Source organism: Homo sapiens, chromosome 7 (assembly GCF_000001405.40).
Source record: "Homo sapiens chromosome 7, GRCh38.p14 Primary Assembly".
Lineage (NCBI taxonomy): Eukaryota > Metazoa > Chordata > Mammalia > Primates > Hominidae > Homo > Homo sapiens.
Genome location: NC_000007.14, coordinates 83,329,773 through 83,806,682, shown reverse-complemented (window position 1 = coordinate 83,806,682; position 476,910 = coordinate 83,329,773). Strand labels below are relative to the sequence as shown.

The following is a 476,910-nucleotide window of genomic DNA, read 5'->3' as shown; positions in this document are numbered from 1 at the left end:
CTTCAAGGTTCTTAAAGCCATCATCAAATTCCCCAACAGAACGAGATGCCTGTAACATGACAGCTGCTCTCTATAGGAAAGGAAGAATGTTTCTTTTTCTGTTAGGCTGAAATGGAGCTTTGATTTTCAAAGTTTATTTTGCCATACACATACTTGTTTTAAACAAATGTATTTAAATTTTTAAGCAGAAATATATTATGTCATAATCGAAAGATGTTTTAGCTTAAATGAACCTATTTTGTATTGCATTTTATAACACTGTATTTGTAAAATTAAGTGCAGCAGTCTTCACAATACCACCATATAAAATACTGAAGGAAAGGAGTTTCCCATTTATCCTGAGCATATCACCCTCATTGAAGACCTCAAGCAACAAAGTAAGTACCTAAGGAATCAAGGCTATAATATGATCATACTTTTAATAAATCTTCCAGATGAGATAATTACTTTTTTCTTACATTTTGGCAGTGGAAACGTATTTTATTATAGGGTACTAAATCATAAGCATTAAATTATGCTATCGGGTTACTATGATCAAAAGAATTGGACAGACACATGTACATACATATCCACAACACCACAAATGAATTTGTGGGACAGAATAGAGTGTATAAACAATTCCAAATATGTATATATGTATGCATTTACTGTGTAATAAAAGCTGCATTTAAATTTAGTGGGATAATAGGTTTCATAATAAACAGGTTGAGCAGAAAAGTAAAAATGAATAATAAATCTATGAAATAATATCCGATCCAGGGAAATAAAAATGCCAACATGACCTGATACCACTTTTTATTAATTAGATGGACAAATTTAAAACAATTGATGATAGCAAGTGTTTATTAGGTGTAAGAAACTGATGATCTTAAAAATATACTGAGATAAGTGTATGTATATAAAGTTTGTGGAAAGATTTTTCTAAAAATATTTGGCAGTTTCAATAAACTGTCAAGTACACATGCGCTTTGAAAAAGCAGTCCTACTTCTAAGACTCTGACCTTCAGAAATAAATATAACAGTAAATTAGACTATATTATAATAGTACTTACTGCAGCATTATTTGGAGTGACAAAAACTGGAAACAGTAATGACCACTATTAGGGAAATTGAATAAATTACACAATATCCATGTTATGTAGCTATTACATTTATAAAACTAGTTAGATCTATAAAAAATTTACCTGAAAAGCAAATGGTTACAATATGTTGTTTATAGGGGAAAACAGGCAAATTGCCCTTTAATGTCTTGTAATGTGATGCCATTTTATAAAAACAAAATTGGGGGACAATATATAATGGTATGTATAGCTATGGTTTAAGGCCAAATTTATGCTACTGAAGTTTTAGTTTAAGTCAAATCCAATATAAAGAGATCTAAACATCTGGATTGGCTTAACACTTTATATTGCTGTCATGCAGATATTTTCTTTAAGTATTTAATGTTTTAGACAGGAGGAAGGGTAGATTATTTACTTTGGATATACTGATTTTTAAAAAGAAAAATAAATTCAAGTGCTAAAATAGTTATAGTGCTTCCTAAACTTCAATTGTCCTGCTCATATCAAGAAAAATGTATAGTTGTCATCAATATTCATTAATCAGAAGCTAAGCAATAGATTAAAGAAGAAGGTGCATAGCTGGTCTATTCTCACCCTCCTCTTTTGTTCCTAAGACCTATGCCTACGTCAGGAAAAAACTATCCCTGGCCTTAGAGATCACTAGTCTTGGAAATAATTATAATAATTACATGACGACTACTAAGTACATATCACTGCATCATCTTTCTAATGGCTCTAGTAATAAAAGTCATACTATAAATTAGATGCACATTCCAGATACAAACTGATATCATGGTTCCTGTGTATGAAGTTACTGTATTGCCATTTTTAGGGTCACTGTATTGGATACATCTGTAACCAAACTCACAGTAACTAAAAGTGCTATTGTCTTAAACAAACAAATTAACAAATAAATAAATAAATGTTATGGACTGCATTGTGCCCTCCCAACATTGATATGCTAAACCACTAAGCCCCAGTGTCACTGTGTTTCGAGAAAGCCTCTAAGAGGGAAACTAAGGTTAAATGAGGTTATTAGTGTGGGTCCCTATTCCAATATGACTGGTGTCCTTGCAAAAAGAGACAGAGACACCAGGGATGCACGCATGCAGAGAGAAGACCACATGATGACATAGTGAGAAGGCGCCTCTCCGAGTCAAGGAGACAGGCCTCCAGAGACACCAAACCTGGCAACACTTTAATCTCAGACTTCCAGTCTTCAAAACTGTGAGAAAATAAATTGCTGTTGTTTAAGCCACTTAGTGTGTGGTATTTGGTTATGGCAGCCCTAGCTGACTAAGCCAACTAATACATTATAGATAGATAGACAGATGATAGATAGATAGATAGATAGATAGATAGATAGATAGATAGATAGGCACACACACATGTATAAACATTTTAAACATTTATGTATTTAATGGACATTCTAGCTCCAAATGTGTATTTGTAGCTGTAATGTATACATATATATATACTCAACATATTTGTATCTATTATACAAGCACACACTGAGAAATGTGTAAGGTTATATAACACAATATCACTGTACTTTGTAAAATAAAAGGTAAGCTATGACATTCAGATAGAAATTTCTACCTCAACTCATGACACCAAGGGGGGATGGTAAGATACATTGAACATGGAATTTGGAAATCCAAGTTGTACAAAAGACCAAAAATACACAATTATTTTATCTACCTTTACTTTCTTCATCCCCATCCTATTCCTCCACCCACATCTGGTGTGAGTGGAGAGAATGTTTGCTACAAATGATTGTAGATTTATGGTTCTAAAAAAATTGAAATGTGTACCAGGAGGCCAAGTCATTTAAGCAGCTGTTCTGGGATCATGTTCTATTACTAAGGATTAGTCCATAATGATACAAAACCATTTAACATGTGCCTGGACCCCCAAGGAAAGTGGAAACCTGCTTAAGTGTTCATGAATCAGCCACACTAATAAGGAATTAAATTGCTTGGAAAAATCTACTGGGAAATCCTTACTGGACATAGGTATGAAGAAAAAAAAAATGACATTGTAGCACAGGATTTGAGAAAGGTGACAGATCATTTTTCCCAAAAGAAATATCTCTAGAAAGCAGTAAGTTTACCTTGAGCAAGATAATACAATTATAGTAAAAAGAACACCAGACTGAAAAATTCAGCATATAGATATTTATATCTCTACGTTCTACTGCTCACTGGAACCAATATCACCTTCAAAGGGGCAAAATTGGTTCTTGGGTAGAGTGAGAAATCTTAGATCCTACAATGGTCTGCGGCCTTCCAAAAGATTCCAGTATACAAACAATTGTACCTTATATCAGTGGTGTTACAATTTCATGGAGTGGGGGTAATTAGGAAAAAACTGTGCACAAAGGTTTCACAGGGAGACAATGTTTTTTAGAAAGCTGAAAAACACTGCTGTAGGTAAATTATAACATGGATACCGCATACACAGATATAGAGCAAAGATACGTGGGCATATCTGCTCCTAGCTTCCTAATACAGTAAAGGAAACGACTAAAACTCCCCTCTTACAGCCCACCAAATTTGCAACCTAGGGATCTCCAAAGCACTCCCCAAACTTTATCTGAATTTATAGGAGGTTTACATTCTCTTGGCCTCCTCTGCCTCTTTCTTCCATCTTATTATTTATTTATTTATTTTTTCCAAGACAGAGTCTTGCTCTGTCACCCAGGCTGGAGTGCGGTGGTGCAATCTCCGCTCACTGCAAACTCCGCCTCCTGGGTTAAAGCAATTCTGCCTCAGCCTCCCGAGTAGCTGGGACTACAGGCACCCGCCACCACATCTGGCTAATTTTTTTTATTTTTTAATAGAGATGGGGTTTCATCATGTTGGCCAGACTAGTCTCGAACTCCTGACCTTGTGATCCATCCACCTTGGCATTCCAAAGTGCTGGGATTACAGGTGTGAGCCACCTCACCTGGCCGCTTCCATCTTTCTGTTAGTCTCTACTCACTCCTCTGATGATAAAAATGTGGAAGAGAGTAGCTTCATAAAATTCCACAAAATAATATTAACATTTAAAAAAAAATGCACAAAACATTTATGAGTCTGGTTGACATTACTCCAAAGGTGAGCATAAGAGACAGGGTCACAGAATTCAGTGGATAGCAAGCCACAGGCAAATCATACACTTATGTTCTTCGAAACCCTTGTTGGCCAACCCACAGGTGGGAGTGTTCTCTTGGCCCTTCCATCACACAGCACTTGACCTGTATCCTCTTTCCTTTTCTTTCCTCTTATCTCTCACACTTGTTGAACCCTACCCCCAACCCTGTCCCCAGACACACACAAAATTTCTCTTTTCACACAAAAACACTCAAACCTCTTTTCTGGAACCTTAGAAACTACTGACTTCTTGGATACTATAACTCATTACTTGAAGATTTTTATTCCCGGCGTACCATCACTCAGGCCAAAATGACTCCTGTTACATTTCTGGATGATTTTAATACCCAGGCAGGTTAAGCTTTTAGTCCTTTGGCTTTGGAGTTCCTTCAACTCTTCTCCTCCAATGACCTCTTCCTCCATTCTACCTTAGCCACTTATTTCCATGATAGTGACTTAGGCCTTTTATTGCCAGTAGATGTACTTTCCACAGTTTTAATAATAAACATTCCCCCAGCGCTCATCACTACCTCTTTCCGGTTCTCTTCTGATTTCCTGACTGCAAAAGTACTGATGTCTTCAACTCATTGATACTACTACTATTTTAATTTTCCTCAGCCCCCTTCATGGCTTCTCTGGCCATTTAATCCAATTTGAATCCTGTGGCAATCACTGTAATCCTTTCCTTGTGAAAATCTGTAACTCTCTCACTTCTTATATTCTACCATCCTTGTTTGGAAAAAGTCGCATGCCTGGTTAAATATAACCCTTTTCTTTCTCCATGGCTATTCCTGCACAGCTGAGCACGGCTTTAGAAAAACACACAATCGGCCGGGCTTGGTGGCTCACACCTGTAATCCCAGCACTTTGGAATGCCAAGATGGATGGATCACGAGGTCAGGAGATCAAGACCATCCTGGCTAACGGGGTGAAACCCCGTCTCTACTAAAAAATACAAAAAATTAGCCGGTCGTGGTGGCGGGCGCCTGTAGTCCCAGCTACTTGGGAGGCTGAGGCAGGAAAATGGCGTGAATTCGGGAGGCGGAGCTTGCAGTGAGCCGAGATCGTGCCACTGCACTCCAGCCTGGGCGACAGAGAGAGACTCCGTCTCAAAAAGAAAAACACACAATCAAGAATCAAGAATTATAGTAAATAAATTTACACAATGTTGAATTATCTCACTTTAAATATGTGACTACCAACCTAGAGAGGGCACTTTTCCTGCCTGGTAATTCTACTACATTTTTTTAGTTCATTAAATCATCCACTTATGTTACAAATTCTTGTGCCACCTCCCCATTCCCATTCTTGGATGAAGATCTTGCTTCCCTCACTGAGAAAGTTGAACCAGAGGAAGGGAAGGTCTATAGGCTCTTAATCCCTAATCCACCCCTTTTCTGTTGGCATCCATCTAACTCTGTCTTTCTACCATCTCCATAGACCAACCTCTATCTAGACCATCTCCATAGACCATCTCCATAGACCAACCTCCATAGACCAATCTCTATCTAAGGACAAATCCCATTTATGTCTATGATGGAACTTTTGCTTTTCCATCTTCAGGGACACGGGTCTAGAATTCTTTTCTCTACTGCCTATGTTTTCTGTATCTCCCTTTCTACTGGATCTACTAGGTCATCATTATAAAATCTTCAATATACAAATATGCTATTATTTCTCCCATCTTTAAAAACAATCAAAACTTTCTAACTCCATTTTCCCTGCCAGCTAGACTACTTTTATATCCCCCTTTTATAACAAATTCTTCTATTAATACATTTACTCTTTCTAATACCACTTATTAGGTTCTCTCTAACCCAGGTCCATTAGTCTATAAACCCCACAACCTCACCAAAAGTGTGTCTGTCAAAGTCAGTTATGATTCTACATTACTAAATCCAATGGTCCATCTCAGTCTTCAACTTACTTCACCTGTCAGAAACATTTGTCACAGTTGATTACTCCTCTTGTTTGCAACAATTTCTTCAGTTCCCTGGTGGATTTCACTTTTTTGGTTTCTACTGGCCAGTCTTTACCTTTGCTGGTTCCTGGTCCTCTTTAAAGCTAGAATGTCCTAGACCTCACTCCCGGGATCTTCAATTTTTTACATGTATTAATTCCCTTAATTATCTCAGTAAGTCTCATGGTTTCAAAATTACATCTATATATTTATTACTCCCAAATTTTATCTTCAGCTCAGATCTTTCCATTGATTTCTAAACTCTTACTTCTGACTGTTCCATTTTCCATTTGAATGTCTAATTGGCATGTTAAACTTGTCCAGAAATGAATTCCTGGTATTTTTCTCCACAATCTATTTTTCCTACAGTCTTCCTCATTTTGTAAGTAGGCTTCTATATTACTAATTGTTCAGGACAGTTGGAAATCATGTTCAATTCTTTTCTTTTAGTCACATTCCCCACTTAATCCAGTACAGATAATTTGGAATACACCCAAAAACATAAACCATTTCGCACTACCTCCACCGCTGCCTGTCTGGTCTGAGCTAAAATCATCTGTACCTTGGATTATCACAATAGCCTCCAAACTGACCCTTCTTTCTTCCATATTCCTCCTGCCTCCCCTCCGCCCAAAACTATTCTCAACACAGCAGCCAAATTGGCATGTTAAAATGTAAGTCAGACCATGCTACCCCCCTCAAAACCCTGCAAAGACATCCCAGGTTACTCAAAGTACAAAATGATAAACAATGAGAGAGAAAGAAAAGAACAAAGGATATACAGAAGAACCAGAAAAGCCTAATCGTTACTAACCATCCATCTTCTGCCTGTGCCCTGCCTTGCCTCTCTGATTTCATATATTGCTGTTCTGCCTTTTGCTCACTCTGTTCCAGCCCTCAACCTTTTCCATTGTAATTCTCTGTGCCTAGAACACATCTCCTCCACCTACAGATACACAAAAGGCTTCCTTCCTCTTTCCCTGCAAAGTTTGCCGTCTCATAGAGGCTTCCGCTAACTACTTTATGTAAAGTCACAACCCTCTACCGCTTTCTCCTCTCATTGCAATCCTCATTTCTCTTTCTTGTTTTACTTTTCTCCTTAGGACTTTTATCCATCTGACAGATCGCATATTACTTGTTTGTCTTCTACTCACTGTTTCTAGTACAGGGCACCATGTATGAGAACAGATAATTTTGCCTGTTTTGTTCTCTGTTAATATCCCAAGTGCTGAGAGCCATGCCATGATGTGTGTGTGTATTTATGTATTTATTATATATACATATATATCTCTGTGTATGTGTATGTATGTTTGTATATTGAATGAATTAATGAATGTTGATTGAATAAATGAATGAATAGAAAACTATTAATATTAGCCTCCTTCCCTTCCTTGGATCTCAAGAAATATTGCAATAGTGATTAACTAATAACTATTTGGAATTGCTATACAACCTGTTTTCTGTGTAAGTAAAGTATTTAATCTATATAATTTTTTTTTTTATTTAAGATGTCTGGGTAGCATCTCCTTATGGCCAACTTGTGGTACCAGTTACTATGACTAGGTAACAAATTACTCCAAAACTTAGAGCTGTAAAACAATCATTTATTACATCTACGGAAGCTATGGGTCAGGAATTCAGAGCAAGCACAGCACCGTTGGCTTTGTTGTACTCTGAAATGTCTGAAACCGCAAACGAAAGTGCTGTGAGCAAAAATCACTTGCAAGGTTGATGCTGGCTGTTGACAGGGAAACTCAGTTCCTCTATGTGTGGGTTTCTCCATGTGGTTTTTCCACATGGGCTGGTTTGAGCTTCCTCAAGCTCCATATCGTTGCTGGCTTCACCAGAGTAAGAATACCCAAATGAGCAAGCCTAGTAGAAGCTGTATCCTTTTTATAACCTAGCCTCAGAAGTCACAATATCACTTCCACTGACAATATTGCTTAGAGCAGTCACAAAGCCCCTGGCAAGTATAAGAGGAGAAAACAGAGACTCACCTCTTCACGGAATGAGTGTCAAAGTTACATTGTAAGAAGAGCAGGTGCAATGAGAAATGTTGCAGTCATTTAGGAAAATACAATCATTCACATTTTTTGGTTTCTATTGGCTAGTCTTTACCTTTGCTGGTTCCTGATCCTCTTTAAAGCTGGAATGTCTTAGGCCTCACTTCCTGTATCTTCAATTTTTTACATGTATTAATTCCCTTAATTATCTCAGTAAGTCTCATGGTTTAAAATTACATTTATATATTGATTACTCCAAAATTTTGTCTTCAGCTCAGTTCTTCACATGTGCCTGTGTAGAATTGTCAAGAATTTTCTTGTTTTCTATCTCTCCATTGATGAATCCAACTAGACATGCTTATTCTTTGTAATTCAAAATGAGAACCAATCACATTTGTATTGTTAGACCTGTTCTAACAACAACATATGCATGTGTGTGTGTGTGCATGTGTGCATGCATGTGTGCAGATGTGACATAAGAAATATACATCTTGTTTATGTGTCAGGTTCCTGAGATAGTGCTCCTAAGTCCTGTGGAATTTCCTGGGTGATAGAAGAGTATTTTGTTCTAATGAACCAACTCTTGTCAAATCCCTCAATAACTTCAGCATGGCCTAACCCTATATCAGTTGAACCCGTATTTGACCCATAACTGATCACAGTGGTTCAGATAATGAACCATTGACCGAAGCCTGCCATGTGATAGAGCCACCAGTAAATGGGTTGGATGGTCACTAGAAAGACTGAACCTCCGTTAGAGACTTGGAACTTTCAGCCCCATTCCCTGCAACCTCCAAGGAGGAAAGAGGGGCTGGCAATTGACTTAACAGTCAATCATGCCTACATGATGAAACTTCTATAAAAACTCCTAAACAATGGGGCTTGGAGAGCTTCTGGATTGATGAACACAAGGTACTGGGAGGTAGTGTGCCCAAAGAAGACATGGAAGCTTCACACATCTCCTGGCATGTTTTGCCCTATGGACCTCTTTTATTTGGTTACTCTTGAGTTGTATCCTTTACAATAAATCAGTAATAGTAAAGTGCCTTCCTAAGTTCTGTGAGCTATTCTAACAAATTGTTGAACCTGAGAATGGGATCATGGGAATCCCTGGTTTATAAGCAGCTGGTCAAAAGTACAGGAGACTGTGACTTGCCTTTGTCATCTGAAGTGGGAGTAGTCTTGTGGGACTGAGTCCTTAACCTGTGAAGTTTATGCTAGCTCTGGATAGTTAGTGTCAGAATTGAATTGAATTGCTGGACATCCAGTTAGTGTATGAAGAGTTGGAAGATTGCTGCTGTTGGAAAAAAAATGCAGAGTAAATTATATGTGTGTATATCTATAATCATAGAAAATCATGTTGGAAAGGCATTTTTGCATTCATTTTTCTGACATTCTGTTTCTGCAATATCCACAATACACATATACCACATCAAGTCCCACTCTTGTAGCTCTATTTTGGAAATCCCCAATTAGTATAAAGGTCTTTCTCAGAATGAATACATATTGACCAGAGATAGCACTTGCTCTTTAAGCAATTTTTTAAACAAGATAAGCATTTTCAGTTCTCTGATCTATGGGTTCCCTATGATAGTAACCCTTCTGCACTATCACCTGTGACCTTATATCAGCTGAAACCTTTTTGGCCCATAACTGATCACGACGGTTCAGACAATGAACCACTGACCAAAGTCTGCCGTGAAAAAGCCACCAGTAAATGGGTTGAATGAATATTATCAGATTTAATCCTTATAGCAACTTTTTAAGGTACATGTTACTACATACATTTCATAAATGAGAAAGAGGGCATATTTAAACTTGCTATGCTTTATTTAGTAAGTGGAAGCCAAATTAATGTCCAGAACCTTCTTAACTTTCTACTACAGTAAGATCCTTCTTTCTGGAGCTAATTCTACTCCTGTTTGCTTTCTCATAACTGAGGAGTCGCCATTCCTCATCTTTTGTGAGGCATCAGGAGTCTGCTTTTCCATTAAACCTGCATTATTTTCCTTACTTTGTCCAATGACACATAGGCACGGTTATTACAAAACTGTTGGGAAGCACATTAGAACAACCTTTTAGAACAGGCTGTTTTACAAAATACTAGGCTTGAAATTAGGTAATCATTTTGCAAAAGGGAAAATAAAGAAAGAAAAGAAAAAATTATCTAGTTAGAACAACAAAAAGAATGAATACCTAAAAACTGAAATTCTCAAAATTACACTCAGCCACCAAAGCAAGAGTCAAACGGAAGTCACAAACATTTAATTCATGCTCTGGGATGAGTATACAAACAGTTAGAGAGAAGAGTGAGAGACATTGTTTTCTCTCTATGATCTTAACACTTAATAATTCAGTAACATAAGTAAAAATGTAACTATAATGCAAGACAAGGTAAGAGAAATGCTGTAAGAAATGTATAAGTGAAGTGCTTCAGGGAGTTGAAAGGAAGGTCTGTGCCAGGGCAAATAACAGTGCAGAAACTAGAACTACAAAATAACACAGAAAGAATGTTTTTAACCAAAGAGTAGACATTTCTTCCTGGCTCGGGGGAATTGCTCATTGGTAGGGCAGCCTTCAAGAGTAGCATAACACTAAACAGAGGCAAGGCCAATATTAAGCAAATTTGATGGCTGAAACAGTTTTCTGCTCCTGGGCCTATAATTTAATGTCATTATTGGGCCTTTGAGGCTAATCCCACTAGAACAAGTCTAGGGGCTAACAGCAGAGGACAAGGAGAGTGGTGCTGAAGGAGCAGCAGCAACCTCTGCTAAACAAATTCTGAAACTTAGTATTTAGATAATCTCTTGGGAACCAAATTCCAACCATCAGAGGCATTTTATGACTGTAATATATTAAACTTATATGAGTAGCAGCACAGGTGTGACTTGAGCTATAAAAACTGAAAACAAACTCCTAATAGTCATAAGAAGGTGGAAGAATGTCATTTCTTTCTGTTGTATAATGGAAATACACCTAAGGCCTGGAGTGTTTTCTGTTGTATAATGGAAATACACCTAAAGCCCTTAGAGTGTTGAATAAGTAAAAACATCAACAAAATGGACTGTGTCATTTTAATTTACAAACAGAGCTTGTATTTTACACTTTATTTTTTATAAGCAGAGCTTAAATTTTGCAGATATATATTGCTTTCTTACACAACACATGCATTTAGTTTGAGCAACTAATCTGACTTTTTAAGAAATAATTCATTTTATAGATCTTTGTTATTTAACTGTTATTTTGAACAAAGAGACTGACAGCTAACAAATTTTTATGGGATATAGGATATTTTCATTACAAAGTTCGATATAGATAAACTCCATTTATTTTTCAAGTTAAAAAATAAAGCAGTCCCTTTAAACTGCTAATCATATTATGACTGATCTTTATTTTGTTTATCTAAGAAAAGATGAAAGCCTGGTCACTCCAGGCATGTGACATTGTCGACAGACTTTTCAGCACTCCATTAATTTATGGCTATTCGGTGGCAACTGAAAAATACTCAGGTGGCTGATGGTAGACATCCCAATGATTTACTTACAACATCTGCCATCCGATTACATAGGCTCCATTCAGCAGTCAGCTTCTTGTAAAATGGTGTTCCCAGTGAGTTCCTTCCCCTGTGCTAGTCAGTATTGAGTGACACTGAACTTCAGTTTGGTATTGAAAGAGTTTGTCTCCTAGGAGAATAAACTAACTTTTCCAAATCATATCATATTTAGCCAGAGAGTTAAAAGAAAAGAAGATGAAGAAAGAATGATAAAAGGAAAAATAACAAAAATAATTGCAGGAATCTTAGCCCCTAGAACCTGTCAAATCCTATAGTATACTTTTATTTTTTTAAGAGAGCAATTGTTCAGAATAAGTATCTGTGGGCATAGCCTCAACGTTCTGATATTTATTTGTGAAATAAATGATTGTAGGTAATTGACTATAATTTGTTTTTATTACCTCCAGGGAAAGCAAGAAATATAGGTAAGCACATGTTTGTGGACTAAACTTGGCTAATTATGGTTTAATATTTAATAAAAGAAAAAATAATCTCAGATTTCTATCATAAGGATCAAACTTAATAAAGCAATGGATTATAAATAAATATTGTAGCAATTAATTGATACTAAAACCAATTAGCTTCCAATATATTTATGACCCATTATAAGCTTATTTAATAATAAAAAGGAATACCACAGGAAGAATCAGATCTTAATTCTACATTGAAGTTGACTCTCTCTAAAAGTGGTGTCTGCTCAGATCTGTGCATGTTTAAGAGACACTATGAGTTTTTCAAGGCATAGCATAATAAAACCGAAAGCAAGTTTAGAGTTGATTTAGAAAAAACAATGCTTTTTTTTTAGGTTACAGCAAGCCATTTGGCATAGAATTAAACTTCTTAAATAAGTATAACACAAAGAGATCATCTATGAATCTTTCTTTTGTATTATTATGTACTTGACACCAAGATATGGTCGGGTTGAGAAAACAGCCTCTATTTCCATCATGTGCCAGCACTGTATCAGGACATCACAGTTTTCTTCTTTTCCCAAAAGCAAACCCAAAATAGCATCAAAGTCAGCCCTGCCAATTCTAGAACTCAAGTTGGACTCCTGCCTCTTCTGTTTATTTGCTGAGTGACCTTGGCCTCATCCTCCTCAGTTTTCTCATCCATAAAACGGAAATAATTTACCTATCTCATAGGTATATTGTGACTGATAACTACTGACTAAAATGACTAAATATATGTGAAATCTTTGGATAGGGCCTGGCATACAATAAGTGCTATATAAGCATTAATTATAAAATGGGTATTTAACACAACACATGGACATCATTTTACCTCCCCCAAACGTCTCCTTTTACCTCTCTTTCTGGGATCCTCTGCTGCAGGCTTTGTCTGAGCACCCCGCCATCCTTTTCTCCTCTGTCCCCACCAGAGTCACTGACTCTAGTCTTCTCTGTCCAGTAACCATCTCACACCAATCATCTCTATACATTGCTCCATTTCCTACACACGACAACTCAGCTTTGTCTCAGCTTCTCCAAACTTGGATCCTCTCACCTTCACTTAGTGTTGTCTTCACATACATGAGTGTATACTATCGTAAATACTGCATTTATTTCCTTTCAGTAGACAAAAGATCTTCTATAACCAGTATTCAGTATTCTAAGAAAGTAAGTAGGTAATTATAAACAAATTTTTGTAAGAAATTATAAATTACATTTTTAGTAACATAAACAATATTTAATACCATTAATGTGATAAATTATTTGTAATCATAAATATCCATCACCCCCAGTAACTTGACAACATTGAAAAAAATATTGAACATATGAATTCATTAACAAGTGTTAGTTTACTGTAGCAATTTAGCATGGGGCACTAGAAATAAACTTCTTAACTTGTTTAGGCTATTTAGTGCATAAAAGTGTATGATTATAATTTTTAGTTAAGTTCTATGTCCAGGTACCTACAGGTAAGAAAAGGTATTCCTTAATCAGGACTTTATAAACACTAAAAGAAGACTGTATATACATCTATTTGTATAAATCATTTTAGACAATAGTGTTTGGTAGTTTTTTCAGGCAGATAGATAATATGAACTAGAAAAAATACAGTCTGTTTCACATACATTTTCAATGCTTCCCAATTCAGAAAATAGTGTCAACTTGAAATAATTAAATGACTGTAAAAAAATTTATCTTCATGAAAGACAGTATAGATGATCTTTTCTCATTGTTCCCTGTACGCTACACACTATGAATATTTTTGTATTAATCTTCATTAGAACATTGACTGTAGAAAATGGTCACTCCTCATCCCACTTCCATCTTAACCCATGGTTTTTCTCATTTCAGATGTTAAAGTTGTGAGTTTCCATCACTTAGATTTCTACTGGTCCAGTAATGTTTGCATATTCTTGCACAGATCTGAGGTTTTCTGCTTCTAAAACAATAAGAATGCCTGTGCTAGTTACCACTTTCTAGGATTAGTAGATCTCTGCGTGGAGCTGTATGGCACTGTCTTGTACTCCTTGTGTATTTGCTGAAGTGTTATGAGCAAGAGAAAGGAAAAGAATATCTTGATTTGAGAGAGCAGTAGGCAAATTGAGTCAAAATCAAGAAAGACTCTCATTAAATTTATGATAATTTACATCATTTTCATATACTCCATTCTACTAGCTGCAGAAGTTAAACAATTTTACTTATAGCAGCTGTACCAACTTGGCAGACAAAATTGACCATCACAGGAGTCAGACACCGCAGCACCTGCAAAAGGATGATCATGGAGTCCACCAGGATTCAGTTTGCAAGAAGAAATGTTGGACTTCCTATGAACGTCTACTTATCCTACAGGAAGGAAGACTACCCCCAACAAAAAGCAATGGACATGGGCTAGTGTGAGTGGAAGAATTTTATCTGCTGCTCAGAATTTCCTCTTGTCCAGTCTTCATGGCATGTTCTTGATTGGTGGCTAAGCATAGATGAGGTCAAAGAAAAAATAAAAACATCTCAAAAAGTTCCTTTCACTTAACTTGCTGGGTGAAACTCATGGCACAAGGTGGTAGTATAACTCTCTGGTATTTTCAGGAGTCATGGAATATGGCATCAGCACTTCTGAGACGATGTCTCTACAGTCTAAGCACAGTTCATGGGAGCAACTATAGCCTTGGAGGCTGATATCACCACAGGTAAGAAGGCAGGTGGAGTGGAAATTGGCATATGCTACACTGCTTTTGAGCATGAAAGAAAAAGGAGGGGAAGAAGAAAAAAAATACAAAACACTCCTCACAGAACCAACAGAAAAGCTATGAGAAAAATCAAACAATACTGTAAGTTTTAAAAAATAGTGAGAGAGGTTCTATTACCTTTTAAAGGATTTTAGTAGTAATTTCCTATTGCAACTTTCCCATTTTTGTAGGATTTTACTATAATAGTTAAATCTGAAGGTCACCAAATAAGGAAAAAGAATGTAAATACTAAAATTTTTGATGGGGATTCAAGGTATTTCAATCCAAGTGCCTTTTTTTTCCTTCTTAAATTAGCTTGTTCTCTTAAACCCACTCACTATTTTACAGCTACTTCTTAAAAAGGGAAAAAAAAGCAATTAAATAGACAAGAATATACAGTTTTTGTTTTTCTTTACTTTTGCTCCTTACAGAAGTGAATTACTATTTTCAGAAACATTTTCTTATGGGAGTCATTAGCCATTCTGGCCTGCACTGCGGGGAGGACCTAGTGACATTCTTTATGCCTACCAATGATATTATAAACAGTTGTTGTCACAAATAAATGTGCAATTAATTTAGTATTCTAAAGGTTTTCAGTTTCTTCCATCCATACTTTGAGGCACCTCTTTACCTGATTTGTATATAATTTAAATATATTGTATTTAGTAAAATCAGAATTTAAAAAAGGAGTAGCAAGAATAATTATATTTTTAAAATATGCACTAGATATAAAAAACAAAAATATTGATCTAATCTAAATGATAACCATGTGAGCATCAAGATTTAAAAAATCAATTTTTTATGGCACATATTAGAAAATTTATAAAATGGTTAAAATATTCATAAAATTCATAAGTAAAGCACTTAGCAATTAATTAAAACTTGAAATATGAAAATGTATTCTTTACTAGACTCCATTTTTTCTACAAATATCAAAATAAACTAATCTTTAAAAGTCTGATGAGTCTGTCAATATAATGTACAAAATGACAGTTTATATTTTAATATTAGTCACATAAAAACGACAGTGATGTGAATTAAGATATATTATCTAAAAGCGAGTAGCCTTCTCTATATGTATCCTCCTATTAAACACAAGATAAAATACCCCCAAAAATATTTGGTTCCATTTTTAAGCTAACCAGTCTGTCCAGCAAGTGTTATCCCTTAGCAACAAGAGCTGATTAGTCCCTTGATTATTGTGATAAATGTGAGTCTCATTCTATTTCTCCTACAATATGAGAAACAGACAACTGGAAATACCATAACTTCAAACTTGCAATGTCGATAAACCAAATTCAATACAAACAAATATATATTGAGAAGCTACTGTGTGTCAAGAAGAGTATTACACAGCACAGGAAAGTAAATATGAATACAAACCCATGCTTGCAAATAAAAAATTCCCTGCTTGCAAAGAATTAGACAGGTACTAAAATAACTATTATAAGCCAGGCATGGTGGCTCACACCTGTAATCCAACAGTTTGGAAAGCCAAGGTGGGAGGATCACTTAAGCCCAGGACCCTGAGACCAGCCTGGGCAACATGGTGAAACCCCATCTCTACTAAAAAATACAAAAATTAGCCAGATGTTGTGGCATACACCTGTAGTCCCAGCTACTCAGGAATCTGAGGTGGGAGGATCGATTGTGTGGGAGATCACAGCTGCAGTGAGCTATGATTGTGTCACTGCACTCCAGCCTGGGTGATAGAGTGAGACCCTGTCTCAAAAATTTATAAAAAGAAAGAAAGAAAGAAAGAAAATAACTATTATATTTTTAAAAAATCAGACAAGGGCAGGGCCATATGAGAATTGCCAAGGTCAGCTTCTACTTGAAAATGGCTCCACATATAATAATTTCAAAAGTTGACATTTTTAAGAAAAGTACTCAACTGTTTTAAAAATTACATACTGTACTAACAGTGATTGTTTAACAAGAAGTGTACTTAGATACTCCATGGATTTTTTTTTTTAATTTCGTTTCCTTTCAGAACACACTGAGGTACATATGACGTGGTTTGTAGAAACTTAGGGATCTCAAAGGATAACACTATATGTACAAAAGCAGTCTCGTGTGGTAATGGTAGGATCTGTAACCATTTGTTTTCAGTTTATTCAAAGAAAAAAGCTAATTTTGATAGTTTTTGATGCGAAAACAAATGATATTCACTGAATTTATTTCATAATATATGTAGAAATATAATTATTGCCCCAAATTTCCATCAAACACTAAATTCTTTAATAAGATGTGGAAAAATAATGCTGACTTTGATTTAAAAATTTGGTAAATGATAGAGAATAAAATATCTACTTTGTAAGCAGGAGTGTGTGCATTTGTGTATGTGTGAGTTTGTGTCATGCTTGAAGGATTTTTTTTCTCTATACCTAAGTTAAGAAATGTAGGGGCCGGGCACAGTGGTTCATGCCCGTAATCCCAGCACTTTGCGGGGCCGAGGCGGGCGGATCGCTTGAGGTCAGAAGTTTGAGACCAGCCTGGCCAAAATGGTGAATCCCGGTCTCTACCAAAAATACAAAAAAAAAAAAAAAAATTACCTGGGTGTGGTGGCAGGTGCCTATAATCCCAGCTACTTGGGAGGCTGAGGCAGGAGAATCGTTTCAACCCTGGCTGCGGAGGTTGCAGTGAGCCGAGATCATGCCACTGCATGATCGCTTCAGCCTGGGCAACAATAGCAAAACACTGTCTCAAAAAAAAAAAAAAATGTAGGCATTCCTTTTACTTTCGTGGATAATCTAGGAAATTATATAGCCTAGATTATAAAAATATTAAAATAGTTATGAAGTTCTTGTCAATTTGACCCCACCCAATTTTTATAAAGATTTAACTTTTTTCACTTTTATTTTAAGTTCAGGGGTACATGTACAGGTTTGTTACATAAGTAAACTCAGGTCACGAGGGTTTGTTGCACAGATTGTTTTGCCACCCAGGTATTAATCCTTGTACCCATTAGTTATTTCTCCTGATCTTATCCTTCCTCCAACATCTAATATTTAAATTCATATGAAAATAACTATACACTTACCATGCTCAAAATTCTGATGAATAAAATTTAAAGCTATATTTATTATTAAATTTTGTTATATAGTAATACTTCTCTAGAATTGATAGTACATTAAAAAGTTGGCAAAGCCAGCCAGGCCTGGTGGCACAAACCTGCAGGCCCAGTTACTCAGGAGGCTGAGTCGAGGAGATTCTTTGAGCTCAGCAGTTCAAGGCCAGCCAGGACAACATAGTGAGACCCTGTCTCAAAAAAAAAAAAAAAAAAAAAAAAGAATTAGCAAAGCTGGAACTGGCTTTTAAAAAAGTGTTATCTAATTATATTTAAAGTGGATAGTGAAAAATAACTTACACATAATAATATAAAATTAACACTCCCCACCCCCACCAAAAAAGTTTCCAACAAACGCCATCAGGTAAAATGAGGATAAAGACCAATCCAGCTAAATGGCTTTCCATTGGCTGTTGGTAAAGAGACGAGGAGAGGGGAAAGGAAAGACCTTAAAGGTAAAGAAAATCAGAGAGACAATTTCAAGGAAGTATTTTGCCTCCATTCCTCTCACAAAGTTTTTTATGTTCCCATTGATAATATCAGAAAGAGAAAAGAATTTTAGATTGAAGAAAAAGAAGGAAGTAACCATATTGTGATTTACTGAAAAGGGTAGAGAAGTGCATTCCAATGTGGTTTTGCCTGTGAATCCCGCAACACCAACCTCCATGTGATTCTTTGATTTTGTCGTTAGCTGTTCCATTATGGTCTTTTCTCCTAATTCAACTCCTAAATCTGCAACATTGGTCATTTCCTTTCCTTTCTATTTACAGCATGTCATACAGTATTTCAATTATTAAATCAATAAGTACTAAATACTAAAACTGTACTATGGGCAAGGCATTGGGTAGCAGAGGAACTTTCATTTCCTTGCATGTCACCTAGGGATTCTGTGTTTCACCACGCTTTACCACCAACTTCACTCTAATATGCTTTGTTTCTCCTTGGTGCAGGGATGTCTTTCCAAAGCCCTAAATAAAAACAGGCAGGACTCTGTATTCTTGTGGAATTCCCAGACATATATACCACTGTATCTTTTTTTTTTTTTTTTTTTTTTTGAGGTGGAGTCTTGCTCCGTCACCCAGGCTGGAGTGCAGTGGTCCAATCTTGGCACACTGCAACCTCTGCCTCCCGAGTTCAAGCAATTCTCCTGCCTCAGCCTCCCGAGCAGCTGGGACTACAGGTGCGCACCACCATGCCCAGCTAATTTTTGTATTTTTAGAAGAAACAGGGTTTCACCGTATTGGCCAGGCTGGTCTCGAATTCCTGGCCTGGTGATCCACCAGGCGTGAGCCACCATGCCCAGCCACCACCATCCTCTTCATCTTTTTGGTACAGGAGAGATCCTCCTAAGATTATGGGAATGGCTGAATACATAATATCCAAAACTGACTAGGTGAGATTGACAGCAGGTTATTAGTTCCATAGATTCATAGCCTGGTGGAAAAGGATCCTACACACCACACAGGGCCACTGGGGGTGTTGCGAGAGGTCATGGGAGGCAGGTTTTATAATGTCAAGAGGGTGAGGTGCCACCAGACTCCAGTGGGAGAGCATGATTGCTTTATTTGAATAATTTGGTGATCTAGCAGGAAGACTGAAGCCAGATACTCAGAAATAAGCAGGAACTATGCCTGGTCCTTGTGATAAGGAGGGTTGTTTGGCTACAGGACCTTATCCACAGGAGCAGAGTGGGAAGGGCAACTTGACGTTAGGTCATTCAAGTCCCTCTCAGTTTTCCCCAAATGTTAAGCACACATAATACTGGCTCTTAATCTTAGACCTTATGCTATACTCCCATAAACACCCAGAGAACAAACTTTGGCTGCATGCATGTGAATACTAAATATTCCTCTTCATCTCTGTCTCACTCCTATTTTCTGCACCAATCTCTGTGATCAGAATGGGCTTCTTCAAGCACTTTATAACCACCTGCCAATAAAAAACAGAAAGCCTTAAACTCAATTGTATATTTTCCATACTAAGGGAGAAAGTTTTGAGTTGAACCCTCCAGGCTTGATTCTTCACATGCTAAAAGAAAAGAGAAAGGCTTTAGAAAATCCTATCTGAAGATAGAAGTCTGGCTTAAAGTCTTGTCTCACCAAGGAGGTCAACTGCCCGTCAGCCCTTGCTTTGGAGAGGCAAACATTGGAATTTATATTAGGGTGAGAACTTTCAAGAACAGGTTTTGGCAGGGATTAAAGTGCATTAGTTTAATATTTGTCAACAGATTGTCTCATATATCTTAGAATCTCTGCACTGTCCATAAATTTTGAACATCTTTTATATAAATACAATATATCTTTATCACACACCAAAACAATCACTTTTTAAAAATTCTACAGTCTTGAACTTTTTTCTTCATTAATTTATTTTTTGTACTTAAGTGACTGTATACATGGCTCTGCTACCCTCAGAGTTAAGTAGTATAAAAGACGCCGAAAGCTGAATGCTGAACAAGTGGCGGGGTGTTTAATGAGATGAAGACATGAAGACAAGGAATTCAGTTTTAGGCATATTCATTTTGAAGTACTGTGAGACACCAATAAAAAGGCATAGTCTGGAGTTCAGAGACAGGGAAAGGTTGCAACCCATGAGTTTATATGTAGTAATAAGAATCACATGAGTAAATGAGATTTCTTATGAAAACACATATGAGAAGAGAGCCCAAAGCCCTGGAAACATGACAGTTAGGTTCCCTGAGCCAGTAGTACTGAGAGAGAATACACTGATAGTAACTTTCCAGATTTTCCAGAGTAATCCTGAGCGAAAGCCCCCGTCTCGGGAGTCAAATTATAGATATTTACCTGTGCTTGCTATTAGGTTGGTTGCAAAAGTAAATGTGGTTTTTGCCATTACTTTTCATTACTTTTTAATGAAAAGTAATGTCAAAAAAAGTAATTAATTTTGCACCAAGCTAATATTATGTTTTATCTCTGTCACCATATGTCTGGAGTTTACCAAAGCAAACTTTTTATTTTATTTTTTGTACTTCTGAACAAGTGTCAGAATACATTCACAGCCTCCCTATGGGGTTCTTCCACTCTAGCTATGTGAGCCAAAACTCTTCAGCTTCACCCAACTTGTACCTTTACTTTGATATTGGATCTTCAGTGACAGGGAGGATATATTTCCAGAATATTCATTAAAAGAAATATGCACTCTGTACTGATACCTGAAGTCTCCAGAATGTGTCTCTCTGTCAGATAGGAAAGAAGAGTATCTGTGATGGTTTTGTTTCCAAACGGAGTATTTTATGCTTTCTTGGCCTAATGGGGAAGCACAGCTTTCCACTACACATTTAAAATCATGGAGGAAACATGCTCTTTCTCAGAGTATTTAAAAATTGCTCCGCCTATTGAAATATTAGAATAATATTTTAAAATGTTTTCTCTGCTTCACATTTGTGATATTTGCACAGAACTTCAAACATAATGCATTTATAAGATCCAGTTTATAATAGCTCTGTTGGAATTCATTAATAGTCCCATGAGTCTCATAAGAAAAAGGAAACAAGAAATAGTGCCACTATGTGCTTTGTTTTGAACATATTAACTAAACATTACAAGAGCAGATTAGAAAAGCAATCACTTTATTTAGTTGAGTAATTACCAACTTGAATCCCTAAAGATCAGTTATTGTAACATGTTCTATAAGATTTCCATTAGGAGTCTTCAATGAGTCAATAAAAGGTCATGTTTATATACATTGAAAACACTTGAAAGAATAATATTAACATAGACTCTTATGCCATGCCCATACTTTCCCAGTGAAAGGTATTTCTCTAGGAAATATGTTGCTTTTGACATCAGTATTCTTAAAAATGTGCAACAGATATAAACGTCGAAAATCGCTTTCATTTTGTTTTGATTTACTAGCATTAAAGAGAAGCCAATGTTAAGTTCATTGGTGTGGAAGGAGGTCTTATTTAATGGCATACTATTGATATTGACTATTCCATTCATAGATGCAGAAAGCCATCACAGTCCATAAGTATGGTGATACTCCAGCACAATTTTTTTTTAAATCTGGCAAGGTAGACAGATACAGTTTACCCTCCATATCTGTGGGTTTCATGTTCATGCGTTCAACCCAACTGCAGATAGAAAATATTAAAAAAAAAATTATACTAAGTTCCAGAAAACAATACTTTAATTTGCTGTCACCGAGTACTTCACTGAATCCATTTGAATGATGTGATGTGTTGGCATTTTATTAGGTATTATTATTATTAATTATTATTATTATTTGAAACAGAGTCTCACTCTGTCACCCAGGCTGGAGTGCAGTGGTGCGATTTCAGCTCACTGCAAACTCTGCCTCCCGGGTTCAACCGATTCTCCTGCCTCAGCCTCCTGAGTAGCTGGGATTACAGGCGCACGCCACCAGGCCTGGCTGATTTTTGTATTTTTAGTAGAGATGGGGCTTCACCATGTTGATCAGGCTAGTCTCGAACTCCTGACCTCATGATCTGCCCACCTCTGCCTCCCAAAGTGCTGGGATTACAGGTGTGAGCCACCGCACCCGGCCTGTATTAGATATTATAAGTAATCTAGAGATGACTAAAAGTACACAGAAGAAGTGCATAGGTTATATGCAAATACTAAGCCTTTTTCCATAACGGACTTGAGTATCTGCAAATTTGGTATCCACAAGGGTACTGGACTCAATCCCCCACAGAGGCTAAGGGACTGCTATATTAACAAGATAGGGAATTCTTAGAAGATAAATTGATGCATATAATTGAATTTGCAAAAATTCTATGCATTTTGCAAACATAAAAGTATATGGAGTTTTATTTTTATGAAACATTCCAGATCACTAAGTATATTATGATCTCTAGTAAAGCTAGGTTTAAAAGCTTTCATAGTCTCAGAATACAAGTCTCATATACCTGCACTGTAAAATGATGTATTAAAGTATGTAACATGAGTTAAAAGTTAAAAAGCCAGAAGTGAAAATAGTAAAAATGATAATAATAAAACCTTCCACTTAAAAATAAAAACAATTAAAACCCTATCATTTCTCATTTTTGATAAGCATCTAATCATGCATCGAAAAACTTAACATATCTGCAATTGTTCTCTTAGGCCCAGCCCAGATTGGCATGGCCGTTCCCTTTATTATTTTTTAAAAGAAATATCAGTAAAATTTATACTTTTTGGTAATTATTTATTTTTTGGAGTTTTTTAAATCATATTGAGAAAAACACAGAGCTCTTTGGTTTACAATTATTACAGTTCAGGAGTAATCTTCTGGAATTTAGGGCCTAAGATTAAGTAATCATTTGAGATCAAACCCAAGTGTACCCTTTTACTATGATTTTCAATCTGTTGAAAAAATGGTGTACACACACACATGCACATACATACACACATACATATATATACACACCAACACATTTATGTATTTACACCAGTCTCAGGAGTAAGCAATGAAATAAGAGTCCTTTGGAAAGAGAAGAGTTCAGTGCAACCAAGATTAGGGTATACCTGTCCTGTGCCACCAAGAGAGTCCTGATTCCCTAGGTGTCTACCTGGGATCTTGCAAGTAAGCAGACTTACTTACTTTGGGATTGCTGGTATTCAGTAATTGCTACCAGAAAACTGAGAAATTCTTGGGAATTCCATTCCACAAGCCAAAATACAGAAGTTTGAATCATAATTAGAATATGCAACAGAAACCAGAAAGTTTGAACAGATTTAGAACCAGACTGATGCTCCCATTTCCGTCAATATCTCTAAGGCCCTACACTAAAGGTAATTTACAGACTTGCAGTTATGAGGATTCACACTCTGCGGGTGACCTTTACTGTCTTATGGGAGTAACAAAGATTCAGATCTCAAAATTATAATGATGACTGATTGGTGACTCAATCCCTGGCATTTCCCAGACCTCAGACTCTAGTGGGAGTAAGATAAACTAAATCTAGCAATCATTTCCAAAGGATACTCCCATATTACTCAAAACCTTGGGGACTGAATGCTGTCCAGCACTTGCTTTGGTCATGGCAAATCAAAACAGTTGATGATTACTGTTACTATAAAATTATTTATTCCCTGTAATGAAGAAAAAGGAGCAAGGGGTTAAGGAATCTATCCTTAAACAGGCATACATTTTTCCTAGGAATTACCCACTTGCAAACTCTGAAGTTTTACAGAAGAAAGTAAGGTGAAATCTTCTTTCCCCAAATGCAAGAGAATTTGTTAAGCAATAAGGCCAAGTAAGTGTTCACAATGATATGCTGAAAGAGAGCAGTACACAAAATGAAAATTGATGTCACTAGGAATAATGGAAAAGTTGTTTTATTTTTAGGAAATTGGAAGAGTGATATTATTTCAAAGACGGTTGGTGAGAGGTGAAGATGGATGGTCTCTTTAATTAATTAGATAATCTTTAATAAGCATTTGTCACACTATATATTGAGATCCTTTTCATATATTTGAAAAAAAAAATAACAGCAGGAGATAATATTCCACATAATGCCTAGATGTTCATCAAATTCTCCTTTTGGGAAACACAGAATGACTCCAAATTCTTACAGCTGGATTGAGTACATTTCTTGCTTCTGATCAATGGAAGTGGATGACAATAATATATATACTTTCTGGTCTGTCTCCAGGGTCCCTTTTTGATCCTTTTTAGGAGCCATGAGTTTAAATTACCAGGATTGTAACCTGAAAAGAGACTGAATTTCTGAGTACTTGCTTGAAGGTAAACTGCTGTCAGTTTAGGCTACTCTAACAAAATATCACAGACTGAGTTACTTACAATCAACAAAAATTAATTTTTCGTAGTTCTGGATGCTGGAAATCGGAGATCATGGTGCCAACATCATTGGATTATAAAAAGGACCTGCCTCCAGGTTGTAAACTACCAACATCTCATTGTATCCTCACATGGTAGAAAAGGAATGAGCTAGCTTTCTGGCCTCTTCTTATAAAGACACGAATCCCATTCATGAGGGCTCCTTTCTCATGACCCAATCACTTCCCAAAGGCCTTGCCATCACATTGGAGGTTAGGATTTCAACGTTTGGGTTTGGCAAGGAGGCACAAACATGCAGTCCATGACAATTGCCAAAGACTGTCAATTCCAATACACACTAGACCAATACAATCTTGACAAGAGCAAGAAATAAACATTGTTGTTACTAAGCCACTAGGATTTCATGCTTTATTTTTAACCATCGCATAACTTATCCTAATTCATAAATCAATATTATATGAGAGCTATAGCTGTAACAAAGACCTAAAACATATATTATATGTTTAGTGAACAGGAAAAGGACAGTTTGAAACCTTACATTGAAATTTAGAAAGATAATGAACCGTATTTTGCAAAAGCAAACACTTGATAAAACTTTTGCATATAGTAACTTGAAAGCAGACAATTCTTATTCCTATTTCCTATTCATCTGGAAACTTTAGGGGATATAGTTGGAAAAATATAGTAGTATAATTAGTATATTAGTATATTTATACTGAATTAATATAGTTTGAACATTATGGACTACTTTAACAAAATATTACCATCAAAAGGAGGAGGTCAATTTAAGAACAAATTGGCCATTTTGCAAGCTGAAATAAAAGGGAAGAGAGTTCTGAAATTCTGTGCCTTCCAGAGTTAGGACAGCTAGATGCTTATAGACTCCTAGCAGTTGGCGATAGAATTTTAAAAGGATTGAACAAGATCCAGTGAAATGTCTCAAATAAATGTAATAAATCAAATCTGAAACTAATAAGCTTAGGCATGGTTTCCCATTCATTTTCCTAAATAGGTGTTTACCATTAAAGTAACAGGTAAGCAAGTTGGTGAAAAGCAATGAAATAGAGAAATTTGAGAACGACATCTGGAAAAGAACTTTGAGTATGTGATTACTGGTACATGTAAAATTAGAATAAAACAAATCAGCAGCTCTTCTGATTTGAGAAAATTTTATTGTCAAAAAGTCAGAAATTTGACTGCTTCAGAATTAAAACAAGTAAGTAAATAGTAACAACCTTGAGAATCCAATTTTCCACCAGCATGAAGCACAGCCTGAATATTCCACAGCTCAGAGGAAGGTATTCTGTCTAACACTTATTTAAGATGTGGCCAAAGAGAAAAAAGGACTAGAATGAGTTTACAAATGGGTGGTGGATCGAGGAGCCATGAAGAAAAATGGATGAAATAATTCCTTCTAGGGAAATGAATTAGAGCTTAATACAGGAAAATGAATTAGGGCTTAATACAGGAAATGAAATAGAGCTTAAGACAGTTTAATACACATCCATCCCATGCTCAAGGTTGGAGACCTTGACAATGTCTTGCCAGTCAGATTTCAGAATTGCAATGAGCAGAGATCTACTGTGTGTCTTCCATTCTCCCCCTTTATGAATAGGAATTTTTAGGCATTGTGTGTGTGTGTGTGTGTACACGTGTGTGTACGTGAAAAAGAAAAAAAGCAGTTATGTCCTGTTTCTCTCCCAGGCACAATTAGAATATTTTAAATGAAGACTAATGATTAGTAGAGAATTAAATTTGTAGTCTAAATTGCATTCAAAGTCAAATCACATCATTAGTTATATAAAAGACATTGGGCTTGGAATTTTGAATCCATGTCTCTTTCTGTCTTATTCTTCATAAAAATTGAAAATTGACTTCTGATGAACTTTTTAAATGTTTTGAAGTAAACTGTAAAAATTATCTTCTACCTCCTTCTAATTAATGTAATGAGATGAGATCAAACCATTTATGAACTCTTGCTTTACCAGTAAGTGGTGTCTCTTAGACTAAATCAAGAAAGAAATTTAAAACAAGTTAACTTTTAACTTAGAACTTGATTTTAAAATTAGGTGTCATTCTTCAGAAACCAGAAATTATTTTATGCTAACACTGTATTTATTTCCTTGGCAATGTCAAAGAGACTTTCTTTGAACATTTTATAATATGACTCAGTATTTATAGTAGTGACAGATAAAGTCAAAGTTTTCCTTCACATTTTCCTTAATATTAAGTTCCAAGATATTTTGCCACCAAACACATTTAAAGGTTTCCTATGACGAGTCAACAAATACAAACTGAGAACCCCACAATATAAGGCAGTATGAAAAAGGCTCATAGGAAACAAAGAGGTATAATTCAGCGTAATTCACAAATTAACTATCATTCTGAAATCTTTTCAGTTTAATTGGAGATAATGTAGCAAAAGAAATACATGGATTATAATTGTCAATTAAGTGATAATAAAAATCTATGTGTAATTCTTCAAAGTATCTTTGCTTTCATATATATTGTATCAATGGTTCTTCATTAAAAGTATACAGAGTTATTATCCTCTCCTTTTTTTAAAAAAATAGATACATTCCTATTTGAATTCAATAGAGGAGTGCTTCTCCACTGTCTTGGCTCAGGGACAAATACTCAAACTGATTATTATTATTTAATAATACTTGGGTGGGATGTTGAAGACAGGCTTTCCTTTTCATACATTTGGGGGGTCCAGGATTCATCTTCTGATTTTTTTGGGGATTGTGACTGTCTTGAAACAATATAAGGATTGGCTACATGAGGGTAACTCTAGTGAGGATGAAGCAAAGTCTTGGAAAATGTACTTCCGCTCAAGAGGGTTCACTTATGCTGAAGAGTCAGCAAGCAATGTGCTAACTGCAGGTGATGGGAGGTGCGCTCTCAACACCAGTGGGAAGAGCAATAGTATGAGCCTCAGCACAACGGAGGCACAGTGCTCACTAGTTGGCTACCACACTCCCACAAGATTCCCTGGAGCTGTCCATGGGTATATCCCTTTAAGAGGACCCTGGATTCTTACCCTGTTCCTATACATCTCATCCTTTATGTCGTTCAATAACCTACTAACCTCTCTTCCTATGACCCATCATATGTCCATGTACCTCTTACTCACTTTTGCATCACATATTTCCAATCCCATTCCTAATGGTAGATTCACTATCTGAAGTCTGTGCTACTGTATTAATCTTCCACTAATTGGTTTCTCTGCCCTACATCTCTCTCATTTCACAAACTCCACACTGCCACACTTCCTAAAACAAATCTGATGCTATTTCCTCAAATACCAGGTTTCTCAGAACTCTACCTATCTGACAGTCCTCATCTCTCACCATGCCATAATCCCACACATGGTCTGAACATATAAGATAATTTCAGGCATTCTCTCAATCCAAAATCCTACTTCAAACTATTATGTCTTTGTTCATGTTACCACTGTTTGGAAAGACCTCTTGTGTTCTACATAAAAATATTCAAATATCCTCACATTAAAAAAAAAACAAAACCCAATACATTGCTCTATCAAGAAAAGTGAATGCCTCTTACCTTGGTAATTATGTTTGTATTTTAGGCACACTTATTCTAGACTTATTAAACTGCATTGTAATTTTTATTTGTGAATATGTCATCCTCCCACACCCTATGTGAAGTGCTAAAGTTCATAAAGACAGAGCAAGCAAAAATCAATAACCATGACGACCCACTACAAACAAAATTTATTTTTCTACCTTCAGTGGCTATTATGCTTCATCAATCATGCCTGCATCTTTCCTCATGGCATAACTTTATCTTGAAATACCATGGCTTTTTTTTCCATATGTTAAATTTCTAAGTATCCTAAGATTCTGTTCAAATCCCATTGCTATTAGGAAACAATTGATGCATGGTGAATGACACAATAAGATTATTTTCCTTTTTAAACATATAATTTATTCTGCACTGTTTTAGAAAAAAAATGGTTCCCTGTTCTATTCTTCCATAGAACTGTATGCATCAACAAGAACACAGAATATTGTTAGTGTCAAAGAGAAGAAATATAGTGGATAAGAGGAGTGGCTCTGGAGACAGACAGTTGTGAGCATGAATTATGATCCAACCAGGCACTAATTTTCAACATGGGTGAATTAATTTTGCTAAGACTGAGTTTCCTAGAAAAATTGATTTCATATTAGTGCTCACATTAAGAGATTGTTTTGTGCATTGTATTTATTAAAAGACACAATGTTTATGTAAAGTGCTTAACAAAGTGCCAGGGAATAAGGAGTATTTCATAAATATCACCATTATTAGATGACCGGATACGCCCTACTCCAGTTTCCTAGTAATCCTGGGATTTCCAAGATGCCCTTCCCTAGAGGACATGGAAACATCAAGAAGGAGGAGTATCTGTTATACTTAGAGCATAGAAGCAATAATAGTGGTTAAAAATCACTGTTCTACGTGGGAGGCTTCTCGGTCAAGGACTTCACTGTAACTACTTTGTATAATACCTTTAAAAATGAGGATAATTTTTTAAGTAGGCATCTCACGTGGACCTGAATTAGAAACTGGAACTTAGACGTTATTTCAGTTTTTCATTCAAAACTGGATTACATGCTAATTCCAATGGCTTCCAAAAAATTTTTTAAAGAAACAATTTGGCCCATAATGAAAGGACTTCAACTGACCCTCTGAAATAAGACATAACTATGTGAGAGAATAATGAACAATGAATGAAATATAGGCTTTTGATCCAAGAGAGCAATAGGTGGGGAAGCATGTTTGCTCAGCATGGGCAGTGGTATTGGGAAACACTTTATGTTAATGCCGGGGTCATTAACCAGGTGAAGCAGACTAACGCTTAGAAGCAGCATCTAGAAAAATAACCCAGCCCAACAATTTCCACCTGACTGTTCAGGGAATAACAGCATATCCTACAATCATAACTAAATCTGAAGATCAAAATTTCAGTAATTGTGCAGTGAGGAAAATTCCCAAAACTTCATTTATCCCAGGTTAATGATAATCTGGTCTCCAAAACCTGGACTGGAAAAAAAATGATTATTTCTTAAGTAATTTAGACTAAAATTGATATGAAGATGCCCCAGCCTTCTAGAAACAAAAGGCATTTTTTTTTCTTTTTAGGTTTCAGGAAAATAAAAAAAAAAATGTAATGTAGATTCATAAGATTCTAAGCCTCACTCCGTTTTGGAAAAAATAATGGGAAAACTTCACTTGATAGAAACCAATATAGAGTTTACTTTAATTTTAAAGAAAATGTTCATCTCAAATTTACAACTTTTTAGTTTTAAATATCTGCTAAAAGAATATTTTTTGTGCATCTGTTAATTTTTTGGTTTCTGATTTGTCTCAGTTCATTGATTATCCTGAAGTTAAGCTGTCATCTGCATTTAGTTGTCAAAATTTTTATGCAAAATAAACTGTTAGCATAGTGTTTATGTAATGCTTTGGGTTTGTTAGTATTTCCATAATAGCTATTAATGTAATTTACATTTCCCTATTTCAATATGGGGGAAAAAAGCAGTGATATGAGGCTTACTATGTGGGTACCAAATAATATACATGGACTGTATTACATAATACATGTGTTTCATTAAAATCTATGTGATTTTAGTATTTTAGGTTTCAGAACATGAATTATATTTCCAATATCACCTCATAAATTTATAAACGAGGCCATGTTATATTACCCAGATGCTCTTTTTTTCAAAATGTGAAGTCTACTAACAATACACTCCTTTTAGTGTACATCTTTAAAATTTTGACAATGTAGCCCTTCTCAAAGTATGTTGAGGGTAACTGACTAATGACATATGCATTTTATGAGTAAAAAAAAATCCAATCCCTTTTAGAAAATATTTTTGGAAAAGTCCAAGTAAAATTAGAGGTAAGTACTCTTTCTCCTAAATGACCTCTAAATATCTACAATCAAAATTTGCAATGCTCAGATTCAAACTTAAGAAAATAGTAGCATTTCTGTCATGGAAATGTAATGTAGATTAACCAAATGTTATATGCATATATATATGCGTGTGTGTGTGTATATATATATATATAATATATATAATTTTTAATTTTTCCCATCAATTAATAATTACTGAAACATTTTACATTTAAAACATTTACACATTTATATACATACATTTCTATAAATATACATTTTCCAAGAGTAAACAGTAATATTTTAGTGAAATAAATATTAATATTTTGAGGAAAAACTACTTTTAAAACTTTGATAAATTCATGGCTAATTGCCTTGTAGAAATACCACCAGTTTAAAATATCTTGAACAGTACATGGGAGATTATTTCTCTATACTCTCACCCAATTAGAACAGCATACATTTTAAAACCATTGCAACCTGATAAGTGAAAAATACTACAGCATATCATTAATTCACAATTATTTTATTACTGTTTCATGTGACCATCTTTCATCTATTTATAGTTTTTTTCTTCATTACTTCTCTCTCTTGCTATACATTAAATAACATGCATTTAATGCCCAGCTCCAGTCCATCTTTAGAATAGTCTAGGGACACAATAAGAAATAGAACACAGAGTATGCAATTGTAAGGCAGCAAGAATTCCCTTATACACTAGCAGTTAGAATCAGATGTTCATGTGTTTCCTTCACCAGGCTAATAGTATACATTTGGCAATGGACCTGAAATTCACTCCTTCTGACTGGCAGATCACCACACATGAAGCATTATACAAACGGTCGCTGACTTACAATGGTACTACTTAATGATTTTCAAACTACCATGATGTGAAGGCAATAGCTATCAGCAGAAAGCAGTAGTATGCTTTCTGGTGATGCTGGGCCAGTCAGCCAAGTGATTTGGAGAGTACACTGTATACTCTGGAGAGTATACTGTGTTGCCAGATGATTTTACCCAACTGTAGCATAGTATGAGTGTTTAAGGTAGGTTAGGCTAGCTATGATGTTCAGTAGATAGGTGTACTACATGCATTTTTGACTTACTGTATCTTTCACTTAGTGTGGGTTTGTTGTGACATAATCTCATCATAAGCCTAGGAGCATCTGTATACAAAACTTCAAGTATGCTTCAGCAAGGAACTACAGGGGCATTAAAGAGCTTCTTTTATTATTTTTAATACAGATTTTTAATCGAGTTTTTTTCTATTTCTACTATAGATCAAAATGAAAAAAAATTCAACTAAATTGTCATGCTTGTCCATTTTCATACTTGGACTCGTTCTTTGTCATCTGGCCTAGCCTTCACTTTTCTGGCAACAGAACTTGTATTTTTTTTGGAGAAATAATTGTTTTATTCAATATTTTAAGGTTCTGCAGAGTGAAGGATACTTAAGCTATGTTGTTGCAGACAGCAAAGCTTTGACAAGTGAGAAAACATTAATAGAAAATAAATTAACTAAAAATAATGTAGAACTCTCTAATAATTAGAAAGAGGCACTGTAGATAGATGCACTGAATTAGAAATATTCCATTGTTCCCCATTGGTTAGGAGAATGAACTAGATAACATTTTTTTAATACTATAAGTTCTAGGGTACATTTGCAAAACGTGCACAATGTGCAGGTTTGTTACGTAAGTACGCATGAGCCATGATGGTTTGCTGCACCCATCAACTCGTCATTTACATTAGATATTTCTCCTAATGCTATCCTTTCCCCAGCCCCCCACCCCCCAACAGGCCCCACTGTGATGTTCCCCGCCCTGTGTCCAAGTATTCTCTTTGTTCAATTCTCACCTATGAGTGAGAACATGCGGTATTTGGTTTTCTGTCCTTGTGATAGTTTGCTTAGAATGATGGTTTCCAGCTTCATCCATGTCCCTGCAAAGGACATGAACTCATCCTTTTTTATGGCTATATAGTATTCCATGGTGTATATGTGCCACATTTTCTTAATCGGGTCTATCATTGATGAACATTTGGGTTGGTTCCATGTCTTTGCTATTGTGAATAGTGCGGCAATAAACATACATGTGCATATGTCTTTATAGTAAGCATGATTTACAATCCTTTGGGTATTTTCTTTGATAAGTCAGACTTCCTGGCTCATTCAGGCCACTTGGCTTGGGTGAACTGATGCCATATACAAGGATTCGTGTTACCAATGCTTGATGAATCAGAGAACTCATTTTTTTTTAAGTTCCAGAATACATGTGCAGAATGTGCAGGTTTGTTACATAGGTATACATGTGCCATGGTGGTTTGCTGTACCTATCAACCTGCCATCTAGTTTTTAAGCCCCTCATGCATTAATATTTGTCCTAATGTTCTCCCTTCCCTTGCCCCCTGTTCCCTGACAGGCCCCGGTGTGTGTTGCTCCCCTCCCTGTGTCCGGAGAACTCATTTTCTACTTCTGTAATTAGTCCACAATTGGCACATGGCCCAATCAGAGCAAATTACAGCTTATTTTATATTTTGCTGATGGAAAGCCCTTTTACTTTTGGAATAGCTTTAAAAAAGGTGGGGGGATGTACCCCTGATACTGCCAGAAGTCTCTTTGCCACCATGGCAAATGACCTTGTCTGAAGATGAAGCCAACATATAGGAAAACAGAACTAAGGGATGGAGAAAAAGTTCAGATATCATAGCTTAAACAGTTGAATCCAGCTATACATAGGTTTTCCAGTTAAATGAACAAATACGCCCCCTTTCTATTCAAGCTAATTTGTATTGGGTTTTTTGATGTCAATGCAGAAAGATTCTTGACTACTGCAATTATTCGTGTTGTCTCTTTTTCTTTTGGAGTGTGCATTTTAAAATAGATTTATAAGAACTTTATTTACTTTGAAAATATGAATACTTTTTATGTAAACATTTTTTTCAGATTACTATTTTTCTTTTAATTGTGTTTATGATGTTTTTGTCACAGAATTTTGATAATTTTATATTTTTCTTACTTTATGTATTTCAGTCTAACCTTTATGGTTTCTTCCTCAGGTAACTACAGATTTATAAAATCATACTACACTTACTAATTTCACCCATTTTCTAAAAATTCCCATCTGCAACACATACTAAATTCTGTCACTTTCAGGAGTCTCCCTTTTTTGTTTCACTGCTTTCTCTGTCTTTTAATATATTACCACACTTATTTTGATTATTTTAACTTTTTGATATATTATAATGGCATTGTTTTTTATTTCTCCATAATTTTCCTGGCTGTTACTGCCTTTTTATTGTCTCAGTAGTATGCCAGCAGAATTTTAGAATAATTTTATCATATTTTCTAAAATAATATTTGAATTTAGGTTAAAGTTGTACTAAATATGTAAACTAGTTGATAAGAATGTCTTTTAATTTTTATTCAAGGAACTCCATAATATTTTCTCTCGTAAATTTATTTTTTATTATATTGTCTTACTATTTATGTGAATAGATTGGAAAACTATGGGTTTTGGTATATTTCTTTCTATAAGACATTAGTTATCTCATACCAGTTTTAATAGTTATATAACTAAATCTTTTGGAACTTATTTGCAGACAGTTGCATTCCTGTAAACCTTAATAATTTTGACTCAAAATCCTTTTATTTCTTTTGTGAATTGGCTAATATTTCCAATAAAATGTTAAATAGTAATGGTAATAGACATGATTTTTTATTTCTAATGTTAATAGAAATTTTCTAGTTTCAAGTAATATTGTGATGACTGTAAGTGTATGTGTATATGTGTGTTTGTATGCACACATACAGATTAAATTCACATTTATATAGTTCAATTGACAAGGGAAGTCTTAGGTCAGAGCTGCAAATACGATTTTCTATAGGTTACAGATATGTAGCTAAAAGCTATGTGGGCACCGTGGCAAACTGGAGAATACACTGCTTACTTGAAGAAGTAACCACTATCCAATAGTGAAATAATCAGATATTCTAATTAGACCAGAAGCTATAGTTCTCATGTTTTAAATGTTGGCAAATCTATATGAATAGATGAGATAATGCTGTAGTAACAAACAATTTGAAAATTGTAATGGCTTACAGCAACAAAATGTATTTCTTGTCCATCCTACATGGCCATCACAGGTTACCTGCAGCTCTGCTGCTTGTGTGCTCCATGTCATAATCACTCCAGGCTGATTGAGTTGCATCAGAGAAAAGAGAATGTGGCAAAGAATCCAGTGGTTGTTAAAACCAAGATATGTCAATAACACTTCACATGACAAAACAGTCATATGGCCAATACTAATGTCTTGGTTGGGAAAATATAATTCTTTCCCAGAGTGGAGAAGAGAAAAGCAACTAATTCAACTTAATAGCAAGTAATTTATAACGTATGTGAATACAAGTGGGAAAAACAAAACCTGTCAGCAGAGAGCTTTTGCTTGTGGACCACCATTTTGCAAACTTCATTTCAGGTTCTTTAATTCTCAACTCTGGTTCTAAAATCATATGATTAATGGGTCTCAAATTCACTGAACCAAAAAAAAAATACAGTTTATTGTAGCTATAAGCCTTCCAATATCCTTTGGAAAATAGCAGAAACAGAACTCCAAAATAGCCTTTGGCGGCCTTGTGGAAGAATTGTTGAACTATAAATCTTGAGTGACCATTTAACAAAAACTAGAATTAAAATTCATTCCTTGAAGTAAAGACAAACACTCAATCTCATTTTTTATTGTACAAATTTCTTAAATTTGTTTAAAAATCCAAATCACTAGGCTTCCATGGTGTATTTATTTCTAGCCATAATGTAGAACACAGTCATTCATTTTAAGATCTGCATCCCAAATCAAATTATGACCTCAAAAATAACAAGCACATTTCCATAAAATAAAATCCATTAACTTTTCTGTCAATAATTTCTTCTTAAATGTTCGATTGATCTTGCCAAGGTATTTCTCATTGTCTGAAAGTGTTTCTTGAACCAATATAATGTTTTTTAAAGATTACATAAGTTACACCAATAGACAAAGAGAAGCTTTGCTTATATCTCTTTTCAAAGAGGGACCTGTCAGAGATGCAGAGTGGTGTCAGGGGACTGAGTGCAGCTCTCAGGTCCTTCAGCATTGCCTTAGCGGCAGAAAACCACCTCACCCAAGGTTATGTTCCTTCCACAGCTGCCTATATCCAATGACTGATTGATATGGGGTATATCAATCATCCCATATATGGGCGTAGAAAAAAACTCACAAACTTAGCCCAACTTGAAACAACTCTGATGGGCTTCGTCAGCTCCAGAGCTCCTTCATAAAAATTCCAATCAAATTTTTAAACTCTAACATGATTAATTTTTTTTTAGGAAAGTGAGAAACTGTTTTTATTAGTAGGAACTTTACATAGTATCTTTGATACTATGGTAAGAGTTATTTAAAAGGTTTAACTTCACCTATTGATTTTATTATCTTATATTTTGGTTTTATTTCACTACAAATATTATATATTGTTATATATTGACTATATTTTGTGATTCAGTTTGTATTCATGAGAGATTCCTGCATTGTTTTGTGGACAAATATTTCACTGTTGTATTGGCCAAATTTTTCAAATATGTGCCATAGATCACAAAGATCACAATGGTGATCTGAATGGTGAGAGGAATGAGGTAGGTGAGTTGGAAAGAGGGCAGAAAAGAACTAGTTTTATTCTGGTTGTTATCATAAATTTTTTAACACTATTGGCTTTTTAAAATAATTTTCTCGGAATTCTTGGGTAAATATAGAAACAATGTAATTTAAAAGGGAAAGAAAAATAGGCAATAAAATGTAGGAGAAAATGCTGCTTACTAAACACTTTAATGTTCTAGGCATTGAGCTGAATATTTATCTTACCTACTCTTCCCAGAAACCAAGATCTATCTCATTTGCTTAAGGTAACTTAGCAAAATAAGACTCAGCTTTTGTTCCAAGCAATTTGTCTCCAGAGAGCCGATAGTAGGCATCACTGCAAGTCCCTCTCTTGAACCAAAAGATTGGTACAGGAAATGATTGCTATGGAAATGCAGGCATGAGATGAATTGCGATAGATGCTAAGATGGATTAAAACTTAGAGTTGCCTCTTTAAGTTTTGATGTGAATTTTTAATAAGGAAGGATGTCGGGGGGAATATTCAGTACACTGCACACGGTTGTCAGTCAGTAGGCCCAGAGTGAGCAAGATTGTGGAGATAAAAATAATGCAAGGCAAATATTCTACCCTAAATTATTGATTTATTTTAACATGCACATTTTTTAAAAGGCAGTAGTCTTGATCTATGATGCACACACTCATTCGACCCTCAAAGAAAAAAAAAGTCATTCCCACAGCCTATGTGTAACATACTAAGTCAAATGCCAAAGGACTTTCTTTGGCATATCCATGAATTATTTATTTAGCTCTTCTTGTTTATGCTATCCTTGGGCAACAAAAATGTTTGAATACTACTCCCACGTGTTTTCAACCTTGCGTGACCATATGCCTGCTGTCAGGCAGGAACTGTGCCTTTTTTCCACTAAACAATGAGCCTCCATTGCCTGGCAAAAACCTGTCACAAGTAGGTGTAAATATTCTGAAGTAATTAATAAATGATTATTTGATATGACACTGAGAAAAATTTTCCATGTATATTTCCCATTACATATTTGTCGCTAGTTCCTACTGAAGAGTGTTAATGTTCTCCCTCGGAAATGGTAAATGACGGTTTAAATTACCTGAGACGAAGAAGAATTGTAATTGTATCAGGGTCTTTTCAGTGAATAAATTATGATGTATATAGAAATTTCTCCTAAAGCCTTTCAGTGGTTCTAATATTACCATAAATGACTACAATAGGGTGTGTACCTTTAGCAATTCATTTGAATCCTAAATTGAATAAATGACAAAGTCTATTTTTTTGTTCAAGAGAATATGACAGAAACTTGCACTATTTTACAAATGTCCAAACTAGAGACTATAAATATACCATTCTGCTTTGCTTTCTTGCAACTTCAATACAATTGATATTTTTATTTATTTCATTTTATAGTGATTGGCATGAGTCTTTAAAAGTTTTCCAGCCAAAATTAATGGCTATTTCTTCAAATTAATTGCACCACTTCTATTAACACATCATTCTCTACAAAGTATATAAAAAGTCTTTTAATGCCAAGAATGCAAACATAGCATAATATGCTGTGTGTTAATGACACCAGTTATATATAAAATACATGGTAAGAAAAAAACTTGTCAGACTAATTTTAAAAATAGAGCTTTTTTCTTATAAATTATGAGGTACACAAGATTACAAGAAAAATATTGCTGAATATTTTTTATTTGTCAGTGTTCCCTGATGAAATCTCATTATAAAAAGTCAGATTTTTCACCTTCCAGAACTTCCATGTGGTTTCTAAAATAGTCAATCTGGAAATATCTGTGAGCACTTATTTCCAATTTTAAGTTCACGGGAATGAGACTAGAAATTGGCCCAAATGTATGTTCATTTTTACACTGCTGCAAAATTAAATCATTACTTTTAAATCTTATAATTGAAGCATGCATATCTTCTTGCCTTAGAAATATTTTAAATACTTGAAAGCTACAGTAACATAATAATCCAATTTGAAACATATTTATTTTTTCCAAATCCATTTAACTCTATTAATTTTATATTTTTCTACAATCTTTGAAAATATTATTTCTCACTTATGAGTAGTGGTATTACATTATAATATTTTCTGTAGATATTTAATGACCAGATACATTTTTTAAAATGTTTAAATCATTTATAAATTTGAAGGGAAATAACGTTTATACTTTTAATAATTCCACAGCAAATCACCATTGAGAATTGGGAAATTAATTGATCTAGAAATATACATATAAATTCTGAGAAGGTTGTTAAAACCCATCATTCCTGGAACAAGGAAAATAACATATGATGAATCAGAGTGAGCTTTGAAAGCAGCCACAACAGGACTTGGATGTTACCAGCTATGGAACCTTGAGAAAATTCCTATTCCTTTACCGTCATTTTTTAATTCGGGAAAATAAGGAATACTGATAAGACCTACTAAAGTGGTCTATCATTAAAGTTAGATTACCTAACACATGCACTTAGGCATATTAGTCCTTCAAACCGTTGGTTTGTTTGCTTTTCCTTTCTTCCCCGTCCTGTTTCCTTATTGGGAATATGATAGTGGTTAAGAGCATGAGCTCTGTGTTAGAATATTTGGATTTAAATGTAGCTCAGCCATTTAACAGCTATAATAACTGTCAAAACATTTTCAACCCTTCTGTGCTTCAGTTTTTCCATCTGTAAGTTGGAGATGGCAACAGACAGTACTTAATTCATGGAGTTTTCTGAGTATCAAATGAGTTAATACATTAATGGGTAATGCTTGATCCATAGTAAAAGTTAAAGTTTTAGATATTCTTGACACCTAGAAATAGAGGGTCTTATTTCCCAATAGTGTTTACCAAGGACAACGTATTTTTCCATACCTGTAGTGGGAATGAATAGTGTTCCTCCCATAAATGTATATCCACCCAGGACTTCTGAATGTGATCTTATTTGAAAATAGGATTTTTGCTGATATAATTAAGGTAAGGATGCAAATGAGAGCATACTAGATTAAGATACACCCTAACTCCAATGAGAGTGTCTTTGCAAGAGACAAAAAGGGGCACACAAGGACACAGAGAAGAACGTGATGTGAATATTGAGACAGAGATGAGTCCACAAGCCAAGCTACGCTAAGTGCTGATGACCACCAGAAGCTAAGAGAGTGGCACTGCACAGTTTCTACCTTGGAGCCTCCAGAAAGAATCAACCTTGCTGACATCTTAATTTGGGGCTTCTGGCCTCCTGAACTTTGAGGGAATACATTTCAGTTGTTCTAAACCACACAGTTTATAAAAATTTGTTATGCTATCACTAGAAAATGAATATAATTTCCTATGTATTTTACCATATAGAAAAAATATGTAAGATGAATGTTATTACTAGGGATTTCATATTAATTTGGTGATGATGGAGTCTGATGTAGGCAAGCATAAGAGGATCAAGGATTTGGCAGCTCTACCTTTTTATACCAAGGCCTGTATAAGTTAGAGAGCAATGCTAAAAAAGAATCAGCTTCGCCGGGTGCAATGGCTCACTCCTGTAATCCCAGCAGTTTGGGAGGCCGAGGCAGGTGGATCACTTGAGGCCAGGAGTTCGAGACCAGCCTTCCCAACATGGTGAAACCCCATCTCTACTAAAAATACAAAAATTAGCCGGGCATGGTGGCAGGCGCCTGTAATCCCAGCTACTCAGGAGGCTGAGGCAGGAGAATGGATTGAACCTGGGAGGTGGAGGTTGCAGTGAGCCAAGATCACGCCATTCCCCTCCAGCCTGGGTGACAAGAACGAAACTCTGTCTCCAAAAAAAAAAAAAAAAAATCAGCTTCATGGCAGTGATCATCTCCCTTGGAATAGACAGATTCTCATTTCTGAGGCATTGTAAACACTGCTGCTCAATGCATTGGGTAAGATTCCATTTAGGAGCATCACTCTCTGAAATCCAAGAATATTCCCATTTAGAAGGGTTTGAATGAATCTAATCTAAAGCCCACCAATTTTTTTACACTATAGTAAATAAGTGTAAAACATTGTCAACAACATACTTTCTCAAAGCACATGTAATAAGCCCCAAATAAGAAATGAATCAACACAATTATTATGTACAATACTATTTTGTGTTTGAGATCAAAACACCAAAGGTAATTTTATATGTTCTTTAGAGACTAGAAAGATCTCCACTTCAATCAGTGCCAGGAACAGTCTGGGTTTCCCATTTTCCCCTATAAAGATTTACAAATTAAACTACACAATTCTGGATCACAAATTAATAAAGTCAAAGCTGAATATGCAACCTACTATTTGTTTCAATATTTTGCGTCTTTTCACAAATGTAAAGATGGAGGAATTTAAAGATATTTTAACATTTTAACATCATAGTATTCAAAGTACTACATAAGACTTTTTAAGGAAAAAAAACCTGAAACTTTGTTCCAAAGTGGATGGAATTAATTAGTTAGATTTCTGAGTGATTATTGCATTTAATGGGAAATTTGTATTTTAGAATTGGAACATGTTAAAATTATGTCAGTTTTCATCTCAATTACAGCATTCTAGGAAAGGGAATTCAAAAATCATTAGGACAGCTGTATCTTAATAGAAGGGATTTGGATTTATTTTAGAGATCATTTGATGTCTTTGCATATGTTACATCTGCCCAAGATTACATTTAGGTGCTTATTTGACAAATAATCAACAATTTGCCTGCATGACTGCAATATTTTTAAATGACAATATAAATAAAATACATTAAATCATAGCACTAATAACTAGCATCAGTAACTGGCATGAGACTCTTAATCATAATTGCTCTGTTTCAGAAAATTAGTTTCCATACAAATCAATCCTAAATATAGGTGATTAAAAGTGAAGTGAACTGTGTGTGAAATAGTCTTCTGCTAATTGAATAAAATAAAATGTGCCATAAATAAACCTTAATATATAAAATATAAAGTAAACAGATAAACTAGAAATCGTGTGTTTTACCAAGGAGCACAACCCAACAACAGGTCCTATTGCATATGTAAGAGAATAAGGTTTAAGTTTTCTTGAGTGATTCTGGTGGCACACACAGAAAAATAGACTATGTGAAAGAAGTGCAAACTTTATGAAAGACCTATTATACAGGTATTCTTTCTGCAAGAGTGAAAAATGATAACTTTAAAACACTAATCTGAATGATATCATAACACTTAAAAATTGTGAAACTAGAGGAATGAATTCTGCAAGTGCTGGAGCTTATGCCTGATCTGTTTGGCATTAATTTTTTTATCATAAACACCCTTTATGTAAGAACATTCTTTAAGTTATGAGTCCATATGTTGAACTTAACTACAGTAGCTATTGAAGTGGAAGTGGAAGTCAACCTGTGACAGCTGCAAATGATTAACTTATCCACAGTTCAAGATTGATAAATTTTGAAAGATTAAATGTCTATATTAATACCTATTTCTGAGACTATTGTATTGAATTACTTTATTTAAACATGTGCATGAATTTTCTCCAATGCAGTATTTAACATATGTAAGTACAATATAGCAAGAAAAATAAACTATGCATATACATAAGAGATACATTCCTTTGTATTTCACATAACAACCTAATAGTTCATATTTCCCAAATAAAATAGTTGCTTAATCATTTTAAACTTTGGCATATTTCAACCTATTGCTCCAAAAAAGTAGAGAAAATCCCCAAAACAACATGATATTGATGTGACCCTTTCAATCTATACATTATATAAGCATGGAAACTAATGGTATTTAATGGTTGATATGGTTTGGCTGTGTCCCCATCCAAATCTCATCTTGAACTGTAGCTCCCATAATTTCCACATGTCATGGAAGGGACCCAGTGGCAGGTAACTGAATCATATGGTCAGGTTTCTCCCATGCTGTTCTCATGATAGTGAATAAGTCTCATAAGATCTGACGGTTTTATAAAGGGGAGTTCCCCTACACAAGCTCTCTTGCCTGCCACCGTGTAAGATGTGTCTTTGCTTCTCTTTTGCCTTCTGCCATGATTTTGAAGGCTCCCTAGCTAGATGGAACTGTGAGTCCATTAAACCTCTTTCCTTTATAAATTACCCAGTCTCAGGTATGTCTTTATTAGCATGTGAGAAGAGACTAATACAATGGTCTTTTAGAGATTTAATATCTTAGAAGATTTCAGGTAGGTGATCTAATGTGATTACAGGGTAGCATGTGACGTTTCAGAGTTAAGACAGAACGTTGAACCTTCTGGGCACCAGCAGGCAGGAAGATAGCAGGTAGGCCATATTTCTACTCAAATGATAGAGCACCTGGTTTACAGATTTGTCTGCAGACCTAGAGACAATCATCTGATCTAGCACAGTTCCTGGGCCCTAGCCCTCTGCCACACCTATGGGACCACTTTCAGAAAAGAGGCCCAGTAGTCCTTCATATTCCCTACATCCAGTGCTTTCTCCTTTTTCTTTCCCAAGCCCACTATCTCTTTATTTGTGTTCTTTCTGTCTCCTTGTTAGGCTGTAAAGACCTACCTAAAAGTTCATTCTGGTGCTATACTAGAATGGTGGGATTTTATGATCCATTGGAAAAGCCATATTGAACCCTATTCTTAGCAACAACAACAAAATGGGTTGCTACTCCTTGAAGATCAATAATACCAGTCACTAGTAAGAAGACCTCTTTTTCCTCAAAGGAATATAATAGAAACTCCTATTTCTTCCTAGTGACTTATTTGCTAAGTCACCTTTGCTGACTATGCAGTCCCGCACCATCACAAATATAAGCAAAAAGGTTTCTTATTCTAGCAGAAAAAAAAACCTCACAGATGTGCATCCATGCCTATATCATATTTTAATTTTTCAGGGGACTTCTCCATTATCTAAGAATTCTCTGCCTCCCTACAAAAAACTACTTAATTTCTATAAAACCGAATTGAAAAACTCATTCAATCTCTTGCCAATGATGGCCTCTTTATTCTTTCCCTTCATCCACCTGGGAAAACTCCAATTAATGATGTCCAGTTGTATGCTTTTTGAGATACTTACCATTTTGGAAAAATTTCATGTGTCAAAAGATTTTGCTAGATGCCCATGGACTTCAAGCCAAGCTTCCCCCTCAACCCTGTACAGAAATGCATGTGGGGGTTCCTAGTCACCTCCTTCTTCATTGTCTACAATAACTATTTCAAACCTTCAAAGTTTTCCTAAAAACATGCATTCTCAGCCGGGCACAGTGGCTCACACCTGTAATCCCAGCACTTTGGGAGGCCGAGGTGGGAGGATCACCTACGGTCAGGAGTTCGAGACCAGCCTGGCCAACATGGCGAAACCCCGTCCCTACTAAAAAATAAAAATAAAAATAAATAATAATAAAAAAAAGTATATACAAAAATTAGCCAGGCGTGGTGGTGGGCACCTGTAGTCCCAGCTACTTGGGAGGCTGAGGCAGGAGAATCGTTTGAACCTGGGAGGCAGAGGTTGCAATGAGCTGAGATCACACCACTGCACTCCAGCCTGGGTGACAGAGCAAGACTCCATCAAAAAACAAAAAAACAAAAAAAAAACCACCATGCAATCTCAGTACTTCACTTACTTCCTCTTGTCAGGTGATTTCAACTACCATGTCACAGAATAGAAACGGAACTCTCCCTATTCCTCACTCTATTCATACCCCCACAGGTCTCCTTTCTATTCCACTCCTTGAAGTTCAGTCTGCTCAGACATTATTTTCTTGATAAGGCTAAACTTTGTCTATTCCTTTTAAAATTGAAAGCTTTGTTTGTCTTTTTTTTTTTTTATGGAGTCTTGTTTTGTCACCCAGTCTGGAGTGCTGGTCTCAAACTCCTGACCTCAGGTGATTCTCCCACCTCAGCCTCCAAGGTGCTGGGATTACAGGTGTGAGCCACTGCACGTGGCCTTATCCTCAATTGATAATCACCCTTTCTCAGCTCTGTATTGCTCTGTAGCACTCATCACCATATAACATACTATATAACTTAATAATGATATTTATTATTTTCTGTCTTCCTCATTTGAATATAGGTATTATGAAACTGGTATTTATTAGCTTGCTTTGTGCACCAAGTTCCCCAATTCTAGACATAGTAAACACTCAATAAATACTTGTAAAATTAAATTTTAATATAGTTTTTAAGTTATAAAATAATTAAAGTACTGCTAATATGTTTTTAGTTAAAAAGGAAACTACAGGAAAGAAAATTATAATACTCAAAATACTTATTTAAAAATGGCCAAGTGGCCTGCTCTGGTGGCTCATGCCTGAAATCCCACCACCTTGGGAGGCTGAGGTTGGTGGATCATTTGAGGTCAAGAGTTGGAAACCAGCCTGGCCAAGATGGTGAAACCCCGTCTCTACTAAAAACACAAAAATTATTTGGGTGTGGCGGCACGCACCTATAATCCCAGCTACTCCAGAAGCTGAGGCAGGAGAATCACTTGAACCCGGGAGGTGGAGGTTGCAGTGAGCCTAGGCAACAGAGCAAGACTCCATCAAAAAAAAAAAAAAAAAAAAAAAAAGTCAAGAAAAAACTACATCTCGAGAGTGTAGAACATAACTAAATGAATATGAATACTCAGAATGAAATTTATAATCATAAAAGTTAAAAAAGATCAAAATGATGTCCTTTGCAGTAACATGTATAGTGCTGGAGCTAGAGGCCATTATCTTAAGAGAATTTATGCAGGAATAGAAAACCAAATACTGCATCACTTAAAAGCAGGAGCTAAACATTGAGTACACATGAACACAAAGAAAGGAGCATTAGACACCAAGGCCTACTTGAGGGTGGAGGGTGAGAGGAGGGTAAGGATCAAAAAACTACCCATCAGGTACTATGCTATTACCTCGGTGAAGAAACAATCTGTAAACCATACCCCTAAGACATACAATTTAGCCCTGTAACAAACCTGCACATGTTACCCCCTGAACCTAAAATTAAAGTTGGGGAAAAAAATAAAAATGAAAGTTTATGTCAGAAAACAGAAAACTCAAAACAAACAATACCTCATGGGCATTCCAATTAAGAAGTTATGAAGGAAAGTAATAAAAATAGAGTCATAGAAACAATGTAAAAGGAAATGGCTAAGAAAAGGAGCACAGAAAAGGAGCACAACACACAGAGATGACAAAAGTCTTTGAAAAACTAGATAAAACATACAATATACAGCAATAATGATCAAAATGAAAAGGCAGATGATCACAAGATACAAGCTACATTACAAAAGGGAGAATATCTCTAGATAATAAAAATTAAAATGCTCAAAGACATAAAAGTGATTACAAACATTCATAGGTATCCATGGAGTATTGGTTCCAGGACCTACACAGATGCCAAAATCCACACATACTCAAGTCCCACAGTCTGCTCTGCAGAACACTAGGACAGGAAAAATTGTCCCTTCACATAGGTGGGTTTAGCTTTCTGTGATTACTGTTGATCTGCATTTGGTTGCAAACTGGGAATGCACCAATACAAAGAGCCAACTGCATTTATTGAGAAAACTCACATATAAGTGGACCTGCACTGCTTGAACCTGTGTTGTTCAAAGGCCAACTGCATCTGCCAATAAATTCCATAATCTAGATAATGTAGATAAGGTCCTAGAAAACATAAGTTCAGTATTGGCACAAAAAGAAATAAGAAACTTTGAGTAGACCAGTGTCTTAAAAAACATGGGAAGAGAAATCAACATCTACCTATAAAAAGCTTTCCAAAGCCCCAGTTTTCCAATGACATTTATCAAACATTTAATGAATAAATGATCTTCAATATATTCATGATAATATGAAAAACAGAAAGGATAAAAAAGTTATTCAACATAGTCTTTTGATCTAATTTAATTCTTGCTCCCTCACCCAGGCTGGGGTGCAATGGCATGATCTCAGCTCACTGCAGCCTCCACCTCCCGGGGTCAAGCAATTCTCTGGCCTCAGCCCTGCAAATGGCTGGGATTACAGGCCTGCACCACTACACCCAGCTCATTTTTGTATTTTTAGTAGAGACGTGGTTTCGCCATGTTGGTCAAGCTGGTCTTGAACTCCTGACTTCAGGTGATCCTCAGGCGTCCCAAAGTGCTGGGATTACAGGCATGAGCCACTGCACCCAGCCCAATTTAATTCTGATTCCACAACTATTTAAAAACATAAGAAAGTGGTGGGTAGATTTCATTCGTAAACATAATACAGAAATCCTTAATAAAATACTAGCTAAGTAAAACAGTATATTAAAAACAATGCATTATCTTCAAGTAGGGCTTATCCCATAAATAAAAATATTTCTAAAACATTCAATATAATCGAGTACATTAAAAGATTAAATGGCAGGGGGAAGCAGTTGATAAACTTCCACACCTGTTTATGGTTAAAAAATATACTAGGAATGGCCGGGCGTGGTGGCTCACTCCTGTAATCCCACCACTTTAGGAGGCTGGGGCAGGTGGATCACCTGAGGTCAGGAGTTCTAGACCAGCCTGGCCAACATGGTGAAACCCTGTCTCTACTTAAAATACAAAAATTAACCAGGCGTGGTGGCAGGCGCCTGTAATTCCAGCTACTTGGGGGGCTGAGGCAGGAGAATTGCTTGAACCCGGGAGGCAGAGGTTGCAGTGAGCTGAGATCACACCATCACACTCCAGCCTGGGGGACAAGAGTGAGACTTTGTCTCAAAAAAAAGAAAAAAATATATATATGGAATATAGAAATACAAGGCAACTACCATAAATAATAGCAACTATTACTTTAACTTAAAAAATTGGGAGTCATTAAATTCAGGATCTGAGTAACTATGCTATTTGTTTAGCATGGTATTAGAGTTTCTCATTAATATTGCAAGACAAGAAAATGGCAGGTTTATACATTGGAAGGGAGATATAATACTGTCATTGTTGCATGGTCACCTACACAGAAACAACCCCCCCACAAATAATGAGTAAGAATGTCCAGAAATATTCACCAATACTAGACCAACTTACGAAAACTAATAACTCACCTCTACACTAGCAATAGCAAATGTGAGATTATAATAAAAGCAAAGATACATTCACAAACTTCCTAATAGAAAATACAGAAAATGTTGGCCCCTTACATATTAAAGAATGACAAATTTTAAAGAGATGATAATAGCAAGTGTTATCAAGAATTTAGAGTACTCTTAGAAGTACTTAGCAAACTTATATGCAGATGCCTAAAGACCCAGTGATCCCACTCTTTAAGTATCCATATCCTATGAGTTACAAGCAGGGTTATGCTCTGGTAACAAATATTTTCAAAATCTCAGTGACTTAAACCAACACAGATTTATTCTTATACTACACGCCCATGATGGGTCTTGTGGAGGGCTTTCTGGGTATGGTCCTCATATCTGCACATAGACTGACAGAGAACTACATCTGTGATATTGCTGGTTATTGTGACAGACAAAAAGAGCATTATGGAGGATCTCACACTAACAATTCTATAGTTGAGCCAGAATTGATGGATATCCCCTCTGTCACATGATATCACACTATCATTTGACCAAAAGGCAGAGACTCAGAGACATTTCATGAGCAGAATTAATGGTAACCACAGTTTGCTCTTCTGGTCATTTGGCTCACTCTCCCTCCTTCAGCCAAACTACATTCAGTCCCAAAGTCTCATCTGGTCAGAGCATCAAGCTAGAAGCATAGTAACTCTGGACAATGTGTGATAGTCTCTATACCAAGTCCAGATGCATCTCCTCTCCATCCAGAGAAATACAAACTACAAGCCATCTGCCTCCCATGCTGCCAGTATACCCTAGTGGAGCAAGGTCAGCAGAGTCACAGTAATTGCTCCTCTTCACAAAAATGGGAGAAAGAGAAATACATAGCAGTCATTGTTCTGTTGCAATTCTGAACTATATATGATGAACACATTAAAAGCTAGCAAAATAATAGCAAAATTCTCATATGATTTCACATGGGGACTGTACAATAAGTTTTTCAAGGCAATGTTCGTTGTTGTGGGAGTTGGAAGCACCTACAGGAATTCATTGGGAAAATGAAAAAGTAAAACATAGTTAGTTGCCCACTAGGAAAACAATGCTGTATAAGGAACTAAATACATGACAGAAACATAAATATACCTCAAAAACAGTGTTCAATGAATAAAGCAGTAAAATAAATACAAAAATTTTAAAGGGACAGGCCAGGTAAAAATGGCTAATGCTTGTAATCCCAGCACTTTCAGAGGCTGAAGTCGGAGTATTTCTTGAGACTAGGAGTTCAAGACCAGCCTGGGAGACATAATAAGACCACATCTCTAAAAAAATAAAAGGAGGGAGAGAGAGAGAGAGAGAGAAATTACTGCATACTTTCCAATAATAAATGTTTAAGGACATAGAGCAAACATACAAAAGAAAATGCCTATGTAGGAAGTGGAATAAGAGAGAGATCATTGAGATAAACGATCTCTGTCTTATGAATGAGATCTCTCTCTCTTATGAATGAAATGATCTCTCTTATGAATGAAATGAAGTAGGTAAAATGAACCAAGGGCAGTCTTGCACTAATTGATAATGACAATGATTGGTGAGCTGAAATGCTGGTTTGCCTCAACTTTTAGCAACCAAAGGTGGTAATGAATACAAATTCATAAAGAATACATGAGCAACATAGTGGTATATAATAGGAGGCAAAATTAACTCACAGCAAAGCGTAAAACATTTTAAATAGATGTAGTGAATTGCATACACCAGCTAGTCACACAACACACTGAGATGAAATGTGACATATGAAATTTTGTTTACATCTTTGTGAAAACTTGATGCAAGCATACAGACATTTCATCAAATGGTCTTCAGTGCACTTTTATATTTATTATTGGATGATGCTGTTCAGGATTTCCTCCCTTGAAAATGAGTTCTGTAATTCAGCACACTCATCATTGTAGGAAAACAGCCTATATTGAGTTGTTCTTATTTGTCAGGTTTTTGGTTTTGCTTTATTTCATTGTCCTCAAAAAAGCAACAAGGCCTACATGGCTTGGCCAGACTTCCGAGTCATTTTAGAAAATAGACTTGCCTCTGAAATGAAAGCCTAACATCATTGACCAGGTCAGGTCCCACAACATAAGAGGTGTTTAAAATAGATAGAACTTAATTATACACATGAGAATTTGGTTTTAGTGCTCTGATTAGAACTGTCTGCTGGAAAATCTGAGACTGCAATATAAGAGAAAAGAAGCATACTAAGGTTGAGAAATTGTGCACTTGAATTATTTATATTTATGATTTCTCTGTCTCTCTACCTCCCTCCCTCCTTTGCCTTCCCTTTTCATTTGCATTTAAGTGACAATAGCCTGTAGAAGTCCCTGTTTAAATACAGTATCACAGCCTGGCATGGTGGCTCACACTTGTAATCCCAGCATTTTGGGAAGCCAAGGCAGAAGGATGCTTGAGGCCAGGGAGTTCAAGACTAGCCTGGGCAGCATAGTGAGACCTCCTTTCTACATAAAAAGTAAAGTTAGCTGGACATGGTGGCACATGCTTGTAGTTTCAGCTACTCAGGAGGCTGAGGTGAGAGGATCGCTTCAGCCCAGGAGTTTGAGATTGCAGTGAGCTATGATCACGCCACTGCACTCCAGCCTGGGGGAGAGAGTGAGACTCTGTCTCTAAAAAAAAAATAACAATTATAAAATAAATAAATAAACAGATAAGACCTTCAGATAAGACTGAACTTCTTAACAGGGAGGGTAACATCACACATCGGGTCCTGTTGGGGGAGGGGGGCAAGAGGAAGGAGAGCATTAGGACAAATACCTAATGCCTGCAGGGCTTAAAACCAAGATGATGGGCTGATAGGCACAGCAAACCACCATGGCACATGTATACCTATGTAACAAACCTGCACGTTCTGCACATGTATCCCAGAACTTAAAGTAAAATTTTAAACCAAAAATTAAAAATCAATGTTGATTAACAAATTATAAAATGAGATTTTGTGGTCAAGACAAGCTATATAGAAATTTAAGCACAGGTTAATAATAGCATGAAATTTTTCTAGACACAAAGGGATGACAATAGTTTTATCTTAATGAAATTATCTCCACAGTGCACACTATTTTCCTAAGAATATAAGCTAAGTATGTATAAAATTTGTGCATGGTATATACACTAGAATAATACACCAACTATTCTAATAAACATAAAAACCATGCCCTTTTGTAGTTGGAAAGCCATATGAGCTGAGTAAATTTTTTTTGAGATGGAGTCTCACTCTGTAACCCAGGCTGGAGTGCATTGACGTGATCTCGGCTTACTGAAACCTCCGCCTCCCAGGTTCAAGCGATTCTCCTGCCTCAGCCTCCCGAGTTGCTGGGATTATAGGCACCCACCACTACGCCCAGCTAATTTTTGTATTTTTAGTAGAGATGGGGTTTCACCATGTTGGCCAGGCTGGTCTCAAACTCCCGACTTCAGGTGATCCACCCGCCTCAGCCTCCCAAAGTGCTAACATTAGAGGTGTGAGCCACTGCACCTGGCCATAAATTTTTTTTAAAAGGAAAAATTTGGCCCAAAATTACCATTTACTTTGCAAAGTAAATACTTCATTCAACAAATCACTTTCTTACCTGTATTAGACTTTACAGGAAAACAAAACAAAATATACATATGTATATTTTCCTGCTCAGCTAGTTGAATGTTAAACGTTGAACCTGACATTCAATGTTGCTGAGTCGGACAAAATTCTCTTAGCTTATGTGTCCTAACTAATTCTTATGAAGAATATTTACTTCGTGTATGAGATTTTAAAATTCAGACCCAGAAACTAAGCTTGATTATATTCCTTGGATATGAAAAATAAGAATTCTTAGAATCCCTTACAGTTTAAGGATTTGTGAAGTAAAACCTGATTTTTCTTCAGATCTCTGAACCACATGACATCCAAATTATAGCTTTATATTTAAAGTCCTCTACATTGTGGGAGGGCATCAATGTCAACACGCATTAAGTTGGAAAACAACTAAACTCTACAATGCCCAAATCATCAACCTTCTTTTACACCCAGAGTACAGAAAAAGACAGCTATTTTCCAGCTCTCCCAACATGTTTGTTTTCCAAATTATCTACTTTAATTTCTAGTATATAATTTTAATAAGTAAATCTCTGTAGCAAACTTTTATCCAAATTTACAAAATAAAATTTGAGGTTTACCATTGTTAGACTCAGTGATTTTAGTAACTTTAGTAATTAAGTGACTTATTATCCACTCTTTTTAGAGATGGGATCTCATTCTGTCACCCAGGCTGGAATGCAGTGGCAAGAACATGGCTCACTGCAGCCTCCAACTCCTGGGCTCAAGCCATCCTCCTGTCTCATCCTCCCAGGTAACTAGAACCACAGGTGAGCACCACCACACCTGGCTAATTTTTAAAAATATTTTGTAGAAATTGGGTCTCACTATGTTGCCCATGCTGGTTTTGAACTCCTGGGCTCATGTGATCCTCCTGCCTTGTCATCCCAAAGTACTGGGATTATAGACATGAGTCACCATGCATGGCTTCTTCTCCTTTTTTTTTTTTTTTAAGATATTTACTGAATTTATTAAAATGAAATAAAAATGGCTTAGGAAAGTATTAATAATTGGAAAAAGACAATATTCACATAAAAATTCTTGTGGCCAGAGATGTAAAAATGGAGCTACTATGGCAGGTGTATAGAAGGTTAGAAGCCATTATTTCCTCCTCCCCTTCCATGAATGCAAATAGGATACTGATATGGTTTAGCTGTGTCTCCACTGAAATCTCATCTTGAATTGTAACTCCCACAATTCCCATGTGTCATGGGAGGGACCCAGTGGGAGTTAATTGAATCATGGGAGTGGGTCTTTCTCATGCCGTTCTCATGATAGTGAATAAGTCTCACGAGATCTGGTGGTTTTATAAAGAGGAATTCCCTTGCACAAGCTCTCTCTCTTTGTATGTTGCCATCCATGTAAGATGTGACTTGCTCCACCTTGCCTTCCACCATGATTGTGAGGCCTCCCCAGCCATGTGGAACTGTAAGTTCATTAGACTTCTTTCTTTTGTAAATTGCCCGGTCTCAGGTATGTCTTTATTAGCAGTGTGAAAACAGACTAATATAGATAACGCTTAAAAATATTACATATATATAAAATTTAATGAAAGATAGAATATTCTCATATCTGTTCTAAAACCCATCTTGTAAACACTTAGGAATATGTGCTGTAGTCAAGGAATTTCCTCTACAAATTAACATTATTTGTCAAATGCTAATATTCACAATATTAAATGAGAAAATACACTGTACTAAAATCAAAAGCATCTTGCTGCAAATATATTATTCATATTTATGCAACTTATTGGTAAAGTATGTTATTTTAAACAGGGTAAGAATAGCTCCCCAAGAAAAAATCCTGACAATATATAAAGCTGTATAGATTGCTTATTAAGTCGCCTGTTATTTTGCTTACAATAAATGAGAGAAAATAGAAAAAAAATAATTTCAATAAGTTTTATTTTGCCTCTGGCCATGACTCTAGAATTGATTTTTTTAAATGTATTGAGATGAAATTTATAAAATATAAAGTTAGTTAACCATTTCAGGAAGGACAATTTGGTGGTATTTAGGACATTTACAATATTGTACAATCACCACATCTATCTAGATTTAAATTATTTTCGTCACTTCAAAATAAAACTCTGTATCCATTAAGCAGTTTCTCCCTCTTGTCCCCTCCCCTTAGCCTCTGACAATCATGAATCTGTATTCTGTCTCTGAATTTACCTTATCCAGACATGTCTTATAAATGGAATCATAATGTGACCTTTTTTTGTATGACTTCTTTCATTTATCTTAATGTTTGTGAAGTTCTTCCACTGTTGTATCTGCATAAACACTTCATTTCTTTTTATGGCTGAATAATATTTTATTGTATGTATGTACCATAATTTGTTTAAGCATTTATCCATTGATGAATATTTGGGCTTTCCCCACCTTTTGGCTATTGTTCACAGAGCTGCTATGAACATGAGTGTACAAGCTTGTTTTTTTTTTGAGAATCTGTTTTCAAATATTTTAAGTATATACCTATGATTGAAACTGCTGGGTCTCATGCTAAGTCTATTTTTAACATTTTTAGTAAGTCCTTTTCCCTTTTGAAGCTAAAGATTTTTTAGCAGTCTTTCCTCATGACCACCAAAATTAAATATATATATTTAACAAAAGATAACATCTCTTAGAGTGAATACTTCATTTAGAGTAAAAATCATTTAGAGTAAATAATTTTCCTCTATAATTTAAAATTTGGTATATTACAATAAAAATGTTATTTTTAATCCTAATTTAGTCTTCATTTAACTTGGCCTTTCAAATGGCTTATCTCTTCCAATTTGAAAAGTTTCTAATCCATATTTGAAAAGGTCTAGTCCATATTTAGTTTCATTCAATATCCTGAAATTTTTGTGCTGCTATAACAGAATACCAAAGACTGAGTAACTTATAAGGAAAATAAATTTATTTCTCACAGTTCTAGAGGGTGTGAAGTCCAAGGTCAAGGCACCAGAAGGTTCGATCTCTTGCTCCAAGATGGTGCCTTGTTACTACATCCACCAGAGAAGAGGAATGGCTGTATCCTTACATAGCCAAAAAGCAGAAGAGAGGGAATCCACTCCTGCCAGCCCTTTTTATGGTTGTATTAATCTATTCATGAGGTTGAAGCCTCCATGACCTAAACACCTCCCATCAGGCCCTACCTTGCCATACTGTTGCACTGGGGATTAAGCTTCCAACACATCAATTAGGGGGAACATATTTAGACTTTAGTAACCCCTCATTTTAGTTTTAGTTGTTCAGAGATTCCCACTCTGTATGATGTACCTGTACAGACCCTTCTCATTATCTTACTTTATATGAAATAATTTCCTTAAAATAATAGAGAATGTTACCTGTTTTTTTAATTAGACTTATCGTGCAATTAAAATAACACTTGAAATATAGATTTATTATTGGTTAGGGAGAATTAATATTGATGTTAAATTTTATGATAAAACTATAGATCAGTGAAAATCTACTGTTATATTATATTTTTTTAATTTCAAGGATAATACATAATTTTATTGCCCTGGGGCTTATGATTTAAGTACTATATCTATATATGCCTCAGCGGTTATTCTAACTTCACTCCTCTCCAGTAAAAGTGTCTTTTTATTAAGTTCCATGAAGAGACCGATGCTGAAAGGCCTCCATGATATATTGTAAAGGGGTAAAAATGAGTAATCAAAACATGCATGTTACATTTTATGTAAAAAAGTGAGTATTAAAAATACATACTTATGTTCATTTGTGTATGCTTAAAGAAAGGAAGGACAAAAACAAGAATTATGTACAAGAACTAACGATAGAAGTTATGTAGGAGTGAGGTGTATAACGTATAGACAGAAAACAGACAAATTGGAGAATTTTCAATGTACAGCTCATTAACAGTTTACTATTTTTGAACTCTGTAAATATATTACCTATTAAATATTGTTCTTCATTTTTTGTATGCTGTTATACAAAAATTTCACTTTTCAAAGGCAAACTGTTTACCAAATAATGAAATTATAAAAAGATCATCCTTAAAGAAAATATGCGGTTATGTAGGGAAAATTTGTCTATTAAACCTTATATTTTGATATATTTTTGTCCTCCAAAATTTGCTACTAAGAAATTCATTTTATTCACTTCACAATTAATGAACATCATGTAACTTTATTATAAACTGGATTTTCCATGTCATATTAACTTGTAAACTTTTAGATTGTACAGAAGAAACAAAACACAGATCTAACTTACAAACTGCAGTTGCCTGCTAAGCAGGAAAGAGAAGGTCCACTAAGTTCTAAAAACAGAAAGGCAGAGTTTTTTATAAATAAAATGACTCACTGTTCACTGTTGTTTTTGTCCTTCTGAGTAATTTGGAAGACCCACAAAATGAGATCAAAGTTGGATTTTGGAAACTTGCCACACAGTATTGTCAATATATTATAGTAAAACTATGGAATGCAAAACATAAGTGGAGAAACTCCCTCCCTCCCTCCCCTTACCTCCCACACACATACATGCCATAAGCAATGACACTTGTTTATATACACTTACCTTAAATTGAAAGAGAAAATAATGTACTAGTATTCCTGGGACTAAATAAAATATACACAATTAATGCTAAAATGGAGTGCGAATATCTACATCAAGCTACTTTAATATGGAGATCCCACTAAAATAAATTTAGGTTACCTACTTGTGAATACATCAGATTGTAATTTAAAAACAAGCAAAAATTAAATAAAACAAAGAAAAATAAAAATGGAATTTAGACACATCTAGATGGTCAATCATAATATGGAAAATCCAATCAATGGTTTTTTATGTTGTTGTTTTTTTATTTTTTGAGATGAAGTTTTGCTGTTGTTGCCCAGGCTGCAGTGCAATGGCGTGATCTAGGCTCACTGCAACCTCCACCTCCCAGGTTCAAGCGATTCCTCCCCTGCCTCAGCCTCCAGAGTAGCTGGAGTTACAGGCACGTGCCACCACGCCCGGCTAATTTTTGTATTCTTAGTAGAGACAGGGTTTCACCATGTTGGCCAGGCTGGTCTGGAACTCCTGATTTCAGGTGATCCACCTGCCTTGGCCTCTCAAAGTACTGGGATTACAGGCGTGAGCCACCATGCAGGGCCTCAAAAGTTAGTATCTAAATTTAAATAACTCTAGATAGGATTATAAGCATGTTGAAAATTTGAAGATTGGCTTGATTACATATTCCAGTTATAAAATTTAAAACGTTATGTAACTTAAACAGTTCCTCAAATATTGAAGATTTATATGCATATTTCAAGTCTGAAAAACAGAGATCTCATCATTGTTTAGATATGAAACCTAACCCTAATTCTTCAAAGTTAAAAAGCATTCTACGGTAAAATCAGTATTTTATTTCTCAGACATCTACTAGTGACACCTTTTACATAATCTGAACATAAAACTAATTGCAATGGTGAAAATAAATAGGAAGTCCTCCACTCATTAACACTGATGTTGTGTTAACAGTTTATTTGTTTTAAGAGACATCAGCAGGAAGGAGAAATTATGAATGCTACGAAAACTAACATTTATTTCACCCCAAATCACACATTTGTGTAAAACGTTACACTAACTTGTCTAAAGAATATTCCAGCAGGGCACAATGGCTCATGCCTGTAATCCCAGCACTTTGGGAGGCCGAGGCAGGCGGATCACGAGGTCAGGAGATGGAGACCATCCTGGCTAACACGGTGAAACCCTGTCTCTACTAAAAATACAAAAAAATTAGCCGGCCGTGGTGGCCGGCGCCTGTAGTCCCAGCTATTCGGGAGGCTGAGGCAGGAGAACGGTGTGAACCTGGGAGGCGGAGCTTGCAGTGAACCAAGATGGCACCACTGCACTGTAGCCTGGGTGACAGAGCGAGACTCCATCTCAAAAAAAAAAAAAAAAAGAATATTCCATTTTTGCCTATGAGCAAGCATAGTTCAATCTTTGCCTTTATAATTAAAGAGTCAAAGTCTTGCAGCCCCAGCACCAGCCCACCACGTCCCGGCGCTCAGCCTCAGCTCCAGAGGCGAGCGCTGCGCTTCGGGCGCCGCAATCTCGAGGACACGGCCTCGCGGACACCTTACGCCCCAGGGAATTGGCAGCATAGGCGGCGCAAACAGCTGCCGTCGCATCGGCTTCTCTCTCGAGTCCTTCCCGTCACCTCGCTGAGAGCAAGTCCCAGTTGCGGGGACATCTCTCGTCCTTCCTCCGAGGCTCGTGGGACCAACAGACGGACGCAGCCAGTGAGGGCTGGACTGCGGGACGTGGCCAGCACAGGGTGAGTGGTGCTCTTGAGTCCCTTCAAGTGATTACGACTTAGATCTTCCCCTGGGACACCTTCTTGAAAGGACCACCGTGCATCCACTTTGCTTAGATATAATCCCAGATCAGTGAAGGTGTTGCAAAGCAGACTTCACTTGTCTCACTAACACTGGAAATTCTAAAAGGATCCTGAATAGCTGGCAGCCAAGATGGCCGAATAGGAACAGCTCCGGTCTACAGCTCCCAGCGTGAGTGACGCAGAAGACGGGTGATTTCTGCATTTCCATCTGAGGTTTGAAGAGAGCAGTGGTTCTCCGAGCACGCAGCTGGAGATCTGAGAATGGGCAGACTGCCTCCTCAAGTGGGTCCCTGACCCCTGACCCCCGAGCAGCCTAACTGGGAGGCACCCCCCAGTAGGGGCAGACTGACACCTCACACGGCCGGGTACTCCTCTGAGACAAAAATTCCAGAGGAACGATCAGACAGCAGCATTCACGGTCCATGAAATTCCGCTGTTCTGCAGCCACCGCTGCTGATAACCAGGCAAACAGGGTCTGGAGAGGACCTCTAGCAAACTCCAACAGACCTGCAGCTGAGGGTCCTGTCTGTTAGAAGGAAAACTAACAAACAGAAAGGACATCCACACCAAAAACCCATCTGTACATCACCATCATCAAAGACCAAAAGTAGATAAAACCACAAAGATGGGGAAAAAACAGAGCAGAAAAACTGGAAACTCTAAAAAGCAGAGCACCTCTCCTCCTCCAAAGGAACACAGTTCCTCACTAGCAATGGAACAAAGCTGGACAGAGAATGACTTTGACGAGTTGAGAGAAGAAGGCTTCAGATGACCAAACTACTCTGAGCTACGGGAGGAAATTCAAACCAAAGGCAAAGAAGTTAAAAACTTTGAAAAAATTTAGACAAATGTATAACTAGAATAACCAATACAGAGAAGTGCTTAAAGGAGCTGATGGAGCTGAAAGCCAAGGCTCAAGAACTACATGAAGAATGCAGAAGCCTCAGGAGCCGATGCGATCAACTGGAAGAAAGGGAATCAGTGATGGAAGATGAAATGAAATGAAGTGAGAAGGGAAGTTTAGAGAAAAAAGAATAAAAAGAAACGAACAAAGCCTCCAAGAAATATGGGACTATGGGAAAAGACCAAATCTACGTCTGATTGGTGTACCTGAAAGTGACGGGGAGAATGGAACCAAGTTGGAAAACACTCTGCAGGATATTATCTGGGAGAACTTCCCCAATCTAGCAAGGCAGGCCAACATTCAAATTCAGGAAATACAGAGAACGCCACAAAGAAACTCCTCAAGAAGAGCAACTCCAAGACACATAATTGTCAGATTCACCAAAGTTGAAATGAAGGAAAAAATGTTAAGGGCAGCCAGAGAGAAAGGTCGGGTTACCCACAAAGGGAAGCCCATCAGACTAACAGTGGATCTCTCGGCAGAAACTCTACAAGCCAGAAGAGAGTGGGGGGCAATATTCAACATTCTTAAAGAAAAGAATTTTCAACCCAGAATTTCATATCTAGCCAAACTAAGCTTCATAAGTGAAGGAGAAATAAAACACTTTACAGACAAGCAAATGCTGAGAGATTTTGTCACCACCAGGCCTGCCCTAAAAGAGCTCCTGAACGAAGCCCTAAACATGGAAAGGAACAACCAGTACCAGCCACTGCAAAATCATGCCAAATTGTAAAGACCATCGAGGCTAGGAAGAAACTCCATCAACTAACGAGCAAAATAACCAGCTAACATCATAATGACAGGATCAAATTCACACATAACAATATTAACTTTAAATGTAAATGGACTAAATGCTCCAATTAAAAGACACAGACTGGCAAATTGGATAAAGAGTCAAGACCCATCAGTGTGCTGTATTCAGGAAACCCATCTCACGTGCAGAGACACACATAGGCTCAAAATAAAAGGATGGAGGAAGATCTACCAAGCAAATGGAAAACAAAAAAAGGCAGGGGTTGCAATCCTAATCTCTGATAAAACAGACTTTAAACCAACAAAGATCAAAAGAGACAAAGAAGGCCATTACATAATGGTAAAGGGATCAATTCAACAAGAAGAGCTAACTATCCTAAATATATATGCACCCAATACAGGAGCACCCAGATTCATAAAGCAAGTCCTGAGTGACCTAAAAAGAGACTTAGACTCCCACACAATAATAATGGGAGACTTTAACACCCCACTGTTAACACTAGACCGATCAACAAGACAGAAAGTTAACAAGGATATCCAGGAATTGAAGTCAGCTCTGCACCAAGCAGACCTAATAGACATCTACAGAACTCTCCACCCCAAATCAACAGAATATACATTTTTTTCAGCACCACACCACACCTATTCCAAAATTGACCACATAGTTGGAAGTAAAGCGCTCCTCAGAAAATGTAAAAGAACAGAAATTATAACAAACTGTCTCTCAGAACACAGTGCAATCAAACTAGAACTCAGGATTAAGAAACTCACTCAAAATCGCTCAACTACATGGAAACTGAACAACCTGCTCCTGAATGACTACTGGGTACATAAGGAAATGAAGGCAGAAATAAAGATGTTCTTTGAAACCAACGAGGACAAAGACACAACATACCAGAATCTCTGGGACACATTCAAAGCAGTGTGTAGAGGGAAATTTATAGCACTAAATGCCCACAAGAGAAAGCAGGAAAGATCCAAAATTGACACCTAACATCACAATTAAAAGAACTAGAAAAGCAAGGGCAAACACATTCAAAAGCTAGCAGAAGGCAAGAAATAACTAAAACCAGAGCAGAACTGAAGGAAATAGAGACACAAAAAACCCTTCAAAAAATTAATGAATCCAGGAGCTGGTTTTTTGAAAAGATCAACAAAATTGATAGACCCCTAGCAAGACTAATAAAGAAGAAAAGAGAGAAGAATCAAATAGATGCAATAAAAAATCATAAAGGGGATATCACCACCAATCCCACAGAAATACAAACTACCATCAGAGAATACTATAAACACCTCTATGCAAATAAACTAGAAAATCTAGAAGAAATGGATAAATTCCTCGACACATACACCCTCCCAAGACTAAACCAGGAAGAAGTTGAATATCTGAATAGACCAATAACAGGCTCTGAAATTGTGGCAATAATCAATAGCTTACCAACCAAAAAGAGTCCAGGACCAGTTGGATTCACAGCCGAATTCTAACAGAGGTACAAGGAGGAACTGGTACCATTCCTTCTGAAACTATTCCAATCAATAGAAAAAGAGGGAATCCTCCCTAACTCATTTTATGAGGCCAGCATCATCCTGATACCAAAGCCAGGCAGAGACACAACCAAAAAAGAGAATTTTAGACCAATATCCCTGATGAACATTGATGCAAAAATCCTCAATAAAATACTGGCAAACCGAATCCAGCAGCACATCAAAAAGCTTATCCACCATGATCAAGTGGGCTTCATCCCTGGGATGCAAGGCTGGTTCAATACACGCAAATCAATAAATGTAATCCAGCATATAAACAGAACCAAAGACAAAAACCACATGATTATCTCAATAGATGCAGAAAAGGCCTTTGACAAAATTCAACAATGCTTCATGCTAAAAACTCTCAATAAATTAGGTATTGATGGGACGTATCTCAAAATAATACGAGCTATCTATGACAAACCCACAGCCAATATCATACTGAATGGGCAAAAACTGGAAGCATTCCCTTTGAAAACTGGCACAAGACAGGGATGCCCTCTCTCACCACCCTTATTCAACATAGTGTTGGAAGTTCTGGCCAGGGCAATTAGGCAGGAGAAGGAAATAAAGGGTATTCAATTAGGAAAAGAGGAAGTCAAATTGTCCCTGTTTGCAGAAGACATGATTGTATATCTAGAAAACCCCATTGTCTCAGCCCAAAATCTCCTTAAGCTGATAAGCAACTTCAGCAAAGTCTCAGGATACAAAATCAATGTACAAAAATCACAAGCATTCTTATACACCAACAACAGACAAACAGAGAGACAAATCATGAGTGAACTCCCATTCACAATTGCTTCAGAGAATAAAATACCTAGGAATCTAACTTACAAGGGACGTGAAGGACCTCTTCAAGGAGAACTACAAACCACTGCTCAATGAAATAAAAGAAGATACAAAGAAATGGAAGAACATTCCATGCTCATGGGTAGGAAGAATCAATATCATGAAAATGGCCATACTGCCCAAGGTAATTTATAGATTCAATGCCATCCCCATCAAGCTACCAATGACTTTCTTCACAGAATTGGAAAAAACTACTTTGAAGTACATATGGAACCAAAAAAAAGCCTGCATCGCCAAGTCAATCCTAAGCCAAAAGAACAAAGCTGGAGGCATCATGCTACCTGACTTCAAACTATACTACAAGGCTACAGTAACCAAAACAGCATGGTACTGGTACCAAAACAGAGATATAGACCAATGGAACAGAACAGAGCCCTCAGAAATAATGCCGCATACCTACAACTATGTGATCTTTGACAAACCTGACAAAAACAAGCAATGGGGAAAGGATTCCCTATTTAATACATGGTGCTGGGGAAACTGGCTAGCCATATGTAGAAAGCTGATACTGGATTCCTTCCTTACACCTTATACAAAAATTAATTCAAGATGGATTAAAGACTTAAACGTTAGACCTAAAACCATAAAAACCCTAGAAGAAAACCTAGGCATTACCATTCAGGACATAGGCATGGGCAAGGACTTCATGTCTAAAACACCAAAAGCAATGACAACAAAAGCCAAAATTGAAAAATGGGATCTAACTAAACTAAAGAGCTTCTGCACAGCAAAAGAAACTACCATCAGAATGAACAGGCAACCTACAAAATGGGAGAAAATTTTCACAACCTACTCATCTGACAAAGGGCTAATATCCAGAATCTACAATGAACTCAAACAAATTTACAAGAAAAAAACAAACAACCCCATCAAAAAGTGGGCCAAGGACATGAACAGACACTTCTTAAAAGAAGACATTTATGCAGCCAAAAAACACATGAAAAAATGCTCATCATCACTGGCCATCAGAGAAATGCAAATCAAAACCACAATGAGATACCATCTCACACCAGTTAGAATGGCAATCATTAAAAAGTCAGGAAACAACAGGTGCTGGAGAGGATGTGGAGAAATAGGAACACTTTTACTCTGTTGGTGGGACTGTAAACTAGTTCAACCACTGTGGAAGTCAGTGTGGCGATTCCTCAGGCATCTAGAACTAGAAATACCATTTGACCCAGCCATCCCATTACTGGGTATATACCCAAAGGACTATAAATCATGCTGCTATAAAGACACATGCACATGTATGTTTATTGCGGCACTATTCACAATAGCAAAGACTTGGAACCAACCCAAATGTCCAACAATGATAGACTGGATTAAGAAAATGTGGCACATATACACCATGGAATACTATGCAGCCATAAAAAATGATGAGTTCATGTCCTTTGTAGGGACATGGATGAAATTGGAAACCATCATTCTCAGTAAACTATCGCAAGGACTAAAAACAAAACACCGCATGTTCTCACTCATAGGTGGGAATTGAACAATGAGAACACATGGACACAGGAAGGGGAACATTACACTCTGGGGACTGTTGTGGGGTGGGGGGAGGGGGGAGGGATAGTATTAGGAGATATACCTAATGCTAAATGATGAACTCATCATTTAGCTGCTGGTGCAGCACACCAGCATGGCACATGTATACATATGAAACTAACCTGCACATTGTGCACATGTACCCTAAAACTTAAAGTATGATAATAATAAAATTAAAAAAAATAATACTGATTAAAGAGTAAAGTTTTAGAAAATATCTTTCCTGGTTTATTGTTTATAAGTAAATTGGGTATTTTAGCTTACAAAATAAACTTTACTTCTTTTGTTAATTTATGATTTATAGATATATGTCACACAGACTTATTTTTATTACATCAACCTATGTTCTATTGTTCGGAAGTAATGTTTTAAACTGAAATTCATTGATTTCTAAAATTGTCTACAGTTGTTTCAGTGCAGGCTAGAAGATAAATAGGAACTCCTCTACTCATTAACACTGACATTGTATTAACAGTTTATTTTAAGAGACATCAGCAGGAAGGAGAATTTATGAATTCTACCAGAACTAACATTTATTTCACCCCAAATCACACAGAACTGAATTTTCAAACTCTTTTATGCGTGGAATATGAAGCATTTGATAGTCTACCCTTACTTGGAAAAAATCATATTTCCTTTTTTTTTAGAAAAAAAAACACGAAAAGTAAAAAGTTACTTCCAATAAAATAATTTAATAGTGTCTGATAATAATAATATGTAAACTTTCTTTGCTAGCTCCTGCCATTCCCCATTCCTTTTATCTCATCCATGCTCAAACTATTGTACTTTAAAATTAAATAACTGACAAGACTGTCTTACTGCTTTTGCCACAATCTAACAGAAACCCAGTCTTATTTGTAGCAGAAGTAAGCACGGCTAAAAATGATAGATTCCAGGCCAGGTGCTGTGGCTCACGCCTGTAATCCCAGCACTTTGGGAGGCCGAGGTGGGTGGATCACCTGAGGTCAGGACTTTGAGACAAGCCTGGCCAACCTGGTGAAACCCCGTTTCTACTAAAAATACAAAAATTAGCTGGGCATGATGGTGCATGCCTGAAGTCCCAGCTGCTCAGGAGGGTGAGGTGGGAAAATCACTTGAACCCGGGAGGAGGTTGCAGTGAGCCAAGATCACACCATTGCACTCCAGCCTGGGTGACACAGGAAGACTCCATCCGAAAAAAAAAAAAAAAAAGATAGATTTCCCTAAATCTCTTTTCCCTTTTTTTCTTTTTCTTTTTCTTTCTTTTTTTTTTTTTTTTTTTTTTTTTTTTTTTGGCCTATAACCTCTGATGCTAGATAGCTATCTTGGACCAGAAAGAGGAAAAATCACCTGCAAAGGATGGTGGAGAAGGACTTGATGACTTCCAAGAGCAGCAATACCAGTACTGGAAGTTCTACCCTTGTTACTCTTCTCACATGAAAAAAACAAATCTCTATTTCATTAATCCAACCAGGTATCTGTAACTTTCAAGTGAATGTAATCTCAACTGATAGCATGATAAAAAGTGTGAGAAAAAATGAGAAAAAATGTACCTGAAATACTTTTTCTGTTATAAGCCTTTTATCTCACAAATTTACCCTCTTCTTTGAGAAGAATGTGGGAGCATGATAGGAGAAATTTCTCAATACTCTTCCCCAAATGACAAGTTTATCTGTATTTAATCCAATGGTTTTTCTCTTTCTTCTTATTAAACTAGAAAAGATATCCCTTTTTCTCACTAAGAAGCAGACTTCTACCTTTACTTTGGATTTTATCTCCTCTCACTTCTCTAGAAATGTTGCTTTGTTTACTATTCTTCTCCTGTAATTTCAATCTCTCTTTTTCTAGTAGTTCTTCCAAATCCCTCTCTCAACTCCATGCCTCTGGCATTGTCATTATACATTATGTTTCTGCTTTTCTTTTCACAACACTTTTTGAAAGACCTGTCTCCACACTCCCCACACTTCCATACCCATTACCATTGTAGTCAGAATTCCACCACAACGCTCTACGAGAACTACGCTTGCCAAATCACCAAAAGTTGCTTGGTGAAGTCGATAGTTTGAATTTTGTATCTTATTTCCACAGCATAGCAGTAAAAGCAATGAACCAACTTGGTTCTTAAAATGCTAATTTTCTTCTTGTTTCTGTCATATTTTAGTCTGCTAGTTTTCTTTGTAAACTCAAGGTAATTCTTATTTATTATCATTTTAGACATCTTTTTTATTGGTTGTTTCTCAGGATTCTGTTCTAGTCTCCATTCAATTTCTACTTTGCACACACTATCATCTACTCCAAGGTATCAACTAGCACCTACATGTGATAAGAGACAAACTACAATCCCAACACAAATACTTATTCTGGGCCCCAGATGCACACATACAGTAGTCCCCAGAGATACTCACTTGTCTATCTAGCAGGTGTCTAAAATTTAGTAGGTCTAAAATGAAGTGAATTTTCCCTACAAATCTGTTTATATTCTTTCACGGAGTTATTCTACTATGCACCTAGTTATCTAACACAGAAACTAGGGTGTGACCTTTCAATCCTCTCTCCTTTTTTCCATTATACCTAATCATTCATTCTGACATACTAAATCAATTGTCTAAATATCTTGGCTCCACTCACATCAGTCTAGCTCCATTACCACTATTCTCTTAGAAGACAAATCTCATTTGAATTATTGCAAAAGTCTAATACATGTTGCTCTGAGTCCAGTCTTAAACTCCTTTCAATTCATTTTCTATAAAGCTGCTGAAATTATCTCTAAATCATAAACAGATCACAGCACACACTTGGCTAAAACCTTTAATGAATACCCAAAGCCATTAAAAAAAAGTTCTAAAACCCTTGATATAATTTACAAAGCCATCTGTAATCCAAACTCTATTTATCTCTTACCTTTTTTCATCTTATTTTCTTACAACTAGATTTAATTACTATTTCAAAAGAGGGTATCAGGTCCTAGCTAAATACTTCCTGGAACACATTTTTTCACCCGTTTCTCATCTTCATTTTAGATAATATTTTCAGCCTACACATGCAGCAGCCTAATAGGCATTTTCTCTCATTCCCACAATTGGTTCAGTGCTTAATTTTAAAGTAAAGACTAAGATTGCCTCATATTATGTATTTTGTCCTGATTCTTAAGAACTAATCCTAATGTTTAGATACCTAGCTCAAAGAGTACATTTTTCAGCCTGTCTTGTCGCTAATACAATCATGGACTTACTGTGCAATTATTCCGCAAAAATCTCTTTATTAAAAGGGTCATATGCTGCTTCTCTTCATACATCCTCTTGCCTAGAACTTAAATAAGATAGAGTCCAACTGCCCTTTTATATAATATCGTTTTGTTTTCTGTCAAAAGTGGATGAATCTGATACTGTGTTCCAGTGTTCTTCCACAATGCGTGAACCTCTATCACTGCTTATTTTTCAGTATTATAATTGTCTTTTCACACTAGACCAGATTTAAAAATTTCATGGATTCAGTATTTTTTCTTTAATAAGTAGGGGTAATTTTTTTTTTAAATCCTAACATCAGATTTACTCTTAACATCATTTCATAAATGAAATGAATGATATTTTAATTCTTAAAAGGTAAGAATGACATATTTTTTAAAAGACAAAAATTTAGTTTTATGAAACACATTATCTTTCTAGGCTTTTAAAATGTTTTCACAAGTAAGCATGCACCTATCCATGTATCATTATTTGGGAGTCATTGCACTAAGCTACATGTTTCTTAGGGCAGATTCACTATATTGTTCTCCTTAGCACAGTATATGACACTGTGATCAAGCTATTTCCTAAATGATTAAATAATCCAAACAAATTTTTATACCCATGGAGAAATGTGACCTTTAATGTGACCATGTAAAAATATTTAAAATGTTCTTTGCTGATTTGTGGAAAAATTAAGGTGATAACTTGTTCCTTGGATTGTTTGTAACATCTTGTCACTCTCAAAAGGAAAACTCATCATCTCTCAGTAATCCATCCACAGATCAAACTACTTTCTCTGACAGGAGACAGAGACTTTAAGCAAAGTCCATCTACAGATTCTAGTTCCAACATCTACAATGTAACCTTACACACTGATCCTCCCTCTGTGGGTTTCAGTTTTCTCCTCTCTGAAAAGAGAAGGGTTTACACTAGATGATTTTATAGACTTTTTCGCTTCTGATCTGCTGTGATTATATATCCAACATAATCCTCTTAGGCTGTGGTTTAAGGCTTCTCTTTCCTTTTCTAACCTCAGGGGAGATAGAGATCACAGTCTCTGTGTGCTTGAAAATCATTTCCAAATTTACCCTTAGATGTTCTCAGGCAACCTGAATAACCTCATTTCCTCTATTTTATCTCACACTCCCTTAACTGTAGAGGCTACGATGAATAGAATAGAGTGATTTAAGAAGTTATAATACAAAGTGGACAGTCAAGGGTGGTAAATCTTGTTTCTTTTTTTTTTTTTTTTTTTGAGACGGAGTCTCGCTCTGTCGCCCAGGCTGGAGTGCAGTGGCGCGATCTCGGCTCACTGCAAGCTCTGCCTCCCAGGTTCACTCCGTTCTCCTGCCTCAGCCTCCCGAGTAGCTGGGACTACAGGCGCCCGCCACCACGCCCGGCTAATATTTTCTGGTTTTTGTTGTTGTTGCTGTTGTTTTAGTAGAGACGGGTTTCACCGTGTTAGCTAGGATGGTCTCGATTTCCTGACCTCGTGATCCACCCGCCTCGGCCTCCCAAAGTGCTGGGATTACCGGCATAAGCCACCGCGCCTGGCCAATCTTGTTTCTTATATGTTCTAATGCTCTGCTAGTTGGGGATATGGATACTAGAGAGAATTAGTAATCACCATGAAAGCTGGTCTTACACATAGAAAACAAATCTCAAAATATGGCTATTAAAAGGAATTTTACCTAATAATCTTTATGCTCTTTACTAAACTTTAAAATACTGCAATAAAGTACAGGCATTATTTATTTTGAAAAGAGAGTGAAAATGCCACATGAGGATGACTGCAATGTTGGTTCTCAAATTTTGCTTTAGAAAAATAATTTATTCCAAAATAGGAAATAATATTCATGGCAGTTTTGATTAACTTAAAAAGAGGGGGTGGGGGTAGAGAGGGAGAGCAATCAGGAATAAATTTACTTTACTATTCCCTCAGGATATTTCTTCAATTCTAGTGCAGTAATTGGAGACACATTATTTATTTACGTTTAAGCTTTTGAACAAAAGCCCTCAGAACTGAACAATAAGGTCTCAATGTATGAAGATAATTAATCCAACAAAAACTCTTTTAGAAATGTCAGCTGCTTCAGAGAACAATAGCAACCTAATCGGGGTGAGGAGATGCCCTCCAGTTAGTTGAATGCTCTGGGCTTTGTCATATCACAAACCTGCGGAGGCAGCACAAACATACAAATATTCATGTTAATAAATTTAAAAGAGATAAAATATTCCTCAGGTTACATGTTTATCTGGGGCTGTTTTCCTTGATTGATGGTGTGTTTTTCTCCTGTGTGTTTACACAAACACAGCCAGTGAAGGTGCTGAATTCCTCCCTGGTGTTTTTTTTTTTTTTTCCCCAGGCTCCCTAGCTAGATCAAAGGACAATGCCATGGTTAAAAAGGAAACCACATTATTTCCAAGGCAGAGAAAAGGGCAGTGCTGGCATACATCTGTAAAATTTTTGCTTAATAGTACAAGTCATTCTTCTTCTGATAGATTAAGCTTTCTCTCAACAAATATCCTAACTTTGTATGCCTAGCTCATTGCTCAGGGCCAATATGGTTCTAGTATCCCTTTGCATTGTAATTTCCAGCATTTATATAGACCACATATATAAATAAATAATCGGAGCAGGTCAGAAGCGGAATGGATTCTAATACCATTAATATAAACTTCCCTCTCTATGTTTATAAAATAGGAACAATATTAATCTACATCTTAGGTAACTGCTGAGAGAAATAACTGAACTCACATAAAGCAGCATAGTACCTGCCTCATTGGACTGTTTTGAAGGTTTAGGTGAGATTCCATTTATAAAGTGCCCACAGTATGTGCTATATGATTGTTTGCTAAGTAAAATATTAGCAAGCATTCAATAAATATTATATAATAATCTTATGATGAATCTGCCTTTGGTCTTTCTAATGTTGAAGATATCCTGTAATTTTAAGGAGTCTTTGACTAGCACAGAATACAAACACATACCCAGATTATTTTAAAACAATGATACAATAAGAAGAATTGTGATGTGCATAGAGTGAAAGTCCCACACAGGTGCACTCATACTTTTGGCTTACTCCAGGCTTATGTTTAAAATAAGAAGTCAGTGAAAATTCCATTTTGGAACCATGTAATCATTTTCTTCTTGCATCCTTTTGTCCTGAAAAGCCCAAACTGGTAAAGCTGGTAGAGTTTACAAGGAGAGCCGAATATCAGCCGTGTCCTAACTAAAACTGAAGGGGCATAGTAGTGAAACTGTCAAGAGATTAGAAGCATGAGAGATACAACACTTTGGTAACAAAAGTTCATGCAGGTGTATTGCCTTAGGCAAAGAAAGAAGGCGTATTTAACTCTTTTCTCAAAGAAAGATACAGCTGGAACATACAGGCAAAACTATTTTTCATGAGGGAAGGTGTTGTCATGCTTGATGTTAAATATTTTCAAGTCACACTTACTTCTCAGGTATTTTTCTTTTTCCACGGCCGGAAAGATGTTAGGTTCCAGAATCAGCAAAAGTGAGTATTTCTCGTGACCTCAGCAATTAGAAAAAAATAGAAAAATAGTGTGAGCCCTTGGTGCAGGTTAGGGACTCCTTGAAACATCTGCCATTTTCCCTAAGGTGCCTTGGTGCCCTGAGCTTCCACTGTAGGCAGATCATGGGAGTGAAAATCATACTTCTGGATCCTTCCCAACATACAGTGAATTATAACTGATAAGAAAAAGAGATATGACCTAAAAATCTGTATTTTTAACAAGTTCTCCAAGATAATTTTGACACTTTGCCAATTATAGCTATGGCACCAGATTCATGCTGTGTAGTTACTGCCTCTTTGATAATGTAAGAAGACTTAACATGTGAAGGATAAAGAGAAGTAACTGTAACTTCTTAGCCTAAATTTTTAGAGATAAAAAATGTTCATTAACAAAAAGTCGCTTTAAAGAATTACCTTGTAATTCCAATTAAAAAAGAATCAACAGGTATATAGATTCTATTTAATTTTATTATGACAGATTTTAAGCATGAAAATAATATTAAAAAGAGACAGATTCACATATGTGACTTCTATATAATGAATTAATCCTTAGTTGTAGAGTATCCATTTAATACTGTGAGCACATTAAGCAATGTCAGATGTAAGAGAATCTCTCTGGGCTATATTTCCCTTAATGGATTTTGATGGAAATCCATGAGTAATTCTAATTCATGTTTAATCCCCAAAGGATACAGATAATACAGAGAGTTATTTAGCTAAATGCAAGTAAGTCTTAAATTCTTTTAGCATTTGAAACCAATATGATATTGAAATTTGAGTCTCATTTTAAAAGACTGTTTTAATTGCTTATCAAATATCAATTTAGTATTAGTTTCCAAAATAGCAAATACCAGTTTAATTTTGAAAACCAATATAAATTTCTAAATATATGCATATATACATTTATGCATATATATGTATATACACACATATATACGCTATGCTGTATTTCAAAAGACGTTTTGGACAAATTATGATCCAATAAAATTCATCCAATTCAGTTTGGTAATATTTCATATCAAACATTAAGCAATTGGGATAATTTCTAAGTATCTGTACTTCTTAATATCTTAAGTGAATTCTGATTCTAACATTCCAAATATATTCTATTTAAGGAAGTGAGCACATGGTTTTCTATCTTCATTACCTCCTACCTTCATTACATTATTTTTTGATAGTTTTACCATAAAAATGTGTTCATTATTACCCATATATTTTCTCTTCAACTAACTCATCTGAAAAGGCTCTAATCAATGTTCACCTGTAACCTATACCCGTAGTTCTCTTAGTGTGGTTCACAGATCAGCAGCAATATCATCGAGGACCTTGTTCAACTGCACATTCTAGAGCTCTTTTTAGGCTTATTTAATAAAAATTCCAGGTCCCAGCAATCTGTGTTCTAGCATGTCCTACAGGTGTTTTTGATGGACACTAAAGTTTGAAAATCAAGCTCTTGTCCAAAGCTACTGGTCAATGTCACATCTTCATCTTGCTTGGCCTTCCATAAAAAACATTATAATTGAGCACTTCCAACTTTATACATTTGTAATTTGATTATAAAATACTCCAAAGTAAAAAAGTACAAAGAACAATATGAAATACCCATGTCCTCCCCCCTCCAATGTTAACACATGCTAAGTATTGCCATGTTTGATTCAAATATTTGTTCAATAACAAATGCTTTACATTCAGTTGAAGCCTTCTTCTCACTCAATGTCTTTCCTTCCTTTTTAAAAGAGAAATCACTGTCTTAAATGTATCTTTATCTTTCTATTATGTTTATATAGTCTATGCAAATATATATTTTCATAAATATATATTATATTGTATTTTACACTTTGTAGAAATTTTACAATTTGCTTTTTCACTCAAAATTATTTTTGAGATCTCCCTATGGATATATGCTGAGATTCTTCTGTTCATTCTTTTTCATTGTTATATACTAGCTCACATTGTGAACAAGTATTAGTCAATTTTTTATCAGTTCTCTAATGATATACATTAAATTTTTCTAATAAAATGCTCTATTAACTTTTTTGAAATTTGTCTGTGCTCATGTGATTTTTTTAAATGATTATATAGAGTATAACTGTGATATCTTTTGATTTGAGGTATATATGCAGGACTGCCACAAACACAACTCCAGGGGGCACAACTTACGTTTTAATCTATGTGAACACTGCCCCGACAGCTGGATCTCACACCTATGCAGCTGTAGCGACTTCACTCTACATTGTTAAATGTTCACAACAATGGTTGTTGACTAGAAATAGCAGTTTTCTGTCTATTTTTCCTTATGCTCACTAACAATTGGTGGTAAACAATTGTAATTTTTACCCAAATGTTTTAAATGTGAAGTGAAACTGCTTTATATTTTGTATTAACCTAGTTGTTATTGAAAATAAATATCATTTTATAGGCTTATTGGCCATTCGATAATTTCCAGGAGCAACTTTTATATACATTTTTTATTTTTTGCAGTTCTTTGATGTCATTTTGAAGCTTTTATTAATTGAATATGTCGAATATAGCTTCTTGAGGAATGTGACTTTGCTTTGAATTTTTTAATTAATTTTTTTGTCAACAAGGATTTTTAAATGTAACTTTCAACTAAAGTATATATTTTAAAAATGAACAAATCTTAAGTGCAAATAAATTATATCAAGGTGAACGTACCCATGTAATGACCATCAGTTCAAGAAGTCAAAAATTAGGTTTACTAGTAGAACTGAAGGGTCTTTTTAAAATATATTTTTTAATGTTTTGTGTTTTGGAATGTTAAGAAATTCTTCCCTATATTGAGAGCATTAGGAAAAATACTTAATGCAAACGGGGGATTACAACCTAGATGACGGGTTGATAGGTGCAGCAAACCACCGTGGCACATGTATACCTATGTATAAAACCCTCACATTCTGCACATGTATTCCAGAACTTAAAGTAAAATTTAAAAAAGTAAAATTAAATAAATAAAATAATAATTTTTTAAAAAAGAAATTCTTCCCTATCTTACAGTAAGAATGTTTCTATACTTTTTCTGGAAGTTCTAAAGTTTTGCTTTTAATATATAATTTTACCTTTCACATTTTTCAATCTATCTGAAATTTATGTATGTGATAATTATCTAATTTTTTCCATGTGAATAGCCAATTCTTTTAACACCAATCTATGCTTTTCTTCTAATTTGGAACGCCACCTTTGCCATATTCAATTTCCTCATGTTCATGTTTGTATTTCTGAGTTCTGTATTGTCTTTTATTTATCTGTAGTGTTTTAATTATTATAACACTATATTAAACCTTGTTATCTGGAATGGTATTCTCCCACCATTGTTCCTTTTGCTAATGCATTAGCTAATTTTGGACTTTTAATACTGCATATGGAGTTAAGAACGACCTGTCAATTTCTGTGAAAAATACCATTAGGATTTTGATTAGAATTCCATCACATATTTATAGATCAGTATGGGGAGAATTAATATTAACTACACTAATTATCCCTTCAAGAGTATGGCCTATGTTTCTTCATATAGTTGGGTTTTTGTTAGTGCTTTGCCTTTCTCTCTCTCTTTCTTTCTTTCTTTCTTTCTTTCTCTCTTTCTTTCTCTCATTCTCTCTTTCTCTCTTTCTCTCTTTCTTTCTTTCTTTCTTCATGCACCAAAAGGCCCAGCTAATTTTTTTTATATTTTTTAGAAACAGGGATCTTGCTATGTTGCCCAGACTGGTCTCAAACTCCTAGTATCAAGCAATCCTTCCTCCTCAATCTCCCAGACTGCTAGGATTACAGGTGTGAGTCACCACATGCAGCTTGTTAGTGCTTTTCCTTAAAGGTCCCCACCTCTTGTCTTTGCCCGCCTGCATTTTATTAATTGAATGTTGTAGTCCTTTTACCTTTTTTGATACTGGATCTCTTTGACATGAGCAGGAATATTATAAAGAAATTTTATCAGGCCATATCTGTGCATGAATAAACATTCTTTGCTTCACCCATTTCTATTAAAAACATTATCTTTTTGCTTTACCAACAAGGATGACTTTCTCCAGAATTTCCCCTTGTTTAAAAAAAGAAAAAAAAAAAAAGCTGACTAACCTGGATGGAGTTTGGAGGAAGGTTAGGTAAGGGGTAGTACTGGCATGTAGATTACTACTTTGCATTACCCGTAGAGTAAGAAATACTGAATTTAGCTCAAAATTGAAAGAAGTAATGTACTGCAAACCTACCTCCTTCTGTAGATTATGAGCAAGATAAAGAAACAAATGAAACTCTCTTGACACCTAGCCATATATGCTATTTACAAGAATCAGGGTGTAACAAAAGGGAAGCCCTCTGCAAAGACACAGTAAGGGCAAGATATTGCTGGACACAGAATGGTTGAGTTTTAGTTTTCTATTTCCACCAGCAGCGCCTGGCAAGGAGGCTGGAGCAGTAATATTCTCTTGGGAGGTTCAAGGCAGAGTAGAGACAAGTTATGAGAGCAGACTCTTTGTAGGGCTTCACTTTCAAGTATGGCCTAATTGCTTCTCTTGGGTTCTTCAGAAAAGGTAGAGCTGAGAGAAACAAACAGGCCCTCTGACTGCTGCCAGCTGCTGTTTGCACACTGAGTTTTGAGCCCTAGGCTGCCAAAACCACACAAATACCACAAAACAGTGGTTACTCAAACAGTAGGAAGATCAGTTCTCTGCAGGGTTCAGGAATAAAGGAGGCCCTAACAATGCTGCAAAGGCAAGAGGTCTTCCCCTAGCCTAAGGACGCTGACGTCCAGCCACATCTTGCAGAGGCTGATGGCAGAAAACGGTTGGCTGAAACCATGCTCAGAGAAACCTGGCTTGGGAACTTCCAGATATGAGGGAGGCAGTTGAAGGGCTCATAGGTCAGGTCTAGGGTCTCTGGTTCAATGAGATAGCTAGATGAGCAATAGAAAGGAACACTTTTCAGCAGGATGGTTCTGAGATCCAGCAGCTCCAGAGAATGTGCAGGAATCTAATGGAGTCCTGAGGACTTTTCTACCAGAAAAAAAATAACCCTAGGGTATAAGTGTCCAGGGGTTCAGGGGCAAGTTAGGAAAATTGATTTAATTAGGGTTGAATATATCACTGGGAGAAAATGAAACTCTTACCCCTGAGAAGAGCACCCCTGGTTGATGCAGGAAGGATGGCGGCAGACTCTATTCCCAGAGATCAGTTCATCTCCTTCAACTTCTTTTCTTTTTTTCTTTTCTTTTTTTTTTTTTTTTTTTTTGAGACGGAGTCTCGCTCTGTCGCCCAGGCTGGAGTGCAGTGGCGCAATCTCGGCTCACTGCAAGCTCCGCCTCCTGGGTTCACGCCATTCTTCTGCCTCAGCCTCCTGAGTGGCTGGGACTACAGGCGCCCGCCACCACGGCCGGCTCATTTTTTTGTATTTTTAGTAGAGACAGGGTTTCACCGTGTTAGCCAGGATGATCTCGATCTCCTGACCTCGTGATCCGCCCACCTCAGCCTCCCAAATTGCTGGGATTACAGGCGTGAGCCACTGCACCCGGCCCCAACTTCTTTTCTTTAACCATGAGCAGAGATCCTGTGGGGTAGGGACTTAAAGCAGGGAAATACTTTTTAGGCCTAGAATAGCTCATCCAGTGTGAAGAGATTGCTCTTTTGCAGGTGACCAGGACAGACTTAATATTCCTCTCCCCTTAACTAAGTTTTAGGCAGGATTCTTTGTGGCACTAGGCCCCAACCTCCTTTTTTTAGAGCCTTTACTTTAGAAAACCTGTCATTGTAAATGCTTTCCCTTTCACTTTGACATGTAAATCTTTTTAAAGCCTCTTCCCAGTTTTACAACACAGGATAGTCTTTCTCCAGGAGCTATAAGCCATGTCTTTGAAATGTAGTCCTAGGAAGAGAGGGCCCCTATCTCCCAGTCTCTATGGGAAGGTGGCAGCCTAACAGATGCCTTGCTCCAAGTTGCAAAACTACCTCCAGTTATGAAGATAAAAAAAGCATTTTTGGACTGGGAGAGGAAGAGGAAAAGAGAGGACTTGCTTAGTCTCCCCTCTTCCTCTCTCCTTCCCTCCCTTTCTCCCTTTCTTATCTCCCTTTCTTTCTTCCTTCTTTCCTTCCTTCCTTCTTTCCTTCCTCCCTTTTCTTCTTTTCTCCCTCTTTCCCTTTTACTTATGCGATTTTTGCATTCTACTAATGATATAACCGTGTTTATTTACGGCATCATGAAGACACTCCCTGCCTTTGCTCTAAGATTAAGACTGTCTGAGAAATGGCCATCCTTTAATTCAAACAATATTTATTGACTTACTACTGTATTCTAGACACAGTGCTAGGAAATAAGCTTATAGAAAATAAGCAAAACAAACTTTTTTTTTTCACTGCTGAAGTTTATAATCTTACATTAATCAACCAATCAAACAAACGAACAAGTACAAAATACAATAAGTGCCAGGTGGGAAATATAGGGTGCTACTTGTGGGACTGACCTGTCTTAGGATTCAGAGGCATGTTCCAGACAGATCTAGAACACAGAATGAAGGTTCTAATGCAGAAAAAAGAAGAAAGCATTGGTGAGTGAATATAGGCCTAGACTGGGGGAGCCTAAATACCTAAGGCTGAGATCACTGTATGAGGGTCCCTGCTTCCCTCATGTGTGGTGCTACACATATATCAGACCTTTGGTTAAGGATTTAGAAAATCAAAACTCTCTTTTTGTTTTTGTTCACAAAACAATATTGGCTTCTATCTACTATTTATATCTATCTATCCATCTATTCCTAAGAGCCCTAAAATACTTCATTTATACGAAGTTATTTTCTCAGCTAAATTATTTAGATTTGCAGTGTTTTTTCTTCTCATTAAACATTTATTACTCACATATTGATAATTAACTGCTTATATAGTTATAGGCTGGATGGGGAAAGTGTAAAATTTCCCCCACTCCTTTCTCTTTTTTTCCCGCTGCCTCTAGCTATTTAATACAAAGGCAGTTCTTGTATTAAGGAAGGCTGGGAGAATTATTTTTTGTCAGTTAACTAAAAACAGTGCTGACTTTATAAAAAATTTGCTTAGAGTTTTCAAAATTTTGATTTTGTTAACAACTACATGAGTGCAACAAAACAGAAGAAAAATTCATTATTTCTCCAAAATAGTCTCCTAGAGTCTGACCCAAATATAAGCTTACAATGAAATTGAAAGGAACTTCATATTCAGATAAACTTTTATTCTATTTATCAATTCATTATTAGTTGAATCACAAATTGTTTATTTAATTTTATGTAAAGCGAGAAAAACCATTAAAAGATGTTAGAAATGCAATACATCAAAGCAATACTTCAAAAAACCTTTGAAATCACTGATTTAATTAATCATTATAATCATTTACCTAAGGAAGTAGCTGCATTTTCATTTTCACACGACAAGGTTTTTATTCACTTTATTCAACATAAAGGTAAAAATTTTGCTCTGTGAATGAAACATATTATATCCCTATAGAGATATAGGAAAATAATAGGACAGAGTATGTTAATTTTTCTCTTACCTCTTTTAGTCCTTACCTCATTTATAAGGGAGAATAACCAAATTTAATATTTTTCAAAGTACTCTTCCTCAGATTTCACATAACATCTGGAAAGTAAAACAAATTATTTTTACAAATTTTACTGAAAAGTTAGACATGCATAACCAAGAAGAAATTCTATGAAGATATGCTAATTCTTTTAAATAGTCCCAGAAGAAAAATATGAAAATATATTGTCCACAATTAAAGCAGTAAGTTTAAATGAACCCATTGGCCCTTGATCTGTAAAGATAGGTGGACTGTTCCTAGAATATGTCTGTGATGTGTTCATTGGAGCTAGGTGTAGGCCAAAAGAAAAGGTATGTAAATACAATACATAAACACAAATATATATATGTGTGTGTGTATACATAGCACTATATATGTGTATATATATCACTACTTATATGTATATATATCTCACTATATATACATGTATGGTATAGTATAACACACATATATATATGCCACTATATATACATATACCACTATATTTTTTATATATATATAGAATACCACTATATGTACATACAGTATATATATGTATATATAGTGGTATTAAAACATGTCCTCAAATTCTTTGATAGCTGTCCCATCAAGGAGTGGAGCTTATGTTTCTTCCCATTGAAACCGCATGGGGCTTTGTAATTGCCTTGACAAGCAGAATGCAACATAAGTCACATGTTGCATAGGCTAGAAAAGGTCACATAATCTCTGCTGCCTCTTTTGGAACACTTGCTTTGGGAGTCTTAAGCAGCTGTGTAGAGATACCATGCAGACCAAATCAAGGCAGAGAGAGATATGCCCACAGAGCTCCAGCTCTTTCAGTCTTCCCAGCTCAGGCACCAGATATTGAATGAAGAATCACAATGGAATAATATTCAGCCATAAACAAGAATACGATCTTGCCATTTGTGACAACATGGATGGACCTGGAGGACATCATGGTAAGTGAAACAAGCCAGACTTAGAAAGACAAATACCTTGTAATCTTACTCATATGTGAAGTTTAAAAGAGACAGAGAGAGAGAGATATGATATCACAGAAGCAGAAAACAGAGCACTGGATACCAGAGACTGGGGAGAAAAGAAGGGAGGAGAGGATGTTCTGGTATGTTATTGCACAGTTACAGTGATGATGGTTAAGGGTAAGTTCTTGTATATTACAAAGTAGCTAGAAGAGAGTCTTTTGAATGTTCTCACCACAAAGAAGTGATAAATGCATGAGGTGATGCATAAGCTAAATACACTAATTGGATCATTATATGACATATATATGCATCAAAACATTGACTTACACACAAAAAATATGAACACTTACAATGTATCCATAAAAATAACTTTAGAGATGACCCCAGCCACTGTTTGACTGCAATCTAATGAGAGATGCTGAACAAGAATTGCCTACTTGAGTCCAGCCAAAACCCAAATTTACAAGCAAAATAAGTGGTTATTTTTTAAGCCAATGTTCGAGGTAGTTTGTTACACAGCAATAGAAAGAATAGTATATAATAAAATTAGCTTGCACATTGCAAATGAACATAAAATAATAAGACTGGTTTTTTTTTGACCACTTAGTAGAATTGACATACAACCTCATATAAATTAGATGCCACCCTAATCATAAAACTATATTGGAGGTAGATGTTGACATAACTTATTTTCTAACAGTGTAAAAGTTACTGTTTGTTTTCCTAATTTTATGACCATCAATCACTGCTATGGTTTAAGGGTTACTATATCTCTATTTTTTGTGACATGTTATTAGAATAACAATACTACTTAAGATCAGAAAGCAATAATATGGTTTAATTTTTTCTTTCTAAAACAAGTTATTCATTAATCTGTCAAAATTTTTCCCTGAGAAAATTGCGTCTGTGCCCTCATTATAATTTCCATTAACTTACTCTGCAATGTTATTTCTCCATTAGATTATTGCTTTAAGATGTTTCAATCTTCCTAAAATGACCTCTGTTTTTTTTTTTTAATTCAGAGTTCTGTTTTCCTACATTAGGTGCAATGTAAAAAGAAGACTTTGTTGTATTTCTATACAGCTTTACTGTCAACTTTCTTTAGTTTCATACATAGTAAATCTATTTCTAACTCCAGTAAAATGCAGACTAAAAATCCAGTTGCTGTGTCACACATTTTTTTGTTCTAATGCTTTTCCTCTCATTTTCTTGTTATTTATACAACTTAGGATATTGTAAGGATTTTACTTGCTTCATTGACCCACTATCATGTTCATTTTACTTTCAGGGTCTGAAATCAACCAGGTTAGTTTAAGTCTTGTAACAGTTAGCTTTTACTGTGTAACAAATGCCACAAATTAGTGACTTCACCATTTATTTGGATCATGATTGTGCAACTTGGCAATTTGTATTGTCTGAGCTAGACAGCTTTTTTGGTTTGGTCTTGTTTCTCAGACATGTATGCCAGTAGAATTGCATGTTTTATATAAAACCTGTATTTTACCAAATACCTAATTCCTAGTTTGACAGCTTTTAATTTCAACTTACTTGCAAGGAGAAGGCAAGGAAGTCCTGACAGTTAATATGAGTTGATGACTTGAGACAATTTTCTGGAGAAACAGAATAATTCATTCAGACACCATGGTTGCAAATGAAGGAGAAATACTCATTGAAGAATCATCCCTAGGTTGAAAGCCCTCTTTTTGCTGCCAGTAAAAAGCAATATAATACAAAAGCAAGAAAAATACATTATTTTCTCAAGAATCATTAAATTAACAAATTTTGAAGAGTGTGTTGCTTTTCTTCAATGCTTTCCACCATCGTCTAAAAGTTTTCCACTAAATGCCTTGTGCTGTCAGACTTACTGCTATATTGTGTTTTACGGAGATTCTACTGTGGTTTGGCTATGAGGAGAGAGTTCCTTATTAGTCCGGATTTATTCTGCACTAAAGCATTTGCTTTCATTCCATGTCCTGAGTTTCTGAGGCAAGAAAACTCATTGGAAAGGGATCTGTGTACAAAGTTCAATAAACCTAAAACAATATACTTCTTTAGAAAATTAACATTCTTCTATTCCAATCTTTCACTGCTTTGAAGTGAAAGATAACATGCAAACATAGTCATTTCTTTCTCACAAGTGGACTACAATTAGAAGCAAAGACCCATTATGCCAAATTTCTCTTATTCATGTCATCATACATGAGAATCAACTGCACTAATTTATTAAAATTAAATCTAACTTGAATATTGTTCTAAATGATAATATTTATTAAATCATAAATAGAATGTGCTGTTGCTTTCTAATATACATGACCACTAAAACATAATTATTAACAGAAAATAGTTATTCTATATATCATCTAAAATCACGTTTATAATGCCATTGGTAGGCATATTGCATCTTGGAAAACACAAATTGAAACATTCACAACTGTTTCAGAATTAAGAGTAAAAGAAGATGTTTTTATTTTCCAGTGATACATTCAGTAAAAAAAGTTGCGGCGATGTTGGTGAATATGAATGACAATTCATAATAAAGGAGGTGATGTGAAGTAATTTATTTAGTTGTGGGCATCATAATTTGAAAGCATCACGTATAAACTAGAGCATGTTTCTACTCAAATAAGAACATTACACCAGATCAAGAATCACCGCTTTCCCATAACTAAAGGTACTCAAGCAGAGGTGGAATGAATAATTGTCAAAGAGGTGTGAATGGAATTCAAGTATCAATACATAAGTTCTAGGATTCTTTGTAAGATTCAAATTCTAATATTTTCCATTGCTTTGGGCCACTGTAAACCATCTGAAATTTTAATAGAAGGGTTATTTAAATAAATTGCTTGATATATTTCATAGGAAATAAAATTTCAGAAATTTATTGTAGCTCTTTTAAAATTTTAGTGATAATAATACTAATAATGATACATTTCTAAATTGTAGTTTCACAACTACACAAAGATTTTTCTTTCATATTTCTAATACATAAATTTTTAGTAAACTGCACCCATATTTGATTTGTACTATACATGTTTTTAAGTTAATATGTTCTCCTGACAAGTCAGCTGATAGACAACAGAAGGCTTAAAAAACTCTAGTTTTGACAGTCCAGTAGTAGGCATTTCATAAATCATTAGATGAATCACTTGATATTAATACAAAAGATACAGCTATATTTTAATTTTCTTATTTAACAAAATTGTATTTGTGATGTGTGATACATCATTATATGAGAATGATATACTAAAAGACAATTCAAATCTCAAAAATGTATATTTAAATTCACATTTTTTAGAAGTATATCAATGTGCCTATTTTAACTGAAACACAGTTCAGTTTCTGTCTTCCTCCAAACTTGTATCCTGCACTTTACCCGTCAATGTGTTGGGCTTGACGTAATTTAAATGTATTTTCCAAATTCGTATTGGTCTGTAGAAGTAAAGCCTGTCTACAGACGGCTTATGTCACTTATCTTTTACATAAGACCAAGCGGGTACTGGTGAGCTAAAATAAATTAATTGAAGTGTGTATGTGTGCGCATGTGTGTGTTACATGATCTTCAAATCAGTGAAATTTAAAGTTACAGTTATTTAAGAAACATGTAAACATCTAAATTAAACCAGAATATCCTACAAAAGAAAATTCTAAATGAATATGTTGTGATAAAATATTCTAATTAATCAATAAACAACTCTTGATCATTAATATGTGCTCTTAATTTTGAAGTGAATTTGATATAATTTTGCATATTCCATAGTAAATCATTCATCTCTTCTAAAAATAAATACACAAAATGTAGGCCTATAAAAATACATTTTTAATTTTTCTTATTACCTCATTTTATTCCGATTTCATCAGGTGTGACCTTGAATGTTACTAATACTGGAAAAACTATTTATTTTACGTCAACCTATCTAGCCAGCATTAGTTCAGAAGAGTAAATTTCAAGTTACATGTCATTTGTAATTGTGAAATATGCCAAGTAACTCATAATAGTGCTTTAAGAAGGTTAATACCATATATGATTCAAATATTTCTTCTAAACTGACAATTAAAATATTAAGTATTTATAATATGTGTTGGAATGTCTATTAAAAATATATCTCATGATGTTCTAAAATTATATTGAAGTGATGTTTGTACAGCTCTGCATATTTGCTAAAAAACATTAAACCATTGAATTGTATATTTTAAATGAATGAATTATACGGTATGTAAATTACATCCCAATAAAGTGGTTTAACATTTTTCTTACATCTGATACATGATACCAAACTGCTTTTAGTCACCTTGCTGTTTATCATGTCTTGACTTGTGCTTATTTTCTCCCACTTAGATACCTCTACTGCACATTTTTATTATAAATGACCATGCAGGCTTTTTGTGATTATCTTTTTAATATCTGTCATTTCTAATGAAGTATCTTATGGTTTATTTTTATGTTCTTAGTGCTTAGCATGGTGACTGGTACATAATAATACATATTTTTTGAACAAATTAATTGACTCATATGTTAGAAAGATGAAACCAGAAAATATCCATTTTTCTATGATAGTTCTGAAAATGGAAATACAAATATATTATACATATCACCAAAAAAAAAGAAGCCAAATATTAAATACATGGATAGGCTTCAATTTGTATGGATATGCTCATACACATTCCACACTTCAGTATGAAAAAGTTTCAACATATACTTCTTGCCCTAAGCTAATCCCAAAATATGACAGATCAATTTTTTATGTAATGTCTGCTGTTGCTGCAATGACAATCTGAAAACAAGCAAACAAACAAAAGAAAAAAATTGAAATTACATTTGGAACCCTACCAACTTACTTTTAGTTTCTTTTATGAGAAGCCCTCTTTGGTTATATTAATAATTCTATATTATCACTAAAACTTTTAGAAGACAGACAGTAATATATACCTGAAAGTCCAAATCAGAGAAAAATAATTAATGAAGCTATAAAATAAAGCAAATGGGCTAATATTCTGTTGATAGAGTAACCACTGAATAAAAGTTTCTTTTTTTATAATGTGAGATTAAATATTTAATACATGGACTATGCAATACTTGACATGTTGTTGAGAAGTTATGTTTATCATAGTATGTTTCACTGAAACATACCAATATAATTGGCAAACTTTTGTTCTTTTGAAATAATATGCATTTAATTTCAAAATAATTTCTATATTTTAAAAGTTATTACTTTGGGGCCTGGCGCAGTGGTGCATGCCTGTAATCCCAGTACTCTGGGAGGCCGAAGTGGGTGGATCTCCTGAGGTCAGGAGTTTGAGACCAGCCTGACTAACATGGTGAAACCCCGTCTCTACTAAATACAAAAATTTAGCCAGGCTTGGTAGTACATGCCTGTAATCCCAGCTACTTGGGAGGCTGAGGCAAGAGAATCGCTTGAACCTCAAAGGGGAGGTTGCAGTGAGCCGAGATCATGCCATTGCACTTCAGCCTGGGCAACAACTGTGAGGCCCTGTCAAAAAAAAAAAAAAAAAAAAAAGGATTACTTTGGACTAATACAATTTCAAAGAATTTTAAAAATTGTCACTGCCATCGGTTAGATTTGTATATCTCATTTTTGAAAGAAAGAGTCACCTAGATGCCAGACTTTCAGTTGAAGTTCAACCATATCTTAAATAAGAAATGGAAATTGAGGCCAGGCACAGTAGCTCATGCCTGTAATCACAGCATTTTGGGAGGCCGAGACGGGAAGATCACTTGTGCCCAGGAGTTCGAGATCAACCTAGGCAACATAGCCAGACCTCGTCTCTATTAAAAAAAATGAAATGAAAATTGAAACTCAATGCAAGGTGTCTGTAAAACAGTGGAACCCAGTTATATAACTCACTAATAAACATTAAATTATACCACATTTTAAAATGGTATATAAAATGTGGTTCTAAACATTAAAACCTGCTTTTACATCACTATGATTTATGATTCATTATTATAAAACATTACTACTTGCTACTATAGACATATACATACTGCCTACTGTGTTATGGTCATGATGAAGAACTCAGGACCCACAGAGAAGCCTCAACCTAAATGAAACAAAATTATGTTGTCAGAGATCAATTATAAAATTTTAAAAAGACCCAGGTAAAAGAGAATCCACATTACAAACTTTCATTGGAATACCAATTGCTTTACATTCATACGGAAATTAGGTACACTTCAACATGCTTATGTGACATTTGTAATGATATCAGCATAGAAAATCTATTCCTAAGAACTTTTGTTCTAAAAAAAAAAAAAAAAAAAAAAGACATGCCCCTAATATGTCTACTAACCTTTTAGTGTAGCAGTATTTTTTGAAGTTAATTAAAAATGATAAAAACATATTTTTTAACCTAATATTTATTCTATATTATGTTATTACTTAAAATGTCACATTGAATCATTTCCAACAAAAACACAATACAAAACTTATATAACTTTTTCCATTTCATCAGCAGGAAAGAAATTATCAGCCATTACTTTGCTTGGCAGGGGGTCTTCTAACTCTGAATCAGTGGCAAGTGCTAACTGGCAAAAGAGAACACAATTTGCAGTAAACACCTTTCTCCATATAGAAAGTGTTGGGTTGCAAAAATAAAATTCTTTGAACTTTATTGGCTGTTCAACAAATAGCCTTTTCATGGTAACAAATGCTTAGCTTTATATAAGCATTAAACAATATTATTTGTAACACTGAGTATGTGGTTTCACTGGCTTAGTTTCATGATTAGTTTTATTACACGAACAAAAAATAATTTAAACAGTTCAATATTTTAAGCAGTTAAAGTTTTTGTTCAATTACTACTCCCAGTGAACTGCAATAGGACCCAAGGTACAGGTACAATTTTATATTTATTATGCAGTGAAAAAGTGCACCCTGTGTAGAATTACAAGGCTCTAATTTCATTGAAAGTTTCTGTAAGGTCATAAACCAAGAGGCTGAAAAACAGAATGTTTAAAACCCTGATATGAAAAGTTAAAGACTAGTATTAACTCAATATAGTGGGTAATCTAATCTGTATATTATTTCTTTCTTAAATACCCATTTCCCAGTTCCGCATCAAAATTTGTAAGTTATAAGATATTTAGCAAAAGTTTAGTATTTCATTTAACAATCAGTAATTACCAATTTTAAAACTTATGCCAGTAGGAAATTAACTATTTTCTTGCCCTAGAAATAAGATAAATTTAATTAAAATTAATGATAGTGAAAACATTTATTAAAATGCACATATAATTTAGAACAATTTAATCAAGATCTACCTTTTGCAAAATGTCAGGCAATCATTGCTGCAATAAATTTCAAAGTACTCCAAGGTAATAAGAACGTCTCTATCCAGAGCTATAAACTCTCCTGTGTAGCTTGGGATATTTCACAAGCAACGGGATCTAATAAGGAAATCTTGTTCTCATTTCCTATTAGCTGGGTCTCAGCTTGAGCCTACCTATGCAAGCTGACCCAATTCATTAAATTTTTTTTTTTTTTTTTTTTTAACCAAAGACAGAGAACTTTGGTGTTGGGAAACCTTCATTTGTGAAAAATAATATCCCAGGAAACATTGAACATTCAGAATATGGCATAATAAAAAATCTTTTTTTTTTTTTAAGACGGAGTTTCTCTCTTGTTGCCTTGGCTGGAGTGCAATGCTGCGATCTCGGCTCACTGCAACCTCCACCTCCCGGGTTCAAGAGATTCTCCTGCCTCAGCCTCACGAGTAGATGGGATTATAGGCACTCGCCACTACGCTAGGCTACTTTTTGTATTTTTAGTAGAGATGGGGTTTCACCATGCTGGCCAGGTTGGTCCCGAACTCCTGGCCTCAGGTGATCCGACCACCTTGGCCCCCCAAAGTGCTGGTATTACAGGCGTGAGCTGCCGCACCCGACCTGCCACAGTAAAATTCACACTAGGTTTGTATCCTAGTCCAAGCTTCCCATAGATTTGCATAGGTGTTGTAAGGATACGGAAGCTATAAATAAAAGGTTCAAGAACTATTTTCAAACAAAAATTAGTGTGAGAGACTGAGAATCTTAAGACAACTGCAGTAGGAGTTGTAGCTTCCTGAATGATGAATAATGCAGTGTGGCTTTGACATCAGGATCTCACAGCACAGCATTATTAGGGCACACACTACAGCTTATTTCCTGAGCCTGTGGTGGGTAGCCTTGGTATCTTCATTAGTACCCACTCTGAAGCAGTAGCAAACGTTGGCACTTAGGGCAACTGCATAGAAAGCAATGGAAGGCTGGCTCTACGGTGAGAACAGCAAGCAAAAGCATTAGCCCCTCATCCAGAGTGAGTGGACAGCAGTGGCACAGCTGATGAAAGCCAACTTTAAATGTGTAATTTGAAATGCCCCCGGGGGACACTTAAAAAAAAAAAGTGAAAGAAATCTTAAGGGATCAAAGGTTCTTTAGAAGCAGAGAGGGGCAAATATTGGGGAAAATTTATTTATTACTTATGATATACCACACCATTTCAATTGAAAGCTTATACAGTCTTGGAAAACAGACCACAGTTATTAATACTATCATGTGAGCAGGTGAGGAGGTTCATTCCTGTAATCCTAACCCACTTTAGGAGTTCCAGGTTTGGGGAGGACCATTTGAGTCCAGGAGTTTGAGACCAGCCTGCAATAGAGTGAGGCCCCGTTTCTACAAAAAATAAAAAACAAAAATTAGCCAGGCGTGATATCTCACACCTGTAGTCCCAGCTACTTGGGAGACTGATGTGGGAGAACATCTTGAGCCCAGGAGTCAGAGGCTGCAGTGAGCTATGATTACACCACTGCCTTTTTACCTGGATGACAGATCAAGACCCTGTCTCTAAAAATAAAAAAAAAATAAAACTGCCATGGCTAAATAAAAATACAGGGTATCTTTACTGTTATTTCCACTACGTTTGTCAAACAGACTGCTGACTCTTAAGTTTCTGTAACTGCTAAGACTACATGCTTACTCTGTATCGGACACTCTTCTAAGCACTGTACATATTTTAATTATTTGAATCTCACAATGATCTCCTGAAGCAGGTAATATAATAATCCTATTATATTGGCTAGGAAACTGAGCAACAGCAAAGGTAAGTAACTTACCTAAGGCCATGTGATGAGTAAGTAGCAGAGAGTAGATTCAAATTCAGGTATCCTGGCTCCAGAACCCATGTTCTAACTTCCTTTTTCTTTAGAAGAAATTATTCTAAAATAAAATCCTTAATGTTCAAACCGCAAAATTTATACCTGATTTTTTCAAGTGCTTCAGAAAATACATACTCTCTTGTACATGGCTTAATAGTTCATCAATTGTGAAAGAAAAATAAGCATAAAAGTAAATTAAATGATGTCGTAAGTTTACTGTTGAAAGTCAGTTTGCAGTCTTTGAAATATTGTGACAAAATTTGAATTAAAAGAAAGAGTGATGGATGTTTCACTATATTATTTTACTGTGTTAACTTTCCTTGTGTAACTAGATCAACAGGATAGATCTTTATTAGATCATGGCAAAAAGATCTGTGCATGTGACTAATGGAGACAATCTAAAAGATGATAATATATTCATTCCAATACATTTGATGCTTTTGGTGTTAGCCAACAGTCCAAATGCACTCCACTTCTACAACAATTTGGAATGGAGAAAGGCCTGCCTTTGTGCTTTTAGGATTTAGGAAGAAAAAGGGAAAGAAAAGCAACCATCTATATACCACATGACTGAAATAGTTATTTTTAGTAATGGTTCAGGGAAGAGTACTTACGGCAAATGGATGAAAAAGAACACAGGGAGTCTTCTCACTTCATGACAAAAATATTAAAATAATAGCTATAATTTTTTTTATCAAACAATCACAGATGCAGTAAGAGAAATAGAGATGAATAGAAGACTATCTGCCACATAGACATAAGATAGAAATGCACATCTCTGAGCCCAGCAGATGCTGGTATTCACTAAAGAATGAATATCGGGAGTAGTAGCAGAGCCTGGGGTCCCAAATCCTATCCAAAAGACACTGAAACCTGACAGATTATCAGGATCCAGAATCAGGCCCTGCACAGGAAGCAAGAGAATCAGCTGTGCTCCTTGATTATGTAAAAGCTCGCCCTGCTTGTTCATGGTTGTATCTAGATAGTTATTTACAGTTGTATGTTCTCCTTGCTCGTGGTGAAATTAGGAGGAAGAAAGCAAACGAATACCTGCCTGCTGCATTTTGTTGGAAGACAGGAGCTACAATTTTCTCTTGAATCATAATTCTCCACCTTATAAAATAAGAACTGGGATGGAGGTATGCATTTCCCTGATTTTTGAACCTGTGCAATGCACAAGGAAGGGTCAAGCAAAAGAAAAGGACTACTCTCAAATAAGACTAGCTAAGGAAAAAGAAATCCAAAGCAAATGAGGAAATATAAATCCACTAAACACAGTTAAAAACCTCCCAAGTAGATCATTTAAAAAATGACTTCAAAATAAATGAGGTTAAAATCCTTAAAGCAAAAAAGGAGGGGGAAGAGTTATAAAACACGATCAGCTGATGTATGTGTCCTCTGTTTATCAATTGTTTTCAATGTATATTTATTTATATAGATGATAGATATAGCTAGGTAAATTTGATAAAGAATAATTAGAAATCATAGAAATATGAAAAATTCAGTGATTGTAATAAAAATAAACTTAGTAGAGGAAAAACTTCAATAGAAAATTAAGAAATTAGATGATAGAAGGGATGAAATTACTAAGGAAACAACAGCTAGAGAAGGAAAACGTGAAAGATAAATAAAAATGCAAGAAAATGAATTGAGAAGTACCAATATCCATCTTTCAGGGATGCTGGATTGATAAGGAAGATGAGTAAGAGACAATATTTAAAGAGATAAATTCTGCAAATTTTAAAAGTTGAGATAAGCCATAAATCTTCAAGTTTAAAAAGCACATAGATACATTATGGTGAGAAAGCTTTGCATTTCAAATGGAAGGAATATTTCAAAATCTACTAGAGGGAATATATTAACACTGCAATTCTCATGAGCAATAATAGGTTACAAATAATAGTGGTTAAAATATTCAAAGTACTATAGTTAGAAAAGGTAACTTAATCCCAGAATTGCATGAAACATGAATGTATCAGTGCCAAGAAGATGGCTGAATAGGAACAGCTCCAGTCTATGGCTCCCAGCATGAGCGACGCAGAAGACAGGTGATTTCTGCATTTCCAAGTGAGGTACCAGGTTAATCTCACTGGGGCTTGTCAGACAGTGGGTGCAGGACAGTGGGTGCAGCCCACTGAGCGTGAGCCGAAGCAGGGCAAGGCATCACCTCACCCAGGAAGCGCAAGGAGTCAGGGAATTCCCTTACCTAGCCAAGGGAAGCTGTGAACAGACGGCACCTGGAAAATCAGGTGACTCCCACCCTAATACTGTGCTTTTCCAATGGTCTTAGCAAATGGCACACCAGGAGATTATATCCCGGGCATGTCTCAGAGGGTTCCACACCCATGGAGCCTTGCTCATTGCTAGCACAGCAGTCTGAGAACGAACTGCAAGGCAGCAGCGAAGCTGGGGAAGGGGCGCCCGCCATTGCTGAGGCTTGAGTGGGTAAACAAAGTGGCTGCAAAACTGGAACTGGGTGGAGCCCACTGCAGCTCAAGGAGGCCTCCCTGCCTCTGTACACTCCACCTCTAGGGGCAGGGCATAGCTGAAAAAAAGGCAGCAGAAAATTCTACAGACTTAAATGTCCCTGTCTGACAACTTTGAAGAGAGTAGTTGTTCTCCCAACATGCAGCTGGAGATCTGAGAATGGACAGACTGCCTCCTCAAATGGGTCCCTGACCCCCGAGTAGCCTAACTGGGAGGCACCTCCCAGTAGGGGCTGACTGACACCTCACACGGCCATGTGCCCCTCTGAGATGAAGCTTCCAGAGGAACGATCAGGCAGCAACATTTGCTGTTCTGCAATATTTGCTGTTCTGCAGCCCCTGCTGGTGATACCCAGGCAAACATGGTCTGGAGTGGACCTCCAGCAAACTCCAACAGACCTGCAGCTGAGGGTCCTGTTTGTTAGAAGGAAAACTAACAAACAGAAAGGACATCCACACCAAAACCCCATCTGTATGTCACAATCATCAAAGACCAAAGGTAGATAAAACCACAAAGATAATGAGAAACCAAAGCAGAAAAGCTGAAAATTTTAAAAATTGAGCTCCTCTTCTCCTCCAAAGGAACACAGCTCCTCGCCAGCAGCAGAATACAGCTGGACGGAGAATGACTTTGATGAGTTGAGAGAAGAAGGCTTCAGATGATCAAACTTCTCTGAGCTAACGGAGGATGTTCGAACCCATTGCAAAGAAGATAAAACCCTTGAAAAAAGATTACATGAATGGCTAAGTAGAATAACCAGTGTAGAAAAGATCTTAAATGACCTGATGGGGCTGAAAACCATGGCTTGAAAACTACGTGACACATGCACAAGCTTCAGTAGCCGATTCCATCAACTGGAAGAAAGGGTATCAGTGATTGAAGATCAAATGAATGAAATGAAGTGAGAAGAGAAGTTTAGAGAAAAAAGAGTAAAAAGAAACAAAGCCTCCAAGAAATATGGGACTATGGGAAAAGACCAACTCAATGTCTGATTGGTGTACCTGAAAGCAACGGGGAGAATGGAAGCAAGTTGGAAAACACTCTGCAGGATATTATCTGGGAGAACTTCCCCAATCTAGCAAGGCAGGCCAGCATTCAAATTCAGGAAATACAGAGAATGCCACAAAGATACTCCTCGAGCAGAGCAACTCCAAGACACATAATTGTCAGATTCACCAAAGTTCGAATGAAGGAAAAAATGTTAAGGGCAGCCAGAGAGAAAGGTCGGGTTACCCACAAAGGGAAGCCCATCAGACTAACAGTGGATCTCTCGGCAGAAACTCTACAAGCCAGAAGAGAGTGGGGGCCAATATTCAACATTCTTAAAGAAAAGAATTTTCAACCCAGAATTTCATATCCAGCCAAACTAAGCTTCATAAGTGAAGGAGAAATAAAATCCTTTACAAACAAGCAAATGCTGAGAGATTTTGTCACCACCAGGCCTGCCTTACAAGAGCTCCTGAAGGAAGCACTAAACATGGAAAGGAACAACCAGTACCAGCCACTTCAAAAACATGCAAAATTGTAAAGATCATTGATGCTAGGAAGAAACTGCATCAACTAACGAGCAAAATAACCAGCTAACATCATAATGACAGGATCAAATTCACACATAAGAATATTAACCTTAAATGTAAATGGGCTAAATGCTCCAATTAAAAGACACAGACTGGCAAATTGGATAAAGAGTCAAGACCCATCAGTGTGCTGTATTCAGGAGACCCATCTCAATGCAGAGACACACATAGGCTCAAAATAAAGAGATGGAGGAAGATCTACCAAGCAAATGGAAAACAAAAAAAAGCAGAGGTTGCAATCCTAGTCTGTGATAAAACAGATGTTAAACCAACAAATATCAAAAGAGACAAAGAAGGCCATTACATAATGGTAAAGGGATCAATTCAACAAGAAGAGTGAACTATCCTAAATATATATGCACCCAATACAGGAGCACCCAGATTCATAAAGCAAGTCCTTAGAGACCTACAAAGAGACTTAGAAACAAAAATAATGGGAGACTTTAACACCCCACTGTCAACATTAGACATATCAACGAGACAGAAAGTTAACAAGGATATCCAGGAATTGAAGTCAGCTCTGCACCAAGCGGACCTAATAGACATACAGAACTCTCTACCCCAAATCAACAGAATATGCATTATTCTCATCACCACATCACACGAATTCCAAAATTGACCACATAGTTGGAAGTAAAGCAGTCCTCAGCAAATGTAAAAGAACAGAAATTATAACAAACTGTCTCTCAGACCACATTGCAATCAAACTAGAACTCAGGATTAAGAAACTCACTCAAAACCGGTCAACTACATGGAAACTGAACAACCTGCTCCTGAATGACTACTGGGTACATAACGAAATGAAGGCAGAAATAAAGACGTTCTTTGAAACCAAGGAGAACAAAGACACAACATAGCAGAATCTCTGGGACACATTTAAAGCAGTGTGTAGAGGGAAATTTATAGCACTAAATGCCCACAAGAGAAAGCAGGAATGATCTAAAATTGACACCCTAACATCACAATTAAAAGAACTAGAGAAGCAAGAGCAAACACATTGAAAAGCTAGCAGAAGGCAAGAAATAACAAAGATCAGAGCAGAACTGAAGGAGATAGAGATACAAAAAACCCTTCAAAAAATCAATGAATCTAGGAGCTGGTTTTCTGAAAAGATCAACAAAATTGATAGACCACTAGCAAGACTAATAAAGAAGAAAAGAGAGAAGAATCAAATAGATGCAATAAAAAATGATAAAGGGGATATCACCACCGATCCCACAGATACAAACTACCATCAGAGAATGTTCTAAACACCTCTACGCAAATAAACTAGAAAATCTAGAAGAAATGGATAAATTCCTGGACACATACACCCTCCCATGACTAAACCAGGAAGAAGTTGAATCCCTGAACAGACCAATAACAGGCTCTGAAATTGAGGCAATAATTAAGATCCTACCAACCAAAAAATTTCCAGGACCAGACAGATTCACAGCTGAATTCTACCAGAGGTACAAGGAGAAGCTGGTACCATTCTTTCTGAAACTATTCCAATCAATAGAAAAAGAGGGAATCCTCCCTAACTCATTTTATGAGGCCAGCATCATCCTGATTCCAAAGCCTGGCAGAGACACAACAAAAAAAGAGAATTTTAGACCAATATCCCTAATGAACATTGATGCAAAAATCCTCAAAAAAAAATACTGGCAAACAGAATCCAGCAGCACATCCAAAAGCTTATCCACCATGATCAAGTGGGCTGGTTCAACAGCCCACCAAGGCTGGTTCAACATATGCAAATCAATAAACGTAATCCATCATATAAACAGAACGAAAGACAAAAGCCATATGATTATCTCGATGCAGAAAAGGCCTTCAATAAAATTCAACAGCCCTTCATGCTAAAAACTCTCAATAAATTAGGTATTGATGGGACGTATCTCAAAATAATACGAGCTATCTATGACAAACCCACAGCCAATATCATACTGAATGGGCAAAAACTGGAAGCATTCCCTTTGAAAACTGGCACAAGACAGGGATGCCCTCTCTCACCACCCTTATTCAACATAGTGTTGGAAGTTCTGGCCAGGGCAATTAGGCAGGAGAAGGAAATAAAGGGTATTCAATTAGGAAAAGAGGAAGTCAAATTGTCCCTGTTTGCAGATGACATGATTGTATATTTAGAAAACCCCATCGTCTCAGTTCAAAATCTCCTAAGCTGATAAGCAACTTCAGCAAAGTCTCAGGATATAAAATCAATGTGCAAAAATCACAAGCATTCCTATACACCAATAACAGACAAACAGAGAGCCAAATCATGAGTGAACTCCCATTCACAATTGCTTCAAAGAGAATAAAATACCTAGGAATCCAACTTACAAGGGATGTGAAGGACCTCTTCAAGAAGAACTACAAACCACTGCTCAAGGAAATAAAAGAGGACACAAACAAATGAAAGAACATTCTATGCTCATGGATAGGAAGAATCAATATTGTGAAAATGGCCATACTGCCCAAGGTAATTTATAGATTCAATGCCATCCCCATCAAGCTGCCAATTACTTTCTTCAGAGAATTGGAAAAAACTACTTTAAGGTTCATATGGAACCAAAAAAGAGCCCGTATAGCCAAGATAATCCTAAGCCAAAAGAACAAAGCTGGCGGCATCATGCTACCTGACTTCAAACTATACTACAAGGCTACAGTAACCAAAACAGCATGGTACCAGTACCAAAACAGAGATATAGATCAATGGAACAGAACAGAGCCCTCAGAAATAATACCACACATCTACAACCATCTGATCTTTGACAAACCTGACAGAAACAAGCAATGGGGAAAGGATTCCCTATTTAATAAATGGTGCTGGGAAAACTGGCTAGCCATATGTAGAAAGCTGAAACTGGATCCCTTCCTTACATCTAACACAAAAATTAATTTAAGATGGATTAAAGACTTACATGTTAGACCTAAAACCATAAAAACCCTAGAAGAGAACCTAGACGATACCATTCAGGACATAGGCATGGGCAAGGACTTCATGTCTAAAACAGCAAAACCAATGGCAACAAAATCCAAAATTGACAAATGGGATCTAATTAAGCTAAAGAGCTTCTGCACAGCAAAAAGAAACTACCATCAGGGTGAACAGGCAACCTACAGAATGGGAGAAAATTTTTGCAATCTACACATCTGACAAAGGGCTAATATCCAGAATCTACAAAGAACTCAAATAAATTTACAAAAACAAATCAAACAACCCCATCAAAAAGTGGGCGAAGGATACGAACAGACACTTCTCAAAAGAAGACATTTATGCAGCTCATCATCACTGGCCATCAGAGAAAATGCAAATCAAAACCACAATGAGGTATGATCTCACACCAGTTAGAATGGCGATCATTAAAAAGTCAGGAAACAACAGGTGCTGGAGAGGATGTGGAGAAATAGGAACACTTTTACACTGTTGGTGGGACTGTAAACTAGTTCAACCATTGTGGAAGACAGTGTGGCGATTCCTCAAGGATCTAGAATTAGAAATACCATTTGACCCAGCAATCCTATTACTGGGTATATACCCAAAGGATTATAAGTCATGCTGCTATAAAGACACATGCACACGTATATTTATTGCGGCACTATTCACAATAGCAAAGACTTGGAACCAACCCAAATGACCATCAGTGATAGACTGGATTAAGAAAATGTGGCACATATACACCATGGAATGCTATGCAGCCATAAAAAAGGAGGAGTTCATGTCCTTCGTAGAGACATGGATGAAGCTGGAAACCATCATTCTGAGCAAACTATCTCAAGAATAGAAAAGCAAACACTGCATGTTCTCACTCATAGGAGGGAATTGAGCAATGAGAACAGTTGGACACAGGAAGGGGAACCTCACACACTGGGGCCTGTCATGGGGTAGGGGGAATGGGGAGGGATAGCATTAGAAGATGTACCTAATGTAAATGAGGAGTTAATGGGTGCAGCACACCATCATGGCACATGTATACATATGTAACAAACCTAGACGTTGTGCATATGTACCATAGAACTTAAAGTATAATAATAAAATAATGGAAAAAAATGAATGTATCTTTTGAGAGAGAGGCAGACTGACATTTATTTTCAGCCACATAAAGACAAAAATATTTACTATTTGTAAATCATTTCTCAAAGAACTGCTAAACACTAATATTTTGTGTTTAATAATGAGATGAAAATTTTTGGAAAAATGTTATGGTTGATAGTTTTGGTTAGTTGTTATTTTTCTGTGTTCATAGACATGTATTATTTTTAATAGTAGAAGATGTGAAAAATATTGGTCATATCCTGAAACAATTTAAAAATGTTAGAATAATATTATACAGGAGGTTCTGCTTTTCAATTGCACATGTAAGCAGCATAGAAGTCACCAGTCTGTTCTAGTGACTAGAAAAAGCTGAACAAACAGAAAAATCAGCAACTCCTCCTGAATCAGTAAGGGAAATGAGGTCACAGGGCAAACTGCTGCCTTCAAAACTGGAGAGACAAAACAAGCAGATACGGAGGCAGTTAAAATTGCCTTAGCGAAAGTGTGACAGTAAGAGCCATTATGACATAACTGACTCCGTCTTGCTTCTAACTTCATAGGCTGGCTATCTTTGCTCATTCCTGGGCATGGGCCAAGCTAACATTGGGAGGAATTTAGTTTATAATTTAAATCATAATAGCTCTTCTCAAAGACTATATTGTTCTTGTAAAACTAATGAAAGGCCACCAATTAAGAGGATGAGAGGGGCTCGAATTCTAACTAATTACTAGCATTTATTCTGGATGTCATAAGATTTGCAACTTTCCCAATTACCCTTTAAGAACTTAAGATTGGCCTTTTGGGTGTCTTTCCAGAACTCAACTAGTCCTATGGCCCCCACCTAGAAGCTAACTCAGCACATGAGGACAATTTTCCACACCCCTTTGATTGCATCCCCAACAAATCAGCATGCCCCCTTCCCTAGCCCCTGCTCACAAAACTATCTTTGAAAAACCCCTAACCTCCAAGCCTTCAGAGAGATTGATTTGAGTAATAACTCTGTCTTCCATGTGGCCTAGCTGGCCTTGCATCAGTTAAACTGTCTTTACTGCAATGCTGTGGTCTCTGTGAGTTGATTTTGTGCAGCAGGCAGGAAGAATTTGTAGGGTGGTTACACAGTTTAGCCTACCAGAGCAGAAACCTATGTGGGAACCAGTGCCTGGGTAGAAAACCTGAACTGTAATGGAGTAATTGTTGGAGGCTAAGTGTAGAGGAGTCAGAGACTTAATAACTTCAGTTATCAGGAGTCCCCACACTTTTGTGAGTTTTACTTCTAGGAATATGACCAAATTCTCACAATAAATATTTAGGAAAAATTATTTCCTGTTTCTGGCAGCAGAGGGAGGAAGAAACCATTTTGAAATACACTCACTTAATATCATAGACAGGTCCTTGGGAACCGCAGCTTTAATGAAATAACTGAAGAGCAGGTCCTAGAATAATGTCGGTTTGTTGAAAGTCTTTTCATTATAAGGTTGATGATGAGAAAACAACAAAAAAAATTGGTTTCCTTATATGTTGTCTCCTTTAAAGTTACTGTTTCCAAGAACCTTTTGACAAAGTTAAGTGAACCCTTACTATACACTAAAACATTCTGTTCTTCTTAAGAAGATCTGCCCTCAGGTAAAACTACTTAACCAGAGCCTAACCTGCTGGGGTTTTATCAGAGCCTAATTGATTTGGAAAAAGAGAAATACCCAATTCCAGCCAGCTCTGGTCATCCTGTCACACCAAAAGGTGGTGTAGGAGTGAAGAAATCTTCCCCCTTCACTGCACCTTTCAGCAAAGGAATAGAAGACAATTGTGTTTCTCTTTGGAGATCTTTTGAGGATCTAGGTAAATGAAGAAACTTCAGAGAACAGGCTCCTCCTGTGCTTTGGGAGAGAGAGAGAATTGAAAGACAGAGATTGTGGGGAAAGTCACAGAGAAAACTTGGTTGGATGGCTTATTTCTAAGGACTTTCCATTTTTGAAGCAGTTAACACTCTAAGTATTACAGTCTCACCAGTGCACCACAATGTAGCAGTCTCTACTTGTAAGGTATCACCTGGAGTTTTTGTCTCATGACCAAGAGAATTAAGGAGCATAGACAAAAAGGGTGAGGTTAGAAGGTGAAAGGGTGAAAGTTTAATAAGCAAAAGAAGAAAGCTCTCTGCTGTGGAGAGTGGGCCTAGAAGAAGGTTGCTGTTTTTACAGTTGAATGCAAGGGCTTTTATAATAAACCAGTGAGGACTGGGCAGCTCATTTGCATAAGGTGCTAATTTCTGGCAGCTCTGCCCTGTCCTCCTAGTGCACATGCAGGCCCTTAGCTTGAATTACTCCATATTGCTTTGTTCCACTTACTGCACATGTGTTAGGGGATAAAATTGTCCATTAAGGGCATGTTTGAACAAGTCACCTGTGTAGCCTTTCTTATCTATGAGACTGTGGGCATGTCTTGGGCAAGCCCCCCAATATGGAAGTTCCCTTATCTGTACCTGAAGCTTGAGTTTTCAGGCTGTTCTTCTGTTTGAAATAATTGGACCGAGGACCCACCCTAACTGCCTGCTTGACCCATTTCTTCCTTCTCCTCTCTCACAAGGCCCCGTATTCTGAGATATTGTTTTCTAAGTACCAATAGTGGGGATGCAGGTACTAAAAAAAATGTAAAATTCACAGTCTAGAGGAACAGAGACTCACTAAATGACTAAGACCTAATCATAGGACTATAGAACTCTTCCCTTCACCACACACTTTATCTCCACATTACTATAGGCCTATGTATAGCAGTTTCTTTCACCTAGTACAACGTATTTGGCTATCAAGGAAAAATTACAAGGCATACTAAAAGGCAAATAACACAGTCTGAAGAGGAACAAGCATCAGAATTGAACATGGCAGGGATATTGGAATTATCAGACAGAAAATTTAAAAAACTATGATAATATGCTAAGGTCTCTAATGGATAAAGTAGATAGCATATACGAACAAATGGGCAATGTAAATAGAAAGATGGAAACCCTAAGATGCTAGAGATCAAAAACACTGTAACAGAAACAAAAATGCCTTTGATGGGCTTATTAGTAGACTGAATAGAGCTGAGGAAAGAATCTCTGAGTTTTAATATATATCTCAATAGACACCTCCAAAACTGAAAAGCAAAGAGAACAACAACAACAAAAAACAGAGCAGAATATTCAAGAACTATGGAACAACTACAAAATAATAATATTACATTACATGAAACAATTACCACAATATGTTCAGTGGAAAATTTTAGGATCTCCAAAAATAACAAAATCAAACAACCAATAATAAAAAACACATACACAAAACACAAAACCTCAAAAAACAGATGCTTGGGAAATATATGTAACCCTGAAGACCCACAATTAATGCTTATTTTTATTGTCTGTAGTCCTTTAACTGCATAATTATTGTGCTTAGAATAAAAGTTAAGCAGTTCTAATTTGATACTTGTATACTTAATTCTTACCTATAAATTTCATATCCCAGGATTCTATATAACACTAATATGGGTAAGTAGCATAAAGTTAAAATAAAATCACACCAACTGTCACTTGCAGAAGCATAGAATCTTTACATGCTTTTTAAAAGTACAATGATATTGATATTATTTGGAAAAACCACTGATGAAAATAAAATATGAATATGCTTTTAACCATGAAATTAATTACTCTCATCTTTCTTAAATATTTAAGAGGCAACTCCTGCTGTTTGTCCTTTAAAGTGATCTTGCAGTTTATTGAATAAAAAAAGTAGATTAAACTTGTTCCAGTTCCTTATTTAATAGTACTAACAGACAGAACTAATCACCACAGATGAAACAATAAGTAGCAGGACTGCATGAACCTTGGAAAACTTTTATACATTGTATTATGAGCAATAAGTCACTCCCAGTTGCAGTCATAAGAGTATATTTACTATAACTGTTCTCAGAATCAGATGTGTTAAAGAAGTATATACAAGTCTTCTCCTGAATAATGTAAAATTTTAGGTTGATATAGAATTTTTTCTAATGAACTAATACAGATATACATATACATGTAATATAATCTTACATAAATGGAATTATAAGATTACTCTCTTTTTTGGTAGTCTTTTAATTTTTTATTTTGCTTGAATCTATCCTTTCCCTTCTGCATCCCTCTCAAATAAACTCCCTCCCATGACCTATCGTAACACCCCACATGAACATCTTGTTCCTATATTTTTTAATGTCATTGCTGTTATTTATATGGAGTAGCTATCTAAAAGTAAAACAATGCCTAGGATTTCTGGGTTAAAAGTTTAATTAAATAGATGATAGGTTATTGATAAGCAGATAGATAATTGATAGATTACATTTTTAATACACTATTTTAAAAAAGATTATTTTTTAAAAAATATTATAATTTATGCAGCTTTTTCCCTACATCTTCATTTGTGACCAGCATCCTAATTCATTTAAATATTTGCCAATCTGATAGGTATAAAGAGATGTCTCATTACTTAAATTTGCATTTTCCTTGTTAACAATGAGGGTTTTTTCATGTTTATTAGCCTTCTGTATTTCCACTGGCTTTTCTTTTTATTTCCTATTCACATCCTTTGCTCATTCTTTTATTATTTGAGTTGTCTGAGACTTAGTATTATACAGATGATATGCATGTGGAATTGCAGGAGTATCCATAATACATGGTTAATTAAAATTAATCAGGTACAGGATAAAATGTATAGTATGATGTATTAATTTTAAAAATCAGATAAACATAAATGTCTCTCTTAATGTGCATTGATGCTTGTATACATTGAGTGAGGAAACAGGGCTGAAGACTATCACAACAGGCTTTTCACATTGGTTACATGTGGGTGTGAAAGTGGAAGAGGATATGGGAGATATACTCATTCTGCATACATACATTTTTATATGGTGTCACTTCAGTTAGATCACAAAATGCATTACTATGTCTGTAATTTAAACTATTATAAAAGTTAAAAAATAAAGGTAATAAAAGAACTGTGTTTAGGTAATAAATATTATTGCCCAGAAGATAAATAATGTGCACTCCATTCCTCTCATACAAATAATCACTGTAATCATGCTAAACACAAATTTAAAAATAGAGAGAAAGAGAAAATAACCTTCATCAGTTCTCTTAGAGATTTATGTTAGCTCCTTTGTAACATTCTAAATTGTATATTTTTAATGTCAAAACAATTGTTGATGTATTTGTACTTTGACTAATGGATTTTAACAGCTGTGGTATTAAGGTGAAAAAGTCAATCAAATCAAATTTGGCAAAAACTCAAAACAAAACTGCTCAAAACAGCCTAATTTGTAGACTGCCTACAATAGCAGCCTGGAAAGTAGGTTTTTTTTGAGACGGAGTCTCGCTCTGTTGCCAGGCTGGAGTGCAGTGGCCCGACCTCGGCTCACTGCAACCTCTGCCTCCCGGGTTCAAGCAATTCTCCTGCCTCAGCCTCCCGAGTAGCTGAGATTGCAGGTGCGCGCCACCATGTCCAGCTAATTTTTGTATTTTTAGTAGAGACAGGGTTTCACCATGTTGGCCAGGATGGTCTGGATCTCCTGATCTTGTGATCGGCCTGCCTTGGCCTCCTGAAGTGCTGGGATGACAGGTGTGAGCCACCGCTCCCAACAGAAAAGTAGCTTTAAAGATAGATAGAAAAATATTTTTATTAATTCATGAGAAGGTTTGACTATTGCCTATTAAATGAATATATTCTATGGGATTCAAAGTTTATTTGTATGCTACTTATTTGGGATTAAGGCTGTTTTAGAGTAAATACAATTTTAAAGAAGAAACCTTTTAAAAGAAAAATATATATAAAGTGATAACATACACCAGAAACTTAAATATTAGAGAATCTAGAAAGCCAGTTAGGTTAAGAAAAGACTGAAGAACTGCCTGCTGGTCATGAAGAACTATACTTGATAATCTTATCTTAATGATGAAACATTTTTCAAAGTTTCTTAAACTATAAAATTAATCCAGCAAAGCAGTTAGATAGAAATAATTTTATATTGTTAGATACTACAGTATATCTCAGGTAGACATAGTCTCACATTGTTGTATTAAGTAATGAAAAAATAATATAAGTTTCTAGGCAGCATTTTCTCAACTGAAGAATGCAGTAATTATTCTGCCCAAAATATAATTAGCTTTCTAATTACAATTTAAATAGCCTTCTTATTTGCTTGAGTTCCTATATAAAAAGGAGATTTTCAACTATGAATCACTGAACATAAGAAAATCAGGCTTCAAATTATAAACTCAATTGTAACAACTTCTTGGTATTATTAATAGGGAACTTGATTCAACATAAATTTATTAAAAAACATCTTCAGTGGGCAAAGAACTAGAGAGAGTGTATGAAATTTAAACAGAGTATGGTGATATAACTTCCTACTTTATGGTCTAATTTAAGAGAAGTCAGGATATGTCTTCTGCCAAGGCACTCTGCTTGGGGCCTGATTTTTGACATCTTTGAAGCCCTGCAGTTGTTATAATAAAAGTATTATCTGGCATATCCTTAACCTAGCAGTTCAAATTTCTGGAAAACATTAATTATCCAACCACCCAGCAGTAAACTGGAGGTAATGAAACTCAAGATGGGTTGATTTTACAATATGAGGAACCACAAAGAATGTGGAGAGACATGTTGACCTGAAGGATTAGCCATGTGTGAGGCAATGCGGCATGCATTCCAGGTGAAAAGGCAATGATTTCCAGTGACCTGACGATTGACCAGGGTGGTATTGCTTAAAATTCTCCTCTCTGGGTTTGGAGAAAAGTCAGGCTTCAAATTATAAAATCGGACTAGGCTACTAACTCTTTTAATCCTCACCTCATAAGCACAATCATTCAATGTCAGTGTTCCTTAGGATTTTACCCACCGTCTTCTTCTGTTGCTTCTCTCAAGTAATTTCTGGGCAATGTCTATAGTGTTTTGTCCTGATAGATGACCAAAAGCACCTGTGTGTCTATTTTTAAAAAGGATATTAAAAACATGCAAAATGTAAGTAGATATACCTTAACTTTTTAAAAGTCCAAGTCTTCAAACCATGCATGTAAACATATTTTAAGAATATTTCATAAATTATATGCATATAATTTTAAAATGCATGTTATAATCTTATAATTTATATTTTATAATTTATGTAGTCATATATAAATACATTTTATATATAATTTTATAATAAGCATACAATTTATACATAAATCTTTATAAATAAATATATATGTTATTGGCTATATTTTCAAGAAAACAACTTTTTTCTTTCTTCCAGTATTGTAAGGGATATGTCATTCTGTTCTCATTGAGCCAAAAGCAGAAAATTAGATTATAAGTACTTTATAAAAGAAAGATGGAAGATAATAATGCAAAGGGAATCAATGTCAATACATATAAATGGAAGATGAATATATAAAAAACACTTTTAGGTATGAGTCATTAGATGGTACTGAAATTCCAGTGATCTTCTGGTACACACATTAAAGAGAATATCAGATAGCCATTACAAAGAATGACGTAGAAATGATAAAGAATAATTCTCAAGATAAGTTGTTAATATAAAAATAAAAACATTTGCCACAAATACTTTGTTGATTTTTTTAAAATTTGGCACCATCTCCTTAAAAATGTAACCAGATTGCTATCTTATTTGCAATATATTTTTTAAATTTCCAACTATGGCAAGTTTTATATCTTTGTATTTAAAAATAAATATTTGTGTGTTTGCGCAAAAATAAAAAAGCATGGTTCAGTATAGTCTGCTATGCTAGTATGCTAGCACTGATGACAACTTTTAAAAGACTATCAATATATACTGAGAACCTTATGCAATGAAATGTTTTTAGAAAGCAAGAAATTGGCACAGAATTTTTCTAGGGAGGAGGATTGAGGGGCTAGTGGTCAGGAATGGAAGGAGATTTATTTGATTACTAAACTGATATTAGTATTTTTCTTTCTTTTTTTTAAAAAAAAAACACATACCAAAATTATTTCTTCAAAAACAATTTCAGAAAATTTTAAATGATACTATTATGTTTATATTTGTTCATTTATCTATATTTACAAGTTTTTTAAAAGATAATGTCAAAAGTTAAAAAGTCATGTTACAATAATATTTAAATAATACCATGGTTATTATAGCACTGGAGCGCTTGTCAGTTCATAAATATTCTCATTGGGCAGTCACTCTGTGGTAGAGTGAGAGTTTGTAAAATAAAGAGAAGATTCTAATTTTTCCACATCTTTACCAATCATTATTATTATCTGTGTTTTTAGTTACAGCCTTTCTCATGGATGTAAAATGCATCTCATAGTGGTTTTTATATGCATTTCCCTAATTAATATTGATGTCGAACATTTTTCATGTGCTTATTGGCAATTTATACATCTTTGGACAAATATTTATTCACATCCTTTCAAAAAATGGTGCAGCCTTTTAGAAAACAATCTGGCATTTCTTCAAAAAGTTAAACAATGAGTTGCCTTATGATCTAGCATTTCCACTCCTAGGCTTCCAGATATGAAAAAATGTTCATTGTAGCATTATTCCTAATAGCCTAAAAGCAGAAGCAACCCAAATGTCCATCAACTGATGAATGGATAAATAAAATATGATATAGCCATGCAACTGAAAGTATTTGGCTATAAAAAGGAATGAATTACTGATACATGCAATTGATATGGATGAACCCTGGAAACATGCCACATGAAAGAAGCCGGTCACAAAAGCCTATGCATTGTAGGATTCCACTAATATGAAAGGTTCAGAGTACACAAATCCATAGAGACTGAAAGTGATAGTCTAGGACTGGTAGACTGGAGGGAAATGGGGAGTGACTGCTGAAGGGTACAAGGTCTCTTTTAGGGGTGATGAAATTGTTCTAAAACTAGGATGATGGTTGGGCAACTCTGAATATACTAAATGTCATTGAATTGTACACTGTAAGTGGATGGATGGTATGTGAATTACATTTCAATAAAGCTGTTGTTTAAAAAAGAGAAGATAGAGTTAATTGTCTTTAAAAATTACAGACACTATATATTTCGAAAGCATTTATGTTTCTTTTGTTATGAAAGACTGCCATAGATACTTGGCAAACAAGCAAAGAACCAGGGTCAGGTATGAATCTTAATCTTCCTTCATACATGGATTGATCTTTTTATTCTACAAACATTTCTTAGGTCCTTACCATAGAACAATGATACAAAGCAAAACTAGACACACAAAGCTGGAAGATGAAGTTCCTGTACAGTGAGAGAGAAAGAGAGAGAAACAGAAAATGAGTGCTTAGTTAGTGGCACTAAATTCTATAAATTTATCTCCAGATGTGGATAGTGGTGGGGGTAGAAGGATTAAACCAGAAAAGATGACACCCAAATTAGCCCTTGATGGTTTTATAGGAAGCTAGCCAAGCAGAAGGTTACAGCATACTTCTGAGAATTGCCTTTCCTTCCCCACACCCTTCTCCAGGGACTTATCCTTGACAGGCATATTGTTATTATTAGATTCTCTCTGCTGGCCACAATTGACTAGACTATAAATAAAACCCTGACCCAAACTACTCCAGATGTTCTCTTCTAGGAGTTAGAAATTTGGACTTAATCTAGGTGGGTGTAACTTGAACTAGGGGATGTAAATTCAAGAATTATGGGTCTGCCATCCTTTGCAGAGACCTCAAAAGCCAGGCTTGGAAAGAACGGTGAAAGAAACTGGTACCCAGAGAGATGAAGAGGCAAGAGATGAAAAGCAAGTACTTAATACTGGGTCACTTATGGCTTTCTCATTTTGGCTTCTAGGTCTAGTGGCTCCTAAATTTTGTAAGATATTCCAGTATCCTTCTAATAAAATTATTCTTTTGCTTAAGTGGAAAAAGCATAACATAAAAAGAAGGGATAGAAAGAGTGAAAGGGAGGCAGGAATATAGTCCAGTCAGAGGAGGTGGGGCATGGAAAAGAGCACAGAAGTGTGAGACTTGGTCACTGCTCTATTTATTTGAATACAATGTTGTGCTTTTTAATATTATATTAATTTGCTACAGTATTGAAGTCCTACATGTAATCACTCATTATCAAACAATATAATTTTGTTAGAGAAAATCTGATAAAATCCCTTGTTTCCTAATAAATTATTTACCATACTGCAAACTTCCAAACATCAATGAGTGTAAGAAATCAATGGGTACTTAGTTGCACTGGTAATTCTTTTTTTTTTTTCTTTTCAAGATGGAGTCTTGCTCTGTCTCCCAGGCTGGAGTGCAGTGGCACAATCTTGGCTCACTGCAACCTCTGCCTCCTGGGTTCAAGCAATTCTCCTCCCTCAGCCTCCTGAGTAGCTGGGATTACAGGCATGTGCACCCACTCCAAGCTAATTTTTGTATTTTTAGTAGAGACAAGGGTTTCACCAAGTTGGCCAGGCTGGTCTCGAACTCCTGACTTCATGATCCACCTGCCTTGGCTTTCCAAAGTGCTGGGATTACAGGCCTGAGGCATCGCACCCGGCCAGTAATTCTTAATTCTAATTCTTCTCTGAAAGTCCAAGTTATTTTATGGAATAATAGTGGATACCGTCCAGTTTTTTCTGGAATATTTATAGCACAGTCTATATACTTGTAATTAGAAAGAAGATAATCAATAGAATAATTTAATCCTCTGGGTTAAAAATGTAAGTGAAAAACTTTAAAGTTTTTATTTTTTTAGGGATAGGGCCTCAGCCTATCACCCAGGCTGGAGTGCAGTGGAGCCATCATAATTCACTGTAACCTTGAACTCCTGAGCTCAAGTGATCCTCCTGCCTCAGCCTCCCAGGTAGCTAGGACTACAGGTGTGTGCCAACACACCTGGCTATTTATTTTCTTTTTTTATAGACATGAGGTCTTGGTATGTTGCCTAGGCTGGTCTCTAACTCTTGGCCCCAAATGATCCTCCTGCCTTGGTCTCCCAAATTGCTGGGATTACAGCATGAGCCTTTGCACCTAGCCTAAAAAAACATTTAAATTTGAGATTTGGGATTTTTTTTCCCAATGTCTAGAGCAAAAAGTAAAATTACTTCATATTCAACTCATATATATGTAAGAAATGTAAAAGGATGCACAAGTGAGAACTGATAAACAGTCTGATTAAAATACTGAATAGAACAAATATTTTTTTTTTACATGGGAATATAGAGAGGTCATATTTTCAGACCCTCAATTAGGTAATTTGAATGAAAAAAATATAAATATCACTAATAACTTTCTTACAATTTGTTATTTTCTGAAGACTTTTAGCCAAGAATGAAAATCTTCCAGTTTGTTTTGTTCATCTGACACTTTGTCTAACACCTCTTTGCTTGGATTCATCCGTATGTATTTCATTATCCAACAAACTCTTCCTATTACTGTTTAAAATTTAGTAAAAGACATGATTGTGTCTGTATTACAGTGGGATGTAGATCCTCAAAACATTTGCTATAAAGTAGCCTTAAGTCAGCATATACTATGTCATAGCTAGTGTCATTTCCACAGCTAGCAAACTGCAGCAAAAAAAGAAGAAGAAGAAGATGGCATTTAAATTCTTAAGCCAAGTCATCTATGCTTTACATATGTAATTCACACATGATTTTGAGTAACGTGTTAGAAGAGGGATTCAATGTGTCAACCAAGTTATGTTTCCAAATAGGAACACTTCATACATTTGAGCTAGGCTGGTGGATTCTGATAGTTTGTTCTTAATTTTCTTGCTTCAAATAGCTGATTTTTTTTAATCATTATAGCTCTAATTTATAAAAATGCTAATGTCAGTTTATTCTTCTATAAGTAGCAGTATTTAAAAACTACTTATTCAGTATATCAGTTTGATTCTTTGTATCTGACATGTATAAATGTTCTTGGGAGGATGGTCATGGAGCTCTTTACATAAAAATATATTAAGCTCAATGTCATTTACATAAACATTGTAAATTTTAATTATCAACGGAAAACACAATAAAAAGTAAAGTCACGTGCCACATAAACCAATTTCCTTTAATTCTTTCCCTACTATATACCCTGTATCTTCTCTTTCCTCACATACTCTGTCTCTTTAGCTGGGTTCTATGTCTTCTTCATCATTTGGTCTCTAGAATTTGGCACAGTGCCTAGATAGGCACTCATGAGTGTTTATTCACTTCATTCCATTAACAACAACTTATTAATTCCCATCTATTGTCAGATCCTGCTTAAGGTAATGGATTATAGCAGTGTACCAAAAAAATCACAGACTCCTACCTCCATGAGGCTCACATTCTAGAATGGTGAAAACTATAACAGAAAATTAAAAATAGATGATATAGTACTCTAGATGTTAGTAAATGCTATGGGGAAAATATAGATCTCTGAAAGAGAATAGTAAATGGTAGAGTAGAGAGAGTTACAAATTTTAAAAGGGGTAGTTATGTTAGTTCTCCCTGAGATTATATTGGGTAAAGACCTGAAGAAGAGAGATGGCCAGCCATGTGGATATATGGGGGACAAGCATTCCAGGCAGAGGGCATAAGCAAAGACCCTGAAGCAGAAGGTTGCCTAATGTTCAACAAAAGCAAGGACACCAGCGTGGTTGCAATGCAGTGAGCAAAGTGGGAAACAATAGGAAATGAAGTTAGGAAGTTAACAGGGAGCCAGATCCCGTGTGTAACATCTAGGCCATTCTAAGCTTTTAAAATAACTAAGTTGAGAAAACATTGAAGGATTAAAGAAAAGGCATGATATAATCTGATTTGTGTATTTTACACAATCACTCTGGTTTCTGCATTGAGACTCAAAGGAAAAAGCACTGAAGGAGAGAGACCGGGACTATGTAGAGGGAACAGAGACAACCTGCACCACAAGAAACCAAAGAAACAAATATAAAATAGATTTGAGGGATAGAGGAGAGCTGCCTGCAAAAACCTGGCAGAGCGCAAACCATCTACTGAGCTCTCAGTATATCAGAGAGGAAGGGGTCACACAGAGCAATGCTTGTTTGGCCTCCCACAAATATGTGGTTGTTAAAGGGAGTAATCACTTTCTTAGATAATAGTGGATAGTCTTCTTTGTCACTCCTGTAGTATAGCCTTTTAAAGGCTAGTTGCAATGAAAAATCTGAAGTCACATCAATAAACATTTTGTATTCTGTTACACTGAAGTCTGTTACACTTGTTCATTCATTGGATTTTTTACTCATGAGTGACTTTATAACATCATGTTTCAGTCATTTGGAAAATATTTGCTCACTGAGTTCTGCAAATATACAATATTTTTAAAAAATCACTTTCATTTATATCACCCTTAATTTCTTCAGGGAAAAAAAAAAGTCTTTAACTATTAGGGAGCCCTCTGTGGCAGACAAAAGTTGTCCACAATTCTGATTTTCATTTGAAAGCAAGACATTTATCACTGGCAATAAATCATGTCAGTTGCTTTTCTTGAAATGAAAGACTCGCTTTCTTCATTTGTGAGAAAATATCTGCCAAATACCCAGTTACGAATAACAATAATTTGTCGGTTGTTCTTTCAAATAAAAATAGTGTTCCATAAAATGGCACACGTGCTTTTTCTAGAGACAATTCTTGAATTTTAGTATGCAGCAGAAATACTTTGTGTCTCAAAGAATATTAAAAAGACATATATCCAAGGGTTGAGATTTAATATTAATAGTTTTACTGCTTCTAATAGGACTTTCTTAAGTGAAACTGACTTATAAAATTTAAGTGAATGTGCTTTTTGGAGATTTCAACTACAGTTTGGTCCCAGTGCCTTAACTGTGTTAAGACACAAACAATTTTACCCTCTAGTGCTTTTATGCCTTTGAAGCTAATGTCAACATAGTAAAGCAAGCAAACAACATGTAAATATTGGCATGAAAATAGTTGTGATCTCAAGATCCCCTGCAAAGGTCATGGGAACTCTCAAGGCACTGTGGATTCAATTTTGAGAATCACAGGTCCAAGAGACTGGGAGAGGTAATGGACAGAGGAAATATAACATGATCATTCAGGTCCTTGATCATGAACATAAAATGAAAACTGACAGGATGGTTGTGTGTTTTTCTCTAGATTTGTTCAACCATATGGATATTGTCTGGGATTAGACAAAGGATTGAACTAAACCAATTAAACGACGATTATATTTGATTCAGCAAATCTACAGAAAAGAGAAGGTCAAGATAGTTGAGTGTACATGCCAAAGAGTGGTAAGGATTGACTCTAAAATTTAAGCTGGATAAGGAGGAAGTAAAGACTTGATGGAGTAAGATACAATAAAAGGATGGTAGAATTAATGAATTGTATGTCAAAGGATTGCTTTATTTGGTTCCATCTAATTCAGAGCTAGAAAATTGAGAGGAAAGAGTTGGCAAATTAAATATTTGAAAATGAGATTAAAGAGGTTTGCAATCACAGAGAAGATCTAAGTTATAATCAAAGGAATGAGCAGCTTTGTTAGGGTCAAGAGTACAGTTGTTGGAGGACAGGAGATCAGGAACTGAAACACCATCTACCCACCAATATTTCAGAGCAAATAAGAGCATGGACTTTGGAGCCTTAATGCCTTGACTCACATCCAGTAGCCTTCTTAGCTGAATGACTGTGGACAATTTATTTAATTGTTCTGTGCCTCAATTCTCCATCTATAAAATGGGAATTATAGTATCAAATGATGATTATAATATCTAATTAATGGGCTTGTTATGGGAGTTAAATGAGTTAATATATATAGGGTACTTAAAACAGTGCCTGGCAGAAATTGATACACATTGTACCCGTGGTAATTGTCACTAAAGCTATTGAAATCACACAGAATTTGGGTAGGAGTAATAATGTTGGGGAGAGCTTCAATAAAACATGAGCTAAAATCTTCATAAATGAAGGGCCTATTACGTAGGTGCTGCAAAAAGGAGGGGAAATAGATCCTCCAAAGTGATGACATGAGATTCAAAGCTGGTCATGGTAGGAAGAAGGTAGGTAACTTGGTCTGGAAGTGACAATGAAGACCAGTATGAATCAGTAAGAGCTCAGCAACATGAGAAGTACTTGTGAGCACTAAGCACTTACGTATCAGTGACTAACAATCAAAAAGTGCCATTGGTACGTTGAGGAAGATTTGGAGGATTAAGCCTGGTCCTCTTGTCCTCAAGGGACACCATCAAGGGAGGGCCAGGTTTAATCCTCCAAATCTCCCTCACTGTACTAATAGCACTTTTTAATTGTTAGTCACTGATACATAAAACTTTAAAGCCAAACTTGACTCCTTCCTCTGTTTTCCACCAGATGTATGCATGCCACCATGTTCTCTTGAGTTTATCTTTGCACAATCTTTCATTTCTTTAAACTCTCTCCCATTGTTTTAATTCTCACTGCCACCAGCCAGGCTTGAGTCTTCACTACTCCATACCTGGCTGTGTGTTATCATCATAGCTGTTGGCTTTAACTCCAGTCATGTCTACCCCATGCATTTTGTCCTAATGCACGTCTCTATCTGATTCACTTTTTTCTCATACTTGAAAGGATAATAAAAATTAATGCCTTGTTATCATTTGTAGAAGAAAGCTAACTTATTTGGCTGGGTATTCAAATTCTTTCTTCTAGCCTTTAGCCTTAATACCCTCCAAGCTTTTATTCCCATTCTACATTATAGAGCATTCTCAGCTCTAAACATCTCTTTCCTCACCTTCCCACTTAAAAAAAAGTGTGATCTTTGTTCTCTCCCTTTTCACCCTCCCATTGCCTTCTGAGGGTTTTATCTTTGCCAGCTGTGTTTTTAATCTTTTGGGATTCAAATTTTGAATAATTAAAACAGAAAAGAAGTGGGGGATCTTAACAGGGGTGAGCCAGGGGTTTGCTTTTGTAGGGTGAGCAAGTTTTTGTAAGAAAGCATTCAAAGACTCAGCATGAGAGAAAATCCACTGCTTTGAATCCAACAGGACACTCCTTTCTTTGGAGGATTGTTTCTCTGCCTTACTAAAGCCATATGACAATTGCTTAGGAAAGAAATTAATATGTTTAGATGATAATCATGTAATTAACATCTCTATAGTAAGACTGAAAGGAGTAGTAAAGCAGTATTCCCCACCCCCTAGCCCACACCCCCATACCCTGCCATGGAGGGAGAGCTGCATGGCTTGGTTAATAAGAATAGGTGAACCAGATTTGCTCATGAGTGACTTCGTGTCAGCCTTGGTCCTCCATAAAACTCCCGTAAACTTTCTGAACTGTTGAAGCTAAAAAGGGTTAAGGAAGAGAGAATGACTATCATGATGCTGCTCCATAATCAAGTGCTGAATGCTGGAGCTAAGGCCTGCCACACTGGTAGTTTTGGTAGTTGAAAGTAATAACATATGCTTATCCTTTTCAATTATAGTCCAGCCATCAAGGTGCTGGTGGCTGGAATTACATTTTTCCATTGGTGGTCAGGGGACTCTTGCTGCCTCCCACTACCACCACATCAAACAAGGTCAGAGCGTAGTAGGAGGCTGTGCCCATTCATCAGGTTCCAGTGTGGCAGACAGGTCAGCAAGTGGGTACCTCTTAGGAATTACGCAGTCACCTGATGGCGTTTTAGAAACAATAGTTAGTGTGGGCCAAACCCAACATTTATTGCTAGACAGCTGAAAGATTTGAGTGAGATTAGCATTTCTTTATTTGTGACATTGGGGAATATCTAATGGCAGTCTGCCTTCATGAGGGGAAGAACTCAGATTATACACTATATTTCTCATCCTGCTAGGAACACAGACATTGAAGAAAAACTCTAACATTGATGCATTTATCCCACAGAAAGCCCCACATTCCTTTGCTCTTAGATTTCTAAGAAGAAAACTTTGGAGACCAAATAAATACCTTCAAAGGCATACCAGTAAATATGGAAGAAAGGGATGAGATAGACCAAATTAGAGTCACTAGATGGCACAATTAAAGACTGAGCCCTTTCATGATGGTTCACGAAATGGGGGAATATGTGACCGGCACAATATTTATTTGTGTGTATATAGTCTCCATGTTCTACATACTTCTGCACAAATAAGATTGTAATATTTGTTTATGATGATTCTACTATGCTTTCTCTCTCTCCTCTAAAGCTTTGCAAACCATTTCCAGGATGTTTCGCAATTCATAAATTGAAAAGTAGTAGGGATAGACCAAAGGTCAGAGCAAGTGGGAAAGAATTTAGCATAAAATTGAGGGGAAAAAGGGTGAAGAAGCCTTGCTGTATGTATAAAGTGGATCTTTCCCTTAATCTTTCTCAAGAAGATTGAATTTGATATTTGAACTTTTTTTTTTTATTCCCTCCAATTTCTGTGTATTTTGAGGCAGAGTCTCACTCTCTTGCCCAGGCTGGAGTGCAATGGCGTGATCTCAGCTCACTGAAGCCTCCACCCCACTGGGTTCAAGTGATTCTCCCACCTCAGCCTCCCAAGTAGCTGGGATTACAGGCACCCATCATCATACTCAGCTAATTTTTGTATTTTTGTAGAGACGGGGTTTCACCATGTTGGCAAGGCTGGTCTTGAACTCCTGACCTCAGGTGATCCTCCTGCCTCTGCCTCCCAAAGTGCTGGGATTACAGGTGTGAGCCACCACACCCAGCCTCTGGATTCTTTTTACATGCTAGTTCACAGATAGACTAGATTGTGTAAGCCCTTCTTTCATTGGGGCTTTTCATTTACAGTCTTACATGTGGCTCATGCTGTAAACAAAACATAACAAAAACTCCTTTGCCATAATCTGAATGCATTATAACCAAACACACTACAACTATGCTTCCCAAACTGTGAACTGTAAACCAAAAATTAAATTCTATGCTCCCCAACCCCCCGACCAACTGAATGAAACTTTTCTCTCAGCCAAGGGCATTTCAAAGTTGACCTGAAACATAAGTTCAGACCATGATGGGAATGCAAAGTTGGACATATCCCATTATACCCTCCTTCCTTTGGAATTCAGGCAAAATTGACCAGCATTAACATTAAAATGGAGACCTTAAAATAATCTATTCTCTCCTACTACCTGGAGGTTTCATCTGCATAATAAAAGTCTTGGTCTCCACAACCCCTTATCTTAACCCAGACACTCCCTTCTACTGATTCCAGGTCTTTAGATAAACTCTTTCAACCAATTGCAACCAGAAAATCTTTGAATCCACCTATAACCTAGAAGCCCCCAGTTTGAGCTGTCCCACCTTTCTGGACCAAACCAACGTTGTCTAACATGTATTGATTGATGTCTTATGTCTCCCTAAAAAGTATAAAACCAAACTGTAGCGTGACCACCTTGAGCACATGTTTTTAGGGCTTCCTGAGGATGTGTCATGGGGATGTCCTTAACCTTTGCAAAATAAACTTCTAAATTAATTGAGTCCTGTCTTAGATACTTTTTGGTTTACAGAAGCAAGGTGCCGTGGGGCACTTGAGTAAACTCTTAGTGGCACTACAGGATCTTTAAATATTCCAAGAAAGTATGCTGATATTTGTTGCATACCATGTGAACTATAATTTGTTTGGACTTAAAACTACCCAATAAATTAATCTGTCAAGTATTTCCTTTGGCCTAAGACTGATGTAAATAGTTACTGACACACCAATTGGGTCATGAACCAGAAAGTTCTAGAAACACTATAGCTTTCCAAATTCCATACCTTCTCTCCTTGCTTTCATTTCACCTACAATAATTTATTCCACCATCTTTATTTGAAAAATTATATTCTACTAATTTCCCTATTCAATTTCATCTGCTACCTTCTCCAAGAGGGTTTCCGATTAACCAGAAGAAATTTCTGCCACCTGAACATTTTTGATTACAACACTTGTAACATTCTATACTATCGTCTTCTCTCCTAATACACTATGAAGCCCCTAAGAGCAGAAACCATGTCTCAATTACAGATTGAGATTCTTTCTCACAAATGAGGACAGTGAAACAGAGAAAAATAGTTGATTAATTAGAAGGCAGCACAATAACTTAGTAACAGAATTGAAACCAAATCTTATATCTCCTGACTCTTGGTAGCATATAGTTCTGCAGAGAATTTAAAATAATAGATGCCTAAAAATATTTGATGAATATATTATCAAACAAATAATAGAATTAAACTGATTTTTAAATAATAAAGATAATATAAATTTTCAAGATATAATCTTCTAAGAAAAAATTAGATCTAATGTACCATTTATATTACTTTGAGATTAACATTAAGATAAATAATTTTTATTCACATTTATTGCTGAGTGAAAAACCTGGGTTTTAAGAATTTCCCATACATTTCTAACTTAATAGGGTCAGATGCGCAACTATAAATATTCAGTTTATTATATTCATTTGAAAAATATATATTTATGGAACATGTAATGGTGTAAAGTTTTACAGCCACATGTAAATCAGTAATTTTACACTGTAGTTATATGTTAATGCCAGCTATGTGATTTTTTTTTTTCATATGTAATTTTAGCTTATAGTAAACAAGTGCGGAAATTTTTGTAAAATAATAAAGCTATTTCTTTACATTATCTACTATTAATTTTTCATAATAATCACATTTGTCTTTGCTTCCCTTGGAAAATAATATTTTGAATGTTGTTTGGTAAATCATAATTTAAAACAAAATCATTTTTATTAGACTTGTATAAAGTTTAACACTAATTTTCAACACAACATGTTATGATTCAAATGACATATTAATTATTTTTTTATTTCAATACTATATCTACCCTATACACTGTGGACAATTTTTTTAAGGAACTCATTTTTTTTTCTTTTTTTAGATTAAAATGGGCCCTAAAGTTACCATACCCCATCATAAGCTCTGAAAGTCTTTATATATAAACTGAATGTACATCTGAATTCTATCACACATACATGCAATGTAGAAAATTCCTAGAATTTCATGTTTTCTCCACATCCATTTTGAATATAAGTTTAACTTTCTCATACCAGAAGCCTGGCTTGACAGTTTCCAGTTCTACACCTCTTCCCAATTCCTCAATGTAGTGAGCCAGATATCTGCCTTATACAACTGTCTCCTAGTAATCACCTCCCTACGGAGCTAGATACAACCTACTTGACTTGCCCCACCAACCCCCATGCCCTGCATGGAGTTTGCAGATGTGCTGCGGTGACCCCCTCTCAGTCACAGCGTGACACTGTGGAATTCATGCCTGCTTGCTCCAAACCCAAGGGAAACCTGCTTGGGTAATATCCTGGGCCCCAACAAAGGCTTCAGCCCATTATCCCTCTTTTTCTCTCTTTCTCTCTACCCTGCTGGTTGAGTGTGCTGTCTCCGACAGCTCCCCTCTTCCCCTTGGTCCTGTGATGCTGCTCTCTTCATTCTGAGATCTGTAAATAATCAATTGATTCAGTTATTTTAAGTGTTTTGTTGTGTTGCCTCCTCTGTGCTGCCTCACCTGACCAACACACTTGAACCTAACATCTTTCCCAGTCATGGCTCTCCAAGACAGTGGCAATCTTAGTAGGAATAAATGAGACACAGGTAAGACAAGAGCCATAAAAGCAAGTGCCACTATAAAGAAGTTTCCTGTGAACAGGACACCTGGTTACAAGTTGGACATTTAGCCATCAGGCTGTCCACCAGGATGAAGAAGTATCCCATGAAAGACATACTGTAAACATCGATGACCAAATTCCCTGGAGCCCCATCTGGGCAGGGCTAGATTTTATAGCCACTTTCCTAAAAGACACCTCAAAGCCAACTTAGAAAAACCAAAACAAAATATACATACATATTATAGTATATGCAGATATCTCTAGTCATGGAGCTATAAGTTTTATCAAACCATTTTTTAACACTTTTAATAAGTTATTTCTTATGTTTCCACAATTCTATAGTGAACACTGCTCATTCCACAGCTGTGTTCACTATAAAAAACTGTTCACTCAAAAAAGTTTGAGTTTTCAAACAGATTGCTTCAAAATGATCTAGTGCCTATTTAAAATTCTTGTATCAACTGTTCATAGTAAAATATAATATAGATCCTTTTAAAACACTATTTAGATTTGCTTTGTTCTTGATTTCATATATGTTAATGTTATTGCATGTTTCTGTTTTTTTGTTTTTTTTCCCCTACCCAATGACTTTTCAGATATTAAGAAGTCACATTAAAGGACCACGTTTTTATAGAAGAGCCAATTACATGTGTTAGGTATTCAAAGTAAGATTGGTTTCTCTCCTACACCAAATAAATGTCATAAAACTTTCCAGTAAGAATTTGTTAATATTATGTCAAATTGTAAATAGATCAGCTTATGACCTGATTTTATTTTAAGCTTTGCATTTCATTGCATTTCACAATTTACCTGCTGGTTAACACTAGCACAGAAAGGTGTAGGAATTCAAATAACAAATGCCACACATATCTCAGCCTTTTGATTTCCGTTTGGATGACCCAGGTATTTTAGACTTTCAGGCAACCAAATTATTTGCTTTAATGAAGAGAGATTGAAACTATTTTTGCAATGTAGCAAAGATTTCACCCTATGAGCCACAGTTGTGCTTAACACAAAACACACTAGTCATCATCTCTCTTACTCCTAAATGGTTCTTCAAAATGTTTATTTTAGGTAGAGAAATCTTCTTAAATATTTCTGAAACAAACCATTTAAACAAAGAGTATAAACAATATAGTTTGGAATGAATATTACAGACACACAATTGTCATTACATCAGGCAAACAAGCACAAAGTAAAGGCAGACCAAAAATTTTTTTTAACCCAACACCAAAGCTGAGAAGCAAACTATCAGGAGATAAAAAGCAATTAAGATAAAAAGATCAAAATGGCTTATTCAAGTAGATTTCTAAAAGCCTTTCTCTATTATACTTGCTTCATAACCTTGAGCAGGACTAAACAGATTTAATCCCTTGTGTGAATCTTATTTATCTGAGAATGCTTTATGATTGAAAACTCAGTATCTTTTAAGATCAGCTACACACTTTTAGAATATTTGCCTTTGATAAAAGTAAAACAACCTCTTTGATTGTCTAGCTTTCATTAAGTAGTTCTAGTCTACTCTAGTGATTATTTTAAAGCTTTTACAGCTTTATTTTTAAAAAGCACTCTCTTAGTTTTAGCTGATTTGAACTAAACTCTGCAATTCTGCAGCCGATTTGCTAAATAACCTTGGGGAAGTCACGTAACACTTCTGTGATTCCATTTCTTTTAGCTATTTAAAGAGGGAGAAATAACTCATACAACTTGGAGAGGATACACAGGCTCTATAAAATATTAAGATTTACATGATGGAAGATATTTAATACACATGCACCTTTTATAAAACAAAGGTATAATCTTATTTAGTATCTCCTCAAATCCCTCACCAATTTAAGAAAAAAAACTCTCACTGATCAGTATGCTTAACAAGAACTAACTTTCAACTCATTGGGCAAAGGGCTCATCTGCTAAATAGTGACAAAAAAAAAAAGACTCCAAATAAATGAATAAATAAGATTGGGATAAGTATTACACTAGCAGAGAAACCATAGAACTCGGTTGGGGGAAAATTAGCAAGTTACAGCAATTCACCCATTCCAGAAAAAAGAATAAGAAACAGAATTCATCCCACACCTAATGTTTTTAGGATAGAAATGTATGAGACTAAACAAACATTACCAGACATAAGAAGTACAAGATTATGACTATTTTCACTCAAATAGTATAAGTGGTGAGTTTCAGGTGATCCTTGTATTGAGATGAATTTGTAATGTTCTGTAAACATATTGTAAGTAAAACATTATGAGTTAAGACAACGAGATTATGGACAAAGAGCATAATCAAATCTGATTTCAATCATCCACTTACTAGCTTTTTAATCTTGGGCAGGTTTTTAAATAATTCTATGCATCAATTTTTACATTTCTAAAAAATCTTATGGTGGTGAGAATAATGAACATGAAATCCACCATCTTAACAATTTTTTATTTTATTTTTTATTTTTTTTGAGATGGAGTCTTACTCCGTCACCCAGGCTGGAGTGCAGTGGTGCAATCTCAGCTCACTGCAACTTTGCCTCCCCAGTTTAAGCCGTTCTCCTGCCTCAGACTCCCAAGTAGCTGGGATTACAGGCACCTGCCATCATGCCTGGCTAAATTTTGTATTTTTGTAGAGACGAGATTTCACCATGTTGGCCAGGCTAGTCTTAAACTCCTGACCTTAAGTGATCTGCCCTCCTGAGCCTCCCAAAGTGCTGGGATTATAGGCATGAGCCACTGCACCTGGCTTCATCTTAACAAATTTTTAAGTGTAATATTGAGGGTCAGAATATGATACCCTAAAGTATGGTGCCTTGGTGTGTTGAGTACTTTGAACTGAAGGATGCTGGAAGGCCTCAGAAGCAATCTATTTCTCATTTTCTCCTGCCATCCTGTCTTCCACTCCTTTCAGGAGCGAATCTTGGAAATCAGAATATAACTTCCCCAAAGCAGGTCTTAGAAATGAGAACTCTCTTTTTCAAAGCAAGCCATAAAACCTAGAAAGGTCACTGTCCCCCTTCTTGCTTCTCCCTTGAAGATGCTCATTCCAGACGGGTCCTGCCCCCTACCTGGAGGAAGAAATGCTACATACACAGAGAGGCCAAGAAGAATCTGAACAGACAGTCCTTGTTAGGTTTCCCTCCTCAGTCTATCACCTTTAGATCATGCCATTTTGTCCAATCACATTTCCTCATAACTCTCCATTCTTAATCAAATCTAAGTATAAAATGGACAATTTTTTTCTGGGTCTTTGGGTCTTCATTTTTAAAGGCTCCTGTGTCATGTTAAACTTTGATTAAGTAAATTTGTTTCTTGTTAACCCATCTTTGCTATAGAAGTGCGGCCATGACCCTTATGATGAGTGAAGAAAGGTATCACAACTTTCCACCCTTACAATACAATACACATTATTGTTGACTATAGGTAAAACATTGTACTGCATTTCCCTAGAGCTTATTCATCTTGCTTGACTGAAATGTTATGCCTGTTTACTAGTATTTCCCTATTTTCCTTTCCTCCCAGCTCCTGGTAGACACCATTCCATTGTTTGATTATAAGAATTTGTCTGTTTCAGATACCTCATGTAATTGGAATCATGCATCTTTCTGTTACTGGATTATTTCACTTAGTGCAATGTCCTCAACAATACCTCTTCTTTTCACAGGCACAACAGAACCTAAAGTGCAGAACTCCTGTTTTCTTGTTTCTTCCTTCCTTATTTTTCTTCTTGCAAATTTAACAAACAATGCATTTAAGGTATAAAGCATGGTGCCTGATAAAAGGGTGTTTTTACATGGTAGTTTTTACTAATTTGCAGCCAAATAGTTATTTCTGAGTTGGTATCAATCCAGATTTTAGAAAATAATTACATCGATTCTATGGCCTTAGACTTAAAATTCTCTGGGATCACTCACCCACAGTATGTGAAAAAGAAGGAGAAAAAAATTCATGTGGGCCAAGAGGGACAGCAGCCCAAGGCTCTTTACTTCTACCCCAGCCAGGTCCCAGAGTAACAGACCTGCTTGGTGTATGTCTCTGCTAATCACTGTATGAGAAATTTGGGGCCTGATTTTAGCACTTATTCCTTTCTCTCTTGCCCCAATGTGAGTGACAAATACACCAATACTTTCAAAATATATTCTTGCAAATGCATTTAATCTCAATAATATTAAAAGATATATTTACAGAAAAATCACTTAATGGAAGTTCAACAAAGTATTACACTAAAATTATGACTGAACATGATTTTTGTGTATTTTATAAAATTTGTATATGTTATTTAACTTAAAAACAGCTGTCACATTAAAACACACACTCACAATTCTGATTTCACAATTCTACTTCTTGGAATTTATCTTATGGAAATACTCAGAGAAATTCATAACCACGGGTATGTAAGTGTACTTACTGAAGCATAAATAATAGCAGAAATAAGCAACTTAAATGTTCATTAATAATGTTATTGAACATAATCTATTGATATTTATTGATAGTCTTCATCAGTATTACTATGATTTTTTAAATAAAAGATGGCTTATACACAAAATATACATGCAGAAAAACATGCAACCTTTATTAACAAAATAAATATAATCATAGAAAATACATGTGATACTTTTTTTTTTTTGAGACTGAGTCTCACCCTGTCGCGCAGGCTGGAGTGCAATGGCGCAATCTTGGCTCACTGCAATCTCCGCCTCCTGGGTTCAAATGATTCTCCTGCCCCAGCCTCCCGAGTAGCTGGGATTACAGGCGCCCACCACCATGCCCAGCTAATTTTGTGTGTGTGTGTGTGTGTGTGTGTGTGTGTGTGTAGTAGAGACGGGGTTTCACCATATTGGCCAGGCTGGTCTCAGACTCCTGACCTCATGATCCGCCCACCTTGGCCTCCCAAAGTGCTGGGGTTACAGGCATGAGCCACCACGCCCTGCCAATACATTTTAAGACAAAAAGTGAATAATGAAATAGCACGAATAGTATAATCCCAATTTAATAAAATGTGTATGTATTACAAGAAGTTTATACTTACAGACACAAAAATGTTCACTTTAGATTTGTTAGGATATTGGGTTTATAGGTTTTCTTAATTTTTTTAAAAAAATCTCTGATTCTTTTTTGTACCAAGCGTGAATGATTTTATACTTAGAAAAATAAAAAACTAAAATAATACAAAAACAATTAGTGAATCATATACTGCTTATAACTTTAAAATAGACCAATAGTTATAATTTAAAACTTCAGGACTTGAGATAATAGGATTTTGAACACGTAGTCCAACTTCTTTATTTTTCAGAGAGCCCAGAGAGGTAAAATTATCTCCTGAGGTTATGCAACTCATTATTATTATGTATCCAATACATACCAACCTTCTTATTCTAAAATGCTTGAAGTCAGCTTTCTTCAATCCACATAATTAGGTAGACGTTACACATGATTACGTTATTTATAGCCATAAAGATTACACTACAATTTTGTGCAACACCATTTTCTGAGTACAAGATCTGGCCCATGCTGAATCTATAAATAGACTTTTAAGATAATGTACTTGTTTACCTCCACTGTTATTCTTCAATTTGTTGTTTGGTTTTAATTTTTAAATATCTGTTGAAATAAAACCAAGATAATTGTGGTAAGTTCTAATTGTGCAGCGTCCCTCACTTTGACTTATGGGGAAACCCTGGGCCCTCTACCTATGAGTCTTAAATACCTTCAGCTTGCTAAGGCCTTAGAGATGGTAAAGAGCTCCCTGCTGTTTCAAAGCCCTAGGTAAAGTGGAGAATCCACATTCCATCCATTCCTCCCTGGGAGGAAGGGAGTTCATCAGGCATTCAGTACAGATCACAGCTGCTGAAACCACCAAGGTGATTCCCACAGCCCTAGACATTAGATTCCCACAGCCTTAGACCTTTATGAGTTCTGAAGCTCTGCCCGAGGGTTCCTCCACAGGAGCACACCTCAGGCACCTGCTCCCTTCATCTTCTGGGAAACAGACGGAAGCCCAGGGCACTTTGTTAGATTTCTCACAGTTGCCTACACTGACAAGTTTGCCCCACCCCATTTCTTATTATTTCAGTTGTGTCAAAAGTTCAGAAATTTGAAATTGAGGAAATAGCCATGGAATTAGAATCATAGCAAAAAGTATGATTTCCTGTAACTCTTCAAGAAGTCCTTGGGATTTTATAAAGATAACCACTAACTTACACAATGGTGGCAACCAGAGAGAATTTTAAATAACTTGGCAGCTAATATCAATTTGTTTCTTAAGAAAACATACAATCAGGTAATTATTTCCACCAAATTTATTTAAAATTCACAGATGAGCACATTATAACTTTCTAATGGCTATGACAAAAATATAAAACTTTTTGACAAAATATGATTCTTAAGTTCAATGACTCATATTATTGCAGTATTAAACAATTTATATGAACAGAATAGGGTTTGGTTACATAAATATGTGTGGTGATAGTAGATAACTAACCGTCCTCAATGATGACCCCAAAGTGTTTGTAAAAGCATAAAGCAGTGAGATAATTATCTAGTCTTTAAATCTCCAGACATTTTCACCAAATATCAAAAAAAAAAAAAAAAAAAAATCAGAAAATCAGGCCAACCGCCTTGTTTTATATGTTTCTTCTTTTTCTTTAAAAGTGTATATGTTTGCATAGTGTTTGTTAGTTAATGAAAATGATGAAGAGGAGCTGCATGTACTTGAGGGCCATTTTTTAAAGAGGGAATTAATGTCATTTAATGTAGAGTTCTTGCTAAGTAACAAGTCTAAATGCTTAAATATCTTCTGGATCTCTCTCAGTCTCCACTGCCAGTTTAAGGATACCAGAAAGCTGAATTTTGAGCCTCAAGTTGTCCCCATGGGGGCCATAAAAACAAATAAGCTTTGAAAATTTTTGATTTCTAGGTTTAGGTGTTCATAATGCTTGTTAGTGTGTGCAAATAATCACATCCTCAGATTATAAAATAAAATTTTAAATTATTGAGTGACATAGTGATAATTGCACAGATTTGGCTATTTCTAAGACAATAAAAATTATAGAACCTACCACAATCACTACCTTTAAATAATTATAAGGAGAAAAAAACCCAAGATGTACAAATAAAAATAAATAGTAGAAATAATTCTGAAATATCTTTATATGTTGTACATTAGCTAACAATCATATATATATATATAATCATTGGATTGTTAGCTAATGTGTGTGTGTGTGTGTGTGTGTGTATATATATATATATATATATATATATATATATATATATATATGCCAACATTCTTCTCTCCTGGTGATGCGAATTACAGATCATGTTTCTCCATATAATTTCAAATGGAAATTATTTCTGAGAATATCATAGGTTAGTACCAACTGATAAAAATTTGTCACATAGATTTACAACATAAAATTATTTTGCCTCTTAAATTTTAAAGCTTTGGTTGTAAAACTGCTGAGAATGGTGATAGAAATTATGAACCTCCCTCCCAACACAGAGATCAAAGACAGCCACCTACAGAACACGTTCAAGGCGACGGTCATTTGGAAAAATAAGGAATTCATGAAATCCTAAGCCTTTTACTCCCTCTTCAAGCAACTATAATCTGGCTTCTATGTCTACTGAGAGTGACTGCATCATTAAGCAAACCAACAACTCCCAACCCCCACTGCCATATCCAAAGGTTCTTGTGTTATTAGAGTTTATATTTAAAGTTAGTTTCTATTTCCTTTTTGAGATTCTCTCTCTACTCCCTTGGATCTTTTATGCCCTATCATTGGTTAATAGTTTATTTCTCCTGGGCTCTTCTGTCTGAAACTTAAATGTTACTGTTCTCCTGAGAACATGTTGGAGCTGGTTACTGCCCATAAACACCTTTCAGTCTGTATCTTCCTAAAGTATTATACATTCTATTTTTTACCTTACGTCTCCACTATGTGTCTTCCTGGAGCCTTGTTTAGAATTTAGTGCATCATCCTGCACTTGCAGTTGTGTTTTCTCTTAATTTTGATAACAACAAGAACTCTGCCATCCAAGCAGACCAGGAGATGAGGCCTCCTTTTTGCTCACTACTTACCACTAAATAGACTAACACTTGCTGATTTTACCTCTTGCATGTTTATACATATGTTCTCCTCTCCCAGACACTGTAGCCACTCCTCCTAAAATCATGAATTCTTTTTCTTGGATCTCTGCAGCAACCTCCTATTACCAAATTTTCTCTTTTCAAACATAGCCTCCTCAAAGCTGCCAAAGTGATTTATGTTAAACATAAGCTCAAACATTTGAAGTCTGTGCTTCAAATCATCAAAAGATGTCTCATTACATAAGGGATAAAGTTAATGCTTTTGGCAGATCATCCAAGGCCTCCGTAATCTTACCCTTTCCTAGATCTCTAGCTTCATCTTTGCTCTCTTCCTCTTCCACTCTAAACTCCTCCCTGCCTTCCTTCCTCATCCCATTCTCTCAGTCCGGATCCTTTGCCCTTTCCTCCAGCCTTTCATCTTTTGGAAATTTTCTATTTGTCTTTCATGTTTGATACAGCTCTTATTTCTTCTTGTAAGCCTTTTCTGACCCACTTCCCACCTACAAACCCCAACATACATACACTTCGTTTCCCAGCAGGAACTGATAACCTTGACAATTAATAAAATCTAATACTACCTGTCATTTTATATAAATTTAATGTCTTCACTTTGACTTTGAATTCATGTCTTAACCCACTAAAACCTGATACTCACTATCCCACTCCATTGAAGTTAGTAGAAACAGAACAGTCTTTAGTCTTTTTACAGATAGACAATCTGAGTCATTTGACCATATTGGCTTCTTCACAGCATACTTGTATCACATGTAAACACCAGCTTAGCCTTTGGTTCATTATACAATCTTCAGCGAGTTATTTGACATATCTGTCTTGGATTCCTTATCTATAAAATGGGTTAAGAATATAATCTACATAAAATTTGTATAATGTGTTAATACATAGAAACTGTTTAGAGCAGTTCTTGCCCCATCATAATTATTATTATTAAGAGTTGATACAAGTAGTAGATATGAGTGTAGAAATGTTGATGGCTATTATGAAACCTTGGTTGTTGGTCTTCTTAGTTTAAAATAATTTAAACAAGAGACATAGCAAAGAAGATGCAGCATACAGCAATTTATTGCAAAGGAAAATAATATTTTGAAAGTTAGGTGCAGAATATACAGTACACACTGAGAGAGAGTATTCAGGGTAGGCTGCTCATAAGGATGAGACAGGAGAGACTGGCACGAGGGAGACTCCCTTTATGTGAGTTTTACGTAATTATTCATAAGGAGGTAGAAAGAAGTGTTACTAGTAAGCATGGTCTGGGTAGTCCACATGTGCAGTTGCTGTACATGCTTATTCATACATCACATGTCTCATTAGCACTTTAAATCTCCATCCAGGGTGTGTTTTTTACTGTTATAATGAGCATAGTTCAGTCAGAGGACAGGTAAAATCAAAATGCACATGCTCTCTACAGGGGAAATTCCCTACTGGAGTTAGCTTTGCTTGAATGAGCTGGACTACAGTGCAAACGCTGGAGCCTACTGTATGGTCACCACAGTGGCCACATCTTGAGAACATGGTTATTTCCTTGACTACCCATTCGACCTCATAAGTATACAAGATTATTCAAAAGGAATAAAATAAGTCTTATCCTGAAGAACTGACCTTAGCAGGGATCTAATAGGTCTTTTCCAAAAATAGTTATAAAACTTTTCTTTAAATCAGGATGTAAATGAATGACAATATAATAATAATTTTCAAAGTTAATAAAATAATACAGATAAACAGTATTGAATGTTTTTAGTATCCAATTTAGGCATAAGAAAATTCTTTCATTTAAAATATGTCCTTCCTTGCCCACCTTAATTAAATCCATTTTGGTTTTGTAGATAATAATAATGTTGAAATAACATTTTTATACATAATAATAAGTTTTCTTGGCCTTTACTCCACCTTCATTATTCATAAAATTAAACATGTATGTTCCTTTCCCCTCCAAAAATATATTCTTTCCATTACAAAAATAATCACTTACATTGTTACAGAAATACATATGGCTGAAAGTCTCTTTATACCTTTATCATTAAAGGTATTATGTAATTTGTTTGCTTTTCTAAAAAAATTTTTTTAAACCAAGATCATAATCATTTAATAAAAAATATATCTGCTGTATTTTAATCAAAAGAATTGCTACTAATGTTGATGAGGTTAACTGTTAAAGTAGAAACAATGACGGGCTCCGTGGCTCATGCCTGTAATCCCAGCACTTTAAGATGGTGAGGCAGGAGGATTGCTTGAGCCCAGGTGTTCAAGAGCAGCTTGGGCAATATAGTGAGACCTCTGTCTCCACAAAAAGGGAAACAGCCAAGCAAGGTGGCATGTGTCTGTAGTCCCAGCTACTCAAGAGGCTGAGGTGGGAGGATTGCTTGAGCCCGGGAGGTTGAGCTATAATCATGCCACCACACTCCAGCCTTCCAGCCTGTGCAACAGAGTGAGATCCTTGTCTCAAAAAGGAAAAAAAAAAAAGGTAGAAATGTTGTCTTTCTTTTCTTCTTCCAAATGAGTATCTCAACTCATTGACACCACATTGTCCTTGTATTATCTCACTTGGGAACTGCCTCCCTTAGGTCATTCCTTTTTTTTTTTTTTTTTTTTTTTGAGACAGGGTCCCAGGCTGGAGTGCAACGGCACAGGCTTGGCTCACTGTAACCTCTGCCTCTCAAGCTCAAGTCATCGTCACACCTCAGCCTCCCAAATAGCTGAGACTACAGGTGTGCACCACTACACCTGGCTCATTTTTGTGTTTTTTATAGAGATGGGGTTTTGCCCCATTGCCTAGGCTGGTCTTCAACTCTTGGGCTCAAGCAATCCAGCAATCCACCTGCCTCGGCCTCCCAAAGTGCTAGGATTACAAACATGAGCCACTGCACCCAGCCCATTTCTTTTTCTTGAGATCTTTTTCTTCCCATATGCTCCAACAAAGCTTACTTGATCAATGCTTAATTTCTCCATGACTTTTCTGCTTTATTAATAGATAATGACAATAGAAAATAAATTGGGGGTATCTTAAACCTCAAAAGTAATGTGTAGGTTTTGAACTAGGGATCTTTGGACACACAACAGAAATGGATTTAGTCGTTTATATTTCAGTGCTCGGGGAGGTCATATTTTGGAAAGGTGAGCTATCTGGTATCTCAAATTAAACATACGGAGATAAGAATCCAACCCCCTTCCTATGAGATTGGTTATATATATACAGTATTTGTATGGTCTGAATTATACATATAAAGTATTTGTATGGTCTGAATATGAACTATTCACATTTGTTTATTTTAAAAATATACTTTAGGAAAATATAATTTTATCATAATCTACTTTGTAAGAATTAAGTGATGTTGGTAAAATGATTTCATAAAAGATTGCCAATCATTAGATTAATATGAAAATTTTAAATTCTGAATGTGTGTTCTATTTTTGAAAATAACACAAATTAATAATTAACCTTTAATCTCTATATTAATACATTTTATTTCATTTTGAAATCTTTTTATAATACGGTAACTCATGGCCCAAAGATGTGCTTTGACTGCTAACATGGGACAATCTATTTTATTCTGGGAATTCTCAAATATATCCCAAATAGGCAAATCCTATCTTATAAAGTATTCAAATATTAAGTGGTGAAGACTTTAATTTTTAGATAATTAGAAAATCATTCAGCCCTTAAATTAATAATTTTTTTAAAAAAGTTATCTAAAGCTAATATTGAAATAGACTATAGGAGAGTCCCAGAAGCTAGCCTCTCTTAAGAGCTCTGCTAGGACATGTTCTAATAAGTTTTTTGACTTCAGGAATCTAGAGTTGGTGTTGATTAAATTCCTCACCCCTCCAGTACTGACTCCAGCAACCCTGCAGCCTCACACAGACCTACAGCCCTTGATCCTACCACCTCTACACTCCCCTCCCAGTCCACCTTGATCATTCTTCTGCAGCCCAGTGACAGTCTATGGTCAATCTTTATGATCATTTTTCTGGATACTCTCTCTACTCTCTTGTCTCTCTTTCTTCACTATATATGCTTAGCAAAATACCTAAACCTACTACACCTACTGCTTTCTGCATCTCAGCTAATAAATCTCCATTCTTCCAAATGTTCAGGCCTGACCCAGCTATTTACTTTACATACAATTGATTAGCAAATTCTATCAGTTCCACCTATAAAATACGTACATCAATCATTTTCCATCAGTTTCAATACTCTCTTTGGTCCAAGCAAACATTATTTTTTTTCTGAATTGTAACAGTTTCCTAACAGGTATACCAGATTGATCGTTCTTCTCTCCTTATGTTCCCAGTCTGTTTTCAATACAAAAGCCAGAGTATCCCTTTAAAAACATAAATCAGATTATGTCTCAACTCTATTTGAAAGACAATTGCTTTTATTCTCGTCTGACAAGAAGCCTCCACTTCTTTGCCTTATTCTCTCTCAGGTCTCATCTTTTCCTAGCCTCTCCTACTTGTCAATTCACTACAACCCATCTGTCTTCTTGCTCTTCTTGGGTCATTCTAGCAATGCTCCCAGGTGCTTCACAGCCTTTAAACTTGTCCCTTTGGCCTGGAATGCTATTTTCCCTGGAGGCTAGGTTGGTTGAGGATGGAGAAGGGCTTGTTTCTTCACCTCCTACAGTTCTTGGTTTAATTATCACCTTCTCGCAAAGATCATTACTAATCATAGGATTTAAATGTTATCATCTCAATGACCCCACTTGCTTTTCTTGAGTTTTTTCTTTATCACATTTACACAATACAATTTATTCTACTCATTTGTATTATTTACTTTCCTCATGAGATGTAAGTCCATTATGTCATTTGTCAGTTTTATTTATTGTTGAATTCTCTGTAACTAGCACAGTGCTTGAACACAGTTTTTGCTCAACACAAGTTTGTTGAATATATTCAGGAAAAAACATACAACTGGTTTTTAGTCATCATAAATGGTAAGAACTTGGGCTTTGGAGTCAAAGATCTTGTGTTCATTTTTTGGCTCCACCAATTATGAGCTGTGTGAGCATGGAGATAATAACCATGTCCATCTCACAGAGCAGTTGTGATATATTAATGAAGAACAAGCCCAAAGGGTATGTTTTGGAGTTCCTGGCCAGAGTAAACACTGGTCACTGTTTTTATGAAAGTATTTTTGAGTGGGCGGGGAAATGTGCTGTGTATCCTGTATGCTGTATCTCATTAAGTCTGCTTGCCTATAAGTTAAACATGAAGTGCTGTTGCCTCTGGGGACTCCAAGAATATCCGGACTCCTCCAGACTTTTAGACTAAGTGAAGATACGGGGTAGGTTGATGTTTTCTTTAGGGTTGTGTCATGTCAAGTGTCCACTGGACATATCTTAATTTATTCTGCAATTACTCATACTCACCAGTACTTATTGGAAATGTAAATAAAGGATACTATAAATTATGATGAAAAGGATGGAGAACCATAGGATAAATAAAGAGGAGCTAAAAATAATCACTGAAACCTGAGCCAGTCCAGAGACTGTGGTAGGTCCCAGAGGGGATTCCTGGCTCTAGGGATCCCCTAAGGCCTTCAGGGTTTACACTTTCCATTTGGGTGTGGGCCTGTGACTCAGGCTGAATCATCCCCACTGAACTAGTCCAGCTGTTTCCATTTCCAGAGCTACGAGAACTTCCTTAGTCTGCAGGTTGTTTAAAGTAGTCACTTAAAGCACTTTAAAAATTGTCGAAGTGACTTCTGCCTTAGAAAAGCAAAAAATAAATTCTGCTGTTTTTAGAGGTATGAATCAACCTGGGAGCCCAATCCTAAATTACAAAAAGTGGAAAAAACTTACCCTAACTCTTCATTTAGAAACCACCTTTGCACCTGGACACTTGATTTAACAGCACATTCTAACGTGGAAGAAAAAGAAGAGGAAAAAAAAAATTAAACTCATTAAGAATAGTAACTTTGCAAAAAAAAAAAAAAAAGCCTTTGGTCACAATTTAGGAGTTGAAAAAAAAAGAAATTAAAACTCTTCTCACTCTAACTTAGAGTTCTATAGGATTGTTAGGATCTGCAAATATATTTGAATAGAAATCAAATTATTTAGGAAGAATATATTTTATTACTGTTTGTGGAAGATTTTGCAAGGCAATATGTGGTAGAATATTCAAAGTACTAGAGATGAGTTAGATCAGACTCTGGCTCATTTCCCAGGAAATATAATATTGTATAAAGAAAAGCAGTATAATCAGTTTCTTATGCTACCCATTCAGGTGTCTCACGTTTACCGGAAATTTAAAACAGATCTTCAAAGAGAAATCGACTTAACATGTAAAAGAATAAGACCAGATACCAACAGAAGCTAAATGGTGTTCTTGTGTATAAAAATTTTGAATGCATAAAATTTATAATTTTATAGAATTAGTAAAAATAAATAGAAAGGAATGTTGATAGACATAGAGTTAGAATATGTTCATTAAGTAAAAAAAAAACAAAAAGCCCAATTTTACTTCCATATGGAATATAACCAAATAATCCTGTTGCAATTGAAAGGCTAAAGCAGAATAAGAAATGCTAACACTGTGTTAGGTACAGAGATGTCCTCTGTAGATGATGAACCAGTAAGTAGAAGAAAATTTAGCTGTAAACCAAGCTCAGAATTAAGTGGGCAAAGAGAAGCTAACAAAAATGCCTGAAATTAATGAATAGGTAGGTTGGCCCATATTAATATTCAAATATTCAACTTGAACTTACAGTGATTTTTTTTTCTTGTGCTTTTGAAGTTATTTTTCAAAGATACATAATTTTTAAGTCACAGACATAAATTGTTGCCAGAAAGGTTCAGGTAACAGATCATGAAAACGTAAGCATTATTATGATTATTACTAATTCTGATATTTTGCTTTATAGCATAGATTCTTAATAGGTTTTGTATCACCAGCTCTTGCTGTTTGTAAGGCATTTTTGGTTTCACAATGACTGGGGACACTGTCAATGGTTATGGTTGATAGCCAGGGGTGCTAGCTGTCCTGCAATTCAAATCAATTAAGCCTTAAGGAAAGCATAAGGCATAAGGAAACCTTTTTTTTTTTTTTTTTTTTTTTTTGAGACAGAGTCTCACTCTGTCGCCCAGGCTGGAGCAGTGGCGCGATCTCGGCTCACTGCAAGCTCTGGCTCACTGCAAGCTCTGCCTCCTGGGTTCACGCCATTCTCCTGCCTCAGCCTCCTGAGTAGCTGGGACCACAGCGCCTGCCACTGCACCTGGCTAATTTTTTGTATTTGTAGCAGAGACGGGGTTTCACCATATTAGCCAGGATGGTCTCGATCTCCTGACCTCGTGATCCGCCCGCCTGGGCCTCCCAAAGTGCTGGGATTACAGGCATGAGCCACTGTGCCCAGCCCAGGAAGACTTTCTTACACAGTTTTGAAATATTTCGCATTGAGAGGCAGGGCTAGCTGGATTTCGTAGCCTAGCTAGGAAGGTGACTGCATCCACCTTTAAGCCCCGGGCTCGCAACTTAGCTCTCACCCGACCAATCAGGTAGTAAAGAGAGGTCACTAAAATGCTAATTAGGCAAAAACAGGAGGTAAAGAAATAGTCAATCTTCTATTGCCTGAGAGTACAGCAGGAGGGACAATGATCAGGATATAAACCCAGGCATTTGAGCTGGCAACGGCTACCCTCTTTGGCTCCCCTCCCTTTGTATGGGAGTTCTGTTTTCACTCTATTAAATCTTGCAACTGCACTCTCTTCTGGTCCATGTTTGTTACGGCTAGAGCTGAGCTTTCGCTCACTGTCCACCACTGCTGTTTGCGGCTGTCGCAGATCCCCCGCTGACTTCCATACCTCCGGATCCGGCAGGGTGTCTGCTGTGCTCCTGATCCAGCAAGGCACCCATTGCTGCTCCAGATTGGGCTAAAGGCTTGCCATTGTTCCTGCAGGGCTAAGTGCCCGGGTTCATCCTAATCAAGGTGAACACTAGTCACTGGGTTGCAGGTTCTCTTCCGTGACCCACGGCTTCTAATAGAGCTATAACACTCACCGCATGGCCCAAGATACCATTCCTTGGAATCCGTGAGGCCAAGAACCCCACACAAGGGTTGCCACCATCTTGCAAGGGGCCCTCTGCCATCTTGGAAGCTCTGGGAGCTAGTGTGTCCGGAAGTGGTGGGTTCTTAGTCTCACTGACTTTAAGAATGAAGCCGCGGACCCTCGCGGTGAGTGTTACAGCTCTTAAGGTGGCACGTCTGGAGTTTGTTCCTTCTGATGTTTGGATGTGTTTGGAGTTTCTTCCTTCTGGTGGGTTCGTGGTCTCGCTGGCTCAGGAGTGAAGCTGCAGACCTTCAGGGTGAGTGTTAACAGCTCTTAAGGCGGCACGTCTGGAGTTGTTCGTTCCTCCTGGTGGGCTCGTGGTCTCGCTGGCTTCAGGAGTGAAACTGCAGACTTTGGCGGTGAGTGTTACAGCTCATAAAAGCAGTGTGGACCCAAAGAGTGAGCAGCAGCAAGATTTATTGCAAAGAGAAAAAGAACAAAGCTACCTTTCACAGTATGGAAGGGGACCCCAGCGGCTTGCCACTGCTGGCTCAGACAGCCTGCTTTTATCCTCTTATCTGGCCCCACCCACGTCCTGCTGATTGGTAGAGCCAAGTGGTCTGTTTTGACAGGGCGCTGATTGGTGCGTTTACAATCCCTGAACTAGACACAAAGGTTCTCCACGTCCCCATCAGATTAGTTAGATATAGAGTATAGACACAAAGGTTCTCCAAGGCCCCACCAGAGCAGCTAGATAAAGAGTATGGATTGGTACACTCATAAACTTTGAGCTAAACACAGGGTTGGTGTTTTTACAAAACTTGATTGGTGTGTTTACAAACCTTGACCTAGATACAGAGTGCGGATTGGTGTATTTACAATCCCTGAGCTAGACATAAAGGTTCTCCCAGGCCCCACCAGACCAGCTAGATACAGTGTGGATTGGTGCACTCACAAACCCTGAGCCAGACACAGGGTGCTGACTGGTGTGTTTACAAAACTTGAGCTAGATACAGAATGCCGATTGGTGTATTTACAATCCCTGAGCTAGACATAAAGATTCTCCAAGTCCACACCAGACTCAGGAGCCCAGCTGGCTTCACCCAGTGGATCCCGCACTGGGGCTGCAGGTGGAGCTGCCTGCCAGTCCCACGCCATGCGCTCGCACTCCTCAGCCCTTGGGTGGTCAATGGGACTGGGCGCCGTGGAGCAGGGGGCGGCGCTCCTCGGGGAGGCTGCACAGGAACCCACGGAGGTGGGGGAAGGCTCAGGCATGGCGGGCTGCAGTCCCCAGGCCTGCCCCGAGGGAAGGCAGCTAAGGCCCGGCGAGAAATCTAGCACAGCGCCGGTGGGCTGGTACTGCTGGGGCACCCAGTACACCGTCCGCAGCCGCTGGCCCGGGTGCTAAGTCCCTCATTGCCCGGGGCCGGCAGGGCCAGCCGGCCGCTCCGAGTGCGGGGCCCGCCAAGCCCACGCCCACCTGGAACTCCAGCTGGCCCGCAAGCCCCACACACAGCCCTTGTTCCCGCTCGCGCCTCTCCCTCCACACCTCCCTGCAAGCTGAGGGAGTGGGCTCCGGCCTTGGCCAGCCCAGAAAGGGGCTCCCACAGTGCAGCGGTGGGCTGAAGGGCTCCTGAAGTGCCGCCAAAGTGGGAGCCCACGCAGAGGAGGCGCCGAGAGCGAGCGAGGGCTGTGAGGACTGCCAGCACGCTGTCACCTCTCACTAGGACACCCCTTAACAGCTTGACATTCATATAGTTAAAATGATTGCAGGGTGCGGTGGCTGATGCCTGTAATCCCAGCACTTTGGGAGGCTGAGGCAGACGGATCACCAGGTCAGGATATCAAGACCATCCTGGCTAACACGGTGAAACCCCGCCTCTACTAAAAATACAAAAAATTAGCCGGGTGCGGTGGCGGTCGCCTGTAGTCCCAGCTACTCAGGAGGCTGAGGCAGGAGAATGGCGTGAACCCGGGAGGCGGAGCTTGCAGTGAGCCGAGATCGCACCACTGCACTCCAGCCTGGGTGACAGAGCAAGACTCTGTCTCAGAAAAACAAACAAACAAAAACAAAAAAACCACTCATGATTATTTGAACCTAGAATTTCATTCTATTTTACATATAAACCAAAAATTACTTTTGTATGTTTTTCAAATTTGCCAGATTTTTCAGGAATGCGCTCTAATGTAAACGTAAATGTACATTTATTTATGTTGATTTGTTTTTATGATCTCCAAATACTATAGGAATTCTACTGGCTCTCTAGCTTAAGGTCTAAACTGAAATTAGCTTACTGGTCTTTTTCCTAATCTTGTTCCTTGGTGCAACCTTCTGTGACTAGAGACAAAGAATCCTGACCCAAGTAAAATAATAGTTCTCCTAAGGCCTAGAGAAGAGCTACTGTCAGCTAACCACTACAGATCTCCTTTCCCTGGTTTCCCTGAATCTTACAGGGACAAAGGGACCTCCCATGGAGAAGTAATCACAAACTCATTTTTACCTTACCAGCCTTAGGAAAAAGGAAGCAATTTAGAAAGGGAGAAGAATCCAAACAGAGTTCCTCCCTGGAAAAACTCTTCTAACACAATAGCCTACTTTGTCCCTCTGTTAATGGTGAGAAAGAGTGGCCTAGAGCTATTGCTACAGCGTATAGCCAACACTTATAATAAATTACCAGAGCTACTCATTTTCGGGTGGTAGTTGGTTTGTTTTTGTAGACTAGTTTGAGATAATTTTGTCAAAAAAGGAAAAGAACTAAATAATTATAACCTAATAATTTTTATAGATTTTATATGCACATTTATTATTAGTATGTAAGGAATGAACATTTAAATATCTTTGTAGGCACATAACTTTTTATTATTATTATTACATAAAAAAGGAGAACTTACACTCCAGCCTGGTGACAGAGTGAAACCCTGCCTCTAGAAAAAAAGAAAAGAAAAAAGAAAAAAAAATTCAGTCTCAGTATCCTGGCATATGTCATTATATTGAATATTTTATATATTCTATGACATTTATAAATTTTCCAGTAGACATTTACTGGAGATCAATGCTCTGTAACCATTTCTTTTACCATATATTTTTCCTATCTTTACTTAAACCACTTACCCAGATCCATTATTACTGATTTTCAGTAAAAGAGGGATGTGAAGTCACACATACATGTGCACACACACACGTGCACACACACACATACACACACGCACTAGAAAACATCCTGGGAATGATGGTTTCAAATAACTCTTACATTTTGCATATTACATCAAAATGGCTATCCAGAGCTTTACTACCTGGAGTGTGGTTCGTGGAAGAGCAATAATTGACATCACCTGGAGCTTGTTTGAAATGCAGAGTTACAGGCCGCAGAATCAGTATCTGCATTTTTATGAATTTCCTCTTATGATTTGTATACGTACACAGTTTAAGGAACAACGATCATGAAAAGGGTCAGCAAACTTTCTGAAAACGACCCAATAGTAAATATATTAAGCTTTATAAGCCATTCACTTTATAAGCCATTAACTACTTAACCCTGAAGGGGTAGTGCAAAAGCAGTTGGAGATAATATGAAAACAACTCTATGGTTGTGTTTCAATAATACTTTACTTATGAACACTGAAATTTTATTTTCACATGTCACCAAAAAGTATTCAAACTATTTTTCCTTGAATACTTTTTCATTACTTAAAATGTAAGAATTCTCCTAGGTCACTGTGGGCTACCAGATTTAGCTTGTTTGCTGCAGTTTAATGGCCTCTGATCCAAAGCAGTTTAACCTTCCATAAGGTGATATTCTATGCAGAGTTAATAAAATATCTGAGAAGCCAAAAGTAGAATTTCAAATAAAAGGAATCTAGTTTCAAACTCCTGGAAACCATGTTAAAGACAAAATGACAACAAAATAAGACAATCATGAAAAGAAAATAAATTCTCATTATTATCTATGCATATGTAACATATATATGTAATATATGTGGGTATGTATATAAAATATATATGTATATATTTATATATATAAATATATGTATGTAATATGTGCTTATTATAGAATATATTAAAAAATGAAAATATTTAAGCTATGTAAATTATTTCCTCCTGAGACACACTGTTAAACTCTCAGTCTATTTCCTATATTTTTGTAAGTATACACAACCATTACTGTATATATAATTTTATATTCTAATTTTCCCAGGTAATTCTTTTTCATAAACTTTTTATATATCTATAAATGGGCTTCCAAAATACATAATTTTAAAGGACAGCCTAATATTCTAATATAAGGATCTGTTGCAATTCCTTAGGCTTTGGTATTTTAAAAGACCTGTAGAAAACACAGTGAAGATGACTGAAAGTTAGGAGAATGTATAATGATTACTCAGTATAACAAACTAAACCTTAAAAAAGGAGTGGTTGCAGACATGCCCAATTATAGAGTACAGAAGGACCTCATTTGATGCTACTCAATTGAAGAGCATTAATTGAAGAATCACCTCCAGGAAGGGTGGATACTTATATACACAAAGGAGAGATAACTAGGTACGTTTTTCATTGTAAAGTTAATGCATATTTTAAAAAGCTTTTTTTAAAAGTAAGTACAAGGTATTTGAAAAATCCTAATTCTTCTGGTATGTTCTTGTAATGCAAAATAGAAGGAAAGTGATTTCAAACCTAGTGTAATCATAATAATTTAAGACAATAAAAAGTTATTGAGATCATACAGAATAGCTACTAGGAAGTTCATTGTATATTACCTGCATGAAGAAAAACAGAAACAAATTGTGAAAACAGTGTGGTCCCTCCTGTTTGAAAATATTAAAAAATCTCTGTAGAGGTGTGATGACAAAGATAATACATTTGACCCTTGAGCAACACGAGTTTGAACTGTGCAGATCCATGTATAGGTGGATTTATTCAGCAAATATATTTTAACTATTTCTTGAGATTATGACAATTTGGAAAAGACAAAACATGTGGCCTACAAATATGAAAAATTAAGAATAATCTAAGTATGTCATGAATGCGTAAAATATATGTAGACAGTCTTTTTATCATTTAGTACCATAACATACACATAAATTTATAAAAAGATAAAATTCATCAAAACTTAGGCACACATGACCTTACATGGCAACATTTGCAATAGAGAGAAACGTAAATAAATGTAAAGAGGCAGTATTAAGTCATAACTGCATAAAATTAACTGTAGTGCATACTATACTACTGCAATGATTTCCCAGCTACCTCCTGTTGCTATTGCAGTGAGCTCAACTGTTGGGGGTATCTGCTCAAATGCCAGATGACACCAGTCATCTCCATGTGAGCAGTTCATTTCTCTACTAAATTGTGTGTAGCAGTAAAAAGTGCTCTTCCATAGTTCTGCATTTTTCATTGTGCTTAATGCAGTACCTTAAACCTGGAATAACACCATGGGACCCATACAAAGTGTCACTAGTGATGCTGGAAGTGCTCCCAGGAAGCAGAGAAGTCATGACATTATAAGAAAAAGCTGAATTGCTTGACGTGTAGCACAGATCGAGGCCTGCAACTGGGGTTGCCCCCCACATTTCAGACAGATGATTCACCTAGGAAATAGACAACGTAAACTTATTGTATGGACAAAGACAGTAAAGTATTGCAAATGTATTTTCTTTTCCTTGTGATTTCTCAATAACATTTTCTTTTCCCTAGCTTATTATAAGAATATGGTGTATAATACATGTAACATAGAAAATATGTGTTGACTGTTTATGTATATGCAAATTTTTGACAATTTGGGGGATGGCACCCCTAACTCCCATGTTGTTCAAGGCTCAATTCTACATCAAGTATTAAAACACTGAAATAAATTTTGTAATTGTATTGGCTTTTTACCAAAAGTGTATGATTTGCAATTCTGACTTTCCTTCACTTACTGTTATGAGTAAAAATGATGACGCCAATATATTTCTTTTCATTAGAAAAATAGTTCGTTGTCTTCCAGGTTAGGAAGGGAAAGAACCAAAGAGTGGAATTTCAGTTAAATTTTAATTCATTTTTAAATTGTCTAAATTCCAAAAATCTAATACTTTATATAATTAAACTTAATTTTAATCTAAGTTATAAGCATTTCTTCAAAGCTTTCTTCAAATTCTCCAAATTTGTTCACGGGCAGTGTGTGCTTGCATGCAGCATATGTATGTATTATTTGTTCCTTAATATAAAGCTATTCTTAGGATTTATGCTGTGAGGATTGCCTTATAGATGACATATAATTGATCCTTCAATGACTGGATAATCTAACATCCTTCCTGTGTCCAACATACAATTATGCATAGTTTTATGAAAGAGTGACTTTTTATTGAAGACAACAGCAAATTATTAAGTTAGATGTAATTTTAGTTACAACTTGGCTAAAATCTACCTATAAACAATGTTAAAAACTGTCAGAATAAAAATAGTCACTTGTGTTAAAAAAAAAAAAAAGAAAAAAGAAAAAAACCCTGAAAAATGGAGCACAGAAAGGACATGAAGGAATGGTTTTCATGAACAATTGTCTGATTAAAAAAAATCTATCACAAAAGACTCTGCAAAAAACTATAACCTTGCACAAAAGCCACCACAACCTTATGCAAATAACTAACTAGCTAACTAAATAACTAACTAAACAAATAAATCAAAAAACTTCTGCCAGAACATCTACCCAGCAATTGCCTATCCAATTTTGCACTAACTCCACCCTTGTTATTAATCTTTGCAACTAAGGATAATTATCTCACAACAATTATGTAATCCTCTTCATTTTTTTCTTTAAAAACATTTGTTTTCTTTTACATCTCTGAATATGCAGAGAGGACTATGACACACATATACCCATTGCAGTTCCTATTCTGAACTAAACATCATTTCTTTTAGCATATCCCTGTCCATTTGTTATTTAGGTTGATAAAAACAACAGCAAACTGCATAGTCTACAAGCCTGGTTTTCCTAATTTCCCTGTAAAAATAATTTACCATCCTTCAAGTTGCCAAATTTTCCGCATCTCTCCCCTTTTCTTATGAAGAAGTGTATATATGCCTGCACCTGCACCTAATTGGGTTATTGGATAATCATTTCCCTGTGACTCCCCCATGCTATGTACATTAAATAAATTGGCAGTAATTAAAAGAGAGACAATTGAAACACAGTTATAAAGATAACTGAAGTGAATATGGTCCATCTATTTTTTAGCTCACATAGATCCTAAATTGCCTTTTTATTATATATTTTTTTCCCCAAAAGATTAGTAATAACTGATTGGAATCCCTTTAAAATAGCAAATGCTTCTCAAGGAATATATGACTTCAAAACCGTTATTTAAAGAATAGGGCAAATGGCAAATAAAATGCTACACATATGTCATGACATAAACATTTAAAATTTTTATTTAAGTAAAATGTGTCTCACTAGACTTTTGTGTCTCACTAGGGTACATTTTCATCTTACAGGTGAGATAATTATTGCCTACAAAAAGTACACTTATGGCTGGGCATGGTGACTCACACCTGTAATCCCAGCACTTTGGGAGGCCGAGGCGGGCAGATCAGTAAGTCAGGAGTTCAAGACCAGCCTGGCCAACATGGTGAAACCCTGTCTCTACTAGAAATACAAAAATTAGCTGGGCATGGTGGCGGGCATCTGTAATCCCAGCTACTCAGGAGGCTGAGGCAGGAGAGTCACTTGAACTGGGAGGCAGAGGTTGCAGTGAGCCAAGATCTCACCATTGCATTCCAGCCTAGGCAACACAGTAAGACTCTGCCTCAAAAAAAATAAAAAAGGACACTTATTTTCAAGAGTGGATCTTTGAAATCTACTAGTAGAGGCAAAGAAGGAAAGTTCCCCCTTCATTTCCTGAATGTTTGTTAAAAATGAACTGACAAAAGGAAGATTAATAGGAGAGAAAGGCATACAAATTTATTTAATGTGCATAGCATGGGGAAGTCACAGGGAAATGATCACCCAATAACCCAATTAGGTACAGATGCATGTATATATACACTCCTTCACAGGAGAAGCAGAGAGATGGGGAAAATTTGGCAACTTGAGGGATAGTAAATTATGTTTAGGAGGAGATTAGGCCTAATGCTCAAACAATAGTTGCTAAATAATTTTCTTTGGAAATTGAATGGGACGTAGAGCAGACAATAGTTGGGATGAAGTTTATCTGGGCTTTAAGTGTGGTGTTTAATTTTCAGTTTCTTTCTCTGCGATACAAGTTTTAATCTTCTCTGGTTAATGAAATTTCAGGAAAGGCAATTGTGTTCTTTGCAGATCTGGTTTCTAGCTAGATAAGGGAACTTCAGAGAATAGCTTCACTCAGTGCTTTGGGAGAGACAGAGGATTGAAAGACAGGGGGTGGGTGTCACAGGGGTGTCGGGAGAATCAGAGAAATCTTGAGGCTGCTTCATGTCAATGCACCATATTCCAGGGTTACATTTTCTGAGGCCCAACACACTCAAGTTTTCAACCAATTCTAGGGTTGTCTGATTGAGGGTGCACACACACTGATGTTAAAGATGAACATCTGAAATGTACCAGAGTCTGTTGCTGATATTTTGTTGCTTTGCCTTTTCTTCTTCTAAAAGGAAAAAAATAGTAAGTCTGGAAAAAACAAGTTTTGCTCTGGTGGACAGATAGTTTTTTTTTTGCTATAAAATATTTTTCCTTTAATATGCCAAGAGATATCTTGATTATATATTTTCAAAAGTATTTTTCTAGACATATCTCTTCGTCCTTTCAAAAGATTTTATCAGTCTTTCCAGGGATGCTGGATCACAGTTCCGTCCCCTTCTCTGTTTGAAAGCAATACAACACTAATTATTTCAGTGGCAATACGTTCTTAACTAATAAAGAAAATCATTTACAAATATCAGAAATCTAGTTCTGAAATGTTTGCATTAATTTTGATCCGAATTAGAATTTTGTGAGTTGTTTTTTTTTTTTTTAAAGGCAGTAGTTTGACCCACAACTTGCTGATAAACACATTTCTGCTGAAGAAAGGGAAAGAGGAAGAGAGAATACTGCATTTCTTCATTGGACCTAAAAGTGCTAATTTCACTAAGGGATACATCAAAAGCAAATAAGCAACAATTGTTTTAAAACTTTTACTGCAATACATCAATGAAGTAAACAGTAATCAGAAACATACCAATTTTTCCCCCAAACAAACAAAAAATGTAAACAGGAAAATAACTTTGTCTATACTCATACAGCTTCTCAGATCATGTTAGAAGGGCACATCTGGCCGGGCATGGTACTTCACACCTGTAATCCCAGCACTTTGGGAGGCCAAGACAGGAGGATTGCTTGAGCCCCGGCATTTGAGACCAGCCTAGGCAACATAGTAAGACCTTGTCTTTACAAAAAATTAAAAATTAGCCAGGCATGGTGGTGTGTGTCTGTAAGTTCCAGCTACTTTGGAGCCTGAGGCAGGAGAATCACTTGAGCCCAGGAGTTCGAGGCTACAGTAAGCCATGATCAGGCCACTGCACTCCAGCCTGTGTGAAACAGCAAGACTGTTTCAAAAAAAAAAAAAAAAAAATTTAAAAAGGCCTGTAATTAAGTTATCAAGAAATTTTAAAATAGTTAAAGTAGTTATTTTCATTGTAAGAAAAGCTTCCCTTTCTCCCCTACCCCACCCCATGTATTTAACAGGAAAGAATGGGATTTCTTATACATTAATTTTAAACTTTTGTAAAGCAGCAACAATTAACCATCAATAATTTGGCATTTCTCTTAACCATCAATAATTTGGCATTTCTCTTTACAGTTGCCATAGAGTTTCCTTTTAATTCCACAAAGCCCTTATCCAGTGTTTTCATGAAACAGACTGAAAATTCTACATACCAATGATTCTTTCTGAAACCAATGTTAAGTCAAAGAAATATAAACCAGGGCATTACACTAAATTTCTGAATCTAGTACACTAAAAAGAGTGAAACCTAGGGAAAGTCGCCTACTTTGTAGAAGAAATAAAGACCTGCAAAAGCAGGCTGTATAATCATACCGTTTGGATGTGCAGCACCTGCTAATTGAAGCGTACATGCACTGTATTCATCCCTGCCCTATATCCTAGATCTCACCCTCCCCACCCCTAAAAATCTATCATATAGAAAGTATTGTGGGTAGGACCCCAAGTCTTTCCAGACAACCCACTGGATATAGTTAGTGTAATGCACTGGTGTGAGGTGTAAGATACAAAAAAGTCCCTTTCAATCTTCATTCAAGTTCTGCTATAGAAGAAAATTGGCAGCCAAACTGATTCTTCTCACAAACAAAATATGCTCATATCATAAGTCTTTCAGGAAATCTTAATGCCTTTAACCTTTCTATAGCTTCTTTATCCTAACGTTACTAGAATGTAGTTCATGTGACCACTTCCAACTTTGCAATTCCTCTCCTGCCACTTCCACCTCTTCCTCCATGTTCACCAGCTTCTTGAACTAGTTCATTTACCATCTGAATAAAATGCTCCTGGTGTTGGCTAATTTGCTGCAGCAATTAAGGATTCTCTTGACCTATCTGTTATAACAATGCTGGAAAAACAAGGAAGGATTCTATTGAGTAATTTGTCTCATCTGTCAAAACTGAGACTGATTCTGTGAAATTTCTTGGGGATGTTCCCCAGAACTTGTAGTTGTTGCTGTCATAGTTGCAGCAGCTGAAGACACTGCTGAAGACTGAGGAGTCCTAGTAGTACCTGATTGGGTGGGGAGGAGCGGGGTGCTCAACCACAGCCTGATTTTTTCTACCTCCAGGTATTCCTATTAAAAGATACTGCACTGCTCTGTCAGGATTGCTGAAAATGGCTCTCAGGGCCACAATTGCTTGCTCTTGTGTATAGCCCATTGACATGACCTCAGTTACCATATTCTCATTGGACTGACCTTTTACAAGTGTACTTGCAACTTCAAAAAGGTTTGGCAGAGAAGAATCCCCTGCTCTACTCTAAGTTGATGTTGAGCTAGTAGCCACTGGTATTTCTGCTGACTTTTCTGCAGGTTTATCTTGTTTCATTGTACTAGAAGGTACATGTTCAGGACATGCTGTTGTTGGTGCTGGGGTGATAGATATAGGTGTGGATGTGGGAGCAAAGGCAGAGATGAGGGTTGCAGACTGAGCCACAGCAGCTGCTGCGGAGGAACTCACTTCATAGCAGTGGCAGGATTTGATTGCTGCATTGTAGCTGGAGCTGGTATTGTCACTGCTTTGGGTTTTGTCACCATAAACTCAACAAGTTTATATTTTTTGAGAGCAGCATCATCATTGAGGATTTTGCCTGCATAAAATGATTTTTGGACCTGCTACCAGAAAGTCATCTTTCCTCTTTTCAGGTTCAATCTTCTTTTTCAGTACTTTCACTGTCTGTTCACAGTCAATGTTGATCTTGAAGGTTGGCTGCCTAAGTTTTAGGGTGACCTGTGTTGTGCACCTCACAGCTCCACTGCAGGGCCATCGCTGGTGCCAGCCAGGCTGAGTCTGTGGCCCAGCCAGGACTTGAGGTCACCTGCACTCCTTGCGCTCTGGGAAGGAAGGTGGTGGGGGCCGGGGGCTTGTCATATTCACACAGCTGGGTGGTCTCACCAAGAGCCCAGACCTAAGGTCATGCTGATGCCTCCTCAACTATGGCTTTCCTTGTAAACAAGTGCACTGAGTCTGCAGGAGGCACGAGGAACTCTGTGACATAAGAGAATCCACTGGCCCACCACAGGATGGTGGTCGTCATCATCATGACCTGCCCCTCAGTGTTAGACAAATTCTTAAGGTGACCCCAGTGATCTCCACCTCCTAGTGTTCATGCCCTTGTGTGATCCTCTTCCTTGAGTGTGGGTGAGACACATGACTTCCTTCTAGCCAATAGATAATGGCAAAGGTGATGGGATGTATATATTTATGTCTGTGTGATTACATGATTACATGATATTAGACTGTAGTGCTCATCTTGTTGGACTGTCTCCCTCGTTCACTTTGAGGAAACTAGAGGCTATGTTGGAGAACCCCACATAACAAGAATCTCTGGGAGACCTGTAGGACTGAGGGCAGCCTTTGGAGTGACAGGCTATAAGAAACGGAATCCCTTAGTCCTACAATTACAAGAAGCTGAATTTAACCAGCGACTTGAGTAAGCTTGGAAGCAGATCCTCTCCTTGCAGAGCCTACAATGAGACTTCAGCTCTAGCGGACACTGATTGCAGCCTTGCTAGACCCTGAGCAGGGGACCTAGCTAAGCTGTGCCAGCCTCCTTCCCCAGAAACTATGAGATAATTAGTGTGTTGTTTTATGTCACTGAGTTTGTGGTAATGTTGTTCCTCAGTGACAACTAACAAATCTAGAAAACCGTAGTTCATAGGTTCAGTATCTGTAAGCTTGGTGTAAGAATATTGATAATAATTTTTTTAAATGCATGTTTATGAGGCAGGGCAACATAGTGAGACCCCATCTCTAAAAAAAAAAAAAATTTAAAAATAAAATTAGCCAGGCAGGTTGGCACATGCTTGTAGTCCCAGTTACTCAGCAGGCTGAGGTGGGAGGGTTGCTTGAGCCCAGGAGGTCAAGGCTGCAGTGAGCTGTGATTGCACTACTGCACTCCAGCCTAGGTGACAGAGTGAGACCCTGACTCAAAAAAAAATTTTTTTTTCAAAGTAAAGTATTTAGAAATAAACGTTTGTAAAGTTGGTAATTAAGGAGAGTAGGTCTTGGACAGAGGGAAATTATTATAGACCATGGACAATCTTGACATGGAAGTTATAGGCCATTGGTTTCTTAGTTTTTCTTTTTTATTTGCATATTTTTTATGAGAGCTGAATAATGAGCAGTGATTTGTGACATGAAAGCATCACTCACCTATGTAGTGATGTGATGGGATCAGCAGCCTGACAATAACAATTTGAAAAGAAAGATGAAGTATAGAAAAAAGAGAGTAAAGGGGACGTTAAAGAATGCTTTGCTGTAACAGGGAAGAGGCTGTCGAGGAGATAGATAGTATAGAGAAAAGGAGTTTGAAGGAAGATTGCTGTTTTTCTTTTTAATATGAAGACTTGAGCACATTTATACATCTACTTTAAAAAGAGCAATTGAAAGAGAAAGGGGACAAACAATTTGTAATGTACAGTTCCTAAGAAGGGGGAAGAAATAGAGTTCAACCTATAGCTAGAAATATCAATGGCAGATGAAGGAGGGATACCACATCCCTCCTTAATCAACAATTAATCAACAGAAATGTGTGCAGGAAACAAAAGCATATATGCAGTTACGTTTTTAGCTTTTTCTATGAAATAGACATCTAGGTTATATGCTATAAATGAGGAAAGATTTTGCGGAAGGGTAGCTTACACATTTGAGAAGGAATGTTTTGGGAAAAAGTACCAAGAAGAGTGAGACTATGAGTTTAATAGCTAAAGATCCTAAATTTGCTAGACAGTGAAGAGAGCCCAAGTGAGTTACTGTTTATACCTTCAGTGTAATATCCATCCTCCTTGTCATGACTTTTTGAGACAATGCCTAGCTACTTTCTGTCTAGACATAGAGAAAGCAGAGGTATTAGTCCGTTCTCACACTGCTATGAAGAAATACCCAAGACGAGGTAATCTATAAAGAAAAGAGGTTTAATTGACTCACAGTTCTGCATGGCTGGGGAGACCACAGGAAACTTACAAGCAGGATGGAAGGCACTTCTTCACAAGGTGGCAGGAGAGAAAAGGAGTGCCAGATGCTTATAAAACCATCATATCTTGTGAGAACTCACTCACTATCATGAGAACAGTATGGGGGAATCACCCCCATGATTCAGTGACCTCCCACCGGGTCCTCCTCATTACCTGTGGGGATGTGCCCTCCATCCTGATTGTAAGTTTCCTGTGGTCTCCCCAGCCATGCAGAACTGTGAGTCAATTAAACCTCTTTTCTTTACAGATTACCTAGTCTTGGGTATTAATTATGGGATTAAAATTTAAGATGAGAATTGGGTGGGGACACAAAGCTAAACCATGTCATTAGATAATCATGTTAATCCAGAGCTTGTGTTTTGCCTGATGGTTGAAGAATAAGAGAGAGGGACTAAGTAGTTTAGGCTATTGGCAATAGCATTATTGAAATAGGGAAATGTTAGACTCTCAGCAGGATAAGGAGAAAGTAAAGATAAGAGAGGCTGATGGATTGAAAGAAAGTCAAAAGGTAAGTAATCTAAAGGTTCTGATGAGATAATAACTTTCTTTTATTCTGAAAGAGTATACTGTCTTTCTGCAGAGGTCGTTCATTTCATTAATGAGAATAAAGAGGTATTAGGTTGCTACTTACATCTCTTCAGCAGTACACAGGAGACATTCTGTATTTACAGCAATGCTTTTGAAAATATGAAACATTAGGAATAATACAAGAGCTAAGCTATTTCAATCCTGAAAAATCAATTATGCTTTTTATGTTATTGTCATAAGTACCTACAGGAGGCAGGTTTGTTTTTTTTTTTCTTTTTTTTTCGGAGTCTCGCTCTGTTGCCAGGCTGGAGTGCAGTGGCACGATCTCCATTCACTGCAACCTCCACCTCTCGGGTTCAAGTGATTCTCCTACCTCAGCCTCCTGAGTAGCTGAGACTACAGGCGCACACCACCATGCCCAGCTAATTTTTGTATTTTTAGTAGAGACGGGGTTTCACCATGTTGGCCAGGATGATCTCGATCTGTTGACCTTGTGATCTGCCCGCCTCAGCCTCCCAAAGTCCTGGGATTACAGGCATGAGCCACTGTGCCCAGCCAGGAAGTAGTTTTTAAGGAAAAAAAAATAACCCACTGTTCAAATGGTACAAATAAAATAACTAACATATTTATAAACTTTCATGCAGACCTTTTCATAACCCAAAAATTGAAACAGGAAAACCTATTTAAATATTTGAATATGCTAACATTAACATGAAGAACATATAAAAATATAGAAATATTTGTATATAAAAAGTTTGAGTATAATCATATGGGTTTCAAAATATGTATTCTACTTAAGTTAGTATTACTACATCTATGATACAGGTGATAGAAAATAATGCTCAGAAAAAGTTAAATATTTTGATCATGGGCATCACTGAGCCACATAGTATTAAACCAGGATTCAACATATGCTCTTTTACTCTAAATATTGGTTTAAAAAATTCTTTCCAGCTAAAATCATTATTACAGATACTTGTAGATAGTTGAAATTAGTGTTTAGCATTATACATTACAATTAATTATATTCAGCATTTATTTTCTTAGTAATTGTACTTTCTTAACTTTTTGACTTCCAATAAAAATTTAGAGTTACTACGAGTAAAACATGTATTTCTGAGGGATGAGCTTTCTAGCCAGAGAAAACAGCATGCACAAAGGCCCTGAAGTGGGAGAACGCTTACCTAGGTTGAGAATTATCAAGGGACTCAATGTGTCTTGAATGGGGTGAGGGAGAAAGAAAATGATAGATAAGGTCAAAGATATAGTAGGAGTCCGCATCAAGAAAGACTTCCTAGACAACTATAAGGATTTTATTTTTATCCTAATTGACATGGAGCAGAAGAGCATTTGTGGGAAGGGACCTAGATGTGTTCATTTATTTAGAGGGTGGAAGTAGGTTTATAGATGGAGGGAATAAAGGGCAGGTTAGAAACCAGAACATATTAAGGTACAGATGCTTATTAAACATGCAAGTGGAGATATCTGGAAGGCAAGTGGATATAAAATCTGTAATTTAGTGGAAAGGGTTGAATGGTTGAGTTTATTTGTATAAATTTGGGATCCTCAGCACTTTGATGTTACGAAAAACCATGGTCTTGGATAAGATTTCTAGAGGGTGTACTAGTCAGGGTTCAATAGAAGAAGCAGTTTCCCTAGAAGATAAATATGGATTTGTCATAAGGATTTCAAATTATACATTTTTGGAAGCTGATTAATAAGTCATTATAAGGTAGTTATGTTCCTGCCTAACAATACAGCTTGTTGTACAGAGGGTGGGTAGTCAGAAAAGAAGCTTACAAAACGAAAGAGAGAAAGAACAAGCTAAAACCTCCATGCATGAACAATGAATAAGAACCCAATGAAGACAGACGAAAACCAGTATCAGGTCTTGTCGCCTCTGATTTTGGTGATGTGGGTGTCCTGCAGAAGCTGGAGCCCTTAGTCATGGAGTTAAAGACACACGCCTGGTCTAGGAGACAGAGACGCTGAAGGAGGTTCCTTGGAAGGTGTAGCAGTGGCAGGCCGGAAAGCTGCCACTGAAACCAACGTGTAAGCAACCAGTGTGTTTTACAAAAATGACTGTTGTTTGTTTTCCACCCTTCAATTCTCCCAAGAATCTCCTTTTTGACTCAGCCAAATTGGAAATAAACACAAAAGGGAACTCTAGGAAAGGTGGTTCAGTTTAGCCAAGTTGACACATTGCAAATTTGCTATATTGGGTGAGTATGGATGGAGAACAGATGAAGTCATAGGTCTAAATCCTGTGGCACTCAAAAATTTAGAGGTCAGGAACACGGGGGCTTCTATGAAGTGTCTTTAAAAGCAGAAGGCAAAACTCTCTTAGTCCTTTTTTCGCTGCTATAATAGCAAACCACAGACTGGTTAATTAATTAATAATAGCTTATTTGGCTCATGGTTCTGGAGGCAGGAAAGTTGAGTTTGAGAGGCCACATCTGGTGAGGGTTTTTTTTGCTGCCTCATAACATGGGGGGAGGCATCCATGGTGAGGAGGTGCACATGTTTGACAGCAAGACAGAGAAGAAAGCTGGCTGACCTCATCCTTTCATCAGGAGCCCACTCTCAAGACAATAGCATTAATCCATCATAAAGGCAGAGCCTTCAGGACCTAGTAACCTCTTAAAGGTCCCACCTTTTAATACGGTCATAATGGCAATTAAATTTCAACATGAGTATAGCAGGGGACATTCAAGCCATAGTTATACCCTTCTTTATTAATTCTTAATTATTGTTGCCCACAAAAAGGATGTGATGGCTAGAGTTTGGACTATGCGATGGAGACTACCTTTTGAAGATGGAAAAACAACTACAAGATAGAAAGTGTTCATGTCGGTAATGATCCTTACTCTGGCACACCAGCCTTGGACTTACCCCAGGACTGTGTTTACAAGAAGGAGAAGTCAAATTTGTCATATTTAAATCACTGTTGTTTGGGTTTTCTACCACCTGCAACCAAACAAAATTCTAAATGATAGAGTAGATTCAGGAGAAAATGAGAGGTGAACAAATGAAGACAGAGTATAGACAGTATTTTGAAGAAATTAACTATAAGTTGGAACCAGAAATGAATCTTTCACTGGAGGATAAGTGAGATTAGGGGGAGATTTATTTTTATGATGGGAAACTACATTTTTTCTATGCTGTTTGGGAATTATTCAATAAAGAGGAATCATTTGATTATGTGGGAAAGATATGAAGAAATTGTATACTGAATAATGGAAAAAAAATGAAAAATTCTAGAAGGAATATTTAACTAACTTGATTGCTTATTCAGAATGGGGAAATTTATACTTGAATGATTTTCATCAAATGTCAATGTTAATATCGTTATAGTTGAAAAACTGTAGGAAATAGCGCATTCTGGGAATTTAAATGAATTTCCATAAATTTTTATCCTGTCATTGGAAATAAATAATATGTCATGATTTTAATACTGTAAAGCTTACTTCATTGAAAATAACTGGCAAGGTAGACTCTTATTTAAAACTTGTATCACTCAGGAAATCTTTAACTTGATTTTCACCCTTATTTGTAAAACATATTATTGTTTCTTGCATTTTAGCCCTGCATAACTCTTATCAATTTTATTGTACAAACATGATATACTAGTTCGCTTTTCTTACTTAGTTATTAAAATTTCTTACAGTAGAGTTTTAATTGAAATTCCATTTTTATAACTTTTCTCAACAATGATTAGTGATCTACCTTGAGATCATTAAACAATGCATTGAAATTCTCCTGGAATTAATTTTAGGCATAGCTCTACATGCATACACTAATTTCTCTTTGGAAACATGATAATTTCTTAGTCCTATATAATACAAAGTGAAATTCTAGGTTGAAAATATTTTTTCTATTTAGATCTCAAGGGAAAGATGTTGTTTTATTTTGTTTTTAGTTTTTGGCAATCAAGAGGAATGAGGTTAGAGGTTACAGCAGTTTATATTTTTTGTTCATATTTTTGCATTATTTATTGCTTACTATAAACATGTGATTATACAAAGAGGACCTGCAGGAATTATATCATTGTCTCATCGTAACAGTAACAGTAAAGATGCTTTAAGTATGAGACATGATAGTTAAAAATCAGGACTGATTTAATTTAGAGTTTTCTAAATTATAAAATTTAACTGAGTTTGCTAGATTTTAATCAACACATTTTCACAAAACATATTTGTCTATCACCTTTGTTTCTGGTATATTTATGGTCATCTTTTAAACAGTCTGAGCCATTTATTAAGCAGTATTTCCTGAACAGAATTCTTACTGTTAACACTTAAAAATTTTCCCCCTTAACTAGCAAGACCCATTCTTGAAAACTAGCTATTTTCAGAACATAAAGTGTCACATTATCATTTAATAAAGCAAATTCTTATTTTTGTTTTAAGAAACAAATTGTGAGCACAAATAGGTTTGTAACTATATTTCCTTGACAACTGAAAACATGTAGTACCAGTCCTGGCCTCCACATGGTGCTAGTGTTATGCACTGGAACATGAAAAGCCAGAACTACCTAGTAATGCAAAATAACCACTTATACCGCCCATCAAAAATAAACCCAATAATAAAACAACAGATTCAAATAAAAAGGCACTGCACCTGAAATCCTTCCTTATGTAAAATCTGGCTCATATACAATAATCATCTGGTTCGTGTACAAAATGATTTGCCAAATCATTTGTATACATTATAGTAAAGCTGAATAAAAGGTGGCAAAAATAACAATTTTAGATTTCTTATTCCATCTTTGGGATCTCACCAACATCACATTCTTTTTTCCATGTATTGTCTCTTCCATGGATGGCTATTTGGAATGATGTTAAGAAGAGGCAGTACTTATGGGGTGGTGGAGGGTGGGGAGAAGAGGCTTCAAAAGCCTTCTGCCAGGTTTTCTCCATGTTCATTGTGATTCCTTTGAACTATAAAATTCACTTTCAAAGCCAAAATATAATTTATTTTGAATATTCCTATTTTCAGTCATATTCTTCACAAATTTAAAGTTAATGTATGTTTCTCTTTATTTTAATGTAAAACAGGTATATTCATTGAGTTTGTCAGTTTTATGTGATGTGTAAAATTTTACATCTCTCTGCCAATTGTCTGACAGTTGAAAATACTATAAAATATTACACAATATTAGGCCATTTTGCTCAGTTTCTTGACAACTGACTAATGGATAATTGCATTGGTTTTATCTAAATCCTTCCTCTTCTTTTGTGATGGAATATAATTGTTTTCTTCACTTTATGCTAACAATTGAAACTTCATCCTCTATCAAGAGAATCTGAACAACTAAAGAAGTGCTCCAAATAATTAACAAGAAGAGACTGTTTGGTATCTAAGTTATCTTACGCCCGTGTAGATTGCCTTGCAAATAATACAAACTCAATAAATATTTATTGAATAAATCACACAATACCAACTGGTTTGGTTATGGCATTAACAGGGGCAGTTGAAAAATAATGGAGATTACAGAGCATGTGAAAGAGGACTCAAGACTTGGAAAGAAAAGAGGAAAATTAAAAATATATTACCCTGAATTATGATTTACATTCCTCCCTCCCTTTCTTCTTTCTCCTCTTTTTTTCTGCCTCCCTCCATCCTTTTTTTTTTTTTTTTTCAGGTATACAACTCAGAAACTGCTTGTCAAACAATTAGATCACTTATTGCCAGGAAGAAAAAAAAATATGGGCAGTATTAAAGTCTAGAATAAGATTAAAGAAATCAGTGGATAACTTCTTTACTGAAGTTTATGGCATTTATTATTGGTTTCATAGTGAGTCAATTTCTTAAGTGGACAGAGTATAAAATGTTGTCTTTAGTTTAGGTACATTAGTGGTAACATTGTTTGAAAATGTTGGAATCTTTTGGACAAAATAATCTAAACATCAGTAACTATGTGTAAATGATTTATTACCCTTAAACCCTTTCTTGGAAACTTCTTTCTTCTTTTGTGACCATAACCAGAAATATCTGTCTTTCTCTCTGTGCATTTCTTTACGTATTTATCTATGTATATATATTTCCAGAAATAAGAATAACCATTATTAGCTGACAATTTTTCTTAAAACATTTCTTAGTTCCCTTAGGAATTTGTTCTTCAATAATTTTGCCTACGTTATTTAGCCATCCTGTTATTCGTGTTTGCCGAGCCTAAAAGACTAGCCAAAACCCAACAGCCTACAAGGGTCGGTATTCAATTAACTAACCAAATCACTAATATGTGTGCAGCTGGAAATCTCAGAGAGTATGTTCTGCCATCTGACACAACCTGGAATATAGGACTTTATTTGCCGAGTTCAATCACAGACACTGATTTTTGAAGCACCAACTGCTTTGAAAGGTTTTTATTTTAAAACTATATATAGTTCATTATTAACATTTATTAAAGATAGGTTCCTGCTAGTATAGTATTTGGATAACTATTATGAAGTCTTTCCTAAATCATATTCTCTTAAAAAAATTGGAATGTTTGGAACATGGACCCTGGTGTCTGGGTTTAAAATGGCGATTATGCTGCTTACTGGTGTTTCTCTTCAGGCAAGTTACTAACTAAGCAGTTAACCAACTAACTAAGTTACTGACATCTGTGTCCTACATTCTGTTTTGTGTAAGTGACAATAAAAATGGTACCTATTGCATCGAGTGATTTTCTAGGTTTAATTGGATTTTATATGAATATGCCTTGCATGCTGCCTAGCATATAGAAAACAAAAAGTTAACAGTAATCATTATTTTTATTCATTTTAAAGTGGAATCAGTTTGGAGTATAGTGCTAGATATTGAGATTAATAGTAACATATTATAACCAATTCACCACTGGTGCCACCAGTAACTCACAAATATGTATAACAAAAGACATAGAAACCCATCAATTATAACATATTATAGAAGTGTTTTTTCAGAATGTCAGATTTTTTTTTTTAATAGAATGTTAGATTTTTTAAAGCAACTGATTGGAGTTCTGTCTCTTTAAGGAATTCTCTATAACCTATAAGGAAGAGTATAGGAAAACCTCCCAGGGCCTGTATATTATAGAATTTTCAGAATTAATCATTTCATTTTGCCATGAAAAGGCATGCAAATCATGACTGCTCTTTGATTAAAGTTCATTAAAGCTTATATTGGCTCCAAATGCTTATTCTGCTTTTCTTTATTATTAAAGACCTAAAAGAAAATGAGAATAAACCTAGTATAATTTGGAAACAAAGAATTTTAAAATTTTATGAGAGCAATTTCATTAAAATTTTATGAGTCTTTTTTGCTTTTTAGAATAGCTGGTCAAAAATGGAAAAATACTAGGCCAACTTATTGGATTGTCAGCCATCCAAATGATAACATCAAAATAACATTAGCCAAACCTCTTTCAGGCGGGTGAATGATTGGTGAATGATTGGATCGTATATGGTACTAATTGATGGAATGCCATTCTCCGGGACTACGCTTAGCAGCATACAAATCAGGAGTGATGTAGTTATCTGTCCTTATCTGCCTGAATCACTGAATGTGGGAAACAGTCAATCCAGACTCTAGATCCTTTACAAATTCTGTGATATAAGGCATCTGAATAGAATGACCAATAAAAGCATTAGCAGTCCTGAACTGTAAAACCCGGAAGCAGCAATGGCGGCAGCAGCAGCAACAGCAGGTCTTATTGGTGGGACATTTGAGGTGCTCCAGACTGGAGGTCATTGGGATAGCAGGGCTAGCAGGAATAGAAGAGAGATTAGTGAAGCTGAAATGCCATAACTACCACAGAGAAGTTATGTTATCTAAGTATTTTAAGCCCTTATATATTTATAAAATTTATGTATTTCTGTGTTTAGTTATAAAAAGGGTAATTATTATTGCTATTTTGATAGTTTGGTTTTTTTTAATGCTTTTAATCATAATGTTCTTCAGATGTAGTACTGTGTAATGTTGTCCACCTATAAATAATGTATATGTCATCATTTTTGTGTAAATGTTCAACTGGAAAAGCTAAAGGCATATTCCACCCCATTCTACAAGTGGCACAGGGAATTACTTTACCTCTTACTTGGCCCTCAAGTATCCACATCTCTGCCTGTCTGTATGAATAACTTCTGCTGAAGTAAGTTTTAGTGGCACATAGAATGGAATACACCGTAATACCCCATCAGCAACTTGTTAATGCTCTAAGTTTGTCCAAAAGCATGTTCCCTGAAGCACAGTAGGTACAGTGTGTGCATTTAGTCAGGAGAGGCTACGCTCTGCTGTGGTAACAAATAAACTAAGTAGCTTAACATAACATGTTTCCTCCCATTCATACAAAGTCTCTTGTGAGTCTGAGTAACTTTCTAGGGTAGCTGTCTCCAGTGGTGATTCAGTAATGTAAGATGATTCAATTTCATCCTGCCACCATTTCAAGGTAAGTTCTCCTCTTTTGCCACAGAAAGGGCTTCAGAAAGACCAAATGATTTCTTAGGAATATTTCACTGCCTCAGCCCAGATGTGATACATATCACTTCTGCTCATATTTCCTTGGCTAGAATTAGTCAAGTGAATTCACATGACTGCCAAGGAGCTGGAAAGTATAGTCTCCCATATACCCAGGAATGAATATTGATGATACGATATTGAAGGAATATTGATAGGTACTGTCTCCCACAGTATGCAAGATAATTTTAAGTCATGTAGAAACAAACTTTTACGACTGTTTGGTTTTTGCATGTATTTGAAAAATACAAGTAGGACATGAAGCCTATGAGGTAATGGTTTCATTTTATATTAATTTAAGTTTAATTGCAGATACTATGTGTTATACTAAAAATGGTGAATGTGGTAAACAGATGCCTAATGTTTTGGTAACACTGCCCTAAAGGAACATCTGTCAAACACAAATCTTAGAACGTAAAATTTCAGGCAAACTGGGAACATGAGGTGGGGCATAGCAAGCTGTTCTTCAACAAGTACCTGAGGTTGATTCAACAGCAGATAGTATGGGATTGCCTCCTGGGAGGGCTTGTTGTAGAAGCTAGTTGATTTTCTGCTGTTGAAATTGGAGAACCAGTGATGGAACCCATCATGGGGGAGACTGCAGCTCCTGATGAGTACCCAATTTTCTTTTTTTATTTTTCTCCTTTTTCTACCAGACTGAGATTGCTCTTCATACAATGATGTAAGACTAGCAAGAATGAGAGATTTTGGAATAAAACCCTTGACCTGGCAATCAATTCCTTTCTAATTGGCATTTATCTTCTCCCCTGGTTTTCCTTGTTGTCTGATATTGTTCAAACTGCTAGCCTGGATCCTCTCAAATCAAATACAGTAACATCACCTGATATTGTTGGTAACTCCAAAGTTTTTCAGTCCACTAAAGCTCTTCCCTTACTGTTGGTGGTGAGTCAGTTGTTGTTATTGTTTTTAATTTTCTATTTCCATGTTTCCCAAGAGTATCTAGAAATGGCTCCCAAGGATTCAGATTTTGATGTTGTGATTTGTCTATAGTATTATTGATTTGTGTGTAATTATGAATAGAAGCCTCTTTTATTCTCAAAAAAAGTCTTGTTTAGATGATGAGCTATTTGATGACTCTACTTCTGAGGATTCTTCTTGTTTTATTTTATGATGTAAGTGACTAATTTGGTCCCAAAGACTCTTTATTCCATTGCTAATGCCACATAGGGGAAACTGAGACTATAGATAGTTTTCTTAACAGTCATTTTTTGGCATCATCTATATATTTTCTATAGGATAAAGATAAAGGTAAAAGGACATAAAGAGTAGTTAAAAGAAATAAGTAAGGACATTGACAACTGGCAGATAAGCCAAAGCACATTTTGAGGAATCTAAACAACCCATTATTCTGGCATTTACTTCTAAATTGCTCCAACTTAATCTGAAGGATGAGATGTAAAACCAAAGACAGATCTTGGCATTCATAACATATATTCTCTTGTCAACACTTTAGAGGTGCATATTTTGTGTACTAATGAAATGATTGTAATGTCTCACATTGTCTCAGTTCTATAGTAGAGTTAGGACAGGCACTATGCAATCTTAAGTAGAATTTCAGCTATGTGAGAGTAGCCATGAATTTGCAATAAAAGGTGTAGGCACCACATTTACTTTTCCTATAATCCTACTATTAGATAACACATATAAGAGCTGCTATTTATTTTGTCATTTGTTTCCATCCTAGAAGAAAGCAAAAGAGAATTTTGAAGGTACAATGTATCACATTTAGAGCAACCTTTAGGTCTGTAGCTCATCAGACTGGCTTTTAAAATATGCAAGCATTCCAGGTTAAAAGTCTCTAAATAACTTCATGTCATTTTACTGTTAAATAATGTTTAGAGTTTGCTATCTTTTGTAGACCTTGGAAATCTAATTATTTATAATGTCCAGTGACATTTACATTTTGCTAAATATACTCTGCTTGTACAAGAACATCTCATGATTAGAAAAATGGGTAGAGAATGCCTGGCTGTACATATGCTTCTATATAATGCAAAAATATCAGGGTGACACATGTTATCTTTTTGTTATAGTTTCGTGATTTTAAAACATAATTCTCAAAAAGTTTTTAACTATTAGCATTTAAAATACAGAATAAGAAAAAGTTATCATAGTTGAGATCAGTGTTTACCATTTAACTCTCCACTATCAAATCAAATATCTATTCAAGTTTATTGGTATCTTAACATAATACCATTCATTTCCATGCCAACAGCTCCTGAGTGTTTGGCTTAGTTTTTGAGATTGATTGAAGGTAGATTGTAAAGTTGACCTATTGTGTTAAGCTTATTTACACAAACACAGTGCCTTGGAAAATCAACTCTGGAAGTCCATAGCAGTTGAATCCTAAGGTATTGCACATCCTAAGTTTTCTAATACCTGCTTTATAGAAATCCCTTGGGTGGTGAATCTCAACTTTGCCAGTTACCTTACCTGGGGGAAATTACTTCAACATTCCTAAATTTGAAGTAAAATTTAGGAATTGCTTTAGGACAAAGGATTTGCCTTTAATTTCATTTGACCAATTTGCTTAAGTAAATAATTTATCATTTCTATCAAATTTATGAGACAGTCACAGATGAACTTTTTTTTTTCAGGCTCTTGAAACACACTTTTCTTAAAAGAGTTTAAAAATAACATCCCTAAGATATAAGCAATAGAAAAAGACTTAATTTTGAAAAAAACCTTATGGCAACAGTGAAAAACAGAATTTGGATTCTGGATGGTTACAAATAGATTATTTTCAAAAGAAGTTGGATTTATTCAACTTAGGTCAATTTATCTTGGTAAGAATTTAAAAGCGCTTTCTGATGCCACATCCTTGTCTGTCACCTATTCTTAAATAATCAGTCTATGTCATCACCCCTCCCGAACTCCCCATTTCCCCCATCAAAATGTGGACTTCTCTCCTGCTGCTGAGTAACGTGGGGCTGGTTATGACTGGGAGGGAGGATGGGAGCGAGGCACGTGGACCAGAAATACTTCCTAGAAACAGCAAGTACGCTGCTCAACCCTGCCTGAACTTTCCTGTAAACAGCCACTGACAGACTGCATCCCTGCTGGGTGGATCCTGCGACTCCTAGAGGGAATGGCACTTCTTGTTTTTAATTAGCAAGGTGAAAGGTGAATTAAAACTAGCAGTTTGGCAAGTCAGTGCAAGAGGCTGACTTCTGAGAGGCTTCCAGGAGCCCGAAGAGAGGACCTCCACGGGAGAAGGGAGTGCGTGTGCTCGGTTTTGTTTTTTTCTCTCTTTTTTTTTTTTTTTTCTGAATGAACAGCTTTGCCCAAGTGACTGAAAAATACAGCTTCTTCCTGAATCTACCGGCGTAGTTGCTGAAGAGCGCTCTAGACAGGACATGGCTCTGAAGACTCACTCTTTGGAATGTCCTCTTGCTCCCGGCTTATAAACAACTGTCCCGAGGAAAGAAAGGTTTTACATAGCCAAATACAGCCTGACAAATGGCACTTCGGAACTGTGCTTTCTGATGACAACGCGTTCGATTTCTGACAAAGCCTCTCGCACGCTGCCCCTGGAGGGAAGTCCTAAGTAAAACTCAGACCCTCCTTAAAGTGAGGAGCGAGGGCTTGGACGGTGAACACGGCAGCATGGCATCCGCGGGGCACATTATCACCTTGCTCCTGTGGGGTTACTTACTGGAGCTTTGGACAGGAGGTCATACAGCTGATACTACCCACCCCCGGTTACGCCTGTCACATAAAGGTAGGTTACCTTTCCAGATCCTTTTGTTTAAAAAAAAAAAAAAAGAAAAAGAAAAAAGAAAAAAAAAGTCGTTTAACATTAACATAGGCTTATGGTCTTCAAAGACCTTTAAAATGCACCTGAAAAATTTATTGCAAAACTGACCTAAAATTCTAAGTACCTCTGATTAATGTGTCATACTCACCTCATCTGAAAACAGTGCAAAATCACATGTCAACTTAGAGATGTTATTTTTGTCTGTAAACATTGGATTTTATCAATAAGGAGTTCACTCACTAGCCCGCGGAACACAGGAAGGGAGGAAGCAGGTTGAAAATAGCCTTGAGAGGCTGAATCCACCAAGTTAACAGTAGATATTTAAATATCAGTTTATGCATATGAGAAACAAGGATGCTGGGAAAGGGCTATAGAAATAGGGGTGCAATTTGTTCTTTTTGTTTTTGTTTTGTTTTGTTTCCATAATGGAGGTAAGAGGAGAAAATAAAAATCCCGAGGAGAAAAATGATGCCCTACCCATAACTGTCATCATCATGTAATTAAAATGATTAACAACTAATATAAATTAGTTTTCCAGTTGAATTGATTATTAGAATTTTTTCATGTGTGGCAAAGGAAAATAGTTTATGACAATGCTTGTAAAATGGCTAATATGGATTAAAGTATTAGTATTCACTAGCATTTGTAGTGTAAATTTATATTGCCTTAATGAAGATCTAACAGCAAATGTTTAAATATTTCATTCTACAATTGTCTTGTAAAGCAACATCATACTCATAAATAAATGATTAAAAGATAGATTTTGCATCAGGACCAATACAAGCCAGTCATGAATAGGTTTGGTAATTCCTCCTGTAAACAAACAAATAATAAACAAAACCATGCTCAGAGAAAGTGACTTTGCTGACTTAATATAAATTCGGAATAAATTGTCAGCAAAGAAGTATTTATTATCACTAGCCATTGACACATTGAGACAGATAGCAGATGTAATACTCAGGATTACATAAGAATCATTTTTCAATTGTGTAAGCTTTTAAATTGTCCCCCACTGTAGAAAGAACAGAAGCTTGTATTTTCTAAGTACAGGTAGAATATTTATCAGGAGAAACAAAAAGGGAGTCCTCAATTTTATGTGACACGTTTGGCCTTTTTGTCTTTTTATTGGACAATCTTCAGTAAATGTTGACTATAGAAATTTTTTCATTTTTAGAATAGTGGATGTTTTCTTAGTTTAAATAGATTTCCTATAATACTATCCAGTAGATAATATAAATTTAAGAAATCCATTGATACTAAATTGGTAAAGTGTTTAAAATATAGTGCCCAGAATTAACACTAATCTTTTAACTTGGGAAGATGTATCATGGTATGTATCAAAATGCCTATTTCTAAGAAGTTTATCATCAAAGATGTCAACATGTACAAATTTGATGTGATGGAATATGGACAAATAAAAATGCAAAAAAATATAATTGATTGTTTTTCTTATGTAGACAAGTAGATAAGCTGCCAGTTTTTGCAAGCTACAATTCTGTTATATCTAGTATTAACATTTTATACCCTATTATTGGGGTACTTGTGTTTTCATGGTTCAATATCAGTGTGTTTTCCAACAGGTCACATTTTAATATTTCATAAGAGAGTTAATAATTTGATCAAAAAATACCAAAGTTCTCTGATACAAGTAAATGTTATGCATAATACTATTATCGAGTTCATCTTTATTATGTCACTTATATTCAAAGAAATAATTGTAACTGATGTTATGAGTGGTGTCATATGGTGTGAGAGTAAAACCGCTAGTATCTATATGTACAATAGACTGAAAACTCCCACAGGATTTCCCTTAACTTTGAATTTAATGGAACCAGCTGAAAATGCACAATATGATGTTTTTATACAAAGGCAGAATAGAGAGAGTTACCTGAAAATAGAATGTTCCTACTTGTGCAATTTAGTTAGTAAAGTCAGTTAAGAGATCACACTGGAGATGCTACCTGAAGCAGCAAATGCCTACTGCACCTCAGGGGCCTCAGTGAAAAGAAGAGCATATATACTGTCAGAGGAGGGATATTCAGTCCCACCAATACAATATGAACAGCCCATTTATCTCTCTAGACTCTGGAATTCAGTGAATATTTTAGAAGTCTTCAAAAACTAGGAATAAGATATTACAGATTAATCTTTTGCTGACTTGACTAATGTCAGTAACGACAAGTGTTCAGTAGCGAGTGAATTAAGTAATTAATATTTAAATGAGTATATAATCTTTCAATATAAGAGGCACTAGGTATATGTCATATAGCATCTCTGTACCGCTGCCTGACCACTAGCAAGGAAATCCAGGAGGCTCCCTGGAGATAGCCTACTAGAATAATTCAGAAATTCTTTTCACAGTTAATGATCTAAGCTGTATGGGAGAAAGGCAGGCATTTTTCTCATATTCTTCACTTTTAAGATGAAAACACAAGCCTATTGTTTCTTCCCAAGGAGGAGGAGAAAGTTTATCATATACAGAGCGTGAGTTAAATTATATAAAAATATGTTCAGAAAAAAAATGTCCAGAGATTTGCCCTTTTCCTCTCCCCTTCATTCTCCATTACTATTTCTGGGAATGACATGTTCTTAACTAGAGCTGGAAAGGAAGGGATCATTAGGATTAAAGAGGAGAAAAGGCAGAGAGAGAGAGAGAGAGAGAGAGAGAGAGAAGGAGACAAGGTACAAGGGTAGTAAGAGGTGTGGAATATTTTCTAGTTGATTTCCTACTGCCTTGTGCCCCAATGGGGTAATATTGAATCCCTCTCTCTTCTAACTGAATATCTCACTGCACACTAATATTAAGAAAATATACTGGCTTAGGGCAAGCCTGGTGGATAAAATGATGAGATAATTACTCTTGTTGAAGCAATACATAAATCTTTTAATGTATTTTCTAGTTACAAGGTAAATTACATTAATAAGTAAAAATGTAGCAAAGATTAAAATGGCAAGATGCTGTCCTGCTTTGTAAAAATTTTCAGTCAAGATTTGAGTTGAGTTTGGCTGTATCAGGCAAATATTTAAAAGTTCATGAATAGTTATGCATTATAGCTAACTTTATCCCAGCTCAATAGGGTAATATTGGTGAGATTAATGCAAAATTTTAATATTCTTCCCCAAGGGTTTCTTTGAAAAATACTGTGGTCCTCAGGACAGAAACCAAGGAAAGAGAGAATGAAGGGAGAAAAGTCCTGGTGGATTCATCTACTTCCTTCTGTTGATATCTGTTCTCTCCTTATCTTTCACCATCCTGCACTAATGAGGTTACAGGGAAGGCAAAAATAAGCTTCTTGATAATGGAGCTCAGAGAAGAAAAAACAAATAAGCCAAGACCTATGTTGAGCAAGAAATACCGATGTACATGGAAAGCCCCAGAAATTCAATCATGGGAGCTTGGCAGACAGGGGTAGGTGTTTGAAGTCTCAATAAGCAAGAATGCAGTTGCAGAAATCAAGGAGAATTGCTGCTTAAGCATAAAATGTTCTCCTAGAATAGTTGGTGAAGAGACATTTAAATAAAGGCATGGATATGGCAGAAGAGCATTCCTAAAATATGTTAACATTATACATGTAGATTTAAACATGGAATATATACTTATGCAGATAGAACTTGTGATAGAGTGTTAATTAGTGTATCTGTATTGGGTATTATAATCAATTAAATACAGATTTATCATAGTTCAGAGAGCTCAGGATTTGAAATCAGAGGCCTCTACTCCAGCTCTGTACTCCCCACTTATAATAATGATAATTAATTGTCTGCATCTCAGTTTCCTCTATTTGAAAATAGGGGTAGTAATGGTAATTTGCCTGTACATTTTACTGGGTTTTTGAGATAATCAAGTGAAACAACAATATCTGTGAATGCACCTTATCACCTAAAAACTATTTATATTATTAATGTTTTTGCAGACTGATACAAAGTGAGAAAATTGGAAGGAAACAGGTCCTAAAGAGAAAAACCTTGAAAATGTTATGAGTTTATATTTCAACAAGTGCTAGGATAATGCTAATATAGAAGACAGGATAAAGTTGCTCTTAAATCGCATAAAACATATGATTTATCTTGATAGATTGCACTCACTCCAAATTTCATCTTCCATATCTTTGACCTCTAGTTATAATAACTCAGAAGATGATTACATTGTATGTGAATTTTCCAAGATTCATGGCCTATATATTTTTTTTTTTTGCTGTAGTGTACACATATCGATTTGTTACATGTATTCACTCTACAACACACATTTTAGAATTCATTCCATTTACAAGAAAATAATTGACAGAGAATTCTAAAAGAGCACAATGTTAAATAAATATTCTGAATGATCATTCTGGAGGCCATGGTATTTATTTTATACCCAAGGCAAATAAAACATGAGGTAGTGACTGAGCCAGTTTTTCCTGACCCAGCTCATAGCTTTGGTTCCTCATCCAATAGCCTGGTATTATCAATAGTGACATTAGTCACACATCTCTGGGTGTTAATAAATAAAAACTGGTCATAAGACATGATTCATAAGCAGAGTGATTAAATAGGACCCAGGAGGAAACACTAGCCTATGTGCCCAGAGCTTCAGGGAGAGACAGTGAGAATTAAGTGGTGGATTTATTAAGAAATAGTTTATATTATAAAAAATATCACTGGATAAGTTGTGAGAAATTACAATATGTTTTGTTGAGTCTGCTTTATATAAAATATGCTTTCTGTGGAGAGAGCCTTCCTATGAATTTTAGAGTGCTATTATTTGCATTTTTATATTTGCTACAGACAAATATTGTCCATGTATCACATCAGTGCATCTGGATATATGAAAGTCCCCAAATGTTTCTATGAATTATTAAATTCTTATCTGGATGTTGCATTTTACAGTGGGAAAACAGTTATCTTTTAGTATGGTAATAGGGTGAGGGAAGCTCAGGGTTAGGAAAAAACAGTTCATATATAAACAGTGAATTTATATATGAACTGGGTCAATTTTGGAGTGGAAAATTTATGTGTATCAAATCATTTTTTCAGCTTTACAAGGGAAGTATTCTATACATAATATATAATCAATGCCTGTTCTTTGTTAATAAATATATTCAACAGCTATGATGTCATAATGAAATATGCTTTAAAAATTATGTTGTCATATTGTTGTTTTGCTATCCAGGTCAGATTTGTCATCTAGTCAGAGCTGAGAGTATTACACAGAGAGGGCCTCTGTTTCTTTTTGGGATGAGATCACTTGGTGGCCTCAGTTCTATGACCACATAATAAAGCACCAAACCATGAAATTGGTTGTTACTGGTGAAAATTATTGCTAACAATCTGCTCAGTCAGTTTTATTTCATCAAAGACATTTAAAGGAATCATCATTGAGACTTCTTAGTGGGAGTGTGTGCAAAGATGTATTTCTTTATCTTTGTATATAAAACTCTTCTGTGGTTTAATAGAGGAATTTAGTCTGCAGGAATCCAGAAATATCACTTTGCATGCATGCATGCCCCTTCATACATAGCCATCCCAGTGTTAAAGTCTTATAATTTCAGTCTCTGAGAGTTAAAAACAAAACTAAACTAAAATTATACCATTTATAATATTTTCCAAAGGGTGCAGAATGAAGATTTAGATTATTTTCTTGGTTTTAATAGACAGGGCCATAAGTTAGTAGTTTCTAGTGTAACATATGACACTTTGTAATACTCTGTACCTTATACAAAGGATGATGGTTATTTTGATATTTTTTTTCACAGTAAAGCCTTAAATAACATTGGAGGCATAAGAGAAAACATCAGTGTTATTATTAATTCCTTAGTCTTAAGTGAGCATTATTCTTTGCACTCATGATAGGAATGATAGTGACAAGACTGGATATTTTATAGTCTGGATATTCTGGACTAGGAATGAACAGGACATGTCCATACCACATTTACACCAAGTGTTGCAGTCTCTGATATTAAGAGAACATTTTTGGTCAAAAACAGTGATGACTTCAAGAAAAGACATCTCTGCAGAATTGATATCTTTCCTTCATATGGCCCTATGGTGGCCAAGACAACTGATTACTCGAGAAGTTTTCAGCCCTAGTTCTAACACCTATTTCAGGATATTCTAACCATAGGGCTCCTTTGCCTTGGTAACCTTACCTCCACAACTGGTATGAAAAAATAAAAGAGAAATCTATTGTCATGCCTGATTTCTGGGACTTAGAAATGTGTTTCACTACCATCCTTGGTACCTAAACTCTCAGCCATCACTGTGCTATGCTCAAGGATTTAGTTTGTAGCTTTGGCATAGGAAACATAGCAGCTAGTTTAAGCCCAGGTATTAGAAAACACTCTTACATTCGAATTTCAGTGGCCTAAAACCCCCTAGACTTTGGATGAGGCATATCTAATTTGAATCTGGCTTCAGACTGCATGGCATGAGCAAGTTACTTAGGTTTTCTGAATATGCATTTTCTTATCTTTAAAGTGGTAAAACATAATTTGCAAAAATTTGAAAGGATTACATGAGATAATGCAGATTACTGTGCAGAATACTTAACCCTTAGGAAGCTTTTTATAAATTACTCAGTAAATCAGATGAGATTCAGAGAGAATTAATCTATGCTGTTCTCTTTTTTATTCTAAAAGCAATCATGAGCTAATTGTTAAATTACAACTTAAGATGAAGAGAGATCCTTAACATCAGATTTTTACTTAAAAGCAAAGATTTTCTTTAATGAACACCAGCTCTTATTAGAGTAGATAACTAGAAGGAGCAAAGAATATTGATGTCTCTCATGTTTGTAAGTTATTGTAAGAATTATTTTGTTTATACTTTAAGGAAAGTTGGAATTTTATCTGATGGCACCTTGGAGACAACAGACCAAATCCACAAAATAAACAGTACTAACAAAGGTAATTGTAGGCCCAGCTTTGTAACGCACAATAGAACTAATATTACTAAGGCCAGACCACACTGCCTAAAGTTAAACTAAACAGTGTCCTATAGGCAGCTATCAGCTCAGCATGTGTTGTTTACTTGGAAAGTGAAAGAAAGTCTCCCACTTTGCCTTCCCTTAGATGAACAGGTAAGATATCTGGTGCCATGCACAGTTCCTGACACTTAGTAGGCATTCAACAAGTGCTCATCAAGTGAGTATCTGAATAAAACAAAATGATTTAGAACTGTGTTTTTCAAAGGAAAAGATGATGGGGTGGGATAAGCAGGAATACCCATGAAACTGAGGAATCCTGGACAACTATTTATAGCCCCTTTAGCATAACATATGTTAGAGAAAAGGCTGGGGCTTTCTGTCTATTCACCTTCTTTCTCATCAGTGCTGCATTTAGTGAAACAGCTGGGACCTCCAGGCACCCTCCTGACACATCAGTTGAATTCTTTCATCTACATTCTCTCCTCCACCTTTTTCTCTACTTCCTTCCTCTTGTTTTTCTTCCTTCTCTTTCTCTTTCTCTTCTTCCTCTCCTCCTCCTCCTTCTATCTGTCTTGTGTTATCCTTGTCATTTCTGGGTTATCACTATACCCCCTCCTCCCTTTCTGTTTTTACTTAATTCTGTGTACCCCTTTGTGAGGCTGGCACCACCCCTTCTCTCTTTTTCTCTTCTTCTACTTCTCTTCCAGATAAATACTTTTGATTTCTTCCTCACCTTAAGCCAAAAGGGGAAAGAAAACATACTTTTAGTGAAAGATATGTATTCATTGGCCTTCTGTGTACCTTCAATATTTGTTTCATTTTTGTTTAACACAATAAATATAAAACATAACCTTTGAATTTTTTAGAAAAACTTTAAACTTACTAGGTATTGAAAATTGGTTGAAATCCATGATGTAGGAAATAATGAAATACTAAGTAAATAGCTTACTAGCCACCTGGACAATGTGCCCTCTTTCTCCAACCTGTTTTTCCGCTGGGAAGCTGATGCTCTCAGGCAACATGGGATTGTGGCAATTGGAGAGGAGAGGAATTAGGGCACTGCACAGGAGAGAGCAGAGCCTGCCAGCCAAGTATTCTGTAGCTAAACTGGAGTTAAATGTCAGTTAAAATATTATTGATGTAAACCTATTTCTATGCACTTTTGGTTTGTTTTCTCTGAGTTTTGAGCTTTAATTTAGGGAAACCAGAATAAAAAGGGGGTTTTATTTACAGGATAGAGTGGTGGAACAGAATCCCTAAGAATAAGTCCCAGGGGTGATTTTAGGTAGCCAGATCAACTTCAGAACCGGAAAAGAACAGCAGCAAAGAAAATGAGAATAAAAGAGGGTGAAAACAGAGGTCAGCTGAGGACACTGACTCTTTCCCTCCTGACTTGTTCTTTCCCAGGAAATGATGGGAATGGAGAGGGGCTTTAAGATACACTGTGGAAGTAAAGTCAAATAGGAAATGTACTCTCAGCATTGTGTATAGCTGTTTACTCCTCCTGATTGCTTTTTTCCTAACACTGAGTCACAAAGTTTATTATGAACTTCAGGTCCTTTCCAAGTATAGAAATGTAGGGCTCCTTTCTTCTCCTTACCAGGCTTCAGAAGTGTTTCTCCAAAACACTTCTGAAACTTGTATTAGGAGATAGTATGCTGTAGTGGAAAGGGTATAGACTTACAATTTTTGAATCTACAGTATATTTTATTTGATGCTGTCTTATTCTTGCTAAATCATCGAACTGAGGCTTCCTTTCCTCATCATTATAAAGGGACTAATGAACACTTCCTATCTCGTATGGTTTTGGTAGAAAAAAATTTAAATGTATCACAAAGATGAATGATATGGTGTTATAGTATCTTATAATACTTTCTAATTTATGTAATTGTTTTTAAATATATTTAAAGGTCCTTCAGGGCAAGGAGTAATTTTTTGTAAGACCCTTGGGGATGGAATAAATTCACTTCAAATCATTCCTAAAGGCTATAATTACCGCCTGGGCTTTGGTATCTACTGAATTGAAATGTATATATATTTAGTTGGCTTCCATATTATGGTCAAAATAACACAACTATAAAGGCTAACTTTATTTTTTAGAAGGTTCAGAGCTACTGCTAAATAATTCACCTGCAGGAAGTCTTGATTGAATTACATTGCACAGGAGATGATGTTACTATAATTTTCTTCTGCTCTGCTTCTGAGCTGGGTCAGAAAGGAGATGGAAACTGGAGTTAAATGAATGCTACACAGAGTGTGGTCCATGGACTGCAACATCAGCATTCCCTGGGAGCTGCTGAATCAGATCTACTGAATCAATAATTCTGAGGCTCAGGAATCTCTGTTTTTTTTTTTTTTTTTTTTTTTTTTTTTTGAGACGGAGTCTCGCTCTGTCGCCCAGGCTGGAGTGCAGTGGCGGGATCTCGGCTCACTGCAACCTCCGCCTCCCGGGTTCACGCCATTCTCCTGCCTCAGCCTCCCAAGTAGCTGGGACTACAGGCGCCCGCCACTACGCCCGGCTAATTTTTTGTATTTTTAGTAGAGACAGGGTTTCACCATTTTAGCCGGGATGGTCTCGATCTCCTGACCTCGTGATCCGCCCGCCTCGGCCTCCCAAAGTGCTGGGATTACAGGCGTGAGCCACCGCGCCCGGCCAGGAATCTCTGTTTTAACAAGTCCTGTGTGTGATTCTTAGTGAAGACTCAGCTATGAGAAACACTGGGCTGTGTGTGTGGAAGGATGCTACAAAAAAGCCTCAAGCTCATATTACCTTTTTCATTTATTCCTCCTTTAGCTTCATCCCCTAGGTTAAGGGTGTTGTTGAATGTCCAAATCACAGCCTTGATCTTGATAAATATACTTAGATTCATAGATATCTAACTATATTACCATTATCTGCATATTTTTGTATTAAATATAAAGTGTGCCTATTCATTGATGACAATTTAGCACATAATTTAAATATTTTTAAAGATTATTGATGGTGTAAATTGTAGCATGATGTAGCTATGATTGAGTTCTGATGAGAAAACATCTAATATGGATCGATCATGGAAAAGCATTTTATAAAATTCAAAAATTCTTCCATGTCTCAAAGAGAAGTTTTCCTGGAGAAATGAAATTAGATGTCGCTTACCACTTCATCCCCTTTGTTATACATCTTGGTCATGGCCTGTATTAATCTGCTCTGATGTTGCTATAAAGAACTGCCCAACAGTGTGATAAAATTAAGACATTCCATTAATATTGTTATGAATGACCTCATTGCTCACCATGCACGATAAAGCTGTGTTGTTTCCACACAATATACATATTAAAACACATAATTCATTTCAGAGTGCACAGGATGCTATGTTATCATAGAGAAAGGCTTTCTAAAGTTTTTTCCCTTAAATTCTTTTGGGGTAAAATCAATGGATATAGCTTTGGGAAATAGTGGATAGCTATATATAATGAGTAATTAACAAAGTTTATTGCTTTAAACACTTTAATTTTAATCACATTAATAATAGGTAAAGTGACCATGTGCATTTGTTAACTATCATAATCTTTTCAAGGGACAGAATACAACAATTTCCTCCTTGATCTTGGACACCAGCCCAGAAACCACTGTCCTACCGCCTTGTAAGGATCTCCTCTTTCTAAAATATACGTTAAATTAGCAGAATATTTTGAATGAAAAAAAAAAAAAAAAAGAACTGCCAGAGACTGGATAATTTATAAAGGAAAGAGGTTTAATTGACTCACAGTTCCACAGGGCTGAGGAGGCCTCAGGAAACTTACAATCATGGCAGAAGGGGAAGCAAACACATCCTTCCTCATATGGCAGCAGAAGAAGTGCAGAGCAAAAGGTGAAAAGCCCCTTATAAAACCATCAGATCTCCCGAGAACTCACACACTGTCAGAAGAAGAGCATGGGGGAAACTGCCTTCATAATTCATTACCTCCATCTGGTCCCACCCTTGACACATGGGGATTATTACAATTCAAGGTGAGATTTGGGTGGGGACACAGAGCCAAACCATATCATTGCCTTCAGAGAATTAAAAGAGCCTATAATTTTTAAGTAGATTTGGCTTATTATTAAATCATTTATAAGTATTTGTTCAGCTTCTTCAATGCTTTAGGTACTGAGCATCATGCTAGGATTTTAAGAATAAAAAATCCAGTTTTATAAACATAATGTGGTATACTGTTTGGAATCCTGGGATAGTAAAGGATTATTAGATAAAAACTAAGGAAATCTAAATAAAGTATGAATTTTAATTAATAATAATGTATCAATATTGGTTTATTAACTCTGATAAATGTACCATACAATGTATATTGTAAACAAGGGAAGCTAGGTATAGGTATAGGGGAACTCTCTGTACTCACCATAACTGTTCTGTAAATTTAAAACTATTTTAAAATAAGAAGTTTCACACACACACACACACACACATACACACACACACACACTCTCACACATAGCTTTTAGTCAAACCCAGTTCTCAAGAAGCTTAAGATCCAGTTGTAAAAGGAGACAGGTCGTAATAAAGTAGGGTGCTTTTTTTATATATCAAGGGATGCTATGAAAGCATGAAGTTGGGGCTGAAAAGAGACCCAAAGCTCAGTCTTGAACATGAACAGGAGGAGCTTGGGCAAGATGTTATGAACAAATTAGCTATGTCATACCTTGCCTTGCACCATCCTGCCATGTGCCCACAATCATCCCACTGCATATAATGCACTGTATTCTCCCAGAAATTAACTTAATTCCACTGGGAACATGACTCTACCACACACACTAGTATCACACGTTCTTTGTCCTTGCTAAATTTAATTTCCCCCATTTCTAAATGGCTTTGAGGAATTTTCAGATTTTTTGTATGAGAAATATGATTACTACAAATTCACAATTAGAGTCTGAAAATACTGAGGGCAGTTATATTGCATTTTATTGCTCAAATCTTAGAATCTAATAAACTTTAGGTACTGAATATACTTTATGTATTGCATTTAATATACAGAATTTAATTCTATCTATATAGATACATATCTATATCTATTCACACTAGTGTTACCAATCTTAATTCTTTTGCTGAATACCACATACAATTCCTAACAGAGATGGCAGAAAATGAAATGATAGTGTTGGGAGAGCATTGAGAATACAGGAGATATGATGAGACTATTTCTCTTCTGCCCCTTTTGCAACATATTAGGCACTAGTTTGGCTTCAACTCTTCCATTACAAAAGTTCTGAAGAGAAATCCAGGACTGCTTTAAAATTATTCAGAAAATATCTGTAAATTATTAAAAGATATAGTTTGAGGCTGTGGCAGAGGACAGTATGAATTCATCTGGGCCATTCAAATGATTATTGTCACATTTGACTCAACTTTTCTTCCCACTTGCTCCAATCATGATCTCCCAATTTCCAATTTCATTCATTTCTACAGTGACAAATTATGAAGAAACAGAGAAAAAGAATGAATACAAGAATACCATGACAAAGCAGAAAGAAAAGAAAGTCAGAACTGGGAAAGAGTGATAATTTACCCATCTTTGTTTTTTTTCAGAAAGGCCCAATTGACCAAAGCAAGATTTTTTTTTTTTTTGTCAGTCTGTCTCTGTGCAAAAGTTTTATGAATAATTTGGCCATTTGTCTTTCATTTATCATTTTAAAAGCACAGCTATTGGTAGTAACATAGTGAGAAGGAAAAGCAATGGCTATGTTTTATCATTCTACTTAGTTTATGAAAGCTATTTGACTTTCTCAACCCAGGTTATTTGAGAAAGAACTTATGAAAATTTCATTTTACTAAGATTTTACTATATCTATAAGCCAAGAAAAAATGTTTTTTCATGTACTTAATTTATCAAAATCAATTGATAATATATTTTGAAATGCTATATCCTTAAGTTTGTTTTTTTTTGGTACTATACTATAATTAATTAAATACAATGCACTTAACACAAACTGTAAACTAATGGGCATAAATAGAAATGTCATATTAAGAAGAAAGCACACATTTGTCACCATACCTTATTATTATAAAGAGTAAATAAAAATAGAAATGGGAAGCACTGGATTATTTTATTTTTAGAAACTAAAGATAATCTATAAAAAGAAGTCTATAGAAATTAGGATCACTTCTATAATCCTGAGCAAAGCAAAAATGATATATGTTTAAAGAAAGGGTTAGGAAAAATAATGGTAAGGAAAAAATAATTTCTTTTGAAAACAGCGTATTATTGATGAAACTGACATAACTTATTTTTCCTGATCCTAAGCAAAATAAATAATATAATAAAAGCAAACAGAAAATAAAGAAAGGAAAAAGTAATTTTAAGCTTGACATTGTCACAAAGCATAAGTGTTACACATATTTCTGGTCAGATGAATGGTAACCACAAATACTTTATAATTGGTTAGAATGAGTACTAGAATATTGAGCTTGCCATCAGTTTAAGGTCTGGATAAACTTGAGCTAACCATATGGTATATTCTTAGAATAACCATATCACCCATAATCAAAACGTAAATTATAAAGAGAAAGAACTTTTTTCAAAGTCAAATGTTATAATTTTAGTTGTTGGGACATTCAATTATCCAAATCATTGTTTATTTCCATTAATATGAGAAAGAAAATAATTTTTTCTTATTTTGTCCAGAAAGAAGAAAGTAGATGGAGAAGATAGGACTATAAAATACTAGAATGGCTTTAATGAGCCACCCAAAATATTGATTTTATTATTATATTGTTACAGTCATAAGAAGTTAATGTGTTTAAACTCCTGTAACACATTCATATGGTTTAATTTCCTTGTAATTCCCCAAAGCAAAATTCGCTTGTAATAATATTTAAATAACCATAATAAGAAGGAAAATATTATAGGTAAGTCAACTATACAATTAAAAAAACAATCAAAAGAATGAAATAGCATTTTGTCATTATACTGCTCAGAAGTAAGACAAAAGTTATGTACTGGGCACTGTTTTTGACAGATTTTTTTGCCAAATGTTTTTTGCTTGCTCCAAAATGTGTATGCCCAAACTGAAGTCTGATATATTTTAGGATTGCAGAAGGATTTTTCCTATCTGGAGAAAAAAAACTGAATTATCTCTAATTTAAAAATTAATAAAGTTAAACAAGAATAAAAATGAGAAAACTAAAAAACCATTACCAATGAGATAGCTTACACACTAATAAAGCAGTTATCACTCAGAAACACGTTAGATGCCTTCTATAGTACTGGTCTCAAGGGACATAAAATACAATTCAAGGATTTTATTGTATGTGGTTATGTTTAGAATATAATATTATGCGTATTAGACACTTAAGTTTTTATATTAGTCAACAAATAGTAATAGTAATATATTGTTTTAAGTTAGAAATGCCATTTGTCCTTTTAGTCAGCTAATTTATATCTATTGGATAGTTAGCAGAGTTGGTAGTGCTTCATTTTTGAATGTCTAGAATACTGTTAATGTGAGAAAACAAATACAAAATTGCCATTGGTTGTTTTGCTATGGGTGGAAAAGAATTCTTGCCAGTTAAGGAACTACTTCAGGGAGTGATCTCCCTGTGAATGGTGTGTGTAATATTGCAATTTTGTTGATGACAGCACTGCTGCTTTTCACTTCTGGGACTCCCCAGCCAAGCTCCAAGTTTCCACTCACACTGCTAGACACCCAAAATCTCCCTTTATCCTCAATGACTATTTTTTTTTTCCTCTTAACAAATAGGCCCAGCTGCTACTGCAGCCGGTTGCCCACACTCTCTCCCATACTGCTTTTGCTGAGGATGGCAGGCAGAGTAGAGAAGAACAGCTGAGATTGGCTTACTTTGGCATCTAAATAATTTTGGGTGGGTCCTTTCCTAACTTTATTATTCCATTTAATTTTATAATCTTTCCTTCTGCTGAAGTTTAAAAAAACATATAAATTATGTTTCCCTAAAATGTTTTCCTCGTCTGGCTGCGACTCTCTTATACCTGGCTGCTCAAGATAAACAAATTGGTTCCTTTTGCACATTGCTAATTTTTTTCCAATGTTAAGCACTATTTAGAAATCAAATGTGGTAGAAGCAAATTTATTGGTGTGATCTTGGACATGTTACTTAACCTTTCTCTGACTAAAGGAGGTGTATAATAAATATCACCTTCTCATTGGTTATAGTAAGGATTAAATGAAAGAGCTTTTAAATGTATTTAGAGTAGTGCCTGGCACATAGTAATTGCTAAGAAGGTGTTTGTTAGAAAGTCAGAGAGAAGAAGAAGAGGTAAAGAAGGGGGCATGGGAGAGGGAAGAGGAGAAGTAGAGAGGAGGAAGGAAAAGGAGGAAGGAATAATTGCTAAGTAGAAAAGCTAATAACTGGAATTAGGGAATTAAAATCAACCTATGGATTTAGCATTTTACGTCTTATTTCAACAACAACAACAACAAAATCGTTCATTAAAAAAAGACTATAGTTTAGGAAAATTGTATAATTTTACCCAAATTGGATAATTTTATTGAGGGTAGGAATTTTAGTGACTACTGCCCACTCTGTGAAGTCATCATGTCCATGGCTTCCAGATAGGTGGTCACATGTTTATCATTTTGAATTTGTGCATTTTCATTGAGAGAGAGATTACTGCCTGACAAGGAATTCCATTTCATTTTGTAATAGTCCAGTGAAGAGCAAGTACTTACCTACCTAATCTCAAATCATTTTCCATATTTTAGTCTTAGTTTTTTTTCTTTAATGCCAGCAGGAAGGACATAAGTCATGATGGACCTCCAAATACATAAAGATAGTATATTAGTTCATTTTCATCCTGCTGATAAACTCATACCTGAGACTGGGCAATTTACGAAAGAGGTTTATAATGTACTTACAGTTCCACATGGTTGGGGAAGCCTCACTATCATGGCGGAAGGCAAGGAGGAGCAAGTCACATCTTACATGGATGACAGCAGGCAAAGACAGAGTTTGTGCAGGGAGACTTGTTTTTAAAAGCATCAGATCTCATGAGACTTATTCACTATCACAAGAACAGCATGGGGAAGACTGCCCCCATGATTCAATTACCTCCCACTGGGTCCCTCCCACAACCCGTGGGAATTAAAGCTGAGATTTGGGTGGGGCACAACAAAGCCATATCAGATAGTTATCATGCTCTTTTGTCATAGGTGAATATTCCTCAATATCTTGACTATTCTTTCAGTATTTTGGTTATTCTCCTGTTTGCTAATGCCCCTCTTAAAATGGAGCACCAGAATTTATACTCCAGAGATGCTTGCTTTGTTTACAGAATAGTGGTGGTGCTGTTAACCAATGACTTTTTTTTTTTTTTTTGAGATGGAGTTCCACCTTTGTTGCCCAGGCTGGAGTGCAATGGTGTGCTCTCGGCTCACTGCAACCTCTGCCTCCCAGGTTCAAGCGATTCTCCTGCCTCAACCTCCTGACTAGCCAGGATTACAGGCACGTACCACCATGCCCGGCTAATTTTGTATTTTTAGTAGAGATGGGGTTTCTCCATGTTGTTCAGGCTGGTCTCGAACTCCTGACCTCAGGTGATCTGCCTGCCTCGGCCTCCCAAAGTACTGGGATTACAGGCATAAGCCACTGTGCCCGGCCAACCAGTGACTTTTATTTATTAAAGCCACCCGAGTTGACAGCAGCTTATGGGCAAATATGCCATTTTATTTGATTGCTGTCAGCCCTTCTAAGGATTTTCTCATGGACTCTGTTGAACCAACTTTTTCCTTTATTTCATGCACGTGGTTTGTTTGCTGAAGTTAAGGAAAACCCTCTTCTCTCTCCAGTCTAGAATGTAGATCATATGTGTAGTAACAGTGTGTGGTGCCCTGAAAAAGACATGCACTTTGGAGTGAGACATTCCTATATTCAAAGACTATATGGTTCTGCTATTGTGTCTTTGCTTAATTTGCTTAGCATCATTTTCCACATTTAATGTCTTCAGGAAACTGGCTAGTTAAAATGGTAAAAGTTGCATTCATTGTCGAAATTCTTATAAAGTCGTTTTGTTTTTCTTTTTAAATTTAAAATACACATTTCATGGGCTTTATCTAAAATGTCAGTATTTGGAAGGAGTTTAACATACAGTTGAAGTAAATTTTAATTAAAGTATATAAAATGTATGCTTTTCTGGCTTCCCTGGATGATGTAGACCAATAAATGTCACTGCCAGTTTTCTTTATAAATATTATAAAATTATTTACAGACTTATAGTAAATGAAAGATCAATTTCAAGGTCTGGATAAATGAGCTAAACATAACCATTTTTTAATATGAAGAAACAAAACCGTCTTTCTTCATGGCTAAAATAAACAGAAGCTTTTTAAATGTCTTAATTTTTTATTTAAAAAGAATCTGGAATGGTCACAACAGAATGGAAGAATTAAAATACCATCATAGCTGTGACTGCTTAATTTTATAACTTGAATTTGCTTGAAATCTTGTAGATTTGCCAGTCTCTCTTGTAGAAAGTCCCATGTTCTTAAAAAAAGGCACATAATTTTTCAGAATAATTTTTAATTAACTCCTTGTAAGTCAAATGGTAATCTGTAAAAAATAATTTTACAAAAGACTTTATGCGTTAAAAATATTCATAATTTCCTCAAAATTTAAAATAACCCTATATTTTTGCCAAATCTCTTTGCAGCCTCTATTTTGTTTTTGTTATAAGATTAACTTCACCAAATGCTCTTTTCCTACATTACCAGTTTATGAGCTGCTTATACTGTCTTGGAATTTTGAGTATACAGGAAGAACTATTTTAAGAAGAGTAAAACATCATCAGTATAAGGAATATCACTAATGATCATATGCACCTATCCATATTACAGTTCTTGTAGCAATAATGAATTGATAATATTTCAAAATATCACACTGTGATAAACAAGGATGTCTGATCTCAGAAGATAACACATGACAGACTCACTGCTCTACCATAAATCTACATAAATGAATTTGTGTACCCTGTCAGATATCTTTGGGATGTTTTTCCATTTGCTATCAGTATATTGCCTTCAGATGCTTTCTAGTACATCTGAATATAATATTAATCCTCTAACTTATAGACATTAATTAAAGTGATAGGGCCAAACTTTGCTATCCTATTTTATTTAATATGACAATCTCATCAATATGAGGAAATGGAGAAATAAAAGATACATTCCTTTACATTATTATAGAGATTGTCAAAGTCCATTTTTCTTTAAGAAATGAAACAATTTTTATTCCCGGGCAAGATGGCCAAATAGGAACAGCTCCCATCTGCAGCTCCCAGTGAGACGAACACAGAAGGCAAGTGATTTCTGCATTTCCAACTGAGGTGCCTGGCTCATCTCATTGGGACTGGTTAGACAGTGGGTGCAGCCCACAGAGGGTGAGCCGAAGCAGGGTGGGGTGTTGCCTCACAGGGAAGTGCAAGGGGTTGGGGAACACCCTCCCCTAGCCAAAGGAAGCCATGAGAGACTGTGCTGTGAGGGATGGAGCTCAGGCCCAGATACTATGCTTTTCCCACAGTCTTTGCAACCCACAGACCAGGAGATTCCCTCGGGTGCCTGCACTACCAGAGCCCTGGGTTTCAAGCACAAAGCTGGGTGGCTGTGTGGGCAGACAATGAGCTAGCTGCAGGAAGTTTTTTTCATACCCCAGTGGTGCCTGGAACGCCAGTGAGGCAGATCCGTTCGCTCCCCTGGAAAGGAAAGTGAAGCCAGGGAGCCAAGTAGTCTTGCTCAGTGGATCCCACCCCCACAGAGCCCAACAAGCTAAGACACACTGGCTTGAAATTCTTGCTGCCAGCACAGCAGTCTGAAGGTGACCTGGGACACTCAAGCTTGGGGGGAGGGGCGTCTGCCATTACTGAGGCTTGAGTAGGCGGTTTTCCCTTCACAGTATAAACACAGCCACCGGGAAATTCAGATAGGGCAGAGCCCATCGTAGCTCGGCAAAGCCACTGTAGCCAGACTGCCTCTCTAGATTCCTCCTCTCTGGGCAGGGCATTTCTGAAAGAAAGGCAGCAGCCCCAGGCAGGGGCTTATGGATAAAACTCCCATCTCCCTGGGACAGAGGACCTGGGGGAAGGGGTGGCTGTACTTAAACGTTCCTGCCTGCTGGCTCTGAAGAGAGCAGTGGCTCTACCAGCACAGCGCTTGAGCTCTGCTAAGGGATAGACTGCCTCCTCAAGTGGGTCCCTGATCCCCAGGCCTCCTGATGGGAAGATACCTCCCAACAGGGGCCAACAGACACCTCATACGGGAGAGCTCCGGCTAGCAACTGGCAGGTGCCCCTCTCAGATGAAGCTTCCAGAGGAAGGAGCAGGCAGTAATCTTTGCTGTTTTGCAGCCTCCACTGGTGATACCCAGGCAAACAGGGTCTGGAGTGGAACTCCAGTGAACTCCAGTGAACTCCAGCAAACTCCAGCAGACCTGGAGAAGAGGAGCCTGACTGTTAGAAAGAAAACTCCCAAGCAGGAAGCAATAGCATCAACATCAACTGAAAGGATGACTACTCAAAAACTCCATCTGAAGGTCACCAACCTCAAAGACAAAAGGTAGACAAACACATGAGGATGAGGAAAAACCAGCACAAAAAAGCTGAAAATTCCAAAAACTAGAATGCCCCTTCTCCTCCAAAGGATCACAACTCCTCGCCAGCAAGGGAAGAAAAATGGATGGAGAATGAGTTTGATTAATTGACAGAAGTAGGCTTCAGAAGGTGGGTAATAACAAACTCCTCTGAGTTAAAGGAGTATGTTCTAACTCAATGCAAGGAAGCTAAGAACCTTGATAAAAGGTTACAGGAACTACTAACTAGAATAACCAGTTTAGAGAAGAACATAAATGATCTGATGGAGCTGAAAAACACAGCATGAGAACTTTGTGAAACATACACAAGTATCAATGGCCAAATCAAGCAGAAGAAAGGATATCAGAGATTGAAGATCAACTTAATTAAATAAAGCATGAAGACAAGATTAGAGAAAAAAGAAAGAAAAGAATGAAAAAAGCCTCCAAGAAACATGGGACTGTGTGTAGAAACCAAACTATGTTTCATTGGTGTACCTGAAAGTGATGGGGAGAATGCAACCAAGTTGGAAAACACACATCAGGATATTATCCAGGAGAACTTCCCCAACCTAGTAAGACAGGCCAACATTCAAATTCAGGAAATACAGATAACACCATGAAGATAACCTTGAGAAGAGCAACCCCAAGTTTTAAATGAAGGAAAAATGTTAAGGGCAGCCAGAGAGAAAGGTCAGGTTACCCACAAAGGGAAGCCCATCAGACTAACAGCAGATCTCTGCAGAAGCCCTACAAGCCAGAAGAGAGTGGAGGTCAACATTCAACATTCTTAAAGAAAAGAACTTTCAACCCAGAATTTCATATCCAGCCAAACTAAGCTTCATAAGTGAAGGAGAAATAAAACCCTTTACAGACAAGCAAATGCTGAGGGATTTTGTCACTACCAGGCCTGCCTTACAAGAGCTCCTGAAGGAAGCACTAAATATGGAAAGGAAAAACCACTACCAGCAACTGCAAAAACATATGAAAATGTAAAGACCATCAACACTATGAAGTAACCGCATCAACTAACGGGCAAAATAACCAGCTAGCATCATAACGACAGGATCAAATTCACATGTAACAATATTAACCTTAAATGCAATTTGGGTAAATGCCCCAATTAAAAGACACAGACTGGCAAATTGAATAAAGAGTCAAGACCTATCAGTGTGCTGTATTCAGGAGACCTATCTCACATACAAAGACATACATAGGCTCAAAATAAAGGGTTGTAGGAAGATTTACCAAGCAAATGGAAAGCAAAAAAAAAAAAAAAAAAAAAAAAGCAGGGGTTGCGATCTTCATCTCTGATAAAACAGCCTTTAAACCAACAAACAGAAAAAAGACAAAGAAGGGCATTACATAATGGTAAAGGGATCAATGCAACAAGAAGAGCTAACTATCCTAAATATATATGCACCTAATAGAGGAACACCCAGATTCGCTAACTATCCTAAATATATCTGCATCTAATAGAGGAGCACCCAGATTCACTAACTATCCTAAATATATATGCACCTAATAGAGGAGTTCCCAGATTCTTAAAGCAAGTTCTTAGAGACTTACAAAGAGACTTAGACTCCCACACAATAATAGTGGGAGACTTTAACACCCCACTGTCAATATTAGACAGATCAATGAGACAGAAAATTAACAAGGATATTCAGGACTTGAACTTAGCTCTGGACCAAGTGGACCTGATAGACATCTACAGAACACTCCACTCCAAATCAACAGAATATACATTCTTCTCAGCACATCACACTTATTCTAAAATTGACCACATAATTGGAAGTAAAACACTCCTCAGCAAATGCAAAAGAACACAAATTGTAACAAACGGTCTCTCAGACCACAGTGCAATCAAATTAGAACTCAGGATTAAGAAAATCACTCAAAACTGCACAACTACATGGAAACTGAACAATCTGCTCCTGAATGACTAGTGGGTAAATAACGAAATTAAGGCAGAAATAAATAAGTTCTTTGAAACCAATGAGAAGAAAGACAAAACTTACCAGAATCTTTGGGACACAGCTAAAGCAGTGTTTAGAGGGAAATTTATGGCACTAAATCCCTACAGGAGAAAGTGGGAAAGATCTAAAATTGACACCCTAACATCACAATTAAAAGACTTGGAGAAGCAAGAGCAAACAAATTCAAAAGCTAGCAGAGGACAAGAAATAACTAATTCAGAGCAGAACTGAAGAAGATAGAGATATGAAAAACTCTTCAAAAAATCAATGAATCTAAGAACTGTTTTTTTGAAAATACTAACAAAATAGATAATCTGCTAGCCAGACTAATAAAGAAGAAAAGAGAGAAGAATCAAATTGACACGATAAAAAACGATAAAGGGGATATCACTGCTGATCTTACAGAAATACAAACTATCATCAGAAAATACTATAAACACCTCTATGCAAATGAACCAGAAAATCTAGAAAAAAATGGATAAATTCCTGGACACATGCACTCTCCCAAGATTAAACCAGGAGGAAGTTGAATCCCTGAATAGATCAATAACAAATTCTGAAATTAAGGCAGTAATTAATAGCCTACCATCCAAAAAAAGCCCAGGACCAGATGGATTCACAGTTGAATTAAACAGAGGTACAAAGAGGAGCTGCTACTATTCCTTCTAAAACTATTCCAAACAATAGAAAAAGAGGGACTCCTCCCTAACTCTTTTTATGAGGCCAACATCATTCTGATAGCAAAACCTGGAAGAGACACACACACAAAAAGAAAATTTCAGTCCAATATCCCTGATGAACATTGATGTGAAAATCTTCAACAAAATTCGTCAAACCAAATCCAGCAGCACATTAAAAAGCTTATACACCACAATCAAGTCAGCTTCATCCCTGGGATGCAAGGCTGGTTCAACATATGCAAATCAATAAATGTGATCTATCGCATAAACAGAACCAATTACAACAACCACATGATTATCTCAATAGATGCAGAAAAGGCCTTTGATAAAATTCAACACCCCTTCATGCTAAAAACACTCAATAGACGAGGTATTGATGGAATGTATCTCAAAATAATAAGAGCTGTTTATGACAAACCCACAGCCAGTATCATCATGGATGGGCAAAAGCTGGAAGCATTCCCTTTGAAAATCGGCACAAGACAAAGATGACCTCTCTCCCCACTCCTATTTAACATAATATTGGAAGTTCTGGCCAGGGCAATCATGCCAGAGAAAGAAATAAAGGGTATTCAAATAGGAAGAGAGGAAGTCAGATTGTCTCTGCTTGCAGATGACATGATTGTATATTTAGAAAACCCCATCGTCTCAGCTCAAAAACTCCTTAAGCTGATAAGCAACGTCAGCAAAGTCTCAGGATACAAAATAATGTGCAAAAATCACAAACATTCCTATACACCAGTACTAGACAGAGAGCCAAATCATGAGTGATTGCTACATAGAGAATAGAATACATAGGAATACAGCTTACAAGCAATGTGAAGGACCACTTCAAGGAGAACTACAAACCACTGCTCAAGGAAATAAGAGAGGACACAAACAAATGGAAAAACATTCCATGCTCATGGATAGGAGGAATCAATATCATGATAATGGCCATACTGTGCAAATTAATTTGTAGATTCAATGCTATCCCCATCAAGGTATCATGGACTTTCTTCACAGAATTAGAAAAAGCTATTTTAAATTTGTTATGGAACCAAAAAGAGCCCATATAGCCAAGACAATCCTAAGCAAAAAGAACAAAGCTGGAGGCATCACGCTACCTGACTTCAAACTATACTGCAAGGCTACAGTAACCAAAACAGCATGGTACTGGTACCAAAACAGATATGTAGGCCAATGGAACAGAACAGAGGCCTCAGAAATAACACCACACATCTACAACCATCTGATATTTGACAAACCTGACAAAAACAAGCAATGGGGAAAGGATTCCCTATTTAATAAATGGTGTTGGGAAAACTGGCTAGCTATATGCAGAGAACTGAAACTGGATCCTTTCCTTTTACCTTATACAAAAATTAGCTCAAGATAGATTAAAGATTTAAATGTAAGACCTAAAACCATAAAAACCCTAGGCGAAAACCTAGGCAATACCATTCAGGACACAGGCATGGGCAAAGACTTCATGACTAAATCACCAAAAGCAATGGCAACAAAAGCTGAAATTGACAAATGTGAACTAATGAAACTAAAGAGCTTCTGCACAGCAAAATAAACTATCATCAGAGTGAACAGGCAACCTACATAATGGGAGAAAATTTTTGCAAACTTTCCATCTGACAAAGGGCTAACATCCAGAATCTAGAAGGAACTTAAACAAATTTGCAAGAAAATAAAAAAACAACCCCATCAAAAAGTGGGCGAAGGATGTGAACAGACATTTCTCAAAAGAAGACACTTAAGTGGCCAACAAACATAGGAAAAAAGCTTATCATCACTGATCATTAGAGAAATGCAAATAAAAACCACAATGACATACCAACTCATGCCATTAAAATGATGATCATTAAAAAGTCAGGAAACAACAGATGCTAGAGAGGATGTGGAGTAATAGGAATGCTTTTACACTGTTGGTTGGAGTGTAAATTACTTCAACCATTGTTGAAGACAGTGTGACGATTCCTCAAGGACCTACAACTAGAAATACCATTTGACCCAGTGATCTCATTACTGAGTATATACCCAAATGATTTTAAATCATTCTACTATAAAGACACATGCACATGTATGTTTATTGCAGCACTGTTCACAATAGCAAAGACTTGGAACTAACACAAATGTCCATCATGGAGAGACTGGATAAAGAAAATGTGGCACATACACACCACTGAGTATTATGAAGCCATAAAAAAGAATGAGTTCATGCCCTTTGCAGGGACATGGATGAAGCTAGAAACTATCATTCTCAGCAAACTAACACAGGAACAGAAAACCAAACATTGTATATTCTCACTCATAAGTGGGAGTTGAACAATGAGAACACATGGGCACAGGGAGGGGATCATCACACACTGGGGCCTGTTGGGGGTGGGGGGCAAGGGGAGGGATAGCCATAGGAAAAATACCTAATGTAGATGATGGGTTGATGGGTGCAGCAAACCACTATGGCACATATATACTTATGTAATAAACTGCACATTATGCACATGTAAAATAAAAAAGGAAAAAAAAGAAATGAAACAATTTTTAAATTTAATCTATCTCAGGTAAGTAAGGAATAATTGTGTTCTAAAAATATGGTAGCAAATATAATTTCTAAACCTAAATTCATGTTAAATGTGAAGTAGCATTTTTTTTTTTCAGGTAGAGATTTATAAAGCAGAAATGTTATTGCTTTTATTGACAGTTAAGAAAAATATAAATTAGAAGAAAGTACAAAAAGTGCCTAAAATCATAACGTATACTTATGAATCTCACTACAAGTTATTAATATGTTGGTGTGTAAATTTTCTTTCGGATATGTAGCAATATATTTGAACACACAGGTTATTTTTATAAGAATGGGTTCATGTTGTACATGTTGCTTATTCATCTGCTATGAAGTGCTTTTTATGCCTCGGATTAGAGATATGCTTCCTCCATTTTATCTCATCATATTCCTTTATTTGAATGTACCATAATTCATGTACCCAATTTTATTATTGCAGGCAATTTTGGTTGTTTCTAGTTTTATTTTCTTTTTATAAATTATATTGTTGTCATCATTAGTATACATATGTCTTTATGCACTTGTTTGATTATTTCCCATGTATGAATTCCTAAAATAAAATTGCCTGGCAAATGAGAAGATATTTTGGTAACCTCCTCACATAGATTTAGAATAATGTTGTTTTTCCATGTTATTCCACCATCTTCTTATCCAAGCATCACCCTGACATCAATGCACTTTAAAATGCTTATTTTTTTATTTATTTATCAACTTTTATTTTAAGTTCCAAGGTACATGTGCGGGATGTGCAGGTTTGTTATGTGGTAAATGTGTGCCATAGTGGTTTGCTGCACTGATCAACACATCACCTAAGTATTAAGCCCAGCACCCATTAGTTGTTCTTCCTGATGCCCTTCGCAACTCTTCCCCACCCTGACAGGCCCCAGTGTGTGTTGTTTTACTCTATGTATCCATGTGTTCTCATCTTTCAGTTCCCACTTATAAGTGAGAACACGCTGTGCTTGGTTTTCTGTTCCTGTGTTAGTTTGCCGAGGATAATGGCTTCCAGCTCCATCCATGTCCCTGCAAAGGACATGATCTCATTCCTTTTTACGGCTGCATAGTATTCCATGGTGTATATGTACCACATTTTCTTTATCCAGTCTATCGTTGATGGGCATTTGGGTTGATTCCATGTCTTTGCTATTGTGAATATTGCTGCAATGAACATATGTGTGCATGTATCTTTATAATAGAAGGATTTATATTCCTTTGGGTATATATCCAGTAATGGAATTGCTGGGCCAAATGGTATTTCTGGTTCTAAATCTTTGAGGAAGTGCCACACTGTGTTCCACAATGAATAAACTAATTTACATTTCCACTAACAGTGTATAAGCATTTGTTTTTCTCCACAACCTCACCAGCATCTGTTGTTTCTTGACTTTTTAATAATCACCATTCTGACGGGCAGGAGATGGTATCTCATTATGGTTTTTATTTGCATTTCTCTAATGATCAGTGATGTTGAGCTTCTCATATGTTTATTGGCTGCATGTATGTCTTCTTTTGAGAAGTGTCTATTCATGTCCTTTGCCCACTTTTAAGTGTTTTTTTTTTCTTGTAAATTTGTTTAAGTTCCTCGTCGACTGGATATTAGACCCTTGTCAGATGGCTAGATTGTAAAAATTTTCTCCCATTCTGTATGTTGTCTGTTCACTCTGATGATAGCTTCTTTTGCTGTGCAGAAGATCTTTAGTTTATTTAGATCTCATTTATCAAGATTTGCATTTGTTGCAATTGCTTTTGGTGTTTTCATCATGAATTCTTTGCCATGCATATATCCTGAATGGTATTGTTTAGATTTTCTTCTAGGGTTTTTATAGTTATGGGTTTTACATTTAAATCTTTAATCCATCTTGATTTAATCTTTGTATAACGTGTAAGGAAGGGGTCCAGTTTCAGTTTTCTGCATATGGCTAGCCAATTCTCCCAGCACCATTTATTAAACAGGGAATCCTTTCTCCATTGCTTGTTTTTGTCAGTTTGTCAAAGATCAGATCGTTGTAGGTGTTCAGTCTTATTTCTGAGTTCTCTATTCTGTTCCATCGGTCAATGTGTCTGTTTTTGTACCAGTACCATGGTGTTTTGGATACTGTAGCCTTGTAGCATTGAAGTCGGGTAGTGTGATGCCTCCAGCTTTGTTCTTTTCACTTAGGATTGTCTTGGTTTTATGGGCTCTTTTTTAGTTCCATATGATTTTTAAAATAGTTTTTTTCTAATTCTGTGAAGAATGTCAGTGGTAGTTTAATGGGAATGGCATTGAAACTACAAATTACTTTGGGCAGTATGGCCATTTTCACAATATTGATTCTTCCTATCCTTGAGCGTGGAATGTTTTTCCATTTGGTTGTGTCCTCTCTGATTTCATTGAGCACTGGCTTGTAGTTCTCCTTGAAAAAGTCCTTCACATACCTTGTTAGCTGTATTCTTAGGTATATTATTCTCTTCTTAGCAATTGTGAATGGGAGTTCATTCATGATTTGGCTCTCTGCATGCCTGTTGTTTGTGTGCAGGAATGCTAGCAAATTTTGCATATTAATTTTGTATCCTGAAACTTTGCTGAAGTTGCTTATCAGCTTAAGAAACTTTACAGCTGAGATGGTAGGATTGTCTAGATATAGAATCATGTCATCTGCAAAAAAAGACAATTTGACTTCCTCTCTTCTTATTTAAAAACCTGTTATTTCTTTATGTTCCCTGATTTCCCTGGCCAGAACTTCCAATGCTATGTTGACTAAGAGTGGTGAGAGAAGGCATTCTTGCCTTGTGCTGGTTTTCAAGGGGAATGTTTCCAGTTTTTGCCCATTCAATATGATATTGGTTGTGGGCTTATCATATGTGGCTCTTATAATTTTGAGGTATGTTACTTCAATATCTAGTTTATAGAGAATTTTTAACGTGAAGAGATGTTGAATTTTATCAAAGGCCTTTTCTGTGTCTATTGAGAAAATCATATAGTTTTTATTTTTACTTCTGTTTACGTGATGAATTACATTTGATTTGTATATGTTGAACCAACCTTGCATCCCCCTGATGAAGCCAAGTTTATCATAGTGGATAAGCTTTTTGATGGACTGCTGGATTCAGTTTGCCAGTATTTTATTGAGGATTTTTGTATCCATATTCATCAGGGATATTTGCCTGAAGTTTTCTTTTTTTGTTGTATCTCTGCCAGATTTTGGTATCAGGATGATGCTGGCTTCATAAAATGAATTAGGAAAGATTCCCTCCTTTTCAATTGTTTGGAATAGTTTCAGGAGAAATGGTACCAGCTCCTCTTTGTACGTCTGGTAGCATTCAGCTGTAAATCCATCTGGTCCTAGGCTGTTTTTGGTTGGTAGGTTAAACATGCTTACTTTCTTTAAGCTAGGTTTATTCAGATTTTTATTCTCAATATTAGGTATATGTCAGTTCTGACTTTTGATTAGTAAATACAAATCAGAAATACACCAAAGTCAGTGAACAAATTTATCTCACAAAATTATGTGTTCCTTTCATCATTTGTATTTTTTTTTAGTATGGAAGTCTGCAGAAGACCTTATTGAATATTTTAAAATCCCTCATTCCTATCACTTTATTCATTCTGAGCTATGGAGGCCATATAAAATGAGAAACTCCCTCTTTTCTCCCAGGACTTATTAAATAAAGAATAGATCATTTATTTAACTACTTTCAGTGAGCATAATTATTGATTACCTACTAAATGTCAGGATATTATTTTTAGAGGTTTTAATAAAAGAGCAAACATGGTTTTGCATCTATCTATCTATCTATCTGTCTATCTATCTATCTATCTGTCTATCTATCTATCTATCATCTATCTATCTATCTCTGTCCACAGGTACACAGGTATATATTTATATTACCCACAGTTAATGATATTATATCTTCTTTTCCAACAGTAGCACTCATTTTTTTTTCTAATTTATGTACTTTCATTTTGTCTCTCCTTTTAAAATATGTAGTGAGGGAAGGACATAGTATTATCTCAAATGTGACAAATTCAAGGCAAGTGTGATAACTCCTTCTTAGTATATCCATAGCAGGTATTATTAATAAGTTGTGTCATTTTTTTCCTTTTAAGACCAGAGATAGCATCAAGATTCTTAGTACAGGGCTTCAGTGAACACCACCAACATTTTCTTCATTTCTCTTTTTCTACTGAAAACAAATAGAATTGATGGACCATTTAAAATAACAAAAATGTGTTAATAATAGGTTGTTGTAGCTCAAGGGATCACATTTATGGTTGCTTGATACAATATAAAAGTCAATTAAGTAAACTCCAGATAAGCAACACGATGTTTTTTGTTTTTGTTTCTGGGTTTTTATATTTTGCTTTGTTCAAGTGTGTTCCAAATATTGTTAGTGGACATACTTATCCTAAAATTATTTGTATTTATCTAAAATTTTTTATTTCAATTTCTTGGCTAAGTTTGGCAAATCAAAGAATTTTTTTTCTGTATGTTAGAAAAATGGCCGGAAAATATAAAATTATAATAACTACTAAAAGTTGTTCCATAAATTTAATACATAATAAGAACAAAAATAAGCATCCAGAAGAGATTAAATGACCCGAAGTTCTGCAAGACTTGTTAAATAAGGTATTACAATGTAAAAATAAAAGAATGATTTTAACAGAAGGAGTTATAGTTTTCTAAAAGACAGTTTTCTAATATCCATCAGAATATAATGTTTTGGACCATTTTTGAGCCACTATATAAGAATGTATGATGGGTATGTTTTTCTATGTGTGTATACAGTACACATATACATGTGTGTGCATGTGTGTATGCCTGCAGTATCATATGTGATGAAAATATAAGATATTTGATAAACCATTATGTATAACAATCTCATGTTTGAGAAAATATATATGCATGCATGTGTATGAAAGATAGCCCCAATTTTATTGTATTTTATTGTATTTATCTTTGGGCAGCAGCATATGAATTATGTTCACTTTCTCTTGAATACCTAGTTGAACTGTCTTTTATATTGACATTTATAATTAGAATGCCTGTAAAGCTATTTTATTTTAACAACAGCAACAAAAATACTAGCTACTCAAATAATAGAAAAAATAAAGTCATTGAGGTAAATTTTACCAATACTTGATCAATTACTGTCCAAATGAGAATAACCTTGAGGCAACAGACTTTGTATATTCCTGTTTTATTGATAAAGCCACTCTAGTTATAATAAGCATCCTGAGGACATGGTGGCTGATACTATTAAATACAAACTCTTATAAGCTTTACCAGAATGAAGTAGTAGCTATAAAATGAAGTACTAAAATAAAAAAACTTACTTGTCACTTACACAAAGGCAACTAGCTGTATAATGAGATCAGAGAGAAGATAAAGATTCCACGGTATCTGAGAAACCTGAGTTTAAACCTCAGCTGTTCTAATTTTTCAGACCGTGTGATTTTGGGTTAATTACTTAACCTTCATCAACATCAATTTTTTCAACTACAAGTAAAACAGTAGCTACTTCATTGTTAAAACTCTGAATCATAATAGGTACTGACAATGTTCACTTTACCAGTTTCTCATTACCTTTCTTACTCTGACTTCTTTCTTCTCTGACTTCTCACCACTCCCAATGCTGGTGCCATCTCTTCTGTCATCTACCATCCCACTTTGACCATAAAAGGTAGGTGATGAGTAAAGCAAAATGCACAAAGGGCTATGTCTTATTTGTTATCTTCCTTATGGACTATAGTGTTCTTTTCTATTTATAGCAGATGATCAGTGAATGTGTATTGATAAGACAATATTTTATTTAGGAGCAATGGACAGGGCATTATTTAAATTTTAGATTGTTGGTGACATAGTCATTCGACTCCTTATTTTTAATCATGTTTTATATTGATATTACTTTTTTAATTGTTGTGAAAGAATGCTTTTTAAACACTACTTTACTTTGTCAGAATTCCAGATCAGCATCTGGCACATGAGTCGACCTTGAAAAAGCCCATCAAACAGTGATTTACAATTTCCTCCTTCATAAAATGACTTAGTTATCTATAATAATTTATTAATTAATAAATTATATTATTTATATAAAATTTATATAAAATTATATATTACTTATATAAAATTTATATAAAATTATATATTACTTATATAAAATTTATATAAAATTATATATTACTTATATAAAATTTATATAAAATTATATATTATTTATATAAAATTATATATTATTTATATAAAATTTATATAAAATTATATATTATTTATATAAAATTTATATAAAATTATTAATATAAATTAATAATTTATTCTAATAATAAATTCCAGTAAGTGAAATGGAAACCTTTCATACTCTGTGACATGATTAAGGAAAAATATTTGGTGGGGTTAGTTTCACCCCTTTATACTTAACCTTAGGGCATTTATTATCTGTCACATATGAAATAGAAATTAGTCATTCTCAGAGGAGGATTATATATAAACCTTGCAAAATGAAGATTATATAGGAACATAAAACATTAAAAAGACAAAAATAATAGAAAGAAATTTGTGGGCTACAAAACATTTTAAATTATTCCAAAATACATTTTTCACTTTGTGTTTTCTATTTAAAACAATAATTCTTAATGTATAGTTTGGTATTGTAACCAAATTGATTATTAAAAATGAAGAAAATAAAGAGCATAAATTGGAATATTTAAGCACGGTGGCTTACGCCTGTAATCCCAGCACTTTGGGAGGCCAAGGTGGGTGGATCACCTGAGTTCAGGAGTTCGAGACCAGCCTGGCCAACGTGGTGAAACCCCGTCTCTACCAAAAATACAAAAACTAGCCAGGTGTGGTGGCAGGCTCCTGTAATCCCAGCTACTCAGGAGGCTGAGGCAGGAGAATCACTTGAACTCGGGAGGTGGAGGTTGTAGTGAGAGGAGATCACGCCTTTGCACTGCAGCCTGGGCAACAAGAGCAAAACTTCGTCTCAAAAAAAAAAAAAAGAAAGAAAGAAGAAGAATGAAGAGTGTTTCTTGTCAGAGGTGGGATCTCATCTGGGCCTTCACAACTTGAATGAAGAAAAGACATGGAGGAGGAAACTGCAGGCTCAAGTAAAAAGGCAAGAATAAAGTAGAAGTTTTAGTGGAGTTTCAGGGGAAAGTTGCACTTTTGAAAAACAGCAGGGAATATCATTGAATAAGTAGACTGGAGCCAGTTTGCCCGCTATTTTTTTTTATTAGAATCTTATTAAAATGTATTAAAGCAATTTTTATGAAAAGTCAAATATAGTTCCCCTTCCTATTCTGGTAAGATGTTTCATCTCAAAGCTAGTTATCTCTAAGATGTTTGGCATTTCTGTTTGGTCTATAACACACATATACAAAAGTAGGAAATGCAAAACATTTACTTTTCTTATGCAAAATAGGACATAGCATGAATGACAATTGCCCTAGCTACCTCAAATTTTGTAATAATCCAAATATTTCTATATTGTGTACCATAATTACTACCACAGTTTGAAATGGTTTTGTAATACATATACTCTCTTTGCCAAAAGGTTAAGAGAATAGACTCACACATAATTATCAGGAGCTATTTACCCCCAACTGAACATAATTATTGAAATCACAGGAGCACAGATTTGAAAGGGACCCCAACGGGTTATCTAGCTCATGGTCTAATCTCTTCAAGGGCATACATTTAACCCACCACAATTTACCAATGTTTTTTTTTTTTCCTTTTCTTAATCAAGTTAGTCCATTTTTCTTACTTTAAGCAGGATTGTTTAAAACCTCTCCTGATGAAAAAATTCTGTGTAGTAAATAAACCCCTCTGGAGAGAGAGAGAGAGATTCCACAACAGCCCTTGGTATTTCGCTTTGGCTTGTGTTTAACAATGCTTGCTGAAAACATTTCTTCAGGATATCTAAGGTAACTCCCCCACGCTTCTTCCACTGAAGACAATGCTCTCTAGTCTTGTGTGTTTCACTTACAGCAATAGAAGTATTACTTTATCGTTGCTATAATCTGCATTTAGGTGGGAAAGTATGGGTGATAGGTGCAAATCCCTTCCAACTGTAGTAAAAAATGATGGGGCGTGTATAAAGAGTGACATTATTAATGTTATTCTTTTTGACCCCCAAAAGTTTCATGTATTTTTTAACCTATAAATCTTTCCTTAAAAATAAAAACATCTTTCTTCCCCAGCCAGCTTCTAGGGGACCCATACTCACCTATGGTTGATCACATTTTGGTAGAGCCTATTTTTTCCTCTGGGTCATAGTCCAAGCTCTTACATTTTCCCTAAATTATTCCCTTCATCATCATTATATTATTCTGTTTTCAGGGCCCTCAGTCCCACACTGTCTGCTAAGTAAGGGGTTTAAAAAAAAATCTCATATGAATTGAACGTCACCTGTAGTGTAAACTGTACAATTTGTATATTTACATTTTAGAATTATTTGGAGGAATCAAATCTCCAACTAAGGATAACAATGGTAGTCATTTCAGGTTACCTGTTGAGAGATAAGGTATAAAGTTGCCCCAGAAACCCTTTGAACAGTGCTGGACACAGAGAAAATGCCCTATTCTATTAGCTATTGTTATTAGTTATGATGAAGATTGTGTTGGTGGTGGTATTGTTTAAATATGTTAGAGCAGGAGTTGTATCTTATTTGCTGTCTTTCTCCTGGAGTATAGTGCTCTGCTCTATTTAAAGTGGATGATCAGTGAGTGTGTATTAATAACACAATATTTTATTTAAGAGCAATGGATAGGATGTTATTTAAATTTGATTGTTGGTGAACTAGTCATTCAAACTATTTATTAATCTTTTAATTCTTCCTTGGGCATTCATCATTGCACATCCCTGTCATCCTTTGGAAGTTAGCTTGACTTTTTGGCTTGTTTTGGCCAATGAAATAAAGCCAGAATTGATAAATGACATTTGTGCACAGAAACTGTGAGCTTTGAGACTGAGAGTGTAATTTGTCACATTTTCTTTTCCTGCCTCAGTAGTCATGAATGTACTTCCCAAGATGGAACTTCTGTCACCCTGGGTCCCAAGGTTGCTTGCTAAGCAGGATCTCATTTGAACACCTACTTTGGATATGTAAACTGGGTTAGAAATAAAAGTCTGTTGTTTTAAGCCACTAAGATTTTGGGGGTTTCTTTTTTATTGTGGCATAACTTGCCCTCTCTTGACTGATAACTGGCAACACACTTATTTGTGAAGAAAATATTTTTGCTACTAGACATGACTAAGCAAACTATTTTCTCTGCACACAAATAAATTATGTTCAGGTGTCACTCCACATAACTGATTGTGCCATGCCAACTTTCTCTAAAGTACATGTGGTGAAATCCTTTCCTTACAAGGAAGAAACACAGCATCTGTTATATTTGAACGGGAAAACTACTTCTGGCTGGCTGTCCATAGTGCTGAACGGGGAATAAAATCTGTCTGGCTGTTTACGTCCTGAATTTTGGCACTGAGAAAGAATGTGAAAAGCTCAATTTACCTATAATATTGTGTCCAAAATTCCTTCTTCTCCCATCTTAGGTATTAAAAAGTATGCAGTGCAATGGCTTATCTTGCAACAGGTGCAATTATTAATTACTTGAGACTTTCAGGGACAAACAGAAAATCTTCTCTCTTAGTAACATCAAGAAAGACTGAAGGGTAGAGAAAATAATTCTCACTTCCATTTTTCAACCTCACGTACTTGATGCTCCAATTAGAGACTCAGTGATATTTTTGAAATTTTATTTTCCTGCTTTTATGTATGAATATTGTTTTGTGTTTTAAGTGCTTCAAGAGATGCTACATCTTTAGAAGTCATTATTTTGTAATTTTTTGTTAAATAAATATAAGGAAATGTACATTTTTTACTCTTTAATAGGGATGACTAGGAAACTAAGACGAAATATGTAGTTTCAGTGGAAAATAAGAGAGATACATGAAAAGTATTTTATTTTAAAGAACTGCCTCAAAATGTGTTTGTATCATCCCCAAAGTGCTGTTTTAAGTTTATTATTTTTTAAATTAATTTTACTATCTTGATCTTAGGAATAAGATATGATCCAAACAATTGAAATGTGCATCAAAAATACTGACAATCTTAATTCAAAAGCTTTGTTAATCATACTAATATGAATTATTTTTAGGCCTGAAATCTGGTTTTAGATTATATTAGAGTAGGCCCATTTCTTTATGCAAATGGTAAATAGGGCTCTTTGTTAGTTCAATTTTAGATGAAATGAGTAAAGAAAGAGCACTTTCTGAAAACAGTAGTCATTTCACATTGTTTTGTGGTTTACAGTGTTCCATTAAAAACACATGACATTGTTAGGCCTATTTTAGGCAGTCATACAGTCTGATTCACAGGGAAGAATTGATAATTCCTTCCATGTTTTACTTCTGTATATTTTTAGATTTTCTTTTCTGTATGTCATTTTCTTACTGACAGGAGGATGAGGAGAAAGGCAGGATGGGTTAAATGGATTCATTAGAATACTCAAAAAGGCAGGGTCTCCATTGTTTTCGGACTATAGAGTAGTTGTGATAGGATGCTTTTTCAAATACGAATAGAAATTATTTTCATAAAATATCTACTATATCTCAATGCTTTTGTTGTACCATCTCCAATCTCCCAAATGTCTTCATATCCTTGTTCATATATCACATACAAGCTAAAAAATTTAAATTATTTAAATGTATTTAAATTTAAAGCCATGTAGCTAGCAAATGACAAAACTGAATTCAAATTCAGTGTCTGTACTGGCTGAATCATGGATATGAGTTTTGAAAGATCATTCCCACTTTATATATCAAACTCTTTTCTAATGGTATACAGGTTAGTTTTCTGAATGAAATATTAACTGTTATAAAACATATGTGTTAAAGATGAAGAGATCTTATTGGGGAATTACTATATAAACTCCAAAGCAAAGTTTCCAAAGGGCTTTTTCCCAAGGGCAAGTGTGGGCTTGTCCTAGAAATAGACATGTATATGTTTTACCCACCCCTAGTGACAGTAGAACACTCTGTTCTTTAAAATCCAGGGCTAAATTAAGCAAGGAATGTTCAAACTGGACGAACCTACAATTATCAAAATCTCCTCTTAGCATTAAGAAGGCAGTCAGGACTCAGCAGGTATTTTTATTTGCTTATTTTTCTAATCAATTGAAAACACAGTCAAATTCTGGCTGTGTGACCTTGGGTATTTTGCTACCTAAGTTTCAGTTCTTCATTTGTAAGATATACCTATTTTTTCCATAGGATTGATCTTTGGATTTATTTAAGTATCATATTTAAAGTTTCTATCACAGTGCCTGCCATAGTATGACCTTAAAATTGTATTTACTGAGAGCATGAGAGTATACATTTAGGAAAGGAATTGTATTATTACCGTTATAGATTCCAAGGATATAACAGAGAATAAAACAGACAAATTTCCTGCCCTAATTAAACTTATAGTCTGGTAGGGGAAGATATTATATATTCTATTGGTTGAGTAGTACTCTGAATATAAATAAATAATAAGTAAAACAGATTAAGAGGATTAGAGTGTTCCAGGGATTCTTTTTTACATAGGATGATCAAGGAGTCTCTGATAAGGTGATATATGTGAGTAGAGAATTACAGGAATTTGGAAACCTGGAAGGAAAGCATTGTGGACAGAGAGACTGACTGGTGCAAAGGCATTGACATTAGAATACCTTCTGTGAATTCTAACAGTGGAGGGAGCAGGGAGGACAGTGGGAGATGAAAGCAGCAAGGCAATTGGGGAGCTGATCATGTGGGCCTCTGCTGCCATGCTAAAGGTAAGACATAAGCTGTATGATGGAAAGCCATTAAAGAGTTTTGAAGTGAGGAATGACTTGGTCTGACTCTCAGACTGAAAAGGCCGGAATCCTGGCTGGCAGATGATAGATTTTATGGGCAAGGCTTGAAACAGGGAAATAAATCTGTAGGGGATTTTAATAGTTTATGTAGGACATGATGGTTGCTTGAATGAGTGATATTGATGAAGGAAGAAAGAAAAGATATTATGGATATTAAAGGTAGAACTGATGGGCTTTGCCAGTAGATTCTTGTAGGATATGGGAGGTAGAGAGGTACCAAGGATGATTCCAAGTGTTTTGGCCTGAACAGCTGGAAGATTGAAGCTGTCATTTCCTGATGGGGAAGGCTGCTGGAAAGGAGCAAGTATAAATATGAAGAGAAATGAGTGGTAGCTAGATGAGGACCTAAGGTCAAGGGGGATAATGGTTGAAGATGAGTGACCTATAGCATAATATATATCACCAATCTGGATGTGAGATATATATATATATATAATATATAAATTTATATATATAATATATAAATTTACACATATATTATATATAATATATAAATTTATATATTATACATAAATTTATATATATAATATATAAATTTAATATATAATATATAAATTTATATATAATATATATAAATATATATGGAGTGATCTGGGGTACGGAAAAATTTGATGATGCAAAAGGGGAGCTGATTTCCTTGAGTAGGTAAGAGACGGGATTTCTTAAAGCAGAGCAGTGGCTGGGCTGCCATAGAGATGCAGAGAGACAGCAGGGTGGAGGTAGCTGACACAGGTAGTTAGGAATTTGCCTAAAATTTGCCATTGAAAGCAATGGCAAATCCGCAATTACTTTTGCCCCAACCTAATAGATTTGATGGTGGTGGGGGAACTCGGAATTTCTCTTAAATATAAAGCAAGTTTCTCCACTGAAGGAGTGGAGGAAGAGAGAAGGTGTTTATCAGTTTGCTAGGTCTGCCATAACCAAGTACCACAGAGGGGTTGATTGAAACAACTGAATTTGATTTTCTCACAATTTTGGAGGCTGTAAGCCTGAGATCTAGTTACCAGCAGGGTTAGTGTCTTCTGAAGCTTCTCACCTTTGCTTGTGGATGACCTTCTCCCTGTGATTTCATTCTTCATGTGGTCTTCCCTGTCTGTGTCCCTCCCCATCTCATTTTAGCTTAATCACTTCTTTAAAGTCTCTATCTCCAAATATAGTCACATTCTGAGGTATTGGGCTTTAGGACTTCAACATATGGGTTTTATATTAATATTAAGAGGGACATACATTAGCCCCTAACAAGGTATTTAAAATTCAAGGAAAGTATCATATTTTCTAGAATGGGCTAGGAAAATGTAAAATTGCAGAGCAGCATTTAGATTAATGTAGTAGACCATTCATAGTTGTAACATTTATAATATCTATAAGATTAAAAAATTCAAGGGACAATTAAGTTTAAATTTTAATAACTATATGAATTAAATTAAATAATTCTTTTTTCTGAACATATACTCTGTATTCTAAGTAGTCCAGAAAATAAAATAGAAAATAAGAGGAATGGCTCTAGATTTACTCAGTATGCACACACATTCAAAGTATATTCATCAAGTGCTGTATATTCATTATATCAGAAATTATGCCTACAGAGGGTGAAAATTAGAAAACTAGAAAGACAGGATAGATTGGTAGAGTGAGCTTTCTACATCTTTTTCATTCTAGGAACTTCAGACTAAAATCCAGTCTGCCAATCTGTAATACATTCTTATATTCTTAATAAAGTCTTGTGCTTTATTTGTCTCAGGTATTTAAAACATTGTTTTCACAATTTCTTTGTAGTTTATCTTTAAATTGATAGATAATATTTTCCAGAAATATTTTGATTTTATTTTGCAGTTCATTGTACTGTATTTCGTTTAATTTCCTTTCCAAATAGAGGGGAGTCTCTTTGGCTTTTTAGAAATCCTATTGTCCATAATTATTCAATATACAATATTTAATTTTATAAATGTAAGGTTTAAAATACATTAGAAAATAAAGTAAGCATTCAGTACATAATTTAACTATGATTTTGAAAAATAATTTGTTTAGTTAACTTAGGATATTTGTTTCAGATAAGAAAGTGATAAACAAGTTTTATGCAAGATTGTTTTTAATGAGTTTTAAATAAACCAAGTTTTAATTTATATGAGATATAGTTGATTTGGTAAGTAAAAATCTGTTGTTTTATTGTTAAATTAATCACCGTTGATCACAATATATAGTTTAGGTAGGAGATGATGGTTGTTTGAATGAGAGTGGTATTGATTAATAGGGTAGCATAATTTTGTTAGCTACACAAAGTACAATATTGATAATTTCCTAAGGCCTAAAATATTTATTTATATTTGGAAGAGCCTATCTCAATACAATATTAAAATAAGTTAAGCAGAAATGTACCTAAAATATTCACAAAATTTAGATGCTAGCCAACTCAATCACTTTGTCTCTGAAAACATAGATTCTAAGCAAAAGTTTGAGAAAGTACATACATGTACTTTTAAACATGTGTTTAAAGTAGACAGTGTGCCTGATCCGTATCATAATTTTTTTCTAGTAAATGTAAACCTTTGTTGTTGTTAAGTAGAGTTTTTCTATTTAAATATCATCATTTTATGAAGTAGGGGACTGACATACACTGTTTCAACATAACCTTTTTTTGTACTATTGAGTATTTTTTGAACTTCATGGTTATGCTATATGATAAAATATACAGTAGAGGTTAAAACATTATTTAAAATGTTTTTAAGAGATGTGAAATGTATGTGTAGGAAATACACTTTATATAACACTATTTAAATTATCTTTCTCAATACTTAGTAATTTCTCAGAAGTTTCTCTACAATTTCTTGTTACGTAGAGATTTGTCAGATGGCTTTACTTTTACTTCTTGGCAGGACTCCCTTGAATCTTTCAAATGAATGAAATTCTATGCTGCAAGTTATACCACAGTCTACTTTTTTTCTCACATCTCTCAAACAATGAGACTTGGGATTTTACCAACTTCGAGTGTTTTAATATGCCCATAACCATGTTGGGTTATATACCAGTTGAAAATCTAATGAATTTTCCAGAAAAATACAAAACTTACATACACTAAAAATCTTGCATACGAATTCAAACAATTCATGGATCCCCAAAAGACAATCCATGAATATTTATGGAATTCAAATTATAGTGCTTCTAGACCCACAAAGAAGCCTAGTTATAACAATTTTGACTTATCATCTTGATGGAATGTAATATACAGTGAGAACAAGAGAGGGGTTGTTTATGATGAACTGAAAGCTCACCATACTAAAAGTATGAAAAATGTGAAGCTCAGAATTATATATGTACTATAAATTCAATGATATAAAATGTGCATGCTCTGGACAAAAACTTTAAAAAATCATGAAAAAAAGAAAAGTAGTTCTGAAAGAGTAGTAGGATTATGAATAAATTTTTCCTTTAAAAAATTCCTATTAAGGCTCTATTATTTTGTATTAAAAAATAATACAGTAATAGGAGAAACCTACAAAAGAGACAACTGGACAAATGCAATAATCTCTTATCTATTCTCTGAGTATCCACTCTTGCTCCCTTTCTTTTCATTCTGTTGAATGAAGCTAAAATAATCTTTTTTTTTCTTTTTTTTGAGACTGAGTCTTGCCCTGTCACCCAGGCTGAAGTGCAATGGCATGATCTTGGCTTACTGTAACCTCTGCCTCCTGGGTTCAAGTACTTCTCCTGCCTCAGCCTCCCGAGTGTCTAGGATTGACAGGTGCATGTCACCATGCCCAGCTAATTTTTTGCGTCTTTAGTAGAGACGCGGTTTCACCATGTTGGCCAGGTCTCAAACTCCTGACCTGGTGATCTGCCCGCCTTGGCTTCCCAAAGTGCTAGGATTATAGGTGGGAGCCACCACACCCAACCAGCTAAAATAATCTTTAAAAAATTCCAATCTGGTTATACCACACCTCTAATTAAAACTCCTCAATAGTTTCTAATTCCTCTCAGAATAAAAATCCTGAATGGGTCTCCAAGGCTCCTCCTCCCACTGTTTCCTCCAGTTCACCAGCCTTTCCTAGAAAAAGGCTCTCTGCCTTTATATATGACTTTATGCATTCATTCTTTTGTCTTCCTTCCTTCTCTTCTAAACCTTACTCATCCTTTACACTTCAGCTCCACATTTACTTCTTCTTTGGGGAAGCTCCTATTGATCCTTTAGCTTGATCATACTTATAGTATTCCAAATTTTTATTTTATAGCATTTTTCAAGTGAATAAATCAAGAATAAGCCAATGACCCAGTTTATATTTGTATAGAATCTTATAAATATTAAAAATATTAAGTTTTCTCTACATAGGTAAAAATGAGGATGAAGCACTGCCATACTCTGGCTAACTTAATCAATATTGGCAGCCTTCTCCCCTTATGATTAACATAGGCAAAGCAAAGCCTCTACAAGACAGTATGGCAATGAAATTACAAGAGTAAAGAACATGCTCAGTGAGTGAGTGGAGAAGAATTTTAGTTAGGCTGATAACACGACCCCTAAACCTCCAGTGATTTTCATATATTCAAAAAGAGAAAGTCAATCAAGTTGTAAAAAGAATAATTTAAACACATTATCTGTTGTCATGTGGACACAATAACTGACTGGTTGAATCTGTACTTTTTAAAAGTTATGTAAGTACAGCTTTAGGTCATTTCACACTAGGGGTTTCAAATGGACACACAAATTCGCTCAGTGGGAGCTCTTCAGCATCACCCAAATGGTTGAAATAGGAACTATTTCCAGTTGCACCAAACAGGAAGTGTTGGTACAATTATACATAGAAGCATTTGTGTGGACTTAACAGTTAAAAAATAGGAATATTTGTCATTCCCTACATTATACTTTAAGTAGCCTACATATAACAGAAAGATTGTGAAATGATAGTATTTTTAGCTTTAACATCAGATATTTTTTGGAAGCTTCACTTTAGCAAATCTCATTTTGTAATTTAATATTGGCCACAATATAATATGCAAGTAGAAAATACATACATTAGTTAAAAACAATAATTTCAAATCTGATTTTTTTTTTTAATTTTTTTTTTTTTATTATACTTTAAGTTTTAGGGTACATGTGCACATTGTGCAGGTTAGTTACATATGTATACATGTGCCATGCTGGTGTGCTGCACCCACTAACGTGTCATCTAGCATTAGGTATATCTCCCAATGCTATCCCTCCCCCCTCCCCCGACCCCACCACAGTCCCCAGAGTGTGATATTCCCCTTCCTGTGTCCATGTGATCTCATTGTTCAATTCCCACCTATGCGTGAGAATATGCGGTGTTTGGTTTTTTGTTCTTGCGATAGTTTACTGAGAATGATGGTTTCCAATTTCATCCATGTCCCTACAAAGGACATGAACTCATCATTTTTTATGGCTGCATAGTATTCCATGGTGTATATGTGCCACATTTTCTTAATCCAGTCTATCATTGTTGGACATTTGGGTTGGTTCCCAAATCTGATTTTAAAAAAATCTCATTAGATTGCCAAAAATGGGCAAGTTGCTAAAATATTAAGGCCAATGAATCAGCAATTCAATAGCTTTTTCTAGGTCACCATGACAGAAAGAACCATTAACTACTTTGTTCTCTTCCTTCTGTAAACCAAGACTTACAAAGATTTTGCAGCTTGAAATGCATCCCAGACAGCAGTCAATTTTCAATTTTGTCGTCAAGTACAGTTACCAGCAGGATGCTGAATGCTGACAAAACATGTAATGATTGCTGCTTACGGAAGGGTAATTGGGATTCTGGATTTCAAAATGTTAAAATATTTGAGATGTGGGCAAAGATCTCATGACGAAAATACCAAAAGCAATTGCAACCAAAACTAAAATTGACAAATGGAATCTAATTAAGATAAAGATCTTCTGCACAGCAAAAGAAACTACCATCAGAATGAACAGGCAACCTACAGAACGGGAGAAAAATGTTTGCAATCTAGCCACCTGAGAAAGGTCTAATATCCAGAATCTACAAGGAACTTAAACAAATTTACAAGAAAAAGACCAAACAACCCTATCAAAAGGTGGGCAAAGAATATGAACAGACACTTCTCAAAAGAAGACATTTATGGCCAGGCACAGTGGCTCACGTACCTGTAATCCCAGCACTTTGGGAGGCCAAGGAGGGTGGACCACCTGAGGTCAGGAGTTCGAGACCAGCCTAACCAACATGGTGAAACCCCAACTCTACTAAAAATACAAAAATAGCTGGGGGTGGTGGTGGGTGCCTGTAATCCCAGCTACTCAGGAGGCTGAGGCAGGATAATCGCTTGATCCTGGGAGGTGGAGTTTGCAGTGAATTGAGATCGCACCACTGTGCTCCAGCCTGGGCAACAGAGCAAGACTCCATCTCAATAAAAAAAAAAAAAGAGAGGACATTTATGCGGCCAAGAAACATGTGAATAAAAGCTCAGCATCACTGGTCATTAGGGAAATGCAAATAAAAACCACAACGAGATACCATCTCATGCCAGTCAGAATGGTGATTATTAAAAAGTCAGGAAACAATAGATACCGGCAAGTCTGTGGAGAAATAGGAATGCTTTTACACTGTGGGTGGGAATGTAAATTAGTTCATCCATTGTGGAAGACATTGTGGTGATTCCTCAAGAACCTAGAACCAGAAATACCATTTGACCCATCAATCCCATTACTGGGTATGTACCCAAAGGATTTTAAATCATTCTAGTATAAAGACACATGCACACATATGCTTATTGCAGCAGTATTTACAAGAGCAAAGACATGGAATCAACCCAAATGCCAAACAATGATAGACTGAATACAGATAATGAGATACATATACACCATGGAATCCTATGCAGCCAAAAAGAATGAGATCATGTCCTTTTCAGGGACGTGGATGAAACTGAAAGCCATCATCCTCAGCAGACAAACACAGGAACAGAAAACCAAACACCACGTGTTCTCACTCATAAGTGGGAGTTGAATAATGAGAACTCATGGACACAGGGAGGGGAACGACACACACCAGGGCCTATCAGCGGGTGGGGGGCGAGGGGAGTGAGAGCATCATTACAAATAATTAATGCATGTGGGGCTTAAAACCTAGGTGACGGGTTGATAGATGCAGCAAACCACCATGGCACACGTATACCTATGTAACAAACCTGCATGTTCTGTGCATGTATCCCTGAACTTAAAGTAAATATATATATGTGTGTGTACATATATATATGTGTGTGTGTATATATATATATGTTGGGTTATATACCAGTTGTATGTATGTGTATGTACATATATATATATACATATATATGTATATATATGTACACACACATAAATGTGTCAAAATTTTTCATTTTTAAAATTGTTAATTTTAAAATTTCAAGATATATATACATATATATATAGAGAGAGAAAACCACTTAAGTTTAAAACCAAATTCAAAAAACTGTGTCATTTCTACCTAAATTTAGTCAGAGACTTTTAACATTCAAGTACTTTTTCCAAATTATAGACAACTTGATTCAGAGCATAGACATAGAATGTAAATGGAATAAAACATCTGAAGAAAGAAGTTTCCTTTCTCTGTATATGCGTTTTACTTATTAAACTAATTTTGCTTCACTTTAAAGGGAGAGAGTAAAATTTCTCTGTCCTCCTTCAACCTATTTGCTTTGCTAATGTACTTTATTGTAACTGTTAAACAAAGAGTCTTCTTATCAATTGTTAGAAGTTTTAGCTTTCCAGAAACTGTGGTTATAGTCAAGTTCATTAAGAGAACCATGCAATTAGGGATATGAATCTCTTCATTCTCTCTACATGAAGAAATTTCTGATAGAAGATAACTTGGCAGGATAATTTCTATACAAATTTAATTTTCTATTCAGTTTCTTAGCACCTAATTTTCTTCTTATAGCCTTTAAAAAACACTCACGCATGTAAGGGGAGTAGCCAAGTCCAATGAAAAGTATGCAAATGCTTGTATAAGCACTTGTTACAAGTACTGTTGTGTTGCAATAGACTGCTCCAAAGATAGATTTGAAACAATATTTTAGAAGAATGCAAAGCTCTACAGTAGATGAAACAATATGGCTTAAAGGTTAGAATGTATTTGCTTCTGTGAAAAAGTTCTTAAGCTTTTGGTCTTTCTTCTTTACACTTTAAATAAAACTATATCTATCTCACTGCTGTTAATAGAATCAATTTGCTAAACAACTAAACTGAAACTAATACTACAGATGGAGTACTTTCTCATCTTCTTAATAAAATGTTTACAGTAGCATCTAGTTTTTTCTGAAAAGATATGTCATTTTTCTATATTTAAAGTTATGAATTATTTAAGTAGTATTAGCTTTGTTAATCATAAGAATACAAAGCTTCCTCCTCTCATCCCTTCTACCTGGTATTAATTTACAGATATTCCTATTCATAGCATAAATTTTTTCAAAAAGGACCTGTCACAAAGTTTCAGGCTTTTTTACTCTCTTTTATGTCTTGTGTTTCACCTCCCTAATATGGCCAGAAAGAACTGAAAACAATCTAATACTCATTAGATTATGTTCATGTTTATTTACATGAACTTCAGGGTTTTCTTGGGTGGTATTTGGGTGAGAGCTATTGATGTACACATTCACAGTACCTTTCTAAATGCTTTATTACTCCCAGGAGTAGAAGACTTGGACCACTGGGTTAGTGGTATATCATAAAGAAATACAATATTGGGTTGGAGTCTTATCGAAGAAACCTTATACAATATAGCTTCTTTTTCTTGGACCTACGCATAAAGCAATAAAAATTACACATTTCTGATAGGTTAAGTTTTAATCTCAATTCAATTTAACAAATATTTATTGCACACTTACTATATGCTATCTATAATATTCAAATGAGTCAAGTGTAATTTTATCTATTAAGACAATTATGATGTAAAATAATAACAATACATGTTAAAGTATGAATCACATGGGCAAATTGTATTACTACAGTATAGGATCATTACAAACAAAAGGTGATGAGAGCCATAAAAAGAAAATGAAACTAATATTTAAGAGTGCTTCTAGGCTGGGCGCGGGGGCTCACACCTGTAATCCCAGCACTTTGGGAGGCTGAGGCGGGCAGATCACAAGGTCAAGAGATGGAGACCATCCTGGCCAACATGGTGAAACCCCGTTTCTACTAAAAATACGATAATTAGCTGGGTGTGATGGCGCATGCCTGTAGTCCCAGCTACTTGGGAGGCTGAGGCAGGAGAATCACTTGAACCCAGGAGGCGGAGGTTGCAGTGAGCTGAGATCAAGCCACTGCACTCCAGCCTGGCGACAGAGGAAGACTGTCTCAAAAAAAAAAAAAGTGCTTCTAAATGCCAGGTATTTTAGACCTCTCTAGGTAAGATGAGGGCATATCTGTCTGGATAGGGGAGGGCCGTGGAGATAGGCATGCTTATGTGAAAATTTCAGGTAGAGTATCAAAAGAAGTTTGTGAAGGCAGTGGCATTCATATGCTGATGAATTATGATTTGTAATTTGTGACACTTTCAAACTGACAGAGAATATGACTTGTTTTTCTCACATTTCCTAGCTTTGTCTTATTGGTGTTATCTACTTTATTGTGACTCCCTATGATTAGACAGGGATGGAAACAAAAACTACATTACTCCTATCCTGAAACTGAATTAGGGAGACAAAATCCTCACCCATCTCATTCCCCAGGTAACCCAGAGCATACAGGAATCGTCTCCACTACTTAGAGTGACTCGTAATGGCAGTAGTAACAGAAGTAGTAGTACTAGTAGTAATGAGAGTATACAAATAAGCACAGCTGCCATTTATTGAACTCTTAGTATATGCCCAGGAATATGCTCACATTGATTACATCATTATTTGTCTTTACATCTCCCCATCAGGGTATGTTTTATGTCAAATCATTTATAAGTGAAAGAAAGTAACTTCTGCTAGATTAAACATACAGGACAAATTTATTATTAGATAAGGGGATGTTTCACGAACCAGAGATATTCAACGTAACTGGGCCTCAAGAAGGCAGAAGCATCAGGACCTGACAGTACATTAAGATCTCAGGAAGGAGACTCCCTCAGTCTCTTACCTTTGCTTTTCTCTCTATATCTGTAGCTTGATTTTCTCTATTTCTTTGTACACATGACGAGAGAAAGGTAGTCACTTTACAGCTTCAGGAGGCTAACCAACATTAATTGCTATCTCTCAAGCCCCATTCTAAAATTTCAGGAAAGAATATATGACTATAAGAGCTTGGGTCAGATATGCAAAACTGAGCCAAAAAAATTAGCTTATATATCAGATTCACTTAGAACACATACGGAGGAAGAGTGCTCAGAGAAAGAAAACTTGTGTGCATTCTCCAGTGTAAGAATGATAAAAAAAAAAAGAGTAAGTAATTTGCCCAAGTTCACCCAGCAAATAAATGGCAAAATGTGATTTAAAATGTAGATTTTTGTCTGAGTGGTTTTCATTGACTGCTACCCAAGTAGCTCTCACTGAAGTCTGTTGACTCTTGTATTAGTTTCCTACTGCTGGTAGGAAATGATCAAGTAACAAGTTGCCATAAACATAGTCTCTTTAAACATAAATTTATCTGATGGTTCTGGAGGTTAGAAGCCTTAAGTGGGTTGTTAGGTCTGTGTCCCTTCTAGAAGATCTAGGGATAATCCATTTCCTTTCCTCTAGAGGCCACTTGCTTTCCCTGGCCTGGGGCCCCTTCCTTGCACCATTCTGACCTCTGCTTTCGTCATCACATCTCTTTCCCTCCCTCGCATTCTCCTGCTCCTCTCTTAAAACAACTCTTGTGATTGCATTGGTTTCACCCAGATAATGCAGAATAAACTCCCCATCTCAAAATTCTTCATTTAATCAAGTCTTTAAGGTCTCTTTTGCCATAACATATTCATAAGTTTCTGAGATTGGGGTGTAGACATCTTTGAGGATGCCATTATTCCAAGTACCATGACTCTCTAGAGTCTAGTCTAAGTAATTGCCACTTAGTACTGCACTTTGGGATTTACATTTTAGTCTTTTTACAACATCACGTTCCACCCATTTCTTATTATTTTTATTTATCTGTGATGATGACTTTGTTTGACAAAAAGTACTATTTTTTTCTGTTTCATCTTAAAGTTTCTTGAGATTCTGCCGTGCTTATAAGAATTAATATTTCGGCCAGGCGCCGTGGCTGACACCTGTAATCCCAGCACTTTGGGAGGCCGAGGAGGGCGGATCACGAGGTCAGGAGATCCAGACCATCCTGGCTAACACGGTGAAACCCCGTCTCTACTAAAAATACAAAAAAAAAAAAAAAAAAAAAAAAAAAAAAAAAATTAGCTGGGCGTGGTGGCGGGCGCCTGTAGTCCCAGCTACTCGGGAGGTTGAGGCAGGAGAATGGCATGAACCCTGGAGGCGGAGCTTGCAGTGAGCCGAGATAGCACCATTGCACTCCAGTCTGGGTGACAGAGCGAGACTCCGCCTCAAGGAAAAAAAAAAAAAGAATTAATATTTCTTGGTCCTGATAATTCCCAGATGCTTCCTTTCTAGTGTAACTCATTCATTATTTGAGATGGACTTTGAAGCAGAGTTCTAATTTTGACAAAGATGAGAGCAAAGGAGCCATTAAATTGGAAGGATTTTTATGAACAAAGCTGCCAGAGCAATGTATACATGGAATAAGAATAGAAAAGTCTGTTATCGAGTCTGTAGGGATTATTTAATGGAAGGATGAGAGAGTAAAAGTAGATTGGGAGCCATATCATAAATTTTTTCAAACTGATCTGTGATGCATTTATGTAGTATGATTGATGGGAATATGATAATTACTCAAAATTAAGTATTTTACAAATCTGTTACTTTTAAATGTATTTTTGTGTAGAAAAGGCCCATTCAAAAATGTTTGCCATTCTTTATGTACACATGGGTTCCGCCTCTAACATTTCAAACACGGTCTTTTAAAAATAATTGTACTATTTATTGTTTTGAAACAGACACACAAACATACACGGACACCATCATCAACACATTAGCAAGACCTCATGCAAGGCTGGGTGTAAAACATGGTTGGAACACCATAGACATATACTCTTAAACAAAGGCTTGTTTATTCTGCTCATACCATTCTGTAGTTCTAATGATTTTTAATAGTATTAACTGGTTTTCTGAATGTAGTTATTTGTATGTAAAGTGTTAGGTAATAGTTATCTAATGGGAAAAATATATACTCATTTCCATTGTATTCATCTTGAGTATAACTATTCATACTTATGTTAACAAAAATAAACTTAATTTTACTGTTATTAAAAACCAGCTATGAAAGTATTTAATGGCTACAAGTCAACTTTGGAGCAAAAGCGGGTTCCTTGAATTTGAGCTCACAGTCTAAATGAACTATTTTGGCATCCATGAGATTAAAATGATCAAATTACTTCTCTCCTGTGTCTTATATTCACATAGGAAGTTTTGTACTTTTGCTTAACCACAGAATACTTTACCCCTCTAGAAGGGGAAAAGAAAGTAATTCCATAGCTAATGAAAGGGACATTGTGTTCTGTGTAACTTAATGTTTCCTCTAGATTTACTATTTTAGAAAAGGTTAGAAATGGAAAGTATTAAGCACTAGTGACTTGCAATGACATCATTCTGTATTTAATAAAATGTGTCCTTACTACTTTACCAAGGCTTTCAAAATCATAGAGCTTTATCTAATTTTATTTTTTACCTTAAAAATGAGAGTTCTTACAATTTTTATATTTGATATGCATTTTCTGAAGTATGACAAAAGATAAGTTTAAATATTTAGGCAAATTTAACTGTTTTGCCGATGAAAGTTTTCCCAGTGACTGTGTTTATAAAAAAATTCCACAATATTTACTGCTTATTCATTTATTTAACTGACATTTAATGAGTGCCACATATTTTATGTCAAAGAGGTATAAAGATATATAACATATAGATTTTGTTTTAAAGAGTAAATTTATATACACTTAGGTGTATAGCATGTAATGAGATAAGTGATGACAAAGACATATACAAATGATTCAGAAACACCAAGGGGTGTCACAATAGATTTTCTTGTGGTAAATATCTTAGTGGGGAGAAGCTTAATTGACTATGAACGTTTGGTCCCTTTAAGACAAGATTGGACTTCTCCCAGTTTCAACTCTCTCTGCAAATGCTTGCAGCAGCAAACCGCTAGCATTATTAACACAGCATGCTTCCAAAGGGAGGACTCTAGCCTGTACAATAGCATCGACTCACCATTGATATTTCAGACATAAACACTGACTTAGTTATCTATATGGGCAAGCAAAGAATAGTTGAATAAAACCCAAGGTCACTTTATAAAAGCCACTATATTCAATTCTTTATATTATTTAATTATTTCAATGCTTTTCCTCACTAACTCATTGACTAAAATTGACCGACAGAATAAAATGGCATCATTTATCATGGTGGCATTCTTAGAGTCTTTTAAAGGATCTCTAAAACAATTACATTTTGATATAATGAACATTTCACATCTGCAGAGAAATACTAGAATAATGCTAGCTCCAAGATCTTACTGCATTTAGGTTTTGGCACAGTCCTGGTGCCCATCTGTGCCATCTACCATAAGGCCTGCCACTAAAGGTAGATCTAGCTTACCCCTGCTTCAGCATTCTCAGCCCAGTGGAGCCAACTACCACAACTCTCCATATTGATGAGAATAAATCTAGTTTATGTGAGAACCTTTGGAAACCTAACTCATATATTGATATGAAGCTTTGTTACAACAGTACAAAGTTAGTTGCAATGCCTTCGAAATATTTCTCTTCCTTTTAACTTCCAGAAATGCACCACAAAGTGAACCTGATCATTTTTCTAATCTAAATTATTTCAAACTCCTTGTCTCTTATATACATTCTTGTATACCTATACATATAATATTTTAGCTAATAGGATAATTCTCTCTTTATACAAGAGTATGAAATATAAAAGTTCTATAGGAACATCAGGGGTAGTACTGTGAGTATTAGAATTGGGTTTGATGTTAGATTGCAATGACTTGGCTCCAGACTGCCTACATAGAACATTTTTGATGAATTCATATTAGTTTACCATAGCAATAACCAAGACAAGTATAGTTGTGCTATATTATTTATACACGCTGAATCTATGTTTGGACAAAGTGAATATAAGTCCAATAAAATGTAGCATCAATTGCTGACTGAAAATGAGCAAGATAATTAGAAATCTTGCTAAGGCTAAGTAGGACAACTTAATGAGTGAAAGCTGGTAATAAAGGAACTTGTGTTGAGAAAGACACAGTTAAGATAGTAAAATGGATGAATATAAAGAACCGAGTGCTAATACAGAGCATTGATTTGATTGAAGCCTTACTAGAAAGTCCACAGATACAGAAGATTACAGAATGAGTATCACTAAGGCCCTTCTTGGCTGAGACACATTTCATTTAGCAAAAATAATTATCATAAAAGAGTATCAAGATTTTTTGACATAAGGCCTGAGAACTACAATAACCAGAGACTTTCATGACCAAGAATTTGGTGGGACTTAAATCATAATTTTAAATGTCTTTGGTCTTTGTCTAGTCTGGCACACTGTGGCTATAGACTTTTTGAACCACATTGTTGGTATCAGAGGAGGTACTTATGTGGATATGTCCCTTTCCAGGAGTATAGATATGTGGGTGATATCCATAAAATAGATAGCACTGGTGGTTCTATAAGCTAAGTATTAGTGTTCTTTCTAGTAGTGTTAGGCAGTCACCGGTTCCGTTGGTCTAACTGTCAATCCACAGTTTTGATGAGACACTGTAGTCATAGATTTGAGTGTTAAATGGGCATACTGTAATTGGAACAACTCAAATGACTGATGGAAGAGGAACTGTAGGATGAAGAGTTTCCTAAAACCTTGCCCTTAGGAAGTTATTTCGGTTAGATTATTTGACCCTGGCGATATTACTTTTCTGTGCCTATGACAACTTTAATAAGCAGCTAAAAGATTTACACAGATAAATATAGGAAGGTCTAAGATGCCATCATGAGATCAGAGATCACAGGGAGAGCAAGAAAAGAGATTGGGGCTTCAATAAAAAGAGATCCTATGTCTAGTAGAATGATGAATAAGAATGGGGAACTGGGTACGGAGAGACTGGTAAGCAACATCTGCTAAGGTATTGGAAAAGCAGGTGGAGGAAGTAGGGTGGAGAGCCAGGATTCCTAGATTATTTTTATGAATTTTTCATATATGTATATGTCTGTACACACAGAACTAGCTATAAAAGCAAATATTCTGTATTCAGTTATATATTTATTATATAGTTAAACTACAACTATATGTATGAATGTGTTACTATACATACATATGTCTCCTTTCTTTAGCCACTGAGAGCCTAGGAGCAGTGACGTTAGTAATGAGCATATCCAGTGGATATCGTTCTCCGTTAAAAGAAGCCAGGGTTCCTTGGAGAAGTGGTTGAAATGGTTGATCTGGAGCAGGAAAAATATAAGATGAATCTAGAGCATTAATGTGCTCAAAAAGAAGGAAAAAGACAGAAAAGAAAAGATGGATGTCAAAAGAACATAGGGACCAACCTGAAAAACCTCACAATGGCTGAAGCTGGAACAATTTGGGCAATAAAATCAGTTATGATATTACTGGATCATAACCCAAATAATAATATAAATATCTGAGTCATACTAATATAAATAAGTAACTGAATAAAGAAGTAAATGAGAGAAGAGACAACTCTTCCTTACAGAATAATTACAATTAAAAATGTAGAAGAAATGAGGAAAATAAGAAATCCTCATTAGAATGTCACAGTACTAACTGCTGCAGGCAAGACACAAGGAAGGGTGCTAAAATTAGTGGGCAAAAGTTTAAAGATAAATGGAATATTTTCATAGTCATAAATTATTTCTCCCTAAAATATATTAATTACAAAGAAAAAAACCTTTTCAGTGGAGAAACCTGGCAGACACCACCTTAACCAAGTGATCTGGGTAACTTATCAAATCATAAACTTCCTACCGTGATGTACCGAGATGTGATTCCTCTCTGTGGTATCCTTCCCAATAATGCACTACATCAATCTAATTATGAGAAAACACCAGAGAAACCCAAACTGAGTAACATTGTACAAAATAACTGACTTGTACTTTATAAGTATCAAGATCATGAAAGGCATGGAAAGGATGAATATATACTGCAGAATAGAAGAGACTAAGAAGATATGACAACTAAATGCAATCTGGGATGCTGAATTGGATCCTGAGAAAATAAAAGGACATTAGTGGAAAAATCAGTGAAATCTGAATAAAGCCTGTAGTTTAGTTAATAACATTATGGCAGTATTAATTTCCTAGTTTTGATATGTGTATCATAGTCAAATTTTAATGTTAGGGAAAGCCAGAGGAAAGATATATGTAAACTCTGTACTGTTTCTGCAAATCTTCTGTAAATATAAACTAATCTGAAAATAAAGTAAAAAGAAATGTGTTACATAAAGAAAAAGAGAAGCCATTTTATATGTCATGGAATTGTGAAAAACGGCTGTTTAAGCATTAGTATGAGGATGCTTTTGATAGCAAGTAATAGATAAACCAATTTTTTTGTCTTAATGACTTATTTAAAAGAAGAAATCTTGAAAGTAGGCGATGCTCAATCAAGATGTCATTCAAACATGACTCTAGCTTCTTTTCACTTAGATTCTCTTTAGTTTAGCCTTCCTTCACAAGCTGCTTTACCCTCAACCTGGTGATGAGATAACTACACAATCTCCAGGTCTATCACTAATGTCCAGGGAAAGAGGCCTACTAATTTCTGTCTTTAAAAACAGGGAGCTTTTTTTTTTTTTTCCCAGAAGTTCTCTGGAAAACTCAGCCCTCCCCAAACATAACTGGAATAAATTGGGTTGGATACTCATTACTAAACAAATTGCAGATGCAAAGTGAATCATTCAGACCATTTATTTTAGTCTTGGTTTCTAAAAGCAATCACTGGCCAGCAAATTCTGGATACTATACCCACCCAAGAGCTGAGGATGGGGTGCTGAGCTATGTGGAGATGGTTTAAATATACAGACTAAAATCAGGTTCTTAGAAAGGGGAAACGGATACTAGAAAGTAATGAGCCACTATCCACTATAACATATTTTCAAAATAAAAATCATACATGTGATCTGGTACTAATAAATATTCTAATATGGGAGCAAAGACAGACTCCAAAATTCATACCCTTCCAGAAAAACCTAGGAAGGTTTGCGCTCATCCTCTCTACAGCACAGCGCTATAATTATTTTGGCAATCTGGGGGAGACCCAGTAGGTTAACTTATCAGTCCTTTAAATTCCAGCACTGATTAGTCTGATCCTTTTCCACTTGTTTCCTTCAGCATTCTTGGAAATGGTTCGTTTGTTTACATATATTTGGCATATTTCCCATCCCTAATCTGATCACCTGCACCTGGAAAATCCTGGTAATTTCATTTGAAAATTCAGGTGCCCTCTTATGGAACAAAGCGCTAAATAAACTTCCTGCCGGCTGCACAAATTTAAATTGTTCTCACGTAAGCACTTCACCTTCTTACACACTGAATGTTATATGAAAAGCAAACAAAAAAGTGTATTTTGACAGACAGCATAAAAATACTCCATGCTGTCTAGAGAAAAACAATCTGTAATTGGAATGAGTTGGCAAAGTTCTCCATATTGGCATAATTCACCATATGGAACAGCCTCAATACTAAAGATGCTGGTGATAGTATTGTAAAAAAGTACAGAGCTGGTTCATGTACCTCCAAATACAAACACTCTTTAACAAATGTGAAATGAAATATTTTTATATGTCTGGTTTGAATATAGTTTAACAATTATTATATGAAGGTAATTATAGTTATCCAAATGCCATCAAAAGAAGCCAACTTCCAGTTACACAGTACATGTTATGCTATGTATTTCCACAGTAAAATTGAAAAATATATGGATACACTGCTCTTGCACTGAGGGCCGATTGGATACATATCTGTACATCCGAACTCTCTTTTATCTCTAGACCCGGGCATCTTACTGCTTGTTGGATTTCTCCATATGGATAAACCTTGACTGCCCAAATTCAGTCTGTTTAAAATGAAATTCATCACAACAAAACCCAAACCTGTTTCTCTCTTCCATCTTTACTTTCAGTTAAGGGCACCACTGTCCTTGTGGTGGCCTCAGTCTATAAAGCCCAGGGTTTATAGAAAGAATCTCTTATTCTTTCTCACTGCTTCTCAGCCTCTACTCACAGGTACTAAGTATTCTTGATTGTATATCTAAATATTGTTTTAAGATTGTTTATTGTTTTAAATTGTAGCTATAATTATTTTTTGTTAATATTGTATCATCTATGTGCTTTACTTTCCAATCCTACAATGACTGTGTTAGAGCAGATTATGTATTTCTAGCTGATCTCAACTCCAAAACTCTTTCCCCCTCCCCAACACACACACACACACACACACACACACACACACACACACACACACACACAGAGAGAGAGAGAGAGAGAGAGAGACAGAGAGAGAGAGAAAGAGCGAAAGAGAGAGAGAGAGAGGTTTCAGAGATAATTACAAATATATAAATTTGATTTTATGATCTTGCCCCTCCCCACTTCAAATGATTTGATGCTCCACTACTAGCTAGTAACTAAAGTTTATTGTCCAGTTGTGGTGGATCCCACTTGTAATCCAAGCATTTTTGGAGGCTGAGGTGAGAGGATTGCTTAAGCCCAGGAGTTTGAGGCTGCAGTGAGCTGTAATTGTGGCACTGCACTCCAGCCTGGGCAACAGAGCAAGGCCTTGTCTAAAAGAAAAAAAATGTTTATTAAACAAAGTCTTTCATGATTGGGCCACAAACTACCTTAGCAGCCTGCTACAATGAATACCTTTTAGATCTCAGCTTAATTGATTTTATTCATGTCCTCCTTTTTAAAACACCTGCTTCTGTCATCCTCCAAGACACCTTTCTCTCCTATTTCTCTTTCCTCTGGGACCAGGCTTTACTTCAGTTGTTTTATTCACTCCTTTTATCTTAGTTTGCACCTTTATGGCAATTACTCGCAAATTTGGTACCTTCAGTTGAGACATTTTTCTACATACCAAACCAACGTATTAACTGCCTATTACTTGATATGTCCTCTTGCATAGCAAATTGAACCTATTGCTTTCTTCTCTCCATTTAATTTGTCCCTCAATACTCAATCATCAAATATTGATAATTTCAACTCCTAAATATTACTGTGGTGTTTGAAAATGTTTCAGGTCTTTTAGCTTAATCTAAGTAATGGCCATTGGTAGAGGTAGGTGGAAAAACAATTTAAACTTAGATCTGTTATTTTAAAATTACATAAACCAAAAAGACTACTAAAACACAGAATAGACTCAACAGTACTTTAAACCTGGAAATAATTTACACTTTGCAAGTACAGCAAGCAAATTATTACCACCAACATACCTATTAGCATAACTTTAAGTATATATTTATTCATTTTATCTAGCTTCAGTCCAGATTTTAGCATGAAGTATGTTTGATATTGAATAGTAATTCTCACAGCAAAAAAAGATGTCCGAATTTCATTATTTTATATGTAAATAACATTTAAAAAATAAAACCGTTACTATATGCAGTATTTCTAAAGCTTATGGTAAAGAATTTTTTCATTATACTCTCCATAAACTGTTAAAATATTCATTAATATATAAGCACCATGCTATTTTAATATACAAATACTTCTGAATATTGCTATTCTCACAATTGGAACAAAACATTACACTTATAAGGCAATGTTATGGTTGTATTTTTTGCATGACTATATATGCAAGCTAGGTTTCATGTTATAACTGGATCAAAATGCTTGATTTAAAATTATATAGAAAAATTGATGTGAATACATTTAAAAAATGCAATCCTCACTCACCCTGTCTCATTTGCTATATTCCAGTTGTTGTATCAAGTAGAGCTCTAGATTTGTTTCTTAGGGCAAGTGGCATAAGAAGTCTACACTTATTTGATGATTTTCAAAAACCCTTGAAATGCAAAGATATTTATTTTTGTACTTTTTGCAAAAGTTTTATGTGTTTATTTTGTTCAAACCTTGTGAGATTGCCCATCTGTGAATATTTTGCCTACAAAAAATGGCAGTTTTATATGGTTCTTATATAATTTTCTCCTATTCTATTAAATTTACAAAAACTATTTTCTTAATTTATATGTGTAAAAACCATAAAATAGATAGAAATGTTCAAAGAACATTTGAATTCAGCTTTACCAAATTGTAGCTAAAATTATTTTTTGTTAATATTGTATCATCTATGGTAAATATATTTATTTATTCATAAATATAATAAATTTTATGTTACCTTTTATTCAAACTTGGAGTTGGAACGCTGGAAAAACTCATTAAGCAATGTACAGAATGTAGCATTTTAACAGTAACAAAATTACCATACTATAAAAATAATTTTAATTTGTTACTGGCAGCAGGTCCCATGATATCCTATAATCCAATAAAGATTTGCATGCACTCAAAATACTTTAAAAATAAATAATTCTGAGAGTGTGTTTATATTTTGCTTATCTAAATTTTGTAAATTGTATTTCTATCGGCAGTAAAACTAAACATTTACTTATCTATTCCTTAAAGAATTCCTCTTGTTTTTTTTTTTTTTTTGCAAATAACTCTAAGATAAAGTTTATAATGTATGGATAACATTAAGAAATAAATTAACAGAAAATTAAAACTTCCTGCTCAAGAACAAGTAGCTTAAAATTTCATTTTACTAATGGAAATAATTCCTATTTCATTTTTACTAAAGTATATGAAACATTTTCCTTCATGTTTTGTGTCAGTTAAGATGCTTTAAACTTCAAGTAACACAGAAATCACAGCTAACAATGAGTTAACATATGGGAAGGTTATTATAATCTCACATTCTAGTAAAGCAGCAGTTTTGCGATCATATTAAAGATCCAGGCACTGTCCATGATTTCACCCTCTGATTCTCTGTATGTTAACTTGTACTCTTAGGCTGAAACCTTTCAGAAGCCCAATATGTCTACAGGCATCATAGCTAGACAGCAAGGTCCAGAAGAAATGGAAGACTGTTTCTTTCCATGCAGCTAAGTTTTTTGAACAAGAAAATCCCTTCCCCTTATCCCTCATTTTAATTGGGCAGAATTACATCACATATGTCCAGCAAATCAGTCATGGGCTAGGAAATGGAATTACCTAATTTGCTTTAAATGATCAATATTCTACTTTTTAGTGCTTCTCTGTACACCTAACAATGGTGAGCGTGAACACTCAGACAAAATAGGGGTTCTGTCATCAAGAAAGGACAGGGCAATGCCTTGCTTTAGGCAACCTAATATTTCCAATAGTCATCAAATATATTTACGCTCCAGATTTTGCCAGTGAATCTATGCATTTTTGTTTAGGTGAAGAAAACCTACATTAAATGTTGTAAATAAATCTGGGTTTTTAATACCCTTTTCTAAATATCTCTGATATAGAAAGTTGCCTAGAATGATACACAGTAAATCTAAAGTTAACTCTAGAAAACAGAATAGGGACTATGAAGGGAGAGCACTTTCACTTTTTAATTCATGTTTCTAGGTGTTTGACATTTTACAGTGAAAATGTGTTACTAATCTTGTATCTTAAGAACAAAAGAAAATTGTTTTTCCTAGCAATGTAGTATACAACAAAAATGATTACAGTAAAAAGAAATACAATTTCTGCAATCCAAAAAAGAAGAACAAAGCATATAATTTCAGATAGTATGCTATGATATATTGATCTGAGGAAGCCATTTCTCAAGGTGTGAGAAGTCTATCCCTGGACAGGGTATACAGAAATTTGATACTTAATAAAAGCATTAAGGTTTTTAGACCAAGCATGCATTGTTGAGCCACTTTGAAACCAGGTATTTCTGGATCATTCATATTTGAATGATCCAATACAATAACTACTAGCCACATGTGGCTATTGGGCACTTGAAGTGTAACTTTAGTCAAAGTGAGATGTGCCATAGAGTGTAAAATACATACTCCATTTCAATAAATAAAAATATCTTATTAATAAGTTTTGATATTAGTTACATATTGAAATAATATTTTGGATATATTGGGTTAAAATATATTTAAAATAATTTTCATCTGATTCTTATTTATTTATTGTTAATGTTGCTCACAAACGATGTAAAGTTTTATATGTGGTTTAAATCTGTGATTCACATTCTATGTCTACTTTATGGCTCAGGCCTAGATGTCTCGTGAGTGGGGAAGGTTAGATTGCAGTCTCCATAAGCGCTGAGCAACCCCATGTGAAAATCAGTGACTGGATGTGCTTGGTTTGAAGTTATATCTATGAAACTCAAATCTTTAAGTCTCTCAGGAATAAGATTAATTTTTAATCTCATAGATAATTATACTCTGGATAGATATCTGGATAAATAATAATCTCAGGTAGGAAAGAAACTCACTCTGAAGAAACAAGAGAGGAGTGTAAAAAAAAGGAATAATTATTTGTCAGAAATCTGAAGAAAGAAAGTGTTGAGAGTAGCAGGAAACCCTGCCAATCTGATTACCTTCTGGCCTAGCCATTATAATAAAGATGGAGTCAAATTATAATTAACTTAAGAAAATGATAATTGGCTGAGCCAATGAAGTACTCAGAGCTGAGGCGGCGCTTGATGCTAATCTAATAGTTAATTGAACACAGATGTGAAGGAGAGCTCTCCTTTCCAATTCCTGCGCTTCAGCTTAGTGAGCAGTCCAGATGAGGGAAGTGACAACATCACCTCCTTAGGAAGTTTCAAAAGATGTCACCACAGAGACTCAAGAGCTTTTCAGCCTTTCTTGGGGGCATCTAAGGAGCAGCATGCTATAGCTGAAAGATCCCCCAGGAGCTTCAAGAAGTAGCCCTAGGGATTTGGGGATGAGGTTTTCAGATTATACAGTTGCGCTCTGGGTAAGCTTTTGTGTTTTCTTGCTTTTTATTGTTATGACTCATTTACTTTTCATGCTACTGTGATTCAAGGTAAATATGTACTACAATTTAAAACATTTAGGATCAAAATTAAATCATTTTAAGGTGAGTAGGATAGAGGAAAAAGGTTCAAACACTTAAATTTTAAGCTATTTGGAAATGCATCTATAGTAATGAGTGACTTCTGTGATGTGCTTTACTACTTTGAAGTATTAACAGATGGCATTGCTTTAATATTCTAATTATACACTGGAGATTCTTCACATTAACTGGGTATTCCCTCTTTCTCTGACCAAGCCATGCTTAGATCACTCAGTACTGCTTTAGAATGCCAGTTCTTAATGTTCACCTGCCCAGGTTTTCAACTACAGAGATTTTTACAATTCTTCTTCTTCTTCTTTTTTTTTTTAGACAGAGTCTTGCTCTGCCACCAGGCTGGAGTGCAGTGGCACGGTCTCAGCTCATTGCAAACTCCGTCTCTGGGATTCATGCAATTATCCTGCCTCAGCCTCCGAGTAGCTGGGATTACAGGTGCCCGCCACCATGCCCAGCTAATTTTTGTATTTTTAGTGCAGACAGGGTTTCACCATGTTGGCAAGGATGGTCTCAATCTCCTGACCTCATGATCCGCCTGCCTCAGGCTCCCAAAGTGCTGGGATTACAGGCATGAGCCACCGCGCCGGCCTCAGCTTCTTTAAACTTGTGATAATCAAGTATTATATCCAGCATAAAAACAGAGAAACTTTAAAAATCATCAAGTAAAAGATTATTAGTATAAATATTGTCAGTTTTTACACAAAATATAATTAATTTAAATACATAATAAGCAAATTAATCTAGTGATAACTGAAGTATAAAAGGTTATAAAAATATAGAATTTATTCCTGCTTAAGAATAGCATTTAAATATTTTAATTATATAAATCATTCTTGAATACTTTATTGGGTTGAAAAAATTACACAACATAGTTGCATATCTTGCCACTGAAATTCATCTTCATTCCTTTCATATAATCATGATTATTAAATATTTATATTTATACTGTCATTTTTCTGAACAATATTATATATTTACAAATATACTGTGTATAATTATGGGTATCTATAATGTATTTACACAACCATATATCCACAACTTTTTATATATATACAAATGGTTTTTAGTTTTTTTCTACTATTTTTTCTAAGTGCTGAGATTACAGGCCCGAGCCACCATGCCTTGTCTAATGCAAGTTATTTTTAAAAGCCAAAGCAAGGTTTATTTTTAGAGGAAAGCAATCTCTCTTTAAATGTACAACTTCTAAGACCAACTTGATGACTTCTAAGTGGAAGACTTTCATCCACGTAACTTTTTTTATGCTTTGCAAATAATGAGGGACGCTTATCCATATGCTCTGTAAAATGAACTGGTATGCCAAACCTACAGCACCTTGTTATAATCTAATAATTTTATTTATATTCCCTATATTCTTCATATGTATTCCTGGTGAATAAACTGAAAACTAAGTTTGCTTTCACTTTCTAGAGGCACTACCTAATTTCTTACAAGCCTCAAATTGGTTAAAATTCTAACTTGAGTTTGTGAACATATATATATAAATCTTTAAAGAATGTTTGGCATATGATTTATTATATATTTGTACGGTTGACATTTGCTTTAGGTGATGATATTGTGTGGAAAATCTTTAAGTTTCTCTTTGGTAAACTTTAGAAAGGAATAAAAGACAAACTGGATTCTAAGAACTTCATAGTGACTAATTCTCAGATATATATCTATTCTAACCTTTATTTTACAGCCTTCAATGTACAAAATGCAGAATCACAGCTATTCCAGTAAGCATGAAATCTCCTATGCTGAAAGAAACAAGGAAACTGTGTACTTGTCATTTACTGTCTTTTCTCTATCTTCATGCACCTATGACCCTTTAACTTGAATATAGCAATTTCGGAGTTCAAGGAAACCTGGAGTCTGTACTTACATTGTTGACGATAGAGATTGTTTCCTTTGCTGGAGCATGCTGGGTAATGATAGACTGTACACAAGGATAGGAAAACCTGCAGATTTTTATTATAATGTTGAGAAAGATAAGTTTACTTAAAGAAACCTCTATTATAATCCCTTCTTCTGCTTGTCTTGGTCTTCAAAGAGAGAGTCTTACTGATTAAAATAGCGTGCCAAATCCCTTTGGCTGCTTTAAAGTGATATAAACCTAACATATTATATTAATACAACAACTAGAAAGAACTTTCAAGAGTTTCCAAACTTTATTACTCTCTTGGCAGTCCCAGACCCATCTGAGATCTGATGAAAGCTATGCACATTCTCCCTAGAAAAAGGAACATTTTACTGGATTGGCAGAGATTCAGGAACCCCCAGGTGTCCCACATGGTTTAGTAATGCCAAATTCACAACTCCTAATCCAGCCAATGTAACTGTTTCATAGATAATAAAAATGATTCAGCAAGATTATGACATGGGGTTGTATGTCCAAATTATCTTGTAAATGCGTTTCTCTTTCTATTTGCATATACACATGCAGTGATACGTTTGCTTTCTGTAATATATACAATTTGAGCTCAAGTAATTCAGTCTGTGCCTCCTTTGTCATAAGGATTTCTTCTCTCAGTGTGTCTCTTAAAAGAAAACATTTGTCATTGACTTTAGGCTACACCAGAATGATGTCATCTAGAGATCCATAATTTGTTTGCAAAGACTTTTTCCAGTTAAAATCACATTAACACATTCTGGGATGTGCATATATGTTTGAGGGGACACCATTAAACCCACTACCCAAAGTTACCATTTATTGATCATTTGTTAGGTGCAGGCCATTGAATGTAGTATTTCTTCTGAATTTACCAACATTTCATGAAGTAGGTAGCAAGGCAGGTCCCACTACAAATGAGGGCACTAAGATGCATAGAGGTTAAGCAACATTCTAGACTTCACACAGCTTAGTCAGTGTTGGAGTTTTTGCTTGCCCTGTATTCTCACCACTCAGGGCTTAATAGGAAAAGCTCAATTTGTTTCCCAAAGAAAACAAAACCAATGATGTCCTTAAAGTCCTCTTGGGCTTTGTGATTTAATAAAATAGAAAATATATTAACACAAATAGCTGAGATACAAAATAGAAAGCACATACAGTGAAGAGAAATGTATATAAATTGTTAAGAGAATTCAGAAGGAGCTGATTTATCCAGCCATTTAGCAGTCTATGGTGTCTTAATATCCTAATACAATGAGGCTGACTATAAATTCTTCATGTAATATTTTATCTCTTTAATACTCATAAATACAAATCTCCACATTCTGGCATAAACGGCATTCAATCATTCACTTATTCACCATTGATGGAGTATCAGATAATTGTGCTTCAAACTCAGGATATACTGATAAAACAAAACAAGAAAATGCTGGCCCTTCTTCATGGAACGTACATACTGGTGGGAGAGACAGGCAACAAAGAAACAAGAAGGCAAATATATAAAATGATTGCTAATTTTAGTGAGTGTTATGAAAACAATGGGAGGCTCTGGTAGAGAAAAGTGAAGGAATCTTTGTTTAGGTGGGATGGTGAGAGTGGTCAGGGAAGGCTTCTCTGTAAATGGGATACTGTTGCAGAGGTAGAAGCACAGACAAGGACTTAGTCCTGAGAAGAGCAAAGAAACAGCTGTGCAGATGGAGGGAACAGCACATGCAAATAACCTAAGGCCAGAGAATGCTTAGTGTCTTCAAAGAACTGATAGGAATTAGTATTAGGAATGTCACCTACTATGACCTAGGCAGGGGCCAGAGGATGTCGACTCTTGCTCACGGTAAGGAGTGAGAATTTTTCCCAGTAGTAAGGGGAAAACGCTGCAAGATGTAAACAGGGAAACAATATAACTGAGTTTTTTGGGGGAAGATTGTGTTTGCTGTTCTAGGAAGAATAGATTGGAGGTGACAAGAGTGGAGGAGAAGGGACCAGTGAAAGGGCTTTGAGAACATCAAATTATCTGTCAATATTTAAACTTCATTTAAATAATGGCTTGACTCATATATCTAAAGATTACACTTACACTATTTTTTTAAAGTTTACATCTATTGTCAATATTACAGGAACTGCTACCTGTAGCTACTCTGGGGAGTGACATTGGCAGGAGAAAAGTGGGGAAGGCGTAGAGCAGCTTGCTTTGTGTTATATGCCTGAACTGTTTGGAACGTTCTGAGCTGGTGCTTCAACTGCTTCCTGAGACAGCATCCAACACCACCTATTAAAATTTTCCAGTATACAAACTGACTGAGAAATAATACACATTTTAATTTTCTACCAGTGGTATTTTTTAGAAATTAGTGTTCGAGTCCTACTCATTTTATAAATCTGTCAATGAATCATTAATTTGGAAATAAATTTATCAAAGATTGGGTTCTACAGATCCCACAAGGTCAGCTTATGGATGTTAGACAATAGACAGAGTGCACAACTTTTGAGTCTGGTCTTTGGCATTCATTAGCTGCGTAACTTGGGCAAGTAACTTCCTTCCGAGATACTCACTCCCCCTATTTGTAAAATGTTTATTATTATAGCTGTGAGAAAGAACATATGAAAAAAAGTTTTATTACATGTATATTAGTAACATTGTTTTTTATGGTTAATATATAGTAATTTTCTTTGATTGTAATCCCCTTCTTACCTGGAGTAGAACTTAGAATGCTGTAACATGCAAATAATAAAACACTACCTCAACTGGATAAAACAAGAACATTTATTACCTAATTTCACACAAATCCACATATAGGAGGCTCCAGAGTACAAGAGTCTAGTCCCTCTTTGTACACATAGCTGTGTAGGCTCAACAACGTCAATGAGGACTCAAGTTCTTTCTGATTTCCCAATGCCTATCCTAAGCTCACTCCTCAGACTCCTCCTAGTCACAGGTCGGCTGTGGCAGCATCAAGCATCACAACTCAACCACGCAGGCATAATGAACATTTTTGAAAGTAGAAATTATCTCTTCTTGAATGTATCTTTTTAATAATGAGGGAAATTTTCAAGGAATCCTCCAGCCAAATTTCTTTAACATATCACATGAAAGACAAAATTTCACATGTCAACATCTAACCAGTTCAGAATTGTGTCACATGTCAACATCTAACCAGTTACTGACAAGAAAATGGGGTTGTTATAATTGGGTGAGAACAGTAGATATTTAGCTCCTGAGATGGGGATGGAATCGAGTGGCTAGCCAAATAAATATGGGGAAGGACAAGAAGAAAGAAGTGAACGAATGGTAAGCAGATAAAAAGCAGAATCTGCTACAGGAGAATGCCCCCAGCTATGTTTGCTCTTGCACAGGGATGGATTCACAGTTAATTTTGATACTGCTTCTCCTCCTTCAAAGACAAGCCCTTTCTCAACATCCACTCACATCTTGAAAGATACCAGTCCCCAATGGAAAGACATGATAAGTGTTTCAAATGATGAAAATGCTAATTATCCTAATTTGATCATTACACAATGCATATATGTATCAAAATATCACACTGTACCCCATAAATATGTACAATCATTATGTATCAACTTAAAAAATACTAGTCAAAGGTTTCTAAAGGTACATCAGTTTAACTCCATGTAGTCTTAGAAAGATGTTAGACCTACATAAATATTACACAAAAGGTCTATATCACTTGATTAAACAATTCACTAATAAATGGGCAGAGACTTGTGAGAATACCTGTCAATAAGTAATTTTAGTGTTATCAGAATTTTTATATCAAATTCAGAAAAGTAATGTTACTATAATAATATAACTGGTTAATCCAGACAAGGAAACAGCCACAAAAAGTAAAGCACATTTTAAATTTTGTTTGTATAAACATATGTCTATATACATACATATACACAAAATATTTACATACATATACACAAAAAGTGGATGAAATATTTTTCATTACTTATGTTTTCATATTTATATGTGTATTTGTGTTTGTATATGTGTATATATGTATATATAACATATAAATGAATATTTGAAATATTTGTTTTATTGTTATGTAAAGAAGAAAATTTATCTAAAAAAATTCAAAGGAGAGATTAGCCATAATTCCTATAACTGGACAATTTAATTCCTCCGGCATCTGCCAATCCAAATAGATATTAAATTATTTTGATAAAATATTGGTCATTATTTTCCTGGTCTGTGCTGTTGGGAAGTTTTGCTTTCATCAGCCATTTATCCCAGGGATTTTAGCTTTCCACCTTGAACACTTGATTAGAGGTGCAACTGTCTACAGAATGGAATGGCTCCTGATTCTCAGAACTTCATTCAAACAGAGGAAAAGAGTGGTTTACCATCTTATTGTCTTGAGGAGTCTAAAACAGAGCTGTAATTTGTGTCTTAGGGCCACTCACGTGACAAGTTTCAAATTCCATTGTTTATTAGGAGTATGGGCTTTTAATCTAAATGTTATTTTAAAAATAAAAATTAAATTTTAATTTTCTGCTATTTTATTAGTTCATTAATCATAAATGAAGCTTTTATTAGTTTATTATTTATATGTATATATTACTATTTATTTTTATTTAGATGTATTTGTTTTAATGTAATTTTATTTTTACATTTAAATTTTATTTAAATATAAATAAAATTACTAGTTTATTATAGTCTTTCTTCCTTTTATATATGGGAAAAATGCTTGCATTTGAGACTGCAATAGAATGCAATATTCTCCCCGTGACTTGGGAGTTAAGGGTTAGTGTAGAGTTATGATCCCTCATTAAGCCTGCCTTAAACACTTCAGTATTCTTTAGAAGTGTAATTCTATTTCTTTCAGCAGCACATGAGGAAGAATAATGTTAGTATTTTGAGGTTAATTCAATTACTTTCCACTTGTGAAAATGGTGACAGGATTTCCTATTGCTCCAAAAAGCCCTCCAACCATTATCCTTGATTGGCAGAAAAAATTCTGCTTCTGAATGAAATGAAAACATTGACTGTACACTCTGACAGATTGTTTCACAGGGAGTTTTAGTCCATTTTCTGATACTCTGACTCCAGTAGCAGTTTAATGATCAATTTATTAGCTAATAGCTTTGATCAAATTCCAGATTGAAATTATCACTTGCAGCGATTTTGAAGTTATGTGATGTCGTTTTATACCATATTTATTTTTGATTTAAGCTACTGATGTTTGCAAAATTGCTTTTCCATGGTGCAAAATTCAATTTATTAAATTGGAAACACCAACAAATAGTAGTTTAAAAATGTACACTGTTTAAAATGCTATATACCAGTTAAATAAACCTACCATTAAAATGTTTAAAAAGTATGTGTAATTAAAAACCCAGTAGTATTATTCTTCATTAGGACTGGTCCTTCAAACGGGAAAATTGATAGAGTTCACTTCCTTGTTCTTGCAACACAGAAGTTTAAATTACAAGAAAAATAATTAAAGATCCATGGCTGTAAATATTACTATGGGCAGTGCAGCGATCTGCTGCAATTGTGTGTGGACCATTTAAAAAATGGTTTGTAATTTTTACTGATGGAATGATACACAAAGGGCAGGTATTTGGTAAATACGTGTTGAGTTTTATTTTTAAAGACCTATGAGGAGTTAAGGATATTAGCTATGATATGTATCCCTAGACAGATGCTGAATCTTGTGAAGTTATGTCTTAATTTCACTTACCATATAGAATGACTTTTGTGTTCTGATGTTACTTTTGACAGCCTAGGATAATAAGCCCATTTCAAAGTAGACATTTATGAGGCTTAATTTATGAAACTTTAGACTACTGAAAATTAATTTACCCTTGTTTTTAAAGTCCTAGTTCATCATCTAGGGAATATAATGAACTGCAATAATAAAGATCTAATATCATTTTTGACACAGAATTCAACATATTAATAGCTATGATAATCTTAAATAAATTTTTTGGTAACTGTATTTATTGAACAAATATTCACAGCATTTAGTGCCTTATATTTGTTTGGAAAAGAAGTTAAAATTAAAATAATATAGACCCTATCTACCTTCAAGGCAAATAGGAGAGGGTTATATAAATTGACAGTTACGGTTCAATGGCATAAGTACTATGATATAGAGGATTAAGGAAGCATGGAAAAGAAATTTATCACGTGGAAAAGTCAAGGAGGACTTCTTGGAGATGTTTTATGAACCATGCTTGATGAGTTGGAATTAGCTATATGAAGGAGAGTTGGAAAGTGCATTCTAGACAAGTGGAAAATAATCACTAAGTTACAACCAAGCAAAGATCATAGTCTGAATTCTGAATTTAGGAATAGGCAGTGAAAGTAAAGAGGTAGGGATGCACATGATAGACAGTAAATGACCAGAGCATACAGCATTTGTTGAGAGAATAGAAATGAAGGAAATGATTGAAAGGAAGCCATCTAGAATGATTCTATAGGTTCTAGCATTTTAGGTAAGGTGAAGGTGATGGAGAAGATGAGGTCAGTTTTGACTATATTACTTAGTTTGTAGTAGAAGAGAGTAATTCAAGGAAGGTAAATTTGAGAGAAATTAATAACTTACAGGCAATCCAAACATTTTAAAAGTAAGCAATAGAAACATTAGAATATTCTTTCTATTTGTAAGTATTCCTATCAAGTTTTACAAATCATTTTGGATAAAGAGATTTAAGATGTCATCGACTTCATTATCTTATCAAAGTTCAGATAGTTGTCGGTGTACATGTTTTTTATTTTTGTTTTGTTCGCTTTTCTAATGGAATTGACACATAAAATTAAATTGATTGCTGCTTTAGGCACAGAGTAGAGTATGCTTTCGTTGACTAAACTGAGCAAAAGCAAGAACATTTGCCATGTTCCCAAGAATGACTCATTCTCTCAGGAAGTTCATTCATTGCTAATTTTCCAAAAACAAACATCAAGAAGCCAGATTTATGGGCTAGTATTAACTACTTTTCTAGCTAGCCAATTAAAAAAATTCAGTAGTTTTTGAGGTACAGGTGGTTTTGGGTTACACGTATAAATTATTTAGTAGTGACTTCTGAGATTTCTGAGATTTTAACCTTGCTATAGTAAAAGTGAATGAAGAAAGAAAAAGAATAATTGTCAAATTAAAAATTTGTTTCTAGAGTTTTCATTCAAATCTACATTATGTCAATTAACTGGGACCTGGTACAAGCCATTTTGCATTGACCTAGCATTGCTAATAACATTTACTTTTTCCTTACTTTTTACCATGTACCAATGGTTGTCTTGCTACAAGTGAAATGCAGAAATATGTGCCAATGTCAGTGGGCCAATTTTATTCATAATTTGACTTAGTTTATTTCAGAATATACTGAACAGCTATACAACCCTAAATTCTACTTATTTGATAGACAATGATTCCTTTAAAACAAATTTCTCTAAGACTTTTTTAAATTTAAGCACTTTTGAATTTGAAATAGATTGAAATTTTTAAAAAAGAATACCTGAAGCTGTTCTGCTAATCAATCCAAAATGAGATTGTCACACTAAGGCATCTTAATTGTACTAATAGATTGCACTTACATGGTTTATTACATAACACCTAGTTTATGCATAATAAATAACCAATCATTTTTATTTTAAAAAAGTTTTCTGCCCTGATAGATTTAAATGCAATTAATTAAATAATGTGTCATTTTTGAAACCTAACATAACTACTCAATTCAACATGTATCTGCAAATAGTTAAACTTTATAATAGGATAACATGTTCTCTCTTTTGAAATCTATACATCTTAATAAAGCATGGCCACACTTTGCTCTTCTTATATTAAATACTATAATATCGATAGTTATTAATTTAATTTCTATATATTTCTGATTGATTCAAATCATGGTACTAACTGATTCCAGAACTTCTGTAATTTTTATTATTCAAAGACTTGCAAAGCTCCAAGTCTAAAGGGCCAATATTTGAATAAGCTCTTTTGTTATGTCTATATTTAATCAAATTTAGGCATAATCATTTCTATTTTGAAGTCATCAGATTTTTATTATAGTAAGTCCTTGATTTCTTGGTTTTCTCTTCTTAGTTACAACTGATTCTACTAAGAGAGGGAGTTTGTTTGGGAGTAGTTGTGCAGTATAAGAAAATAAATATTTTCTACCTTCTTTTTTTTATAACCAGTTTTTCTACCATTTGTTTTATGAATTTTTAAGAACAGATAAAACAATTTTCTGTGTTGGTCAGTGCCTTTTAATAGACCAAATTACGGATTCTATCTTTTTTGTTGAGACGGAGTCTCACTCTGTTGCCTAGGCTGGAGTGTAGAAGCACGATCTTAGCTCACTGCAACCTCCGCCTCCTGAGTTCAAGCTATTCTCCTACCTCAGCCTCCCGATTAGCTGGGATTACAGGCATCTGCCACCATACCTGGCTAATTTTTGTATTTTTATTAGAGGTGGGTTTCGCCATGTTAGCCAGGCTGGTCTCGAACTCCTGATATCAAGTGATCCACCCACCACGGCCTCCCAAAGTGCTGGGAGGATTCTATCTTTTATTAACTACAATAGTATAAAAATTCATTGGCATAGCAATGTTAACACAATATAGCCATTAAGCCAAATTAAATATCAGAAATCTAAGAAAACTCCCTGGTGGTAAATGAAACTATTTTATCATTTAATCCTGTTTTTTTTTAATGAGAAAACTCTCACAGTCATTACTGGATGTAAATATATTCTCTCACCAAATCCTAGGAAGGTAGAAATTCTAAGGTAATATTTTTTCTTACATATGCTAACAATACGAGTTAATGTTTAGCTACTTTTTAAATTCTGGAAGCTATTTAGATTACACGTTTCCTCAAAATGAATGTGTTTTAGATGACTTTATTTAAAGGTAAAAAAGAGTCATATCAAAGTCAAGATAAAATTGTAAATGAAGACATTTTTGCTATTGTTAAATATAAATGTTATGAGATTATTTATATTTATGATAACTATGAAAAATAATATATTAAATTACTTTCAATATTCTGAATTGAGAAATATTCCTATGACTTTGTAATAATAATAAAAAATCACTTTACATTCTCTCTCCTAGAGCCAATTCTCCTTTATTAATGCTTTAAAACCTCTAACATCTATCTCACATTTCATCTGTGTTTGAAAAATGAATGGAGAATTTGCCAACACTTTATTGTCAATATCAATTGCATCCAGTTTGGTATATTAGAGGATTATTAGAATATAATTGATTTAAGCAAAACATTACAAAATATACAGACAAAATATAATATTACAACGATTTCTCCTACCTGTAAAATAAATAAATGCACTATTGATGAAATGGCTACTCGCAAGACTTTTGTGACTTTTATGACCACTAGAACTTGCCTTGGAGATTACATTATGCCCTCTGGTAGCATTTTGAGTCTTGGTAAGTTACTTACATCCTATTTTTCAAATTCTAACTTCAGTTAAAAGAGTAATGATTATTGAAAGCATAAACTTTCAAAACGAAGGGAAAACATGCAACATACGCTTTTCAAAACTGTCCAAATTTTTGGTCTCCTTGGACAAAAGGAGCAGTATAGATCAATTGGTCGATCTGTCTATCTATCTATCTGTTTATCTCTAATCTGTCATACAGGTATATCTATCATTATCTGATGATACAAATGTTTACATAAAAATTTTAGTTATCATATTTATATCTAAATCAATATCTAACTCTGGTGTTTTGAATAGTGATTAGGTGGACAATATATATAAGTGAAGTGAACATAAATCTTACATTGCATAAGGGAGAAAATGTTGAATCCAATTTACAAATATTGAAATGATATAAAGCAAACTTATTACCACGATGGAAATTATTTGGAATTTTAGTTATTGATAATTACTATTAAATATAGATGAGTTGGCTGGGCATGGTAGCTTGCACCTGTAATCTCAGCACTTTGGGAGGCCAAGGCAAGTGGATCACTCAGGAGTTTTGAGACCAGCCTGCCCAACATGGCGAAACCCCATCTCTACTAAAAATGCAAAAAATTAGCCTGGCGTGGTGGCACGTGACTGTAATCCCAGCTACTCGGGAGGCTGAGGCACGAGAATCGCTTGAATCCAGGAGGTGGGGGTTGCAGTGAGCCAAGACTGCACCACTGCACTCCAGCCTGGACAACAGAGTGAGACTCCGTCTCAAAAAATAAAATAAAAATTATATATAGAGAGATAGATCGATAGATGAATCATGCTCTTTCGACATAGCCTATTTTACACATTCATCTTGGATATTGAAAAAAACATACATTTGCATGGCAAACTGACTTATAGAAAAAGATCAAGAATTAGAAAATTCTTGGTAAGTTGTAGTCATTCCATGCTTATATATCCTGTGATATATAAGCATGAAGTCTTTTTAGAAACAGAAAATCCAATTTTCGCTTGGCTTATTGCTGCCCACTTTAAAGCCTACATTCCGTATCCTTCATTGTAACTAGCATATGAGTTACTCAATATTTACATGTTTGAAATTTTCCAATAAAAGGTTGATAAATATTAACTGTCTTAACTCCGTTGATAGATAAGCTTCCAAAGAGTACTGCTAAATTTGAAAAATAATTGAGCAAGGTATTGCACATATGCCAACAAACATTTCAAATTATTTTAACAAGATGCCGGCTATGAGAAACAAACCTTTGGATAGTTGTCATTTGTATAATTCTTACAATTAAAATAACTTTTATACTTTCTAATAGATTTATATGCCTCTGTATATATGCCAATACATATAATTTGATAGTCATATGACATCATTCACTTGAATTTCTGTTTTCTTTGTAAACTAATGTAACAATACATCGTTTGAAAACTTAAAACTATGCAATTCAATAAATGCTTCACCACCTGAGTGCTACATTAACAAACCTTTACTGTGTTTTAAATTGCCAACTTAACTAGTTGCTTATAGGTTTGATGCAATTATACTCTGACGGTCACAGTATATATATCTCTGTCCTTCCAAAAAGGAGTTATGAATTGGTATTTTTCCTTATAAACACAATAAAAATGTTAAGATATATTTTCTTTTTCAATTAATCAAAAGCTAGAAAAACCAAAGAAAAGAGATGGTACAGACCTTTGGTGTTCAGAAAGAAGGGATCCACAGCTTACAATACGATTTAATGACCAGTGAAAGCAGATCTGTTACAGCTGTTCCAGATAATTATGAGGCCCGGGGCTGACATAAAAATAAACAAATAGTTTTTTTGTGAGAGCTTTGTATATTAAAACTCAAAATGGGTAGAAAACGTAAATGTTAGTAAAATGTCAAGCACATTAAAATGACTTTAATAAATACCTGTTGAATTTAATGTAGAATCAAATAAAGTATATCCAATAACATGTAAGTAAAACTATTAAATAATATTTACATGATAAAAATTACCTCATCTTTTGTCTCTAAAAGATACCTTGTACTGAGAATCTCATAGTCATAGAATATAATGCCTAATCTTTAATTTGACTCTATCTTGTATGCAGGTAATAACACTGTGATCTATTTCTATCTAAAGAGCAATTTCAAGATGTTTCTCCGTCCATCCTGCTACCCTCCTTCAACTGGGGGTAGGTGGTGGGAGTGTGCTGTTATTTTTAGAATTTTCAACAAATATAATTTTCAGGGTAAAAACAAACTTATGATGAATTGAACTTATTAAACTAATGCATATTTCAAAGTGTAGTGAAATAGTCACCAATTCTGAAGCCAACATCTAAACTAAACCAGCAAGTAGAAAAATAAATAAGCTTAACTTGTTTGATTTCTCATCAAAAGAGACAGTCTCTCATTTCCATTTATTGTTCATTGTATCCATTAATTTATGTTCTATATCAAACTATCCCAAAACTTAGTGATTGAAAACACCTCAGTCACTTTAGTTCGTGGTTCTGTGGTTGAACAGGCAGTACTTCTGGTGGGTGATCTCTGCTGGCCTCTCCCATGTGACTGTGGTCAGCTGGCTGTTGGACAATCTAGAATGGCCTCACATATGTGTCTAGCTGTTGGCAGATAATTGGGGATTATTGGCTGAAGCACCTCAGTTCTCCACATGGCCCCTCATTCTCCCTCAGATTAGCACAGTCTTGTTCACTTAGTGGTCACTAAGGATTATAATCACAGAAAGAAAGGGGGACCCCAAGAGCAGACATGGTTAAAATCTCTTCCTCTAGTGTTTGCTTTTGTCTCATTGAGCAAAGAAAATCACATGGCTAAACCCAAGTTTATGTGGGTAAAGAGTACCCAAAAGTACAGATACCAGGAACTGAATTATTGTGGCTATTTTGCAAACAATCTACCTTAGTCTCTCTCTCTCTTTTTTTTTTTTTAAACTTTACTTCTCCTCCTCTCTTTTTCTCAGTGTATGGCCTCACTCATTGTGTATATTTTTGTCTTTGGAATCTCTTCTTCATAACAAAGATTTCTCTCTCCTGGCTCTATGCCATATCATTTTCTTTTACCCATTCTCATTTATACTACAAGGAAAAAATTCAAATTCAATATTTTCCAAACTCTAGTAATGGCATTTGACTATCTATCACTTTGTTCTTCAATTTTAAATGTGCTGGAAACAAACTTGAGATGTCCTTCAGACAGAATTAGCCCTGAGTGATGAAAATTCTGCATTAAGATTTTTTAATGCAAATCCTTCAGGATTTGGTTTGCATTCATATTTAGTGAAGAATTGGGAGAAAAAGTCAAGGATAGTATTTGAAGATCAAATTGCAGTGTTAATATTTGCATATAAAAAATTAAGCACTTACACAGATTAAAGAGAGCATATTTTTGAAATTTACATTTTAGTCCATTTTTAATGCCTTTCTCAAAATATTAATATTTTTATAAATGATTTTCAGTAGCTAGTAATAAATTAATTAGAGCTTTAAAAAATTATTTTATTATATAAAATGCTAAAGAAAATAGTATTATAAAGAATTAAATATTTTTCTGATAAAAATGAATATCCAAGAAGAGTATAGTATCTGATATATAATAAGCAGTTATTTTTATTATCACTATAAAGAATACCATGAATCGTCTACATGTAGACCTTTCTCTATTTATGATTAGTAGTTACCCTAAAAAGGTAAGGCAAGGAAACTTACACAATAGATATTAAGTAATCTGAAATGCCCTAATTTTGAAGATTTAATTGCAAATAATGAAGAAAATTACAAAGATGTTTATTATTTATGCTTCAATAAAAATGCCTTTATCCTCCTGTTATTTTTATAACTGACCAGATAATTTCAGAATAGTGATAGAAACAAACAAGATTCTTTTCCTCCATTTCCGGAATTGCAAACTTTGCTGGACAATATCAATATTTCCTATGAAAATTTTTAAGACAAATTATACATTTGTATATATTTACATACACTTTGTCATAGGGTATAAATTTCAATTTTATTAAATATGATAGTGTATGAAAATATGAATTTCAATATTAGGATAGTTGAAAAAATACTGAAGACAATAAAAATGACAAAATCATAATAAATAAAATAATAAAATAAAAATGACAATAAAAATGACAATGACACTGTTTATGTATTTTATCTATTTTTAATTGGATTATTTGTTTTTTGCTTGTTGATTTAAGTTCCTTATAGATTCTGGATATCAGACCTTTGTTGGATGCATAGCTTGTGAATATTTTCTGTCTGTAGGCTGTCTGTAGGCTGTAGGCTGTATGTTTACTCTATGGATAATTTATTTTGCAGAGCAGAAGTTCTTTAGTTTGATTCAGTCTCGCTTGTCAATTTTTGTTTCTCTTGAAATCACTTTTGAGTACCTAGCCATAAATTCTTTACCAAACCTGATATCAAGAAGGGTATTTCCGTGTTTTGTTTTTTTTGTTTTTTCTAGTAATTTAATACTTTGAGGTCTTACATTTAAATCTTTAATCTATCTTGAGTTAATTCTTGTATATGATAAAAAATAGATGTCCAGTTTTATTCTGCGTGTGCTAGCCAGTTATTCTAGCACTATTTATTGAATAGGAAATCCTTTCCCCGTTGCTTATTTTTGTCAACTTTGTCAAAGACCAGATGGTTGTAGCTGTTCAGCATTTTTTCTGGGTTCTTTATTCTGTTCCATTAGTCTATGTATCTGTTTTTTTTGTTTTTTTGTTTTGTTTTGTTTGTTTTGAGATGGAGTCTCGCTCCATCTCCAGGCTGGAGTGCAGTGGCGTGATCTCAGCTCACTGCAACCTCTGCCTCCTGGGTTCAAGCGATTCTCCTGTCTCAGACTCCCAAGTAGCTGGGACTACAAGCGGCTGCCACCATGCCTGGCTAATTTTTGTATTTTTAGTAGAGACGGGGTTTCACCATGTTGGCCAGGATGGTCTCGATCTCTTGACCTCCTGATCCACCCGCCTTGGCCTCCCAAAGTGCTGGGATTACAGTGTATCCGTTTTTGTACCAGGACCATGATGTTTTGGTTACTGTAGCCTTATGGTACAGTTTGAAGTCTGGTAATGTGATGCCTACAGCTTTCTTCTTTTTGCTTTGGATTGCTTTGGCTACTCATACACTTTTTTTGGTTCAATATGAATTTTAGAATTTTTTCCTACTTCTGCAAAAAAAAATTATGTTGGTATTTTGATCAGGATAACATTGATTCTGTAAATTGCTTTGGGCAGTTTGGCCATTTTAACAATATTGATTCTTCCTATCTATGAACATAGAATATTTTTCCATTTACTTATGTTGTCTCTAACTTCTTTGAGAGGTGTTTTATAATTCTCATAATAAAGATCTTTCACCTCCTTAGTTAGATGTATTCCTAAGTATTTCATTTTTTTTGTGGATACTGTAAGTGGGATTGTGTTCTTGATTGGCTCTCATCTAGAATGTTTTTGGTGCATAAAAATGCTACTGATGTTTATACATTGATTTTGTACCCTGAAACTTTACTGAAGTCATTTACTAGTTCTAGGAGCCTTTTGGTGGAGTCTTCAGGGTTTTCTATGTAAAGATTCATACTGTCAGCAAAGAGAGATAATTTGAATTCTTCTTTTCCTCTTTGGACGCCTTTTATTTCTTTCTCTTGCCTGATTCCTCTGGCTAGCACTTCCAGTACTATGTTGAATAGGAGTGGTGAGAGTGGGCATCCTTGTCTTGTTCCAGTTTTCAAGGGGAATAGTTCCAGCCTTTGCTCATTCAGTATGATGTTGGCTGTGGGTTTGTCATAGATTGCTCTTATTATTTTTGAGGTATGTTTTCTTGCTGCCTGGTTTGTTGAGGGTTTTTATCATGCAAGAATGTTGGATTTTATCAAAGACTTTTTTCACACCTGTGAAGATGATCATATGGTTTTGTTACCAACTCTGTTTGGGTGGTGAATAATATTTACTGATTTGTGTACATTTAACCAAACTTGTATCCCAGGAATAAAGCCTACTTGATCATTATGAATTAACTTTTTGATGTGCTGCTGGATTTGGTTTGCTAGTATTTTGTTGAAGTTTTTATATCTATATGCTCATCAGGGATATGGGCCTGAAGTTTTCTTTTTTCATTGTCTCTCTGGCAGATTTTGGCATCAGAATGATGCTGGCTTTGTGGAATGAGTTAGAGAGGAGCCCCTGCTCAACTTTTTGGAATAGTTTCAGTAGAATTGGTATAAGTTGTTTGTATATCTGTTAGAATTTGGCTGCAAATCCATCTGACCAGGATTTTTTCTTTTCTTTCTTTCCTTTTTTTTTTTTGGTGGGATTTTATTACAGATTCCATTTCAACTTGTTATTGGTCTTTTCAGGTTTCCACTTTCTTCTTGGTCCATCCCTGGTTCACACAACCAGGAGGTTGTGTGTTTCCAGGAATTTATTCATTTCCTCTAGATTTTCTAATTTGTGTGCATAGAGGTATTTATAATAGTCTCTGAGGATCTTTTTTTAAATTTCTGTGGGCTCAGTTGTAATGGCTTTTTATCATTTCTGATTGCACTTATTTGGATCTTCTTTTTTTTTTGTCTTTGATAATCTAGCCACCAGTCTATCAATATTGTTAATTCTTTCAAAGAACCAATTAAAAGAACTAATTATTGGTTTCATTGGTCTTTTGTATGGACTTCTGCATCTCATTTTTTTCCAGTTCTCCTCTGATTTTAGTTATTTATTTTCTTCTGCTAACTTCGGGCTTGGTTTCTAATTTTTTTCCTAGTTCCTCTAGGTGTGATGTTAGATCATTAGTCTGAGACCTTTCTAACTTCTTTTTTTTTTTTTTTTTTTTGAGACGGAGTCTCGCTCTGTCGCCCAGGCTGGAGTGCAGTGGCGGGATCTCGGCTCACTGCAAGCTCCGCCTCCTGGGTTCACGCCATTCTCCTGCCTCAGCCTCCCAAGTAGCTGGGACTACAGGCGCCCGCCACTACGCCCGGCTAATTTTTTGTATTTTTAGTAGAGACGGGGTTTCACCGTTTTAGCCGGGATGGTCTCGATCTCCTGACCTCGTGATCCGCCCGCCTCGGCCTCCCAAAGTGCTGGGATTACAGGCGTGAGCCACCGCGCCCGGCCTCTAACTTCTTGATGAAGGTATTTTGCACTATGAACTTTCTTCTTAACGCTGCGTTAGCTGCATCCCAAATATATTGGTAAGCTGTGTCTTTATTTTTATTAATTTCAAAGAATTTTTTGATTTCTGCCTTAGTTTTCTTGTTGACCCAAGATTTATTCAGGAGTAAATTTTTAAGTTTCCATGTTTTTGTGTAGTTGTGAAAAATCTTTTTGTATTGTTTTCTATTTTTATTGCACTGTTGTCCAAGAGTATGCTTGCTATGGTTTTGATTTTTTGATTTTATTAAGACTTGCTTCTTGACCAAGAATGTGGTTGATCTTAGAATATGTTCCATGTATGGGTGAGAATAATTTATACTCTGTGGTTGTTAGGTGGAGTATTCTGTAGATGTCTTTTAGGTCCAGTGTGTCAAGCATTGAGTTTAAGTCCAGAATGTCTTTGTTAGTTTTCTGTCTCTATGATCTGTTTAACGCTGTCACTGGGGTGTTGAAGTCTCCCACTATTATTGTGTGGCTGTCATAGTCAAGGAGAACTTGTTTTATGAATCTCAGTGCTCCGATCGTGGGTGGATATACGTTTAGAAGAGTTATGTATTCGTGTTTATTGAATCCTTAATTGTTATGCAATGACCTTTTTTGTTATTTCTTATTGTTGTTGGTTAACATCTACTTTATCTGTTATAAGAATAATGACTCTTGCTCTCTTTTGTTTTCTGTTTATCTGGTATATCTTTCTCTGTCCCTTTACTTTGAGCTTGTGGGTATTGTTACATGTGAGATGGGTCTCTTGAAGATAGTAGAGAGTTGGGTCTTGTTTTTTAATCCAGTTTGCCACTCTATACCTTTTAAGTGGAGCTTTTAGACCATTTAATATTTTAGTATTGATATGTGAAATTTTGATCCTGTCATTTTGTTGTTAGCTGGTTGTTTTGTGGACTTAATTATGTAATTGCTTTATATTGTCTTGTCTATGGGATGAGTATGTTCTTGAGTGTGTTATCAATGAGCTTGGGATATCTTTCCATTTGTTTGTATCCTCTTCAATTTCTTTCATCAGTGTTTTGTAATTTTCCTTGTAGAGATCTTTTACCCCTTAGGTTAAATTTATTTATAAGATTTTTTTTTTTTTGTAGCTATTGCAAATTGGATTGCCTTCTTGATTTCTCCCACAGTTAGCTCATTATTGGTATATAGAAATGCTACTACTTTAATAATAGTTTGTTAATTTCATATCTTGCAATTTTACTGAATTCATTTTTCAGATCTAGGAGGTTTTTTGGTGAAATATTAGGTTATTCTAGATATAAGATCATATCAACAGCAAAGAAGAATAACGTGACTTCCTTTTTTCCAATCTAGATCCCTTTTGTTGTTCTTTTTGTCCTCTTGTCTATTGCTCTGACTAGGACTTTTAGTACTATGTTGACTAGGAAGAGTAAAAGAGGGCATCCTTGCCTTGTTCCAGTTCTTAGAGAAAAAGGTTTTCAGCTTTTTTCTCATTCTGTAAGATATTAGCTGTGGATTTGTCATGATGTGACTTTATTATGTTGAGGCATATTTCTTCTTTGCTTAGTTTTTGAGAGTATTTATCACAAAGAAATGTTGAATCTTATTAAATGCTTCTGCTGTGTCTACTGAGATGAGCATGGCTTTTGTGCTTCATTCTACCGATGTTATGTATTATGATTATTGGTTTGCATATGTTAATCCATCCTTGCATCCTTGGGATAAATCATGTTTGATCATGGTGTACTATATTTTTTATTTGCTGCTGGATTCATTTTTCTAGTGTTTTGTTGAGAGTTTTTGTATCTACGTTCATCAGGAATATTGGCCTACGGATTTTTGTTGTTGTCGACTCTTTGCTGGTTTTGTTATCAGGGTGATGTTGGCCTCTTAGAATGAGTTAGGGAGAATACCTTCCTCTTCAATGTTTCAGAATAGTTTAGGGAAATATGGGTTAGTTCTTTACCCATTTGATAGAATTTGGCAGTGGAGCCATTAAGTCCTCAACTTTTCTTTGTTGGCAGATGTTTTATTACTTATTCAGTCTTACTGCTCTTTATTGGTCTTTTCAGATTTACTGTTTCATCCTGATTCAATCTTGGTAGATTGTATGTATCCAGGAATTTATCTATTTCTTCTAGGTTTCCAGTTTGTTAGTATATAGTTGCTCATAATAATCCCTTATGATCTTCTGTATTTCAGTTGTATAAGTTGCAGTGTAACTTTATTGTTGTCTATTTTATTTATTGGAGTTTTTTTTTCTTGATTAGACTAGCAGTTTATCAATTTTGTTTATCCTTTCAAAAAACAACTTTTTATTTTCTTTGTATATTTTACTCTCTATTTTGTTTAGTTCTGCTCTGATCTTTATTATTTCTTTCCTTCTAATTTGAGGTTTGGTTTAATATTGCTTTTTTAGTTCTTTGAGGTGCATTGTTAGATTGTTTATTCAAAATCGTTGTACTTTTTTGATGTAGACTTTTATTGTTATAAACTGCTCTCAGCACTGGTTTTGCTTTATCCCACAGGTTTTTGTATATTATGTTTCAGGATCCATTTGCTTCAATAATATTTAAAAAAATTTTTTAAGTTTTTTCTTTGACTCAATGGTCATTCAGGAGCATGTCGTTTAATTTCCATGTATTTGTAAAACTTGCAAAGTTCTTCTTGTTACTGACTTCTGGTGTTATTCCATTTTGATCTCAGAAGATACTTGATATGATTCCAATTTTAAGAAAATTTGTTGAAACTTGCTCTGTGTTCTAACATATGGCCTATCCTGTGGAATGTTTCATGTGCTGATAGGAAGAATGTATATTTTGTAGCTGTTGGATGAAATATCTGTGAATGTCGGTTTGGTTCATTTGGTTAAAAGTACAGTTTTAATCCAAAGTTAATTGTTAATTTTCTGTCTAAATAGTCTGTCTAAGGTTGAGAGTGAGGTGTTGAAGTCCCCAAAGTTTATTGTATTAGAGTCTATCTCTCCCTTCATCTAATATTTGTTTTATATATCTAGGTGTTCTACCGTTGGGCACATATACGTTTAGGATTGTTACATCCTCTAGCTGAATTGATTCCTTTGTCACTATATAATGGCTTTCTTCATCTATTTTTACTGTTTCTGACGTAAAGTCTGCTTTATCTGAGTAAGCAAAGCTACCCTTGTTTGCTTCTTGTTTCTGTTTGTATGGAATTTCTGTTTCTATCCTTTTGCTTTTTGTCTATGTGTATCTGGAGAGATGAAGTAAATTGCTTGAAGGCAGTCGTTCTTCTTTCACTCATACAATTTATATATTTTAGGTGGAAAACTTGTATGTTTACATTAAAGCTTATTACTGATATGTGAGGGTTTATTCTTGTCATTTTATGAATTGATTTTTGGTTGATTTATATGTCCTTTGTTCCTTCTTTCTCTCTTCTTATCATTGCGGTTTGGTGGTTTCATGTAGTGGTAATATTTGAGTCCTTTCTATTTCTTATTTGTGTGTTTGCTCTGGCAGTGGGTTTTAAACTTTCATGTGGTTTCATGTTGGTGGATATCATTCTTTAGCTTCCAGATTATGTTCTTAAGGGGAAAAGTAATTTTTCAAAACATGTTAAAATTTAGAAAACGTAAGTATGTTGGGACAAATAACACCAACAACATAGACTAGGAGATTACCGTTTAGGTTTCATGGCATGAGATTGTTTTGGACCTACAGGCTGAAAGTAAACAAGTATTTCACTACTCTTGGAGGGAAAAAAAGCCAAATACCATATTAGGTCATATTAAAAATTGTATATGATAATGGGGCCAAGAGTTAAAATATGTGAACTACTCTGAAATAGTAATCTCACATATGAAAATAGAAAACATGAGCAAATCCAAGAGTCAATCATTGATTATAAGGTTGCAATAACAGCATACGAGAAAGGGTTAAAAGAGTTTGATATGTTTAGTGCAAAAGAATGGAAACATTGGGCTGGGTGCAGTGGCTCACGCCTGTAATCCCAGCACTCTGGGAGGCCGAAGCAGGCAGATCACAAGGTCAGGAGATCGAGACAATCCTGACCAGCACGGTAAAACCCCGTCTCTACTAAAAGTACAAAAAAAAAAAAAAAATAGCCAGGTGTGGTGACGGCCGCCTGTAGTCACAGCTACTCAGGAGGCTGAGGCAGGAGAATGGCATGAACCCAGGAGGCGGAGATTGGCAGTGAGCCCACATAGTGCCACTGCACTCCAGCCTGGGCAACAGAGTGAGACTCCATCTCAAAAAAAAAAAAAAAAAAAGAGTGGAAACATTGGTAAGTAAGGAAGTGTATAAATTATATACAATTTTTATATGTGTTGTAAAATTGAATGATGGTAAGATTTACAATTCTATTAAAAGGACTTTTTAAAAGAAATAAATTAAGAAGCTGTCTTGTGATGGCAAAAGTAGGAACTCCTTTGCCAATAAGATAAAATGCAAGAATTCCAAAGAAGGTCATAAAATTTTCACCCTTAGAAACTGGAAAAAACACGTATAGCTGTTTTTTCTGGACAATGTAGTTATTCTGTAGCCTTTGGTCAAGGAAGCTGTAGCAGAAACACCCTCAAGTCCCTTCTAAAAAACAATTTTTAAGTTTGTATATTAAATATATGTTCTGAATACTCCATCTACAAATTGATAAAAGATCAGAAAGCACATTAAATCTTCATACATTTGCTATTAATTCAAGGATATATTCTGAATGCATAATACTTTTTATTTTCTTTTTAAGTTCTGGTTTTTAAGTTCCAGGATATATGTGCAGAATGTGCAGGTTTGTTCCATAGGTATACGTGTGCCATGGTGGTTTCTTGCACCTATTGACCCATCCTCCAAGTTCCCTCCCCTTGTTCCCCATCCCTCAATAGGCCCTGGTGTGTGTTGTTCCCCTCCCTGTGTCCACGTGTTCTCATTGTTCAACTCCTACTTATGAGTGAGAACATGCAGTGTTTGGTTTTCTGTTTCTGTGTTAGTTTGCTAGGATGATGGCTTCTAGCTTCATCCGTGTCCCTGCAAAGAACATGATCTCATTGTTTTTTATGGCTGCATAGTATTCCATGGTGTATATGTACCGCATTTTCTTTATCTTTCTTTATCTTCAACTTCTTCTTGGTTTAGTCTTGGGACGGTGTATGTGTCTAGGAATTTATCCATTTATTCTAGATTTTCTAGTTTATTTGCATAGAGGTGTTTATAGTATTCTCTGATGGTAGTTTGTATTTCTGTGGGATCAGTGGTGATATCCCCTTTATCATTTTTTATTGTGTCTGTTTGATTCTTCTCTCTTTTCTTCTTTATTAGTCTGGCTAGTGGTCTACCTATTTTGTTAATTTTTTCAAAAAACCAGCACCTGGATTCACTGATTTTTTGGAGGGTTTTTCATGTCTCTATCTCCTTCCATAAAACTTTTAAAACCCATCATTACTTTCTTCTTTAAAAAATTATTTGTATCCTTTTTTTAGCCAACCATGTAATTGTCATCTTTCCTATTACAACATTCCTGAACACATATTTTGAACAACAAATGTAAGTCAGATACCAAGTCAGGTGTTAAAGTTATAGAAGTTAAAAAAACAGATAAGTTTCTACTCCCATGTATCTGACAGCTAATTGGGAGAAAGAGTGATTGTGTAAATGATTAATTTAACTGTTAGCAACAACAGTGACTAAAGAGCAAAATGTTTACTAAAATATTTTAGTAAAGATTAGGGTTATGTATTGATGGAAAACTTTTTAAAATATACTAACAACAGTACAAAATAGAGAACACTGACACAGTAAAACTTGGCCATGGCATTCAAGGAATGTGTTTTCAAGATTTTTTTTTTCTTTTTTGATACAGACTCTCACTCTGTCACCTTGGCTGGAGTGCAATGACATGATCTCAGTTCACTGCAACCTTCAACCTCCCAAGTTCAAGTGATTCTCCTGTCTCAGCCTCCTGAGTAGCTGGGCTAACAGGCACGTGCTACCAAGCCTGGCTAATTTTTGTGTTTTTAATAGGGACAGGGTTTCATGTTTTTAATTTCTTGCAGAACAGTTGTCCTGCAAATTATGCTTAATATTAAAAAATGATTTTATTTGCAAAATATATTTCTAAAGACTATGTAAAATAATGGCTTTTTAGAGAAAGTGAGTTCACTGCCCATTTGGATACAATATTTTAATCCTCTATTTTATTACATTTCCATTATCGGCTTCTATATGGAATTCTAGGAAGTTTGACAGCTCTTATTTGGCAACTATCTGCATGCACAATCAGTTGAACTGGCTGAGAAATGGAGAAATGGTCAATTTAGTTGAAATGTTTTCATATAAAATTTAAAATTGATTAATTATATTTATTTTTTGGTGAAGTGAATTGTAGGCACCATTTCAGACAGGTATTAAATTGGAGTGGATCAACAGCTTTGACTCCTATGGGCAGGAGGAAGATTAATGGAAAGAGTCTAAGTTTAGAGAAAGGAAGGCTAAATGGAGAGGAGAGAATCATTTTTAACAGCCATATATTTTCATATGACTCAATATTTATGAAAAATTTAAAAAATAACTCATTTAAGTTTCTAGGAGGCAGGTGGAATAAAGGCAGACTAACATATTTGGATTGAAGGCATAAGAGCAGGGGCTCTCACCTTTGGCATGCATCAGAATATTGATACAACCCAGCATGCTGGGCCCCACTCCAAAGTTTCTGATTAAGTAGGTCTGGGATAAAACTCTAAAACTTGCATTTCTAATAAATCCCTAGCTGCTGCTGCTGCTGCTGCTGTTGCTGGTCCAGAGACCACCTGTGAGAGGCATTAACATGGAGTATGTCTGGTTAAAAGTAGCAGCATTTGAGTATAAAAGGTCATCAGAACAATAAAAGCAATAATACTAACAGTAGTGGCAGAGGTAAAGCAATGGCAAAATAATAAGCTACAGAGAAATGTATTTTGTTGAATGCTATTTCTCTAGCTGATTCATAGCCACAGTCCTTCTGCCTTTAAGTGACCATGTTCTATTACAGGTGATAATCATGACACCATAAGCTGCATGAGGCCAGAGAGTTTGTCTGTGTTGATCAACGCTGTATCTGTGATAACCTTCTTGATTGCATAGTTTACTCAATCCACAGGCTGGCCAATGATCAGATCCTGAGTCTCAGGAATCTGAACTGAGAGGCAGAAACAGAGCATGCCTGTCTACAGTAGACACTGGAACAATGAAGTGAATGAGTAAATGGATTCAGCCAAAATTATGAGACAGTGAAAATTATGAGTAAACAAGGGAGTCGGTAGTAGAAAGGAGAATAGAGCTGAGAGGATACAACAACATCCTTGAAGGCAACTGGTCTGTTTCAGATGACTTCCCTGTGCCACTGAAGGTAGCTTTATTTTGTTTCCTCTTGGGATTCTGATGAGATTTTTCAGTATCTGCACAATAACTCTTACCTCTCTCTCCTTTTTTGGAGATAGATTGGATATGATTCTTCTTCGCGCTACTAAAAAGCCCAGGCTAGGACTTAAAGACTTATTTCCCTGGAATAATTTGCAAACAGCCACTTGTAAAGGTCTTAGAAGCCAGGTTCAGTTAAAACCAAATTTCCTCTGCCACAGAGGAACAGGCTGTCTAAGAAAGTTTCTCTGGGATAAAGATATCCTGCTTTAACTGTCCATGTCTGCCAATTTCAGGGAATAGCTAGGGGAGGATATTACTTTAGAAGATAGCGCTCTTGATATAGTGGTTCCATCACACATACAACTGAAAATAAATAAATAAATAAATAAATAAATAAATAAATAAATAAAAAGGAAGTTCAGAAAGCCTTCCTATGGCTGCCACTACCTGTAGCCCTGAAAGTATATCTGGGATTCTGAGTGCCTCTTGGCAGGAGCCAGAGCAAGGTGGGAAAAGATATTGACTCTCAATTACATTATACAAATGCAGTTTATAGTCAGTTTTGGAAAATATCAGGCCTTTTTCTATTTTCAAGTTGAAACTCTCAACTGAAAAAAATCACAAAAAAATGCAAAAGTATCTCTGTAACCAAAAATCATCCTTCAAGGTAAAGTTTTCCATTTTAAATTAAGGTTAAGAAAACTCTGTGCTTTTAGATTTAAAAAAATAGAAATCCTTTTCAAATGTTTCCTTTGAAAGGTTTTCATTTCAAATATACGTATCCAATTGAACTAAAATGTCAGACTTATGAATATGCTGGGTTATCTTTTGGCATTGTATTTTACATATTGTGTACATAAGAATCTGATATAAGCCATTGAATACATGCGCCCTCCAAATCAATAGTGAATTTAGTGGGGATTTCGTGTCTGATTTTCTTTCAAAAGGGCTTCTGTGGCCAAAAACTCTTTGAAAACTCAATCTTTAGATATTATGTAGTATACTTTCACACTCATCTAAGCTAAAAAGTCTGATTTTCAAGATTTCTATGTGTTAACTATAAAATTAGTGATGCTATTGATGTGAGTAAAAGGATATCTTAAAATATCATTTTCATTAGCATATTGTTGAAATACTTACTTCAAATGAATAGACTAACTTTTAAAGTCAGTTTGTCATCATGCAGCTACAGGTAAGATTGACATACAATTTTCAAAGTGAATTGAAAATGCTATCAGCTGGTTACTATGAGAGCGCATGAGATTATGTAATAGGGCACTCCTGAAAAGGGCAGATGCTTAAAAAAAGCAGCTTAACTCAAAGCAGCCATTGATTCCTTGAGGGCAGGGTGTTAAGAACAAAGTTTTCTGCCAGAGGAAAGAATATGATTAGGGATTAGGAGGCAGGCAAAAAACAGGAAAGAGAAAATTGAAGTGTTTGCAAAAACCTGAAAAGTCTACAGTGAAATTATTTTGGAAGGAAGATAGGTAGTCAGATTTCTAAGGCAATCAGGAGAACCCTATGGGAAACATTTTATCGCACATGGAGAATAGAAAGATGAATAATTTTTTACTTGAATAAACTCAAGTATTATTTTGTGGAAAATTAAATCTCACTTAAAACAGATGATTATAGAGATCAAGGTGCGTTTTCATATCCTTCATGTTGAAAAACCGTGACTAATTCTCAACTCATTAACTTATTTTCACATTGGCAATATTGTGCACAATTTGATAAATACAAATTCCTGAAAACCTGTTGGTTTTTTAAATCCTGTTAGAACATTTGTACTTTCTTAGCACTATTAATGGATGCAAAAAAAGGGCACTAACATTTCCATGATCACATATTATAATGTCTTCAGGATTTCTAAATTAGTAAATTCCAGGAAATTGAATCATAGTTTATGATTTTTTTAAACTATGCTTTGGAAAGCAGTGTTATATAATTGACAAAATAAGTTTACCCCAATCCATATGTTTGAAAATCTGTTACGTACTTTATAAAGATATTTAGCATGAAAGTTTAAAAAGTATGATAAGTATGATAACCTATACTCAAAGCAATCTTCTGAAAAATTATTTTCTGATGGCAAAGTTCATTGGCACCTAGATCACACAGTTTATTAAAAATGGAGACTATTTTTAAAGGATTTTTAAGACTAAAATATCATCTCATATAAATATTAAGTAAACATTTATCAAAATTTATTTAGCTTACTAAAGAGAAAGCTAGTAAGATGATATAATCAGTTCAAAGGAGAATTCTAAGAACCACACATGCATAGGAAATAAGGAATTTTGAAATGAATTTACAAATAGATGCAAAACATATCTATCCACAAGGCAATAATAAATTCTATATAATCACACAAAATTTCTCTGAATTTCTATGGATAAGAATAATTAGCATTATCAGTTTTCATCATGAAAAGCAGTTAAATGAGCTGGACAAGACACCACTATGTTTTTATAAAACAACTGTTTTGTTTTGAGCAGTTTTAGGTTCACAGCAAAATTAAGAGGAAGATATGGAGATTTCTCATATACTCCCCGCCCCTACACATGCGTAGCCTCCCGTCTTATCAATATTCTTCACCAGAGTTGTACATTTGTTAAAACTGATGAACCTACATTGACACATCAATGACACCCAAAGTTCATAGTTTACATTAGGGTTTACTCTTGCTGGTGTATATTCGGTGAGTTTGGACAAATGCATGATGACATATATCCATTGTGTTAGTGTCATATAGAGTATTTTCACTTCCCTAAACGTCCTCTTTTGTCCATTTATTCATCCCCAGCCCGCCCACCACTAGTCCCTGGCAACTATAGATCTTTTTATTGTGTTCTTTGTTTTGCCTTTCCCAAAATGCCATATAGTTGGAATCATACAGTGTGTAGCCTTTTCAGATTGGCTTCTTTCACATGCACTTAAGATTCCTCCATGTGTTTTCATGCCTTGATAGGTTTGTTGTTGTTGCTGTTGTTTGGTAACATTCTATTGTCAGGATGCAGCATAGTTATTTTATCCACTCATCTACTGAAGGATATTTTGATTGTTTCCAAGTTTTAGCAATTCTGAATACACCTATAAACATCAGTGTGCAGGGTTTTGTGTGGATATACATTTTCAGTTCCTTTGTGTAAATACCAAGGAGTGCAATTGCTGGATTGTACGGTAAGAATGTGTTTAGTTTTGTAAGGAACTGCCAAATTGTCATCCAAAGTGGCTGTCTCATTTTGCCTTCCCACCGACAATGAATTAGAGTTCCTGTTGCTTCACATCCTCACCAGCATTTGATATTGTCAGTACTCTGGATTTTGGCCATTCTAAGAGGTGTGTAGCAGTATCCTATTGCTTCAGTTTGCATTTCCCTAGTGACAGATGATATTGAGCATCTTTTCGTTTGCTCATTTGTCATCTGAATACCTTCTTCTGTGAGATGTCTGACACTACTATTTTTTCTCCTGTTTTAAAAGTGTTATTTCCTGACAGTAATAATACTTAGAATATTAAAACAAATATGGATATAACAAAACATTTAAGATGACTTCCATTCCATGACTTTTTATGGTTGCACAATGCTGGAGCCTTGTATATATCACCTTTCAATCTTGTCAAATACCATTTGTTAAAGCTATCCTTCTATGGGAGAAGAAACCAAGGCTCAAGCAGGTAGCTTTGTTGAACTCCTGCAGTTAGCAACTGTCCTAGCAAAGATTTGGACTTGTTCTCAGCTCCAAGTCCAATACTGTTCCTGCTACATCAAAATTGATCCAGTCAAAGATGAGCACCAATTATTGGTGCTTTATTTATAATTAACACAACACCAAAATGGTTTTTAATCTTCAGCCAACAATGTAGCTGGTTAAAATTATACTCTATTTGAAATGTATGGACTGAAAAAGGTCAAAAAACATCATTTTCAATTGATGAGTTAGCTAGAGTTAGCCATTTAGGGAAAGCAAAAAGGGGAGCCAAATTTAAATCTTATATTTGATTTATATTGTATTTCTTTTTTCACTAAAATATTTGTATTTGTTAAAAATTTGATTTTTGTAGTGACATGACACACTATTAGTTATTCCTAATAACACTTAAGGTAGGAGTTTTAATCTTTCAATATTAGGTTGTTAAAGTAGTTTTATTATCTCATTTTATTGTGGTTTGTCATTGTAGCATTGCTTCTTAGCCATATTTTTATTAAAATATACTAAAATAGTTGGTTCATATCTGAAATGTAACCATAATTTTAAAAATGCATCTGGAATACATCTTTACTGATATTAATAGGTCTATTATTTTCTTCTTCCTTCATAATTTGACAACTGTACTTTTTGAAAAATGGATGTTTATTTCTGTTTTCCTCCTGAAATGACACAGTTTAAATTTTAAAGAGAAATTACTAAATAAATGCTCTTTAAGCACCCCTGTATTTGTCTTTTGAAACCAAATACCAGTAGCACAGTAGACCACAAAATTATTCAGTAAAACCTTGGTGCCAGTTCCTGTAAATTCAAACAATATGAAAAATGTGCATTTTGAAAAATCAAGGCTGGTATGTTTTTCACATACATAATTATTTGAATCATTGCTCACAGCAATGTGGCAGAACATGGCATCTTTGGTGATTTCTTCCAATCTTTGTCTTTAAAAAATATATATACATCTCTAGTTATCTCAAGGCTTTGCCCCACCATTTACTGAAATTGTTTACTACATTGTATCTCCTCTCCCAGATTGTTAAATTACAAATATTATGAAAGCTATTATTAGGAATATATGTTACACAACAAATCAATGGATAACTTAATTGGAAAAGGTCCTCAAATGTTTCCTATAACCTGGGTACACAGAAGGAACATTTATCCTTCTGGATCATGTTCAAATAGAAAAGCCATTGTACTGGGTTTTACAGCCTTTCTTGGGCATATGTGCAAATGAGAAGCTAAATATTTTGGAAGCCTATTGTGTACATTTTGGACAAAGTGCTAATGTCCTATACCTAGGAATAAAACTGAAGTTTGCTTCCTACCTTCTTCCAAGTATAATTCTTAGAGCAATTCTTAGAGGGATGCACATTGAGCTAGCTTGCTGTTAGGCTGAAGTCGAGACATAAGCTGCTGATAATAGTAATCTCATTCTTCTAAAGAATCGGTAGGAAGGAGGAATATATTTTCTTTGTGTAATTGTTAGCATCTTTACTGACATAATATAGAGTTAAATTCATTGTTTTAATTTATAAAAACCTGTGAAATGATTTTTTGAATACCTTGTCAAATATTAACTAATGCTTTGTTTCAAATAACTAATATTAGTTTAAAATATTAATGAAAAGATCTTTGGCAACTGGTTTTCCTTTAATATTTTTACATTGGAAATAATGAACACTGAAACGTTTATAAATTAATTTTAGTTGTTTTACCATAATAAGAGCATTGATTAAAATAAAATCCTATTTTGATGTGCTTTGTTAATTAGTTTGAATTATTGATCAATATTTATGTTGATACTTATTTTTAATAAGCATAATAGTAATAATTTTTATTTTATATATTTTTATAGATTCATATAAATTCCTTTTATCTGTACAGTAAAAATTAGTAAGGTTCATTTTAATGCCAAAGCATTTAATTGAAGAAATATTATAAACATACTTGTTACATAAATTTAGTAATAAAAAGAATATTCATTTTCAAATAAAATACTTTGACATAAGACTTTTGATCTTCAATATATTATATTCCTTACATTTATTCAGTAATTTATAAACTCTGTAAATGTCTTAATTGGTTTATGCTGCTATAACAAAATACCTGAGACTGGGTAATTTATAAAGAACATGAATTTGTTTCTTAGTTCTGGAGGCTGGAAGTCAAAGATCAAACTCTGGCAGGTTTGGTGTCTGGTAAGATCCTAGTCTTTGCTTCTGAGATGGTGCCTTGAACACTGTGTCCTCACAAGTCCAAGGTGAGGATGGAAAGGTAAAAGGGCCAGAAAGGGCCTGACTTGTCTCCTCCAGCCCTTTTGTAAGGCTCGAATCCTTTCATGAGGGCAGAACCCTCATGACCTAATGACCTCCCAATGACCAGACCTCTTAATACTGTTTCACTGGGGATTAAGTTTCAACGTAAGTTTTGGAGAGGACACAAACATTCAAGCTGTAGCAGTAAACTAATTCCTAAGTCAGATTATAAATTTGCATCTTATAATAATTTACTTGAGATCCCCAGATGGCAATCTACACCATTATGGCATGCCTGCTACTTGTACCTACAAATGCTTCCACTGTTTATACTATATTAAACAAGATATAGTCATTAAAATTGACAACTTGTTCCCTGGCCCCTCAATGTCTAGGTCTTTTTCTAAACACAATTTTCTCACGAAATGTAACATACATGATAGCATGAATCATTGTCTGTTTTGTTCACTAATGTATTATGACTCTTAAAACGACCTGGCATTTAATAAGGGGCTCCATATATAGCTATTGAATGAATGACTAATACTAGCAGTAGGCATTTAGTGTTGATAATACAGGTTATTTGCATGGACATATGTAATATCTATGCAAAGTCGTTGGCAACCTGGAAAGCATATTTTCCAAAGATATATGCTAAAGTATTATCAATAGTTATCTCAAAAAGCGAAGGTAAGTGCAGGCAGTGGAGGGAGAATGTCCTTTTTAAAAAACAATTTCATGTTACCTACATGAAAATCAGTAAGTTTCTGAACATATAAAAACGTATAACATGTTCATAAACATATAATGTAAACATATAAATGTTTATGAACATTTCCTGTTATACTGGAAAGAGAACAGAGAAAATGCAGTTAGTGCTTTCTCATTTATTAGAATTTGGATTAAGGGCAATTATATGGAGCAAAAACAGAAGTTAAAAAGTATACAGTTTGAAAAAGAGGTTGTCAGAGAAAATGCTGGAGGTATGACATAGACCCTCTCTGTGTGGAAATTCCTTAGTAAGGTCTCCACATTCTTAGTTCTTAAATGTCCATGGATGAGAGGATAATAATGAGCTGACCCATGCTACCGAGCATGAATTTGAATCAAGGAACAGCAAATAGAATTTGCTAAAGTATAAAATAAATTAGTATGTTCAGAGAAAAAAATTAGAAGGCATCATGAAGATGCCAGACAGATCCAATTGTTAGAAAGAATTAAGCTGGAGCATTTCTAGGTACCTTTTTTCTCCAAATATTAGGAGTCTATTGATTTGCTGATTTGTAACAAGAGATGGGCAAATCGCAATCACACTTTACCTCAACTTCTTTAAGCCTCATTGTAGACATGGAAAATACGTTTGCCTCTAGTGGGAGAAAGTCGTAGATGAATAGCATAGAGAGTAGGAATAATCCAGGATGTGACAATTTTATCTAATAAAACACATGCTTTTATCTTTATGGTGAGACAATTAAATGCTGTGACTTCTACCATGTGCTTTATTTTTTAAGCCTATTTAAATGGGAGAGAGAAAAAAGAAAAAAGTAACACATCAATTCACTTCAACATTTAAAAAATAGATTTAGCGGCACAAGTGCAGTTGTGTTACATGCATATATTATGTACTGGTGACGTCTGGGACACTTCAACTTTTTGATGCAGAAAGCAAGCTAGCATTAGATGGATTTACTTCTATATCTCAGGTCAGGGCGAATTTTTATTTTTTATTTTTGGGTAAAATGCATTTTTGGTCTACAATAAATAATAGTAAGAAAAGCAGTACTTAATGAAATTCAAGACTGCACCTATTCTCTATAATGAATAATTCCTGCACTTATAGTTAAATTGTTTCTATTAAATGGAATTGTTTCTATGAAAAGCACAAGTCTTTTTTTTTTCCATTTTTATTTATTTATTTATTTATTTTGAGACGGAGTCTCGCTCTGTCACCCAGGCTGGAGTACAGTGGTCTGATCTTGGCTCACTGCAAGCTCCGCCTCCCGGGTTCACGCCATTCTCCTGCCTCTACCTCCCTAGTAGCTGGGACTACAGGCGCCCGCCACCACGCCAGGCTAATTTTTTCCTATTTTTAGTAGAGACGGGGTTTCACCGTGTTAGCCAAGATGGTCTCCATCTCCTGACCTCGTGATCTGCCCACCTCGGCCTCCCAAAGTGCTGGGATTACAGTAGTGAGCCACCGCACCCAGAGAGAAGCACATGTCTTTAAAGTGTTAGTAATCTTGTTATAAAGTAAATGTTCTGTAATTGAAAAGAAAAATTCAAAGGAGACTTTTTCTTCTTTTGATATTACATTACTACATTTGGAAACTGTTGACATACTCTTTTGTACACTGGGTTAAAAAAAACTGCCCCTATCATCTTTTCCTCTCCAATTTTGTTGAATGTGTCTACATCTCTAGAACGGTCAGAAAGATTGTCTTAGCTCTATGTAGAAATCGAAAGCAGTATTGCGTGCACGTATCTTTACCCAAAGGCCTGGAGGAATACGAGTGCTACCTCATTTCAAGTCATTTGGTTTCAACTTTTCTATGAGGACTCATTTTTCCATTGCTTACTATTTGAAGTTTGAAAATCCTGATTTAAGATTACTGTTGAAATTTTAGAAGATAGTATGGATTTTGTATACCAATTTTTAAATAGAAAATCAGTAATTGTTACTTTGGTCATGAAATGTAAAAATATAAAAAGGTGAAAATCCATGTACAATGTACATGAATTTAGGGTAAACACATGCTGTAAACAACTCATTATACATATTTCTTATTTTAAATATGTAACTATGAGAATATATTCTTAACATATTAAATTATTTTAGCATTACATACTTAAGTATGCAGCAATGAAATACTTCAGATAAATGGGCTTTTGAATTAATAATTCAGCAAATTTTTTAAAAAGTTAAAAAGGATAGGGAAAGCAATTAGAGCAAAATCTTGATAACATTTAGATTTGAATGATAGGTGAGTATAGATTCATAGTACTAGCCTCTCAACTCTTGCATATTTTTGGAAATTTACATAATAAAAATATAAACATTTTGACCTAACAGAGACACATAGCTCTTCAATGAGTCACTGAAGATTTTTTTATTTGACTTATGAACTAGGATTGACAACTTTGTCTATGTGAAAATAAACTTACAAAAATATAAAAAGAAAATCTTAAACAAAATGTTAATTTTTGAACAAAAATAATGCCAAAACCTTTTAGTTAACCCTAGTTAGTTGTTTTGAGGTCCCTAAAAGCCCCAAAGTTAATTCATTCATTTATTCATCCGTATATATTCAACAAGCATGTATTGATTACTCACCGAGGCCAGATATTAAGCTAAGGTTTGGTAATATAAAATTGAAGAAAGCATGGTACTAGCCCTGAGGAAATTAACTGGAAGAAACCAGATGGATGAGTGTGCAAATGTATGTGTATATATGTATCTATATCTGTTTGTATATATGTATAAAATTGTAAGCATGTGGATGAGTACAAAGTGGAGGACTGTAGGGAGTTATGTGTGGGTGCATAGAGGAGGAAAGAGACTAAAATTGTGAGTGTGGATGACTGCTAAGTGGAGGACTGTAGGGAGTTATACATGGATGTATGGAGGAGGAAAGAGACTATGCAGTATTGGGGGAACCCACCCCCAATATTTCAACGTAGGTTCTTTCTATTTTCCATAAGTGTCGGCTGGCCGAGAAATAAAGAGAGACAGTATAAAGAGAGGAATTTTACCGATGGGCCGCCAGGGGTGACATCACCTATCGGTAGGACTGTGATGCCCACCTGAGCCCCAAGCCAGCAAGTTTTTATTAAGGTTTTCAAAAGGGGAGAGGGTATAAGAACAGGAGTAGGTACAAAGATCACATGCTTCAAAGGGCAAAAAGCAGAACTACTAATAAGAGTCTAACAAAGATCACATGCTTCTGAGGGAACAGGACAAAGGGCAAAAGCAGAACTACTGATAAGGGTCCAACAAAGATCACAAGGCAAAGGGCAAAAGCAGAACTACTGATAAGGTTCTATGTTCAGCAGTGCATGTATTGTCTTGATAAATATCTTAAATAACAGAAAACAGGGTTCAAGAGCAGAGAACCAGTCTGACCACAAATTTGCCAGGGTGGAGTTTTTCGCCACCCTAGTAAGCCTGAGGGTACTGCAGGATACCAGGGCGTGTATCTCAGTCCTTATCTCAACCGCATAAGACAGATATTCCCAGAGCAGCCATTTATAGACCTCCCACCAGGAATGCATTCCTTTCCCAGGGTATTAATAATAATATTTCTTGCTAGGAAAAGAATTTAGCAATATCTTCCCTACTTGCACATCTGTTTATAGGCTCTCTGCAAGAAGAAAAATATGGCTCTTTTTGCCCAACCCCGCGGTTAGTCAGACCTTGTGGTTATCTTCTCTTGTTCCCTAAAAATTGCTGTTATTCTGTTCTTTTTCAAGGTGCACTGATTTCATATTGTTCAAACACACATGCTTTACAATCAATTTGTACAGTTAACACAATTATCACAGTGGTCTTGAGGTGATGTACATCCTCAGCATATCAAGATAACAGGATTAAGAGATAAAAGTAAAGACAGGCATAAGAAATTATAAAAGTATTATTTGGGAACTGATAAATGTCCATGAAATCTTCACAATTTATGTTCCTCTGCCGTGGCTCCAGCCGGTCCCTCTGTTCAGGGTCCCTGACTTCCTGCAACAATGTAGGACGGCAGTAACCTAAGCAGAGACAGAAGCTATTCCTGATAAAATAATCTGTGCAAGTTTATGAAAGAGTGAGGGAGTATATATGTTTTTCAGGGTCAGAACTATGGTAGGGCATTAAAAGTGCATGGTATTTGCAGACTTTTGAGTCATTTTTCATGTATAATACAAAGACATTGTGACAATTAAAAATATGTCTAATATAAAATATAATGTGTAGATGTTAGAGTGCGTCTAATAGTGGCAACACTGAGGTTTTTTATGTTCTATATTTGGAGACATTTTTGATTGTCACATCTGGGAGCTTTCTATTGGCAACTAGCAGGTAGAGGCTAGGGATGCTGCTACATGTCCTGCAAAGCACAAGATAGCCCCACACCCCAAAAAATTATCTGAGCCAAAATGTCAATAGTGTTGAGCCTGGGAAAGTCTGCTCCAAGATTATTATTGATCATATTTTATAAAAAGTCTAAGGAAAATGATGCTCTGAGTTCTGTTATTGTTCATGTATTCAAATGTTTTAGTATGAGTAAATTATACTATAAATCATAAAACATATATACCTGTGAGCCTATTTCACACTTAAAGATCTAAAACCTTCACTGTTCTGTGACATCTACCTGTGTGTTCTCTCTCTGTCTCATCCTCCTCATTCCTTTCAAGGGGTATCACTATCTTGAATTTTATATTTATCACTCTTATTGTTTTGTTTAAAAAATTGTTCTTAAATAGTTTGATTTTGCTTGGTTTGGTACTTTATAATAGCAGTATTATCATCTAAGTGTTTTTCAGCTATGTGTTTTTATTGCAATCAATATGAAGTTTTGAAGACTCTTTCACACTGTTGAGAGTAGCTATATTTTGTTATTTTTCCAACATGGTGATTATATGCCAGATTCGTAAGTCCATAAAGCCACTTTTCTTTCGATGAACATTTAGGCTGTTTTCAGTATTTTTTTTGGTATTAGAAACATGTAAAACCATTTCTTTAGTGTGTATACTTAGAAGTGAATTGGTAGGTCATAGGGTATATGGATGAATGTTTAGATAATGCCACACTTTTCCAAAGGCTATTACAACTTATAGTTCTACCAACAGACAATGTGAGTATTCCCCTTCATCCACATGTTTACCAACACTTAGTACTTTGATTTTTAATTTTTTTCCAATCTGATGCATCTAAAATAACTCATTGAGGTTTTAATTATGTTATACTTTTATTACTAATGAGGTTGAAAACTTTTTATATGTGTATTGAAATGTATGTCCTCTTTTGTGAAAGTCTAATCATATTTCTTGCCTATTTTTTCTAGTGGGATGTTTGCATTTTTCTTGTTGATGTGTGGGACTTCTCATATATTTACCAACTCTCTTGTACAGTGTCACAGATTAATGATTCCAGGAAATGGTTGGAGTTTCTCTTGGTCATCTTATCAGAACTTCTTGATATAGAAATGAATTTTCTGATGAGTAGATGATAAAATAATGGATACAATAATAGAGTAAGATGCTAAAACTGGTGGATATTCTGTAATATAAACAAAACAAAACAAAAATTCTCTTTAAATGGCATGTGTTTTCTCAATAAATGAATGTCAGATAATAGCTTCTCATTTACATTTAGAATGTATTATTTTGTTTACCTTTTGAAAAAGATATGCCACAATTTTTTAAAAATCAACAATGGTGAAGAAGGAAGAGCAACAACCCTAATTTCCCCTAATTGGAGCAGACTCATATAAAATGTTGAAATGAAGTAATGCCTGTTCATGCCTTACTATATATGTCAGCATTCCACTGATATCACTGGGTGCCACACACATGCACAGGAATTCAGAAGTTAGCTTACTGGAAATGGATAGAATAACCATTGTAAGATCATAACAATTTGATTAGTTCTTCAAAACAAGGATTTGGATCAACACAAAATACCATCTGTCTAAAGCAATTGTGAATGTGGGTGTTATCCGTTCTCTAAATGATAGGCGACCTATATAGTCAATACCATATGTGTTTAATATCGAAGCAGATTAGATGAATGAAGACAGTTGATTTTCTTGGCTTACGATGTTTCTTTAACATATTTTTTTGTGGATTGATTTGTGTAACCTCAAATGGCGTAAATAAAACTGTGGTTTTTACATTGCAAAAATTATGGACTAAAGAAATTTACTGCAGGATAGACGAGGGTATTTTGACATGCCAATGTTAATAATGTGGATGCTTTAACCTAGAAAAAGATTGATTTTGGAAATGAAACTCCTAAATATGATTATTTGCCATTCATTGCTGAGCTGAAACTGTTACGGCCATAAATGCACAGAAGAAAAGGGAAGAAAGAATGGGTTTAACCTCATAATGATTAGATTATGGAAAAATGAAAAAGCACTCATGTTGCTGACACTCATGAGGAAGCCTAGAACTTTTAGTATACTTGTCTGGGATCTAGCAGAAGATGAAAATAAGTGGATAAAGTCATTTTTACATGTTTACATTTTACTGTTTATCTTTAATAGTAATATTGGTGAAAATGTCCTATGGATATAGAATTAAGAAAAGGTGAGTTAGACATTAGATACAGAGACAATAATGATTCAATGGAAATTGATGAAATACCTAAATATGAGCACAGGTTCCATTCAATTTTAATGATACGAATGGGATAAAAGTATATTTAAAATGAAAAATAAATCATTAAAGAAGCCATGTTTGTGTGTAAAGGAAAATAGTGACAAATGTCAAAGACAGGAAAAGCATAATTGGATTTGATAATCAGACTAATAGATGGTAAAACCAGGACTCTAACTCAGGTCCATCTGATGGATGGGCTGTTCCATTTATAATTAGCAAATAGCCTTTATGATATGTAAAAGTTGTGCTTGAATAGAGATAAGAGTAGTGCTAGTTTGTTGAGACGTTAAATGAGATAACATGTTAAAGTATAATGTCAATTAAAGAGCTATACAAATATAAATTGGTATAAAATGTTGATATGAATGTTTCCATATAACTCAAAAATTGAGTTTTCATTATGTAGAATTCCAGTATCAAAAGTTTCTATTTGGTTGGAGATGAAATATTGTTTAATATGAGATATTAGTTTCTGTTTTGTCCTTCTTATTTGCATACTTGCAAATTCCCAGATGGTAGCCAGGCCTTTGGGCTTCTTTGTCTTTGGAGCATATGTTGTGATAGGCTGAAAGAGAAAGTTGCTCGACTTCTTCCTGGATTTTGTTCTCTAAATCCTAAATGTTGAGAGTTTATGCCCAGAGGAGGAGAGGGAGGAATAGAATTTGTGAATAAGATAGGTCCTTATTGGACCCAGGTCAGAGTTGGAGCATCTGGGAGTAGTGAGGACTCTTATTTTCCTTGCTTCAGGCATGCAGTCATACCTAAGAGGAAAAGGCTGCGTGGTGTATTTAGGAACAACATATTAGTGTGCTAGGCACTAAGGCTGTCAGCCTCAGTAAGAATCTCAGTGCTCAAGTTTTAGAAACGGCAGAGAATTGACAACTTCTTAAGGGATTATGCAGCCTGGGACTACAAATATTAACAGAGGTGACCAGGTGGACCAAAGACCAAAGGATCCACTTACCAAATACTCTTTCTAGATATAAAAGACTCTAAAGATCTCTAGACTCTCTAGAGAGGGAAAAAAATCTCAATAATGCACACGACTGAAACTCCTCCTTTCTGTTTAGTGGAGTCTCAGAGTCATGTATAATTTAATTTAGATAAAGAGATAGTTTTTGGACTTAACTAGAATATTGTAATAGTCATACTTCTATAAAGAAGACAGGCCCTGGGGAAGTAGTAAATCACAGATCTTTATACCTTGACTTGTTTCTAGCAAGCCATGAAAAACTTGAAGTAGAGCTGTAAGGTGGAGAAAACTTAGTCATTAAATATTTTTAATTGCTTCCAAAATTATAGCATCAATGTGGGTGTCAGAAGTGATCAAGTTCATCTCAGTTCTCTGTTTCTCTAAAATCTCTTAAACATAGATGTGAAAATGGAGAAAGGAAAGGCCTCAGGATAGATACAGTGTGTTTAAAAGGAAGTAGAGAGAGATTAATCCTGGAACAAAGACAGGAAATAGAGGAGACTAAATCTCTGGTTCATGTGCCCACCTTGGTCTCACTGGAGCCAGATATGGAAGAGGATATTCTACTGAGGGTAGCCAAGTTCACCCCTCTGGATCTGGCAGCCTCATCCAGACTGGGAAATGCTACCAGTTCCTCATCTTGTGTATTTATTTTCTGTTGAAAGATTAATGATTACTCTAGCCTCAGAGTGGGTGAACTTTTTCATATGTCTGCTTTAGTAAGCCTACTGGAGTCTGGCTGCTTGCCTCACCTGGCAGTTAAAAGGCAGGATATACCCCTCTGAAACTCTGTGGGTGGAAGAAAATTTGCCTTGGCCTGTGTTTGCTTTAGACAAACCTGCTAACCAACATCTCTAGCAGCAACCAAGAGGTTTTGGCAAGCAGCCAATTTCCTAAGGTTAAACATAAATCTTTAGACATGATTTGATAAGAAAATAATAATACCATGCATTCATCATTTTGGTGGCAGTTATACCAAAGTATGTCTGACCACAGCGGACCAGCTCAACTAAACTACCACGAGTTACCTTCCTTATTTAGGCTGTGAAATGTGGCAGAATAAGTGATTCCATTGTTAAGGGAAATCACACCCATAAAGAAAATCAGAGTTGATGGTTTTCTTACATAGATTTGGGCTTCGTGTTAAAATTCTAGCTGCAATTTTGCCAACTGGAGAAAAATTAGAAAAGTTTATAGAGCAATGATTCTACTGACAGCATCTCGATGAACTAGTCTCAGATTGTTAGACTTGTGTGGTATTTATGGGTGAATAATATGAAGTCCCATCAACTGTGATGTCTGACTCTGCCTAAATGCTAATTAATAATAACTTAAAATATTACTTCATAAAGATTACCAAAAGGTGTTATTCAGAAATAAAATTATAATGTTTATTAAAATACACTTACGATGTTAAATCAGTATTCTAAGAAAATTTGGCTCCAGTTAACATTTGGTGGTTTTTCAAAACTCTCAGGATGTATCACATAGGCAATTGGTTGACATTTTAGGAAAGACAGCTTATTAGTTCATTCTCAGCCTTGCTTATCATTGCTTATCATTTTCAAATGTCACCATTCTTGCTTTATAATCAGACATTAGGCTTGCTTAATTTCATCTTAAATTTGTCATGCACTTTTTGTTTAAACAAGTTTGAGTAAGGTATCTTCATCAATAAAATTTTGATGTAGGATTTGGTAACATTTACTTCAACCAGTTTGCTCTGCCTTTTGACACAAATCAGCCATATCTTTATTGCTAAATAGATACGTACACTCATAACTTGAACGTGCACTGTGTTACTCATCATTAATTTATTTTCCATTGGAATATGAGACATAGTGATACAATGAACATGAAATCTTTTGTCTAGACTCAGTGGATAGCATGAAAAAGTTTAAGACACTAATAAGAAGTTATTTCAAAGTACATAATGGGGTATTGATACAAATCTAATGTTGATCCTAAAGTGAAATCTATATCAGCTAATGGAAGAAAAACAAATGAATGTAAGATTTGTCTTGAGTAAAATTGTTAACGTAGGAAATGCTGGTTATGTTTTGTCTTTGTCTTCTCCATCCTTGCCAGTTCTTACTCCCATGCTACCAAAAGACTGGACTCTGTGCCTTTGGCAGCCTCCTCCTCCCCACTAGCCCTAGAGCTAGTGGTCCCACATTCACTATATTCCCCTCCTTTCTCAACACACACACACACACACACACACACACACACACACACACACACCCCTTATTATAATGCATCTTAACATGTTTCATTAAGCACCTAGTATTCAACTAGTTAAGTTATCCAGTCATCTAGTAAGCCTATAGTTATTCAGGGTAATAAGATTTGTAAATATTGGTGTTTTAGTGGAACATTATAAGATACTGGTATAGATAATTCTATCAAACATGAAATTTTTTTCCCAAATAAAAGCCTGCAGTTTTTCTTTATCCAATCTTATCTAATACTGATACATTATAATACTTGTCATCGTGGGATAATATGTGTACATATATAATTATATATAAAATATAAAAATATAATATATAATATTTTTATATAATATGCCCCCATGTAGCTTATTCAATTATGGCTCCCATTTCTAAACATTCCTAGCACTAAATGAAGTATAAATGCACAATAAAATATATATAATATATAATATTTTTATCATATATGATATATAATATATAATGTTATATAGATATCCGTCATACTACTGGAGATATATATTATATATATATATAATACTGGATATATATTTGTATATATATACACACATTCTACTGGATACACACATAAACACACACACACATACATATACATCCATACAGTATACTACTGGAAAATGGTGCTAACATATAATTTTCTTCTGACTTATCCCCAGTAGAGGCAAGAGAGCCCTGTCAAATGTCCTTAACAGTTAAAAGTTCAAACTGCACAGCATTTCCCTAGTTTTGACTGGCACATCTGTTTGTTTTCTCCACTATTTCTTTTTTTTTTTTTTTTTCATTTCTCTTCAACAGTTTTGACCTAAATAGCTGGGGAATTATGCCAAGGAAGGGTATCACACTGGATATAAAACTACAAGTTTAATAAAGCCTTGAAAAGCTTTCAAGACAAATCATAGTAGGTATTTGGGGATTGGGGGAAGAATTTTGTAATTATGAAGTGCATGATAAAAATCACTGTGGCCTGGAAGGACTGACTCAAAATGGATAGGAATGGGACTGGGGGAAGGCATGGCCCCAGGAGTTTAGTTGATTTAAGAGGCTTGGAAGACAAAGGAAGAACATTTGCCATCTTAGCAAATGAACATAGTTCTAGATGGGCTATGCCCCCATGTAGCTTATTCAATTATGGCTCCCGTTTCTAAACATTCCTAGCACTGAATGAGGTATAAATGCACAATAAAATCACATCTTCAAATATTCATTTTGGAATCAACAAGTAATAGCTAACTTTCTGATTTAGCAAGGCCATCATATCCTAAGTTTCCTATTAATGTATTTCTGTTGCTGGTTCATTAATTTTGTTAAATTGTAGCATTTATTAGCTGGCACCAAATGTTTATGATTGAAAATGCTTTCATCTAGTAGTTTAATTATCCCTGTGAATTGGGAAAAATATTAAACATTCAATTTTTTCAGCAAATATATTTCGTTCAAGTCAAGGAAACCATTAAATCATGGCTTTAAATACACATGACTAATCCAAGGAGATATGAAGCAGTGGCATAAAGGGTCCCACCTAGATGAGATGGAAACAATATGAAACTACAGCCTAAGAATCCTACTGGCCTATGTTAAGAATGCCAACTTCAAGGCTTAGATTCAGAGATACTTGGAATCCCACCTCTACCTGTTTATAGGCAACATGTCTTTAGGGAAACGATGTAAATCATGACCTTCAGTTTTTCCCATAAATAAAATGAAAATATTATTCATATCTACAACATTGAGTTGTCACAATAGTTAAATAAGATAATGCATATAAATTACTTAGGAAAAAGCATACATGTGAGCACTTAGTGTCTGGCACTGTGCTAACCGGGATTTTGGAACACAATACAGCAGAAACCTTTCTCATCAGTGAAGCTTTCATGCCTCCCCAGTTGGATCTCTCTAGGCTTCTACAAATCATATGAGTAAATAGTCATTAACTTGGGGCTTAGAACTGATTATTATTTATAGGCATAGCTGCTCGAATGAAGAATTAACACCACTTCTAAACAACATTATTATTTGATATAATATATAATGGATTTGTTCAAGCACTGTACTTCTCAATTATCTGTAATTAAGGTTTTAAATAAATGGCGAAGTAAGGAAGAACACAATAAAAGAAATTTATATACTTCTCTTAAATGTATTTTAACAAGCCTGCCATTAAAAACCCACAAATAGTTAGTTATTTTCTACTGGGCAATGATACAGGTGCCTATTTCCAACATGTTTCAGGAAATCTCAGGAAATAATTTAATTGGTACTTTATATAATTTTTTTGTTAATGTCTTTATTCTAAGGGAACTTGCTCTGTGAAAGAGAAAAGAGAAAGTGACAATTTAGAAAGCATTTGTGGGAGGGAAGGTTACATCAAAAATATAATGAATAAAGAATGTTTGACCTAACTAAAGATTAAACGTTAAGGTAAACTGATCAAGAAGTGTGAAAATATAGTGCTATAAACATTACCTTGATATTGAGGTTTTAGCTTGTGTTTTCTCTTTTGCCTATACCTAGCAAAATGGGAGTATGTTCTCAATTATGAAGTCAACATTGTTCATTGTATTATTTTATAGGCATGCAGAACGAGCAATATAGAGTTATTCATCTGCTTAGGAAAAGAGCCATATTTAATCAATTTCCTCACCTCTTTCCATCTATATCATCTTCTGCCAGGAGGAATTCACTTTACCGTTTTAGTTACAATAGAGCTGTCTTAGCTTGTAGGGAATCAACAAGCATTTTTACAGTCATGTATCACATTATATTTCTAAAGCTATTAAATCACAAACTTCCCATTACAAAAGAGCTTGTTAAGAGAATGACATTAGATGGAACTTTACCATATTGAGAAATCAAAACACAACTTTGAGTTTATATGAGTCTGGACACATAGGCAGTCTCTCTGGAATCAGAGAAGTATTTTGGTACTTGCAACCCTTGCAAATTTGGCTTTTTGTCTTGTTTAATAAAAAAAAAGTTCATTCAGTTTTATTTTATTGCTGCTTTTGGAACAACATGTTAAACATTTAAGGGTATTCATGGCAATTAACTGCCTTAAGACTGAAGTTTGTGAGCTTTTATTTTCTTTTTGACTGACTTATCCAAATAACTTTACATCTGTTTTTTCTGCTTCCCCAGAACAAACATTTTGTCAATCCATGTGTTTTATCAGTGCAAGACTATCAATAATAATAACCATCACTTACTGAGCATACACTATAATAAAAAGAACTTAACACTATACCAGTCCTACAGGTAGGTATAATTAGGAAAAACTGAGGCCCATATTAACATAGTAAGTAACTTCCCTAAAGCCTTAAGACTAGTAAACTTTTTTTAGTCTGTACATATATAAAGCATCACACTTTTGTGGACTCACAAGCCACAAAAAGACTTTTGTTTAAAATTCTCTACTATCTTCCCTGATTACAGTATGAATTTATAACTTTAAGATGTGTTAAAAAGTTTTTCAAGATCTACCATGTAACAGTTATAGTGAATTAGAGGCAGAAATTTATCATGAAAGCAGATAAATTACTACCTAAACCCTGCTATTCAGGAGTTTACAGTCTAGCAAGAGATGGCATTTTAGCTGATTATAAGACCAAGTAACTGGAAGGAAAAGGGAAGAACACAATCTGTGTTAGCCACAAAATTCCCCTACCTTCCTTCTGCTTTCTAGGGTGAAATATTACATGTTATTTCAAGTTTTACTTTTGAAAAGGTCAGTTTTTTTTTTATGGATTTTGTTTATTTTATTTAGTCAACTATTCAAATACTGCAAAATTCTAATGAACAAAGTCATATAGGAAATAAAATGAAATTGTCTTCTATGTTAAAATATTTTAAATTGTAAGACTTTGCAAATATGAAACAAGATTTAATAAAGAAAATATTCACTTTCAATGAATACAAACTCACTAATGCTCCTCAGGGTTTTCTGTTGATTTTTCTAATTCTAGTTATCAAGAGTTTGACCTTATTATTATTATTTTGAGACAGAGTCTCATGCTGTGGCACAATCATAGCTCACTGTAACCTCAAATTCTTGAGCTCCAGTGATACTCCCACCTCAGTCTCATCAGTAGCTATGACTGCAAGAGTACAGGAGTGTGCCACCATGCCTGGCTAATTTTTTTTTTTTTTAACTTTTTTATAGAGACAGATTCTCACTATGTTGCCCAGGCTGATCTTGAACTTCTGACATTAAATAATCTGCCTGCCTAGGCCTCCCAAAATACTGAGATTATAGGAGTCAGCCATAGCGTCTGGCCATTCTTGACTGTCACTGAGTCACTACACAGTAGGAGTATTCAAGAGCTAAATCCTATAAGGATGTGGCTGACTGTAGCACCAAGCAACATTATGTCAGACTCTTCCCACCTTCTCTTTGCAGATTCTATTTCCTTAAAACTTCTCATTCCAGGGCCTCTTCTAGAGTATGTTCTCCTATGCAGTTCTCTTCTTGGAAACATGAGAGGATATACACTCCTTCCAACATACGAAATCTCACTTTATCATTCTGTGTGTTTCAGCCAGCATCCCTTGAGGTCTGACGCTCAAGAACTTACATCAGAGTCATGCTATCCTCTTTCACTTTCTCTGAAAGGTAGCATCATGACTGCTGTTTTCTTGCATTTGCTGGCAATACTGCATTTGTTGTCCAAAGTTCTTCTATCTGCTTAAAGAGGGCAAAGTTAAGCCAAAATGACACCCCTTCCATAATCTCCCGTTATTATCTTGTTGCTGCTTCGTTGGCCTTTGAGGATGGTTCTCAGATGAGCTAACAGTGACTTCTATTTCTGCCCTTTTCTTGAGCAGAGGAGAGAAACTGACAGAGAGTGAGGCTCCCAGTACCAAACTCTGTTGAATCCAGCAGCATCCACCCTGCGAAACATCTCCAATTTCTCAGTATTGTGGCCTCTCATGGTCAAGTGTCTTTTATTTGTTTATTGATTCACCAAATGTTTACTGACCTCTACTGTGTGTGGTAGGCACTGTGTTGAATGCTATAGATAAAATAAGGATTTTGATAGACATGATCCCTGCTTTCATAATATATAGAAACTTCACATCACTTCAAAGAATTTTCGAATAGTTGAGTCCTACCTACCCAGTCCCTCTAGCAAGGAAGTCAGTACGATATGTGAAAAGTCATCTATATTCTTAGTACTTTTTCTCCTAAAACTGATAAGGTGGAGCACAGGCCAGAACTTCCCTCCCCAGACTCTCACCTAACTTGATCACAGTCATTGTTTAAGCCTTCCCCTAAGGGTGTGTGCATCTGAAAGTACTCAGTTGTCCCTTTATTGAGGATCTTGGCAACTCATCTCTTTCTTTTAATTATTTTTTGTGACATCTAAGTCATCTGGATACCACTTTGTCAAAATTTTTATTCCAGAAAATAGCTATATTTAAACAAACACCCTGTGTTTTATGCCATTTGGGCTACATAAAAACAAAGTCATTAAAGCTCACAGATAAAACTAATTTCATAACCTCATTAAATGCATTCTTTTTATTTCAGTATTATTCTCACATTTAATTGTTTCAGATTTACCTGGAAAGTTGAATCAAAATGCAGACCTTCTGCCTTCACACTCAGAGATACATACACAGCAGTTCTTAAGCAGGATTAAGGAACCTACATCTTTATTTTTAAATTTTGCATTTGTGTTGAAAACAGTCTGTGGATCAACCCTTGAGAAGTACTACTTTAAGTAATACATAACTTAGTTGCAGATGTAGAATATCTGATAGGACATTAATATTCATATCTAGTTACTAAATTATTCCATATTTTTAGAGTGATCTATTTAGAATAGGTACATGCATTCTAGGGACATAATATATGGCTGAGTCTAAGGGAAAAATATTATCAAAGCATATTTTAATCATATATGTTCTTAGAGCAATGTCTTAGCTTAATATATATTGGATCATTTCTAATTCAAAGACCAGTAGTACTGTTTAATTTCCCCACTGATATAATACATCAAAATAATGTGGTTTAGTAGATTAATGTTTGTATAAAGATTATGCCTACTGGCTATTTCTGATCTAGAATAATATACATATTCTTGTGTGCAAAGAAAGTGTTAGTAGACTAGCTAATTGTATTTGTTCTACAACACCGTTCAAAAATAAAATTAGGCCAGGAGCAGTGGCTCATGCCTGTAATCCCAGCAGTTTGCAAGGCCGACGAGGGTGGATCAACTGAGGTCAGGAGTTCGGGACCAGCCTGGCCAACATGGCAAACGCCGTCTCTACTAAAAATACAAAAATTACCCAGGCATAGTGGTGGTGAGTGCCTGTAGTCCCAGCTACTTGGGAGACTGAGGCAGGAGAATCGCTTGAACCAGGGAGGCAGAGGTTGCAGTGAGCCAAGATTGAGCCACTACACTCCAACCTGGGCAACTGAGTGAGACTCCACTTCAAACACACACACACACACACACACACACACACACACACACACAGAAACAACAAAACAAAACAAAAAAGTTAACTTAAAACACAAAAAGAAGGCTTTGTCTTATGTTTGACAGATTGAACATGCAAATTAGCCTTCACATTTTCTCCAAAACTCATCAGATGAAAATAATCCCAATGAAGGATAACTTAGCAGAAATATTAGGAAAAGAGAATGGGATAGGAAACATGGCAGTGATGACATTAGGAAAAAGCATAAGAAAGGATTTCGCAGCAAAAACGGTTTGGAAAGCTGAAAGAAACTGGTAAGTAGTAACTGATTTAGCAAACCAAGAAAGCTGGAACCAAACTGGAATAAAGGAGGCTTAGAGCCAATTCAGTCTACCAGGGAACACCACAAAAGTTTAGGAGTTGGAAGTACGAGATTATCAAAAATTGGGACAAATTGGCGCTCTACATAGGAAGATTTGCTGAAAGTCTATTTAAAAAGTAATTGGAGCATCAGCCTCTCCCTTGCCTACAACCAAATGTCTGTTGCTTTATCACTGGAAAAGTTAGGTTTCTTAACTGTAGAAGATAAAGCAGAAGCTGACTGACTCGGGGATACCAAGCACCGTTGATGGGGGATAACTTCTAAAAATCTGGAGATTAAGGGAATTTTTACTAGAGCATGTTGAAATTCCAGCTTCCCCCTGGGCTCCCAGAGCCTGGTACTAGGCTTTATCTAACATAAAAGGATTAAATGTATCATTTGTGATAAATGCACACAGCCCCAAAATAAGATCCTACACATCCTTAGAATGTTTCCAAACAAAACCATTCTGTGGGTCTGTAAACTGAAAAGCCCCACCTACCCACTCAGAGCTTCTAATCAACTTTTTAGTGGCCCAGTTTTATAGATGAGCAGACAGCTATGAGTCTTACAAAGTATTTGAGGAAAGACTTAAAGTCATGGGATCCAGGAAATTAAGTCTCCAACATAAGAGAGAGCGACGGGAATCCCTAGACAATTGAGAAGAAAGATCCCAAAATAATATTTGTGTAGCTGACCTTCAGCAGATGAGATGGCTCCTGAAAAGGTTTATTCAAGAAGATGAAATTTTTAAAATATATTGAGAGGAGACTGATACAACTAAAATAGAGTTCTGGGATATAGTTGTGAGAAGTACAAAGATAACTAAGCAAACAACAACAATATAACATAATTTTTCCAGAGGGAAAAACTTATGAAATCATAAAATATGTTTCAGCTATCAAAATTATTGATACATTTTATATCTTAATCATTTTTATAATCATGTAAAAAATAATGATTTAACAATTTCAGTATATTGGGAGAAGGGGATGTGTGCATATGCCTACTGGAGGTTGGTGAGGAAGGATGAGGCAGATAGAATTCTCAGTAGACACTCCTCCAGGGAAGATATGCAAATGGTCAGTAAGCACATGAAAAGATGCTCAACATAACTAGGCATCAGAAAAATGCAAATCAAAACTATAATAAGATACACCTCATGCCTGCTATAATCATTAGAATCAAAAAGTCAGATAAAAAGTGTTGGGAGGATGTGGGAAATCAGAACTCATACACTGCTGGTGGGAATGTAAAATGATGCAGCTGCTTTTGAAAAATAGTCTGGCAGGTCCTCAAATGATTAGTTGCCCTATGACCCAGAAACTCCACTAGGTATATACCCAAGAGAAATGAAAACATGTTCACACAGAAACTTGTATACAAATGTTTATAGTAGCATTATTCATACTAGCCAAAAGGTGGAAACATCCCAAATATCCATCAGCGGATGAATGGATAAACAAACCATGGTATATCCATACAATGAAATGAGTACATGCTGATATATGCTACTACTTGGATGTACCTTGAAAACATGCCAAGTAAAAAAAACAAGTTATAAAAGTTCACATACCATATGATTCTATTGAGAAGAAATTCCAGAATAAGGAAATTGATAGAGACTAGTGAAAAAAGTAGCAAGTAGATTAAGGTAGATTAATAGTTGTTTAAGGCTGGGAAAAGACAGTGGTGGTGGAGGCAGAACAAGTGATTGCTAAAGAATACATGATTTCTTTTAGAGGTGATGGAAATGTCCCAATATTGACTGTTGTGATGGTTGCACATATCTGTGACTTTACTGAAAACTATTTAATTGTGCACTTTAAATGGGTGAATTGTGTGCTATGTGAATTATAAAGCTGTTTATAAAAAAGAAAGATTGAGAAGCAGGAAAGAAACCATATTGTTTAGAGATTGAAGGTAAACACTAAAAAGTTACAGCATTAAAATTTGTTGCTTCTGGGGCAGAATTCCTCACCCTACTGACATTCATTCTTTGCTGTCCAGAGCTATACAGTGCATTATAGAATGTATAAAAGCATGCCTGATTTCTGCCCACCAGATGCCAGTAGCAATTCTCTCTCCCTTCACCGTTTGTGACAACTAAAAATGTCTCTAGACATTACCAAAGGGCTCCCAAGGGAGCGGGGATTTCCCAAGTTAAGACCACTGCTCTAGGGATTGTGAATTGGAGGGGAAGAAAGCTGCAATATGTAGGTATGGATATTTTTATAACAAATATTAAAAAATTGTTTAAATATTTGTCTATTTAAACTGTGAATGTGTATATCTTAGCTCAAGCTACCACAGAATGGATGCCTCAAACAACAGATATGTATTTCTTATAGTTCTGGAGGCTAAGTCCAAGATCAAGTTTCCAGGTGATTCTGTTTCTGGAAAGGGCTGTCTTCCTGCTTGCAGATGACTGCCTACTTACTGTATCCTCATAGGGAAGAGAGGAAGAGAGAGGGGAAGAGAAGAAAGAGAGAGAGTGAGAGAGAGAGAGAAGGGGGGAGAAGAGAGAGAGAGACAGAGAAAGATTTTTTTCATAAGGTTGCCAATCCTATTGGATTAAAGTCCCACCTTAATGACCTTAATTACTTTCTAAAAGCCCTTTCTCCAAATATAGTGATATTTGGGGTTAGGGTGTCAACATACAAAATTTGTGGGGACACAATTCAGTCCATACCAATACATAACTTTGAATAAAATGGAAACTAAATACTGGATATTTCTACAGAAAATCTGTGATAAAATTGGCCACAAAAATTATTTCTTCGCCAAGATGCCAATGAGGTCACTGTCACTGAGGATATTATTAACAATATTAAGAATGCTGTTTTATGTTGTTGTCTGGTTTTGTTTTTTTAATATTTATATTCATTTAGCTAATCTTCCCAAAGTTTTATTGTACCTTTTGTGATGTGTTTTTTAACAACTATCTCAATATATCTGATTTTTAAAAAGTCCAACCAGCCTGTTTGTAGGCTTGATTCTTTTATTGTTTTACTTGTTTTGCTTTAGGTAGACTTGAACACAAATCTTTGTCATATTTTTCAAGAGAATGATGAGAAAAGGTGCCATTTAGGAGAAATATTAACCTAATTTTTCCTCAGGTACATTTATATTAGACCTAAAATGTATAGGTAATTGTACTATTTTAAAAAATTGTTATTATTCAAAGCCTTAACATTTGACATGAGAAACATATTATTTTCATTGGTCTAAGACATTCTCCTGGCCAACTAAATTCATTCCATGCAGAGGTATTTCTCTGCATGTTCAACCCTTTAAACGGAGATTCAGTTTAAAGATGTTATTTGGTCAATTCATTAAAAAAAATCAAAAGCTGGTAAAAGTGATCAAAGCTTTATTTATATTTTTAGCAAATAATTAATCTTAGTTTTACTGTGTACATCATCAACATATAAAAGAAACAACAGAATAGGTACTTTTGAAAGAATTACCCCATTTATCAAGTAGACATTTTGGCTGCTTCACAAAAACAGCAGATTCCATCATTGGTGTATATAGAGGCAAATTCAAATCAAATCATTTGTGCCACTTGGGGAAGTTTGATTAACGAGATCCTGCTTGGTTTTATTAATCTTTCCACATTCTTCACTTCTCACTCTTGACACCTAACCATTCTTTTTGGAAATCACCTTTATTTTCTTCACATTTAGTGCAGCTTTAATAATAATTTAGGTTTGAAATTTTTCCCACTGCATTTTTTTATAAACTATTTACAAGATCTTTATTTCTAAGCATGTGGTGAAGATCTTTCTAATTTTCTAACCTCTTGTTAACAAAATCCACCTGGTAAAGAAAATAAAATATTAAAGTAATTGAGATCTTTTACCTCAAGCATTTTCTTTTGGCCATACTTCTTAGATTATAAAAAGGTATAAACATGCAGCTTTGGATTGTAATATCAGAACAATAATGACTTTAGTAATGATTCTCAGGGTCATTGATAGGTTCTTTAATGCTGTCTTTGAGGCAAGTGTGAATAGACTCTAAATTACCATTAAGAATTCTGTGACTGCTGTGATTACCTAAGCAAAACATATTTGATAGATTGTATAAATGTTTGCCCTGTCTCCTTAGTGAATGAATGAAATATTACCTGCTTGAAAAAAAAGTAACTTTTTAAAACTGGTCTCTTGGTCATGTTTAATTGCATGGGTTTGTTGCTTACTTTATGTACTGACAAAAGCACAGCAAATGATTCAGGCAGGAAGCATGGTTGATGCCCAATACCACCCCTCCTTAGAAAGCAAGGAAAAGCCAAATTTATGTGGAGTCAAATGGTCCAGTGAACCTAGTCCCAAGCTATGAAACTCTTTGATGAGACTCAGTAAGAGTCTTTATCTAAAAATAGATAGGAAGTTAAAAATTCCAGCAGATTCACACTCAAAATTAGGCAAAGGCTGATTTCACATTTAGCATATTTACAGAGAACACCAACCATTGGAGCCTGGAAATGCACAAGAAACAAAACAATTTTATTCCTGCCTAAGAGTGCCATTTTCAGGGTTTCAGAACACAGTGGGAGACCGTTGATTAGAAGGGAGCTTGATTCCTGCAGAGGAATGGCTTATTATTGCCCCGAGGATAAAATCCTATCACTAGATTGGAATACCATTCATGATTTAGATCCTCATTCCTTTTCCAACCTCTTTACTTCACCTCCAATGCAAAAAACTTACATTAAACAAAGAATTGGCAGGCTTTCTGTAAAGACAAATAATAAAGAGCTTATAGGCTTTGTGGACCAGTCACTGTCACAGCTACTCATTTCTGCCATTGTTACAGGAAAGTGGTCATAGATAATACATTAAGGAATGGATGTGGCTGTTTGTGATCAATACAACTTTATTTATAGAAACAAGTGACAGACCTGCTTTGTCCCATGGGCCATAGTTTACTGACTCTTCCTGTAGACCAGCTTATTTACAAACTGTGAATTGTGACCATTTAATGGGGTGTGAAATCAATTTTATAGACCAGCTTCTAAAAACAGATTTTTACTTTTATTTCTATTAATATCATTCTTAAAATTCTAAGATACAATAAGAGACAAAAATATAATATATAATGATTGTAAATGAAAAGATAAAAAGTACTGTTATTTATAAATGGTAAAGCCATAGTCCTTAGAAACCCAAGAGAATTCACCTGAAAAACCTCTAGAGTGGTGCTTCCCAAAGTTATCTACACATGGGAATCAAAGGCGAGAACTTCAAAAAAATCCTAATGCCTGAGCCTTGCTCCCAACAGACGTAATTGGCCCAGCCAGTATTTTTTTAAAAATGAGATAGAATAAATCAGAAAATATCAGTATTTATTTTGTGTTGTAACTCTTGTTTTGGGAAGCATTGTTTTCAGATTTATATTACACATATATGTGTATACTGATTGCTAAGTGAAATCTATTTGTTACCTCTGGGCATGGTCTAAAAAGTTTGAAAACTGCTCCAAATTAAATAGAATTGGCAGAAGCTTAAAAATGGAAACTTCATTTTCTTCCCATATGATATGCTATTTAGAACAATACTTGAATTTTGACTAGAACTTGGGATAAAGAGGAGAGTCCTAGAGGCAAGAAGCCCTCCCTGAAATGCAATCATGGCTGAGTTCCTCTTTAGGACAATAGCCTAAACCACAGCTGGGAAGGCAGGCAGGGAAGGACCTTCCCAGTCAGCTGTGCCTGGGCCAGCCAGCCAGCCACAATTCCAAATATCTTTCTACTTTTCCTCCTCCTCCTTATTTGCAATCATTCAGATCTCAGGTAAGCACAATAATAAAACGTAAGGAAGTTTCAGATGGAGGCACAGTAGGGACCTGAATCTCCTCACCTCCCTGTCTTGTCTCAGGTGAAGGACTTCTGTGGCATTTAATTCTGATTTCCTCTATTCTACTGCCTCATGATTTTGCTTGTTTCATTTATTTTATTTTATTTTATTTTATTTTATTTTATTTTATTTTATCGTATTTTATTGAGAAACGGTCTCACTCTGTCGCCCAGGCCGTAGTGCAATGGCACAATCTTGGCTAGCTGCAATCTCCGCCTCCCGGGTTCAAGCCATTCTCCTGCCTCAGTCTACCTAGTAGTTGGGATTACAGGCACCTGCCACCATGACTGGCTAATTTTTGTATTTTTTCGGTAGAGATGGGGTTTTGCCATGTTGGCCAGACTGGTCTCGTACTCCTAACCTCAAGTGATCTGCCCACCTTGGCCTCCCAAAGTGTTGGGATTACAGGCATGAGCCACTGCACCTGGCCCCCTGTTTTGCTTGTTTTAATTCCAAGTATGTTTCAAACAGAAATTAAGATGAGAAAAGGGAACTTCCCCTTTTAGGTTGTAACTTCTGGGACTGCACATGATACCCTAAGGAAATTTAGGTAATGTCAGTTGTACAGGTGGAGGAGAAGGAGGAGGAGAGAAAGATACAGAAGAAGGGTTACAGAGTGACTTGTGATGACACAGTGTTTTGGGGATAAAGGAATCCTAGAGATTTGTGGGGTGGAGGGAGGTGAATGAGGAAACCATGTAAACATTAATCATTTTATCTTTTGGACTTAGTCTTCATCTTTATTAAAGATGTAGAACATCTTTAGTGATGAGAGTTCCCGTGGTGAGAATTTCTTACATTACAGATCACATCACGTGTTAATTAATTAACAAACACACACAAATGGTTGAAGCAAGATAAAGCCTCATATTTGTTTTTTGTTGCTGTTTTCTTTCTTTTTTTAAAAAAAAAACAGGAAATAATTTCAGTCAGATTATATCTCAAAACTGGAAAAGACTTCAAGATCATATAAAATTATCTGCCCTTTTTTTTTGGTTGGTTTGTTTCAGTTGCTTATTAAATTGAAGTATTGAGAGAATAAGTCAGAAAGAGTAAGCACAGAGAAGAAACTTGATCCCAGGTTTCAAGATTCCTGATTATGGAGTGTTTTTACCAGGGCAATACATTTGTCTTTACGTTCTTCTTAAGGAAAGGGTTACATCCCGCTGTACTGTACAGTGTAATGCAGTCCAGTCACACATTTATTCATTAATTCTTTCAGAGACTATTGATTAAATTCCTGTGATGTGCCAGTCACTACTAAGTGCTTCTCTCTAAAAGTAGAATGAGTCATCTTGGTGTGTGTCCTCATCACTTCCATACTGTAGTAAGGGAAATAAATATTAAATCACTTTGAGAATATTCAGTTCTGGACAGGAAAGACAGTGGAGTATGGATTTCCTAAAGTCTTATCTGCCAATTATCTCTCCAGAATGTGAGAAGAGCATTTTAACTCCATTTTATGTTCTCAAATCCCAAGAAAATAAGGAATCAAGAAAAATATAACAAGAAAAATAAAGAGGTGTTGAAATGAAGAAACCTTAAAATCTAAAAAGATTCCTAATTTTTTTAATGTTGTCTTAAATTTTTGCATTGAACTATCTCCTTCAAGTTTCCCTAATTTATACATGTTTTACCCAGAAATAACAGTCAGCAATGCATGCTAACTTTAAAAAGTCACGTTTATCACATGTTGTTTTCAGAGCCAAAAGCCAAATGTCCTGTCTCCCGATGATTCCCATATGGAATAGTTGAATGCAAATATTTATATTAAAATTATTTTCATAGGTGCCAATCTTATGTCTTAATGTGGTTCAAATTAATCAGAGAAAACATACAAATCTTCACTCCATAATTTTTACAGTACAAAAGAAGTGAACTATTTAAGTAAAATATTTTGCTATCTTAAAATTTATTCATTTTTACGCTCAGTATCTGCTCTAACTTGGAAAATAAACTTTAGATAAGTTAATGTCATGCAAACATGAAAGAAAAATATGGATATTTGAAGATGTCTCTATTAAGAATATTCCAATTGGCTGGGAACGGTGGCTCACGCCTGTAATCCCAGCACTTTGGGAGGCCAAAGTGGGCAGATCGCTTGAGGTCAGGAGTTCGAGACCAGCCTGGCCAACGTAGTGAAACCCCATCACTACTAAAAATACAAAAATTCACTGGGCATGGTGGCACGCACCTGTAATCCCAGCTACTCTGGAACCAGAGGCTGAGGCAGGAGAATCACTTGAACCCAGGAAGCAGAGGTTGCAGTGAGTCAAGATTGCATCACTGCACTCCAGCCTGGGTGACAGAGCAAAACTCCATCTCGGAAAAAAAAAAAAAAAAAAAAAGAATATTCCAATCAAGAAGCACACATGCACACAAATAACTTGTTAAAAAAAAAAAAACTATGAATTTTCCCAACTTGTTTACTCCTTGTTTGATTTTCTTACAAAGTAGAAATAAATATTTATACTTGAACAAATAAAATATTAACTTTAGATGCTTAATTATAGAGTCATTTTAATGGTAAGCACATATTAGGGCAAGATGATTTTATTTTATAAATATGTTTTATTGATAATGTGTACTAAGATAAAACTTTTCATGCTATTGCAAATACTACATTCTGTTTCTTAAAAATAATCCTTGGTAATTTTATTGGAAAATGTCTGTGTGTATGTGAAAATGTACGTATGTGTTTTTGTGTGTGATGTATAAAATAAATTATAAAATATTAATTACTTTATAAAATACAAACTACATCAAATTCATGTCTGCTGACTATCTAGAACCTTGAATTTTTTTTTTCCCCCGACGGAGTTTCACTTTTGTTGCCCAGGCTGGAGTACAGTGGCGCAATCTTGGCTCACTGCAGCCTCCGCCTCCCGGGTTCAAGTGATTCTCCTGCCTCAGCCTCCCTAGTAGCTGGGATTACAGGCATGCACCACCACACCTGACTGATTTTTTGTATTTTTAGTAGAGATGGGGTTTCACCATTTTGGTCAGGCTGGTCTCGAACTCCTGACCTCAGGGGATCCACCCGCCTCAGCCTCCCAAAGTGTTGGGATTACAGGCATGAGCCACCACGCCTGGCCAAACCTTGAATATTTTTAAAAAGAATATATATTGGAAATTGTTTCACGTAGAATGAATAAAATTTACTCCTGCCTTTTAATGGCTATATACTGTTCCATTGTAAAATTCTTCAGTGATTTGTTTAACCAATACCTATATATGTAGTATCAACTTTAGCACTGAAGACTTTTTATGATAACATTAATAAAAGTTTTTTCTGATATTTGTTTATAGTGAGAGGCAGTATTACAAAGTGGTTCTGAAGACATATTTTTAGGCAGAATACTTGATTTATGTTCTGCTACTGGTTATTTAAGACGTTTTAAAAATTAATTTTTTTGTTCTTCAGTTTTCTAATCTATAAAATGGAGAAAATCATATTACCTACTCACAGGGTTATTGTAATGAATAATAAGCAAGGTTAAAGGCCTTAGAGTAGTAGCAGGAACCTTATAGTAAACAATCAACAACATTAAATCTAGATCTGTGCCCACTGAATGTAAGTTTCCTTCTCATCAATGATTCTCTTTTGATCACTGCATTATGCCCACGGCCTAGAAAAGTTGACAGCACATAGAAAATATGATTGAGTAAAATTTGAACTCAAATATGATGTGTTTATACATACAGAAAAATGACTATATTTAATAATTTATGTAATAATTTTTAGATTATAAATAAATATTAAGTGGGCTTTACTACAGATGGAGAGAAGAAAGTATAATCCGATATAAAGATTTGGGAAGGGGAGAGAAGGAGAGATGGAGGGAAAGGGAGAAATCAAGGGCATACGAATGCCCAAATTTTCCTTTTCTAAATGCTTGACCCAATTAGAGTTGAGTTTGCACTATTGAGAGAATACTAATACTTGATTTTTGCTTAGTATCCCTACCTAGCATTTCAGTTCAATGGATTCCAGCCACTTGGTTAGGGTCTCTATCACTCTGCTCAGCTTTTTTCTGACATCTTTCCAGATAACAGTATATCCTGGATAGACTAGCTAAAGTCAAGTATGAATGATCTAACTCTTGGCTATTTTAAGATTAAAGTCTCTTCGTATGCATAGATTACCTGGGTTCACAAAATGTTTGTAAATTTTTTGGAAGTCAAGATCTAATCTTCATAAGGAATTGAATCTCCTTACAATATGCTTTTATGTTTATTTTATAAAACATATTTGCTAGTTTTTGACGGGCAGCTCAAATTACCATAATTACCAAGAGTATACAGAAACAGCTATTAACTCCTCTATACCTTGGTTAATGTCTTCATGAATCAGTCACTCTTAGAAAGAAAGCAAGGTCATGGGCAAACTAGGACAAATGTATTAACACAATAACTGAAGTACAGTTTTAGGCCATGATGCTATTCATAACGTGCATGCCAAGTTAGAGTGCTCCGTGGTAGAAATGACCTTTCATCCCCTTTATCAAGCATGTAATTTTCTAGTCATCTGAAGAGCTGCTTCTCCTGGTAGTTGTAAATTCTTTAATTACTATTTTAAACACTTATGTTGCATTCCAATGATTACTATGTGAATGATTTCAAATACTCTACCAGAATGTTAACTTATAATGAGGGTAAATGGGCAACTTGAATACTCTTTTAAGCTCAGACCTTGTCTGGAAGATTTTTGTAGAGATATGACACTTTCATCATCTAAAAAGTATTTACCTCTCCACTTGAGCATATTTTTCACGTATTTAAACCCTTTATAGTATAATTCATTAAAAAATCTAAAAGACTATCTGAAGGTAGAGAACACTAATAAATCATTTTTTCATTTAAATGTTATTGCATCCTTTTTGTTCTGATAATATTCTCTTTCTGAAAATGTATTTGTTTCAAAGATTTATTAAAAATTTGAGACCCTAATTATGTTAACTAGATTATATTTTATTTTATTGGTCATAGTTTGCAAGTGGAGTTGGTAAGTTAAAATGTTGAAAACATTAAAGATTTGGATAAGAATAGCTTTTATAATGAAGACTTAGGTTTTACTTTTCCAGTCTTTTCTTGCCTGTATAGATAATTGAATGAGTATTTAATATTAAAATCAATAGTAAATTGAACTTATAAAGAAATTTTGGCAATATTACTTATCTATGCCAAGCTTCGTGCTCTTGTTAACCACACCTTATAATTGACAGTTTACTACTTGAACGATTTTCATGGTCTGATCTCTCATAAATCCCAGCTAGTCTTAAACAGTCCTTATCATCAGTTCCAACAAAGCTCCTATTCAATCCCTGATAATATTGTATTTCTATTCTAACTTCAAAGAAATAGATGAAAATATCGGTTGCTACACTTGTGATTTTTGATATTTCAAGTTTTAAATTATTTTTCAAGATTTATTTTTGTTTGAGTTTCCCAAGTTAGAAATGCTTCATAGCTCATTTGCTAAAGATTAGTTTTTATAATGTATATTATGTAGAGACTTTAAATTTTATTTATATTCAGTATTGTCAGTAGGCTAACTTAGATGACAGTTACTTTTTCCTACCAAAAAGGGCATTATAGTAAGAATTCTGACAAAAATTATATGTAAGAATATATTTTATAGGTTCAGTAATTCAGTGTAAATCAAATAATCATTTTCATTATATGTATAGACATGGGTTATAACGTTTTTGTTTAAAAGGTCATCTGTCTTATTATAACTAACTTATTCTTTTTCTTGGTTTTCTTAACCTTAGATGTTTAAGTACTCAATTACTTTAGGCAGAAAACAGGTTTTAAATATAATCACTGTGTAAATATTTTTATATTAATTGCCACAAATGATATAAGTTGTTTCCCAAAATATCACTAATGACAACAAACAAAAAAAAAATCACAAAAATTCTACGTAAATATTGACAATATATATGATTCTGGGAAAATACTTCATGAAAATGCTATCTTAGCTCAAGAAGTCTTTGCTACCAATTATGATTGAAAATTGCCAATCTCAAGGATGAAATATTGAAACCCCAAAGCTGATCTGCACTTACAGCTTCCAATGTTTAAGTATAAATATCTTTGAATATATATATCTGAGGCTTTACAACTAGGGTGTAGTTGTAACCTAAATTCTTGAATACCTAAGATAATTGAGCAGGAGTTGGCAGAAGCAGGGACCTAACTGTCATATACTCCATAGGAGCAGGGTTTAATGCTTAAATGGTCATAGTGCTGCCGATGGCCTAGACTTCCTTTCTCCTTATTTGTCCACCTACTCCAAGGAATGAGTAAAGCCTTGGGAGAAGATCACTGGTGGTTGTATTAGTTTTCTAGGGCTGCCATAACAAAGTACCACAAGTGGAATTGCCTTAAGCAACAGAAATTTAATTTCTCACAGTCCTTGAGGCTGGAAGTCCAAAATTAATATGTCCATAGAACCATGTTCCCTCTGAAGGATCTAGAGAAAAAAACCTTTTTTTCCCCCCCACTTCTTAGCTCATGGTGGTTGCTGCCAGTCCTGGGCATTCTGTGGCTTGCAGATGCATTGCTCCATTCTTTGCCACCACTGTCACATGGTCTTCCCCACACCTCTATATCCAAATTCCCCTTCCCTTACAAGCACACTAGTGATTGGTTAAGAACTAATCCAGTATGACCTCATATTACCTTATAAGACTCTATTTGCAAAGAAGGTCACACTCGCAAAGCTGGGGGTTGGGGCTTGAACATATCATTATGAGGTCACAATTAACCTCCAACAGGGACATGGAGGTAGTCAGAGCTGATCCACGTGCAGCCACAATATGAGACTACTTGGGACCCTCCCACGGTTTAACTGGTTGATTAAAAATTCAGTTGAATAAAGATAGATGACAACATATACACATTTTAAAAATATTCTCCTATTCCTTCTAAAACAAAAAGAACTTTTAAAGCACAAACCACTGAACTATAAGAAGGGGATAGAAAACAATAGCAACTTAATCTTGGCAAGTGGATAGCACATGGATGAGTGTAATTGATTTGGCAGAACCGAGGTGGCCAAATCTTAATCCCACAAAGGCACAAATCAAGAAAAAACTTGATTTGTTCCATGGAATCTCCTCCAAAGCTTCAGGAATTGAAAGTGCCAAGCACCTATATCAGTGAGGGCAGAGGTTGGATTCAAAACTTTGGTTAAAAAGTCTGTTTAATAAGCAGTTGGAACCCCAGATCTTCTACCTTATCCAATATAACCTTTCTACTTCCTCTCCAATATCCCTGAAAATAATGAAATAATTTTTTTTTCTTTGAAGTAGGTAGAACAGAGTATCTTTGCACTGAAGTACTGGACTGAAATCAGGGAAACAAGTGAAACAATAAATATTAAATATCAAGACAGATGCTGTGCTGCTATGTGTTTAAAAACCATCTCTCTGGGAAGAAAGAGCCTTGATTTGTAGGATTTTCCGACCTCCATGGTGTAAATTGTACCACCACATCCAATTTCTAACAGTCAACATGATATCCTAGAATGTCAACTTGGGAAGAAATGTGTATAGGCTGTCATTATCATTGAATTCATGCCAGTTCTATTGAGAGCCACCTAGCCTTCTTTTCCTAAGGCTTCAGAATGCTGGCAGCTCTCCAGAGACACAGTTGAAATATTCTCCTCAGAGGAATCTGACTAGTCTAAAGAAATATATTGATGCTGGACTTCCTAAAAAAAAAAAAATAACCTACCAACCCTTTCTATAGCAAAGCTTACAGTTGACAAGCTCTACCCATGGGCTTAGAGATTCCATTCTTGAGCTGCTTTTAAACACAAGTATACAACCCAAGATCACTGGATAGCTAAGGAAATCATCTAAAATGAAATATAGAGACGAAAAAAAAAAAAAAAAACCCAAACAAACAAAAATGAAGGAACTTAGAAGAAACAAACTATTCTGGAAGAAAATAAAGATCTTCATAAAGATCAGAGAAAATATTGCATCCATGAAACAAGATCAAATTGCTACTTTAAAAATGAGCAGAAAATAAAACAGCTCTTTGAATTTAAAAGTATGCGAAGAAGAATAAAAATCTCAGAGGAAGTTGTAAAAATTAAAGTTGAGGAAATATTCCAGAAGTAGGGGGAAATGATGAAAAAAATACATGAGAAAACAAGAAAATCTGAGGTCACCCCAGAAGTTCAAAAAATAAGCATTGCAGAAAGAGAAAACAGAACATATGTGAGAGAAGTCATCAATAAAGTAATTGAATACTTTTTTTAGTAATTAAATAAATGTATTTTTAGATTGAGAGAGCCCAGTACAATGGATGAAAACAAACTCATACCAAAGCAGGTCATCATAACATTTTAGAACACTGGAGAAATATAAAAGGCTCTGTGAGGTTCCAGGGAAAAAAAATTAAAATGAAAAAACAGGTTACGTAATTTTCAGGGATTAATATTGCTTTGTTCTTCATAGCTTCAACTCTAAAATCCAGGAGGCAACAGAAAATGCCATCTAATTTCAGAGGAAAATGTTTTCCAATATAGAATTCTGTATTCAGACAAAGTGTCAATTAACTTAGGGCATTGAATAAACACGGTTCAGACATGCAAGTTCTCAAAAAGTTAAGCTTGATGCACCGTTTCTTAGAAAACTCTTAGATGATGTACTTCAGTAAAACAGGATGATTAGCCAAGAAAGAGTAGCCAATCCAGAAAGAAGGGATTCAGGTCAGGAAGAAGCAAAAGGAATCCCCAGAGTAAGAGTGATGTGAGATCTCAGGATGAGAGCTGCACCAACAGAGGGTGGCTAGTCCACTGTGCTGCCAAGCAGAGGCTCCAGGAGAGATTTCTTTAAGGTGATGAAACTGATGGACTACCTGATGCATCCCACAGCATTGAGAGGTATTTAGACAACCAGTAGAGAGTTACGGGTTGAATTCCTAATTTAAACTTAGAAAACTAAGCAGATTTTAAAAAGAGAGACAGAAAGAGAACATTAAATCTCAGAATTAAAAGTAGATCAGAAAGAAGGAAAAAGCCATATTTATATCATGTATAACTTTTTTTCAGGGATAAGCTTTTAAAATGTCACAATATTTTAATAGCACGAGAGCTCACAATTCTATACTATGTACAATGAATGACGTGTTAAATTCATAAAACACACCACCTGCTTCTAGGAATGTTGTGTGGCCCCTGCACAAATGTGCTCTCTAAATTCCTAGAATTGCTAACTTAGTGAGTAATGAAACTATTTGGAATTTCTTTTTCCTTTGACTAAATGTCCAAATTGATATAAGATAGGTCTCAGATTTCAAAATTTTTGGTCCAAGGCTTGTAAAGACAGGTTTGGCCTTTTTATTTACAAAAATATTTCTTTTATTTATCTGCTGAAGAAGACTGGAGAATATTCTTTCCTCTAAGGTACCTCAGGTGGACTCACAGAATATTAGCACATTAGTGATTTATAAACTTTTCTACTGATATGACTTCCTTATTAAGGGAGAAAGAAAACTATCTTACAAGGTCTATGAGGCAAGCTTATCTAAGTATAAATCAAAATGTAATTTTTGCTCAAAGCTGTGTTCTATTTTTACTAAGGTAATCTTGTTGGTTTATATTGTTTATGAAGTAGTAGATAACAATATTTAAATTAATACATAAGCATTTGATTGAGCAAATATAATGTTTCTCTGTTATGAGATTTTAAAATGTGATTTTTGAAGCATTTTCTCAAAAGAAACGTGAAATATTTTATTAAATGTTTATTTCTTAAAAATATCTGTTACCAGGCTTTCTATGTCCTAGGCAGTGTGAATGCAAGGACAAAACATGTTCTTGCCCTAATAATGCAGCATTTAATCTTAAAAAAGAAAAATACGTGTATATTATTTACTGTAATTTTATAAAATACAGTGGAAATCATAGATACAATGTATGGACACCAAAGGAAAATACATAGATAGGAAAAGGCCTTAACAATATTTATTGTTTCTCATAAAGCGGAGGAAGATAAATCCACCAAGGAGACAGGGTGATTGGCCAGAGAGGGAGAACACACAAGAAAGTGTCAGGAAATCCAAAGCAGACAGAATTGAAGATGGCAGAATGGCTAAGAGAAGCACATGCCACTGAGAGAGAAAAGCGATAATGACAGGAGAGTTAGCAGTCAATTTGACAGGATAGGGCTGTTTGATTACCTTCCTGGATGTAACTATCATGGATTGGTGAGACTGAAAAACCATATTTTATCCATTAAAAATGAAATTTGTTACATTTTTTAAAACATGCCTCTGACTTCCTCCCTCTCCATCCCCTGACCTCTTTCCTGAATACTTTCTCCTTCTTGACAAAACTAAAAGCTGGTACTCTCTTGAGATCACTCTTTCATCTGGGACAAACACGAGTAAAAACTGTTCAGTCTCCAACTCAACAAAGGTCAAGTTCAGGAAGATGGAAGGCAAACCTCTCAGTCCTTAATACCATAATTATAATAAGGGGCAGAATCACCGCTGAGTGCATAGTGTGTGCCTGCACTGAACATGAATCTCTGATGCTCATTTGCTCTGGTATACTCCCTCTAGCTCTTTTTGCTCCTGCCATCTGCCAACTTCCTATTTCCTCGGATTCACCCCGTTCTTATGCTGGTGTTGCCATTAGCCTGTGCTGTTCAAGTCTCTGTGCATAGTTGTTTAAATGCTACAGCTTTATACTTCCTCACCTTCCTAACGTATTCTCACCAATCCTGAGAATTGTGCTTAGGGGCTTACGAGAGTAACAGGATTGTTAGAAAAAAGTGGGAATTCAAGTGAGACTAAGTCTCTCAGGCAGACTGAGCAAAGTGTGAGGGAAAAAGTCTTGGATGAGACACTGAACCAAATAAGGATGGAAGGAACAGAAGGCATTGAGGTAGGAACAGAAAGACAGCTAGAAAGATATCATACTAAAAAATGGTAACATTTAACAATTGCTATTTTTCTATTCTTCTCCATTGTATCTTCTTAATAATGTCATGGATCTTATCTCACATGCTGTCTTAGGTTGTGTTCCCAAAAAGACCCTAAAATGAGGTGTGCAAATGATTTGTTAAGGAAGTGATCTCAGGAAACACTGGTAAAGTTGGGGGGATCAGGACAAGGAAGGAGGGGAAAAGACAAATAAGGATGCAATCTCAGGCAAAATCCCCTAGAGGGTAGCTTCAGCCTGATCCTACAGTGAACTTTAGATTATAAATTAACCCCTAGATGTACCCTGATAGAGTCGAGGGACCTGGGCTTTTATATCCTTGTACCTGTCAAATATTGGTCAATGGCTATCTGAAGAAATAAGTTCCCAGGCACATCTGGTTCTCTGTTGTGTTGATGAAATAGCTCCATTAGCTAATGACAGTAATCTGATGATAACCACAAATAAAAAAATGTCAGGAATAAAAGCCCACCAAGTTAGAAATAAACATATAGAAAGAAACAAAGGAAAGCAAAAAGTAATTTGTAGATAGAGTACCTTTGTATAAAATTATTGCTTAAGGTAGCATTGAAATTTAGGAGAAAACTGATAATTTCTGAAGAATCAACCATGAGACACATTTATGATACATCTATAGGACACTTCTAAGTAGCACATCTTTATAATGCTTCTGTATAAATATCTTTATAATAGATATAGAGCTAATCTCTATAATAGAACATATCTGTCAAATTTTTGTCTCTGCCCTGAGTGCCATCTTGGCATCATGACTTTAGATATCACGTGGCTTAATTTTTGTAAAAGTGCCTACAATGAACTGAGTTGAGTCTTCTTAAAATTCATATATGAAAGCCCTAAACCCCTGAAGCCACTATATTTGGAGTAAGGAGATAATTAAAGTCATAAGGTGGGGCCCTCATAGGATTAGTGTCCTTATATGAAGAGACAGGAGGGCACTCCTTCTTTCTCTATTGCCTGTGAGGACAACACCAGACACTTTCTCTGTTCCCCATGAGGACAACACCAGAAGACAGCCATATTCAAGCCGGGAAGAAAACCCACACCAGGAACCAAATTGGGTTGCACCTTGATCTTGAACTTCCCAGGCTCCACAACTGCAAACAATACATTTCTGTTGTTTTAGCCACCCAGTTTATGGTATTTTGTTATAGCTGCCTAAGCAGACTAAAACAGTACCATATGCCAGTGCTCATGTTTAAACATGGTTTATTTTCTTCAGGAAAAAAATGAAACTTAAAACAAAATTCCAGAAAGACTGTTTTTCCTTGTAATACCAACTATGCCCTAGCTAATGAACAATAATGCAATTTCTGAGCCATCCTATATGTAATTTTCTCGTATTCATTGTTATAAATTGTGCAAGATTGGAATAGACTTCTGCCCTGATTTGCTGTCATGACTTTCCAGGTTGAACCTCAATGCTGCCTGTTTGTCTTGGTAAAAGTGTTCTTTCCATGATTTCCTTGCATCCTGGGAGAGTCTGGTCTCTAAGACACTGCAGGAAAGACTGTGATTTGAAAAGAAAATTCTTATGGGCAAGAACTCCTACAGAGGTCCCCATAAAACTTCTACCAACATTTTGTGCATCTATACACAGAATCTAAAAAAAAAAAAAAATCTTAAAAGTTGAGGTCCTTCTCGAACAGGGACCAAAGTATCCACTAACTGCAATGAAAACAATCTATTTACAGGCACACTGCAGAAAAGGGAGTTAGCCATGTGGCTGACATCTCAGTCACCCCACAACCTAATGCCCCATACGTGTAGAGAAGTAAACAGAGCCAAGGCAGATTGCTATTGGGAGCCAGCCAGCAATGCTGGCAATATTCCAGCTTATTCTCTAGGGCAGGTATCTTTAACTGACCAGTTACAAAAAAAATTAACTTGTCCATTCAGTGTGATCAACAATCTAGCCCCAAGTATGACTTAAAATTGTTTGTGAATAGCTGTGTCTTTAGGACTCAAAATAACTTCTATCCTATCTATCCCTGTGAATAGTTTCCATATTGGAAATGCTAAACTTGCATCTATTAAGTATCTTAAATACGGTGTATGTTGGCACTCTAGTAACTGATGATAGAGGTGGGTTTTGTTTTTTAGGCAGTTTTTGACCTTCTACTGCTGCAGACCCAGTCTTGAGCTTGTTCTCATTGATTCTACCCAGACTTTTTCTCTTCTCTACCAGCACTTCTCTTTTTGTTCAATTTCCCACTGGTGAAGTAGCAGTGGTAGTAGAGGCAGAGGGTGTTGGAAAAACTGGGTTAACTTTTGTGCTAGATTATACGGAGAAAGGAATGGAGAAAGGGAGAAAATGAATGTTGATTCTGTTGCCAAGTCTTTCTCTCCAAGGTACTTTCCTTGGTCCTTGGAAGGAGCTCAGTAACTAAGACCAGAGCAGCTGTCTAGTGAAGCCCATTCTTGAGATTCCCCAATCTCCTAATGAATGGAATTTTTCAACTGTACTCTCTTAGGCATAACTTGAAAGAAGGGATGTAAATTCATTGAGTAATAAATATTTAAGTGAATGAATGCAAGATCTGTGGTGCAGAATCGTTTTAAAGTTTACAGAGAACAGAGATATCAAAAATTGCATGAAAGAAGATACCACCCTAGCAGGGCCAATGACAAATGAATATCAGGGATGATTTTATCGTAAGCCTTATTTGTAATGTACACATTATTTAATTGTTCATATATTTATAGGGCATCTATGATGTGACAAGCTTTAGATTGAGAAGCTAGTAAAAGTTTTGGGGAGGACTGGACAGATAAGGTAATCTAGTCATGTCTTAGTTCTACACCTTGAAAGTCTGTGTCCTTGGGCAAGTAACTTAACCTCTTCATCTCATGGTTTCCTCTTCTGCAAAATAGCAAAGATAAGAAAGATACATATCCCATGTGGTTGTTATGAGGTTAATTGTATCATTGTTTATGCCAGGTTCTATGCGTACAGAAATAAGACAAAGCTTCCACGATTTTCATGGTTTAGTAGGGGCTAAAGATAAGAAAAACAGTGATTAAAACTCAGTATGATAAATGCTATAATAGGAGATACATCCCGGAGCTATGATACTCATAGCAGCAGTTACTCAGTCTGAAGAAAGTTTTAGAGTTTGGTATGAATCTTGAAGGCTTTACTAGGGAGACGAGAAGAAAACAAGGACTCCAGAAAAGACACAGAGATATGATAAACATGGTGATTTCTAGGAATCTTAAAAAATTTAGTATATCTACTGTTAGAAAAGACTCTGGCAGTATGCTAGAGAATGAAGCTGGGTGATAGGCTTGAGTCATGCTAAAACAATGTAAACTTTTTTGTAGGGTTTTAGACAAGACAGATTCTGGAAAGATGGTTCTAGGTTTAGTGAAGAAGATGTATTTGAGTTGGTATTTCCAAGACAAGTTCATGTCCTTTGTAGGGACATGGATGAAATTGGAAATCATCATTCTCAGTAAACTATCGCAAGAACAAAAAACCAAACACCGCATATTCTCACTCATAGTTGGGAATTGAACAATGAGAACACATGGACACAGGAAGGGGAACATCACACTCTGGGGCCTGTTGTGGGGTGGGGGTAGCGGGGAGGGATAGCTTTAGGAGATATACCTAATGCTAAATGACGAGTTAATGGGTGCAGCACACCAGCATGGCACATGTATACATATGTAACTAACCTGCACATTGTGCACATGTACCCTAAAACTTAAAGTATAATAATAATAAAATAAAAAGAAAGAAAGGAAATCTAATGATTATACAAGTAAAAAAGAAAAGAAATTCCTGAGAAAACAAAGAACTGCAGTAAGGAGTTTCATTATGCTATGAAGTGGGGAAACAGACCCTCTGATGGAAACAAGGGTTAAATTTCAGAGCTGTGAAATAGTAGAAAGGAGAAGTAGGGAGCTTTCCTGAGAGGAAGGCGTGAGCTAGACTCTGGTCCGATAGGTGCTTTGGGCATCACCAAGCAAAAGAAGGAATGCAGCAGGACAGAGAAAAGGCCTCCATTAACGTTCTGAGGTCTGTCGCACCTTTACCTCTCTTTTTAATAATGAATGTAATAGTCAACTATTATCATTTAATTTAATCCTCACAAAAATCCTATCAGGCAAATACTATCATCTTTATTGTATGGATGAGGAAACTGAAATAAGTTTAAGTGATTTGCCTAGGATCAAATAATTAGTAAGAAGATGAGATTAGATATGAACCCACATTAGACTGAAACCAAAGCCCATTTCTATACAACTTTTCCAATCTATCAGCCTCTTTCCTGGTTATATGTCCCGCCACCTTTCTCCAACCTATAGATTTCCTTGTATTTTTTTTTTCCTTTCCTCACCTATGACTTGTAAGTACTCACTCATCTGCTATCTTTTTTTTTCTGAGCTAATGAACACATTTGGCAAATGAACACGTTAATTCATGTTCTGCAACCTCAGTCGAGTTCTTAGTGTTCCCCAGACAATTTTCTGTGTGCATCTTGTCCATTCTATGACCTGTTCCCCATAAATACCTCTCAAATTGAGACTATGGTCCTTATGTACTAACTACAAATAAATCCCAACTCTAAGCTGCCATACTTTTCTTTCATGAAGAAAAGCAGGGACTTCACATGGATTTGTTCACATTTCTGTGCCATTTTTGCACCCTCCACACACAGACATGTTTACCTGTCTCTGATGGAAATAACAGTTTTGGGATTTCTAAGCCCTTAATGGAATTAACTCTGTTAATTACTTTTCTCACCCAGAGGCCCCAAACCAGTCTTCTCCACCATGGTCCTCATTTGCTACCACTGTGTAGACACATTATCATCTACCTCAGATCTCTCTTGTCTTTCAAATTACTCTTGCTCAGATCCCAATAGTGGTTACAAACCAGGAAATTTCATTTTCCTTTGCATAACAAGTATATGGGGTACTTGTTATGATTAATGCCTAAAGTTTGATCTCTGGAGGTACTTTTCCATACACATTGATTGTCTTTTCCTCATTCCCTATTTTTCTTTTTCCTTTCTTCTATTTACAGCAGTTTGGCAGCTCTAGGCTTCTGCTACCTCTCTCCCTAATTCTCACTCCATTCTACATAATAAAGGTAAAGGAATAGCTAAGAAAGAAAATTATTCTATCTCTACAGAAGTGGGTGTAGTTATAACAATGGAATCTAGTAGCTAATGCATTGCAAATTCTTTACTTAGTGATTAATCTTTTTCTTTTATCCCTGTCAAAAGTTGGAGGAGTAGCAAAAGCAGCATTTCCTAGAGTATAATTGCAATTAAATTCCAAAATGTGAATACCTTTTCTTCTCCTAAGTGTTTGGGTAAAGCTTTCAACGTTGTTGATGATTTTAGTACAAATCTCTCCAAGTGACAGTACTTCATTGCTTACTCTTCCTCTGCTTCTGCAAAGCCAATTTGTTATTTGGAGAATGGAGTGTGTAAAGGCCATAGAGCAAAGTCTTTCATGCTCCGTCTAGCATAAAGCAGCTGCAAAAACACATGATTTGGAGCATCAAGGCTATTGCTGAAGACTTTCCTGTTAATGCAGATGCTCAATTTAAATGCATGTGCTTATAGACCCTGAAAGGAGTAAGGTCGACTTGGTATAGGAATACTAAAGATGCATGGTGTTTCTTTCATTTTGGTAGTCACAAGGGTAGATTGTATCCAGTAAGTAAAACACTCTATGGAATGCATGCCTTTCTCTGACAGTAGCAAATTCCCTTTCTATATTTTATATACATATATATATATAAATATATGCTATATATACTCAATAAATGCATGTATGTGTTTATGAGTGTACATTATTACTGTTATTACTAAAATTTATTATTGTAGTTTCCCTGGAAGGTACTGGTAAAAGCAAATGCTCTCAAGCATTTTTGACTTTTATGATATAGTTAAAAACATAACGTAGCAGGGGAAGAAGAAAATATTAATTTTCTGCTACTACTTCAACACACTATTTTGTCTCCACTAATGTTGAATATTAACATGTGCTGAAAATATCAGAATACGTTGGCTTCAGTGGTTATAGTTAATGTATTCTCTCTGTTCTAAGCAATTTAGATGATTTGTAAGTAAGAGTTTACATAATATTGACATTTCTTCAGTTACTTAACCAAATAGAATCCCTCAGCAATGTCAAAATCAAATAATAGAAACTCCTCCCTGTGTTAAGATTTGCTAAGTATTATTTACATTCTGGAAGAGTTTATACTTTCATTATGTTTTTGTAATGGAAATATGTTTTTTCCTAAATACTTTACCCTTACCATAAATTATCTTCTAAGTAAAATCAGTAACCTGAAAAAGTAGAGGAAAATATTTTTACATTGTCTTTGTACCTTTGTCAAATTATATTTTAAACTTATGTGATTGTCTAAATGCCTGTTTAGAAAGAAATATATGTTTCACTTTAAAGGAGGGAAACTGTGAAGCCAGAGTCCATGACTATTGCATGTATTAGTGTGCCCAGAAATTAGTCCAGTATATAAAAATACATATTAAATTAATGAATAAAACTAAGTAGAAAAGGATTACTTATATGGTTGATTTATGATGCTATACAAAAATGTCAATTTAATGATCTGAGAGGATCACTGACAAACAGTTGTTTTCCTTTCTTTGGGTTTTTGTGTATTGTTATTGTTGTTGTTGTTATTTGTTTTGACACGGAGTCTTACTCTGTCGCCCAGGCTCAAGGCCAGTGAGGCAATCTTGGCTCACTGCAACCTCCGCCTCCCATGTTCAAGTGATTCTCCTGCCTCAGCCTCCCAAGTAGCTGGGACTACAGGCACCCGCCACCACACTGAGCTAGTTTTTTATTTTTAGTGGAGACGTGGTTTCACCATGTTGGCCAGGCTGGTCTCGAACTCCTGACCGCAGGTGATCCATCTGCCTCGGCCTCCCAAAGTGCTGAGATTACAGGCATGAGCCACCACTCCCCTCGAACAACCAGCTGTTTTGTGTAGAGACTCAACATTTGGGAGAAAGAAATATTACATACAATTTTTTACAGTCTAGGGATCTTCCCCATTGCTGAGGTGAGCAGTCTATCTGGAAGATTCCGGATAATAATTATTTCTGTAGTAAACTCTAAGGATTAAGCAAATGAATTAATTATGGTATAGGCAATCTGTGGACTTTTGGAAGTACCCTGTAATGGGAATATGGTGTACATTAGGAATATCTCATACTCTCCACTCCTCTAAGCAGCATGGGAAGGATGGATGAGAAGGCAACAGGTTAAGAAAATCAGTATCATTTTCTGCTAATTTTCCTAATAATTTGCACTAATATTTTAGATAGACTTTAAAACAAAGGAGAACAACTCATCTTAACTCAAGTAATTTGTAACAACACTTACTCAGAACCTAGGACATTTCTTTTTTTTTTTTTTTTCATAAGAAAAGTCATTTATTGAGTTTAAAAAGTGCTACACAAAGTAAAGCACCTGCAGCACAGGAACTTCCCTGAGAGGCCTCTGCAGTGCCTGGAGCAGTGAGAAGGAAAAGGAGGAGAGGAGGGGCGCTGGGCAAGGGTAGCTGGGTGTGAGCTGAATTTCCTGTCTCCTCACTCTAACCAATACTGTTGCTTAGTTTAACGTCTTATTTGCTCCGGCAAGGAAAATAAATATTTCAATTAGTAAAGTTTCTACTGGCAACAGAGGTTGCTATTTCAAGGAGGAGGAGAAAATAGTATGTGGAAAAAATAGTTTTCCTCATTTTTTATTTTCTGTGTATATACATGTAAGTACACACCTGTAGGTAGCTAAAATATATAAGTAAATATGATATCAAATTATTATCCAAAGTAGAATTCATATTTTTACCATTCCTAGCTCTCCTGATTCTTAAAAAAAAATCCTGATGGATGCAGGTGAAAGCAATATATTTCCATTTAATTATAATTTGTTACAGAATGTCTAGTTAATAATGGCCATGTACCTCTAACTTCATTTGCTTTTTTTCCCCTTTAGAATAAGAATAGGGATGTTTTTCTCCTTCTGCAATTTGGATACTTTCCAATTAAAAAGGGAAAAGAATCTGGGCTATGCATTAATTATGATATTCTACTAGCTTATAAAATATATACAATATATTTAATGTTTGGTATGCAGTTACACTAAACAACAAAGATTTTATCTTTTTTTAAAAACCAACAACAACAACACAAGATCTTTTTTAAAAATTACAGCAATATTGAAAGCTTTTTAAAATGATCCTGAATTTGAACTCATGACATTACAGGACAGAGAAATATGTTACAGGAAAGGGGTCTCGATCCAGACCCCAAGAGAGGACTGTATCGGGACCCCTTTGCTCTTGGATCTCACGCAAGAAAAAATTTAGGGCGAGTCTGCAGTGCAAAGTGAAGGCAAGTTTATTAAGAATGTAAAGGAATGAAAGAATGGCTACTCCACAGACAGCAGCCCTGAGGGCTGCTGGTTGCCCATTTTTATGGTTATTTCATGATGATATGCTAAACAAGGGGTGGATTATTCATGCGCCTCCACCCCCCTTTTTAGACTATATAGGGTAACTTCTTGACATTGCCATGGCATTAGTAAACTGTCATGGTGCTGAAGGGAGTGTAGTAGTGAGGACCACCAGAGGTCACTCTCGTGGCGATCTTGGTTTTGGTAGGATTTAGGTGGCTTCTTTACTGCAATCTGTTTTATCAGCAAGGTCTTTATGAACTGTAATTTATGCTGACCTCCTATCTCATCCTGTGATTTAGAATGCCTTAACCATCTGGGAATGCAGCCCAGTAGGTTTCAGCCTCATCTTACCTAGCTCCTATTCAAGATGGAGTTGCTCTGGATCACATGCCTCTGACAATGGTACATTTATATTAAAAGCCTTGAAGAGATTTTACCAGCTCGATCAATATAGCACGGCATTTATTTGAAGCATATATAATTTATTAATATTTGAAAACCTGATTTTGTAAATTCTAGACATGTTTTATAATTATTGTCTAAAATTACATACGGAAATTACCCAGCAAAATCATTTCTCTTGTATGTGAATGTGCATGTGCATATGTTTGTATGTGTGTATTCTTCAAGAAGACCCAGTGATAATGTTGCCTTTAAAGCTAAAAGATAACCTAAATATAGTCTCCCAGACTTTTAATTTTGTGGCAATGTCCCCTTCACTTATAAAGGATGTAATTAATATACAACATTTTAAAATATGTTTGTGCAATCAACATTGGGCTAATTGTATTCATTAATACTCTACTTTTAGAAATGCATATTTTTTGTTGTTTCTAACTTAAAACATTTATGGCACTGCTGGCTGATTCCCTGGGAACTGTGTGTGGAGCATTTGGAAGTGCTATGGGAAGAGGTTAATTATGCTGTCCAGGAAATTTGTCAAGGAATAGCCCTGGAGGAGATTAAAGTAGATGTGATGGTTGCAGAGGCCACAGCCTTGATTTTGAGCCAAAACTGACTACCACTGCTTCATTGAGCCTGAAAACTAGAAAGCTGGTAGCCACCTATTACTTGGGAAGACACATCTAACTAATTGGAAATGAGTGAGCATGGTTCTTAATGACTCCAAAAACAAAGAACTGGAACAACCAAATATGAATGGTAATTCGTTAAAATCAATATTGCGATAAATAGAAACTTTCATATTATAATTGATGTGATACTCGCTCTTTTACATTGCAAAAATATAAATTCTTTACTATCCGTGTTTCAAAGAATATGTATGTCATTAGTTTAGCCTTTAGTAATGTATGGCATTACTTTAGCCTTTATGTAAAAACCTGAGTAAAATGCTTTCCATTAATGGTGGAAAAGCTTTGAATTCAGAGTATTTGGTTTTAAATATTAAATAAAGTTTTAAAATTACATTGATAGTATTAACACATTGTATTATTTTTATTGCAATAATACATCAAAATTAAGACAGGCACAATGTATATACGTTGTATCATCATATTCAAAGTACAGAAATATAATAGCTATGTTGTGATATTTAAAACATCTTATTTACCTGATTTAGTATAATTGCCTTTATAGTTGTAAAGAAACTTGACGTATTTTAGGCTTTCTTTTTAAGTGCAAATTAATGTTAAACACAACTATCTCTGAAATATCATTATCTGACTTTTTTTTCTGTTTCTTCCTTTAGAAGTTACAGAGCATCAGAACAAAACGTAATATCTTTTTTGAATGTAATGCCCATCTCTTTGCCTTATCTTACTCAGCATGTATGCACACAGTAAGATGAATGTAGCTAATCCACGGCATGTATTTCAAGAGTTCTCTATTTTGTGAGTCCCTCTAGGTAGACTCATCAAAAGTTTCAGCCGTAAGTAATTTAACAGTGTACATACAGCTTACGTGGGGTTGCTAGCTTGAGAGCTGCTCCTCTCCAAAGACTTTCTTTCTTTGTCTAGGAAGTGTGTTTGCTTCTTCTATGCATAAAATTTCAAGGGGGTACTGTTTTTTAACAAGCAAGCACACTTTCTAGACAAAGATCAATTCAGAGGGTGGAGGAAATCAGCCACCTGGATTACCTTTTCAGTGAAATAAAACCATTTTTGGACAAATTTGTCTTTAGGGGCCTAAAACCATTCTTAGCATTCATGAAATGATAATTTTTTTATTTCTTTGGGGTAAAAAAAATAAAACTAATGAATCGTAACTTTTAATCTCTTGTACCGAAATAACAGACATTGTATGCTTCTTTCTTAGAAAATACTTTTCATATGTTGCAACAATTGGAACATGCAACAGTCTCTTTTATTTATTTATTTTAATTACTTTACTTATTTATTTTGAGACGCAGTTTCACTTTTGTTGCCAGGCTGGAGTGTAATGGCGCGGTCTCGGCTCACTGCTACCTCTGCCTCGCGGAGTTCAAGCGATTCTCGTGCCTCAGCCTCCCAAGTAGCTGGGATTACAGGCACCCACCACCATGCCTGGGCAATTTTTTTTCTTTTTTGTATTTTTAGTAGAGACAGAGTTTCACCATGTTGGCCAGGCTGGTCTCGAACCCCTGAACTCAGGTGATCCACCTGTCTCGCCCTTCCAAAGTGCTGGGATTACAGGCATGAGCCACCGCACTAGGACTCTTCTTTCATTTAATGTTGCTATTGGAGAATAGAGGGGAACCTTCACTATGACTCCAACCTCAAATTCTGAATGGAGATTTGATTGCTCTAGACCCTTACCCACTTAGAAATGTTTAGCTGCAGGTAGTTAAGAAGTAGATCACCTCAGACCTTCTGAAAAGCTCATCTACTGAATAGAGGACTGTAATCATTGGGGCAACTATAAATGCTGTTTAATTCTGGTTTTAGTAGAAAATGAAGCATTAGAATCCTTTGACATTTCTTTGAATCTTTTCATCCTAAAATGTCTGTTTTCTCATTAAAAAAAAAAAAAAACATATTTAAGACTAACCCAAAGAAGGCATTCATTTGTAACATTGGCAAGCACTTAGTACAATTGTCCTGCCACCATTTATAACTGCATGAGTTAAATATGGCTGGAAGTCTTTTAGATAGCTAGATTTCTTACCTTAGGGTCTTAAAAACCCTACAGACTACAGGAACCACAAGAAGTTTACCAAAAAATTTGGAAAGTTGACAGCTGCTAAAATCAAACTTGTAGATTTCAACACAGACTTATTTTTTTAAGTTTAGTCCCCTTTTAATTATAATAAATCTGAGTGATGAAACACCATCTTTTAAAAATAACTTTCTGCCAATGAGATATTCAAGATTAGCCATTACAAAAAAAGTGTGATATTATACATATAATTATTTTCTTGAGCATTAGATTCATCAAATTAGATTCACCACGAGGGTTATCTCATTGGCCAGACAAGGGACATTTCACCAAATGTCAACTAGCCACATCATGGAATATGTATATAAATATTTAGGAGAAACCACATTTGCTTTGTAGCTTTTAGGGCAGTTTTACACAACTACCAGATTTTGTGGTTTTAATAAATAGAGTGAGTTTCTATCTCAACTTTTGCCAGGTAAAAATCATAACAATTGATAAGGAATATTCTATCGAAAAATCCTTTTTCTCTGTGGAGAGGAGAGAGATACATTTTCTCTACTAGAAGAGGAAAGTATTGATAACCTTGGAAATCTGTGGCATTTCTTCATGGTTCAATGTTTGAAGGAAAAAGTTTGGAAGCACGCAAGTACACTATATTAGTATATATCTACTGGGATATGCAATATTGTATTACTCCACCTCTTACTGTAAAGATGATGTGTTAAAATCATATAAATGTGTGAAACCTCTAGAAATATGAGAAGCTTACAATACACAATACAGTTAAAATCCTCTTGTGAAAAGATATAGACCAAAAGAAATTGGTAGATATTGCATATTCTCATCAGAGCTGAATTTTTATTCCTGTACAAATTGAAGACAATGCCTTATTATCTATAAAAAGGGTCTATGAGTATTTTCTAATTCCTCTAAAATAAACACTTGCTTAATTAAAAATGGAGTGGATTTGACAGGATTAAATCTCATCAATGATCAATTTGTATTTTTATTAGATGGTTTGATGGCCATTCCAAAAAACAGACAATAATACTCAAGAATGTGAGGATCAACATTTTTACATCCATTATTAATATGTTGATGTAATAGTCAAGCAAGATTTTTTTCTCACTCCCCTTCTTGATCTTGTCTACAATGTCAAGTAGTAGTGGTCAGTTTTATTTTCCTACTATTATTGACTTGGGATTAAGTAATGGCTGGAACATTCTGGCAAGTTTGATGTCTTGGCAATTCTTTGTGACTGATCTACAAGCTTGTGAACCCAGGGACTAAGTAAATACTATGTATGTACCTTATCTAATAGCTGAGCATTAGCAGAAACATTCTACAGCAGAAGTTCTCAATCTTTGTCACATTAGAATTACCTGGGGAAATTTTTTTAAAATTCCAGTGACAGATCAAATAGGCCATACTCTCTTGGCAAGGGTCCCAGGCATCAACATTTTAAGAGCTTCCAGGAGATTCCAATGTGCAACCCAGGTAGAGAATCTAGAAGATACGGAAGCAGAGTCAAAATTGGAAATGAAGAAAATCCCCCACACTGAACACTGAATTTACCATAGATATAAGTTGGTTTTTTTGTTTGTTTTTGTTTTGTTTTGTTTTGTTTTCTGTCATGGGGAAGGGTAAGGTAAATTTTTGACCAAATTACCTAGACTTTTGGGACATACCCTCATATGTCACAGAGTGTGTCTCGTTGCCTCCAGGAAACTGAGACAGAAGTGAACAGTGTAATTGGCTCTGGCCTCCTTATTGCAGCAAAATAGCAAATCTGTGTGCCAGGGCCCTTCAGGGCAACACTATGAAAACTGCATTTGGATCAACCTTCATGTTTTCCCCCTACCCCTAAACACGTAGCCCTCACCTAATATTATCCTCATTTTCTCCCTTGAAAATCATCCCTCTCCTAGGTTTATCTAGTGTTATATTTATGCTAGATCTAGTTCAAGTGTTAAGACAAAGCAAAGTTTTTAGTTAATAAAGGTTTAAGTATAATACATCCCAGGGGTCCCAAAATTTTAATAGAGTCTCTTGAAAGTCAAAAATATAAAAGTTGTAAAACTTTAATGACACGAGTAACTAGGGGAGGATTAAATAATTGGGCTCAAGGGGCCCTTTACATGTTCCCCCTTCAAATTACACCAGGTGTGCAAACTTGCCCATTAGATTAAACCCTACTGAAAACATTAAGCTTCTGTTTATAATGTACTTAACGAATTTGCTATTATCAGATCAAAAAGTATGTTTTTGTCTTTTTGGTGGACATAAGGAGTCTTTTTGGTCATATAGTAGGGTAGTCAATTACATTGGAAATTAATTATTATTTTACCCATGGCAATTTGCCACTGTGCATAAAATTTATCTTTATTTACTAAGAGAAATGTGCTAAATACTTGTCATCCTACAACCTAAATTCCCCATAGATAATTTATAATAAAATATAATTTAAAATGTCAGATGTACTATGCTATGTCATTGAATATTAAAGATATGAAGTATAAATATTGCAAATATAATTGATTTTATAGAAGGAGTTACAACTTCTGCCAGTAATTTTGCCTTTGAAAAATAAAATTATAAGCCAGGCGCAGTGGCTCACGCCTGTAATCCTAGCACTTTGGGAGGCCGAGGTGGGCAGATCACCTGAGGTTGGGAGTTCGAGACCAGCCTGACCAACATGGAGAAACTCTGTCTCTACTAAAAACACAAAATTAGCCGGGTGTGGTGGCGCACGCCTGTAATCCCAGCTACTCGGGAGGCTGAGGCAGGAGAATCACTTGAACCCAGGAGGCAGAGGTTGCAGTGAGTTGAGATCGCACCATTGCACTCCAGCCTGGGCAACAAAAGCAAAACTCCATCTTCAAAAAAAAAAAAAAAGAAAAAGAAAATTATGTCATCAATCAATCATTTAGTTAATATTTTTATATTCAGGAATGTTCACACTAAAAAGATTTTAGCAGTTTGAAGGCATTTAACAATTCAGGTATAATAATATTGTTTTAATCTTTACAAGGAAAATAAGGAGGCTCTCTGAGGGCTGTAATTGACAAGTTTTACAAAAGCAGGCTGAGACTTGATAGTTTTAAATGCCTCAATATCATATCTGTTAATTTATATTATTTTTAGTACTATGAACTATAACTGATATGCTCATTTCTTGATATTATTTGCATCAGTTTTTTGTTTTTTGTGAGACAGGGTTTTGCTTTGTCACCCAGGCTGGAGTGCAGTGGTGTGGCCATGCTCACTGCAGCCTCAACCTTGCAGGTTTAAACTATCCTCCCACCTCAGCCTCCCAAGTAGCCAGGACCACAGGTGCACACCACCATGCCTGGCATTTTTTTTATTTTTTATTTTTTTTGGAGAGATGAGATGAGGTCTCACTATGTTGCCCAAGCTGGTCTGGAACTCCTGGGCTCAAATGATCCTCCCACCTTGGCCTTCTAAAATGCTGGGATTACACGTGTGAGCCACCGCGACCTGGCCTGCATCAGTTTTAATTGTCATGTTTCTTTTCCCTATTGCAAAGTGAAAGAATTATTGTTGAAGTAAAAGTTTTTCCACCACCTGCTTGCCCCTGCTTGCTGCTCTCCCAACATTCAGGTTCTTCATTTGTCTCTGTCTCTTTGTGTCTCTCTGTCTCCATCTCTGTCTGTCTCTCCCTTTCACACACACACACACACACACACACACACACACACACACACACACACACAGAGTTCTGTTTTGAAGTGATAAATCCCAGCAGTCATTCACTGCAAGCACTGTGAAGAATTATATCATCACTTTAATGGGTACCTGCCAGTCAGGGAGGTTAATGCATTTGCTCCCTTCCAGTGGTGGAGGCTCCCTCTTCTTAATCATGGCAGAAAAAGAAAATTGACCTCCTGTTCTCAATTTTACATGGATTTTTTCCTTCCAGATAGGGGTAGTGACCTTGCCAGAGGATCCAACTATTTTAAAGATCATATTTGACTAGATGATGGATGGCCAGTTACCTGGGCACTAGCATCTGTTCTGATAAAGTTGGGGTCTAGGGATAGGGCAGCTACATGGTAATGAATTTTGCTCTTGCCTCCAGCTGGCAGGAATGATATTCTCAGAAATTTAGTTGATTCTCAAAGGAGATGATTGGCAGTCTAAAATAAAATATAGAATGTAAGAACCTGATCTTCAATTTTGTGACACAACTTCAGTTTCATTCTTGAAACTTGCTCTACTAATAAATTGCTCGTCTAGAACTAATTTTATACCTTGAAGTTTACCCAGTGAGTTCTATAATAGACATTTTAACTTATCGTATAAAAGTGTCTTCCAAGTTTTCCATACTTTAAAAAAATTATCATCCATTCTCTTGTTCTCAGTGTGTGTGGAAAGGTGTTCACATTTGCCAACTTACTTGTTTTCTGAGTAATAATGTTTTGGCATAGGAGATTACATTATGATTTATATGGGTTTTGTAAATCTTTCAGTTCTTCTAATTTTAGCATGACCTAAGTTATATTTTCTCATTTTCTTAAAAAGTGTGTGATACAGGTATACAATTATCAATATATTTCTTGCCCCTTATGTTTTTTTAACCATGCTGTGCTATCAAATACTAGATCTTATTTATTCTATTTTTTTTTATCCATTAACCATCCTCACATCCACACCATAAGCCCCCGATTCCCTTTTCCAGCCTCTGGGAACTATCCTTCTGCTATGTCCCTCAGATCAATTATTTTGATTTTTAGATCCCACAAATAAGTGAGATGTGATATTTGACTTCCTGTGCCTGGCTTATTTCATTTAACGTAATGATCTCTAGTTCCATCCATATTGTTGCAAATGACTGGATCTTATTATTTTTTAAGTCTGAATAATACTGTATTGTGTATATGCGCTATACGTTTTCTTTATCCATGCATCTGTTGATGGAAGCTTAGGTTGCTTCCAAAATTAGCTATTGTGAACAGTGCTTGCCACTTATGTTTGAAGCCTATCAAAAATTACAGGAAAACAGATCAATAAGAATAAATTGGTTACTTTTTTTGTACCCAAGGCAATATACTTTTTTTCTGACAGCTTCACAAGAACTGAGCAAATATATATATATATATATATATTTTTTTTTTTTTTTTTTGGAGACGGAGTCTAGCACTGTTGCCCAGGCTGGAGTGCAGTGGTGCCATCTCAGCTCATTGCAAGCTCCGCTTCCCAGGTTCACGCCATTCTCCTGCCTCAGCCTCCCGAGTAGCTGGGACTGCAGGCATGTGGCACCACACCCGGCTAATTTTTTGTATTTTTAATAGAGACGAGGTTTCACCATGTTAGCCAGGATGTTCTCGATCTCCTGACCTTGTGATCTGCCCCCCTTGGCATCCCAAAGTGCTGGGATTACAGGCATGAGCCACTGTGCCCGGCCACAAATATATATAATTGTATCTTCAGCATAAATTCTTATCTTTCCATAATGATAGAACTAATTCTGTAATTCTTATGGTTTCCAAAAATTAACAAATAAAAAATTTCTAGAAAGCATCCTCTGGACAATTTCAGTTTATTCTTTTCCCAACTAGAGATGACAATAGTTTATGAAGTGAGAGAAACCTTGGTGCTCATCCCATCCACTCCTATACTTCCACAAATGGGGAAGTTTAAATTTAAAAAATAGTTTTCCTATAAATGGTATATTCAGTGGTAATTTTGGGAACAAAACAGGTATCTTGATTTCTTTTAATTACCTTTTATTTTTAGGGATATGATCTCCTTTTATTTGTTTGAGGTTAATAGACTTAGATTTTTAAATTAATTTTATTTGCTTCTGATCTTTATATTGTCTGATCCTCTGTGTTAATTTTTATTCATTTATTTGTTTTGATTGGGTTTGTAACATAAGCTGCAATGAGATAGAATTTTGGATGATTGAGGCTGAAAATCAGGTTTTATGAAAAAAGGCTGAAATACAATTTTAAAAATGTATACCCCCAAAGGTTATCTATGACCTTTTATTAAAAGTAAATATTATTTGATATGTGCATAAAATATGGGAAATATCTGTAATGCCTATTACTGAAAACTTATGACTAATCTTAATCCATGAAGAAACCACTATATAATTTATACAACTTCTTTTGTTATTGTAACTTGTAATAAGCAAAATGAATAAGATCCAGAAATGTCAATATTCAAATGATAAGTGACAATAGGAAGTTTTTTAACTTTCTCGGTGAGCTTCTGTTTTTCTAATTTGTAAAATAGAAGCCATATGCACCTACTGGTGGAGTGAAGGGTAAGTGAAATTATGTATATTGGATATTTCACACAGTACCTAACACATAAGAGCCTTTCTGTGAATGTGAGTTGCCCTCCCTTCATAGCTTCCAGAGAAAACATGGGTGGTCTTCTTAGGTACTATTTGCCTCACGACAGGTTATAAACAACAGGGATTTCTGGATAGTAAATCAATACTAACTGATAATTGCCAGAAAAGGAAAACAGAAGAAGAATTTGGTTAGCAGCTTAGTCACTAAGGCAACTTTTTGTGAAAGAAAGTCATCAGTGAACTGTACACACAGCATTGGTTTGTCTTCTGTCTTCATGTTTCTCTTAGCCACATCTAAAGAGAACCCACGTACCCAGGGGGCCTATTACCTAGTAAGAAGCATCCAGCTCACATTGTAGCCACTACAGTAATTGAGGCACGTAATTTAACAGCAAATAAGATTTTGGTGATTGTCTGACAGTTCCAAACCTATGAAGTAATGGTAAATAACACACAGCCTCATCTCTACATCCACATAGCATCTACCAACAGTGTTATTTTCTTTGTTATTATAATGTAGATGAGTAGGTTCAATTTCTATGAAATTAACAGGATATAAAAGATTATAAAGTTGCACTTCATTCTGCCTGGATTTGAAATTCAGTTATTATTCTATCATTTTAGTAATTATGAGAAAAATGTGATATTGATAAAGTATTCAAATTATACAATAGTCATTGCTTTGGTAATATGTCAGTCTGAAAACTACAGATTTTTAAAGGTGCAACCATTTCAGATGTCAGATTGCAAACTCCTGGTGTATCTGGAAACCGTGTGTTTTTAGAATATTTTATAGGATTAAATTTGTGAGTTGAGGGAAGGCCTTATTTTTATAAAGATAAGACTGACGGTCTTTATTAGAGGTCAAGTGGGGAAAATGTAGAGGCTATTTTGCTGTGATCCTGTAACATCACTTCAACCATACATCTGTAGGAAAATTGACAATTCTGTTTCTGTCCTTACAAGTCAGCCACCAAATTAAGTACAGTCTTGTGCCACGTAGCAACATTTAGGTCAGTGGCAGACAACTTATATGAGGGTGGTCTCATAAGATTATAATGCAGTATTTTTATTTTACCTTTTCTGTGTTTAGATATATTCAAATACACAAATACTTATCAAATTACAATTGCTTATAGTTTTCATCACAGTAACATGCTGAACAGGTTTGTAGCCTAGGATACATAGGCCATATATAGCCTAGGTTTGCAGTAGGCTATACCATCTAGGTTGGTGTAAGTACACTCCATGATGTTTGCACAAAAATGAAATTCCTTAATTATGTATTACTCAGAATGTATTCCCATCATTAAATGACAAATGACTGTACTAGAAAACTCCTAGAAATTTAAACTTTAATAGTAATAGTAAGAATAAAATATTTAAATAATTTTTGCCTGCCAGTTTGGCACTTAGAATTCAAATTTCAAGGGTAAACTAGAGATGCTTTGTATAGTTTATTTCAGGCTGAGCTTATAAATTAATAAATAAAGAAAAAAACAAACTTCCTAGGAAATAAAGACAAATTTTCTGTTGCAATCTGAGATGGGAATGGATAAAAAGAAGAAATATAAAATTGACTCAAATTACTATTGGTAGAAAATTGAGGTTTTTCCCTAAAAATACGCAGTAGCTGTTTACACTGATCACAGTAATCATGTAATTGTGAAATTTCCTATTTCATTTTGAGCCTATATTATGAGCCCTGAGAGTAACTATGCCCACTTGACAGAACGTAATTAAGAAAGCCCTATTTCAACAAGGGAAATTTGCATTCACTGCCCTTGACCCATAACTTATTGACATCAAAAAAAAAAAAAAGAGAGAGAAAGAAACTCATATATATTTGCTGTCCATTAGGTACTATGAATCATTTGATTCTTACGGCAGTCCTACCAGTTAGTTATTATTATCCCTATTTCACAATGAGGACAGTGAGACACAGAAAAGTTCATTCATTTAACATATTGTTATCTAGTGCTTACGAAATAAACCATAGGAACTGGTCTAGGTCCTGGGGATATCATAGTGACCAAGATGGAAAGGCTTACAATTTCTTATGGAACATGTTCCTTGTCAGAAGAGAGAAAACATATATAAGAAAAACCAACCAAACAAATTTTAAAAAACACAAAACCTAGTAGCATTCATGCAATACAGGATATGAAAAGATAATGGTGCAACTTAGAATGCCTGGTTGGAATCTTTAGATTTCTTAACACTGGGAAGGCTTATTTATTTCTTAAGACTGGGAGGGCTTATTTCTTAAGACTGGGAAGACAGAGTGAAGATCCAGATGAGAGGAGGAGCCAACAGCATGGAGGTCAGAAGGAGGTGGGTGGCAGACAGAAGGAGAGTCCAGGCCAAACTCTAAAGCCCAAGCCCTAGAGCTCTGTGAGAAAAGGAGAAAGTGGAGCAACACCAGGGCTGAGGTAGGCAACCAAGAGGTAATGACAGACTTTGAGCCAGATTTTAATCTAAAGGAGTTGGGAAACAACGGTAGGAACATCACAGCCCAATTTATATTTTTAAGGAAAGAAATGATCACTCTGGCTACTGTGAGGTGAACTGATTGGTGGTGGTCGAGGGAGGCACGGAGCATAGAAGACAGAATAATAGGAAGAACATTCAGTGGTCCAGATGAGAGGTGGTAGAGGAGATGCTAAGGATAGATAGTGTGGCACTCAAGAAAGAAGAATCAGGACAAATTCTAGGTTTTTGCCAAGAGCCAAAGAACCATTTACTGAGTGGAAGCCTGGGAAAGGAGTTGGTTTGTCTCTGGTAATCAAGACCATATTGTTAATTTGCTAAATTTCAGAAGACTTTTAGACTCTAAGAGAAGATAGCTATTAGGACTTGGCTGCTCAAGTATGGATTTGGGGGTCAAGATAGAAGACAAAAATTTGGGAGTCATATTTGAAAAACTTAAATTATCAAATATTCAATTCAGTATATGAAGAAAAAATGTGATTCCAGTTTTAGTTAATTTGCTTCTTTGTTGTTATAAGATGGATTATTAACTAGAGAAAACATGTTATAGGCCAAAGATCAATAAAGTTTTTGCTAGAGAAAAGTATACAATTTCAACAAAAACATAAAAAGTTATATATGTATTAACAAGTTACATTAGACCTGTCATTAAAATGATCAGACGAAGAAGTAGATAATAGACCAGCCTGGCAATAATACCCTGTTTCTGCTAAAAATACAAAAATTAGCTGGGTGTGGTGGCATCCACCTGTAATCACAGCTACTTGGGAGGCTGAGGCACAAAAATTGCTTGAACCCGGGAGGTGGAGGTTGCAGTAAGCCAAGATCGTGCCACTGCACTCCAGCATGGGTGACAGAGAAAGACTCCATCTCAAAAAGAACAAAAAAAAGTAGATGATAGACCTATTCAACTTCTTAGCATGACTTCAGTTAAAAATACAGATCGTAGAGAATACATTAGTTCTATAACAGGATATTTTTGAGTTGAGATAAAACCGAAATGTATTTATGATTTAAATAATATGTAATTATAACATTACACTTTTGTACACATTAGCTAACTTTGTTCATAAATCAGAAGGCATCTAGCAAAATGCATTTTGTTTTATGGTGGTGCAGATTGAACGAATGAAATAAAAATTGTTAAATATGTATTTTAATGTGAATTAATGATGAAGTAACCAGATATCATCCATTTATTTCAGACCTAATCCTAAGAAAGAATATGATGTAAATGTATAAAATAATAGTATCTTATTAAGTTTTAAATATTGTATAAGAGCTAATTCTCTGTAAAATGGCATAATCCAGAAAAGCTGACTTTTAAAATATTGCTGTAAAATGAATCCTATCTAAACATGCTTAACATTAAAAAATAAGTACCTAAATAAAATCAAAGCTTTGTTACCACAGACAATTTCATAGAATACATGAAAGTATTTTGAAAGGAAGAGGCCGGGCATGGTGGCTCATGCCTGTACTCCCAGGACTTTGGGAGGGCGAGGCAGGTGGATCACTTGAGGTTAGGAGTTCGAGACCAGCCTGACCAACATGGTGAAACCCCATCTCTACCAAATACAAACATCAGCCGGGTATGGTGGCGTATGCCTATAATCCCAGCTACTTGGGAGGCTGAGGCAGGAGAATCGCTTGAACCTGGGAGGCGGAGGTTGCAGTGAGCCGAGATCATGCCATTGCACTCCAGTCTGGGCAACAAGAGCTAAACTTTATCTCAAAAAAAAAAAAAAAAAAAGGAAGAAAGTTAGATAGATGTATAGATGATGATCATACCTATAAAATATGGGCTATTGTACTACTGAAAGCATTTGGTAGGATTCCTAGAAATCTGTTTTCATTCTCTCCCCTCCTTTAAGTAAGTTTTTTTGTTGTTTTGTTTTTTGTTTTTTTGAGACGGAGTCTCGCTCTGTCGCCCAGGCTGCAGTGTAGTGGCCTGATCTCAGCTCACTGCAACCTCCACCTCTCGGGTTCAAGCAATTCTCCTGCCTCAGCCTCCCTAGTAGCTGGGACTGCAGGTGCCTGCCACGATCCCTGGCTAATTTTTGTATTTTTAGTAGAGATGGGGTTTCACTGTATTGGCCAGACTGGTCTTGAACTCCTGACCTTGTGATCCACCCGCCTTGGCCTCCCAAAGTATTGGGATTACAGGTGCGAGCCGCCACGCCCGGCCTCTTTTAAGTAAGTTTTAAGTGGCTAATGTTGCAGAAAAATACCACAGTAGTTCATATATATTCTTGGCTTCCTTAACTTCTGCTTTGACTGAATATCTATAACATCTTATTATAAAATATTCATTAGTCAAAATTCTGGAATTCTCACAAATAAGTGCTCTATTTTGGGTAAAGCCACACATTTCTTATCCCCACATAATTCGCCAGTTGAATAGGAGTGCATAGGACTTTGTTGATGTCCAAATTCAGCCTCTGGAAGACTGAGAATGCCCCTTGCCCACTTCTGATGAGTAACATTGTGTGTGTGTGCATGCGCGTATATGTGCATATGTGTATTTAAAATTATAAGCATTTTATATAAGCTGTTAATTGTTAAATTGGTTAATTACTCCAGATAATCAAGAATTAAGTTTATGAAAGAGGAGGCTGCATGAGATAAAAAGGGAATTAACTCTATTTTTTAAAATAAAACACCTTTAAAATATCTTTCCAACATAAGTGATACACGAATTTCTACATTTAAAGGCCCAGTTTCCTTCATCTCTCAGCCATGACCTTCAAAACTTAAAACTTAACAGTTTAAAAATTCCTTAAATTCAAATATGGGCAAGCAACTTTAATCCAACAGAAAAATAGACAATGAATGTAGTAAGAACAATCACAAAAGTACCCTAAGATATATGAAAGATGCTTAACCTCACCTTATAATAAGAGAAATTCAAACTATATTTTCTCCATCAAATTAGCAAAACACCCTAAACTTTAATTACATATGGTTTATGAGGTTATGGGGATACAGGCACTCTTGCATATAGTCAGGGAATTTTAAAGTGATATAATCCCTATGGAAGCAAAGTTGGCAGTATTTGTTAAAATTACAAATGCTTTTGACCCGGTAATTCCACTTTAAAATTTATCTTACCAATATATTTGCACATCTGTGAATGGACATATATTCATATATATACATTGCAGTGCTGTATTAGTAGTAAAAATTTAAAAGATTTCAAATGCCCACCGCAGGTGATCCATACAACAAAATGTTATTTGCAACTATAACCTCTCTAAGTTTTGATACAGAAATACTTCTAAGATATTTTGAGTGAAGAAAAGAAAGGTAAAGAAAAAGGTTTATATTATGATTCCTTTTGACTGTAAAAAAGTTGAGAATTAATAAAGATTTATACATCTAATTTGTTGCATATGCATAAAAAACTTGAAGGAATGCCCAAGATTTTAGACAGGATTAATCCATTGAGGGCAAAGAAGTAAGAACTAAATAGAGGGAAAGTCCAGATGGAAGGAAGTTTATCTTTATCACTCTAAACCTTTATATCTTTTGGCTTTTGAACCATAAAATTTATTCTCTTATAAAAGGCTGGGCACAGTGGCTCACACCTGTAATCCCACGACTTTGGGAGGCCAAGGTGGGCAGATAATTTGAGGTCAGGAGTTTGAGACCAGCCTGGCCAACATGGTGAGACCCCGTCTCTACTAAAAAATACAAAAATTTGCAGGGCATAGTGGCACATACCTGTAATCCCAGCTACTCAGGGGCCTGAGGCAAGAGAATCGCTTGAACCCAGGAGGTGGAGGCTGCAGTGAGCCGAGATCGCACCACTGCACTCCAGCGGGGGCAACAGAGTGACTCTGTTTCAAAAAAAAAAAAGTGAATGTGCCTGATTTTATTAAGTACACAAGTTTGAAAAAAATTATCTCTAAATTTCATAAATAAAATGGATACTAAAATCGGATTTGTGTTATATTTATAGAATTATATTGATCTTTAGTATTCCTCTGAAACTCCAGATATAATTCCTAACACAGTGGATGTTCAATATACAGCTGATGCTTGAACAACTTGGGAGTTAGGGATGCTAAACCCCAGTGCAGTCTAAAGCTGGAGTATATATAACCTTTGAATCCCCGAAAACATTACTAATAGCCTACTGTTGACCAGAAACCTTACTGATAACATAAACAGTTGAGTAACACATATTTTTATATGTATTATATACTGTATTGTTACAATCAAATAAGCTAAAGAAAAGAAAATGTTAAGAAAACCATAAGAGAAAATATATTTACTATTTATTAAGTAGAAGTAGTTTATCATGAATGTCTTCATCTTAATCATTAAATACATCTTCACTTACATATTTACTTTTCCATATAACATTAAATAATAATTTACATATGATAAGAACACAAGGAATCTGAAAATTATAAATTATATTATTTTCTTTTAACTGGAGAATTAATGTCTAGGCTATTCCTATGTATATCTGAACTCCTGCTTTCTTTGGAAAGTGGTTTATGACTGAGCAACTTTTAGTACAACAATGCCTATTGTACACCTTTGACTTGTGAAAATAATAGAACCTAAAAGTTCAAAGACTGCATGAAAGACAAGCTGATTGTCCATTGCTAAAAAGAGCAATTAGCAAATCAATGAGCTAGTCTGTGTTTATAGTTTTTAAAAAGTTAATTGCTTATTTCTTTACGAATCTGTTTCAACATCATAAGCCACTAGTGATCATCAGTCAAATCTGTCAAAATCATCAAAGCATGTTGTGAGAAACCTTTTCCTTTTGAACCATTACAAAGTTAAAGAAAATTTCTAATGGCTATTTCCATATTTCATTTTCATTAACAATGCTTACTGACTGAAATTCAATTTTTTTTGTTGAATTAACCTTAGGACAATATTGAATAACGTAATTAACTCAGAAAACCATGACAAGTTTAGTTAAAGTCTTGAGTCTTAGGAAGTCTTTACTTGGCAGGTGACGGTGGAACAAGAAATGTGCATTCAAGAAAGAAACACCTCTCCCCTGAAATCTATTTTTGTTTGAGAGCTGAAAAATGTGTGTTCTCCTCTCCTTCATCGTACACAAGGAACTATAGCATTTAAATATATTTTGACAAAGTGTAGAGAACTGTCTTTGTAATATAGTGATGTCAGTGAGTTTTAAAACTGTGTCTCTTGCAGGTTAAAAGGAAAGGCCACGAGAGGAAATGACTAAATCCTCAGAGTATATCTTCATTGACAGCTGATAACTAGCATGCAGCTTAGCAATAATAATTAGTTCCCTCTTTAGAAAATTTCCGGATGAACTCTGAGTTGGTGCATTTCAGTTTCATCTTATTTCTTTGTCCATTCCATCCCCAAGCAATTCATGTTATTTTTAGAGTAGGAGGAACTCAAGATGAGCTTGCTTCATTTAACGGAGTCAGCACTGTCCATTATTTCACTGTGTTTTCTTGAGATTACCTGAGATTAGAGTTTCTTCTGTCCCCATCTTCCTGTATATTTTCTGTTTCTTTCATCCAGGCAGCTTGAAGCAGCATGAAGGGATTTAAAGGAGTCAGCCATTACTTGGTAAATATGCCAAGTCCAGGGACCATGATTTGGAGTTCAGATAATTAATATGACTTAAAGGAGTGACTCTAAAACTAAGAAAGGAAAAATTCTTAAGGAGGGAAGAAAGCCTTGCTTGCCTTTATATTGCCTTCAGTATATGCAAAAAATATTCAATACATTTTGAAACTCCATAGCAAATTAGATAGAAATATTTCAGTTTTCTCAAATATGAGATATGTAAAACTAAAAATGTCATGAATCAATAAGTCAAAGCAAAAAAAATTTGTAATTATTTCGGATAGTTTATAAAATACACAATAAAGGTGATTAAAGTTGAATTGATATTAACCTGAATTTTTCTATTTATCTTGTTGCCATTAAATAATTTTGAATTATCTCAATACAACCTATTAAATATTTTGAAAACCTTCTATCTTATTATTTATATCAGGCTCTGCAAAAAATGCATTCATTTCTGACACATTATAATCCCTTAATAGACTAGACTTTTAATTACTAGGGTATTTTTAAAATAATATTTAGAAATCTCAGTGCATTGTAACAAAGCTCTCCAGTCAACTTCTGTCGTTCAAATTTTGTCACCAACACTGACCAAATAACCTTAGCTCTGTACTGAATCTCTAATAAATTCTCTTTTTGCATACAGAAAATGGGGATAATAGTATTTCTGAGGAGATGTCACAATGATTACATGACATAAAATTGTCTAGCCCTTAGATAGTACATGCCATGTAACTGCTCAATAAATATTTATTAACTGTTATTATCACCTTGAGAGTTAGGGTGGGGAGGACCAGTACCTGGATATAGGAGGAAATTTGGTTGCATAAAAAATGAGACGTCTCGTACATCTTCCCCTTTTACTTATATAATTTCATTTTTGATAAAGTAACACATGTTCACTGGAGAAAATTTGTGTAATATAGAAATTTTACATAGGTCTCTAGAAGAGCCTGAATTCTTATTTTCACTAGTTATTGTAATTTTTAAAAATACCTCTTAAAATGATATTTTATCCTCATTCCTTTGAACATTTAATGAAGTTGAATTCTTTTTATGCAAATTCACTTTTTGCGTCTTTGATGTCCTATTCACAGAACAGTGTTGATATTTTTACTTCTTTAAAATAGTTTTTTTCAACATATTAAAAGAACATATTAAAAACAATTTGTTTCCATACGTGCTATATGTATGTTTTTCCCCATGTTTCCCCTAATAATTATGTTTCTGCTTCTTTCTTAAACTTCAGAATTCCATGATTTATCAAAGTTTACTGCTTTGATCTCATTAATTGTTTTATGTTTATAATGCTCTTTTTACAAATAAAGCATACTGCAATTTCTATGAATTTCTTATGGATGAGATAGATGAAAATCTCATTATAAAATAGATTGGAAATAGAAGCATTCTTCTCTATGCAGATATGAAATTTATTATCCAGTCATGTGAGTCACTTTCACAATCCAGTTATTATCGGGAAAAATGACTTAAGATCAATTAATGAAGACTCAAATTTTCATATTTGGCAGATACTCTCCAACATGCAATATAATTATATAATCATAAACATCTATATATGAATGAACATCTAAACATCATGAACATCTAAACATGATTATATAATCATGAAAAGCTATCGACAGCAGGCCAACTTATTTAGTCTAGCAGAAATACAGATTGTAACAAATTTATGGTATTATAAATTTGTTCATGGATAAAGACAGACTGGCTAAGTTTGCTATGGAATTGAAACATGCTTCATGTTGACTGCTCTGACCCCATACACATTAATTATAGAAACCACCCTTTTTACCATGTGGCTTCCACATTTTAACCGCAGATGGATAATTGTTCACAACACATTCAATCTAGATGAAGCCAGCAATCTATGAATTATGAACACTAGCTGACACAATTTCATTATTTCCCTTGAGAATTTGAATTGGGAAATGCAGGAGCTATTGTCACACTGTGGTGATGTGGGAGCTGGAAATTTATATATAATTGGGAGCTAACAGACATATTTGGCCATGAACAAACTAAATAATAAGCCCTTTAGAATCAGTACAGTGAAGCGGTGGCATTAAGAGAAGCAAGAAGCAAAGATGCAGCATCTTCTAAGAGATAAATTACCTTGGCTTCTGTTTGTTTTCCGATTACCATGAAGCCAGGATTTCTGTCCTCACCTTTACATTACTTTAATTTAATCTCTGTTCATTGCAGTCATTAATATTCCAAATAACATGGCTACCTAAGGCCATAAAGTGACTTTTGGTGGAGTGAATTTTGATGTTAGTTTAGTTGTCTTTTATTAAGGGATGTAGTTATAAGCACAGGTGTAGAACTTTACACCTTAATTCTTAGTGATGTTGAATGTCCACCATAGTATTTTTCGGTATACCTATTAAAACCTTAGAAGAAATTTCTCTTAGTTCTTAATACTAGATAATGCTCCTAAGCAATTGATACAGTTTTTTTTTTCTTGTGTTACAATGACTTCCTCTACTTTGGATTTTGGGAAGGCTGAGGTCAAATTTGGGATTCATTTTAATAATGTAACAGATATTAGCGGATGACTTCCAGTTAAATTTATTACAACCCACTCATCTTAACTGTTTTTCTCTTACCCTTACTCCCTAGAAATATATTTGTTTATTTGATCGGATATATTTGTATAAGTCATCTCAGATCCTTTTTGGAAAGAGGCAAATTAATCAAATAAAGTAGAAAAATTGAGTTAATATTGAATAAATAAGAGTAAATATATAATAAACATTCACATCTTTTCAAAAATAGTTTCTATTTTAGAATGGCTCCATGTCCATTATTGCAGATATATGTCTAAAGCACAAATATTCACCTATAATGGATACTTCTAACCTTTCTTGAATAAAGTCAAGGATGTTACAAAATTGTAACCAGTTAGGAAAAGCAGTCCAGGCCTTAGAGAAAATTAAGGATCAAGATAGGATTTATGCCAGTGAAAGTAGACATGAAAAATATAAACCATGGCATTCATAAACTCTAGTTAGTGCTATGATTTTAAAATAATGTCTACCTACTGACAAGTCTTAATGTCTTAGGAATTCAATTGTTGTCACTGTTTTGTTGAATGGCATTGGTCAGGGTAGAGAGTAGCCGAAGCATTCAATGCATTTTTCTTTTTTTATATTATGAAATGTTTAAAGAAAACTATAGTCTGTTTATTAGGTTTATAAATTTAAAAAATGACCTTAGAAATGTTTCTAAGAAGTATCTTCATAAATAAAATGATATTTCTCAATTTATTACCTATGGTATGTAATGATATTCAGTTTTATGTATCCAGACATATTTTGGCAATAATTTTCTCTGAGGCAATATGAATGAATCAGGAAAAGTAATCTCTGAAATTCCTTATTATATTTTTTTTCACTGACATTATAATCATTTAGAGTCAGAGCAAAAGTTGTAAATGAATTTTCTAGCTACTTCACTTTAGGCAAGCTTAAACATGGGACATGTGATAGTTAGACTTGCTATTCACCACTCCCTCCCTTTGATAAGCTTCCAACAGTATGAAAAACAAAAATAAAAGCTCAGCACTGTACTTTAAAGGACTCCATAAAACATCTAAGTGTCGATTTGCTTCTTTTTTTGCACTGTTTTATCAGCTTCATTTTAAAAATGCAATTTAGTCAAATAATTAAGAATTTTAAAGGTGAAAGGGTGATTAACAGGTGAAGAATCCAGTCTAAAGAGGTTAAGAGGTTGTTCAAGTTTACCTACGCAATTATTGTCAAAGCCAAGACTAAAACCTGGCCTTCCAGATTCTCAGTCTACAAAGACCTTTGGTTATAATATACGCACCTGTTATACTTTAATTCTCATGTTTTTAGAGGTAAATTGAGTGATTTTCATTGTAATAGTGTATGACCATAAGATAGTCATTAAATTTTTGAGCACCCAGGTTTCTCCAGTAAAATAAAATACATTGGTAATTTAAACTGTCACACAGTGGTTGTTTGCTGTTTTGTAAAAGTATATGTGTGTGTGTGTGTGTACATATATATATAAATAAACATAAAGATCATTAAAAATGAAGATTCACTAAATTTGCATTTGTTGTATGCACACTTCCGTTCTTTCCCTCTGCTTTCTCCAAAGTATGTACCCACAGAAACGTGCACATCTTTGTGATTTCATAGGATAGATTTGGCCATAGAGAGGAAGAATAGGTTACAAGAGAAGGTGATACACCAGAATAAAATAAGATTGATGATTCAATAATTAGTTTCTACTATTATTTACAAAGAAATAAGAACTACTATCTTTAGACTATTAGAACTGTAATATACTTAGAAAGTAGGCAAATTGGTAAGTCATAAAAGCAAGTAAAAGTTGGTGTCTATCTTGCCATGTGCGTGCAGGGATAATGAGGTATTAATCACCTCACTGGGTAGCAGGCAAGGTCATCCCTAGATGGATTCACTCATGGAGTACCTCCTTTACTGGATGGGCTGCCTCTTACTAAAATCCCTCATAATTGAATCCTTTCATGACTTTCTCTTATTTCCCAACTTAGTCCCCTAAGCTCTACACCGGAGTGTTTTGGGTAGCTCTGTAGTCTAGGAACCTATTCAAGCTAGTGCGTAACCATCCTTTCATCAGTTGTACACATTCAGATTATTTCACTGTGCATTAAAACTGAGAAATGTTGCAAACTATTGGAATAACTGAGAAAACTTTTCTAAAAATCCACTTGGCAGCCCTGATATAAACGTAAATGCTTATGTATAAAGACAAATTATAATGATAGCAGACAGTTTTGAGCTATATTTTTGTTATGCTAGTGGATCCCAACCTGTGCTTCTCTTGCTGTATGCAAAGGAAAGCAGTATGATTCTACTTTTTATTAAATGGAAAAAAATTGTCTTCCAGGATTCAAGAACCTCTAATTTTTCATACTATTTTCTTTTCCTTCCCAAGTAAGTTTTGAGGGTGGGAAAAGAAGGAATATTAGGGAATAGATTTTCTACCATTGAAATTTTTGCTAATACTCTTCATTCATGCCTATGTCAGAAGTTTCAAGCTATATGTTTTACCTATACATATTTAATTTTAAAATGTCAGAATCTGGCAAACCTCTTATGTGTTATACCTATTATTCCTTTTTTCCCCACCCTCAAAACTTATTCTCAGATTATTTATTTAGGTGAATAGTCAAAAGACTCAATATCTCAAAGCTAACTCAATAAGAGAAAGTTTTACCTTTATAAGGGATACATTGATTTTAGCAGTATTGTTCATTTTAAAAGATTTAAATTTAACTCCACAAAGTTTTGGGCATCAACAGTTTGAGGGTAGAGATATAGATAAGGAATATATTATTAATACAGAGGAACAGATACTTTTAGCAGTATTGTTCATTTTAAACTAAAGATTTAAAGTTAACTCCACAAAGTTTTGGGCATCAACAGTTTGAGGGTAGAGACATAGATAAGGAATATATTATTAATACAGAGGCATATACTTCAGCTCTTCTTTCTCAGAAACAAAAAGTGTAAGAGTGGGCACAGTGCTGTAGATTTGTCCTACTTTATATTATCATTTGTTTAGATTTTAGAGTCCTCGTCACTAAGAATTCACATTCTCTGTTAGATGCATTAGGCATTGATCTTTGTAAAAAAAGTTATCTTCTAACTTGTCAGCATTTGCCAAAGGGCCTCTTCAGGAATTCTTTAGCATCCAGAGTCTAGGCCTGGGGTTTTTATTCTCTCTCATCACCAAAGGCTCTCATATATCGTTTTACCAACCTTAAGTACTAAACTGCCATATGCAATTAAATACGTTCAACAAACAAATGCACACACATGAGAGGTTTGCCAGATTCTGACTTCTTACATGTATATAGGTAAAACATAGCTCAACATTTCTGGCATAGGCACGAATGCAAGAGTATTAGCAAAAATTGCAATGATTGAAAATATATTCCCACCAGTTTTATCAGTGATCCCTACTGTAACTGTTACCACATTAATGCCTCATTGTATTGATGACACTGAGAGTTTGCAGACTGGGAAAATTTGATTTTGGATGTGACTATCAAAACCAATTTCAAGTAGAAACATTATTTTTCTGAGTGGCATTTATCTGGAATTTAATAAACACACTCTGGTGGGTTTAATGTAGATTTGGAACCATTATACATTAGAGGAGCTGTAAAATGACTTTCACCTAGCACTTTATGTTAAAGATTGTGAAGGATGACTATTTTTCTGTGTTTAAAAATATAGAATATTTTTCTTACATATTAAATTGTTGAAGTTTTTAGATTCATAAATTTATGAAATATTTTAACTTGTGCACATTAAAATTCTTTGCCAGTATATGTATGATAAAATGAATGTTAATGACTCAGTTCCAATAGGGATGAAAACAGAGCTATGAGAAAAGGGTGATAAAGGTATTTACATTTTCTCGTGTGCTTAGTGTATGTATCACTTTGCATTTCAGAGCTCTTGAATCTGAACAGAACATCAATATTTCATAGCCCTTTTGGATTTCTTGATCTCCATACAATGCTGCTGGATGAATATCAAGAGAGGCTCTTCGTGGGAGGCAGGGACCTTGTATATTCCCTCAGCTTGGAGAGAATCAGTGACGGCTATAAAGAGGTATAGAAATATCAAACTGCATTTCAGTAGAGATAGAAAAGGGGGGAAATTTCAAGAATGTTACTTGTCTTTTTTTTAATTGTATTGACCACTTTAAAATTTTGAGTGATTACTTTTTAAATAAAATATTAGTTAAAACTGAAATCATTTTGAGGAAATGATTTCTAAATCATGTTGTATGAACTTTTCTAGTACAACACTGATACCTGGATTTCCAGACACTCTTGCCTGGTGCATTTGACATTCCTCTTGCATGGTGGCCCTTGTCACCACACCCAATGTCCTGAGACCTAGGTTTGGAGCATGATGAATCACCACCAGTTCCTCTGGGCTTTATTATTCCAAAGCGCAAGCTTGAAGAAATGTTAAATATGTGGCCTCGATATAACTACCTCATATAGTTCTGTTGGTAATATCACTACTTCAGGTGGATGCTCCTTTAACTTGGTGGGTGGAGTAACTTATACATTTAAAACAAGAAACTACCAACATCTTTTGGAAAAGAGAAAAATAATCTGTAATTATAGTCTATAATTATACAAATAATTGAGCCAAATTTTCTTAGACTCATATAAATCTTACACAAAACATACATAAATATTTAGAACACAATATTTTTGGCATAAGTGCATGTATTATGTAATACACTTTCTTTATAATTGATTTTTATGTTTATGAGCCATGTCCATATTTTCTAAAGTCATTTTTTTTTTAATTATGACAAAGCATCATTCCTTGGTTTCTGCCAGTTCCCTATCCCTAGAGGTAATAATTTTAAACTTCTTGTTGTTTCTTCTGGTTCTTCCCTACATATTTCAAAATAACATTTGCATACTGTTTATTGATATGTTTCATTTTAGGCAATATCTGTTAAGAAATACATCTTTAAGGAAGATGAGAATTTTAGCATCCTTCTTTTGCAATACCACAGTTAAAATATTCTGTGTACCATACTTCATCAGCAACCCTCCAATCACTTGCCCTCCATCTTCCCAAAATAATTATACCAAAACTTTTGGTTAAATACCAGTGTCTTTACCTATTAGGAAGATAGTATTCACCACTGAGCCACATGCTGGAATTTTATCACACTTTTCCCTCCCTTTCTTCTGCCCTTGTTTCCTTCCTTCTTTCCTTTACTTCTACAATTTTCTTGTTCCTCTTGAAATTAAACATTACCCCATTTTTTCCATTTGATAAGATTTTTGTATTAGTTTCACTAATTTTTCGCCAGCCTCTCTACAAAAGTTTTTATACTCCTCTCAATGTAGTACAATTTACCAGTTTTCATCAGTTTACAATGTTTTGGTTTTTAATTGAAGGTATCCTCCATGCTCCACTTGTCTGGCTGGAGCTTAGCTTCACCATCACCTGGAGCATTCTCTCAGCCCCTGACTTATATAGAACTTCAGTTTCTCAGGCCCACCACCTATAGTCTGCCATGTTGCGGAAGCATATCCTCTCCTAGCTTCTGGAAGAAGGATACAGAGTCCAGTGTTGAGTCTTGCATGTTTGAAAATTGTATTATTCCAACTTCACACATTACTGATAGATGGATATAAAATTCTAGGTTGAAACCACTTGCTTCAGAATTTTGAGGATACCGCTCCATTGTTTCCAAACTTCTAGTAGAGCTGCTGAGAAGTCTGATTCTTTCTAATTTCAAAGTTTTGGTTGTAACCTGTCTCTCACCCATGTGTTTGGAATCCCTTCTTTAATTAATCTCTGTGTTTTAAAACCTTCTCCTGTTTCTCTTAGCATCTCTCTTTTTATACCCCTTGCACTGAGACACAGTGGAACTTTCTACCAGGGACCCCATGGCCTTCAGCTCTAGAGAATGCTCATTATTTCTGTTGTATCTTTTCTTCTCTTCATTCTCCTCTTCACTTTCTTCCTGGGACTCCTCTAAGTCAGATTGTTCCCCCTTTATTGTCTGGCATTACTGCTTATTATGCATACTTTGAAACACTTCTGATTTCATCCACACCCACCCCTCTTCTCACTCTCTAGGCTTCTAATTTCCAAGAATTTCTGGAGTCTTTTTTATGAATCAGCTTGCATATTGGCTCCTGTCACCTTGCAAGCAGTTAGATTTCCGCTTTTCCTAGCGTGCAAAGTGCCAACACTTGCCCATATGTTTTAGAGTTTTTAAAATGTTGCTGATATTTCTTTGGCATCTACACTCCAGTTTTACTTATCCTTTTTGGATTATGTCTTTTTAATCCTTTTTCTATCATTTTCATGATTACAGGTTAAAGTAGAAGCAAATATTGCATTTCACCCTATCTTTCCTTTCTTTCTAATGTCTTTATTTTCTATGTAGTTCTCTTTTGACTTCAAACATATGTATACTAATTGCTCTCTTTCACTCTTCCTCTCTCTCCATATATATAAAATACACACACACACACACACACACACACACACACACGACCTCCTGCCAGTCAAATTCAATGGGTTTTTCTCTCACTTCTTGGTTGATCTCTTTCCAGCTTCAATCCTAACTGGCTTTGCCACTATCTCTTTCTTTTTCTTCTCTCTCTTTTTCTTCTCTCTCTCTCTCTCTGATACCATCTACTTACTCTGATTTTCTGTGAAGGAGTATCTAATCTAGGGATCATAAACAAGGCTGTCATAGATTGATCCCCATATTAAAATTGTTAATATGTGAATATTAGAATAACCTATAAAAGATCTGTCATTTCAGAAAATTAACAACCTTTTCATTGAAGAATTAGTTCTCAAATTATCATCCTTGGACCAAAATATTATGTGACTCTTATGGAGTGGTTCCCTGGAATCCACGTTTATAACAAATAGGTGACTCATGTACACAAAATTTAATAACAATTTTCCTGAGCTGTTGTTTCCTATGTGGACCATAAGACCAAGAGATAGCAGCTTCTCATTGTAATGTGATTCCCCTTCAGAGCAGGGGAAATTGAATCACCTACTCACTCTCATGTACTGTTTTGGCCTAATTATACCCTCAGCACTTTAAAACTAGGAAGCTGGGCTTTCAATGAGGAAATGACCTGTGAAAACTATATAAGGGTAGGAGACCCGGAGAGTGATGAGGCTTTATGAACTGCATCTTAGGGAACTAAATAGAGTGATATGTGGCCATTGAGCTTCAGGGTGCCATCTAGCCAGGATGTCAAGGAAAGTAGCTATAAAACCTATTTGAGTACCCCATACTCCAGGGTAAATCCTTATTTTGCTGAGCCCAAAATGTATACAACTTGGGGGAGTGGGAGACTTTTAACTAATATAATTAACACAAACTTTAAAAATTTCAAAATTGCAAAGACTCCTCTCAGGTGCCAGTCTGGGCAGGTACCAGTCTGGGCAGGTGCCAGGAAGGAGTCCTGAGGCTTGTTATGCTTCATTAGCTCTGATGTAACATCAGCCCCACCTGCATTTCTTATTTTGTACTTGTTCTTCCCGTTTCTTCAGAATGATAAGCAATAAATTCTCAATATGCCCTCTGAGGCTGCTTTTAGTAGCAGCGGAGTAGGAGTAAGGTCTACTTTATGACATTCTGCTTAAAAGAGTGAGCTTAAGAAAATGGTCAGTTCTTCGGTGCTCACCAGGCTCTGAAGATGTAATATGTCTGCTTTGGGGCCCAGCTCTCCTCCTGTCTTGTCTGGACTTTACTGTCTCAATTTTTTCCTGATATAACATTTTTTTTAAATCTCTCCCGTTGTGCTTTCTCTATCTCTGAGCTTCTCAAACTTGGTACTGCTGACATCTTGGATAATGCATAGTTAAGGATGGGAGTGCCATGTTCATTGCAGGATGTTTAGCTGCATTCCTGGCTTGTACCTACAAAATGCCAGTAGCACCCTCTCCACAGTCATGATAATCAGGAAAAGTCTCCACACTTAATTTAGCTTACCTATCTATAAACAAGATTCAGACCCTCTAAATGAAGACAAACATATGATACATGCCTGTAGTCCCAGCTACTCTGAAGGCTGAGGCAGGAGGATTGCTTGAGCCCAGGAGTTTAAGATCAGCCTGGGCAGCACAGTGAGACACTCTCTTAAAAAACAGAAAAGACACACACACACACACCATTAACCATGGATCTACCCGGTGATACATCTTTCCTTCAGATCAAACACCTTGAAAATGTAGCCAAAGCCTTTTATTTTTTCACTTTCTCACTTTCTATTTATTTCTTTAGTATCTTTTAAAACATAACATTTCATACAGAAAAGGATATACATAACATACATTCATTAGAACATATAATAAAATAAATACTTCTGAACCCAGCTCCCAACATCTGAATATCACCAATCCCATTGCAGGGGCAGCTACCTTCGTCTTCTCCCTATTTCCCTCCACATGCACCCTGCTGCCCAGGAGCAATTACTACCTACTACCCTTTCTTGTTTTCATTTTTAAAAATTATTTTATTATATATTTTCCCATACAGTATATATTCTGTATATACTGTTTTCCTACACAGTATATTATGTAGTGTCACTACTTTTGGGCTATGTAAAAATCATATACGATGGTGTGTTGCATTCTTCCGGGATTGCCTTTTGTTTTGTTTTCTTTTATTTAATATGATTTCTTATATTTAATTATGTACCTGTACCCATGCCTTATTTGCTGTAGAAGTACCATAGTGAATTGGGAGCACTCAACTGGGATTTTGGTGTTTAAATCCTGGCTATGCATGTATAATATTGGGCAAGTTCCTAAATCCCTTTGTGTCCCTATTTCTTTATTTGTAAAAGGATAAATATTATTCCTCTTTGAAGATAAAAATTAATTATGAATTAATTTATGTAAAGCACCAAGAGCAGTGCTTGGCACATAGCAGTATGTATAAGCTATTATTTACTCTGTATTCTGTGTAATATGTTCCATCATATGAATATAGCACAATTTATTTATCCATTCCATGTCAAAGGACATTTGGGTGGTTTCCAGTATTTCATTTTATCGATGTTGCTATGATCATTTTAGTAAACTTCTTCTGAGACATGCATGTGGAAAAGCATCCAGGGCACATATATTCAGGAGTAGAGTTGCCAGTGATAGAATATGTTAATGTCAAGATAATGCCAAATAGCTTTCCAATGTGGTTATACAGAGTTCCACTTCCATCACTGCATGAATTCCCAATGAACTCACACACTCTCTCACACTTACTCTGTTGTTCTGCTCAATCCCCACATTCCTCAACACTCTTCCCTTGATTCATTTATTTAGCTCTGCACCAATACCTCTCTATCTTAGCAACTATAATATTATTTTTAATTATTCTTAGCTTTATTTGATCATAATTTTAATAACCCTAGAATTATTTCAGAACACATTGAGTATAGAATTAGGAAATACACTGGAAAAATAAAATAATATTATAATGCCAGATATGATACATGTTATAAAGAAAATAAAACAACTTAGTGGAGGTAAGACAGTAGAGGTTGGTGAGGAGAGTAGGGTGGTCAAGAAAATATTTTCTAGGGAGGTGATATTTAAGAAGATAGCAAAATTAAATGCCCACTATCCATTTTTCAAGGCTCAATGACCAGTTTTGACTAGTTACACTGCAGAACTGGTAAAGTAACATCAGAGCATGTACCTCAGGCTGATTTGAAGGACGAGGTCATTGAAACAGATGGACAGGCATTGACTTGCAATTGTGATGGTTGATGAATCATCTATGTGAAGAGAAGGATAGTAAGCTAGGTGAAAACATATTCAATTAATGAGGAGAAAGTAGCAATGGATGATGGTAGATGACAAGGAGGAAGGTAGCAGGTGGTATGATTGTGACCATATGAAGTTTAAAGCAGCTAGGGTTTTATTATTTTAAATCTTTATTGAGTAGGTGAATTTAGAGAGGAAAAAATTAGTGAGAAGGCGAGAGTGGTCAGTGAAAATATTTTCCTCACATGTGGGTTTAGAGTAAAAAAGCCACCACCATATCTGATAGAGAAACAGTGTTCTCAAGGGACAGCCTGATTTTAACCAGAGCAAGAAGGTAAAGGAAAATGGGGAGAGAAAGATTGAAGTTGCAGGGATTTTGTCCATGACATTCCAAAGGATTTCACAGATGGGTTTGAGGTCTTGGAAAGGTGGGGTCAGATTGGGGGTGGTACAGAGCCATGTGATGTATGAGTCCAAGTATTCACTGTTGACCTGGAAGTGGGTCGGGTCAATACTTCCCATGGTGACTATGGTCAACAGCGGTACGTCATGATGGATTAGTCCTGATGATCTCTTCAGGGAAGATAAATAACCTTCAATTTTAACTTCATTTAGAAAATGGGAGCCATTGAACATGTTGATCCTCACCCTCCCATCACCAAATCTATTGTTTCCACATGATGTTTCCCACCTCCTTCCTTGTTATATTGTCAGTACTCCCTCCTTTTATGAAATGTCACTCCTTAAGCCCATGCTCTGGGTCCCAGCTTGTTGACCTTTCTTAAGGGTTATTTTCTGTCTTTTCTACATTATTATTTCTTCTTTTTCTGTCTATAAAAATCAACCACAAATGTAGTTTGTCTAGGGGTGCTTAATTTCCTTGTGAGACATGGATTCATTTGGCAGTCTGGCAAAACCTAGGGATCCTTAAATGCATAAAGTAAATATGTAGAATTACAAAGTAAAATATTAAAGTTATCAAACTATAAATATTTTTAATACAGCTATTATGATATTAAAATGGTAATTTATGATATGATGACACATACCTTATTTATTAACATATTAAGTGATAAAACCTAGCAACAGGTCTCACTCATAATAACCCACATTTCCAATTAATAATGAGTGTTAATGATGTTTTGAGATAATTGCAACAACTCTAAAGTAACATTGAAATATATTTTCTCTTGGTAATGAAACCGCAGATACTACTACTACTACTATAGTTTGCCTTCTACATTTATATATTATCTGATAGAAATGCTAAATTTCAGTTAGAAGTTAATGATTAATGCAATAATGACTTTTTTTTTTTTCTGATTTCTGAGTTGGGACATTCCCTGAATTCTTTTTTCAGGCCCCAGTTAACTCCTGATCCATAATTTTCACTTTAGAAAGCATTCTAAATTTTTTGAGCTGAGCAAATATAGTTCTTCATGACTTACTCTCCTCTACCTTCTTAGCCTAATCTCTACTTGTCCACCAGTAACACATTGCTAGTCAGACCATTTCTCTTTTTCATACCTCTGTATCCTTACAACTCCCCTTCCCTGGAATAACCTTCAAACATATCCAATTTTTTAAAATCTATTTTCTTTCTCTTTTAACCTAGATTTGGAGAAGGTTCTCCTTGTCCTTCCTTATTCCAAGATCTGATTTTTATTCCCATATTGTATTAACATTGGCTGTTCGGCTGTCAGTTTACTTATAAGATGGGTCCCTAAGAGTAGGCATTGTGTTATGTTCATCTTTGAAGATGTAATGAAAGAGTGAAAGTGTGTCTGTTGCTAATCCTAACATCTTCCACCAGTAAATCTGTTCTCTTCACTGTCTGCTTTCTTGCAAATTTTTTTTTTTTTTTTTTTTTTTTGAGACGGAGTGTGGCTCTGTCGCGCAGGCTGGAGTGCAGTGGTGCAATCTCGGCTCACTACAAGCTCCGCCTCCTGGGTTCACGCCATTCTTCTGCCTCAGCCCCTGAGTAGCTGGGACTACAGGCACCCGCCACCACACCCGGCTAATTTTTTGTATTTTTAGTAGAGACGGGATTTCACCCTGTTAGCTGGGATGGTCTCAATCTCCTGACCTCGTGATCCACCCGCCTCGGCCTCCCAAAGTGCCGGGATTACAGACGTGGGCCACTGCGCCTGGCCTCTTGCAAATCTTACTGTGCTTATTATCACAGCCACTTTCAGACTAGTTATTGTTGAATTTCGTTTAGGTTAATTTTGTCTCCCTTCTTCTTACCCTTACATCCCAAGCCACCTATCCACCACCTACCCACTTCTCCTCTGGCAAACAGGGTAAGAATCCTGTTTCACAGTGTGGCAGTAATTGCAACCTTGGCTGCACATTAGTAAACACCTAAGGATTGTGTAAATAATATCTGTGTTTAGGCTCTACCTCTAAACTGATGTGAGGACTAAATAGTGGTACTTTTTGAAACTCTCCCAGGTGATTGTAATGTGCATGAGGGTTGTGAAATGCTGGGGTATTAACTATCCTTGCTGGTCTTGGAAATACCAGTCCTATATGTGGTACTAAATAATTATTTTCTAAATAATAACCAGAACTTATATGAATATGCACACTTATAAGAATAATTTTTCCATACAACTTTGAAATAGATAAGAATCTGTAATTTAATAAACTTATTGTATTGTATTAGTGTTTTTAGATAATGGCTTTGCTTTCTAAATTATTTAACTCACTGCATTTCCCAGACCATGTGATCATACTCTTTCCCAATGAACTTCTGCTCTGTTGCACGTATATAACATTCATTAAAGACCCTAAACCCTCACTATAAATTGCAAAACTCAGTGCTGATGCTAAAGCATACTCTTCACTCTAAAACTTCCAATTTAGTAACTCCATTTGCGTTATCTAATGTGAGAATCTCCCACCTCCTCAAAGAGAATAGTTTTTGCATTTTACTCTATGTAAAAGTCTCTAAAATCCCCAGATAATGTAAGACTTCTTAGATGAGAATTTTGATTTCAATCAAATTCTGATTTAACGTTTTAAGAAATTGAAAAAAAACGTGTTTTTGTTTTATTTATTTATTTATTTATTTTGCTTTCTCTAGTGTCCTTTAGTGCAAAAAGACCTTGGGCTGAACTAAAGAAAACTATTGTCTAAGTAAAAAATTAAAGCATCTGAGACTTTCTGATCATAATGTGACAATATCAGGATCTTGTATGGATAGAATACTTGGAAAGGGAAAAACAAAACATCCTCGTAGACATTTTTCGCTTGATTGACCATAGATTCAACCCACATCTGCATTTGTCTCTTAAAAAAAAGTGTTTATAAGCTTCAAAGTCTCTAAATTGGGATGGGGCTCTAACCATTGGCATTCATGGCTATTCATGTTTAAATTGCCGTTCATTTTTCTTTTATTAAAAGAGTCCTCATTAAGTTTTCTTTCACTTACTATTCAATTATTAAATATAGTTTTATATTGAGGAAGAACATCTAATCTATTAATAGATAATTTGAAAATAAATGTATATGTTTCTTCCCACACCCATTCCCTGCAATTTATTTATAACTTGTAATTTCAAGATGCGACCAGAAGAGATAATGATATTTTATTATGTTATGACTAGATTTTCTGGTTAGGAGCTTTCATTAAGCAGAATTAAATTTTATTTCTACATAATGCATAGTTATTTAAACTTCAGTTGCTGGTAAAATTTAATTGAACTTAAGTCTAAGAAGACTTAAATAGATTCAGTAAAATTGTTAAGTTTTAAATAGCTAAAAAAGCAATTCATAGAAAATTGAATATTTTAGCTATATCAAAAATATATTTAGGGAAATCCAAAAACAAAAATAATAACTACAAAATATCTTGCTATTTTGTTACAGCCAACCCACTATTTACACAACTATTCTGTTAGCTGTAATTCAAACAATTCTTTGAAGAAAAAAAAAGTATAGAAAAAACATTCCCTGTGACTTTAAAACATCTTAATACTAATAGCGTTTTATTTATTTATTTATTTTAGACAGAGTCTCACTCTGTCACCCAGGCTGGAGTACAGTGGCACGAACTCGGCTCACTGCACCCTCTGCCTCTAGGGTTCAATTGATTCTCCTGCCTTGGCCCCTACAAGTGTGTGCCACCACACCCAGCTAATTTTGTTTTGTAATTTTGGTGGAGACAGTTTCACCATGTTGGCCAGGCTGGTCTCGAACTCCTGACCTCAGGTAATCTACCTGCCTAGGTCTCTCAAAGTGCTAGGATTACAGGCGTGAGCCACTGTGCCCAGCCTATAATGGCATTTTAAAATAGTGGTTGTGATAATATTGTTTAGTCAGCTAAAATTAGTATTAACCAAAAATAAAATTCCTCTGAATATTATGCATGGTAAGATTTTCCACATTGCACCTGAAAGTGTTGAAAGCATTTTTCTGCCATTTTCTCTTTTCTATGAGAAAAACTTTTTTAGTTATTCATATTCATCATATTTATTTATATTTACCAAAAAGAAGCACTAGATCTTATGTATTTGTGTTTCCTTATTGTGTTTAACAATTGAAGCCAACATGTTAATTTTAGTTTTCATTTTAACTTATTTTAATTCAATTATATTAGAGGACTTTTTGAAGAGAGCAGAGACCAGAGTGTAACAGCAAAGAACACGGATTCTATAGCCACATTGTTAGGGCTCCCATCTGAACACTACCTCTTATTAAATGAGAGATTCCAGGCAAATTAGTCCACAGCTCTGTTTCTCAGTTCTCTTAACTGTAAGAACAGATATCCATAGTATCTTTCTCTTAGCTTTTGTGAGAAGATTAGGTGAGTTATTAAGTGCCCAGAACAGTGCCTGGAACATAGTAAGCACCGCCTTAATATTTACTATCTTCATTGTTATAACTGAAGCTAGATGATTCTAATGTGCTACCATAGAAAGTGAGGGATAGAAGTATTACATATTTTTAGGTGTTACTTAACTAAGTTCTAGAAACATATATGGGGATATGAAGTAAGCAAAAATGAATAAAACAGTGCCTACCCTAAAATATTTATAATACAGTAGACAAGATAGATAGATATACATGTGCCATAGGTGGCACAATTTGAATAGACAATAAAGGTTCAAATAAAATGCTAAGAAAGTTTCGGAGGAGTGGTTCCTGGAGGAGATATACTTTAAATTGGGCTTTGAATAATAGAATTTTGATTGAGAGTGAGAACAGAGAAAGCAGGGGTAGGAAGGACAGAAATTTTAGAGCAGTATAGAATAATGACTGATGTTTTCGGCTGAAGTAAATAGATGGGTTGGCGACATGTGGGTGGGAAGAGGGTATGCAGTAAGGGTTAAGGATGGAAACCACAGACTAGTTCGTGAAGAATACTGACTGCAATGCTGTTGAAACGGAATCTTCTAGGCAATGCAGGAGTCACTGGTGGATTCTCAATATGGGCATAAATAATTAGAATTGTAGTTTAGTGATTACTTTGGCAGCAGCATGATGAATAAATGGATGGAAAATGAGAATAGAGCCATGAGGCCAGTAAGTAGCAGTTAGAATTTAAAACCAGGTACATCTGTATTAGAAGCCATCACTGAGAACCAGGTTATTGCTTTGAGATCAACTTCCTGTCTCCCATATTGGTCTTCAGTGTGCCATTAGTTTTGCTAGTTCTGCTTTTGTTATGAGGTGTTTCTTTCTCCTTGGCTCTTATTCCCTTTGCATGGCTGCATTTTACCCTAGTAATAGTTATGAACTAGTAGAACAATTAGTTGCTAGTGACAGTAGTAGAGAAGAACCACCGACTGGTATTAGATGTAACTGTACACCCTTTGTTTACTTATAATAAGGGCTGAGAGCCCCAGAAGACGCCAGTATTCAACCACAGGTAACAGATTATCCTGTCTATGTTCTGTATGAATAGCCCCTTGCAATCTGTACACATTTGAAAATTACTAAGACTTCCTAAAAAATAAGTCAAAATTATTCTCTGGAAGATATGAATACTTGTTTAATGTATAAAATTTTATTTTCTTTTTTTCATTTCATGAAAAAATAAAAAATGAAAATGTTTATATTTAAGCCATATTTTGGGGAACTCATAGAATATTTCATATTTGGTAATAAACTTTCAGTTTCAGAAACTTTGATCTATAGTTTTTATCTTTCTAAATTTCAGCTTGTTTTTCTAAAATTATTCTCACTACTATAATTTAAAGCTAAAATTGGGCCCGGCACGGTGGCTCACGCCTGTAATTCCACCACTTTGGGGGACCAAGGCGGGCAGATCACCTGAGGTCAGGAGTTCAAGACCAGCCTTGCCAACATGGAGAAACCCTATCTCTACTAAAAATACAAAAAAATTAGCAGGGCGTGGTGGCAGGTGCCTGTAATCCCAGCTAGTTGGGAGGCTGAGGCAGGAGAATCACTTGAACCTGGGAGGTGGAGGTTGCAGTGAGCCGAGATTGTGCCATTGCACTCCAGCCTGAGCAATAAGAGTGAAACTCCGTCTCAAAAAAAAAAAGCCAAAATTACATTACTTAATTTGTATATCTATATATATTATAGTTCTGTTAGATAATTCTGTTTATAAAAATATTTATGCCTTTCTCATTTATTCAACTTTATTGTATCAAAGGTGTAAAAAGTTCTTGTATTTTAGAATTTAATTTTTTATCGAGTAGAAGAAAGGCATTTATGTACAATTTGTACATAAATGTCAGATGGCATTTCACATTAATTATACCAATTGAGTAAATTTTATCCATACAAAAGGCCATGCATCAGGCTACAAATGTTTGTGTGTAGTTATCATATTTTTCTAGTTCAAATGCTTAGGAGAATAAGCTTTTTAAAATACAAATTTTGTCTATAGTTCAAAATATTATAATTCTGGCACATAAACTGCTTGAGTAATGACAGTTATTATAATTAAGTATAAAGGCATAAACATAATGACAGATAATGTGTGTCAGGTTAAAGATTATCATTTATAAACCATTAAGACTATTTTAATGTGTTCTATTCAAAATATATTTTCTTGTTTTTAATAATATTTATAGGATCTATAATTAAGATGTACATTGATGGACACTGGTGCCACACATAGATGTAAATACAGAAAGAAAACCCCAAATATAGGCAAACACTTTTCATTAGAATAATAGAAATAGGAAGAGAATATAAGATAAAATTATAGAGGCTTAGTCACTTAAAATATATTCTATGAAGATAGACTTATATTAACTGAATTGTTTTATTTACTCTTTAAATAAAAAGATAATCTAATTTTTAGACAATTAAAAAATTATTTCATATTCGTTAGTTTGTTTGCACTCTCCTAAATCTCTGAGTGTCATAACGTCTTGTAACAATAAGCTGTTAGATCCTTAATCCTGGTATAATTATGTGACTCAGTAGGGAGTCCAGAAAAAAATTACCTTGTAATTTAATTTATACTTTATTTTATTTTTCTCCGTTGAAATATGCAAGAATAGTAAATGGCTTGTTAATGTGCAGCGGAATGATTAAATTATATTGTAGGGGTATTGTGATGAAATGATGTGTATTTAACCTTTTGCTTTTGTATCTTTTTTGGTACAGAGATTTTGGAAATCACATTATACCCTGTTGTTTAACTGCCTTTAAAAATGTTTTGTGCAGAACAAATAGCTTAATTTTATGGGGTTTTGTTGATGCTAAACTCTGGAGCAGAACCAAAAGGCATCCTGACTGCCAAAACAAATGAAGGAAATCATTTCCCTTACTAGCTTGGCAGAACATTTTTACGTGATGGCTTTAAAAATAACTTTCCATTTCCAGTGAGGTCTTTCTTTGCCATATATTGTCACCTGAGTTAACGTTTGGTTGCAGTCCTGAGCCTATTAAACTGTTTTAAAATACCAAACAAACCAAAATAACAAGAAAAAAACTTTGGTAAACCTATATTTCTGTTATTCCTTTGGAGGGTCCCCATGTGTTGAACTTTACTGTAGAGAGTGTTCATACTTTTCTGTCTTTCTTCCATCTACTCAAGAGTGATCTGTTAAACATCCATCTACCTTTCCTCAGAAATCCTACAAGTCTTTCAGAGCCGGGGTTATTGCTAAAATCCTACAGTATTTCCTTCCGATTAAACTGGAAAATTTTACTTGTTTTATTCATTTAACATGTTACAGCATTTTCATGTCAATGAACCTGATTTCTCAAACTTTACTGTAATCTCCTTTGACAGACTGACTTCACTAAGAATGTGATAAAAGGCATATTGACTGATACAAGCCAATCAATGGACGTTGAAAAGCAGAGACTGTGCTTAAGACACTGTGCCAGATAGGCACTGGTAGTGAGACAGAAATAAGTCACTGCCTTGCCCTCTGTAATTTATAGTCTAATAAGAGAGCTAAAATTAAGTACACAAATCATCGCTATCCTAGATAGAGAAAATAAGAACACTATGAGGGATCAAAGGAGTGAGAAATACTGTCCGTTGAAAAAATATCAGCAAAGATTTTGTTGTGAAACTCTTTGGGAAATGCACCTGAAAGAATAGTTTTGTTATTCTTACAGCAATTGCCATTATTAGTTTTGCTGCTAGGAACAATGCATGTTCTGGCAATCCTAGAAAAGCCATTATTGTCTTCACCATCACATAATATCTTATCTTTGTGACAAAAACTGTGAAGGGTCTGAGATTTTATCTTGCTCTCAAGACAGGTTAGCCTGTCACAGTTACATAGATGCTGTCAGAAAACATTAGACTCTTGGGTCAGAGACGAAAGACTATTACTCATGGCACACAGCAGGCAGCAAGAGCTTCTTGTTTCCATCAGTGTCCTTGCCCCTCCGGTCCTGCAGGGGGTGATGCGTGGCAGCCTAGGTAGACACCGCACTCAGTGGATACGTGTCACACCTGAGGGACTCCAAGCTTAGGAAACTCCCAATCTTATAAGGGGGCTGTTAGCAAAACTGTCTAAACTTTGTCTAGGGGGAGATCGAATCTTTACTATCCTGGTCAGGAAACAAATCTTCCATTTGCCCTGGAGGGAGATTCTGTCTCTATCTTTTCAGGCTATTTGAAAAGATATTCTGGAACAAAAGCCGTCAAAAGATGTATAAAAACGCTATGGAGAATTAACCCCTAAACAGTGTGTTTAACTGGAAATGATCATTTTGAAGCCAGTATTTAGGGGAATACAGAATAATATGCAGTAAAACTAAAGTTTAAAGAAGCCTTCATTTTACATAATAATGAAAAATGAGTAAGAAGGGATGCTAATATTGTAAAAAGAAGCCCAGCCTATATCTCGTAAGTTATGTAATAACCGTAATGCATTATTCTGAATTATGGATGAGGGATTATCTATTCTAGTCATATTGATAAGGGAATTAGTCATGAAAATCTTTCCTGATAGATGATCCTAAATGAATTTGTATTTTATTATATATATATAATAAATATGTATACATATTTGTATAGTCTATATATACATGCACATGCTCTAGCATATACATTTGAATAATTTATACATCCACAGTAAAATAATAATTCCCAAATCAAATTGAATGTCAAATTAGAATGGGTCTTACAAATTATTTCTTAAAATCTATCTGTCAGTTTGAGAATGATTTTCCAAAATAATAGATCAGGTAAAGCTTATAAACTCTGCAGCTTCACTTCTAGGATTCGACCTATAGTGGGGTCAGTGACTCCTCTCAGGTGTATGCAAAGCTGCATTGTAACCAGATATTGACTGATATCTTTCCTAAATCATGCATGACCCACTGATGGATTCATTGCTAACATCAACATCTTTTCTAGGATTTTATGTGTGTGCTTTTTGCTTTAGGGTTGGTTTTCTTTTATATCACCATTTTTCTCTGTTTATCTTTTCTTGTGTTGCAACATCAAAAACAAAACTGTGTTTTCACTTAAAGTTTATATGCCAAAACTGTGTTTTCCTTTAAAAGTTTATACATTGCACTATGAAAATTAAAGAACACATGATGCTGAATATTGTTAGTAAAAAACTGCTTGGGGCTCATTGCACCAATGAATAACAACATCGAAGTAATATTTTATACCTATAATTCAAAACATAGAGTGCTTGTTTCTATGATAATAAATTAAATCAGATAGCATTTATCACTATAAAATGCTACTATCATCACTTTGATAAATTCCCATTATTACTCATGTATCAGGAAATGGATTTGGCTACATAATGTATAAGTTAAGTGACAAGCCTCTTTCACTTCTGGGATTTACATGCCTTATCTGATATTTTATGGGGCATGGCTTTAAGAAAAAGAAAAAGCATACGTCTTATTTTTCTTTTTTTTTTTTTTTTTTTTTAATTGAGATAGAGTCTCACTCTGTTGCCCAGGCTGGAGTGTAGTGGCAGGATCCTGGCTCACTGCAAGCTTCATCTCCCAGGTTCAAGCAATTCTCCTGCCTCACCCTTGGAGCAGCTGGGACTACAGGTGCACACCACCACGCCTGGCTAGTTTTGTATTTTTCATAGAGACAAGATTTCACCATGTTTGCCAGGCTGGTCTCAAACTCCTGACCTCAGGTGGTCCACCCGCCTCGGCCTCCCAAAGTGCTGGGATTACAGGCATGAGCCACCTCACCTGTCCTAAAAAAGCTGAATCTTGAACATATTTAGGATTCAAACAAATATGAGATTTTAGAAACTAAAATACCTATAGGAATCATTCGTGTAAAAGAAAAGTCTGAAACAAATCAGAATATCTGTTCCATTTCAACTCCAGAGGAATATTTCCGCACAGGAATGCATGCCTAGTGTTGCATTTCATCATATTTTTAGGGAAATCAGAAATATGGATTTTTATGCAAGATTTTTAAATTTTTAAATGCTGGCTCCTAGCCTAAAAATAATTACAATTTGCCACTAAATAAAAAATACCGCCAATCAGCAACATCTAATATTTTGTTTGATAATCAGAATATCTTTCCAGGCTGACAGAGCATAAGCTGGGATGGTGATGGATAGAGGAAGGGGAGGCAGAAGATAATAGAGACTTTAAGGGAACAAACAAACTGCTGTAGACAGGAGAAGAGTCTGTCTTACTGTCACAGGCCTAGCAATACAGTCTAACAACAGTACACATTGACACTGGACTGGAAAAGGCTGTACCTGAATCCTTCTTAACTAAGGTCTCTGAGGACTCTTAAGCATCCTGAGGAGAAAGAAGCTGTTTGTAAAAATGTTAATGATATCTTGAGAGGCCCATGCTACTTGGCTGTGTTATTTTCACTCCTTCATCAAAATGTTAACTTGACAATGAAAAGTGACTTCCTACAAAAGGGAATCAGAAAAATTCTTAGGTAGCTTGTGGTATTAGTCCGTTTTCATACTGCTATAAACAACTACCAAGATTGGATAATTTTTAAAGGAAAGAGGTTTAATTGACTCACAGTTCAGCATTGCCAGGGAGGCCTCAGGAAACTTGCAATCATGGTGGAAGCTGAAGGGGAAACAAAGCACCTTTTTCACAAGGTAGCAGGAAGGAGCAGTGCCAAGCCAAGGGGGAACAGCCCCTTATGAAACTATCAGATCTTGTGAGAACTCACTCACTATCACGAGAACAGCATGGGGGAAACGGCCTCCATGATTCAATTACCTCCACCTGGTTTCTCCCTTGAAAAATGGGGATTATGGGAATTACAATTCAAGATGAGATTTGAGTGGGGACACATAGCCTAACCATATCATCTGGCTTCAATGGAGGCAATTAAGTAAAAACTGTAGAGTGTTTCGGTGAGAAACACCATCCCTCCAAGATAAATCACCTGACCAGCCAAGCCCATGAAATTGATACATCAGATGGTGCTCCCTTGAAATTCCGAGGGAACTTAAGAAAGGAGGTGGACTGAGCTTTTTCATTCTGGTGAGGGAAGGTGATTGATTCAGCAGATGTGGGGATAAACAATATTAAGTAGGAGACTTAAGCTCTTGAGCCACAAAAACATTTGGGAACTGACCAGTTGCTACAGTTAGTTACTCAAATGGATCATATTCCTTTGTTTCCACCCATATATTTATTGCAGTGTGGGTTTCCACAGATAAATATGAATTTTTAAAAGAAACTCCCAAAATAATAGCATCTCTTTGATAAAGTTGTGGTAAGGATTAAATTAGATATTGTATTTAAAGCACCTGACACCAAAATTGGAAAAGTTGATCATGCTAAGTGAGGGTATGGGGGCATGGATTGCTGGTATAGACATGTAGCCATTTCGGAGAGCAGTAATTCTTCTGTTGTGTATATATACCAACGATTTTCTTACACAGATCCAAAAAGGGCATGTACAAAAAGGTAACAATTTGTTTGATGTGATAGAGACTTGGAAGCAATCTGGGTATCCATCGCTGGGAGAGTTGATAAGAAAATAGGAAGACGACAATGAAGATACTGACAGTAGTGATGCAGAAAATGAAATTAATAAACATGATGTCGTGGTCCAGTTGCAGCCTAATGGTGAATGGGATTACAACATAGCAAATACTGTTTGACTTTCAGAAGATGATTGGTTTATTTCACTTTAAAATATTTAGGTATATACTGTAATTTGATTTTTTGCTCCCTTCAAAGATTTCTGTAGAAATACCTTATTTTTTAGTATTCTACAGTTTAATCAAATTACTGAAATGGGATTTTTGATCTGGTATTTATCTGCAAGAGTATACTTCATTCACTAATAATAGACTGGTGCTGTAACTCAAACATCAATTCAGCTCTTCTTTTGGAATGAAAGTATAGCCAAAACAAACAAACAAAAAAATCCTCAGTATAGCTTGCAATTAAGACTTAGATCACAGTATTTAAGTGTTTTGAGTTTTGTACATGAGGTCAGTGCTACAGCCACCTAGCATGAACTAACCCAGCTTCCACCTCCATAAAGTTACCTAGAGTTGTTGAGTTGGAATATGTTCTGGCATTTACCCGACCTGCCAATCATTAGGGAGAGGCAACAAGGTAATTCAGCCTTTCCTCCTATCAGCACGAAGAAACTCAAAGCTGTTTTTTCCCTTTCTGTTCCAAAGCAGTCTTATCCTGACAGGAGCGGTCTATACTAGTGCAGATTTCAACACTTTTTTTTTAATGTTTTAATTACTATAGTGTTATGTAGAGATTTGATTGAGCAGCTAATGTTTCTGAACTTTACTTACTAATTTTCAGTGTCCTTAAGGGTTCTGTAGTGTTGTTATCAAAGCAAAAAGAAAATGCTGCATAAAAATACCAAACTTCAGCAACTGTTAATACTCAGATCATATACCTCTTAACAAATAGCATCTTATGCTAATTAGCCCTGCTAAACTATGTACAGAGAAAACTGTTCAAGTATTGGATTTGAAAGTAAGTGACTTATGTTTAACAGAACTAATGATGTATTGAAACACTGTATTATGAAAAGCTAAATTATACATCATTGTAACTATGTAGAAAATGTAGACTAATGTATAATCAAAATGCTAAGGATTTTTATATGGCCTTGTATGAGGGGAGTTTGAATGTTAATAAACATGTTTTCCACTTTAAGATCCAAAAAAAAAAAAAAAAGAAAATGTGGGGGAACCACACCTTAACATTACAAAACACTCAGAAACAGCAGACTATATGTGTGCATAGGACTATTGAGGGAACTCAAAAACCCAGTTCTTAGTGAAAAAGATAAGAAAGAGATGAGATTTAACTTCAATACTATTTACATAAATTAGAAATATATGCACAAAAAGCAATAGTATACACTTTCTAAGAATACATACAAAGAAGGCACCTGGTAACAGGATACAATAGTTGCCTCCTGGGGGATGGAAATAAAACATGGAATGGGAAGAAGGAAATAAATAATTAACTAAAATAAAAGAGGGACCTTTTAAGAGTGTTGATGAAAATGAATTATGAATTGAGTAATATAACAAACTCAAACCTCTGCACGTAAGTTGATAAAGCAAAAGAAGGAAAAAATAAAATAAAGTTCAAAACACAATGCCTGGCACATAGTACAATCAATTCTATAGATTAAGCAAAAAGGGGACCAAAAGGAGTCTGAGAAAAGAAAAGGAAAGAAAGTGATAAAGTAAAAAATTTCTTCCAAAAATAAATTAAGTTTTGCAATTAGAAATTTGTGGAACCAGTTAACAAGTATAACTGATTTCTGCTTGTGGTCTCAGGAAAGTGCTAGATACTATTAGAGGTGAAAAAGAAAAATTCGATATATTCTTCTTATCAGAGAATAAACCAACAAACTTAAAATATAAGTTTTAAGGAATGTATAAAGGAAGAAACCAACAATCTTAAAATACAATTAAAACTTTTGGATACCCAGTTGGAAACTGGTAGAGTTAAACAATGTTTTTTAAAAAATAATCACTTTGGGAGGCCGAGGCAGGCAGATCACGAGGCCAGGAGATCGAGACCATCCTGGCTAACACTGTGAAACCCTGTCTCTACTAAAAATACAAAAAAATTAGCTGGGTGGGCCATAGTCCCAGCTACTCGGGAGGCTGGGGCAGGAGAATTGCTTGAACCCAGGAGGCGGAGGCTGCAATGAGCCGAGATCACACCGCTGCACTCCAGCCTGGGTGACAGAGCCAGAATCCACCTCAAAAAAATAAAAGATAATAAATAAATAAATAATCAAAGAGACAGTATGGTGTATTACTGGATGATACATTATAAGTCAGCATTTAAAGAGTCATTCATCCTTTAATCATTGTATGCAGCAAACATTAGGAGAGCCCACCACACAGCAGGTTCTGTGTTAAGTAGTAAAAACACAAGAAACTGCAGGAGGTGCCTGAGTTGGAGCACCACTCAGGTTTAACATGGGAAAGGGCTAGTTAAGGCATGGCTGTCCTCTGAAGGGCCAAGACTTGAAGTGAGCTTTCAAAAATATTCAAGAAAAAAAAGGATTTATCATAAAGTAAAAGCCCAGCGATACGTTTCTTAATTATGCAAATAATTCTGTGAATAACACAAAGACCCACTGTATCTTATCAGAAAACAGAAAAAAAAAAAAAAGGAAATGTTTTGAACTGTAGAAGAAAGTGAAATGGTTTTCAGTGTGGTTTATTTTTATATGCAGTTGTCATAATAGTACATTATCTTTTATTTTAGATACACTGGCCGAGTACAGCTCTAAAAATGGAAGAATGCATAATGAAGGGAAAAGATGCGGTAAGTATGATTCATTGTAAATTAAACAAATCATCAATTATATCCCTAGTTAACCACAAAGAACTGAATCACTGAAATTTTTATTTGCTCTTATAAAAGTATGTATGCAATTTGGTTCATGAAGAAAAAATATATAGGCATATAAAACATAATTATGTAAAATTAATTTCAATGTAGAGTTGAAGCAGAGATGCCATTGAGATCTTGGTTTTTATTTTGTTTTCTAATATCTTAATCAACTTGGGTTTATACATTCCTTATACTAATGCTTATTTCTCATGTATTTGGCAGAAAAATAATTGCAGGTAATTTTTTTTTTCTAGGAACAGTTAAGCACATTCTTTGTGAGATTTCACTTTACATTGTTTAGTAAATTAGAAATGAATGAAGAAACAAAAAGTTTGAGAGAGGCAATAAACACATTTTACCTATTCCTAAATATTTTTAGGGTCTCTTCTACTTTAAGAAGCATTATTCTCTCTTTCTGTAGTTTCCCTGCTGGGTGTGAGTGGCAGAATGCTGTGTATCAGCACCCAGACACAGTCCCTAACACACTAAGACATCAGTGATAGAACTTTCACATGCGAGCAGTGGCTAGCTGATTTTGTGACACAAATGCACCCTGGAGGAAGTCCTAGACATCTGCCTGTGAAAGTGAACTTAACCTTTTTTTCAGTTAAAAAAAAAAAAACTATATAAATGACTAACACACATTATACCAACTCCTCATTCTCTGTAGCAGCTGGGTCACAGCCAAGGAGTGAGTCAGCACATTCCTGTTGCCTTAGCCCACAGCATGATGCTGACTAATTGAACATATTCTTAGGCCATGTCAATCTAGCTCAGCTGAGCCAAAATGTGGTCTAATAGGTTCCCTCTCAGATGTGACGGTGTGTCAAGAGAGGAAGTGCAGGTGCTTATGGAAATAAACAACACATATTTTCACCATGCCTGAATGAAAAGATTCTACCAAATATATGGGTCACCCAAAGAATAAAATATCATGTGAATGCAAACTTGAAGAAATAAGTGTACCTGTGTGCTCTGGATAATCAATTCGATAGTGCACTCCTCATTCTAGCCAAGTGATTCCACTGGCCTTTTCCTCCTAATACTGTTATAGGATAGACTTTAAAGTGCTGAAATCACAACAGGTCCTTATAAAACGTGACAGTAACTGATGATTGCATGTATTGATTTCAAGTAATACTGGGCACTAAAAGAGTTTAGTATTTATTTCATAATTTATTTTTAATGGAATGGCAACACCTAATTTGTCAAAAGAATGCTTGCTAAAATTAATTTAGCCAAGTTGATTTTGAAAGCTATTGTAAACTATTTTTTTAAATTCAGTATACTGATCATAAAATTCATTTACTGATGAATATATTAAAACTTTGTTAAGCATGTTATGTATTAGGTGCTGTGCTCAATTAACTGGGAAATGCCGAGATGCGTAAAATAGATTCTGCCCTCAAGAAGCTTAGAGTTGAATACCAGTGTTGACAAACTAGAGCTTCTAGGCCGAAGGTGGCTTTTTGCCTATTTTTGTAAATAAAGTTTTATTTGAACACAGCCCCACACATTTAGTTTTGTATTGTTTATGGCTCCTTTCATGCTATAGCTGCAAAGGTGAATAGTTGCAACAGAGACCAGATAGCTCATCAAACTAAATACATTTACATTCTCGTCCTTTACAGAAAAAGTTTGCTGATCCCCAGTCTACTACTATTTCTTACAGCAATATAGTAATCTTATCATAGTCCTGCAACAAAATGTTATTTTTGTTGGTTAGTTTTCCATATTTACTTAACAATTCTCTCTGAAGGTGCTTTATGTGAATTTGTGAGTGTGAGAATATAAGACTTACTTTCCAAAACATTAAAATTCTGTTTGCCCTAAAGACTACATATTTTGAGAGGCTGAGGCAGGCAGATCGCTTGAGCCCAGGAGTTTGAGACTAGCCTGGGCAACATGGGGAAACCCCATTTCTGCAAAAGATACAAAAAGATTAGCTGGGCATGGTGGCACATGCCTGTAGTTGCAGCTACTCCAGAGGCTGAGGTGGGAGGATCACTTGAGCCTGGGAATGCGAGGCTGCAGTGAGCTGAAATTACACCACTGTGTTCCAGCCTGGGCAACAGAGTGAGACCCTGTCTTGGGAAAAAAAAAAAAAAAAAAAAAAGACTGCATATTTCCATATGAATAACTATGCTTTTTCAAATTTTTGGTTTTAATGACTTTATGCTGATTCATTGTTTATACTGTACTTAAAAAACTAACAGCATTGGGAATAACTTAATTACTTAGTGGAACATATTGTCATGAGAATTTTTACACTTGAAGAAATTTCTGAATAGTGCTTTTTTTATTCCTCAGTTGTAAACTAGAATACATGAAAAATGATGCAGTCTCATTATAAAATGTAATTTACACATCACTGCTAACCAAAATGTGTTTCAATCACCCCAGTTTCTTCTCCAAGTTCTTGTCCTCTTTTCTTCTACCCCTCTTGCCTCCTTCACCCAACAGAGATTTACGGTAAAACATGAGCTTTCTAGGGCTAGGAAAAACAAAAATCAAAAAGGACGAAACATGTTTATTATACTGATAGATTCCTTCCCTTTTTTTCCTGCTTTAGGGTGAATGTGCAAATTATGTTCGGGTTTTGCATCACTATAACAGGACACACCTTCTGACCTGTGGTACTGGAGCTTTTGATCCAGTTTGTGCCTTCATCAGAGTTGGATATCATTTGGAGGTAAGATGTTTCATTCATTGCTGTCAATAAAAACAATGCTTAAAACAACCTTGTTCTCAAAGAAAGACTACAGCATTTCTTCCCAAGAAAGATAAAAGCATTTGCGATGTACTGAATCAGTTTGCTTGAGACAGAGAAATTATCTTTCTGGGCCTTTAAAATTCTTGTCAAGTACAAAATCTGTGAACCAATTAATTTGCTATGCACTCAATTCACTTAATAATTTTATTTGCTTAATTTGCCCACTAAGAACATCTCTTAACATCAAACTGTGTTCTCTATTGTGTTATATTAATATTTTCATTAATTTAACCACCAAACTGGAATATGTATATAGGTGGGTGTGTATGTGTGTGTACATATATAATTTACATAAATAAAATATAATATTTTACAAGGGACATGCAAAGACTTTTTGATTCTGTAATTACTTTCTCATGGTCAGGTGAGGTAGGGAATGCAGGAGGAGGGAAGATTTCAAACTGAGTTAAGATAAATATTACTTGGTGCCAGTTATACATCTCTTCCGCTAAGACTTTGCCACTAGGTGATACTGCATAATAAAAGCAAATCCCAACTGAATCCTGCCACACATATAATATTTACTAGCAAGCAGGCTCAAAGATCAGTCATATAACCTATTCCTGTAAGCTGGGTGAATCGCAACTCTCGTTACTTTTAAGTATATTTTGAAGCACTCTATATCACAATTTTACCCTGAAGCATATGAAACAATATACTCATGTAGAATCTGTTATTTTTCATCTACATTGGAAGGCAGAGTCCTACATTAAGACAAGGCACAGATAAAATCGAGTTCTAGATATTCTGTTGTTAAGCAGCTAGACTCATGATTCTTATATTCCATTTATGAAAGTGCAGCAGTGGCCATAAAATATTAATATTTTAAGCCACCACATACAAAGAACACCATTTCACCACTAAAATATTATTTCTGATATTCCTTATATTAGTTAACCCTCAGGTGCAAATATAATTCGAAGTATTTGAAGTGCTTAATAGCTGCCCCTGGAGAGAGCCCGTGCTTTAACTACTTCAGCTGTTAACTATCTATATAGGGAGATTTTATCATTAGTTTCATGTGCATCCGTGTGAAGAGACCACCAAACAGGCTTTGTGTGAGCAACATGGCTGTTTATTTCACCTGGGTGCAGGCGGGCTGAGTCTGAAAAGAGAGTCAGCGAAGGGAGATAAGGGTGGGGCCGTTTTACAGGATTTGGGTAGGTAAAAGAAAATTACAGTCAAAGGGGGTTTGTTCTCTGGTGGGCAGGAGTGGGGGTCGCAAGGTGCTCAATGGAGGTGTTTTTTGAGCCAGGATGAGCCAGGAGAAGGACTTTCACAAGGTAATGTCATCACTTAAGGCAAAGACCAGCCATTTACACTTCTTTTGTGGCGGAATGTCATCAGTTAAGGTGGGGCAGGGCATATTCACTTCTTTTGATTCTTCAGTTACTTCAGGCCATCTGGGTGTATACGTGCAAGTCACGGGATGCGATGGCTTGGCTTGGGCTCAGAGGCCTGACATTCCTGCCTTCTTATATTAATAAGAAAAATAAAATAGTGTTGAAGTGTTGGGGCGGCGAAAATTTTTGGGGGGTGGTATGGAGAGAGAATGGGCGATGTTTCTCAGGGCTGCTTCAAGCAGGATTAGGGGCGGCGTGGGAACCTAGAGTGGGAGAGATTAAGCTGGAGGCAGGTCTTGTGGTAAGGGGTGATATTGTGGGGTTGTTAGAAGAAACATTTGTCGTATAGAATGATTGGTGATGGCCTGGATACGGTTTTGGATGAATTGAAAAACTAAATGGAATAACAGAAGGAGAAAAACAGGTATAAAAGGTCTAAGAATTGGGACTACTCAGGATATCTGATTAGAGAGTGCCTAAGGAGATTCAGCATAGTCCTGCCAGCAAAGATTATTTATTTACTTCAAGGGTTAAGAGTGGCAGTTTGGGGATAGCACCAGGAGATATCAGCTGTGATGGCTTGGAAAAACAGTGTAAACAAGAGCAGGGCATGTATGAGTAGTTGAGAACGGTGAATAGGAGTATGACTTGACAAGATAGTAGGGATGACAAGTTTTTGGGGGCACAGTCTAAGTTGGTCTGGTGTCTGGAATGAGACTGGGGCCTAATAAAAAGGAGCGTCTATACAGGAGCTTAAATGGGCTGTACCCTGTAGCATTCCGAGGACAGGCCTGAATTCTGAGAAGGGAAAGTGGTAAAAGTATTGTCCAGTCCTTTTTGGTGGCTGAACTTGGTGAGGTGTGTTTTTAAAAGACCTTTAGTCCATTCTACTTTTCTTGAAGACGGAGGACCGTAAGGGATATAAAGGTTTCACTGAATACTAAGAGCCTGAAAAACTGCTTGGCTGATTTGACTAATAAAGGCTCATCTGTTATCAGACTGTATTGAGGTGGGAAGGCTTAACTGAGGAATTATGTCTGACAGAATGGAAGAAATGACTGCCGTGGCCTTCTCAGACCCTGTAGAAAAGGCCTCTACCTATCCAGTGAAAGTATCTACCTAGACTAAGAGGTATTTTAGTTATCTGACTCAGGGCATGTTTAGTAAAGCTAATTTGCCAGTCCTGGGTGGGGCAAATCCTCGAGCTTGATGTGTAGGGAAGGGAGGGGGCCTGAATAATCCCTGAGGAGTAGTGGAATAGCAGATGGAACACTGAGAAGTTATTTCCTTGAGGATAGATTTCCACGATGGAAAGGAAATGAGAGGTTCTAAGAGGCGGGCTAGTGGCTTGTACTATAGTATAACCTGCCTTTGCTGGTGTGTGGTGATTAGGCCTGGTGGAACCGCCATCAATAAATCAAGCATGATCAGGGTGAGGAACAGGAAAGAAGGAAATTTGGGGAAATGGGGTGAATGTCAGGTGGATCAGAGAGATACAGTCATGGGGGTCAGGTGTGGTATCAGGAATAATGTGGGAGGCCGGATTGAAGTCTGGGCCAGCAACAACGGTAATTGTGGGAGACTCAACAAAGAGTGAGTACAGCTGAAGGAGCCGGGGAGCAGAAAGTATATGCGTCAGGTATGAGGAAGAAAATAGATTTTGGAAGTTATGAGAACTGTAGAGAGTGAGTTGAGCATAGTTTGTGATTTTGAGGGCCTCTAAAAGTATTAAAGCAGCGGCAGCCGCTGCACCCAGACATGATGGCTAGGCTAAAACAGTAAGGTCAAGTTGTTTGGACATAAAGGCTACAGGGTGTGGTCCTGGCTCTTGTGTAAGAATTCTGACCGCGCTAACCATGCCTAGGAAGGAAAGGAGTTGTTGTTTTGTAGAAGGTGCTTGGGTTTGAGAGATCAGTCGGACACGATTGCAGGGAGAGCACGTGTGTTTTTATGAGAATTATGCCGAGATAGGTAACAGATGAGGAAGAAATTTGGGCTTGATTGAAGTAACGGGGGCTGTCTGTGAAGCTTTGCGGCAGTACAGCCTAGGTAATTTGCTAAGCTTGATGGGTGTCAGGGTCAGTCCAAGTGAAAGTGAAGAGAGGCTGGGATTAAGGGTGCAAAGGAATAGTAAAGAAAGCATGTTTGAGATCTAGAACAGAATAGTGGGTTGTAGAGGCAGGTATTGAGGATAGGAGAGTATATGGGTTTGGCACCACGGGGTGGACAGGCAAAACAATTTGGTTGATAAGGTGCAGATCCTGAACTAACTTGTAAGGCTTGTCTGGTTTTAGGACAGGTAAAATGGGGGAATTGTAAGGAGAGTTTATAGGCTTTAAAAGGACATGCTGTAGCAGGCGAGTGATAACAGGCTTTAATCTTTTTAAAGCGTGCTGCGGGATGGGATATTGGCGTTGAGTGGGGTAAAGGTGATTAGGTTTTAATGAGATGGTAAGGGGTGCATGGTCGGTCGCCAAGGAGGGAGTAGAGGTATCTTATACTTGTGGGTTAAGGTGGGGAGATACAAGGGGAGGATGTGAAGGAGGCTTTGAACTGGGGGAAAAGGCAGCAATGAGGTGTGGCTGTAGCCCAGGAATAGTCAGGGAAGCAGATAATTTAGTTAAAGTGTCTCAGCCTAATAAGGGAACTGGGCAGGTGGGGGTAACTAAAAAGGAGTGCTTAAAAGAGTATTGTCTAAGTTGGCACCAGAGTTGGGGAGTTTTAAGAAGTTTAGAAGCCTAGCTGTCAATACCCACAACAGTTATGGAGGCAAGGGAAACAGGCCCTTGAAAAGAAGGTAATGTGGAGTGGGTAGCCTCCATATTGATTAAGAAGGGGACGGGCCTACCTTCCACTGTGAGAGTTACCCAAAGCTTGGCGTCCATAATGGTCTAGGGGGCTTCCGAGGTGATCGGGCAGTGTCGGTCTTCAGCCGCTAAGCCGAGAAGATCTGGGAAGGAGTCAGAGAGCCTTGGGCCAGAGTTCCAGGGGCTCTGGGAATGGCTGCCACGTGAGTTGAACAGTCCGATTTTCAGTGGGGTCCCACACAGATGGGACACAGCTTAGGAGGAATCCCGGCCTGCGGGCATTCCTTGGCCCAGTGGCCAGATTTCCGGCACATGTAGCAAGCTCCTGGGGGAGGAGGTTCTGGAGGAACGCCTGGCTGCTGCGGTTCAGGCGTTTGGAAGTTCTTGTGTGTTGGAGATGTGGCTGGGGTTTGTCTCACAGTGGAGGCAAGGAATTGTAACTTTTTTCTATTGTACACCTTGAAGGCGAGGTTAATTAAATCCTGTTGTGGGGTTTGAGGGCCGGAATTTAATTTTTGGAGTTTTATTTAATGTCGGGAGCAGATTGGGTAATAAAATGTATTTTGAGAATAAGACGGCCTTTTGACCTTTTAGGGTCTAGGGCTGTAAAGTGTCTCAGGGTTGCTGCCAAACGAGCCATGAACTGGGCTGGATTTTTATATTTGATGAAAAAGAGCCTAAACGCTATCTGATTTGGGATAAAGAAAAAGAGCATTAACCTTGACTATGCCTTTAGCTCCAGCCACCTTTTTAAGAGTAAATTGTTGGGCAGGATGGGGAGGGATAGTCACTGAACGAAACTGTAAGCCGGACCAGGTGTGAGGAGGGGAGGTGACAAAAAGATTATAGGGTGGAGGAGCAGAGGCTGAGGTAGAATTGGGACCTAGCTCAGCCTGGCGAGGAGCAGCCTGGGGAGGAAGGGAGAGGTCAGATTGGTCTGTAGAAAAGGAAGATTAGAAAGACTCAGCAATGCTTGGGGTTGGTACTGAGGGTACAGGCGGGAGGGAAAGAAGGAAGATTTGGGACGAGTTGCACTGGGCACAGAGACTAGGAAGGGACTGATGTGTAAAAGAATGTCTGGACATCAGGCACCTCAGACCGTTTGCCTATTTTACGACAAGAATTATTTAGATCTGGCAGGATGGAAAAATTCAGAGTGCCATTTTCTGGCTATTTGGAACTACTGTCCAGTTTGTATTGGGGTCAAGCGGCATGGCAGAAGAAAATAAGGCATTTAGGTTTTAGGTCAGGTGTGAGTTGAAGAGCTTTTAAGTTTTTGAGAACACAGGCCAAGGGAGTAGAAGGAGGAATGGAGGGTGGAAGCTTGCCTATAGTGAAGGAAGCAAGCCTAGAGAAAAGAGAGAGTAGAGAAATGGAGGGAATGGGTTTGGGGGTTCTTACCTTCCAGAAAAGTGGGAAAAGGGGTTGGGGCACAGAGATAAGAGGTCGGGGTGCGGAAATAAGGGATGGGGCGCAGAAATAAGGGGCCGGGGCACGGAGATAAGGGGCCGGGGCACAGAGATACAAGAGGTCGGGGCGCAGAAATAAGGGATTGGGGTGCAGAAATAAGGGATTGGGGCGCAGAGATATGAGGTTGGGGTGCTTGCCCCTCCCCCAGAAAAGCAGAGAAGGGGTAGAGACAAGGAGAGAAGGGGTTGGGGTACTTGCCCCTTTCCCAGAAAGGCAGGACTTGCCGCTAAAGGTGAAGGACCAAGGCAGGCATCCCTGCGTGGTCTGACACCTTTGAAACGTGGGTAAATAATCAGAGCGGCGTCCCTGCAATGATTAAACACCAAGGGAAGGCTGCCTTCCCAGTCCATGACCCGTGCCGGAGTTTTGGGTCCACGGATAAAATGTGTCTCCTTTGTCTCTCCCAGAAAATGAAAGGAATTGAAATTAAGGGAGAGATTGAAGAGTGGAAAGGAGAAAGTGGTTGAGGGACAGTGAGAGAGGTTGGAGAAGAGAGTAAGAAGAGGCTGCTTACCTGATTTAAAATTGGTGAGATGTTCCTTGGGCTGGTCAGTCTGAGGACCTGAGGTCGTAGGTGGATCTTTCTCATGGAGCAAAGAACAGGAGGACAGGGAATTGATCTCCCAAGGGAGGTCCCCCGATCTGAATCACGGCACCAAATTTCATGCACGTCCGTGTGAAGAGACCACCAAACAGGCTTTGTGTGAGCAACATGGCTGTTTATTTCACCTGGGTGCAGGCGGGCTGAGTCCGAAAAGAGAGTCAGCGAAGGGAGATAAGGGTGGGGCCGTTTTATAGGATTTGGGTAGGTAAAGGAAAATTCCAGTCAAAAGGGGTTTGTTCTCTGGCGGGCAGGAGTGGGGGTCGCAAGGTGCTCAGTAGGGGTGCTTTTTGAGCCAGGATGAGCCAGGAGAAGGACTTTCACAAGGTAATGTCATCACTTAAGGCAAGGACCAGCCATTTACACTTCTTTTGTGGTGGAATGTCATCAGTTAAGGTGGGGCAGGGCATATTCACTTCTTTTGTGATTCTTCAGTTACTTCAGGCCATCTGGGCGAATACGTGCAAGTCACAGGGGATGCGATGGCTTGGCTTGGGCTCAGAGGCCTGACAATTAGCATATTTTAAATGTTAACCACTCCTAGTTGTAGATTAACTAACATCCAAAATACATCATAGTGTATTTATTGATTCATTTTAAAGAAACAATGCAGAGGATATAAAAGTAGAACTTTAGAGATATGGAAGGCAAATCAGGCCACTGTAAGGTCAGAATATATAGATGTGTACAACAAAGTATACCTATGTATATACGTGTGTATGTATATACACAGTCAGAATATTTACCTCTTGTGATGCAAATCTGCTAGAAACAAATTCAGTTTCATTTATTTGAAAATGCTTTTGTTTCACCTTTATTTTCAAAGGAATTTTCCTTGGTTATAGAATTCTGCGTTAATAGTTGCTTTGTGGTTTTGTTTTGTTTTCTCCTTTCAGTATCTCAAACTGCTTTGTCTTCTAATCTCTTTCTAATGTAAAGCTTTATTCCTATTGATGTTTCCCTTTTAAAATTGCTTTATCTTTTAAGATTTTGTCTTTATCATTGGTTTTCAACAGTTTCAATAGTGTGACTTTATGTTTGCAGGAGTGGGAGGGATCAGTATCTGTATTTCTTAGGATACTGAGATTCTTGGATACTTAACGTTATTCTTTCCATCTAATTTGGTAAATTTTGGTCATTATTTCTTCAAATAATATTTCTTCATTTACCCACTCCTTTCCTTCAGTGTGTGTATATATATATATACACACACACACACACACACATATACATATGTGTATATATATACATATATACATATATATTTATATTTGTTATATATAACTATATATATTATTATATATAACATATAATCATATATATAACAAAAAAGAAAAATATATATATTTATTAGACTTCTAGGCATTGATCTAAGACACACAGTTCATTTTTATTCAACCTTCTTTTCCTCTGCTTTTCAGATTGGAAAAATTCTATTGATTTATATTCAAATTCATGTACTATTTCTCCTGATATCTCCAATGTGCTACTAAGCTCACCCCGTTGGATGTACCATACACAGCATAGTTTACTTGAAAGGTATATTAGCCCATGTAAACTTGCAATGGGCAGTAGTTACCTTTTTCAACTTTCCAGGCACTACCTTTCATTTGCTTGCACATACGGTTCAGATGTTGGACAGGGATGTTGAAGATAATTTATAAGGGTACATACCACAGCTTCTAGATTTCACCACTCATTTTTCTGCTTGAGTTCTAGCCATTCATTTCCACATGAATTAAGGGGTTTCCTCAAGTGAAAAATCTCTTTAGTCTTTGTCTATTCTTAATTGATCTCCAGTGCCTTCTAGAAGTTTTTAAAAATAAATAAATATATATACATATATATAGTTTATCATCATTTTCTTTGAAAGATTTGTCCAATGTAAGATGCATTATCATTAGCAGAACTGGAACTTGGTGTACTTCCACTTCATACACATGATATTGAATAACTTTATATCACATAATTACCTAAATATTAAATATGATTGAAATATTTGAGTCATATTAGAATCTTTAAATATGATTGAATATTATTTCAAATTCCAATAGTTGAATGTTTATATGATTGAAATAATATCCCACATAATTATCTAAATATCAGATATAATATATTTTGAAAAAATTATATATATATATGTCACAAGAGAAACTGGTGACCATCCGATAATAAAAGCAGTATGAGATTTATCCCCAAAACACCATTTAAAGGCTTGATGCAATTTTACATGAGGGAATTAAAAGTTACAAATCATTTAGGCAAGGAGAATACTTTGATTAAGCAGCTAAGAGGCAGGGATTTATGGAATCGGTTTGCAGAAATTTATGTTGGTTAGAGAACAGCAGGAGATAAAACTGGGATAAGTTGGTGGAAGATTTTAATACTACACATTGGCATTTTGTGTTATTGTAAAGACAGCACGGAGACGATGGAGTTTTGAACAGAGTATTTGATTGACAAGACATTCATAATATTTAAGATTGATTCAAGCAGGGAGAGATGAAAAGCAGAGAAATTTAAGGAGGCTATTACATGATCGTTATGAGAGATCATGAAGGTATTTAACACTGTTGTTGCAATAGGAAAGAAAAGGAAGTGTTGAACTCAAGTGAGAAGCTGCTCAGCAGGAGAGTTTCTGTAACTTAGCATTTTGTCTGATGTCAAACATGAAAGGGAATTAAAAAGCAATTCTAATTTTATTTCTTGCTGATTGGGAAGAAATACAAAGTTCTTACAAGCAAGAGAGAGCTATGGAAGCAGGGTAGGTTTTTGTAAGAATCTAACAGATGTCCAGTATTTATTTCTGTTTTAATTTTTTCATTTTCACTTATGGTTATTTGAAAGAATGAATCTGGAGCTAGGAGAGGGTGTTCTCAGAATAGACTGAATTATTAAACCCTGGGGGAGTAGTTAATAGTTTCCTCTGAGAGTCTTCTCTCTCTCTCTCTGTCTGTCTCTGTCATTCTGCTCTCACTTTTCTTTTCTCACTCTCACTTTCCCAAAATAACTTGAAAAGTGCCATTATTTAGGTGGTGGTAGAATGTCTAGGGAGTGTCATGAGCACTCAGAGAAAAATTGGATATAAGGCAAATCAGGTTAGTGCAAAATCCGAATTACATTTGAAAAAGAAAAGTTTTAAAATGATAGTTAATAGTATCAATGGTACAGTTTTAGTAAGGGGATAAGTAATTAGAAAGGAGATTACTGAATAGTGACATAATAAATGTAATAATATCATTAATTTAATCAAGAAATAGAGTCGTGGCTAGGCACAGTGGCGCTTGCCTGTAATCCCAGCACTTTGGGAGGCCAAGGCTGACAGATCACCTGAGGTCAGGAGTTCAAGACCAGCCTGGCCAACATGGTGAAACCCTATCTCTACTAAAAATATAAAAATTAGCCAGGCATGGTGGCCGGCATCTGTAATCCTGACTACTCAGGAGGCTGAGGCAGGAGAATCGCTTGACCCCAGGAGGTGGAGGTTGCAGTGAGCCAAAATCTCACTATTGCACTCCGGCCTGGGCAACAAGAATGAGACTCCAACTCAAAAATAATAAATAAATAAATAAATAAATAAATAAAATAGAGTCGTTAAAGAAATATGGAGAAAAACATAAAAAGTCTAAGAATGCTGAAAGAAGATTTTTCTTAGAATAGCAGGTAGAGAAAACTTAAATTATTTATTTTTTGCTACAGGCGTTGTTGATGAGGTTTTGATTTTGCATCCTACTTAATCCCTCTGTTTTTATGGGGGGATTTCATGGAGAATAAAATGAGTGTCCCTGCTGCTATTCTCTCAAAAGTCTCAGAGCACTTTTTAAACAGTAACAAGTGATACAAATATAAACTACTACAAGTTTATGTCTACCTCTGATTTTACTCACATCTCAAAGAAAATGGAAATTATGTGTTGAATGTAGATGCTCAGACAATAAGAAACAGAGTTTTAGGTATAAAGCACATATTTCTAGAGAATTGGCAAAGACCTTGAACTCTTGCAAAATTAAAATGGTTTTCATTACTTAACAGCCAACATTTCTCTTAAGAATGAGACGACTTTAGCACAAGAATATTAGCACGTTACTATTTGTATTTTCTTTCTTGCAAACAAATTACCAAAAATGTAGCTGATTAAAACACAGCTTCACACACTTATTATCTCACAGTTTCTGTGGGACGTGAGAGTCCAGGCACTGTTTAGTTGGCTCCTCTGCTAAAGGTCTCCCAAGGCTGAAATCAAGGTGTTGCAATCTTTCTGGAGCTCAGGGTCATATTCCGGGTTCATGAGGTTATTGGCAGAATTCACTTCCTTGCAGTTGTAAGACCAAGGTCCTCATTTTCTAGATGGCTATCAGCCAGGGGCTGCTGTCAACTCCTAGGGGTCACATGCAGTTCCTTGCCATGCGGCCCTGTCATAACATGGCTGCATACTTCTTCTAGACCAGCAGGCAAATCTTTCTGTTCAGTTTACTAAGAGGGAATCATACAGCACAGCTTCATCATGACAATGACTATCCCATCACGTTTGCCATATAAAGTAGTATAAGGAGTGATTTCTTACCGTATTCGCAGGTGTGCCTACACCAGAGGAAGGGGATCGTGTCGTACAGCTATATTTGAGAGTGGGATTCTTGAACATCATAAGCATTCTACCCACCACAGTATTCTTTCCATATCTTACATGTTAAAGAAAGGTTGCATTAATACAGGTATTTTTAGAAAATGTTTCTGGGAGAGGCAAGGCATAGGCCCAGAATGAAAGATGAGAAATGAAGCTGTTCTTTTTTAGAACTTTGTAGTGCTCCTCTTAAAAGAAAACTGCATTTCTCCTTGCAAAGATTAAGGGATGAATGTGTGGGCCATCTGCAGAATTTTTCTGCTCAAACCTCGGAAAATTTGATTGTCCTTGAGGGCATAAGCATTTGAATATAGACTGCTGCCATATTTTAACAGGGTACAGTATATTTTCTCAGTCTATATTTATTTAGAGCATATTTATATTAAGTTTTAAGTATGCAGGCTAAATTAGTCATGCAAATATATTTTGCCTCAAAGATAATCAACAATGTACTCTGTGATTTTCAGTGTATGGTTTTGATAAAAGTTTCCTCTAGTGCAGAAAGTAGCAGCACAGCTATTTGGATAGTATTGGCTTCAAAATCATAAGGGTTATACATATACCTCTGAGAGTACAAATCTCTCTGAAAATATGTAGATACTTTACACAAATAATGTTTTTAAAAGGTAGCCCACAGTTAAATGTTATAGACTGGAAATGATGTCTTCCAGTTGCTTGTATTCTGTAGTTAAATATTTTGTAATGTGACAGCAGGAGATTACTATTTAGACATAATGTTCTTGCCTTTTAAAGTCATATGTGTTACACGTTATCTCATCGATCCCTGAGAGCTTGAACACCATATTTTAAGTAAATATTGAAAATATATTTTTAGGCCATGATTATTATTCCAAATAAAGCATACATGCTACAAATACATGAATTTTAAAATCAGATGTTTTCCTCAAAAGTATTTTATAAATATTTGTTTCTTAACTTTTTTTTCTGCTTATAGTACAAAGTAAACTCATTGGGATATTCAACAAAACTTGTAAGTTTTTGAGGTTCAAAAAGTCACCCATTATGTGACTGAAATGTGCCTTTTCTCTTTCACAACTGAGATCATTATAGCCATGCATTTAATATTCTTTGTCCTTTCACAAATAAATATGCATATCTTAATTTTACAAACCACTTTCTTTAATATCAACTCTTCCTGCACCCAATTCTAAACCCCTGAAATTCTGAAGATTTCCAAATCTGTTATTTTAAAGTTTCTGTTATTTATTATTGCTTGTTTATCAAATATATATACACACATTATATATATATATATATATATATATTTTTTTTTTTTTTTTGAGTCGGAGTCTTGCTCTGTCGCCCACGCTGGAGTGCAGTGGCGCCATCTCGGCTCACTGCAAGCTCCGCCTCCCGGGTTCACGCAATTCTCCTGCCTCAGCCTCCCGAGTAGCTGGGACTACAAGAGCCCGCCACCACGCCAGGCTAATTTTTTGTATTTTTAGTAGAGACGGGTTTTCACCGTGTTAGCCAGGATGGTCTCCATCTCCTGACCTCGTGATCCACCCGCCTCGGCCTCCCAAAGTGCTGGGATTACAGGCTTGAACCATCACGCCCGGCCCAAAATTATCTTTAATAGTAGGTAAAAATAAAAATATTAAAGATAACCATTTTAAAATAATTTGTAAAAATCTAGAGTGGGTAATAGCCAATTTAATAGAATAAATATATGAATATTTACATTTTTATAACATTATACTTTCAGATAATTTTTATATATTAAACTAGACTTTAGTTAACAAAAATGTCCAGATTATAATTTGTACCAAGATACTTTTATAAACTTTTTGGTCACATGATGTGAAGAATGACTGGCCTGCAATTTCTTGATCCATTTATGTGAAAATAATATATAGAAATGTTTTACTGATTTAAAAATTATGGTAATTTTTAATATTTTCATTTCAAGTAAGTGGTTAGAAGGTAATGAGTATTCCCCTATGAAGTCAGAATATGTTTTGTTTTGGTCTCAGTCTATGAGTTTTTCATTCTGCAGACTAATTACTGTATATGGTTTTGTTTGTTTCTTTTGTTTTGTCTTTTGCTAGAAATGTAATGGAGATTACGGGCCATAAAAATAGAGATTACCTGACAATGGTACTTTTTTTTTTTTTTTCAGTAGGGAGAATGGGATTATTTTACGCATTGGAGTTGATATTGAAAGTTAAATGCGAAACAGATAATTATTTACACTAACATAGTAGCTACCCAATAAATATCCAGCTCATGCCTGTAATCCCAGCACTTTGGGAAGTCAAGGTGGGCAGATCACAGGAGGTCAGGAGTTCAAGACCAGCCTCGCCAATGTGGTGAAACCCCGTCTCTACTAGGAATACAAAAAAATTAGCCAGGCGTGGTGGTGGGCCCCTGTAATCCCAGCTACTCTGGAGGCTGAGACAGGAGAATTGCTTGAACCTGGGAGGCAGAGGTTACAGTGAGCCGAGATTGCGCCACTGCATTCTAGCCTGGGTTGCAGAGTAAGACTCCATCTCAAATTATATATATATATGATATAAATTAGCATTAGAAGAATTCAATGGAAACCAATACTTTAAAAGAAATTATGCATTTTATCCATTGGAGTATGCCATTTTCTACATTGTTTCTTCTGCTTTCTTTACTGAAATCAAAAGATACTTTTCAGTGCAGCTAATAGAAAAGGCAGTGCTGTGTTCCCCACGGCATTAAAAGGTGAGCCTGACACTGTCTCCAGAAGCTTGCAGTCTATTATTTTTGTGATTTTAAAACATCCAAGGTTATTTAAAAATGTTCTAGAATAGAGGGATTGTTCCTTCTGGCCTTCCTCTCCTGTCAATCTTATTAGTGAAAGCTAGTTAAATGATTTTCTGATGGGAAGGAAAAGAGGATTCCTTGTGCTAGTTTTTGTCTGAAAATGATTATAAGAAAGCTATTAGAAAGGTAGACTTCTTGACAAATGTCACTTATGGATCACTCTTTTGCATCCTTCCTGTGTGTGAGGCAGTTAGTAAGAAACCTCACTCTCTTGCACCTTCACTCTGCTCACCTTGCCTGTGAGCAAAGAGAAGGCCCTGAGAGAAACAGCGTGATGCTTATGTTGCTGAGCAGCCCTGCAGGTGGCCTCTAGGGAATGAGGGAGCGGGAGAGGCATATGTTGAACCAGAACTCTGTAACTAATTAAAGAACTAGGAGGCTTAATTCACAGGGAGCCACTATGAGGGCTTTTTTTTCCCCCACTTGAACAAATATAAATACATGGAAGAAGTCAAAATAAGGAAAAGTGAAATGCTCCAAAGCCATCTTTGCCCACCTCTTCCATGGCATTCCTAATTCTGATTTTGCAGTCCTTATTCTGATTTTGTTGATTCTCACTCAAAATATTTCATGGACATTCATACACACACACACAGACACACACACACACACATACATACACATACACATATGGATATAATTCTATCTCATTCATTCAAATGCCCGCCTAGTATTTCATGGTAAGAATAAACCATAATGTATTTAATTAAGCAATTTATTTTTCAACTGTTAATCCTGAGGCTACAGCAAACCAGAAGAAGGAGAACGAGTGTGGTGCTTTGAGTGCTTTGGCACCTAAAGGGCAAATGAGCTTCTCATAATTGTGACCCAGCAAGCATTCATGTCTCTTTAGTTTGATCAGACGTTAGAAACTGGCAGCAATACGCCCAATTCAGCTCACAGATGTGCTTTGTTTGTCACAGACAGTGTTTCTTGTTTGTTTTCTTGCAAAGAGCATACTTTTAAAAACCGGTTGGTTTCACATAGTAAATTGTGATTTTCAATGGACCCACATGAAAAGAACCAGTTGGTGCTAAGTAGTTGGAGCCCCACTTTCCACATGGGACATGTGCTTAACAGTATTCCACAGTTTCTGTCAAGCACACAATGCACACTTGCACCCAGGCTTTTTGCCAGTTTGCCATCTCCACCTGGCAATAAGAGGCATTTGCATTTGCTACTCAAGTACTAGAAGGAATATGCACCTCCTCAAAACCCTTAAGTGCTTAGAATCTAGTAGTAAATAACTATGGAATGAATGAATGTGTAGATAAATGAATGGGTTTGTTACATTTATGCCTTGATGTAAAACTCCAAGATTCTAAGTCTAAATTAAAAAATTTCAGGCCTTGATTATAATATGTAAAAGATTTAGTTAAATTTGGTGAATTTTTGTTTTTTTAAACACTTTTTTGGTTAAGTTGGTTAAAGTGTTTATAAAAGGAATTTGCAAGTCCCCCTGTATTAGTCTGTTCCCATGCTGCTATAAAGAACTGCCTGAAACTGGGTAATTTATAAAGGAAAGAGGATTAATTGACTCACAGTTCCATATGGCTGAGGAAGCCTCAGGAAACTTACAATCATGGTGGAAGTGGAAGCAAACCTGTCCTTCTTCACATGATGGCAGGAAGGAGACATGCTGAGCAAAGGGTGAAGAGCCCCTTATGATGTCATCAGATCTCATGAGAACTTACTATCACTAACAGGATGGGGGAAACTACCCCCATGATTCAATTATCTCTACCTGGTTCCTCCCATGACCAGGGGGATTATGGGAGCTACAATTCAAGATGAGATTAGGGTGGGGAACACAACCAAAGCTTATTGCCCCCTCTCCTGACAACTTTTTTCTTTAATTATATAGATTCTGCCAACTCTTGGAACGGTTTAGTGGTAACATGATAATATGTATTTGTTTTTACTTTTCTGGTCTTTAAAACATAAATTAAGCATAACAGAAACAGCAGAGACATTCGTTAAGTACACCTGTTTTGTTAACTTATAAAATGAATAAAGAAAAGTATACAGACAAAAAAAGATAACCTATGATTTTTTTTCAAAAATTGAACACATCAATTTAAGCAGCATCTAGATCAATAAATAGAACACCAGTGCCCCAGAATCTGTTGTCCCCCTTCAATAACTACCCCCAAAATAAACACTATTATGATTTCTATCATCATAGATTAGTTTTGCCTCATTTAGAATTTTATGTAATGGAATCATACATCAAGTGTTTTTTGTGTGGTTAGCTTATTTTGCTCAACAGTTATACTGAGATTGATCTATGTTGTGTGTAGTTTTCGTTCATGTGTTTTCATTACTGTAATTTATTTACATGGATATAACACAATTTACTTTCCCACTTTTTCTGATCATTCTAATTGTTTATAGCAATTGTGCTGTAATTGTGCTGCTATGAGCATTCTTGTCCATATCTTTTGGTGAACTTATGGGTGTGTTTTTAGTTAGTATATTTTAGTAGTGGAATTGCTGTGCCATAGAGGATACATATGTTCAACTTTAGTAAATACTGCTAAACCATTTTTGAGTCATTGTACCTATTTTATGCCCACAAGTGGTGTATAAGTTTTCTAGTTACCCCACATTAAGCATTGTCTGTCTTTTTCTTAGGATTCTAATGGCTGCATGGTTGTATCACATTGTGGTCTTAATTTCCAATCTTTCTGATGCTCAAGAAAATTGTGTGCCTTTTATATGCTTATTGAGGCTTTGAGTCACTTTTGAGCTGAAGTCTTCAGTTTGCCATTTAAGAGCTGTTTGACATTTGCCAAATGGGTTTGTTGGGGGATTTTATGAGGGAGCAAGTATAAAATATCCAATTCAATACTCAGCATACAGAAAATAATCAGTGAAAGATAATTCTTTTTATGGCCCCCTTCTGTGCTGTTTAAAACAAAATTTAAAACAAGGTCCAAAATAAAATTGGGAGGAAACAGTAGAGAGTAGTTGATTTATATGTGTATAATGTATGTAATTAGGGGGTGAGAAAAGAGAAACAGGAAGAGAGAACAAAACCAACGTTTTCTGATTATGATATTTAACTTATTGACAATCAAGTTAAGTCCGAAAGAAAATATGTGCTGTATAGTTCTCATTAGTGTGTGAGGGAGTAGAGATTAATGATATAAGCTTTTGATTCAAGAATACCTGGGTTTTTATTTTGTCTCTGTAGTTTAGATCTGTTATAAGGTTTTTAATAATATTGTCTTCATAAAATCAGTAGTGAAAATTAAATTTATATATGTATATGAAATTAAATATAAAAAATGAATATAAAATATTTTAAGCATAAAATATTTTTAAAATCCAAAATAAAAATTAGGCCAGTTGAGGTGGCTCATGCCTGTAATCCTAGCACTTTGGGAGGCCAAGGCAGGAGGATTACTTCAGCCCAGGAGTTTGAGACCAGCCTGGACAACATGGTGAAACCCTGTCTCTACCAAAAATACAAAAGTTAGCTAGGCGTGGTGGCGCATGCCTGTAGTCCTAGCTACTCAGGAGGCTGAGGTAGCAGGATCACTTGAGCCCAGGAGGTGGAGGTTGCAGTGAGCCAAGATTACGCCACTGCACTCCAGCCTGAGCGACAGAGCCAGAACCTGTCTCATAAATAAATAAATAAATAAATAAATAAAATTTAAAAAATAAAACTTAAAATTTAATTGTATAAAAATTCAAACCTAAACTGTAAGTTATATGTTTGTATTTGGCCAGTAGTAAATTAAGTACTTAACATAAGGTAGCTATTTTTATTAACTTTTCTATCTTTGAGCTTTGAGACGTAATTGTAACATAATTCTTGATATAAGGGGCAGTGTCCATAATAAGTCAATTACAAAGAAAAATCTGAGGCTTTCTATGTATGAACTTTTGTCTCTCATACCAAAAACTTAATGTTATCCTAGTTCATCACTTTTCACATTTATGATACTGTGTCAACCAGATGATTTCTTTTCCTTATGTGGCTACTGAGTAATGGTGGATGTTTTGTAGCAGCTACATTAGTCTACTTTAGTTTGGAAATGTTATCAGATTCGGTTTTCAAATTTTCTTTAAAGGATCTGAAGAAATTTTGAAAAAGTATACCTGAAGACATTAAAATTATGTAACTCTAAAGATATATTTCACATTTGCTGAAACAATGACTCTAAGGAGAAAATATACTAGCGTGGTAGGACTTTCTTGGATTTTGTTTTGTTTTGTTTTTGTTTTAGAATAGGGTCTCACTCTGTTGCCCAGACTTCAATATAGTGGCAAAATCATAGCTCACTGTAGCCCTGAACTCCTAGCCTCAAGAGATCCTCCCACTTCAGCCTCCCAAAGCACTGGGCTTATAGACATGAGCCACCACACTCAGCCAGAATTTTTTTTGTTTTTAAGAATATGTTTACTAAGATATTTGGATAATATTAGGTGATTAAGTAATACATCGACTCCTTAACAGTAACTTGAATTTTATTAGTGTAGTCAAGTTGAATTAGTTATAAATTCAGTCACACACTATATTGCTAATTCATGGACATGATATGGAACAGATGTACCTAGAGTTAAATTTGGTGGGCTAATTAAAATATTGGCTTGATTAAAATGACTTGCTTTTTCCGGACTGGCAAGATGAATTTTGTCAGGTTTTACTTTCCACATGGAAATTATTTTAAATATAAGTCAACTCTAATTTTACTCATTTATTGTGTTAACTTTCAAAATTCCACATTGTTATAGATATTTTGTCCAGAAACTTTATTTTGAGTGTTTGTGTGGATTAAACAGCTGGACAGAGAAAGATAGAAAAGTGGATGAGTTCAGTAGAAAAAGAGGACTCACTGTGTTAACATTATTTTCCTATTAGAAATTGAAAAAAACAATATATGAGCCTCAAACAGAAATAAATCTTTTTGTTATCCTACTGTTGGAAAAATATCATTTGGCACGGCACTTACCACTTTGGCCACTGTGCCTTTGTTTACTGGCCTATCGTCTCCAGCATTTTCCATTCTAACTGTATCTGTAATGTCACTGGAGAGATATGCCTCCAATGTTTCTATCTCTCTTGCTAAATATCTTTTCTATTTTGCAGTTGGAGTAAATAAATAAGCTTCCGTGTTCATCTTTCACTTTTCTCCAGCGATAACCTTCCTTCTTCTAAGATGAAAAATGTTGCATAGACTTTGTAGTTGTTGTTGTTTGAGACAGAGTCTCACTCTGTCACACAGGCTGGAGTGCAGTGGCATGATCTCGGCTCACTGCATCCTCCACCTCCTGGGTTCAAGCGATTTTCCTGCCTCGGCCTCCTGAGTAGCTGGGACTACAGGCGCCCGCCACCATGCCCAGCTAGTTTCTTTTGTATTTTTAGTAGAGACGGGGTTTCACCATATTGGCCAGGATGGTCTCCATCTCCTGACCTCGTGATCCACCCACCTCGGCCTCCCAAGGTGCTGGGATTACAGGCGTGAGCCACCAGTCCCAGCCAAAATGTTGCATAGAGTTTTATATGTCCACCCATATTCTCATATTTGAACCACTTGACAGACTTTGTAGTCTATATTGATTAATTGATCAGTATATAGATTCAGCATTATTTATAGAATAAAATCCTGGAACAAAATTAACAAGCTGTTCTCTCATCCTAGTCCAATCTCCTCAGGACAGTTTGTTTTTCTCTCTAATCCTCTTTTTCTCATTTGCAAAGTTAGTTAAGAGGGCATCAACTAAATCCAAAATAGTATATAGTGAAGTAACATTGTCTATCTCACAATCTTATTGTAAGAATGAAATTATTCTAATAAGAATATTAATAAATAGAGCTACCGTGTATTAAGTACATACCCTGTGCCAGTTGTTTTTGTTCATTTATTTTGATACTCATAACACTTCACAAGGGAGTGTTAAATGTTATTCTCATTTAACAAATGAAAAAAGGAAGAAATGAAGTCACTTCTTAATGCTATTATACAGTACTGGAAGAACTTGAGCTTCATGGTCAAAGGCCAAGTTATTTTCATTATAATGTGTTGCTTTCCCAAATTACATACTATATTGATGCACTTTGTAAAACTATGAAGGGTCACGTAGAGAGTTTAACGTTGGTAACAATTGTGTCTAAGCAGCATCTGCTGTGTGAATCTATACCTTCCACTGCTTTTCCACTCTTTCAATTTGATCTTCATCCTCAGCTGTCAGCAGACATCTCATTTTCAGTCTTTCAATGCCCCCAGATTTTGCTTTTTTCTGACACAGGGGAGACCTCACTGCAGTGGTATTCACAAAACGTCACCACAAACTACTTGGTTCTTTGTGTATCTGTGTATTCACCTTTATAATTCATTGGCCTTGGTTCTGTTGAAACTTTTGTTTTCTCCACTGCTGTTTGAAACTGCTGAATATCATTAGAGACAATTGTAAGATGCCTTCACTGTTATTCAGATGAGCCTATATACATGTGGTCAATCTTTTTTAGCCCTTAATTAACTCTTGGCATTGTCCAAGTTGCTACTATTCTGGAGGGTGGATGGGAATAGATTAATGTAGTGGAAAGAATACAGGCTTTAGGACTAACATGAAATTTCAAATCCAAAGTCTGCTACACACTAACTGTGTAACCCTGAGTCAATATCCACGTTGAGCTTCAGTTTCCTTACCTATAAACTTAAGACTCCATTTTAATGAGTAGCTTGTCAAAGTTACATGGATTTTCTGAATCATAAATGGGAAAGCAGCTGCCTTAGGGACTGGAATGTAGTAAGTGTACACAAGATGCTACTTTTGTTCATGTTAAGTCTCCAATGCTGCCTTCACCTTTTTCTAACTCAAAGCATTTGAAATATCTCCTATTTAAAAAGGCAAATGGAGGCCGTAAAGTAAAAGTCCATAACTTCCCTCTCTCTTTCACTTCTAAATTTAAATATTTGGTGCTACCTTTCCCCTTCTCAGATGAAGCCCTCACTCTTCTTTCTCAGATAATTTATTCCACCTATACTCTTTTTATTTATTTATTTATTTTAATTTGAGATGAAGTCTCACTCTTGTTGCCCAGGCTGGAATGCAATGGCGCAATCTTGGCTCACTGCAACGTCTGCCTCCTGGGTTCAAGCGATTCTCCTGCCTCAGCCTCCCAAGTTGCTGGGATTACAGGCACCCACCAGGACGCCCAGCTAATTTTTGTATTATTAGTAGGGACGGGGTTTCACCATGTTGGCCAGGCCTGTCTTGAACTCCTGACCTCAGGCCAAACACCCGCCTCAGCCTCCCAGAGTGCTGGGATTACAGGCGTGAGCCACCGTGCCCGGCCCCACCTATACTCTTGATGACATCTCTTTGTTTCTTCATTACTTTAATCCACCAAATATCCTTTTTTTTCTATCCACCTCTACCTTCCAGAATATAAAAATGTTTTAGAGTTCTCTATTCTGAAATAAAAATTATAAAACAAACAAAAATTTTGCCTCAAGCTTACTTAACCTACAAGCTGATTTATTGACTCCAGCATTTTCTAAAATGTCTTGAACGAATAGTCTGTATTTGCTATCTTTGCTTCCTCAACTTCCATTTACTCTTCCACTCAAGGTGCATCTATCACTTTGTTGAAACGGACTGGTTATTGTTACCTACAGCCTTCTAGTTGGTAAATGTCTTCCTTAACTCATTTTCCTCCACTGCTTCCTTGCTGCATCTGACAGTGTTAGTAATTTTCAAATAGAAGCTTTCTTCCTTTCATTTTTAGGACCATGTTTTCCCCATAGTTTTGAAATGCTGAGGCTGGTCACGGTGGCTCACGCCTGTAATCCCAGCACTTTGGGAGGCCAAAACGGGCGCATCACCTGAGGTCAGGAGTTTGAGACCAGCCTGGCCAACGTGGCAAAATCCCATCTCTACTAAAAATACAAAAATTAGCCAGGAGTGGTGATGTGTGCCTGTAGTCCCGGCTGCTCTGGGGGCTGAGGCAGGAGAATCACTTGAACCCCGGAGGCGGAGTTTGCAGTGAGCCGAGACTGAGCCACTGCACTCTGGCATGGGTGACAAAATGAGACTCCATCTCAAAAAAAAAAAAAAATGCTGAATATTCTGCCTTCCTAGCCTTTTAAATGTTGATGATTGCAGGAATTCTTTTCTTGGTCCGTGTTTTCCAACATTGCATGCTTTCCTTGGTATTCTTATTTCTTTACATAGCTACATCTACCCTCTGTTGGATGGCTCCAAAATCATATTCCCATAATTGGTCTTTATCTAGAAATCTATAATCACATTTTCTATGCTTACTGGACATTTATCCCTAAAGTAATTCCCTAGAGACAATGTAAGATAACCATTCTTTTAACAAATAAAACTCTACACATTCAGGTTGACAAAGGAGGGAGGACCTCTTGACAAGAGGAAGAGACAGATCCTATGCTTCCTTCATGACTCTACTCTCCAACAAAAGAGACCAAAGAGACAATCACGAGATTTTGTGCCATGTTTCAAAGACTATATTCTCTAATTTGTCCATGCATTCACTATGCTGATTCCTTTACTTGGAAAACTCTTATCCTTATTCTCTGTTTGGAACATCCTAACTCATCCATCAAGACTGAGATCACACATTATCTCCTCTATTAAGCTTATCTCAACCTCTATCAGATGAAGCTACTTACTTCAATGATTAATTTGGATTTTAATTGTACTTAAGACAAAACTTAATTTTGAATTAGTATCTCAAGAGACTGTCATTTCTAACTATATCTTCATGCTTCAACATAATGCTGGCAGCAGTCATTGAAATCATTCATTGAAAACATGTAATAAACATATATATATATATATATATATATCAGGTCATTATTTTACTTAACGTTATTTAACTTAACCTAGTTATTTATAAACTATTAATTGCTAGACCCTTAAATAGTTGTTGCATTAATATAAATCAATAAAAGATGCTTCTGAATAGAATTGAGTATTATGTTGACTTTTAAATTTAAAACTGGTATGTTCAAATATTTGAATACTCTTTAAATTTTTTTTGAATTTTTAAAATCAATATTGAAAATTCAAGATCACATATATGCAAGTATATATATGATGATCTTTCCAGCTTTCTGGACTAATTACTCTTTGACTGTTTCCTCTTCTATACTAATCATTTATAAATCATAATTTAAATGTTTATTTCTTATATAATGTCTTTAGTGAACTGCTTTTATTTCAACCCTGATTTGGAATCAATCATAGGCTATCTATCAGGCTGTGCAAATAAACCTTTGCTTAACTCAAATTAACAAAGCCTTGGTTGAATACATCAGGGGAGGCAGTATCTAGTCTGTCTTGCTATAATTCTTCTGTGACCTAAGCCAGTTCATATAACTGATGCTTTGTTATTGTGATGACACTTTTACTTTATACCCTTTTTCTGTCAGAAGTGGATACCTAATGGGCTCTTTCATGTTCCAAGTGTTCAGATTTTTGTTCAGGAGCTCTAATCCAACCCTTGGGGTCCTACTTTTGGTTTTGTCCCTTCTTCAATCCAATACCCCGTCACCATGTCAGAAAGGTCCTGTACAAAGGTACTCCACTACCCTGTCTCTTTCTGATTTGATGGTTAGTATGGGCAGTAACTGGACGTCTCTTTGCTGTGTCAGCTTTATTCTATTCTTATCATACTTGTTCTGGCTTTACCATTACAGAGCTGCTCAAATTCTGGCTCTCAGTTCCAACAGTCTCTTCTCTCTGTATTCCCCTTCTGGTTTCCCCAGTCCCTCATATCTACACCCTCACAACTTGGACTACTTCATCGACACAAGCTACTAAGAAGGAGAGTTGCTACAATGTACTGGAAATTCCAAGGATGTTTTATTAGCTATGCTGCAGAATTAGAGGAAAGTGCTAAAGTTCAAATACTTCTACCTGACAGAGCAGTGCTTCCTCATGGGGGGCATAGAAGTTCTGGTAAACTCTCAGGAGGGTGGAGGGTTCCTGGCCAGGAACATCAGGAAGGGGACTGAGTGAAAACACGTAACTCTACATGATGTAGAGGATGGTCTAAACATACAGTTGTAGGGAAAAAGGCTATAAAAAACAAAACAAAACAAAACCCACAAACAAAAACCTGACCCCGAGTATAGCAGCTTTAGCAAACGTAGAAAAAAGAAAAGAGAAAAATAACAAGCAAGTAAACTCTTCACTGATGGTGTTTTTCTTTGGGAACTTTCTATAGGATTCCCATTCCTTAAGTGGCTAAATCACTGTTGAGATAATAGAAATTTACATTGGCTAAATATGTGAGAGTATAAAAGTAAAGGAGCCAAGTGGACAGTGAGTAGTTAAACAGAAAATTGCCTGCCTTGTTTCCAAACAGAACTGAGTCTGGTAAACATCTCTTCAGTCCAGTGATGTCTAAATAAAAATCAGCAAACCTTGGGGCTAAGGAAAGGATCGGCATCCAAAATGTGGTAGCACAGGATATTGAAAAGAGATTGAAAAGTATTTATTAATTAAAGAAATGGAAATAGGACATAATATTATTTGTTTGACTTCTAAGTAAAACTCAAATATAATGTGAATTTTTGGAATAAGATATGAAAGATTCTGTAAAGGCTGGAGGGGAATTTAACACATCTTCAATAGTGGTTATCTCCAAATATTTGAATTATGAAAAAATCATTAATTACAGGTTTATGTATGTACATTCTACATTTTTTCTCCATAATATGTAGATTTAATTTGAAAGTAATCATGTTGCTTCATTCATTTATAGTTATGCAAGTTTTTGCCTTCCTCTTTGTAAAGAATTCAAAGAACAGAGACAAGTTGAAAGTACTGATTGAACATTACCCCAATCTTAGTCTTTTCTTTGGAAAAAAATAAAACAAAAAACACTCTCACCAGCTTACATTGTCTTGCAGACCTTTTCCTCTCTGGAAGGACGCAATCCAAACTGATGACAGTGGTGATATTAATTGTATATATACACACATGTATATATGTGTGTGTATCCATACCTGTAGGCTTAAAAATCTGTTTCTTGCTGGATGTGTAACATGGGGCAGGTTACTCTTTCTGATGGTGGCTCAGTGTCCTCCTCCATAAAATGGAGCTTACCTCACATATAGGGTTGCTGTGATGATTAAATTAATGTAAATAAAGCACCTAGAATACTACTTGGCAAATAGTAAATGTTGTATGACTATAGCTATCATTGTCATATCAACGGCAGACCCAGCTGCAGCAGCAGCATCACCATATCTTTCTTTTTTGTACTTATTTTCTAAATTCTTCAGTGGCATCAACTATTGCCATTGCATGTTGGTTCACAAATCTGAATCTTAGTGCTAACATACATTTTGATATGCTGTATCGAGTTTTTATTATTTTCTGCCATTATTTAAAAAAACATACAAATTGGCAAATCACATTCCCCATATGAAATGTTATCAGGTTTTCTTAAAAACCCGTCCTTTCATTCATTTCTACTATGCTTCTACTTTTTTCCTTTTCATCCATGCTTAACACCTAATTTTTGTAACCTAACTTTTCCCCAAGTTGAATCAGTAGCAGAATCCTTTTGGCTGTATCCATAAACTGTTTTTCTAATCCATTTCTTTTTCTATTCCTCCTGCCAGGACTATCATTATCTTTGACTGCTATCACTAACTTCCTTACTGTTTTTACATGCTTTTTAATCTCACTATGTCTCTGCTGTCAAATTAATCTTGCCATCCAGTAAGTCTCTTCAAAACAACCAGGTTTACCATTGCACACTAAGTGAAGAGTTCAAATGGTATATCTCAGATAGCTAGTGTCCTTCAGAGTCTGGCTCTAATATAACTTCTCAGTCTCTTCTCTCCCTCTTGCTCATTAAACTTTCCTTATATGTGTTTGGTTACAATCCATCTGGGCTACTCACTGCTGTCCTACAGACTTTTATCTGTCTTTTTTTTTTTTTTTTTTGAGACGGAGTCTTGCTCTGTCACTCAGGCTGGAGTGCAGTGGCACAATCTCAGCTCACTGCAACCTCCACCTCCTGGGTTCAAGCCTCAGCCTCCTGAGTAGCTGGGATTACAGATGTGTACCACTATGCCCAGCTAATTTTTATCTAAGTCTTGAATGAGAAGCTTTGTTCTCCTTCTAGAATGTCTTCCCATTATAGGGGAATGGTTTAAAAATTTTGGAATAAGATCTGCCTGTTAGTAGGTTGCAAATTTGCATAAGTTTCTGAAAATCTCTGAATCTAAGAAAGTTTATTTATAAAATGAGGATAAAATTATCCTATGAGGATGTAGTAACAACACAATAAACAAGTAAGAAATATGCTTATCACAATACCCCACAGACAGAAAATGTCCCTAATGTGAACTCTTAGCCAATTGGTAGGTTCTTTTCTTCCTTAGGAAAAGCATCCTAGAATATTACCACTCCCTTTCCCAAACCAGACCACCCTACCACCTCCAGGACAAGAAATAGGCTCCTATGTTCTCCTCTTCTCATAACACTATGTACCTCATTATAGAGATTTTTCACACTGAGGCACTCATTATACTAATTGTACTTCCCAATGTTGAGCCCAGAAAACACAGTTTCTACCCTCTGCTGTTCTTTGGAGGATTACCATGAACTTAGATACTTCTATTAAATATTTGTGATGAAGCAATAAAGGAAAATATTTAGAAAAAAAACATTTTGTATCTTGTAAAGTGCTCTGCAGAAATTGTTTGCAGGACCTACCAGAATTAACATACGCTGTGCACAGAGTGGTGAAGTGCACATTGAATTGAAAAGCTGGTGTTAGATACTGTGTTTATTCTACATTCTTTTACCACTGATCATGTGGTTCCAGTGAAGCAGAACCACATGCTGGTTACCTATGTCTGAGTTTTACATATTTCTATTCTATTCTGTTATTGATAGAGAGGCATAAGCCACCATAATATCATGCAAGAAAAGAAAATACGTTAAGGATATTATAATGTCTCTTTTGCTTCTGTAGTATAAGCTAATTTTTGTGTCTTGATAAAAGGAGGAATCAGAAGCAAGAAGAAAGGTGCAAAATATGCTCTCACACTCAAGACTCATAGAGCAAGTTTTCTCATTTCAAGTATGTAACTGATTAGAACAGGTTAGACTGTGGCGTTGAAATCATAAAATCAGAAATAATTATTTAATTGTTATCAGCTTTGAAAATAATTTTGGAATAAAATTCTTCTTTAACTGTATAAGAATAGTACACTATGATATAGGTACATTTTCTCCTCTCCCTGAGAAACAACCAAAAAGCCCTTAGCCTAGACTCCTCTGATGATCATGAAAGACTTTGCCCATTAACCTTAGTTTTCCAAAATTTCCTTTGTTGAGACTTTTAACTCCAAGAGAGCTATATGGCTGCAGCCTGGGCTGAATAACAAATCGGCTGTTAGAGAAAGCGTCCTTTCCCTCGCAGCTGTCCAGTTCTTACTGTGCAGATGGTGGATTTATGTTTTCTTTTACCAGCAATTCCTTTCTTTCTTCTCCACACAGGACTGTGATCCTTTGTGATCAAGTATGACTCAGTCAGCAGTAGGAACACTCATAGGATTGAAGAGTTTTCAAATGCATCCAAGTAAAAGGGAAGAAGGGATTTAGAACTGAAGAATTATTCCAAAGCCTATCTGCATACTAAAACGAGACTATGACTTCCTTCCCATGAAAAGTAGATATTCATGGTTTTATAAAAAGCATCTTTGTTCTAAAAAAAGAATTTTGATTCCTGCTCCATTCTATGTGGTCAGAATAACAGCAGAGCAGTCAAACCCAGAGAAGGTGGTCAGGAAAGACACAGAAGAGAAAATCCATATCTTAAAGTTAACTTGGAGTCAAGATGGTTCTTTCCTTGCCATGTCTAAACGTCTAAATAATTACCTCCATCCTTCAGTTAAATTTTTAAAAGTGTATACATAAATGTTTACTCATTTTATTTCTAGCATTCTCCTATTTATCTTACATATTAAAATATATAAATGCCTACTTTTATTATATATAATTATTTAGCCATATTAAATTATAATATATATAGCATATTTTTTTTCTAAGAGACCGTTATGGTGTAACCCAAATGCAAATTGGATATGCTATGCCTTATCATGCAGTGCATAGTAAATATCATAAGTTAATTGTCTGTTTACACTGAATAAATGCTTATCACTACTATTGTTTTCTATAAAATTTGTCCTAAAATATCTATAATAGTGAAGGCATGTGTGTAACTGTTAAAAAATAGCCAATCATACTTACATTTATTAAAGTTCTTGGTATTTTATTAAGTGATTGAAATTATGATATCTAGACCATGATGTCAATTACTACGAAACTTCATTTTATTCTGCTTTTTAAGTATGGGCCTGCTTTGAATAGTGTGTAGTTTATTTATGTAAAGAGATTCCAGGTAAGCTACTTAAGTAATTTATTATAGAAGGCTATATCATTTTCTACATGAATTATAAATTTAAAGTCAGGTTAATTTGGTGACCCAGGTAGGGATTGACTAGCCATATGTGATGAATTTTCTATCACATTAAATTTGACTTAAAAAAATAAAACACAGGTGATTTTAGAGTGAATAAATAAAAATCAATACCAAAGATATTATTACATTCATACGAAGACTGCCTGTGCTATTTTTTCAAAGAATTAAAATACTGAATTTCTTTTCTTAATCTCAGAACTCGATATTTAATTATAATATGACATTTTCTGATGTGGCCTCACAGAATATTTCTAGCACATATTGCCAACATTGAATTTTTTATATTCTTATGCTTGTTTAGGCTTATTTCAATCTGTTGCAGTTATTATCCTTATTATGAACAAGTTGTCCTGTCTTTTCCCAGTAGGTATCTCTTCAAGTTGATATCGAAGTCTTTGTGATATAATCCTAATAGTTTTAATAGTTTCCTTGCTTTCTAGAATGAAAAGATTCTAAGCCCATCTTACATTATGGACCAAGGTCTGAGGTCAGCCACTTCTCCAAGGAGCACTTGTTCCTTTTAATGGGAAATGTTATTTGGGACTACAGTCAGAAGACTAAGAATATAACTGCTTCTTAGTTTGTTTTAATTTCCATTTCATATATTTATGGCTGAGATAGTATCTTTTTACATTTTAAGAGTCATTTGAGTTTCCTTCTCTCTGGACTGTTCTTTTCCTTTGTTCATTTTAAAAATTCAACTTTCACTGATTTTTATGTTTAAAATAAGAAAGAAAGCCTTTGTTTTTTGAGTGAAAAAAAGTTTATGTTATTCATGTAGGATTTTTTTCTTTAAAATTTTAAGTCATAAAATTTATCAATTTTTTAATGTCTTCTGGATTTTGTGTCTTATTTTATTATAAATGGCATTTCCCACAAAGGTTTTATACAAACTTTTAATGTTTTTTAATTACTTTAATTGTCCTATATCTTAAGTTTAGATTGTTGATCAATCTGAAATTTTAGTACAAGGTTGTAGGACATGAAGTGATAATCAAACTTTATTATTATTATTATTTTTTGGATGACAATCCAGTTATCCAAACAACATTTATGGAAGAATCTATCATTTATCCATAGTGCTTTGAAATACTACTGATATGGTTTGGCTGTCTCCTGACCCAAATCTCATCTTGAATTCCACCAGGACCCAGTGGGAGGTAATTGAATTATGGGAGCAGGCCTTTTCCATGCTGTTCTCATGATAGTAAGTCTCACGAGATCTGACGGTTATTATAAGGGTGAGTTTTCCTGCACAAGCTCTCTTTGCTTGCTGCCATCCATGTAAGACATAACTTGCTCCTCCTTGCCTTCTGCTATGATTGTGAGGCTTCCTCAGCCATGTTGCAATTAAACCTCTTTATTTTGTAAATTGCCCAGTCTCAGGTATGTCTTCATCAGCAGCATAAAAACGGACTAATACAACCACCCATATAGATATACATTCTTATACCATATTGGCTTCTTCCAATATTGAACAAGGTTTTAAAATTAACTGTAGAATAACAACAAAAAGAAAATAATGCTGAGTAAAATTAGCATTATGCACCATTGGGTTTGATATAAAATATCTGCTTGCAAACCCTTGGATTTTTAAGACATCAGTTTTCTTTGTATACTTGCTTATATCATGTATTTAAATTTTCTAGTTCCTGAAGTTTCTCTGTTGACTTTTACTTGCATTCCTTCCTCTGATTCTCATAATAGTCACAGAAGATAGCAGTAACAGAAACATAAATATATATATATGTATATGTGTGTATATATATGTATGTATATATATTTAACAAGTAACGAAATTGAGGTTGAAAGGCTATAAAATCAAACCAGAAACTTCATCTTTCTTATCTGCCACTTGAGTTAACTCTCTTTATAAAAAATCTTGATTCTTATTCTCATTCTTATTTCTATTCTTCTCCTCTTCTTATTCTTCCTCCCCCACATTTTCTTCTTACTAGTTTATTAGATCAGACAACATTTTTATTTTCTTATTATGCCTGACCTTTTAGATTTATTTGTGTTGTATATCTTTAACACACGTTTTATATGTATGCGTGTGTGTGTACACACACACACATATGTTAGAGAACTACTATAAAACATAATGCCTAACTTTTGAATAGTAACAGGTATCATGAGAAAAAATATTTCAGCTGAAAGTTTCACATTACCAAATATAGTATTGATATTATGGTCCCCACATAAACAATTAAATCATATGATATAAACACATCATGAAATAATTTAACATCAATGTAATCTATACAAAGAAAGGCTCCAACATGAGCTCAACTTGTTGCTACTTTAAAGTTGAATATTGACTTTATGATAGACACAGAAAATGACATGTTACATATATAGAGGGAAAGAAAAACATTTAATAATTTTGAAAAAATATTAGGATACAAATTAAAATGTACATGAAGATGAAGTTAAGTATATTAACCATGGAATTTTACATCACGAAAGACCAATGATATAAATAATATTGCTAACTAACTATAGACGAAGATGTTACATTCACTTAGAGTATCTGATATTTTTGTTAGAATATACAGGTGAGGTTTGGTGTATAAATATTGAAGAATAAATTAAAAATTAAATAGTTTCTGTCTTTCTTTTTTCTTTTCTTTCTTTCTTTATTTATTTTATTTTTTTTGGACGGAGGTTCGCTCTGTCTCCCACGCTGGAGTGCAGTGGCATGATCTCGTCTCACTGCAGCCTCTGCCTGCCGGGTTCCAGCAATTCTCCTGCCTCGGCCTCCTGGGCAGCTGGGATTACAGGCTTGTGCCACCATGCCCAGCTAGTTTTTGTATTTTTTTAGTAAAGACAGGATTTCACCATGTTGGCCAGGCTGGTCTCGAACTCCTGACCTCAGGTGATCTGCCTGCCTTGGCCTCCCAAAGTGCCAGGATTACAGGCGTGAGCCACTGTGCCAGGCCAAAAATTCAATAATTTCTTTATTAAGTAAGCAACAGTTTATGGCAAGTTAACTCAAACATGTTTTGGATAATAAATGCCTACAGGTCAATTAGGATATTATTGTGCAAAATCATGTATTAACTGAGTCACACAGATGAACAAAAGTGGCATCCTCAATGAGAAAAAGAGTAGAACTTTTTCAAGGTCTAACATTTAGTTTGTTAAATGGACACAATATGGACTAAAAGGACACTTATTTTTAGATAAAGATTTTTTGTAAGAGAATGCTATTAGAATTACATCCATAAGAAATACAGTTGGCCGGGCGCGGTGGCTCACGCCTGTAATCCCAGCACTTTGGGAGGCCGAGGCGGGCGGATCACGAGGTCAGGAGATCGAGACCATCCCGGCTAAAACGGTGAAACCCCGTCTCTACTAAAAATACAAAAAATTAGCCGGGCGTAGTGGCGGGCGCCTGTAGTCCCAGCTACTTGGGAGGCTGAGGCAGGAGAATGGCGTGAACCCGGGAGGCGGAGCTTGCAGTGAGCCGAGATCCCGCCACTGCACTCCAGCCTGGGCGACAGAGCGAGACTCCGTCTCAAAAAAAAAAAAAAAAAAAAAAGAAATACAGTTGAGGATAAATAAATCTATCCTCAAATTAGCCAATTCTGCCAAAGTGTGGCACAAAATGGTAATTGGCATCAGGAAGAACAAAAGTAAATTTGGTTTATTGTGCACATTTATCTTGAAAGTATATAGAACACAGTTTAATTTTTTAGAGCAAGAAGCATGTTTGTTATTATTAAAAATAAAGTCAGCTAAGACGCTAGTCAGTTTTGCTGTGTTAATGTATTGATAAGTTGAAAGCATATTGGATGAATTCTAATTTAATAAAGTTTGCTTTGAGATTGCATACTGCTTATTAATGCATTTAAATCTTCTATTTTATGTTGCATTTGAAAATGGCAGTCCCCAGAGCAAAAGAATTTAACCCAAAATACTATCAATATTATTTTATAATGTCTTCTTTGTAAGAGAAAGATTTTTGATCAGTTTAATAAAGTTGTTTTCCAGGGAGCCAATTTGCAGGTTTTTATTAAGTAAGAGCAATATATGAAACAATCTGGAATTGCTGATTCCAGATTATTTAGGTGTTCATTTGACGGAAAGTTTCTCAAATGTGTTGTTAGAATTTAAAATTTATATATATGTAGTAGGTTGGTGCAAACATAACTTGCAGGTTTTGCCATGAAAAGTAATGGTAAAACTACAGTTATTTAGCACCAACCTAATATATGAAAAATATAGTTTCTAATGAATTTCTTCATAAATAATTATTTTAAAGAAAATTATTAAGTATAGAAATACAAAATCTATGAAATGTTCTTAAATTAAATTTTATTCTTTCCCAAAATAATGAGGTTTGATTGGGATCATCGTATATTTTATCAGTGAAAGGTGTTTAACTGTTCTTATGTCTAACTTTGATAAGCTATAGAGCTATAAAAACTTTTGAGCTACACCCTCAAATAAAATGATACAACACCTTATTTGCTCGGTATGTATCGTCTTTGTCTTGTATCCTCATTTACAATTAACTATTCACATTTAACACCTCTAGAAATTTTGTAAATCTATACTTCAAAATTTTAGATTTTGAAAAATCTGAAAGCTTTTTTGTAGAACACAGAATGTACTAATATTTCAACAAGTATTTAGAGATATATTTTTATGGAATAGATATTTTTGTGAGTGTTCAGAATGTGAAAGCTTCTCCAATTATTAATTTAAAAGATGCTTCTAAACTAATTGGGAAGCATTGTTAAGGTTGTTGTAGTTTGACTTGACTGTAGAAACTTTAGTTAGGAGCTTGTCATAAATAAAGATAAGAATTTCGGTTAGTAAATCTGGGATATGAGCAAGAGTCAATGTTGTAAACAGTCGGTCCAGGAGTGACTTTTATAGGTGATTCACTGGGAACATGCTATGAAATATAAACCTCAATAAGACACTCAGTTCCCTTTGTAACTATTAGTTTGAAACAACCTCCAAATATATATATTACATTTACATTTTAACGTTCTTTCTTTTCCAAAAATGATAATCATTTTTTTAAATCACTTACTTTGAACAAGACATTTTTAACACAGATCACATCATATAATCTTTGCAACAAATGTGTGAGTTTGGTACTAGTGCAAAGCCCCTTTACAGAGTTGTCTTTCAAGTGAAAAAATTAATGTAGTTAAAATTATTTGTTTAAAAATTCAATATATGTACAATGCAAAAATTGCAAAAGTCCAAACACTCAGAAAGATATCAAATGCATAGCAAAAGTTTTCAAAAGCTACTGTCCTGGACCCCAGCACCAAACCCTGCTGAAATATATTATTGTTTTCTTGGGTGATTTGAAAAATTACAATAAGATTTATGCATTCAATATATGACTGTACTATAAATTATTTTTTCTGTATTGATCAATGTTTATGTTGGATATCTTTTTTTCTGTTCCACACATGTGGCTGGTAAAGACTTATGCATTTATCTTGGTTTAGAATAGATTCTAATCAGGAGAATTTCTTGATAAAATGATCAAGTTCTCTTTGAAATTAATAGGCACCCCTAAATTAATCTTCAAAATCATGGCACTAATTAATGCTCTGAAAAAGCATATATGATTGCCTAACTTTCGATACCTATGTCAATTTTGTGTATCTACCTATATATCTCTATATATGTGTTTTCATTTCAATGACTCTTACCAGTAAAATGACAATGCATTGTTTCATTTAGGTGATAATTCTCTTAAGACCTTTGACAGTTATTGCTAAATTATTTTCCACAGGTTATACCATTTCACACTTTTATTAGCAAAGTGTGAGAACATCTCTGTTAACATTCTTTCACTCCCAGACGTTATTATAACTTTTTATTTGTCTTATTTTGATAGTAAATGCTTCATTTGACTTATTAGTAATTATGTTAATAGTAATAACTACCTCTAAGTAATATTTCTTCTATTTAAACCATGCTCTATTGCCACACAACAAAAAAAAAAACCCTCAAATGCAATTGTGTAAAACTATTTTTTAATAGTAATGGATTCTGTGGGTCAGGGATTTATTCAGAGCCTGGTAGAGGTGGCTTGTTTCTCATCCACAATTTTTAGGGCTTCAGCTGAGAATATTCAAATGGCTGCAGACTGGAATCGTCTGGAGACATCTTCACTTAGATGTCTGGAAATTGTGCTGTGATGATTCAAAGGCTGCACTGCACTGAGACTTTGAATTAGAAAACCTACACATGGCCCCTCCAAGTGCTTTGAGCTTCTTAACATGGTAGCTGGATTCCAAGAGGGAGCATTCCAAAAAAAAAAAAAAAAGTCACCAATTAATTGGGGAGTGAATAGGTGGCACCTGCACAGAAGAGGACATTGGATAAAAGACCTTGTTGTTATAGCCAATGCTGGAAAATACAATCAGCCACATTAATTTCTTATATGTTATTGAGCTAGAACATGTTCTCGCAAATTTGCCACCTATATGGTCTTTATTATAGATAGTTATTAACACCAATTGCCAAAAACGTCATTTGGAAATTACCCATTAATACCACTTGCTTGGGCTGGGTACAATGACTCATACTCATGCTTGTAACTCCAGCATTTTGGGAGGCTGAGGTGGGTGGATCACTTGAGGTCAGGAGTTTGAGACCAGCCAGGCCAACATGGCAAAATCTCGTCTCTACTGCAAGTACAAAAACTAGCCGGGCATGGTGGCATGTGCCTGTAATCCTAGTGACGAGAGGCTGAGGCAGGAAAATGGCTTGAACCTGGGAGGGGGAGGTTGTAGTAAGCTGAGATTGTGCCACCTTTCTAGAACAAATATGATAACCCTTAATCATATTATATTATTTTTTTAACTTACCCGTTAGTGTTTCCAACTCAAATTAAGATATATTTTTTAATTTATATTTATTTTTTTCTAATAAAAATTTAACTTTCCAAGAAATTTAACCCTACATTAATTAATTTTTACATTTCAGATACAGAGAGACATTCCTTCTCAAAACTTTATTTTATTTCTGCCATTGAAATTATTTATCTACCAAATATAATTCAACCATTAAAATGTTGTTATTAGCTATTAAAATATAGTTAATATATTGAAGAAAAAAATATCCTACTATATTATATATTAATAGCAGAAACCTGTTCACTTGGGCTTTTTTTTTTTTTCTTTTTTTTCTTTTTTTTGGCAATGCAGTGAAAATTTATTTCAGAGTTCCAATAGACAACCATTAATAATCAATGTTTTCATGCAATGACTATGTGGCCACTTCCTTTTCTATTTTGTTCAACTCAGTTATTTTGTGTAATGAACTTTGCCCATTTGTCTTTGAAATTTCTTCCTTGGCCATAGTAACTTTTGGTTTCGTATAACATTTTAATTTTCAAAGATTTCACATCAATTTTTTCTTTCATTTTTATTTTACTTTAAGTCCTGGGATACATGAGCAGAACGTGCAGGTTTGCTACATAGGTATACATGTGCCATGGTGGTTTGCTTCACCTAATAGTCCGTCATCTATGTTTTAAGCTCCACATCCATTAGGTATTTGTCCTAATGCTCTCCCTCCCATCTCCCCCAGCCCCTGACAGGCCCCGGTGTGTGATGTTCCCCTCCCTGTGTCCATGTGTTCTCATTGTTCAACTCCCACTTACGAGTGAGAACATGTGGTGTTTGGTTTTCTGTTCCTGTCTTAGGTTGCTAAGGGCAATGGTTTCCAGCTTCATACATGTCCCTGCAAATGACATGAACTCATTATTTTTTATGGCTGCATAGTATTCCGTGGTATTCATCTGGGCTTTTCTTTTTTTTTTAACGTCACCCAGGCTGGAGTGCAGTGGCGGGATTTTGGCTCACTGTAACCTCTGTCTCCTGGGTTCAAGTCATTCTCATGCCTCAGCCTCCTGAGTAGCTGGCATTACAGGTGTGCACCACTATGCCCAGCTAATTTTTGTGTTTTAAGTAGAGACAGGTTTTCACCATGTTGACTAGGCTGGTCCTGAACTCCTGGCCTCAAGTGATCCACCCGCCTCGGCTTCCCAAAGTGCTGGGATTACAAGCATGAGCCACCGTACCCGGCCCATTTTGGCTTTTCTATGTTAAATTGACAATTAGAGTCTATTTTCTCAATTTTCATGGGGTTTAAAAAAGACTAGCATGCATCATACTTCCTATATTCAATATTGATTGAATACCTGAAACACAGTAAGCTTGGAACATAAGCTTCTTAAGTGTTTGTTAAATTATCCATGAGTGCATAATCACAATACAATGTAAATAATGCTACAAGAGATATACAGCATCATCCATGGGAGAAATTTTGATTGGAGATTTCTTAGAGAATATCAGTGAAGTCATTTTTTTTTTCCAGCAAAGTCATTTTTAAACAGCATTTTCTTTTGGATAAGTAGGAGTTAATGTTGTAGGAAAACAAACGAATAAGCAAAAAACCGAATGGAATTCCCCTTCCCAATAATCAAACAGCTATGAGTATTATCATGCATGCAACTTTAAAGAAAGTCACTTGTGCAGGAGTGTGGATTGGATGAGGGAGAGGGGAGGGGAAACTATGAGGGACAAAGCCTGAGGGCAAACAGTGAAGGGCCTGAGCTGCCCATTCTTGAGGTTAGACTTCCTTCAAAAACAAAAGCACTGCAGGGTTTTTGAAAAGGAGGCTGGCATGATCATATTTGAAAAGTTGGTGAGGATGACATAGGCAGCAAATGATGTTTTTCCAGTAAAAGCAGGCTTCAGAAAAACATAAGGTTTGAAGGATATTTGCTTCAAATACTCTAGGACACCGTGGCATACCTAGCCAGTAGGCAGAGCTGTCAATGTGGAATTAAAGAGTTTGAGAGGGTGAGTGTGGGAGTTGTAATATTGGCATAAAGTTAGGTCACTTAGGGTGAGGAAGAGAATGGAATCCTGACGTAATAATTAGAGGATACACAAGGGAAGTGAAAACAGAATTTTGCCTTCAAATATAGCTTCAAGCAAATATTTATTAAAAGTTTTAGGAATAAGACAATTGAGTTTACTTACATGTATTATATTTATGTGCTGAATTATTAAAAAATGCTAATAACATCTGCCAGCTATTCCAATGGTATTAAAGGACTTACAAACGTTTGAAAATGCAATTTGATAAAATAAGATTTTTTTGAAAAAAATCTTAATATATATTTTTGGGCCTTGATTATGCATTAAGTACCTTATAAATGACATTCAACCACACCTAACAACGCAAACACATATACTCCTCTCCAACTACAATAAGTAAAGTGGGTAAAACTGCAAATGAATATGGAATTGTTAGTTAGAAGACACTGAGACTTGCCAAGCCTCACCCTGCCTCTGATTCCTCACCTCTAAAAAGAAAATAATATTTGTGGAAAATATTATTGACCCTGTTTACTTCACAGGTTTACCGTGAGGATGAAACAAGATAAATACATGCAAAAGTATTTCCTAAATTTTAATGTATGATACAAATATATTACTTTTTTAGAGAAAAAAATGTTAAAACGCAATTAAAATGCAAAACTATTAGCCTTACAGTCAAAATATTTACTTGCTATTTTACTCCTGTTTTGTATTTTTTCTGCTTGTTTATTTAGTCTTTGGGAAAGGTTTCAAATATCCTTTAATAAATATTTTTATTGCTTGGCAGGAGAAACAAAAAAGATATGGTAGAGTGAATCACATTCAGAATTAATTTGTTATACACATTATCATGTAGCTATTATTTAAAGAATTAAACTGCATATTATGTTTATTTATTTGAGACATTGTGTAACAATACTGCACTTTCACCTATTTTCCATTGTTGGCAGAAATATATGTAATGAACATTGTGTATTTTACTATTTTTCCTAATCACTAGAAATAGCTAATAAAATAAATGATTGTTTGTTTTGTCCTGTAGTACTTATAATATTCTAGTTGACTTCTAGCATATTTCAGAATATCCCTATGGCACTGAAGACAAGCAAAAGAGTATTAGTTCATGAAGCTGATTTACAAATGGGAAACTCATTTTATTGAGTTGGCATCACATGTGGCACCTGCTGTGCAATGACTCACACCTGTCGAAAAGAGCTTACCACAGACATTCTGGGTTCTGAGGGCATCCCTCAAGGCCCAAAGAGGAAAACTCCCCTGGAGAGATCTACCATTTATATTTTAGAGACACTTTTTTCTGACAGACACATGTATCTGCCCACATTAGTGGTTACTTTCAAGCACAAGAGAAGCCATTGAAAAATTTCTCCATATCACATTGAAACAGAAAATGCAGCCCACATGTTAATGCTGGGAATGCCTTTTAAATTTAAAACACACTACTCAGGCAGAAATTCCAGCTGTTAAAACAGAGATAATAGAAAGCCAGTGTAAGTCGTGACCAACATTCTCAATAGGGTTAAACACCAACATTACACATTGCTTGAACCATAAAGGCGATTGCTTTGGGGTCACTGAAAATGTCATCATGGCTCAAGTTTTCTGGTTGATTTGGTTGCTGAATTCTACTTTATGGAAGAGAATTTTATCACTGGCTTTTTAGTATTTTATTGGGTTGTGCACTACATGAAACACTGCGTTTAAGACCACAATGAACTCTCAAAATAACGTGAGAAGTTTCCTTCTGGAATATATAGCTAATATTGAAGTTAGCTTGATCTATGCAAAGCAAATAAATAAAGGTTTGAAAACTGCCTGCTTTCCCTCATAATATCAATACTATGTAGTCTATGGTAAATTTTCTTCCTTTTTTCTGCTTTAAAAAATTTCCACATCTCAGTTGCATAAAGTTGCAAAAATATTGTACTGAGACATGAGGAATTAAGATAAATTGGATCAATATATCTTCCTGTCATGTGTAGCTTCACAAGGGAAAGAAAGCCTCAGCTCTAAAACCATGGAACAAAAGATCAATGAAATTATTGAAAACTACCATCGAGTCAGTAATTTGATAAAAATGAAAAGCTCAGGTTTTGCTTCTATTCAGTATTGAAGAAAAAGAAAGAGAAAGGAAGGAAAGAAAGAAAGAAAAAAGAAAAAAAGAAGGAAAGGAAGGAAGGAAGAAAGAAAAGTCATATGGGAAAAGGGAATCCTTAGTTAGCAAATTATTGTACCTCCTTGTTGCATCTTCACGTTACCTTCAAATTACATGCTGTCACTAACAAGGTCTTTGGGGATAAAATAAACATTTTTATATTTCAATCTTTGATTTCTTTTTTAATAAGTGTCATGTCACACTATGTTATGTTAAACAGAAACTTTAATATATTAATCCTAGCAAGAGTCCATCATAAATCATAAAAGTATAGATTAATACAATAATGTATTTATTGGGTGTCTGAAGAAATTAAGAATGTGTCTAGAACAACTAGATTAGTTGTTCTACTAATCTAATCAGTTTTACTAAAGCCAATGGCAATCAAAATATGGAAAAAAATAGAAGCATGATTTTACTATCTAGGCAGTCCCAAGGAAGCATGTACAACGTAGCATAATAATTTTTACAAATGCTCTAGAGTAAACCTACCTATCTGCAACAACGTTTTTGTATGTTTTTAATAATTTCAGCTTTTGTTTTAGAGTCGGGAGTACATGTGCAGGTTTGTTACATGTGTATATGTACTGGGGTTTTGGGTCTTGATTAATCCCATCGCCAGGTACTGAGAATAGTCCCCAAAGGTTAGTTTTTCAACCCTTGCCTCCCTCACTCCCTCTAGTGATTCTCAATGTCTATTGTTCTATAAGTGAGAACATGTGACATTTGGTTTCCTGTTCTTACATTAATTTGCTTAGGATAATGGCCTCCAGCTGCATTAATGTTTCTGCTAAGGAATTATTTTATTTTTATGACTGTGTGGTATTCCATGGTGTATATGTATCACATTTTCTTTATCCAATCCACTGTTGATGGGCACCTATGTTGATTCCATGTCTTTGCTATGGTGAATAATGCTGCAATGAACATACAAATGCATGTGTCTTATTGGTAGAATGATTTATTTTCCTTTGGGCATATACCTAGTAACGGGATTGCTGGGTTGAATGATAATTCTGATTTAAGTTTTTTGAGAAATCTCTAAACTGATTTCTACAGTGGCTGAACTAATTTAAACAAATTCCCACTGGCAGTGTATGTGTTCCCTTTTCTCTGCAACCTCACCAGCACCTATTATTTATTGACTTTTTAATAATAGCCATTCTGACTGGTGTGAGATGGTATCTCATTGTGGTTTTGATTTGCATTTCTCTGATGATTAGTGATGTGGAGCTTTTTTTCATATGGTTGTTGGCTACTTGTATGTATGAAAGAATTTGTTCATGTCTTTCTCCCACTTTTTAATGGGGTTGTTTTTTGCTTTTGAATTAAGTTCCTTATAGATTCTGGATATTAAACCTTTGTTGGATGCATAGATTGTGAATATTTTCTCCCATTCTGCAGGTTGTCCATACTCTGTTGATAGTTGCTCTTGCTGTGCAGAAACTATTTTATTTAGGTCCGACTTGTTTAGGTCCCAGAAAGAGATATTCAGAATGATATCCAGGCAAAAGAAGTTCAGAATGACTGGCACACAGGCTATAAAAGCAGCATTTTAGAGATAAAAATGTGAATAATTACCTAAGTACATATAAAATCCCTTATATAAAATTATAGGGACTTAATAACTTATTCTGGAGGCTATGGGTAGTCAATGAATGATTTTTAACCAGAGGATGAGAAAAAATTCACAATTCAGAAAGGACTCTTTGCAGCAGAGTACAGAATTGATGGCTGGGACTCAGAGACTGTTCAGGAGGCTGGTGTTAAAATCAAGGTGATAAGTGGTAAAGAAGCAAAATAAGTAAGTGCCAGAAAGCAGGTAACAGTGTCAAATATTGAAGAAAGGAACACTAAAAATAGGAGAGAAAAGTATATTTGGGGTAATTTTATGAAGAAAATAGAACAATAGTTTGGGGCTTTGTTTATTGCTGTGTTTCTAGTTCCAGGCTTAGTTTGTGGCATACAGAAAACATTTTTTTTTTCAAGTATTGAATAGTATAATGTTAACATTCAAGAAAGTAAAACAGACACCTCTGCAATAGCTCATTAACAACTGGTAACCCATAGAGGTCAAAGTTCCAGAGCTTTAAAAAAGTACTGATACAGTTGAAGACCCCTCCACTATACCTGGATGGAGCACTGATCCGTATTACCAATGACAGTTACCCCCAAAATGCAAGCAGTCACATCCACCCTCCTTCAAGGGATAGATCCACTATACTTGTCATGTAGATCAGCTACATTGTCACTGGAGACTGGGATCCAGCTACCCTCCCACACATGGTAGAGGCTGACAGCACCTCCTGAGTAGGCATCTCTGTAGGTCAGGGCCCCATTCCTCCATCTTCAAAGCAAGCATTTCTGGATCTAGTTTTTCTCGCACTGCATCATCCCGGTTGGCTTTCTGCTTTTATCAAAACATCTTATCTCTTAAAGACCCATGTGATTATATTGGATCTACCTGGATAAGTCAGGGTAGTTTCCCCTCCTCAAGGTCTTTCACTTGATCACATGTGTAAAGTCCCTTTTGCCATGTAAGGTAACATATTCACAGGTTCCAGGATTATGACAATGACATCTTTGAGGCTCCGTTATTATGCCTGTTGTGGAAACAATTATTCAATTAAGGTAAAGAGATTTTGGAAGCTTCTTGCAAATTGAGTTTGTTGTTAGGGATTTAATTACCAAGAAAGAAGGATTTTAGAAGACATGATGGAAAGATGTGAGTAGGCCGGAGATGTAGTTTTAGTATTCATATTATCTCTAATTAAAATGACCTTTCCAAATGGAGCTCTCTGTGGTATGTAATGACATCATACTGTAGTAATTTAAATGTTAATCTAACAATCAAGTTTCAGGACAGGGTCGAAGAATACCTGTGCAAAGTGATTAGACAGAGGAATTATAGTGCTTTCATGTGTTCAAAGCACCTCTTCATTATTTTGTTACAAATATTATAGTCTTCAAAATACACATTACAATATTCTTCAAACTTGAGAAGTATCCCAAACTACAATCTAATCTGACGTTGTCTACCCTTTTTGTGTTATTTGACTCCTGGGGCATTATTAACCATCTATTGTTATGCACTGATAAAATGAATGTATCCTCCAAAGATGTGGACCTTTCTTCTCCTTTTTACATAAAGAGAATGGTACTTTTCTACTGCAGTGATGTTCCAATAGCTTACATTATTAAAAAAATTAATGGGCTAATAAATTATAATCTGCAAAAAACATACATTTTATTTTTTGTATTTTTAGTTTATTTTTCCACAGGTTATTGGAGTACAGGTGGTATTTGGTTACATGAGTAAGTTATTAGTGGTGATCTGTGAGATTTTGATGCACCCATCACCTGAGCAGTATACACTGTACCCTATTTTTAAAATCGAGGCTGGGTGCAGTGGCTCATGCCTGTAATCCCAGCACTTTGGGAGGCCAAGGCAGGGGGATCACGAGGTCAGGAGATCGGGACCATCCTGGCTAACATGGTGAAACTCTGTCTCTACTAAAAGTACAAAAAAAAAAAAAATTAGCCGGGCGTGGTGGTGGGCGTCTGTAGTCCCAGCTACTCGGGAGGCTGAGGCAGGAGAATGGCATGAACCCGGGAGGCAGAGCTTGCAGTGAGCCGAGATGGTGCCACTGCACTCCAGCCTGGGCGACAGAGCGAGACTCTGTCTCAAAAAAAAAAAAAAAAATTCTTCATAGTGATGCAGAAAGCAAACCAGAAGAGTTTAATTTAACCTGTTTATTATTTTAAAATGATTACTTGTTGACTTAGTTTTAGCCATTAATCAAATAAATGTGAGATAGGTATTTGAAGTCTTCTGGAGAAAAGTGAGAAAGGAGGGTTTAGTCAAGGTACATCTGAGTTTTGACCTTAGACATACATACATCTCTGAGAATGCATGCACATTCAATATTCAAGGCTCAAGTATGCTCATTGTCAAACTTGAGATTTTTATAAAAGAATATATCCTTTCACAGACTAAGGTAGATTTACGTATTGCACAGATTTGTGTCTCCTACATAACTAAAAATTTCAGGATGATTCTGGGTGCCATTTGATTGTTTTCAAAATGTTAGCATGGCAGGTTTCTTGGTGCATATTGTTTCTTGTCGACTCAATCAACTTCTTCTGAGAGTTGAACACACTGGTATGTAAGATACTTAATACCACAGTCACAGGCTAAAATTCACTAGTCAAATATAGCCTCAAGAACCTATATTATGATTTCTAGTCATGAAAACCTGTAACTTTTCTATGAAATTGTGACTGCATTTTATTCATCTATGCCTGAGGTTCTACAAACTCTGGGTTTCTCTTGATCTTAAAATTCTTTCAGTTTTCATTTTCTATTTGCTTCACGCATTTGACAGTTTAAACGAATGTATTAAAATTATTTGAATAAATACGCAATGTACTTGTATTGCTCTTGCAGTTTCAATTTTACTATATAAGGTGTCTAATTATACCCATTAGATAAAACAACCTCATCAGTCATTAGACATCAAAAACTGAATTAAGCTACAGAAAACGTTGATTTTTGAAAGCAGCCTAGTATCACTGTCAGCTTTCCATGACGCTGATGTTTGACTATAGTAAAACAAATATAATATGTATATCCCTGATCTACTATCTATATTGTATAAAGTGGCAATGACTAAAGGGGCAAACAAGTATTATATTCATATACTTGGTCATTTCCTCCTCCATGAAATGATGTGGGTCTGTTTTGCAAATTTTGGTGAAACTTCTTCAGTGAAAGTGTTAGCTGGGCAGATCTATAATTTTTTCTCATTTGGACAAACTTATTCTCATGTCATTGCAAACTGCCATCTGCAGGAAGTAAACACAAAACATCTCTCTACTGCCATTCATGCTTTCTTCAAATTGGTGTATAGTAGCTATAAAGGTAAAACTTTTTTGGCTTAGAATATAAGTTTAGCCACACCTTTGGGTCAGGAGGCCACATTTGTTCTATAGGCTATGTTTTATTATCATTATTTTTAATTTGTTTATTTTTGAGACAGTTTCACTCTTGTTGCCCAGTCTGGAGTGCAATGGCACGATCTCAGCTCACCATAACCTCCACCTCCCAGGTTCAAGCGATTCTCCTGTCTCAGCCTCCCAAGTAGCTGGGATTACAGGCATGCGCCACAATGCCTGGCTAATTTTGTATTTTTAGTAGAGACTGGATTTCTTCATTTTGGTCAGGCTGGTCTCGAACTCCCAACCTCAGGTGATGTGCCTTCCTCGGCCTCCCAAAGTGCTGGGATTACAGGCGTGAGCCACCGTGCCCGGCACTAGGCTATGTTTTAAATCCAAGGATAAGACTGGATGGTAGTAGTGGTTGGGTGAACTCAGCATTTACTGAAAAGTTTTCAAAACGGCAGGATCAGGATGTGATTTTAGGATATCACAGAGAAAGAGAAAAGGGTGCTAAATAAGAATAGCAAGACAAAGACAGAACAGATAATGTGGGTAAATCAGATGACTAGCAAAGTTAAGATCAAGTTTGAGAGAAGTGCCCTCAACTCTCAGAGGTTACTCTGGACTTTCAAGATTGTTTATAGGTTTGTGGTTCACAGATGAGCAGGGTTGTACATAGTTGCCAAATTGAGCAATATCATGATGTTCTATTTTAAATTAGTTTTTTATACAAGTTTTTCAATATTGATTTTTATTGTCACTTTTCTAAACTACTTTTTTTACCCACACCACTTGTAGTATACTTAATGGAGATTAATTATACAAAACAACCTTTAATGAGAATTTTGAAACCTGGAAACATTAAGGGATAAGTTCTATGGTTATATGCTTGAAATAGGAGCCAATAAAGTAGTTTTTCATGAAAATATTAATTTTCATTATCTGTGTGAAGCCTTATATTAAAATTGAAATATTGTACATAATATGGCATTTGTTGATAAATATTTACAGTACTTATGCATTATTCTATGTTATTAAACATTGAATGTTTATACAAATACTATGTGATGAAGAATAAAATTGAAAATAAATATTCCAAATTATTGAGAGTACATTTTGTTATTCTTTTCCAAACTATTAAAAAAATCAGTAATACTTTTTGAGTTAAGTTCCTTATACACTCTGGATATTAAACCTTTGTTGGATGATAGCTGGCAAATATTTTCTCACATTCTGTAAGTTGTCTGTTTACTCTGTTGATAGTTCCTGCTGTGCAGAAGCTCTTTAATTAGGTCCCACTTGTCAGTTTTTGTTTTTGTTGCAATTGCTTTTGAGGACTAAGTCAAAAACTCTTTGCTAAGGCTAATATCAAGAAGAGTATATCCTAGGTTTTCTTCTAGGATTCTTATAGTTAGAGGTCTTATATTTAAATCTTTAATCCATATTGAGTTAATTTTTGTATATGGCAAAAGTAGGAGCCCCATTTCATTCTTCTGCGTATGGCTAGCCAGCAATCCCAGTGCCAATTATTGAATAGGGAGTCCTTTCCTCATTGCTTATTTTTGTCAACTTTGTCAAAGATCAGATGGCTGTAGATATGCAGCTTTATTTCTGGATTTTCTATTTCATTCCATTGGTCTATGTGTCTGCTCTTGTACCAATACCAAGCTGTTATACTTACTGTAGTCTTGTACTATAGTTTGAAGTTACATAATGTGATGCCTCCAGTTTTTCTTTGTTTTTGTTGTTGTTGTTGTTTGCTTAGCATTACTTTGGCTATTCAGGCTCTTTTTTGGTTTCTTATGAATTTTAGAATAGTTTTCTTCTAATTCTGTGAAAAATGATGTTGATAGTTTGATAGGGATAGCAATGAATCTGTAGATTGCTTTGGGCAGTATGGCCATTTTAACCATATTGATACTTCCAGTCCATCTGAATGGAATGTGTTTCCATTTGTTTGTATCATCTATATGATTTTCTGCAGCAGTATCTCCTTATAGAGGCCTTTCACCTTGTAGAGATTTTTCACCTCCTTGCTTAGATGTATTTGTAGATATTCTGGTTTTATTGTGTGTGGGTATTTTAAATTAGATTGTGTTCTTAATTTGGCTCTCAGCTTGAATGCTATATGTGTATAGAAATTTTGCTGATTTTTAGACATTGATTTTGTATCTTGAAACTTTATTGAAATCATCTATCTGTTCTAGGAGACTTTCAGCAGTCTTTAGAATTTTCTAGGTATAGAATCAATCAGTGAAGAGAGATCGTTTGACTTCTTTTTCTATTTTGATGCCTGATTGCTGTTGCTAAGACTTCCAGTGCTATGTGGAATAGGAGTGGTGAGAGTAAGCATCCTTGTCTTTTTCTTGTTCTTAAGGGGAATGCTTCCAGCTTGTGTCCATTTAGTATGATGTTTGTGAGTTTGTCATATACGACTTATTATTTTGACAAATGTTCCTTCAATGCCTAGTTTGTTGAGAGTTTTAATCATGATAACCCCATTAAAGAGTGGACGAAGGATATAAACAGGTACTTCTAAAAAGAAGACATACAGGAAGCCAAAAAACATTAAAAAATGCTCCATATCACTAATCATCATAGAAATGAAAATCAAAACCACAATGAGGTATCATCTCACACCAGTCAGGAAGGCTATTATAATAAGTCAAAAATAACAGATGTCAGAGAGGCTGTGGAGAAAAGGGAAAGCTTATACACTCTTAGAAGGAGTATACATTAGTTCAGCCATTGTGGAAAGAAGTTTAGAGATTTCTCAAATAACTTAAAACAGAATTACCATTTGACCCTGCAATCCCAATTACTGGGTAAATTTCCAAAGGAAAATGAATCATTCTACCAAAAAGACAATGTGTGTTTGAAATATTTTGAGCTCCTCTACTAACTCACTCATATGTTCATTGCAGAATTATTCACAATAGCAAAGACATAAATTCAACCTAAGTGCTCATTAATGCTAGACTGGATAAAGAAAATGTGGTATTTATACACAGTGGAATACTACACAGCCATAAAAAAGAATGAAATCATGTCCATTTCAGCAAAATTGATGTAGGTAGAGGTCATTATCCTAAGTGAATTAAGGCAGGAATAGCAAACAAAATGCTGCATGTTCTCACTTATAAGTGAGAGCTAAATATTAGGTACATGCAGACATAAAGATGGCAATAATAGAGACTGGAGACCACTGGAGGGGGATGAGACGTAGGGGGGCAGGGGCTGACAAAATGCCTGTTGGACACTATGCTCACTACCTGGCTAATGGGATAATTTATACCCCAAACTTCAGCATCACACAATAAGGCCATATAACAAACCTGCATATGTACCCCTTATATCAAAAATAAAAATCTAATTTATAAAAAAATCAACAACAGCATTCTTGATATGCTTGATAAAAGCCCACTATCATTTTTAACATTGAACCTCCTTTTCATTAACCTTTTTCCAGCAAGTTTCAATTCCTTTCAAATATTTCATTGACACATCTCAGAATAAATAATACAGTCTCATAAAATGATTTAAAAAGTGCTATTTTCTTTCATCACCTGCATACTTTTTCAGAGGAGTGAGAGAACTCTTATGGGTCTGTAAAACACATGTGCTTATTTATAAAACCCAGTTTGTCTCTAAATAAATTGATGCTACTGGTGCTCTATTTAGAATACATGCTTTATAAATAATCGAAGTTTCATATGTTTTACCTAAGGAATTAAATGATTATTAGAGGAGGCATATTCATAATGATTTTTCTGGTTTTCTTTCAAGGATCCTCTGTTTCACCTGGAATCACCCAGATCTGAGAGAGGAAGGGGCAGATGTCCTTTTGACCCCAGCTCCTCCTTCATCTCCACTTTAATTGGTAATTGTCATTGCCACAGACATCAGGTGGTAGTCATAAGGATTTTAAAACATATATTTCAACTTCAGTTACATTCTTTCAGCATTTCTTTACATACTATGCCTTGTCATATCTATTTTCTGATGCTCGAAGCAATGATATTAAATTTCAAGCCATGTTAACCTGAGCAATTTGACTCTAAAATAAGTGCAGATGCTATAAAGTGTGTGTGTCTCACTCTGAGAAAACAAATTGTCGTTTAATATCTCATGTATTTGGTGTCATGTGATGCTTATAAAATGCAATTATATGAAGACTTTATAAAAATTTTGCCAGAGAAATGAAACTATTTTAATATATGTGTTAATTCTTCATGTTTCAATTATTTTGTGACTTTAGAGAACTTTTAATATTCTTTATGGTATCTTTCTCTGTTATTAGTAGAATTCAGCAGAAACTCATCTCTTTTGAGAACTTAAATTTATTTATCTAAATTTCTGTTAATCTAGAATGTAAACTATAGAAGTTGATCCGCTCAACCTATCACTAAATGTACATACGGAAATAATGACATGAGTTGATAAAGTTGGATCTGGAGTTCAATTCGATTTAATTTAATTAGACAAAGTACCAAACAATCTCACTTAAGACACAACTAAGTAATATTTTCCTGCAATTTGGGGTTAAAAATTGCAAACTTGGCAAACTATTTCAGCACTGTGACAGTAAAGACTGATGAATGAGCTCCTAAGCCTTCAATTAAAAAGAGCAATCCCCAACACTGACATAGGTACTAATGGAAGTGATTTTCTTCCCTCAGCGTTGAGAGATTCTGATGCATGTATGGTGCAGATGTGCAAGGTTGCATTATTACATTTATAATGTTTAGAGTTATATGCTAATATTAGGTCATCTTCTTTGCAGAAAATGAGTACAGAATAAAATGTAGAGACTTCACATTCTAAATAAACGATTAAAACTTAAAACTCTCTCCTGATGATTAAACCATATTATACTTGATTTAGAGTTGATACAGATGCTACTGCATATTCTTGAGAATCTGTGTTCCCTAAACATATTCAAGTCAGTTTATTTTGATGGGTCTTGCATTCTATTCCCTACATCTGGTTCTCAGGTGTAAAAAAGTAAAGCTTTTTAAAACCTATGTATTTATAGAGCAAACACCTCATGTTAACTCTAATTAATGGGAAAAGTTTGATTTACTTCAGCTTCATAATTGGACAAGGCTATAAAATGAGAATTATATAGTAATTAAGTTCTTCAGGGGCTTGAATAAAGAGGTACAATATTTGAGAAAAATAAATATTAAAGAGAAAATATTAATTTGAAATATTTTGAGTTTCTCTACCAATTCTCTCTCTCTCTCTCTCTCCCTGTGTGTGTGTGTGTGTGTGTGTGTGTGTGTATAAACAGAGTATTAAAAAAAGGAAGACTTTAAATATGAGAAAAGGGTTGCCTAAGTCAGGTTAGACTTGGTAAAATCAAAACCTTAGGAATAACACTTTTGGGGGATGCCAGGTCCATAAATGCAAGAAATTCCAATGCAACTGACAGAATATACATTAAAATTTATGTATCTCATAGTCTCACACCATCTTTTTCTGAAGTTGTTAGTGAATTTTTCTTCATAAAGATTTTAATATGTTTGAAAAAAAGAGACTTTCTTATCTTTCTTGTGCCATATAGTATCTTGCAAAGACTAAGTCTCCTATAAATACTAAATGTAATTCTTACTGAGGTTCCTAAACAAATGCAAAATTAATTTTGGAATATTATTCATAAGAATCATAAAAAGGGAATTGGAAATTAAAAATTACACAGTATATGCTGCTTCTATAGTGAAATCCTGAGAATATTAGAAGGCAAATTATTTTTTAACATTTCATTTAAAGAGTTAATAATAATTTCTATGACCACCTTGCCACTCACTACTCAGCCTCCCTAGGAGTTTGTTTCTGCATGAAGCCAAGAATTTAAAAGTTAAATTTCTAAGAGGGGAAATATTACTGGAGGGACATTTCTAAGTGAGTTTCATTGAACCTCCAAATCAAATTACACTATGCTGAAATCTGAAGTGCTTGCCATCTGGGTGGCTGTTTCGCTTATTTCGAAGAGAAATCAAATCAAAGGAGCCCTCCAAGCTAAACACAAAAGTTATAGAATAATCCCTCCAAAGAGAAGAAATAAAAATATAATTCTTCACATTTATCCACTCACTTTCATCCCAAAGTACCTTGGAGAGATCATTCACTCACTGTGGAAATGCAGCAGCCACTGGATGGAAACCTGATAACCTATGTGAGCCAGAAACTCTTTAAAAGAGAGGAAGTGAAAATAATTCACCCAATTGAAAAAGCAGCAGGAATGTGGGCTGGAAAAATGAAGCTACCTGAGTTGGAATTTGGCAAGCTCGGTAGAACTTACTCTGACTGTGAAAGAATGTATTAATGGGTATTTTGTGACCACACATGTTCTCTGCTGATGGGTTAAGACAAGCCTCCAGCAAAAAGATGACTATCGTTAGATTATTGCTACTTCTTAGTTTCATGGTTAATTATATGTCACACAATGTTTAATGTCTGTTCACATGAAGACAAATTTAATGATAAAACACTGAAACTGGTAGCATACTCATAAAGCTGCTTGACCTAAAAAAAAATGGTGCTTGCAAATTAGAGAATTTTCTATGTAATTTCCTAATTTTAGATACAATTTTAATTCAGTTAACTTAAATTCAGTTGACTTAAGTTCATACGAAGAAGAGGTTAATAAAAAATTGAATAAATATTAAAGCTTATTTGATAGATGAAAGACAAGTTATAAAGCACATTTTTATTTCATTTATAATCTAACTTAGAAATGAAAACTTGATAGCTTGTAATAATTCTATGCGACAAAGGATTTAAGGAGTAAAAACAAGCTTCTAACTGAACTATGTCATATATATTCAGAAACTAATCAAAATGAAATCATATATTAAATAGGCTTGCTCTTCCAATGCGTCTTTGTAGTAACACAATTTATATTGGTAGCATATCAGCTCATATCTCAGGTGCCATATTTCTGCATGTTTGGCCAAGTTTTCCTCCAGTGTGATTACTCCTACTGTATTTGAAGTGGTTTTAAGTAACTGTCTGAGGAAGACAAGGCATTACAACTTGATTTTAAAAGCAGCTTGTTGAAACAATAAATTTTTCAGTATAATGAATTGCTGCATTGCGTATCCATGCCTTTCAAATCATCCAAATATACTTAGTAATTATCTTGCTACTAAATTATTAAGTTTGGTAAGTGGCCAAATAAAAATCCAGGAAACAGTGTTCTTTATGTCATGTGTCATTTTGGCCAAGAAGCAAATATTTTTGCTGACTCTTTTTATCAGTTATATTTGACATACTATTGCAATATTCTAATTAAGTTGATAATATCTTCAGTAACGTTACAGTCCCCCATAGTTTCTCCTTTTAATTCTATAGCCATTTTTATTTTTAAATTTTATTCTGACCCATAGTTGTATTACCAATTCCAGGTATAATTTAATCCTACCATTACTGAAATGCCTAAGGTATGATAAGACACATGTAGCTAGAGTTTGGGGAAAAAAACACCCTGATTTGTCATGTACCTTTTGAAACTTTGCTTTGAAAGGATTAACTTTGTTGTTGGAGTATTTTTAGGGATGCTTTTCAAAGTAAATGCACACTAAATTTTATTTTAACAAATAATCACTAATAAGATATTTTATAGTCCATGAATTTTATTTTAACAAATAATCACTAATAAGACATTTTATAGTCCATGAATTTTTCCTACACTTTTTTTCTATTACTTTTTTCAGCAAATAAAACTACAAAGTTTACAGCCACTGAAATCCTCTTCCTGACTGAGCTTTTATCCATAATAATAATACCTTTGTGAATATATATCCTTATTATGAATTTTGTAAATTAAAAGTCAATGTCAATTGAATGAATGGGAGTTAGAATGCATGCAGAGAAAATTTAAGTTATTGTTTCAAGTTGTTAATAATATTAAAACATTTTAAATAAATAATTGTTTATTTTTAATTAACTATATTTGCATTCAGGGAATAAACTGGCACAAAGTAAGGTCATTTATTAGAAAAATAAATGAAAAAATTATAAATGAAGTTAGAATATTTGTCTTTATAATGGTAAGTTCTACAAACATAATAAGCAAATGTGTTGCCTCGTGTTTTGAATTCACCTCAACTATATAGAAACATAGACTTCAGGTTATTCCCTTACCACTTTCCTGTCCCTAAAGAATATCTATAATTTCTTATCCAATGCTGCTGCTCGCTCTCTCTCTCACTTGGCAGAATGCCCATTATCCACATGCTTATTGTAGCTTCTGGCCATGACTGCTAGTCTCTGAGGAGCTATTTGAATACTTTACTTATGGTTCCGTCACAACGAAAAGAGGTAAAGGACTAAGAAAAAAGCCCCACTCTTCAATTCCCCACTTATATTCTCTCCTTTGAGAATCTGTTTTAACCCTCATGGTATCAATATCATTGGTTTGCCACCAAGAAAACTCAAGAGTACAGCCATGGGTGCTGGCACACACAAATAAACAGATTCAAAAGATATTTTTATTGTTCCTTCATGCCTCAAAACCACCTTCTTAACATTGAGAGCTAGTGCTAATCATCTTCCCAAACCAAAATAAACCGAAAGCCCAAACAACAGCTAAATGCCTAATAAAATCACACATTCAGAATCTCACATTCTTCCTGGTTTCTTTCAGCATCCTAAGCAGAATGTGAGTGTGAACCGGGATGTTGAAATATGTGAGTCATTTTCATCCATCCTCATCCTCCCAAGTGCATTTTGTTTCTCTTTGTAGCTATGCATGTCATAGTGATTCTGCAAAACAGTCCATCCACAATAGAATAATGTTCTAACAAAATTATAAAATTCAGTTATAAAGTGAGGCAGCTAAATCAGTCTTTAGCCATATGCTGTTCCATGAGGCAAATATGTTTCACATTATTTAGATTTGCATAACATACATTTATAACATAAACAGAAGCAATGCTTGAGTAAAACTTAACAAGATAAGAAGGTCATGAAACACTACTGTGAATTTTTCTTGTTATACAATTAAAATCCAACATGGTAAATAAAAACTCAGATAATATATAGTCCATGAACAAAACTCTTGATACGTTCCATAAAATATTAAGGCAATGCAATGGATTTAATTAAAACTTCAACTAGAGTTCACATTGTAAAAAAAAGGAGTTATATAGAAAAGTATTTTAGTTACACATTTTAGAATTAATATAAAGAATGTGTTTTTATCTATTTCAAAGAGTCAAATGATTGTCTTATTTTCTTTCACATAAGCAATTTAGTGTTGACACACTCTTTTAATCACAATATAATGTCCTTTGGGCTGAAATTCTTGGGGATCAATTTTTGAAAAAAATAGAGTTCCTGTTTTAATCTATTAAAATTAATAACGTAAGGCCCTCAAGGAACAAAAATTCAAATTTGTTATCCACGTAAATTCCCAATAGCCTTTTCTTTCGTTTGATATTTTCTCTCTGAAACAGTTTTTAAAAGTTAAGATCTTATCCTGTGTGTTTTTTTTTTTTTTTTTATCTTTTTTTAGGCAGGGTCTGGCTCGGCTGGAGTGCAGTAGCACAATCATAGTTCACTGCAGCCTCTACCTGCCTGGCTCAAGAGATTCTCCCACCTCAGCCTCCTGAGTAGCTGGGACCACAGGTGTAGGCCCCCATGCCCAGCTACTTTATTATTTATCATTATTATTATTATTTGTAGAGATGGGGGTCTCTTTATGTTGCCCAGGCTGATCTTGAACATCTGAACTCAAGCGATCCTCCGGCCTGGGCTGCACAAAGTGCTGGGATTACAGGCGAGAATCACTGCACCTGGCCCTGATTGTTGACACTTCACAGCCTTTCATAACCTTTTTTAAACCCTGAAAGGAACTTCTGATATATTTAATTATGAACTCATTAAGCCATTCTTTGATTCAACAGATATTTATTGAGCATTTTTTGTATTTCAGACATTAATGAGGCATCATTTCAAACACACAAGGAGTCAATAAAAATATAGTTGGATGAGCAGTAGGATAGAAATAGGTACCAGAGCTACAGTGGCACTAGGAACCACTACACTAAAAAAGTTTGGCCAGACAAGGTGTCATGGAAAAAGCGGACAATAACCAGGCAAAAGGAAGGTGAAGTGAGAAGAGAGGTGTGGAATTCTAGGCCAAAGAGCAGAGAGAACATAAAAGCTTGGCAGTTTCCGAGAATTACATGGCAGTCTCTTTGATTCTGCAGATAACTGAGACCTTGAGATTTTGAGCAGTTTGTGGTGGTCAAACAGCAGATTTTGAGCTAGAGACTTGGCTTGCCAGATTTCCACTGCAGAACTATTTCTACTATTCTTTCTTCTCTATATAAAGACTATTGTTGAGTGTGAGAAGTTGTTAAACTCGCCCATCTCCATAGACATAGAAAACTAAATCCTTAGATAGTTCTTCTGTTATAACTGAAGCCCTAAAAGGTATTTTAATCTTTTTATAAAATGTTTTCCTATTTTAATCCATGAAAATATGATTTATCTAGATGTTATTTTTGCATTCTGTAAAAGATCAATGTATTGATTCACAACTTTTCTGATACCAAATAGTTATAATAAATTTAATTAGAGACTATGTATTTCCTACAAATTGTATTAAAAATTTTAATAATGCCCAGTATTTTTGCTTACTTAATTACTATTAGGTATTATTTTACCTAAGGTTTTATTAATATTATTATTTATTTTTCACTAATGTGTTGTCTTTCTTTTCTAATTTTCTTAGGAAAGTATTTTGCTAAACATAATTATTATCAATTACTATGAATTTTTTTAAATTTGCATTGATATGAAGATATGAAAGGAATATCTCTCCCTTCTGAGGAAAACCTAACATTTCCAACAGAAACACATTTGTTTCTATTTACGTTGCTTACAGTTTTTAGCACCTATATAGTGTCTTTGAAATTCAAGTCATACAGTTCATATTGTGTTATGGGAATTGCTCACAATTTTCTCTGTCCTGAGTGCAAAATGGGAAACTGGGTAACATTGAGAATACATTATTTTTTCTCTTGTGCAGAGAATTGTCTCTGAATATGGTATTATCTAGCATCATAGGGCTGCCACCTAGTGGCTCCAAGGAATACTTGTTTGTTAATTTTATAGCATTGGTTAAAACGATAATTTTGAAACAATGTTCCAAATTAGGATAAATCCATTAAAATCGAAGTGTACTAATATAAATATTATTTTCCCATAAAAATATTTTCAATTATCAAAGTCTAAAATACTTTAAGATATAAAATCAAATATTAAAAATGTAAAGAATAGAAAACTCATGATTTTAAAGAAATCTAATCTTCATTCCCATTATACATTAAAGATTCAGACCAGCCCACAGTAGCGAAATAAATTATATTTTCAACCATTTAACAAGCTGGTCTTTATATTTGGTGTGGTAAACATAACTCAACTATAATAATTAAAAACAAAAATATTTCAGAGAAATCCTCACTCATGTGTTAATAGTCAATTTTTTTAAGTGTCAACTTGGTTGTTTATGCCATAGAGTTGATGATTCCAAAGTCCTTTTAATGACTCTCTTTTATCCATGTTCAAATAATGCAGACTGAATTCCAGGTAACAGGTCATATTCCTAACCACTGAATGCATTTATGCATTTGGTCTCAAAATACTACTTCTTCAAACATAGACATAAAATTTCTGGGAAAGACAGCACTAATTAAATGACTTTGATAAAAAATTATGTTAATCTTTTCCCTTTCTATTATCAAATAACATGATATGCTTAAGAGTTCTAACATAACTTTTCTCTACCAAATTATATATTGTTAAGTCCAGATTTAAATAGTCATTTAGTTTTTGTTATTTTCCTTACATCATACCTCTCACTTAGCGTAAGTTGAATATACTAGAAGAACTCAACAAATATATCTTTTTAAAAACTCTGTGATCTTGAAAATTTTCAAATACAAAGAAATTTGAAGTAAAACTAAAATTAACACCTGTATACCATTTACCTTGATTCACCAATTGTTAACACTCTGACACATTTACTTTTTCCTCTCTCATTTAGAATATATAATTTTAAAATGAATTCTTTTTTGGAAACCATAGATTGTATTTATTTGTATCTCATAGAGTGTTTTAGGCATCCATAGAGGATTTTGTGAACAGAGAAAAACTAATTAGAATTATTTATCTTTTTAAAATGAAAAAGACTATTATAGTAGTACTTCTAAAGCTTATTTTTTTAATCTTTGAGTTTAATTTATATCATATTATTCTAAATTTGGTATAACAAAAGCAATCATCTTTACCTTTAAAATATTAATAGTTAATGCAAGTTGAAAATAAACTTCCTTTTAATTTGTCTTATATATAATTTAATTGATCATTTTCTCAAATGTTAAATCATACAAAAATGCTTACACTTCTGAAGTTTTCCAAAGCTTTAAAGACCTTACCTTGGGAAAAAAGTCCTTCATAAATAATTAAACAATTTTTAAAGTTCTAATAAATAAAATTTATAAATAAAGTATTCAATATCTTTTAAATTCTGTTTATATATTTGGTCAAATTCTTATACCTGCAACTTTAATAATCCTAATTATAAAATTAATTACATAATTAGATATATTAAGTTGGAAATACAATTAATTTTGAAATCTCTTAACCTTTAAAGCATTTTAAATATGTGTATGCATACACATTGCAAACTTAACAAAAAAGCATTAGTACTATGTAATATAATAATCATATCTGTTTTAGAACTAGACCAATGTTATATGCCACTCATTAAGAAAACAATTTTACCACTTTGCTTTGAGGTTGCTGTTTCCAGCAATCTGCTGTTATCATTTGTTTCTTGGCCAGAGATTTTTGCTCCAGACAGGACAACTGAGCCGGGTATGGCCAGGACATCCTTCTGGTAAAACTGATGGGCACACTGATTACCTCTTGTGAGTTTTGGGAAAGGATTCTAAGTCCCTATGCTTCAGAGCTATTGATCTTCCTGGAGTTCAAGTTATACTCTCCCTTAAGTTATTTTAATGTCTTTTTTCTTACTCAAAAGACACATGGTTATTTCCTGAGACCCTGAATACATTATGTAATTTCTCAGTCTGATTTTAAGACTGTGACTGCCACCACATGTTGCAACTAACTTCCTTCAATCATTTTGTTGACTGTCTGATTAAATTTTGAGCGCTTTTTATATCCTTCCTATCTGACTGAGCCACAAATTTACAAATTGAATGACAACTGATTGGATTATATCATCTTTGTTAGACTTTGTTGTTCCCACACTAAAATCATATTCATGATAGCAGTATCTTGTTACAAGAAGGATTTGAATTAGCTGACTGACATATAAAACCTGTAATCATCACAATAACAATCATAATGATAAAGCCCTGATGATAGGGAGGTTAAAAGAAGTCTAGGAAAATAAATGAAGCCAAGGTATTTACCAAAAACTCATATAGGTCTTACTATTTACCAGCTGATCTTCCAAGTGCTTTGCTCTTAACTATCTTACTGAATGCAATTACTTTTCTAATTTCTAAATGAGGAAACTGAGGCACAGGGAACTTAGCAACTTGCCCAAGTTCACACCTAGTAAGTGACAGACTCTGGACTCAAACCCTGGGAGTCTTACTATACCATCCATGCTCCTAACAGCAATAGTATTAATGTCATAAAGTACATATTATAGATACACATATTAAATTTGGATGTGTTTAATTTGTTAACATATTAACAAATACTGACTTCTTTTTTACTGATGCTCCCGTGTAGGTAGTGAATTGTTTGCTGGACTCTACAGTGACTACTGGAGCAGAGACGCTGCGATCTTCCGCAGCATGGGGCGACTGGCCCATATCCGCACTGAGCATGACGATGAGCGTCTGTTGAAAGGTAAGGATGAGGAAAAGAGTATGTGAATTAGGATTGAAATCAACTCTAAAACTTACGGAAAATGTTGCCATTTTGATAATAATAAGAATATAAATACAATTCCTTTACAAATTTCAGAATGTTTTACTAGCAACATTCTTGAATTAAAATATTGTATATAATATATGTACATCATTTTCTATCAAAATTGATTGGCTTAATTATAAAATCAGTATACCTTCCGAGCAATGCTTAGAAATCAGTATTTGAATAAGGAAAACAAAACAAATGTATGAAAAGTGAAAAGTCCATCATCCAATAAGCTGTTTTGTCTACTTTTATCAATTGATATAATCTTTGATGAATTGATTGCCCTGCTTTGCTTGTTTTAATAGGATTGCATTAGACTTTAGAGACAAAACTCTAGGAAAGTCACTAGACATTCATTGATACAGAGTTCTTTGTAAGAAGTAAGTTTTATATTTTGGCACACTGGTATATGGAGGTGCTAGAATATTGTTTTATGGTGAGCATTTTAATTACTTTCCACATTTTTATTAAGCTTTAAAATGCATAGTCATTGATGATACCATTCATATATTTTACATACCATATCAAAGAACATTTATTCAAATCTCTTGGACTACAATCCCAAAAACGTAAAATAAATTTTCTACTTTGAAACTAAAATGATCTATGCGCTATACTGGTAGATCATTTATGAATTAAAAATAAATTATGATAGATTTATTTACTTTAATATGTTACTTATACTTACATTTAGTTTTTACCTACAATGGGAGGAAATTTGTAGAGATTTGTCTTCATTGTGCTCCCAATCTGCTCTTTCCTGAATGCATTTTAAGTTCGCATTGCATGTTGTTTGAAATTCTTCTTCTCTCCTGGATTCTTTTATTTTCCAATTAAATATTCTTGTAATATTTCTAAAAGGGCTGTTAATATGCAAATAAAGTGGAGATATCAACATAGTTTTTAATGTTTGGTAAAAAAATTCAAGAAAAATATTTCTTTATGAAATGGTGAAAGTTAAACTTAAGGATTCAGATGATATACAATTTATTGGAATAACTTGTTAGCATTTAGTTGTAATATCTATTTCACTTTTTCTCCTATTTTTTGCTCCTATAGAACCAAAATTTGTAGGTTCATACATGATTCCTGACAATGAAGACAGAGATGACAACAAAGTATATTTCTTTTTTACTGAGAAGGCACTGGAGGCAGAAAACAATGCTCACGCAATTTACACCAGGGTCGGGCGACTCTGTGTGGTGAGGCTTTCTCTCTCATTATGCTTGCTTATCTCACAATTTATGGTCAGGCCTTTATTAAGTTTATAGTAAGTTTCTACTTTTAAATATTTTCTAGTATTCTTTAGACTGCCTACAATTGATATTTACTATACCAACCTCTACATTTCATATCTAGTGAAAGGTGTATCTTAAAAGGACCTTGTATTTTGCATGATTTTCCCCATTTTTGAAGCTATACCAAGAAGAAATCGTCTATGATTAGACTGTCCTTCTTCCCATGCAGAAATTTGAACTTTATTTTTCTTAATGAATTTGATCAAAACCTTTTTTATTCCTTTAGTACACAGTACAAATAATATACATAGCTATGTTTGAACAATTCGGTTGGTTAAAATTATTTTTAAAAAAGCCATCTGTAACTTACTGAATATTTAGAGAGGTTGTTTGGGAACATTTAAAACCAATAGGAGTAGCAACATATATTGAGAGAATCAAATAAAATTACAAATGTAAAGTTACCTTGCCATTTAAGAAGATGTTCGAAAATAAATTTACATATAAATATGTGTGCATATATATATTGTGTGTGTGGTGTATGTATATATTTATATACATATATAGTATGGGTGTTGTGTGTGTATTTCAAACTTTCTTGAAAAGCTTTCTTCCTTTGTTAAAGGAAGAAAAGAAATGGGTGTTTCTATATTCCTGAGAGAGGCAAATTATTTATGAACAAAGTAATAATCATGATTACTGTATCTCTCCACTATTCTATTTAGGAGAGTTTGCAGTATTAATATTGTTTAATATCTGCAAAATATATTTACTGTATCAGGGTGAAAGTGCACTGACAAGGCCGAATGAAGAAACCTAAAAAAAAATAAAAATCCAAATTATGGGGAGTTGCACCTATGACATTACTTGAGAATTATGCCAAATTTTCCTAGTTAAATAAAAAAGTCATAACTCTTGGCAACTGCATGTTTAATAATATGAAATCTGTGGTTGGTCGAAATTCTTTAGGTAACTATTTACCTCCTTTTTGGTTTTCACAGAATGATGTAGGAGGGCAGAGAATACTGGTGAATAAGTGGAGCACTTTCCTAAAAGCGAGACTCGTTTGCTCAGTACCAGGAATGAATGGAATTGACACATATTTTGATGAATTAGGTAAATGTTTTTAGGTGAATTAAATTTGCTCTTTTATGTATATGCTTCTTTATAACTTTATCCCTAGGACACATAGAAACTTGCTTTCTGTGTATTTGACCTCTATCTAACATAGAGCAAGTTTCTGTTCTTTTCATTTTGGCCAGGCACGCATGCTGGGGGAAAAGGGATTGCAAGAACAAAAAGAGGCTCATCTTGTTAGCTTAGAGTCAGTGTCTGGTTCCTTCCTATTGTTCAGCTCAAGGCCACCCAGAATAGCTGAATGATTAGCTCTGTTATGACTTGGTCATGGTTGTATGATTGTATATGAAAATACACATCTCAAAATCTATAATGAGTTCTAAACAAATTTAGGTGAATAAATTTTCTTTGCATGCAAAGAGAGCTAAAAATACTAAGCGATGGAATGGCCTTTAATTTTTCAGAGGACGTTTTTTTGCTACCTACCAGAGATCATAAGAATCCAGTGATATTTGGACTCTTTAACACTACCAGGTGAGAAATTTATACAGTCAATAAAAACAATATAGAACAAGAGATGCCTCACCGGACTCTCCCTTCATGGTGTATATAAGTTGAAAGACTATTGACCCAGTTGCTCTTCTCATTTTCTACACTTTATAATCACCAATTGATCTTTATTTTCCAACGTTTGCAAATGTACTTTCATTTTCAGAAGCTCAATCTAAATCCAAATCTTGTTTCTGTTTATAGTACCCAGAATCCTCCTGTGCTCAGTATCCTGATATCTTCACTCTGTAATCTAGAACACAGTGATTTTTTTTTCACATACAGTTTGTAAGATATCAGTCCTTACAATGTGTTATTATATGTTGTAAAGTCTAGGATAATTCCTTTATTCATCACATAGAATTTTCCAAGCCAGGCTTTCAAGGTTCTATCTCAACTGTTACTCACTTGCCTTTGGACATTTTCCCTGTGAGTTCACTAATGGTCTGATTTTGACAAGATAATGCCTTGACAGATGCCAATCAGTGTCTACTTTGCTAGTTCCCATTACTATATTTTTATTTATTCACTTACCTTGCTTGAAAAAACTTTCTCCTCCAACACTGATTTAAATCAGTTCTCCAATACTTACCAATTGCCATATCCAAGAAAAATTTCTCGATTTCATAATCATAGAACACTCTTCTCACTCTTTCATTCTGATTTTCCTGCTCTTACGTTGATTCATAGTGAACACGTTCATCATTTGCTCTCTATCTTTTAAATTTGCTGCTCAAGTTTAAGATGTATAATCTATTGTTTTCCCCTTTATGTTTCTGTATTTTTTTAACCCATAGTAAAGTGCTGTAAAAATGGATAAAATATTATTTCATATATTTTGACACACAAATAAAAATATTAGAATCAGTATTTGTTAAAAGGTTATATAGACAATTTCCTGAGTATCTTTCCAGGTAAGGCATAGTGCAGGTAAAATGATTAGGATAAAAAATAAAGAAGAATATACCTCAATTCTCTTGACAGGGCTAGAATAATATTACTGAATTCCTCTTTTACATCATATAAGCCATAAACTGTCATATAATTATGTATACTGTGCTTACGTGGGGTCTTTCCACACAGCTTTAGTTTGTTATTTTTCAGTAGGTAGTTTCTAATGCTCACTTAGAGAAAATAATACATCTCTTTAGACAAGAATCCTGCTGTTGCAAAGAGACCTTTTCTTCAACAGAGAAACATGGAAACAATTTGTCTATCAATTATTCCTTGATGCAAAGAAAAATAGTTAATGTAGATTGGTAGTTATCACAGCGCATGGAGAGTACTTAACGTTTTAACTTCATCTCCTCCCTTATGCTGTGAATAATTCATATGTTGCATGATAATTCAGTGAATTTATATGATAAATTAAAGCTATGGAATAATCGGTTTAGTTTTTCTATGGGTTAATATGATCAGATTATAAGCTATTTTCCTAAATGATAGCGTAATGGATCTTTCTGAGAAATCAAGCATAAGACATTATTTTCTTCTATAATTTCTATTTTGACTGTTCAATTTATATAAATCTGAGAACAAAAGCTTCCCAGCTGTTACCTGACATAAGGATTGATATTTGTAGAATGGTGATCAAAGGCGTGCTACCACTTTAGTTAGGAGACTATCTCAAGTGTTCCCTGTATCCCAGGCATTTCCAATTGCTTCAAGGTGTGTTATAAAATGTGTAAATTGGGGGTGTAGGACAGTAACATAACTGCTGTTTTACAGGTGTCTCAGGATGTAGGAAACTTTATTTATATAGAACTTTGAATTTTGCAAAACACTTTCACAAACATTAATTATTTGGATTCTTACAATACAGAGATTCTGATAATGTTATAATTCATTCAGTTCATGCTAAATTAAGGAATATGGCAAGAATGTTTAAAAAAATCTTTAAAAATGTCCTTTTGTAGAATCTGATTACAAATATCTTCAATAAAACTTGCCACAGTTAGTCAACTACTGCCTTTATACTGTCAAGTAGAAATTTTAATCAAGAAAATTTTTTTGCTTTCCGCTAGTTCTGGAGATGAGGGATCTAAGTTTTATATGGTTAAAGTAATTTTAAAGACACTTTGTGGTGACTGGAGGAAGGAATATACAAGCATATTAAAGTTTACATGAACCCCCGCTAAAAAATGGAAAAAAGCCTAAATTTTCATAAGACTTTAAATTTTTCTTTAAGTCATATACATTAAGAAACTTAATACATCTTAATAGAATTTGTAGCAATATTAACAGCATAGTGAGTAAGAGGACACTGTCTACTTTGAAAATAGAACAACATAAAAGGAGATAATATCTAAATGAGTAATTCAACTTGGGAATAAGCCTTTGTTAATATGAAGGCCAGATCATCCTTAATAAAAAAATATAAAAACACAAGGTTTAAAAATAACTGAAGTAACATTATTTTTGTCATTGTAACAATGTCATCTTCAAGTGTATTAAGTAGGCAGTTAAGAAAATGGTAAGTTTCAGAGTTTCAAAATTGGAAATATTGCAATAATTAACATACCTAGAATATTCTTTGCTTAAAGAAATTGCAACCACTTTACCCAAAAGACTTGACTCTTATCTTTGTAGGCTGGGGTATTTGGCTAGATGACCTGCAGTTAGTTCCAGAAGAATAATTATCTTTTTTGTATTTTTCAGTAATATTTTTCGAGGGCATGCTATATGTGTCTATCACATGTCTAGCATTCGGGCAGCCTTCAACGGACCATATGCACATAAGGAAGGACCTGAATACCACTGGTCAGTCTATGAAGGAAAAGTCCCTTATCCAAGGCCTGGTTCTGTAAGTTTAGTTATATAACAAATAATTCTTATTTTTAAGTATACTTTTGGTAATATTTTGTTCACTGTTTCATAAGACTTTGCAGATAAACAATTAAGGAATACTATACCTAAAAGTATGCTTGGTGAAAAGTATATGTAGTAAAAAAATATTCCTTCAAATCTCAAGTTTTATCCTTGTTATTTAATAAAAAGAATATAATATATAATGGACACAGCAGTATTATAAAATATGTACTATTATTGATATTTTGGCTAAGTAACACCAATTGAAATTTTATTTTTAAAAGTACTGGTGAAAACAGAAACATTCAGTAACATGAACATCGTATTCCTCTCAGCCTCTTCAGAGGAGTTAGCACCACATATAATTTCCAAGCAGGACAATGTCACCAAATTTTTATGTTCTAACATTTAAATTAGCCTCTAATTTCCCTAGGCCAAACTGTCTCCTTACTTCTCATTGTAGGAAATCTATAAGAAGTTTTTTTCTCTATCTCCTCAGAATACTTAGCACCTCATTTAACATCCTTGCTGGCCCCTTAGGAAAGAAATGCCAATACAAAAGTATTGCTAGAGTACAAAGGTTCTACCACTTGTCTCTGAACTATACTATTAAGATTCTTCTTAGCTAGGCATGAAGTCTTTTGTGCTTTTAGCACACATGGCTAAAACTGATGATGATAGTGAGGGTGATGATGAGATGATGATTTTGTATCATTCATCCTGTGTGCAACTAGGTTGGAAAAACTTTGGATCATTGTATGTGCTATGTGAGCTATGGAGAGCAAAGATTTAACTTGTCACACAAGTCAACATCTATACTTTTACAAGCAGCTGGTGAAATCCCATCACTACACTGATTCCACGATTACTTGCAAGTCAAATAGAAACCATTTTTGTAGAGCAAAAACCCAAAGTGAAAACAAACCTTACTTCCATTAACAAGTGTTAAAGCTTTACCATTTCAATCACTCTCTCTCACTAGCTTAAAATTATTACTTCCAGTAAGACATAAAGTATATTTTATTTCACTCTATTGATTGAAATTACAATTTTAAATGGAGAAACCCTACTCCTGTGGCTTTGCTGGAAATGCTTCCTGAAACCACATGGTCTTAAAGGAGATTTGGAGGAAGCGACTGGTTATGGAACTGCTTCCAAGCTAGTCCAAAATGTTTCCAATTATATATCATGAAAGTACACTCAAGTGAAAAATCCATGCCAAATTAGGAAATATGGTCTGATTTTAAAAACCACACCATTATAAATGTCCTCTTTGTGGAATCTGATTACTAAACTACTGTATTTATACTCTAAAGTGGAAAATTTTTATCAAGGTAATCGTTGCAATTGTTGTAGTTCTGGAGGAAAATATGTAAAACGAGGGAGCAGTTACTAACAAGCATGAATCAACACATTTAAAGGTTTTCCAATGAGTAACTTAAGCTACTGTTGAGTATTTAATTTTTTAGTCAGTAGTTTAAAAATTGACATAACACATATTTCTTGTTTTCCCAGTTTATTTTGTCAAATCCATTAAAAATACAAATTCACGTAGATTACAGCAAACAGAGAGTGTCTTTTTGCCATTGATAATTAACAGTGATAACATCTGAATAGGTTTTTTTGTTGAACCACTAAAATTCTATAGTCAGTGAGCCAATCAGAACCATCACTGATCATATTATCATAGACTCAGTAGTAGTAAAGCTATTTTGTACAGTTGTGATCCTTAGTTAGAAGTTTCAACACAACGAAGAGATTTCTTCTCTTTGTGTGAACAATAGATTGTTTCCCTTCAAAATTTAACTTATATTACAAAAAACAAATTTCAAAAACAGAGAAAATAATTTGAATATGTATGATGTTAAACATTTTTACCATCCCTAAAGTCTTGATAGTAACTATACTTCACTTTTCCAGAATTTATCCAGTTTCTCTGTATATCTTGTGCTGCATGTTTGAAATAATTTAGCCTTTCCAATTTCTGAGGAAGATTCTATTTCTGTAACAAAAAATATATGGTTACTCACATGGACATAAAGAGGGGAATAACAGATGTAGGGGCCTGCTTGAAGTCAGAGGGTGGGAGGAGGGAGAGGATCAGAAAAAAGAACTATTGGGAACTAGGCTTAGTGCCTGGGTGACAAAATAATCTGTACAACAACATGAGTTTACCTATATAACAAACCTGGACATGTACCTCTGAACCTAAAATAAAAGTTAAAAAAAAAGAAAAATATATGATTACTAAATATTTCTAAATGCACAATTGACTAATTTGACAACTTCAATTTTTCTGATTCTTCTCATAATTGATTATAAATTTTCTCTTTGGGTGTAAAGCAAAAAGAATTATCTGATCCACTTGTTTTTCAGTGTGCCAGCAAAGTAAATGGAGGGAGATACGGAACCACCAAGGACTATCCTGATGATGCCATCCGATTTGCAAGAAGTCATCCACTAATGTACCAGGCCATAAAACCTGCCCATAAAAAACCAATATTGGTAAAAACAGATGGAAAATATAACCTGAAACAAATAGCAGTAGATCGAGTGGAAGCTGAGGATGGCCAATATGACGTCTTGTTTATTGGGACAGGTAAAGAGACGAGAAAGTACTCAGAGATATTTAAATTGACCCTTAAATTCAATAATTTTAATAATATTTCTAAAAGCACCTATCGACAAATCTGTCCATCTGTTAAACAATTTCACACTGCTAATCCAAAATGAGAAAGATTGAAATAGAGACCTCATGTGGCTGCAATAGTAAGAGTTTAGGCCAGTTGTCTGGGAATATTACCACTTTCATTGTCAGAAGTGTCATGGTTTGACCAACAAAATATGTGGTTTTTTTTCAGATGTGAGAAATATTGAAGCTGACAAAGAGAGGATTTGGGGCTTGCATAGCACAAAATTCCTTATACATGATCAATACTTCATGCATAAGAATAAATGAATAAGTAAAGAAATGAATAATAGACGTTAATGAACAAAGTTGGTTTCCAATAGAAGTTCTCATAGTGGAAGTAGAGTGTCATAGCAAGAATAGTTCTGTCAGTTTCCCAGCTCCATTACTGACTTTGCTCAGCGAGTCCTGGAGATTTTGTGAACAACTTGGAACTTGGGACAATACCTTCACCTAAATCTCTAAACACAGCAATTCTTATGAGTTCACGTCAAGATCAACCATTTGTACCAAGCAGGCCAAATGTTACCAATAATATCCTGCATTAATAAAACAAAGTATGATAAATATGCTACAAGTGATATTTTCAAATAAATTTGTAATTTCAATTAACCCATACATTAGATCTAACTTGTAGAAGAGGACTTGAGATCTTTCAGCCTCCAAAGTAGTATGTAGCAAATTCTTTGAAGTGTTTTAAAATCCTAGTCATTTTTAAAGTGTTTAAAATGATTCTTTCATTGTCTTTCTTCTTATTCAGCATAGTATAATTGCTACAGTAGTTGATCTTTAGAGAAGTGAGCATTCTAACATACATGACTTTAATTATAGATATATAATTCTCAAGAGATATTGGCATAAGCCCAGATCAGGAAACAGGATGTAATATTAATATTAATATTGGTGCTTGGGCTTCTCCAATAAACCCTTTGTTTTTATTTTTGTTTTGTTTTTTGTGGCTTTTTTTGTTTTGTTGGTTTGTTTGTTTTTTCCTGAGCTGGGGTCCTGCTCTGTTGCCCAGGCTGGAGTGCAATGGCACGATCTTGGCTCACTGCAAACTCTGCCTCCCGGGCTCAAGCGATTCTCCTGCTTCAGCCTCCCGAGTAGCTGGGATTACAGGCATGTGCCACCATGCCCGCCTAATTTTGTATTTTTAGTAGAGACAGGGGTTTCTCCATTTTGGTGAGGCTGGTCTCGAACTCCTGACCTCAGGTGATCCACCTGCCTCAGCCTCCCAAAGTGCTGGTATTACTGGCGTAAGCCACCATGCCCAGCCATCCTTTTGTTTTTTAAAACAAAGATTTAAAAAAGAAAACATCTATCTTATTCTTAGAAATTGATCTCTGGTACAGGCTGTATTTTATTCATTCATTTTAGGAAGTTAATGTTAATAATATGCTCAGCACTGTGGGTTCATGATTAACGGTGTCATCAGATTTCTTTAGCAAACTTGAAATTACTTGGCCATAAATTCACTCATAGTGACTTCCAACAAAATTTTTAAAAGTTGCATAATCAATACTAATATTTGATAAAAGTAATTAAAGTATTAGTTTGGTGCAAAAGTAATTGCGGTTTTTTTCTGTTACTTTAATGGCAAAAACTGCAATAAATTTGCACCAACCTAGTATGTGATTTTTAAATGCCCTGGAAAGCAGAAGCCACATATAACAGTCCAAGAATGTTTTTAGAAATACTTGCTTGTCATATTGATCAAAGTAATTCCAGAGAATTTCAGAAGTATCAAGCATATATTTGTGCTGCCATATACACCATGCTTAAGTCAAAGGTGTCATCATATTGAACCACAGATTTTCAGAAAAAAGAACATGTTTAATGAATGAAATGGGTACAACATTGAAAAATCCCACAAATAATATTTTGTCCAATATTTACTAGACACCGGCTTTAATACAATACATATATGGTCCTTATTAAAAAATCACTAATTGCGAATTAATCATTTGAGTCTTATCTTTGCTTTTTGCCTGATATAATTGTCAAGTATTTAATATGTGTGCTTTGTTTTCAAAATGATGATAATTTTTGTTTCCTTTGGGTAGTGTACAATACAGGTAACTGTTATTAGCTTAATTATAATCCAGTTTTATTATCTCATCCATAAGACTTGATAATATTTCAACAAACTGCTGAAATAGCATAGAAACTCTTAGAGAAGAAATTCAAAGTGTTCTTTTTTTTCTAAATTATTATGTCCAGCATTATACTAAATTATTTGTATAGGCAAATTAATGTGTTGTTAAAATTTTTATAGGAAGGAACAAGTTCAGAATATCAGAAATGATAAAAATTAGATGGAATTTTAAAATATGAGTATAAACTTTAAAAATAAATGATAATTATGGAAACTAAATGACTGGTACAAACACTTCTCTCAATGGTGTATACTTGGATTTTTTTCTTGCCAAAACTGTGTGTGCTTGCATGTATGTGTATGTTTTATATATATGATGAGTTTCACAGTGTGTTGCTTGGAATATTCCCTAAGACTAAAGGTATAGTTTCGTACCATAAAAGTAGCTTTTGGTAAAAAAATTTTCTTGCGTCATGCATCACAGAAAAAGTAGCTAGAATAATTTGGCATCTCTCTTATGTTTTATTAATTCCAAAAGACATTTTGATTTTTGAATCTATGATTGGATTTTTGGATCAAACTATTTGAAAAAATCATTATTTCCTCTCATTTTTGGCCAGGCATATAAAATTAATTTTGCTAATTAAAAATATGAGTTTATAAGTAATCATATTATTTTAAACTGACAGTGATTAACATGTTTCATGCCTCTGGATTTCAAATTTTATTTGAATTTATAGTCGCTACTTTTTTTTTTTTTTCTTAGATGAAGGCTTCTCTGTCCCCCAGGCTGTAGTGCAGTGTCATGATCTTGCCCACTGCAACCTCTGCTTCCCAGGTTCAAGCAATTCTCCTTCCTCAGCCTCCCAAGTAGCTGGGATTACAGGTGCCCACCACCATGCCTGGCTAATTTTTTTTGTATTTTTAGTAGAGACAGGGTTTTGCCTTCTTGGCCAGGCTAGTCTTGAACTCCTGACCTCAAGAGATACACCCATCTTGGCCTCCCAAAGTGATTACAGGCATGAGCTACTGCACCCAGCCAGCTACATGGTTTTTTTGAAAACCGTACTGTGACATAGATTCTAGTTTATTTCTTGTTTTGTTTTCTTACAGATAATGGAATTGTGCTGAAAGTAATCACAATTTACAACCAAGAAATGGAATCAATGGAAGAAGTAATTCTAGAAGAACTTCAGATATTCAAGGTATTTAAAGCAAAAAATACAGACCAAATTTATGCATTACAACTACAAGTGAGATGTAAATAGGAAAGATACTATGTCCATTTTTTTTTCCCTAACAGGTATGTTGTGGATTCAGAGCTAATATAAGTGAAGAATTATTTCAAATTCTAATGCATCTGTTTGATTGTTACAGACGTTTCAACTGAGAGATCAATATTTACCCAGCATGGAAAGAATTTCAGTGAATAAACTGTGACTATAAAGAAATAACATTTATACTACATATAATTTTCAGAGCCAGTATTACAGTCACATCTTGTAAATGTACTATCAATACTGACAAAAAAAAATACATTTTCATATTGTGAACATTGAGGCAAGATAAGCATACTGCTTTTTATTAAGTGCATTAATTATACAAATAATTTACTAAAAAAGAAAAACAATAGAAGATGATAATAAAAAAGACATGAAAAAACAATTACATATGCAGATACACTTAACATACATAGGTGCACGTGTGTATACATATATGTGTGTATACACATATATATGTGTGCATATATATAAATGCACATATGCACTTATACACACACACACACACACACACACACACATCAAGTCGTATCATTTGCAGCAGTTTTGGTCTTCAAAGTTGTTGTAACACTGAACTAGTGAATACTGACCACTGCTCCCATGGGAAATACAGGGTTATGTTCCAGCAAATTTCTATTTATAACGTAATTATCAACAGATCAATACGTAACCTTCTTTTATGTGTGTTTGTGTTTAAAGACACCTTATTTAATATATATTGCTGATGAACTAACATCGAACTCACAGCTGACAGCACGATAATCCATGCCTGAATGAAGCTTATCTAAGAGTTTTCAACGTTAAGGCACAGCACAGCTTTTTTGAATTTAGGAACATTAAACAGCACTTCAGCGCTATGCTTGGGGGCCATTTTAAAAACAAAACATCAACAAAAAGCACAGACATGTGAAAATCTTGGCACTACATAGTCCATGAAAAAGATATTTATTTACACTATGAAAGCTGAAACAAGAAGGCAGAGTGACACCTTGTTTCATCTCAGCTGGGAATGTGCATGTCCTGTGACTCAAGTTTTTTGCTACTCTGAGCATGCATGTGCCCATGAGTTAAAAACACAGAACATCTTGATATTGGGGTTGCAACTAATTTTAGCAAGTAGGCTAATTTGCAAATACAGAATCTGTGAATAACAAAGATTGGCTCTATATGTTTATGATGGGTAGATGTGAAAAGACTTTATAAATGAGAAGCAGTACATTTTGCCTTTGCTGTACTAGAACACAGATTCCCTAGAGCCACACTCAAAGCTAACCACTATCCTATATCAACCGGAGCAGCTATGCTTTTTTTTATTTTGCACTCTGGGACTCTACATAAGATTTCATTTCATGTTATAAACTGAAATATGTTTAATATTCACTCACCACAGTGTTTTGTCCATGAAAACTCTTAAGAAACATTGTTGCCTGAGTGAATGTATGAAGGCATAAAGATTCTGTAGTTTAAAGTAAAAATAAAAAATAAAAAAACACTGACATAGAGGATCAAATGTTCCCTCTTAACAAACAGCTTTTCAAAGGATAATCATCCCCAGAGTGGATTTCACCTGTCTTGTGGTTTTCCACTTGCACAGCTGATCTGAGTTTATTGTGCTCCTTAGGGATGCACTAGCCTTAACAATCCAAAAACAACATGTTGGTTCCCAAAGCTATGGTATAAATTGTCCTTCCTCTGGTGCAGTTCTAAGAAAATCAGGTTATTCATCTCATTCAAAGAATCCTGGGTTAATTATGATTCACCATGATCACTCCAACAGAAAAATATTTTGTTTAGGTTTGGGTTCAAATGATTAAAATCACCTGGTTTATTAGCAATAACACCTATTGAAAGACACAATGGTTTCATTTTAATGACTCAATTACTTTAATAGAACATTCTGACTTTATTATTTTATTTAAAGATACTTGAGTTTCCAAAGCGCAAGTAATATTCAAATACAAATTCAAAAATCATATTCCAAACAGTAAGCTGGTTAGATTTCCTGCTGCTCTTCTCATCTGCATATCTGCCCACCCTGTTAGAAACAAGTTTTTAAAGCTGCATTTTAATTGTGTTTGCATATTGGTTTACTAAAATGAAAGCTATACAGTACTTAACACATAACCACTTATATAAGTAATGTAATTTCAGGGGTTTACAACCATATTAAGGTAAATGTTTTTATACTGTTTTCTTAAAAATGAAAACTTTTTTAAAATTTCAGGATCCAGTTCCTATTATTTCTATGGAGATTTCTTCAAAGCGGGTAAGTTCTGTGTGTGTGTGTGTGTAGGTGTGTGTGTTCTATATGTGAGCTAAGGTAAGGTCAAAGGATATGAGAACATTAGTACATGTGCTTAAATATGAACTTATTACAGTTTTATTTTTCTTTTATTACTTTATTTTATTGTAGTAAGAACTTTTAACATGTGATCTACCCTGTTAACAAAATATTAAGCATACAATACATTTTTAATGGTTATAGGTACAGTGTTATACTGCAGACCTCTAAACCTTATTAATCTTGTTTGACTGAAACTTTATGTCCATTGATTGATTCTGACAAAAGTTTATCATGATTTACATTTGATACTTGTTTTCATTTTCTATCTCTATAGAAAGGAAGATGAGAGTAGTTTTACTTCTACAATCATGATAACACTTTATTCCCTGGTTATTTTTCACTAATGTTTTTCAAAAACAATGGTAACAATGATAATCCAATAGTGTGCAAGAACAATGATAATCCAATAGTGTGCAAGGAAACACACCTCCTTTCCACTTCACTGAAATCAGTTTGGTGTAAACTTCTTTAGAAACAGTTGTTGCATATATTGCCCCAAATTTATTTATAAATAATCCTTCATGTTCAGGCAAAAGGAAAGATATTATATTAAATGTTCAGCCACTTGTTCTGTAGATAGATAGATAGATATACACATCACTCTTCTAAATGTTATATGTCAATATTTAAAAGACTATTTGCTTTCCAAATCTCTTATTAGTTTTTGCTATAGATTTGTTTTCTGTTTTTGAGATAAAGTCTCACTGTGTCACCCAGGCTGGAGTTCAGTGGTGCAATTACAGCTCACTGCAGACTCAACCTCCCCAGGGTCAGGTCATCCTTCTGTGTCAGCCTCGTGAGTAGCTGAGACCACAGGCACATATTACCAGCTAATTTTTGTATTTTTTGTAGAGACAGGGTTTCGCCATGTTGCCCAGGCTGGTCTCAAACTCCTGGGCTCAAGCAATTTACCTGCCTTAGCCTCCCAAAGTGCTGGGATTACAGGCATAAGCCACTACAGGCATAAACCCAGCCGTTTCTATAGATCTTTAAAGGAAGATCCACAGTGTTGGGTAATGCAAGATAATGAACACAGCTTCTTGAGTTCTTGTCAAGTTCAGTGTAGCAATTTTGGTACTCCTGCATTTATGTCTATGAATGTTTCTCAAATATTAGAGAAATGAAAGTATAAATATTATCTATATTGAACAACTGCTATAATTTTTTTTTTTTTTTTTTGAGATGGAGTTTCTCTCTTGTCGCCCAGGTTCCACCTCCACATCCTAGGTTCAAGCAATTCTCCTGCCTTAACCTCCAGAGTAGCTGAGATTACAGGCATCCGCCACCATGCCTGGCTAATTTTTTGTATTTTTAGTAGAGATGGGGTTTTGCCATGTTGTGCAGGCTGGTCTCAAACTCCTGAAACTGCTAATTTAAGTGAATTAAATTTAAGTGAATTTTTTCTGAGGTGATTGTGTATAAATGTGAAAACTAGGTGTAATAGCTCAGTGAAAGTTTTGTCCATTTCTGCTAGTGACCTCTTTCTGATTTCTGTAGCAACAGCTGTATATTGGATCTGCTTCTGCTGTGGCTCAAGTCAGATTCCATCACTGTGACATGTATGGAAGTGCTTGTGCTGACTGCTGCCTGGCTCGAGACCCTTACTGTGCCTGGGATGGCATATCCTGCTCCCGGTATTACCCAACAGGCACACATGCAAAAAGGTGAGACGTGCTACCTGATTAACTATTTCCCTTGCTTAGGAAAACCCTAATGCTTTTTTTTTTTTTTTTTTAACTTGAAGTTTTCCAGAAAATACCTGTATTAATTATTGTGTACAGAGACTGGCACTGAACATGCTGTTGACCTTTTATTTTTTCACCCAGGTTTGAGTCAGTTTTTCCCTCTTTTGAAACTTTTGCTGCAAGACATGAAACGAGTTCAGATAAAGTTAAAATGTGGAAACGACAAGCCACCACACATGAGAGATTCAAAGACTTAAAAGGAAAATCAATAAAGAAATTCTAAAATACATCCTGCATTTGCCCCATGTCCTCTCTACCAGCTGGTCTTCATTTATTTCATTTTGAAAGTGAATATTTTAACTCCTAGGCAAATGCATGACCTGTATAATTAATGAAATGTGTGATTTAATTCAACACAAATGAAAGGTACTTAAAGACCTCCAAACTCCAATGCCTACAATTCTGTGAGGTCATTGCCATTTCCTACAGAAGGTAAATCCCAGGATTCTTTAAGCAGAGATCTTGAGGTGCAGTTAAGTATTTTGAAGAATAAGGATATCTCTTCACTCAAGCCATATGAAGTTGTGCATTCTTTGTGGAAATACCTCAGGAAAAAAAGTATTTTTATTTCTTACAGAATAAGCAGTTTCTTTCTTGCAATAAAATGACCAAAGACAAAATAAAGCAAACAATAGAAGTATAGACAATTTTCTTACTGAAAAACAGTTTGTATTAATTTCAATTATTTTTATTATTTAACTTTGGGTTACTTTTCTGTAAACATTTTTCAGAATATAATTTAACCCAATTTAGTGTAGTTCTTGTTTTATAGGTTCAAATATATAGCAGAATCTCATTAAAACTTCACTAATTCAAAACTTTTGTTAATTTTACTTGAGCAAAATTAACACTCCAGTGAGTATTTTAAAAAAATGATATAATAAGTGGATAGTAAAATTATGCTTCGAGAGGACATTTCTGAACTAAATTTACCAAATGTATTAAAGAATTGAGCAAATTAATTGATTTTGCAGACGTGCTTGTTGATGTTTGAAAACAATTCTTGAAGAATATAGTCACATAATTATTTGAAAATATTAATTATTAGTGTATTCACCTATTAAGCCAATTACTGTACTATGTGCCAGGGATATGAAGAAACAAGCATAACCTCTTGTCTAAAGGAAATTGGAACCTAAAGTGAAGAATGGAATTGTAGATAATGATAGTAGTAGCTTGCTGTTGAGCACTTACTATGAATGAGCTATTGGATTAAGAGCAATGCATATAATACTTTATTTAATTCTCAAAATAATCTCACTTTTGAGCTTAATCTTGAAGGTAGAGATATAAGAAAATTCCAGTCAAAGGGAATTAATTGTCTGCACAAAGAAATAGAATGCTTAAAAACAAGCATGCCGTACCATGGGTCAGGAGTGAAATAGAAGAATATGAGGGTAGAATGTGAATGTAACCACGAATAACAGCATTAATTATTTTATTGTCATAGCAACAATAAAACTGTTTACAAGCCTTGCACCAAATGCTTATGAATGACAGGGTTTTGTGTTAGGCATGCAGTAGTGATAATGAATTTTAATTGAGCAGTTTCCATAGTTAATTTTTCTATATGGTGCATCTTTTAGCAGTGTCCAGCCTTAAGCTTGTTAATACAGTAGATGTGGTGGACAAAAAGAGTTACTTAGAAAAAGTCAAGTGAATGAGAAAAATAGTAGACAGGAAGGCATGAAATGCTGGAATCAGAAGCCGTGCTCGTAAATGAATTAGTTCAGTTCAGTGACATGTAATGGAGATCTTTCAGTGCTGTCAAATTCTTTTGAACCATCACTACCCCTGGAAGATAACTTTTTGGATAAGTTCCAACACATGAAGGTAAAATAGTTTGCTTTTATAGCAGATCATTTTTGCTTCAGACCTGAATAGAAGCAGAAATTGAAAACAGGTCATTAAAATAAATACTTTTCTGCTCAAAGAGTGAAAATGAGTCAACAGGGGAAAAACAGTAATTCACAATCCAAACCACTTGTTTAAAATGATCTTCCAAAATACACTATGGTTTATAATGCTAGAATCTTTTTCTTCCCCTTGCTCTTCTATTTTGTCTATTTCCAGTGTTCTCTTTAAATATGTCTAAAAGACTAGAGATATAAGAATAATACGCAATTTTGAGAATGAAAGCAAATTTGTTCAACTTTCTGAAACTTCTCCATATATATATAGTGTAAATATGTAATATACACATATATACGCGCATATATACGCGCATATATACGCGCATATATACGCGCATATATACGCGCATATATGTGCACACGTATACGCGCATATATGTGCACACGTATACGCGCATATATGTGCACACGTATACGCGCATATATGTGCACACGTATACGCGCATATATGTGCACACGTATACGCGCATATATGTGCACACGTATACGCGCATATATGTGCACACGTATACGCGCATATATGTGTATACGTATACACATATACGCGTATATATGTGTATACGTATACACATATACGCGTATATATGTGTATACGTATACACTATACACATATACGTGTATATATGTATACATGTAATATATACGTGTATATATGTATACATGTAATATATACGTGTATATATGTATACATGTAATATATACGTGTATATATGTATACATGTAATATATACGTGTATATATGTATACATGTAATATATACGTGTATATATGTATACATGTAATATATACGTGTATATATGTATACATGTAATATATACGTGTATATATGTATACATGTAATATATACGTGTATATATGTGTGTATGTATACATGTAATATATACGTGTATATGTGTGTATGTATACATGTAATATATACGTGTATGTGTGTGTATGTATACATGTAATATATACGTGTATATATGTGTGTATGTATATATGTATACTGAAATAAAGGACAACTATACGGGGATAGTATAAAATGAACTGAAACCTTGCTGGAGAATGTGATGTCTTTCTTTTTAAATGTATGTTTCCAATAACTTTCAGCGATATTTTTGCACTCAGTTCTTGACATTGCTTATCTAGAATTATTTGATTGTAGTTTCCTTATCCTCATCTCACTTGTATAATAATCTTTATACAACACCATCTCGGCCAAGTGGAAGCCATTTCTCATTTTGTTGATTTTATTCCTATCCATTATTCATTATTGCTCATCAGCCCTTAGGTTCTCAATATAGAAGCAATACTCAACAAAGTGAGGGATTAACAACAGCATTTTAATTCTCATCTTGATCTGCTATTGGTTGTATAATAATTGTACATACTAGTATAAAACAATATAGAATCATACAACTTTCTACTTTTGCTTGTTATTTTTTCATAAGCTCTATTTTCAATCTAGTTCAGTAGAATGATACATGTGGCAGATCTAATATTAACTTTGTAAAATCTCAGGTTTTTAGGTAAGATTTTCTAATCAGCAATCTCTACATTAAAAAAAAACTAAAACTAAAACATACTTTTGTACACAGGTCATAATCCCAAAAATTGATTGGAGATGTTGATCTGCCCTAGTTTTTAATATCTATTAATATGTTAAATAAGATCTGAACTCCTGTGTGAGAAAGCACTTGATCTCTTGAAATAGCATTCTATTATTGTTATTTAGAGACAGTAAGGACACCCTAGAATGAAAAAAAAAAAAAAGACTGAAATAGATTTTAGGTGTCATTTTGCCACCTCTATTTTACAAGGGAGGACACAAAGAGCCAGGAAAGGGAAGAAATATGCATAAGATCATACAGAACATTAGTGGTGGTATTGGGAATTGAATCTGGTTCACTTTTCCAAATTTCATCATTGCATATGGTTAAAGCATCTCATTGTCACTTTGGGAGCTATGCTATCACCCTCTAGGGTAAAACTTCTGCTTTGCCTTCTGTTTTTCCCTCAGTCTTGAAGAAATGCCATGAATTAGAGAAGCAAGTGGTATTTTCTACCTTTATGTAATACTTCTATTTTAATCTCTAAGCTAAATTAAGTATGCCAGAGTTCTTGATTTTAGAATTTCAATACTATTAATACTAATGATAATTCTCATTGTTTAATTCCTCAGAAAAAAGGCTTACATATTAAATCATTTTATATATAATGTTATATTATATATTTAAAGATATATATATATTTTTTTTTATTTTTTTATTTTTTGAGATGGGGTATCATTTCATTGCCAGGCTGGAGTGCAGTGGTGCAATCTTGGCTCACTGGAACCTTCACCTCCCGGTTTCAGGCGATTCTCCTGTCTCAGTCTCCTGAGTAGCTGGGACTACAGGCGCACACCACCACGCCCGACTAATTTTTGTATTTTTAGTAGACACGGGGTTTCACCATGTTGGTCAGGCTGGTCTCGAACTCCTGAGCTCATGATCCACCCGTCTTGGCCTCCCAAAGTGCTAGGATTACAGGCGTGAGCCACCATGCCCGGCTAATGTTTTTATATATATTCAAAACATTATATTATATACATAATATATATATTCTTGAATTACATATACATATAATATTTTATATATTCGAAACATATGTATATTACATATATTCTGGAATTTTATATATATAATGTTATATATATATAAACATATATATAATGTTATATATATATAAACATATATATAACGTTATATATATATAAACATATATATTCTGGAATTTTTCCGCAGATACAGAATATTGTATTTTTTTCAGTTATATATCTAAACAATCTATGAAATTAAAACAATACTAGAAATGACTCTAATTATACGAGGCAGATTGAGGGGGAAAATACTAATATTTCTTGAGTCCCACTAGATGCACAAAATTCTGCTAAACATGAAAAACACACTATCACATTGAATAGAGGCAATGTTATATCTGAATAAAAGTAAGCTGACTACAGTATATTATTAGTTTATGTCTTATTGTTAGAAATTCTATTTGTACTAATTGATTATAATGGCTATAGAACAAACTATTTGGATTTTAACACCTTTTTCATTTGCACTTTATTATATATGGGAGTTTTATACTCAAAATAACTGTTTTGTACTCAATAAATACTTTACTTCAAATCCCATTGTCTTTATCTGCTCAAATACCTTACCATTCAAGACATTCTCAAACTAGAAGATTTCTTGTTGAACTAAATTTTTAACAAAAAGTAAAGAGAAATACATTCCATTGTTGTTTGAGTTTCCAGAATTCAACATTATGTAAATAAAGAACAGGGTAACATAGATCTTAGCTACTGAAGAACATATAATGGAAATATGAAAAACTATGAAACTTGGATTTTATTCTTTTTTCATATGAATGATCATTTTTTTCAGTAGCAGAATACTACTTGTATATGAAATGCAATTGGCTGCATTTTAAAGTCTGGAAAATTGAAAAAATGAACATCTAAATGCATTTACTTTCTTTCAGGCGTTTCCGGAGACAAGATGTTCGACATGGAAATGCAGCTCAGCAGTGCTTTGGACAACAGTTTGTTGGTAATCCATAGAAAATCAGTTGTTCTGGGTTACTCAGAGAATACATTGAACATAAACTACAAACTTCTTAAAAAGAGTCCTTTTTTTCTTTGTGATTCATGTATACTAGAACAATGTAATAAGTATTCTTTTTCTCTGACATGTAGTTAAAATTTTGAAAATTTGACTAATTTTTACCTGATTAGGAAAATAAGTTTTATGTGCTACCACCAAGCTTTATTATTAAACTAATTATTAAAACAAAGAAACCCTAGAACAAGAATGCTGCATACTTTAGGTGGTTGATGCCACAGTGACTCTTATGACTTACCTCTTTATCTCATACTGGGGACTATCTTCACCATGTTACGTACCTTCTGGTGATTTTATCAACTGGTATTACTTCTATCAAGTCATCTCCTAAGCTTTGGGATAGATAAAGTGAAAAAGCTTTTACTCTTTTATCTAAGTTGACCAAGCTTAGGGCTGGGGTTGGTGGTTCAATAAAGGTGATAGGGTGGTGGTAACTGATGGGTTAGGAATGGAGGAAATCTCATCTTTAGGCAAAAGTAAGGAATATAAGAAAGAACTTCTCTGTTAACTCCTGACTCTTTCTATTATGGTAGTGACTGTTGAATAGGCTGTATTTAGTGTCACTGAGCTCACTAGGAAGTAATAATAAGAAGGGACACCATAAATGAGAAACCAGCGGTGGCTATACGCAGAGCCAGAGACTGTGCTCCAGCATCAATTTGTTGGACCCCAGACTGACTCAGGATTCAGTGGAGGACTCAAGCCTCTGGGAATACTAGCAAGAGAAAAGTAGGACCTTCATCTTAGGGAAGTTTAGGGGTCAGTTCTGAAGGTGAGTAGGATTCAGGCATAGGAAAAATAAATCCAGAGGTCCAGTTATTGAATTTGTCTTAGTTTAAAATAAAGAGAGAGTAATCCTGCTTCCTTTTATTCCCTACTGCAGCTAAGTGTACTTGCCTGTGTGCAAATTTGAGTTCAAGTCCAGTAAGAGCCTTTCTGGTCCAAGACACAGATTATAATCAAGCTTTATTTCACAAAGTCCCTGGTTCAGTCTCATATTCTCTTCTCACTACAGCAGCCCAACACCCAGATAAATGCAATCCCTTGTCAAGATATAATCCACATTTGTGTTTATGTAGTGGCATTTTGCCTGCATTTCTGGTGTCTGCTTTTGTTTGTATCCACGAATTTTGTCCTGTGCTTTGGTGTTCCCTTTCTCTTCCCTCAATAGAGGTTGCAATAGACTTTCCATGAGTTTAACACTGATGCTTCTTACTGCCTTGACTATCCTGTCCCATCCTTTGGAACCAGACTCTCAGTTACCTACTTCTGTCCCACCCCATAGCCTGCTTGCTTGTTTCATGCCTAAATTTTGGTATGCCACTCTTTCTAAATAATTCCTTTAAATTACCTTTTGCAGAAATAAGCAATAAGTAATGAGTTAATCATGTTACTGCAGGGATCTAAATAATGTTTGAAAAATTTATTTACCTATAAAATCTAAGTCTCAAAGATGGCATTAATGTTCCTGTTGTAGGGGATGCTTTGGATAAGACTGAAGAACATCTGGCTTATGGCATAGAGAACAACAGTACTTTGCTGGAATGTACCCCACGATCTTTACAAGCGAAAGTTATCTGGTTTGTACAGAAAGGACGTGAGACAAGAAAAGAGGAGGTAATTCATAGCTGCATATTCAAAACATAGTATTTTGCATATAGTGTGTGATCAGTAAATAGATGATTTATTTGGATGCTGAAAAATGAAGCTAGCTGTTGTACTATGCATGCCTTATTTAATAAGTCAGTTTTATTTGTTATGTGTGATTTATATACACACAATAATTTAAATATATATACATATAGATTTTATATACATATACTATATAAATATATATATGCTATACACATACATAGAAATCATTAATTTGGATCTTGGAAGTAAGAATTTTTTAAAGAGGTACTTATAACTCATGATTTTATGGTCATGTTGTCAAAATGATAGTCTTAAATCATGACTCCCAAGGCAGTGTTGTAGAGAAATAGCAAAACTTAATTATCATTAACACATATGTCTTAGACATATGAATAATAACAGAATTAAAATAACAACACAGCTACAACATTAAGCTCATTGTAGAAGAAAATTTTTCAATTATATATGAGACATTGACACAAGGGTTCTTGACCGCTGGGAACAAAGGAAAGACCCCGCTCTTTCATCATCTAAATGATGGGAGAGGAATGACTTGGATGCTTGTAGAGATGGAAGAATAGGCAGCTTTAAAGCACATGTGTAGAATAGGAGGCAGTTACTGGATAAAAGAATGTGAGTCAAGGGCTGTCTATAGAAAGAGTCCAGGGCATAAAGAGGTCCAGGGCATAAAGCAGTTAGGTAAGGCAGATCATGGTGATGTAGGCTTTGAACTCAGTTTCACAAAAGTGGAATTACAAAGATAGCAAGTAGAAAAAAAAATGGATATTTTAGAAGGAGAAATAATATTGAATATTAAATGATGAATATTGAAAAAATTATCCTTGGTAAAGAAAAGGTTGCAAGTTGAATAATGAAAATAAGCTCTAGAGACCTGTCTCTATTACAGAGAAGAGGTAATAGGTGCATTTTGGATAGAGAGTGAATCAATGGAAGGCTTCACCTCGTTTTGGCACTGCAGACTAAACATTTGTCATTGGAATACAAAATTACTGATTCCAAATGCGGAACACTTTGAACTTTTTATTCCTTTTTTCCTAGCCTATCGTGAAATTTAAAACCTAACATGTTTTTAGATCAAAATCATACAGTACATTCTGGGAGATAATTAAATTTGTAAATCCTTGATTCTTTGGACAGGTTTTAGAAAGAAAGTCACCTCAACCTAACAAAGGCTATTAGAAATAATATAGAAATGCAATCAGGAAAGGAAAATTCTGTTCATGATGTCATAAGAATAAACACATGTCCAAAAATGTACAGCATATTGCACTGAGTTAAGTTGTTGATTTAGTATTAAAGTATTTTCCACTTCACAAATCTGAGGTGAAATGGCTTTTTAAATTCCTTGTAATTCCCTTGGCAGAAAAGGACCTGATAATCTTCCATAGTTCCTCCAAGCTGAATGGCTTCAGAAGACAGTGAAGTAATTCTTTTATCAGTGGTTTTCCTCACTCAGTATGTTCTGTTTCTAATTTGGAACTCACCATAATCTGCCTCATTTGGAAATCTTTACCAAATCATTTGACATGCTGAATCCATCAATGTTCAATTATAAGGTTCTTTCTCATATTGTTGATATAATCTACTTCTCCATTCCTATAATTTTTAGTACCTATTTTCAACTACATTCAAATTTCCCCAACTAATGTATTTGCTGATATTTGGACTTTGAATTTACTCTTTGCATCAAAAGTTATGTCATAATCAGCTAATAATAATACTTGGCTTTTAAGGACCTAGCTATATACGGATTGATTTATTCACAATATAAAACAAAACACAAAATTCTGACTTTATTAAAGGCTGAATATACATGATGTATACACAAAGCAGAATAACTTTGCATGTGAGTTCTTAATTTTCTTTAATAACAATTTTTCCACTATTGCCATTTATATGTCTCTTTTTTGTGAAACATAATTACTTTCTTATCAAATCTTTATTTTGATAAGAAATCACTTTCTTATCAAATCTTTATTTTGATAAGAAATCACTTTCTTATCAAATCTTTATTTTGATAAGAAATCACTTTCTTATCAAATCTAGACCATTTTGAAGGATATTTATTTTCACCTAGTTAATTCTTACCTCCTGGGTAAGTGCTTTATAGAGTACCCCTGACGATGCTCATCAGGGTTCATCTCTGATGCTACAAACAAAGAGAAGTCATTAATTTATCAGACCACAGAGTATATACATCTTCCTTTTATTTAACTGAAATTTTTGATTCTGTAATGTCTGCCTGTTCAGATTCAAACTCAGCCCTCTGGAGTTATCCAGAAGCAACATATTCATGTGGATAAAGTTTTTGCCCAAATTAATCTTTAGAAACTGAATTAATCTTTAGAAACATACCTGAATTGTTAGAAAGCACTTAGAAACTCAATTGTCTACTTTCTAAACTCTAGATTATAGTGGTTCTCTCAAATATGCAGTTTATAGACTCCTGCTTTCTTAAACAAAGCAAATGGAACATAATCTCTATATATTTTATTTATAAGTATTTATTGAAAGCCAACTTTGCTAGATACTTCATGTGGAGCATTTTCCCTTGACTTGTAGACCTTATTAATTATAATTAAGTAATAATAAGTTATTAAGAATTATAAATGTAAATTAAATATATAAGATACTATGTATAGCATCAATTATTATGATATCCTGAGAGAAAAGAGACTCATAAACAGAATTGATAACTGAGGCTATTATTTATATGTACCTATTGCAAACAGGAACTGAGTAGGTACCAGGTTATTCCTAGATCTCACAACTGCATGTTAGACATAATTTTCTTCATCTTACACATGCAGAAGCTAAAACTCAGAGAGTTATAGCTCATACACAAAGTTAGGGACAGACCTGACGTTTGAACTCAGGTATTCCTAACTCGAAAGCTGTGCTGTTTCACATTCAGTGCTACAGTACCAAGGACTGTTCTATGTGTATTTTATGGAATATACCATTTTATTATAAAGAATTGTTTTATAGATGAGGTAACTGAGGCACAGGATATTTAATAACTCCCCTGGTTACTTGCAGCCAGTAAAGTAGGTTCAAATCCAGGTGTCTATGTAATTTCTACTAAAACACAAAATCTTCTGAAATCAAAATTCTAAATACAGCTTCAGATGCTTTGGGACATAACACAAATGGAAAACTGCTTATAGCAGAAGTTCTGGGATTCAATTTCTAAAAAATGCTCCTGATGTCAGATTGATCCTTATATAGATTTTTCTTTGTCAGAGTTGAGTGGAGCATGCTGCTGCAGGCTTAATGACAAAGGCATTACTCCTCATTGTCAGATGCCAGAGAACCTGCCCATAATTTGAACCATCGCCACTCTAAGCACTGATGCCAGGAACCATTGTTACACAACATACACAATATAGACATCAATGTATTTCCATTCTCAAATTTCCTTTTCAAGCTTCTACTATATGCCTATTGGTAGTACAAGATGACTTCTATATCAAGGAAAATGTGAGCCACCATTTGAGCCTATGTAGATATAAAATACAGAGTACTCCATCTAATTTTATTGGGTGTTTTTTCACTAAAAGAAATGTTTTATTCATTTGTTTGAATTTATTTATTAAGCACTTACTATGTCCTGCCTTATAGAACTTATATTCTGAAGAATGTGGAAAGAAAATAATAACAATAATGACTAAGAATGATATTAAATATATCAGATAATGATAAAGAAAAAAATGCAAGGGAGATTAAATTATAGGGAGAGGTTAGAATTTTAAAAGGGTGGCCATAGAAGGCCTCACTAAGAAGGTCACCATAAAAGTGACATTTGGAAAAAAAATCTGAAAAAAGTGAGGGCATAGGTCATGTAACAGTATGAGATAAAAACTTTCTGGACAATGGGAACAGCAGATGCTAAGACTCTTGAGATAGGAGCATATGTGATATACTCAAAGAACAGCTGAGTGAAGAGCAGTGTGACTGGAGGTTAGTGAGCAGTAGGGAGACTAATAGACCATGAACCAGAGAGGTGAGGTCAAGGAAAAGCTCACGCAGGGACCTATAGCCATTTCATAGGGTTTTGGTGTTCTGAATTAAAAAGGAAACCATTGTGTATTTTCAGCAGAGCTGTGACATCATTAACATTTGTATTTAAAAAGATCACTTTGGTTATTGTATTAAGATTATAGTATGTTGGGATGGGGATAAAGGTGGAAGTAGGTAGTCATTGAGGTGATAGGAACACACAGTATTAAGTATAAATCTTCATGCTTAAAAACAACTCTTAATGTGTTCATGCCTTCAAGACCAGATGATTTGCAAGTGATTGCCTCATACACATTGTAGCAATGTGCTTTGCTATATTTTTCACTATTAAGAAATGTGAAGGCTGTTTAGCATCTCAGATGGAATACTATTTTGGACCTTCTGTTCTCTTCTCTCTGTTCAACTGTCTGCAATTGGTGTTTTGAACTCAGTAAATATCTACTCGGAGCCTACTTTAATAGGCCATGAATAAATACATCTTAGCTCTTGTGAAGTTTACAGCCTTGTAATAAAGACAAGAGTGCAAACAGATAATTATATGTGTTCCTTAAAGATTCTGTTGAAACCAAGGAAAAAGAAAATTGTCTCAACCAAGAGATTGGGTAGGGTGGTGGCATAATAACCAACTGGGAAACGATTCATGGCAGAGATGACATTTGAGCCACATCTTAAAGGATGAGTAGAGGGTAATTAGTAGAGAGAATAATGTTAGCTTATGTTACAAGATGAAAAACAATATGGTACATGTAAATCATGGCTAGAAATGAGGATGCAAAAATGAGTAGACAGATCAAGGAATCCATTTCAGTTTGTCTCTAAGCCAATGAGAACAACTTAGCTTGACTGTGTACACAAATTATTCTAGAAACTGGCACACAGACTTAGGAGATAAACAGAATGTCAAGAACATTTAGGATGATATTTCAATAGTTATTGAAAAAATTTTGTGCCACATGAACTAAACAGTATTAGTAGAAAGGGAGAAGACAGGTTTCAATTTTTATGAGATAATATTAAGTGGATTTCATATTTGAGAAAAAAGAGAAGCAATCACAAAATATTCACATGTTTATTGTTTGAGTGTCTGTGTGGCTAATGGCACAGTAACATGATTCCAATAATACAGGAGAAGAAGCACGTTTGGGAGAAAGTTGTTGAGTTAACTTTTGGCTGTGTTGAATTGGAAGCTCTTATAAATCATTCAGGTGGAGCTGTCCTGCTGTGTATCAGTGTTCAGGAATATAAAACCCAATGGAAGATTTGGCATGGCAAGAGATGTTGGAGAGACATCAGAAAAAAATGTAGTATCAATTTCAGGGGAATTAATAAAAGTAAGAAGAATATAGCACCAATCGGTACTTAAATATGACTTACTGTGTACCAAGCATGATTAATATTTTTAATCCTTGCAACAGTCCCATGAAGGAGATATTTTTATTGTTTCTACTTTACAGATTTAAAAAATTGAAGCACAGAGAGACTGAGTTACTTGCATAAGATTACACAGCTTGTGAAGTCAGTTTGCATTTGAGCCCAGACAGTCTGGTTTTAATTTGGGGCCCTTAGACACAATGCAGTGATGCCTCCTCTAGTATAGCTTACCTTAGAGAGTGATGAAATAAAAAGCAAAGTGAACTAACTCCAAAAGCAAGGGGAAAACACATATTTAAGGAAAAGTTAGAAGACAAACTAAAAAAGAGAAAGTAAAAGTAGAAAATAAGTTGTAATTATAGTTAGCATTCATTTAGTGCTTACTATATGCCATGCTATTCTAAGTGCTTTATATGTAGTAACTTATTTAGAACTAACAAAACTTCTCTGAGGTAGCTAGTAGTTTTTAAATTACTTTTACAAATTTGGGGGTTACAGGTGCATATTTATTACATTGCATAGTGGTGACTCTGGCCTTTTAGTGTACCCATCACCCAAATAGTGAGCATTATACCCAATAGGTAATTTTTCGATCCTCATCTACCTCTCACCCTCCCACCTTTTGGAGCCTCCAGCATCTAGTATTCCACTCCATATATCCAATTGTACTCACTGTTTAGCTTCCATTTATAAGTGAGAGTGCAGTATTTGACTTTCGTTTGAGTTATTTCACTCATGATAATGTCCTCCAGTTCCATCCATGTTGCTATGAAAGACATTATTTCATTTGTTTTTAATGGCTGAGTAGTATTCCATAGCACATATATGCCACGTTTTCTTTATCCAATCATCCATTGACAGACATTCAGGTTGATTCCATATCTTTATTGCTGTGAATAATGCTGTGATAAACATATGAATGGAGGTATCATTTTGATATAATGAGTTCTTTCCCTTTAGGTATATTCCTAGTAGTGGGGTTGCCAGATTGAATGGTAATCCTATTTTTAGTTCTTTGAGAAATCTCTATATTGTTTTTCATAAAGGTTGTGCTAATTTACTAAAGTTAAGTAAATGGCACAAAATACAAACTAGTTAGTACCTCCAGAGCTGTATGGCTTAAATAAGTAGAAACAGTGAAATTAGGAGGGTGTGGTGTAATAAAACCAGGAAAAAAGGAATTGGATAAGATATATTAAACAATATTCTTTGAACAATGCATAAAACGAGGACCAAGTTTCCAGGGATAATGTGTGAAGTGGGATGTTAAGGCACGATTCATCTAATAACAGGTTAAGTGATGAATGGTGCTCTGTTGAACCAGAAACTGCTAGTTTAGTGTACTCTACCAAAATATTCGAATGACAAAGAGAGAGATCCACAAAGGTAGACAAGAGTAGAAATAAATTTTGTTTTGTTTTCTTTTTAGTAAAAAGGTGACTTGGTCATGTTTATAGGTTGAAAGGAAGTAGCTATAAAGAAGAAATGTGCAACTAGTTGATGAAGCAAAATAAAGAACATGTGGGAGAGAATATAATCACAGGCAAAATTTAAGGGGTAAATTCTTAGAAGGAAAACAGAGACTCTTCACTCTCTGAATTAGGAGAAAATAAAATGATTCATTTATGTGGATAATGTAATTTCATCAACAGAAGTTAAGTTTAGCAGTTCCAAAGGTCTTCTATCTTCATTTAAATTCAGTGGCTATATATATTTCCACATATAGTTTTAATCTGAAATACAAGCCTAAATCTTCCTTCTATGAAGGGTGTATAAATCATTTTTTTCTGTAATAGCAGAGGACAAAACTGTTAAAATTATAGCCAAATCACCACTATACCCTGGTTTATGAAGACTCAATTTCTGCAATTCCACATACTTGAATTTATGAACCTCCATAATAACTACAAAAATTTTAATACTGAGTAACATCCCTAAGTGGAGAAATTCATTCTTGTTGAGACATATAGTTAAGGTCATATAGTTGAAGTATTTCTGTATGCATTTCTCTTTCTATAAAATGGATAAGCACTACATTTTAAAACTGAGTAAATGAGGAAAAATTTAAATATGCATTATTTATTTAAATGTAAATGGTTATTAGTGATTGTGTGTAATTTCAGTTATAGTAAAGAAAACCATGGCTTCTTCAAGCTGCTCAGAAGATTAGTACCTAATTCCTCACTTCAATTTCATACACATTTTAAATGTTCTGTCTTAGGAATATGTTATTTTTAATCCATATTTTTTTTAAAAGTAGGTTCCCCTGAACCTGACAATTATTTAAAGCAGAAATTGAAAAACCAAAGACTTGGGGGCCAAATCTGGCCCTCTGCCTATCGTAAATAAAACTGTATTTGAAAACTGCCACACCCATTTGTTTACCTAAAGTCTGTGGCTGTTTTTAGGCTACAACTGCAAAGTCGAGTAGCTACAACAGAGACCACAGGACTTGCAAAGCCAAAATTATTCACTATATAGCTCTTTACAGAAAAAGTTTTTGATCCCTGATTTAAAGGCTGAAATGAAAATGCATACACAAGTAAAGCCCTATAAAATGAATATTATTGTGAAAAATGCCTCTATTTTGGGGGGAAAAAGTCTTTTTGTGCAAAAGTTAGCTCTCACTTTGTTCTGAAACTAAAACTAAAATTTCATTGCAATGGATTTTCAATAAAATCAAGCAATGTGAATAATTTCTTGGAATACATTCTTTTGGAGTTCAGTCATTTGCTGACAAAATCTAAGTATATCCCAAAGACACAATAAATGAGATTGAGTTCTAGGAGTGAGTTAAATCAATTTACACAAATCTCCTGTAGGGGAATTTGGGGGCAAACTCAAGACACATAAAATATCATCTATGCCTATTTTGGGGTGGTGTAAGGCAGACAAGAAAACTGCTGGCCCATAAGACCAGCATTATAATTTGTAGATCTCTTTGGTAAGCATGAAAGAATTATTTTTTCCATGATCATTATTGATCTTTTTATTGTGGATTCTCTATTTAAGAGGAAATATGTGTTTCTGTGTCTTAAAAATAAAGTGTATCACTTTAAAATAGTTAATTGTATGCATTATATAGACTGCTTACATAATGCACAAATATGCATGTTTATTGTAGTAAATGCAAAAAAGAATGTATATTGACAGAAAAACTCTTAAACTTTAATTGTGCTTTGCTATAAATTTTTTGTTTTACTCAATACCAAAATTGGCATTTTTCAACTCTGCCTTCAGACTACTTACAAGGTAGAATAAATTCACCAAAGTCAATTAAACGCTGTTGAGTAATCTAATAACCATGGTTAGCTTATCAATGAGCAGCTCATTCCACATAACTTAGAGTTCATTGCCTCTGTGCTAAGTTTCTATAGTCTAAAATAAAACATAATTTTATTGATAATTCAATGCGTTATGGAGACAGCTTCTACAAAAATGAAACAATGAAAAATGGAGTGCACAAATTACAACTTTTAATATTGGGTTATGTCATCGAAGCTAGGAGAATTATGAAGTAAAATCTCCTTTTTATTTTACCATTTTGTTTGTTACATGACTCATATTTTCCTAACTTTTACCAATGCTATCCTATGGTAGTAACTCCAAGGGATCAAAGCCAGCCATAAGTTTACATTTTTATCTTTATGCACAACACTGAAAGCATCAGTTTTTGTTCCCCATTAATATTATTTCTTTGTTTTTCTTGTTTTTATAATGTAAAGTGCATGAACTCTTGCCTCATTTGAACCATCTGTTTCGTAGTTTTGGCATTCTTTTTCAGTCTATTTAAAAAATGTGCTCATCTTTCTAAACTAACAACTCTTTACAACAGGTAAATATTCAGAATTTACTTTTCTAGCCTTGACAAACATATTTGTATAATATCATTTATCTCATTTTTTAGTTGCACAATAATTAGGAGGCTAGCCCATTAATTTCATGTTTCTTGCTTTTACAATGGCGGAGACAGAGTTCCTATTGTATAAATGGAGAATATAAAACAACTTATGGTCATAACAAGAGGAATGAATCTAGAGTTTTTAACTGAACTCTGTTCTGTTAATTTTCCAGGAGAATATTGAGTATATTTCAAAATTAAAACATTTTCTCTTAGATCTATGATATCAGTTATGGATCTAAGTCTCATGCCACTGACACCATTCTAGCTTTGTGCATCTGATTAAACCGGATAACATGGTAATGCAGAAAGCCCAATGCACACATGTACAGTAGATACTCCAAAATACCAATTCCTTTCACTTGCAAGTTCCTTTTGTTCTAGTATAAATTATAATTTATATGGTCTTCCAGATCATAAAAATATGCGTGTGCATGAAGATATCCCAGTATAGAACTGTATATCTGGACTACATTGTTTTAACTCTACAGAATAGCTATAATATTGAACTATTATCAGGCATTATCTCTTCACCCTACACTGAGATGTTGCCTAAAGGAAATGTATTTATTATGGTGCTGTTGTTGGAAACCTCCCTCTCTTTTTATAAGGACATGCAGAGAGATTTTTCTCAAGTCTCAGTGCCAGGAAAGATGTACTTATCATAAGGAGTAATTTTAAAAATATATTTTAGAGACATTTTAAATCTTAGGATTTATCATACTTTCTTCTTTCCTTTGGTTACTAGGAAATTTAGTATTGAATTTCTACTTCAATTATAGTTGTTGTACAGTTCCTTATATTGTGCAATTTTGTTTTCAAACATTGTCTTTACCTTCATTCTTTTTAAACTTAATTTCTCTTCAGTCTGAGATTCTTATCTATGGAAAATTTGAATAAACCATTAATCACAAACCTCTCTTTACAAACTTAGTTTATTGGTTGTCAAACCGCATTAATCATTACAAACAACAGGAGTTTTTGTTTTTGGTTTTTATTTTTTGCTTGCTTGATTTTGGCTCTTGTTTTTTTTCACTTCAGATGCATAATTTACTTAATCATACGATTTAGTTTATGGTACATTGTGATGATTGGTTTATACAAATTTCTCTTGTTTGATTTTGTTTTTCCTGGACCTCCTTTTTCTACTTTCATCCTTGTTTCTCCATATGCATCTGTTGAATGATTGGAATAAGTCCAATAGTATGTTTGCAAATTGAACAGGTATATAACATATTGAGTATGCATGAACTGTAAAAGTAAATGTATTATATTATAGATTATATTCTCCTTCTTACTTTGTGAACTCAGCACTATGTTTTTACAGTTTATCCCTGTTGCTGTTTGTGTCTCTATTTCATTGCTTGACTGTTACTTAACATACCATAGCATGCATACATTGCTCTTAATTCATTCTTAATTCCCCTAAATGTGGACATCCAGAGTGTAATTAACTCTTGCTATCACATCTTTGACAGTCATCTCTGCAAATAACCCCTTATAGATCTGAGTGGAAGTTTCTGCATTATTATTTGTCAGCATCCTTCATTTATGTAATTATTGTCAGCTTGCTCTCAGGATATCTGTGCCATCTGGACTCCCAAAGCAGTTCATGTGGGTTCCTGTTTCCCCACATGCTCACCAACATTTGGTATTATCTTGTTTTCTAAGTTTTGTCTTTCTTCTGGCTATAGGGTAACGTCTTGTTTAAATTTGAATTTCTTTCTTTCTGTCTTTTTTTTTTTTTTTTTTTTTTGAGACGCAGTTTTGGTCTTGTAACCCAGGCTGGAGTGCAATGGCGTGATCTCGGCTTATCGCAACCTCTGCCTCCTGGGTTCAAGCAAATCTCTTGCCTCAGCCTCCCGAGTAGCTGGGTTTACACCCATATGCCACCACACCTGGCTAATTTTGTATTTTTAGTAGAGATGGGGTTTCTGCATGTTGGTCATGCTGGTCTCGAACTCCCAACCTCAGGTGATCTGCCTGCCTCAGCCTCCCAAAGTGCTGGGATTACAGGCGTGAAACACCGCGCCCGGCCTAAATTTGAGTTTCTAACCTTACTAGTGAGGTTGAATGTTAACTTGCATTCTTACTAAACATTTGGGTTTCTCCTTCTCTGAAGTGCCCATTTATATGCTTTTTCCATTTTTTCTTTTTTATTTCTCTTTTTGTTGACTTGAAAAACTCTTTTGCCTCTTCTAGACATTAATTCATTCTTGAATATAAATGCCCTAAATTTCTCCTTTGATATCGTGTATGTTTTTGAATATAACATGTTTTACATGTTATGGTTTTGAGTTATTTATAATGACTTTCTTTCCTGCATAATCTTGTATTAAAATAAGCGTTGTTTTTCCACATTTGTTCTTCTCCACGTAGTGTGATAGGTTTCCCCGAATGAGCTTTTAAACAATTCATCCTGTCTACTAGGTAACCATCAGTATCATATATCAGGTTTATGTTGGAAAGTGTTTTTAATAAAATAAATTTCTATTTTTATGCTCTGTCATATTAGGTATATTTTCTGTAAGTAAAATAAATAAATATATATACATATGTATGTGTGTATATGTATAAAATTGGTCAAAGGCAGGCCAGATAAATAAACAAACAAATATATAAATTGTTTCCTCTATTTCTTAACTAAAACTGATTTTATTATTAAATGTATTCTCAACTAAATCAATTCAAGGCCTATGTCTGTCCTTTTCCTGTGAAAGTATGGAACCATATGGTTGGTAGACATGGAAATAACTGCTTCTTCCTGACCAGCTACCAGATGTTCAGAGTTCTTTGTTCAATTACTTTTTTTTTTACTAGAAATTATAAAACATACTGAATCAATCTTTATAGCTAAGAATAATAAAACCGTTTTCAGCAAAAATTTTGTATTTATATAGATTGCCTATAAGAATATTTGATAGAAATGATGTATTATGCACTATCTTCTTGACAGAGAAAATCTGGTCTGCAGACGTAGAAAAAAACACAGATGGATGAAAACAATTCTGTAATCAAGATTTGATGTTGGAGGTACCCAAGTAAACTGACAGGGAAAGACTAAATTGTGGAAGAACTTCAGATACAAATTTCTAAGTCATTTTATATTTTTGGGTATTTATAGTCCATGTAAGATACCTCTAACTTTCTAGGTGATTTAACCTACATAATGTATGGCCCTCCAGACCGAGCATGAAAACAGCTTATATTCCTGTCTTTGTAATGTGTATTTGTCATAACCAAGAGTGTAGATCAAAATTCTGAGAGGCACTATCTCTAACATGGAAATAAACAATGTAGGACAATTTCTATGGTAATTGTCATGATTCCGTATCTTGTATCTTGACCAATCTGGACTTTATATGTACATAATACAGTGTTTCTCAAACTTGGGTTTCTGATTTTTTTTAAACCCTGCTTTTTTAACTTACCAAACTTGAAAAAACAAGCAACAAACAAACAACCCTAATTCTAGTGGTCAAGAATTTGTATTTATTTTTAGTTTTGCTTTTTGCTTTCTTTTAAATCACTTTCATAAACTGCTTGCTATATGCTGGAAACTAGGCTAGATCACTTTAATATTTTCTCATGTATTATTCACTCTCACAGGAGATATAACAGAGACAACAAAAGATCATATTCAATAAGGATGTTTGTATGCATTTTTTTTTTCAGGTAAAGGCAATGTCCTAAGACGTATCTGTGATGTAGCCCTCTTTCATCAGTTACTAAGTGCTCCTGAAACCATGTTTGCTCCTTCTTATTCAAATTATTATTGGATTTACCTGGAAGTTTTTAATATCTTTTGGATATGTCTGTATGGATATACCCCATTGCTATACATGTTTGTGCTCTAAAAATGAATTAGTATGTTCTCATTTTACACTATCTTCTGAATTCTTTACTCATTATAGGATAATTCAGAAGAATAAAGAAATAGGTCTTTGCCCTTTAAAAACTTATATGTTTGAAGAGATGAAACTTGTGTGGAAAAATAATTTGAAAAGAAATATAAATAACAGCTTTTGTGCTACAAATGTAAATGGTATTGTGTTACAAAAAGAAGCAAAATACCTTTAGGGGCTATAAAGGAAGTATTTATAAAGGAAGGGAAAGTTTAGTTAAGCCTGGAAGGAAATGAAAAAACAAATGGATTGGTAGACAGTAGAAAGGAGTTTATTTAAGGGAAAAAGAGTATGTTCAGAGTAAGAGCTGTGAGTGGAAAGCAGGGTGGCGATACACGGGAATGGCAGCATAAAGAATTATGAAAAGGAGGGGTTGATTCTGGTAATGTACAGGTTGCCCCCACCACCTGCCCTTAAAAGTGAAACATCTTCCTGGGCTGCTAGCACGATTTATATTAATATGTTCATTAAATATTCACAAGAATAAAACAACACATACATTCCTTACGCTTGTAGCTTTTATTAAAATATTGAACCAAAATTAAAGATAAATTATAAACAAATTGACGCATCATTAAAATGTTTATTTACTGTGTGTTTTGTTTTTACTGAAATATGTATCTCTATGGTTGTAAGATGAGACACAGATTGCCACATATGTGTATGTATAACACTTTCTGCCTGTAGCTATACCATGTGATGACTCCATCCTCCCAACACTTTATTCAAGTGACCTTGAAACTTTTTATGTGTATTACTACATGGGGATGTTGTTTCATTTTCATTTCGCTGTAACTTATCATTAACATATTATACCATCTTTGTTCTTTTTATCATTTGGGAACATGGCTTTGAAAGTGGTTCAGAATCTATGATAAACATAAACACTAACACTGAGATTGATCTTTCACATGATTCCAAATATAGTTTATTAATTCATATTGATTTTTGTGTCAATAAACACAATAATTTAAAAAATCCTTATAGAAAAAAGAGCTGATCTCCACATCCCCACAAATGCACCTCTTCCACCAACGCTAGTTTGAGAAACACTACATTAAGCAATTTTGGGTTCTAGATTTACAAAAGCAGGATCTGGTTAATGGAGCAATTCTTACTGCTCAGGCAAGAAATAGAGATCTGAATAAGTTCTAAATCAGGATGTTGACAAAAGAAAGTGAGCTTTAAAGAAGAGTAAATTAGTATCCATTTGTTGAAATAAGGGGGGAAAGATGACACAGGAAATTTAATTGAAGGACTATTGTTAGATACTTGTATGTAATGTTGCATGCTCAAGTATATGAAGGTTAACAGGCGAAACGAAGGTAATAAAGGAGGGAGGACACTTTTACAGGGTGTGAGAAAGGCCAGTTTGGGAAGATGATATTTAATTCAGTTACGCAGGATGAGAATTAATCAGCCTTAAAGAAGTATCTGAAGGCAGAGATATACACAGAGATCCTGAAACAGAATCAAGCTGGGTATGAAAGAAGAAACAGAAAAAAAGGGAAGATTTGGAGAGTTTGTCATGAGATAAGGTCAAAGAGACAGTTATAAGGTATGAGAATTTAACATTGCAGCAAAAATGGTGATGAGGAAGGGGTGTTTTAAGGGTCACCACTGAAGAAATGTAAATAGGAATTTGTGATAGCATATAATGAGAGAGAAGTATAAACGATCAACAATTGAGGATAGGGAGACTAGAAGAATAATGATGTCATGGCCAGAAATAGGAAAGTTAGTAAATGGAGGGCAGTTTGAGTGGGAAGATACTGAATTGTACATATTAAAGGGTTATTTATGTTTCTTTAATTAAAAACACCAAATCCATTGTTTTTGGTTTTTAACTAACAGAAAACACAAAACAATGGATTATCTATGTGTAAGATGTACCATTTTAGGGAAGCTGGCTGAAACAAAGGAATAAAAGTACTATCAAATGGATGGAAATAAAATGTAAGATCAGTGAAGGATGGAGGATTGCACCTTAAGGTAATGAGAAATCTGCAGAAGAAACCAAGAAAGAGTAAGGAAAATAAGGACAGTATAATGGCACATACCTCACAGAAAATAAAAGATGTTTAAGGAGGCAGATTTCATCCATATCAAATGCAGCGATAAATTTTAAAACACTGGAGGCTTACTTCAGAGTCAGTATCATGTGAGGCACGGGGTGGTCATAGGTTGCAATAGATGGTAAAGTTATGGAGAAAGCTAGTGCTGGAAAATAAGTTTGTTCAGAAGCCTGGCCTGGAGGCATGAGTAAACAAGCAGAGGTACACAAAGTCCTTTAAAAGTTAGTTGCCTATAACAGTTGCTAAGGATATTCTGAGAAAAATGTATCAGTAAAACAGATTGTTTCTATGTGGTGAAGATGATTTTGCTTTGAGGGTCTTCTTGGTTCCTCACTGGAGGATTTCACTCTCCAGTTAATGGCTACAGCATTCTGCCTACCAGGACATGGTCCCACCAAGTCAAGGGAAGCACCTGCAAAAGACTTATGGAGACTCTTTTATTAGCCCAACTAGGACACTCTGAAGCTTCTGAGTTATTAACTTACTTATAATGGCTGAAAAAAATGCCTTTGGGGCACCACATAACTTAAAAATAACATCCCTATTTCTTACTATATTACTACATTTTGCCATCTGTTCCACAAATCGTGGTTTGTGGATACCAGTTTCTACACCTGAGTAATCACATTGAAACTTCATCTATGCCAGGTCTCATCAAGGCAGGAAAGAGCTGAGTCTGGCATGCCTGGCCAGGACCTATCACAGGGACAAAAACATGCTTATCATTAATAGCCTTTATTGCCAAATTGTTTGTAATTATTGCCTCTACATTTCTTTTATATTGACAAAGAAGAATATTGCTTTCATTTTTGTATTCTCAAAGGTGAAATCTGTCAGCATACTGTGAACCACCTTTATACCATTATCGTAAGATCCTGGGCCACAGGAAAACATGATTGTTTTTGGTTAGATGAATGTATAGTAGAAAGGTAGAGGTAGCTATTGATAGCACTGTGCAAAAAATCCTCACCTATTTTCTTTAATCTTCACAACAATTTTTCAGGTTATTAAGTTATCTCCACTTTACAAAGAAAACTAAGGCAAGAAACATACATGAATGCCCTAAATCACACAATAAATAGTGGTGGCAATATTTGACTCTAACTCTGCCTAATGTCAAATCATTTACTTACTAGTCCAGCTATTTGTGATAAAACATGAGCTATTCGTTGAAAGCCTTATCTTGCTCTTCTTACTCTGAATTATAATTATTTATTTATAGAAATAATGTGAGTATTATATCAAATACATGACAAAAGATATTTGAGCACTGAAGGTATATTGAAACTTAATATTTGCTATTCCGTCTGATCCTTTAGAGCAGGAACTGGATTTTACTTGTTTATTTTTTAATCTCTTGTAAAGGACAGCCTATGAAAATGTAAGGGATGTTCACTGAACTGATTAACTGATGAATTTTTTTGTAAGACGACAAAGTGAAAGGAGCCCAGTTCTCCAAAGAGAGGTCCTTGTAGAAACATTGGTCACTACCATCTGGAGGGCATAATCATTCCTGAAAGAATGTGGGAAGTGGTATTTGTTCTGTCCATTGAAAAACAAATGTTAAAAAATAAATTTTAGAAATTTTCCTTTCACTCTTACTGTGACTGCTATATTGAAATGTATTTTTTCTAATGATTAATTGAATCATTAGGGAGAAAACCCTCTTACTTTACAGTATTGATATAAAATGATCTCAAGGTCATTGATATGAAGTGACCACCAATGTAAATATCTTCAGAATACACACACACACACACACACACACACACAGAGAGAGAGAGAGAGATGTAATTATTTAGCATTTTTGTGTATGTATGATTTTCAGGGTTTCATTATGTGACAGTGAAAATGAAAAAATTCAAGATAGGTAGTGGAAAGGGTGATGGATTGTTATTTTCTCTCCTGTGTACTTCAGTGCCATTTACTTTTTTGTTTTTGCAGGTGAAGACAGATGACAGAGTGGTTAAGATGGACCTTGGTTTACTCTTCCTAAGGTTACACAAATCAGATGCTGGGACCTATTTTTGCCAGACAGTAGAGCATAGCTTTGTCCATACGGTCCGTAAAATCACCTTGGAGGTAGTGGAAGAGGAGAAAGTCGAGGATATGTTTAACAAGGACGATGAGGAGGACAGGCATCACAGGATGCCTTGTCCTGCTCAGAGTAGCATCTCGCAGGGAGCAAAACCATGGTACAAGGAATTCTTGCAGCTGATCGGTTATAGCAACTTCCAGAGAGTGGAAGAATACTGCGAGAAAGTATGGTGCACAGATAGAAAGAGGAAAAAGCTTAAAATGTCACCCTCCAAGTGGAAGTATGCCAACCCTCAGGAAAAGAAGCTCCGTTCCAAACCTGAGCATTACCGCCTGCCCAGGCACACGCTGGACTCCTGATGGGGTGAGACTATCTACTGTCTTTTGAAGAATTTATATTTGGAAAGTAAAAAAGTAAAAAAATAAATCATCCAACTTCTTTGCATTACTTAAAAGAGATTTCTGTAATACAGGAATGACTATGAAGGTGTTATAATAAATTATTCTACATACTCATTTGACTGGATAAACTTTACATAAAATTAACTAATTTTTTAAATAAATGCATTGCTTAATGGTTTCTCATTATGTTTATCAAAAAACAACTGTAGCTGTTATTTTCAGTACTTGGCTGCTTTTCTGTGAAAATTATTATTTTACTTTTGGAAGACAAGATTATTAGAATATTGAAGAAAAATTGGAGACTTATAATCATGGTAAATATAAAACTAAATATGTTTTAATATTTCTGAATTTTTCTTTTCCATCACAATGTAAGATATGCAGAATACAAGATACTTTGGCATTCTCATGTGAACTTTCTGTACTCTTTAAGGATTATTTTATTAGTGTTGTTTAAGCCATGAGTGTTAAGTAGCAGGTGTGTTGTGAGTGCTGTAACCCATGAAAGGAAAAATGTCATTCTGAGGCTTGTGCCCTTCGTAAAATATTCATTAAAGTACATTCACACTATTTTTGCTTTATAACACAGTCTTTAATTTTCACTCACTGTGGAAATAAAAACTAAGGTAACTTCTCAGAAAGATATCAAATCTCAGAAAGAATGTCAAATCAGATGAAGTTATAGTTAGGATTCTAACTACTGTAAAAGATTTTTGCTTCCCTCTTGTGGTAAAAAAAATTATATTCTCACACATTTCTTTTTTCTCTACAGACGGATATCTGTTTAGGAAAGATTTGAAAGCAGATTATCAGTAGGTACATGGATACATCAAGTTCATTTGCAGAAACAAATAACTGAAATAAAAAACATGTTAATCCTTGTATCATACTTTAATATGAAAGTATTGTTTATAGATAATTTATCTCACAAGTCAAAAATGAAGATTTTGCAGCACTGAAAATCTATTAAAGCTCCAAATTTTAAGTTTCTAAATAATCTTCGCTGAAATCTAAAATATACTATAACAACCGTGTTTTATTTGTGAAAAAAATATTAAAGTGATTTGCTCTCAAATATCAAATTTTCTTCTCTCTTTTATATTAAGAGACAGAAAATTGTTTCATGAGTTCACTTAACTACTGAGATATTCAGAGCATTTTTACCTCTCTCTTAAATGTTATAAAAAACAATTGTATTTTTAAGAATGTTTATTTATCAAAGTCTTTCCTTCTTCTATTAAATATTTAGCAATTACCTTTCTAAAATATGAAATTTTGTAAGATGTTTTCACCTAAATAAAAATTGAAAGCAAGTGGATTACACAGGAGAACCATTATGAACATTTATTTAGATATTAATCTTAAACAGTGTTTATTTCAGTTTTCAAAGTTAGCTTATAGGTTATACATTTAAGTTAAAGTGCTCATAATCACTTGCAATTTCATTGTAAAATGAACAAATACATAAATATTTTAAGAAAAATTTAAGTTTATTCAGATAAGTCACCATGCTTCAAAAGATCTAAGAAATGCAAATATACTGAAAATTGACATCCTCTGAAAATTCCACTTGCTATTTACCCAAGAATCCACTGGAGGTCATTACTGCCATTAAATAATAACTGAAAAGACTATGTAGTGAAATGTATTTTTAAAAACTATATTCAGTAAAAGCCTGCTCAATTTGGAGAAATAGAACCACAAACACAGATCACAGGGGCCTTACAAAGTTTATGTCTGAACAAATAAGTCAATTAAGTACACTTTATTGAAAATTGCCTTCCATTAACACACAAGAAAGAAAGCAGGATTTTCTCCTGTATCTGAATTTTAAAATTAAAAAGGCAGATAAGACATAAATAGTTATCATTTTAATTGCAATAACACAGACAAGTAGTTAATGATGATAACAATGGTGTAACTTGTAAACTAAATATTTGGTAACTGAAGCAATAGGCAGAGGAAAATAGCTTTTCTATGACACAAGTCATAAGAAGTCCATATACTGAAGAGCGTTTGATTAAAATAAAGTGACTATTAACCAGAAAAGAAACATTTTACATAAAATGCTAAAATTTATTATAGGAAAATAAATCAAACCCAAAGAAAGTTTATTCAATGCTAATTTGAAAGAAAATTGATAAGAAAACTTTGAGGGCCCAAGTCCACAATTTGGTGAGACCACTAAATTTTACATATAATTATACACACACATATGTACATATATATGTATATAATCTTGCTTCCCGCCTGTTTATGGCAGTACTGAAGAGAAATGGGAAAGAAGAGGGAGGGAGAGAGAAAGACGAAGGGAGAGAGAAAGCAGTTTCCAAGGATATGTTTCATGTCCCACCATTTTCTCAGTTTCTCCCTCTCTCTCCCAACACACACACACACACACCCCTCACATACTATAAAATAAATCTTCACTGCCCTATCAAAATACAAATAAATCAATCTATGCTGTTCTGTCCTTCTTGAGAATCTAAAACATACCACAAAAATACATCCCCAGTCTTTTGTTCTGTCTGAGGTTAGAATTAATTCAAATTCAGAATCTGTTGTGAGAAATGCCCAGGCTTTAAAAATTAAAAATGGATGGATCTTCTCTGAACTCAGGGAGGGCACATACTTAGATACCTACAAGACTTGGAGGAATTAAGAGTTCACCCTTCATCTCACCAAATTTTCCCCATTTTTCTCTTTCTTGTAGAAGGAGAGAAACCATGCTCTCTAGCAACATTGAGCAAAAATCATAACCACTCATCTAATTTCTAAGAGGCACCTCCATCGAGGGCCGGTCTCCTGCTTCTTTAGACCTCTTCTATCTTTGTTACAGGAGAGGACCTGTGGATAGACTTAGTTTTGACATAAAACAATGCCCATTCACCTCCTCCTTCAGCACAACGTCACCCATTGGGCAAGAGATCCAGATTTGTTAACAAAAAAGATTTTACTTCGTGATTCCACGTCTATAATTCTATATTGCTAATTTTTTCTTTTGTGTGAATTACTGAATATTTCAGAGCAAAGCTATCAACTTGGAGAAACAGGGATTAAAAATAAGGATAAACACTAATAAGAGCTCTAGAAAAAAGGGAACAGAAAGTCTGCCTGTTTAGTAAGTGGCAATTCCATACATATTTTAGAGTTTTTTCTATCTAAAATTAGTTAAATACTTAGAATGTTTGTAATGAGTGTTCGATATTTGCTATAGGTTTTAGGGTTTTGTAAATCTTCATAGTAATTATAAACATTTGTAAAATTTGTAAAATACTATAAGTCATTTTGAGTGTTGGTGTTAAGCATGAAACAAACAGCAGCTGTTGTCCTTAAAAATGAATTGACCTGGCCGGGCGCGGTGGCTCACGCCTGTAATCCCAGCACTTTGGGAGGCCGAGGCGGGTGGATCATGAGGTCAGGAGATCGAGACCATCCTGGCTAACAAGGTGAAACCCCGTCTCTACTAAAAATACAAAAAATTAGCCGGGCGCGGTGGCGGGCGCCTGTAGTCCCAGCTACTTGGGAGGCTGAGGCAGGAGAATGGCGTGAACCCGGGAAGCGGAGCTTGCAGTGAGCCGAGATTGCGCCACTGCAGTCCGCAGTCCGGCCTGGGCGACAGAGCGAGACTCCGTCTCAAAAAAAAAAAAAAAAAAAAAAAAAAAAAAAAAAAAAAAAAAAAATGAATTGACCTGTGACACCTGTAGCCTAATAAACATATTAAGAAAAGTACTTAGTATTGTATAGATATTTGGATTCCAAGAGAAAATGCAACATTTATAATAAGAAGTCCATACTCTTTTTCTTACAGCAGAGCGTCACACTGAGTTCCATTTTAAAAAAGGACTCATTTTTCAGGCCAACAACTGTTGCATTTGAATCAGATATAAATAATAGATTTTCCACAAACACTCAGCTGATTGTAGCAGTGTTATTTAAGCTGGTATGTTTATTTTTTTTTTCTTGGAAGGATAGCTTTATATTTTGGCTTTCATTATAAATTGTGTTCTGCTTGTGTTTAAATGGCTTACTTATAAGCTAGAGCACTATATGGGAGTGTTCTTCTCTGTATGGTATCCTTTTATTTGCTTGGCTGGGTTCATAACAGTGTGTGCCATATTCTTTCTTTTCACTGATTCTAAGCCATGAGACTTATTAGCATCTGGTGGCAAGCTGCAGGGACCATTAACAGTGTGTCTCTTTGACTACAACGTGGATCTGCCACTACGCGCTATGTACCATTATGTACAATCTCTATTTGGCTCAACTTCGATGAAAAAGAAATAAATATTTGCTAAACTCTCAAGTGTCGTCTGGGGAGCATTTTCTAAGTTTTTGCCAACTGAACTCAAGTTTTTTATATTAAGCCTAAATGTAAACATACAATGCCAGACTACCACTGTTTTTTTTGGATTTTTTTTAGAAGTTAGAAAAGAATTCAGTTTTCTTTCCTGGGATATTTATAAGCCAAGTTTCCTACAGAGGAAAAAGTCTGTTAACTTCATTACCTTGCAGCAGTTGGGTTTATTTATGCAACCTCGTGTTGCTAGGACCAGCAGCCAGAAATTCCTTTCAAAGCTTCATCATCCAGATAAGAGATATGAAAAATGAAAGTTTTTAGAAGGGTAACTCGTTGAATGTTTACGATTTTTGCAAGCCTCAAGTTCTAGCTTAATGTATCTGAATTGCTATTTTCTCTGTTATTTTTATAAGACCTTGGGAAGGCCATTTAAACGAAGTGTGGTGTTAAATAAACTTTTGGGGGCGCATTTTGTTTCTGAGGCAAATTTTATTGTATTGGTAAGTAATTAGTTACAATGTTTTAAAAGAAAAAATTGGCAGCAGCTCATGGAGTGTGTCTCTGGCAGCTTTATGATGTGACAATGACATTAATGGTAGTTGTTTATCATATTTCAACCTTGCATTCATTTATAATATAGGCCTACTTTTAGTATAGTATTTGATGAACGAATTGAAACTGTTCTTCAGATACATTTTCAGTCTTTAGTCAGAGGAAGAAGAGAGACAGTTATGGTAACTAGAAATCTGTTGCTTACTATTCAAAGGAAACAAAGGTATCCACCCATCTTTGTATTCAAAAACAGTATGCCAGGCACTGAACCAGGCACTGTATAAAGTCTAGAAATGTTAATAATCCCATTATTACACAGATAAATAAAAATTAAATTATGTTTTTAGAGACTATGTTTGCAGTGTTTATTGGAAAAAAATCCCAAATCTTCATTTTACTTTATAGTGCATGAAATGCAACAACCGTGTAGTTTAATACAAGCATTTATTCTTTCAGAAATACAGTTGGTATACACAGGGGATTAGGTCCAGGGCTCCCATGTATACCAAAATTCATGAATACTCAAGTCTTCCGGTCAGCCCTGTGAATTAAAATACAAGAAAAGTCTCCTGCCTCTGTATATGTGGGTTTCATATCTTATAAATACTTTATTTTCCATATGCATTTGGTTGAAAACAATTCACATATAGACGTGCCTTTGCAGTTCAAACCTGCATTGTTCAAGAATCAACTGGACTTCTAATTATGAATGTTGAGACTCCTGGTCAGGATGACATTTAGAAGCCAGGCTTTGGTTCAGAGGAGTTGCAATAATGTAGCAATAATGAATGGTATATAAAAAGAGAAATAGTTTAATAAAAAAGAAAGAGATCAACATAGAAGCATAACATCTTTATGAATCTGCCCCTACATTTGCCTTCTTCTCATCCATCTTTACCCAGCAGCCAAAGTCATCTTTCTACCACAAATTCAATCCTTGTATAACTCTATTTGAAGCCATTCATGACTTTTGCATGGTTGATATGGTTTATGAGCCAGTAATGGAACATAAATGCAAGGCAATGATTGGGCTTGAAGCCATAAATCTGGACACGTGTTCAGCAGAAGATAGTGGCAGCAGGAAGCCCAGATCCTGAACAATGAAAGGAATACATATGATAGATGCCAGGTGAAATGTTAGGACTTCTCACTGCTTTGGGCAGATACAGAAGCCTGAAATCTGGGTACCTACCATTGCCTGGGGTTTTGTCATATAGGAGCTGCATGTAAAGCCAGCTAAGGCTAGGATACAGACTCATTGCAGGTCCCAGGACTGACTTAGCCCCCTTTTCCTCTTCACTTCTCTTCATGACCTGGTATCCCTGGAATATGAGACGCCCAAGTCATCTCAGTACTAGAGCCTAGAATAGCCAAAGAGCCTTTTCTAGTTTAGTAGCCCTGAGGTAGGGATAAGGAGGTGGACGCAAAAGTAAAAGCTACAGGCAAAGTACTAAAGACTGAATTCTGTCACATCTCTCTGGTCACCCCTAATTCACATGTTGAAGTCCTGACCCCCAATGTGGTAGTATTTGGAGATGGAGTTTGGGGAGGGTAATTATGGTTAGATGAGGTCATGAGAATGGGGACCTCATGATGGGATTAGTAGCTTTATAAGAAGAGGAAGGGAGGGAGGGAGAGAGAGACAGGGAGAGAGAGACAAAGAGAGAGAGAGAGAGAGAGAAAGAGAGAGAGAGAGAGAAGACTGGAAAGTTACCGTCTGCAAACCAGGAAGATGACCCTCACCAGGAACCAAATCTGCTGGTACCTTGATCTTGGACTTCCCAGCCTCCACAACTGTGAGAAATGTGTCTGTTGTTTAAGGCACCCAGTCTATGACATTTTGTTATAGCAGACTAAGCAGATTAATACACACAAGAAAGCACAGAGATAGGTGGGGAGATTAAGGATAAACAGAAATACTAGAACCCACAAACAAAATATTTCAAAACATCTCAAGATATCTAAAGTTAAGTAAATAATAATACCCGGGAAAAGTGATGAAAAGTAGCCTCATGTATGACATTCTGAAGGTCCATAGCTTTTATTAATTATTAAAAGGATAATTGACCCAAAGGTCAAGAACAACTGTACTAGTAAAATGTATCACATTATAAATTAAGACATATGACCAATGATGTTAAATGACTTTTTAAAGGTAAAAAGAAGATGCAGAATGAGAAGAGAAAACAATTCTGTTCATCAAATGTTGTGCATTCTTGTAAAGAACACACTGTACATCTTATGGGATGAAATTTAACATAAAATATTGTATATGTCCCAGCAGAGCCTCAGAATGTGACTATAATCAGAATGAAAACTTGCATTCATTATAGCAATCTATAGATATCTTGGTTCATTGCTCCTCTAGCCCAGGATGAAAACATAAAGTTCATTGCTTTAGCTGAATAAAAGAATAAATGAATGAGTGGATGAAGAATGAACAAATCAGTCAGAGGATAACATCATTTAGATTCAAGTAACAAAATACCAATAAGAAGTTATTTAAATGAAGAGGATATGTATTCCCTAATGTAACTAGAAATCCAAAGGAAGGCAGTCTCAGGGCTGGTTGATTCGGTGACCAGAAGAACATTTTCCAAAGCTCAGGTAATTTCCATGTCTCCTCTCTGCTGTCCTGTGAATTGGCTTTGTCCTCAGGCAGGTGCTCTAGGTATCTACTTTTTACGCCCACACAGGTACAAATGGTAGTACTTAAGATTATCTGCACATCCTCTACCCCAACCACACCAAAGCCCCACAAGACTTCCATACCAGGATTGGGTAAATACCCTTATCAGGAAATCTGGAAAAGCTCATTTCTAATCTTATAATAGAAGACAAAGTATATCTGTAAGAAAGAGAGCGGGAGAGAGGGAGAGACAGCTGTTTGTTAGAAAAACGTCAAGATCAGCTACAGACATCATCTTTTGAGGTAACAAAAAGTAGGTGGAAAACCAACATTTAAATTAAAATAAGTAACACTGGTGTGGGATAGGCTTTTCCTACTTCCTGAAATGAAAATTTAGAAAATTAACTCCCAACCTAAGAATCCAAGTTTTGACCAAATACTATACTCAGACAATGTTAAAAAATCAGGGTTTTTTTGTTTTGTTTTGTTTTGTTTTTGGTGCATTCTACATGTTTGAAATTCTGCTACAATAGTTTATGAGAAAGTCATATTTGAGAATGCTTTCTGAGGATAGGTTAATCATGGATAGATTCATTATAAATAATTACAACAAAATGGGAAAAATATGAAGACCACAAAGAATATTCAGTTACATTTTACAAGACATAAAAAGAGAGTACATTTTTTTCTTGTTGTGCAATCTTTGAAGAACAGATGGCAAAAGTGGGGACACTTCAGGAGCACTCTTAGAACATCTGTTCCTGTCACTGCTAGGAAATTTAGTCTCATGGACTACAAAGCAAAATCTCCAGAATGTCTGAAAGGAGCCCTGGCCTGAGCCAGAAGATCAGAGCTCTAGTTCTCATTTTGATAGAACTAGAAAAACCTCTTCGTTTCTTTGCTTCCAAACATGTAAAATATGTTTCAGCTTCCAAACATGTAAAATGAGGTGGTTGGACCAGATGATTTTGAAACACATACCATTTATAACAATGTTTCATCCTTTAAAATGGGATTTCAATGAAAAGACCATGTTCAAATATCTTCTGCAGAAAAATCCAACACTTTAGTATGGAGACCAAATTACCTTTTCTTTAAATTTTTTACAAGTTTATTGATGTACAGTTGATGTGAAATAAACTGCACAAATTTAAAGTATATGATTTGGTAAATTTTGACTTACCTATACATCTGTGAGCCCACCACTGTCAAAATAATGAATATATCTATTATCCCTAAAGCTTCTTGTGCCCTTTTAAATTAGTTTCTCTCTCCACTTCCTCATCCACTACCCAGGAAACCACTCTTCTGTTTTCTGACACTATTGATTAGTTTGCATTTTATATAATCATATACATAGAAACATGCAGTTTGTCCTCTATTTGCCTAGCTTCTTTAACTCAACATCATTCTTTCCAAATTCTTCCATATTTTTTAGTTTCCCAATAGTTTACTCATTTATATTACTGAGCAGTATTCTACTATAATGGATATAGAAAATTTTGATGGACATTTTAGTTGTTTCCAGCTTTTGTCTACTACAAATAAAGCTACTTTGAACATGTGCAAGTCATTACGTGGACATATACATTTATTTCTCTCGGGTAAATACTTAGGAAAGGAATTTCCAAATTGTGTAGTTGATGGTTATTTAACTTTCAAATAAGCTACCAAATAGTTTTCCAAAATGATTATACAATTTCACATTTTCACCAGCAGTGTATGAAAGTTCTATTTCTTGTGTATCCTAACACTTGATATATTGTCTTTTTAATTTTAGCCATTCTATTAAGTATGAAGTGACAGCTCATGGTGACTTTTTTTTTCTTTTTGAGACAGAGTCTTTCTCTGTCACCCAGGCTGGAGTGCAGTGGCACTATCTTGGCTCACTGCAACCTCCACCTCCTGGGTTCAAGCGATTCTCCTGCCTCAGCCTCCCAAGTAGCTGAGATTACAGGCATGTGTCACCATGCCTGGCTGATTTTTTATATTTTTAGTACAGATGGGGTTTCTCCATGTTGACCAGGCTGGTCTCGAACTCCTGTCCTCAAGTGATCCACCCGCCTCGGCCTCCCAAAGTAGTAAGATTACAAGCATGAGCCAATATGCCCAGCCCTCATGGTGACTTTTAATTTGCATTTTCCAAATGACCAATGATGCTGAGCATCTTTTCATGTCTTCTTTGGGCCCATGACTGTTCAAATGTTTTGCCTATTTTTATTGAATTGTTTAACTTGTTTTTATTAAATTGTAAGAACTCTTAATACAATTCAGACCCAAGGCTTTTGTCAGATATAGGTTGTGTAAACTTTTCAGTCTATGGGCATTTTTGTTCACTTTGGTAACAATGTCTTATGAACAGCAATATTTTTTATAAATCTAATTTACTGACATTTCAAACTTTATTTTGAATTTAAGAATTTTTTGCTATCCAGAATATTACTAAGATTTCCACAATATTTTATTCTAAAAGTTTTCTAGTATTAGTTATTACATTTATATCTATAATTAATTTTGTATATGCTGGAAGTAGGTGTCAAGATTTCTTTCTTTTCATATGACTATCTAATCATTTGTTGAAAAATAATTCTCCTATTGAAATTACCTTGGCACTTTTTGATGAAGATAATCAGCTATTAAAAAAAAAAAGTTAGGTTGGCTGAACCAGGCTAAACTCCCACACTTGATGGTATATCCCTGTCCCAAAATGTGAAACATTTTGAAAATATGAAAGCCTTTTGCTCTAGTTTTTAAAATTCTATCAAATAATGATGCCTTTGATTTATTATGCACACTTCTTTAAAATGCGAATGACTTAAGAATTGGGTGGGCTGGAATTCATACAAGCAGTATCAGTTAGATCAAGCTAACAGCCGGGGCCACCTGAACTACTAAAAGGACATTTTTGATTGGGGATTGCGGCAGAGGGGACAAGTAGAGGAAAATTATAAATAGGTGTTTGGTCTTTTAGAATAGAACACTTTTAGGGAAAATTAAGGCCTAGGTTGAGACATTGACAGTAACAAAGGAGAAAGGTGCTCCTAGGGGTAAGGAAAAAGAAACTAGGAGTTAATACAAGGATATTATACAATGTTCCTTATGTTTCGTTTGCCCTTTATTCAGGAAAAAGGGGTACAATTTAAATGTGCTTTATAGAGCCCCTTTATGTCTCCTATTGTCCACTTCCTGAGTTCTCTGATTCCAATGCCTTCTTCTTTCTGCATTTGAGGCCTCCACTCATAGAAAGCTAGTTACTATAGGTGAAGTATTTCAGGGACATATCAGCTAAAAAGGTTCTTACGGGCTCTCAAAGTAATCCAATAGCTGTTTATAACATTATTTTCTTAGGGGTAGTACCTTTTGAGTTAGACTATTTTGCAAAGGAATGCAACTTACTCCTTTGGGCGTGGGTTTGAAGGATTTCCTATGTTATATCATCATAAAATGTCATCTAAATTCCCAAAGATTTAATTATACGCAAACTAATCTTAATGCTAATATATTTTACTGCAATGTCATCTTCAACAATTTGAAATTCTTATTTGGTTAGTATATGCTTTATTAACCTGTGTATTATAATGACTAGAATAATATGTCAAATATAAACTCATTTGTAAAAGTTGTGCATCAGTGGAAGTTTATTCTATCATTGTTATTCCATCAGGAGTGTTATTGCAGGTATATTCTTGGTAGAAAACTGAAAATTAGAGTTTATTTTTAAATGTGAGAATGTCTCATTTCTTCAATTAATTAATTCCATTTGTAGAATACACACATTGGAACACTGTAAATTTATTCCAGTTTGTCACATTCTATACGTAGACAAGCAGTCAAAGCATTTCTAAACAGGAAACTTTAAAACTTCATTCATCTTGCCACATTTTATGATATAGCCCAAAATAGCAGAAGAATACTACAGAATGTTTTCAGAGAATCCATAAATGAGAAATGAACGCACTTTATTGAGGAGATCACTATTTGTTATGCTACATATATTTCTTCATTATCTAACTTTGAGGCATGTGGTAGATATTATATTCCATAGAGTACAAGGCTTTCTTTGCATTATGTAAAAAATTATTTCTGCACCAAAGGACTGCCTCAATGCAGGCTTTTAATAGCAATCTCCTGCCTCATGTAATTCTTCTTCTAATCCTTTTGGCATATGTAAGTATAGATATATTTTTAATTGAGGAAACTTCTTCAAATTCTATTACTAATTATCCTTAAAAAAACCCTCCAAAAGCTCTACTTTTTGTACTGAATGAAACCAAAACTTCTTTGCTGACATTCAAGGCTCCTGCATTACCTCTCATGTGTTCTATGCTATGCACAAACTGAGAAAACTCACTGATTAAATTAAGCTGATTTTACTTTTTTACCTTGTGATCCTCATCTCCTGGCATGTTATAAGATAGAGACACAAATCCACTCACATGGCAGTGCAGACAAGCAGAGAAAACGTGATTATTTACTGTCTATGTCAATGCCTGGGTCTTTTTAACAAGCTTCCAGAACCTAGATATTAGGAAAAACACTTTTTAGCACTTTTGATTACAATTTAGTATGATGACATGACTTTGACAGTCCTTTCAGTTTGGCCTCAATCCCTTTTGCTCACTAATGCTCACAAGTGCTATCTCGACCCAAATTCTCTCAGGAGCACCCAGGGATATGTGGGAAGGAAGACTTACGTGATCATGTGTCATTGTGAATGACTGTATCTTCGTTTCCAAGTCATGCCTTAGGGTGCCCTTGGGATCCCAGAATCTTCAGCTGAATTACAATGCCAAACATTTTCTCTCAAGATCTTGATGACTCAACCCCCAAAATCTCTGGTAGTAAGTTACTCTAATATCTGTCTATGCCCCTCACTCAATGTTCAGCCCAGAGAGTCTACTTGTAGTACTACATTGCCTTTTCTGATGAGTTAACTGCCAGTATCTTTGGCTTCCTTTTACTTTTCTCCACAGAGGGCACAAGAATTTCTGGTAATTTTCTTCAATTCATGGAAAATCATGTGCATTTTACGAGTTAATGTCCGGACCTCTGTCCACTTAACCTCTCCCTGTGCCACTAGGTTTCTTTAATGAGACCTAGTCCCAAGTTGATGTATGGATCATTTATAAGGCAGCCGTCTCCGTTTCTTTTATATGAGATGTGGGTTCTTCTACCTGCAGGAACATCTCCTAATTGCTCATTTTTTATGGCTTGGGGCTGTGAAGCAATGGAGAGGGAGAATGATCAATACCTAGGATTTTGCTCTACTTAGAAGTTATTAAGCTAGCCTGTTACATTACTAATGCAGGTGCTGTCAGAAGACACAAGGTTCTTGGACCAGACACAGAGGAATAATAACACAACAAGCAGCATGAGTATCATGCTGGGACTGGTTTCTCTTGTCACCCAAGTTCTATGGAGGTGGAAAAAAAATGGCCCAGGTAAATACTGAACACACAATGGATTGGATTCACAGCTGATAAAAATTGATCTTGGGGAATCTGCTGCTTTTATATTAAACCTTGTCTTTCTTCTGTAGAAATAGTTCATATCATCTTTCTAGATTTCTTGCAGCCAATATAATGCTGAGAGGTGGCCCAAGTAACTGTATATTAGTGTTTACATTCTTGCCACATCCTGCAAGAATACGCAGGAATATTCATTTCCCATAATGGATTGACTCTCCCAACAGAATGTTCATGTATGCTCCTGCCACTTTGCCTGTCCTACATCTATATTCTGTTCACAATTCCCCAGGCCATAAAGAATGGGATTTTCTTTTCTTAACCTATGCAATATTCTTCTTTCTCAGGAATCCCTTATGCTAAGACTTTGCATCAGATAGGAGTATCTTCCCTATGCCATAGAATGCGTTCTCAGACATCCTTCCATAACTAGTTCTTGAAAACTTCAATAGGAGTGGAGTCAGTGCAGGTTCTTCAGAAAGTAGACACCAGGATGGAATCATAATTGCAAAAGTATGATTGAAAGGAATGCTTATAAAAGATAAAGGAAAGAGTGAGGAGAGGTGGCCAGATAAATACCTTAAGAGCATGATACAGTTCTGACACTTATGAGAGGAACAGAGGTGGCAAAGAATATGTCAGAAGAAGGGTCTCTGACTGTGATGTACCTCAAACAAAGTCTCAAGTATCCAGTAGGGACTTTAGCCTACCCTCTCATGATAAAAATTCTCAATAAATTACGTAGAGAAGGGACTTATCTCAATACAATAAAGGCCATATACACAAAGTCCACAGCTAACATCATACTCAACAGTGAAAACGTCAAACCTTTTCCTCTAAGATCTGGAGCAAGGCAAGAATGCTCACTCTCACCACCTCTATTCAATCTTATACTGGAAATTCTGGATAGAACAATTAGGCAAGTAAAACAAAAGTCATTCATATAAATCAAAAAGGAAGAAGAAAAATTATCTCTGCTTGCAGATCGCATGATCTCATATGTAGAAATCTCTAAAAATCCACAGAAAATGAATTATTAGAAGTAATAAATTCACTAAAGTTATAAGAAATAAAATCAACACACCAAAATCCAGTGTGTTTATATACACCAACAAAAAGCTATATGAAAAAGAAATTAACACAATCACAGTTACGACAGCATCAAAAGGAATATAATAAAATAATGCAAAAAAATACAATTTCGGTTATGCAAGTCGAGTAAATTTTGGAAGTCTGATGTATAATAATGTGACTATAGTTAAAAATATTGTATTTTATATTTAAAATTTGCAAAGAGTAGGTGATAAGTGTTCTCAGCATACACGCACACACACACACACACACACACACACAGGTAACTATGTGAGGTGATAAATATGTTAATAAGCCTGATTGTGGTGCGTATTTTACAATGTATATATATATATATTAAATCATTAAATTGTACACTTTAAATATGTACAATTTTGTTATCTATACTTCAATAAAGTTGGAAAACAAAAAAGAAAGAAAATACTTAGGATTACACATAACCAAGAAGGTGGAAGGCTTGTATACTGAAAACTATAAAGCACTGATAAAAGAAACTGAAGTAGAAACAAATAAATGGAAAGACCTCCAATGCTCATAGATTGGAAGAATTAATACTGTTAAACTATCTATATAAGTCAGAGTAATCTTTAGATTCATTACAAGCCCTATCGAAATCCCAAAGACACTTCTAATGGAAACAGACAAAAACAATCCTAAAATTCATATGAAACCACAAAAGACTCAGAATAGCCAAAGCAATTTTGAATGAGAATAAGGCTGGAGGTGTCACACTTCCAGATTCCAAAATATATGATAAAGCTACAATATTCAAAGCAATATGCTACTGGTATAAAACAGCCATACAGACCAATGGAACAAAATAGAAAGCCCAGAAATAAACTCACTCATGTATGGTCAACTGATTTTCAACAAGGATGCCATGAATGCACAATGGGGAAAGGATGATAGTTTCTTCAATAATTGGTGTTGGGAAAACTACTTATCTATATACAAAAGAACAAAATTAGATTCTTATTTTATACCACACATAAAAATTAACTCAAATGAATTAAAGATTTTAACATAAGATCCGAAGCAGTAAAACTTCTATAAAAAATTGGAAACATCATCTTCACATTGGTCTTGACAATGATGTCTTGGATATGACACCCAAAACACAGGCAACAAAAGCAAAAATAGATAAGTGATACTACATCAAACTTAAAATAGTTTGCACAGTAAAGGAAACAATCAACAGGGTGAAAGGGCAACCTATGGGATGGTAGAAAATTTGTAAAGTGTGTATATAATAAAGAATTAATTTCCAAAATATATAGGGAACTCCTAAAACTCAACAACAACAACAACAAACCAACCTGACTCAAAAAATGGGCAAGGACTTGAATGGACATTTCTCCCAAAGAGACATCCAGATGGCAAACAGGTACATGAGAATTTGCTCAACATCACTAATTATCGCGGAAATGTACTTCAAAACCACAATGAGATATCATCTCACACCTATTAGCATGGCTATTATTAAAAAAAAACAAAACAAAAGATAACAAGTGTTGGCAACGTTGTGGAGAAGTTGGAACCTTTGTACACTGATAGTGGGAATATAAAATGGTACAGTCATGACAAAAAGCAGTGTGCAGGTTCCTCAAAAAATTAATAATAGAACAACCATATGATCTAGCCTATACTCCCTTTCCAGATATATTTCCAAGAATATTGAAATCAGAATCTTTAAGGGATATCTACACACCCATATTCATTGCAGCCTTATCCACAATGGCCAAGATATGGAAACAACCTGAATGCCCATCAATGGATGAGACAATATAGAAAACATGTATATATGTATTCAATAGAATATTATTCAGCCTTGGAAAAGAAGGAAATCTTACCATATGTGACAATATCCATGAACCTGGAGGACATTAATGCTAAGTGAAAGAAACCACATGTAGAAGACATATACTACATGATTCCTCTTGTTTGAGGCATCTAAAATGTCAAACATATAGAAGCAGACAATAGAATGGTGGAGCTGAGAAGAGGGGGATATGGGAAGATGTTGTTCAATGGGTATGAAGTTACAGTTAGACTATACAAGATAAGTACTTCCAGAGATCTTCTGTACAACATAATGCCTATAATTAAGAACAAATATTGTGCACTTAGAAATTTTTTAAAATGGTCAATCTCAATCTCATGTCCAGTATTTTTACCACCAAAAAAAACAGGGAGATTAAAAAACTTTTGGAGGCTATGAATTTGTTTATTGCATTGATTGTGGTAATGGTAACATGAATGCATACATATGTCCAAACTCATAAATTGTATACATTACTTATGTGCAGTTTTTATATACCAATTATACCTCTATAAAGTTGGGAGGAGAGAAAAAAGAGAGGCATGGCCAGGATCAAGTATTCTCACCACATCCAATCACAATGTTGCCCTGGGAAAGTCTTAATAGAGTCCATAAGCTGACTCTACTATTTGTAGAGTCCCAAGCAGCTTACTTTCTTGGCTGTCCCAGAAAGTAAAGAAATTACAGTGTTACACATTCTTTTACCCACTCCCTCTAAATATTTTCTTGGGCTCATTTTCTAAGGGAAAAATCTAATTATTCTAACACTCTGTGTTAGTTTTTAACTAGACATAGCCAAAATGTTGAGCTTACCTAAAGCTATGCCCTGCTAGTTAAGAAGATCCTGATATTTGTTTAGCCTGTTGGGTTGTCTGACTGCCCTGACTGTGGTGGCTTCCAGCTCTTTGCCCTAGTAAACAGGTCCCATTTGGCTTACTTTACTTCTATATTGTTTTCCTTTAAGGCAAGGTCCTGGATTATTGCACACCTAGACATAAGCCTTCACAGTCTTAAAAAAGATAGGATTTTGAGAGCTAAATATGATTTAGGGAAAGGTACCACCAATAGCAAAAGTGTAAAGAGGAAAATAAGTACAAGAAATGGATTTTCCCATGGTGACAATTATAGCTAGAATGGTTCATAGAAAAAGTTTATTGAGCAAAGCAAGTATGAATGCAATAGAAACTAAATTATTGACTTTGTGTGAGGAACCTGTACTAGAAGTTGATGCTCATCCCCAATTTTCATTTGCTCTCTCTTCCTTGCAATAATGGAATCATGTCACTTACAGCTGGACACACAGACAATAAGCTAGACTCCCTTGCAGCTAGGTAGAGAGATTTGGTTTCTCTCAGGCTAATTAAAACATAAGCAGAAATTACATGAGGAATATTTCCTACAACAGAAGTTGTTTGTTTCTCCTCTTTCCTTTCACTGCTGGCAGAAGTAGTATGCATTGGATCTGCTGCCTTGGACCCCATCTGGAATTCATGTTGAGAGTATCAAGTGTACCCCATTAGTCCTGGACTCTTCACTTTTAAACTTTTATGTGAGAAAGAAATAAAGTGTTATATTATTTAAGCCTCTGTGTTTTGGGGTTCCATTTTTGCACTAGTTAAATCATGTTCTTCATTAATAAAGAGATTTGAAGACCTCTGAGCACATAGTGAGTGAGAAGCTCAAGACTGCTATGCCAAAAATAATACCATTAATCAAGTGGAGGCTATCATGAAACATGTTCAAACTCTGACACTGATACCAGGCTGAGCCTCACATTTTCTCTGGAACAGTGCTTTCTCTGGCCAATATTATGTTAACATAAACACATCTGGCAGAATCATCTCTTCCTCTTTCTCACCGAGCTTGATTGATGGTATTTTTAAGAAAACTAATGAGCTTTAGAACAGTAATATTGCTTTTAGTGTCAGCCCTCAGTAGCAATGCAAGCAGACAGCCATGTTTGCAATGTGATATTCACCCTGACAAAACACACCTCTTTTATATTCTTACCAGAGTAACTTAGTCCTTCTCCCAGGCATTTCAGTTAAAACATTGCTAATGTTCATATGACCCCTAGAATACAGAAAGGATTTAGTCTTCTAACATAGTACCCATTTGCTCAGGTAAATTGTTTTATTAGGAGTTGTTACTTACAAAATATCAGAAAAGTAGACAAGAAGCAATTCAACTTTCCTAGGAGATTTGGTAGATGAAACCTTTTTCCCAGCAAAGGGGGTTGTATGAAGAGTGCTTTCAGAGGTTCTTTGTCAATGGCTAGCACTTACAATGGACAAGGCCCCATGCATGCAATATCTCATTTAATGTTCCCTCCAACCCCAAGTGGGAGGACTTTTACCACCCATTTTACTGCAGAGAAGTAAGTGGTAGACCTGGGGTTCAAACTCAGTAAGATTGACCTCAGAGCCCCAGGTTTAACCTACATACTATACTCCCTTAACATCTCATGGCTCACATGAGGACCTGAGTAAAATTTTTTCCTTACTTCTTGGTGTGTCAGGGAGTAAGTCTTAAAACCACTGGGTATGAATCCTTCAACTGTAAGCAGTTGACTTTACAAGGCAGAGCAATAATACAATTTTCTTTAGAATGCTACTAGCCGTATCCCTGGGAAGGCAATGGTGAGAAGAAAAATACATACGTAGTACAATCAGGGTTCACTACATGTTTCCAGGATAAAAGTTATGTGCAGTTTCTAAAAACATCTGAGCCTAAACTGTCATTCCTTTAGTTGGTTATAAACCAGGTCAATGTTCTTAATAAAAAATCATGCTAAAGGCAGTTTTAGGATCATGTTCTTTGAAAATTTACTCTTTTAGGCCGGGCACGGTGGCACATGCCTGTAATCCCAGCACTTCGGAGGCTGAGGTGGGTGGATCACCCGAGGTCAGGAGTTCGCAACCAGCCTGGCCAACATGGTAAAACCCCGTCTCTACTAAATACAAAAAAAAATAGCTGGACGTGGTGGCGCATGCCTGTAATCCGAGCTACTTGTGAGGCTGAGACAGGAGAATTGCTTGAAACTAGGAGGCGGAGGTTGCAGTGAGCTGAAATCACACCATTGCGCTCCAGCCTGGGCAACAAGAGCAAAAATCCAATAAAAAAAATTACTCTTTTAAGGTTTAAAAAGAGATATTTCATAGACTTCTTCTAAATATACCATTTTGTCTTTCATTTAGAGATAGATTGAATTTGAAATATAAATATAGCTTAGAGTGACCTGGGCACAGGAATAAGAGCAGCCCTCCTTTTGCTCTGATTTAATAAGTAGGTCTGGCTGTGAATTTTTCACGTGAGTGGGCTCTGTAATGAGCTGGTTATTTCGACAGTTATCATAATAGAAAGGGTATAAACCAGAGACTGCTTTCTAGTAAGTGCCTCGTGACTGTCAGATAAGGGGAGGAGCTGCTTTGCAGAATGTGCCTGTGACTCAGCTCTGTGAAATTCACCAGCATCCTTCTCTGAGATAGACTAAGTGGCAGAATAAGAAATCTGTTAAGGTCTATTAGTGGAGAAGGAGGACTCTGAGAACTGAATCTTCTTATAGAGGTGTCCACAGCTGATCTAGATAAGAATGGGTTGAAGTCCTCATTTTTTATGACCCTTGGCTTAGGACAATTTATTGTCCTGTAGATTGCTATGAGATAACAATTGCTATGAGCTTTACATGTGGCTGACAGCCCAGCGTGATTTCTTTCCGCTCAGCTATAAGAATTTTCTTATGCTTTCTTCATGAGACTAACTATATTGTGCCATAATGTGCCTCATAATATACTTGTTTTATATAGATGTCAATAATTGATATGTTCTTTATTGAGTTGTTTCTCAGTTTCTTGAGTCATATTTGTATATCACATAGATCAGTGTTTTGCACATAGATGTAAATACTGTATAGTTTTTGAATAATGAGGGGAAATGATTTCTTTTTTATTGTATACTTTAAATTCTGGGATACATGTGCAGAATGTGCAGGTTTGTTACATAGGTATACACGTGCCATGGTGGTTTGCTGAACCCATCAACCCATGATCTACACTAGGTGTTTATCCTAATGCTATACCTCCCCTAGCCCCCCGACCCCTGACAGGCCCCGGTGTGTGACGTTCCCCACCCTGTGTCCATGTGTTCTCCTTGTTCAACTCCCACTTAGGAATGAGAACATACGGTGTTTGGTTTTCTGTTTCTGTGTTAGTTTGCTGAGTATGATGGTTTCCAGCTTCATCCATGTCCCTGCAAAGGACATGAACTCATCCTTTTTTATGGCTGCATAGTATTCCATGGTGTATATGTGCCACATTTTCTTTATCCAGTCTATCATTGATGGGCATTTGAATTGGTTCCAAGTCTTTGCTATTGTGAACAGTGCTACAATAAACATACGTGTCCATGTGTCTTTATAGTAGAATGATTTATAAACCTTTGGGTGTATACCCAGTAATGGTATTTGTGGTTCTAGATCCTTGAGGAATCTCCACACTGTCTTCCACAATGGTTGGCTAATTTACACTCCCACCAACCATGTAAAATCATTCCTATTTCTCCACATCCTCTCCAGCATCTATTGTTTCCTGACTTTTTAATGATTGCCATTCTAACTGGCATGAGATGGTACCTCAAAGTGGTTTTGATTTGCATTTCCCTAATTACCAGGGATGGTGAGCTTTTCTTCATATGTTTTTTGGCCACATAAATGTCTTCTTATGAGAAGTGTCTGTTCACATACTTTGCCCACTTTTTGATGAGGTTGGTTTTTTCTTGTAAATTTGTTTAAGTTCCTTGTAGATTCTGGATATTAGCCCTTTGTCAGAAGGATAGATTGCAAAAATTTTCTCCCACTCTGTAAGTTGCCTGTTCACTCTGATGATAGTTTCTCTTGCTGTGCAGAAGCTCTTTAGTTTAATGAGATCACATTTATCAATTTTGACTTTTGTTGTCATTGCTTTTGGTGTTTTAGTCATGAAGTCTTTGCCCATGCCTATGCCCTGAATGGTATTGCCTAGGTTTTCTTCTAGAGAGTTTATGGTTTTAGGTCTTAAGCTTAGGTCTTTAATCCATCTTGAGTTAATTTTTGTAAAAGATGTAAGGAAGGGATCCAGTTTCAGTTTTCTGCATATGGCTAGCCAGTTTTCCCAACAACATTTATTAAATAGGGAATCCTTTCCCCATTTCTTGTTTTTGTCAGGTTTGTCAAAGATCAGATGGTTGTAGATGTGTGGCGTTATTTCTGAGGCCTCTGTTCTGTTCCATCAGTCTATATATCTGTTTTGGTACCAGTACCATTCTGTTTTAGTTACTGTAGCATTGTAGTATAGGTTGAAATCAGGTAGCATGATGCTTTAAGCTTTGTTCTGTTTGCTTAGGATTGTCTTGGCTATACAGTCTCTGTTTTGGTTCCACATGAAATTTAAAGTAGTTTTTTCTAATTCTGTGAAGAAAGTCAATGGTAGCTTGATGGGGATAGCATTGAATATAAAATTACTTTGGGCAGTATGGCCATTTTCACAATATTGGTTTTTCCTATCCATGAGCATGGAATGTTTTTCCATTTGTCCTCTTATTTCCTTGAGCAGTGGCTTGTAGTTCTCCTTGAAGTGGTCCTTCACATTCTTTGTAAGTTTTATTCCTATGTATTTTATTTTCTTCGTAGCAATTGTGAATGGGAGTTCACTCATGATTTGGCTCTCTGTTTGTCTATTATTGGTGTATAGGAATGCTTGTGATTATTGCACATTGATTTTGTATCCTGAGACTTTGCTGAAGTTGCTTATCAGCTTAAGGAGATTTTTGGGCTGAGATGTGCGGTTTTCTAAATATACAATCATGTCATCTGCAACCAGAGACAATTCAATTTCCTCTCTTCCTATTTGATACCCTTTATTTCTTTCTCTTGCCTGATTACCCTGGCTAGAACTTCCAATACTATGCAGAATAGAAGTGGTGAGAGAGGGCATCCTTGTCTTGTGCTAGTTTAAAGGGAATGCTTCCAGTTTTTGCCCATTCACTATGATATTTGCTGTGGGTTTGTCATAAATAACTCTTATTATTTTGAGATATGATCCATCAATACCTTGTTTATTGAGAGTTTTTAGCATGAAAGGGTGTTGAATTTTATCAAAGGCCTTTTCTGCATCTATTAAGATAACCTCGTGGTTTTTGTCATTGGTTCTGTTTATGTGATGGATTATGTTTATTGATTTGCATATGTTGAACCAGCCTTGCATCCCACGGATGAAGCTGACTTGATCATGGTGGATAAGCTTTTTGATGTGCTGCTGGATTTTGTTTGCCAGTATTTTATTGTGGATTTTCGCATCGATGTTCATCAGGGATATTGGCCTGAAATTTTCTTTTTTTGTTGTGTCTCCACCAGGTTTTGATATGAGGATGATCCTGACCTCATAAAATGAGTTAGGAAGGAGTCCCTCATTTTCTATTGCTTGGAATAGTTTCAGAAGGAATGGCACCAGCTCCTCTTTGTACCTCAGGTAGAATTTGGCTATAAATCATCTAGTCCTCAGCTTTTTTTGGTTGGTGGGCTATTAATTACTGCCTCAATTTCAGAACTTATTATTGGTCTATTCAGGGATTCGACTTCTTCCTGGATTAGTCTTGGGAGGGTATATATGTCCAGGAATTTATCCATTTCTTCTAGATTTTCTATTTTATTTGCTTAGAGGTGTTTGTAGTATTATCTGATGGTAGTTTGTATTTCTGTGGGATCAGCGGTGATATCCCCTTTATCATTTTTTATTGTGTCTATTTGATTCTTCTTCCTTTTCTTCTATATTAGTCTGGCTACTGATCTATCTATTTTGTTAATATTTTCAAAAAACAAGCTCCTGGATTCATTGATTTTTTGAAGGAAGTTTTTTGTTTCTATCTCCTTCAGTTCTGCTCTGATCTTAGCTATTTCTTCTCTTCTGCTAGCTTTTGAATTTGTTTTCTCTTGCTTCTCTAGTTCTTTTAATTGTGATGTTAGGGTGTTGATTTTAGATCTTTCCTGCTTTCTTCTGTGGGCATTTAGTGCTATAAATTTCCCTCTACACACTGCTTTAAATGTGTCCTAGAGATTCTGGTATGTTGTGTCATTGTTCTCATTGGTTTCAGAGAACTTATTTCTTTCTGCCTTAATTTTGTTCTTTACCCAGTAGTCATCCAGGAGCAGTTTGTTCAGTTTCCAGGTAGTTGTGCGGTTTTGAGTGAGTTTCTTAATCCTGAGCTCCAATTTGATTGCACTGTTGTCTGAGAGACTGTTATAATTTCCATTCTTTTGCATTTGCTGAGGAGTGTTTTACTTCCTTATATGGTCAAGTTTAGGATAAGTGTGATGTGGTACTGAGAAGAATGTATATTCTGTTGATTTGGGGTGGAGAGTTCTGTAGATGTCTATTAGGTCTGCTTGGTCCAGAGCTGAGTTCAAGTCCTGGATATTGTTGTTAATTTTCTGTCTCATTGATCTGTCTAACACTGACAGTGGGGTGTTAAAGTCTCCCATTATTATTGTGTGGGAGCCTAAGTCTCTTTGTAGGTCTCTAAGAGCCTGCTTTATGAATCTGGGTACTCCTGTATTGGGTTCATATATATTTAGAATAGCTAGCTCTTCTTGTTGCATTGATCACTTTACCATTATGTAATGACCTTCTTTGTCTTTTTTGATCTTTGTTGGTTTAAAGTCTGTTTTATCAGAGACTAGAATTGCAACTCTACTTTTTTTCCTTTCCATTTGCTTGGTAAATCTTCCTCCATCCCTTTATTTTGAGTGTATGTGTGTCTTTGCATGTGAGATGGGTCTCCTGAATACAGCACACCAATGGGTCTTGACTCTTTATCCAATTTGCCAGTCTGTGTCTTTTAACTGGGGCATTTAGCCCATTTACATTTAAGGTTAATATTGTTATGTGTGAATTTGATCCTGTCATTTTGATGCTAGCTAGTTATTTTGCCCTTTTGTTAATGCAGTTTCTTCATAGTGTTGATGGTTTTTACAATTTGGTATGTTTTTGCAGTGGCTGGTACTGGTTTGTCCTTTCCATATTTAGTGCTTCCCTCAGGAGCTCTTGTAAGGCAGGCCTGGTGGTGACAAAAGCTCTCAGCATTTGCTTTTCTGTAAAGGATTTTATTTCTCCATTGCTTCTGAAGCTTAATTTGGCTGGATATGAAATTCTGGGTTGAAAATCTTTTCTTTAAGAATGTTAAATATTGGCCCCCACTCTCTTCTGGCTTGTAGGGTTTCTGTAGAGAGATCCACTGTTAGTCTGATGGGCTTCCCTTTGTGGGTAACCTGACCTTTCTCTCTGGCTTCCCTCAACGTTTTTTCCTTCATTTAAGCCTTGGTGAATCTGACAATTATCTGTCTTGGGGTTACCCTTCTCGAGGAGTATCTTTGTGGTGTTCTCTGTATTTCCTGAATTTGAATGTTGGCCTGTCTTGCTAGGTGGAGGAAGTTCTCCTGGGTAATATCCTAAAGAGTGTTTTCCAGCTAGGTTCCATTCTCCCCATCAATTTCAGGTACACCAATCAAATGAAGGTTTGGTCTTTTCACATAATCCCATATTTCTTGGAGGCTTTGTTTGTTCCTTCTCATTCATTATTTTTCTAATCTTGTCTTCATGCTTTATTTCATTAAGTTGATTCTCAGTCTCTGATATCCTTTCTTCTGCTTGATCAAGTCAGCTATTGATACTTGTGTATGCTTTAAGAAGCTCTCGTGCTGTGTTTTTCAGCTCCATCAGGTCATTTATGTTCTTCTCTAAACTGGTTATTCTAGTTAGCAATTCATCTAACATTTCTTCAAGGTTCTTGGCTTCCTTGGATTAAGTTAGAACATGCTCCTTTAGCCCAGAGGAGTTTGTTATTACCCACCATCTGAAGCCTACTTCTTTCAGTTCTTCAAACTCATTCTCCAAGTTTTGTTCCCTTGCTGGGAAGGAGTTGTGATCTTTTGGAGGAAAAGAGGCGTTCTGGTTTTTGGAATTTTCAGACTTTTTGTGCTGATTTTTCCTCATCTTCGTAGATTTATCTACCTTTGGTCTTTGATGTTGGTGACCTTCAGATGGGGTTTCTGTTTGGACATCCTTTTTGTTGATATTGATGCTATTCCTTTCTGTTTGTTAGTTTTCCTTCCAACAGTTGGGCCCCTCAGCTGCAGGTCTGCTGGAGTTTGGTGAAGGTCCACTTCACACCCTGTTTGCCTGGGTATCACCACCGGAGACTGGAGAATAGCAAAGATTGCTGCCTGTTCCTTCCTCTGGAAGCTTCATCCCAGAGGGGCACCTGCCAGATGTCAGCCAGAGCTCTCCTGTATGAGGTGTCTGTCGGCCCATACTGGGAGGTATCTCCCAGTTAGCAGGCATGGTAGTCAGGCACCCACTTGAGGAGGCAGTCTGTCCCTTAGCAGAGCTTAAGCACTGTGCTGGGAGATCCACTGCTCTCTTCAGAGCCAGCAGGCAGGAACATTTAAGTCTGCTGAATCTATGCTCATAGCCACCCTCTCCCTTAGGTGCTCTGTCGCAGGGAGATGGGAGTTTTATCTATAAGCTCCTGACTGGGGCTGCTGCCTTTCTTTCAGAGATGCCCTGCCCAGAAAGAAGGAATCTAGAGAGGTAGTGTGGCTACAGTGGCTTTGCCGAGCTGCAGTGGGCTTGGCCCAGTTTGAACTTCCTGGAAGCTTTGTTTACACTGTGAGGGGAAAATCCCCTACTCAAGCCTCAGTAATGGCAGATGTCCCTCCCTGCACCAAGCTCGAGCATCCCAGGTCAATTTCCGACTGCCGTGCTGGCAGTGAGAATTTCAAGCCAGTGGATCTTAGCTTACTGGGCTCTGTGGGAGTGGGATCTGCTGAGCTAGACCACTTGGCTCCCAGGCTTCAGCCCCCTTTCCAGGGGAGTGAACGGTTCTGTCTCACTGGCATTCTAGGTGTCACTAGGGTATGAAAATAAACTCCTGCAGCTAGCTCAGCTAGCTTGGTGTCTGCCCAAATGGTCGCCCAGTTTTGTGCTTGTAACCCAGGGCCCTGGTGGCGTAGGAACCCAAGGGAATCTCCTGGTTTGCGGGTTGCGAAGACCATGGGAAAAGCATTGTATCTGGGCTGGAATGCACTGTCCCTCAAGGCATTGTCCCTCACGGCTTCCCTTGGCTAGGTGAGGGAGTTCCCCAGCTCCTTTGCTTCCCAGGTGAGGCAACGCCCCATACTGCTTCAGCTCGCCCTCCATGGGCTGCAACCACTGTCTAACCAGTCCTAATGAGATGAGCTGGGTACCTCAGTTGGAAATGCAGCAATCACCCGCCTTCTCTGTTGATCTCTCTGGCAGCTGCAGACTAGAGCTGTTCCTATTTGACCATCTTGCCAGCCACCTCTGTTTCTTTTTTTAAAGTATTCTGAAGAAGCTTCCCTTTAGTTGTCTTGTGTTATTCTTTTACTTATTGGATAAAGATGGCTTACTTTTAATAAAATTGTTTACATTTGACCATTTATGATCTATAAGAGGGTAATATCTATGGTTCAATTTAAAGTTTCAACAAATCAGGATACTCATAAGTTAACATTATATTCCATTAATGAACATAACATAATATGACCTATTATTATATTTAAATTCTCATATTTAAATTTCTGTGGTATGAACTTTGAAGGATAGTTCCCTGGATACACCTCTCAATATTATAGAGTCTAAACAAATAGATTCTCCTTTCCAAAGAAATTGTTTATCTTGGTTTATGTTCCAGAGTATGAGAAGGTACTAGTTGCCACCTAGATTTATTTGTATATTATCCTGAGAAACTTATAAAAATATATCTAGCTTGAATTCAAGTTGTGATCATAGGGGTTATTTTATTTTTGCTTAGGAGGCTTCATTAATATTAAAATAATTTTATAGCATTATAAAATACAAAATATTTACCCATCCATTTAACAAGCATTTCCTAACTGCCCCAAATAGAAGAGTCACTGTGCAGATACAAACATAAGTGAGATGCTCTATATCCTCCAAAGGAATTTATGAAAAACAGATCAACATCTACATTTTCTCGATTTCTGTCACTTATACTTTTATGTTATATAATGAATCATGCTTTAATGATTAAACCTCCAATTATTTGGTAAAAGAAAGTTATTTTATCTATTATTGTATCTCGCCTTCTAAGTTAACGTATACCTGTGTACTTATGTAATTGTGTAAACATGTGTACAGTATTTTAAGTCTTAAATTGTATCACGATGTTAAATTTTTTTCTCTTTTCTAAGCCTATATCTTAGTGAGAGAATTACTTTAGAAACCAATACTGCTTTTACTCAAGGGAGGCTTTAAGAGATCAAAAATATAAGGGCAAAGCAATTCATGGAGAAATATTAATACTAATTAATGCTAGATCACTATTACTGCCTTTTCTTCAAAGCTGTTTAAAACAGCTATCTAGTAAATTTGGAAACATCACCATTTATAAATAATGGGGTGAAGGATCCTCTGCTGCTCCCAAAGCCTGTGACAAGCCTAATGTGTTTGAGTGGGCAGCAAGTGCACCGTCTACTAAGCAGGTAATTATGGCCACTCAGCATTTAACTAGAATAATGAATGCCCAACAGAGTTAGCAGTTTTGAGGGAGGCTTGTCTGTTTGATCACTGAGGCTTCACCATGCTGAATTCTGTGAAAAGAGATTTTCTAATTACAGGCAGAAGATTTCTAATTCGCTTCCAAGTGTGGAATTTGGAGTTCACATTTCAGAAATGAAAGCCATTTTAACACCCACTCTTCAACACATATATAGATCTGAGTCTGTGACCTGCTATCTTAGTTAAATTCTGCCGAATTTCCTATTTGGTGCTGCCTGAAAAGGATTGTTGTTTTCCAAATATTGGTGGATATTCTGTATATTTTTCACAGTTGATATTTCCTCTCGTCTGGCATTATTTTTTGACCTTTATCAGTTTTTCAAAATGATCACATGGGGCTTTGAGGCAGCCAATATCAGCAACCCAAACAGGGAGGACAGAAATATAAGCATGTGAAAAATACTACCTAATGAAAAGTGGCAGTCCTAGGATTGCTAATTATTCTATATCTATAAAATATAATAGTTGAAGAGCAACAGAAACCAGCTTTGTGTAATTAAAGTAGAAAAATAGTTGATTAGAAGGATATGAAGACCCTCACAGGACTGAAGGGAGAGCTGCAAAACCAGGCTTGAAAGGAAAGGAATTTTGCATGTAGAGAAGGTCTCCACAGCAAGCTCTTGCTCACTCAGGCACCATTGCTGGACTGAATAAATAAATGGCCAGAGGTGGATGTTTTTTCTGCTTTTCCTTTTCTCCTCACTTTTTGACATTTAACTCAAATTTCAAAGTCCTCAGAACGAATCTCACTGGAGGAGCTTAGGTCAATTGGACACATCTTGTTTATATCAATGAAGTGAAATAAAAGACTATGAAAGGAAGAGACGCATGCTGCCCCTTCAGCTTCTGATGGGGAGATCAAAGCATCCTAAGTCATTTTCCTTCCAAGACTATTCACCATGGGTAAGATAAACTTTAAGAAAATCTCAGGGTTCTAGTGGGAAGTAGAAAGAGATACTGGATGGTCCCAAATGACAAATATCTACCACACAGTATTTTTAAACACCATCTGACAGGAATGAAACTCACTTAAATTATATGTAAAATCTAGGCTGTGAAGTTCCGTTCTGTCATCCTGTCAGGTGAGAAACAGTAGTTCGTGATGACTTAGAACACAGACTCTAGAGCCAGACTGAATGGAATCAAATCCCAGCTCTGTAGCTTAGTAACTATAAAACTTTGGCAAATTGTCTAACTTTTCTATACTTCAGTTTCTTTATCTGTGAAAGGAAACTAGTCATAGTACCTACTTCAAAGGCATGCTGTTATGATTATTGTGTTGTTATATGCACAGCAGTTAGTAAACCCTCAACTGGTGTTACTATTAAGGTGAAAGTGTATGGTTAAAGTAGACACCTGGTATCATGAGAGCCAAGATAATGTTTAATTAGGCTGGTTTGATGATCATTGACTGGGTTGTTATTCAATGGGCTGAACACGAAATAACAAGCCGCAGGAGAAGGTAATGTTTTAAAATCAAGGCAGTGACAAAACTCAGGCACCAGAGATACTGGAGGCCAGGGCCAGCTGTGAGAGTGAAACCAGGTGAGCCAGCAGGGACATGAGAAGTGGGACACGTAAGACATAAAGTGAAGGGGCAGGTGAAACCTTGAATTCAGAAGGCATTGCATATGGAAACCAAGAGTTTCACAGAAGCACTGAGAAAAGCAAAGCAGATAAAACAGGTGCATGGATTCAACATCAAGGAAACGTGGTCTGGGTAATACTACTTGTCTCTGCTGAAAACTTCCCATAATTTTACTATCAAAGCTAATGAATCCTAGGTTGCAGGAAGATATAGTGGGCTGAACCACCTGCAGAAAAGGTGATATAAAATAGGACTTCTGAGGGCTAGCATAGAAGAAGCAATGGACACATTGGCTTTATAATCTCTGATATGGTTTGGCTGTATCCCCACCCAAATTTCATCTTCTATTGTAGTTCCCATAATCCTCACATGTCGTGGGAGGGACCAGGTGGAGATCTTTGAATCATGGGGATGATTTCCCCCAACCTGTTCTCGTGATAGTGAGTTCTCATGAGATCTGATGGTTTTATAAGGGGCTTCCTCATTCGCTGGGCACTCATTCTTCTCCTTGCCTCTACCATGTGAAGAAGGAGGTATTTCTTTCCCCTTCTGCCATGATTGTAAGTTTCCTGAGGCCTCCCCAGCCATGCTAAACTGTGAGTCAATTAAACCTCTTTCCTTTATAAATCACCCAGCCTCAGGTACGTCTTTATTAACAGCATGAGAAGGGACTAATACAATCTCCATACCTATCCATCTAAAAATAATAATGATGCTGCTATCACTAATTAATGATAGTGTTAATGATGGATAACATTTACTCTGCATTTGTCATGTCCCTGGCACTGGGCAAAGTGCTTTGTATCTATTATATCACTTAATTCTCACAACAAATCTTTGAGATGATTACTAGGACATAAAGTGTTTAAGGGCATAGAATGTATCTGTTTTCTTTACCACTCTATCCACAACACTTAGAATAGAGCTCAGTATCTAAAAGATATTTCTAAAGTGTTGAATGGTTCCCATTTTTTTAAAAATGAGGCATTGATTGTCCATATAACTTTTTCAAGTCAAATAAAGGTAAATTATAGAGTTGAAATTCAAAGTCAGGGAGCTCGAATCCAGAGCCCACAATCAAACTGTACAGTTTCTATCCAACCCTACCCTGTTCCCAAAGCATCACCCACAGCTACAGGCTTTTACTTCTCCCCTCGCTGCTAACTTACTTTTATTGCCAAAGTAAAACAAACCATAATAAAAAGGAACAGTCATTGAGAAGCTTGTTATATAACAGGATAAGGAGCACACAATACTGACTGCCCCAAATCAAAGTTTTTGGTGCTATTCAAACATGAATACTTTGAACCCATTATGGACAAGGAATTGCACTAAGTGTATCATAAAAATATGAGCAAAAAATGGCTCTGAACTTGAAGGACTCATGTTCTAGTGGGAAAGACAGGTACAAAACCAAACAAATAATCTAAGTGCAGAAATAGCAGCATTGAACATTTTTGAAATCTGAGCTAGTTCTAGCAGTAGTGAAACTCATTATGTCTGGGGCACGAGGACCTGTACAGAAGTGCTAGGAGGGAGACAAGAAAGGTAGTTGATAAGACACAAGAAGAAGGGTTTTAAACATTATGCCAAGGATATCGTACTTTATTTTATCAAAAATGAAGAGACAGCAGGATTAATGTTTTAAAAAAGAACTCTGGTGATTTGAATGAACTGAAGAAAGATGGGCAAGAGGAGTCTCATTTAGTAATGAAGGACATAGACGATTAGGGCCTGAAAGAAGTTTGTAGCAGTGGGATCCAAGCCAAATCAACAGGATTAAGTGGCTGATTGAAGTTCAGCCTGATGGACAGCTAGAATCAAATATGCCTCTGAAGTTTCCCATTGGGGAAAATGGGTAGACGGTAACACTTTTAATCCCAAGAACAGAAATAAATAGGAAAAGCAGATTTGGCCATGGTAGGGAAAACAGTCTAATATAAATATATTATACAAAATATCTGAGTAATTGTTTTAATATGAAGAAAGCAGAGAGGCATATATAATGATGTAAAAATTCCTATTTTTTCTCATAGTACTATATGTTAAAAGTAATCCAATTATTTCAGCACTGTTTTTTTTGCTATTTTTCTAGGAACTTAGCTTTAGTGGTGTAAGAATTTAGTGTAGTTTATTTAAGGTGCTTTAATACAAAAAATATTTCTTTATTTGGATGCTGTTTTAATCTTTTGGAACTAGTTATAGACCTGCTCATAATCTGCCAGGGATAGTTTGGCTTTACAGTACTTAAGATTAAGTTAGTGGACAGGTCTCATTTTGATACATCTTTGAGAAGATAATTTTCTTGTGTGAAGCATCATTTGCAAAGTCTTCTTTATAACATTTTACTTGAAAGAGAGTAGTCCTAGGACAGAGGACAATTTATCTAAATGCAGGATCAATCAGGAAAAATGCAAGAAATGTAGGTGTTCTGAGGACATAACTGTTAGACGATTGGGAATAGATTTGGTAGAATGAACAAGGGCCACTGAAACCTACCTATAGTTGGCTGAGGCTTCACAGTGTGATAGCTGACTAGCCCCATTAGGATATTTACATTTGGAAGCATCTTACTTCATTTCATTGCTTAGCCAACAAGAGATTTTTAAAAGTGTATGTATCTCTAGATCCAGAGTTAGATACTTTAAATTTGAGAGAAAAAATATATTTTTGTTTAAGATGTAGGGAATATAGGCCTTAATATAGCTATCACAGAATTTCAGTTGTTTTTGTTGTTTTCGTAGCTCAAAGCTTTTGATTTCTTTGCTATTTTATTACTATTGAACAGACCTATTAGAGGCTTTTGTTTCTTAAAAGGTGTAATTAAGAGAGCTATTGAGGAAAAGTTACATACATTGAATTGTTATATTTCTTTATGGTAGTATTTAATGAAGAGAAAATCAATTTTCAGATTTTTAAAACAGCATTAAATTTAAATATCTAATCTAAGGGACTGCAAAAAGTAGATCATGACCTATCAGTAAATATTGAAACCTGAAAGACTGTCTATGACCACAGCCACCACTTGCCCCTCATTCACCTCCCCCTTTTCTGTGGTTTTCTGGTATCCCCTCTAGAGATAGATGAACATATGATCATGCTATCTATTTGTCTTAATGGTCATGATTTTGCTCTAAAGGCAGTTTCTTAAAATAAATTAGTTTTCTTTTCATTTAGTTAAATTTCTCTTTTTATAGATGATAAATTGGGGTGAATTAAGAAAGTTAATGGTAGTCATAAAGGAGAATGAAGATGAAGAGAATCATTTTAATAAGTTAGAAGCTTCTCTTTGCCTCTTTGGAACTTTCGAACGCTTGGTTAATAAATCCCTTTTTTTTTTACACACCAAAATAACATAGGATTTATGAATATGACCATAGAATCTGCTCATTGATATATCAAAATCTCTGCTCCCCCAAATTGTTCCTACTTCAAATGGGTTTGGTTGCTCGCTACTCTTTTAAAGCAATTTATAAAGGTTTTAGTGAAATTGTCATCTTCACGACTACTTGCTTTCAAACATTAAAGTCTCTCACGTAGAAAACCTTTTGAAAAATGAGTGTAGAAAGGCAGACGCCTGTTCCTGAAGGGAACAAAACTACCACTTTTCTGTGGGGCATGCTGCAAGTACTAAATATAAGTTGGCTATTTATGTCTGATTCCTGATTAAAATTCACAACAACCAACCTTAAATTTAGTTTACATTCCTTAATTGTCACTAGACCATGCCAACTATTATTAACAGACTTAAATTACATTGATTGGTATGGTATTTAAGTGGCAATTTAGATTAGTTATGATTCAAGTTCTTGCAAAAAAAATAGTCTTAAAATCATTTTTACCCAGTAGTAGTCTACAAAAAAGTTCATGAGAAATAAAAAAACTTTATGGAGCATTTCCTGAAAAACCTTCAGTTTCTGTGTTTTTCTGGATGGCCTAAAATCTGCTCCTAAATCTAAAGCAGCATAAGTTACATAACAGACGTTTATCCAGTAACCCCACTCTTTATAACTACCCTTACTGAATTACAGTTGCCATCCTACACTTGACTTGTATTGAGGTCCTGTATTAAGAATCTGTATTATGAGGTGCCTTTTATAAAACTTGTTCCTGAATTGACTGTAAGGCTATTGAGGATATATTTTGTTACACAGTTTCCTCCTTGTGAGAATTGTCAGAAGAAATTAATTTTAATTTTTAATATCATGAGTTGCTGAGGTTTTTGTAAATAATCAATTTATCTTACGGATTCTACAAATTGGGTAACTCAGAAAGTTTCAACCTAGATGTCACAATCACCAAGAGAAACTTCCAAAATGCAGAATTTCAGATCTTTCCTCAGACCTACTGAATCAGAACATGGAGGATATAGGTCCTAAAAACTTGTGTTTTTCATGAAGCTCCCCAGGTAATTGTCTATGATCGGACATTAAAACTCAGTGAATTAACTGATCAAATTCCCCAATTTCCACTTCCAGTTAGAAAGCTTAAGAGCCAAAATTGTGGTTTACCTTTAATGAGTCTATATAATTTTGTATTATACATATATTTTTTAAATTGACCATAAAACTATTTAAAAATGTAATCTATCTGGATTTATTTTTCTTCATTTTAGTATTAATTCCTACTTTATATACTCGTGTTTGACAAATTTTTGCTTACCAACTTTAATATTTAAGTGAGGTAAAATTATATATCATAGTATACACAGATTTTAAGTATCACTTTGATAAATATTGATAAATTACATACAGTGTAATGACCATCCAAATCCAGAAAAAATTAATAAACCTAGAAAGTTGCCTAATGTTGCTTTCTAGTTGTTTCTCCCTCATCTATTCTCTGATTATAGCAACAAATGATATAGCAACAAGTCGCTATGATTAATTTAGCCTGTTCTAGAACTTTGAATAACGGAATAATATAATATATACCCTTTTGTAACTGATTTCTTTGACTGAAAAAAAGTTTTTAAAATTTACTCATGTTGCTGGATCTATATTATTAGTTCATAACTTCTTATAGCCAAATATAATAGTAATCCATTTTGAAGCATTTATCAAAATGTATTTATCATTTACCTGATGACAGACATTTGTGTTGTTTCACGTTTGGGCTCTTATGAGTAAATATTTCTGAATATTTTTGTGTAAGACTTTTATGGACATATGTTTGATTTCTCTTGGGAAAATCCTAGGTGTATAATTGTTGGGTTACAGAGCAGCTTTATCTTTAACATTTTAGAAACTGCTTTTCTGAAGTGGGTGCATCATTTTACACTGTCATCAGCAAAGTATGAAAATTCCACTTGATCAACAACATTGCCAAGATTTGAAACTTTTCAGTCTTTCTAACATTTTGGCCATTCTCATGGTAAATAGCAGTAACTCACTGTGGTTTAAGTTTGCATTTCCCTGATATTTAAGGATGCTGAGAACATCTTCATGCATTTGGCCATTTGTATACACTCCTCAGTAAAGTTTCTTTTCAAATTTAAATTTCTATCTTTATTGACTTGTTTGATTTTATATTATTTAGTTATAGGAATTTTTCCTTTACTATGTTTTGAATATAAGTCTTTCTTCAGATATGTGTCTTACAAATATTTTCTTCCAGCTTATGGCTTGAGTTTTCATTTTTCAATGACATCATTTGAAGAGCAGAAGTTATTAATTTTGCGGAAGTCAATTTTAACAAGTTTTTCTTTTATTCTTAGTGCTTTTGTTGTCCTGTCAAAGAAATCTTTTCCTGTGCTGTTTGCAGAGATATTCCTCTACATTTTGTTCCAGAAGCTTTATGGTTTTAATTTGAACATTTATGTATGTGTTCTATCATGAGCTAATGTTTGTGTAAGTGTGAGACAGGATTCAATTTCAAAATTTTCTCTACAAATATACAATTATTCCAACACCATTTGTTGAAAGATGATCTCTTCCTCATCAAGTAACCTCAGTACCTTTGTGAAACAATAGTTTATATATATATATAACATATATAAAATATTTATTATAACATATATATGGTATATGTACATATGTATTAGGGTTTAGTCGTGGACAATCTATTTTCTTTTCAATTTATATATTTATTTATCATTATGACAATTCCATATCATTGACATACATTTTAGAATCAGTCACTCAAATTCTCCACAAAGTTTGCTGGGATTTTGTAAATCTATAGATCAAATAGAAGAGAACTGGCATCTTAATAATACTGAGTCTTTAAATCTATACATGGGGCGTATTTCTCCATTTATTTGAGTCAAATGTTTTCCAAAGTGGCTGTAGCATTTTACATTCTCATCAGCAAAGTGTGATTTATTTTCAAATGTTGAACTCAACTTACATTACTGATGATATAATCATCAGTAATCACTACTTTCTGATGATGTACTGTCCTTTGGAATATTCTGGATTTACTTTGTAAACATTTTGCTGCAGATTTTTTAGTACGTTCATGAGTGAGAAATGATTTGTAATTTTTTAAAAACTTTTTGATGCTCTTATTAAGCCTTGCTCCTCCAAGGTTTTTTTTTATTTTACTTTACAGCTACCTCTTCAGTCCCCAAAAGATATGGAAAGCTGATCATGTCACTGTTGTGTTTTAGCAGAGTATATATGTCTCCTAGGGATGTTGTGAAAAAAATTACCACAAACTTAAACTTGGTGGCTTAAAATAACAGAAATGTATTCTCTCACAGTTTGGAGGCCAGAAGTCCGATATCAAGGTATCCTCAGGGCTGCATTCCCTCTGAAGCCTCTAGAGGAGAGTCCTTTCCTGACCTTTCCAAGTTTTGGTGGCTCTAGGCATTCCTTAACTTGCAGCTGCATAATTTCAAATCTCTGCCTCCACCTTCATGTGGCCTTTTCTGTGTCTGTATCTTCTCTTCTGTATCTCATAAGGATACCTGTTACTGGATTGAGGTCACACCCAGATAATCTACGATGATTTCATCTCAAAATCCTTAATGTAATTATATCTGAAATAAATTTTTCTTCTGAATAAAATTACATTCAAAAGTTGTGGAGGTTAGGAAATGAACATACGTTTTGGAGGAAGTGTCTTAGTCCATTTATGCAGCTATAACAAAACAGCCAGGGTAATTCATAAACATCAGAAATTTATTGCTCACAATTCTGAAGGCTGAGAAGTCCACATTCAAGATGCCAGCAGATTTGGTGTCTGATAAAGGATCTCTTCTTCATAGAGGGCAGCTTCTAGCTGTGTCCTCACTTGATTGAAGGGGAGAGCAAGCTCTTTCAGGCCTGTTTTAGAATGGTACTAACCACATTCATGAGGGTAGAGCCCTTATGACCCAAGTACCTTCTAAATATCACACCATTTAATACAGTTACGTTGGGTATTAGGCTTCAACATATTAATCAGAGTGCAGGGTAGGGGGAAATAAACATTCAGACAATAGCAGGGGGCCACCATTGAACCCACCACACAGGGTTTAAATATTTTTGTGTGTTTTAAAAAAGAGCTCTTTATGTATGTTCAGTTTTAAGCCCCCAAACTAGATAATGTACATATTTTCTGTACTGGAAGAAATATAATTCATATACAGCAGGGGTAAATCACTTAACATACTAGTTTAGGTCATCTAAAAAAGAGGAAGCCAAGATGGAATTAGACATGAAGGACAAGAAGAGGCAGTCAGAAAAGATGGGACAGTCCTCAGACTATGTATAATACAGTTCTGATTCCTGTGAAGAAATAAGGAGGGAGAGTTGGATAGGTCATCTCAGATTGCAAGTAGCTCTAAAAAGGTCTGGTCCAGTTTCATGGGGAGTCTTTGAGCCAAAATTGTGCATCAGAAAATTATACACTTCATGGCCTTTTTTAGTCATTGGTGAGATCAGCCCACAGGAAAGTGAGAGGATAGAGAAAACAGGGTTGTGGAAAGATCAGAGCTCAAGAGCTCAGGCTACCAGTCCAATATAGTAATACCAGTCTTCTGCAGGGGAGACCTGAGTGGAGCATTATCATGGCTGCCAAACTCAATAAGTGTGAAGTTAAAATTTACTTTCACTTTTGGGCCCCCAGTGATGGAAATTACATCTAAATATTGATTTCTGTCCATCCACTCCTGACCTCTTTACCCAACCTGAAATGGTCTTTAGGGGTTTTTATTTTGTATATAAAACGTATTTTTTCCCAAGGGAACAGGATGACTCCTAAGATGATAAAATATCTATTAATTTATAATCTATTTATAAACTAAAATAGGCCTTTTTTTAAATACACAACTGGATCTAGCGCTGAATTAGTTAACGGTGCCCCCCCTTAGAGTTTTTTGAATGTATTTTATGCAAAACTGGGGATTAGACTATTATAATATGCCATTTTATTTCCTTTTGTCATCTTTATATCCTTTTCCAAACCAGAAAAAAAAAATGGAGAGATCTAATTTGTTAGGTCACTTTCCATGCCCATATGATATTGTGTACCTGTGAATGTTGCCATTCTCACCTGAACAACCGCCTTGACACTGGCAGGCTTGTGTCCTCCAAAGGCCAGTGAGGGCAGTGAAATGAGTCAAGATGACCTTTAAACTCAGGTGGACCAAATATTTAATTTCTTCCTTAGCCACTGTGGCCACTTTGTGGTAGAAGGAACCAAATTCTGTAGGTCTCACCTCTGGTTTGGAGCACCCTATTGAAGTCTCCCTTTTCCTCCATGCTGTGTAA

The 476,910-nt window shown here is 35.3% G+C and overlaps 1 protein-coding gene, 1 long non-coding RNA gene and 1 pseudogene across 3 annotated transcripts, besides 12 other annotated features; 2 read left to right on the top strand and 1 right to left on the bottom strand.

Annotated features, from left to right (window-relative positions):
• Positions 7,938-7,997: an enhancer, noted in NCBI's record as "active region_26217". NCBI's record gives its function as "activates an Ori minimal core promoter by ATAC-STARR-seq in GM12878 lymphoblastoid cells {active_cell/tissue: GM12878}" and the evidence as "EXISTENCE:reporter gene assay evidence [ECO:0000049][PMID:35858748]".
• Positions 9,534-9,583: an enhancer, noted in NCBI's record as "active region_26216". NCBI's record gives its function as "activates an Ori minimal core promoter by ATAC-STARR-seq in GM12878 lymphoblastoid cells {active_cell/tissue: GM12878}" and the evidence as "EXISTENCE:reporter gene assay evidence [ECO:0000049][PMID:35858748]".
• Positions 96,996-98,195: an enhancer, noted in NCBI's record as "BRD4-independent group 4 enhancer chr7:83337804-83339003 (GRCh37/hg19 assembly coordinates)". NCBI's record gives its function as "activates an origin of replication core promoter dependent on BRD2, P300/CBP, MED14 and CDK7 cofactors, and independent of BRD4, by STARR-seq in HCT116 cells {active_cell/tissue: HCT116}" and the evidence as "EXISTENCE:reporter gene assay evidence [ECO:0000049][PMID:35650434]".
• Positions 112,841-113,483: an enhancer, noted in NCBI's record as "NANOG-H3K27ac hESC enhancer chr7:83322516-83323158 (GRCh37/hg19 assembly coordinates)". NCBI's record gives its function as "activates a minimal SCP1, AML or CMV promoter by ChIP-STARR-seq in primed H9 embryonic stem cells {active_cell/tissue: H9 hESC(primed)}" and the evidence as "EXISTENCE:reporter gene assay evidence [ECO:0000049][PMID:30033119]".
• Positions 115,162-115,673: an enhancer, noted in NCBI's record as "H3K4me1 hESC enhancer chr7:83320326-83320837 (GRCh37/hg19 assembly coordinates)". NCBI's record gives its function as "activates a minimal SCP1, AML or CMV promoter by ChIP-STARR-seq in naive H9 embryonic stem cells {active_cell/tissue: H9 hESC(naive)}" and the evidence as "EXISTENCE:reporter gene assay evidence [ECO:0000049][PMID:30033119]".
• Positions 120,022-120,529: an enhancer, noted in NCBI's record as "H3K27ac-H3K4me1 hESC enhancer chr7:83315470-83315977 (GRCh37/hg19 assembly coordinates)". NCBI's record gives its function as "activates a minimal SCP1, AML or CMV promoter by ChIP-STARR-seq in primed H9 embryonic stem cells {active_cell/tissue: H9 hESC(primed)}" and the evidence as "EXISTENCE:reporter gene assay evidence [ECO:0000049][PMID:30033119]".
• Positions 121,213-121,712: an enhancer, noted in NCBI's record as "OCT4-NANOG-H3K27ac hESC enhancer chr7:83314287-83314786 (GRCh37/hg19 assembly coordinates)". NCBI's record gives its function as "activates a minimal SCP1, AML or CMV promoter by ChIP-STARR-seq in naive and primed H9 embryonic stem cells {active_cell/tissue: H9 hESC(naive and primed)}" and the evidence as "EXISTENCE:reporter gene assay evidence [ECO:0000049][PMID:30033119]".
• RAD23BP2 (RAD23B pseudogene 2) lies at positions 141,860-143,461 on the bottom strand (annotated as a pseudogene).
• On the top strand, positions 157,544-443,445 carry SEMA3E (semaphorin 3E). Of its 2 annotated transcripts, none has more exons than NM_012431.3 (17): positions 157,544-158,255; positions 316,409-316,569; positions 337,381-337,440; positions 340,082-340,201; positions 388,200-388,293; positions 398,196-398,315; positions 399,444-399,586; positions 400,624-400,738; positions 401,164-401,233; positions 403,907-404,051; positions 406,433-406,655; positions 409,954-410,045; positions 412,345-412,386; positions 413,962-414,128; positions 419,633-419,700; positions 421,250-421,389; positions 438,645-443,445. In NM_012431.3, the coding sequence occupies exons 1-17, from the start codon at positions 158,141-158,143 to the stop codon at positions 439,095-439,097; spliced, it is 2,328 nt and encodes a 775-aa protein (NP_036563.1). In that variant the 5' UTR covers positions 157,544-158,140; the 3' UTR covers positions 439,098-443,445. The 2 variants fall into 2 exon arrangements, with proteins under 2 accessions (NP_036563.1, NP_001171600.1); NM_001178129.2 differs by lacking the exon at positions 157,544-158,255 and adding an exon at positions 165,252-165,351.
• Positions 309,290-309,791: an enhancer, noted in NCBI's record as "NANOG hESC enhancer chr7:83126208-83126709 (GRCh37/hg19 assembly coordinates)". NCBI's record gives its function as "activates a minimal SCP1, AML or CMV promoter by ChIP-STARR-seq in primed H9 embryonic stem cells {active_cell/tissue: H9 hESC(primed)}" and the evidence as "EXISTENCE:reporter gene assay evidence [ECO:0000049][PMID:30033119]".
• Positions 324,434-334,950, top strand: LOC105375378 (uncharacterized). Its single transcript, XR_927716.3, has 3 exons — positions 324,434-324,444; positions 330,055-330,058; positions 334,653-334,950. It is a non-coding gene; the product is annotated as an uncharacterized LOC105375378 (long non-coding RNA).
• Positions 337,894-338,153: an enhancer, noted in NCBI's record as "active region_26215". NCBI's record gives its function as "activates an Ori minimal core promoter by ATAC-STARR-seq in GM12878 lymphoblastoid cells {active_cell/tissue: GM12878}" and the evidence as "EXISTENCE:reporter gene assay evidence [ECO:0000049][PMID:35858748]".
• Positions 341,119-342,061: an enhancer, noted in NCBI's record as "NANOG-H3K27ac hESC enhancer chr7:83093938-83094880 (GRCh37/hg19 assembly coordinates)". NCBI's record gives its function as "activates a minimal SCP1, AML or CMV promoter by ChIP-STARR-seq in naive and primed H9 embryonic stem cells {active_cell/tissue: H9 hESC(naive and primed)}" and the evidence as "EXISTENCE:reporter gene assay evidence [ECO:0000049][PMID:30033119]".
• Positions 345,835-346,777: an enhancer, noted in NCBI's record as "OCT4-NANOG-H3K27ac-H3K4me1 hESC enhancer chr7:83089222-83090164 (GRCh37/hg19 assembly coordinates)". NCBI's record gives its function as "activates a minimal SCP1, AML or CMV promoter by ChIP-STARR-seq in naive and primed H9 embryonic stem cells {active_cell/tissue: H9 hESC(naive and primed)}" and the evidence as "EXISTENCE:reporter gene assay evidence [ECO:0000049][PMID:30033119]".
• Positions 346,778-347,721: an enhancer, noted in NCBI's record as "OCT4-NANOG-H3K27ac hESC enhancer chr7:83088278-83089221 (GRCh37/hg19 assembly coordinates)". NCBI's record gives its function as "activates a minimal SCP1, AML or CMV promoter by ChIP-STARR-seq in naive and primed H9 embryonic stem cells {active_cell/tissue: H9 hESC(naive and primed)}" and the evidence as "EXISTENCE:reporter gene assay evidence [ECO:0000049][PMID:30033119]".

Coding starts and splice junctions, on each gene's coding strand:
- SEMA3E (NM_012431.3), top strand. CDS start 158,141: ATGGCATCCGCGGGGCACATTATCACCTTGCTCCTGTGGGGTTACTTA. Junction 399,587..400,623: donor GGGTCGGGCGACTCTGTGTG/GTGAGGCTTTCT, acceptor TGGTTTTCACAG/AATGATGTAGGAGGGCAGAG. Junction 404,052..406,432: donor CTTATCCAAGGCCTGGTTCT/GTAAGTTTAGTT, acceptor CTTGTTTTTCAG/TGTGCCAGCAAAGTAAATGG.